Source organism: Microcaecilia unicolor, chromosome 9 (genome assembly GCF_901765095.1).
Source record: "Microcaecilia unicolor chromosome 9, aMicUni1.1, whole genome shotgun sequence".
In the NCBI taxonomy this organism is placed as follows: Eukaryota; Metazoa; Chordata; class Amphibia; order Gymnophiona; family Siphonopidae; genus Microcaecilia; species Microcaecilia unicolor.
In genome coordinates this window covers 190,588,793-191,124,306 of record NC_044039.1, presented here as the reverse complement: position 1 = coordinate 191,124,306, position 535,514 = coordinate 190,588,793, and the positions used below count along the sequence as shown (strand labels likewise).

General features: G+C 43.8%; 2 protein-coding genes, 1 long non-coding RNA gene and 1 pseudogene across 4 annotated transcripts; 2 read left to right on the top strand and 2 right to left on the bottom strand.

Annotated features, from left to right (window-relative positions):
- Positions 1-17,671: 17,671 nt before the first annotated feature.
- AMN (amnion associated transmembrane protein) lies at positions 17,672-116,158 on the top strand. Of its 2 annotated transcripts, none has more exons than XM_030214303.1 (12): positions 17,672-17,779; positions 35,646-35,764; positions 35,850-35,894; positions 63,338-63,431; positions 70,042-70,277; positions 83,732-83,869; positions 90,419-90,527; positions 95,810-95,892; positions 100,103-100,289; positions 108,915-109,083; positions 114,233-114,338; positions 116,018-116,158. In XM_030214303.1, exons 1-12 carry the CDS (start codon positions 17,740-17,742, stop codon positions 116,126-116,128), a joined length of 1,437 nt encoding a protein of 478 aa, XP_030070163.1. In that variant the 5' UTR covers positions 17,672-17,739; the 3' UTR covers positions 116,129-116,158. The 2 variants fall into 2 exon arrangements, with proteins under 2 accessions (XP_030070163.1, XP_030070162.1); XM_030214302.1 differs by having other exon boundaries at positions 17,700-17,779; positions 35,595-35,764.
- On the bottom strand, positions 72,121-83,138 carry LOC115477739 (annotated as a pseudogene).
- A 20,954-nt stretch (positions 116,159-137,112) lies between the features above and the next one.
- CDC42BPB (CDC42 binding protein kinase beta) lies at positions 137,113-425,171 on the bottom strand. The gene is given in 38 exon segments (XM_030214305.1): positions 137,113-139,361; positions 147,071-147,141; positions 147,222-147,345; positions 151,452-151,569; positions 153,161-153,287; positions 162,369-162,453; positions 162,549-162,646; positions 163,374-163,970; positions 166,086-166,148; positions 166,923-167,139; positions 170,135-170,216; positions 172,913-173,052; positions 181,528-181,664; positions 186,312-186,417; positions 189,891-189,968; positions 195,856-195,948; positions 204,280-204,359; positions 204,454-204,548; positions 214,243-214,391; positions 224,095-224,200; positions 227,489-227,613; positions 228,271-228,376; positions 229,515-229,610; positions 229,612-229,749; positions 239,385-239,503; positions 247,432-247,674; positions 250,906-251,039; positions 263,807-263,926; positions 264,034-264,197; positions 280,025-280,104; positions 283,365-283,613; positions 293,348-293,548; positions 315,908-316,001; positions 343,550-343,698; positions 344,526-344,621; positions 364,826-364,909; positions 379,333-379,424; positions 424,474-425,171. Coding segments are annotated over 38 exon segments (5,163 nt in total). The 5' UTR covers positions 424,649-425,171; the 3' UTR covers positions 137,113-139,229.
- A 125-nt stretch (positions 425,172-425,296) lies between these two features.
- On the top strand, positions 425,297-434,950 carry LOC115477437. The gene is made up of 4 exons (XR_003943329.1): positions 425,297-425,382; positions 427,589-427,684; positions 429,661-429,737; positions 434,149-434,950. It is a non-coding gene; the product is annotated as an uncharacterized LOC115477437 (long non-coding RNA).
- Positions 434,951-535,514: the final 100,564 nt, after the last annotated feature.

The following is a 535,514-nucleotide window of genomic DNA, read 5'->3' as shown; positions in this document are numbered from 1 at the left end:
AGTAGACAGAGTGGGCCTAGGCCCACCCATAGCTATGCCACTGAACTGCACAGCAAAATCCTGAAAACACAGAGGAGGTGCAGTTACGCTGTGTTGATACTGGTAAATACAGATAGCAAAAGAGAGGATTCAAGAGTACAGAAACAGCAAAAGAAAAAAGCACGAAAGAGGGCCTTCAAGACTGGAACAGTCGAGAGTCCTTTTATTCATAGAGATTCAACACGGGCCGTGTTTCGGTATAACAACGCCTGCTTCAGGGGTCCAAGTACCTCAGTGATCTTGAAGCAAATACAAAAAAAGGGGGGAGGTAAACTCCTTTAAACAGTGCTAACAAACTCAAATAGATGATATAAAAATGGAGTGGAGGAGTGGCCTAGTGGTTAGGGTGGTGGACTTTGGTCCTGGGGAACTGAGGAACTGAGTTCAATTCCCACTTCAGGCACAGGCAGCTCCTTGTGACTCTGGGCAAGTCGCTTAACCCTCCATTGCCCCATGTAAGCCGCATTGAGCCTGCCATGAGTGGGAAAGCGCGGGGTACAAATGTAACAAAAAAAAATCAAAAATAAATGCTGTAGTATATCTGTAAAGTCAAAACCTCTCCCACATGGTGGACAAATCCAACGTGAATACTGGCTGCACAGCACTGTTAACACTGAACACAGCCCGTGTCGGGTCTAGATGAATAAATGGACGCTTGATTGTTCCAGTCTTGAAGGCCCTGTTGTGCTTTTTTTTTTTTTTTTTCCTTTGGCTGGTATTGGTAAATACTGCATGGAAACTGCAAAACCTTAACACAGCTTAATAAATGAGGCCCCCTATATGTAGGGACATCAAAGAAGTTTGCAACGGAATACTTTTTTGAGGCAAAATTTGCACTCCCTAATTTTTTTGTTTTTACGTGTATTTTTTTTGTTGTTGTTGTTAAATGTTGAATAACAGAGCAAATAGATTTTCCTCCATTTGAGTTCAGGTCCCTGAAATCTTCCTTTCTTACAAACTCTTTTTCCACCAATTCTTTACCTGATTAAAAAAAAAAAAAATCCATACGTTTATGGGAATGATTTCATGATCTCACCGTATGCTGTGAATAATCCAAGGGCTGTATGGATCGACATCTGATTTTTTAAAGCTTCTGTACGTTGACTGTCCTGTGCCAAAATCTATTTCAGTTGCTTAAATATTCTCTGCACTGTAGCTGGTGGGGCTTAGACTTCAGGCTTTAACAGTCTTCTAAACTGATGAGAAGTTCTTGTATTAAAGGTGTTTCATATGAACCTCAAATGGACTGTTTTGTTTGGGGAGGGCTTTTTGTTTTGTTGTGACATTTGTCTTGAAGTAGGGATGTCCCTTAGTCATTGGCATTTTAGGTAATTACATGTGTGTCTGTCCCTTCCCTCTCCCCCCCCATCCCCCCCCCCCCCCAATCCCAACACACTGTTCTTCCCTGGTCAAGTAATGCCCCTTCAGCAATCTTGTGTTTTGAATCCTATATGGTTGGTTGGTTGGTTTTTATGCTGTTGTCTGCCATATGGCAGTCACTGGAGAAACTGGCATAGAGCCCCTTTCCCTTTTAGGGGTAAATGCTTTGCAGACTTTGACTCAAACGTGACATGCGGTTTGGCTCCTAAGGGGTTGCAGCCTTCCCTCCTCCATCCCCCACCACTCAGCCCTTGTGCCAGTCTTGTATGCATAATTTGGTTGCAGAACTTGCATATGGGAAGGGAAATTTTAGATTATTGGCCCATTTTTTTAGGTGGCTTACAGTATACTAGTAAAAAAAGGCCCGTTTCGGTATGAAAGGAAACGGGCGCTAGCAAGGTTTTCCTCCCCCCACCTCCCTCGCTCGCTCTCTCTCTCCCTCTGTCCCCTCCAAGTCCCACGGCCCCCTTTCCTCCCCTCCGATTTCCATGGCTTCCTCCCTCCCTCTGTCACTCTCCTTCACTCTGTCCTCCCTCCGAGTTCCAGTCCCCCTCCCCCCCCAAATCGCCAACCCCCCTCTCTCCCTCTCTTACCGGGGACCCGTCGGCAGCATTGAAGTGCGAGCAGGCTCAGCGTGTCTACTGCCTTTCCTTCCCTTCGCTCTGACTCTGGTCCCGCCCTTATTTCCTGTTTCTGGAAGGGCGGGACCAGAGTCCAGAGCGAAGAGAAGGGAAGGCAGCAGACTTGAAGGGATGTATGACGTCAGTGTTATCTACCGCACCTAGCAGACCACCTCCGAGGGAGCCACGGTCCCAGGCAGCGTCAGAACGTTGGAGGTGAGAATTATTATATAGGATATGGAATATATGTAGACATATTTAGGAGCCCCCCAGAAATGTTCCCTACCCTTGACAAACATGTACATCATTTGTATCTTTCTGTCCAGTACTAGCTGGGTGCTCATGTCTGCAAACTGTGATAAAATAAATGCACTCAGTTAGGAAACCTACCATTGCCAGCCTGTATCTTGTTTTGCTGGCACAATGGAGAAATTCCTGAAGCAAAATTTGCACTTGCTCATTTAAGTAGGTTACTTATTCAAAACAACTTTGTCCTGACGCCCGTAAATAGGTGTAGGTGGTACATGGATGGCAGTTTTGGAAAGTCTTTCTATATGCAAAACCTAAGATTTTTTACACACAGAAAGCCAGTATGCAAAACTTGTCATCATGCACAGAAGTATACACAGGGAACAATCCTATATGTACTTTTAGACATGTATGAAGTAGACCTACCCATATGTATTTATGCGTGCTCCAGGTTGTTAGTATAAGTAAAAGTATATTGCCTTCTAAAATTACCCTTTTTTATGCATATATCGTCCATACTCATTTATATAACTAGTTTTAAAATCACCTCCTTGGTGTATTAAAATTAGTGTGGAAAACCCAAATACCATTTAAGTATCGAGTGCTGTCAAATTCTGGAGTCCAAATTGTAGTATACCAATAACTTTTCATCTTATGCCTCCACTGAATGTAGTCTGTGAGGCTACCTTCATCCTAATCTCCTGGGTGAAGCCACTTGCAACGTAAGTGAAACTGCTTTATTTTTTTTTATTTTTATTTTATGAATTTGAAACTTAAAACAATACAACAATGGAAATATTCAGACATATGTTATACTGTGTTTCTTCATTACGTTACTAAACCTCGAATCCCAGTTCCTCTCGTCCCCCAACAAAATAACTTCCCACCCCTACCCGGAGAGTAACCTAGAGGCCAAATAAATTCTGGCCTCCCAAGAACTGCCTTTCTGAAAGGCTGCTTTTTAAGGTGCATTTTAATAAAGCTAGGGGGTCCCAAACTGTGGGTCAGAACTCCAAATGGGATACATCATCAGCGGATGGAGTCACAGAAACTGTGCTGCTCCCTCACAGTGACCTATGATCAGTAGTGGTAACCAGCATGGGCCTGTGAGTCAGTGAATGTTCCTAGGTTCCCCCCGCCCCCACCTCCTGTGTGGCCTTACTGTTAGACTGGAAAGCCGTGCAGAGTCCTGGTGTCTATGAGCCAACACCAAGGTGCAGGACTTGCTAAATGCTGCTACTGTTTCCACCACTGCTGCCTTCAAATTTGGGCTAAATGGGAAAGTGTTGTGTGTGTGTGTGTGTGTGTGTGTGTGTTGGGGGGTGGGGAAGAGGTCTGCTATTATATTTTCATCATTCAGAGTCACATGAATTGTTAAGTGTTAAAAATGGTGTCATATTGGATAAAGGTTTGGAAAATACTGGCCTAGGCAGAAACTCTTTCTAAATAGAACCCCAACATGTCATCCGAGTTAAAGAAAAGATGCCATATGTTTTTACTCTTAATTTAGGAAATAACTTATTTTGTAAAAAAAAAAAATATTTTTGTATGACGTATTTCTAAAAACCATAGTTTTCAGGATACGGATTTTAGATTTAATCACTTGCCTTTCCAAACCCAAGCTCAAGGTGAGTTACAAATTCAGGTACCGTAGGTATTTCCCCGCCCCAAAGGGCTTAGACTCTTAAGTTTGTGCTTAAGGCAATGGAGGGTGATGTGACTTGTTCAAGGTCAGCGGAAGAAGCAGGATTTGAACCCTGGCTTCCTGGGTTATCTTGCTGTAGGACCTCATGTGATGTTTGACTGAATTATTTTTGTGGCCTGAGATGAGCAATTGTGAGATTAGTATCAACGTTCTGAAATTACTTTTTTCTATTTTGAATGGATGCCTGTTAGTGTTGTGTTGCCATTTTCTGCGGGTTTTCTGCCAGCTATGCTTCCTAAAAGTCTGAACTCCATTTAGGATCCTGCTAACATATGAATTGGAATTATGCTATTGTACTTATATGACTTTGATATGACAACTTTTGGATTATGAGTAATCAGCAGATAAGCAGATCACTCAAGTTCAAAGTTTGATTTCATAATTTAAAGTCCCTTTACAGTGACTCTCCATACCTTGAACAATTGTGTACGTTGTAATTGCACAAGAAGTAATAATGGTTGGCTTCTTCCATGTACGATCAGTGTGGTGATTCACACCTGAAGAGATGTAGCTAACTGTATCGCACATCTTGTTATGCAGTTGACGTATGGTAGTGGTTTTTGTCTGTGTTAACTGCATGGTGCCCTCCCAAAACTCTTGGTAGCACCCTCAACAATTAAAGCAGAGGTTTTGCAATCAACAGTACATTAATCTTGGCAGTTGTCACGATTTGGCATTTGTTTATCTTCTGATAATCAGTTTCCCACCGATATAAAAGATCGGTTTAAAATACTGGCAGCATGGTCAGCCAGTGCTTCTCAACCCAGTCCTTGGGGCAAACCCAGCCGGTTCAGGTTTTCAGCATACCCACATGCACGAGAGATATTTGCATGCACTGCCTCCTTGGTATGCAAATCTCTCTCATGCATATTCATTGTGGATATCCTGAAAACCAGACTGGATTGGGTGTGCCTCAAGGACTGGGTTGAGAACGACTAATCAAGGGGGACAATTTTGCAGGATGCATATGTGCCTTTATAAAATAGGCACCCAGAAGCAGGCCCAGTAGCATTCAGATTCAAATAATGTGCACATGTACTCTCATGTGTACCTGCAAATTGTATGATATATTCACATACATCACAACTCTGCTTTCACAGTCCAAGTGATCCCAATGAGAACACCTACACACGGACCTCTTAAAAATGCATAAAAGTATCTGTGCATAATTTTATAAAAGGCCTTTATATACAGAAAAACCTTAATAAAATTACCCCTTAGCTAATGGCTGACATTTACATTAAATCTTGACAATAGGAATGCTGGACAGCGCATGAAATAATATAGAAAAGGAATGATTCTTATCTTTTACTAATAGTAAACCTCTTGAAAACTCTCTCTTACCCTGCATTACACTCTTTCTGATAAAAGTAATTCTGATCTAAAATGGAATGTTGCTGCTATTTGAGTTTCTGCCAGGCACTTGGCCACTGTTGGAAGCAGGATACTGGGCTGGATGGACCATTGGTCTGACTCAGTATGACTATTCTTATGGTCTTAAACTGCTATCAAGGAATTCCCTTACCAGGTCTTATGGAATTGGAAGAAGGTTCAGTTCAAAACACCATAACCCTAATGATTTAGAAAAGTATAATTATTTATAGATGAATCATGAAAACAAAACAGAAAAAAAAAAAAGATCAGACACCAGTCTAGCATTAATAAAAAACTTGATTTCAGGATACTTAAGGTATTTGGTGCTAAGCGAGTTCAGACTTTTTTTGTTTGTTTGTTTAGGACAGGTAGTTTAGCATTGATAAAACTATGGAATAATTTATTGCATTAGGTCACAATTGACTTTCTATTGTATTTGTAAAAAATATAACTGTAAAAAAAAAATCAACCAAAGTGATATATGTAATCTTGACTTTTTGTTTTCTGTGACAAAGCAAAACAAAAAATGCACCTTTGTTTAGTTGTATCTGCCAATCCTATAATAAATGAATGCTGTTTATAACCATCTGGCAATTCTAAGTAGTGGACTCCTCTAATCCTTACAGTGAGCAGCGATCTCTTTAATGAAATAACGTTCACTATAGTGGGCACGAACAAGATGGAACTGTCCATATCATCTATATCATGTTATATGCCCCAAGATAAAGATTTTTAACCAACTGGCCAAGACAGATAGCTCTTAAAATTGAGATTTTGTTTTTACTACTACTTAACATTTCTAAAGCGCTACTAGGGTTATGCAGCACTGTACAATTTGACATAGATGGACAGTCCCTGCTCAAGGAGCTTACAATCTAAAAGACAAGTGAACAGTAGCTTTCAAAGGCATTGTATTGTGATTTATATTTATTTATGTTTTTGAAGTATTGTATTATCTCTGTTCTGCTGATGCCAATTGCTGAAAATACTTTCAAGAATGTAAGAAATGTTAAATTTTAAAATAAATAAGACTCAAATGTTAGAAGTTTAAAATGCATGGATGAGAAGTTGTTCTAAAGAAGAAACTCTTGTGTATCTCTGCAGTTTGCTGACAGTATGGTTGAAGCGGGATTCTGTCATGTCTCTGCTCAAGAGAGTAGCACACAATGTGGGCAGCCTGTGTTCTATAAATACCTATTATACATTTAGAATTAGACATGACATTTATGTGACTTCTGTCCATTCAGGCAGAGCTCTTGTGGTAGTTCCATATTTCACCTAAGAGATCATTAAGGGGCCCTTTTACTAAAGGCTGGTCGCATGGCAACCCAACTACCGCGGCCCAACGCTGGCGGTAGTTCCATTTCCATTGCTAGCAGAAATATTTAAAAAAATATTTCCATAGGGGGAAATCCTGCGCTGCCCGGTTACCACTGGGTTAGCGTGGGAGCCCTTACCGCCACCTCAGTGGGTAAGAGCACCCCAAAGATTGGTCATGTGGCAAGTGTAAATTATTCAAAAGGTATAGTGTTCAGACAATGTGTACCTTAACTTTCTGAAAGTTGTTAGTCTGCTGGGCATAACAGTTCAATGCTATCATGTAACGTTCTTTATTTATTTGGATTTTGCTAACACCTTTTTCAGTAGTAGCTCAAGGTGAGTTACATTCAGGTACACTGGATATTTCTCTGTCCCAGGACGGCTCACAATCTAAGTCTGTACCTGAGGCAATGGAGGGTTAAGTGACTTGCCCAAGATCACAAGGAGCAGCAGTGGGATTTGAACCACAAGACCGGTGCTCTAACCACTAGGCCACTCCTCCACTCAGCAGCATTCCATGTAGAATCACCAATAATAGAAACATTCCATGTAGAATCTCAAATACTAGCAATGGAATTTCAAATAGTAGCAACGTTCAGTGTTCCACTGCACTAACCACTAGGCTACTCCTCCACTAGCAACATTCCATGTAGAAGCCTGCCCTTGCAGATCAGCCGCACAGGCTTCTGTTTCTGTGAGTCTGACGTGCAGGACGTCAGACTCACAGAAACAGAAGCCTGTGCAGCCGCTTTGCTGATCTGCAAGGGCAGGCTTCTACATGGTATGTTGCTAGTGCAATAGCAACATTCCATGTAGAATCTCAAATAGTAACAACAGAATCTCAAATCATTTATTTGGATTTTGCTCACACCTTTTTCAGTAGTAGCTCAAGGTGAGTTACATTCAGGTACTCTGGATATTTCTCTGTCCCAGGAGGGCTCACAATCTAAGTTTGTACCTGAGGCAATGGAGGGTTAAGCGACTTGCCCAAGATCACAAGGAGCAGCAGTGGGATTTGAACCACAAGACCGGTGCTCTAACCACTAGGCCACTCCTCCACTCCTTTGAAGATCAGCCTCAATGCAGTATTTAAGAAAACAACAACAAAAACCCACCCTGCCAGAAAAAAAAAACTTAACATCTATACATGTGTGTATAGATGTACGCTGAGGTTAATGCTCCTTAAAGTAGTACACAGGCTTCTGGCCAAAACCTTAAAACATCCGTCCATAATGAAGTAGTTTTGGTACCAGAAGAGTTAGTTTTGTTTGATCTCTTCTGCAAGATGAGTACATCACCTCACTTCTGAATTTAACTGTCCTCCTGCAACCTTTGTTATAGGGAATGTTTTTGACAATTACTTGGTGGCAGACATTTTTATTTAAATCTCGTTTCCAGAATATATACAGTATGACTATTGATTTGGATTTTATCAGTAGTAGCTCAAGGTGAGTTACATTCAGGTGTGGTAGGTATTTCTCTGGCCCCAGTGGGCTTACAATCTTAAGTTTATACTTGAGGCAGTGAAGGGTTAAATGACTTTTCCAAGATCACTAGGAACAGCAGCAGGATTATAACTGGGCTCTGACCACTCGACTACTCCTGCTCTCCATGTACAAATGTATATTATATTTAAATCAAAAGGAGCTAGGGAAATTCAGTTGGACTGTCTGCCAGAAACACCTTCCTACATACCTGCCTCTATGAAATTTGTGAGGTACTTCATAGTATAACAAGTCTTGTGTTTTTTCTCTCAGCGTACTCACGATTGTTCTCTTCGTTCCAGGTTTCCTATAGCAGCACTACCCTACCACGCATGTGTCAGTCTTTAAAAACAAACAGTAATTTAAAACATTTCTGTTCAGTGTTCACACAGTGGAGCATACAGAATGGATTACAGATTCATGTAAGCAAATACAACAGTAACTAAATTGCACAATACAATACAAAAGGAAAAAACAAGGACTAAAAGCTTACTGGAAAAACCTCCTGACCACACATTTCTGCACCCTGTCACCTAGGAGGTTGCCAAAGAGTTGTCTTGAAGTGGTGTTGAAATATGTGGCAATTAAAGATTTAAGCTCTGTTGAAATTTTATGCCATATAACTGTAAACTGCAAAAGCATCATAGTCAGTCATTTAAAATGTTGAGACTTGGAATCACTCTGTATGAGACAGACAAGAGCCTCCCCAATAGCACTATTGGCTTGAGTGAAACATACCTAATGAAAATGGTAGTTATATTATACATTATTTAAAATTAATGTGCACATGGTAAAATGCTTCAGTATAGTAGCAATTACATGAGTTAATCTTTATTTATTTATTTATTTATTGCATTTGTAGCCCACATTTTCCCACCTCTTTGCAGGCTCAATGTGGTTTACAAACTTTAGAAACACAAACATTGAATGTAATAATTTGGAGTGAACCTCAGCTGCATGATGTCATGGGCCATCATAACCAACCAGAGAATTTTCCAATAGATTTAAACCCTCCTCTTCTAGGCTTAGGGGTCCTTTTACTAAGATGCACTGAAAATGGCTTACGGTAGTGTAGGCGCGGGTTTGGGGCGCACGCCGATCCATTTTTTTAGCACACCTGTAAAAAAAAGGCCTTTTTTTGGGGGGGGGGGGGGCAAAATCAAAATTGCCACACGTCCATTTTGGCTCTCAGATCTTACTGCCAGCCATTGACCTAGTGGTAGACTCACGTGGTAACCCGGCGGTAATGACCTATGCATTCCAAATGCCATGGTGCACATCCATTATGCATGCCCAAACATTAAAAAAAAAATTTCCGACATGCGCCAAAAATGAAATTTCCGCAAGAGGCACACGGTAGTTGGGCGGTAACTCCATTTTGGCGTGCATAGACGCTTACGCGGCTTAGAAAAAGGGCCCCTTTGTGACTTGGTGGCTAGTGCTGTATAATGTTATACAGAAGATCCACTCTGGGTAGCCCAGGACTAAGGATATTGCCAATGCAGTGCTCTTACTCCTTGCTCAATGAGAGCTTCACCCACTGCCTAATTGTGACATCCAGTTACCAGAAATAGTGTTCACATTGACTGGGTTCCAGTGAGAGCACTGATTATGCCCCAGCCAAGGACTGGCAGAATGATAGGAGGTGTTGATCGGCAAGTGCTCCAGCAAAGTAAATAAAGAGAAGACCATATACACCAAATGGTGAAAACAGTAGACAGTTTACTGAAAACGGAAGAGAAAAACAAGTGGAGGCGTAGCCTAGTGGTTAGGGTGGTGGACTTTGGTCCTGGGGAACTGAGGAACTGAGTTCAATTCCCACTTCAGGCACAGGCAGCTCCTTGTGACTCTGGGCAAGTCACTTAACCCTCCATTGCCCCATGTAAGCCGCATTGAGCCTGCCATGAGTGGGAAAGCGTGAGGTACAAATGTAACAAAAATAAAATAGATACTATTGGAGATTCTACATGGAATGTTGCTACTATTGGAGATTCTACATGGAATGTTGCTATTCCACTAGCAACATTCCATGTAGAAGGCTGCGCAGGCTTCTGTTTCTGTGAGTGTGACGTCCTGCATGTACGTGCAGGACGTCAGACTCACAGAAGCAGAAGCCTGCGCGGCCACATTAGTGATCTGCAAGGGCTGACTTCTACATGGAATGTTGCTAGTGGAATAGCAACATTCCATGTAGAATCTCAAATAGAAATAGTAGCAACAGTGGAGGAGTGGCCTAGTGGTTAGAGTGGTGGACTTTGGTCCTGAGGAACTGACTTCGATTCCCACTTCAGGCACAGGCAGCTCCTTGTGACTCTGGGCAAGTCACTTAACCCTCCATTGCCCCATGTAAGCCGCATTGAGCCTGCCATGAGTGGGAAAGCGCAGGGTACAAATGTAACAAAAAAAAAAAAAAAAAAAAACCAGTGTCCGATGTGCCTTTGTGGAGCACTGCTGTGCCTGTGTTGGCAGTTTGTTGATCCTAGAAGGAAGTATGTCACATTGATTCCCTCTAGTAATCTCCCCCTGATGCAGGCATACGTAGGTGAAATGTGGCTGTGTTGGGCACTGTTTTTTTATCTCTTCTGTTTTCAATAAATTGTCTACTCGCCATTTGGTGTATACGGCCTGCTCTTTATCTGGATAGAATTGGGGTGGTGATAAAAATAATGTTAAAATTTCCGGTGGCTTAAATGCATAGGTTGAAAAAAGATAAACAGGGACGGTGCGATGGTGCACGCCAAATACTGCTAGTGATGGAAAAGACTTTCGAAAAATATCTAGTATTTGATTTACTAAGCATTTCTATCTCTCCCTTTTTTTTAACCCATTCAGTGGCTATAAAGAGAAAACTTTTAAAAAAAACCTAGCACCTTAGAAATCCTGATGCAAAAATTATAAAAAGGGTGTATTAGTAGCAGTCAAATGCTGATCCAGTCGCTGAGATTGCCTTGTTTCTAAAGTGGAAGAGAAAATTCCCTATAAGTGCAAATTAAGAACAGGTAATTAACCAAGCACAATTAGTAAGCATTATAAACATGTTTGTACAGGTTAGAATTTAAGACTGTACATAGAAAAAGAGTAGCCTAGTAGTTAGTGTAGTGGACTGAGAACCTAGAGACCTGGGTCAGTTCTCACTGCAGCTCCTTGTGACGCTGGGCAAGTCACTTAACTCTCCATTGCCTCAGCTGCACTACTTAGATTGTGAGCCCACTAGAGACAAAGTACCTGCTTACAATAAATGTAAACCACTTTGTCCCACAGAAAGGTGATATATCAAACCCATTACCCCTTACCAGTCAGTAGAACAAACAGAGCTATATTTATAGTGAAGATAATTATATCTTTAACCCTGTTTGCTTGTAGTTTGAATTAAAAAATAAATGATTTTATCATATACCACTTATTGCATCTCTAATTTAAAAAAAAACAATTGGGAATGAGCCTGGTTTGGGGGGGGGGGGGGGGGACCTATTTGATCCCTGAACAGCTGCTCCCACTGTTGGCCGAGGCTGGAGATTTGCAGAGGTAGCATTTGCAACCCCTGCGTGGAGGGTGTTGTGATTATTGCTTAAGGGTGACACTTCAGGTCCCATCCTACAGGGCTCCAGAGAGAAGGCTAGGACCATTGCTGGGTTGACAAGGACTGGGGCTACTGGGAGTCATAATGATTGGATTTAAGGTCCATGATTATAGAGTTTTGGCAAGGTCAGAATAAGGGTATTAGGTGTTATAGGCAAACCTTTTGCCCCATGCCCCCCTATCAGATTTCAAGAGAGATAGATATATAGATCTACATACATACATACACAGACATAGTAACCAAATCTGCCACTGAAATTGGATGCTCAGTTTTGGCAGAAACCAAAACTGTAAATGAAACTCCCCGTCCCCACTCCTTCCCCCATACCCAACCAAAAAGTCCCCTCTCCTGAGCCAACTGCCCCCCCTCCAGTGGTGGCCTCTCTCTCTCTCTGCCCCCTTCCCCATCATCACTTTTCCTCTCCATCCCACTCATATGCCTTCCTTGGGCCCAGTGTGTTTTTTTTCTAGCGAAAAAGATGCTGCTACTCAAATGCCAGGCCACCCTTCAAAGGTGGGGTAATCACTGAGGGACCCACCCCACAATAGCCAGGCCTCCTGCAACCAGTTACAGAACCTATGACAAGGCAGAATTGGTGTGTAGAGCCTGAGCTCGTTCATTAAAACTTGGGGACCATGGGTCAATTTTAGCAGACAATAGAAAAGGTACCGGTACTCTACCCCCAAGTACCCCCTCAAAAAAAGCCCTGCTTGGGCCTATCCTAGGAAGGCCTAGTGGTCTAGTGCATAGGAGCCAACTTTTCAAAATTATTGGGGGTGCTAAGCCCAGTGGAAATAGTCCTTCCTTGAATACATACAAGGAATTTTCTCAATATTGCGGGTGCTCAAGCACCCACAGAGTCGGCTCCTATGGTCTAGTGCCATCTTTGGGGGCAGAAACAGAAACCACTTGTTCCTGCCTCATGCCGCTGCTCCATTGCACTGGCTGCTGAGACTTCCCGTGGCAGTCTCGGCAGCCATTGCGATGGAGCAGCGGCAAAGAATAAGGAATGAGTGGGGTTTGTTCCTGCTCCTGAAGATGCCACTAGACTACTAGGCCTTCCTACTGGTGGGATGGGGGGGAGAAATTGATTATAAGAGGAGGAGGAGTGTGTTTCAGGTTTCAGTTGAAAATGCATAGGCCTGAAATTGGGTCAGCCTCTACAACACACAACAAACAAATTCATATCCAAAAACCTCTAGCCAGGTAAATGGGCTATTTGAAAATTGCCCGCCCTCTCTGTGGCTTTACTTAGTACAGAAATGATGTTACGTACATTGATCAGGCTTTAATAATGCAACTGGACCTGTCAAGTGCATTCGATCTACTGTTGCATGATGTTCTCTTGCAGAAATTAGACCATATTGGAATATTGTGCAGGGTCCTGAAATGGATTAGAGGCTTTCTTTCTGTAGATCCTACTTGGTTTAGGTGCAGCGTGAGCAGATGGGTGGTTGCCCGGTCGTGGGGTGCCTCAGGGCTCCCCACTGTCTCCTTTTTTATTTATTGTTATCATCTTTAGGATATTCACTGGAAAAGCTTGATTATCAGGCTTGTAGATATGCTGATGAACATTATGATATTGTTTCTAGTTATATCTAAACTAATGGATTTACTACCAGAAGTCACAAGATGTGTCTTTTATTGGTACTTAGATAGGTAAGAATTTCTTGCAGCTCAATAAGAAAAGACCAAATTTCTGCTGATATTGCACTCTCCAGTCACCCAGCTCTGAGCCACTTCTACCTGTTCAACTATTTTCTCACCTCTGCAATAAAGCTGCCTCTCTTCAGATTTCTACCTCCAACCATTGATACAGCTCTCAGAATTACGGAGTCTCTGTGCCCTGGGGCAACACTTCTGAACATCTGACTGTGAGTAAATTATCTGTGTTTATTCAATAAAGGAACCGTCAGAAAATAGAGAGACTTCAGGTGTGTACTGGTGTGCCAAGGTTATACTTCAAGATATTGAGACTTGGGAAAGATGTTGAAGTTGATGATGATTTCAAATACAAATACAGCATACACACTAGCAAGATCAATAAATATTTTGGGGAACAAATAAATCATTTGTCAAAGAGCTGTTTGGATAATGCAGAAATTGAGAAGAATTAGAAAATATGTTAATCGTGAACAGTTTCAACTAGTAGTTCGTTCAATCTTGAGTAAACTAGATTACTGCAATATAGTTTATTTGGGGGGGGGGGGGGGCTAAGAATCTTTTAAAACGGTTGCAAACTATACAAAATGCTGCCATCCATTTGATCTTCTCACTAAAAATCTCTGCATATTACTCCATTTTATGTCTTGACTCATTGGCTCCCAGTTTAGTTTTCAAAATATTGTATGGAGCTATAATGGGTTATATGATGACATTAATATGCAGACCGGTAAATGGGAGAATCCATCTTGCATGACATTCTAATTTTCTAACATTTCCCACTCCTAAAAGTGTCCGCTACTGGAAATTATTTTAGACATTTTTTATATATCAAGAAGCAGGTTTTTGGTCACACCTCCCAAATGGGATTAAATCTTTGTCTAGTTTTGCTAGTTTTAAGATGATGCTTAACCTATCTTTTTAGGAAATATGTTTTGAACACAGCGAGTTAGCTATAATTTTGTTGTTAATTTAATGTATGCTTGTAGATGTCTGGTCTAGTTCTCTTATTGTTATCCACTTTGAACTACACTTGGCAATAGCAGATTACAAACTTTGTAACTGTAACTCTGACTAAAAGTACTATTCTTTCGGTTAATGCAACTGTCAGGATCTATTGTTTGAGTCTTTGCTGCCACTCAAAAGCTCCCACTTTGGTCAACTAATTGGTTTAAGCCAGCCCTAGGTTCTGTAAGAAACCCCGTGCATGGTTCTTGGACAAGGGCTAGTGCTTGATAGTTTATTGTTTATTAAAATTTTGCTAAATTATTAGCTATGATAGTAAAAGATTGGGTTGGCTCCAGAACAATAGCGTCAATATGGAATGGAATATGAACATGGTCAGGTAGTCACCAGACCGGATTTGATTTCTCAGCGTTTTTATGAATACTTTGGGGAAGTTATATACTAGCTGCTCTGTTTCTCCTAAAATTATAGAGGACTTTTTGAAGGAGGCCGATATGCCTTGATTGCCTGCTGAGGCTACTGATATTCTAAATGCTCCTCTTAATGCCCAAGAGGTACAGAAAGCCATCAAGGCATTGAGTCCTTGTTCAGCCCCGGGACAGATAGGTACTCCGGGGAGTTTTATAGATTGTTACATTGCCGAATATTGGGCCCCTTACTATTACCACTCAGTAAGACAATATGGTGTCTTTCATTCAAATGCCAACATGGCACTAATCATGCTATTTCCCAAGCCTGGTAAACCTGGGGCAGAAGCAGATTCATTACCGTCCTATATACCTCCTGAATGTGGATAATAAAATTTTAGCACAGGTGTTGGTCACACGTTTTGCAGAGTATCTCCCAATGTTGATCAGTCCAGAACAAGTTGGATTTGTTAAAACATGCCATTCTGTACAAAATGTCTGTAAAGGGCCTTGAATTAAATATGCTAAAAATTCTGCAGGACACAAAACACACCTTGGAATATCTGTGGATAGCAATTCCATGTAGAAAGGGGAAAAGGATAGTGATAGGAGTTTACTACCATCCACCTGGCCAGGATGAACAGACGATGCAGAAATGTTATCAGAAATTAGGGAGACTAACAAACTGGGTAACACAATAATAATAGGTGATTTTAATTACCCCAATATTATTTATTTATTTGGATTTATTTACCGCCTTTTTGAAGGAATTCACTCAAGGCGGTGTACAGTTTGACTGGATAAATGTAACATCAGAGCATACTAGGGAGGCAAAATTCATAAATGAAATCAAGGAATGCTTTATGGAGCAGCTGGTTCAGGAACCAACAAGAGGAGAAACAATTATAGACCTAGTCCTTAGTGGAGCGCATGATCTGGTGCAGGAGGTAATGGTGCTTTGTAAACCTGGAAGATGTAATGGAGCAATTTGATAAACTGAAGAATAGCAAATCACCTGGACCAGATGGTATACATCCCAGAGAACTGATAGAACTTAAAAATGAACTTGTAGAACTATTGTTTGTAATAATTTATCTTTAAAATCAAGCATGATACAGGACGATCGGAGGGTGGCCAATGTAACACCAATTTTTAAAAGCATTCCAGAGGTGATCTTGGAAATTATAGACTGGTGAGCCTGATGTTGGTGCTGAGCAAAATGGTAGATGTGGTATCAATTGACAGCAGTACTGTGCATGTCCATCACCTAGGACTTGACAGCATCCTGTATTCCGCTAATTCCTTTCACATTGGTGCCACAATGAGTGTTGAGGCTGTGGGTCTGGGGCATGAGATAATTCAGCAACTAGGGAGATGGAGGTCTTGGGTGTTTAAAATATATATTAGGAAGCCTGAAATGCCTTGGATGGATTGGGTTTTGTCTTCTGTTTTTTTTCTGGTTCCTGTTCCTTTCTTTTGCAGATTATTCAACGACTTATGTGGTCTGGATTATGGGCCACTCCTTTATCCACTGGGCTGGTAGAAGAGTGGCACAGCACCCTGGAGCATCTTGGATTGAAGTTTTGTGGAATTCGCTTTTAATGGTGGGGTGACCGGGGGATGCGGTGGCACAACTTGGTCCACTTACTGGCAGGATTCAAGCACCGGCAGAAGCGACCAGACCTTCTCCTGATCCACCTGGGTGGGAATGACATTTCCAGTTGCTTGAACGGACAGAGCTCATCAACGTTATCAAGGACTATTTGGCAGTTCTGCCTGATTGGTTCCCCAATACCCAAATACTATGGTCCAATATAATTGCCCGACCTCATTGCCTGGACGAGAGGAGATGGTCCCATGGAGTTAGCAAGCTTAACCAAGTGGCAAAATGGTTGCTCTGGAAAGGGGGTTTTCAGGTACAACATCCCTGGGTGAACACTTCTTATCAGGGCTTGTTTGGTCATGTTGGTGTGCACCTATCGGACATTTGGCTTGGACTTGTTGAACGACTTTCAAGAAGCCATTGAGTTAGTGTTGTAATCTGCAGCTACTTTTTATGGTGTGTGTGTGTGTGGAGGTGGTGGGGAGGGGGATCCACCGGTGCAGTGGTTACCCTGGTGGGGGGTAGAGACGTCTTCAAAGGAGGCCATTTGAAGTAGGCCTTAACGTTCACCAGGTGGTCAATGTTAGGCCCATGCTCTCACATCTCCTTATTTTGCTCTTGCTGTTGTGGTATTTGATTTGTTGTTTAATGGTTTATTGCTTGGGTAACGTATTGTAACCACCTATAAAATGAAGCTGTGGCCTGGTGTTCTATACCAATAAAGTTTTGTTTCAAATTATTGTCTCACATCCCCTGTTAAAGTCTATAAGCCATTATTACAAAGGACTTGAGAGAATACACTGCTTATTTCTAGGATAAGCAGCATAAAACCTGTTTTGTTCTTTTGGTATTTTGCCAGGTACTTGTGACCTGGATTGCAATCTGTTGGAAACAGGATACTGGGTTTGATGGATCTTTGGTCTGTCCCAGTATTGCAAAGCGTATGCTCTTATCTAACCTGCATTTGAAGGGTCTGCCATTCAAATCTTTGCCTGAATAAGTACCTCCAGAATTGAATTCTATGTTTGAATTAATAAAATTAGGATATTTATGAGGCCTCTTTACTAGTAATCAGCTGGAAACAAAGAAGAAACCAATTTCCCAAATGAGGAGGGAGAAAGAAGGGAAAGAAAATACAAGATCTGGTGTAGAATGGAATAGTTGTGAACATTTTTCTTTAATTGCAGTGAACAGCAATGGATGCGGAGATTAATTTTTCACTTGCCACCTGCCTGCATTCTTTCTTTTCTATCAGTTCTGGTCAGGTGATAGCAGAGGACTTAAGAAAGTCCAAAGTCTATCTGAGGCTCTGCAGGGAGTAAAGGGAATCCACCACGGCTGGGGTGAGAAATGAATCCCACGGTGTATCTTCTCTTCTTGCTTCTCATCAGTAAGTATTAAACATTCCCGGGGGGAGTTGCAAAAATATTTTCTTTTATTGCTTTGGGGAGCAAGGTATTAAAGGCCACAGAAGACTTGGTTCATGACATATTTGTGATGGTTATGCGGATTATAAATGCCAGAGCTAAATTAAATATCAGGATGGAGCACAGAGAGACGTCCTGTGCTATGATTTAAAGATTTTCTGTTTGCTGTCTTCAGTTGCAGTGTCTGAGCTGGGTCTGTCTCCCTAAGCTTGTGTCCCTTTGGTGGTCGCTGCTGGTTTATACTGGTATACACTTAGCATTCAGGGTGCTGTTTCAAGAGCAAATTGGAATCATTTTCTTGGTATTTTGTCATAATTAAGAAAATTCAGATGTACATACACATGATTATATAGCTTTGAATTTTCTTAATAGTGAAAAATAGGAAGAAAATGCTTAGAAAGGAATTCCAGTGGTATAATTGGTAGTCTGCTGTTTACCATGCTCTGGGTCTTTGATTATGAGGGTAGATAAATGGGATATGGGGATTGCAGCTACTCTTAAAGTAGAAATTAAGTCTGGTAAATCAGACACCGCATACATAGGGTAATACGAATACAATGCTAGGCATCTGTTTACCTGAGCAGACTACCTTCATTTTTGATGGAGCTTTAGATGACGGTCACCAGAGTTCCAGGATCTAAACATATCTACTTCTGGATTAAGTTTCAGTCCAGATGAACACTGGTAGAAATTTCAGTTCAAAATGTAAATAAGACAAATACATCATTACAGTGTTTAATAGGAGCCCCTAATGCCATATGATCACACCTATGCTTAGATTCACACATAAAATGTATTATATCTCTGGTATTTGAATTCCAGTGCCGTTAAACATGTATATTTTTGATACTGTTTCATGGTAGTTCTATTATTAGGTTTCAAATTTACGCTAAGTGACGCTATGGGCACGTTAGCATTTTAATGCGCGTAAAGGGTTTATGCGCGTTAAATGCTAACGCACCCATAGAAATGTATAGGCACGTTAGCATTTAATGCACCTTAAATGCTAACGCACCCATAGAAATGTATAGGCACATTAGCATTTAATGCACCTTAAATTTACAGGCACGTTAAAAACGTTAACACACCTTAGTAAACATACCCCTTACTGTTTTCCAGTTTACCTCATTTATTGTATTTACTAGTAAAAAAGGCCCGTTTCTGACACAAATGAAACAGGCGCTAGCAAGGTTTTCCTCGGAGTGTGTATGTTTGAGAGAGAGTGTGTGAGATTGACTGTGTGAGAGATAAAGTGAATGTGCGAGTGTGTGTGTGTGACAGAGAGAGATTGAGTGTGGGTGCAAGTGTGTCTGTGAGAGAGAGAATGTGTGTGTGTGAGTGCGTATGTGAGCTACAGTGAGTGTGAGAGAGTGTGTTTCACACAGATACAGTGTATGTAAGAGTGTGTGTGTGAGACAGAGTGTGAGAGAGTATGTGTGCGATACACAGACTCTCTGTGAGACTGAGAGAGTGTATGAGACCAGAGTGTTTGAGAGTGACTGTGTGACACATAGAGAGTGAATGTGATAGAGTTTGTGAGAGACAGTGTGAGAGAGAAAGACACTGACTGTGTGAGAGAGAGTGTTTGTGTGACAGAGATACCTCCCCCTCCCTCTCTGGTCTCAGGACCCCCTCTCCCTCTCCCTCTCCCATCTCCCCCCTCTCTTCTCTCCCCCTCCCCTCTCAGGTCTCTGGACCCCCTCCCCTCTCCCCCTCCCTTCTGGTCTTAGGACCCTCTCCACCCCCCTTCTCTGGTCTCATCCCCCCCTCTCAGGACCCCCTCTCTGGTCTCAGGACCCCCTCACCCCCCTCTCTGGTCTCAGGACCCCCTCCCCCCATCTGGTCTCAGGACCCCTCCCCCCCACACTGAAATGGTAGGGGGTGGAGACATAGCTGCTGAGAGGGGGGCAGGGGGGACAAAATTCCCTGGGCCTTGGGCTCCAAGGGGGGCCCGGCGCCACAGTCCCACCCACCCTCCATCGTCGACTGCCCTCTGCATTGAAATCGCAGTCTCACCTCCGTGAAAGCAGGCTGCAGGCATCAGAATGCCTCCCTTTGTGCCTCCTTCCCTCCCTGTGTCCCACCCTTGTCTGATGCAACTTCTGCAATGGCGGGACGCAAGGTGGGCTGAAGGGAGGCGTTCTGCTACCCGCAGCGCTGCTTTCATGGAGGTGAGACTGTGATTTCAATGCAGGGGGCCCAGCCCCGTGGCGGCGACCTCGGGGGGGGGGGGGTGGAGGGGTGAGCGAAGGCGATGGCTGCGGACCCAGGGGGCAGGGCGTCATGTGTCTGGGAGGGGGTTTGTCAGGGAGGCAGCGAGTGGCTTGCCGGGGGGTGGTAGCAGTAGCTGTACCGGCAGTGTTGATGCCGGCGACGTTGGGCACGGATTGAGGGTACGTTGGTGTGCCTCTTGCTGCTATCCTTTGGTTGGTCACTGCTGCTTGTGACAAACCAAGAAGCATACAGATGTCAGGACAGGAGATGGATACAGCCAGCACGAACCCTACAAACCCTTCACTGCCACGGAGTCAGCTTCAGAACGTTGGAGGTGCTTTTTATTATAGTAGATATTTATTCTTGATTATTTTACTATTGTTATGCTGTTAACAAAATTGTTTTACGTTACTGTGCCAGCTGTGCACCGCCTTGAGTGAATTCTCTTCGTAAAGGTGGTTAATAAAGCCCAATAAATAAATGTGCATTAATTCAGCTGCCTTTCATGGAGCTTTAGAGTCTAGTCCCTGAACACATTGTGATCCCTTAATTCCCTCTGGATGCCTCAATATTTGTTACATGCATAATTAGGGCGTTTGTAAATCGGAGGTCTAGATGCAAAGCTCAGAATATTAAACAGACCTCTGCATTTCAAAGTCACCCACCATAATGAAGTGTAAGTTTTCAGACACATCAGACCCCATGGTGTAGGGGCGTCTGCATTGCTGCAGTTTCATCAGACTGAAATGAGAATTTGTCATGCAGGACACCTCATATCAGTGACATCAATTTAGAAATCTGAAAATCTGATTCAGCAGCTGCATTTACCTTCTTGTTAAAGGGAGATTCTTTGCAGCACAGAAAGAAGCTGCATTCTCTGTACTGACTGGTGGCCACAATCCCAGTGAAAAGTCTAGACCAGTGGATCCCAAACCTGGTCCTGGAGGCACCCCAGACATGTCAGGTTTTCAGGATATCCACAATGAATCATTCATTGTAGATATCCTGAAAACCTGACATGTCTGGGGTGCCTCCAGGACCAGGTTTGGGAAGCACGGATTTACTACTACTACTACTACTACTATTTAGCATTTCTATAGCGCTACAAGGCATACGCAGCGCTGCACAAACATAGAAGAAAGACAGTCCCTGCTCAAAGAGCTTACAATCTAATAGACAAAAAATAAATAAAGTAATCAAATCAATTAATATGAACGGGAAGGAAGAGAGGAGGGTAGGTGGAGGCGAGTGGTTACAAGTGGTTACGAGTCAAAAGCAATGTTAAAGAGGTGGGCTTTCAGTCTAGATTTAAAGGTGGCCAAGGATGGGGCAAGACGTAGGGGCTCAGGAAGTTTATTCCAGGCGTAGGGTGCAGCGAGACAGAAGGCGCGAAGTCTGGAGTTGGCAGTAGTGGAGAAGGGAACAGATAAGAAGGATTTATCCATGGAGCGGAGTGCACGGGAAGGGGTGTAGGGAAGGACGAGTGTGGAGAGATACTGGGGAGCAGCAGAGTGAATACATTTATAGGTTAGTAGAAGAAGTTTGAACAGGATGCGAAAACGGATAGGGAGCCAGTGAAGGGTCTTGAGGAGAGGGGTAGTATGAGTAAAGCGACCCTGGCGGAAGATGAGACGGGCAGCAGAGTTTTGAACCGACTGGAGAGGGGAGAGGTGACTAAGTGGGAGGCCAGCAAGAAGCAGATTGCAGTAGTCTAAACGAGAGGTGACAAGGGTGTGGATGAGGGTTTTGGTAGAGTGCTCGGAAAGAAAGGGGCGGATTTTACGGATGTTGTAAAGAAAGAAACGACAGGTCTTGGCGGTCTGCTGGATATGAGCAGAGGAGAGAGAAGAGTCAAAGATGACCCCAAGGTTTCGAGCTGAGGAGACAGGGAGAATGAGAGAGCCATCAACAGAAATAGAAAACGGGGGGAGTGGGGAGGTGGGTTTGGGAGGTGGGTTTAGACATAAGCTGTCCTTATTTCAGCTCTAATCAATCACTAAAGACGCTCTTCTATAGCCATTAAACTATTAGTAGCACAATAAATATTGTTTTGATATTACTTTAAGTATCTTTAATACAATAAGAGAAACTCAGTGCAAGAAACCCTTATACTGCTTCCCAGCAGATGTTATGTATAGCAATTAATCACTGATAACTTGCTGGCAAAAGCCAGCTAGCTTGTCACAATATTTGCTACGTACTGATCTCTCATTGTAAATTGTGCAAATTGTGTCCAAATTAAACATGTCTTGTGCCCAAAATATTCATAATAAATTAATGAGTGCGCCACCTGGCAGAAATGTCTAATGTTTCAATTAGTAAAGTGTCATAAGCACTTAAAATTCGAGCAGATTGCAGAGCAATCTGATGTGGTGCCCCATTTTGCAATCTGCTTCAGGGACTTGTGACACTCTCACCGTCCACTTCCAATCCTTCTGTATTTAAAAAAATTCAATCTCTTCACAAAGCGTTTTGGGGTTCTTTTACCAAGCTGTAGTAAAAGGACCTCTGTGGTGGCATCAGCGCAGGGGTTTGCCGCTTGCCGAGCCCCCCCCCCCCCCCCTTTACCATAGCAGGTGCTAAAAGGATAGGGTTTTAAAACGGAAGCGACCGTGCAGTAAGTTAAGCACTTGCCGCACGGCCATTTCCTGGGGGAGCCCTTACTGCCTCCTATGTAGGACATGGTAAGGGCTCCCATGCTAACCTGGCAGTAAACAGGCAGTGCGTGGTGTTGCCTGTTTACCATCTGGTAAGTCCCCGGCGCTGTAAAAATAAAGGGGCCCTTTTACGAAGCGACGGTAAGCCCAACGCAGGCTTGCCGCTCCCTAAAAGGGAAGTACCGCCAGACTACCGCAGCAGCCTGGCGGTAGTTCCCTCCCCTAGCATGTGCCATTTCTGGCACTGCAAAAATATTTCAATTTTTGTAGCACTGGTGTGTACCTGGTGGTAATTGGGCAGTGCTGCATGCTGCCTGGTTGGGGAAAGGGAAATGGGACTTGATATACTGCCTTTTTGAAGTTTTTGCAACTACATTCAAAGCGGTTTACATATATTCAGGTACTTATTTTGTACCAGGGGCAATGGAGGGTTAAGTGACTTGCCCAGAGCCACAAGGAGCTACAGTGGGAATTGAACTCAGTTCCCCAGGATCAAAGTCCACTGCACTAACCACTAGGCTACTCCTCCACTCATTCCACCAATAAGAGCCAACCTCATCAGTGATGTCACAATGGCTTGATTGCCCGATACTTGGCTCACTTCTGATATTGTGATGTCATAAGGGAAAGGGAAATGGGACTTGATATACTGCCTTTTTGAAGTTTTTGCAACTACATTCAAAGCGGTTTACATATATTCAGGTACTTATTTTGTACCAGGGGCAATGGAGGGTTTAGTGACTTGCCCAGAGCCACAAGGAGCTACAGTGGGAATTGAACTCAGTTCCCCAGGATCAACATCCACTGAACTAACCGCTGGGCTACTCTTCCACTAGCAATATTCCATGTAGAAGCTTGCCCTTGCAGATCAGCAATGCAGCTGTGCAGGCTTCTGTTTCTGTGAGTCTGACGTCCTGTCTCACAGAAACAGAAGCCTGCACGGCTGATCTGCAAGGGCAGGCTTCTACATGGAATGTTGCTAGTGGAATAGCAACGTTCCATGTAGAATCTCAAATAGTAGCAACAGAATCTCAATAGTAGCATCATTCCATCTAGAATCTCAATAGTAGCAACATTCCATCTAGAATCTCAAATAGGGAAAGGGAAATGGGACTTGATATACTGCCTTTTTGAAGTTTTTGCAACTACATTCAAAGCGGTTTACATATATTCAGGTACTTATTTTGTACCAGGGGCAATGGAGGGTTAAGTGACTTGCCCAGAGTCACAAGGAGCTGCAGTGGGAATTGAATTCAGTTCCCCAGGATTAAAGTCCACTGCACTAACCACTAGGCTACTCCTCCAGGGGGTTACTGCTGGGTTAGCACGAGAACTCTTACTGACACCTCAATGGGTGGCGACAAGTGCTTCACTTGTTACACAGCCATTTCTTGCAAAAAAAAAAAAAAAAGACCTTCTTTTTAACTGCTGTGGTAAAAGGGGACCTGGGTGACACCCGTGTAGGCCCCCTTTTGCTGCAGCTTCATAAAAGGACCCCTAAGTTATTTTTTGAGCAGTGGAAAATGGTATGTGGCACACACCTGCTCTATGGCCGGGCTCCTGTGGTAGCCCGATGGTAGGGCCGATTTGCCGCATGCCATCGCCAAGGTAGCCTTATCACGGCTTAGTAAAAGGGTGCCTTTATTTGTTGCTTGTTTCAGCTTTAGTCACGATTTAAGCAAGAGGAATTCATCTCACAGCATATCCAAAAGGCCTGGTTATAATGTTTGGATGCAGGAGTTTACAGAGGTTCTCACAAAAATGGGTCCATTTGAATACGGCTCAGATTCTATAGACTGGAGCCTTCTAGATTATTCTGTTTCTATACACAAGGATTAATACTACGGTATCATTACCGTCTTTTCACCTCAGTTGTCTTCTGAACGTGAGTCATCAAGGGAAATGTCTTCTACAGCATAATTGTCACATTTCACTTTTATTTGATATAATGCAAATAGCACAAAAAAAAGTCTAAGCAGTTCACAATATTTAAATTTAATTAATGAGAGAGAAGAAAAAGACTAGAAGGAAAAGAAACAAGAGGAAATTCAATTACAATGGGTTATTATAAGGACGGTATTAGCTAACCAGTTTTATTGAGATACTCTCTGTAGTGTTTTAATCATGAACTCCCAAGAAAGCAACAGACATAGACCAGGGATTCTTAACCCAGTAAGCAGAAACACCAAGCCAGATTGATTTTCAAAACATGCACAGTGAATATGCAGGAGAGAAGTTTCCTAACGCTGCCTCCATTGTATGCAAATCTATCTTGTACATATTCATTGTGAATATCCTGAAAACCTGACCGGCTGGATGTGTCTCAAGGCCTGCGGTCAGGAATGTTGTCACTTTTCAGTTCAAACTCCTCTTATTGACCTATAAGTGCATTCACTCTGCAGCTCCTCAGTACCTCTCCACTCTCATCTCTCCCTACATTCCTCCCCGGGAACTCCGTTCACTGGGTAAATCTCTCTTATCTGCATCCTTCTCCTCCACTGCTAACTCCAGACTCCGTTCCTTTTATCTTGCTGCACCATATGCCTGGAACAGACTTCCTGAGCCGGTACGTCAAGCTCCATCTCTGGCCGTCTTCAAATCTAAGCTAAAAGCCCACCTTTTGATGCTGCTTTTAACTCCTAACCCTTGTTCACTTGTTCAGAACCCTTATTTTATCATCCTCACTTTAATATTCCCTTATCTCTTGTTTGTCCTGTTTGTCTGTCCTAATTAGATTGTAAGCTCTGTCGAGCAGGGACTGTCTCTTCATGTTCAAGTGTACAGCGCTGCGTACGTCTAGTAGCGCTTTAGAAATGATAAGTAGTACTAGTAGTCTTTGGGATTCCGGAATCTTGCTATTATTGGGATTCCGGAATCTTGCTACCCTTTGTCCTTATCCCTTATTTGTCCTGTTTCTCTGTCCTAATTAGATTGTAAGCTCTGTCGAGCAGGGACTGTCTCTTCATGTTCAAGTGTACAGTGCTGCGTACGTCTAGTAGCGCGTTAGAATTGATAAATAGTAGTAGTAGTAGTTTTTTCACTTGGCTCTAGGGTTCCTATTATTGTGATCTGGAATTATAACTTGATAAAGCCTGTCTCTGGTTCCCAAGTGTCTCCAAGTTATTCTTCTTCTTAGAAATTGTTGAGAGAGTTATTATGGCAGATAACTTACTTTGTGGATGTGCAGCGGCTGTTGGATCCTGGCCAGGGAGGTTTTAGGAAAGAGCATAATTCAAGAGATTCTTCTGTTGTCTGCGGTTAATCATTTGAGATGTTAAAGAGATGGTGCAGGGTCAAAGTTTTGTTTTCTGATCAATTAGATATATCTGTTTATTTATTTAAAATTCATTTATAGGAGTATTTATATCCCATATTTTCCAAACATGTTTGGTTCAATGTGGCTTACATATTTAGGTTGGAAGGGGTGGAGAGATGCAGTTTGATTGGGAGAGGTACAGAGTTGCATTTTAAGATGAAAGGTAGAGGTGAAAAGGTACAAAAGAATTAGTTTTTCGAAGAGTTTTAAGTGAGTTATATCTGAAGTTGTGGAGGGTCAGTCATCGAGTTCATTTCTGTTGTGTGTTTCCTAAATTTGGTGTGGGGTGTTAGGGATCTTAGTGACTTGGTCAGGGTATTCCACATCTTGGAGCTTTGGTAGGGGAAGTTAACTGAGTGAATGGACTTGTAGATAAGCTTGTGGCATAGGGGATAGTGAAGGGTCAAGTAGTTTCTCGCTTCCTTCACTGTGTTTTTGAGAAATAGGATAATCATGTCTGAGAGGTATGAGGGCACTTTGCCGTGGATTATGAGCCAGACCATGGTGCAGAGTTTGAAGTATATGCAGGCTTTGATTGGGAGCCAGTGGAGTGCTTGTAGTGTGTGGGTGGGTGGGGGTGGGGGGGTCTTTTGTATCTTGTTTTCCTGAGAATGAGTCTGGCAGCTGTATTTTGAGCTGTTTGTAGTTTCTTTATGATTTGTTCTTTGCAGCCTGAGTAGATTGCATTGCAATAGTCTAGTTGTGTGAGAATTAAGGATTGTACGATGAGGCTGAATACTGATCGATTAGATATATCTGTTGTTTTCAAGGTACAGAAATATTCTATTTTACTAGCTCAACTTTATACATTGGAAATGCATGGCATGACATTTTTCTTGGTTCAGCCCTTTCTTAGCGGGTGACAATAGAAAGTGATCTGGAGACCAGACTACCTCATGGCTGGAGCATGTTACTAAGTCTGTGCAGGTATGTGTTGTGCAAGCTGTACTGTGGGTAGTAATTCTACCCTTCTCTCCTTCCCGCACCCCTTTCTTCAGCCTGTTGAACTTGCCTGGCCCGTTTTGCTGTTCTCTGTTAGCTCTGCTCTCAATCCGTCTAGCCCACCCATCTGTCTGTTGAACCTGCCTGGCCTGTTATGCTGCTCTGTGCTGGCTCTGCCCCTTGTCTGCCCAGTAATATCACAGTTCTGCAGGTTCTTCCTTTAATACCCTTTTAAATGTATCTGCAGTGCTGCAAAGCTGCCTCTGGTATGCACTTAAGGAGCAGGCATTCTCCTTTGGGCAGACCTGCTTCTGCCTTATTTTGTTCTTTCTTCTACGGTTGGTTACATTTGTCTTGCCAACAACCCCATTTTACTTTCCCAGTCCTTATTTGTTGGGATGAGAGGCCTCTCCTAATATCAGCCCAAGCACTAAGGAGCCTGTGTGGAAATCGCTGCCTGTTTTATGATTCTTATCTGGCAAGCCCCTCCAGAACTACCTAGCATTGTCTACTCACAAGCATGACCTCGGACTCAACTACAGATAGGCCTCTTGAATTGCTGTTCCTACTGTCCCAGCTGGAAGATCTGGGCATAGTCGACGCTGTGGTCAACTGCTTCAGACCCTTTTTGTCAGACCATTCCTTCCAGGTCAACTGGAATTCTGAGTCCTCTGCCCCAGGTCTCTAGTCCGTGGGGTTCTGCAGGTTTCCATCTCTTTAATTTCTTTCTCTCTCCATTTCTCTCTGAGCTTTGATTTCTTCAGTTATTCTAATGACATCCAAATATTTGTCAGTATGGACCGTCTCTCTCCATTCTTGTCTGTCACTGATGGTATCACCCAAGGTGGTGAAAATCAGGAGACAACAAGTTGAGAGGAAAAAAAAATTAGGAGAATGGGAACACCGTAATGGTAAAAGGAATGTATTGCTGATGTGATTCATATGTAAAAACCCGACGTGGCCACATTTTAGCAGATGCCTGCATCAGGAGTATATAATCTAAAAAGAAAACAAACATAACTAAAATGAACATCCAAAATGAATGAATAAAAATTAAATGAAAGTAAAATTCATATTGCATTTAATTTGCGTAATTCAAATATCTTCTTTAGATCAAATTACCCTTCTGTGTGTTTTTTTTTTTTAAAGGCCATTATTTTGGGAAACTGGTATGTTTTATTTACTGAAGTGGAGTGGAGGAGTTGCCTAGTGGTTAGAGTACCGGTCTTGCAATCCAGAGGTGGCCTGTTCAAATCCCAGTGCTGCTGCTGCTCCTTGTGATCTTGGGCAAGTCACTTAACCCTCCGTTGCCTCAGGTACAAACTTAGATTGTGAGCCCTCCTGGGACAGAGAAATATCCAGAGTACCTGAATGTAACTCACCTTGAGCTACTACTGAAAAGGGTGTGAGCAAAATCCAAATAAATTATTTGAGATTCTGTTCTTACTATTTGAGATTCTACATGGAATGTTGCTATTCCACTAGCAACATTCCATGTAGAAGCCTGCCCTTGCAGATCAGCCGCGCAGGCTTCTGTTTCTGTGAGTCTGACATCCTGCACGTACGTGCAGGACGTCAGACTCACAGAAACAGAAGCCTGCGCGGCTGATCTGCAAGGGCAGGCTTCTACATGGAATGTTGCTAGTGGAGGAGTAGCCTAGCGGTTAGTGCATTGGAACATAGAATGTTGCTACTATTTGAGATTCTGGAATGTTGCTACTAGTTGAGATTCTACATGGAATGTTGCTATTATTGGTGATTCTACATGGAATGTTGCTGAGTGGAGGAGTGGCCTAGTGCTTAGAGCACTGGTCTTGCAATCCAGAGGTGGCCGGTTCAAATCCCACTGCTGCTCCTTGTGATCTTGGGCAAGTCACTTAACCCTCCATTGCCTCAGGTACAATCTTAGATTGTGAGCTCTCCTGGGACAGAGAAATATCCAGAGTACCTGAATGTAATTCACCTTGAGCTACTACTGAAAAAGGTGTGAGCAAAATCTAAATAAATAAATACTAAATAAATACACACATCATTAAGGTTCAAGATGGAGAGAGAGCGTGTGCATTCTTCCCCAAAGCCGCACTAGCGGCTGCCGGTACAGTAATGCCAACACAGTCCATTCAAAGTGAATGGGCTGGGTTGGCATTGCTGCTAGTGCAGCTTTGTAAAAGGTGGAGTTAATATATTGATCTGAACAAGTCAATGGGTAAAGGGTCATGGATTTGATATGCCACCTTTCTGTGGGTACAACCAAAGTGGTTTGCATCACAGTATGCTGACACCCAACGTTACAATTGAACAATTTTGTTCTTTCCATGCATTTCCTATCCAAGTATATCTGTATTTTAGAGTCCATCATTTTGATAGTTCAATGGAGGAGTGGCCTAGTGGTTAGGGTGGTGGACTTTGGTCCTGGGGAACTGAGGAACTGAGTTCGATTTCCACTTCAGGCACAGGCAGCTCCTTGTGACTCTGGGCAAGTCACTTAACCCTCCATTGCCCCAGGTACAAATAAGTACCTGTATATAATATGTAAGCCGCATTGAGCTTGCCATGAGTGGGAAAGCGTAGGGTACAAATGTAACAAAAATAAAATAGATACTATTGGAGATTCTACATGGAATGTTGCTACTATTGGAGATTCTACATGGAATGTTGCTATTCCACTAGCAACATTCCATGTAGAAGGCTTCTGTGCAGGACGTCACTCACAGAAGCAGAAGCCTGCGCAGCCACATTGGTGATCTGCAAGGGCCGACTTCTAGTGGAATAGCAACATTCCATGTAGAATCTGAAATAGTAGCAACAGTGGAGGAGTGGCCTAGTGGTTAGGTTGGTGGACTTTGGTCCTGGGGAACTGAGTTCGATTCCCACTTCAGGCACAGGCAGCTCCTTGTGACTCTGGGCAAGTCACTTAACCCTCCATTGCCCCATGTAAGCCGCATTGAGCATGCCATGAGTGGGAAAGCGCAGGGTACAAATGTAACAAAAATAAAATAGATACTATTGGAGATTCTACATGGAATGTTGCTACTATTGGAGATTCTACATGGAATGTTGCTATTCCACTAGCAACATTCCACGCAGAAGCCTGCGCGACCACATTGGTGATCTGCAAGGGCCGACTTCTAGTGGAATAGCAACATTCCATGTAGAATCTCAAATAGTAGCAACAGTGGAGGAGTGGCCTAGTGGTTAGGTTGGTGGACTTTGGTCCTGAGGAACTGAGTTCAATTCCCACTTCAGACACAGGCAGCTCCTTGTGACTCTGGGCAAGTGACTTAACCCTCCATTGTCCCATGTAAGCCTCATTGAGCCTGCCATGTGTGGGAAAGCGCGGGGTACAAATGTAACAAAAATAAATAAAAAAATTCTAAAGATGATTTTAATGTTTAAAATGTTGTTCACCAGTATGGTTTAAAATTTTATTCTCATTTAGGGATCCTTTTACTAAGCGGCAGCAAAAAGTGGTCTACGTTAGTGTGAGCGCATGTTTTTGGTGTGTGCCGGGCCAGCTTTTACCGCATATGGGGAAAAAGGGCGTTTTTTCAATGGGCCAGGAAAAGGTCCTGTAGTAAAACTGAAACCAGCGCGCACCTATTTACGGCCTGAGCCCCTAACGCCACTCATTGATCTAGCTGTAAGGGCTCACACGCTACATGCGAGGTGACCGGTCGGTGCGTGCCAACAACTGATTAATGCCGGAAATGCCACGTGCAGTAGGAAATAAAAAAAATCATTTGTCCCGGCAGTATGGGTGTGCTCCAAATCCAAAATTACCACCAGGGGGGTGCGCTAGCCTGACGGAAGTCTCATTTTGGCATGCACTGCATGCGCGTAGAGGTAGAGCCTATCACACTTTGGTAAAGGGGGCACTGAATTTTTATGAATTCATTATGGACGTTCATTTTAGTTATGGTTGTTTTGTTTTTAGATTATATACCCCTGCTGCAGGCATCTGCTGAAATGCGGCCCGTTGTGTTTTTCACATATGAATCACATCAGCAATAAAGTCCTTTTGCCATCCTAGTGTTCCCATTCTCTTCATTTTTTCCTCTTGACTTATCTCCTGATTTTCACCACCTTGAGTCTATCACTGTCTGGCTGGAAAAACATCGCTTGAAACTAAATTCTGAAAAATCAGAAACTATATGGTTCCCTTGGGGAATAGTCAGGTGTCTCTGTCCACAATGATTCAATTGTTCCACTGTCCCTCAGTGACTTCATTACCATATTAGGTGTTGTGATGAAACGCCTAGTTGCCCGCCAGGTGTGCAATTAGATTCCCAGCTCTCATTTGATAAACAAATTTCTTCCCTAGTCTGTTCCTTTTCCTTGGTGTTAAGAAAAATCTGTGATATTAAAATCATGCTTAATCATGGGAGGAGCAGAGCTGAGATGGTGGAGGAATATGATCAATGGACTGGAATTGTGGTATAACAATGTGAGAGCCTCTCAGATGGCCGGAGGAGATCCCAGATGGAAAAGGTTGGAGAATGTTTATCACTGGTTATATATGCTGTTGTCATATGTTTTGGGGAGGCTTATGGTAACGGGGGAAGGGGTTGGGCTGGGAGGGAGGGGCGGAGAGGATGGAGGGAATATACAATCAAACGTTTATGGAAATTGTTAAAAGTGCATAAGATGTTTTTTTTTCTGTGTCTGATCTTCGGAGGAGTTCTGTTCAGCCTCACGCGTTATATGTCTTGAAATGGTTTATTTGATGAAAGTTCCATAATAAAAACCGTTTAAACATAAAATCATGCTTAATCATAAAGGATCTTCTATATCTTATCCTCTTGCTTGTCATGAGTCTTGATTATTACAACTTGCAGGTGTTGATATTTCAATTAAGAACTATGGCTACAGTTGTTAATATTTGTATTATTTCTCAGTGTATCAGTTTTAGTAAATACTAGGATTTGGATTTTATCTCACTCATTTTATTAATTTATTAGCATTGCAAGTTAATTGCAATTAACTCTGTGATTAAAAAAAAAAAAAAGAAATCACATTGCAGCGTCTCTGCCAACCATCTCTTCTGCATTCTTCCACTCCCAACCCCTGTCCTTGGTGCAGTCTGGCATCTTCCCCCCCCCCCCCCCCCACATCACCCTCCCCCCACAGTGCTAGTCTACCTTAAAGGTGGCGTTCTGCTGGACCCCGGCAGTGTTTACTTATTTATTACATTTGTATCCCACATTTTCCCACCTATTTGCAGGCTCAGCGTGGCTTACAGAGTTTGGTTATGACATAGTCATTCCATGATATCAGATATAGTTGGTGATGTACAAAGATTGAGTAAGGGAAGAGAGAGGAAAGGTGTTAGGCAGGATAGAAGGTGGACTTTAATGATTGGGTGGATTGGTGAGGTAGTTGTGTAAGGTTATGGGTTCTCTTTGTAGGCCTTGTTGAAGGGATGTGTCTTCAAAGATTTGCGGAAGTTAGTTATTTCATTAATCGCTTTCAGGGCCGTAGGTAATACATATGTTGCCTACGGCCTAGTCAGAAATGTTCCCTCTGATCTGTCCCACCCGTACAGACACAGGAAGTGATGTTAGAGGAGGCGGAATGGGCCAGAGGGAAAGCTTCAGAGAGAGGGAGATTATCAGTCCTTTAGAGAAGGGAAGAGTTGATGGGATTTGATATACCACCTTCTGTTGTTACAATCAAAGTGACTTACATATTATTTCACAGGTACTTATTTTGTAGCTGGGGCAATGGAGGGTAAAGTGACTTGCCCAGAGTCACAAGGAGCTGCGATAGGAAGAAACAAATACATTTTCAAGTTTCAGTCTTGCTATCCCGCAAGTCATAAATAAATAATAAAATACCTTTCATTGTGCGATTAATCATTCTGCACCTGGACTAGCTTGCTACACACACTGTAAGTTAGAACAGTTCCTTATATCCTGATTAACTATAAAAAGAACATGCCTTTAGTTTAGCCACTCATCTATTAATCCAAACTGACTCTGTACCACACACCTTGTCCCCATCTATGTATCTGCACTTGGCCCCTCAGCTATATGGTAAGCTGTGTTATAGAAAAGCAGTAGTATCATATCTATGTTATTTGAATGTTCTAATTGCGTGCTTATTAGATATTTCATTAGTATTCTGCTGATGTCGTACTATATCTCTGTTATTTATTTGTTGCATTTGTATCCCACATTTCCCCACCTTTTTGCAGGCTCAATGTGGCTTACAGTACGCCGTAGTGGCAATCACCATTTCCGGAATGAGAAATACAAAGTGATATTGCATTAAATTCATAAATGGTAGAGTAAATTAGATCATCAGTTCATTTCCGGCGTGAGAAATAAGGTGGTAGTGCGTTAACGTTCATTACTGACAGAGTGACTGAAGCAGTCAGGTATAAAGAGTTCGGTTTTGTCTAGTAGGTAGTCCTAGTATTAGGTTTTAGTTTGCTGCTTTTGAGTTTTTCCTCCTCTTTCATTGTATTTATATTTATACTTGTTCATTTTACTATTGTTATGCTGTTAACAAAATTGTACGTTTGATGTTAAACTGTACCTACACTGCCATGGGTGAATCTCTTCATCAAGGCGGTTAATAAATCCCAATAAGTAAATAATAAATAATCAAAATGCAGCCCTATTATTTATATAAACTTTGTTTTGTATGAGTTGTTTTATTATGGACTAGTAAAAAAGGCCCGTTTCCGAAACCAATGAAACGGGCGCTAGCATGTGGCTTGTGTGTGTGTGTATGTGTCACAGAGTTATTTTGTGTGTGTGTGTGTGTGTGTGTGAGGGTGCGGTGTGTGTGCAGGTTGTTGATGTGTGTCTTTTTTTGTTTTGTTTTTTTCCAGCGGTGGTTCTGTGCTCTCCGTGCTGCACAGATGAGCCATTCTGCTGGGGAATGCTCCTCCCTTATTGTCACGTAGTTTCCTCTGATTGGTCCGTCTTACGTTGCCTAGTGTTGCCTGGGAACGGTGTTGTGATGGTCCTTTGTGTTTCAGAATGTTGAGGGTGTTTTTTCTGATTGGTCCGTCATGTGAGGGTGGGGCAAAGAGACATGGTCAGTGTTGTGGCTTCACCACCATGAATCCATGAACCCTTCAGGGAATGACTGAGTGACTTCAGAATGTTGTCTTCAGAACGTTGAGGGTGAGTTTTATTATAGTAGATGGTTTTTTTTTTAATCCAGGGCGGCAGCTCCTAGGGGGCAGCAAAGAGCAGGGGCCATTTTACTAAGCAGTGGCAAGCCCACCCAAAACTACTGCCGGCCCAACGACGGCGCCGGTGGTAGTTCCACCCCCAGTGCACAGCATTTCCAGTGCTAGCGGAAATATTGGAAAAATATTGCTGCAGGGATTAACCAGCGGTGATTGGGTAACCTCCCTGCCCAGTTACTGCCAGGTTACCACAGGATCCCTTACCACTACCTCAATGGGTGGCAGTAAGTGCTTCCCCTCCCCCACAGGGCCATTTCTTTTTTTTGGGCCTTTTTACCTGCTGCGGTGAAAAGGGCCTCAGTGTACGGAAAAATGGCCTGCTGCCGCCGCTAGTACACAGCTCCTTTTACCGCAGCTTAGTGAAAGGACCCCTCAAAAAAAAACGGTCAGCCTTTATTTTAACCTGGAGGAAGGGGACAGCAAAGAACAACTGCAATCAAAGCAAAATAATAGGTCTCGACAGCCACACAAGCTTAAAGAAAGGATGTTTGTGATGAGTTTAGTTATCAAAATCGTAGGGGCATGGGGGGGCTGCAGCCTAGTGGGCCTGAAAGTTAATGGGGGGAGGGTTGTAAGAGTGAAAGTTGACCTAGGGTGCCCCCTACAGAGCTCTGATTATGGACCCAAAATCTGGGGGGCGGGGAGGGGGGGGCAACTTATTAGAGGATTGCCTTTAACTGTTGTTTCTGCCACCTCTTCGATGTTGCCTTCGGCACATAACCACTATACGTCCATTGAAGAAATCTTGACTGCCCTGACTTGACATTTTGTCCTTTAGATTGTAAGCTCCTTCGAGCAGGGACTGTCCTTCTTTGTTAAACTGTACAGCGCTGCGTAACCCTAGTAGCGCTCTAGAAATATTAAGTAGTAGTAGTATATGCTACGAGATGCTCTTCTAGGGAACAGCTCAGGCATGATTTATTTATTTATTTATTTATTTATTTATTTATTCGTAGCATTTGTAGCCCACATTTTCCCACCAATTTGCAGGCTCAATGTGGCTTACAGTTGCCGTAATGGCGGTTGCCATTTCCGGGTAGCAGAATTACAACTGGTCTTGCGTTAAGGTGTAAACATACATTGTATACATACATGGTAAAGAAGAATATCTTATTGTATAGCATGAGGATCCTGAGTAATAAATTGGATTATAACATACATTAGGTCGTTGACTACAGAGAGACCTTATTCGGTGTAAGGTTTAAAGTGGTAGTGCTTGATTATTCATAGCAAAGAGGTTAATCAGTCATGTGATAGGAGTTCGGTTTTGTATAGATCGTGTATAATGTTATTATTTAGTGTTTATAAAGATGGATATTTATGGTATGCTTTCTTGATAATTCATAGTTCAGGTTGCGATTACAATGAGATCCAGCATTCTCAACTCAGAAAAAGAGGTTGAACTCTTACAAACGTTCATTAGTCTGCTTTTTTTTTTTTTTTTTTAGAAACTTTCTGTAATCAGTCTGTATTTTATGGATATATCATCTTCCTCGCAGATGTTGCTGGTGCTGTATATAAGCAATGGATTCCGAATACCAATTTTGAAAATGCCTCCAACTGGGATAAGAACAGAGTGCCCTGCCCCGGTGATACAATAATCTTTGAAAACAGCAAGGTATGATATCTGATACGTTAGAATAAATGGTCATCTTTTCATGATGTAAACCTACACATTCTCATCTTTCTCATGTTTCTTGCAGAAACTGTCTGTCTTTGTCCAGTCCACGCACCGTACAGCAGGAATGGTAAGGCAACGTTGCATTACGCTACAGCGTATTCCATTCATGTGCATTTTACCTCAAGATTCCAACGAGATCTCAGCCTAAACTCTCATTTTTGTTACTACAAGCGTCTTTTGTTGTTGATGGGAATGCAACAGCTGTTAAAACATGTAGCTTCAACACACTCAGCAGTCATGGAGTTCCCTGGCAGTTCTTCAAATAGGCAAAAACTCTGAACAATTAAGACACAAGTGTGCGTGTCAACTATCTTAAGCACAATATCCTGACGGAATCTTCTGGCCAATGCACATTTGAGCCTATGTATACTGAGTAGAGAATAACACAGGGTCCCCACGGGTTCTGTCTCTGTGGGCCCTGTCTCCGTCCCCGCAGGTTCTGTTCCCATCCCCGTGGGCTCTGTCCTCATCTGTAGAAGCCTCAAACACTTATGATTTTATATTTAAAATCATTTTATTAAAGTCTAGAAAGGAACAATATGCTGTGCAACTATTCAGTGGCATACCAAGGGGGAGGGGCGGTGAGGGCGGTCCGCCCCGGGTGCACGCCACTGGGGGGGGTGCCGTGCGCCAGTCAGCTTTGTTCATTTCCATGCTCCCTCTGCCCTAGAACAAGTTACTTCCTGTTCCGGGGCAAAGGGAGCATGGAAACAAACAAAGCTGAGTGGCGTGCGGCACCCCCCCAAGCGGCATGCACCTGGGGGGGGTTCTTTCGCCGGGGGGGGGGCGGGGGTCACACTGCACCGGGGGGGCGGGGCGCATTGGCAATCCGCCCCAGGTGTCAGCCCCCCTAGGAACGCCACTGCAACTATTGTTTATAAATCACAAATAGAAAACAATAACAATGAGCAACTATAATGACCCCCCCCCCACCACCACCATCCTCTACCCTTCCAGCCCCAACAATAGCTGACTTCTACTACCCCAAGGAATCCTAATCCACCCTGTTAAAATGTCCAGGGATACAAAATACAACCTTTGTCCCCATCCCTTCGGGTTCTGTCTCCACCCCGTCCCCATGGGCTCTGTCCCTGTCCCCATTTCATTCTCTAATACTGAGCTCTTTCCGTGAGCTTTCTTTAATCACATGTGACTTCCATAAGGAAAAGAGCAGCAACCACTGTAATAATTGGATCTGCAGTTATGAGTGTGTACGAGTGCTACAAGTGCCCACAGTGAATGTGTGTGTTTCACTCAGCGGCTTCACCTTTTCACATTTAGCTAATGGTCTAAATCTTTACAAAGGACATGTTTTGAAATTTTCAATTATTTGCAGTAATGGCAGGAATCATTCTATGCTGGGCCCTAGGTAAAGAAGCTCATTGGCAATTCCTCCCTCCCCATCCCCCATCACCATTATAATGAAAATGTACTTTCAAATCCCTGCAAATATGTGAACTTGTATGATAGCCTCTGTATCTAATTAATTGCATCACAGTCCACAGCAAGCATTTTCTCCCTTTCCATTCTCAGGCCTCAATAAATACTTTATGCCTACCCTCCCCCTAGACTCCTGCAAGCACTCTTTTCTCCTCGAACCCCAACAATAATTCTCCTCTCCCTGCACAAGGCCTTGGCAAGCGGTTGGCAAGTAAGGCCATATCAGTCAGACTTCTACAGTCTGTGACCCATAAAATAGCAAGGACAAATACGTGTATATTATTTCACATTCATGTCACATGCTGTCAGAGGAGGAGGGGAAGACACTTTAAGGTTGACAATGATGAAAATGTTTTCAGTTTGCAAAATTGTTGGGCGGTTCTGGCCATCTTGTTGGGAAGACTGGATGAACTGTGTGGATCTTTAACGGCCATCTTTTAATATACAAGCATCTGGCACCTGCTTGACTTCTCAGAGTTTCCCATGCTGTGATTTCACTTCTAGGGTTGAAGATTCATGTGGCCAATGAGGGTCTGAAAGTCTCTTTTGGGGGGGAAGAGGGGAGGGGGCAGCTCCAATGCATTGTAGTATCTAATGACACCATTGCCCTCTTCTCAAATACCAGTCTATTGGCTCCAGAAGGATAACTATGTTCAGTGATGACTGATAATGGCATCTAAATAGGCCAAATACAGCAGCCACTGCTGATGACTTCTCTACTGATACACAAGATAAATGCAAAGAAACCACAGAAGTGGAGAGAACCCCAGAATCTCATGGGGAAGCACGCTGCAGGAAACAGGAGTGGGAGACGGATCCAGGCACTTCGAACACAGACCAAGTTGTTTACCAGCATTTGCCGATAGCGGATGTCCTAGAGACCACTTCTTTCTTAATAAACAGTCTTTTTCAAGACCTCCTTCAGTAATTTAGCCTTTGAAGACAGACCGTTTTTTTGACTGTTTATGTTTACAAGCGAAGACCGATTCATCTGTGACAGTTATTTTTACAACACAATACTTTCAAGAGACTCCTGAGGCAGACACGTTTGGTGCCAAAACATGGTACAGTGTCAAGTCATCATTAAGAGTCATCAATAAAAGTTCTCATTTCATATTGGGTGATTCTTGGTCTGTGTTCGAAGTGCCTGGATCCGTCTCCCACTCCTGTTTCCTGCATAGTTCTCTTCTGGTACACCAACTTTTCTGGCTCAATTGTTGCTGCTACCATATACTACCACCCGTCTCCTCAGTTCTTCCCAACAGAATTTCCTTTGTGTTCCTTCTTTCCAGCAGATTTTTCCAACCTTCCCTCTGGAATAAACTTCCTTTGGCTTAGAGCCTTCCTTGAAAGAGTTGAGAGTGCTTGAAAACTCACCTTTTCAGTGAAGCTTATGGCAGTGGTGTAGCCAAGGGTGGGCCACACATTTTGGGCACAGGCCCATCCAGTAAGCAGCACACCTAAGATGTGGCTGGCAGGGATCCCCAAGCCCCACCAGCCGAAAACTCCCAACAACTGTCCCTCCTGCATAACAGCCTTCCTTCTGATGTATTCCTGCCTATGTGGAAACAGGAAGCTGCATCAGAGGGAAGACTGTGGGGCCAACATGAGCAGTGTGTATTAGTTGCTGCTCGCTGCCGGTGAAAATCTGCTATTTAAAAGGTATGCGGGGTAGGGGGGATGTTTGAGAGACCATATGACATGCAGGCAAGAGAGTGAGAGACCAAATCACTTGTGGGACAGGGCGGAGTTCTTCTGCCCACCCATCTTGGGCCCAGGCCCACCCAAATGTGGGTGTCTGGCTACGCCCCTGGCTTATGGTGGTTGAGGCCTTCAGACCTGGGATTGATAATGTAGGGGTGTGGTGTGTTGCAGCTGCAAACGTTTTTGCTGTTCTTTTCTCTCTTGTCCTGTTATTGTATTTCTGTTTCTGGCTTTATGATATTATTATTATTACATTTGTACCCCGCAAATTCCCACTCAAAGCAGGTTCAATGTGGCTTACATAGTAAAAGGAATACAGAATATTATTAGAGGGTAAAAGTAAAATATATCAGAATAAAAGGCAAGATGAATAGGTAGAAATAGGCAATGGAGAGGGGAGTCAGGTATAATAATGTATTTTATGCTTGGATGGTTTGCCCTTGAGTAATATAACAAATTAAAATTAAACTTGAAACTTTCATAAACAGGTGCCAGGCAGGGCTGGATTAAGGCGTATCTGACAAACCCACCCCTCCACCCCCCCAATTTCTATTCAAGGCCCACACCTAGTTTGCTTATGCCTTAACCCTGCCTTGTTTGCACTCTGTGGTCATGAATTATTCTACTGTTATCTCAATGTAGATTAGGACATTCAACACTGTATGATATAAGTACATAAGTATTGCCACACTGGGACAGACCAAAGGTCCATCAAGCCCATCATCCTGTTTCCAACAGTGGCCAATCCAGGTCACAAAAACTTAGCAAGATCCCCCAAAAGCTCAATTCCTTTTACGCTGCTTATCCCAGAAATAAGCAGTGGATTTTCCCCAAGTCAATTTAATAATAGTCTACGGACTTTTCCTTTAGGAAGCTGTCCAGACCCCTTTTAAACCCCGCTAAGTTAACCGCCTTTACCACATTCTGTGGCGGCAAATTCCAGAGTTTAATTACATATCGAGTGAAGAAAACATTTCTCCGATTCATATTAAATTTACTACTTTGTAGCTTCATTGCATGCCCTCTAGTCCTAGTATTTTGGACCCGTTCCACTCCACTCATTATTTTATAGACCTCTATCATATCTCCCCTCAGCCGTCTTTTCTCCAAGCTGAAGAGCCCTACACACTTCAGCCTTTCCTGATAGGGAAGTCATCCCATTCGCTTTATCACCTGATAGCCACAGTGATTGCTACTATGTGGCATAATCAGTGGACAAATTCACTGAAATACTGAGAAATACTCATGGTGGTAATGGAAGGGGCTTTAAAGTACATTTTTTTTTGAGCCATCACAACAGACTTTTTTCTGAAGTAATAAAAGTCCTGTTTTTGTGCCTCTGTAATGGTGCCAAGCCCTAAACTCAAGAGCTTCATCTTAAACTCTGCGTATTATGTTTGCTAAAGAAAAGATTCAGCAATCCCACCTCTTCCTTCTTCATCTTTACATCAGTATAAGATTTATACTGTGTTTTCCTGATTTTCTCCCATAGTTAATTGTTCTTCCATTTGAGGACTTTATATAATGTGATATTGGTGTGTATAATTGTTATTTTCCTATTTCTGTTGTAATATTGTTTGCACTTTGCATTATAGTGCCTTTTAACGAAACAGCGGTTGCCATACTGCCGCATCGCCGTACACCAAATCGGGCCTACCACCGGGCTCGCTTAGGAGCCCAGCAGTAATTCCGGCTTTCAGCAGGCGGTGATTACAGCGCTAGAAAATACTTTTTGTATTTTCTAGCACCGGGAGCATGCCCTGTGGTAATTGGCACTGCCCAGTTACTGCCGGGCTACCGCCAGAGCCCTTACTGCCTCCTAAATAGGGCTTGTGCAGAGAGTGGGCATTGCCTGGGTGGATCCTTGATTCTGATTGGCTGGCTGACAGAACTAGAAGCGGACGTAGCCACCTGCCAAAAATATGCAAATTAGCTTTGACAAAAGTGAGTGAGGTATACTACATTTAAATAGAGGCAGTAAGAGCGCCCCCAGGAACTGGCAGTGCACCAACACCTTGGCTTAACACATGGCTATTTTCTTTCGGGGAAAAAAGTCTTTTACTGGTGGCGGTAAAAGGGGGCTTTGCGGCACATGGATGGCACCACAGGGCCACTTTTACCGCCGTTTGGTAAAAGGATCCATATATTTTCTTTACAGATTGAATCCTTTTATGTTGTAATATTAAAATTGCATAAATAATTTGTTTTAAAAAGGAAGGGTGCTATCCCCAGGGCTTGGATGCAGTGAGGCATACAAGCCCTCTCCTACTGAATAGTGTCTGCATGCAGAAGTTCATTATGGTCCCATGTTTCCGCTCAAGAGCTGGGATTTACGGTTTCTTTTCCTGACAAATTAAGAAAAAATTAATTGACTTCTAAGCTGATATTTTTGCCTGAAGATTATTGATTTATAAACTAGGAATTTTGTGTTATGTTTTTTATTATACTTTTATATATGATGTAAACTGTTTTGGGCACATATTTGCATGAGCGTAGTTTTTTTTTTGGGGGGGGGGCAGGGGGAGCATTGTCCTTCCAAAGGAGCTGCTCGGTACATGTTGCACTTATATTCTTACGGTTACTGTTATTGCTGTTTTACTGTAGGTATTAGATTGTTTTTCCACCTTGAACACCCTTATACAAGAATACATTGATCAAGGACAACAGAATATTTTCTAGTTGGGGTACTAAAATCAACCTGTGCCCCATACCTAGGCTCCCTAGTTGCTAATTTTGTGCTGATGATCGGTCCATGGCACTAGTGACCCACCTCCTTTCACTTTCTAGGACTTTGATATTACTTTATTGCATTATTGATTGTATCCGACATGCGTCCTTTGCTTTTTTATGACATTCTTCTTGTTTATTTATAAACTGTAATAAAGGAAAAAGAAAATACTTGAAACATGTTTAGCTTTCAAAAAGTAAAATAAAGCATTTACAATAATTGCTCTAAAGCAACATTGAAGGAAGTGTGCTAAATTCATGCACTTATCTTGTCATACAATCAGGCAAGTTTTTAGAACACTTTGCAGGATATTGTGATGTGTGTTGAGATGTTTGCCTTTATTATAGTCTTGTGTCTAGTTAGGTTTAAACAGCCCAGAATACAGCAGCCAGACTCATCTTCGGAAAACCAAAATCCGAAAGTGCAAAACCCTTACGTGAGAAACTACACTGGCTCCCACTCAAGGAACGTATCACCTTTAAAGTATGCACTTTAGTTCACAAAATCATTCACGGTGAAGCCCCTCAATACATGTCTGATTTAATAAGACCTGCCACCCAGAAACGCCAAAAGATCATCCCGAACGTTCCTCAATCTCCACTTCCCTAAGTGCAAAGGCATAAAATACAAAGTACTGCATGCATCAACCTTCTCCTATATGAGCACGCAATTCTGGAATACACTACCACGCAACCTGAAAACGATCTACAAATTAACCGACTTCCGCAAACGATTGAAGACTCATCTCTTTGAGAAAATTTACTGCGAGGATCAAAACACATGAACTCCATGCACACTAATAGAAATGCATCAATACACTCTCTTCTGAATTCTCTTCCCCCATATTTTCTCCACACTTAAAAATCTACCCAGAGATAAAATTGTTATACCCTAACGATCTCTTCCTATTGTTCGATTACCCTGTCATTTCCCCACTGTTACATTCCATAGTTTCTATGCCCCTAATGATGTTTTGACTTGACTTTGTCTTCCCATAACTCTTCACAATGTAACCCATAATCGTACTGTAACAAATTGTATTTCCATCATTCACAATGTATTGTAAGCCACACTGAGCCCGCAAATAGGTGGAAAAATGTGGGATATGTTGGTGGAGGTATACATTGTACTTATGAAGGCCTGAACCAAGCAGTTTCAGTGCTGCTAAGTATCTAATATCTAAGAATTAATGTACAGACAATGAGAAGTGGAAATTTCTCTTTTTTCTGTAAATTACAATGATATTAAGCAGGCCAGGTGAAGCAAGTACCCCCATCTCTTCCCCCCACCTTCCTCTGACCAAGCAAGTGAAAGACATGAGCTCCTGCCATTTGTTGTCCATTTGCTGTTCACATGAATGTGTGTATTAGCCTTTGAGAGACTTTTAGGATGCAGATCAAAGGAAGTTCCAGGTGTAGGGGGCAGGGTTGACAGAGGAGAGAGAGATAGAAATCCTGTAATAAGGACTGGATAAGAAAACATTATTGCAGAAGGGGGAGAATCTCTCCCTTTGAATATGGCCAAGAGACAGAATTCTTTCCCATGCCCTTGGAAGTAAGGCTACTATCCAGGACAGAATTACCCTTTTACAACCACAATCAGGTAACACCTTATTTCCTTCTCTGCCTAGAACAAGTCAAACACTATCTCCCTGGTCCCTGGAGTCAAAAGCAATAGTTCTATTGACAAGAGAAACATAACACCTCTATAACAACTCTATAAGGAAACAATAATTAGCACAAACAGATACAAATGCAATAAATAATAATAATAAATGAAGTTATGGGACACTGCCTCTTTAGACCCCTTTAAATAATGTAAACTCACTGCTTGCAAACTGCATACAGACACAATTCAGTTAGATTTAAAGTAGCACCCATGATGCATAATACCTGTGGCAGACTACTTAGAAGTCTATTGCCATAGTAACATAGTAAATGTCGGCAGAGAAAGACCTGCACGGTCCATCCAGTCTGCCCAACAAAATGGTCAGAGTTGAATATGGACCTCTGCACGTTCCACTTCATGATTAAATACTGGTATTCTTTATATCTGTAGTATACCTCACTCACTTTTGTCAAAGCTGATTTGCATATTTTTGGCAGGTGGCTATGCCCACTTCTAGTTCTGTCAGCCAATCAGAATCAAGGCTCCGCCCAGGCAATGCCCAGTTTCGTCACAAGCCCTGCTCCCTTTCACTAAAAGGAGGATGCCGGACGTGAGGGGAAGAGCGAGCAGGGCAGGCAATGTGGCGGCGCCGAGACTGGCGCTGGATGAAGGCTTGAGCTGGCTGGGGTTGGGGATCCCTGCCAGCAAAACCAGGGGCCCAGAAGAAATTTGGGGGGCCCAGACCCCCGTGGCCCCATGTAGCTACGTCACTGGGACAAACAGAGGAACAATAAGAGAGAGAACAAGCAGGTAGGTAGGTATAATGGCAGGTGTGGGGGTTTGGGGACAGTGAGGGTTTGATGAGGGAAGGGGGGGCGAGATACAGAAAAAGGGACAGGTGTGGCTTGGGGACTAGCAGGTGTGGGCAAGGAGTTGAGGAGGCGAGACACAGAGGAAGCAAGGCAGGAAATATGAGGGTCAGAAGGTTCAAACTGGGGCAAACACACAAAAGGTAACAAAGCACTCAGCAACTCTCCACTATTTCTCACAAATGTCCACTTCCACCTCTCCGCTCTCCAACTCCGCAAATTCACACATGGGTCCAAAAAGAGGTTTAGCCTTACCATGTACACTTCTAAAACAGGTCTAATTCTGGATGTTTTTCTTTTTACCCCCGGAAGTCATTTTGCTATCTGTAATTGGCAAAAAACGACGATCATCATACAACACCACCCGTGTCATCGCCCCCTTCTGAGAACGTCTTCCTTTCAGTGACTTAGCAGACTTGGATGTTTTTTTGTTGTTGTTTGATTATGCGCTTTAGACATTTTTTTTCTGTGAGAAATATGTATATCTGCCTGTTATGCCATTTTTGGGGATGTTTTTCTATTTGAAAATGTGCCCCAAAATGTGATAATTGAAAATGGATTCCTTATTTATAAACCAACCAAACTTAAATGTAAAACATCATAAATGATGTTTTTCATTTAACTCTGGTTGGTTTATAAGTGTAGAATTCATTTTAAGTAATATTTTATATATGATTTTTTGCATATTAAAATATCAATGCATTTTACGTGTATCAAACAAACTTATACCCCTGACACAGGCAGGGCATGCCACAACATGGGCATGTCAGGTCAAACTACAATAAATTCTCACAACTACAGTGCATTCTTGAGTCCTTTGTTTATCTCTTTGTCATCACCACTTCCTTGTGGTTTTGTTGTGGTATTGTGTTCCAGGATTGCATCATATATAACTGTCTATATGTGGTTGACACGATGGCAAATTGCCAACTGTCCTGTTTGTAGTGCCAGCGTTTAATCATTTTATTTATTTGTTGCATTTGTACAGTGGCGTAGCAGGGGGGGGGGGGGGCTGCCACCCAGGGCGGGGCGGTTCGCCGTTGCACCCCCCCCCCCCGGGTGCAGCACGATGACACCCCCTCCCCCCGACCAGCTCCAGCACCCTACCTTTAAAAAGCATATCGGGAGGCGCTGCGCCCTGCACATAAAAGAAATGTGGACCGTCGGGTCTTCCCTCACTGTCTGTCCCGCCCTCCGCTGATGCAACTTCCTATTTCTGCAAGTGCGGGACAGACAGCGAGGGAAGACCCGACGGCCCACATTTTATGTTCAGGGCGCAGCGCCTCCCGATATTCTTTTTAAAGGTAGGGTGCGGGAGCTGGTCGGGGGGAGGTGTCGATTCACCGAGGGGGGGGAGCTGGCAGGGAGCACCCCCCCCCTGAGCTGACACCCGGGGCGGACCGCCCCTCCCGCCCCCCCTTGGTACGCCACTGCATTTGTATCCCACATTTTCCCACCTATTTGCAGGCTCAATGTGGCTTACATAGTACCGTGAAGGCGTTTGCCACTCCGGTAGAGAAACAAATACAAAGTGATGTTTATAGTCGAATAAGGTTCTTATGTGACAGACATATTGGGAAGCCTAGAGAATAAGAGTTGTATAGTGTTCATTACGAGCTTTAGTTACATTGTGTCGCAGGGTTCAGGCACTTATCTTGGGTCGGTAGGGTAAGCCTTTTCCAACAGGTTGGTCTTTAGTAGTTTCCAGAAGTTGAGATGGTCGTACGTTGTTGTTCACAACTTTTGGTAATGCATTCCACAGTTGTGTGCTTATGTAGGAAAAGCTGGGTGCATAAGTTGATTTTTATTTAAATCCTTTACAGCTTGGGTAGTGGAGATTTAAGTATGAACGTGTTGATGCGACTGTGTAACCTGCATGAAGTGGCAGGTGCAACTCTGGGCATACAATTCCCCCTCGTGCACTTTCTGCCCATGCTCCGCACCATCAACCCCAAAGAATAAAATAAATACCTGGGCTGGTGGGGGATCCCCAAACCCCACCAGCTGAAGATGTCCTCTTGCGGCCGGAACAAGTGATTTTCCTACATGCTATAGCTGGCGGTACTTTCCATCCATTGCCGCTAGCACTTTAGAAATGGTGCATGGTAGTAGTAGGTGATCAGTACAGGAAGCTGCAGAAAAAAAAGATCCACAGCAGTCTTGTACTGGGAATTTCTGCCAGTTTTTGTATGGGGTTATTTTTCAGGGCTCATGGTGTAATGCTGAGTCACTACTTAATATACCAAATATGGGGAGGTGGTAGAACTAGTGGACTTGAATTGAGGATGCAGGGGAGCCGACTTAGGAATAATGTCAGCAAATACTTTTTCATGGAGAGGGTAGTAAATACCTGGAATGCCTTCCCGTGGGAGGTGGTGGAGATGAAAACGGTAATGGAATTCAAAAATGCATAAGATCATAAATATTGCCATACTGGGACAGACTGAAGATCCATTAAGCCCAGCATCCTGTTTCTAACAGTGGCAAATCCAGGTTTCAAGTATAATACATTGTATGCTGCTCATCCTAGAAACAAGCAGTGGATTTTCTCCATCCATTTTAATAATGGCTTATGGACTTATCTTTTTAGGAAGTGAGCCAAACCTTTTTTAGACCCTGCTAAGCTAACTGCTTTTACTACATTCTTTGCCAATGAATTCCAGAGTTTAATTACATGTTGAGTGAAGAAATATTTTCTCCAATTTGTTTTAAATTTACTACTTTGTAGCTTCATTGCTTGCCCCCTAGTCCTAGTATTTTTTGAAAGAGTAAACAAGTGATTCACTTCTACCTATTCTACTCCACTCATTATTTTATAGACCTCTATCATATCTCCCCTCAGCCATCTTTTCTCCAAGCTGAAGACCCCTAGCCACTTTAGCCTTTCCTCATAGGAAAGTCGTTCCATTCCCTTTATCATTTTCATTGCCCTTCTCTGTACCTTTTCTAATTCCACTATATCTTTTTTGAGATGCGGTTACTAGAATTACACACAATATTCGAGGTGTGGTCGCACCATGGAGCGATACAAAGGCATTATAATGTCCTCATTTTTGTTTTCCATTCCTTTCCTAATAATACCTAGCATTCTATTTGCTTTCTTAGCAATGTGGGATAAACACAAAGGAATCCTGTTTAGAAGGAATGGATCCATAGAAGCATAGTGGTGATTAGATGGCAACACCAGTAACTGGGAAGCAAAGCCTGATCTGTGGTCTGTGCCCAGATCGTGGTTGGACAGAATCAGCTTCGGAAGTTGGAGAACAAGGGCAGTGCTGGGCAGACCTCTACGGTCTGTGCCCTGATTGTGGCTGGACAAATTTGGCTGGCCTGGAGCTTTTTAGGGGCTTCAACGTTTGGATGGGCTGGATTGGGTTTTCAATGACAACTTCAGAAATGTTAAAACAAGGAAAGTGCTGGGCAGACTTCTACGGTCTATGCCCTGAAAATGGCAAGGCAACTAACCTTTATGTTAGAAAATTACATAGAAGTAAGAGGAAAAGAAGGCCACTCTGGCACTCGAATGTAGTAGCTGAAAAGATAAGGGTAAGGGGGTTAGCCTTCGCATGTTATAAGACGACTCAGAAAGACGAAGACAGGAGAGAATACCTGAATAAGCGAAGAGAAGCTGGAAAAGCTATCAGGAAAGCGAAGCGGCAAATGGAGGAAAAGATAGTTAATACAGCAAAATTGGGGGATAAGACCTTTTTCAGATATGTAAGTGATAAGAGGAAATGCCATAATAGCATTGTGAGGCTCAATGCTAAGGGAGAGAAATATGTGGAAGATAAGGATAATTGACAATTATTTTAGCTCTGTGTTCACGGATGAAAGACCGGGAGTAGGGCTGCAGAAAACAAAGGCTAAAGGGGATGGATGGATGGTAGACCAAGACCTGTTTACAGAAGACTATGTTCGTGAGGAGCTAGCCAAACTAAAAGTAGACCGAGCGATGGGGCTGGATGGGATACACCCAAGGGTGCTCAAGGAACTCTGAGAAGTTCCGGTGGCTCCGCTGATGGACCTCTTCAACGCTTCCTTAGAAACTGGAATGGTCCCAGTGGACTGGAGAAGGGCGGATGTGGTTCCTTTGCACAAGAGTGGAAGTAAAGAGGAGGTTGGGAATTACAGACCTGTCAGTCTGACCTCGGTGGTGAGCAAGCTAATGGAAACGCTTCTAAAGAGGTGGATTGTGAGCTTTCTTGAAGTACATGGAATACGGGATCCGAGGCAGCTTGGCTTCACTAGTGTCAGGTTGTGTCAGACGAATCTGACTGTCTTCTTCGACTGGGTGACCAAACAGTTGGATGTGGGAGGGACGCTTGACGTGGTATACTTGGATTTCAGCAAAGCCTTTGACACGGTTCCACACAGGCGACTGATAAATAATTATGTGAAGCTGGAGGAATGGACCGATATTTAGCAAATGAGATTTCATCCCAAAAACTGCAGGGTCATGCACTTTTGTTGCAAGAATCCGAGGGAACGGTACAGTATAGGGGGTGAAGTGCTTCAGTGTACAAAGGAAGAGCGGGAATTGGGGGCGATTGTGTCTGATGACCTTAAAGCTTTCAAACAGGTAGAAAAAGTGACGGTCAAAGCCAGAAGGATGCTTGGGTGCATAAAGAGAGGCATGACCAGCAGGAAAAAGGAGGTGATAGTGCTATTGTATAAATCTCTAGTGAGGCCCCATTTGGAGTACTGAGTACAATTCTGGAGACCGCATCTACGGAAAGATATAAACAGGATGGAGTCGGTTCAGAGGGCGGCTACAAAATTAGTAAGTGGTCTTGAACGCAAAAATTATAGGGACAGGCTTATGAACCTCAACATGTATACGCTGGAAGAGAGGCGGGAGAGAGGAGACATGATAGAGATGTTTAAATATCTCAAGGGCATTTATATACAGGAAGAGAGCCTTTTTCAACTGAAGGAGAGCTATTGCTATGCTTTTTTTTTTTTTTTTACAGTGTAAGCTGTTTATGTTGAGTTGTACACCGCCTTGGGTGGCTCTTCATAAAGACAATTAATAAATAAGTAAATAATAAAAGAAACAAACCAACTTTGATATACAAAAATGGGCTATACTCCATCCAAGATGAAAAACAAAACAGCAAAACATACACCACAACCCAACTCTCCCATAAATAAACAGCCAGCATTATTCATTCTAAGGGTTGAAAACTTTATGCACTCTCTTGATTTTACTCATGTTTCTGGTTTGAGAAACACGAGTATTCATTTCTGATTTAGGAAAAGCGATTTTACCTCTCAAACAGGACTTTATAAGGATGATAAAAACTAGGAGCTTGCTGCGTTCGCACATCACTGCCTTGATGATGCAGTGATGATTTTTCTGGTATTATTCCTGTGCCAATACGAGTACATTGATGTAAGGAAGCTGCTGCCACCTGGCTGCCAACAGTCCTGTTTTTAATTCATTTCTTTTAAAGCAACTCACCTTAGTTAATTTTTTGCCAGTTTGGAGATATGCCATTCATTTCTTTTGCCAAGGGGCCCTTTTACTACGCTGTGGATTTGCTATGTGCCCAGGCCCATTTTACCACAGTGGGGTTTTGTGAAGAAAAAAAAAAAGAAAAGAAAATGGCTGTGAGGTAAATATATACTTGCCCAGTGGTCCTTTCCTGGGAGAAACCACCTCCATAAGGGCTCCCATGTTGTGCACTACTTACTGCAGGGTAAGCCCATAGCATTAAAAAAAATAAAACATTTCCAGCACACCAGATGTGGTGCACTTTGGGGTCAGCATTACCACTTGCTCCCGCGGTGAGCCAGTGGTAGTGCCGGATTGGCATGTGACAAAGCTCTACTGCTGCTTTGTAAAAGTGCCCCCAAGTGCTCCAAATAGCTCTTCTCTCTTGCCTATGGCTCTAGACTATGTTCTCAGTTCTTTCTCTTAGGTCAGGATTCACCCATGGCTTGGGTCCTACATCTACCCTTCAGGCTTTTCTCTTTTTGAGGACATAAGAACATAAGAGTAGCCATACTGGGTCAGACCAATGGTTCATCTAGCCCAGTATCCTGTCTCCCCACAGTGGCCAATCCAGGTCACAAGTACCTGACAGAATCCCAAAATAGTAGCAATATTCCATGCTACCAATCGCAGGGCAAGCAGTGGCTTCCCCATGTCTGTCTCAATAGCAGGCTATGGATTTTTCCACAAGGAACCTGTCCAAACCTTTTTTTAAACCCAAATATGCTAACCACTGTTATCATATCCTCTGGCAATGAGTTCCAGAGCTTAACTATTTGTTGAGTGAAAAAATATTTCCTCCTATTTGTTTTAAAAGTATTTCCATGTAACTTCATTGAATGTTCCTTGTACTTTTTGAAAGAGTAAAAAAATTGATTCACTTACCTAAGTACATAAGTATTGCCATACTGGAACAGACCAAAGGTCCATCAAGCCCAGCATCCTTGCCAGGTATTAGTGACCTGGTCAATCCAGGTCACTAATACCTGACAAGATCCCCCCCCCCCCCCCCAAAAAAAAAGTACAAAACATTTTATGCTGCTTATCCCAGAAACAGTGGATTTTCCCCGAGTCCAATTTAGTAATAGTCTATGGACTTTTCCTTTAGGAAGCAATCCAATCCTTTTTTAAACTCTGCTAAGCTAACCGCCTGTACCACATTTTCTGGCAACAAATTCCAGATCTGAATTACACGTTGAGTGAAGAAAAATTCTCCGATTCATTTAAAATTTACTACTTTGTAGCTTCATCGCATGGCCCCTAGTCCTAGTATTTTTGGAAAGAGTAAGCAAGTGATTCACATCTACCTGTTCTACTCCACTCATTATTTTATAGACCTGTATCATATCTCCCCTCAGCCATCTTTTCTCCAAGCTGAAGAGTCCTAGCCACCTTAGCCTTTCCTCATAGGGAAGTCATACCCATCCCCTTTATCATTTTCATTGCTCTTCTCTGTACCTTTTCTAATTCCACTATATCTTTTTTGAGATGCGGTTACCAGAATTACACACAATATTTGAGGTGTGGTCGCACCATGGAGCGATACAAAGGCATTATAATGTCCTCATTTTTGTTTTCCATTCCTTTCCGAATAATACCTAACATTCTATTTGCTTTCTTAGCAATGTGGGATAAACAAAGGAATCCTGTTTAGAAGGAATGGATCTATAGAAGCTTAGTGGTAATTAGATGGCAACACCAGTAACTAGGAAGCAAAGCCTGATCTGTGCCCAGATCGTGGTTGGACAGATTCAGCTTTGGAAGTTGGAGAACAAGGCCAGTGCTGGGCAGACCTCTACGGTCTGTGCCCTGATCATGGCTGGACAGATTTGTCTGGCCTGGAGTGGAGCTTTTCAGGGGCTTCAATGGGCTGGATTGGGTTTTCAATGACAACTTTAGAAATTTTAAAACATTTGTCGTCCTTCTCTGCACCTTTTCTAATTCCACTATTTTTTGAGATGCGGCGACCAGAATTGAATACAATATTCGAGGTGCGGTCGCACCATGGAGTGATTCAAAGGCATTATAACGTCCTCATTTTTGTTTTCCATTCCTTTCCTAATAATACCTAACATTCTATTTGCTTTCTTAGCCGCTACAGCACACTGAGCAAAAGGTTTCAACGTATGAACGATGACACCTAGGTCCCTTTCTTGGTTGGTGACTCCTAACGTGAAACCTTGCATGACGTAGCTATAATTCGGGTTCCTCTTTCCCACATACATTACTTTGCACTTGCTCACATTAAACGTCATCTGCCATTTAGACGCCCAGTCTACCAGTTTTGTAAGTTCCTCTTGTAATTTTTCACAATCCTCCTCCATTTAATGACTTTGAATAACTTTTGTGTCGTCAGCAAACTTAATTACCTCACTAGTTACTCCCATCTCTAGGTCATTTATAAATATATTAAAAGGCAGCGGTCCCACCACTCAGGATTTTGTAGACCTCAATCCTATCTTCCCTCAGCCGTCTTTTTTCCAAGCTGTAGAGCTCCAACCTCTTTAGCCTTTCCTCTCCTCATATGAGAAAAGTTCCATCTCCTTTATCATTTTGATCACTCTCTGAAAACCTCTCCTTTGTCTGGCTTGTGGCACATTAGGATCTAGGGGACAGCTGTAGACTAAAATGGAGTTACCACCTGGCTAACATGTTGCTCTTGTGGTAATTGCGTCCGATATGCGCATCTGAAAAATAATTTTTATTTTCAGATGCACATATTGGACACGCATCAAGTAGCATTTGACGCGTGTAGGTCATTACCGCTAGATCAATGGTTGGCGGTAAGGTCACAGACCCAAAATGAACGTGCAACAATTTTGATTTTGCCGCACATCCATTTTCGGCAAAAATTTTTAAAAAAATCTTTTTTTACAGGCGCACTGAAAAATGGATCGGCACGCGCTCAAAACCCATGCCTACGCTACCGCAAGCCATTTTTCAGCGCACCTTAGTAAAAGGGCCCCTATATCTTTTTGAGGGTATGGTCGTCAGAATTGTACACAATACTCCAAATGAGGTCTCAGAGACTTTCCAGAGGCAATATCACCTCCTTTCTCGGTGATTGCTGCCCACCCCAAATTTGAAAACTGGCAAGGGATACTGGACTTTTTTTGTGACAGCTTCAGGAACTACAGATGTTCATGTTATAAATGGCCTAACAGAGCAGTACATTGACAGTCAGGGAGCCCTGGTTCAGATCCCACTGCATAAGTACATAAGTAATGCCACACTGGGAAAAGACCAAGGGTCCATCGAGCCCAGCATACTGTCCACGCAGGCCCGTGCCAAGGGTCTATGCCGCCCCCCCGCAGACGAACTGTTGGCGCCCCCCCACAGAAGAACAGTTGGCGCCCCCCCCGCAGAAGAACAGTTGGCGCGCGCGCCCCTCTCCCCCCCCCGTGAAGATGATCGCTGCGCACCCTGGGGGCCTTTAAATCTTTTACTTGCAGTCGCAGCAGCGTCTGTGAAAGAGGAGCGCTGCCGACGTCTCCCTTCCCTTCGCGCTCTTGGTTCCCTCAGTGTCCGCCTTCTTCTGACGTCAGAAGAAGGCGGGACACTGAGGGAACCAACGAGTGCAAGGCAGTGGCGTAGCTACGTGGGGCCTGAGGGGGGCCGGGGGCCCCCGCAGATTCACTCCAGGACCCCCCTCCCGGCGAACCCGCCCCCGCCGCCGCCTACCTTTACTTTTGCTGGCGGGGGATCCCACTCCCCGCCAGCCGACGTCTTCTCAGTCCTTCCTGCTCTTCAATTTGTTTGCTGACGTCCTGCACGTAATTGTACGTGTAGGACATCAGACTCAGAGAACAGCAGGAAGCGACTGAGAAGAAGACGTCGGCTGGCGGGGAGTGGGATCCCCCGCCAGCAAAAGTAAAGGTAGGCTGCAGCGGCGGCGGGTTTGCGGCGGGAGGGGGGGCGGCAATGTCGGCGGTGGGGGGGGCGGCGCCAGGGGGAGGGCTAAAATGTGCCCCCTCCCCCCGGGCTCTGGACCCCTCCCCCACGGAAGGCTGGCTACACCCCTGGTGCAAGGGAGACGTCGGCAGCACTCCGTTTTCACAGACGCTGCTGCGACTGCAAGTAAAAGATTTAAAGGCCTTGGCGGCGCGGGGCGAGGGTAAGCACTGCGGCGGCGCCCTCCAGAGGTGGGCGCCCTCCTGCGGTGCTTACCCCGCTTACCGCATCGGCACGGCCCTGTGTCCACGACAGCGGCCAATCCAGGCCAAGGGCACCTGGTAAGCTTCCCAGATTTGTAACATTTTTAAAAAATTGTGAACTCTCCAGATATAAAAATATTGTACACCACTTCCATATAAATCTAAAGCCTATTGAAGCTTTGTACATTCAGGAATGCTAGGTATGTGTCTGTCCCTAGAAGGTTCACAATTAAAAAAAAAATCAAAGAGCTGAAGTGGGATTTGAACCAGAGTCCCCTGGCTCTCAGCATACTGCTGCAATCATTTGGTTATTCCACATGGATGTCTATGGGGCTATTTTATAACATGATACAATGAGGATCTCTATATCAAATATATACCCATTAACAATGGAGGAAAAGACCACAGTGCAGTTCAAGCCCTGTCATATTTAGTCACTGTGTGACAGGGTTTGAACCACTACTGAATCTTTTCCCTCCATTGTTAATGGGTGTATATTTGATAAAGAGAACTTCATTGCATGTTGTTTTGGGTTATCCTTGAGTTTTGAGTGGGGATATATGACTTCTAACCTTTGCTCACTTGCCCTGTACCCCACCTCTTTAATTCCCTTACCTCTTAATTGTTCTGTTTACCTGTCTTATTTAGATTGTGAGCTCTTTGAACAGGGACTGTCTTTTCGTGTATGGTGTACAGCGCTGCGTATGCCTTGTAGTGCTATAGAAGTGATAAATAGTAGTAGTAGTAGTCTCTTGTAACCAGAGCTAATATTGTGATGTCATAATGCCTCAGGCCACCAATAAGAGCCAACCTCATCAGTGATGTCACAATGGCTTGATTGTCCTATACTTGGCTTACTTTTATTACATAGCTCTTTGAGCAGGGACTGTCTTTCTTCTATGTTTGTGCAGCGCTGCGTATGCCTTGTAGCGCTATAGAAGTGATAAATAGTAGTAGTAGTAGATAAATATTTTTTCATCTTGTGCTTATTTTATAACATGACTCGTCAGTTTAAACAGTATCAATATCTTTTAACGAGGGGGTTGTCTGTACCATTACAATATAGTACCCAACTCTATTAATACTTATACATCTCTTTAGAGCACTCCAACGGTATTCTTGTATAGGATCTATCAGATATTTCTAGCTCCACCATTCAGGCTAATGTGAACCAGGCACTTTTACGGTGGGCAGATATTCCTCATCTGATCCTCATTTAATCCTACTCTTTTCCTTATTACTTTAATTACATTTTCAAATTTACTTAGCTTTAAAATTGTAGTCAATGTTTTTACATCTCTTCTTTTATTATTATTACGGAGACAATCATCCGTTGGAGTGGTCTAAAGAGATGTATAAGTATTAATAGAGTTGGGTACTATATTGTAATGGTATTTTATAACATGGGCATTTCTATGCTGCCACAATGAAGCCCATTGTTTTTCCCTGTTCACATTTTGGATGTTTGTTTGTAAAATGGATGTTCATGCTGAACATAACGGACATCCATTTCTCATGTATTTTTGAGCAGTATCTGATGACATACAACCTGTTCTAAAATAAATGAGAAATGGACATCCTTTCTAAAATGAGTTTCACATATACCACATCAAACACTCTCCCTGAGCAACTTTTTAGGTCACTCAGTCAAAGAAATTAATCACCAGTCAAAGAACTCCCTCTGGTAAAACCATCCTACCTCGGATCCTGTAATTCATTACATTCCAAAAATTGAATTGTCTGTTTTAGGAGAGGATCCCATTTTCTTACTGCTAAGGATGTTATTCTCAGCCTCCTTCTTACTTCAACTTTTGTGGAAAGGAACCACATCCGTCTTCAGTCCAGTGGCATAACTAGGTGGGGCCACAGGGGCCTGGCCCCCCAAAATTTGTTCTTGGCTGTTGGGGGTCCTCAACCTCCAGCAGCTGAAGCCTTCATCCAGCGCTGGTCTCCGTTGCTTCCACATTGCCTGCCCTCTCTTCCCCTCACATCCGGCACACTTCTTTTAGTGAAATTGAGCATGCTCAGTTTCTCTAAAATGAGCGTGCCAGACGTGAGGAGGAGAGCAGGACAGGCAATGTGGTGGTGGCAGCGCTGTAGACCACCGCTGGACAAAGGCTTCAGCTGGCGGGGGTTGGGGACTACCACCAGCTAGGTAATTGCAGCAGCGGTGCTTCAACTGGCGGGGGATGGGGACCCCCACCAACCAAGATGTGTACAGCGATAGGGTGGTGAGGCGGCAGGGGGGCAGCAGACCAAAATGTGCTCCCCACCTTGGGCTCTGGCCCCATCCCACCTCGAGGTCTAGCTGCGCCCCTGCTTCAGTCCTCTGGAACTACTCTCCACTCTAAGGAAACATTGACAAAGTTGGACAGTGGAGCCATCCGAAGTTCCCTTAATTCCTTGAATATCATCTAGTCCAGGTAGTTCCATATGAACACAGACATCCAAAATGTACTCAAAGTCTATGTTATTTTCATTCCTATTTGTATCTGTTTTTCAAGTCCTACTCTCAGCCCTTCCTCAGTGAACACTGAACAGAAATATTTGTTAAGCAATTCTGCTTTTAACTCATCAGCCTCTACATATTTCTCCAGTTCTCCTTGAGTTTTGCAATGCCACTTTTGCACTTCCTTCTATCACTACCATATCTAAAAAAGGCTTGTTCCCTTGTTTTACTGTATCAGCTATTTTTTTTCTTCCAGTTACCTCTTTGCTTGATTGACTACTTTACCAGCTCCTCCTCTTACATTAACCAGACGTTGCTGCATATTTCCTCTTATATTTTAGGACCACTAACCTTGTTTTTCCTTAATTTATCAGCAGTTTCATTTGAAAACCATTATTATCAGTTTTTCCTTTTACCTTTATTCACTTTCATAACAACTGTTTCGTTGTCCTAACTTTATACAGTTACTTAATAGGTTAGCGGACTGAAAATCACTGCTAAACCAGCTAAGTTGCTGCTCCACCCCAGTGACGTAGCCAGGAATTTTTAATATGGGGTGTATCCCCTGCGTCACCAACCGGTATCTTAAAATCATCTCCACTCTAGTCTTCGCCTGGGCAGTGGTAGCGGCATTCATAGGCTGCTTGCAGCCTGCACCAGGACTCTCTGAACTGCCCGCCCTTCACAAATTAGGAAGTTGCATCAGAAGGGGCGGGACGGTTCAGAGAGAAAGTCCCGGTGCAGGCCACAGGCAGCCTATAAGTGCAGCTGCCACTGCCCAGGCAAAGACTGGAGTGGAGATTATTTTAAAGCACGGGAGGGTCTGACGGGGTGTGTAGGCAACACACACACCTTGAATAAATGTGCCACTGCTCCACCATAACCTGCCCCTATCCTAGCCAGTTAGGGGATGGTGAGTTTGCAGTAATATCCAGCAGCACTAACTGGTTATGTTTCACTGTATATCGGCTGCTGGCTTGCTCAGTGGGATTTAACTGGGCAGAAGCTTCTCCTGCCCGATTAAATCCTTTTGAATATCAACCCTATATTTACAAGCACTGCTATGGTGATAACCAAAATTATGGAAAATGCTGCAAAAACATTCAGCATCTGTATAGAAAATGTACCATACTAGAACACTAATTTTCAGGATTCACGCACCACTGCATAGGTAACACTGCCAATATACTGGGCCTTTGTCCACCACCTACCAGGAAATTTGAACAAGCCAGACTGTGTTAGATCCCTACACAGAAAATAAATGCAAGCATAATCCTTCTCCACAGACCCATGCAGAAAACCGACCCGCACTATACACATAGTATAATATCACACATTAGAAATAGAAGCATGCAGACAAAATTTAATCTTAAAACCCTATTCCAGCTACTTGAATGTGCTGTTCACTGCCATCGTCTTGACTTTTTCATCTCAAGCTATTCTTGATCCACATCAATCCAGCTTTTGCCCTCTACATTCAACTGAAACATCCCTTGCTAAAAGTCTCCAATGACCTGTTCGTGGCCAGATCCCAAGGCATCCATTCTATTCTCATCCTTCTCAACCTGTCTGCTGCTTTTGACACTGTTGATGACCACCTACTCCTTGACAGGCTGTCCTCACGTGGGCCTCTGTTCTTTCTTGGTTTTCTTCTTCTCTCCCCCTTTGCACTTTTAGGGTATGCTCTGGTGGATCCTCGTCCACTGCTATTCCACTATCAGTCTGTGTACTTCAGGGCTCTGTCATGGGACCATCTATACATATTCCCTTGGAGCTCTTATCTCCTCACATGGTTTTCAGTAATATCATCTTTATACTGATGACTCCCAAATCTACCTCTCCACACCAGAAATTTCAGCAGGAATCCAGGCCCAAGTTTTAGCCTGACTGTCTGACATTGCTGCCTGGATGTCTCATTGCCATCTGAAACTAAACATGGTTAAGATAAGCTTCTTATCTTTCCCTCTAAACCCACCTCTCCTCTTCCCCCATTCTCTATTTCTGTAGATAACATGCTCACCCTCCCTGTCTCCTCAGCTTGTAACCTTGGAGTCGTCTGACTTCTCTTTTTCTCTGTACAAATCCAACAGATTACTAAAACATTGTTTTCTCTCTATAACACCACCAAAATTCATCCCATCTTTTCTGAGCACACACCAAAAACCTTATCCACACTATCACCTCAAACTTAGATTACTGCAACTTGCTTCTCACAGGTCTCCCACTAAACCATCTCTCTCCCCTTTGATATGTTCAAAATTCTGCTGAACAAATTATATTTCACCAGTGTCACATTAGCCCTCTTCTGAAATCACATAATTAGTTCTCTATCCATTTCCACATTTATTTTATTTATTGCATTTGTATCCCACATTATCCCACCTCTTTGCAGGCTCAATGTGGCTTACAATTCGTCATGGATACTGGAAGTAGAAGAGAATATACATTTGGTTTTACAGAGGGTTTTGGGTTACATGGTAGTGAAATACATGATAGCGTTAAAGCAAAAGACGATATAAGACATTTCTGGATGTATTAAAGATTGTACAATTACACGTGCTGATCTTTGTGATATATCTTGTCGAAGAGAGAGGTTTTCAGTAGTTTTCGGAAATTGGTCAGTTCATAGACCGTTTTCAGGTTGCGTGGTAACGCTTTCCAGAACTGCGTGCTCACATAGGAAACGGTAGATGCGTGCATTAATTTGTATTTCAGACCTTTGCACATACATTTCAAACTCCTCTTATTGATTTACAAATGCGTTCACTCTGCAGCTCCTCAGTACCTCTCCACATTCTTAGCTTTCTCTACACTCTTCTCCAGGAACTCTATTCATTGGGTAAATCTCTCTGATCTGTATCTTTTTACTCCACTGCGAATTCCAGAGTCCGTTCCTTTTATCTCGCTGCACTATATGCCTGGAATAGACTTCCTGAGCCAGTATGTCAAGCTCCTTCTCTGGTCATATTTGAATCTAGGCTAAAAACCCACCTTTTTAGGCTGATTTTAACTCCTAACTCATATTCACTTGTTCAGTACAAATGCCTGTTTTAATCATTCCCACCATAAGTAATTCCATAATCCCGTATTTGTTTTGTTGGTCTTGATTAGCTCTGTTGAGTAGGGTTGTGTTTATTGTTGAGCAGGGACTGTGTTTAGTATAGGGTACATCTAGTAGTGCTTTGGAAATGATGATAAGTAGTAGTAGTCTTAGTAGCTCTAGAAGACAACATGACAGTCAACTTAACAAGGCAAGCCTTCTTCTATAAAATGGCTGCTGGATTACTGCTGCTGTCTGAACATCCAAACAACAACAACAACCCCTATGAAGAACCTCAGAAAGAGAAACCAAAGTAGGGACAGACAAGTAGCCTTCCAAGTGAAGCCCATAAGAACACGCTAGAAGTATGATCATAAAGGTCAAACATTTTTTGAGGCACCAAACTGAAGAATGACTCGACACAGAACCATATTTCAGCATGCACCGCCTGCTTCAGGAGTCATAAAACTCATGCTTCTCTTAGAATAGGGCTGGATTTAAGATTTTGATATCCAGAAGCAAGACTAAACAGCAGATCCCAGAGTGTGAAGGAGGGAGGAATCATAGGTGCTTGGTAACTTAGCTGTTTGGGGAGGCTATGGTGGAGTGGGGCTAAGGTAGGGTTAGGGTGTGGAGCAATACAAATACAAAAGTCACCCAAGACCCATAGAGTAACTTTACCATACTGTAATAGCGCTGACTTCCAGGAATCACACAACAAGGGCCTACCTAGGAAAGAGCAGCACTATAAATATTGCGGTGGTTACTAGAACATCAATATACATATTGGAAAAACTAAACAAGTTGGACTAGTAGAGATCGATCTACACAGACACTCAGTGCTTAACAAAATACCTTGCCTCTTTCACACCAACAGGACACACAGATCCTCACCAAATATAGAATACATAACCATAAAATAAAAAACAACAAAAAAAAACAAACAAAAAAAACAGAAATATATAGACAAAAATTAAACTGAACCCCCAAGAAACCAGACTCTGCATACACTGCAACAGCAAATAAATAAAAACAGTAACATGTGTCTGCCTGTACTGTGCAAAACAAAGATAGCAGCTGTAAATTTCGAAAACGGACATATTGCAATCATTGTGGTCAGTCTGTATGTGTGTGACTAGCAGCTAGTTAGATGCTTTTTCCATTAAAGACAACGTAAGGTTAAGTGCTTTGCCCACGATCACAAGGAATTTCAATGGGATTAAAACCCTGACTTCCCTGGTTCTCAGTCCTCTGTGCTAACCATTAGGCTACTCCTATACACCTTAGAAAAACACACTAATTTAGCTGTATACTCTATGTTTCAATCTTTTTAACAAAGAAAAATCATCCTGGCGCGCCATTGTGAAAGCAATAGGCAGTCCGTTGCTATCCACAAGTGTAGGATGACCTTTTTACCTATCAGGACTGTCTTTTTGGAGAGATCTGAGACAGTTGGAACTTATCAAAACAACAACGGTCTCCGATGCCAAGTAATCCCCCAAAGACCAGATGCATGATTACAAATCTGCCTCCAGAAATCCAAAACTCCTGGACACTTCCAGAACATGTGTCCCAAGTCTGCCGGAGAATAGCCACACTTCAAACACTTATTGTCTCTCCCCATACTCGCCCGCCACGCCCTATGTGGAGAGATAAACACGCGTGCAAGAAACTTATATGATGTCTTCCTGCAACACCACACTCTCTGAGACTCTTGGAATGTCCAAAAAGCATGCCTTCAATTGTTCTGCTTGAATGCCCACCACTAATTCCCTATTCCACTGCACTGCCAAATTAACATAATCATAATCGCCAAGTTGTTCCCGAAGCTCTGCATGATAATATTTTAGGGGCACCGCCCTTTGAGCATCCAAAGCCAAGATAGACAATAACCTTTCCCAAACTACTGGGTTAATTGACGAAGAGGGGGGGGGGGGGTGACCACACATAGTGACGTAACTGAAATACTGCTCTATATCTGGACATTTATGCCTGCTCTTGAGCCGACTTCATAGTAACATAGTAGATGACGGCAGAAAAAGTCCTGCACGGTCCATCTAGTCTGCCCAAGATAAACTCATATGTGTATACCTTACCTTGATTTGTACCTGTCTTTTTCAGGGCACAGACCGTATAAGTCTGTCCAGCAGTATTTCCCACCTCCCAACCACCAGTCCCGCCTCCCATCACCGGCTTCGGCACAGACCCTGTATAAGTCTGCCCTCCCCCATCCTAGCCTCTCAACCACCAACCCCTCTTCCCCCCGCCACCCAATTTCAGCTAAGCTTCTGTGGATCCATTCCTTCTGCACAGGATTCATGTTTGCAACTTCAATGTAGGTGCTATTGCTGCTGGATTTGTGCCAGTGGCATAGCCACAGTGGGCCTTGGTGCCCCACAAGGCCTGCTGGTTTGGCTGGCAGGGGTCCCCAAGCTTCACGCATGCCAGGAAGGGAAAGCAAGGCAGGCAGCGCAGCGGCCAATATTGCCGGAGGAAAGCTTCTGCTGATGAGGCTTGGGGACCCCCGTCAGCACAAGTATGTGGGGTTACAGCAGGGGTTGAAAGCAGCAGGGAGGCGGGGCATGATGGGCACCCCCACACACATACACACTTTGGGCTTATGCCCCCTCTCGGATCAAGGTCTGGCTACACCTCTGATTTGTGCTATTTTATTTTTTTATAAAGCCACATAGGCGCCTATATGTCTTGATAAAATAAGGCCAAAATAAGTGCCCTTCCTTCCCTATGATAACACAACCTCTTATGGACTGAACAGTTCAAATAAAATCACTTATATATCTGAAGCTACTGAAATCATTATTAATTGCTTTGAAAAAAAATAAAGAAGGCTTTCTATTATACAAACACCGAAGAGATGGAATGTACATCTTTGGAGGTTTTTGATGTCTGGGATGACTCAGGTACAGAATACACTGTCTTGCATGAAAGAAGGTTCCAGTTCTGTTTTTTTCTATGATTTCATGAATCAAACAGTCTTCTCCATCACGTTGCAGTCAATAAACAGACCCAAAATACATTTCCTTCTGATTCTTATGTAAGAACATAAGAATAGCCATACTGGGTCAGACCAATGGTCCATCTAGCCCAGTATCCTGCTTCAAGCAGTGGCCAATCCAGATCATAAGTACCTGGCAGAAACCCAAATAGTAGCAAGATTCCATGCTAACAAGGCGAGCAGTGGCTTCCCCCAAGTCCATCTCAATAACAGACTATGGACTTTTCCTCCAGGGACTTGTCCAAACCTTTTTTAAACCCAGATACGTTAACCACTGTTACCACATCCTCTGGCAACGAGTTCCAGAGGTTAACTATGCTTTGAGTGAAAAAATATTTCCTCCTATTTGTTTTAAAATTATTTCCATGCCTTACTGGGTCAGACCAATGATCCTTCTAGCCCAGTGTCCTGTTTTCTAAAAACAGTGGCCAAGCCAGGTCACAAGTACCTAGCAGAAACCCAAATTGTAGCAACATTCCATACTACAAATCTCAGGGCAAGCAATTGCTTTCAATGTCTGCCTCAATAGCAGACTACAATCTTTTCCTCCAGAAATTTGTCCAAACTATTTTTTAAACCCAGAGACACTAACCGCTGTTAACACATTCTTCGGCAAAGAGTTCCAGAGCTTAACTATACAGGAGCAGTTCCATCCCCTTTATCATCTTGGTCGCTCTTCTTTGAACCTTTCCTAATTCCGCTATATCTCTTTTGAGATACAGCAACCAGAATTGAACATAATACGCAAGGTGAGGTCACACCATGGAGTAATACAGAGGAATTATAAGATTTTTGTTCTTATTTTGCATTCCTCTCCTAATAATTCCTAGCATCCTGTTTGCTTTTTTTGGTTGCTGCAGCACACTGTACAGAAGATTTCAGCGTATTCCTCTACAATGACAGTATTTATAGTTAATTGTTTTTTTTTTGTTTTGTTTACTGTACAAGGTAATGAAAGCTTCTGGGTATTCTGAAGATAAGTGACAACCTTTGCTAACTTTTTTCTAGTATATTCCGTGGGATGGAGAATTCATTTTGGCCTCGGGTGCAGGATTTGCTGCGTATTCTACCCATAGCAGCAGTGATCCAGGATGTGAAATAGGTATGTCCGGTAACATCCAGTCTCATTAACAGATGAATACATTACATTATGTTGTGTAAATATTTGGTTCTGTTGCTCTTAATAATATAAAGTGATATTTTCCATGCAAGGCCTGACATAATGAATGAACACACTTCCATAAAGGAGTGCTTGATGCACAGAAATTGCAAAAAAGTGCCCATCCAATATGTGTGTAATCTCACAGGCTGTATGCACAAAAATGTAATCATTATTTCACAAAGATTCCTGAGAGCAGAGTTATGGGTTAATACAAACACACTCTGGCCAATATGTAGCGCTATTTAACCAGCCAGGAATGGCTCCTGGCTTGAAAAATAGCACTTAACCGGCTATTCCTGAATATTCAGTGGGGGATAGCTAGCTATCTCCCGATGAATATTTGCAGTCAGTGCATAGCGGCTGGCCACGAATATTCAGCGCATCGCTGGCTAAGGTTGGCAGCCTAATCGGGCTGCTCAAATAGCAGGGCCTACCTTTGGCCGCTATAAACTTAACCAGCAAGTGCTGAATATTGACTTGGCCAGTTAAGTTTAAACCAGCCAAAAATAAACCGGACATGCAATGTCTGTCACTGGAAACAGTCTGGCATTGAATAACCGGGCTCAGCACCAACCACGGGGGTCAGCCTGGCCTTCTCCAGCAATCTGAATAACGGCCCCCACTTCTTTTAGAAATCTCAAATGCATTTAACCCCCCCAAAAGACTTGTGTACAACAAATTGGAGGTGTAAATATAAACAAATACAGGGAATTCGATAAATTGGTGCTTCGGTTTAGGTCTCACAATGAAGAGCGCATAAGTCAATTCCATTAACAGCACGTGTACCCACGTTTAGGCTCCCCCTCTTACGCCATGTCAGTGGCAGATACCAAGTGACCTGCGTAATTTATAGTAGTCTATAAACTACATGTTAACTGGGAGACTCGCCTATAGTTGCCCATGTGTATGCCCTCTTTGCGGTTAGGTGCTCTAGTATCTAGCACGGTGGACTGACAGTGATCTGGGCCCCCGGGCAGTAAAGGTCATTGGGCCCCCCGGCTGCTGCCTGCCACTCGCCACCCCTCCCACACACTACAGTCCCCCTACCATTGCAGCTGCCACCCCCTCCTGCACACTACAGTTCCCTAAGCCTCAGTGGTCTCTTACCAGTCCTACCTTGAAGGGCCCTAGTAGTCTAATGGCTTCTTTGGGGGCAGGAAAGAAGCCCACTCTTTCCTGTCCACTGCTTCTATTCTGCAGAGGCCACCAGACCACAAGGGATCTTCAAGGTGGGACTGGGAAGGGCCCACTGAGGCTCAGGGGGAAAGAGCCCCTGGGCCCTTGGGCAGTGCTCAGTTGCCCAAATGGTCAGTCCGCCCTTTGCACGTAGAGGAGAGGGGTAGTATGAGTAAAGCGACCCTAGCGGAAGACGAGACGGGCAGCAGAGTTTTCAACCGATTGGAGAGGAGAGAGGTGACTAAGTGGGAGACCAGCAAGAAGCAGATTGCAGTAGTCTAAACGAGAGGTGACAAGGGTGTGGATGAGGGTAGAGTGCTCGGAAAGAAAGGGGTGGATTTTACGGATGTTGTAAAGAAAGAAACGACAGGTCTTGGCAATCTGATGGATATGAGCAGAGAAGGAGAGAGAAGAGTCAAAGATGACCCCAAGGTTTCGAGCTGAGGAGACAGGGAGAATGAGAGAGCCATCAGCAGAAATAGAAAACGGGGAGAGTAGGGAGGTGGGTTTGGGGGGAAAAATAAGAAGTTCGGTTTTGGTCATGTTTAATTTCAGGTGGCGTTGAGACATCCAGACAGCAATGTCAGACAAGCACGCTGAAACTTTGGTTTGGATGCAAGGTGAGATATCAGGGGTAGAAAGGTAGATTTGGGAGTCATCAGCATAGAGATGGTAGGAAAAGCCATGGGATGCGATTAATGAAGAAGAAGTGTAGATAGAAAAGAGAAGGGGACCAAGAACAGAACCCTGAGGTACGCCGACAGGCAGAGGGATAGAAGTAGAAGAGGATCCACCAGCGTGAACACTGAAGGTGCAGAGGGAGAGGTAGGAAGAGAACCAGGAAAGGACAGAGCCCTGGAATCCAAGTGAGGACAGGGTATTGAGGAGTATGCTGTGATCGACAGTGTCAAAAGCAGCGGAAAGATCAAGAAGAATGAGGATGGAATAGAGACCTCTGGATTTAGCCAGTAATAGGTCATTGGAGACTTTAGTAAGCGCAGTTTCGGTTGAGTGGAGAGGACGAAAACCAGATTGTAGTGGGTCAAGAATAGCATGTGAGGAGAGAAAATCAAGGCAGCGGTGGTGAACAGCACGCTCAAGTAATTTGGAGAGAAAAGGGAGGAGGGAGATGGGTCGGTAATTAGAGGGACAAGTAGGGTCGAGTGAAGGCTTCTTAAGGAGAGGTGTGACCACAGCATGTTTAAAGGCAGTAGGGACAGTTGCAGTGGAAAGTGAGAGGTTGAGAATGTGACAGATAAAAGGAATAAGAGCAGATGAGATGGCATTAAGAAGGTGGGTGGGAATGGGATCAGAGGAACAGGTGGTACATTTTGAGGAAGAAAGGAGAAGTGTAGTTTCCTCTATAGTAACTTCAGGAAAGGAGGAAAAGGAATGAGGGGAAGGAGAGAGAGGGGAATGGACTACTGGAGGGAGAGGTGGCGAGGTAGAGAATTCAAGGTTTATCTTTTGAACCTTGTCGTGAAAGAATTCAGCAAGCGTCTGAGGAGATAATGAAGGGGGAGTTGGGGGAGGGGGCACCTTGAGGAGAGAGTTCAATGTGGTGAAGAAAAGTCGAGGGTTAGAGCCAAGAGAGTTGGTCAGTTGGATATAATAATCCTGTTTGGCTCGTAAAAGAGCAGATTGGAAGGAGGTCAGCATGAACTTAAAGTGTAAGAAATCAGCAAGGGAAACAGGTCACATCTCTGGTACCCCTGTCACCTTTCTGGGGAATATTACACTTGTTTCTTAGCTTTAACAAATATGCAAATTAGCTACACCAGATGCAAATCCATTCTATCAGCATCCCTGATCCAGTCTTGTGGGGAACAACTTCTTTCCACCAACAGTTCCTCTGGCTTTCTTCAACTGAGCCCACTTATTTGGGATACCTGGGTCTCATTTTAAACACAGCCTCCTCCCCTGGACAGGACTTCCCGCTGTCACTGTAACTTTACAGTCCTGTCCTCCACCCCACTGCTGTTAGTCCAGTTCCAGTTAGTATGCAGTTCCCTCTGGCCCAATGTTCCTTCCCCATGGGCTTCTACAACAGTTCTTCACTCCATTACTACAATATCCATAGCAAGGTAAGTACCTTCTTGGTTTTTAGAGGGGTCCTTCTCTCTCAGCTTCCCAGGGGTCTCCTCCAGCAGGTCTCTCCCTTCTCCTTCTAGCTTCATGCTCCATCCATTCAGGTCCCCATTTCCTCTCATTTCTCTTCTTGGAGGGTGCTCTTTATAGGGTGGCTAATAATACTCCCCACCTCTTTAGGCCCCTCCCCCTGGTTCCAGAAAGGTCCAGGCCCAGAACTCTATCCACCTTACCCTCACCTACTCTGAGAGCGCCCCCTGGTGGCTTCTTCAGGGAAGGGCAGGTCCTATACCATGAGCACCCCCTAGCTGTCCCTTCAGGTCATTACATGGATGTACCCCTTTTGGCTCCCTCTAGTGACCAGATCAGGACATTTTCCAAACTTTTCCCTGGGACAGTGCCCTCTGGTGGCCTCCTCAGGATAGGGCAGTCCTGTGTTTATCACAATTTAGAAAATAATCTCCAATCTGTACGGTTCTTTACCAGAGAAATGTTATCCAAATCAATTGAATTAAGAAGCATAACACAAATAAATTCACAATGCAAATCTGATGTACCTTAAAATCCTTAGGTCAACAGTTGCTCACTTTTCCCTGTGGGAAGGGCACAAGGATACCATTTGGAGTGAAATGCTAGTTCAGTCCTTATATTTGTGGCTTCTGATTCTAGATGCTTTTTTTTAAATGGAAATTTAGATACTTATCTTAACATAGAGAGAAGGGCATTTTCGATATAACGTTCAAATGGCAAAATAAACATGTCAGACATCTAAAAGTGCAAGTCCATAGTGGAAGAAAGAACTAAGGGCCCCTTTTTACAAAGGAAGTACTGCTGGGCTACCGCAGCATCCCGGTAGTAGTTTCCTTCTCACCCCCAGCACGCCGTCATATCCGGCACTACAAAAATATATTTATTTTTTTAGCACCAGTGTGTACCCAGCGGTAATCGGGTTAGCGCAGGAATCGGGTTAGCATGGTTAGCGCGGGAGCCCTTACCCAGGGCCACAAAGAGGGGGGGGGGGGCAGGGGGAGCAAAATTCCCCGGGCCCGGGGTCTGTCTCTCTCTCCTGCTCCTGACGGAATGTGAGTGATTGCGTTCTGACAGGAGCAGAAGAGAGAAATCTCCAGCGCCGGGCCCCCCCTTACATTGCCTACCTAGCAACTGCTGGGCCCTCAGGCTGCACATGCTCAGTTTTAAGACCGAGCATGTGCGACCTGAGGGAAGCAGCCGCAGGGGCAGGCAATGCTGAAAGTACCTGGGGAGATCAGGACATGTACAGCTGTTCACCAGTTATCACATATAACTGTTTTTCACAGGGCTTCAAAGATCTCTCTCTCTCTTTTTTTTTTTTTTTTTTCCTGGCCTGAAACTGAACTGAAAACCAGTGAAGTCCAAATGAGATGAGCTCCAGGGCCAATCAGAGCCCAGTCAACAAGAATTCAAATATATACTACTTCTTGCTTCCTGTTTGTGTCAAACTAAAGAAAAAAAACACTCAGGGGGTCTTTTACGTAGACGCGCTGGCGTTTTTAGTGTGTGTTAAAAATAGGCACACGCTAAACGCTAAAGACGCCCATAGGTATACATTGGCGTCTTTAGCGTTTAGCACATGCTAAAAACGCCAGCATGCCTTAATAAAGACCCCCTCAGTTCTCTGTAACAGCTTTACAGCAAAGAAACACCACCTGTGGCCAAATAGGAGAAAAACACTTCAGAACATAATCAATGCAGGAAAATATCCAATACATTTTACAGGATTAAAACATACTGTTTCTTCACAGGCGCCTAAAACTAATGTGCGGTAGGCAATCATGCCTAAGTGTATTCTAAATACCGTGTGTAAATCTACACACGGTATTTAGAACACGCTTAGGTGTAGTTCATATGCGTAAATCTACACGAGTCCATTTACACCAGCGAAAACCTGGTGTATATCCCTGCGCGTAGATTTGCACGCACTGGCCCATATTTTATAATGACACGCATAGATTTTGGAATGCCCACAAAAATGCCTATTTTCATGCCCCCCTAACCATGCCCCTTTTTGCCTGCATGCATTAGAATTTAGGCACAGTACATTACAGAATATGCTTAGCAATGTACGCACGCAAGTTCTAATTTTTACCAATTAGTGCTTGTCATTGATTTACACGCATAACCACATATAACTCTAGGCATGCTATATAGAATCTAGAGGATTGTGCTTCATGAGGCCCTTGACCTGGATTGGCTGCTGTCGGGGACAGGATGCTGGGCACGATGAACCTTTGGTCTTTTCCCAGTATGGCATTACTTTTGTACTTATTTACTAAAAATGTACTTTAACCTGCATTAACCCATTATCACAGGTTAGTAAATCTGGCTCTTATTTAACTACTAGTAAAAAAGGCCCGTTTCTGACACAAATGAAACGGGCGCTAGCAAGGTTTTCCTCGGCGTGTGCATGTTTGAGAGAGTGTATGTGAGAGTGACTGTGTGTGAGAGAGAGAGTGAATGTGCGAGTATGTGTGTGTGTGTGTGTGTGAGAGAGGGAGAGTGAGTCTGGGTGCGAGTGTGTCTGTGAGAGAGAGAGTATGTGTGTGAGAATGAGAGTGAGTGCAAGTGCGTATGTGAGTGAGAGAGAGAGAAAGAGAGAGAGAGAGAGAGTTTCACACAGATACAGTGTGTGCGAAAGAGAGAGTGTGTGTGTGAGAGACAGACTCTCTGTGAGACTGAGTGTTGAGACCAAGAGAGTATGTGAGTGACTGTGTGACACAGAGTGAATGTGATACAGTGTGAGACAGTGTGTGAGAGTGAGAGAGAGAAAGACATTGACTGTGAGAGAGAGAGAGAGAGAGTGTGTGAGAGACATTGTGTGAGAGTGAGAGAGAGAAAGACATTGACTGTGAGAGAGAGAGTGTGTGTGTGTGACAGAGATACCTCCTCCCCCCACTCTCTGGTGTCAGCCCCCCCCCCCCTCTCTCTCTGGTGTCTGAGCGTTATTGTGCAGGACACTGAGCTCTGGCTGTGCTTCAAGGAACTGACCAATCCTATTTAATAGAATGCACCTCCAACATTCTGAAGCCGATAAACTTCGTGTGGTTGGTCACTTCTGCTTGTGACGAACCAGGAAGTACGTGATGTCAATTCAGGAGATGGATACAGAGAGCAGGAGTGCCTCGGCCATGCAGTCAGCTACAGAATGTTGGAGGTGCGTTTTATTATATAGGATTTGTGTGCTTAACCCTTAGCATCTTGCAGTGTTTTCCTTTCACTTGTAACAGCTCCCTCTGGCCTGTCTCTGTAGGATCAACTACTACATTTCGGGATGCAGACAGTTACCAATGGTTGGATCCTGAACTGTGGCACGCAGCATCTTCCACTGATGACTTGGAATCTGGAAATTATCTCTTTTCTGTGCATGAGGAACGCGTTCCATGCCAATATGACGATGTTATTTTTCCAGCTGGCAATTCATTCCGAGTAAACATTCAGCCATCTGATCAAATGATTGAGTTGAAAAGCATTTCTGTAATGGGCCAGGTGAGTGGCATAACAGCATCACTTCTGGTTACCAGGCTGGACTTCCCCTCTATTCCATTGTTTTCAAAACAGTTCATGTTTCAGAAGCATCATTTTTTAATGTAGGTAAAGCTTGATCAAGAGATATAAGTGGTATTCTTTCATATTAGAAAAATAATAGTATCTTTTTATAACTTTTGTACATAAACTGATCAATATTCAAAAGCACATGCGTTCACTGGCAGCACTGACCAAAAATTATTAAAAAAATTAAAAATAGGTCCAACAAAGGTATAACTTTTTCCATTTTTACTACAAAATAGCCAAAGTTATATGTGTAAAAATAGGGTATGATTTGAGGCGAGGCAAGGGCAGGCAAAAGAATTATACATTCAGCAGCAAAATTCAGACTCTGAACGTTTAACTTACACATGTAAGTAGTGACAGGCATAACTTTAACAAATAAGAAATTCATTTAAAGTTGTTCGTGGATATTTAGTGTGGTCCTTCCATATTTTCTGCCACTGAAAATCTGCATCATTTTAAATAGATTTGTTCTCTGTTTAAAGTTGAGCAGTGGCCTCATCTCTGAAACTTGATCTGACAGAGACATGGATAACTAAGAACACATAGGGGTCAATAGTGAAAGTAATGTAATGTAATGTGGAGGAGTGGCCTAGTGGTTAGAGCACTGGTCTTGCAATCCAGAGGTGGCCGGTTCAAATCCAGCTGCTGCTCCGTCATTTACTATGTTACTATCCACCTTATAATTGAAAGAGAAAAACGCCTAGATTTTGACCCAAATCGGGAGAGAGATGGGCGCCTTTCGCCGATAATGGAAAAAAAGTATGCGTTTGTAGCTAGAATTTAGGGCACTTTTCCTGGACCCTGTTTTTTCACGAATAAGGCCCCAAAAAGTGCCCTAAATGATCAGATTACAACCAGAGGGAATCGGGGATGACCTCCCCTGACTCCCCCAGTGGTCACTAACCCCCTCCCACCACAAAAAATGATGTTTCACAACTTTTTATTTTCACCCTCAAATGTCATACCCACCTCCCTGGCAGCAGTATGCAGGTCCCTGGAGCAGTTGTTAGGGGGTGCAGTGGACTTCAGGCAGGTGGACCCAGGCCCATCCCCCCTACCTGTTACAATTGTGCTGCTTAATGCTTAGTCGTCCAACCCCCCCAAACCCACTGTACCCACATGTAGGTGCCCCCCTTCACCCCTTAGGGCTATAGTAATGGTATAGACTTGTGTGCAGTGGGTTTTGAGGGGGATTTGGGGGGCTCAACACACAAGGGAAGGGTGCTATGCACCTGGGAGCTGTTTTACCTTTTTTTTTGTTTTTGTAAAAGTGCCCCCTAGGGTGCCCGGTTGGTGTCCTGGCATGTGAGGGGGACCAGTGCACTACGACTTCTGGCCCCTCCCACGAACAAATGCCTTGGATTTATTCGTTTTTGAGCTGGGCGCTTTCATTTTCCATTATCACTGAAAAACAAAAACGCCCAGCTCACAAACTGTCGAATAAAACATGGACGTCTATTTTTTTCGAAAATACGGTTCGGTCCGCCCCTTCACGGACCCGTTCTCGGAGATAAACGCCCATGGAGATAGACGTTTTCGTTCAATTATGCCCCTCCACGTTTGTGATCATGGGCAAGTCACTTAACCCTCCATTGCCTCAGGTACAGACTTAGATTGTGAGTCCTCCTGGGACAGAGAAATTACCTGAATGTAACTCACCTTGAGCTACTACTGAAAAAGGTGTGAGCAAAATCTAAATAAATAATACACCAGCCAGAAACAGCTCCAGGCCAGTTAAATCACTTATTTGGAGCTAACAGGTCATTTTCATTGGTAGTTAATGCTGTTGAAAGCGACCTGTTAGCGCCTAAAACAAAACCAGAGCAGAGTCAGCATTTGCCTATATTCAGTACTTAACTGACCAAGGTCACTGCATAAATAGGACCACATAAAAGTCAGTCCCAAATTTATGCGATGTCCTCCGTAGCTTGTTATCACACTTAACTGGCTATGCTTAGCCGGCTTTGAAAACCCAGGAATTCAAGGCTGGAGCACAAGCATAACGCCAGGTATAACGCCAGTGATAGTCAATGAGATGCTGAGTGCCACCAACTGAATGTCGATCCCATAGAGTACTGGTCAGTCAGTGTCACCGTCAGGTTTTTTTTTAAACCCATTTCTTTCCTCCTGCTTTTTTGGAGGCTCCAGATCCATCAGAACTGGGCCTGGGATTTTGGTACACAACTGTCCTGGATTCTTCCCCCTTAAATGCACCCACCCCTCCAGTTCACTCAGCCCAATCACTGCTGTGACAGTTGGGGGCTCCTTCCGGTACCGTGCAATATTGGGCCCCAAATTCCCCCAGAAATTGTGACTGCCCCAGGAGTGAATGACCTGAGCCAAGAACTGAATATGGGTTCGCAATATTTCCATGCACCACACCAACCCCAAGCACCAGAGGCTTTCAATAAATTGAGTTTATTTTTTTTTTGTTACATTTGTACCCCGTGCTTTCCCACTCATGGCAGGCTCAATGCGGCTTATATATTGTATACAGGTACTTATTTGTACCTGGGGCAATGGAGGGTTAAGTGACTTGCCCAGAGTCACAAGGAGCTGCCTGTGCCTGAAGTGGGAATCGAACTCAGTTCCTCAGTACCAAAGTCCACCACCCTAACCACTAGGCCACTTCTCCACTGTTGCTACTATTTGAGATTCTACATGTAATGTTGCTATTCCACTAGCAACATTCCATGTAGAAGTCAGCCCTTGCAGATCACCAATGTGGCCGCGCAGGCTTCTGCTTCTGTGAGTCTGACGTCCTGCACGTACGTGCAGGACGTCAGACTCACAGAAACAGAAGCCTGCGCAGCCTTCTACATGGAATGTTGCTAGTGGAATAGCAACATTCCATGTAGAATCTCCAATAGTAGCAACATTCCATGTAGAATGTCCAATAGTAGCAACATTCCATGTAGAATGTCCAATAGTATCTATTTTATTTTTGTTACATTTGTACCCTGCGCTTTCCCACTCATGGCAGGCTCAATGCGGCTTATATATTGTATACAGGTACTTATTTGTACCTGGGGCAATGGAGGGTTAAGTGACTTGCCCAGCAGTGGCGTAGCCAGAAGGCAATTTTTGGGTGGGCCAACAGGTTGGATGGGTGGGCACTAGAGTTGCCAACTTTTTGAAAGAGAAAAAAAAACAGTCACCTAATGAACCCATGCTTTGTCCGTACCCCACCCCATGCTCTACCTCTACTTCACTTCCAATTGCTTCAATGAGGGTATCAGTGGAGGTTTCAGTGGCCAGTTGAGAGCTAAGGGAAGTACAAGAGACTACACTATTCTTCATCCATCATTGAGACACAGTCCTCCAACACACATATGGTATTGAAGCCAAATACATTCCGCATCCAGAGAACCTCCTGGCCCTCCACCAACAATGGATGCAGAGCAGAGCAAGGACATTTCCCTATAAAGCTCACCATACAAAGACATTTTGGTAATCTCAATAATAGACATATTGCAAAGTAATTTAAAAAATCTATAAACAAAAAGAATCTAGAGCAAATCTACCATGCCAGCACTAACTTCCAAAACAAGGATCCTACCTATGAAAAGGTAGTGCCCTAAATATCACAGTGGAACCCTAAAATAGCGATACATCTATCGAGAAAACTGAACAAGCCAAATGACTACAGAATGCTACATAGAATCTTCATGGTGACAGAATACGTCAGGGTCACACACACACAAAACAAATGCCAAATACACAAACTCTATAAAAATAAATTAAACTGAAACCCCAAGAAGCCAGACCCTGCATGTAGTACAACATTAGAGAAACAAGAAAGGCATTTCCTCCTGTGCAAATTATAAAGACAGCACATGCCAGAGATGGTGTTTGGGGGGGGGGGGGAGGGGTAGGGAGGTGCAACTAAGGCAATTGTGCTTGGCTTTCTAGCCAGAGAGCCCCAAGCCTGCCAGAAGCTGAAGAAGGTGCAGCCTGGTAATGGGCTTTGGGGTCCTCTCCCAGATTCCTTCCCTGGGCCCCAGCCATATCTGACATATACCAAATCTGGCATATTCTAATCACAAAATAGAAAATAATTTTTTGTACCTTTTTGTTGTCTGGTCATTTTATTTTTCAAATCATATCGGTCCCAGTCTCTGGTTTCTGCTGCCCTCTGTCTTTCCTGTCCATTTGACATTTCTTCCGTCTCCATGTCACCATCTATCTTCCATCTCTGTGTCCACACATTTCCTTGTCCAGCATCTCCCCTGTGTTCATATCCCCACATCCATCATCATTCCTTTCTGCACCCATGTACCCCATGCCCAGCATCTCCCTTCTGTGTTCCTCTTCTCTGGTATCTCCCCTTTGTGTCCATTGTATCTCTATTCCTGTATCTCCCCCCCCCTAACCATTGTATCTCTATTCCCATATCTCCCTCCCCACCCCGTGTTGGGCATTGCCCCTCTGTGCCCATATGCCATCCCAATACAGCATCTCACCTGTGTCCCTGTCCCCATGCTCCCACCCAATGCCCATCTCCCTTCTGTTTCTCTATACCTCTCTAGGACCCATTTCTCCTTCCCTCACATCAGTGTGTCCCTCTCCTCTCTGACCCCACCCCAACCAGCTCCTCTCCTCCTCTCTTCCCTGAATGTCACTCGATCCAGTCCCCAAAGGGCCCCTTCTGTTGTGGCAATAATAGTAGCAGAGGCTCTTGGAATGTTGTATACCAATGCCAGCTCTCCAAAACTTCCACGATTATCATAACAGCCAACACAGTGGGCCTGATTATCTCTAGTTACATAAATATCATACAATCCTCTTTCAATTTCATCATCTCCCTCATCAATGACGTGTTCCTAAGGTGTTACTCTGTGCTCAAACATGGCATCCAGAACCTGAGAGAGCTGCTCCTGATCATGGTTTTTGAAGAGAACAATATCTTTACAGGCATGATAGGTATCCTGAAGTCTGCATCGTTGCTCATCTGTTTTTGGATGAACCACCCTGGTTCTGTCTCTCCCTCCTCTTCATCTGGGTTAAAGGCTTCAGCACAAACTGAAACTCTTCTGCTGAATCTGTTGATAACTGGTGGTTCAAAGTCGGAATCATCGTCGTCCTCATCCCTTTCTTCTCCATCGCCGTTGGATTCTGTCTGCATGGGCTCGGTATCGAAGTTCACCCCCTCCGTAAGAGTTTTGAGGCCTCTCCCTGTGCCATTGTGCTCCCGGTTCTCCTTTAGACGCATGAAATACTAAATAGCAAAGTCCACCAGTTCTGCGGGTCGCTGACGCCGCACCTCCACCGTGTAGCCCTGCAACAAGTCCGTCAACCGGTGCGAAATCCGGGATCTCGATATCCATCGTCCCCTCCGGTTTACCCCGATTCCCTCCAAACGCTCGCTCAGTCACACGTGCACACTCGCCAACGGAAGGGAGACGTAAACCTCGTCGAAACAAATTAAAAAAAAAATAAAACAAGGATTTAAATGCTATAATAAAATAAACAAAAAACAAAATAAAGCTTTCTTCTCCCCCCTCCCCCAACCCTGAGAACCGGCTGCCCGAGAGCTAGAGAGAGAGAGACCGTCCTGCCCCTCGGCCCGACGCTGGCGCTATAAACAAGGGGAGGGAAGGGAAGAGGTGCTGCGCTGGACAAGCAGGAGGTTGGAAGGAAGGAAGAGATGGGATGTTTTGGCTGGAAGGATGTATGTTTCTGGGTGGGCCTGAAACAAAACTGGGTGGGCCTGGGCCCACTCGTAGCTACACTCCTGTTGCCCAGAGTCACAAGGAGCTGCCTGTGCCTGAAGTGGGAATCGAACTCAGTTCCTCAGTACCAAAGTCCACCACCCTAACCACTAGGCCACTTCTCCACTGTTGCTACTATTTGAGATTCTACATGTAATGTTGCTGTTCCACTAGCAACATTCCATGTAGAAGTCAGCCCTTGCAGATCACCAATGTGGCCGCGCAGGCTTCTGCTTCTGTGAGTCTGACGTCCTGCACGTACGTGCAGGACGTCAGACTCACAGAAACAGAAGCCTGCGCAGCCTTCTACATGGAATGTTGCTAGTGGAATAGCAACATTCCATGTAGAATGTCCAATAGTAGCAACATTCCATGTAGAATGTCCAATAGTAGCAACATTCCATGTAGAATCTCCAATAGTATCTATTTTATTTTTGTTACATTTGTACCCTGCGCTTTCCCACTCATGGCAGGCTCAATGCGGCTTATATATTGTATACAGGTACTTATTTGTACCTGGGGCAATGGAGGGTTAAGTGACTTGCCCAGAGTCACAAGGAGCTGCCTGTGCCTGAAGTGGGAATCGAACTCAGTTCCTCAGTACCAAAGTCCACCACCCTAACCACTAGGTGACTCCTTCACTCCAATTTGAGTTGAGTTGCATCAGTAACTGGAGATGTCATATGGTCCTCAGAAACCAAATATACTATTTTAACAAAACTGAAAAAGAGGAAGAAATAATCCAAGAACTTGACCTTCGCTTGCTGTGCAATTCAGTGATAGATACAGAGTGTGTTTACATAGTAACATAGTAGATGACGGCAGAAAAAGACCTGCACGGTCCATCTAGTCTGCCCACGATAAACTCATATGTGTATACCTTACCTTGATTTGTACCTGCCTTTTTCAGGGCACAGACCGTACAAGTCTGCCCAGCAGTATTTCCCGCCTCCCATCACTGGCTCTGGCACAGACCGTATAAGTCTGCCCAGCAGTATTTCCCACCTCCCATCACTGGCTCTGGCACAGACCGTATAAGTCTGCCCAGCAGTATTTCCCACCTCCCATCACTGGCTCTGGCACAGACCGTATAAGTCTGCCCAGCAGTATTTCCCACCTCCCATCACTGGCTCTGGCACAGACCGTATAAGTCTGCCCAGCAGTATTTCCCACCTCCCATCACTGGCTCTGGCACAGACCGTATAAGTCTGCCCTCCACTATCCTCGCCTCCCAACCACCAACCTCTCTTCCCCCACCTGCTCTGCCACCCAATTTTGGCTAAGCTTCTGAGTTTAGGCCATTTTACTCCCTGTGATAAAATGAATGCACTGTACTGGCAGGAAAAACTAGTGTAAAATCAAACTATTTCTTTTGAAAAATATTATACAGAGGGGAAGTGACATCATCGGCATTTAGATGCCTCAGTGCAGAGATCTATGGACAGACACTGAATCCCACCCCATAAAAACTGTAAAATAGCCCAAATTGCAGCCAAGAGTAAATTAAAGATGAGACGGATGAAGAAACTGTCAGTCTGGAAGAAAATGAGAATGCCAAGGCTAGATTCAGTAAATGGCACTAAAAGATTGAATTGACCCTCAATACTTCCTATAATGGACCCCCACTGAGTGTCTGTTTCGACACCAGAACGTATCCTGATCAAACCAGGTGTAATTCCTGACAACCAATTTAGGCGCACAACCTTTCTGTTCTGTAATACTGCACACAAATTTTAGGAACGCCCCTGACCTGCCCCCATGCACCTCCCATGGCCACCCCCCTTTGAGTTACACACTATGGGATTTGGATGCACATTGTTATAGAACAGCACGTAGCAAAATGTGCACCCAGTTCCAGATTGGCGCTGATTAGTGCCAATTACCATCCAATTATTGTCACTAATTGGCTTCTTAGCCAATTTAATTGGGTGCGCATCTGGGACTGGCAGCCAAAATTGAGCGCTACATATAGAATCTGGGGAATGATGAGAAGAACATGGCCAGGGGGGGGGTCACATGGCATGTCCTATGTGGCACTGGCAGTGATGTCGGAGCTGGAGCCGGAGGAGGAGCAGGAGCAGGAAATTGTAACCAGTATTGCCGGAATCACAAAAGCCAACCTGATTAGCTGGATTACTGACTTGAAATCAGAGACAGCTTCAGTTAAAGGGAAAATAAAACATGCAGTCACAGAGATTAGATTTGACCTGGCAGTGACTAGAATTTGTATGGACGCAGTGGAGCAGAGGATGGAGATACACGAAGAAATGATCATACTACTACTACTACTATTTAACATTTCTAAAGCGCTACCAGGGTTGCGCAGCGCTGTACAATTAACAAAGAAGGACAGTCCCTGCTCAAAGGAGCTTACAATCTAAAGGACAAAAAGTGCAGTCAATCAAGATTGAGGCAGTCTAGATTTCATGGATAGAGGTACGATGGTTAGGTGCCAAAGGCGACATTGAAGGGGTGGGCTTTGAGCAAGGATTTGAAGATGGGCAGGGAGGGGGCTTGGCGTATGGGCTCAGGGAGTTTATTCCAGGCGTAGGGTGAGGCGAGGCAGAAAGGGCGGAGTCTGGAGTTGGCGGTGGTGGAGAAGGGTAGTGAGAGGAGGGATTTGTCCTGTGAGCGGAGATGAGGGTAGAGAGGTAAGGAGGGGCTGCAGATTGAGTGCATTTGTAGGTTAGCAGGAGAAGCTTGAACTGTATGCGGTACCTGATCGGAAGCCAGTGAAGTGACTTGAGGAGAGGGGTGATCATAGAGGGCCAGGCAAACAATGGCTGTTTAAAATGTTTTTTAAACATAAGGACACATTGTTTTTGGGATTAAAGATATTATTATTTCCAGATGTTTCGAAAGATACACAAAAAAAAACAAACAATTTTTGATATTGAAACCAGAAGTATTGCGGCTAGGCGGTACATTTTATCTTCGATTCCCTTGTAAATGTATAGTATGTTATGATACACACAAATATGTTTTCATGGATCCATCCCAATTAACAACATTTCTAGCCTCTAAAAGAGCTGAAGGAGCGAAATAGTACTAACCTTGCTTAAATGTCTCCTAGATGTTAAATTTCTTCAAAAGAATTTTTTTTTCTTTTTTCCTTTAATCCTCCCATATTAAGGATCTCTCTTTATTTAATGTGGACTTGAGTGTTGAAATCTTCTTTTGTTAATTTGAGAAAATAACACTTTCCAATCAAGTGTAATTCCTTGAAATAATTGTATATGCATAAAAATTAAAATAAAAAATAAATGATCACAGAGTTAAGAAACACCAGAAAAGAAAGAGAGAGCCGCTCAGCCAGGTAGGGAGCTTAAAAGACATCTCAAGAAGAAACAATATCAGAACCAGAGGAGTCCCGGAAATGGTTGAGGGCACTGATTATAGGGGGTATGGTACAAAAAGTATACCAGACTGTCACCAGAGATGTAGGAAGTGTCTTTAAGACTATGAAAATGAAGATGGGACAGAGCCTTATGGATGTTGGGCCACAAAGAAATGAGGAGTGGCCTAGTGGTTAGGGTGGTGGACTTTGGTCCTGAGGAACTGAGTTTGATTCCCACTTCAGGCACAGGCAGCTCCTTGTGACTCTGGGCAACTCACTTAACCCTCCATTGCCCCATGTAAGCCGCATTGAGCCTGCCATGAGTGGGAAAGCGCAGGGTACAAATGTAACAAAAATAAAATAGATACTATTGGAGATTCTACATGGAATGTTGCTACTATTGGAGATTCTACATGGAATGTTGCTATTCCACTAGCAACATTCCATGTAGAAGGCTGCGCAGGCTTCTGTTTCTGTGAGTCTGACGTCCTGCACGTACGTGCAGGACGTCAGACTCACAGAAGCAGAAGCCTGTGCGGCCACATTGGTGATCTGCAAGGGCCGACTTCTAGTGGAATAGCAACATTCCATGTAGAATCTCAAATAGTAGCAACAGTGGAGGAGTGGCCTAGTGGTTAGGGTGGTGGACTTTGGTCCTGAGGAACTGAGTTCGATTCCCACTTCAGGCACAGGCAGCTCCTTGTGACTCTGGGCAAGTCACTTAACCCTCCATTACTCCATGTAAGCTGCATTGAGCCTGCCATGAGTGGGAAAACGTGGGGTACAAATGTAACAAAAAAAAATCTCTCCCACTGTATCGTTGCAGTTGCATGCCTGTATAACTTTAAAGAAAAGGAGAGGCTGGTAAAAAAGAACAGACTAGCGGGAACCATCAGATGGAACAGTCAAAAAATTGAAATAAATAACAAGGTAGCAGAACACATTAAAGTGTTGCTCTCCTGCCATGAAGGAGCTGCACTGCTGCCACTCCCCCCCTCCCAAATTCTGCCACCCTAGGCGAACACTTAATTTGCCTAGTGGCATTGCCAGCACTGCTTAAATAAAAAATTTTTTAATGCAACTCCTGAATATACCAGTTTTAAGCCTAATATAAAGCTTTCTACTGGAAAAGGTTTGCTTCCTTTGCATTATTGACAATGCACTCCATCTAATTTGATTCTGTAACCATGGGAAGGTCTTCAAAATTTGGCTCTAACTTCAGAATTGACTTTTTCCCATGGAATAATTGTGAGAGACTAAGGATGGCAGCAGTGGCAAATGTAGCATGTCTTCTGTGTTCTTCCCCCCCAACTATGATTCTTTCCTCTCCCACCCAGGGTCACCGGAAGGGGGGGGGGCAGAGCGGACAAAATTCCAATCCAAGGGGAGCCTGGCACCAGGCCCCAGGGTCTGGCTCTCTCCTGCTCCTATCAGAAACCAGTCCTGGCACATTGGAGCAGGTAAGAGACAGACCGTGGCACCGGGCCCCCCTCGGAGCCCGGGGAGGAGCAGACGCACTGACATAGAGGGTGGGGGCCCCCTACATCAGTGCGGCAGTGCTTCTGTTCCTCCCCAGCCTGTGTTCCAGGTTGGGATGGCGGCTGCTTCCTGAGTGTGTGTGTGCAGGGGGGGGGGGTCTGCATTCCAAGTGGGGGGGGGGGGGGGTCGGCAGAGCAGTCTTGCCCCAGGCCCGGCTCTGTCTCTCTGTGGCCCTGCTCTCACCTTTGGGCTCAGAAGAGGACCAGCGGCAGTACAGCACATCAAGCCACATCTTCCTCCTCTCCTGCCTGGAGCCCAACTATTGCTCTATATGCCCTGATCGTGACTGAATAGATAGGGATGGGCTGGAGAGTAAATTTTAAGGGGCTTCGACGTTAGCTCCAGAACATAGTACAAGAACAGTGCTGGGTAGACTTCCAGGGTCTGTGCCCTGAGAATGGCAAGGACAAATCAAAGTCTGGTATAAAGTATCACATACCATGTAAAATGAATTTATCTTGTTAGGAAGACTGGATGGACCATACAGGTCTTTATCTGCCGTCATTTACTATGTTACTATGTTTGTACACATTAAATCCCTGGACGTGATAGGAGGAGGATTCAGCCCAAAGTACGGTATCGCCACTGTTCTTCTCCTAGCCTCTAGCACAGAGTGGAGGAGTGGCCTAGTGGTTAGGGTGGTGGACTTTGGTCCTGGGGAACTGAGGAACTGAGTTCGATTCCCGGCACAGGCAGCTCCTTCCTTGTGACTCTGGGCAAGTCACTTAACCCTCCATTGCCCCATGTAAGCCGCATTGAGCCTGCCATGAGTGGGAAAGCACAGGGTGCAAATGTAACAAAAATAAAATAGATACTATTGGAGATTCTACATGGAATGTTGCTACTATTGGAGATTCTACATGGAATGTTGCTATTCCACTAGCAACATTCCATGTAGAAGGCTGCGCAGGCTTCTGTTTTGAGTCTGATGTCCTGCACGTATGTGCAGGACGTCAGACTCACAGAAGCAGAAGCCTGCGCGGCCACATTGGTGATCTGCAAGGGCCGACTTCTACATGGAATGTTGGAATAGCAACATTCCATGTAGAATCTCAAATAGTAGCAACAGTGGAGGAGTGGCCTAGTGGTTAGGGTGGTGGACTTTGGTCCTGGGGAACTGAGGAACTGAGTTCGATTCCCGGCACAGGCAGCTCCTTGTGACTCTGGGCAAGTCACTTAACCCTCCATTGCCCGCCGCATTGAGCCTGCCATGAGTGGGAAAGCGCGGGGTACAAATGTAACAAAAATAAAAAATAAATAAAATAGATGGGGTGCAAAGGGAGCAGTAAAATGGTGCCTCTGTAGATTGACCCTTCAGCCTTGCACTGGCGCCTACTTTGCAAAAGGTCTGCTCCCCTCAACATTGAAACCTGGCTACACAAGAACCAAGGAACAAAAAGAAAGACAAAAAGTACAAAAGGAAACACCCTGACCCCGGCACCAGGCCCCCCTTGGAGGCCCGGGGAATTTTGTCCCCCCTGCCCCCCTCTCGGCGGCCCTGAGGCCAGACAAGCATCTATTTTAACATTTATTTCTTTATTTACTGCCTTTTTGAAGAAATTCACCCAAAACAATATATAGCCAGAATAAGCCAGACGTGGGCAATAGACAATTCTAGCAGTAAAAAAAATATTCAAATAACAGTTCATATTATGGCATAGTATTCTACTTAGCAAGTCAACTCAGTACTCATTAAAATATATCTTAATAAAGAACATAGGGTGTACGTGGAGATGGAAGATATAGACAGATAAGACAGAAGACGGAAGTTACAGTTGATAGAAGATAAGGGTGACTAAATTAAGGAAAAATTGCACGTGGACTCAGAAAAGGCGCATGTGTCATAGGTGAGTCCTGCTGCTGTAAGTGCAGCCTGTGCTAGTCCTCGTCTGGGTGACTAACTAGTTAGTTTCTTCTTCCATCTAAGCCTTGGGAAAATAGCAGGGTTTCCGTCTTCTTCCTGAAGTAGAGATAGTCTTACACTGATTAAAGCCCTTCAGGGAGTGCATTCCAGGATATGGGAGCTACTCCGGCGAAGGCTCGCTGGTGGTTATGGAGAGGGTATGGTTGGGGATAATCCTTGTGAGATGCATAGAAGGATATCCTGTTCTCAGGCACTTTGGCCCATTTCCTTTAAGGGCCTTGAAGATCAGAGATAGAGTTTTAAATGTAGCCCTGTACCGTAGCCAGTGAGGTTTCTGCAGACATGGTGTGATGTGATCACACCGCTTACAGCCTTCTGTCAATCATGCTGTGGGATTCTGAATAAATCGGAGCCAGTGCAAATCCTTAAAATATTAAATATACTTTTGCAGTAATATATTTAGCCTATTACTTCTTATACAAGTAAAAATGAATGGACAACCTAGTGATCTATTGTAGAAGAAGAGAAAACCCCCTTTCTGTCACCTTCCTCTTTCGTTACATTTTGGAGTTCATTTCTATTTTTATTTTGTTTCTAGTATTGTGAACTGCCCTGACCTACTTATTCAGATAGGGCGGTATATCATATCTTAATAAACATAAAGATACACATTAATTTAATGACAATTTTGGACACACCCACCCTTCCCCTGTTACTTTTGTTCCTTTCCAATCCTCTCCACTATTTCTAATGTAGGTTATATCTTGTATTAGTTTAATTTACCGGATTGGCTTTCGCCTTTGCGGTGTGATGTAAGCCACATTGAGCCTGACACAGTTGGGAAAATGTGGGGTATAAATGTGATAATAAATAAATAAATAAAAATAAACATATTCTGTGTTTTGCAATGTTATATTTGTTTTTGTCTGAACATTAGAAATTCACCAGAGATGCAGACTTCGCCCGGTATATGCAGTCTAACACTGCTAAGCTGCAATTCCATGGACAGGGCTCACCAAAAGTGACCAACACAAAATGTAATGACAAAACAGGATGCACCTGTGGAAACAGTGGGGTAAGTTTCGAATGAATGTACCAAGCAGTTCTAGAATTGCTGATCACCTTCATTGTGTTCTTGACAGTTCCGGAACTCTAACTTTGTCATACTAGGGCAAGGGTTCTCGACCTAGTCCTCAGGACATACATCATAGTTGGTCAAGTTTTCAGGATACACACAATGAATTTGCATGAAATAGATCTGTATACAATGGAGGTAGTGCATGGAAATGTATCTCATGCATATTCATTGTGGATATCCTGAAAACCTGACTGGTGGGTGTGCTCCAAGGTCTGGATTGAGAACCCCTGTACTAGGGTTTGGTGTTCACTCCCAGTCTTCAAGAGCCACCAAGAAGTCAGGTTGTCAGGATATTCCTAATGAATATGCATGAGAGAGAGAGTTGCATATACTGGAGGCAGTAGGCATGCGTATCTCCTTTCTGCAACTTCATAGGGAGATCCTGAAAACCTGACACATTGGTGGCCCTCAAAGATTGGGAGTGAAGACCAAGGTGCTAAGAGTGTGAGACACTCTTGCCACCATAGGCAACCTGGGTCCTTGAAGGCCCCAAAAGATTTGCTTTTCAGATAACAGAAATAAACAGACTAAATGGATGCAAATACAGCAAAGACTCAATTATCTGACATAAATGGGACACACCAACTGATGGGATAGAAGTGGAAGAGGAACAACCAGAGCACACACTAAAAGTGCAGTGGGAGAGATCAGAAGAAAACCAAGAAAGAACAGAGCCCTGAAATCAAGCATATCAAGGAGTAGGTGGTGATTAAGTGTCAAAAGCAGCAGATAGATCGAGAAGGATGAGAATAGAATAGAGACCTATGGATCTGGCCAAGAACAGGTCATTAGAGACTTTAGCAGGGGCTGTTTCAGTTGAATATAGAGGGAGAATGCCAGATTGAAGTGGATCAAGAATAGCTTGAGATGAAAGAAAGTTAAGACAAATGCATTGAGCAAGCACATTCAAGTATCTTGGATAGGAAAGGGAAGAGAGAGATGGGGCGATAGTTGGAAGGACAGGTAGGGTCCAATGAAGGTTTTTTGAGGAGTGTTGTAACTACGGCATGTTTGAAGGCATCAGGAACAGTTGCACTGGAAGGTGAAAGATTGAGGATATTACAGATAGAAGAGATGACAATAGGAAAGAGAATAGATGGGTAAGAATAGGATCAGAGGAACAGGTTGGAGGAGGAAAAAAATGTGCAGTTTTCTCTTCAGTGATTTCAGAAAAGGAAAAAAAGATGGCAGAGGATGAAGGAGGGTTGACAGAATGAACTGGGGGAAGGAGAGATAGAGGTGACTTGGTTGAGTACTCAAGGTTAATCTTGTGAACTTTATCATGAAAGTGCTCATCTATAGTCTGGGGAGAAAGTGAAGGGGAGTTGGAGGTGAAGGCACTTTGAGGAGAGAGTTCAGTATAGCAAAGAGACACTGAGGGTTTGAGCCAAGAGAATTTGTCAAGTGGATGTAGTAGTTCTGTTTGGCATGTGAAAAGAGCAGAATGGAAAGATGTCAGCAAGAATTTGAAATGTATGAAGTCAGCATGGGCATGGGATTTCAGCCAAAGGCATTCAGCAGATTGGGCACAAGAACATAGGTGGTGGATTTTAGAGGTCAGCCAAGGCTGGAGTTTTGTACACCTTACAGAATGTGGAATGGCAGGAGTTAGAGTATCCAGAGCAGAGGAGAGAATACTATTATAGGAAGAGACAGCTTCATTGACAGACTTGGACAGCATACTGGTGGAGAGCATGCAAGAGTCAATTGCCCAAAGATTCCTAAATGGTGGAGATTGGATGGGACTGTGGGGGAAGGTGTTTAAGAGTAAAAGGTATCAGATAATGGTCAGAGAGGGAAAGAACTAAGGTGAAGAAATTGGAGAGTGAGCAATTGGAGAAGAAGACAAGATCATAGCAGTGGCCATTCTGGTGAGTAAGGGTAGTGGAACACAGCTAAAGATTAAGGAGGATGTTAAAGCATGAAACTGAGAGGCATAAGAGTCAGAGGGATCATTAGCATGAATGTTAAAATCCTCAAGAATGAGGGAAGATGAGGGTTCAAGAAAGAAGGAAAGCCAAGAGTCAAAGACAGTGAGAAAGGAAGAAAGGGACTTATCAGAGGGCTGATAAATGACTGCTACTCGGAGAGGTAGAGGAGCGAATAGATGGATGGAGTGGACTTCGAAAGAAGAAAAGCAGTGAGACTAAGATGGAAGAAGAGGTTGAAATCTACAAGAGGGTGAGAGTAGTAGCCTGACACCACATCTGTGGCCAACTGGGCAAGGTGCATGGGAGAAAAGGTAACCTCCATGACACAGGACAGCAGAGTCTTCAGTGCAAAGCCAAGTCTTAGTTAGTGCAAGCAGATGGAGAGTACGAGTAATAAAGGGGTCGTGGATGTAGGAAAGCTTGTTGGAAACAGAGCAGGCATTCCACAGGGCACATGAGAAAGACACACAAGCCTTGTTGGAACAGCTATGTAACAAAGCCTAATTTGGCCTAACATTCCTGTAGCTTATAGGCCTCTAAAACCCACACCAGAATTGACCATAACAGAAGCAGCTGGGGTTGTGCCTATTTTGTTTACATTTGTGTGTGATGTGCTAATTAATTGCATTATGCTTTGAGTATTAAATGAGATTGTGTGTATTCTATTTTTATTTTAACGTGTAGTATTTTTTTTTTATTGTAACCCTCCTTGATGAAAAGGCATATAATCAAATTTGAAATTTAAATATACTGGTCAGTATTCAAACTTCATGATTGGTGTTTCATTTAAACACCAGGCCATGGCATTTGAAGTCATACCTAAATATTCAGTACTGGCTGCTACCTGTAGACAGGCACTGATTATAGCGGTATAATGGGCAGAGCCACAATTATCCAGCTAATGGTGATGTTAAGCTTTGTTATCCTCATAACCGCTCAGATAACATATAATCACCAATCTCTGTGTAACTCCTGGCTCCATTATGGCTGTGCCTCTGGCTCACTTCAACACTATTCAGATAGGGCTGGGATGTGTCATTGAGTTGATGTCAACTCATTTCAACCCTAAGGATAGTTGTCCCTGATCTGTGTTTGGCCTTCAGTCAGGTGCTTGCTAGAATGCCGCGATGAGGAAAAAGGAGACTACTTTGACACAGCACACAGCGAAACATAGACCTATGTTGGTGGAAACGGGTCTCCAAAAATAATTATACTAAAGCTGAGTAAAGCAGAGAAAGCTAAGTATCTTTCAACTACTACTACTACTACTTAACATTTCTAAAGCGCTACTAGGGTTACGCAGCGCTGTACAAATTAACATAGAAGGACAATCCCTGCTCAAAGAGCTTACAATCTAAAGGACGTGTGAGCAGTCAGACCGATAGGGGCAGTCAAATTGAAAAATAACGGATATTTATTATATTTATTATAAAATTTGGAAGTTGAAAAATATGAGCATAAAAAAACTTTATAAAAAAGACTAATTGAGGATCAATGAGGATTGCGGTGATGCCCCTAAAAAGCTGCATGGTTCAGCTTAGCCAAAACGGAAGCACACTCGCTAATCTGACGATCCCATAACAATAAGAAAATCGCCTGATTAGATCTTCATATATGATATGTTAATGGAGAATCTAGTAAAGTGAAGTTGAGTATAATTGGATATCTAATTCTTGCTAGAGGCATGCCCATACCTATTATTATTCCCTTACCCTTAATTGTTCTGTCTGTCTGCCTGTCTTATCTAGATTGTCAGCTCTTTGAGCAGGGACTGTCTTTTTGTGTATGGTGTGCAGCGCTGCGTATGCCTTGCAGCGCTATAGAAATGATTAGTAGTAGTAGTAGTATTGTTGTATCACACTGCCACTGTTTCTCTTCACAAATGCTGGTTTTACTTTGAAGAGTCTTCAGCTCTTCCATAGTAACCCAATGAGTGCCTTCTGACTTGAGGGGTTCATCTTCCAGCGTTATATCGCAATTGGTTTCCTTGTCACTATCTACAGTGGTGGAAATAAGTATTTGATCCCTTGCTGATTTTGTAAGTTTGCCCACTGACAAAGACATGAGCAGCCCATAATTGAAGGGTAGGTTATTGGTAACAGTGAGAGATAGCACATCACAAATTAAATCCGGAAAATCACATTGTGGAAAGTATATGAATTTATTTGCATTCTGCAGAGGGAAATAAGTATTTGATCCCCCACCAACCAGTAAGAGATCTGGCCCCTACAGACCAGGTAGATGCTCCAAATCAACTCGTTACCTGCATGACAGACAGCTGTCGGCAATGGTCACCTGTATGAAAGACACCTGTCCACAGACTCAGTGAATCAGTCAGACTCTAACCTCTACAAAATGGCCAAGAGCAAGGAGCTGTCTAAGGATGTCAGGGACAAGATCATACACCTGCACAAGGCTGGAATGGGCTACAAAACCATCAGTAAGACGCTGGGCGAGAAGGAGACAACTGTTGGTGCCATAGTAAGAAAATGGAAGAAGTACAAAATGACTGTCAATCGACAAAGATCTGGGGCTCCACGCAAAATCTCACCTCGTGGGGTATCCTTGATCATGAGGAAGGTTAGAAATCAGCCTACAACTACAAGGGGGGAACTTGTCAATGATCTCAAGGCAGCTGGGACCACTGTCACCACGAAAACCATTGGTAACACATTACGACATAACGGATTGCAATCCTGCAGTGCCCGCAAGGTCCCCCTGCTCCGGAAGGCACATGTGACGGCCCGTCTGAAGTTTGCCAGTGAACACCTGGATGATGCCGAGAGTGATTGGGAGAAGGTGCTGTGGTCAGATGAGACAAAAATTGAGCTCTTTGGCATGAACTCAACTCGCCGTGTTTGGAGGAAGAGAAATGCTGCCTATGACCCAAAGAACACCGTCCCCACTGTCAAGCATGGAGGTGGAAATGTTATGTTTTGGGGGTGTTTCTCTGCTAAGGGCACAGGACTACTTCACCGCATCAATGGGAGAATGGATGGGGCCATGTACCGTACAATTCTGAGTGACAACCTCCTTCCCTCCGCCAGGGCCTTAAAAATGGGTCGTGGCTGGGTCTTCCAGCACGACAATGACCCAAAACATACAGCCAAGGCAACAAAGGAGTGGCTCAGGAAGAAGCACATTAGGGTCATGGAGTGGCCTAGCCAGTCACCAGACCTTAATCCCATTGAAAACTTATGGAGGGAGCTGAAGCTGCGAGTTGCCAAGCGACAGCCCAGAACTCTTAATGATTTAGAGATGATCTGCAAAGAGGAGTGGACCAAATTCCTCCTGACATGTGTGCAAACCTCATCATCAACTACAGAAGACGTCTGACCGCTGTGCTTGCCAACAAGGGTTTTGCCACCAAGTATTAGGTCTTGTTTGCCAGAGGGATTAAATACTTATTTCCCTCTGCAGAATGCAAATAAATTCATATACTTTCCACAATGTGATTTTCCGGATTTAATTTGTGATGTGCTATCTCTCACTGTTACCAATAACCTACCCTTCAATTATGGGCTGCTCATGTCTTTGTCAGTGGGCAAACTTACAAAATCAGCAAGGGATCAAATACTTATTTCCACCACTGTATTGAGTTTTCGTAACAGGACATGGAAATTGATTGCTAGGCCTTTCTTGCTTACAGGTAAAAGCCAATATTGCTGCCAATGTCGCAGAAATGTGATCCTACACTGCCAACACACTGACACTTACTATGACTGCTTAGATGGGTGTTTTGTCTTAGTCTGGCACCTCAGCTGAGACTTGTCCACTTTGGAAAACCCTGCCAATAGTTACCCTACCAATGGTTAACTATTGATGCACACAAGCCCTCGCAGCATGCCAGGCCGCAAACCAAGAGAGGATTTCTGTGGATAGCGTTGCTAAAATTCAGAGTACAGCCCCATCAAGAACACTTAATCCATGTAGCTGCAGCCATAGGAGCTGACTCCGTGGGTGCTGTGGGTGCTTGAGCACCCACAATATTGAGAAAATTCCTTGTTTGTGTCCAGGGAGGGGTCATTTCCACTGGGCTTAGCACCTCCAATAATTTTGAAAAGTTGGCTCCTATGGCTGCAGCCGCTACCTGGATAAGTACTGCTCAATACTGGATGGATAATTCATTAACATTTCAAAAACCATTTACCTACAGCAGTGCTTGCACGATATTTCTCCTTAACCTTGCTAAAATACATGCAGGGTTTCACAGTGTGCATCCTTTTAAACGAGTTCAGGTTAGGCATTCCTGGAGGGGAAGGACAAGGTATTTTGTGCGGAATTTGAAATTTACAAATTTAGGCATGCTATTTCCCAAGCAAATTTAGCCCACACATAAAAGTCTTCAGCCCAGTTGTGCCCAGGAGCAATTTTAAAAGAAAAGGTATACACAGATTTTCCCATTGAATATTTATATAAAGCCGTCAGGAACAAAATACCCGCGGACTTTGCATTTGGGTGGGCTGTTGGGAAAAGTATCCCCTTAAGCAGAAGATGACAGAGGACAATTCAAACTGTCATTAGAAATAATGTTATGAATCTGATTTCTTTTAAGGAGCATGAAAACATTTGTTCTGCATTACTGCAGCACTCTGAAAATGTGTGTCCTGGGGTGGTGTGCATGCACCCCCTACGTCCTGTGGGACACTGCTGTGACATATGTGGTAAGATGACCTATCAGCATTTCCTAATCACCTATTTCTAACCTTGAAAATGTATCTTTATTTTGTTATTTTTTGTTACATTTGTACCCCGCGCTTTCCCACTCATGGCAGGCTCAATGCGGCTACCAAGAGAGCACATAACCCCCTGTGCCAGAGCCGGTGGTGGGAGGTGGGGTGGGTGGTTGGGGGGCGGGGATAGTGCTGGGCAGACTTATACGGTCTGTGCCCTGAAAAAGACAGGTACAAATCAAGGTAAGGTATACACAAAAAAATGGCACATGTGAGTTTATCTTGTTGGGCAGACTGGATGGACCGAGCAGGTCTTTTTCTGCCGTCATCTACTATGTTACTATGTATTAGATTTATTAGACTGAGAAAGTCTAGCTGTGAGCTGAATATCACACTCTCGTTCTAGCAGAGAGACTGGAAATTACAAGAAAGGCATGATTGAGTCAAATAGCAATATGAGCATCAAAGAAAAGAAACGTCATTTTATATGGCTGGACCTTGATACTTTACCCTAGGACTTTGTGTATTTTCCAGATATTCAGATTCCTCATTCCATCATTCCTATGGCTAGTGCCACAGCTTATCACGAACTGCAATGGCAAACACTGCAACTGATTTCTTTAATTATATTAAATGTTGCAGAATGAATTACAGTTTGAGCATCATGCGGAGGGACATTTTCGATACGACATCCAAATGGAGAGAAAAGCGTTTATCGGAAAACATTTAAAACATTTAAAAAATAAATCCATAATGGAAGAAGTAAATAAATGTTTTCTGATATTCAAAAACACATCAAAAAAATGTTTAGAGAGAGGATGCACTGTAAACATCATAGACGTTTTAAGATAAATGTCACCGCCAATCGGAAATACACTAGGCAAAACGGCGATACTGATCCCTGTATCAAGAAAATATCTGCAGCAATGGCAGCAAGTGCCCTCCATGTGCAAAACGTGCGTATATACCTCCTGCGCATGAAGGAACATTCCTCAGTCTGCCCAGTCATATCTCTGCGCAGGGAGCCTGACCTTTCTTTGCTTCTGTCACCCACAATGTCTCCATGAGAGCATAGAAATCCATTAGAAGCAGTGACGTTCCTAGGTCGGCTGCCACCCGGGGCGGATCGCCAATGCGCACCTCCCCCTGGGTGCAGCAAGACATCCCCCCTGGCGCAATGACACCCCCCCCCCAGTGCATCACCCCCCCCCCATGTGGATTCTTGGCTGCTAGGAGCAGCCGCACGCTTGTCGGCTCTGCTGTTTCCCTGCTCCCTCTGCCTCGGAACAGGAAGTAGCCTGTTCCGGGGCAGAGGGAGCAGGGAAATAGCGGAGCCGACAGGCGTGCGGGCTGCTCTCTGCACCCCTCCGCCCCGCCCTTTGCTATGCCACTGATTAGAAGTAGCTTGGACAGGAGAATGTGAAGCATTGCTCCCCACCATCACAGCACCAGTCATGTGTAAGCACCACACATATAGGCAGGGGCAGATACAGTGAGTTCCCTTTGCTGTTGCAATACATGTTATTGAATTTCCATAAGAATGAAAAACAAAACATCAGAATGTCCAGAATATCAAATGAAAAGTAATTATGGGGCCCCCTCCGCTAACCCTCCAATGCTGAAATGAGGGGCTGCACATAGCTGGATCCCCTCCCCCCAGCGCCAGCATGCTGCCCCGTGCCTACATATTGATGGAAATGTTGGCAGCAGCTCACTAAAGTACATTGAACAACCCCAAGGCACACCTGGTTTACCTCACTGCCCATCTCCACCTCCCAGCAACAGTGCATATGCTCCACAGAAAGGCCACTCTCTGTCCCTATGGCCGCCTCAGCTCACACAGTACCTATGCCTGTGTACTGCATCCCCCCCCCCCCCCCAGCCCCTCTCCCCATCTGCCTGTAGCCATCTGTCACAGGCTATCTGAGGAGCATTGTACAACTTACCACCCAGGAATGCTAAAAGATCATCCCGCACATTCCTTAATCTGCACTTCCCCAACTGCAAAGGTCTAAAATACAAACTAATGCACGCGTCAAACTTTACCTACTTGAGCACACAGTTATGGAACGCACTACCGCGCAACCTAAAAATGATTTACGAACTAACCAACTTCCGCAAACTACTGAAGACCCATCTCTTTAATAAGGCATACCACACAGATCAACAAATGTGAACATACACCACTCCTCCACATATATTCAGAACTGTCTTATAATATCTGCTTGTTAGATTACTATCATGTTTTATCATTATCATGTTACCCAAGATCCTTCTGTACACCAAATGTCTATTTTCTAATATATTTCCACTATTCTTGATGTATTGTAAGCCACATTGAGCCTGCAAAAAGGTGGGAAAATGTGGGATATAAATGCAATAAATAAAAACATGTCACTAAAAAATACTGTATGTGACGCGAAGAAGGCCCATTACCATTAGATACGGCTGGAAGATTCAGGTCTGATTTGGCACATAAGGGAGAACCTCAGGGCCCTATTTAAGTACTACTGGCATTGCACCCAATGACAGAACTGTCCTGGATCACGGCCCGAGTATGTAGCTATTCTCATTACAGTGTGCCCACAAACCCCATATCCACTAGAATGTGCTGTAGCCAAAACCAAACCTATGAGATGACATGGGAAGAAAAGGGGAGGGGGGGAAAGGGATGTTGGACAGCAACCTTCTGTGCCAAACCCCACATTGATTGTATATAGCATTGTGAGGTCCAAAGTTAGGTATGCTGCCCTGTGAAACATCCCTCAAGGGCCAATCAGGGGGCCCTTCAAATCTCTACGTGATAGTGGCACACAAACCCCTCCTTAGGGAAACCATCACCTATGCATACCCTCCCCCCCTTTTCACTCCAAGATCATGCCCATGAGTCATGGGGTGACGTGCAGCCACGACCATCTGTGATGCTACAGTCTTCCCTTGGGCATCACACATGACCTGCATATTCATGGAGTGACATGATTTCCTGTTTCTATAGATCTCCTCATCTGCCCAGGGGGGAGGGGAGGGGGGGTCTGAGTGCAACGTGTGTGCAGTCAATGAAGCAACTGACTGAGGGGATGCAGTTTTTGGTGTAAAACAGATCCATGTTGTTCTGAGGGGTCTGGGTGGTAGTGTGGGGAAGGTAACATAGTCTGAGATGTGGGTGTGGAAGGCATCGAGGAACTGGCCAAGATAGTTGGAGATAGTGGACTGGATGAGGTCTGCATTGACTACTAGCACTAACTGAAAAGTGCTGGGGCAAGAAAGGCAAGGGAGGCAATGACCTTAAGGTCCAAAGGTTCAGACTGGTTTAAACAAACAAAGGTAAGAGACCACTCAGCAACTCTCCACTCAGTGGCGTAGCAAGGGGGGGGGCAGTGGGGACGGTCCGCCCCAGGTGCACGCCACTGGGGGGGGGGGTGCTGCACGCCTATCTGCTCCGCGCGTTCCGTGCTCCCTCTGCCCTGGAACAGGTTACTTTCTGTTCCGGGACAGAGGGTGCACGGAACGAGCGAAGCCGACAGGCGCGCGGCACCCCCCCAGCAGGTAAAAATGCACCCGGGGGGGGGGTCGCGCTGCACCCGGGGGGGGGCGCATTGGCGATCTGCCCCGGGTGTCAGCCACCCTAGGAACGCCACTGTCCCCACTCTTTCTCACAAGCCAACAATTCCAGCTCTCCACTCTCCAACTTAGCAAAACCACAAAGGGTCTTCAGCTGGTCACTTTTAAAGCAGGTATAAATTACAATGTTTTTCTTTCTGGCACAAGAAAATCATTTTGCTATCCATTGTCGCAAAAAAAAAAAACCCTATTGGCCACTATTTGGAAACGGGATACTGGGCTAGATGGACCATTATTCTGACTCAGTATGGCTACTCTTATGTACATATATGTTTGGAAAGTGTCACCACAACACACAAAAGGGCCAGCACTTCTACACAGAAGTTGCCAAAGCAATGGCACTCTTTTTGTGCCTGTGTATGTTTACAAAATGGCTGCTCCCACTGTACATGCCAACTAATACACAAGCACCGCAGTGCATCCTTTTACATAGTTTATAAAAGGCTCTGCAGTCAGCAGAATCTTTTGCAAAATACCAGTAGAATTGTGAAAATCCCGACCTCAGTTTTGCAAAATGGACCTTATAGTTTTCTATGCATGAGCTGCTGTGATACAAAATGCAAAGCGGCTCATTATGAATTTTGTGAACATGGGGCCACAAAAATGCTTCATGGGTCTGCTTTTGCAAAAAGGATAACTGTACCTCTCGTTTAGACTACTGCAATCTGCTTTTTGCTGGCCTCCCACTTAGTCACCTCTCCCCTCTCCAGTCAGTTCAAAACTCTGCTGCCCATCTCATCTTCCGCCAGGGTCGCTTTACTCATACTACCCCTCTCCTCAAGACCCTTCACTGGCTCCCTATCCGTTTTCGCATCCTGTTCAAACTTCTTCTACTAACCTATAAATGTACTCACTCTGCTGCTCCCCAGTATCTCTCCACACTCGTCCTTCCCTACACCCCTTCCCGTGCACTCCGCTCCATGGATAAATCCTTCTTATCTGTTCCCTTCTCCACCACTGCCAACTCCAGACTTCGCGCCTTCTGTCTCGCTGCACCCTACGCCTGGAATAAACTTCCTGAGCCCCTACGTCTTGCCCCATCCTTGGCCACCTTTAAATCTAGACTGAAAGCCCACCTCTTTAACATTGCTTTTGACTCGTAACCACTTGTAACCACTCGCCTCCACCTACCCTCCTCTCTTCCTTCCCGTTCACATTAATTGATTTGCTTACTTTATTTTTTGTCTATTAGATTGTAAGCTCTTTGAGCAGGGACTGTCTTTCTTCTATGTTTGTGCAGCGCTGCGTATGCCTTGTAGCGCTATAGAAATGCTAAATAGTAGTAGTAGTAGTAGTAGTAGTAGTAGTACCTGAATTGACACTTTTTTAAAAAAGTTTTCTGGAACACTTTGAGACACTGCATTCCCCAAATTGCTGGGACACATTTCTTCATACAGATTACTACTACTACTTAACATTTCTAGAGCGCTACTAGGGTTACGCAGCACTGTACAATTTAACAAAGAGAGACAGATTATGCCTAGATTTGTGATATGTATCCATATTGCAAATATGACAGTCTCCGTTGAAGATTAATTAAATCAACTGCATGAACTCAAGCTGCTGCCTCTGTAATAACTTATTTAGCCAGTTGAGATGATGTTATGATGTTCAGGTTTTTCTGAATTTTTGTTTTTCTTTCTTCTCTATAGGGGCCATTGTTTCACTGCAGTACTCTTCAGATTTTGAGATAGAGAAATACCGGAACAGACTTATTTTTACCTTTCTTAGCCTGGTATGTTTTTCTTTGATTACACATCTAACGATGGAGAATTTCTTTGAAATAATTTGTTGGATATGCCACAGTCCCAAGAGAACGCCTCACAGTATTAACCATAGGCGCCAACTTTTCAAAATTATTGGAGGTGTTAAGCCCAGTGGAATTAACCCCTTCCTGTACACATACAAGGAATTTTCTCAATATTGGGGATGCTGAAGCACCCACAGCACCCACAGAATCGGCTCCTATGGTATTAACCCTCGGTGCCCTCCTAGCCCCAGCACTGTTCCCTCTGCATGCTTCCCACAGTCCCAATGCTCTGCCACCTAATACCTTAAAATGTGCCTTACGGTCTACCACCCCTCTTCTCACACTAGCAGAACCTCAGCAGATCCCCCCCAACAGCGTTTTAAAACAATTAGGGGCGTCAAACACAATACAGATTCATTCATACTCCACTTGTTCCTGCTGTTAGTTGTACAGACCCTATGGACCTTCCTCCCTCTAGAGTTTAGACCAGGGGTTCTCAACCCATTCATCAGGACACAGCTAGACAGTCAGGTTTTCAGGATACCCACAATGAATATGCATGAGATAAATTTGCATACAGTGGAGGTAGTGCATGCAAATTCATCTCATGTCTGTTCATTGTGGGTATGCAGAAAACCTGATTTAAAAGTGCATGGTATGTACACTGCACCCGGGCCATGGATATAGAGTGTCTGCAGGGGAATCCAGTACTGCTGCATTACGGAATACTGGAGACATACTGCAGGTATGACTTCTAATCTCAAACAGGAATTTTGCAGCGGAAGCAAAGGTGAACTTTATGTTTAAATCTTTTTATTGACAACAAGGACAGAAAATACATGTGCAATATTGCATCCAGAGCACATGAACAGTACAAACCAACAACTGTCTTTCTGATAATTGCCAATTGATTTTCTCCCCATTTTTATCCCCCCCCAATCAACCTCCCCACCCCCCCTCTACCCTTCTTAAACCCTCTTCTGAAAAACACCCGATGTTGGGTAAAATACCACCAGAGGGTCACTGTTACAAAATAAAACATGAAACAATATGCAACTGTCACAACACATCAACTGCTTTTGTCCATTCTCTTAAACCCCTTGTAGCCCTCCTCCCCCCTCTTTCCCTTTACCCCCCCCTCCCCTTATGTGCCCTAGGCTTGGCCCCCCTAAACTATATGTGTACTCCCTGACCTTACCAATAAAGCCTACAACTACAAAGCCTTCCTCACTATGATCTTGGAGAGACCTCTAGTAGGATCTTCCAAAACATAATCTATTCTGGCGGAGTGCCTTGACTGATAGCCCTCCACCCTGATTAAAGAGCCTACTAGTGGCCCAATGCTCGCTATTCCCCTCTTGTCCCCAACTGCCAATGAGGAAAGGTGGACTTTAACAAAAGTACAGATAGTAGGAAATCAGTGATTATCATCCCATCCATGACAGTGTGACTGGGGCATTTATGATACTGGCTACACACACAGATGAGAGAGAGAAAGAGTGAGAATGAATTGTCCTAGAGAATGACACAGGGATAAAGTTTGTCTCCATCCCTGTTGGTTCTGTCTCCATCCCCGTCCCATCCCCGCAGGTTCTGGCTCTGTCCCTGTCCTGTGGGCCCTGTCTCCGTCCCAGCCCTGTCCCTACCCCCATGGACTCTGTCCTCATCTGCAGAAGTCTCAAACACTTATTTATTTTTTTTAAGTTACATTTGTACCCTGCGCTTTTCCCACTCATGGCAGGCTCAATGCGGCTTACATGGGGCAATGGAGGGTTAAGTGACTTGCCCAGAGTCACAAGGAGCTGCCTGTGCCTGAAGTGGGAATTGAACTCAGTTCCTCAGGACCAAAGTCCACCACCCTAACCACTAGGCCACTCCTCCACTGTTGCTACTAATTGAGATTCTACATGGAATGTTGCTATTCCACTAGAAGTCGGCCCTTGCAGATCACCAATGTGGCCGCGCAGGCTTCTGCTTCTGTGAGTCTGACGTCCTGCACGTACATGCAGGACGTCAGACTCACAGAAACAGAAGCCTGCGCAGCCTTCTACATGGAATGTTGCTAGTGGAATAGCACCATTCCATGTAGAATCTCCAATAGTAGCAACATTCCATGTAGAATCTCCAATAGTATCTATTTGTTTTTGTTACATTTGTACCCTGCGCTTTCCCACTCATGGCAGGCTCAATGCGGCTTACATGGGGCAATGGAGGGTTAAGTGACTTGCCCAGAGTCACAAGGAGCTGCCTGTGCCTAAAGTGGGAATCAAACTCAGTTCCTCAGGATCCCTAAATCAGTTCAGCTAAGGTTTTTTTTTCTTTAATTATAAACAAGGTTCCACTCCTACAGCTAAAATTCTGCCCCATCTGCTTCTATAATCTGCTGTATTTTTTAAATTATGAGTTCCAGGCATCCTAATTTGCACTGAAAAGCCCTGCCTGTATATGATTGAAAAGTGTGTGCATTGCTCCACAGTGTGCATGCTCTTAAATTATAGCAGAGGTAACATAGTAGATATCGTTGGTCACATATGCCTAGCAAATATTTCAATTAATCATTTTCTTTAACGGCAGCTTAACAGCAGGAACCCTCTGGTATACTGTATCCTTCAATCTGGCCAGAGTAGATGTTTTGTCACATTTTAAACTTTACTCATACCGCTTAGAGTAATTGTATTCATTGACCCTGCCCAGTCTTTCCCTTTCTGCTTTCTAAAGCTCCCCTCTCAAATGCATTATCACTTCAATCATGAGTAATCCATCAGTTGGGAAGCACAAGGGAGGATCATCCGTAATAAAGAAATTCAGCAAAGGGCGACTAAAATGATAGTGGGGATGGGACAACTTCCCTATGAAGAAAGACTTAGGAGGCTAGGGCTTTTCAGCTTGGAGAAGAGACGGCTGAGGGGAGGCATGATAGAGGCATATAAAATAATGAGTGGAGTGGAACAGGTGGATGTGAAGCATCTGTTCACGCTTTCCAAAAATACTAGGACTAGGGGGCATGCAATGAAACTACAGTGTAGTAAATTTAAAACAAATCGGAGAAAATGTTTCTTCACCCAACGCATAATTAAACTCTGGAATTCGTTGCCGGAGAACGTGGTGAAGGCGGTTAGCGTGACAGCGTTTAAAAAGGGGTTAGATGGTTTCCTAAAGGACAAGTCCATAAACGACTACTAAATGGACTTGGGAAAAATCCACAATTCCAGGAATAACATGTATAGAATGTTTGTACGTTTGGGAAGCTTGCCAGGTGCCCTTGGCCTGGATTGGCCGCTGTCGTGGACAGGATGCTGGGCTCGATGGACCCTTGGTCTTTTCCCAGTGTGGCATTACTTATGTACTTTTTCATCTCAGGTCCATAGTGTGTATACATATAAGCTGCTGGTCCAGCGACTGCAACCCTAGACAATTGACTTTTCTGATTCCCCATCCTAGAGTATTTCTCAGAAGTGAGTTCCAGAAATCACACCCCTTAGGGTGTTTTCCCCTTAAATAATTAGAACCTACTTCTGGCCCCCTATTCCAGACTTCATTAAAGGAGCCTTATTCCTCCATAGCAATGAGTTGTCTGAGCGTATATACTCCTGGACTTCCTTTCTATAATTCTAGTCAATAACTTATCAAGATGTGCTTATTTCAAAAATCTCTTTTGCTCAATTTTTTTCCTATAAAAATCCTTTCTTGTCTTGTACCCTATTCTGAGTCACTATTAGAGCCTTCATGATCTGAATCCTCACTATCAATCCCAATGATGACAATATAAATGAACACAGTCTCTGCCATATTCAACTCATCCATTTCATGGCAACTCTGGCCCACATAGACACAGACAAACAGGAATTCCACACAAGCACAGACAAGTCTGATAAAAAGCTCAAACTGGCCTTATCCTACTGTGGTTAAGTTTAATCTGATTCAGGTAGCCATCAGTGTGAGTGAGTCCCACTGCCCTGAGTGGGTTCTCAAGCACTTTATTAAAATCATGGTAAAATACAGCCTTACCATGTGTTTTTCCTTCCTGGGCTTCTGCAACCCAGGACACCAGTCAGTGCAGCAAGGTCTACTCAGAAGATGGAGTTAGCGAGTCACATTAGAACCACCATATTGGCCTCATTGGAAATGTGTATTTTTATATTTATTTTAACGATTTATTATGGAGAACTCATGTGTCTTTTATGTTTTTAAACAGGCAAAGTATACAGGTGTTCAGATTGCAATATCCAAGGTATACAAACCTCAGAGTACCCTGAGAATCATTCTTCAGGAATCAGTTCCGGAAATTCAGGTTGTTATAATTGATAACAAGACTGGGTCAGAAACAGGAGCAAGCGCAGAACAGCTGGCCAGTGAAATTATGACCGATGTGACAAACCATGGTAAGAGTTATCAAATTACACTGTTATACCATTTCAAAAACCTACTATTCTACTCAGGGCATTTTTTTCTAGCAAAAAAGGTGCCGGTACTCAAATGCTAAGCTACCCTTCAGGGGTGGGGTGATCACTGCAGGACTCGCCCCACAATAGCCAGGCCCCTTGCAACCAGTCACAGAATCTATGACAAGGCAGAATTGGTGTGTAGAGCCTGAGCTCTTTCATTAAAACTTGGGGACCATGGGTCAATTTTAGCAGACAGTGGAAAAGGTGCCGGTACTCAGTACCCCCAAGTACCCCCACAAATAAAGCCCTGATTCTACTTACCACCTGTGTTAGAATTTAATATCTACTGAAGAAGTATATACTGAACTGTTGAAACACACCTGGAGGTTTGCAGTTAAGGTGGGTAATCAAATATATGTAAATAAATTAATTAAAATAAATGTTTTCATTGTAAAGTAAAATAATTGTATACTATACGTAGTGCTAAGAAACATTTTGTGACCCCCAAGTAAAATTGAGAATTAGAAGTTCTTATCACGATACCATTATTTAATTGAACCTGAAATAAAAAGGCGATAAATTCTTGAGATATAATAATGTTACAAAACTGGAACAAACTTCCATATTCTAAAAACCTTCTGTAGGCGGTGCTAATGCTAACCTCAGAAGTCTTTTTTAAAAATCTGTGCTGGTCACCGTTGATCGACATCTTACACTTGAGAACCACGCAAATAACATAACCAAAAAGATGTTTCATTCAATGTGGAAGCTAAAAAGAGTTAGACCATTTTTTCCAAGGATTGTCTTCCGCAATCTGGTACAATCACTGGTACTCAGTCATGTGGACTATTGTAACTCACTCTTCGCTGGTTGTAAAGAGCAAATACTCAAAAAAACTCCAGACAGCTCAGAATACGGCAGCCAGGCTAATATTCGGCACACCAAAATACGAAAGTGCGAAACCCCTACGAGAAAAACTACACTGGCTCCCACTAAAAGAACGCATCACGTTCAAACTATGCACTTTAGTCCATAAAATCATCCATGGTAATGCCCCAGCCTACAAGTCAGATCTAATAGAACTACCACCCAGGAATGCAAAAAAATCTTCCTGCACACCCCTCATTCTTCATCCCCCCAAGTGTAAGGGTTTGAAATACAAATCAATGCACGCATCTACCTTTTCCTATACGAACACGCAGCTCTGGAATGCGCTGCCACGTAACTTGAAGACGGCCTATGAACTGACCAATTTCTGCAAATTACTAAAAACCTATCTCTTTGACGAGATATATCACAAAGATCAACTTGTGTAATTGTATAATCTTTTGAACCTTTAGTACTGTCTGATAATGTCTTTTGCTTTAACACCATCATGTAATTCACCACCATGTAACACAAACCCGCTGTAAACCTAATGTATATTCACTTCTATTTCCAGTACCCATGATGTATTGTAAGCCACATTGAGCCTGCAAAAAGGTGGGATAATGTGGGATACAAATGCAATAAATAAATAAATAAATATCAATAATTTAGGGGTCCTTTTACAAAGACGCGCTCGCATTTTTAGTGCATGCTAAAAATAAGCATGCGCTAAACATTAGAGACGCCCATATATTTCTATGGGCATCTCTGGTGTTTAGCGCGCACTAAAAATGCTAGCATGCCTTTGTAAAATGACCCCTTAATGCATAGACTGCACCATCATGGGTTCTTTGCATACACTGAAAGATGGAGGCTCGGATATGCCAGAAGCTGGCATAAAAGTTATAAGCAACAAACCACTTTGCATCTAACATTTATGCATAGCATTTAACCCAGTGGAGCAGCAGTTGTACATGTGACGTGGTTATCAGTTGTACATATACTGAGCTGTAGCATTTAAGAAATATTTTTATAAGGGGGAACCTAGTTTAAGAGGGCAAGCATGCAACTACTGTGGCTCTATTTTGTAAAGACCAGTGTGTTTTTTCTAGTGAAAAAGGTGCTGGTACGCAAATGCTGGGCCACCCTTCAGGAGTGAGGTGATCACCGAGAGACCCACCCCACAATAGCCAGGCCCCCTGCAACCAGTCACAGAATCTATGACAAGGCAGAATTAGGGTGTAGAGCCTGAGATCTTTCATTAAAATTTGGGTACCATGGGTCAATTTTAGCAGACATTGGAAAAGGTGCCCTTTGTGTTTGGATTGGTTAAGTCAAAGTTCCAGCTTAGACTCTACTGAAATATTGTGGCAAGACCTGAAGTGAACTGTTTATTCAAAGAAGCCCTCAAAGCAGAGCCGTAGCGAGGGGAGCTGACACCCGGGGCGGGTTGCCACTGCGCACCCTCCTCCCGCTGGAGCGCATACCTCCCCCCCCGGAGTGCATACCTGCGGCGAGGGACGGACGGGAGGGCCGATCCTCCCCGACTGCACGTTGCTGGGGTGTGTCGGCTCCGCGCTGGTGCACTGCTCTCTCTGTCCCGGAACAGGAAGTAACCTGTTCCGGGGCAGAAAGGGCAGTGCACCAGCGCGGAGCCGACACCCCCCAGCGGTGTGCACCCGGGGCGGACCGCCCCCCCTTCCTATGCCACTGCCTCAAAGACCAGCGAGCTGAAACAGTTGTGTAGAAAAATGAGCCAGTATTCCTCAAAGGCGTTATCAGAGTGTGATCCAGAATTACGACAGACATTTAACTGAAGTTACTGCGGCTCAAGGAGGAACAACCAGCGATATAGATACACATTTATACATTTTTGTGAATATCTGTCAATCATAATGCACATATACATATATAGAAAAGTGGACCATCAGAGGGAAACAACATCACAAACCAAATATAGAACAATAACAGTGCAGTAGGCCGCAGATAGACCAGCAAGACAGGGGATTGGAGGAAGCAGATTTTATTGGATCCTACATAGCAACCCAGAACTACTGCCAGCCCAACGTGGATGCCAGCGGTAGTTCCACCCCCAGCATGCCTCATTTCCGGCACAACTGGAAATATTTAAAAAATATTTCTGCAGGGTGTTACCCGATGGTAATTGGGCAGTGTCACATGCTGCCTGGTTAGCGTGGGAGCCCTTACCACCACCTCAACGGGTAGCGGTAAGTGCTCCCCCCGAAGTGGCTGCGTGGCAAGTGTGAACTTACCACACGGCCATTTTGGTTTTTTGGCCTTTTTATCTGCTGCGGTAAAAGGGGCCCCCGGCCCATGGTAAAAATGGCCACCACCACTAGCGCAAGGCCCCTTTTTACCGCAGCTTAGTAAAAGGGCCCCTAAATAATTTGTTTTTCAGTACGAGTTCAAACAAAGAAAAGGTTTCTATTCACCTTTGCTGGCTTACAACACACTACACTATGAGGTCCTTTTTACTAAGCCACGGTAAAAAGTGGCCTGCGGTAGTGCGAGCATATCTCTTGGGTGGACGCTGGGCCATGTTTTACCGTGCCTAGGAAAAAGGGCCTTCTTTAAGGGGCCGGAAAATGGACGTGCGTTAAAATTGAAACCAGTGCGCATCCATTTTCGGCCTGAGACCTTACCGTCACCCTTTGACCCTAGCAGTAAGGTCTCAAGCATTACCCTCATAGTAAGCATGCAGCACACGCCAACTGCTGCTTACCACTGGGTAAGTGGCCTGCGGTAGAAAATAGAAACGTATTTTCTACCGTGGGATTTGGCATGCATGAAATTCAGAATTACCTCCCGGCTTATGCATTAGCTGAGGGTACTGACGATTTGGGGTGTGCTGTACATGCATGGGACTTCCCGCACCTTTGTAAAAGGACCCCTAATATAAAAGGAATGATTCCACCTCACAATACAATATTAATGCACCTTTCATTGGTTTATTATTTTTTGACGATTATGTATAGGTTTTTCTTTACTATTAACTACTACTACTACTACTATTTAGCATTTCTATAGCGCTACAAGGCGTACGCAGCGCTGCACAAACATAGAAGAAAGACAGTCCCTGCTCAAAGAGCTTACAATCTAATAGACAAAAAATAAATAAATCAATTAAGTAAGCAAATCAAATTAATTAATGTGAACTGGAAGGAAGAGAGGGAGGGTAGGTGGAGGCGAGTGGTTACAAGTGGTTACGAGTCAAAAGCAATGTTAAAGAGGTGGGCTTTCAGTCTAGATTTAAAGGTGGCCAAGGATGGGGCAAGACGTAGGGGCTCAGGAAGTTTATTCCAGGTGTAGGGTGCAGCGAGATAGAAGGCGCGAAGTCTGGAGTTGGCAGTAGTGGAGAAGGGAACAGATAAGAAGGATTTATCCATGGAGCGGAATGCACGGGAAGGGGTGTAGGGAAGGACGAGTGTGGAGAGATACTGGGGAGCAGCAGAGTGAGTACATTTATAGGTTAGTAGAAGAAGTTTGAACAGGATGCGAAAACGGATAGGAAGCCAGTGAAGCGACTTGAGGAGAGGGGTAGTATGAGTAAAGCGACCCTGGCGGAAGACGAGACGGGCAGCAGAGTTTTGAACCGATTGGAGAGGAGAGAGGTGACTAAGTGGGAGACCAGCAAGAAGCAGATTGCAGTTGTCTAAATGAGAGGTGACAAGGGTGTGGATGAGGGTTTTGGTAGAGTGCTCGGAAAGAAAGGGGCGGATTTTACGGATGTTGTAAAGAAAGAAACGACAGGTCTTGGCAATCTGCTGGATATGAGCAGAGAAGAGTCAAAGATGACCCCAAGGTTTCAAGCTGAGGAGATAGGGAGAATGAGTGAGCCATCAACAGAAATAGAAAACGGGGGGAGCGGGGAGGTGGGTTTGGGGGGGAAAATGAGAAGCTCGGTTTTGGTCATATTTAATTTCAGGTGGCATTGAGACATCCAGGCAGCAATGTCAGACAAGCACGCTGAAACTTTGGTTTGGATGCAAGGTGAGATATCAGGGGTAGAAAGGTAGATTTGGGAGTCATCAGCATAGAGATGGTAGGAAAAGCCATGGGATGAGATTAATGAACCAAGGGAAGAAGTGTAGATAGAAAAGAGGAGGGGACCAAGAACAGAACCCTGAGGTATGCCGACAGGCAGAGGGATAGAAGTAGAAGAGGATCCACCAGAGTGAACACTAAAGGTGCGGAGGGAGAGGTAGGAAGAGAACCAGGAAAGGACAGAGCCCTGGAATCCAAGTGAGGACAGGGTATCCAGAAGTATGCTGTGATCGACAGTGTCAAAAGCAGCGGAAAGATCAAGAAGAATGAGGATGGAATATTGACCTCTGGATTTAGCCAGTAATAGGTCATTGGAGACTTTAGTAAGCGCAGTTTCGGTTGAGTGGAGAGGGCGAAAACCAGATTGTAGTGGGTCAAGAATAGCATGTGAGGAGAGAAACTCAAGGCAGCGGTGGTGAACAGCACGCTTAAGTAATTTGGAGAGAAAAGGAAGGATGGAGATGGGTCAGTAATTAGAGGGACAAGTAGGGTCGAGTGAAGGTTTCTTAAGGAGAGGTGTGAGCACAGCATGTTTAAAGGCAGCAGGGACAGTCGCAGTGGAAAGTGAGAGGTTGAGAATGTGACAGATAAAAGGAATAAGAGTAGGAGAGATGGCATTAAGAAGGTGGGTGGGCATGGGATCAGAGGAACAGGTGGTACATTTTGAGGAAGAAAGGAGAAGTGTAGTTTCCTCAATAGTAACTTCAGGAAAGGAGGAAAGGGAATGAGGGGAAGGAGAGAGAGGGGAACAGACTAGTGGAGGGAGAGGTGGTGAGGTAGAGAAAGCAAGGTTTATCTTTTGAACCTTGTTGTGAAAGAATTCAGCAAGGGTCTGAGGAGATAATGAAGGGGGAGTTGGGGGAGGGGGCACCTTGAGGAGAGAGTTCAATGTGGTGAAGAGAAGTCGAGGATTAGAGCCAAGAGAGTTGGTCAGTTGGATATAATAATCCTGTTTGGCACGTAAAAGAGCACGTAATAATCCTGTTTGGCACGTAAAACTGTGGCTCTTGAGCAATCTGTGTATACTAAAGCTTCATTATTGATTTATATGTATTTTTATGGCTTTTATTGATTTATCTCGTGCGTCATGTTTAATATGTTTTAATATAAGTTTTGTATTTCATTAAATACCACACTCATCGGTTATTTTTTTTTCTTACAGTTTATATGACACTATAATACCAATACAATGGAATTGCTTTGCTTTAACGACATTCTCGTATTTATGTTTAGTCTATTTCTTTTTTTTTTATATTTTATTTATAATTTCAATTTTTCACAAGTATTCAATCTTGTTATAGAAAAACAGAGTAAGTATAATACATATAGGAAATAAAGATAATAAACTTTCCCCTCTTATACTAAGAGAGGTAAGAAAAACACAAAACATCCTCTTTCTTAGACCACCAAAACTTGGAGGGAGCGTTAAGCATATACAGGTGGTTTAAATAAAAAGAAACTATCTTAAACATAGATGGCCTGGTTAACTCCTTACATCTTTATTATTAATCCTGATCTTCTTAATATTCAAATACTATCTGGTTACTTTCTTCATTTCTAGAAAAGTTTTTAGCTGTTGCGGTTCAAAAAAAACATATTTTTTATCTAGGTAATTTACCAAACATTTACATGGATAAGACAAAATAAATCTCGCTCCCAGCAGTCTAGTCTCTTCTCTAAGTGCCAAGAAAGCTTTTCTTCTATCCTGTGTGGTCTTGACCACATCCGGGTATATCCATATCTTATCACCAAGAAAAGTTTTCGCGGCATTTTTGAAATACATTTTCATTATAGCATTCATATCCTGTTCGAAAACCAACGAAACAAGCAACGTTCTCCTTGCTGAAACTTCGGTTGCTGACTGTTCTAAAAAGTCAGTCAGATTTTGCAAATCTGTGTTTAGTCTATTTCTGATGTTATATCACTTGTTATATATTATATATGTCAGTCTATTAGATTTCATATTAATTATGTATTTATGTTTGTCATGTAATTTTAATATATTTATATATTTTATGTGTGTACATCCCTGATGCAGGTTTCCTCTGTTCTTCAACGTGGCCTTTTCTCTCTTAGGCGTTTCCATTCTATTTCTAAATTTCTCGAGTTCTCCGACATTCATACTCTTCTGCATGCATTCGTAATTTCTCTCTTGGACTATGCTAATGCTGTTTATTCTGGCATCTCTAGTTACCAACTTCGCTGCCTTCAAACTTTGCAGAATGCAGCAGCCCGTTTCCTCTGCAAAGCTCGTAGGTTTGACTATCGCGCCTCTGTGGCCCTCACTTCACTGGTTACCGATGAAATACTGCTCCTGTTTTAAAATTCTCTGTCTTACCCGTAAAAAACTCCACTGTGGTTCTCCTGCCTACTTATCCTCTCTTATTATTCCTTACACTCCTTCTCGTTCCCTTTGTCCCCTGGATTCCCATCGTCTGGTCATCCCTTCCCAAAGATTGGCTCATTACGAGCCCACCTGTCACTCAGCATTTTACTTTTTTGGTTCCTAAATTGTGGAATTATCTCCCACTGGCACTTCGTTCTGAACTGTTTTTCACTCGCTTCAAAAGCTCCACTTAAATTCGTAAGGGTATATCATGGAGTATGGGGGAGGGTTACGGGGAGGTGGCGTTCTGTTGGTTCTACGTGTGTACAAGGTAGAAGTGTGGTGGGAGTGCCGAGGGCTATAAGAGTCAAGGTCCTTGGTGCTCCAATTTGTACAACATGCCTCTGTGTCTCATGTTCTTGCCTTTGGTTCTGTTTATTATTTAGGAAATTTCAATAAAAAGATTCAAACATAAGGGAGTAAGGGGAGTTAAACTTTAAACAAAAGGTATTCCTTTTCTCTTTTACTTAATGATCTAGACCAAGAGGCTAATGCATGGAAAGTCTGTATTGTTTTATACTTGATTCCATCAATTAAAATTGCGACAAATAAAATGTTCACACATATAAAGTTGTAAGGAGGGGAGGGGGCAGGGGGGGAGAAATCGAAAAAAGTGATTGACGATGTTGGGTATGTTGTTGGAATGTCGATGTTGTATACTGAGCCATGTTGTATGAATAAGTCAAGCTGATTTGTATTATACATATCGTCAATAAAACAGTTTCAACATAAATTTCATTTCCCCCCCCCCCCCCTTGTGGATGATTTTAACCCTTCTGCCAGTTGATTGTGGGCTATATGACAGTGGTGGCCTGTTTGGTCTAATTTAATCTATATAATGTTGTGTGATTCCTCTGTCCTGTTTTTCATGGAGTTCCTTTCTATTTTATTATATTTGATTTTATTGTACACCACTGCAATCTTATTCGTTAGACGTGGTGGTATATTAAAACTTTTAATAAACATAAACATTTGCCGAAACAAGGGCCATGTCGTATCCAATAAAATCTGCTTCCTCCGATCCTTGGCTCTGTCTCATTGTTCCTTCTGTGACAGACTACATTGTTATTGTGCTGAGTATAGAAAAGTGCCTGCCCAGACTTCATTAATAGAACATTTCCCAAAGGAGCTTATATTGCCTTGAAGCCAAAGCAATTTACTGCTGAAGCTACATACGTCTGTTATCCAGCCACATGCGTCTGCGGCTAGAAAAGACAAATAAAACCCACAAAATGGCAAACAGTGAGCAAGAACTATATTCATTTATTAGAAGAGCTAAGGGATTCTGGTTCTTCATTTCCTAGGACAGTCCTTTGGGATTGTGAGAGGAACGATGCAAATAGCCACTGGCAGCAATTCTAGCCAATCCAGTGGAAGAAAGACCGTGATTGACGTGACTGCTTCTGTCTTTGGCGTTCTTTGTCTGCTGTTGGTTGGAACCATCATATTCCTCCTGAAGACTCGTACTACAAGGTGAGAGCGGTACACTGACCTGTGTTATCCCCAGGGAAAGGGGGGGGGGAAGGGAAATGGGATTTGATATACTGCCTTTCTGAGGTTTTTGCAACTACATTCAAAGCGGTTTACATATATTCAGGTACTTATTTTGTACCAGGGGCAATGGAGGGTTAAGTGACTTGCCCAGAGTCACAAGGAGCTGCAGTGGGAATTGAACTCAGTTCCCCAGGATCAACGTCCACTGCACTAACCACTAGGCTACTCCTCCACTAGCAACATTCCATGTAGAAGCCTGCCCTTGCAGATCAGCAACGTGGCCGCGCAGGCTTCTGTTTCTGTGAGTCTGACGTCCTGCACGTACGTCGACTGATTAGTCAATAGCACTTTCAGTCTGATCCCCACCCCCACCCCCACCCCAAGAATTACCCCATCCCCATACTCCCCTGCCCTTGATCAAACCTCGGCCTTACCTTTTCTGCATGCCAAATAGGAACTGTAAATACGTGCGTAAGCAGCTTGAGGTAAATTTCAAAGTGGAAATATGCACATACTTTCATTTTGACAATTTGCTGATACCTGCACAGGGAAAGGTATGTATATGTTATTTGTGTATGCACACAGATATAAAACCCATGGTCTTAATTTTTAAATAATGTGTTGTGCCAGCATATTTATTGTGGATTTTCTACTACTACTATAAATCATTTCTATAGCACTACCAGTCGTACGCAGCGCTTCACAATAGAAACCTCATTACTGTGGGGGCCACCAGGACAGGTTTGAGAACCGTTTAAGCAAAGTGCTAGTGAACATAAGTACATAAGCATTGCCATACTGGGACAGACCGAAGGTTCATCAAGCCCAGCATCCTGTTTCCAATAGTGGCCAATCCAGGTCACAAGTACCTGGCGCAAGGTCCCAAAAGAGTACAATACATTTTATGCTGCTTAACCTAGAAATAAGCAGTGGATTTTCACAAATTCATCTTAATAATGGCTTATGGACTTTTTTCCTTTTAGGAAATTATCCAACCCGTTTTAAACCGTGCTATGCTAATTGCTTTTACTCACTCTCTGACAATGAATTCCAGAGTTTAATTACATGTTGAGTGAAGAAATATTTCTCCAGTTTGTTTTAAATGTACTACTTAGTAGGTTCATTGCATGCCCCCTAGTCCTAGTACTTTTGGAAGGAGTAAACAAGCAATTCACAGCTACCCATTCCACTTCACTCAGTATTTTACAGACCTCTATCATAGCTCCCCAAAGCCATCTCTTCTCCAAGCTGAAGAGCCTTAGCCACTTTGGCCTTTTCTCATAAGAAAGTTGCCCCATCCCCTTCATCATTTTTGTCATCCTTCTCTGTACCTTTTTTTAATTCTTTTGTATTTTTTTTGCGATGCGGTGACCAGAATTATACACAGTATTCGAGGTGTGGTCACACCATGGAGCGATGCAAAGGTATAACATTCTCAGTTTTGTTTTTCATTCTTTTCCTAATAATTCCTAACATTCTATTTACTGTCTTAGCTGCTGCACACTGAGCAGAGGGTTTCAACATATCAGTGTTGATACCTAGATCCTTTTCCTGGGTAGTGACTCCTAGTGAGAGGTGTTTGGTTGGCAGGGTTTGTATTGGAAATTGTTAGCTAATTTTGCAGAACAGGCACAGATAGGCAATGCTATTTAAAACTGTCTTACAATATGTTGCAACCTATCTCTAGAGATGATATGCTTGGTGTGAAAGGGTAATTTACAGGCTTATTTTCGAAAGTGATTGCCGGGCATCTTTCGTCATAAATCGGAAGATGGCCGGCGATCTCTTAAAAGCGGCGAAATCGGTATAATCGAAAGCTGCTTTTTTGACACCATCGCCGCTTTCCCGTCGCTGAGCCGGAGAAAGTTCAAGGGGGCGTGTTGGCAGCGTAGCGAAGGCGGGATAGGGGTGGGCATGGGCATGACTACCAGATGGCCGGCTTTCACGGATAATGGAAAAAAAGCGGCATTGATCAGTATTTCGCCGGGTTTACTTGGTCCTTTTATTTTCACGACCAAGCCTCAAAAAGGTGCCCCAACTCACCAGATGACCACCGGAGGGAATGGGGGATGACCTCCCCATACTCCCCCAGTGGTCACCAACCCCCTCCCACACTAAAAAAATAAAAATAAAAAATTTTTTTGCCAGCCTGTATGCCAGCCTCAAATGTCATACCCAGCTCCCTGACAACAGTATGCAAGTCCCTGGAGCAGTTTTTAATGGGTGCAGTGCACTTCAGGCAGGCAGACCCAGGTCCACCCCCCCCCCCTACCTGTTCCACTTGTGGTGCTAAGTGTTGAAGCCTCCAACCCCCCCCCCAACACCCACTGTACCCACATGTAGTTGCCCCCCTTCACCCATAAGGGCTATGGTAGTGGTGTAGAGTTGTAGGGAGTGGGTTTGGGGGGGATTTGGGAGGGCTCAGCACCCAAGGTAAGTGAGCTATGCACCTGGGAGCTATTTGTGTATTTTAAAAAATTTTTAGAAGTGCCCCCCTAGGGTGCCCGGTTGGTGTCCTGGCATGTCATGGTGACCAGTGCACTACAAATGCTGGCTCCTCCCACGACCAAATGCCTTGGATGTAGCCGGGGTTGAGATGGCCGCTTTTAGCTTCCGTTATCGCTGAAAAACAAAAGCAGCCATCTCAAACCCGGCTGAATCCAAGGCATTTGGCCGGTTCGAACCGTATTATTGAAACAAAAGATGGCCTGCCATCTTTTCGATAATACGGTTCGGGCAGCTGTTTGCGGCACCGCCAAAATAGATCACCGGCAATCTATTTCGCTGGTGCCATTCGATTATTCCCCTCTTAGTCTCCATGCCTATCTAGTTATCAGCTTCTCTGATTTGAGTACCAATGTGCATAACAATTTCAGCCAGTCTCTTTTTGCTCAACAAGAATATTTTTTCATAGGAAACTGGACCACTTTGTAGAGGCCATTAAATATCTGTCAAATCTGTTCAGCCAACACCCAAGTTGAAATAACAGATAGAAGTTCTCAAAATCCTCCATTGTCCCAGGTACAAAATAAGTACCTGTATATAACGTGTAAACCACTTTGATTGCAACCACAGAAAGAAAAAAGCTCAAATCTGAGTATGAAAGTTTTGAAGCAGTGAAATCTGAAATATAGCAGATACAATCAATTCAAGCTACTTTGGTGACTGATGCTACATTTATTTGTTTCAAAATGGGAAATATTGATAATATAATTAGAAGCATTAACTTATGATTGTTGAGTTTTCCCAAACAACAAAATTCTATGTCAAAAGAAATATTTAAATTGTACCTGATTGAAGTTTTGGGGTTAATAAAAGGATCTTTTCCAAGCGATCTCATGGGCTGCTTATTTAGCGGAGAAGAAATGTGATAGTACTGAAATTGCTGGAGATTTTGTTTCAACGTTTTTATTGAAGACGATACAAAGAACTAACACTGTCATCAGTAAACATACAACAAACAAGCCCGGACTAGCCAATAAAACTCCAGCATGATAAACCGTCCTCAACTTTTATATTTCTCCCCACCCCCCTTCCCTAGTTCGCCGATTATTTCAATATTCTATTGGTGACAAGCAAATGAGAGTACAGATCGCTTCTGAGATAAACAGTATGTTGACATCAACATATGCGAAATATCTACTATAATAAAACGCACCCTCAATGTTCTGAGGACACTGACGTCACTGAAGTCACTCACACACCGGTTCGTGGTTTCATGGTGGTGAAGCCACCACAACATCTTCATGCCCCGCCCTCGCGTCACACATGATGATGTAGAGGGCGGAACATGAAAACAAGGCTAATTAACGCACGGGGAGCAGTAGGGAAACATGCGGAGCGTGTTTTCCTATTCCTCCCCTTCCAAAAAATCCCAGCCGCCCAGGACGTCCACATCAACCCGGCCCCTTTCGCCACATAGCCCCGCCCATGGTACCACACTCACCCTCAGCAATGTCCCTTCCCCCCTGTCACCTCCCCGCTCCCCTCCCCTTCCCTTACTCGTGTCTCCCTGGTGGTCTAGAGGTACATGTGGGAGTCCGGCCGAGAGTTCAAGCTGCATCATGAGACTTCAACTCTCAGCGGCCATTTTGAAACGCCGAGAGCCGGACTCCCACACGATGCAGCAAGGAAGCTACCACCACCGCTACGGCCAGGAAAGAGGGGGCTCTTTCTTTCCTGCCCTGACCGAACAGGTACCTCTAGACCACCAGGGAGACGTGTAAGGGGAGGGGAAGGGAGTCCCCTGCCTGCTAGCGCCCGTTTCATCGCCGCCAGAAACAGGCCATTTTTACTAGTCATTACATAAGAAAGCCTGTCTTCCACCCTTTTGAACTACTCCTCCCCTCCTCCCACCCCCCCACCCTTGAATGCTATGGTTCCATTGTGAGTAGAGTGAATTTAGGGCTACAGAAACGAGTTTATCAGACTATAGTGAACCCAATTCCCTTGAACACTAGATAATCATAAAGAGTGTTGGATGTAAGAGTACAATGTGCTACTTTATTGGTTACTTTGGTCAATAATTCTGAAAAGGATTGTTTATGAAAACTATACTTTTGAAATAGAGATAAAATGTTTACAGGTCAAAAGATTTTGATGTTCCCAGATATTTCTCTCATGAAACACAGAAGCGGAAGAAGTAGTTTTTATTGCTCCACCCTGGTGTTCTGCAATTAGAAGCAACGTTCTGTCTTCAGTTTCCCTGTATATCTGTCATAATATATCAGTCAAGTGAAATATGTATTATAGGAAGCTTCATGCTTGACTTCATTTTTGGCAACTAAGGTTGGGAGATTCCCCTCAATGACAGGAACCAACTAACAAGGTAAAGATATTTTTGTCTCTCTGATCATGTAGATTTTGGGGGGAACAAATGTATCCTTTCTTTTTAATACAATTTCCTGTTTCCTCCTTTTATTGTATAGGAACCATCAGGCAGTGGACAAAAGCCATTATAATTACAGACTTTGTTTTTTTTTTTTGTTTTCCTGAGGATGAATTTGTATTCTCTCTCAATGTTTTCTGTATTAGTTTTGCTGCAGAATGTATTTCTTGGTTTGTAATTAGTAGATTGATATAACATTTTGTTGAAAAGTACTTACTTTTCCATGTTACTATCTTTTAGCTTCCCCAGATTCTGGAAGAGAAATTGTGACCTAGAACCTTTTGGAACAACTTTTGATAAAGGGTTTGACAATCCTATGTTTGATACACCTGAATATACTCCTGCTGTGAGTAACTTGTGCTTATAAATCTTTCCTTTGTGTTAAATGTTTTTTTTTTTATCAATATAATAAAATATCAACTATATTACAATGAAGTCTTGTGGGGCCACCGCTTGTAGTCTCGGCAGCCATTTTAAACAAGTGGCGGCAGTGAGACGGATCAGCAGCAGTGGGCAGGAAAGAGTGGGGATCTTTCCTGCCCCCAAGCAAGCCACTAGACCACCAGGGTGACTTCAGGTATGTGCGGGGAGGACACCCAGGGCTGAACGGGAGGTGGATACAGAGTGTGAGTGCAGGGAGGAGGGGAAAAATGGGGCAAGGAGGTTAGATTGAGAACAGGAGATGGTACGAAGCTATCTAGCCCAATGGATTGAAGCAAATAGGCAGAGATTGCTGCCACACTGGTTCACCCAAAACAATAGCAAAAGAGTTTTTAGAAATAATGGACTGCCTGTGCGTGGTCCATCTGTAAAGAGTCAAGAGCTGTTCCAGTTGGTAGGCAGTGCCTTCAAAGGTGGAGGACAAAACATTTTTTTTTTTTACTTGATAGCTTTTTAATTTATTTGAAAGCTTCCCATATATAGACATAAATATCATGAAATAAAAACTGAATATCACTAAAACAGCTTCAAAACTTATTGCTGGTAGAAACAGCACTATTAAAGGCTGTGTTTTGTGCTCATTTTTCTACACTGTTCTATACAATACAGTAATACATGGCCAAATTTCAGTGAGGATATCCTGTTTACTGATGGGTTCATCTTAACTGTTGTAATCTGCCTTGGGAAGTCTGGTGTTTGGAAGTAAAATTAAACTCTCCTTTCATTGGGGTACATGGAATCACATCTTCTTATCTCTTTTGTACAAACTGATTATTCTGTTTTGAGCATGCTTCAGAGACAAGTGGTTTTCATAAGTATTGCTCATGTTTGATCTATTCTTACTGTACGCCGCCTTAAGTGAATTCCTTCAAAAAGGCGGTAAATCAGGGGTGTAGTCAGACCGCGTGGTGGGAAGGGGCCAGAGCCCGAGGTGGGGAGGCACATTTTGGTCTGCTGCCCCGCCATCGCCCCCTCCCCGCCACCCTGCCCCTCCCCGCCCACTGCTGCAGCAGCAAAAACCTTGGCTGGTGGGGGTCCCCAACCCCTGCCAGTTGAAGCCTTCTCCAGCACCAGAGTCTCTGGCACCGCCGCGTTGCCTGCTTTCTCTTCCCCCTCACGTCCTGCATGCTCCTTTTAGTGAAATTGAGCATGCTCAGTTTCATTAAAAGGAGTGTGAGGGACATGAGGGGGGAAGAGAGAGCAGGGCAGGCAACACAGCGGCGCCGGACAAGGCTTCAGCTGGTGGGGGTTGGGGACTCACGCCAGCAAAACCAGGGGCCCAGAGAAAAGTTGAGGGGCCCAGGCCCCCGTAGCCCCACGTAGCTACGCCACTGCAGTAAATAAATCCTAATAAATAAATAAGTCAAAATAATAAAAATAAATATTTCTTGCAGATCTCTTTCTTGGTGGTTGTGGTGGTGGTGGGGGGGCTGGCATGGAGATTACTTGCAGTGGGACAGGTGGGGACGGGTTAGATTCCAGCGGGGACAGGTTGGATTTCTGTCCCCATGCAACTCTCTAGTCTAGATTTCTCAGTTGACGTCTAGTATTGCCTATGAATATTTTCCTCTGCCTCTCTTCTAGGATGTGCCTGGCTTATACTCCGGAGAAGATGCACTGAAGGGAGGCATTGTGAAAGAGAGTGGAATTTATTTCATCAACCCTCTTTATGATGAAGATGAATGCAATGGTTAACTGGAAATACAATGATATTGGGAAAACAGAGTGAGTGAAGGCTGTATCGCATTTCCTTTCCATTTCTGTTTAGTAAATCTGTTCCTCTCCAAATATTTACAGCATTCTCACTTCTAGAGAGATCTACATCTAAAAATAAAAGAAATACTGTGAAATCCACGTGGTGTTAACAATTCCATATTTAACAACATAAAATTCTATCAGACTCATTAGTATCTATTTAAGACTTACACTCTTTTTTTGATCAGATACTTTGTTTGACATTCTGATGTTGTGATGATGAAAAACCACCTCTGATGTTTGCTCTGAATTAATTACTTTGCATTTCATTTGACTTATTGATCTTTAGGGAGCAGCACTGTGCTCAGTTTTCAAAGCACACACTTCTCAAATTAAAGAGCACTTTTCCAAAACTCACTCAGTCCATTTTTTGTGTCTGTTTTGAGCGGTGCAATTAATTTCATTCATCAAGGCAAGATTCATTTACTGTAGCTTATTCCTGTGTCAAAACTCATGGCTCAAAAGTGGCAAAAATGGATTGAGTTTTGGAAAAGTGCTCTTCATTTTTGGCTCCATTCTTCCCCTACCTATCATGCTAGGTTTTCTGTTGTAGTTTCTGCGTGTCATTTTCAACCTATTTCTCCTTCACCCTCCATTGTTTACGTGCTGTCCGCTCGTTACCTGCCTCCTCATTGTGTCCCCTTATTCTGGCCCTGGTCAGTTCCCACCTTGATTACTGTAATGCAGTCTATGCCAGCCTTCCTCTACACGCCATCAAACGTCTACAATTAGTTCAATCCACTGTCTCCACAATGCACACAGATTTGACCTCATTACTCCTCTGTTCAGAATACTGGTTGCCAATTTCTGCTCCCATCAATTTCAAAATTCTCCTGCTAGTCTATAAGTCCAGATTCCCTTCTGCCCCTGCTTACCTTAACAACCTCCTCCTCCCTTATACCTCCCTCTGCTGCCTCCACTCAAAGGACAATAATGTCCTCACACTCCCCCCCCCCCCCACCTGCATGATTCGACTTTCCTCCACCCGTGAATCTGTTTTTAGTTACATAGGACAGTGTTTCCCAAGTCAATCCTGGAGTACCCCCTTGCCAGTCAGGTTTTCAGGATATCCACAATGAATATGCATGAGATTGATTTGTATACACTGCCTCCACTGTACGCAAATCTCTTTCATGCATATTCATTGTAGATATCCTGAAAACCTGACTGGCAAGAGGGTACCCCAGGACCGAGTTGGGAAACATTGACCTAGGACCTCGATTATGGAACGACCTTCCCTACACATCAGAAACCAGCCCAACATTGCAACCTTCAAACACAGCATTGAGAACACACTTTTTCTGTCTTCTCCACAGCTGCCTAGTCCCTTCCCTGCCTTCTATTTTACTTTTCTTACCTCTGTGATACTGTTTAAATTTTTTTTGATTGTTATATTGCTAGGCCTACACAAAGACATAAAGCGGTTATCAAGTACCTAGAAATAAATAAATAAGTAAAATTGTCATTTCTTAAGGCTCTGCTCCCTGATTTTAGACATCTCTTTCATAGAGATCATATGCAATGTTTTTAGAGTCTAGTCAGAGCTGAAGTGTAAGAGAGAGCTGTGGACACAACTCTTTGCTAGCAATCAACACTGTAGTATCACCATTAACTTATTCACAGGGGTAAGGCCCGCTAAGTCAAGAAGCTTCCCAAGGGTTAAACTTCACAAATAAAGTTAAGTAAAACCTCATAAATAAAATTAAACAGCAGAATCAATATTCAGGCCCTAATATTCAAAAGCAATTATTTGGATAATGGTAGTTATTTTTTGGATAATTGCTCTAGCTGAGGATTTTCAATGTACTGTCTGGAAAGTGCTGCTGAAAATCATTATGGACTGCCTTGGCACTAGAACCAGGGCAGGAGCCATTGGACCACTAGTCACTGGCAAGGAACTAGGTCAACCCAGGCAGCAGCTTGATTCAAGGATGAAGCAACTCTACAGCCCCTGTCACCAGGCCAGGGTAGCAGAGGGATGAGCTGGGACTCAAGAGCACATGCAAGGCTGCAGGCAGTCCACAGCAAGCAACAGCTAGGTAGGGAAGCCAGGCAATGCTATACTCCTACACAGCTTAGGGGAAATACAGAGTCCAAGCAAACGCTTTACTGTTACCGGACCGGTTGTAAATTCTAACATTCCATGTCCAGAACCTTCAGACTTCTTCTATTGTCACAGCCAAAGTGTACTTGCAAATGTCAGACCATATGGCCACAGTGATATATGGACTGTCTATGTACACCTTAAAATGAGAAAACTTCAGTGGTATCTCACATTCAAATGGAGAGTGCAAACAGGGCAATTGCTCTGGGCCCCATCACACAGAGGACCTCAAATTTGCTTAAATTAACGAGATACAGCTCGCGTCACCTCCCTAATGTCAACTCTGATGCCACACTGAATATTTATGAGATAGGTTTGCATGCAATTGTAGTGCATGCAAATTTAACTCATGCATATTTATTGTGAATATCCTGAAAAGCTGATTGGCTGGGTGTGTTCTGAGGACTGGGTTGAATACTCCTGTCTATGTGGAAGATTCAAAGCTCTACCTTTGTGTAAGTTTTCAGCTATTTCCATCACTGATCACTCAGAAAAATGACTGTCTTCTTCAATCCAGTCTAAAATCTTCAGCCTTCATAGTGAGACAATTGAGTTTCCAGTCAAGGTTTCTCAACACCCATTCAAGATATATCATTTGTTGCAAGAAAACCATATATTAGACACACCTTCCCCTTTAAGGAGAAGAGGTGTTGTATCTGATGTTTCACAAATGGCCATGACCCCATTTACTCTCCTCCCAAGGCCATACTGCACTATTTGTATCACTTTTATCAGCTGGACCTGCAGACATTCTCAATCAGTACAGCACAGTGCTCTCTTGATTTATTATGATCCGATCAATAGGCTAACAGCTTCACATTGTCCTATCATCTCTTGCTTCATGAAAGGGTTTCTCCATGTTAAACCACCATTGCAGAAATCTCCTGGACCCTAGGGTTGACAGCTAAATCCACATTCGCCCAACAGGGTTGATCCAGTCCTGGCTTTACCCCATTGCATGCAGGGACGTGTGGTTCTGATTTCCCCATGGGATTTCCCTAAGCAAAGCCAGGCTACAAAGTCCCTACATGCATTGGGGTAAGCCCAGGACTGGATCAACCCTGTCGGGCGAATATGGAGCTAGTTTGCAATCCTACTGTTGCCTTATATCTCTTATGAAACTACTATGTGAGCCCATAGAATCTGTTTCACTCAAGCCTATCACCTGTAGAGTGTTTTCTTGTAGCTCTTACATTGTCTAGAAGAATAAGCAAACATCAAGCCTCATTAACCCTATGACCACATATTCAATTTTAGCACCACAAAATAGTCTTTTGAACTCATTCCAAAGGTAATAATAACACCTTTCCATGTCAAGGGGGAAACAGTACTGCCCGTTTTGCCCTAAATCCGTGCATAAAGTTCCCTCAAGCAAGCAGCCCCTGATTTGGGGGGGTGGGAGGCAGGGGCATGGAAAGGATGGTTACATAGCCATGTGACCCTGCAGCATGGAGGCAGAGCACAGAAACATCATTCATTCATTTAGAGGCATGGAAAGGATGGTTACATAGCCATGTGACCCTGCAGCATGGAGGCAGAGCACAGAAACATCATTCATTCATTTAGAGGCATTTGATTTACTTTAAAATAATGTTGCCACTCCACCTCTATTAACATAGTCTTTCCTGACAGCCAGACTAGTGCACATCTTCAGCAGGCAGTGGAAGACTTACACTAGTAGTTGCAAAATCATGATACTTCAGCCTGACAGTGGAAGGTGCTTCTTTGGCTACCAGAAAAGAATTAGTATAGGCAGGCAAAAGAAGGCAGCACAGAAACGTTATTTTAAAATAAGTTATGTTTTCCAGCTGCTGTCCCTTTCCTTAACTTTTGAAGGAAGTGAAAGGATAAGGGAAGGAGAGAAGGGGCTGGGAATCTTTCCCACCATGGGGGGGCTATTAGCAAGACTTTGCTTGAAGGCCCCTCATTTGAACTTCCACCACTGCCCTAAAACATAAGGATTCACAAGAGAAGTCTCTCTGCATTCTAGGCTGCAAATGGGCTCTCACTATGTCAAAAGAATTTAATCCATCAGAACGTCTATGCACCTGTTTGTCTCCTTCAGCTCCAACAGAGTTGGCATTCCCATAGCCAAGTAGAACTTTAGTAAATTGGGTAGTTTCCCGCATCCAATTCTGTTACAAACCGGTACTCCTCTAACCTCACTGAATCAGAGTCACTACAGCTACAGTGGCCTTTTTAAAGTCTGCTTCACTGGATACAATATGTAAAAGAGCAACTTGGTCCTTGTGTCATCCCTGTATACATCACGGTTTGGTCCAGTTCAGAATCAGAAACTGTGGAGTCAGTGGAGCTGTGCTGGGTCACCTATCTGTATAATTTTGCAACCCATGCGTCTTCTTCATGATTGGACAGTTCATAAGATTAGAAGCCCCAGCCTCAGTTGCCATTCACTTGTGACTCATGTCTGCTTTATTTCTCACTTGTAACAGGTTGCTCAATCATGCTGTCCATGCTACCACCTCCTCGAGAGCTACATTCATTTCTGAGCTAGAAGGCGGTTCCCCTTTAGAGGCCCTCTTCTTTCCTGTTCACGTGGTCATTTTGAGAGGCAGATGTCCTTTTAATACAATTTATTTTGCTGCTTTGTTATTGGAAATACTGGAAGTGAGGCTACTGCACAGGCAGTCATGTGGCAGAGCTTTGGAGTTCTGTCTCCACCTACTGGTGGATGGACATGGCCCACAGGTCTTTGGATTGATCTGTTGGGACCAATGGAAAGAAAATGATCAATAAGAACTAATTTCTTCTTCTATTGAGTTGCTTATTAGGTGTTTCATTGGTATTATGCTGACGTATTATATCTGTTGTTTGAATATTCTTCCATGCAGTCTGTTATGAAGTATAACTTTGTTAAAATAATAGTAAAATGACCAAATATACTGTACAATAAATGAGGTATTATATTAAACTGGACTTGCTGTACACTGCCTTGGGTGAATCTGTTCATAAAGGTGGTTAATAAATCCCAATAAATAAATCTGAGGTACTAAAGAGATCCCTGGCCAAAGGGAGGTCTTCACATGTATAGCACTTTAGACTGGGCTCTGAGCTAGCTGTTCTATCCCAGTGACCTTCAATGATATTACTAACTTTGTGCCTGATCAATCCTGCTATGAAAAAATACCCATTACAGGTGAGAACCAATGCTTTCTAGAATTACAGTCCACATGAGTATGTGGTTTGAATAGTGAGTATATTTCTTAGGACAGAGTATGTTCTAAAGTACCAGTGTTCCCACCTCATTAAAGTGTGACCAAGAGTGCAGTTAGGAAATGAGAGGCAGTGGCCTTCTCTGTCTGCCAACCACATGATCCATATGATTATAAGCACAAAGAAAGCCCCACTGAACTGTTCCAAAAGTCACCATGTGCTGTTTTTTTCAGCTGTACAAAACAAAAAACATACAATTGAAAATTTCCAAATAGTTAAGAAAAACTCAAATCTCTGTAGATCACCTAATGCAGAGCTAATGCATACACAGTGAAATTGGCACACGAAGCTTGGAATGGCCAACAAGCAGGATTAGTTATGGTCTAATGATGTCAATCAATGCATTCTTGATTCACTGCTTAGGAACTGAATGTGGAAAACGCAGTTTGTTTGTTTTTTACCATTAATGATAAGCAGATGTGTGTTACAAGTCACAGAGCAGCCACATACACTATCAACCTGAAGGTCACCTGGCTGCAGAGGAGTTTTATCTTCGGATACTACAGCTTCTCCATATTCCTTGCTTGCATGGTTTTGAGATAATGTCAGACATGTAGGCAGACCAGTGCATGAAATAAAATAGATTATACTTCTCACCCAGGCTCAAACCTTCTCTCAGCAGTTTAAAAAAACATGCATAAAGGAGGTCATGCGAGGCTGTGAGCAGGATAAAACACGTTACAGCTGCTGTGGGGGACCTCTTTTAACATGCCTCCATCTTTTAGCTTTTATTAAAGAGTTCAGAGAGTCATCTCCCACCTCCCCTCCTTTCTTGGCAGAGTATTGTATGGACAAAATTGTAACTAAGGCAGTTGACAAAATGGTGAGAAAACAAATGGAAAAAAAGACAAGGAACAAGTTAAGCTGCATGAGAACAAGATGGCAGATGAAACGTCAGTAGTAGGTGACTTCCTAGTGGCTGATTTAATACAAGCTGTGGTGAAAGTGCTTGACTCTAAATCTGATAAAATATTTGACCAGTTGGACGTTTTGTAGCAAATGGGTGAGTACTCCAAGACTGTGATTCCCAAACCTGTCCTGAGGGGATCCTGATTGGCTGAGATTCCTCCTGGCTTTAATAGGATGACTGAGCATGGCAGAAGGTAGCCTCTGGGCTTTCTTGATAGATCTGGCAGCTTTAGAAGTGTTGGTTATGGACTCAAAATTAAAAAACCCTGATGATCTGGAAAACAAATCTAACGGCAATAATTTACACAGCATAGGTTTGCCATAGCAGAATATAATTTGGCAAGTAATCTGTCATCTTGGTTGGTTCAGGAGCTTGCACTGATTGAGGAAGTGGAGCCGAAGGATGGATTTCTGTTAGGTACTTGTGATCTGGTTTGGCTGTTTGGAAAACAGGATACTGGGCTAGATGGACCATTGGTCTGACTCAGTATGGCTCTTCTTATGTTCTTACGAATACTCTAGTTTTTTTTTACCTTCACCTTCAGGATACCACTTGTTTGACAGTTAGGGGTAGGGAGGAGGGCTTCTGTTAGTAGTATGTGTGCAGCCTTGAGTGAATGTTGTTAGAATAGATGGAGATGTGGTGCTTGATCTTACATGTATATGTGCAAAGCATAGTGTGCTGAGCATTTCCCTTGTGTTGCTAGCAGCAGTGTGATATGGTGCTGCTGTGAAAAGGGAGTTAAAATGTGTATTTTGCTGGACATATGAGTTTGGATGGTGGGGATGAGTGCAACACAAAAAGAGGTACAGATCTGCCCACAGCCAATACAAAAACACATAAAAAGCAGATCATCAGTGATAATAAAAGGAGTGGTTTATTAAAAATGGTTACCCGACATGGCCACATTTCTCCTACAGGCTGCATCAGGGGTAAAATTAAACACACACAGCACAATAATCAAACAACAGAAATTAAAATCCAGTCAACAAAATTGATAAATATCAAAGGTGACAGATAAAAATATAACAACACTAACTTTAAAAACATCTCATCTGGCGAATAAATACTCAGGTATAGGTAAAAATGTGCTTTCAGTGCAGGTACATGTGTATTTGAAGAACAGAAAAGTAACAAGTATAGTACAGGCAACACGTGTAAGTGTGCATCTATATTAATACAACATCTCATTCGCAAATACTCTTTGCAGCATAAATTCAGAATCTATCTAGTGATAAAGTGAGCATTCAACAAGCATTGGAGACAATGAATGCATTAATGTCCATAAATATTCATCATGCTAAAAATCTGTTTTGCATCATAATTCAAAATATATATACATTACAAATACATGACTGGTGGAAGAAAAAGCATACCAGTGTTCTGTGCATAAAAACAGGCAGTAATAAAAAAAACAATCAAATCTATCAACTTTGTATTTTTTATAGGATGTATGCAAAAGATTTGACTAACACAGGTTTTTTAAATTCCCTTTTAGGTAGGTCTCCCTTCTGTTTTTTTTTTTTTTTATTACTGCCTGTTTTTATGCACAGAACACTGGTAAGCTCACTTTTTCATCATTATTGGTATAATCTGTACATGACTACGTTAAATCTGATTGTAATACAAATACATGTACTATACTATAAAGGGTTTTCTATCCTGCTAAATCCCATTATTACAGATTCAAAGAAGGTTTACAAGAGAAAAACTTACATGCAATAGATTAATACAATAAAACATTTTCTCCCCCATTAACATGAGAAAATGTTTTATTGTATTAATCTATTGTATATACATTTTTCTCTTGATGTAAACCCCATTTGAACCTGTAATAATGGGATTTAGCAGGATAGAAAATCCTGTATAGTATAGTATATGTATTTGTAATGTGGATAATGGGGATACCAGTAACAACTCCAACCGAATGGAACAAAATACCAGTACGCATCACAGGAAGAAGATGCCCACTCCAACAATTGGAAAAGCCCAATCGCCACCTAAACAACAACCAGCAACATGAAACAAAACATGACCACCCAACAAAACCACTACAGCAAAATAGGCAGAACATACAGACAACGATAAACTGTTAAAAACACCAACATTAAACACGACACGCTTGTCCCAATACAAATAGGTTACATAAATGCGAGATCGGCACTAAATATGACATTACTAAGAGACTGGATAGAAATGGAACAACTCGGACTACTGCTCATAACTGAAACATGGCTGCACCTTGAAGACAACCTATGCCCACCAGGATACAAAATAATATGTATCAACAGAAACAAAAGATAGGGAGGAGGCGTTGCAATAATATACAAATCCTCCTTTACAGCAGAACCTGTTACTAAACACACATCTTCAACAATCGAAATCCTGGCAAGCAAAGTCACAGACAAAACACTAACTGACCAGCTATGCATCACATTATTCTACCGCCCCTCCAGGAAGCTGGACGATTGCCCAAGCTGATTTCACGGACTTCATATCAAACATCTGCACCAATCACCTAAATATCCTACAAATAGGTGACATAAACCTGCACCTAGAAAAACAAAATGACACAAACACGAGAACGTCACAAACCAATGGAACTTCACAACAGCACAAGGAGTCTCATCGCACACAAAAGGACACCAATTAGGCATACTGGCCCACAGATTCTCAACAGCTAACAACCACATATTCACAAACTACACATGGGAAGAGGTACCATGGCCAGACTGCAGCAAGCTCACTTTCACACTACAATGGAAGGAAAATGGCAAGAAAAGAGAGCCAAGAACCCAACACACATTCACAACCAGAGGAAAAGTAGACAACCACACATTCTGGACAACAATAAATGAACTCAACGACATATGACCTAAGGATAAACACTTCATGAGAAACTGGGATGAAACAAGTGAAAACACACTAAACAAAATATCACCACTCAAAACACAAACAAAAATCACAAAACAACCACGTCCCTGGTTTAATGACAAACTACTACACATGAAGAAACTCTGTAGGAAACTCGAAAGAGCATGGGTCAAAAACAAAACAGATGCAAACAAAACCATTTGGAGAAAAGCCATAAGAACATACACAAACAGCATAAAGAAAGCGAAAGCAGATCACTACAGTACATATACGAACCTCGACCAGACCAATATGAAAAAAATATTCGAAATTATGAACAAACTACTGAAAACCCAGAACATATTGGTGACAACTGAACCACCACCAAATGCAGATGAGCTTGCACAATACTTCAAAAACAAAATAAACACAAGATCAAACCTTGCAAAAGTACAAATAAACGTCACAACAGGACTGCAAAGCACACAACAACCACACCACAGCAGACAGAATATGGACCACATTCAAACCACCTCAACCAGACACAGTAAAGAGACTATTGACAAAATACGTGCATGAATACTGCCTACTTGACAAATGCCCCAACTACTACTACTACTAGCATTTGTATAGCGCTACCAGACACACGCAGCACTGAACACTTGACATAGAGAGACAGTCCCTGCTCAAAGATGAAAAACCCACCAGAGTGGTTCGAGTACCTCACCAAACACATCGTATTCATGTTTGAAAGAGGTCAATTTCCAACAGAAAAAGACAACATAGTACACCTATCCCAAAAAAACACTACTCAATACCACTACTGACCAAAACGATGGAAGGTCTAGTAACACAGCAACTAACGGAATACTTGACAAAATTCTCAATTATTCATAAATCCCGATCAGGTTGCAGACCACAATGCAGCACTGAAATGGTCATAACCACCCTAACAAAATTCAGAAGCATACTATGCCAAGGACAAAACATATTACCAAGTGTATTCCACCTAGTAGACCACACCACACTAATGACTCTCGACAACATAGGAATCAGCGGTGCAGTGGCAACATGGTTCAATGGCTTCCTAAAGACAAGATCCTACATTGTAAAGATGTCATACCAAACATCAGTCTCATGGATCTCTGAGTGCGGGATACTACAGGGATTGCCAATATCACCAATACTGTTCAATGTAATGATGGCGCCACTCGGAAAAAAACTGGAATTAATGGGTTTCAACCTATTTATGTATGCAGATGACGTTACCATCTTTATACCTTTCCAAAACAATATCACAAACATACAGGACAAAATAAGAAAAGGATTGGACCTCATGGAAGAATGGGCAACAACTTTCAAACTCAAACTGCACAGAGACAAAACCAAATTCCTAGTACTATCCAGCCCACACAACCCCACATCTTACCAAAAATTCACAATCAACCAACAAACATACCACATTGAAACACAACTTAAAATACTGGGAATCATTCTCGACAAACACCTAACACTGGACAATCAAATATCAGCAGTAACATCAAAATGCTTCAGAACACTATGGAAACTGAGAAGAATAAGAGACTATTTCCCTAGACAATCTTTCTGGATACCTGTCCAATCAACGATACTATTGCAACTAGATTACTGCAATGCAGCATACATAGGGTGCAAGGAAAATACACTAAAATCACAGCAAAAATAGTCCAAAACGCAGCAAGACTGATTTTCAAGAAATTTAAATATGAAGAGCAACCTCAATACCTGAAACATTACATTGGCTATCAGTCAAGGCAAGAATATTTTTCAACGTGAGCACCCTAATCCTCAAGATACTATTCGGAATGGCACCTAAATATATGTTTAACATGATTGAACTATCTTCAAGAAATGCCAGCCCAGAAAACAGAAACTACCTACTTACTCCTACATCTACCCAACTGCAAAAACACCATCTACAAAACTATCTACACAGCAGGATTTAGCTACCTGGGTTCCAAATGGTGGAACTTGATACCAAAAACCATAAGAAGCGTCTCAAATCTCCTCCAATTCAGAAAAGAAATGAAAACCTCTCTCTTCAGAAAAATCTACAGCTAATCACAAAGATATAGTCAACTTCCTTTCAAATCTACCTCTTCAAAAACTACATATCACCAAAACACTATAACTGAACACAAAATCTTCCCCCATCTTTTCCACTTCAAATCTCTCTCTTCAAAAACTCTATGAACAACCACATGAACTATAGACGCCCTCTCCACATTGCATGACACTACTGTAACGCCACCAAATGTAAATTATAAGCCAATTTGAACCAAAACTTGGTTTTGGATAATAGTGGGATACAAGAATGCATAAATAAAATAAATACATATTTTGATTTATGATTCTATAAAGATTTTTGCATGATGAACATATATGGACATTAATCATTCATTGTCTCCAATGCTTGTTGAATGCTCACTTTATCACTTGATTCTGAATTTATGCTGCAGAGTATTTGTGCATGAGATGTTGTATTAATATAGATGCACACTGACACATGTATTCTATATTCTATACTTGTTACTCACTTTATGTATTCTTCAAATGCATGCACATGTACCTGCACTGAGAGTACATTTTTACCTATACATGTCCTTCGTATGTATTTATGTGCCAGATATGTTCTTAAAGTGTTTTATATTTTTTATTTGTATTCTATGATATTTATTGATTTTGTTGATTGGATTTTAATTTATGTTTTTTCCTTTTGTGATTACCCGACCTTGGCTAATATCTGTGGAAGTTACAATGGGGTATCATTGTCCTATTACATTAGTGATTGTCAAGAGGGTGGAGTTCCTGGTATCCGCACCTGGGACAGTAATAAGAGAACACCAACAGCGCATTTAAGATAAGTAATCATTTTATAGTTTTGAAGTATTTTTCAAGTATTTCAATGCTGGTGGTGCCATGATTTTCATCCATATACCATAATATCACAGGAGTGCAAATATAGGGATGTACTGAGCACTTATTTACAATTTTTTAATTTATATAAATATTCTATGTACAAATAAATCAATAGAATATTAATCTATGAATTTATTAGTAATATGAGTCAACAAAGGTGGATGGATTAATAATATAAATTGTTAATATTTAAAGGCTTATATAGTCCAGTTAGTGTAGAAATAATGAATATACATGAGATATTTGCATACAAAGTAGGCAGTGCATGCAAATCTTTCATGGCACCACTTTAATTAGATTATGAACCCAACTGGAATTGATTACTTATTTTATTTGTTACATTTGTATCCCACATTTCACCATCTATTTGCAGGCTCAATGTGGCTTACATAGTACCGGAGAGGCGTTTGCATACTCCGGTGTAAACAAATTCAAATTAATGTTGTGGTAAGATAAAGTTCATGTGGTACAGCCACATTAGAAAATCGTTCAGCGGAACAGTTGTGTTATATCCATTTCATACTTTCGGTTTGTTGTGTTGCAGAGATCAGGCATTTATGACGGATTAGGCGGGTGTGCTTTTGTAAACAGGTACGTTTTTAGTTTTTTCCGTAAGTGAAGGTGGTTGAATGTGGTTTTCAAGGCTTTTGGTAATGCGTTCCACAGTTGTGTGCTTATGTAGGAGAAATTAGATGCATAGGTTGATTTGTATTTGAGTCCTTTGCAGCTTGGATAGTGCAGATTTAAGTATGTCCATGTAGATTCGGATGTGTTTCTGGTTGGAAGGACAATCAGGTCTGTCATGTATCCCGGGGCTTCACCATAGATAATTTTGTGGACTAGAGCGCAGATTTTCAAAGCAATGCATTCTTTGATTGAGAGCCAGTGTAGTTTTTCACGTAGTGGTTTTGCGCTTTCAAATCGCATTTTTCCGAAGATAAGCCTAGCTGCCATGTTTTGAGCGTTCTGAAGTTTCTTTAATATTTATGAATTATGATTATGAATATTCACTAGAGATAGCTTGAAAACCTGATCCCCAGTTTTGCTGTTTGACAGATCTGCTCTAAATGCTTACATTGTTGTGAAACTTGTACTCTTATGTACCTCCATTGATGCACAAAACTAATATATACTGTATTAAATGGTCACATGATCTACCTTTGAACTGTAGATAACATAACATTCCTTCTGTTTGTGACAAGTCTCATATTTAAGCACCCCTCCAAGATCCCATCAAGAAGCTTCTCAGTATAACCCAAAATGGAAAAATTAATTACCTGATAATTTCTTTTTCATTTAGTCCCATAGTATCAGCCCAGACAAATGGATTGTGACCATTCGCCAGCAAGTGAAGATAGAGAACTCTGAGTTGTGCCACATAAACTCCTGCACTTAGCAACCAAGCCAGTATTCAATAACAAAGCAGTGAAAGAGAGTGAATTCCAGAGAAAAAACTCCAGCCTCTAGCTAGAAAAAGAACTATGAAATAAAGGGCAAAACTTGTGCCTTAGAAATAACGGAACCAGAACAATCAACTAATATTTCCTCTGATTATGTCCAAAGGATCAGTCAAGACAAATGGGACATACAAAAGCAATCCACAAGAGGGGAAGGACCGTGATATCCCTGAAGCGAGAACTTTAGCCCTGAAGGAAGCATCTGCTTGAGTAGACACATCCAAACGGTAATGCTTAACAAAAGAATGAGAAGACAACCATGCCGCTGACCAATAGATCTCTGCCAATGAAACTGCCCTACACTCTGCCAACAGTTGCCAAAGACCTGGTAGAATAAGCCTTGGTAGATGTGCATGGGAGCAGATCTATCCCTCAGAATGTAAGCCAAAGAAATAGCCTTATTGAGCCATCGAGCCACTATGGCTTTGGAGGCTGGCAAACCCTTCTGGGGTCCCACAAAGAGAACAAAAAAAATGATAAGACCACATGAAATCATTGGTAGCGGTAAGATAGCTCATAAGGACGTGCTTCACATCTAAGTCCCAGGGAAGCATATTCTGCAGAATAGACCTCCCTGGAAAAAGGAGTAAGAAAAACAGCCTAATTGATATGAAAAGGAGATACAATCTTTAGCAAAATGGACGGAACTGTCTGTATGGAAACTCCCGGTCAGAAAAGTGGAGAAAGGGATCCCTGCAAGAGAGAGATTGAAACTCAAACTCTCTGTGCAGACGAAATGGCAACTAGAAATATTGCCTTTACAGTAAGATATTTGATAGCCGCAGAACAAAGGGGTCTGCCTGAAGAGCATTAAGAACCACTTAAAAACTTTCTGAGGACAAATATTGTGGAGAGGGTGACGCATATGAGTGACTCCCTTGAGAAATCGCACTATATCAGGATGAGCAGTCAATGAGACATTCTGTATCTTGCCTCTATGACACACCAACACTGCCATTTGAACCTTGAGCAAATTGAGAGCCGAGCCTTTTCTGAATCCCTCCTAAAAGAAGGATAAAATTTGAGACAAGGAAGCACGAAATGGAGAAACACCATTCTGTGCACACCAGCTATAAGCCAATCTGTGGAGGAAGAGTCAACCGAGGAGCGATTTGAAGATGGATGAGGTCCGCATACCAAGGATGTCTGGGCCAGTCCGGAGCTACAAGAACAACCTTCCTGGGATGACAGGCAATCCTGCGCAACGTCCTTCCCACGAGAGGCCACAGAGGAAACATGTAAAGGAGGCCGTCTGACCGCCAAAGCTGTACCAGTACATCCACTCCTAGGGAGTCTCCCTCAGGCGGCTGTAGAACCTTTGTACTTGCGCATTGAGTCTGGATGCCACGAGGTCCAGAATCGGAAGGCCCCACTGAGGTGAAATTCAATCTTTGACAGTTGCCATTCCCCTGGTCCAGAGATACTGCTGAAGAAATCCACTTGTGAATTCAGTGGACCCGCTATTTGAAACACTGAAATAATCGGAATGTTCAATTCCGTCCACTGAAAAAGATGTGCCTCCTGGAAAGAGATTCACTCTTTGTTCCTCCTTGTCTGTTGATGTAAGACACAGCTGTGACGTTGTCTGAGAGCATGCGCACTGGCCTCCAGCGAAGAAGAGGCGCAAAGGCTAGTAGAGATTTTCCGGATAGTTTGAAGTTCCAATCTGTTGATAGACCAGGAAGCCTCCACTCTCGATCAGCGACCCTGTGCAGAGTGGTGGAGATAATGGGCTCCCCATCCAAAGAGGCTTGCATCCGAGGTGAGAATACACCAACTAGGAGTCTGTAAGGGTAACACCACCTGAGTGTGTGCAGAGAGAAGCCACCAAGTCAGACTATGTCTGGCTTGAATTGTCTACCGCAACAGCTGGCCATAAGTCCCCGAGACCACTGGTTCAACATGGACGACTGGGGAGACCGTATGTGGAACTGTGCCCAAGGCAGAAGATCCAAAGTTGCCACCATAGATCCGAGAACCTAAGCATAATCTAACACCTGCATGCAGAGAAGAGAGAGAAGCCTGGCTGGACCAAGGCTATGACAGAATGAAGAGTCTCCACGTGGAAATGCAGCACTCAGAGACTTGTTCACCCCTCTGAGATCCAGAAACAGATGGAAAAAAAAGAGTCTTCTTTTTTTGGGACGACAAAATAGATGGAATATTGACCTATGCCCCTCTCTGTTGGAGGAACGGGCTGAATGGTCCTCAGCAGGGCTGGTCTTAGGCAGAGGCGACCAAGGTGACCGCATAGGGCCCCGCGCCTAACGGGGCCCCGCGCAGCGCGCCTCGCTCGTGCCTCCGCTCCGACCTCCGCCGCTGCTCACCTTAGTCGCCTGAGATGATCTCCATTCCTGCAGGTCAGCTGCTCCGCTCCCGCCACCACCAGCGCGGTGCCCACTCCCGGCTTGGGCCCGCTGAGCCCGCCGTCAGCTCTCGAGTCCCCGGACCCCGGCGACTGAGCGATGCCAGTGAGCCAGCCCAGGCAGCGACGGCCCAACCCCCGACGACGACGACAGACAGTTACAGCGCGACGGTTCACCTCCAGGCTCCAGCTTCCCGCTCAATGTCCCGCCTTCTGATGTATTTCCTGTTTCCGGACGCGAGGTCGGGAGTCTCTGAGCAGGAAAAGCTGGAGCCTGGTCGGAGGTGGTGAGGATGTGAGGTGAGCCATCATTGCTGACGCCAACAGTTGTGCACTTATGCCAAATCAAAAGCGGATTCCATGCAGGCAGGCAGATCAGAAGTGTCTCTTCTCATCTAACGACGCTTGCAGACGGTGCAAGGGTTGGAAATGTCTGCCTCCCTGAGAGGAATTTGGCTCAACAACATTAGTTGCTGGGGAAGCTGAGCAAGTAAGATCTTCTGGCTTGGAAGAGGCTGTTTCTAACATATCTGGGTTATTTTCACATAGATCTGCAGATATTTCTCCTGATAAAAATTTGGATGGCAATAGCAGATTTAGCTAAAACACTGCTTCCAGTAATTAATGATATGACACCTCGAATTAATCATTTGGAAGCTAGACTGCAATCACAGGAAGAAAAGATTACTAAGCTAAAATCTGAGAATGGAAATCATGAAGTAGCACAATCTGATATAAAGTAGGTACAATCAGTTCAAACTATTTAGTAACTGATGTGGCTACTTGCCTCTCTGGTTTGATGGGTTACAGAGTAATAGGGGAATTTGAAAGTACTGAATATTTTCTTAATATTTTTCCTTTATTCTCCTTTGTTATGAGAATTGGAACTACTAATTGTAGTGGACTTGAACTGAATAATTTCTGGGGAGGGGAGATTTCATGATAGCATTGTGCTTATTATTTCAATCAGTTTTTTTGTACAAGTTTAGCTTCATTTGTCTTTATTTGAAATTTCATAAATAAAAAAATGTTCTAAAAATGGAATAATCTTATCAATGGGGCGGAGTTAGGGTGGGGGCGGGGCCCCACCAAATTGGTCTGCATAGGGCCCCGCACTTGCTAAGACCGGCCCTGGTCCTCAGTCACCTTAAAGAGGCTAAGGTAGTTAGCACTGCCTGACTCTTTGCAGAGCTGCCGCAAGGGACCAGCATGAAAAGATCTGCGAGTGGCTTTGAAAATTCTAGCTTGTAGCCATGGAGAATGATATTGAGGACCCACTGGTCTGTGGTAATGGTAGACCACTCCTTGTGAAAGCGGGAAAGATGCCCACCTATGTCTACGCACAAGGAGTGAACATTGACCCAGTTATTGCGAAGGCTGTGAAAAGGGAGAGGTTCTTGAGGAAGCAGAAAAGGGCTTCTTGCTTAATCAAAAGGAAGATCGAGTCTGAGGAAAGTAAAGTTTTTGAGTGGAAGCACTAGCCTTCTTGAAAATGAAACTTAACTGACCAAAAATTAGGCTTAGGCTTGTCCGCAGGTTGCTTGCTGGATCTTGGAATCTCCCAGATCTTTAACAATCTTCTCCAAATCCACATCAAAGAGTAGTTTCCCCCAAAAGGGCAACTTTGTACAGCGCTGTGTAAATCTAGTAGCGCTATAGAAATGTTTAGTAGTAGTAGTAGTAACTTTGCCAGATGAGTTCTGGATGCCAAATCAGTGGCTCAATGTCTCAACCATAGCCAACGTTGTGCCAAAACAGCCAAGGCTATACCCTTAGCTGATGCGTGGAGAATATTGTAAAGGACATCTGTCAAATAGAACCCTGCCTCTAAGGTAGGGAGAAAGTCTGGAGGCGAGTCTAATGTGGATAATTATTGAATCCACGATAAAGAAGCCCTAACTACAAAAGAAGAAGAAATTGCTGCCTGAGAATTTAACGCAGGTAGTTGAAAGGCAAGCTTCAAGGACGCCTCAGGCTTGCAGTCATGCATATTTTTAATGCAGTGCCACCTTCAACAGGGATAATGGTACATTTAAGTAACAGCAGTAATAAGGGCACCCACCTTAGGTAGAGCAAACTGTCCTAAATTAGACGGCAGAAGGGGATATAATTTGGACACAGCGTGAGCCACCTGGAGGTTAGAATCAGGGGTCTCCCACGGAGCTGCAATAAGCTCTTCCCTAGCCTCATGAATATGGAAAGATACAGGAGGTCTCTTAGTAACTGATATAATAGATGGAGCAGGACCAGAGAAGCTGGAGAAGACATGTTTAAAGCCTCCATAGATTTTGTGATCAACGGAGGCAACTCCGCTCTCAAAAACAGTCTAGCTACAGTAGGCTCATCACCACCATCTGCCTCTGAAATGTCCAAGTCAGGGCCATCAGCAGAACTAAGACAGTCAGAATACACAGATAAAACCTCCTCTGAGTCCCAAGAAGGCACACTCTCTAAATCCTGTGAAATGGAACATTTTTGTTTCTTAGGAAGCTGATCCTCAAAAGCAAAGTGAGGGGAAGGAACTTGAACAGACTTTAATAAAAAGGCCTGATATAATAAAAGAACAAATTCAGGGACATAGTAGCGGGTGAGGAACCCACTGACAAAATGGCTGCTGAAGCCTCAAGGAGCACAGGAGCTGTTGGAACTCAGCTTGCCAAAAACCACCATCGGAGCAGGGCCTGATTGAACTCTAGGAGAAGGCATACTGACGGCCAAAGTAGGCAAACGCGGCATATACATAGAAGCAAAGCATGCAGAAACTGGTAGCCGAGAGCTTAACCCTGCAGAATGCACAAGACTTAATAGGCTCAGAAACAAAGAATAATAAATATACTCACAGAAAACAGCCAGTCTTGTGACCTCCAAGGCACTGAAGCTCCACAATCTTCCCACAGCACAAGTGCTCTCAAAAAAGAACCACAGTGGCTGTTTTATTTTTAAATAAGATAGAGGCAGGAGAAAAGGAGAAGACAGATAAAGAGGTAGGAAGTAGCAACAGGGGAGCAGGGAGGGATCTAGACCACTAGGTTTACACCTGAGGCACAGGATATTCTCAACCTCAACTGAACCTGCAAGCAGGACAGGAGGCCACAAAGAAGTCACCACTGCACACAGGAGCTGCTACCCCACCTGCAGGAGATAGAGAAAGCTTGGTTGCTAAGCGCAGGAGCTTATGAGGCACAACTCAGAGTTCTCTATCTCTACCTGCTGGCAGATGGTCACAACCCATTTTTTGGGGGCTGATCCTTGGGATGTAATGGAAACCAAGGTATTTACACCAACCTCCCCTAAACCAAGCTACCTGCTTCTGATCCATCACCTCCAATCCCTAGTGAACAAAAGGATTCACAGACCTTGCCTCAGCCTGTGCTGCAACCAGTCTTTTCCCTGGACGTCCTGTTATTCTTCTTGCTCACAGGCAGCATATCCCTCCCTTTAACATGAACAAGCAGTATTTCATAATCAGCACTTGTTTCTTTCTGGTGCATAGTTAATCTTGAGGAATGAGTCTCAAGATTTACATGGCTCATACTGGAAAATTAGTCGTGTACTGGAAGGAAACAGATGATATAAGTGCAAAAGTCATGTCATAGAGAGGAATGTTGGCTGAGAGCTATAATAGTGGTATCAAGGCCACAGGGGAGGGGACAGAGAATGCAGCACAGGCTGGTTCTATGGCTGCTGATCCCAAACTGTGGCATGCTAGGTGGCTGCTTAGCTTATGTACTGCTTTCCCTGCTAGGGCAACCTGTACAAAATAGCCCTGGTTTTAGCCATAACAGAAATGGCCAAGGATTGGCTGGATGTCCTGGACAAAAGTCGCACTACTTTTTGTGGCTGTGTGGATTACAACCAAAGCTGGGGGTAAGACACAGGAGGGTGCCTGGATGCTGAATTAAATACAGGTCTTGCAAGAACCATAGAGGAAAATGTCAAGGCCTGAAATGCTCTACCAACAAAGGCAAAAATGTAAGCATGTTTTGGAAAGATATTAACAGGCAAGAGTAGTTAGGCAAGAAATGCATGGAAGCTGATGTTGGTTTAAGCATGGGAATGTTATGTGCTCTTTATCTGAAGTCCTACAGGAGGAGAAACATTTTAACCGGGCAGACTACATGGGACTTATATTCTGCCAGTGTCGCTATGCTCATATTAGCCCTCTCCTCAAGTCACTTCATTGGCTCCCTATCCATTTCTGCATACAGTTCAAACTCCTCAGTAACTCTCCACTCTTCTCTCTCCCTACACTCTTCCCTGGGAACTGCGTTGGTTGGGTAAATCTCTCTTATTTGTACCCTTCTCCCCCACTGCCAACTCCGGACTCCGTTTCTTTTATCTTGCTGCACCATATGCCTGGAATAGACTTCCTGAGCCTGTATGTCAAGCTCTATCTCTGGCCATCTTCAAATCTAGGCTAAAAGCCCACTTTTTTAATGCTGTTTTTAACTCCTAGCCCCAATTCACTTGTACAGTACCCATGTATGTTTTATCTTTGTCCTGTTTGTATGCCCTGATTAGATTGTACGCTTTTTTGAGCAGGAACTCTCTCTTCATGTTCAAGTGTACAGCACTGCATATGTCTAGTAGTGCTATAGAAATGATTAGTAGTAGTAACTTATCTTAAAGAACATAAGAATAACCATACTGGGAAGACCAATGGACTATCTAGTCCAGTATCCTGCTTCCAACAGTGGTCAATCCAGGTCACAAGTACCTTGCAGAAACCAAATAGTAACAACATTCCATGCTACCAATCCCAGGGCAAGCAGTGGCTTCCCTCATGTCCATCTCATTAACAGTTTATGGACTTTTCCTCCAGGAACTTGTTCAAAGCTTTTTTAAACCCAGATGTGGTAACGGCTGTTACCACATCCTCTGGCAAGTTCCAGAGCTTAGCTATTCTGAAAATATATTTCCTCCTATTTGTTTTAAAAGTATTTCCATGTAACTTCATCCAGTGTCCCCTGGTCTTTATACTTTTTACTACCACATATTGTTACTACGTTACAAGACAAATTTCTGCAGTGCTGGATACTAGCATAGAGATCGAAAAAAGTTCTCTTTATTATTTATACACAAGCCATTTTCATAAAGGAAACAAGCTTTTATCATTTAGTTTAAAACAAGTTTTTTTCAAATGGAGAAACCTCCTAAGAAACACTATTATGCCTCTATTGTTTTCATATGTTAAAACAGATCACTATGAACTTTAAAACCTTCCTCTTCTGTTTTATTAACAGGTCAATTGTTCAAAATTCTCACAATTTAATAATTACAAAGACAGACATTAAAAAAGTAAAAATCAGAATACCCCCAAAGCAGTAGTGTTCAGCTCCAACTGAGCCCTCTTCATTGATAATCTGAGGAGAAAAGCAATTACTGCCAATTAACGGAACATGATTAAATGTCAACTAGAACACGCCTGAAAATTAAAAATAAGTGCAAGTCTTGTACAGTGTTTCAGAAAGAAGCAATAGACATGGCATAGCATTACTTGCCCATTAAAACCAAATTTTAAATAAGTCATATTATGCTGTTGCAAAATTGGCACAGAAGGCACACTAGTGTGACAATGACAAACTGGATATGCCAGTCACAGTATTAATCACAAGCTTTCAGAGAAACGGTCACAAATCTTGGGTTATTAATCTTATAATACATGGAAGCAAGAGATTAAAATATACACACAGAAGTACGTTTTTGCAAGGGGCCACAGCAAACGTTTATATGTACGTTGTGCATTTTTTTCTACATGATCAATTCTTAATAGTTAGGGTGTCCTTATACAAGACGTGTGTAAAAGTGAAAAGGGGAAGAGAAGTTAAGCAGCATCCTCTCTCCTACATTCTTCACAGTCTACTTTCTGAATGCTATCAAGTGACTGTATGAATGAGGCAAATCACTTAATTCTTGCACATTTCAGAAATGTCTTCTGTTTCCTTATGCTCAGGGTTTTAGTACCCATATTGATCCTGAGGAAAACAGGATTCCTTGTGACAACTCTTTTTACTGAATGATGTATAAACTCTCATGCACATGAGCTTTAAAAACCACATAGATCCCCCCCCCCCTCTTCAGATGTGGGGTCGACAGCAACTTATATGCAATATCTTTGGAGATTTCTTGTGTTGGTCTAATAAAAGGTGTCACATCTGATACAGCAGAGAATCCAGTAATTACTTACAGGAAGTCCTACTCAGACCACAGAAAAAAAGTTTTAACCCAGGAAAAGCTCCAACTGGATTGGCCAATTCCTATTATTCTGGCACAGAGAGCCCTTCTACATAGCTGATATGTGGCTTACTTAAAGATTTGAGTCAGGCTTTTTTGAACTTTAAACATAAGTTATTTCCTTGCAGGACAGGCAAGGACTAAAATTTGCTTTCAGAGTGATTACCGATGCCTTATAAACCTGGTCTAATGGGATATGATGAGGAATGTAAAGCTTCTAGTGGTATAAGGAAGAATAGGACAGGAAACAGTAATATATACAGGACTAAACATCAATAGAAAGATATAGTCATGTAGTTCAATATGTAGTGTGTAAATGAGTTAAAGGCCTCAACTGCAACTTTCATGTCACCTTAGATGCGCTATGGATGCTGAGAGCAGTCCATAGCTTTCTATCGCATTCTAAAGGACTGAGAACACAGTCACAGGGAAACGGCAGATAGTAATTTATCTGAGAATGTAACCGGACCTGCTTTTGTTTCCTATGCAGAACTCCAAATTCTGTCTAAAAGGATTTCCTGAAACGAGACATTTTCTCACTACTGTACAGAAAAATAATATTACCGAGACTGGTTAGCATTAATACTAGCAGCATCTCTTTATCTTATCTTTTCCAAGCATAAGCAGCACCGTACATCAAGAAGGGATAGTATTTACTGAGTGTATTTATATAATGCAAAAGAACAGTATCACTGTCACGCAGACATGAGTCCATGAATCTCAACTGGTAACAGTGAGCAACTGCATATATAAAAAGCCTTATCACCATGTATTAAAGAATGTTTTTCTTTGTTTTTAATTATATTTTCTATCTACAGATCAGATTTATAATTTTTTTATTGTGCAATATTAGAGATTCAGCATTCTTCTTGGTAGTATCCTCTGGAAGAAAGGCTCCCTGTTCTCCCAACACTTGGCAGTAGCAGTCATGCATCGCAGGTTGATTGGTCCAGTCCATCCAGCGTAAGCTGATTCCTATGTGGAGAGTTGGGGCTTGGAGGGCCACTGGGATTGGAGCTGTTTGAAGGTGTAGAGTGTTTGGTGGAATCTGAATCAGGCTGTTAAAAAGAGTCACAGATATCTCTGTTAGGAGTTAGCTATGAAAGATCCTTGCTCAGCTGAGTTAAAACAGCATGTTTATATTATATCTGCCATTCTTTTAGTCTTCTCTTTTTTACATAACCTGGCATCCTATTTCTGAATGGCTTCTTTTGTACTATAACAACTTGAACACAATCCTCTTTAAATGAGTATATAGTAGTGAGTTTTTAAAATTTTTTTATTTTTATATATATATCACCTAAGAAGGAAGGAAAAGGCCTCAATTGACTCCTTTTAAGGCTCCAAGCCCAACATTTCACGGAGTTCACAACCTCATCATTGGCTTAAAAAAAACTCCAAGTCTTTAGATAATATACTTATTTAAATTCATAGAAAAAATGATCTAGTACTTAGCTTGTACATGTATCTACACTGAGCCTGCAAAAAGGTGGGAAAATGTGGGATACAAACGTAACAAATAATAATAATAAAGTAATAATCTTCTTTACAACCGTTCAATTCCACAGCCAACCAGGAGGTGGAAGAGTCAGCAGAAGAGAGCAAGAAGTTAATGTGTTGACTCTGATTTTCAAGCACAGGCTCTGATGTGCCTTCCTCAAGCTGAGATAATTCTCAGTTTTTGTTCCACGAGCCCTGAAGGTCACAAAACCTTGGCCATGGTTGGCTGTGGAATGGAATGGCTGTAAAGAAGATACAGCTACAAGATAAGTACTAGCTCATTTTTTCTATGAATTTAAATAAATACATTATCTAAAGACTTAGGGGAGGTTTATTAAGCCAATGATGAGGTTGTGAACTCCGTGAAATGTTGGGCTTGGAGCCTTAAAAGGAGTCAATTGAGGCTTTTTCCTTCCTTCTTAGGTGATTATATACATATATATATATATATACACACATATATACATATACAGTGCAATCCACTTAAGTGCAAGTCTGGGACCAAAGAAATACATGCAGTTAACTGGAGCGTGCACTTAACCGTTGTGACCCAAAGAAGCTTGACATCTGATAAACATATGTACAGTACTGTTTATTATATGTACAGTATACAGTGTACGTTAACTGACATTATACAATCTCCGTTAACCGACATTAGGCTTACTTGAAGTAATCAGTCATAGTCCTCTGTACACTATTGTGTCTGTGAGTTCCATAGACTACGTCTGCCAGACAGTAAAAACTGTCATAGCACTGACATCCAGTGGCCTCCAGATAGGCCCGCACAGTGTTGAGACTCTCCAGTGCTCTTGCAAAAGTGACAGGAGGTTGTTGAATTTCATCAGCATGTGCCTCGCTGCTCATTTCATCATCTGTTTCATCATCAGCCATTGCCTGCATGTAGGCGCATATCTCGACATCGGTGCTGTCGTCAGCTGTTTGTAGATCGTAATCAACAGCTACGTAGTGATGAAACTCCTCTTAAGTAACACCGGCTGGGACGTCAATAGCCTGTTCATCTGACGCGTTTGCAACAGCTGCATCTGTTTCGTCCCTCTCCACATCCTTAACAAAGCTTGCCCGCTTGTAGCAGTTCACAATGGTTGACTGCTTAACATGATTCCAGGCTTCTTTCTGCATATGTAGGGAATCCAACAGTGATAGATTACGAGCCAGTTCAACAGCACGTTTACCCTTGCCAGTCTGGTCATCCATAACGCTCATCAGACGATGCAGCACAAGAGCCCGATAATGTCGTTTGAAATTGGCTATTATGCCCTGATCCATAGGTTGGATCAGAGAGGTAGTGTTTGGTGGCAGGAAGACCACCTTGACATTAGACAGCCTGACATCATCACTGTGTGCAGCACAATTATCACAAAGCAACAAAATCTGACGCTATTGTGCCCACATTCTAGTGTCTAAGTTCTTTAGCCACCGTTTCCAAATTTCCCCAGTCATCCATGAATTTGCGTTAGCATCATATGACACAGGAAGTCGCTTAACATTCTTGAAGCAACGGGGCTGTTTGCTCTTTCCAATGACGAGTGGTTCCAACTTATTACTCCCATCAATATTGCTGCAAAGGAGGATCGTCAGTTGGTCCTTCGACGTTTTACTTCCTGTAGTTTTGGCTTGTTTGAATGCAAGTGTTCCATCAGGAATCGCTCGCCAGTAGAGACCATTTTCGTCAGCATTGAAAATGTCACGCAGTGCAAACTCATTCAAGATGAATCTAACAACTAGAGGCTGTCCAGAGATGGGCTTACCCTCTACACGATGAAGATAAGCACTAATTGCACTGACGTGACATCCTGCCCAATCACCTGTAACCTGGACTGGCTCCTGTTGGAAATAGGATGTTTTTGTTTGTATCTTTTTGTCTGACCCCAGTGTGGCAGTTCTAATATTATAAAATGTTTTGCAGAAGTGTTGTAAGTTGTCTTACAGATCCTTTTCTCTGTGTAAATTTCATTCATGTCAAATAGTGGTTTATGTAGTAATTTCATTCAGCGCCCAAATAAAGCTTGCAGTTTCCACACAACAACTGTTGAGGATTTTCTTGGCATTTGCTCTTGTAGTTACTGCAGAAGAAAACCCTTTGCCGCACAGTAAATGCAGTGACAGATAATAGGCAATAAGTGCATCTGTGCCATGCTTGATAAAACTTTTCTTCACTCAACATGTAATTAAACTCTGGAATTCGTTGCCAGAGAATGTAGTAAAGGTGGTTAGCTTAGCGAAGTTTAAAAACGGTTTGGATGGCTTCCTAAAGGAAAAGTCCATAGACCATTATTAAATGGACTTGGGGAAAATCCACTATTTCTGGGATAAGCCGTATAAAATGTTTTGTACTTTTTGGGATCTTGCCAGTTATTTGTGACCTGGATTGGCCACTGTTAGAAACAGGATGCTGGGCTTGATGGACCTTTGGTCTTTACCAGTATGGCAATACTTATGCACTATATGAACCCTTACAGAGTTGGCCTTGAGCAAGCAGGGTCTGTTTAGGACATGAAAGGGGATCTAGGGTTTTGCCCTCACACCAGGTGGCAAACCTCCTCCATTTGAAAGAGTAGCACCTCTTAGTTGAATCTTTCCTGGAAGTCAGGAAGACCTTGGAGACACCCTCCAGAAGATACAAGGAAGCAAATTCTAAGCTCTCAACATCGAAGCTGTGAGGGCCAGACACTGGAGATTGGGATGTAGAAGAGATGCCTCATTCTGCGTGATGCCTCGTTCTTCTGAGGATAACTCTAGAAGAAAAGGGAACAAGATCTGACTGGGCCAGTATGGGGTGATAAGGAAAATAGTCCTGCAGTCTTTCTTGAGTTTCAGCAAAGTCTTCTCCACAAGAGGTGTGGGAGGATCCGCATACAAGAGATCGGTCCCCCAATGAAGGATGAAGGTATCAGATGCTAGTGTGTTGTAGGCCTGGAACAATACTGTGGGACCGTGATTGTACTGAGTGGCAAAGAGATCCACCGAAGGGATGCCCATCACTTGGAAGAATTTGTGGCCAACACCCACGTTGAAGGACCACACGTGCAGTTGCATAACCTTGCTCGGTCAGCCAGGTGGTTGGATTTACTTGCCAGGTAAGTGGCCTTGAGAAGCAATCCATGCTGGAGTGCTCTCGTTGCTACATTTGAATGGCCTCCTGACACAGAAGGCGTGATCTGGTGCCTGCTTGCTTGGTGTAATACATCGCAACCTGATGTCCGTTTGAATGAGAACAATTTGGTTGATCAGCCGATCTCTGAAAGCCTTCAGAGCGTTCCAGATTGCAAGTAGCTCCAGAAGGTTGATGTGAAGATCTGTCTCCTGGGCTGACCAGGTACCCTGAGTATGAAGACCATCTAAATGAGCTCCTCAACCTAGGTGGGATACATCCATTGTCAGCATCTTTCGGGTGTTTGGAATGGAAGTCCCAGAGTCAAATTGGAACGTATTGTCCACCAGAGCAGAGATTGAACCAGCTGTGGTGTTACTCGGATGATATCCGCTAGGATCCCCTTGGCCTGGCACCACTGGGAAGCTAGTGTCCACTGGGCAGTTCTCATGTGAACAGTTGCCATGGATATCACTAACAACATCAACATTTACCAAGCTGTGACTTTCCAATGGGCTCAAATTTGAGTGGCGAGAGTGACAAAGTGTCTGCCCTCGGCACAGGGAGGAAATCTTGCACCCGCTGCATATTTTACAAGGCTCCAATGAACTCCAACTGCTGGAAAGGAAGAAGGGACTTGGGGTAGTTTAAAATGAACCCTAGTAGCTCCAGCACTCAAATAGTTCTCTGCATGGACTCCTGAGCATTGTCTCTCGTCGTGCTCTTCCCCAGTCACTCATTCAGGTAGGGGAATACATGGACTCCCCAGTCTGTGTAGCAAAGCTGCAACTACTACAAAACATTTGGTAAAGATCCTTGGAGCCAACGCGAGGCCAAAAGGCAACATGCAATACTGGAAGTGATATGTCCCCAGCCGAAACTGAAGATACTTCCTGTGACCTGGAAGTATTGGGATATGAATGTAAGCACACTGCAAGCCCAAAGAGTATAGCCAATCTTTTTCCTGAATCATGGGGAGAAGGCTGCTCAGGGAAACCATCCTGAACTTTTCTTTGATCAGGAATTGGTTTATGACCCTGAGGTCTAGGATAGGACGCATCTTCCCTGTCTTCTTTTGCACAAGGAAGAAACTGGTATAGAATCCCTTCTTCCCCTGGTGGAACAGGCTTGACCGCATGGGCCTTTAGAATGGTGAAGGGTTCCTCTGCAAGTACCTGCTTGTGCTGAGAGCTGTAGTGACTTCTTGTTAGGGGGCAATCTAGTGGTCTCTGTCGCCAATGTAGGGCGTAGCCGAGACGGACTTACAAGAGGCCACCTTTCCTGAAAAAACTTCAGCCTCCCCTCAACCGGCAGGTCATCTGGGACGGCCACTTTTACTGTGTCTATGCTCTGCTGGAGCCAGTCAAAAACCCATTCCTGGCTTTGGCTGGGTTGCTGTCTGGGTCTTAGGCACATGCCATTGCCAGGAACAAGCATGCTGGGGCTAAACCTGCTGAGGCTGGAGAGAAGTAGCGTACCTATACCTCTGAGTAGCAGGGACCTCTCTTAGACATGCCCAAAAACCTCCTGGATGAGGAGGCAGTTGCAGAAGATGTCTGGTGGGACACAGTACTGATGGTATCGTTATGTTTTTTTTGATGAGGTCAGTGACCTCTACCTTCTCTCCGAAAAGGCTATCCCCCCCACCCCCCCAGCAAGTGGCAACCGCCAACCTCTGCTGAACCGTCGGGTCCAAGTCATAGACATGCAGCCATGGGAGTCTGTGCATTGCTATACTGAACTCCTGGCTCTTTTGAGAATGGATTCCAACACCAGGGAATGACGAGGCAACTGGGGCCTATCAAATCTCGGGAAAGACTGAATCCGGTACATGGTGTCAATCTTCTTAGGGAGGACAGGGACCGAAAAAGGGGACTCCCAGTTATTCACTTGAATAGCCTGCAAGATCTCGTGAAGCGGGACTGTCACAGCCTCTCTAGGAGGAGATTAGTAATCCAGGACCTAGAACATCTTAGTCCTGGGCTCGTCCTCCACTTCCAAAGGAATGGGAATGGCAGCTGCCATTTCCTTAACAAAAGAAGGGAAGGAAAGGTTCTTTGGTGCAGACTTTCTTTTTCCTGTGGAGGGGGAGGGATCTGAGAAGTACCGTGGATCCTCATAATACTCCCATGAGAGCTCCTCATCGGTGTCAGTGAGAAACTCCTTATGGGAGGGCTGAGACTGAGTCTGCCCCGACAAGGAGGAGCTATGTCCCCGGGAGGTGTTGGTTCCAGTCTCGATTCCAACGAAGCTTCCTTCACCGTCGTCGAGTGGCTGCCGGCACGGGCGGCAGTCAGTGCCGAAGCTGTAAGCAGCACCGGCATAAGAGACCTCCCTGCAGGCTGATGGCCACACGGGGCAGCAACAAGAGGCATGGCAGCCACCCTAGATGCAGCTGCACTCTGCATTATTAGCCCCGCCAATAGTTCAGGGAACAAGGCTCAAAGGCAATTATCAAGGGCTGACATTGGGAAAGGCTGGGGCATGGGTTCAGAGACAAGCTGCTGAACTGTCGGGGTCGGAGCAGGAGCTTAGTCCTGGATACATGGAGACCCTCATATCACCACCTCCTGTATGGAGGGGGAGTGGTCCTCCTGGCGCCAACGCTTCTCGGGTAGCGGGTGTTCCCTCAGTGTCCTGGAACTATGCCGATGCTTCCTGGGCTTCCCTGATGCCAGTCATTGATGCTCCTCGGTGCAGAGGATGATGTTGAATCCTGACATCGCCTTTGGGTTGGGTCAGATTCTGACCAGTCCCAGGGGGCTTGCACAGCAACCAGCATTGAGGCAGTTGGAGACCCACTCGATGCATGGCCTTTCTCAGTGTCGTACGGGATACCGACGTTGAGGTTTCGGACCTGGCTCCAAAAAGTTTCTTTCGTTGAGCCTCTTTGGCCAACTGGGTTCTTTTCTTCATATGAAGACACAGTTAGAATGGGTATGATCAGGGCCCAAACACTGAAGACACCAATGGGTGTCCTTGTCAGAGATGGTTCTATTGCACTGGCTGCAGCGCTTAAAGCCACTGGGAACCTTCAATGACGTGGAAGGGAAAACAGCTGTGGCAAAATCAAAGGACTCAATGGTGCTAAAAAAAAAAAAAAAAGAGACAACTCAATAAGTACAAAGTGAAGAAAACACAACACTCTCTTAGTTAACAGAGATCTCATTATACTGTGGTAATAACACCCCGTGCTTTTGACAGTTTCTTTGCAGCACACATTTAAAAAAGTAATCACGGATCAAAAAAAAATTTCAGGAGGTTTTGTTGTTTTTGCACAATCGTCAACTCAATCAAACTTGGCTTAATAGTAAAAAAACTTAACAGATATTGTCCCAAAAACACATCATTAAAGATTAAACAGCGGACTTATCTAAATAATGTGGTGTTCATGTGAATTTAGGCTCAACCCTAGCTGTAAAGCTCAAATTAATGTGGTCCCGACGGACCCGTTTCGCAATAGCTTCATCAGGAAACCCACTGGTAGTGGCTATAATGCTGCTGGAAAATGGTCACTCCTTTGTGAGTCTCTTTCCTCCGTTAACTAAGAGAGTGTTGTGTTTTCTTCACTTTGTACTTATTGAGTACTTAAAAAAAAAAAAAAAAAGAGGCAAAGCACCAGAAAAACAAAGGAGCAAGCCAGACCTAAGCTCGACTACTGAACACGGCAAAAACAAAGGAAACAAAAAGGGGCCGGCCCCCCCAAAACTGTAAAGGAAAGGCAAAAAAAAAAAGTCCTGAAACAGAAAACAAGACAGAAATAAAAGGAAAAGACAAGGGAAGGCACTAAAAAGATGCTCTGGAAAAATTCTTGAACTGAGCTGTGAGGAGCGACTAGAAACGGCGTCCTCTCCTCACTATGGAAAAAAAGAAAACTAGTGGTCCCGCGCTCTCGCAGTAGGAAGTAAGGCATTTGCGCATGCCCAGTGGGAGCGTGGCTCATGCTCTTAAAGCTATACAAAACTTTTTTCAAGTACCAAACCAGGCGACACAGGACATGTCACCCACATGTGAGAATTGCTGGCGTGCTTGTACTCAGAGGATATAAGTATTCAAAAATTGCCCACTCTAAGTATAAATGAGATAACACCAGTAATTTTCACAATCAAGGGATTCAAATGTTTGGTATCACTTTAAAACACTATAATCCTTTACCTCTTTTTCAAACTCCTGGTCTGGATCTGATGTACTTCGAAGTGGCATGGCTACTCCTGAATCACCAGTACCTGGAATACAAAGAGAGGTCTCACTCTTGTGTAAGTATACTGATGACTCCCTAGGGATGAGCTGCTTCCTCAAGCTATACCTGTGGATGGCCAGGAAATATAGGGTTTGCCTCGCTGCTGCAGGGGCTGCTGTCGAGAGAGGTTAGAGGAGGGAGGACGGGCTCTCTCTCTTGTATTTTCATCTTGGGATGAAGGTAAGACACTCTGCAAAATTAAAAAACAAACTAAATAACCCCTGAAACACACCTGAAAATGTGATTGCATCCTCAGCCAATGACAAATGTTAGAAATATTTCAAGTCTCTTTTTTTTTTTTTTTAATGAGATCTAAACATATAAAACTAGAATTTACAGAAACTGATGTTCACAACACTTACCTAAATGCCAGAGGGAAAGATAGTTAACTACATTTTTGTAGAAGTTAAATACCTTTACTATGTAAATTGGCTCGGAGCTCATTATCAAAGATTTAAGAAAGCTTTAATTACTTGTTTCTTTTATCATGTGTTTAGTGATTGCTTCTGAATTTTAGTTTTTCTTTGGATTGATGGGTTGGGCCTCATCTGATGTACCTGGAAACTTAGATGACAGTTTTTTGTATTAAAAGTTTTCACCTTTGAGTTGTTTATTGTGCTCCCTTGGGGTTTGCATACAGAGATTTGTATCTTTATAAACGCCTCAAGGGTACAGAACGAGGTCTGTAGCCGAGGTCAAGCAGTCCTCCAGAGGAAGAGCACAGGGGGAGGGACCCGGCCATCCGGGTGTGACACCCCACAGGGAATAAGAAGCCCCTTAGCACTTACACCCTGTAATAGAGATCCAAGTGTGGGTTCTCTAACAATTACAATCCAACCTAGAAACCCCAAACGGGCCTACCAGACTGAGTACACTGCACAGGCTGCACACATCTACCCTCTGCTGAGACTGAGAAAATACTGGTTAGTAGAAGGAGTGCATAACCCAAGCGTATTGAACAGTCTGGAGGATTGCTGAGGAACTATCAAATATAATAAACCTTAAACTTGTCTACCAACATTTTACCAGCATACCAAATTTAGAAACTGTGACTAGCCCAGTGGCTCACGTAGCTGGTCTTTATCTGCCGTCATTTACTATGTTACTATGTAAAACTACTGGACAACTCAGATCCATCTACTCTTAAGATGAATAGCATTCAAGGCTCAGGAGGACAAAATATGTTTCAGCTAGGCTGACTTACTGCATTAATTATTCTTCAGATACTTGCATTCTCATTCTATATTGGCTGGGGATGGGTGACAGAAGCCCCAAAATCATAATAATCCTCAGAAAGGCAAGACATCAAATACCTTTATAGAACAGGGGGAAAAAAAAAAGTAAAATCTGGAGAGCCTTGTATATCAAATCCTGTAGTATGGGAAACAAATTTCTAGATCCAGAGGCTGCAATGATAGAAGCCAATTTGGATTTAGTGGTGGTCACAGATACGTGGCTCACGGAGAACCATGACTATGGCTATAATCTACTCAGGAAGGACAGAGTAAGAAAAAGGGTGGAGGAGTAGCATTATATGTTAAGAATAATATTAAAGTAACAGATTTGCAGGACATATGGGGTAAGGAAGAAGTACTGTGGTTTAAACTAGTAAAAGGGAAAGGAAAATGTATTTACATTGGAGTAATATATGGGTCACCCGTATAGTCAGAAGAAATGGACAGAGATTTAATTGAAGACATTCACAAGATAGCTAAGAAAGGGGAGGAACTACTAAATAGGTTACTTTAATATGCTGGACGTTGACTGGAGCATCCCTGCTGCGGGGTCATCTACAAGCAAAGGGATCTTAGATTCTCTATAGGAAGAACTGTTCTAGCAGTGGGTGATGGAACCAAAGCGGGATAGAGTGATTCTAGACCTGGTGCTTACAAACAAGGAGAATGATTCTGATGTTATGGTGGGAGATCATTTGGCATCTAGTGATCATTGGATGGTGTGGTTTAATATTAAGTCGCAGAAAGAGATGTCTTATTAGAGATTGAAGGTCCTAGATTTCAAAACAACTAACTTTGCTGAGATGGGGGAATTTCTCAGGGAAGAGTTAGTTGGATGGGAACAGATGAAGGAAGTAGAACAGCAGTGGGTGAAACTGAAAGGAGTTGTTCTAAAGGCAACAAACCTTTATATTACATAAAAGTAAGAGGAAAAGAAGGTCAATCTGGTTCTTGAACACAGTAGCTGAAAGGTAAGGGGAAAAAGGATAGCCTTTATACATTACAAAAGGACTCTGAAAGAGGAAGACAGGCAAAAAATATCTATAAAATCTAAGAGAAGCTGGGAAAGCTGTCAGGAAAGCAAGGAGGCAAATGGAGGAAAAGATAGCCAATATGGTAAAATTGGGGGACAAGACATTTTTTTAGATATGTAAGCAATAGGAGGAAGTGCCATAACAGCATTATGAGGCTCAAGGGTGAGGGGGAGGAATATGTAGAAGTTGATAATGGTAAAGATGAAATGCTAAACAAGTATTTCTGTTCAATTTTCACGGATGAAAGGCCGGGGGCGAGACTGCAGAAGACAAATGCTAATGAGGATGGATGTATAGTAGATTAGGACCGATTCTCAGAAGACTGTGTTCGTGAGGAGCTGGCTAAACTAAAAGTAGACAAAGCGATGGGGCCTGATGGGATACATCCAAGGGTACTCATGGAACTTGGAGAAGTTCTGGCAGCTCCGTTGTCTGACCTGTTCAATGCGTCTCTAGAATCTGGAGTGGTCCCGGAGGACAGGAGAAGGGCTGGGGTCCCTCTGAACAAGAACGGAAGCAAGGAGGAGGTTGCAAATTACAGACCGGTCAGTCTGACCTCAATGGTGAGTAAATTAATGGAAACACTTCAAAAGTGGAGGATTGTGAGGTTTCTCAAATTGAATGGACTGCAGGACACGAGGCAGCATGGTTTCACTAGAGGCAGATCTTGTCAGAGAAATCTGATTGACTTCTTTGATTGGGTGACCAAACAGTTTGACGTGAGAGGGGCGCTAGATGTGGTGTACTTAGATTTTAGCAAAGCCTTTGACACGGTTCTGCACAGGTGACTGATAAGTAAACTGAATGCCCTTTTGTTTCCCTTCCTCCTGTTTCCACCTATGCCGGGTCCATGTGGGACCGTGGATCTCCTTGCACTACTACTGCTTTCTCTGCTGGTTCTGCCTCCTCTGACATAAACTTCCAGTATCAGCAGAGGAAGCAGTAGTGGCACAGAGACAGCTGTGGTCTCATGCATCTTCACTTCGTGTTAAATAGCACAGACTTGGCAGAAGTGGAAACAAGAGGAAAGGAAATGAAAGATGCTGTATGGATATGGCAGGAGTGAGAAAGAAGGGCAATGCAATATGGGAAGGCAATTTTCCAGTGGGCAGGAAAAGTTGCGGGGCTGAGGAGACTTAGCCTCTAATATTAGGTGCCTATAAAGAACTCACAAAATGCATGTGCTGTAAATGTGTTGGAAACAATATCACAGCATGGGGCTGAAAAGATTGGGGGGGGGGGGGGGGGGGGGGGAAATTCTATTTTAACAAAAAAATAAAGGCAATTATAAAATATGATAAAATTACAGGTACTGTGCATTTTGCTTTATTTATGCATGCATTTGCTATTTAGGATAGATCATCTAGCTGCTTGTGTCATACAACTTACAACCATGTGGGGTGAATTCACCTTTCAGGATCCTATTCACTAAATGACAACAGCTCTTTAAATGATAGGGTTTTAAAAAAGTTTTAATAACTTCCTAAAACAAAAGTCCATAAGCCATTATTAAGATGGACTTGGAGAAAACCCACTGCTTATTTCTAGGATAAGCAACATAAAATGTATTGTCCTGTTTTGGGATCTCGCCAGGTACTTGTAACCTGAATTGGCCACTGTTGGAAACAGGATGCCAGGCTTGATGGACCTTCGGTCCGTCCCCAGTATGACAACACTTATGTTCTTATTCAATACTTAAATTTATTTATTTGTGGTACATTTATACCCCACATTTTCCCACTAGAGTGAGCACAATGTGGCTTACAATGTTACAAAAGGTTACAATGCAACGAGGGTAATGACATGACAAGTCAGAAAGACGGGAAAGTACAGGAGGATTATACAAGGATGCTTGAATAGGTTGGAGTAGTAAATGGGTATACACAAATTGAGGTAGGCGGGGATTAAGCGTTAATTGGTACGACAAGCTTTCTTGAAGAAAAATGTTTTAAAATCTAATTTTAACCTTATGAAATGAAGTACTGAAAATATATATCTATTTATGTGCATTTTTTTTTTTTTTTTACCAATGGGAGATCCATAAGGACTTGCATTCCATCTCCAGGTCCCATATGAGCAACGTGGTTGAAATTTGTTGGGTTGGATATCATTCTTGATCTTAGTTCTGGATCTCTAAGCATTTCTCTGTAATGAAAAGAGACACTCTCATAATTCCATGATAGCCTGTGCACTCTTTCTTTTTTTTTTTTTAGCCTGGCAAGGAAAGGGATAGAAAATAAAACAGAATATTATAATGCCTCTGTATCGTTCCATGGTGCGACCACACCTTAAGTATCATGTGCAATTCTGGTCACCCTATCTTAAAAAAAGATATAACAGAAGAACCAAAATAATTAAGGGGATGTAATTCCTCTCATATGAGGAAAAGATTAAGAGGTTAGGACTCTTCAAATTGGAAAACAGACAACTAACGGGAACATGATAGAGGTCTACAAAATACTGGTTGGTGTAAAACATAAATGTAACTCGTTTTTTTTACTCTTGCAAAAAGTACAAAGATTAGGGGACACAAGAAGTTACATGCTACTACTTTTAAAACAAATAGGAGGAAATATTTTTTCACTCAATGAATAGTTAAGCTCTAGAACTTGTTGCCACAGGATGTGGTATCAGTGGTTTGTGTATCTGTGTTTAAAAAAAAAGGTTTGGACAAGTTCCTGGAGGAAAAGTCCATAGTCTGCTATTGAGACAGACATGGGGAAAGTCACTGATTGTCCCTAGGATCAGTAGCATGAAACTTGCTACTATCTGGGATTCTGTAAGGTGCATATGACCTGAATTGGTCACTGCTGGAAGCAAGATACTAGGTTAGATGGACCATTGGTCTGATCCAGTATGGCTATTCTTATGTTCTTATGTTTATCAGATTTGATCTCTACTGGGGCACAGCACCATTAATCTTCATTTACAATAACCTGAGGGTGTTTTCCTCCATTTTTATATCTTCTTCCAAATACAGGCCAGCCACTGTCTTTGGTTAGAAACTACAAACCACCATGCCCTCCAAACAAGGCCAGCTGAAGGCATGGGCAAGGTAAGCACTGGCTCAGGTGCCAAGCCTCAATGGTGCTGAAAGACTGCCTCACTAGCTCCCCTGCAGAAGCCAACTCCCTGCTCTTCTTGGCTAGTTATAGCAGCTCCACCCCTCCAGCATATCTCATTTTTCTCCATCCCTGGGTTCAGGGATATTTAAAATTAGACCCCCCCCCCCCCCCCCAAGGTCTAATTTTAAATATGTTTTCCCCTCCTGAGCATCGGCAGTGGTAGATTTTCACATAACACTCCTTGCGCTGGCCTCAGGGTCTTCCCTCTGCCATGCCCCTTTGATATATCTTTCTGCTTCATTAGGGTCACAGCAAAGGGAAGACACTGGTGTTGGCAAAGGCAGCGTTATGTGAAAGGCTACCACTGCCGCTGTTCAAAGTGAAAATGCATTTAGAGGCAGACCAGGGAAGCTGCTGGACTGCAGACAGGGGCGAGATCCTGATACAGGTACAGAGGGAAGAAAGAGAGACATGCTGGACAATCTTTCAATGCTACCTCTCCAGTATTCCCAGCCAGCATGGAAAATGAAAATCTGAGACTGTCTACATGGTAGCCTGTAGCACTTGCCGATAAGTAACTGGGTTGGTCTGGGATTTTGTGCATATTAAAATTACATTCCGTTTTTCACCTGAAAAAATGTGATTCACAGTATTCAAGATTCAAGACTTACCGTCTTTGCTGTAAGCGCTCCTCCTCTGGCACCTTAAATACAAATCTTCTTTTACTTCTGGTACGAAGCATTTGCTTTTTGCTGTTATCAGAGGTTTCTGGCACAGTGAGGGCAGACCCTTCTGTAACTGCAAATCAAACACATATAAAACACTATACAATAGTTTCTGGCAAGATATGTATTTCAATGCTATAAGAAAGTTTTATTTTTGAGGATGTAGGAAGGAAGAAAGTAGTGTCACAGATTCTGGGGAACACAGAAATAATAAAATACCACTACCAAGTTCAATTAATACATTCTGGTTCAACTACAATAAGAGGATGAAAAGTAATAATGAACAGTAAAACATATCAGTTCAATTTTCTGTAATATGAAAACAATGTAGACTCAGGTTCTTACAACTGATGCAATTCTTGCTTACTGCTGTCCTCTAAGAATTCCATCTGCTTCTACATGGTCATTTCTTAAATTTTCCACAGTCACTTCCAAATGACTTTTACGACATGTTTGTCTCTACTAATAACTGTACTTCCAATTGCAGCTTCTAACTACCATAATAAATGACAAATATATTTCTAACACCTTCCTATGTTACACATATAAAATATGCTTCTCACTAGGGAGAAAGTAGATGCTGGTCTTCAAAAGCTCTTGGTTAGTCTACAAGGTGCCACTTGCCTCTGTCAATTTTGTTATGCTAGACCGACACAGATATCCCTATATACTTAGTTATACGTGTGAAATGATTGTACTGATTCTTTATTTTCAGATTAGATCTTATGAAACAATTTGTACATGCCATCATGAATTTTAAGCATATTTCCATCTCTTCAACTGCACCATAACTTGATTATTAATGTCTCTCTAATTTTGTCACTTATGAGAATTCAAAGTTAGGAGCAGCTCAGATGGGGACATATTGGGGGCTGTAATGCCAATTTGCAATAGGCAGAAAAAGGAAACAGAAGCTTAGGCAAATTGTAGTGCCATAGAAGACAGTAGAAGGCTAATGGGAGAAGTAGTTTCCACAAGTTTGAACCTAAAGCTAAGCAAGATACTGACAGCAGAAACAAAAAGCTTACTAAGATACTTCAAAAACATAACAAAAAGGCCATACTGGGTCAGACCTAGGGTTCATCTCGTCCAGCATCCTGCTTCCAACAGTGGCCAATTCTACTACAATTCAGACCACAAGTACCTGGCAGAATCTCAAAGAGTAGCAAGACTCCATGCTACCAATCCCAGGGATAAGTAGTGGCTCTCCCCATGTCTATCTTAATAGCAGATTACAGACTTTCCTCCAGGAACTTGTCTAAACCTTTTTTAAACCCAGATACGCTGCTGTTACCACATCCTCCAGCAATAATTTCCAGAGCTTAATTATTGAGTGGAAAAATATTTTATCCTATTCGTTTTAAAAGTATTACCATGATATTTTAAATACCAATTTTACAAACATGGGAACAAAGCTGGAAGGCTCTTGGGGACTGAATTTCAAAATGATAAAGATATTTGTAGGCTCGTTAAAATAATTTTATGAAAAATTGTATTCAAAGCCACTGGGTGAAGGCCTTGAGGGTGAAATATATTTGTTGAGCATAGATCTACCCAACATCTTGACAACTGAGGGGTGACTTTTGAACTCCCCAATTTCTGAGGAGGAATGGGTCATTAAATAAAGTGCACCAAACCTGATGGGTTTAGAGTGGAGTTCTGGAAAATCTTGCAAAATAGCATGCTAAAACTTCTTAAATGAATATTTAACCATATTGTGGATTGTCAAATCTTGCCAAACAGTTTTTCCTTGGCTCAAATAATAGTCTTCCCCAAACCAGGAAAAGACCTGTTGGTCCCATAATCTTATAGTCTCATCTCTTTGCAATGTACAGAAGTCAAGTTGTTGGCCAAGATCGTGGCTAACCACTTGGCCTGAATACTGACTTCTTTACTGTTAGATTCTCCATCCTTTATTGTAGCTGTGTGTTGACAGCTGTTTGTGAGACTGTACATCCTACACCCAGTGTGGTCTGTTACCTTGAAGTGTTTATTCATCCAATGCACTAGGTTCAAACATCACCATATGAACATAGTGTGCTTCTTATGACCCCTGAGGAGGCGGCTGTGTCCACAAACACGGACCCATGTCGGGTTATTCCACTGGTGCTTTTCAGATAAAGAACTTCTGAATACCTCCTCTCAGGCTGGACGTCAGTTTGTCGCCCTCTGCTCCTGTGTTATTTCTATTTGACGTCTCGTGGAAGGTTGTGTCCCGCTTCTGCTTTCTTACATATTCATTAAGAGTCGCCATGTAGTTTTGAATGTTAGGAAAACCTTGGTGTCCATAGAACAGATCAATAAGGATAGAAGGTCTTCACTGTTGGTTAGTTTCGATGCACAGAAGACCTTCGATCACATTCATTGGGGATTTATATTTAGCATTTTGAGCAAATATGGAATCGAGAGTAATTTCAACTCAGCTGTTAAAGTTCTTTACACTAGACCTAGGGCTCGAGTGTGGGTCAATGTACAGCTCTCTGATCATTTTCCTGTTCTTACAGGCACTAGACAAGATTGTCCCTTGCCCCCTTTATTATGTTTTAACTTTGGATCCTTTATTGAGAGAGATACAAGGAAATTCAGGTGTACAATGAATCCAGTTAGGAAGACAAGACTTGCAGCTTTCGCTAATGACTTGCTAGATCACTTAACCCTCGGGACTCTAACAACTCTTAGAAAATTTTGCAGAATATGAGGACTTCTCTGGTTTTACTCTTAATTACCATAAATCTAAGACTTTGGCTGTAGGACCGGAGTTGAGTAAAGAATAGGGGTTGATGCATTCCCTTTGCGTTGGGCAAAGGAGTCTTTCAAATACTTAGGCATTGTTACAGACTGATACTAAAAGGGTTGGCCTTCACCTTTTAGCGCTTACTCAATGCCAGTTTGTTATCTGGAAACATCTGCCCCTATCTTTAAGTGGCTGTACTTGTTTATAGCAAATGACCATTTTTCCTAATTCATGCAAGTTCTACCCATAAATTTTTTGTGGAGATCTTAAGAGACTAGAAAACAAAAAGCGGAACAGAGAATCCTCATGTACAGCAAAAGCAATGAACACAAAAAGTGAGGACGAAGAGGAAATCCAAAAAACCTTTATTAATGATAAAATGACAACCCGACACGGCTGTTTTTCGGCATCAAAGCCTGCATCAGGGGTCAAACAGATCTTGTCACTGAATAAAAGACCAAGGGAAATATGGCTGTAGGACTTCCTTAAAACACAAGAATTAAGCAGTCAACTGTGAAGCGCCTCGACGGCAATACACACAAATGCAGGCATATGTTAGCTGAAGGGCTTGGACATATAAAGGTGGGAGGCTATAAGACACAAGGCCTTTCCCTTAGTTTGGTGTGTTGAAACATTTTTCTTATCTTTTTCTCTGTCCTTTTGGTTCTGCACATGGAATGGTATAACTTCTCTATTCTTCATATGCCTATTTGGAATATTGCATTATATAATTTTTGTTATTTGTTATTGATTTCAACTAAAAATACTACCATGTAACGTCACAGAATGTCCCCTAGTCTTGTACTGAAAGAGTAAACATTCAATTCATGTTTACTCATTCTACTTCCACTCTGGATTTTGTAGACCATCATATCCCCCACCGCTGTCCCAGGCATCTCGTCTCCAAGCTGAAGAGCCCTAACTCTTAAGTCTTTCCTCAAATGAGAGGAGTTCCACCCCTTAATCATTTTGGTTGCCCTCCTCTGTACCTTTTCCAGTTCCACTATATCTTTGAGACATGACGACCAAAACTGTAAACAATCCTCAAGGTGAGGTTGCACCAGTGAGCAATACAGAGGCATAATATTATTCTTTGGTTTATTTTCTATCCCAATTCCTGGTATTCTGTTTTCTTTTCTGGCCATAGCTGCACACTGAGTAGATTTCAATATATTGTCCATTATGAGACAAGGATCTTTTCCTGGGTGGTGATTCCTAATGTGGAAACTAGCATCAAGTAACTATGATTTGGATTATTCTTCCCAATGTGCATCACTTTGAATTTGTCCACATTAAATTTAATCTGCCATCTGGGTGCCCAGTCTTCCAATCTCCTAAGATCCTCCTGCAATTTCTCAGAGTCCATATGCAATTTAATTTTGAATAGTTTTGGGTCATCTGTAAATTTAATCACCTAACTTGTAGTTTCCATTTCCAAACCATTAAAAAATATGTTAAATAGCACAATTCCCAGTAAAGATCCCTGGGGCACTCCACTGTTCACATTTTCTTCAGTGAGAGAAATGGCCATTTAACTCTTACCCTATGTTTTCTACCTTTTAACCAGTTCCTAATTCATAACAGAACGCCGTCTCCTATCCCATGGCTTTTTAATTTTCTCAGGAACACAAGAGAGGAACACAAACAGGAATAGCACATAAAGTTGAAAAGAATCAAAGAAATCAGAATGGCGAAAGCACAAACAGAAGAAAAAATGACATGATGTAAAAAAAGGGTAAGACTTTTTTCAGGTATACTGAGGAAATAAGGATGGCCAGAGGTAGAATTACAAGTCTCCAAAGACGCGGGAGGGCCAATGTGTGGAAAGTGATAAGGGAAAAGAAAAAATACTCAACTAACAGTTTTTTTTCTGTGTTCACTGCAGAAAAATCTGAAGGTGGGCTACAAATGATTGATACCTATGAGCATAGGTGTCAGTTCTGTGGGTGCTGTAGAAGCTTGAGCACCCCTCAATATTGAGAAAACCCCTTCAATGTGTCCAGGGAGGTGTAATTTCTATCAGATTTAGCACCCCAATCATTTTGAAAAGTTGGATCCTATGCCTATAAGAATGACCCCGATACCACACCATTCCCAGAAGATAGCGTTTATGAACAACTTGCAAAACTGAAAGTGGAGAAACCCATGGGAGACGATGAGATACATATTAGGATACTGAGGGAGCTCAGAGAGGTTTTGGTGGGTCCCCTAAAGGATGTGTTTAATAGGTCCTTGGAGATGGAGGGAAGTTTTATAGGACTGGAGAAAGGCTAATATAGTCCCTCTTCACAACAGTGGGAATAGAGAAGAGGTGGGAAACAATGCCAGTAAGCCTTACTTTGGTGGTGGGAAAGATAATGGAGATGCTATTGAAGAAAGGCTATAGAACTTTCTATAACCCAATGGGTTGCAAGATTTGAGGCAACACAGCTGCATTGATGTACACTGTGCTAAAGAAATGATTATTTTTTTGTCTGGGTGAAAAAAGAATCGGTTCAAGGATATGCACTGAATGTGATTAGTATCCGTATTTCATGAGTTCTCATATTTATTCTTTTGGTCTACTTAAATTTCAGCAAATCCTGATACTGTTCCTCACAGGAACCTCATGAATAAACTGAGCAGCTTGAGGATGGGACCTAAAGTTATAAACTAGATCAGAAACGGGATGACTGACAAGTGACAGACAGCGGTGGTAAATAGAAGAAAAAAAGTTGACTAGTAGAGTGCCTCAGGAATCCATCCTGGAGACAATTCTGTTCAATATTTTTGTGAGCAATATTGCCAAAATGTTAGAAGGAAAAGTATGCCAAAGCAGGAGTAGAGGATGACACAGTGACTAATCCACCACGGAGATGTAGTTCAAAGGAGATTTATTCAAGCAACAACAAAACGAGACGACCTGACACGGGCCGTGTTTCAGTGGACGCTGTTGCCTACCTCAGGGGTCAATATACACAACTTAAAACACTGAGACAACTGAGAAGTAATGTCTGCTGCTGTAGCAAAAGTCAATAAAAGCAGCAGCCTCCACAGCACAGCGGTGTGGAGAGTAACGCACTGTGAAAGATTCACAGGTCAGAATTAAGCCTAACTGAATGAATTGACAACAAAAGATTACAATTACTATTGGTTAAAATATAAAACACCAGAAATACATTTCTTCAAAAAGAAAAGTCTAACATGTGGCAAAATAACACATATTCACTCGTAAATTCAAGAAGTTGCGTAAAGAGTTCCACAAATTTACGGATAAATAAGGGAAGGCAGATTTTTAAAAAACACCATTTTACTTTTTTTTTTTTTTACTGGCTGTGTTGGCATTACTGCATGGCAACTGCTAATGTGGCTTTGTAAGAGGGAGGGTTTGTTATTAGCAGGACAAATTATGAGTGGCTGCATATACAGTAGTGACATTCCATATAATATTCTATGTATAAATAAACAGCATTTAAACTTAATACACGATTTTACAGGTAACCAGTGTAAATTTTGAATGACAGAACAGATGTGATTATATTTTTTAACAGAATAAATTAATCTGGCAGTGGTATTTTGTAAAGTTTGTAATCTTTTAAGGGCAAGAATTGGGCAGCCAAGATATATTACATTAGTCCAATTTTTTGTGCAACTATTCTAAAATGATCTCTGTGATCGAAGTTTCTTAGGACACGGTTTCCAAAATAACCTTTTCATTAAGCAAATTGATATGATAATCAAAAGATAATCTAAAGTTATTCCTAATACTTTTAAGTAAGGTTCAAATTGAACTATTTTTTTTTTTGTTTAAAGTCAAATTTGTTACAAAAGAATCAATTTTTGGAGGGTACAGTTGAAAAGGTTTAGTTATCAACATTCAATTTAAGTAGGTGATTTGAAGCCCAATTTTCTACTTTATGTTTACAGAGCTGAAATAAAATAACAATCATTTTGATCACGACGAAATGGCAGCTAATTGTTACATTATCCACATAAGAATAATATTTTAACAGGAAGCAAATGTAATGCATTTCATAGAATATTCATCAGAATGTTAAAATTAACTGGGGACATCGGATATCCCTGAGGGACTCAAATAATTTAAAGACATAGACATAGTTTGACCATTTCATTTGGGGGCAAAGGGTGTAGCTTGGCATATTAGCATATTCATCTGCATACATACATCTCATTCATATTCATTATATTAAAAGAAAACAACACAGACACACATCAGACTAAAATGCTGAATATGAAGCTAGAATATCAAAACAATGTACATATTTTTAACTGAAATGAGCCAGCACCATAGGAAATTTCTCTCATTATGCCCCCTTTCACATTCACACGAATTTACAAGGGGAGAGTTAGAGAGTTGCACGAGGACAGAATTCTAACCTGTCCCTGCCTGTCTCTGTGGGGAAGCTAACCCATCCCCGCCTCAAGTAATTTCTTCCATCCCAGCTCCTGGCCTGCCCTAGTCACTTTGACCCCCTCCCAAGAAAGCCAGATTCTATAAGCAGTCAAAATACTAGTAAAAATAACAAATAATTTTCTTCTGTATTCTGCTAATCACAAACTTATGTAAGAAACACATATCCATGAGCAGCATATGTTCCTCTCTCCATCCCCTTCTATCCCATGTACTCTATTTCCACTTTTCCCTTCCCCAATCCTTCATGTATGTCCCCCTTACCGATCTTTTTTCCCTCTTCCCTGCACCCACCCAAACTCCCTCCACTCTTTTTACCAAGGAAGTTAGAGAAAACAGGAGACAGGGGGTGAGCCTACCTAGCCTGTTATATGGGCTGAAGCCAGTAGGCGGGGATTGACGCCACACTAGTTCACCCAAAACAATAGCAAACGCTATTGAAAACAATAGCAAAAAGATTATTAGAAATAAGGGACTTTTTTTTGTTTATATTTATATCACACATTATCCCAAGCAAATTCTGATTCAATGTAGCTTACATTTGAAAAAACAATTAGACAGAACAATAGAATTTAGTTATATCATGGGTGTAGATGGATATGTCTGAAACATTTAACAAGGTTGAGATTCGTATACATACCCAACTGGGCATTTAAAAAAAAAAAAAAAAAAAAGGCAAGTGTATTTTTATAATATACCACTGCAATCCACAAAACAAAAGGTGCAACCAGAGAAACAATAGCTTGCTGGAAGATGACTGGTAAGAAAAGAACCTAGAGAATTCTTGGTTTTAAAACCTAGAGTTCTCTCTTTGGGAGGTTCTTTTGCAATAAAATTTGCCTGTAGATGTTTGGTGTCTCTAAACACAATTAATTATGTTTCCTTTGACCCAAAGAAATCGCATGAATTTATTTCCCTCAATGAGGGTGAAAGAAATGCCTCTCCAAATGAGACCACTTGTTAATAATATGCTGTTTAAACTGGCTGTGATTGTTTGGCTTTTCCCTGCTGTATAATTGATTTAGATTAATTATAAAGTATTTTCCTTAGTTATTTCTTTGTATCTTGATTTAGCAATTTGTGGACTAAGTTTGAAGGTATTTTTCTTTAATTTTCAATTTCTATGAATATTGTATTACTGACATTTTGCCATGCATTTATGTTTGTTCTTTGAATGTAATATCATTAAACCCATAAAATAAAATTAAATAAAAAAAAAAAAAAAAAAAAAAGAACTTTTCAAGTAAAAGACAAAAGATTGTTTGTTTTGGGCTATCTGGCAGCAAACCAGACCAAGTCATGAGCAGTATCCTATGCAAACTCAAGAAATCTTAATGACATATAAAAAAATGTCACATCTACTTACGCTTAATTTAGTACTTCAAACTGAAGTGGAAGGAAACAAGCATTTAATCATAATTCTAGATATTCTACATTAGTACCTTGCAGCGCCCCCCCCCCCCCTTTCAATTTCATGTGCTACATCCCCCCTTTACCTTGCTTGGGCTGCCACCACCAACTTTCCTTTCCCAATAGCCACAAACTTTAGGCACTATTCTTTAATTTCGGGATGAAAGAGACCTACAGGGAAATTGTACTAAGCATGGTACCATGAGCTGTGGGAGGAAGAGGTAGGGCTGCCACAAAGTCTCCGAATGATTGTTGGCTCACAGTTCCCATGCACAGTACAACCTTCCTGCTCTGTTCGACAGTGCCATGCATACCTCACTATTCAAAAATAACACTTATGATCTGTGAGCTTGTAAGTGGCATTCTTGAGGTTCACAGTCTATTCCAAGAACTGTTGTAATGCCTTTACTGTGACAATCCAGCCTTTTGGGATATTTTATCACAGAACTAAACGGGTCCATTTCATAAAACACATCACAACTTTCCCAAATCAGAGTTCTAGGATTACATGATGTTAAGGCCATTTATAGAAAACTGTGTGTAAAATCTAACTAGTGATAATTGGCTGCTTTATTGTTTTTCAAACACAATGTACCTACCTGACAACTTGTTATTTAGATATATTAGTCGTGGTGGTTCCGAATTCAAAAGATTCAGTGTACCTTCCGCATTTAATGGTCTAATCTGTTTTACAGAGATTGAAAAAATTGTCAGTCATATTTCATAGAAGTATCAGATCAAAAACAAAGCAGTACAACAAAGGAATGAAAGGCACATACCCTTCTTAAGCCAATTGTCTGAACCCATTCCATAGTGTAAACATCGAAGACATCAAGGCCATACTCACTGTACACTGTTACGTAAGAAGAGTTGCAAGCTGGTATAAAAAAAGAAAAAATATACAAAGTTCAGATTGCTAGTTTAATCTTTTGGTTTTATTTCTTATTAAGCACAAGTTTTTCCCCAGTATTTCAACCCCAGGTTAGAAAAGTAATGTAATGCAATGCAAAGATTTCAAACTTTTAATAAAAATCAAACAGGGTCAAAACATTTATGCCAATTTCTGATTGCTCTTTGACCAAGACCCAAGGATACTCAGTTCTTGGCCTTTTAGCAGTGGAGAACTTGCACAATAACATGCGTTTGTTCCTTATCACCCACCTTACTGGGGACACAGTGGCATTATGGTAAGTGCCAAAAAGTAACACTCTTAATTGATAATCAATAGTAAATCTAATTCAGGAACCACTTACCTATTATTTTCAGATTCAGTCTGCCTTTCTAGAATCTTATGGCACTAGTGGTTAGTGAAGCAGCACGAGAACCTGGGGAACTGGGCTCAATTTCCACTGTAGCTCCTTGTGACACTGGGCAAGTCATTTAACCCACCATTACCCCATGTAATATGTAAACTGCTTTGACTGTAACCACAGAAATGCGGTATATCAAATCCCATCCCCTTTCCCCTTCCCTTTAAATATAGTGATCTCTGAATAATATCTGGTTCTTTGTTTCTAGGTCTGCAAGCCAAAAACTTACATGCCAATATTTGCAAACATTTAAAGCAGCAACAGGGATAAAGCAACAGAAAAACATATACATACTACAGGCAACAGGAGTTGCAGGCCACATGAGCTCCTGCAAGCGTGATCTCCGACCATGTGCATCGACGTACACTCCCATATGGCTGAAGCAAAGCAGGTACTCCTCATTACTGAGCTCCACAGCACAAAGGGCATCACAAGGATGCTGGGAGAGGAATGAAAGAGAGGAGTCACTAGGATTTACCAGGTTTACTGACTGTCCATCTCCCTGGACGTTCAATAAAGAGAACCCAGACAGATACCCGACACAGAGCCTGTCCCTGAAGAATGCCATCCACTGTACATTTCCAGGAGCCTGGATTTCATTGAACTTCTTGTGGAAAGGTTTAGTTCTGTGTATTTCGTAACAAAGAATCTGTCGCTTGACTGCTACAAACAAACAAGTTGAGGAGACTTTCTTCAGTGTTCCGGTTGCAATGAACTGACAGCCTTTAGTTTCTGGAAGCTTAATGTCAAAGCTGCTTTCTGATCCATCAAGAGAGGCCCATGGGTTCAAGTGAACATGATGGTTGCGACCACAGATGAGAACAACAATTTTTTCTTTAGGAACCAACTCGATCTGGTACACCTTTTTACAGTCTGCAGCTCGAACTATCACTGCAATTATAATGCAAGTTTTAATGAGTATTAAGAACAGTTAAATGAAAACTGCCAAGCTGTTTAAGGTTCACAAGTTTTACAATCAAGAGTTACACGAATGAAGAGAAAGGGTTAATTTAGTCCAAGTTTTTTAACATATCAGTTTTTAAAAATCTTTAACAGTAGTCGTAAGCTTGGAGAAAAGACAGCTGAGGGGAGATACGATACAGATCTATAAAATAATGAGTGTAGTGGAACGGGTATCTTTCCAAAAATACTAGGACTAGGGTGTATGCGATGACCTACAAAGTAGTAAATTTAAAACAAATTGGAGAAAATGTTTCTTCACTCAACGTGTAATTGAACTCTGGAATTTCTTGCCAGAGAATGTGGTAAAGGCGGCTTAGTGGGGTTTTAAAAAGGTTTGGACGGCTTCCTAAAGGAAAAGTCCATAGACCATTATTAAAATGACTTGTGGAAAATCCACTGCTTATTTCTGGGATAAGCAGAATAAAATGTATTGAACTGTTTTGGGATCTTGCCAGGTATTTGTGACCTGGATTGGCCACTGTTGGAAACAGGATGCTGGGCTTCATGGACCTTTGGTCTGTCCCAGTGTGGCAATACTTATGTAATTATGTACTTATAATTTAATTTGGAATTACATAGTGCCTTTTATCCAAGTCAACAAAACATACTTTCACAGGACTTCAAAATAGGGATGTCAAAACACTCAAATCAACCCAAAGAAGTTTGGGTTTGGGTTTTGTCCCACTGAACTTACAAGAAGAGGAGGATAAAATCTCCATGCGTGTAACAGAGCAAACCAGGACTCAAATTGGTCACTTTGAATTGATCTGAGAGATGAAAACCCTATCTTGGAAACGTACCAAACAGTCTCTGAGACGCAGCTCTTGAAAAATCCATTCAAAGTTCATTAAATACAAGCAGTATGCAGGGCAAGAGTTACTGTCATGGCGTATGCATTCAGTGGGGAGTGGGCTGAGTTGTCTCTGTGGCCTCTAAAAAGAAACTACTATTATAGTTCAGGTGGCTACTGGAGACAGGTGCTATTGCTGTGCTCCTAGTAGCTGCTGGGGAGATAGGCCACACTGCTCTACTCCACACTACTGCTGGGGGAAAGGCTGCTGCTCTTGGAAAGTAGTTCAGGAAGAAGCCAGAAAGAGAGGGAACAGAAGGGAGGAGCAAAGGAGAAGACAAAGAAGTCTCCCCCCCCCCCCCCCAAGAAAGGACAGCTCAAAGAAAAGGGCAAATAATTTTTTTTCCCATGTTCTAAAATGCTTATAAATAATTTTTCACTGCCACACTCCCTCCCCAGTGTGCTCCATTTCACTACAGAGCTTGTCTTGGAACAGTAAGTAATAACCATGCCTTGAGCAAACTTTCAACCCTGGTAACTTCTCCTTTCAGTCTTTTCTAAATAATTTCTCTATTCAATCATGGAGGAGTATCCCAGTGGTTAGTTCAGCGGACTTTGATCCCGGGGAGCTGGGTTCGATTTCCACTGCACCTCCTTGTGACTGTGGGCAAGCCACTTAACCCACCATTACTCCAAGTACAAATAAGTACCTGTATATACTATGTAAACCGCTTTGAATGTAGTTGCAAAACCACAGAAAATCAATATATCCAGTCCCATTCCCTTTCAAAATTAAGTGCTACAGCTGTAGGGTTTAAAAAAAAAAAAAGTATTTTCTCCTGGGAGGACAAATTTCACTGCATTGCACCAAGTCCTGTGTACCAGTTAGGACTACATCTAAAGAACTTTCCCCTTTAGTCGGTTTCAGGATCAGCTGCTCCACATCAGGATGGGCTGGAGTGGGCTTTGACAGAAATTGTTGGGAAGTAAAGCCAGTGCTGGACAGACTTCTACGGTCTGTGTTCCAAAAACAGTAAAGACAGATAGAGATCAAGTATATGTATTTTATACTACATTCATATCATATGCTATGAGTGTGGGTGTTGTGTATCTCAATAGGGGAAGGGAAAAGATTTTAAGGTTGAACTTAGCAAGTAAAATGTTGTTAGCAATACTGATGTATTGTTGGTTTTATCATAAATTGATAATGAATATGACTGTTGGGCAGACTGGCTGGACTGTGCAGATCTTACCATCACGAGTGAGTTCTATCACATACAATCCTTCTTCTGTGCCAATGGCTATTCGATCTTGATCTAAAAAAAGAATGGAAAATACATCACAATATATAAGTAAATTAAAGACCCACTTCTGAGTTTATTCATTACTTAAGCAAAGATTTTACATAATAGTGTCTTCCTGGAAAGAAATAATTATATTCTTAGAAGATTCTGAAAATACCGTACAAAAGCCTTAGAGAGAGAAAGCAAATTACTTCATGAAGTACAAAAAAAAGCTATACTAATTTTATAGCAAAAAGAGGCAATCAACTGTTTTCTCATCATCAACAGGAATGTGATTTATAAAAACTGGTGAAGCTCTTGACACAGCAGGCCCTATACATATGTTAAACTGTACTAATGTTTTAAGTTCTACATCATACTTCTGGTTTTAATTATTTCCTATTCTGTTCATTATCATGAAAGGACAGAAAAAAGAGCAAATGAAATAAAAATTAAGGCAGCCTGAAAATTTTGATAAACTTTTATTTTAACTCCAGGTGCAAAATTGCTCTCTAGACAGGAGAGGAAGAATATATCTGACACATGCGGACTGGAAGGTTTAAAGAAAGAACGTGAATATTTTTCAGTTCTCTAAAGGAAAGCCATAAAATCGCCCAAAATCATTAAATGTTCTGATATGGAACCAGCAGCAACCCGAACAGTAACATCTATTGTAGGATAGATATCCCCGGAAGGTATTAATGCTAGATATGATGATACAATGTATTTTATGGCTGCTGGCGTTTCCAATGCATTGTTGTTCTTTTGTGTCTATTTTGCTAAGACAGTCTACTAAACTAGGCATACCTATGATAGCAGCAGTGGAACTTGCTTTTATAAGAGGCAGGGTACTATCATACGCTTCTTGGGGAATATGAACGACCTGGTTTTTCAGTTTGTTTTTGTGTAGGATGGTCTGTAGTCCCTCTAAGATTCCAACCCATTTCTTCTTCTCAGTCTCGTTTTCGGTCAGGATTAGCAGTGATGAGATCTTGGGAGGTGAACCTAAGAGGGAAGCTGTCACCTTGACAGCCAAAAGAAGGCAGACAGCTGTGAGAAAAGGAACACTCAATCATGCAAGTCAACTTCCCACTGAAAGAAATTTTTTTTACTTAGCCATTAAACAGTTGCCTGTGATCTGCTGATTTAGAACTAGCCAAAGATATTTTGTATCTATTTTGTAGAAACTGCTCCAGGAGGCGCGTGTGTTCCCCTCCACTTATACAATAAGGAGGATGAGTTTATTCCCTCCAGGAGGATGTGCATTCCCCTCCTTTATGAGTTCATGCCCTTGTGATGGGCCATCGTTCGCTGTGAGGAAAGCTCTTGTGATTCCCATTGCGGTTTGCCATACTGCTTTGGAAGCTTCAAATACTGAAGAGGCAGTGGAGCTAGCTGGCCAAGAGGGCACTGTGAAAGTTTGAGTGCTCTCTATCTCCCCTGCTGGTTGATGGACATAACAGTTTAAATTCCTAGAAGTGTTCCTTTGATGAACCAGAGCAGCTTCCAGTATTTGTATATTCTTCCTTTGAAAAGAAACCATTTATTTGTAAACACGGTCAACCACAACTAGAGGTGGCTTTGAAGTCTTCCTACTCTACTCTGACCCACTATTTAAAAATACACTTTCCTGTCAGCATGGTCCAAGTCCAGCAGTCTTATTTATGTAGAACAGGAAGTGAAATATTCTGCATTCTATGCAGATGCAGTGTGTAAACTGGAATTTCTTAGTTTGGCTCTTGACATTTTTCCTACTGTAATCAGAATAACATGACTCTGCATAACATACCACCTACTGGGGAACAGTTCAGTATAGCGAATTTGCAGGTTGTTAAATGCTGGTACATAAGTAAGTACATAAGTAATGCCATACTGGGAAAAGACCAAGGGTCCATCGAGCCCAGCATCCTGTCCACGACAGCGGCCAATCCAGGCCAAGGGCACCTGGCAAGCTTCCCAAACGTACAAAATTCTATACATGTTGTTCCTGAAATTGTGGATTTTTCCCAAGTCCATTTAGTAGCGGTTTATGGACTTGTCCTTTAGGAAACCGTCCAGCCCCTTTTTAAACTCTGCTAAGCTAACCGCCCTCACCACTTTCTCCGCACTTTGTCACCGCAGTGACTAGGGCATCCACTGTAGGCATTTGAAAACAAGCCATATGTCCCTCACGCAGAGGGTATAACTACTCAAGATCTAACATGTATCTAACATGCTCAAGATGCAGGTGCTGTGCTATATTACAGGTCTATAGCAAGAGAAAATGCATACAGTGGTTCTCTTGTACTGAAATGTTTTTTAAATTTAAAAATGTTTTGACCCACTTAGTACATAAACCTTAGGAGGAAATTAGTAACATGGAAGCTAAAACTTATTTTTGGTGCTGGGCTACTACATGGTCTCTCCTTCTATACCTAATCTCTAAACCCACTAAGACTGGCCTCCTTCAGTTTGACCATAGTTAAGAGTACCCTAGGGAAAACAAAGTTGCTTACCTATAACAGATGTCTCCCATAGACAGTAGGATTAAGCACCCAATGTATAATTAAACTCTGGAATTCGTTGCCGGAGAAAGTGGTGAGGGCGGTTAGCTTAGCAGAGTTTAAAAAGGGGCTGGACGGTTTCCTAAAGGACAAGTCCATAAACCGCTACTAAATGGACTTGGGAAAAATCCACAATTCCAGGAACAACATGTATAGAATTTTGCACGTTTGGGAAGCTTGCCAGGTGCCCTTGGCCTGGATTGGCCGCTGTCGTGGACAGGATGCTGGGCTCGATGGACCCTTGGTCTTTTCCCAGTATGGCATTACTTATGTACTTACTTATGTACTTATGTACCAGCATTTAACAACCTGCAAATTGGCTATACTGAACTGTTCCCCAGTAGGTGGTATGTTATGCAGAGTCATGTTATTCTGATTACAGTAGGAAAAATGTCAAGAGTCAAACTAAGAAATTCCAGTTTACACACTGCATCTGCATAGAATGCAGAATATTTCACTTCCTGTTCTACATAAATAAGACTGCTGGACTTGGACCATGCTGACAGGAAAGTGTATTTTTAAATAGTGGGTCAGAGTAGAGTAGGAAGACTTCAAAGCCACCTCTAGTCGTGGTTGACCGTGTTTACAAATAAATGGTTTCTTTTCAAAGGAAGAATATACAAATACTGGAAGCTGCTCTGGTTCATCAAAGGAACACTTCTAGGAATTTAAACTGTTTATACCAAAGACCACAAAATAATTGTTTCTGGGTTATCACTCCAGTCTCTTGCCACAAGTAGATGATTACTTCAACCTGCCTACATACCCTGACAATGTGCCATGGGGGACGATGAATCTTAGAAGTCTGTCCACCCTACTATTTCAAATTTGCATAGCCTTCTTTTCCGATAGTAAATGTAATGCTTACTGGAGAGTGATGCTGCTATCACTAGAAAGGCAATTATTCCTGAAATTGTTAAAAGTATACAAGAATAGTGAAAACTCCAACTTCATTTTACAGTACAGTCTCAATTACCTGACCTAAACAGGACCAACCTGTTGTTGGATAATATAGAGAACACTATATAAACCCCTCAAAAAATGCATAAACAAAAGCATAGAGTTTCTGATTTTCAAAAATTGCTCTAACACAAAGATTTTTAATAGAAATAAATGTGATGATGTCACTGAGAGGGGGTCTGTCAGATATGCCGAATGGTCGAATTACTGAAGGTCGGATAATGAAGACTGTACTTTAGTTCTTTCATGAACAGTGAGAAGTTTAAGTCCCCAGATTGCTTTTGAACTCTGGAGTTCTTTGGGGAAAGCACAACACCACGCATTTCTAAACAAAGAACAAATTAGAATTTGCCAAACTTATATATTTATTGTTTTATACAGTTGTTATAATAGCACCAGAAAGCAGACATCACACCACAGCAGCAGAATAAGCAACTGCTTCTCATTAAGCAACAATAAACCTGACATCTAAAAATAAATGGTCTTCACAACTGAAGTGGGTATAAAGAAACCTACCCTGAATATACATGGGATGTCTTTGCGGGTGGCATGTATTACATCTGGAGCCAGGACTGAGCTCACAGAAAAATCCTCATCTCTGAAGAAAAGAACACATCACAAGATTGAGAAAGAAAATATTAAATATATATATATATAACTAAAGAGAAAACACCTACATCTGTCCTCCGCTGTGCTGCATTTTCATAATTTTCTAAAACTACAAAGACTGACTCAAGAATTCAAGCACAACATGTTGTTTTATTATAATCAAAGATGGGTAGGCTACCCTAATTATTTTCATTTAAACTGATGTAAGCACCATAGATGAGCACTGGATACTAAGTGACTAAAACTGAAGATAAACTATTCTACTGTGTGGTGAAGAAGTACTATTTGGTGTATCATACAGATGTCTTCGCAGCTATTTAGGAACTAAGGAGCTTGTCTACTAAAATGGCCTAAGCAGTAACATGTGAATTAGTGCACGCTGTTAGTGCATGAGTAAAGTAACCATTACCGCACTGGCACGACTAATTCATGCTAATTGCTTAGCCTGTTATCAGGACAGAAATGAGTGGGTTATGGGTGGGGAATGCACATTGTATGTTATCTTACCATGCACCATCACTGTTGCAGTTAGGGTTGAAGCACTTAGGAACAGTGGTGATGCACCCTTACTGGACGTAGCTGGCAGGGATCCCAAGCCCTGCCAGCTGAAGACCTCCCCCTGATGACACAGAAAATGCTGCAGCTCCCTGAACCACCACTGTCGGCAAACACGCATATACAGATTTCAGTGCATGCGCAAAACTAAGTATGTGTAGGCGTTGGCAGTTCAGGGAGCTGAAGCAGACTGCTGAGGTGGTGAGTAGTGTTTCTGATGCTACTGGGGGAGGTCTTCAGCTGAGTTCACCGCCAGCTCAAGTATTTTATTTTATTTTTTAAGTTGAGTAGGGGGAGAGGTGGACAGCGAGTAAAGGGATCAGAGGGAAAGAACATTTGCTGCCTACCCACTTCTTGACTAGGCAACTCAAAACCTATGTCCGGTTATGCTCTTGATTAGGAGACGGTAAGTGCATCTGTGCTCTAAAGAACTCTTCTGTGTAGTAACTGTACAGGAATATGCTGGGAATCCCCTCCCCACAATAGACACTTGTGTATTAGATGCAAAAATTAATACAAAGAGGGGCATAATCGAACGGGGCGCCCAAGTTGTCATGAGGGCGTCCTCGCAGGAAGGCCCTGTTAAAGGGGCGGGGCAACCCGTATTATCGAAACAAGATGGGCGTCCATCTTTCGTATCGATAATAGTCAGGGATGCCCAAATCATGAAATTTAGGCTGATCTTAGAGATGGTCGTCCTTAGGTTGTTTTTGAGATGGCGTCCCCGGTTTTCGGCGATAATGGAAACCGAGGACGCCCATCTCAAAAACGACCAAATCCAAGCTATTTGGTCGTGGGAGGAGCCACCATTCGTACTGTACTGGTCCCCCTCACATGCCAGGACACCAACTGGGCAACCTAGGGGGCACTACAGTGGACTTCACAAATTGCTCCCAGCTGCAAAGCTCCCTTACCTTCGGTGCTGAGCCCTCCAACCCCCCCCCCCCCCCAAACCCACTCCCCACAACTGTACACCACTACCATAACCCTAAGGGGTGAAGGGCTCAACATTTACCACCACAAGTGTAACAGGTGGAGGGGAATGGACCTGGGTCCGCCTGCCTGAAGTGTACTGCACCCACTAAAAACTGCTCCAGGGACCTGCATAGTGCTGTGATGGAGCTGGGTATGACATTTGAGGCTGGCATAGAGGCTGGAAAAAAATGTTTAAATAAATTTTTTTTGGGGGGTGGGAGGGGGTTGGTGACCACTGGGGGAGTAAGGGGAGGTCATCCCCGATTCCCTCCGGTGGTCATCTGGTCAGTTCGGGCACCTTTTTGAGGCTTGGTCGTGAAAAAAAATGGACCAAGTAAAGTTGGCCAAATGCTCATCAGGGACGCCCTTCTTTTTTCCATTATCGGTCGAGGACACTCATCTCTAAATCACGCCCCAGTCCCACCTTCGGTACGGTGCTGACACGCCCCATGAATTTTGGTCGTCCCCGCAACAGAAAGCAGTTGAGGACGCCTAAAATCAGCTTTCGATTATGCTGATTTGGGCGACCCCGAGAGGACGCCCATCTCCCAATTTGTGCCGGAAGATGGGAATCCTTCTCTTTCAAAAATTCATCTGAAAGTCTACGCACTAAGTTTACTGCACTTTAGTAGACAAACCTCTAGATTTCCTAAAGCTGAAATCCAACAAAATTTGAAGATTTTACTGATTATTTCCACACTATTATTAAACAAAAAGAAATTCTCTTGCACTTCATTTATTTTTTTTTCTGTACTGCATTTCTCATAAACAAGATTGCTTGATGTTAGTAATAGCCTCAACCTACCCTTTATTTAGTTTCTTCAAGCTCCTCTGGGCTTCTAATTCATTATGAACTCTCATTTTTCCCTTCTAACTTACTTTAGACTAGTCACTGTAGCCAACAGTCTTCAGCCATCATGGGCCCTAAATTTGGCCAATAGGTGTTGCCATTGTACAATAACTATAACTTTCCCCACCACCAACTCCAGCCCAGTGACTACTGCCTCCACAATATCTCTAGTCTCAGTTAATCCATTGAACAGCAGATATGAGCATGGAATTGAACTAGATCCCTCTACAAGACAGTGCCCAGGACTACAACAAACCTGACTCTAGACTTTTAACTTATGAACAGAGATTCCTATTAGAACAAACCTGAGATCCAGTACTTGACTTGCAACCACTCCTGGTTGTGTGGATTTTCCTTCAGGTATATCGTACAGGAAGAGTTTGCAGTCACACACAACTGCATAAGCTCTCTGCCACCCTTTTTTCACCCCTGTGGGCTTTGGAACCTGTAGGGAAAGAAATTAATAACTTTTACTTTGATGCTTCTGAGACTTTCCAGGCAGAACCAAGGTGACCCATCAAAAGAGGATTACACTATCTTTTATGTATAGATTTATGGCGTTCTGCCCTTGTGCTCTTACTCACAGGGTGCATTGGGAGACAGGTTTACATGTGCATTATGATGAGGCTGATTGAAAACAAATGGAACCTGCTTTAGCTATCAATATCCAAGAAAATAATTACAAAGTATTTTATTGGCGATTAACTCCAGAGAATTTACATCGTTATTTTTCCTTGCTTCGACCCTTTGCTGGCGATAATGTGGTCAAAGGGAAATTATGGGCCATATTTGGTGGAGCTGTCCTAGGGTTTGCTCTTTTTAGAAAACGATTCAGTTTTGCATCCATCTGTGAAATGGCTGGGAAATACTTTGGGACCTGGTTACTTTCTTATTAAATAGAAAAGTACCTGCTCTGACAATACCAAAGAATACTTTACTTAGATTTTGCTTCAGTGTGGTTAATTATTGCAGGTAACTGGGAAAAAGTGGGCCCCCCCCCTCCAAATATACATGGTTACTTAAACTTTGGTTTCTATACGGTATGGAGATGTTATCAGCCCAACAGAGAAAATCTATTCGTAAATGGGGAAAGATCTGGAAACCTTTGATTTGTACACGAGAACCTGAGCAAATAACATGAGTAGCTTTGCTTCATTTCTTTTTATGTTCCTACTTCAGAGACACTCTTCTGTTTTTGTTCTTGCTGATGCAGGTGTGTGTATGGGAGGGGAGGTTGGATTTGATTGTTAGAGTGTTGCTTATAGGGGTTGTGTGTGTGTGTGTGTGTGTGTGGGGGGGGGGGGGGGTTAACACTGTTTAAAAAATGTATACATTGAAGGAGGCTGATGCATATTTGTAACTTCTCTCTGCAGCTGAAACTTGCTGTTATTGTATTCAAATCTTTGGCTTGTTTCTTTTGTTCTCCAAGTTGATTCAATAAGTAACAAAACAAAACAAAACAAAAAAAAGACAACGACAGCTGTAGTTTGTAAGTAATGATCAGAGCAGGGTTACTTTTTTTTTTTTTTGTGAAGGTCACTGTAAAAAGTGGAGTTGTTTACCTGTAACAGCGATTCTCCATTAACAGGAAAATGCAGACACACTTGTCTGTAGGCTGCCTGACTAGAATTGCCCTCTCTAGATTGATAATAGAATATTCAACCAATGAGGTAGCTTAGACTACTTCTTACTCTGGTGATGTCAGCACCCTCCTCAGTTTGGCATATAACTAGTGTGAATTTAGGTCAAAAATGGGTAGGAACTGCATAGGAATATAGATCTCCCAAGGAATCTCTACTATAGCACATGAGACAGCATTCACTGACTTTGAAAGGTCTTCATATACAACTTTTTTTTTTTTTTTTTTTTTTTAAGGGGAAGGTAGGTGGGGAGCTGTCTCTGCATTATCCTGTTGTTCACGGAGAATACCTGTTACAGGTAAGCCTTTGGGCACATCAATGGTAACAAGTAAAAAATGTGTTTGTACATATTAGTAATACACAGATATCAGGTGGTAGTCGCAAATGCAGAAAGCTTCCTGCCATAATTCTGCAACAAGGATATTCAAGGTTAAATCAGCTGCAACAGTATAATAATTAAATATCAATACAAAATGTAATATATGCATGTAAAAACAGGGCTTATGTTTTGGGGGAATGCCTGGAACGCAGTTCCGCCACTTCTTTACAGAGTCCACAGCAGCAGGGATGTTCTGCCCCAGCTCCTCTTTTCCAGACAACCTTGAGGGAAGAGAAGGAAAGGGGGAGTCCACGGCAGAATGGAGAATAGTCACTCTACTCCCTTTTCCAACCCCTTAACTCCTGTTGCTTATGACCCTGGACAGACCACCATCTCCCCCATGTTCAATAGTTCCACGTCCTTTTTGTCTACAAATTAAGGTGTCTTTTACTAAGCTGTGGTAGCATTTTTAGCGCACTCTAAAAATAAGCGTGTGCTAAATCAGGGGTGTAACCAGACTTCGGCGGGAGGGGGGTCCAGAGCCCGAGGTGAGGGGGCACATTTTAGCCCCCCCGACCTCCCCCCTGCTATTGCTGATCCCCACTGCTGCCGCCACCAACTTTGAGGACCCCTGCCGACGACCCTCTTGACCCCCTCCCACCGATGACCCCCTCGCCCCCCTCACGCTGCCAACCCTCCCCCGCCGCGGGCTACCTTTGCTGGCGGTGGACCCCAATCCCCGCCAGTCGAGGTCCTCTTCTTCCTGCAATGGCTTTGTTCTGTTTCTGACTTTGCAGATCTGCAAAGATTAGTTCTGTTTCTACGAGTCTGAAGTCCTGCACGTACAATGTGCAGGACGTCAGAAACAAAACGAAGCTTTTTCAGGAAGAGGAGGACCTCGGCTGGCAGGGATTGGGGTTCCCCGCCAGCAATGGTAGCCAACGGCGATGGCGGTGTCAGGTTGGCGGTGGGGGGGGGGGGGGGGGGTCGAGAGGGTCGTCGGCAGGCGGGTCCAGGGCCAAATCTACGGGGGCCCAGGCCCACGTAGCTACGCCACTGTGCTAAACACTACAGACATCCATATATTCCTACGTTGGAGAAGGAATAGGACTATGTGGCTGAGGGGTGGGGGGAAGAGATAGAAGGCTGAAACGGCAAAGATTCTGGAGGAAGCTATGGAGCATATGTCACTAAAGAGGGCTGCTGTAAAATCTTTTGAAACAGCTGGACAAATGGAGGTGTTTCACTTATAACACTTTTCCTTTAATAAAGGCTGTGGTGGTAATGGTTTCTATTAAATTTAAGTAAAAACATCTGAGATTTGTCCACAGTCCATTATAGAAACTTATGTTTTCCCTTTTAAGATTTTATTTTTAACAGATTTGATCTCCAGTAAGAAGAGTGTAACTCAGTATTTCAGGTGTTTTACAAAGCTAATGGTATGCGAGTTTGCTCCTGAAGTAGTAAGGCTTTAGAGGATGGTCTGTCCAGGCATAGAAGCAAAGGGCGAGGACATAGGCGTAGTTTGACTATTTCATTTGGGGAGGGGGTGGGGGGGGGAGTGCAAGGGATAGAGAGTTCAGATTGGTGGAACAGGGAAAATATTCTTCCCCTCCCCTCAAATAGGCATTGATTAGTTTACTCTCCCCTCCATTTCCTTTGTGTTTTCACCTTTTCCTTGTGTTTCCCTTTACTCCCCTATACTCTTCCATTTGCCTCCCCTCCTCACTTTTCCGCACACTTTCTTCCTCCCCACATCTCCATAATTCCATTTACCGCCTTCCCTCATCTCTTCCTCCACTTGCTGCTCTCCTCTAAACCACCCTATTCCTCTTTACTTCTTTCTTCTTCTGACCCTTCCTACATCTTTCCTCCCCACCCTTCTCAGCAATTCTTCCCTTTCATCTCTTTCCTTCCCCCTTCCTCCCCTGCCTTTCCTCTTGCTTTTTTTTCATCTCTTCTCTCCACTTTTCTCTCCCTTCATTATCTCACATCCTCCCACCCCCCATATCTCTGCCATCTCTCACCTTCCCACTCCCCAGTACACACTGCTGCTCTCTTCTTTCCCTTCCTTCTCCTAATACACTCCCTCACCTCTCTCCCTTTCTCTTTTCCTTCACCATCCTGGAACTCTTCTTCTGGGGCAGCAGAATATCTTTTTACTTGGAAGAGCCAAACAAGCCAAGCTCTGTCCCTACCCCTTTGCACTCCCCCTGGTGTTGATGCTGTATGGGACAAAAAAGTTGGTAGGGCCATGGTCCCTGTGACTCACTCCATTCTTCTGCCTATGCTCACCTTCCTTTCCCCTCCCCCAGCACACTCTTCTCTTCCCATCTGCCTGACACTTTGTGAAGTAATATAAAACCCTCCAAATGGACACAAGATCATACCATACCAGCAGAATCCTTTACTTCAGTTGCAGAGACACAGCAAGACTCTCACCTGATATAAAATAGGGAACCAGAAAAAACATGCAGACAAAAACTAAAAGAGGTGCAGGATTCTGCATGTCGTGCAACATCAGAGAAACAGAAAGAAATACAGTTCTCCAGTACAGTACAAAATAAAGCCGACACATGTAGATTAAATCACTAAACTGAAAATAAAATCATATTTCCTACCTCTGTAGTCTGGTGATTTTATTATTCCAATCATCTTGTTCCCAATCTTTGGCTCTGCTTTCCTCTGTCTGTGCTCATAACTCTATTTCCAGGGCCTCCTTTCCATTTGCAATTTCATTTCTCATCTCCTGCCCTATGTCTGGTACTGATCTTTCATGTTCAGCTTTCTTTGATTTCTCTGCCTCCTTCTCAAATTTATATTGTTTTTAATCTCTCTTCTCTTCATATGTAGCCTGTCTTTCCTCTTACCTTTATGTGCAGCCTGTCTCCCCTCTTCCTGTCCCTTTATGTGCAGTCTGTGCAGAGACACAGAGAGACAGAGACAGAGCCAGGCCCGAGGAAGGGCTGCCGTAGCAGCCACTGTCCCTCACTCACTCAGGCCGCCACTGCCCCCACCCCCTACCTTCCTGCGTCGGTGCGTTTGCTCCTCCCCGGCCTCCCAGGTTTCAACCTATGCTGCGTAAGCCAGCATATTTGAAAATATAAGTTGAGATCAAATAACAATGCTGACAACAATAAAGAACGACAATATGGATACAGCAGCTCATAGGTTTGCTTGCTTTGTTTTGGGTGAACAACTGCATGGAGGAGAGGGAAAGGGAGACTAACCTAACTGGATTCATCTTTTTGAAGTCATGCCGTCTCCTGTTCTCAATCTAACCTCCTTAGTTCATTCTGACTCCTCCACCTTTTGCGGTCAGTCTTCCCCGCCACCATCGCTTCAAACAAGAGGCTCCAACCTGACTAACACTGTCTGTTCTGGCTCTCTCTCCTCCTGCGGTCCATCCTCCCCACATCCCTCTTCAAACCGGAGGCTCCTTACCGATGCAGCGGTTCTGAGCTCTAGAAAGAAAAAGAAAAAGATAAAGCTGTTGATAAAGAGCCACGTGCTGCAGCACTGACAGCCATGCTCTGCTGGAACCTCCCCCACTGCAGCAGGAAGTGTGTCACAGGGCGAGGTTCCAGCAAGCCTTGCTGTCAGTGTGGGCTCCATACTGGCAGCTTTATCTTTTTAGAGCTCTTACCCACTGTATCAGGAAGGAGCCTAGAGAGATGAGCCACAGGCGGTGGGGGAGCCAGAAGGGATAGAAGACAGAGGAGAAAGGGATTTATGATGGGGCACAGGGGAATGGGGAAGATTATGTCGGCACCCAATCCAGCAACGTTTCAGGCAATGCCCCCCCCCTCGCTCCCCCAAACTACACCATGGGCCTTGCTCCCCCAAACTACACCATGGGCGAGAATATTAAAGAATTCAGAGTTTATTCAGAGTGGAGGAGTGGCCTAGTGGTTAGGGTGGTGGACTTTGGTCCTGGGGAACTGAGTTCAATTCCCACTTCAGGCACAGGCAGCTCCTTGTGACTCTGGACAAGTCACTTAACCCTCCATTGCCCCATGTAAGCTGCATTGAGCCTGCCATGAGTGGGAAAGCGCGGGGTACAAAAATGTAACAAAAATAAAAATAAATAAATTTAACCTCACACTGCATACTTTAAATATGCCAGACATCTTTTGTTTTGGCTCTCCTGCTTCATTTTGGTTTCCAGCACATGATAACCTGCTGTAAACTGGGCTGTGGCGCAGTAAGTCCTTATTTGCACCTGCCTGAAAGGTTTTCCCTGTTTTGTTCATCCCTTCTGTTAAGCAATTGCCCTGGCAGATTTCCCACTGAAAAGCTCAGATCTCAATTCTCTCTGGAACCTGGCACGCTTGAGCTGATCAGTAGATGTCACTGTTGTGCAATGACTGTCCTTCCAGAGGCTATGAATACCACTTCTATATCATCCCCAACCTTGGTCAGCCAGAGAGGGGGGAGTGGGTGGAGGCCAGCTCTGGAATCAAATAGTGCTGCCGATCCTTGTGCTGAAACTTGGACTTCAGGCAGCAGAGAGATTAGTGCTAGAGATTGGCCACTTTTGGTGTGGCACAGCAAAGCCTGTAAAGTTTCTGGGCATTATTGGGAGGATGGGCTAAATAATGGAATGAATTAATACATACAAAGTAAAAGAAAAAAAACAAAGAGCCCTGAAAGTGTCAGAAAAATCCCATGGGGAATACACAAAACAGTGAAATATATTAAGGGACCTGTTTACTAAGTTGTGTTATAGGTGTGTTAGTGTTTATAACACGTTAACCATGTTTGTACACGGTTAGCGTGTGCGCTAATTGTAGGTGCATTAAAAAAACTAACACGCCTTAGTAAACAGGGCCCTAAATTTGTTACAAAAAATGTTTTGTAGATTAGAACACAATGTTATAAAACCAACTTACAAAAGATGCAAGTACTAAGCTGTTAACTTAAAAAAATAAAGAAAGGAGTTTAAAAGAAGGCATGAAAACGGAATTTAAACAAAAAAAATAAAACTAACGTACAACACTGGAAAAAATAAGATTTTCTGATATATTACGTTTAAATACCACTATGGTGTCAAAAGGTGTGTCATGCCACAGTACTATCTCGTGCAGTATTTTACTGAATTATGATAATCCTTGTGGAACTACTTTGATAAGTTTTAATTAAATTTAATACATCAGAACTTCTTATGTTTTCTAGCTGTGCACCTTAGTTTTATTTTTTGTTTAAATTCCTTTCTTTAGTTTTCGTGTTCATGAGAAATAATGACGATGTCCTTATAAAAGTAATGCACAGTATAGCATTTTTTTGAACATCTTGGTATTCAGTTAACTATCAGGCTCTGATTTATACACTTTAACTTCAGATTTTAAATAATTATTAGTTGTTCTTTCCGCATGTTCAGAATGCACTGACATGCCTTCTGGCACCATTATGCTTTTTAAATGCCACACTGAGCTTGTACCCAAACCAACTGCCCAGCTCCTATAAAGTTCATATATTCATAGAAAGTAAAATAATCTTTTCAATAGCAGTATAGGATCTGTCAGAAGCTATGACTCCACTTTTAAGGCCCAATTTATCGAGCCAAACACAATTTAAAGTGGGCATGTATGTGTCATTGATCCAAAGACTTTTGCTACCAAATATTTTTTCTTTTTTATATTACATGTTCATCAAAAATTTACTTTTTATCAAAATCTTTCAGACAAAATCCAACTACTTAACTTAAAAAAAAAACTTCATCTTCTTTAGTTATTCAGTTCTTTAATTCTTTAGTTATCAGCCTTCGGTCTTCCAAAAGACAACACACATTGTGACAAAGGAGACTTCTCATGCCAACACGAATCCATGTTTCTCTAAAAGCTGTATCAAGGACTGTCTCCGCTATCAAACAGGCAGCATCTTCTTGCATGGCATTTTATCTGTTTTCTACATTGATAACAGCTCAGTACTCAAGTCTAAGTTGTTTTTTTGTAACGCTGTGCTCTAATTTACAAACATATTTTTTTGTAAAATTTAATATAGTTCAGTATTTTGTGTTTTCCCCACCGTGTTTTTCCTAAGATATTGCTGGATATATATATATATATATATATATATATATATAGACTGATAGATATCTCTCCATGTATCTATAGATATTATTTATCATTGTCTGTTTTACTATGGCTTGCTAAATGTACTTCTTTTGTTTACAAACAAGTGTTTCCTCTTATATAAATTCCATTTACTCACATACGTATTCTTAAACCAATTACAATAGATACGCCACATCTCTGTTCCCAGTGAGAATTTTGTTTATCGTTCAGGTTATGCATTTTCTTTTCATTAATATGTATTTCATGTTTCTGTTTTCTTCTGTAAGACACATTTTTGTAAAGCTATATGACTATTTATATGACATTTTAGTTGTTTTTTTACATGAATATAATACATACAGCTGATTTAACCTTGAAAACCCTCGTTGCAGAATTATGACAGGAAGCTTTGTACCTTAGTGACTACCACCAGGTATCTGTGTATTACTAATATATACAAACTTTTTGTTACATTTTTTAGTCTTCTGTATATGTACATGTTTTTAAATGATTACATATTGTTTTATCTGTATTTTTATGTATACAGGCCTCTGGTGCAGGCACCATGCTGAAACAGACCATACTGGGTCCTTTAACAAAATTTTGCTTCCTCTGATCTTTGGCTCTGCCTTGTTGTTCCATCTGTGGCACTATATACTTTTCCTTTTGATTCTATTTAACTTCTGGTGCCATCTCTCTCTCTGGTCTGCTTGTTCTTATAGAAGTAACTTTGAAAAATACAGAGTAGGTACAATTGTATGTACATAAATTATGGAACATATGGGTCCAAATGCATACGTTAGATCTTGTGTCACTTTACTCATTTGTACATGTATATGAATAAGTGTGGAAAACAATAAAATATGTTTTATCCTTCAAGTCACTTGTTAGTTCAGTATTTTTACCTTCACACAGCCTTTGTATGCAGTTCCTATTCCCCTTTGCACATCTACTCCAAGAGGTCTTTTTGCTTGCTCTGGGGGAATAGGACAGACCTGAGGTGCACTGTCTTTGCAAAAAACATGACAGGCAAATGGACACACTGTTAGGACAGAAAATATGTATTGTAAGATTCTCACAATGTAAAGAAACTCAACACATAGAAAAACTAACCCCTCCATTAAGATTAATCAATAGAAAAATAGAAAATTGATAACAGTTCACAGAATACTACAAAGATTGTTTCAGCTTGTAGATAACCTTACAGCTCCACCAGCCCATGGAATCTTGTCTTATAATTCCCAACCATCTGGCCAGGATTTAGTCAATTTCTTTTCTAACAAGACTGAGGCTATTCATGTTGATCCCAAAAGAGATCAACTATCGCTTACTTCAACTAGTTAACCTTCAGCTGAATTTAGTTCAGAAATTAGAGCAGACCAACTGTGGGATACATTTCTCCCTATCACTTCAAATGATGTCTCTTCTATGTTACAGAAACTTGTCTAGTCGTTGTGTACTGGACAAATGTCTCTCAAGACTATTTTCCAACCTTCCAGTTTCAAGTATTTCATGACTAGTTCTGATTTTTAACAAGGAACACTGCCATTAGATATGGGACATACAGCTCTTACTCCCATACCTAAAATCACAGGATCTACATTTATCTTATCCTTCCAATTTTAGACCTAATGCCGGTATTTCATTATTCACTAAACTTTTATACATTTATAAGCAGGCAATTATCTGAATATATAGAAAAATTCTAATGCTTACATTACTCATAATTTGGCTTTAGAGCTAAACAGCACCAAAACCTTGTTAACAATGTTCTCAGTGATCCTAGAGATAAGGAAATCTTTAAGTCAGGGTAAACAGATCATTTTTATTACAGCATGATATTTCTGCCAAGTTTGACTCTGTGGATTATGATCTACTACTGCAGAGATTAAGTGAAACTGGGATGGTAGGAGCTGTTCTGAGTTGGTTTAAGGATTTTTTGCTCAATCGATGCTACTGTGTTTGGAAAAACGGCAAATTTTCTCAAAGTTGGCATTCAACTTGTGGAGGGTTCACACCTATCGTCTATGCTGTTTAATTTGTTTGAGCTCTCTGAGATTAATTTTGCTGGCTGACTGTGAAATATTATTTTCATGTGCTGCTGATACATTAATACTGGTTCCAGTATGCATAATATTGGAGGATAATTTTGAGAAAATATTCTGCTGTACAGATAAAATTCGATACTGGGCAAATACTAATATGCTTAAGTAAAATGCTAACAAGACCAAAGTTCTTAGGTTTCGGAAACCATCTGTTCTAATCGCTTCCAAAATTACACTGCCTCTGAGCAAAACTCTATACATTGATAATTCAAAGGTTCCTGTTGTTATTTTGCATTCTTTTCTCACTTTTGAACCTCAGGTTGCTAATTTATAGAAGAAAACTATCTTTTGATTAAGACAATTGCGGTTAATTAGATCATATTTTAATGAGCACCATTTTGCCCTACTGGCCCAAATGTTGGTTTTGTCCCAATTAGGGTATTGCAACTCCAGCTGATATGATAGTATCTTTGGGTATCTTCATAAGCTCCATTAACTCCCTTTAAAAGCTCAAATAATTTTTTAATTGCTTGCACTATTTTTCATATATTACTTCTTCACCAGATTTATTAAGTCAACTTTTGTCTCAATCATCTTTTTCTTCATCTCAGGGACATAATACATTTCTATTAAGATATCCTACTGTTAAAGGATTAAGTTACAAGCGTCAACTAGATTTGATGTTTAAGTATCATGCCATTGTTACATGGAATGATCTATCCCAATGTATTAGAACTGAGCCAAAGTACCTTCAGTTTCGAAGAAAACTGTTTTTTCTTTGTAATTTTATGTTATTTTTATAAGGTTTAATGTATCATTGCTTATTGTAATATGTCTGATGTAATTCCCCATATGTATTACATGGGCTTCTTATACTATAAATTGCCTTGAACCACTAGTTGAGACTTGTGCAGTAAATTAAGTTCCAGAATACATTAGACTAGAAAATGAGCACTAGGATTAGAAATGAGAAGAATACTACAAAAGGTTTATGACACTCAGTGAGAAGAGGCAAGGGTGCAAAGTTGGAAAAAGGTAACAACGACTGTATAAAAAGGTAACAACGACTGTATTGCGATAGAAAAAAAAAATACAGTAGGAAGGAATCATGTAACAAAGGTAAAGGTAAGAAAAGAACCCACATTTCCTGAGTTCTTATTAGTCAAGTAGTTTTCCTCCTCCTTTCTTGGGCTTCCAACTCAATTAGAACCAACCTCTACTCGGGGGCGTGTCAAGATAGCAGTGCACTCGGTTGTTGTGTGAGATGCTCTGCAGATTGCTGATACCTTTTATTGCTTTTTACTATTGAAAAAGTTAGATTTCTTCTGTCCCGATGCCACACACGAAAAGGAAAGGCTTGACGAGAGTGGGGTCCCCGCCTTCCTCATCCTCGTCGCCGATTCAGCCAACTCTTGAGCGTTTCCTAACCGGGAGCCCCCTGGCAGGAACGAGGGGGGTAGATCCCGCTGCAGAGGTAACCGGAGAAAAGGAATCTCTGCGGGAAAATGAAATATCTTTGTCTCCCCCCTCAGCTTCGAAAGTGCCTCCATGTCCAGCAGCGGCAGCAGTTAGGAAGGGAGACGCGAATCTTGCCGGAAGTGCAAAGACTGAGCCCCCTGGTCGGAATCCTGACTTGCTGCAAAAACCGCTGGAGTACGAGTCCCCAGACTTATCTGGTGACTCAGGAAAACCAACGGAGGTAAATTTAGAAAAGATATGGTTTATGTTAAAGAAAATAGATACATCTATACAAGAATCTCGAGGAGAGGTAAATGCTTTAACTTCTAGATTTGGAGAATTACAAGGAATGGTTGAATCAGTGAAAGATGAGCTCTCTACACGAGTTAAAACTTTACAGCATGAAGTAGACCAGTTTTGCGAATTCAAATCAGCTGTTGCAAAAGATAAAATAATTCTTCATAATAAAATTGAACAAATTAAAAATTTCAACAGACATTTAAATCTATGAATCCTGAACTTCCCTAGATCTCCTGGAATTTTGCCACTAGAGTTGTTTAAAGGATATCTGAATGAAAATTTAAAGATGCCACTTGAAGCATTTGCCCCGGATAAGATCTTTTACTAGCCTCAACGTAAGGGAAAGGAGAGGGAAGATGAAGGAATCATAGAAAATAAGAGTTTGGATCTTAATAATTTATCAGCAATATTAGAACAATCGCTGGAAAATATAGAGAGGGCAACGCTTTTAATGTTGTTCATTTTTGAACAAGATCTAAATGCAGTACTGAAATTGTACTTCAGAAATTCACAAATGTTGTTTGCTGGGGCCAAAGTTTGGATTTTTCCTGATGTTACCAAATCCACTCAACAAAGAAGAAAAATTTTTCTACAAATGAACAGAAAACTTTGGCTCTGAGTGGAACTTTCCTTTTGACCTATCCTTGTAAATGCATTGTTCGCTTGGGATTAACAAAATATGTTTTCTTCTCCCCAGATCAATTAAAATCTTTTCTCCGCTCACAGGACAAATCCCTCCTCTCTGTACCCTTCTCCACCACCGCCAATTCCAGGCTCCGCCCTTTCTGCCTCGCCTCTCCCTATGCTTGGAATAAACTTCCTGAGCCCATACGCCAAGCCCCCTCCCTGCCCATCTTCAAATCCTTGCTCAAAGCCCACCTCTTCAATGTCACTTCGGCACCTAACCATTATACCTCTATTCAGGAAATCTAGACTGCCCCAATTTGTTTGACTGCACATTTTTGTCCATTAGATTGTAAGCTCCTTTGAGCAGGGACTGTCCTTCTCTGTTAAACTGTACAGCGCTGCGTAACCCTTGTAGCGCTTTAGAAGTGTTAAGTAGTAGTAGTAGTAGATTTAAAACAACTGAAGCAAAAAGAATAGAAGACTGGGGGTTGCATTAAGCCTTTCTTTAATAAGATTATACGTTATTTAATAATCTTCTCTAATATGTACGCGCCCCCCCCTATATTAGTGGTCTGAGGAAGCACTTTTTTATGCATGATGTAATAAGGGAAGTAGTTCCTATATACCTTTTTTGTTTCTGTTTCTATTGCTATATTTCTTGTGGCAAATTTATTTTGAAACTTATCATTTTTTTGAAAATCATAAAAAAAAGAACCAACCTCTACTGAGGCTATGGTGTCATATGTCTCATTCACAACTTCTTGAGGGTCTCTCCCTATATATTTTTACCCCCTTTCTCTTCCCGTCTAACCATGGCAGCAATATTTCTTATTGAGTGGCCACAAACTGTGGCTCCTGTTGAACCCAATATATGTGCACCACGAGCCCAACTACTAGATGCTGTGTATACTCCAAATCCCACCCCCTCAACTCTTGCTGACTTGAGCATTCCAGGCTTATAATTTTGACTGATTACATTTGAATTGAGTTACCATTTTGCATCTCTGGAATTAATAAGTTAGTTTTAGAAAAGGATCAGTGATAATCATTACTTCTGCTTTATTCAAAGATTCCGAGATGGATATTATTGGAATGAAAATCTGAGAGAATACAGAACTTCTAAGGGAAACAGGACAAGAGAAAACCATATTGAAAAGAGATTGAAAGAGAACTGAGGGGCAAGTAATGAAAAGACCAGGGTTCTGTAATTATAAAATTTTGTTCATTGAATATAAAACCAAACGTACTGAATGACTTACCATCACAGGCAAAGCCTTGCCGAACTAAGCCCACCATGAGTGATGTGCAATGACTACACTGTGTGGGACTGGTAAAGGACCTTATACTGAGTTGGTGAGCTTTAGGCTGGAAAAAAAAACAAACAAACCATAATACAGAATATAACAACACACACAAAACTCTGCAACGATCTACATGGTCACTTGTATTTAATTGCTGTTTCAGATTTCCTACAGATGATGTAAGGAGCCACAAGTTGCCAACCCTGAGATCTCACAAATTCTCCTGTATTAAAGTCGTCTTTGAATAGCAATAGAAAAACAAAGGCTAGATTTACTATAGTCAGTTATTGTGCTAGTGCACATGAATGCAGTTAACGTGTTAATTATAAACAGGTCCTAATGAGACTTGAAGCAAATAATACATTAGGGTGAGGTAGTATAGTAGTGCCTTTTAGTAAATCTACTTACCTGTAATGGGGATTCTCTAAATCAAACACTGTGAAGAAACAGTGTGTTTTAAGCCTGTAAAATGTATTAGATATTTTCCTGTTTTAATTATGTCCTGAAGTGTATATCTCCTATTTGGCCAGCAGGTGGTGTTTCTTTACTGTAAAGCTGTTATAGGGAACTGAATGTTCTTTTTCTTTAAAACAAGCAGGAAGCAAGCAGCAGTATATTTTTAAAACTTGTTGACTGGGCTCTGATTGACCTGGAGTTTGAAAAATTACCCAGTAGTACTGGCTGTTGTTTCAGTCTTAGCCCGGGAGAAAAGAGAGACAGATCTCTTTGCTGAGGCTCGGTGAATTATATGCCCCGATCTACCCAGGTACTTTCTAGGAAGTAAGCAAATGTTTAGTTTGCGTTATAATTGATACATAATTCAGTTACCTTTTGTTTGCTGATTTAACATTTTTTTTTGTTCACTGTTACAGTGTGACAATAAACCTGTTTAGTTTGTTGACTCTGCCTGTCTGGACTGATAAAGAATCCTGGTGGTTTGTGTGTTGGGTCTGTGAGTGCTTTCTGGGAACTGTGGGGCTACTGGGAGTGTGGCTCCAGTAACCTAGAAATCACTGGGAATAATTGGAGAGTGGGAGACTCACCCAGAGGCAGTTGGGACCCAGTTGGTGACAGGAGGGTGCTAGTGTAGAGCACAAGTGGCAGGTGCAGGTGGACCTGAGTTGTGCTGGGGATAGACCCTCTAAGTGGCCGTGGGGTAACCCCAGGCAGGTGGCTAGGCGTTTCGTGACAAACACGGAGGTTGTCAAAAGTTATCTGGTGACACTAAAATGAATTGGACTTAACATACAACTGCTATAACCTGCCTCCCTGTTTCTAATGTAGAGCTTAGGCGTCAACTACTGAGCCTGGGAAGATAAGCCAAAACAATAGCAATTGCTATTTAGAAATAAGAGACTGCCTATGTGTGGTCCATCTGTAAAAAGTCAAAAGCTGTTCCAGTTGGTAGGCAGTGCCTTAAAAGGTGGAGGACAAAAGGTTTTTGTTTATTTTTAAACTTATTTGAAAGCTTCCCATATGTAGATACAAATAACATGAAATAAAAACTGAATATCACTAAAACAGCTTCAAAAATTATTGCTGGTAGAAACAGCACTAATAAAGGCTGTGTTTTGTGCTCATTTTTCTACACTGTTCTATACAATACAGTAATACATGGCCAAATTTAAGTGAGGAAATCCTATTTACTGATGGATTTATCTTAACTGTTGTAATCTGCCTTGGGAAGCCTGGTGTTATAAAGATTGGAAGTAAAATTAAAGTCTCCTTTCATTGGGGTACATGGAATCACATCGTCACCTCATCTCTTTTGTACAAATGGATTATTCTGCTTTGAGCATGTTTTAGGGACAAGTGGTTTTCATAAGTCAAAATAATAAAAATACATATTTCATGCAGATCTCTTTCTTGGAGGGGTGGGGGGAGGGAAGGTAACTGCGGAGCAGCAGGGATTGGGTGGGAGGAGATTATTTGCGGAGGGAACAGGATAGATTCAGGTGAGGACAGGTTAGATTCCCTGAAGGGATGGGAAAGGACGGGTTACATTCCGGCGAGGACGGGATGGATTTCTGTCCCAGTGCAACTCTAGTAGACTTCCCCTGAAGGTGTGGACAGCAGAAGTAGGAAATCTATTAAAGCTTGAGAAATAGTCTATCATTAGGCAGCTAAGATTTAATGCTAAAAATGCAGAGCCATGCATTTCAGCTGCAAAAACCTGAAGGAACAATACAGTACAATGGATGAAATACTCCTGCGCATGGAAGAACAGTACTTGGGGATTATTGTATCTGATAATCTTAAGGTGACCAAACAGGCAGAAAAGGCTATGATGAAAGCCAGAAGGATGCTCGGGTACTTCTGGAGACTGTAACTATCAAATGATATAAACAGGACAGACTTGGTCAGCAGGGTGGCTACTAAAATGGTCAGTGGTACTTGCCACAAAGCATACAAGCATACGAGGACAGACTTAATGCAAAGAAACATAGAAAATGATGGCAGATCAAGATCATATAACCTATACAGGCTGCCTATCCATACTATCCACTTCTTCCTCTCCCTTCTCTCCCTTACAGATCCTTTGTATGCCTTCTTGAATTCAGATACAGTCTCAGTCTCCACCAGGAGGCCAATCCACACACCCACCACCATTTTTTTTTTTTTACATTTGTACCCCGCGCTTTTCCCACTCATGGCAGGCTCTATGCGGTGGGCAATGGAGGGTTAAGTGACTTGCCCAGAATCACAAGGAGCTGCCTGTGCCGGGAATCGAACTCAGTCCGCCACCAAAGTCCACCACCCTAACCACTAGGCCACTCCTCCACTCCATAAGGAAGTATATTTCATTAGATTACTTGAGTCTATTCTCTTTCACCTTCATTCTATGCCACTTTCATTCCCAAGCTTCCTTTCAGCTGAGACTCCTGTGTATTTGTTCACTCATCCTCAACTATTTTAGCACGAGGCAAGTGTTTTTCAACTGAAAGGAAGTTCCAGAATGAGGGGGAATTGGATGAAGGTGAACAAGGATAGGAGTAATCTAACGACATATTTATGGAAAGGGTGGTGGATGTGCGGAATGGTCTCCCGGTGGAGGTGATAAATACTGTATCTAAATTCAAGAAAACATAAAAGTATATATGCTGAATAGCAGTTAAATATTCTGCAATAAATAGCTTAATTTCAAGAACCCATCTTGCTTTGAAATTTTGTTGCACATACCCCTATGCCATTCAAAGCTTAATACTAATGTATTCTCCTGTAACAGAAAGTTAAAATCTTTTATATGGCAATTTTGAAACTGTTCACACTGAGGGAAAAAAACTCTGTACCTTTTTCATACATATTAGTTTTGAAATTTGCTGCAGGTACAAAGTAGGCTACCTATACATCTTTCTTACCCTAACCAAGTATGTCTCAGACCACCACCTTTTAATTGCAAATTTTAGCTTCACTATGGGAAGACAATACCAGACAGTCAATTAACAAGGGCAAAACACTTATCTGTGGAAATTACTTAGCAAATTGTCCTCTTAATACAGAAAGTAATATATCAAAACTATTGGCAAAATTTCTCACCTTTTGTACAGATAAAGAGCCAGATGGAATGGTGGGGGAAGGAACAGTCTGAGGTTTCTGCTGAGCCCTGATTGGTTCCTAAATCATAACAGAATAAAATTTAGCAAGCATTCTCCATTGCATTACACAATTTTCTTTAAAAAAAAAAAGAAAGTTGTAGCAAATAGAGATGTAGTACGCAATAGATCAGGTGCTCAGTCACATGAGCTGCTCTTTGTTGGAATCCTTATTTATTCATAACATAGGGAATTTATATGGTATTTAATTAAGTTGTACATAATAGGATTCTGTAAACTGCTTTGATCCAATTTTTTTGGGGGAAAAGATAGCACAGAAGTACAGCAAAGTTGCTTACTTGTAAGACAGCAGGATTAATCAAGCATAAAAGTGATGTCATTGCACAGTGCTGCGCTGGAAAATTTCACCCTGAGGTTAGAACTAAAGTAAACATTCTAAGTATGTGCAGTAGTCTCTTCAGTGTCCTCAGTTAGTTAATAATTCAGCTCCAGGGAGGTGGGACTGTATGCCTGAAGCCTGATCAATCCTGCTTTCTACAGAGAACATCTGTAACAGTTTAGCAACTCTTTCAACAAGCAGGACATAATTGGACACACAAGTGGCTGATTCCCAAGCTCAGAGCTACTAAACCTTATAAAAAAACTTGTTTATTGTTGAGCAGTAGCTTGATCAGATAATGAAGCAAGAGTTGCAGAGATCACAAAGAAAGGTTGGTCAATACTTCTTGGCTGGTTACACCATCTTTGATTGAGGGCTTGTCCATGCACAAGTGAGATATTTTGTGAGCTGTTCTGCACATGCTGTCCAGTGAAGCAGATTTCAAAACAGCTACAGTTAGTGGTTTCACTTGTAAAAATTTTGATGGAGTCTGTTCTTTTAAGATGGTAAGTGAGAGCTCACTCGCACTTCATAGGGGAACTTTTCATGTGGATGCTTGTGCAATTTAGGATAAAATGTAGGCAGCACTATTTCTTCATTCACAGGAAAAGCTGTGACCACTTTTAGCAGGAATTTAGGATGAATACATAACATCCAGCACATTAGGCACATCGGAATCATGTTTGTATCAGCTTCCTCTGCCTCTCTGCAGCAATCCTGACCCACCTAGGTATATGTCAGATGACTGAGCCAACAAATCTGAAGAGTTGCTGTGGCATGCTAAAGGAATGTGCTTAAGAGTAGGAGTGTTCTTTTGTGTGCCACCTTCTTATTTTGTATATACATCCCATGTTTCTCATTCTTTCCTATGGCATGTTGCCTTCTACCCTCAGGAACCCATTCCCTTGTACATATTGGTGCTTTGATGGTGCAGGAACCCCTCTTTTTGTTTTTCTCAGTTTCCTTTCTCCAACACTAAAGCCTGTTTCATTTACTACCATCATACTAGCACTAGAGGTTACTCGGTGAGCCTATTGTGCTCAAGCATTGTGAGGATTCTCTTGGGCCCATTCACTGCACGAAAGGGTAGTAAATTTAATGTTTTCTCCTAAAAGTCTAAAACTGTTCTTGTTTATGACTTGGATTCAGGAACATAAGTTGACAACTGCTGTCTTACAAAAACTCTGCAGCAGAATAGGAAATCCTTTGCTTTATGTAACACCTGCCCTCTAACTTTTCCTTCTATACAAGATTAGGCCTAAACAAAATGGGAGATGTAGCACTTTTATTCAAAAGATTTCCCACTACAGGAACAGACTCATCTTGCCCTGGCATTAGAGGCATTATTACTTCAATTCTGCTCTTCTCGACAATCAATTTTGTTGCTTATCTATCAGCCATACCTTCCTGACTTCAGATACAGTCATTCGCATCCTAAATCTTCTGCTTTTTAGATATTTTAATGTCCATAGAGAATTCCCTTCTATTCTAGATGAAAGACTTTCAATTTATTTTTATATATTAGATTTAGTTTCTCCCATCATGTTTCTTTAACCCATCAATTAGGTCACTCACTGGATCTTATTTTCTCTTCATCCATGTTGAGCTCCATTTCTTCCATTGACATCACTTAATCTGACTATCATACAACTGTACTTAACATGTGTATTCCATACTTTCTTTAACTCGTGGAAAAAGTTCAGGTGTTCACAAGATAGATTTAACAATGCTGAGATCATTAAGCCTTCCAAGTCTTTAACAACCTCTCAAGAGAACCACTGCATGAATACTCTCCAAAGCTGAACTCAGTATTCCAAATTGCATAAGATACAAAGACCCTTAAAAATGTGCATCTATGTCTGAGATCTTGGTTCCATTAGGCTCTCCAAGTTCTTAAGTCACAGCTACGTCATGCAGAGAGATTATGGCTGAAAAATTCTGATTCGAGTAAGCTTCACTGCCATGAAAACCAAATAGCACAGCAAAGAGAGACTAATACTCCCACTTCTTATGTTGGAATTCCTATTGCCCTAAGCAACAGTTCACCTTAATATCCAGGCTTAGCAAGTCACATTTAAACACTATTCAGCCAATGATGACCAGTGGATTTTCTTTTAAGTGCTAACCATCGCTGGCTAAATTAGATGCAAATATTCAATGCTGTGCCATAAGAACAAAAGAATAGCCATACTGGGTCAGACCAATGGTCCATCTAGGCCAGTATCCTGCTTCCTACAGTGGTCAATCCAGGTCACAACTACCTGGCAGAAACCCAGGCACCAGCACTGAATATCTCTGTATGACCAGACACATGATGACCATTGGCACTTATGTGAGTCCCGGTTAATGTTCAGCTGGTACCCACATAAGAGGATCATAAGAACATAAGAGTAGCCAAACTGGGTCACGCCAATGGTCCATCTAGCGCAGTATTCTGTTTTCCAAACAGTGGCCAAGCCAGGTCACAAGAACCTGGCAGAAACCCAAATTGTGACAACATTACATACTATAAATCCCAGGGCATGCAGTTGCCTCCCATGTCTGTCTCAATAGCAGACTATGGACTTTTCCTCCAGGAACTTGCCCAAACCTTTTGCAACCCCACATATACTAACTGCTGTTGCCACGTCCTCTTGCAAAGAGTTCCAGAGCTTAATTAATTGTTGAGTGAAAAAATATTTCCTCCTATTTGTTTAAAAGTATATCCATGTAACTTCGTGTCCCCTAGTCTTTGTAATTTTGGAAGGAGTAAAAATCGATTTACTTCTACTTGTTCTACACCACTCAGGATTTTGTAGATCTCAATCATATCTCCCCTCATCAGTCTCTTTTCCCAAGTTGAAGAGCCCTAACCGCTTTAGCCTTTCATCATATGAGAGGAGTTCCATCCCCTTTATCATTTTAGTTGCTTTTCTTTGAACCTTTTCTAATTCCGCTATATCTTTTTTTGAGATACAGCAACCAGAACTGAATGCAATACTCAAGGTACGGACATACCATGGAGTGATACAGAGGCATTACAGTATTGTTGGTCTTTTTCACCATCCTTTTCCTAATAATTCCTAGCATCCTGTTTGCTTTCTTGGCCGCCGCTGCACACTGAGCAGAAGATTTCAGCATATTATCTACAATTATCTACAACTTAGATCTTTTTCTTGTATGCCGACCCCCAAGGTGGACCCTAGCATCAGGTAACCATGATTTGGATTATTCTTTCCAATGTGCATAACCTTGCATTTGTCCACATTAAATTTCATCTGCCATTTGTATGCCCAGTCTTTCAATTTCCTAAGGTCTTCCTGAAATTTTTCACATTCCACATGTGTTTTAACAACCTTGAGTAGTTTTGTATCATCTGCAAATTGAATCACCTCACTTGTTGCTCCGATTTCCATATCATTTATAAATACATTAAACAGCACCAGTCCCAGTACAGATCCCTGCGGAACTCAACTGTTCACCCTCCTCCATTGAGAGAAATAACCATTTAACCCTACCCTCTGCTTTCTGTCCAATAACCAATTCCTAATTCACACCAGAACATTGCCTTCTATTCCATGACTCTTTAATTTTCTCAGGAGTCCCTCATGAGGAACTTTATCAAAAGCTTTCTGAAAATCTATCAACTGGCTCACCTTTATTCACGCCTTCAAAGAAATGAAGCAAATTGGCGAGGCAAGACTTCCCTTGGCTGAACCCATGCTATGTCCCATTAAAGCATGTTTGTTTACGTGTTCTGTAATTTTATTCTTTATAATAATAAATTTCCACTATTTTGCCCAGCACAGACATCAGGCTTACTGGTCTATAATTTCCCAGATCTCCCCTAGAACCCTTAAAAAAAAATCGCTGTCACATTGGCCACCCTCCTATCTTCAGGTACTACGGACAATTTTAACGACAGGTTACATATTACTAACTGCAGATCAGCAATTTTATGCTTGAGTTGAGTACTCTTGGAGATCCTCCAATACTTCCCACCCAAACAACTGTTCCTCTACCCAAGAACCCCCAGGACTTTCCCAGGGGCCATCCCTGGTTATCTAGTGGGATGGTGCAGGAGCGGTCCCTCGCCACTCCTGCTCCTTCTGGCCGCAGGTACAAAATGGTTCAGTTGCTCCCTCATGTTAAGTTTCATCCCATTCTGCTAAGTTTTTGTAGACTTATTTTGCCCCCAGACAGGCAGATTTTCTGGACCACTTCTGTATAACTTTCCAACTTCCCCTGGCTTGGAAAGAATAAAAAGCACTGAGAAGTGACTGTTCTTATATGACGATATTACAGTGAGGATTTTCCAATGAGTCATTTCCTTTCAAAGATATTTCAGTGAAGCAGCATCTTACTATTACATTTTTCTCAGTCGCTTCAATACCAAATGCCAAAAATCTGGAATTCACTACCTTTATATCTGCATCACTGTCAACTTTATTTACCCTTTCGTAAATTATTAAAAGCATTATTTTTTCACAAGAAGATGGTTAGATATAGATATCTGAATTATCAGATTTATCTTTTCCTATTTTAATCTGTCTTTTTAGTAATTATTTTTAGTTGCTTGAATTGTATTTCCTGGACATATCGTGTCTGGCTTCTTATTGATGTTATCTGCCTTGAACTGATCAGGTGTTGGTGGGCTACAAGACATGATATAGCATAGCACAGTACTACTACTAGGGGGTCAGCCTTCCATACAAGAGCAAATTAGAATCCTTATCTCTAGGCCCTAGGAAGCTGTTGTACCCCTTCCGATATCAAGGAGGACGCATAGTCCTCATATCAGCGGAGCTTTGAGGGCATCATGCTCAGATGAGTTGCAGTTTCAAAATGCCACAGTCTCTGCCTGGTATCATGGAATCTCTATGTCGAAGTTGAAGACAAATCCTTCTCTTTCAGGCAGGACTTGGATGATGATGATGAATTACAGTGGCCTCTAATGTTGAGGGTGAATGGTGCACTTTTGATGTTTATGCATCCCCAGCACTCGTGGGGTCCAGTACCTCTGCTGCTGAAGTTGATGGACTGGAATATGTTTGTGCCACTTCCCTTAACCACAACAATCTCTCTTTGAATTCATGGATATAATTAGAATGAAAAGAATCCTGGTCAGGGAGATCTAGGAATTGCAGAAACCAGATATGGGTATCTGTAATGGATATAGTCCTGCTGCATTAGGTACACTTTTTAAAAGAATTGTCCATACACTATTAAGGAAAGTAAGGGAAGCAATCCTAAGAAAATAAAAGAAAATTGTGATTTACTGAGAACAAGCCCTGGAAAGCAATACTCCCAGAGTCACTACATCACTCCATTATCCTTGAGACGCCACATAACATTCTTAATACCTTCTTTAAAAAAAAAAAAAAAAAGTCCATTAGCTGTTTCTGATCAAAGAATAAATAACTTTTACCCTTATACACTGACATATAACTGCAAAGAAATATCAGCAAAAATATAACCTACGGAACTTTGTATGTCTAAGTGCTTTGAAAATATGCATCAGTGTATATTTATGACACATCACATGTACATGAATTAACTTGATAATGTGAAGGTTAGCAGACTTGCTTACTTCTTTCTGCTGCTCTGATGTCATTGTAACAGGAAGGGATGAAGTGACTTCTGGCTTGGGACCCAGTATCTCCTGTTCACTTATGGAGATTGTCTACAAAAAAACAGCCAGTAAATAAAAAAAATAAAAAAAAAACCTGATCTGAATCAGGTCTTATATAGAATGTGTGCAAACAACAAAGAAACTGAAATTATAAATCCAAAACAACAAAAAAAGTGGATTGTACAATGCAATTAGTACTGCTGAGTCAATTGAAGCACTACATCATATGTAGATCTATGAAAACCAGAATTATGTATGGAACAGATATGTATCTCTAGAAGGTGTAATCTTTTGTCTGCTCCAAGAATATCTTTAGTACAGTCATCCTTGTAACAATCTACAGCAATACTACTGTAGTTCACTAAATTTTACACCATCAGCTGCTTTTTATCATTTTCCTTTTAAGGATTATTGTAACAATTATAAAGTCTAACTACTCTATGGGCTACAACCTAAAACCTTCTAGACAAAATACAAACCATATTTAGCTACTATAAGTTACAAGCAGAAACACGTGGTATTCTACAACTATAAAACAAAGTTGGTTGGTTGACATTTTGTTTGGACTCAGAGGTCTTCCTTAGATGGTCTGGTTAAGAATATGGGCAAAAGTGATGAATGACAATATTCATTAAAGGAATTAAAATAGGAAAGCTGTTACATATACAGTTAAAATGGCAACTGCAGCTACTTGGTTATATTTATGAAAGGGGTATTGGTTAAACAGACACTAAACCTAAAGATGAATGATTATCCAAACGTATGTGAATTCCTTGCTTAGTGAGCTTCATTTGTAGCAGAAAATAGGACTCTAAAGCATTCTAGTTGGTTATTCGGCAGCATAAGGGAAAAGTTATAAAGACAGCAGAAAGTCCACTAGTTTTAGGATGATTGCCATAAAGTAATTAGGAAATAGCTACTAATGACAACTTACTTCTTCCCAAAAGGCTAGCAGAGAAGATGTAGACGAAGAAGAAACAGAGTCCTTGGTTGTAACAGATAGGAAGGACAAAAATGATTGATGATCATCCACGAGAAATTGTGCGTCACAGGGACTTATGCACAGACTACAATGTTTTTGACAAACTCCCTCTTCATATTTACAAAATCAATGCTACAAAGTTTTGTGGTACATATGCTTCAAAACAGCTGTACCAAAAATTCACCCTCTGCACCCTCCTTCTACAGATTAGCCAGTTCCCTTAAAAGATCACACTTGTTATCTTTCCTCCACTGGAGTATTACAACATGCTAGGGAGGTCTTTAATTAAGTTTTCAGCGTATTGCAGATTTAGGATTGTTTGTGCCACAGAATTATGGGGCTTACTGATAGGTGAGAAGATAATGATCACTGAGATATAATTTATACAACAGGCTATAACAAAAATTTACCTAATTTGCTTAGAAAGTGGCTTTCTATACTTCATTGACCCAAATGATACTGTTTGGGAATCCTTTGCTCAATCTAGTGATGAAATCGTTTCAAAATGATCCCCAGCGGCGTGCACCCAGGGCGGACCGCCCCCCCCCCTTGGTACGCCACTGCAGCAGACAGAGGGACAGTGCTGTATAAACCCTCACTGTCCTTGTCACTGTCCTCCTATACTAGCACCTAGCTCTAGGCCCTAAGACATGAGAGCAGGCTTTAAATATGGGAATCAGGGCATGAAATGAGATCCTAGATCCTCAAGAAATGCAAGACTATTCACAGTGAAAGTTTAAAGGTAAAATTATGTATAATCATACCTGATAATTTTCTTTCCATTAATCATAGCTGATCAATCCATAGACTGGTGGGTTGTGTCCATCTACCAGCAGGTGGAGATAGAGAGCAAACTTTTGCCTCCCTATATGTGGTCATGTGCTGCCGGAAACTCCTCAGTATGTCGATATCAAAGCTCCATCCGCAGGACTCAGCACTTAGAGAATTACACCCACGAAGGGACACTCTGCCCAGCTCACCACCGCCGAAACGGGGGAGGGGAATTAACCCAGCTCATCCCCACACAAGTGGGGGAGGGGAATCCGTCCAGCTCATCCCCGCGGAGCGGGGGAGGGACACCACACCCGCCGATGCGGGGGGATCTGGCTTATCCTGCAACCGCAACCGCGGGAGGAGCTGACTGACCCTAACACCGCCGAAGCGGGAAGGGTACAAAGCTGCCCTACAGCCGCACGAAGCGGGAGGGAGTGCCGGCAGAATTTTAAGTCTCAATCCGGCCCCGTAAAACGGAGGGGAGAGGAATGCAGCAGCTCACTGTAACACAAACTCGTCTTAACTCTTGAAGAATCCAAGTGAAAAAAACTTGAACACGAAGTCTTTCTGAAGTAACTGAAGACTAAACTTGAACCTGAAATGCAACCAGAATAAAAACAGTACAGATATCTGGGAGGGGCTATGGATTGATCAGCTATGATTAATGGAAAGAAAATTATCAGGTATGATTATACATAATTTTACCTTCCATATCATCAAGCTGATCAATCCATAGACTGGTGGGATGTACCGAAGCAGTACTCACCCAGGGCGGGACATTGAAATCCCTGACCTCAACACTGAAGCTCCAAACCGGGCCTCCGCCCGTGCAGCCACAGTCAAACGGTAATGCTTGGAGAATGTATGAGCCGAAGCCCAAGTTGCCGCCTTGCATATCTCTTCCAAGGAGACGGATCCGGCCTCTGCCATCGAGGTCGCCTGAGCTCTCGTGGAGTGAGCCTTCAGCTGGATAGGCGGCACCTTCCCTGCGGCCACATAAGCCGCTGCAATGGCTTCCTTGACCCATCTTGCCACTGTAGGCTTAGCAGCCTGCAGACCCTTACGAGGACCTGCAAACAGGACAAACAGATGATCCGATATCCGGAAATCATTGGTCACTTCCAAGTATCTGAGGATGACTCGTCTCACATCCAGATATTTAAGAGCAGAGTACTCCTCTGGGTAGTCCTCCCTACGAAAGGAAGGGAGACATAGCTGCTGATTCACATGGAAGCGAGAAACAATCTTGGGCAGGAAGGAAGGCACTGTGCGAATAGTCACTCCTGCCTCAGTGAACTGTAGAAAAGGCTCTCGACATGAGAGCGCCTGGAGCTCGGAAACTCTTCTGGCTGAAGTGATAGCCACCAAAAAGACTGCTTTCAACGTCAGGTCTTTCAGAGATGCCCTTGACAAGGGTTCAAACGGCGGCTTCTGCAATGCTCTTAGCACCAGGTTGAGATTCCACGCAGGCACCACTGAGTGCAGAGGAGGGCGCAGGTGATTAACCCCCTTGAGAAAGCGCACCACATCTGGCTGCGAAGCCAGGGAAGCACCCTTCAGGCGGCCCCTGAAGCAAGCCAGAGCCGCTACCTGGACCTTAAGGGAACTGAGCGACAGGCCTTTGTCCAGACCTTCTTGCAGGAACGTCAACACTGAAGAAATTGGAGCAGTGAAAGGAGAAAGAGAGCCTGCTTCACACCACGCTGCAAAGATACGCCAAACCCTGGCGTAAGCAGTAGAAGTAGAGCGTTTCCTCGCTCTCAGCATAGTGGCGATGACCTTGTCTGAGAAGCCCTTCTTCCTCAGACGCTGCCGCTCAATAGCCAGGCCGTAAGACCAAAGGGGGAGGGATCCTCCATCACCACGGGACCCTGATGTAACAGGCCCTGCTCCACTGGCAACCGCAGAGGATCGTCGACTGAGAGTCTGATCAAGTCCGCATACCAGGGACGCCTGGGCCAATCCGGACCCACCAGGATTATCCTGCCGGGATGCTTTGCCACCCGGTCTAGTACCCTGCCCAACATGGGCCAGGGCGGGAACACATAGAGAAGCTCTTGTGTCGGCCATTGTTGGAGAAGAGCATCTACTCCCAGGGATCGAGGGTCCCGTCCTCTGCTGAAGAAGCGCGGCACTTGGCAATTGGCCGATGACGCCATCAGATCTAGGCTCGGCTGGCCCCAGCGCTTCGTGATGTCCAAGAACGCCTGAGCAGATAGCTGCCACTCTCCGGGCTCCAAGGTATGGCGACTGAGAAAGTCCGCCTTGACATTCATGACTCCGGCAATGTGGGCCGCTGACAGCTGTTCCAGGTTCGCTTCCGCCCACTGGCATAGACTCATAGCTTCCTTGGCTAGAGGGGCGCTCTTGGTACCTCCCTGGCGGTTGACATAGGCCACAGCCGTGGCATTGTCCGACAGGACCCGTACAGGCTTGAACACCAGTACCGGGATGAACTCCAAAAGCGCCAACCGAATGGCTCTGAGTTCCAGGAGGTTGATAGACCACTTTGCCTCTGCAGGAGACCAGAGCCCCTGCGCTGTCCTTCCCAAGCAGTGGGCTCCCCAGCCCGATAACGAGGCATCCGTCGTGACGACAATCCACTCTGGGGACACCAGAGGCATTCCCGCAGACAACTTGTCTGTCTGCATCCACCAGCTCAGCGCCTTGCGCACTGCTGGATCCAAGGGAAGACGCACCGCATAATCCTCCGACATCGGAGTCCAGCGCTGCAGCAGAGAGTGTTGTAGTGGTCTCATATGAGCCCTGGCCCAGGGCACTACTTCCATCGTGGCCGTCATAGAGCCCAACAGCTGCACATAGTCCCAAGCCCGAAGAGGAGAGGCTACTAGGAACTGGTCCACCTGAGCCTGAAGCTTGACAATCCGATTGACTGGCAGGAACACTCTGCCCACTTGGGTGTCGAATCGAACTCCCAGATACTCCAGGGACTGAGTCGGGCGCAGCTGGCTCTTCTCCCAGTTGATGATCCATCCCAGGGAGCTCAAAAGAGCAACTACCCGGTCCACAGCTTTGCCGCACTCTGCATAAGAGGGGGCTCGGATCAACCAGTCGTCCAGATAAGGATGGACTTGTACTCCTTCCTTTCGCAGGAAGGCCGCTATGACCACCATTACCTTGGAAAAGGTCCGCGGAGCAGTAGCCAACCCGAACGGGAGGGCTCTGAACTGGAAGTGTCGGCCCAGGACTGCAAAACGCAGAAAGCGTTGATGAGGAGGCCAGATGGGAATATGCAGGTACGCTTCCTTGATGTCCAAGGATGCCAGGTACTCCCCTGCCTTCACTGCCGCTATAACAGAGCGGAGAGTCTCCATGCGAAAGTGCCGCACTTTCAAGGCCCGATTGACCCCTTTGAGGTCGAGGATAGGCCGGACAGAACCTCCTTTCTTTGGTACCACAAAGTAAATGGAGTAACGCCCCTTGCCAAGCTGACTTTCTGGCACCGGAACGACCGCACCCAGGCGGATCAGATTGTCCAAAGTCTGCTGCACTGCCACAGCTTTGACCGGAGACTTGCAGGGAGAGAGTACAAACCCGTCTCTTAAGGGTCGGCAGAACTCTAGCTTGTAGCCGTCTCTGATGACTTCCAGCACCCAAGCGTCTGAAGTTATTGTGGTCCACTCGCCCAGAAACGAGGACAGCCGTCCTCCAATCTGCACTGGGGCGTGGACCAATACCCCGTCATTGGGTACGAGACCCTGGGGGAGGACCGGAGGGAGCACCTCCGGGACGGCGGTCTCTGCGAAAGGAATGCTGCTTGGGGGAGAAATTCCTCTTAAAGGAAGAGGGGGCAGAAGCACCTGACCTGCCCGGGCGGTACCGACGGGCTTCCTGAAACCGTCCTCTGGAGGTACCGGGACGAGCACTAGCCCGAGCCCTGACCTCCGGTAACTTCTTGCCCTTAGACGTGCCGAGATCAGTCACGATTTTGTCCAGCTCGACCCCAAAGAGCAGCTTGCCTTTAAAAGGCAATCTAGCCAGGCGGGATTTTGAGGCGTGGTCAGCAGACCAATGTTTCAGCCAAAGCCACCGCCGCGCAGAGACAGTCTGAGCCATGCCTTTAGCTGAGGCTCTCAAGACATCATACAGCAAGTCTGCCAAATAGGCTAAGCCCGATTCCAGGGCTGGCCAATCATTCCTCAAGAAATGATCCGAGGGGGAAGCCCGCTGCACCATAGTCAGGCACGCCCTGGCCACATAGGAGCCGCAAACTGAGGCCTGCAAACTTAAAGCAGCCGCCTCAAAGGACGACCTTAAGGCCGCCTCCAATCTCCTGTCTTGGGCGTCCTTTAGGGCCGTGCCACCTTCCACCGGCAATGCCGTTTTCTTAGTCACCGCAGTGATTAAAGAATCCACGGTAGGCCACAGATAGGCCTCACGTTCACTCACAGCCAAAGGATAGAGGCGGGACATAGCCCTAGCCACTTTAAGGCTCGCTTCTGGGACATCCCATTGAGCCGAAATTAAGGTGTGCATGGCATCATGCACGTGGAAGGTTCTAGGCGGGCGCTTAGTCCCCAGCATAATGGCAGAGCCAACAGGGGCTGAGGGAGAGACGTCCTCCGGAGAGGATATCTTCAAAGTGTCCATGGCCTGTAACAACAGGTTGGGCAAATCCTCCGGGCGAAAAAGCCGCGCTGCAGAGGGGTCATCCGCTCCAGCCGAGCGGGGATCCGTCTCCTCCAAGGAATCCGCAAAGGACCGTTGGGAGACCTCAGACACGCTGCCCTCATCTACATCGGAGGAGACAAATTCCTCCAAGGCCTGGGAATCAACCCGAGGGCGTTTACCTCTGGGAACCTCAACCTCTTTACCAGAGGAGGGAGCGGGGGCAGCGTTGTGCATGAGGAAGGCCCGATGCAGCAGCAAAACAAACTCGGGGGAGAAACCCCCCAGACTGTGCACCTCCGCAGCCTGGGCAACAGCCCTAGGCGCGCTCTCAACCGGCGCTCGCAATAGCGGGGGAGAGACATGCTGCGCATCCAAAATGGCGTCCGGCGCGAAACTCCGCGAAGGAGCCGCGCGGGAAGAACGGCTCTTAACTTTAGCCGCTTCTGTGCCGTCGCCCAAATTAAGGGCGTTCATGGCATTAATGTCTCCAACCTCAAGGGCGGCCCAAGAAGAAGCCGTCCGAGCCGCGTGGCCGGCCAAGATGGCGGAGGCGAGGAGCGGGGGATGGGCGTTTATGGCGGGAAAAACCGCCACGCCGGAGGAAGGACCGGGACATGCATCGGTCGCGAAACTGTCACCCACCAAGGGCGAATCCGGCTTGAAGACCCCCGCATCCCCTCTAGAAGCGCTCGAGCGACCCGGGGAGCGACCCTTTGCGCCCTCGCCCTCCGACGCCATGAGCCACGAGGAGAAGAATCGGGGAACCCCCGCCCGCTATAAAAAGGTAAAATTACCTGCTGTCCGCTCCGAGTTGTAACGACCTGGTGTCTCAGTGAGTAGCTGCAATAGACGCTTAAATAAACGTCGAAATAAACGCCTTTAAGGCCGTTCAAAATTTTTTTTTTTTTTTTTTTTTTTTTTTTTAACGGAGCCAGCGGGAGGGGGGAGAAAAGGAGGGACCTGGCACCACCAGGTTTGCACTTGCTCAAAAGAGCCCTCAACCCCAGGCACTCAACAAAACCTAAAAATTAGGTTTGGAGGCCTAGCCAGAGCTGCTGCTGTGTGTGACCACCACCTGCTGAGATAGAGAACATACTGGGGGAGTTTCCGGCAGCACATGACCACATATAGGGAGGCAAAAGTTTGCTCTCTATCTCCACCTGCTGGTAGATGGACACAACCCACCAGTCTATGGATTGATCAGCTTGATGATATGGAACGTAGTATTTCACTATGATTAGATTTGACTGTCTAACTGTTGCAATAAACTTGAAAATGAGCATTTTTTCTCGCTGTTTTTCCCTTAGTTTACTATAAATACATACAAATCAGGCTTTGAAATATTTCACAACCACTGGAACACACAAAACTTATTTCAGTCCTGATGTTTATGAGAGAGAATAATAAAGGTGATTTGTTTTTCTGTGTTGATAACTTAAAATTCATCTTATTTACTGATTCCTCCTCATATATAAAGCAAAGGACATAGAACACAGTACTTAGTATGGATGAGTTGGAGGGTTTTCTTATTTAGTACTTAACTGTTAAGATGTTATTCTTGCATATCTATCCCAAGTTCACCAGGGAAGCAAGGTTCACCATTATAAGAGTTCCACATTCTATTTAAACTTAATTAAAATGTCTTATGGGGAATGTAGTTCTCCTACACTTCCTATCATCTCCTAGACCTGCATGGCTAGGAGAGGAAATAGAGGAATAGAATGTGTAACTCCTGGAGCAGGCAACTCTGCCGAAACACTGACCCGTGCCTTTTTTGGATATAACACACACAGCACAAATATCCTTGTTGCACACACACAACATTTTATTTTTTTGTACACATGATAAACTTTTAAAACTATAATTTATGGAATGGTTTATTCCCTGCGACTCAGACCTTCTTTTCAAAGCCTTTTTGGTCTTCCCTTACACTTAAAATAATTTACAACACCTGCATTCAAACACATTTAATATCAACTAACAGGCACACTTACTCTGAATGCCAGGTCATGTGCAAGCGGGGATGTATTGAAATACTCAAAAATGGAGTCCTGAAAATCAGGGAGTTTTAGGCCTGGAAGAAAAAATGACCAGTTTTAGCAAGCAAGTAAAAGAGTGCACACCATAATTATTCATGGATTTCTGGCACATTACTTTCTTTCCCTTACCACTATCATTTCTGTATTTTTCTTCCAGACTTTTTTTCAAACCTTCTATCTCCTCCAAGAAGCTCCGATTTCTTGCCTCAGAATCTTTCAATTTACTAAAATATAATGCAAATGATAAGAGAAATACGTTAAGCATTTAGAAAACAACAAGAAGCTTCTGAAAGTATATTTGGAAGGGAAGAACTTGAGGTCGGGGGACAACTAATCAACTGATAGCCCCAGGGAAGTTCAGGTTAAACTAACCGTCACTATGGAAAGTGCTTTCTATTGGAAAGCCCTTGGGTTATGGAATCAACTTCTTTTAGAGCTGAGACAGGAGAAATCATTTCCTTTATTTAAGAAGAGATTAAAGACTTACCTTTTTCAAAAAGCAACTGTATAAGAATTGTGACTGGATGAGGGTTATCTGTGCCTCTATCTCTTTAGGATGGATGTGTGTGGAATGTTTGATTGGGTAGTTTCCTATTTTTAATGGCATTCCTTACTGTTTTTATTACGGTAAATCATTTTGATACTTTTGAAAGATGGTACATCAAGTCCTTTTAAACTATTAAACTATATATATTTAAGTGAAATTTACTGGCTGGTGGTGTTCCTACATCATAAGCATGAGTAATGCCTGTTCCTTTGAAGAGCAATCCTTTTTTTTTTTTTTAAATTAATTCTTCACTTCTCATTTTCGGAGTCCAAGTGTGGGAGTAGAGTGGGGAGGAAAGTGGTGAATTAACAGTTCATGAAAATAGGTAATGTGTTAATCCAGAAAAAGTGCAAACAAGTACTGTTTGTATAAATTCCACCACGCAGTCCTGATAATCCACTACAATTCTCACCTGTATTATACCTGATTCTTATATTGGGTCTTTCAAATTATGAATATACTTCTTATGAATTGGTTTCCATTTATCTATGTTTCATCTGTAACCAAGTTAGGATAAGCTAGAGAATGACGTGGGGACAAAGTTTGTCCCTGTCTCCGTGGGTTCCGTCTCCGTCCCCATGGGCTCTGTCCTCATCTGCAGAAGCCTTGAACAATTATGATTTTATATTTAAATCTTTTTATTAAAGTATAAAAAGGAATATGCTGTGCAACTATTATGTATAATTTGCAAATAGAAAACAATAATATTAGCGAGCAGCTTTAATAACCCTCCTCACCACTATCCTCTAACCTTCCAACCCCAACAATAGCTGATTTCTACTACCCCCAAGGAATCCTAATCCACCCTGTTAAAATGTCCAGGGGTACAAAATACAACACTGTGGATGAATAAGAAGTCATCAACAATCTCAGGATTCAGTTTAGCTCTCCTGTCTTCCTCAGTCCTTCCTGCAATAGAAGATGACTTCTTAGAAGATGTGCTGGTAGCAGGATGCACAGGATCCCCCATGCAAATTTTGCTAGTTGTGATCAGCATGTTTGCTTGTTTTCCAAAAAAAAAAAAAAAATCAAAATATCGTTTCTGCATCAAACATAACAGTCCAGTTCATTAACAGGCTTCAAAGTAGAAAGTGACACAGGGACAAAGTTTGTCCCTGTCCTCGTGGGCTCTGTTCCCATCCCTGCCCCATCCCCGTGGGCTCTGTCCCCCATCCCCACGGTTACTGCGGGTCCCCGTCCCTTGTGTCATTCTCTAGGATAAGGGAAGCTCTGAAAATTAAAGGCTGATGCACCTACCACCTGCAATACCTTGTCTCCCCTCTATTTATATTGAAATCATAATAAACTCTAGAATTAACTAGTACAGGATGATAATTTTTCTTTAAGTCAGCTGGCTAACTCAACTAAATAGCGACATGTGAAAAACCCACACAAGAAATATTAAAACTGGCAGACCGACAGCTCTGCAACCTGAAGAATTGCTTTTGTCTACAGAAAAGATCCAGTACAGATACTGGTATTCCATTTTTTTCCTATGGTGGACTATTCCCACAATGAAAGTATAACCACTCTGCACAACTCTGTTTCATGCAGCAGCTCAAGGGTATATTATGTGGTAAGACTCAAAAACTCTAGTAGCAATTCTACAGTATGTTTATATATTAAATAAAGTTACTTTTACCAGCAACACAGCTCCCGTGCACTGGGAATGGAGGAATTTATCTGCATTTGCTGATGTTGTGAGAATTCAGGCTTCCCTTATCCCCTGGGAGCCCTATATACAGATTTTTATCAGCTCAAGCTTGTAGTATGATAATGAACAAGTTACAATGTGGACAGTTTTCTATGGAGGTCTTATCTATTAAGATTTCTACTCAGTACAATTAAAATAAGGGGTGGTCTCTTCGATACTCTGATTGTTGGAGGGTGGGAAGCAGGGTGGGTACTGTATGGACATAGATGCAAAGGGAGTTGAGTTGGGAAGGAGGTGTTACAGTGAGAGATTATTAGAAACCAGACCTCTTGCTGTTCAATTAGGTTTTGTTTAGGTACTATGTAGGATTTGGGGGAGGGGGACGTTTTGAGGGGGGGGGAGACAAATTGTAACTGTTTGTTCTCTTGTTTGGTTAATAAAAGTTGTAAAACCTAAATAATGCTAATTTTCTTTTCCCTTATAAAAATAATGTTTCCACATTTATTATGTGCACAGATAATTTATTTTCATTCCCATCTGCACCCATATCCTTTATCAGCCACTCCCTGCACTAATCCCTCCATACTGTACCAAACTGGATGGCAGGAGAATTACAGATCAGCAGCTCCTTGGGCTGTATGCTCCTGTTCTGGTACCTAAGACCACATCCACAGTTTGAACTAGAATGGAGAATAATGCCGCACAGTTCAAAGTGCTACACTAGTGCTAGGCAACAGAGGATGAAGATGCTTCCCTAACAATCACTACTTCCTTCTCCTACTGCTAGATGAATGAGGGAGGGATCACAAGACTCAGAACAGGTAGACATGGAGAGAGAGGGCCTGCTGCGCCTGTGCTTACCTCTGGCTCCTTATAATTTTGCAGTAAAAATGGCAAATTCTTGGCAAGGGCAACATTTTGTGTCTTTTGTCCTAGCATTGAGAGTAACTAGGGCTCTGTCTCTTTCATAAACCCCTCCATTCCTTGCTGCTCTAGCTTTGGTTGCAAGGTTGAGTTTCAATTCTGTCAAAACTTTTAATCTCTTTTTCAAAATAGAGTGAGATTTCTACCACAATCCAGTAAAATTAAGGAGGATCTTCTCAGTCTTCTTGAAATCCCACATTGTTTATTGCTTTTTTATTCTAATTGCCGACTTATTGTTACCAGACTTGGGTTCACACTTCAATAGACCATTTAGTTTTTGTCGATTACCCTCACGTTTTAATAACTTATTACATTTGTTCTCAAAATCTTTGACTTTTATGCTCCTTTGCGTTTTTAAAAATTTTTTTAAGCATATGTGCATACACAGAGGGATATATTTACATATATACGGTTCATTTACTTCCTTTTTATTTTCCTCACTTTACTTTTTTTTTTGTTGTTGTTACATTTGTACCCCGCGCTTTCCCACTCATGGCAGGCTCAATGCGGCTTACATGGGGCAATGGAGGGTTAAGTGACTTGCCCAGAGTCAGAAGGAGCTGCCTGTGCCTGAAGTGGGAATCGAACTCAGTTCCTCAGTACCAAAGTCCACCACCCTAACCACTAGGCCACTCCTCCACTTTTCCTACTATTTGAGATTCTACATGGAATGTTGCTATTCCACTAGAAGTCGGCCCTTGCAGATCACCAATGTGGCCGCGCAGGCTTCTGCTTCTGTGAGTCTGACGTCCTGCACGTACGTGCAGGACGTCAGACTCACAGAAACAGAAGCCTGCGCAGCCTTCTACATGGAATGTTGCTAGTGGAATAGCAACATTCCATGTAGAATCCCCAATAGTAGCAACATTCCATGTAGAATGTCCAATAGTAGCAACATTCCATGTAGAATCTCCAATAGTATCTATTTTATTTTTGTTACATTTGTACCCCGCACTTTCCCACTCATGGCAGGCTCAATGTGGCTTACATGGGGCAATGGAGGGTTAAGTGACTTGCCCAGAGTCAGAAGGAGCTGCCTCTGCCTGAAGTGGGAATCGAACTCAGTTCCTCAGTTCCCCAAGACCAAAGTCCACCATCCTAACCACTAGGCCACTCCTCCACTTTCAGTTATCTCATTCTTTACAGAGAACACATTGGAGGCAAAGGGCTTTTTATCTGATTTTTTTCTCTATTTTTAATCCACTATCTGAACTGGTTTTTAGAGTCCTCCATTAATGTCTGCATATACATGGATGCATACACACATTTCATTCATTCATATAATTACCAATCTCTTACTTTCTTATGACCTCTTAAACACTTTGGGGCTCATTTTCAAAACAAAAAAAACATTCAAAAAAGGTCATAAGGAGGCAGAAGGAAGTTTTCTTTCAAAAACATCCAAGTTGCAATTCTCAACACCCTGATTTTAGACATTTTGCTCCACAGTTTGTCCAAATTTCAAGGGGACTTGTTTTAGGCAGGTCATGGTTAGCACCAAGAAGCAGGTATTCTACGAGGACAGCAGGCATATATTCTCATCACATGTGGGTGATGTCATCCACAGTGCCTTTAATGCTTTCATCTATGAAGATGTTACAATCTTCATCCCATTCAAAAATGACCCATCAGAAATCACATCCATAATCAAGAGCAGCATGAACCTCATAGAATCCTGGGCATCAGCCTTCAAACTGAAACTGAATAGGGAAAAAAAACACACTGCCTGATACTCCCATCTTCACACAATACTGAAAGCTTCACAACTGTCTTGGGATCATCTCCCAATCTCAGACAAACTGAAAATCCTAGGAATCAGAATAGACAATGGCTTATCTCTCGAAAACCAGGCTGAAGGCACTACAAAGAAAATGTTCCACACAATATGGAAACACACACATAAAACAATACTTCCCAAGAGCTGTATTCCGCACCTTGAACCAAACCAAGGTCCTAGCTCATGCAATTGAATCTAAGCAGGGTGCAAAGACCAAATCCTAAAGAAACTACAAACACAAAACACAGCGGCCAGAATCATATTAGGGAAAAACAGATACGAAAGAGCCAGACACCTACTGCAAAAACTACACTGGCTACCAATAAAGCATGTATATCCTTTAATATCTGTACTCTGTCATACAGGGTAATTTTCAGCCTCTCATTGACCTACCAATCCAAAATACAACTAGATCAGTGAGATTTTACCTTACCCTCCACTTCCCTAAATACAAGTCAACATGTACTACCAGTACCTGGCACCAAGTGTTCAATAGCCTGACAAGTTTTGAAAGCTAAATGACTTATTATTTTTGAGTACACAAGTTGATTTATTTATTTTTATTTGTTGCATTTGTATCCCACATTTTCCCACCTCTTTGCAGGCTCAATGTGGCTTACAATACGTCATGAGTAGTGGAAATGCATGAGAAAGTACATATTTAGTAATAACAGAAGGATTTTGGGTAACATGATAATGATAGAACATGATAGTATTCTGTTTGAACATAATAAGCAGACATTAAAAAAACCATTAAAAAAACCTAATTTGACACGTCAAGTGCATTCGACATGGTTAACCATAACGTACTGCTAAGAATCCTAAAATACTTCGGAATCAATGGTAGCACTCTGAATTGGATTAAGGGCTTTCTAACCACAAGAACATATCAAGTGAAATCAAAAACAAACATATCGTTGGCATGGAAACCAGGCTGCGGAGCACCACAAGGATCACAACTATCACCGATCCTCTTCAACCTCATGACGACTCCACTAGCCAAGACCCTATCCACCCAAGGCCTCAACCCATTTATCTACGCTGATGATGTTACATTATACATCCCATACAAACATGATCTGGCGGAAATCACAAATGAAATCAAACTAAGCTTAAACATCATGAACTCATGGGCAAATGCATTCCAACTAAAACTCAATACAGAAAAAACACACTGTCTCATTGTCTCATCCCAATACAATACATACAAACCCACAAACATTAACACCCCAGGATACACCCTCCTTGTCTCAGACGGCCTGAAAATCCTCGGAGTAACAATTGACCGTAACCTATCACTAGAGTCCCAAGCGAAATCCACCATAAAGAAAATGTTTTTCTCAATGTGGAAACTCAAACGCATAAAACCATTCTTCCCGAGGGAAATATTTCGTAACCTGGTACAGTCCATGGTATTAAGCCACGCAGATTACTGTAATGTAATCTATGCGGGATGGAAAGATCAAATCATAAAGAAACTTCAGACCGCCCAAAATACAGCAGCCAGGCTTATATTTAGAAAAACACGTTTTGACAGCACCAAGCCACTCAGAGAAAAATTGCACTGGCTACCAATCAAAGAAAGATATTTGGTGGTGTGGAGATGAATACTACTTCTAAATATTAGAACTTCCACCTGATACAAAATTACAAAATTATAATGGTGTATGGGGAAAAGCCTCAAAGAGCTCCCAGATCAAGTATCAATCTGTCGGAGCTAAAATAGACCATCTGGTCTTCTCTTCATCATAGGCAAAAAAACACCTTTCAGGTGGCCCTCGATGAATTTCTATATTTAGAAGTAGTACCAATCAAAGAACACATCACTTTCAAAATCTGCACAACTGTTCACAAAATTATTTACGGCGAGGCACCGGGATACATGACAGACCTCATCGACCTGCCAACCAGAAACTCCACAAAATCTGCACGATCATATCTAAACCTCCACTACCCAAGCAACAAAGGACTCAAATAAAAACCAACTATGCAACCAGCTTTTCCTACCTAAGTGCACAACTATGGAATGCATTGCCAAAAGCAGTAAAAACTACGCTCGACCAACTAAATTTTCGGAAAGCACTAAAGACAGACCTGTTCAGAAGAGCATACCCCACTGACCCAACAAAAAAATACCAGTCACTTGCGACACAACATAACCAAAGACTGCAACGGACATTACCTGACTCTTCTTCCCCCCTTTCCCTCTCTAAGTTCCTCCCAACTGTTTTCTACCATACATATATCTCATTATACCACAATATCACTTTGTATTCATTCATACTATGTATTTGTTCAAACCATAATCGGCCAACACCGTTAACGGTTATATGTAAGCCACATTGAGCCTGCAAAAGGTGGGAAAACGTGGGATACAAATGTAACAAATAATAATAATAATATTTGAAAAGAATACACAAATGTAAGGATTTGGAGGAGGTTTTGGCCAATGACGAGTAAGAGCCCGGGTAAGTGCTTTAAAGATACTGGCTGCAAAGAGAGTCACAGAACATAGTAAACATAGTAGATGACGGCAGAAAAAGACCTGCACGGTCCATCCAGTCTGCCCAAGAAGATAAATTCATATGTGCTACTTTTTTATTTGTACTGTCCTCTTCAGTGCACAGACCGTATAAGTCTGGCCAGCCCTATCCCCGCCTCCCAACCACCAACCCCGCCTCCAACCACCAGCTCTGGTACAGACCCTATAAGTCTGCCCAGCACTATCCCCGCCTCCTAACTACCAGTCCCGCCTCCCACCACCAGCTCTGGCACAGACCGTATAAGTCTGCCCAGCACTATCCCTGCCTCCCACCACCGGCTCTGGCACAGACCGTATAAGTCTGCCCAGCACTATCCCCGCCGCCCAACCACCAGCCCCGGCACAGACCGTATAAGTCTGCCCAGCACTAGTCCCGCCTCCCAACCACCAGCCCCAGCACAGACCGTATAAGTCTGCCCAGCACTAGCCCCGCCTCCCAACCACCAGCTCTGCCACCCATTCTAGGCTAAGCTCCTGAGGATCCCTTCCTTCTGCACAGGATTCCTTTATGTTTATCCCATGCATGTTTGAATTCCGTTGCCGTTTTCATCTCCACCACCTCCCGTGGGAGGGCATTCCAAGCATCCACCACCCTCTCCGTGAAAAAATACTTCCTGACATTCTTCTTGAGGCTGCCCCCCTTCAATCTCATTTCATGCCCTCTCGTGCTACCGCCTTCCCATCTCCGGAAAAGGTTCGTTTGCGGATTAATACCTTTGAAATATTTGAACGTCTGTATCATACCACCCCTGTTTCATCTTTCCTCCAGGGTATACATGTTCAGGTCCGCAAGTCTCTCCTCATACGTCTTGTAACGCAAATCCCATACCATTCTCGTAGCTTTTCTTTGCACCGCTTCAATTCTTTTTACATCCTTAGCAAGATACGGCCTCCAAAACTGAACACAATTCTCCAGATGGGGCCTCACCAACGACTTGTACAGGGGCATCAACACCTCTTTTCTTCTGTTGGTCACACCTCTCTCTATACAGCCTAGTAACCTTCTAGCTACGGCCACCGCCTTGTCACACTGTTTCATCGCCTTCAGATCCTCAGATACTATCACCCCAAGATCCCTCTCCCCATCCGTACCTAGCAGACTCTCACCGCCTAACACATACGCCTCTCTTGGATTTCTATTCCCTAAGTGCATCACTTTGCATTTCTTCGCATTGAATTTTAATTGCCAAACCTTAGACCATTCTTCTAGCTTTTTCAGATCCTTTTTCATGTTTTCCACTCCCTCCGGGGTGTCCACTGTGTTACAAATCCTAGTATCATCCCACTGAAACTGGTATGGAGGAAAAACTGGTACAAAGACACATCGAGTTTGAAAATGGGCCAAATCAAACCAAGGGTTCCAGAGAAATAAGCCCACCCAAAAATATTGCCCAAGGCAATGGGAGGAGTTCCAGCTTCTGTAGCATATAAACTTACATACAGAGAAACACAGCAATTAGGGAATTTATCCTTTCAAACTGCTTCTCCAGTTCTTTCCTCTCCCAAACCATCCCCACCCCAAAAACTACCTCGATGCATACACTGTCCCACCCCCAAAACTACCCAACTGCCTTACCACACCACAAACTGCTGCAAATCCCTAAAACTACCACTGCAACTGCCCAATCACCCTTCAAGTTATCCCACCCCTCTAAATTACCTCCAACTACCACCATTACCTCCAACTACCACCACTGCTGTTACCCAAGAAATACCCCTTCCAGCTGCCCCATCCCCAAAAGCTACACCAAGCAAATGCCCCTCTTAGCAAACTGCCTTATTCCCAAAAACTACCCCTTGAATCTTGCTCAAAACCCTGCAAACTGCTCACTGCAATTTTACCACTATCCCACAAACTGCTCCAACTCTAAAATCTACCCTTATTAATGCCACATCACCCCACAAACTACATTATACCCAAAATCTATCCTCCACAATTGCCCCACCAACCCCCAAGCTGCACCACCCATAAAAAATACCCTTCCACAACTGCCCCAACCCCCCCCACTCCAAACCACCCTCCACAACTGTCCTACCACCATGTAAATAGCCCCCATCCCCCCCAAACATATACAGTGCAACATCACCTTATGCTAATTGCCCAATATCTAAAAAATATTCCTCTAACTGTCCTACCCCCCAAACCTTTCCCAGGCCTGCAACTGATCTCTCAAAACACATCCCCTGCAACTGCCCTACCACTTTGTAAATCAACCCCACCCCCAAAAACTATGCCTCTCAAAAATGCCCACACAAATTGTACTACCACTTCCATCTACTCTCCACAGACACCACACATACAGTGCACATTCAGGACACAAAATGGACACACACTCATACACACATACAAGATGGTTTGGAAAGAACAACATGAGCTATGCTCTGATTGCTTTCCCCACTTGTTTGTATTACATAAACCATTCTGAAAACTGTCACTAGCATATATAACATGACTGATCTCACAGATCTTGTACCTTTCAAAGGAGATATTTGTATCTTTGACTTTTCTTAGTTCTTCTTGAACAATTTGCTTGGCACGAATTTCTGCATCTAGAGCAGACTGAAGCTCCAACCTTGCAGACATATCAAGCTTCTGACTGCGTCGCACCTTCCAGAGTGGATCCTATTATCAAAAATGAAAATGACATAGGAACAGCTGCCCATTTAAAGTTTTCTCATATTCTTTTCATTACATCCAAGTATAATTAAGAACCCTTATTTTCAGATCAAAACATATGAGGGGAGGCTTTCAATCTATACCTATCAATATTGTAGACAATTATGAAGATGCTTCTTGCTGAGGTGGGGGAGAGGGAAGGGACAAGCAAGTCTCAGTCATCATCCAATTGTGACACCTGGTGACTATATTTTGGGCTCGCATTAGCCAGGTTTCATAAGGAGCTGCGGTTTATACATCACTATCATGATTGGGTTGAGTTGAGTTCAGGGGAGAGGAACATGAACATAGGAGGGAACCCAAGGGACTTGCAAATAAAGACTCAATATACCTAGCCTAACTGAAGCCAAGTCCAATTGAGCTGAAAGGCCCAGGAGGCAAACATTCTGGTTTTTGGTCTGGTAGTTTGTATATAGAATTTTGCTGAAATTAAACCTACTTTATCACTATTACTAATAAAAATACTATGACTGCATTTGGATGAACAAGACTTGGGGATAGATTTACTTTTAGGATCCTGCTTGACTAATGTTAGAAATAGGATGCTGAGCCGTAACCTAATATTGCACATTTTATGATCAAATTTGGTGTGGAAAAACAATGTACATTCCCCCCCCCCCCCCACCCCACCCCCCCCCATCCAAAAGAAGAGAATTATTTCGATCATCAAAGTCCAAGCCACATGAAATAATATTATGTAATTGAGGACCTACATTTTAAATATGATTAAAATGAAAATATATCGCAGTCTGTTTCTAATAAATCTCATAATGATACACTAACTCCACATTTTTATAAAATCTGGGAAGAAATGAGCTCTTAGAGACTACTCTGATGCTTGTAATGAGAATAAAGCAAAACCATATTTATTGCTAGTAAGCACACTGTTTCCCACCTCAGTCTTAATGTATTATGTTTTGGCCACAGGCACACAAATACTAGTAAATATGTAAGTCTAATCTTTACTGCACCTCTATTTTCTACTTTTTAGTCAACTAGTTTTATGTTAGATGAAGTTATCAATGCTTAATTTTCCTTAAAAAAAAAAAGACAAATACATAAATTGTGCAAATCAGAAAGCCAAACTTTCACAAGAATATTTTCAGACATTTTATGTAAGTTGTTTAATATGGGAAAATTAATTTTTCAATACTCATAACACCAAGAACCCCTGTGAATTTAATTCTGATTATCAGTCACCACCACTAAATCACATGGGGGTCATTTACTAAGAGTTTAATGTGCGCTACCACTATTAATACATGTTACTTGACACAGGACCCATTTTTATGCAATGAGCACTGTGGCAAATAGTATGTGTTAACTGTTAGTAAATAACCCTGATAGTAAATAATTACACCACTAACAATTAACAGAGTATTTGATTATATAATAATTGGTCAGGATATCACCAGGGTTCACTTTCATAACTCACCAGCCTATCAGAACTGTTAAGGACCATGCCCCGATGCAAAGAGGTGTCTACAGGTGGAAGCTAGGGCAACAATCAGAGCAAACAGTCTATATTATTAGAAGTTTGCAAAGCTCATATTCAAATTAGCTACACAACACACTTTTACATATTAAACTATCAAGTGTTCTTTTCTATTCATTTTTCTTATTCATTATCCCAAAGGGTTGTAAGATTATACTTCAGTTTTGAGAAAGGTAATAAAATTGTAACAACATATGCCAGCTCTCCAAACAACCAAAAAACTGTAAAACTGCTGTGTAGCCACCAGCAACAGAAGTTGCTTAGCTATAATAGGTATTTTCTGGAGACAGCACTTGACAAATCTCTCAGGTGAGTCATGCAACTTTGCTTAGTGCTAAACATATAGTAACATAGTAGATGACGGCAGAAAAAGACCTGCACGGTCCATCTAGTCTGCCCAACAAGATAAACTCATATGTGCTACTTCTTGTGTATACCTTACCTTGATTTGTATCTGCCATTTTCAGGACACAGACCGTAGAAGACTTGCCAAGAACTAGCCCCACCACCCACATGAATTTTCTAAAGCTTTCTCAAAAAGGCAAACATCTTTCATTACACATATGAAGTCATTTTCATGTAGCAATGAGCGGCTCCAGGGTTCAACTCATTTTCATATATCAGCTTTAACTGTGCTGAGGGAGAATGGCCAAGGGGAAATGGAAGGGTTTGTGAGATTTCCTAGGTAAGTGTCATAAGCAAAGAGGAAGAGAAAATATTAACTACCAAGAAATATTTTTGTTGGGAATATCCATTTTAGGTTGTTTTTTTTAAGCTACAGGGAAGACAAGCTGAAAGCATGTGGAGCACGACTCATGGAATTTTTTCCAACCCCTCTTTATACAAGTGCATGTCTTTAGCATGTGTGTGCACACTTGGATGCTTGTGTGTCTGTTCATATGTGTTGATGTATGTGTGTCTGGTTTCTATGTTTCTGATCAGGAGAGGAGATAAGAGGGAAGGCAACTTGAAAGATGCAATTCCTTAACCACTATAATGAATCAGTACATGTATATTGCAGCTATTAGAACTGCTTCTCCCACAGAAATATATTGAGACATTTTTTGTCAGGGGATTCATTTATCTTCACTCTCCCACCAGATGCAAAACTCTGTAGTCTAGATTCATATCACCATATGTTATGAAGTCAGCATCTAGCAAATTTAAATTGCTATTACTTGAACGGTTACAACCTTCTCTAGACTTCGGGATCTTTCATTCCCATAAGGGAGAAATTATTATTACTTCCATTGTTAAAGATATTAAGGAATCCAGTCACCTGTTAACTAACTATAGACCAGTTGCTTCCATTCCTCTGCTTTATAAATTTATGGAGAGGGTGGTGGCTTAGCAACTTACTATTTGGAACACAATATATTGCATTATTCTCAGTCGGGGTTTAGGTCAAACTATAGCACTGAGACAGTTATTGGCTCCCTTTTTAATCATTTCTGAAGGTAAAAAAGCTCTGGTGCTACAGTTTAACATCTCTAGTGCATCTGATCTGGTTGACCATGACATCCTTTTGCAGATCCTTGATAATATAGGTGCTACTGGAAATGTATACAACTGGTTCTCTGGAATTTTAAAAGACCATTCTTATAGAGTTAAGTTAGAAGGAAAACTTATATACTATCTGCTACCTCATTTGCTTATTTCCGATCTGAGCAAGAAGGGCAACCTTCGAAAGCTAATCAAGAAATGTATTAAGTTATGTCCAATAAAAAAGGTATCATCTTATTTTCTTTTCCATGTTTTATTTTGTTTGATTTATATTAATAAATAAATGGAAGAATACCAGTGGCGCACTCTTTGGGATATGTCTTGGATAAGTTGGGTTAGTTATGCGGATGACATAATGGTTATGGTTCCTATCCTTTCTTCAGTTTCTTCTCAATTAGATTTACTTCACAATATTCTTAGTACTTTGGATCTTGGATGAAACATTAGTTAAAATTGAATTCAGATAAAACTAAATTTTTGTTAGTTGCTCTAGAGAAGAAAATGAAACTTCTGTGATGACCAACCAGAATTTATATCACTTTTCTTCTTCTATACAAATACTGGGGATTCAGTTGGACAATAGGCTGTCTTTAGAATTGCAGATTAATAAACTAATGCAAAGATCATTTTTGTTGATGCAAAATTTACGACGTGTTAGATATATATTTTGATCAAGAACACGTTTGACTCGTAGTACAATCTTTGATCTTGAGTTCCATAGACTACTGTAATATCTATTTAGGCGTACCTAAACAAATCCTAAAGAAACTACATACTGTTCAAAATGTGGCATTGTGACTCTTATTCACTATCAAAGTATGATTCAGTTTCTCAATATTATAGAAAGCTACACTGGTTACGTATACAGGCTAGATTATGTTTTAAATGTTACTGTCTTGCTCCTTCATATCTTATGCACCATTTTGTTCTATTACAAAAATCTACGATTACTAGATCATTGGCTTTATTTACTTATCCATCAATACAATACTCAAAGAAAAGGACTAAACTTTAAGACACTCTTTCTCTTATCAGGCTGCCTTCTTGGACAAATATGTTCAAAGCATACTATCTTCTACGACTAATTAGAGGCAATTCCAGAAACAGATAAAAATTTAACAAATTTGTATTGAATCATATCAGATTTATAAGGTGAAACGTGTGTTTTAATATTAATCGTTTATGAATTTCCTGGAAATGACCAGTCTCTTTAATGTCATCCGTACTGAACCGAAAGGTATAGAGTGCAATATAAATTTTATTGTTATTGCTGTGTTATCACCCAGTTAGGGTTCACTCTCCTTTTCACTACGGAATACATATAATTAAATCAATAAGATATTGTAATATGATAAATTATACAAACTAATCTTAAATCTAAACATAAATCTAGCAACCTCTTGTAAATGAATCCTTATGGTAAAATTATGCCTTAACTGCTGATAATTTTCTTTCCTTTAGTAGCAGCAGATGAATCCAAGAACTGGTGGGTTGTGTCCATCTACCAGCAGGTGGAGACAGATTACAAAGCTGAAGGCAGTGGTACCAGACGGCCAGCTCCTCCTTCACCTCAGTACATGTCTCATCACCAAGAAGAATCAGGCAAGAAACCAGGAAGCCTTGCTCACCAACCATACAAAACAGAAAATTGCCAGTCTAAGAGAAACCACGACTGCGATGGAGTCCTCTTCAGTGGTTTCTGTTCTCTTTCCTCTTCTTTTTTGGAAACTAAAGACCAGAACAAGAACAGATAGGCAAAACAAGAGCTGACAAAGGGCGGGATCCTGGATTCATCTGCTGCTACTAAAGGAAAGAAAATTATCAGCAGGTAAGGCATAATTTTACCTTCCTTAGCGTATGCAGCAGATGAATCCAAGAACTGGTGGGATGTACCAAAGCAATCCCTAAGTAGGGTGGGAAGTTGCCGCTCCCCGAGACAGAACCGCCGCTGCAAAGGCAGCATCTGAATAGTGAAAGCACACCCGTTCCGCCCAAGAAGTAGATAGTAAACTCGTGAAACGAGCCTGGAATGCCACCGGCGGGATGCAACCTTTCCAAAAAATCCACAAATTATCTGCAATCCAATGAGAAAAAAAAATCAGATAAGACCAGAGGCTGCCGTCCCACAGCAAGAACCAGTGACAAAGACAAAGAGAAGATCTGAATGTTGAAAAACATACAACATCTGCAAATACAGGAGAGCCCTCTGAACATCCAGAAGAAGAAGTGCCGTGTACGCCATGTGAAAATCCCCCCCCCCCCCCCCCGAAAGAAGGGAAGAAAGAGAGGATGAAAAAGAAAAGCCAAACCACAGCCGGAAAAGAAAGAAGGAAGCGAAAGCAAGGTCACTCCAGACTCAGAAAAACTGCAGAAAAAACAGCTCGGAATGGCTGCACTAAAAATCCAGACACACTGCGTGCCAAATAATTGGCGACCAAGAACGCTGCTTGTAAGTTCCTAAGCGAAGCATTCTGCAAAGGAACAAAAGGAGTCCAAAGCAATGCTCGGTAGACAAGGAACCCAAAGCTAGACTCGGAGAATACAAACAAGGTTTCAGGGAGAAGGTTGCAGCAGCGGAGGAGCAAAGCACTCTGCAAGAAATGCACCACCTCAGAGTGTAAGGCCAGGCCAGGCCCTTCTGCAACCCATCCTGCAGAAAGAACTCAATCGCTGAGGAACAGACGCCCACAATGAAGACCAAGCTCGGGCCGCGACCAAGCTCGGGCCGCAACCAACCTCAAAAATCCTCAACACATGACAATACGTGGTTGCAGTGGACCGTGGACCACATACAAGATCGCCAACAGAACAGTAACCATAGCGTCAAAAAACTCTGTTCCACAGAGTTGACCTCTCAAAACACCAGGCCGTAAGAACAAAGCGAGAGGGGTCATCCACTCAGGAGTGGACCCAGAACGAACAGCTGAGAGTCAAGCAGATCCAAAACGAAGGTACCACCAGGAGCCTCACTATACCCGCATACCAAGGGTGCCGTGGTTAATCCGGAGCTACCAGAATGACTCAACCTTGGTGGAGAGCGATCTGAAAAGAACTCGGTTGCAGAGAGGCCACAGAGGAAACACTATTGAAGAACATCCTCTGGCCAAGGATGCAATAGAACAACCAGCCCTGCCGAATCACCCTCTCTCCGATGACTGAAGAAAGAAGGCACCTGGGCGTCCAGCCGGGACGCCATCAGATCAACCTACGGAGCTCTCTACCTGAGGCCATGTTGGAGAAGCCCTGGTGTGGAATAACCATTCTGCTGAGACCAGAAGATGGCAGAAAAGAGACCTCACCGTAGGAAAAGCCCGTAAAGTGGGCCGCGTAGAAACGGAACAAGAGGTCCTCTGCCCATTTCATGGGGGTGACGCCCTGATGGCCACAGTCTGACTTTGAGTCCCACTCTGTTGAAGAAGCAGCCACCGCCTCATCTTCTCCGACGGCAGAAGCACCGCCTAGCCCGCAACGTGTCCTGAAGTACTTGAAGATGAACAGCACCAAAAGCAGGTTGAGGCGGGGGAGACGGCACAAGCACCGCCTGGCCAGCAATGTGTCCTGAAAGGCTAGAAGACGAACAGCACCAAAATCAGATCCAGGTGGGAGATCGGCTACACCGTCCCCTGTGCCATGCACCACCCCGGAGACGGAAGGAGGAGGCAAAGGGCTTTCCAGTCCAAGAGGCACGCTTCCGTGACCACCACCATCCACTGCAGAGGTGCCAAGGCATCCCTTCCACAGGGAGGAATTGCGAAGCCACCAGTTCATGCGCCGGCGTACCGAGAACAGCCACGGAAGACACTGCTGACACTCCTGGAACACAGGAGACCACCTGTCGAGAAGCAAGAGCTGTAGATGTTGTCTATGAGCACCGCCCACAGCACTACCTCCAAAGTGTCTGCCACAGAGCCCAAGACATAAATGCATAGCCAGGCCCGAGGACTCAGCGCCCTGAGCAGACTGCGCACCCAAGTCTGTACCTAGATCCTTCAGTCCTCGGCCAAGAAAAAAATCGTACAGAGCTGTCTGGAATGGACGAGGTGGTTCATTTGAAGGTGACCACTCAGCTCAAGGGTTTCAAGAAGATCCGGGAAGAAAAACTCTCAAATCTCATCTAGAGTGAGGTGCACTCTGATGCTGTCCTTGTGGAGAATGCCGCAAAATTCCTAAACCTAGGAAAAGGTGAATGGAGCCATAGACATGCCGACAGGCAAAGCCTGGAACTGAACTTGAGGGCTCAGAATGGCCAAACAGAGAAACCGCAGATGATGGGGCTAAAGAGGAAAGAAAATAAATGCTTCCTCAGGGAGAAGTGCAGGCTAAATTGTGAGCTCTTTGAGCAGGGACTGTCTTTTCGTGTATGATGTACAGCGCTGCGTATGCCTTGTAGTGCTATAGAAGTGATAAGTAGTAGTAGTAAATTGAAGTAGCTCTGAATATAGCCAGCTGTCCAATATAAAGAAAAAGTGCAATAAAAGCCTTAGAGACACTGCAACAAACAGCTAGCTAAAAGTGCCACAGATACAGTGGAAGCTGGAGCCGGAATGCAATACTTTGAACAGAGCCAGACATAAAAACTGGACGAGCAGAGCTGCTGTGGGAAACCACCACTGCTAACCTTTGGCACTGTAGCCTTGTGTAAACTGTCCCAGCTATGGAAAGAACTGCTTGTCAAGGCAAGCAATATGAGAGAGGGAAGTAAAATATGCCCCATAGAAAAGGAGTTGAGGGCCACAGTTTCTAATATGATGCACAAACCAGCCTTAAACCTGTGACCTTCAAGCTGAAAGCCAACCATCTTCCAGAAAAACATAACTATTTTGTTGAAGCTACTGCACCTGGAGCAAAAGCCCCCATAACAGCACTGAGGTTCCATGGTTACCATGCAGACCAGAGCACTAGCCCCAGAAAAGAATATGTAACATTTCCCACAGAAAGGTGGAGCCAAAGGCACTAAGCCTAGAAACTCCCACTTGTAATTATAAAGGAGCAAAAGGTGCAGAAAAAAAAAAAAAAAAGAAAACCTACTGCACCTGGTATTCCCAGGCAGCCATCTCCCATCCAAGTAGAAACCAGCCAGGCCCAACCCTGCAGAGCTGATATCAGGAGAAACGATAGGGCCACTCTAGCAAAAAGGCCATTTTAGCGTGGAAAAAGGCTGCTCGGGGGAACTTCAGCACTTCCCTCCCGAGCGTTCAAACACACCACCACACAGAATCCCGCTGCGCAGCATCTGCTACAGCAGTGGGAACAGCTTTCAAATGCCAGCATCGCCCATATTAAAGCACAGTACCCCCGCGCCGAAAGAGAAAGGCAGGGGACTCACCAAACAGCAGGTGTCTCCGGAGGAGAAGCAGAGTCCCACAGATGCAGCAGCCTGCTGCCTAACTGGCACACTGACTGAAAGCACAGCACTAAGACAGGGAAACCCTGTACTGCCCAGTCCTGTAAGAAATCTTCTGTTTTGTTTTGTTTGTTTTTAAACACCAAATGAAGGCAAAGGAGCTCTCGTTTTTTTTTTGTTTTTTTTTTTACTGGTGAGGAAGGCTAGAGCTCTGAAGACCGGGAGGCAAGGGTGAAGCAGGGACCCAGAAGACTGAGTATGCCCCCAAATCGGTACCACCAGCCAGACACCCCCTAAACTCAACTGGCCCACAGGACCCAGGAGTATCCCCAACAGACAAATCCAGGAGCTGCTGAAGCGCCGTCCACCACCTGCTGGAGATAGAGATGTACTGAGGTGAAGGAGGAGCTGGCCATCTGGTATCACTGCCTTCAGCTTTGTAATCTCTATCTCCACCTGCTGGTAGATGGACACCACCCACTAGTTCTTGGATTCATCTGCTGCATACGCTAAGGAATTCCTATTCTATTTGACAAAACGCAGAACTGAAAATGAATCATTACTTTTGCTTCTAACATCCTATAATGACCTCCAAGATCTCTCAACTTTTTCCTTAAACTAGCCTCATAGCTGCTTTTTTTTTTTTAATCAAATTATATACAAATTACACATGCATATACCAATATTTGGTCATTTAGACGTGTATGTGGTGCCTAAATTCTGGTGCCCATTTTATATAATTACCCCCTTTGGGACCTCTGGGAGGATGTTGTTTTCTTGCACCTAAAAAAGCTGAACCCAAATGCTGTTGAGGCAAAACACTGCTGGTGTTAAAGCTCATGCCATTGCTTTCCTTTTTTTTTTGTACAAGAAAAGAATACAAAGGAAATAAAGGAAGTTGTAGGGTTACTGCAGTAAAGGAACTATTGCACATGTGCCGTGAAAAGCTGTTGTACTGTTCCAGATAGCTGTGGAAGACTGATGTTCATTTGAAACAGAGCATAGCTATTCACCCCTACAATTATACATGAGGAGTAGTAATACGTTTTCCTGTAATGCCCGTATGTACTTTAAAATTACTTACGCTTAGTTAGTACCAGAACAAGCAAATGTCAATTTCAGTACACAGCACATCTGAAAAATGATTTTCTGCTTTTCCAACTCTATTTCTTGGACTTCTTTTTACATGCTGATCTATTTGAGTCTGTGTACTACTACTCTTCTTTCTGGATTTGGGTTTTTAACAGTGAATTTCACATATCTTAAAAGACATAACTTGGTATGTCTACCTTAGAATGGAGACCTACCAGTGTTCTTGATCCCAGACTAGAACTCCTTAAAGACTCCAATTCTTCAGTCATCTTAGAAGCCAAAGCCTGAAGGTAGCCCCGAGCATCTTTTTCATCACTCACCCTGTACAGAATTATACAATTGTTACTTAGGGATGCACGTTACTCCCCTTCCAAACTAACTACCCTCAGGCAAGCCAATGTATCACTAAAACAAGTTCTCCACTGATTTTGTGGCTTTACAGAATATGGAACAAGTGGCAGTATACTATTCACCCTATGTGGAAATTCAAGTACAACTCAACAATAAATTGAATAAATTAATACTAGGTAGTACAGTAGCACTAATGTACGCACACAAACAGCATTCAGTAGAAGGCCCTAAATGACTAGCAGCACATTAAAGAGTGAAGGACAATTTAAACAGCTAGGTTGGAATATGATAAACTCCAAGCTAGACTTTGTTGTGCAAGTTAACAAAAAAACAAGAGAAATGTCTTAGCCAAAAATGTTAACAAGATATAGCAGTTGGTGTCGGGCTACTACTCTCACCCTCTTGTAGATTTCAGTCTCTTCTTCCATCTCAGTCTCACTGCTTTTCTTCCTTCGAAGTTCATTTCATCTGTCGATTCACTCCTCTACCTCTCTATCATTTATTGACCCCCTGATAAGACCCTTTCTTCCTTTCTCACTGACTGACTTCTGGATTTCCTTCTTTCTTGAACCTTCATCATCTTCCCTCATTCTTGGGGATTTTAACATTCATGTTAATGATTCCTCTGACTCTTATGCCTCTCGGTTTCTTGCGTTAAAATTCTCTTTCAATTTTCAACTGTGCTCCACTACACCTACTCAACAGAATGGCCACTGTCTTGATCTTATCTTTTCAAACTGCTCAATCTCCAGTTTCTGCAATCTCAGCTCTTCCCCTCTCTGACCATCATCTGATAACTTTCACATTTAAACACCCTCCTCCCCCAGTCCCACCCAATCTCCACAATACATTTAGTAATCTTCATATTGACTCTTCTATTCTGTCCTTCAGTGTTTTCAACCTCTTGTCAACCACTATGTTATCCAAATCTGTCAATGAGACTCTCTTTCTATATACTATTCTCTCCTCTGCTCTGGATACTCTCACTCCTCTCATTCCCATTCTGTAAGGTGTACCAAACCCCAGCCTTGGCTGACCTCTAGAATCCGCTACTTACGTTCCTATGCTTCATCAGTTGAACACCTTTGGCTGAAATCCTGTGCCCATGCTGACTTCATACATTTCAAATTCTTGCTGGCCTCCTTCCAGTCTGCTCTTTCATTTGCCAGACAGGACTACTGCATCCAGTTAAACTCTCTTGGCTCAAACCCTCAGTGTCTCCTTGCCACACTGAACTCTCTCCTCAAAGTGCCTTCACCTCCATCTCCCCTTTCACTTTTTCCCCAGACTCTGGCTGAGTACTTTCATGATAAGATTCACAAGATTAAACTTGAATTCTCAACCAAGTCACCTCAACCTCTCCTACCCTCAAGTCCATTGTCTCAACTCCCCTTCAACCTGTTCTGAAATCACTGAAGAGGAAACTGCACATTCTTTCCTCCTCCAAACTGACTACTTACTCCTCTGAACTATTCCTATCCATCTACTTAGCACTATCTCTCCTACTGTCAACCCTTCTGTCATATCCTCAATCTTTCACTTTCCACTGCAACTGTTCCTGATGCCTTCAAACATGCCATAGTTATACCACTCCTCAAAAAAATCTTCATTGGACCCAACCTGTCCTTCTATCACCCCATCTCTCTCCTCCCTTTTCTATCCAAGATACTAGAACGTGCTGTTCACTACCGTTGTGTTGACAATCTTTCAATCTGGCTTTCACCCTCTTCACTCAACTGAAGCAGCCATTGCTAAAGTCTCCAATGACCTGTTCTTGGCCAAATCCATAGGTCTCTATTCTATCCTCATCCTTCTTGATCTATCTGCTGCTTTTGACACTGTTGATCACCACCTACTCCTTGATACGCTGTCCTCACTTGGATTTCAGGGTTCTGGTGTTTCCTGGTTTTCTTCCTATCTCTCCTATCTCACTTTTAGTGTATATTTGGATCCTCCTCAATTCTATCCCACTATCAGTTGGTGTACCACAGGGCTCTGTCTTGGACCTCTTCTTTTTTTCCATCTATACTTCTTCCCTTGGCACTCTGATCTCATCCCATGGTTTTCAGTATCATCTTTAGGCTGATGACTCCCAGATCTACCTCTCCACACCTGAAATCTCAGCAGGAATCCAGGCCCAAGTGCTGCCTGGATGTCTCACCGCCATCTGAAACTAAACATGACTGAGTTTCTTGTCTTCCCCCTAAACCACCCTCCCTTCTTCCCCATCCTCTTTCTCTGTGGATAACACGCTCATCCTCCCTGTCTCATCAGCTTATAACCTTAGGGTTATCTTGACTCTCTCTCTCTCTGCACATATCCAACAGACTGCTAAAACCTGTTGTTTCTTCTCTATATCATCACCAAATTTGTCCTTTCTTTTTCAGCACACTATCAAAACCCTTATCCACACTCAACACCTCTCGCTTTAGACTATTACAACTTGCTTCTCACAGGTCTTCCACCTAAGCCCTCTTATCTCCTTCAATCTGTTCAAAATTCTGCTGCACAACTTATATTCCGCCAGTGCCCTCTCCTCAAGTCACTTCATTGGCTCCCTATCCATTTCTGTATACAGTTCGAACTCCTCTTATTGACTTACAAGCGCATTCATTCTGCAGCTCTCAGTATCACTCCACACACCTCCTCCCCGGGATCTCCGTTCATTGAGAAAATCTTCCACTGCCAACTCCAGACTCTGTTCCTTTTATCTTGCTGAATTATATGCCTGGAATAGACTTTCTGAGCCAGTAAGTCAAACTCCATCTCTGGCTGTCTTCAAATCTAGGCTAAAAGCCCATCTTTTTTGATGCTGCTTTTAACTCCTAACCCCTATTCACTTGTATAGTACCTTGTATATTTATCTTCCCAGCTTATTAATTCCCTTATCCGTCCGGTTTGTCTGTCCTGATTAGATTGTAAGCTGAGCAGTGACTGTCTCTTCATGTTCAAGTGTACAGCACTGCGTACATGTTATTAGCGCTAAAGAAATGATAAGTAGTAATAGTAGTATAGCACCTGTTACCAAAGACCTCCTTGGATCTGTGAGTTTTCAAGACCTGGAAATTATTTTTAGTCCAAAGTGTAAGAAGTACAGAAGACATTCTATTAACTTGAACTGAGAATGTCAGGCAACCAAAGCACATAACCATATCAATTTTCATAGAGTACAATTGTAAGCCAGCAGACAATTGGGCTACCAAAAACATTCCAATATTTCATATGCTGAAAACCCCTTCAGCATGCAGGAGAACGTACCATTGAATAATTTCTGCAATCTGAGCTTCCCAGTGAGCAACGGAATCCTTCTTTGCTGCCAGTTCTTGTAGCTCATCCTCCAGTTGCCTATTTTGTGCTGTTAGTTTATCCACAAAGGAACAGAGCTGAAAAAATAAACCCCAAATCATTTTCTGTTTGCATATACAGTTTTCACCACTTACAGGTGCTTTATAAGAAGCAGAATTGGCACAAATAAATTGATACTCAAAGCAGGACTTATTTGAGAGATTAGTTGCTTTAATCTGTAACAAAATGTTTTCTCAGTAAAACAAAACTTACAGAAAGTCCAAGATAAAGAGTTCCTTCCTAAAATGATGGCTATTCTGTTTTATTCAGATGAATTAAATTAACCAATCCTCAAAGAAACTCCATAACGGCCTAGAAGGGTGTGCACTTCTGTACTGTATACAACACGGCAACAATGGTCTAATTTTATGCTCTACTCATCTTGTGGACCAGACAAATTCCCCTAAATAGTTCTAATTTACACTGCCCATTCTACAAGGTTTGTAAACTATTGCTCTTACAAATAATTATTTGCAAAACCCTTTTGCTGTAATGCCTTTCTGAAGAGCAACAGTAGGATATTACAATCCCTGATTATAAATTCACATATTTATATTCCTTAATTTACAAAGTAAACACAAATAAACTGGAAAACAAAATATATTAAAATCCTATATAAAAATATTAAAAATCAGGACATAAAACAAAATACCACAATCCAATTACATGAGCCAAAGAATGGCATTGTACTCTACCCTTTCATTTTCTGTTGTGAACTTTTTGTTCTCTTCAAGCAGCAATGTTCGCTCCCGCTCATATTTTTCCTTTAATGTTCCTACCGCCTCGTCCATCTCACTGTGTCTGAAAGAGATATTAAGGCGTACTTTACACAGAATGTTGAGATTGGACTTGAGACATCCAGGTCAGGACATGCTCAATTCTAGCAATAATCCTTTTTAAATGCCGATGCCAGCAGCCTGGTCCCACCCTGGTTAAGGTGGAGCCCATCCTTTCGGAATAGGCTCCCCCTTCCCCAGAATGTTGCCCAGTTCCTAACAAATCTAAAACCCTCCTCCCTGCACCATCGTCTCATCCACGCATTGAGACTCTGGAGCTCTGCCTGTCTCTTTGGCCTGCGCGTGGAACTGGTAGCATTTCAGAAAATGCTACCCTAGAGGATCTCGATTTGAGCTTTCTACCTAAGATCTTACATTGGCTTCCAGAACCTCTCTCCCACATTTTCCTATGTCATTGGTACCCACATGTACCAAGACAGCATGTATGCAAATTTTACAAAATTACAATGTAACAGGATACATTTCTCACCACAATTCAGGAAGAACACAATTCTCAAACACAGTTCAGGAAAAAAAACTGTAATCAGAACAAATAACTACAAAAAAGAATGCCAGACTTATAGACCCAGATAACTGAATGCAGTATTCCTCGAAATAAGAAGGCAACAATCTGTCAGTTATATCATTCATTTGAGAAGATCTCAAAGCATGTTGAGTGTCATAATAAGTAATAAGATACATAATGAAGACACTTGTACTTTAATCAATATTGCTTCCAAAGGAAGCCAATGCAACAAGGACAGTATAGGCATATTGTTAATTATATATATATATATATAGTATATATATATATATACACACACACACACACTACATAATACATATACATAGAGAGAGAGAGAGGGATATTTGGCAGGAAATAAACATTCTTTGTAAATCTATGATATATAAGAAATTGCAATAATCCAATTTATTAGTAATCAGACTAATGCCTTAATGAGGTCAAATCAGAAAAGTTTAAATAATGGCATAAACAAGAAATTATCCAAAGTAAATGAAATAACCTTTGAACAACTTCCAAGATTTGACCTATAACATTAACCTAGTACAACAGGAAATACAAGCAAACATATTTTACTAGCTCATAAACAAATACATTGCTTAACCTTTGTAGAACCAACTCCCATTCCACTGAACCTTACCGCTCCCGCTTTGCTTTCTCCAGTTTATCTTTTAGCATCAGGATTTCTTTCTGTAGAGCTAACTGTTGGCTCTCAGAATCATGCATCCCTTCTTCACTGTTTGATTTCCAAAACATGGGAGGCCTCTCTCCTCACCAGCTCCTCTTCATAAAATAAGATTTTCTTCTCCAGCTCAGACTTAATTTTGGACAGTTCCTGTTGGTGCTCTAGAGCAACTCCAGCCGTGCGGGCCGCCCTGCTTTACCTGCATAAGTCAGCATTGGAAAGAAAGAGTGCAAAAGAGTCATTTCTGCAGACTTCTACAGTCTATGTCCTGAAAATGTCACAGACAAATTGATATCAAGTATGCATATGTAGTACCACATCATGCCTTATGAGTTTACCTTGTTGGGCAGACTGGATGGACTGTATGGGTCTTTATGTGCGCCATCTACTATGTTTCTATGGGGCTTATTTTCAAAGCACTTTAGACTTACAAAGGTCCATAGGTTACTATGTAACTTTGGAAGTCTAAGTGCTTTGAAAATACGCAATATGTTTTTTTAACAATTTGCAAATCCTGGGTTCAGAACCATGGACCTGAATTCAGAAACAATCCTGCTACTAGTAAAGCACTGTTGAAACAATACTGGTAAGCAAGTGAGAAGTCGTTTACATTATTTAGGCACTGCATATCCTTTAACAAGGTAGTTAAAAACATTTTTTTCTTTTATCAAATACATGTTTTTGTTCATTAAAGGTCATAATTAACTACTTTCAGCATAGCCCTATGTGGGGCCAATAAGAATGCATGTTTCTTAAGCACTTCTCTAAGGATTAGGAAACAGATTGCTAGAAGCCAGATAGATGGATATTGTTCCTCAAAATATACCTAATATTATAAAGTATATTTATTTCCAATGGTGTAAAATGCTGTATAACAGACAAACATAAGCAACCGGCATTTTGACCAGATGGATATTATCCAAATGTGGAGGCTTAAAAATCATTTTTTAACTCTTTCCTGCATTTTCTTTTATTTCTTCCTTCTCCCCCTCATCTCACCCCCTTTATCTGATTTCTAGCTGAGTTTCCTTCTACAATAAGGTAGTTTACCATAGAAAGAGTATATGTACGAATATGTGTGTATGTATATTCACAAGTGTGATTTTAATATGAAAAAAGCAACAGATTTCGAGTGGGGCTCTACATATATAATTTTGAACTATTTCTTTATTTCTGGCAACTATTCATAAGCAAAGAAAATGAGTTATTCTTTGATAATATTTAGAGAAATCAAATCTCCTGCTTTTTGAATCCAGTCAGAACTGGAAACAGAACTGGTAAGCTCAGGTCTAGGAAGGAAAGGAAGAAAGACTGCTGCTGACAGTCCCTGCCAGCTAATAAGAAGTACTGAGGGAGAACCTCCAAGGAAGTGCTTCTCTAGCCCTTGAGGACATCATACTATCATCTACACATGCATCAAGGGAGGGAATAATTTGAGGGAAGAGACAAAGGGCTTGATATTCAAAGGAGTTATGCTACTAAACTGGCCTCCTTGAAAATTTACTAGGGCTGATTACCTAACTTTCAAACTCAAAATTTCATTAAACTCTTAAACTTAGGGGCATAAAAAGTAGGTGGCAACAGGAATGGATTTAAAGTTAGGAGGGGAAGTTAGGAGTTTAGCACTGATTTTTAGCACCAGACAAATGAAAGGCTTAAGCATAACATTTAAGCCCCTAACTTCAGATTAATTTTTCAACCAAAAATTTAGGCTCCGTTTGGCTGAATATAGCTCACAAATGTATGAGCTCAGCTTGCTTTTGGGTTTTTTTTTTAATATTAGGCCCAAAATCAACTCTCTAAATGCTATCACAGAACACACAATGTTTTTTATGCATTTCTACGGTGATACTAGACGTTCACAGTGCTGTACCATGGCCAAGAGACAATTCTGCTCGACAGAGCTTACAATCTAATTAGGACAGACACATAGATTGAACTGAAACCATAAACAACTAACTAGAGTGCAGCCTTGCACAGAACAAAAATGGTATAGGGGGGTGGATTTGGATTCTAAACCCCGAACAGATTTTGCAGCACTGACTGCCCAAACCGACTGTAGCGTCGGGTATCCTGCTAAAGGCAGTAGGTGAGATGTGAATGTGTGGACTGATGACCACGTTGCAGCCTTACAAATCTCCTCAATGGAGGCTGACTTTAAGTGAGCCACTGACGCAGCCATGGCTCTAACATTATGAGCCGTGACATGGCCCTCCAGAGTCAGCCCAGCTTGGGCATAAGTGAAGGAAATGCAATCTGCTAGCTAATTTGAGATAGTGCGTTTTCCGATGGCGACTCCCCCTCCTGTTGGGATCAAAAGAAACAAACAACTGGGCGGACAGTCAAAGACACGCAGCTGCTTCAAACGTTGTACTCGGTGCAACCGGACCATCTCAGGTACCGATACCCATGCTTGGTGTATCCAGAGCCTTGGGCCTGACCATAGCCCAGCCGCTTGCAGTCTGTGTCTTCGCATGAAGAAACGGACCCAAGCGTCTCGAGAAGCCCAACGAGAGAAGTTTTTGGGGCTCGGTCTGGTCCGTTGACATTGGTACTGAGGTCGGCAGCATCGACATTGAGGGACGCATCAACGTCGGGAGCGAAGGTAATGGCTGTGGAACGACCAACTCGTGCTGGGAGCAGTGAGGCATCGTGTGGGTCTCCACCTGTCTCGAGGCCTCCTGTTATGCAGGCCCGGCCCCGAGGAGATGTGGAAGATTCCACGTCTTCCTCATCGGTACTGAGAGTCTCGATGACGGGCGTTGAGCAAAGGCGAAGAAGCACCGTCATTGTTCTCCTTCGACACATGGTGCCGGGAGCTCCAGGGCGTCGAGGGATTCGGCACCGAGAGAATCACTCTCCCTCTACGTCTTGCCCCATCCTTGGCCACCTTTAAATCTAGACTGAAAGCCCACCTCTAACATTGCTTTTGACTCGTAACCACTCGCCTCCACCTACCCTCCTCTCTTCCTTCCCGTTCACATTAATTGATTTGATTGCTTACTTTATTTATTTTTTGTCTATTAGACTGTAAGCTCTTTGAGCAGGGGACTGTCTTTCTTCTATGTTTGTGCAGCGCTGCGTACGCCTTGTAGTGCTATAGAATTGCTAAATAGTAGTAGTAGTAGGTGCGATGCGTCGGTCTAGCAGCCCCGGTACCTGCTCCCGAGCCTCGACAGATTCTGCCACCGGCTCCTTTATTGACCCCGCAGCCTTGTCCGACGGCAGCTCTCGATGAGCACATCAATTCCAGAGCTTCTGGAAGGGTTGCTGCACCAATCTGCTTCAGTGTCCGGGGGGGGGGGGGGGGGGGGGGGGGTGCTTGCGCCTTCCGTTACCGTCTGCTGCAGGAGCATCTGGCCCTTCGCCTGTGGTGAGGTCCACGACCTCAGTGCTGACTGTGGCATCGGTGTCGGCTGCACCCAGGTCGACTCTCCTTTGACGTCGGTGGAAGAAGCTTCACCGGAGTCAGGCGGGTGTCGACTTCTCGGCATCGCCATCGAGGACGCCGTTCCTCGGCGTCGAGGCAGACTCAGTTTCGAACTGCTCTGAGGGATGTCTTGTCCAATACTGAAGATGAGCGTTCTTTGGGAGGAAGAGAAGGATCCCAGGTACTTTTCTAATGACGAGTCCTCTGGGATTCCTTCTGAACTTCTCCTCCAAAATCGCCAAGCCCCCCCCCTCCCCCCTCTTACCGGGTCCCGGCGGCAGCAGTGAAGAGCCTTGTGAGTCTGCTGCCTTCCCTTTCTCTTCGCTCTCAGCTCTGACTCTGGTCCCGCCCTCAATTCCTGTTTCCGCAAGGGCAGGGACCAGAGTCAGAGCTGAGAGCGAAGAGAAGGGAAGGCAGCAGACTCGCGAGGCTCTTCACTGCTGCCGCCAGGACCCCGGTAAGGGGGGGGGGGGAGGGTAGCAGAGGGGGGGTTGGTGAGTTTGGAAGGGGGGGGCGACGTGCCGTAGGGAGTCTCTGCCCGCTCCCGCTGTTCTTCACGTGCGGTCTCTCACTGGGATCGTAACACCCTGCTGACGTCAGGCAAGCATGGTTCTACTGCTGGCCAGTGACGTCAGCAGGTGGTTATGATCCCAGGTTAGACACTTGTAACGTTCACATAGCAAATTATTATATTAGATATTTTCAGTCGGTTCCTTCTATTTTCTGAAGGATTTTCTTTTAGCTCTAACAGCTTCCCTTCACCTCACTTACTACTCTCACCCTCCTGTAGATTCAACCTCTTCTTTCACCTCAGTCTCACTGCTTTCTTCCTTCGAAGTCTGATAAGTCCATTTCTTCCTTTCTCACTGACTTTGACTCCTGGCTTTCCTTCTTTCTTGAACCTTTCATCTCCTTCCTTCATTCTTGGGGATTTTATCATTCATGCTAATAATCCCCTCTGACTCTTATGTTTCTCAGTTTCTTGCTTTAACATCCTCTTTCAATCTTCAACTGTGTTCCACTGTCCCCACTCACCAGCATGGCCACTGTCTTGATCTTATCTTCTTCGCAAACTGCTCACTCTCCAGTTTCTGTGCCTCAGCTCTTCCCTCTCTGACCATCATCTGATACTTTCACATTTAAACAACCTCCTCCCCCAGTCCCATCCAATTTACCAATACATTTAGGAATCTTCAGGCTATTGACCCTTCTTACTCTGTTCTCCAGTTTTTCAAATCTCTTCTCAACACTATGTTATCCAAGTCTGTCATGAAGCTGTCTCTTTCTATAATACTATTCTCCCCTCTGCTCTGGATACTCTTGCTCCTCCCATTCCCCGTTCTGTAAAACCCCAGCCTTGGCTGACCTCTAGAATCCGCTACCTACGTTCCTGTGCCCGCTGTGCTGAACGCCTTTAGTTTAAATCCCATTCCCATGCTGACTTCATACATTTCAAATTCTTGCTGACCTCCTTCCAGTCTGTGCCTTTACTTATGTACTTTATAAACAGGGACTACTACATCTAGTGACAAATTCTCTTGGCTCAAACCTTCAACGCCCTCTTTGCCACACTGAAACTCTCTCCTCAAAGTGCCTTCACCTCCAACTCCCCTTTCACTTGCTCCCCAGGACTCTGACTGAGTACTTTCATGATAAGGTTCACAAGATTAAACTTGAATTCTCAACCTTCACATCCACCTCTCCTTCCCTTAGTCCATTCTCTCAACCCTCCTTCAACCCCTGCTTCCTTTTCTGAAATCAGTGAAGATGAAACTGCACATTTTCTTTCCTTCTCGAAACTACCTACCTGTTCCTCCTGATCTCTCCTACTGGCATCCCTTTTATCTGTCATATCCTCAATCTTACACTTTCCACTGCAACTGTTCTGATGCCTTCAAAAATGCCGTAGTCATACCACTCCTTAAAAAATCTTCATTGGACCCTACCTGTCCTTCCAACTATCACCCTATCTCCCTCCTCCCTTTCCTATCCAAGATACTTGAACGTGCTGTTCATCGCCATTGTCATGATTTTCTATCATTTCAAGCTATTCTTGATCCACTTCAATCTGGCTTTCGCCCTGTTCATTTAACTGAAACAGAGCTTGATAAAGTCTCCAATGAGCTGTTCCTGGCCAGATACAAAGGTCCCTATTCCACATCCTTCTCAAAATAACTGCTGCTTTTGACACTGTTGATCACTGCCTACTCCTTGATACGCTCCTCCTCACTCGGATTTCAGGGCTCTGGTCTTTCCTGGGTTTCTTCTTATATCTCCCATCGCACTTTTAGTGTATGCTCCGATGTATCCTCCTCCACTTCTGTCCCACTATCAGTTGGTGTACCTCAGGGATCTATCCTGGGACCTCTCATTTCTCCATCTATACTTCTTCCCTTGGTACTCTGATCTCATCCCATGGTTTTCAGTATCACCTTTATGCTGATGACTCCAGATCTACCTCATCCCCAGCAGGAATCCATGCCAAAGAATCAGGCTGCCTGGATGTCTCACCGCCATCTGAAACTAAACATGACTAAGACTGAGCTTCTTATCTTTCCCCTTAATCAACCTCTCCTCTTCCCACCGTTCTCTATCTCTGTGGATAACACTTTCATCCTCCCTGTCTCATCAGCTCTAAACCTTGGGGTCATCTTCGAATCCTCTCTCTCCCTGCACATATCAACAGACTGCCTAAAACCTGTCATTTCTTTCTTTATATCATCACCAAAATTTGACCTTTCCTTTTCTGAGCACACTACCAGAACCCCTTATCCACCTCTTGCTTAGGCTATTGCAACTTGCTTCTCACAGGTCTACCACTTAGCCATCTCTCTCCTCTTCAATCTGTTCAAATTCTGCTGCACAACTATATTCTGCCAGTGTTTCTGCGCTCATATAGCTCTCTCCTCATGTCACTTCACTGGCTCCCTATCCGTTTCCACATACAGTTAAAACACTCCTCTTATTGACTTACAAGTGCCTTCACTCCAGTAACTCTTCAGTACCTCTCCACTCTTATCTCTCCCTACACTCCTCCCTCCATTCACTGGGTAAATCTCTCTTCTCCGAGAACAAGGCAGGCTGCTGTTTCTCACATTGTGGGTTGGCGTCCCACGGCGGCCCAGGAATGGCAATTCTTGCAGAGCAAAAATAAAAAAGGTTTTGCCAGAGCCTTCTGGCGCGCAAGCGTGGACGACGTCCTGCCCGTCGCATGAGCGTTCCCGCTCAGTTTTTTCTTGTCGCTGTAAACTTCCCTGTTGTCTGGGGTATGTGGAGATGAATCCTGGCTGCTGCCCTCCAATAGTAGCCCTGGTCTTTCAGTACAATCGGCAGCAAAGTCAAAATAAACTCCTCTTAGGAACCACAGTTTTCAATCCAGAGACTTAATCAACTGGTCTCTTTGAATTTAGAACCAAATATACCGTCTACTTTATAATTCCTTATTCAACATGGCTGTCAGTTTTCAGTTTCAGTAGTCCACAGTACATAAAGGAAAGAAACAAAACTGCTTCACAAAAAATGTCAGAAAACAAAATAGATAGCCTGCTCCTGATCCGCACTCCAATCAGAAAGATACAGGCTGGGCAGCTCACCTCCTCTTCACAGATACTTCACTCCTGTGTCGCCCGCGCTGCCCATCTTACACTTGCAGACTCTGGTCTCTTGGCTCCTCACAGTCAATGGGTACTGCTCTCTGTCCACCTCCTCCTCCCCTGGGTACCAAGCCCTTCTTCTAGGACTTCCATCCAATCAGCTCCCTCTCCACCCTGCCTCCCTAAATTCCTCAATCTTCCACAGCTGGGTTACCCTGATCTTCCCCCTCCCCACAGCGTGGGTGGAACCCTATACTGAGTCTGTACCCATGGAAACAAAGTTTTTAACATTGTCACTCCCTCTACTGACCATTCTCGGGTATTGCTTCTTCCCTACCAAAACCCTTCCCTCCCTTCTCTTAGGTAAACTCCAGGTCTGGGGTTTTAAGTGGACTGTCTTTTCCTTTTCTCCTAAGGCCTGTGGTTAGGGTAGTTCTATACCATCTGGCTGTCAGCCTAAAGTTGATCTTTCTCATTACACCGCGGTGAGGTGAAGAGGTTTTTCCCTGTTCGCTTCGCTGCCCAGGAAAGAGAGTCTGGGTCAAGTTCTGGTAAAAGACTCAAATGACCCCCTGTAGGAACTACTGAACCTGAAACCAATACTCTCCATTAGAAGGTTCGGTAGCCTCCTATACTCCCTGACCAGTGATATGTCCTCTCTCATACTGCATCATAAGGACTGATCTCTGGACCAAAACACGCCCCATAGGGAACCGCTAGCCCTACTAAGGACAGTAACTCCTCTGTCATCTCTAAATTGGACCCTAAAAGTCACAATCCAGGGGGAAAAAAAAAAAAGATTGGTCACTCCCCCAAATCCTTAGCTAGCTTTTCTAAGTCCTCTCAAAACAACAGCAAATCAGCTTCTGAGCCACAGGAGATGTTTCGCTGCCACTAACACCAACAAATTCTTGGCAGAGGTCCTGATGAAATCATATACGGTATCTGACAAAATGCTGCCCCCATTTCCAAATGCATGACTTCTGCCAGCACCTCCATGGAGTCCTGGCTTGGGCTACGGGCAACTATTTAGCTCAACAAACACACACCTAGGCCGCATAACCTCCACATACTTGTGGTTTGCATTGCCAAGGTTAAACTCCTCAAGGAAACTTCAACACAGTCCTCTTTCTACAATTTAGGGATCCTTCAACTTCACCCTGCCATTCCACTGAATGGTCGTCTTCTTGGTCACTAACAAAACCAGAACATCCACCTTAGGAAGATGGAACTTCTCCTTCTTAAGTGTTCGTAATTGGTATAACAAATCTATGGACAGGATCTAGTGACTGTCATTCTGCATCTATCATCTCTATAACCACTAGATGCACAGGAAAGGTCTTGGTGGGATTCTGAACTCCACCATGAGAGGGACCCTTTCTTGTTCACATCCAACTACTGCTCTTCTGATAAGCGTAATGCTTCCAACACTCAAGAAATTAATTAGGGAAGCTCATCTCATCTGAAAATTCTAAAACGGTGGTGTCCTCACCAGGTGGACCCTCTGACCAAGGGCCCCTTAGAACTTAAAACTTCCTGTACAGGAGATCCTGAACAGATTCCATGTCTAGTGTGAGATATTTTCTTGGCTCCTGATGGGCCCTCTGTTCCCAGGGTCCAATGCTTTTCTCCTGTACCTCTGAGGGCATTCCATGCTTCAACAGAATGCCTGACCTAATTACAGAATAAATTCTGGGGAGAAAGGGAGATTCTCTTTGGTAAAATGTCCAAGCCCAGAATCCTAAGGGATAGCATCAGCGGTTCATCTGACTGCTGCGGAGGAAGAGTTGCTTCCAAATGGCAGAGTTCCCACCAAAATCTGACAGCCATGTGATAGGCCTAGACACTGACTTTTCCAAAAGGCTCTCTTGCCAGACAACCAAGTTTTAATCCCTTGGTTTAAAGTACCAGCAGCTCCAGTCACAGTTCAGGTTATAAAATCCTAAATCCCACCCACCCACCTTTTTTTTGTTATTATTATTATATTAATGGCACCAATCCCGCTCACTCTAAGAACAAAATTAACTGCTTATATGGCCTTCTGACCAGACCTGAGCAACACTGGCTAGTCAGGGCTGCACAGGACCCCTTACAAGGTGATGTCAGATCCAGCAGTTTGTCAAATTCCATCTGCTTCTAACGGAGTGCATACACACTTGTCTGGACTAGTCTGGAGGATCGATAAGGAAAATTTATTTTTACTTAAAATTCTTATACATACCTTCTTTTAAGTGGCAACTGAAGCGATTAATGATATTCACACAAACATAAAACCATCTTCTTTATCAAACCCCCCTCCCTCCTTAACCATACTTTCTTCAAAATAACTCTTACAATAAATATCAACAGATAAGCACAATTGCCCCCTAAATTACTCCTCTAAAGCCCTGCTGGAACAGTTACCAAACACTGCCGCATGTCTCTGAGAAGGCGCACAAACCCATAGGGACTTTTAAAACATGTGCAAATGTCAGTTTTACAAGCACAGGATTACAATGTACATGCTGCACAAGGCTTCTAAAATGACCTCCTTAATAGATTATGTATATATAGATATCATCATGTTTTGGATCAAGACTGTTTTTTCTGGAGGAGCAGCAGAAAACTTAATGGCCACTCACGCTAAACCAGGGTTATAAATCCTATGCTTTGTAGGCACCAAAAAAGATCAAACACAACTACACAAGAGGCCAGTAAATTAGTACTTCAAATGAAGTTAATTTAGCTGACAGCAAAGATGTCCTATTGTACAAGAACCTGCTGCTCAGAACATGCATTGCAACTTGCACAATTTTCTTCTGCATTCTAACCTTGAGCACTTCCATCTCGCCCTCCAGCTGTTTGGAGAACAACTCGCTGTGCTCGCGGAGTTTGCGCTCTTTTGATGCCTCTGCTCTCGCATCTTCAAGCTGTGCTTCCAGCTACAACAAGAAAAGGTTCAACAATTAGTGACTCTCAAAATAACTAGAGGTGAACAATGCTCTAAGTGTACAAGCACTGTGAGCTGGCAAAGCTAAAACAATTTTAATAAAGCATCAATCTGTTTTCACGCATAGTGTAGCACAGGAAGAATATTCTAATGCTACAGAATATTTAGGGAGGTAGTTATTAAGTAGGACTTTAACACACCTTAGTTTTACCATGGGAGTGACTGACCTGTTGTATTTCCAGAGCTAAAGGTTAGTCACACACATAGTAGGGAAGGGAAAGGGAAATGGGACTTGATATATAGCCTTCTGAGGTTTTTGCAACTACATTCAAAGAGGTTTACCTATATTCAGGTACTTATTTTGTACCGGGGCAATGGAGTCACAAGGAGCTGCAGTGGGAATTGAACTCAGTTTCCCAAGATCAAAGTCCACTGCACTAACCACTAGGCTCCACTCCTAGTACATCAAAAACTCAGCTTGCAAGCAACCTCTCAAGCTGTTATTTATGCTGCCGGAAGCCTCTGGCCACTAATACACCAGCCTGTTGCTCCCAGGGTCACATCCTTAAAGGGGTTAGGCAATTAAAGGTAATCTCCCTCTTCATTCTGGAGCCCTCCCCTTTACTATGACATTCCCCCTAAGCCTCCCTCCACCCCCACTGAAACCCTCTCTACAAGGAGCTTCCCTGCCCTAAAACTACCTCCACCCCCCACCCTCCGCAAGCCTCCCCTCCAGGCCTACCTGATATGCTTGAAGTCTAAGGGTTACGAGGCAGGAGCAATCCTGTTACTCCTTTCCCTGCCTAGAATGAGGATCAAAATGGTGCTGTTGACCACTATGGTAGTTGTAAAGCACTATCTTTAGGGGCCAAGTTGAAGTATAAGGGCCCTTATGCCTCATATGGCAGCTTGACTCCTAGCAGTAATACTGTGAGATTACTGCTAGAGGTCGTCAGCTGGTGTTTCATTGTGGATTTTCTAGTATATGGGGCAATTCAAACTTTATCTACTAATTTCCTTTCCTATAGTCCTGGAGGTTTGGCAAGTGAATTTGTCATCATAAAGAACCCCATAGGTGCGATGAACGCTTCTGGACATTTGTAAAACAGCCATCACCCAATAGTGTGGATTAGTGAAGCAAGCAATGTGTGGATTAATATAAGTAAAAATATTGATGTTACATTCACACAGAGGCAATGACACTGTTTGATATATACTTTAAGGCTTTTTCTTGTCCAATGACTGAACAAAGTCTACTGACCTACCACGTGAATGGTCAGTGCAGTATTCTGAGCACTTTTTTTTGTTTTCTCTGGTATGACATATTTGAATGAGTTAAGAGATATTTTCTAACAATTTTACTCCATAGTCTAAATTTATACAATCTGACATTCCAGAGTACTGATAGAATTAAAAAATGAACTTGTGGAACGATTATTAGTAATATGTAATTTATGTTTAAAATTGAGCGTGGTACCGGAAGATTGGTGGGTGGTCAATGTAACTTCGATTTTTAAAAAAAGGTTCCTGAGGCGATCCATGAAATTATGACCGGTGAGCCGACGTCGGGCAGGGAAAAATGGTACAGACTATTATAAAGAACAAATTACACAGCATATTCAAAAGCATGGATTAATGAGACAAAGCCAACATGGATTTAGTGAAGGGAAAACTTGCCTCACCAATCTATTACATTTTGTTGAAGGGGTGAATAAACATGTGGATAAGGTCAGCCCGTTGATATTATGTATCTGGATTTTCAAAAGGCTTTTGACAAAGTACTCATGAAATACTCCAGAGAAAATTGGAGAGTCATGGGATAGGAGGTAATGTCCTATTGTGGATTAAAAAGATAGAAAACAGAGAGTAAAGTTAAATGGTCAGCGTTTTCAATGGAGAAGGGTAGTTAGTGGGGTTCCCCAGGGGTCTGTGCTGGGACCGCTGCTTTTTAACATTTCTAATTGACCTAGAGATGGGAGTAACTAGTGAGGTAATTAAATTTGCTGATGACACAAAGTTATTCAAAGTTGTTAAATCGCAAGAGGATTGTGAAAAATTACAAGAGAACCTTACAAGACTGGGAGACTGGGCATCTAAATGGCAGATGACATTTAATGTGAGCAAGTGCAAAAGTTAGTGCATTTGGGAAAGAGGAACCCGAATTATAGCTACGTCATGCAAGGATCCACGTTAGGAGTCACTAAACAAGAAAGGGATCTGGTGTCGTCACTGATACGTTGAAAACCTTCTGCTCAGTGTGCGGCAGCTAGGAAAGCAAATAGAATGTTAGGTATTATTAGGAAAGGAACAAAAATGAGGATGTTATAATGCTTTTGTATTGCTCCATGGTACAACCGCACCTCGAATACTATGTTCAATTCTGGTCACCGCATCTCAAAGAAAGATATAGTGGAATTAGAAAAGGTGCAGAGAAGGGCAAAGAAAATGATAAAGGGGTGGAACGACTTCCCTAAAAGGAATTGCTAAAGCGGCTAGGGCTCATCAGCTTGGAGAAAAGACAGCTGAGGGGAGATATGATAGAGATCTATAAAATATTGAGTGGAATGGAACAGGTAGACGTGAAGCATGTTTACTCTTTCCAAAATACTAGGACTAGGGGGCATGCAATGAAGTTACAAAGTAGTAAATTTAAAACGAAAAGTTTTCTTCTTTTGCCAGAGAACGTAGTAAAGGCAGTTAGCTTAGCAGGTTTTAAAAAGGGTTTGGATGGCTTCCTAAAGGTAAAGTCCATAGACCATTATTAAAATGGATTTGGGGAAAATCCACTGCTTATTTCTGGGATAAGCAGCATAAAATGTTTTATTCTTTTTGGGATCTTAACAGGTATTTGTGACCTGGATTGGCCACTGCTGGAAACAGGATGCTGGGCTTGATGGACCTTTGGTTTGTCCCAGTATGGCACTACTTATGTACTTATGACATAGTTGGCTTTGGAAATTTAGAAATAATTTTTTGAAAAAACTCTATTTTTCAGGTTGCTTTTCTTTAGTCCTGCTAGACCATTCCAAGACAAGCAGATTATTTTCCTCTGACAGCAGATGGAGACAAATTTAAAAAAAGCTCAATGCTGATTTCACATACATTGTTGGGCTGGTGCTACCTTCTACTCTTCAGCATACCTATGTCAAAGCTACCAATCCTGGTAAAAAGCCCACTGAATATAGCAAAAAGTTTTGTTTGAGCTTCCAAATAATTACAAAGTGTATATCTCAAATTACCTAAGCGATCCTGGGGTGCATTTCGGCTTTTGTTTTGTTTGTTCTGGTCTTTTGGTGTACTTGGAACCCTTTCAACATTGATCCAGAGGGCCACCATAGGCAGAAACCCTGGTAACAACATTTTCTAGCCACCACTCTATCAGTGGCAAAAGCAGCTGAAAGCTATACCCTGGGAACCTACTCAAATGGAGGCTGGAGTCCTAGGATCACACTCACTAGTAACTGCTATACCAGAGACAGCTGAAGGCCAAAACATGGGAGCCCACTCAACTGGAGGTTGGAGCCCTGGGATCACACTCACTAGTACTTGCTCTATGAAACAGCCAAAGGCCAAAACCTGGGAGCCCACACAACTGGGGGTACAGACCTATTACCCCAGTAGTCAGGGATCCTACTTTACAACTTGGGGAAGCCCAGAGATTGATGCCCTGGGACTTCTGATTAGGACCTTGCTCTACCGGGGAAGATGACCACTGCCCTGGGGCCTAGCAATCCTGCTGTACACGTCCATATGTCTGCACCATTTACTAAAGGAAGAAATGCTGAAGAGTAGTAGGCCACAGCAGTTCCCTATAAGGTGAGTGACATAGCTCTGAGCTTTTTCTCTGTTGCCATTTGCTGACATGGGGATATAACCTATTTCTTTGGTCTACATTAATGAAAAAATTTATTTTTATTTGCACTAAATGGTTGGAAAGCCTTATCATTAAAGGATAAGACTGTAGTAATTGTTTCCACCTTTGATACACTGGCCTTGTTCTTGTTATCCCTGGTAAGGGGGTGGGCCCCTGGTATCAAGAAGGATTGTGTTTGGTAAAGTGGCAGGTTTGGCAGTGGGAGTGGGGGAGTGATATACAATACCATCTAGGGGAAAATTTGGTGGCGGCCACGTTTTATCAATGATATGTTAAAGAGGCAAAGAGTGTTTTCTTTATCAATTTTCTTGTGAAAGCAGAAAACATGACAAAGGACTTGTCTGACATGTTTAGTAGAGAGGCAGGATATGGTGCACTTGGAGAATATAGTCTCTGTTCAGAGGAAATTATTGGAAAGGTTGTGCAGCTTTACAATGATTTGCTGAAGAGAGAACCAGAGTGAAGGTTACATAATTTAAAGATGGCTCAGCACAGGACTTTAGAGCAGGTCAGTTCTGATGAACTGAGCAAGTTGGTTTAGTCAATAGAATTGACTGTGGCATTCCATGATTCCATGTGGCATTCCTATGGGTTTGGAATGAATGGATTTACTTGTTGTCACCATTATTATTAGATATTGAAAGTTCTTCCGTAATTTCAGATGAGTTCTTGAGACCTTGGAAATATGGGGTGGTTAGATTGGTTTAAAAATCTGAGATTAGATGTTAATTCATGACTGAATTGTCATCTGATATCTAATCTGTATACTGGGAAATATTATTGAGATTTTCTTTAAGAAAGCTAATAGCTTTGGGAAGGAGAATGAGATTTTAAGTCAATAGCAGTCTAGCTTTCAAGTTAATCATAATATGAAGAAGGGGTTTTGTTGGATCTTTCTATCAATTTAAGAAAGTAAGGAGACAGGGATTGTGGTAGGTAGTTCGTCATACTTGATTTGTCCTCATAGTTTGTTATTAGCTAAGATGGCCGACACCAGTATTGATCGAATGGCTCACCAGTGATTTACATCATTCCTGAATTGGAGGGAGATATGCTTGAAAACAAAGGAGCTCCAATACGCCAAGATAAATTCTATCATATTTGCTGTGAATAATATATATGGAGGAAAAAGAACTTCAGTGGCTTGGGTCACGTCTGTAGTAATGCTTTGGACTAATGACCTGCCTACTTCTCCATTAGTTCTTCTTAAAAACCTCCAATTTTTATTTATTTCATTTTTTGTTTTTCTTAAAAATTATTTTTTTCAATTTTCTAAAGTCCACCAATGTTCAAATTTTCCAGCTACTTATCTGAAAGAACTCTGACTCGCTACTTTGCGCTACAGCACGGCTGTTTCACCCTGGCCTCACCAGGAGCGTTTCTGTTATGCAGCTGCTTTAGTACTCTAAGGACCAACACTGCAAATTATTCATAATTATGATTCAGAGAGAACAATACTGGCTAAACACTTTACATCCTGATGGACTGAATTTAGCTAAAGAACATAAGAGCAGCCATACTGGGTCAGACCAGTGGTCCATCTAGCCCAGTATCCTATTTTCCAAACAGTGGCCAAGTCAGGTCACAAGTACCTGGCAGAAACCCAAATCATGGCAACACTCCATACTACAAATCCCAGGGCAAGTAGTTGCTTCCCATGTCTGTCTCAATAGCAGACTATGGACTTTTCCTCCAGGAATTTGTCCAAACCTTTTTTAAGCCCACCTCTTTGACACTGCTTTTGACTCCTAACCATTACTCACTTGCCCTTTACCCCACCTCTTTTATTCCCTTACCTCTTAATTTTTCTGTCTACCTGTCTTATTTAGATTGTGAGCTCTTTGAGCAGGGACTGTCTTTTCGTGTATGGTGTACAGCGCTGTGTATGCCTTGTAGCGCTATAGAAGTGATAAGTAGTAGTAGTAGATATACTACCTGCTGTTACCACATCCTCCGGAAAAGTGTTCCAGAGCTTAACTATTTATTGAGTGAAAAAATATTTCCTCCAATTTGTTTTAAAAGTATTTCCATGTAACTTCCTCAAGTGTCCCTTAGTCTTTCTACTTTGGAACAAGTAAAAAATCAATTTATTTCTACTCATTCTACACCACTCAGGATTTTGTAGACCTCAATCATATCTCCCCTTATCTGTCTCTTTTCCAAGCTGAAGAGTCCTAACCTCTCTAGCCTTTCCTCATATGAGAGGAGTTCCATTCCCTTTATCATTTTGGTCACTCTTCTTCTAAAATGGTAACCGGGCTAGAACAAAAGCTGGACCAATTGTCAATAAATCAATCCGATTGGCAAGCAATGAAGGCGTCCTTTTAAATCTTCAGCGCCATCTTGAAAACTTTTCTTTGAGAAATACAGAGATCTAAAAGGACAGTAAGAAAAACATCTTTCACCAAGAATGACATTCTGCTGTTAAAAAGATTCATAATACGATTGTTTTAAGCTTAAGGTCAAGTAAACATAATTGTGAATAATTTGCGATGTAACTGTTCCTTAGGGTACTAAAACAGAAACACTCCCGATGAAGCCGGGGTGAAACAGCAGTGCTATAGAGTGAAGCTGCGAGTCAGAGTTCTTTCAGATAAGTACTAGTAAAATTTGAACATTGGTGGACTTTAGAAAATTGAAATAATAATTTTTTAAGAAAAACAAAAAAATGAAATAAATAAAAATTGGAGTTTTTTTTTAAGAACTAATGAAGAAGTAGGCGGGTCATTAGTCCAAAGCACTACTGTAGACGTGACCCGAGCCACTGAAGTTCTTTTTCCTCCATATATATTATTCACCGCAAATTCATAGATTAAGTATTTTGGAGTGATATTTTCAAAGGAACAAGTACAGCCAGTGTTGTTTAGAAAGGGTGAGTACTTAGCTATGTGACCATAGATTGCTTTTGAATCCTGAGAAAACAGATTTGTTATGAGTTTGAAATAAGCAGCAGGAGCTGCACTATCTGGTACAATTGAAAGAATAAGGCTAATGCCTTAAGAAGTGATGCAAAGCCTGGGTATGCTAATTGACTATGCATTTACCTTTATGCCTCACATCAACAATAATCCGCTCTGCTTTTCATGGCCTTCCACAGTTGAGGCAATTACATTCTTATCTGTCCCAGGCCAATTTAAGTTGGTGCATTTTTTGTTTATGGCTGAACAGGACTACTGTAATGTTCTGTACCAGGGTTCGTCCCTAGAGCAGGTATGGCACATCCAATTAATACAGAATGTGGCTGCTAGAACAGTTACAAGGAAGGGAATTTGGGAATCATAACACTAATTGTACATATGATCTTTTGTTACCACTGTTGAAACAATACAATTTAAAAGTTGTATGTATTGTATTAGAATCAATCGAGTCTTGTATTTGTCTAGTTTGTTGTCTTACAATGTATCAATGCAATACTTGTGCTCAACACAAGGTCTGTTGCAAATTCCATCACCAACAGTTGTATGAAATAAAGGGTCACACTGAACAGCATTTCAATGTTTTGGTCCAAAACAATGGAATCTGGTGCTGCTGGATATTCAGACTGAGAATTTATACTAGACTTTTAAAAAACCCTAGAGGCCTTTGCTATTTCGGTGGATGGGGTGTAAAAATGTTCAGTAAGCAGATTTGTTATGATGCATTTTATGATGTGTTCTATTAATTGTTCACTACTTAGAGACTAGTGCTACAGACAGTTGAAACTTGAAATTAAATTTATACCAGTTGTACATTTACCAAATTATACATTTTCCTTACAATAAAAATATTGATTCTGTATCAACAGAGTTACCAAGCTTTCTATTTTTAAAATAGATACAATATTTTTCCACTTTTGTAGATATTTACAGAATCTATTCTTCCTACGTAAAATTGACAAATATTTGAGGAACATGCTTCAGAAGTCTTTTGGCTATGTGTAAATCTAAAATAAATTTTATACGGTTTACAGTAAATGTTCCAGTTTTGGGGATTTACAGTAGGTTACACAAATCTTTAATTTGTCAGCCCACAGTTGCAATATGTCTTTACATAACCAGCCAAGTTACCTCCTTTCTAGCTTTTTCAGCTTTGCGAATTTCCTGTCGCATTGAATCAATTTTTTGCATGACAGCTTCCACTTCTTCCTCGTTGTCACGGAGCTGTCGGGAAAGCTTTTGTTTCTGAGAACGCAGATCTGCCAATCTGTCATTCATCTCAGAAATCTCCTGGAGAGCTAGTTTTCTTTGCTGATGAGCATCCTTCAGATCTTTGGCCTGCGATTTTTGCCTTTCCAGAGCTTCATCTAATTGCTGAAAAAGAGAAGAATTAACCCTCATTAAGTAACTGGATGAACACAGAGAAAAACTAGCGCAAACAGATTTGATACCTGAATTTTAAACACCTATTCTGTTATCAGCTAAAACTGTTATAGCTGTATATCATCTCCACAGCAGCCTCTATAATATTACAAACTGCAAGATTTGCCCTACACTCAACGCAACAGTACTGCTCAGAAAGTTGTAAATGTGTGCTATTTTATATATATATATATATATATATATATATATATATATATATATATATATATACATACAGAGAGAGAGAGAGAGAGAGACACAGCTTTTCTTAACAGGCTTTTAAATCAACTATGAACTTTTAAATCTGCCATACATTTGCTTTTTCTTTTCTCTATCTTCTATACTCTGCAATCATTATTTCTTATTCTCTTTCATCTCTTTGGCTCTCTGTAATGTTTTCCTTTTATTCTTTTGCTATTTTCTTTCTACCACCTTTTTTCTTCATTTAGTTATCATGAAAGTTTTACATCACTCACATCGCTTTGTCTTGTCCCTTTTTCTTTGTTAGTATCACACAGTAACATACTAGATGTGGACAGTTATTCACCAAGACCGCCTGGTTACCCATTACCTAAACTAGTGTAGCTGAGGATGCCTAGCAGCTGTCAGCAGTTCAAACTTGATCACCTTTATGCTATACTTACATTCACACTCCCCCCACCCTTCACTCCTCATCCACTGTGCTACGGACATCTCTCAGCTGTACAAGATTAATTCATGCAGGTAGTTGGCTCCCTTCTCCCAAGATGGAAATGGTGACCAAGTCAGCCTGAAACCCATGCTAGGGAAGCAGGTCACCTCCCCCAATACAAAGCCTTGATACTGTTTCATGTTGACTAACCTCATCTCCTCTTCTTCTGAGCATGGAGCAGCCATATTGTTACGCTTTGCTAGTTGGCTTTATCACCTTTTCTTTTTGGACCCCTGTTGTTCCATTATGCTTTAGCATGTATGTTTCCATAACTAGTCCAACACCCAAAACCCATTCCTGTTATTTATAACTACTGGTCTCCCTCCTCTGCTCTTATCACTACCCTCTCCATCTATCCCAAGAGTGCTTATATTCTTTCTCTGCCAATATATTTCAGATACTTATCTCTCAGTAAAGACTGCACTGTTTGCTTGTGTGTTACTGTATTACATTTAAGTTTGTATTTCAGATTTATAAGGCAGTGAACTAATAATCCCCATTGTATGTATATACAATAGGGAAAGACTGGATGTATTTGTATTATCATTCCGTTAATGGTGATCACCATAGCGGCATAATGTAAGCCACATTGAGCCTGCAAATAGGTGGGAAAATGTTAGATACAAATGCAGCAAATAAAAAAATAAATGTCAAAAAGGATATGGAGATCTCAATTTCAAGCTCTATTAGCTTTATCATCATGTTAATGGGACTAGGTTGGTGACCAGGTACTTTACTAGCTTCTAAGATGGGCTTACATTTACAGAACACATTACTGGAAGAGTTGAGGAAGGCACCTGATTACTTCATACTGCACAAAGGTTTTAAACTTTTTTAAAACAAGCTTTTCAGAAGGGAGGTTGAGGATTAGTAGAATTCTACATAGAGTGAGATGGTGTGGAGCATATTTGGAAAATGTAATTATGTCTACTTTATGCATGTTTTGAGCCACCTTCTCTCCTTGCTTGAATTTATTTTTTGGTGTAAAATATATCCTTATACTATATTGAAGTCTACTAAATATGTCAATGTTTCTATCCCATTCCCCATTTTCCTCCTCTCTTCCATTAAGTACACTGAATAACTTAAACCTCTCTTAGTGGAAATTATATTTAATAACCATTTTCTCAACAACTTACATCCTCTCAATACATTTACAAAGGTACTGAACACAGTACTCAAGGAACAGTCTTGACTGAGTGTGCACCATCTTCTTTTCTTGACACCTCTCCTTATACACTTAAGCACATCATTTGCTTCCTCCTCTGAAGACGTTAATAGTAAAACTTTGGAGGTCTGACAGACTGAACAACTAAAGTTTTTCTACTTTTGAGTTTAACATCTACATTACAAATCCTATTTTTAGTGCTTAATATTTCAGCGTCTTCAAAACAAAGATTACAAGAGAAATTTTTAAACACAAAAGCACACATTTTTTATAGTATTTTAAATTCCAAAACAGACCAACTTTCAGATGTTCTTCCACAAGTTCAAGTTCTGCAGACCATCACAAAAGAAATTAAACCATTTCAGAAAAGGAGTTGAAGGAATTATTAGTAGCTCAGGTTTGCATCTAAAAATTGCTGAAAATTATGAGAATTCAACCTTCCATTGCTGTAAAATATTAAATCGACAACAGACATAAGGACAAAGATACTTGGTTCAACAAACGCACACGGCTGGAGCAAACTTAGGGATCCATAAAGAGAAAAAAATTGTAGAATCATCACTATCACTTGTGCCCTTTTCTTCTACCTCTTCTTCAGAAGGCTTCCAGTCTCTTTGGCCATGCTAGTACTAAAGGCGTTCTCTAATACCAGTAAATCAGCTAAGTGTATATTATGGCTCAATACTCATCCAAGCACACAACAGTGCCCCAACCTATTTTCATTCATATTCTGCTTAGATCTAAGTGATTTACAGTTTCCATTTTACAGGTACTGGATCTGTCCCTGGTGGCCTCACAGTCTAAGTAGTGCATTGTACTATTGTTGTACCTGGGGCACCAGAGGTTAAGTGACTTGTCCAGGGTCACATGGAGCTGCAGAGGGAATTGAACCTGGTTCCCCAGGATTTCAACCCCGTTATAGCTAGGGAACTGGGTTCAATTCCCACTGCTGACCATCAGGCAGCAGTGGGAATTGAACCCAGTTCCCCAGGTACGCAACCCACTACACTAATCAGGCTACTCCTCTACTCCCCAAGTAGGGACCCCTGAATGTGAACATGAAACTTTCTAGTGCGATGTCACTGAGTTAAGGGAACAGGCTCCCCTAGCTGAGCTATCAGCTGAACCTTACTCACTTTGACCAAATTGCTCACACACTATCATGCTATCTTGTTGAAAAGCAGTTCTTCAACGAAGCATGTTGAGAAGAATGTGGTGAAGGCTTAAAATTATAGAAAAAAGGGGACAATGAAAAGCAGAAGGTCTTGTCTAAAACCCTGAACAGTCTGACAGAAAACTTGACTGTAAAACACACATGGCACACCTTATGAATGTCTTCTTTCTCCTGCTTTAGGACTTTACAGTGCTTTTCAAGTCCTTTGAGCTTGCTCGTGGAATCCTCATACTCTTGCCGTAGCGCAACCACATCTTCAAGCTGCTTCTCCAGCCTATTTGAATCTAAATAGAATCAAAAGCTGGGTAAATTTTCTTTTTATAAACATTTTCAACTAGCCGTGGAGTCCTAGTACATGAGTTTTCACTAGAAATTATTTTACATCTCGCCCTCTTGATTACACTTAAAGTTGCTTACCTGTAACAGGTGTTCTCTGTAGACACTGAGATTAATCAGGCACACACTGGGTGATGTCACTGCAAAGCAGTAGGACAGAATAGCTCTACTAGAACTCAGAACTAGTGAAAAGCTCAGCATATATGCAGCCTTTCCTGTATGCAGTGATCCCTTAGCCACTCAGTTAGTACCACTGATTAAGGAAAGATTCTGTGCCTGAGTAATTCTTCTGTTTATTGAAAACGCCTGCTATAAGTAAGCAACCTTTGCGCTAATATTCAAATATCATTGATTTTTTTCCCCACTTTAAAACTTTGGTGACAGTGCTTACATTTATTCCATATATTCAGCACCTCTTTCCAGAAAGTGAGAGGTGTGGACGTTATTAAAAAATACCATCTTGAAAGCCTAGACCCACTGCATTCCTTATATTTGCAAAGGTGGAAAGAAGAGAAAACGACAGCCAGCGTGGTTAAAAGGTGAAGTAAAAGAGGCTATTAGTGCCAAAAGGTTTTCCTTCAAAGAATGAAAAAAGGACACAAATGAAGAAAATAAGAAGCAACATAAGCACTGGCAAGTCAGATGCAAAGCATTAATAAAAAAAGCTAAAAGAGAATATGAAGAGAAACTTGCCGCAAAGGCTAAAACTCACAGTAACAACATTTTCAGGTACATCAGAAGCAGAAAGCCTACGAGGGAATCCATGGGACTGTTAGACCATGAAGGAGCAAAAAGGGGCACTCAGGAAGGACAAGGCCATGGCGGAGAAACAGAGATGTACTGAGCCAAATTGACAAATTAAAGAGTAGTAAATCACCTGGACTGGATGGCATACATCCAAGGGTACTCAAAGAACTCAAGCATGAAATTGCTGATCTGCTGTTAGTAAATATGTAACCTGTCTTTAAAATCATCCATAGTACCTGAAGACTGGAGGGTGGCCAATGTGATGTCAATTTTTCCAGGAGTGATCTTGGAAATTACAGACCAGTAAGCCTGACGTCAGTGCTAGGCAAAATAGTGGAAACTAATATAAAGAATAAAATTACGGAACACATAGACAAACATAGATTAATGGGCCAGAGTCAGCATGGGTTCAGCCAAGGGAAGTATTGTCTCACAAATTTGCTTCATGATGACATGTCTTCATAAAGTGATGCATTTCCCATTGGAGAATAATCTGAAGGAATGCCTTCACAAAGTTCCTCACTCTGAAAAATAAGATACTTCAGGAATAAATGTGAGAATGTTTTGAATACAGGAAACTTGGAGGGAAAGAATTCCTACCTTGTGATTCAGAATGTGAAGTAAATAAGAGCAACACAGGATCCTGGAAAGAAAGAGGCACTCTCTGTGCAGGAGTAATGCCTGTGGCTTGAGAGGCCTGGGGCCTAAGTAGGATCTTGATATGCTAATCCAGACAAGACTTGACAGTCACAGAACATCTTCTAAAGGAATGTATGCAAATACTCAATTACAGGCAAGAAAACTGAGATGAATCATTAGCGACTGTGACCAGAACTGGGAAATCAGATGGCTGAATATTCAAAAGGAACTCTACATCTGAACTGGTGAACACAATGACATCTGCACTAGTTCTGCATTAGAAACATCCCTGCCTAGAAGGATCTGATATACTAAAGTTGACAGCACAGGGATATACAGTCTATTCCTGCTTCTGTGCAACTAGAGAAAGGCAGCGGCCTGCATCAGAATACTGGTGAAGAATGTGTGTCTGCATTGATGGTACCAGGAGGTGGTAAATGCCAGAAGAGACTGTCAAAGTATTCAACTGCTTGCACTTTGAGACGGCAATATAGTTTGGGTTTACTATACTGCCATTAGCTAACTGGCAGATCACAGTGGTGTACAATTCTAAAAACAAGGAGAAACAGAAAGGGACTACAAAATTAGATTGGACAGTGGGTAGGCTAACCCAATCATTCAATCTTCTGTCTGGGATGATGGTGCTTCTCAACTGCTTTGGTGCCTTTAGACCCTAGCTTTATTTTGGTCTCAGATCTATGCCAACTGTTTGGAAGAGGAGTGCAATTTTGGTCAAGAAGACTCAGATGAGACCTGCATTACTGATACGTTGAAACCCTCTGCTCAGTGTGCAGCATCAGCTAAGAAAGTAAATAGAATGTTAGGAATTATTAGAAGAGGAATGGAAAACAAAAATGAGAATGTTATACCACCTTTGTATCGCTCCATGGTGCGACCGCTCCTTGAATACAGTGTGCAATACTGGTCACCGCATGTCAAAAAAAGATACAGTGGAATTAGATAAGGTACAGAGAAGGGCGACGAATATGATAGAGAATGGGACGACTTCCCTATGAGGAAAGGCTAAAGCAACTAGGGCTTTTCAGCTTGAAGAAGAGACAGTTGAAGAGAGATTCAATAACAGTCTAATAAAATATTGAGTGGAGTGGAACGTGCAGACGTGAACTGCATGTTTACTCTTGCCAACAATAATAGGACTAGGGGGCATGCAATGAATCTACTACATAGTAACTTTAAAACAAAACGGAGTGTGAAAGAGGATCCATGATGTCGTTTGTGAGGCACATACTGTGAGCAGCTCTGTTAAATAAAGAACATTAAAAGTAGCCATACTGGGTCAGACCAATGGTCCATCTAGCCCAGTATACTATTTTCCAAACAGTGGCCAAGCCAGGTCACAAGTACCTGGCAGAAACTCAATTTGTAACAACATTCCATGCTACCATAACCAGGGCAAGAGGTTGCTTCCCATGTCTATCTCAATAGCAGACTATGGACTTTTCCTTCAGGAATTTGTCCAAATCTTTTTTAAACCCAGATACGCTAACCATTGTTACTATATCCTCCGGCAAAGAGTTCCAGAGCTTAACTATTCATTGAATGAAAAGCATTCCCTCTTATTTGTTTTAAAAGTATTTCCACATAACTTTCTTAAGTGTCCCTAGTCTTTGTACTTTTGGAACGAGTAAAAAAATTGATTTGCTTCTACTTGTTCTAAACCACTCAGGATTTTGTAGACCTCAATCATATCTACCCTCATCCGTCTCTTTTCCAAGCTGAAGAGCCCTAACCTCTTCAGCCTTTCCTCATATGAGAGGAGTTCCATCCCCTTTAATCCTAAACAGCTCATTGAGTTTTTTGGAGGCTAGAAAAGATGTTCAATTGCATGTTTAATTCTCTCTCAGTTTGGATAGTACACCCAATTGACTAATGCCCTCAGCTCTAACCTTCGTCGTCTCTTCTCCACCCTTAACTCCCTCCTCAGTGCCCTCCGCTCCCACCCCCCTCACTCTCTCCTCAATCACTGGCTGACTACTTCCGCAACAAGGTGCAGAAGATCAACCTCGAATTCACCACCAAACCATCTCCTCCTCTTCACCCTATAACCCACTCCCCCTCAACCAATCAACCCAGGCCTCCTTCTCCTCTTTTCCTGATATCACCGAAGAGGAAACCGCCCATCTTCTTTCCTCCTCGAAATGCACCACCTGTTCCTCAGACCCCATCCCCGCCAACTTACTTAACACCATCTCCCCTACTGTCACCCCCCCCCATCTGTCATATCCTCAACCTTTCTCTCTCCACTGCAACTGTCCATGACACCTTCAAGCATGCTGTAGTCACGCCACTCCTCAAAAAAACCATCACTTGACCCTACCTGTCCCTCCAACTAACACCCAATTTCCCTCCTACCCTTCCTCTCCAAGATACTTGAACGCGCCGTTCACAGCCGTTGCCTTCATTTTCTCTCCAGTCATGCCATCCTCGATCCGCTTCAATCCGGCTTTCGCCCCCTACACTCGACAGAAACGGCACTCTCTAAAGTCTGCAATGACCTGTTCCTTGCCAAATCCAAAGGTCACTACTCCATCCTCATCCTCCTCGATCTATCCGCCGCTTTTGACACTGTCAATCACAATTTACTTCTTGCCACACTGTCCTCATTTGGGTTCCAGGGCTCTGTCCTCTCCTGGTTCTCCTCTTATCTCTCCCACCGTACCTTCAGAGTACACTCTCATGGTTCTTCCTCCACCCCCATCCCGCTCTCTGTTGGAGTTCCTCAGGGATCTGTCCTTGGACCCCTTCTTTTTTCAATCTACACCTCTTCCCTGGGCTCCCTGATCTCATCTCATGGTTTCCAATATCATCTTTATGCTGACGACACCCAGCTTTATCTCTCCACACCAGACATCTCTGCCGAAACCCAGGCCAAAGTATCGGCTTGCTTGTCCGACATTGCTGCTTGGATGTCCAACCGCCACCTGAAACTGAACATGGCCTGAACATGGCCAAGACCGAGCTTATTGTCTTCCCATCCAAACTCACTTCCCCTCTCCCTCCACTCTCTATCTCAGTTGATAACACCCTCATCGTCCCCGTCTCATCTGCCCACAACCTTGGAGTCATCTTCGACTCCTCCCTCTCCTTCTCTGTGCATATCCAGCAGATAGTCAAGACCTGTCGCTTCTTCCTCTATAACATTAGCAAAATTCGCCCTTTCCTCTCTGAGCACACCACCCGAACTCTCGTCCACTCTCTCATTACCTCTCGCCTTGACTACTGCAACCTACTTCTCGCTGGCCTCCCACTTAGCCATCTATCCCCCTTCAGTCCGTTCAGAACTCGGCTGCACGTCTTATCTTCTGCCTGGACCGATATACTCATATCACCCCTCTCCTCAAGTCACTTCACTGGCTTCCGATCAGGTACCGCATACAGTTCAAGCTTCTCCTACTAACCTACAAATGCACTCAATCCTTACCTCTCTACCTTCATCTCCCCTTACATTCCTACCCGTAACCTCCGCTCTCAAGACAAATCCTTCCTTCTCAGTACCCTTCTCCACCACCGCTAACTCCAGGCTCCGCCCTTTCTGCCTCGCCTCACCCCATGCTTGGAATAAACTCCCTGAGCCCATATGCCAGGCCCCCTCCCTGCCCATGTTCAAATCCTTGCTCAAAGCCCACCTCTTCAATGTCGCCTTCGGCACCTAACCACTACACCTCTATTCAAGAAATCTTGACTGCCCCAACTTGACATTTTGTCCTTTAGATTGTAAGCTCCTTCGAGCAGGGACTGTCCTTCTTTGTTAAACTGTACAGCGCTGCGTAATCCTAGTAGCGCTCTAGAAATGTTAAGTAGTAGTAGTAGTAGTATATCACTGTAAGGATGGGCTGTCTGGTTTTGGAAGTGTTATAATTTTCTTATTTCCTAGTATTCTTGGATTTTTTTTTTTTTCCTTAATTACTAATGTTTATAGTTTCTTTTCATGGTGGAATTTTGATTTTCCATTATTACTGATATCATGGATATTTTTTGAAATATAATTGTAATGCATATAAAAAAAAGTTTTTAAACACACAAACTGGAGAAAATATTTATTCACTCAATGTGTAATTAAGCTCTAGAATTCTTTGCCAAAGAATGTGGTAAAAGAAGTTAGCTTGGCAGGTTTGGATAATTTCCTAAAAGAAAATTCTATAAGCCATTATTAAGACAGACTTGGAAAAATCAACTGCTTATTTCTATGATAAGCAACATAAAGCGAATGCTACATACCTGTAGAAGGTATTCTCCGAGGACAGCAGGCTGATTGTTCTCACTGATGGGTGACGTCCACGGCAGCCCCTCCAATCGGAATCTTCACTAGCAAAGTCCTTTGCTAGCCCTCGCGCGGCCGTCTTCCCGCCCGAAACCGGCTCGAGCCGGCCAGTCCAGTATGTAGCAAGACAATACAAGGGAAGCCACAACTCCAAAGGGGAGGCGGGCGGGTTTGTGAGAACAATCAGCCTGCTGTCCTCGGAGAATACCTTCTACAGGTATGTAGCATTCGCTTTCTCCGAGGACAAGCAGGCTGCTTGTTCTCACTGATGGGGTATCCCTAGCCCCCAGGCTCACTCAAAACAACAACCATGGTCAATTGGGCCTCGCAACGGCGAGGACATAACTGAGATTGACCTAAAAAATTTACCAACTAACTGAGAGTGCAGCCTGGAACAGAACAAACAGGGCCCTCGGGGGGTGGAGTTGGATCCTAAAGCCCAAACAGGTTCTGAAGAACTGACTGCCCGAACCGACTGTCGCGTCGGGTATCCTGCTGCAGGCAGTAATGAGATGTGAATGTGTGGACAGATGACCACGTCACAGCTTTGCAAATTTCTTCAATGGAGGCTGACTTCAAGTGGGCTACCGACGCAGCCATGGCTCTAACATTATGAGCCGTGACATGACCCTCAAGAGCCAGCCCCGCCTGGGCGTAAGTGAAGGAAATGCAATCTGCTAGCCAATTGGATATGGTGCGTTTCCCTACAGCCACTCCCCTCCTATTGGGATCAAAAGAAACAAACAATTGGGCGGACTGTCTGTTGGGCTGTGTCCGCTCCAGATAGAAGGCCAATGCTCTCTTGCAGTCCAATGTGTGCAGCTGACGTTCAGCAGGGCAGGAATGAGGACGGGGAAAGAATGTTGGCAAGACAATTGACTGGTTCAGATGGAACTCCGACACGACCTTTGGCAAGAACTTAGGGTGAGTGCGGAGGACTACTCTGTTATGATGAAATTTGGTGTAAGGGGCCTGGGCTACCAGGGCCTGAAGCTCACTGACTCTACGAGCTGAAGTAACTGCCACCAAGAAAATGACCTTCCAGGTCAAGTACCTCAGATGGCAGGAATTCAGTGGCTCAAAAGGAGGTTTCATCAGCTGGGTGAGAACGACATTGAGATCCCATGACACTGTAGGAGGCTTGACAGGGGGCTTTGACAAAAGCAAACCTCTCATGAAGCGAACAACTAAAGGCTGTCCTGAGATCGGCTTACCTTCCACATGGTAATGGTATGCACTGATTGCGCTAAGGTGAACTCTTACAGAGTTGGTCTTGAGACCAGACTCAGACAAGTGCAGAAGGTATTCAAGCAGGGTCTGTGTAGGACAAGAGCGAGGAGCTAGGGCCTTGCTGTCACACCAGACGGCAAACCTCCTCCACAGAAAGAAGTAACTCCTCTTAGTGGAATCTTTCCTGGAAGCAAGCAAGATGCGGGAGACACCCTCTGACAGACCCAAAGAGGCAAAGTCTACGCTCTCAACATCCAGGCCGTGAGAGCCAGGGACCGGAGGCTGGGATGCAGAAGAGCCCCTTCGTCCTGCGTGATGAGGGTCGGAAAACACTCCAATCTCCACGGTTCTTCGGAGGATAACTCCAGAAGAAGAGGGAACCAGATCTGACGTGGCCAAAAAGGAGCAATCAGAATCATGGTGCCTCGGTCTTGCTTGAGTTTCAACAAAGTCTTCCCCACCAGAGGAATGGGAGGATAAGCATACAGCAGGCCCTCCCCCCAATCCAGGAGGAAGGCATCCGATGCCAGTCTGCCGGGGGCCTGAAGCCTGGAACAGAACTGAGGGACTTTGTGGTTCGCTCGAGATGCGAAGAGATCCACCAAGGGGGTGCCCCACGCTTGGAAGATCTGGCGCACCACTCGGGAGTTGAGCGACCATTCGTGAGGTTGCATAATCCTGCTCAGTCTGTCGGCCAGACTGTTGTTTACGCCTGCCAGATATGTGGCTTGGAGCACCATGCTGAGACGGCGAGCCCAGAGCCACATGCTGACGGCTTCCTGACACAGGGGGCGAGATCCGGTGCCCCCCTGCTTGTTGACATAGTACATGGCAACCTGGTTGTCTGTCTGAATTTGGATAATTTGGTGGGACAGCCGATCTCTGAAAGCCTTCAGAGCGTTCCAGATCGCTCGCAACTCCAGGAGATTGATCTGTAGACCGCGTTCCTGGAGGGACCAGCTTCCTTGGGTGTGAAGCCCATCGACATGAGCTCCCCATCCCAGGAGAGACGCATCCGTTGTCAGCACTTTTTGTGGCTGAGGAATTTGGAAAGGACGTCCCAGAGTCAAATTGGACCAAATCGTCCACCAATACAGGGATTTGAGAAAACTCGTGGACAGGTGGATCACGTCTTCTAGATCCCCAGCAGCCTGAAACCACTGGGAAGCTAGGGTCCATTGAGCAGATCTCATGTGAAGGCGGGCCATGGGAGTCACATGAACTGTGGAGGCCATGTGGCCCAGCAATCTCAACATCTGCCGAGCTGTGATCTGCTGGGACGCTCGCACCCGCGAGACGAGGGACAACAAGTTGTTGGCTCTCGTCTCTGGGAGATAGGCGCGAGCCGTCCGAGAATCCAGCAGAGCTCCTATGAATTCGAGTCTCTGCACTGGGCGAAGATGGGACTTTGGGTAATTTATTACAAACCCCAGTAGCTCCAGGAGGCGAATAGTCATCTGCATGGACTGCAGGGCTCCTGCCTCGGACGTGTTCTTCACCAGCCAATCGTCGAGATACGGGAACACGTGCACCCCCAGCCTGCGAAGTGCCGCTGCTACTACAGCCAGGCACTTTGTGAACACCCTGGGCGCAGAGGCGAGCCCAAAGGGTAGCACACAGTACTGGAAGTGACGTGTGCCCAGCTGAAATCGCAGATACTGTCTGTGAGCTGGCAGTATCGGGATGTGTGTGTAGGCATCCTTCAAGTCCAGAGAGCATAGCCAATCGTTTTCCTGAATCATGGGAAGAAGGGTGCCCAGGGAAAGCATCCTGAACTTTTCTTTTACGAGATATTTGTTCAGGGCCCTTAGGTCTAGGATGGGACGCATCCCCCCTGTTTTCTTTTCCACAAGGAAGTACCTGGAATAGAATCCCAGCCCTTCTTGCCCGGATGGCACGGGCTCAACCGCATTGGCGCTGAGAAGGGCGGAGAGTTCCTCTGCAAGTACCTGCTTGTGCTGGAAGCTGTAAGACTGAGCTCCCGGTGGACAATTTGGAGGTTTTGAGGCCAAATTGAGGGTGTATCCTTGCCGGACTATTTGCAGAACCCACTGATCGGAGGTTATGAGAGGCCACCTTTGGTGAAAAGCTTTCAACCTCCCCCCGACCGGCAGGTCGCCCGGCACTGACACTTGGATGTCGGCTATGCTCTGCTGGAGCCAGTCAAAAGCTCGCCCCTTGCTTTTGCTGGGGAGCCGCGGGGCCTTGCTGAGGCGCACGCTGCTGACGAGAGCGAGCGCGCTGGGGCTTAGCCTGGGCCGCAGGCTGTCGAGAAGGAGGATTGTACCTACGCTTGCCAGAAGAGTAGGGAACAGTCCTTCTTCCCCCCAAAAATCTTCTACCTGTAGAGGTAGATGCTGAAGGCTGCCGGCGGGAGAACTTGTCGAATGCGGTATCCCGCTGGTGGAGATGCTCTACCACCTGCTCGACCTTCTCTCCAAAAATATTGTCCGCACGGCAAGGCGAGTCCGCAATCCGCTGCTGGAGTCTATTCTCCAGGTCGGAGGCACGCAGCCATGAGAGCCTGCGCATCACCACACCTTGAGCAGCGGCCCTGGACGCAACATCAAAGGTGTCATACACCCCTCTGGCCAGGAATTTTCTGCACGCCTTCAGCTGCCTGACCACCTCCTGAAAAGGCTTGGCTTGCTCAGGGGGGAGAGCATCAACCAAGCCCGCCAACTGCCGCACATTGTTCCGCATGTGTATGCTCGTGTAGAGCTGGTTAGACTGGATTTTGGCCACGAGCATAGAGGAATGGTAGGCCTTCCTCCCAAAGGAGTCTAAGGTTCTAGAGTCTTTGCCCGGGGGCGCCGAAGCATGCTCCCTAGAACTCTTAGCCTTCTTTAGGGCCAGATCCACAACTCCAGAGTCGTGAGGCAACTGAGTGCGCATCAGCTCTGGGTCCCCATGGATCCGGTACTGGGACTCGATCTTCTTGGGGATGTGGGGATTACTTAGTGGCTTGGTCCAGTTCGCAAGCAATGTCTTTTTCAGGACATGGTGCAAGGGAACAGTGGACGCTTCCTTAGGTGGAGAAGGATAGTCCAGGAGCTCAAACATTTCAGCCCTGGGCTCGTCCTCCACAACCACCGGGAAGGGGATGGCCGTAGACATCTCCCGGACAAAGGAAGCAAAAGACAGACTCTCGGGAGGAGAAAGCTGTCTCTCAGGAGAGGGAGTGGGATCGGAAGGAAGACCCTCAGACTTCTCGTCAGAGAAATATCTGGGGTCTTCTTCCTCTTCCCACGAGGCCTCACCCTCGGTGTCAGACACAAGTTCACGGACCTGTGTCTGCAACCTCGCCCGGCTCGACTCCGTGGAGCCACGTCCACGATGGGGGCGTCGAGAGGTAGACTCCCTCGCCCGCATCGGCGAAGCTCCCTCCGCCGACGTAGTCGGGGAGCCCTCCTGGGAGGTGGCCGCAGTCGGCACCGCACGCGGTACCGACGTCGGGGACCTCACCCCGGGCGATGGGCCAGCCGGCGCCACGCTCGACGGTACCGGAGGCGCAAGCACCGCCGGTACCGGAGGGGTAGGGCGCAACAGCTCTCCCAGAATCTCTGGGAGAACGGCCCGGAGGCTCTCGTTCAGAGCGGCTGCAGAGAAAGGCATGGAGGCTGATGCAGGCGTCGACGTCAGAACCTGTTCCAGGCGTGGAGGCTGTTCCGGGCTGTCCAGAGTGGAGCGCATCGACACCTCCTGAACAGAGGGTGAGCGGTCCTCTCGGTGCCGATGCCTGCTGGGTGCCGACTCCCTCGGCGACCCAGAGCTCTCGGTGCCGACGCGGGGAGGAGACCGGTGTCGATGCTTCTTCGACTTCTTCCGAAGCATGTCACCGGAGCTCCCCGGCACCGACGAGGAGGACGTAGAATCCATCCGTCGCTTCCTCGGGGCCGAGGTCGAAGCAGGTCGATCCCGGGGGGGCTGTACCGCAGGAGCCCTCAGGGTAGGGGGAGACCCACCCGAAGGCTCACCGCCACCAGCAGGGGAATGGACAGCCCTCACCTGCACTCCTGACGATGCACCACCGTCCGACGACATCAGCAGACGAGGTCCCGGTACCACCGACGCCGATGCAGCTATCCGATGTCTCGGCGCCGATGCAGAGGGCCGATGCCTCGATGCACTGGCGGCCAAGGATGAAGGTCTGGACGCTGACGACGTCGATGCACTCGATGACCCCGGTGCCGATGCCGACGAAGAGCCCGAGAACAAAACGTTCCACTGGGCCAATCTCGCTACCTGAGTCCGCCTTTGTAACAGGGAACACAGGCTACAGTTCTGAGGATGGTGCTCGGCCCCCAGACACTGAAGACACGAAGAGTGCCTATCAGTGAGCGAGATTACCCGGGCGCACTGGGTGCACTTCTTGAAGCCGCTGGAAGGCTTCGATGTCATGGGCGGAAAAATCACGCCGGCGAAATCAAAATCCGAAATGACGAATTTGAGCACCAAAAACTTTGAGGGAGAAAAATCTCGACCGAGGCCGAAAAGAGGCCTACCCCGACGACGAAAGAAAACTTACCGGGGCAAAGACTGGAAATACGGGAAGGGGCAAACGAAACCCAAGGGGGTTTGCGGAGCACTTTCCGAACGAATTTAAATCTTTTCCGAAGAAAAAACACGTCGATTTGTACAAAGGACGCGCGAGGTCGACTCTCCGGGGCTCGACACGGCAAAAAACACAGCCGTACCGAGTGCGGACGAAAGAAGACTGGCTGGCTCGAGCCGGTTTCGGGCGGGAAGACGGCCGCGCATGCGCGAGGGCTAGCAAAGGACTTTGCTAGTGAAGATTCCGATTGGAGGGGCTGCCGTGGACGTCACCCATCAGTGAGAACAAGCAGCCTGCTTGTCCTCGGAGAAAATCTGTTTTACTCTTTTGGGATCTTGCCAGGTATTTGTGACCTGGATTGGCCACTGTTGGAAATAGGATACTGGGCTTGATGGACTTCGGTCCGTCCCAGTATGGCTGCACTTATGTTTTTAAATTAACCCTGCAATTCTGGACTCACAGTCACAGCATGAGGGACTGAAGGCAACAGCAGAGGACTGCCTGCTGAAAAATGCCAAACTCACTGACCTCTGCATTAGAGAAGTCTTGTGCTCTACCTTCTGTGCAAGAAGCAGTCTTTTCTTTGTCTCATAGTGGTCTTAGAGATTGTTAGGTCTGGCCCTTTCGACTTGGAGAGACATGCGCAGATGACATCTGGCATGAGGGTCAAAATTCAAGATAAGCTGGGCAGGGAGCTTTGTCTATGCCTTGGCCCACAGTTCCACGAAGGAAAAAAAAAGATTTTCTTGGGAATTACAATAAAAAACACAGAGAAATAAAAGGTAAAGTAACAATACCACAAAAATACAACACTGGAAGAAATGCAAAAATGTGAAAGTTTTGTGACAGCTTTGTTTTATGTTCATTAGGCAGAGCAGAAAAACGAGAGAACTGGGCAGTCAACTGCATTCAGGAAGGGCTGTGCATGCTTAGTTTCACTTCATCTGGGTTCTGGAAGAGCTGTTCCTTCCTGTTGTCATTTGATGACATCCACCACTTGTATGCCTGCCTGTTTATGGAAAATTATGAATATTTGCTGCTGTAAAAATTTCACCTCTCACTCCCTACAAATAGGTTAAAAAAAAGAGATTTGAAAGATAACTGATGAATGCAGCTCCAAATGATGGGCTCCTTGACATTTCAAATTATTTGATTCAATAATTCCTGCATCCTCTGATAGCAAGACTATTAACATTACCTTCTTCTGTATTACTCAGATTACTAATAGTAGTATTTCTGTAAAAATGTTGCTAAATACATACCAGCTATTTTATTCTTCAGACGCTCAATCTCTTCATTCAGTTTTTTTATTTCTTTATCTCTGCTCAAGGTTCCTGTTGAACGAGTTGAGCCATGAAGGGATTGCACTGCTTGTGTAGATTCTGGAGTACAAAATGTAAAACAGAGGAGCAGTTAAAATCCTTAAGCATATACTTGCTATTCAGGAGTGTAGCAGAAAACGTGACACTATGGAAGAGAAGTGTCAAACCTTGAAGTTTCCTATTCAATTCTAGTTTCTCTTGCTCGAGCCTCTGTATCCGCCGTTCATATGCCTCCACTTGCAAGCTGTTCTCCAGTCCTCTCTGCACATCTTCATCTTTGGTTACAGCACTAGACATGGAAATCTTCAGGGTGCCTCTGTCAGAAAAACAGCTGCAAGACCAGTAGTTGAACTGTGACTATGCTAGCACATAGTACTGCCAAAAGCCTATATAGCACATGCACACTGAAATATATCAGCCTTAAAATAACATACAGTATAAAGAATTGTGATAAGTATGTCCAGAAGTGTTACGGAATCATCTACATTAACACCCAACCTGTATTCTACTACTACTACAAATCATTTCTATAGCACTACCAATTCTCAGCTACACATAATGGAGATGGCTCTTGGTGTGTTTTGCTATTAAGACTGGGATACTGATATTAAGACTGTGCAGAAGGAATGGATCCTCAGGAGCTTAGTCGAGATCGGGAGGTGAGGCTGGTGGTTGGGAGGCGGGGATAGTGCTGGGCAGACTTATACGGTCTGTGCCAGAGTCAGTGGTGGGAGGCAGGGATAGTGCTGGGCAGACTTATACGGTCTGTGCCAGAGCCGGTGGTGGGAGGCGGGGCTGGTGGTTGGGAGGCGGGGATAATGCTGGGCAGACTTATACGGTCTGTGCCAGAGCCAGTGGTGGGAGGCAGGGATAGTGCTGGGCAGACTTATACGGTCTGTGCCAGAGCCGGTGGTGGGAGGCGGGGCTGGTGGTTGGGAGGCAGGGATAGTGCTGGGCAGACTAACCGGGTTGTGCCAGAGCCGGTGGTTGGGAGGCGGGGCTGGTGGTTGGGAGGCAGGGATAATGCTAGGCAGACTTATACGGTCTGTGCCAGAGCCGGTGGTAGGGAGGCGGAGCTGGTGGTTGGGAGGCGGGAATAGTGCTGGGCAGACTTATACGGTCTGTGCCAGAGCCGGTGGTAGGGAGGTGGGGCTGGTGGTTGGTAGGCGGGGATAGTGCTGGGCAGACTTATATGGTCTGTGCCCTGAAGAGCACAGGTACAAATCAAAGTAGGGTATACACAAAAAGTAGCACATATGAGTTGTCTTGTTGGCAGACTGGATGGACCGTGCAGGTCTTTTTCTGCCGCCATCTACTATGTTACTATGTTATTGGCTGCCAAGAGATTCAACCAGCATAAACTTCTGAAAAATGTAATTCCCTATTGCAATATTTTACTTAAAAGACAAAAATTATAAAAAATTTGCTACTGTAACTAATTTTGACAGTACTGTATATTATAGTACACAAGGTACAAAAAGTATTTCTCTGGTAATCAAACTGTTAGTTTTAACAATGGACACAGCTGCAGATGTTCACTCCTTCTCTTTTCCAGACATATACCATAATACCATGTGCAATTTGTGACAGCACTAACAGAGCCAACCCAAAAGTTGTTGATTTCATGGCAATGTCCTGTGTACTGAAGAGGAGGAAGAAGGGTCAAGAAATATGTTCTTAAAAGTTACTAGAGCATTCCCTTCACAGTGGCATGCAAGTCCCTCCAGGGGCCTATGGGTTGTTCTGGAGAGAACTTTCAATTTTATCTCTCAAGAGGTATAACACAGTTAATTGTACTGAAGTTCTGTTCAGCAGTGGCTCTTGCACAATGCATGCCACACATGCAATGCTTCTTTCTCACTATCAAAGGGGCAAATATACTAGCGTACTTCATATGCTAATGATCTACACCTGGACTTACTTTCAATGCAGGAAAATGCACTAAACATTAATGCACTTATTTTACTTCCACTTTAGCAATATAAACTTTACTACAATCCCTGAGGTCAAGTAAAGTTAACTTGGACTGACTTCAACAGAAAATCAACTGAAAGTTCAAAATAAAAACAAACAAATTCAGTCACCAAAGGCTTTAGATTCCCATGCTGGAGTCCTCTGAAGGTAAGATTTCCAAGTTGGGGACCCACGGATCTGGCACCTAAGTGCCAGGGTCTTGATTCAAAGACCCTCTTCACCTGGGAAGTCCAAGTTCAGGAACTGCACACTTTCCCATCCACCCTTGCACCTATCCTCACCAGTGTATTTAACCCCCCCCCCCCCCCCCCCCCAGCCACCATTTAACCCCAGTCACTAACTTAGTTATCCCTCTCCACTCACTCACTAATCCACTCCCTATTCCACCAAAGCCACCACCCATCCACCTGAATCTTTATTAAGTATATAAAATATTCATTCTAGAAGATATTCCTATATATAAATTCAAAGAAAGGTCAAAAAATTTAATCAAACTCGATACATATTGTCTAATCCACCCACTTATGTGCACTCATGTACACAACCCACTGCTTCAAACCAACTACCTAGCCTAGAGTCTGGCATGGGTTAGTGAGTGAAGTTAGTGCAGGAGAATGTTGGGGGGAGGTATGGGTGTGGAGTATTTTAGAAACACATGGTATGGACTTCATGAGTAGGAGTGTTAGAGTACAGTTCCCTCTGGTCCTGGCTCCTAGATTATGAAGGACTGGACCAGATCAATTCAGTGCTTAGAGTGAATCAATTACATTTAGATTATTTAGCACTAGTGGAAGCTACTGCATCAGTTATAACAGAAGAGAATGTTTTAATGCATACTTAGAGTATAAATTCAGTTACTATTTCTCAAAAAAGAATTTATAAAGAATAACCACTGGCACGATAAAGCAATATTATACCTTGTTCTCTTAACATCCTTTTTGAAAGGGACATATGAGTTTCTTTATTGTAAACTGGTCTCCTTTAACTTTGCTTTCTACTATTACTTTCCCCTAAGAGTTCATTTGTTTAATTTCTTTTTTATTTATTTGTATCCCACATTTTCCCACCTATTTGCAGGCTCAATGTGGCTTACATAATACCGGAGAAGCGTTTGCTGCCTATCCGGTGTGAACAATTTATGGCAATATACAGTAGTTACAATTTGTCATCAATCTTATATTTGTTCAAGAAAGCTTAAAGCGCAAAAGTCAAGAATAAAATGTACAGTTATGGAATCCCTTTTTTATGTGTTCCAAAACTTACCAAATATTTTTCTCTTGCATACCAAAGAGCTATTGAAATTATCCACATGTAGCATCACATTACAAGTGGCCTGAGTCTCTCCATTATAAAAATCAAAACATGTTTTTTTTTTTTCAGAATAGCCTAATAAGTCCAAAGCCTTAAAGTAATCTGAAGCTAAATGTTTACTGGCAAAGCAAAGAAAGGAGCAGTTAGACCAGTAAGTGGATCATTTATTAATAGTTAACATGCGACTGTGCTGTAAAATGCAAATATTCAACCACAGGGTCCATTTTATGAGGGGGCCCTGTGGTAAATAATGCACATTAACAGTGCAGGCACACACTATTAGTAAATGATTCCCTAAGATAACTATAGTGGTAAATAAGAAATAAACATGACTGCAAAGAGGTTCTCTGTAAACAGGATAAATCAGACACGCAAGTGACAATATCCAACAGTGCCAACAGATAAGCAATATCACTTTCTGTACCAGCAAGCACAATGAATCAGTCACACAAGTGGGGACTGCCCAGCTGACAACTTTGGAAGTATGCACCTGAGCTACACAGTTTTGACTATTTTGATTACTTGGTTGGTAGTAGATTTGAGTAACCCATTTTTTTTTCACAAGACTACTTGACTGAATACACAGTTTCTTCCAGATGTGTGATCTACACAGAAAAGAGACATAGTGGTATACAGACAAGACCACATTACTACTTTGCATATTTTTTCTAGTGATGGGACCTTACACGAAAGATTAATATGGCTCTGATTTACCTTATTTTAAACCAAAAATCTGACTTGATAATAGCAAAAATCAATGTACTCTGCTAACCAGTTAGCAACTGTTTTCTTAGAAATGGCAATACTCAAAGGCTGAGTTAATATTCAGTAATGTTTTTGTTCTCTTTAGAAAGAACATGAGTACTCTTAAAATTCTAGTCTATGAAGAGCTTTTCCCTTCCCTTGAGCTTGAAAACGATTCTTGGCTAAAGGGGAATTGGAGGAGATACACTGCTCAGTCTTGTCAGGGTGTCATTTGTTATTCTATTCTTGCCGGTATCCTGAGCAGAAATGTGGTGCTTTCTTTGCTCATGTTGAAAGAAAAAGAGGTCTACTTGAGATGCTCCCCATTTTGAAATAGTCAGGTTGCCACTAGTGGTATCTAGACTACATTTGTGATGTTGCAATACTTGACAGTCTGCTTGATGATCAGTTCTGCACTTTGGGTAGGCACAGTGCTTTTAGGAATGCTCCTATTACTATTGCCTAATCCCATATTCTGGTTACTTCTCAAAAAGAGAACAATCTCATATCTTCCTGTTTACTAAAGTAGTACATACCTACTTGACAGTATTTACACTAGAACAGTCTTCTCTGCAAGCTGATGTGCAAACATCTTCAACCCACGGAAGACTGCTCAACTCAAGTTGACAGATAAAAGTTGTTCTTTTCTTGACCAATATCATTGTTTATGCTGAGAATGGAAACAGGCTTCCCATCTTATATTGGGGAACATCTGTTTTAAGAACACATCATTGCCGAGGTTGTTCAGAGGTCCTTCAACAGACTGGGTGATCTCCATCAATGTAGTGCACTTATTAGATAAGTCAAGGAACTGAATTGTGTGAGGGAGGCGGTACAGACTGATTCTTTAAAAATTTCAGTTTCCAGTTGAGCTCTCCTCATACAAAGACTGGCAAATTTATTACATTTGTACCCTGCGCTTTCCCACTCAAAGTGGGTTCAATGCGGCTTACATAGTAATAGGGTTACATAATGTTGTTAGAGAGAATATAAGTATATTAGAATGCTAAAAGAGAGGGGAGATGGAGTACGCGAAAGGGAAATTGATGGGAGATATAAAATTGACAATGTGGACTATATATATCACGTGCTGAAGCATGTTCATTTATTTTCTAGTGTTGATTGGAATGGCTGAATGATAGTAAAGCCACAACAGGGTCTTCATGCTCTTGAATTTTTTGCAAATGTGATTTGTAATAAGCTGCACTGATATCTCTGAAGTACTAGTAGAGGGAATTTCTGCTTGTAGAGGGCTGGCATATTAATGGTCAACTTTCATGAAAAGTCTTATATCATCTTCACCATCATGGTTGGTGGTTCTCTTCTAGCAGCTACTGACTTGGAGAACAATACAGGGAAATTAACCACCTCTGGCATTCACACTGTCAGTGGAAGAGAAGTGGATTGTGTCAAACATCTTCTCTATTTCTTAACAAGCTGCTGGTATCCCAACTCAGCTTTCTACATCAGACCCTATCTCTAGTAGGGATGCATGCTCTTGGTTGAAGGGAGGGGACCCTCTAACCACTAGGGATTTTTGTATATTGACTTTGGGGCAGGGACCACTAGACCAAAAAGTATTTTTATGTTTTAATGTTGGGGAATGGGGAACGTAGGATCTAGTTGGTTCAGGTCGGAGAGGGAAGCTGCTAGACTACCAAAGACAGGGGCCAGTGCAGAAAGCTGGGACATTGGGTAAGCCAATCACAACTCATGCAGTTACAGAAGGTTGAAATTTTGCAATGAGCCAGAGATTAATTTGCATGCTCATTGCATATAGCATGCTGGCAGAATTTTTCCCCTTTAATTTTGCAGTAGAACCGGCATGTAGAACTAGCTCGACTGCAAGCCTTTCTGCACTGGCGTCTGAAAGAGCTACACTGTCCTGGTGAATGGCATAACTCACCTGTGTGGCTGATTTCATGCTGCTTGTCAGACAAGCTTGTGTTGTTATCCCCAGTCCTATGTTGGACTGAGCTCATGCCTAAACTACTTTACTTTAGCAGATAAGAAATAAGTTCAACATGACCACTCACTAAGTTTATGAAATGAATTTAAGGTAGAATTTTGCATGGAATGAGAAATTTGGTTTTACCTGCTAATTTTCTTTGAGTCCTTTAAAACCAGTCCAGACACGTGGGTTGTGCCCCTCTACCAGTAGACTAAGCTACAGAACAAAAGTTTGACAGTTTCATTCTATAAAGCATACCATGGAGCCAGTTCCTCTTCAGTAGTTCTGTACCAAAGCAAATAGACCCTCCCCAAGGTCATCAAACAGGCAAGGAAAGGAGAATCCCATACAGGAGGGGGCATTAGGTTGGGGATAAACCTCAAGAAACAATACTTACACAAGAACATTGAAAAGAAATGAAATAAGTTTTCTCATGGAGTTGAAAAGTGCTTTGCTTCCTTGTTTACTGACTTTAGATGACCTATCAGTTTCTGAAGCAGTAGACCACTGTTTTGAAACAGTTTGGAATAAAATAGTACCTACAACGGAATACATAGATCAGATACCATCCTTTATTTATATCTGAATTGAGGGCTGAAAAGTAGTCTTTAAAGTGATTAGAGCGCAAGTGGCTTAAACAGCCAAACTCACTGAATTCAGAAAGATATTGTGGGGTGCTAGATAATTATCAAGCCTCTAATGGCAAAAAAACAGATTTTACCAAAAAATGGAGTGCAGTGGGCTGCAGATGGAACAAAAGGATAAAGCCTTAAAATGGAAGAAGCAGAGTTTATTGAAGGACCTGTGAATCTGTTTTGTACTACATTTGTGGACAAATTGTACAGGAAGCATTTGCCTTTTGAAACCACCATATGACCCCAATTCAGGCACCTTGCTGAAACACGGGTTGGACCGTGTCGGGTCCTTCCATAAAATCTGTTTCCTAAATGTTATTTTTGCTTGTGATATATTTCTATTATTGTGCTTTTGCTTGCAAGTGTATTGGCTTGTATGTTTTGATTAAATGCAAAAAAAGAAAAAAACAAAAAAAAAAACCCCACTGCTTCCTCCAATTTAATGATCCGTCCTTTTGTTCCATCTGTGGCCCTCTGCACTCCATTTTTGGGTGATGTTTGTTCTGTGTTGTCTATTCCCTATTACTTGCTTAAAACACAGATTTCAACCAGTTGAGTCTTTTTTTCTAATTCTAGAAATCTGTTTAGATTAAGTTAGAAAATTAACTACAAGCAAGTCTCAAGTGGTAGATCTTCCAATGGTCCTTTCTTGCCAGAAGCTTTCCAAAAGAATATAAAGTGGATTGCAGGATTATTTGATCGTGCTGATTTACCCAAAGGTTGATGCAAGGAAAACTGCAGATGAAAATATCTGGAAACTATCTGGCTCAGTTTCCCCATTAAAAGTTAAAATGGTGATTCGGTTCTCGAATATCCAGTGTTTAAGACCCAAGTTCTTTCTCAGTTTTTAAAGCAATGAAGGTTGAAATTGCTCTTTTTATTGCAGCAAAGGAGAAATGCCTGATAATCTTAAAATGTTATCTATTAATAGATCTCTGTTGAAAAATGTAGAGTGATCCTTTGTTGCCGGACCATCATCATCCTATATCGTTATTACCATTTTTATCTAAGTTGTTTAAAAAAGCTGTCCTGTAATATAGCAAGAATATGTAGAGAAGAATGATATTCTGACTTTTTTCTATCTGGGCTAAGACCTTATTATTATCAGTGTTTGCTGGGTTTAACAAAGAAAACCAGTGTTTGATGGTATTTTTAGATATTTCTGCAGCTTTCAATAAAATTAGATTTTAATTGAGATGCTAAAGGCTATTGGTATCGGTGGATGAGTTTTATCATGGTGCAAGTCATTCTTAACAAATTGCAAGCTTCAAACTTATGAAGAGTCAACATGGATGGAAATGTCTTTGGGTATCCTTGTAAAGCAAATTCCTTTAAGTAATTTGTAATTAAAAATTATATTTCCATTGTGTAACATCTTGAGTCCCAGAATAGTGGACTTGAGTAAATATGGTGGACGATTTGCCTATTTTGTTTTAGTAAAAGAATGTCATGCCAGTATTATTACTTTTCTGTACAAGTATTATACTTGATTGTAATTAAAAATTTTCATAAATAAAATTTAAAAAAAACTATGCATGCTACTATCAAAACGTGAATGAAGGCTCCCTTTAAATATTGCTAAAACTATCATTTTGGCTCTTTTGAGATCTTCCTATTGGGTTGTTCCTGAAGCTCTTGAGGTTCATGGTTTACATATCCCTATTGTTACAGAGGCTAAGTACTTAGGTACAACATTAGATTCCTCTCTGTCACTGTAATCTCATTTAAGTTCTATAATAGAAACATAGAAACATGACGGCAGATAAAGGCCATATGACCCATCCAGTCTGTCCATCCTCTGTAACTCCTAATTCTTTCTGTTCCTAAGCAATCCCACATGCTTATCCCAAGCCTTTTTAAATTCTGGAACAGTCCTAGACTCCACCACCTCCACCGGGAGGTCATTCCACGCCTCCACCACCCTTTCTGTGAAATAATACTTCCTTAGGATACTCCTAAGCCTGTTCCCTCTTAACTTTGTCATATGCCCCCTCATTCCAGAGCTCTCCTTCAGTTGAAAAAGGCTCTCTTCCTGTACATAAATGCCCTTGAGATATTTAAACATTTCTATCATGTCTCCTCTCTCCTAGCATATACATGTTGAAGTTCATAAGCCTGTCCCTATAATTTTTACATTCAAGACCGCTTACTAATTTCGTAGCCGCCCTCTGGACCGAATCCATCCTGTTTATATCTTTCCGTAGGTGCGGTCTCCAGAACTGCACACAGTACTCCAAATGAGGCCTCACTGAAGACTTATACAACGGCACTAGCACCTCCTTTTTCCTGCTGGTCATGCCTCTCTTCATGCACCCAAGCATCCTTCTGGCTTTGACCGTCGCTTTTCCTACCTGTTTGAAAGCTTTAAGGTCATCAGACACAATCACCCCCAAGTCCCGCTCTGCCTTCGTACACTGAAGCACTTTCACCCCCTACACTGTACCGTTCCCTCGGATTTTTGCAACCCAAGTGCATGACCCTGCATTTTTTGGGATTAAACCTTAGTTGCCAAATACCGGTCCATTCCTCTAGCTTCACTAGGTCCTTCCTGTCATTCACACCCTCCAGGGTGTCTACCCTGTTGCAGAGTTTAGTATCATCCGCAAAGAGACAAACCTTACCAGACAGCCCTTCTGCAATATCGCTCACAAAGAAGTTAAAAAGAGCCGGCCCTAGGACCGATCCACTGATGACATCTTTTTCTTCAGAGCAAGCTCCACTTACCACTACCCTGTCTCCTACCATTCAACCAATTTTTAACCCAATCAGTTACTCTAGGTCCCATACCGTGGGCACTCAATTTATTTATCAGTTGCCTGTGCGGAACCGTGTCAAAGGCTTTGCTGAAATCCAAGTATACCACATCAAGCACCCCTCCCACATCCAACTGTTTGGTCTCCCAGTCGAAGAAGACAGTCAGATTCGTCTGATACAGCCTGCCACTAGTGAAGCCATGCTGCCTCGGGTCCTGCATTCCATGTAGTTCAAGAAATCCCACAATCTTCCTCTTTAGAAGCATTTCCATTAACTTACTCACCACCAAGGTCAGACTGACAGGTCTGTAATTCCCAATCTCCTCCTTACTTCCACTCTTGTGCAAAGGAACCACATCCGCCCTTCTCCAGTCCACCGGTACCACTCCAGTTTCTAAGGAACCACTGAAGAGGTCCGTCAGCAGAGCCGACAGAACTTCTCCGAGTAATATTATAATTATATAATTCTAAATATAATTAGAATTATATTCTAATTATAAATATAATTAGAATTATATTTTTCAAGCTAAGTGTTATTAGATGAATATGTGATTTTCTAGATGATGCAAATTTTAATAGTTGTACAAAGCATTATTGTGCCACATTTTAATTACTGCAATGCCCTATATCTGGGTTTTCCAAATATGCTTTTCGTGCACTACAGGTAGCACAAAATTCAGCTGCAGTTTAGTTACATAGGTTTCTCATTTGAACATCTACCTACAATTTTGGAACCTTTACTGGTTACCTATATATTAACATGTCCAATTTAAGAGTTTGGTGCTAATTCATCAAGCTACCTCATTAAGAGTTTATCATCCATCAAGATTGTTGAGATCATTGGAAAAGGCCTGTTAGATGTTCTTTCAATTCACAAAATTATTTTAGATGAATATCGTGAACTTATTTCTTGGGTAGCAAGATTGGTAATATGGAATGCCTTACCATGTAAACATATGATTAACTGAGCAAACAGAAATAATCAGAAAACAGTTAAAAAGTGAATCAAGCCTGGCTGTGTTCAATCAGCTGAATATAATTACTACTTAATACTACTACTTATCATTTCTAAAGCGCTACTAGACGTACGCAGCGCTGTACACTTGAACATGAAGAGACAGTCCCTGCTCGACAGAGCTTACAATCTAATTAGGACAAACAGGACAAAGAAGAGATAAGGGAATATTAAAGTGAGGATGATAAAATAAGGGCTCTGAACAAGTGAATAAGGGTTAGGAGTTAAAAGCAGCATCAAAAAGGTGGGTTTTTAGCTTAGATTTGAAGACGGCCAGAGATGGAGCTTGACGTACTGGCTCAGGAAGTCTACTCCAGGCATATGGTGCAGCAAGATAAAAGGAACGGAGTCAGCAGTGGAGCAGAAGGGTGCAGATAAGAGGGATTTACCCAGTGAACGGAGTTCCCTGGGAGGAATGTAGGGAGAGATGAGAGTGGAGAGGTACTGAGGAGCTGCAGAGTGAATGCACTTATAGGTCAATAAGAGGAGTTTGAACTGTATGCGGAAACGGATAGGAAGCCAGTGAAGTGACTTGAGGAGAGGGCTAATATGAGCATAACGACACTGGCGGAATATTAGTCGTGCAGCAGAATTTTGAACAGATTGAAGAGGAGAGAGATAGCTAAGTGGGAGACCTGTGAGAACCAAGTTGCAATAGTCTAAGTAAGAGGTGATAAGAGTGTGAATGAGGGTTCTGGTAGTGTGCTCAGAAAGGAAAGGGCAAATTTTGGTGATATTATAGAGAAAGAAATGACAGGTTTTAGCAGTCTGCTGAATATGTGCAGAGAAGGAGAGGGAGGAGTTGAAGATGACCCCAAGGTTACGAGCTGATGAGACAGGAAGGATGAGAGTGTTATCCACAGAAATAGAGAAAGGGGGAGGAGGAGATGTTGGTTTAGGGGGAAAGATAAAAAGCTCAGTCTTGGTCATGTTTAGTTTCAGATGGCGCCAAGACAGCCAGGCAGCAATGTCAGACAGGCAGGCTGATACTTTGGCTTGAATTTCGGCTGAGATTTCTGGTGTGGAGAGGTAGATCTGGGAGTCATCAGCATAAAGATGATACTGAAAACCATGGGATGAGATCAGAGTACCAAGGGAAGAAGTATAGATGGAGAAAAGAAGAGGTCCCAGGACAGATCCCTGAGGTACACCAACTGACAGTGGGATAGAAGTAGAGGAGGATCCACTAGAGTATACACTAAAGGTACGCTGGGAGAGATAAGAAGAAAACCAGGAAAGAACAGAGCCCTGAAATCCAAGTGAGGACAGCATATCAAGGAGTAGGCTGTGATCAACAGTGTCAAAAGCAGCAGACAGATCGAGAAGGATGAGGATAGAATAGAGAGACCTTTGGATCTGGCCAGGAACAGATCATTGGAGACTTTAGCAAGCACTGTTTCAGTTTAATGAAGGGGGCGAAAGCCAGATTGAAGTGGATCAAGAACAGCTTGAGATGAAAAAAAGTTAAGGCAACGGCGGTGAACAGCATGTTCAAGTATCTTGGACAGGAAAGGGAGGAGGGAGATGGGGCGATAGTTGGAAGGACAGGTAGGGTCCAATGAAGATTTTTTAAGGAGTGGTATGACTACGGGATGTTTGAAGGCATCAGCAGCAGTCGCAGTGGACAGTGAAAGACTGAGGATATGACAGATAAAAGGGATGACAGTAGGAGAGATAGTGTTAAGTAGATGGGTGGGAATAGGATCAGAGGAACAGGTAGTTAGTTTTGAGGAGGAAATAAGATGTGTAGTTTCCTCTTCAGTGATTTCAGAAAAGGAAGAAAAGGAGGCAGGGGTTGGAGGGTTGAGAGAATGGACTAAGGGAAGGAGAGGTGGAGGTGACTTGGTTGAGAATTCAAGTTTAATCTTGTGAACCTTATCAATTAAATTTGGTCAATTGGTTAATTAACTAAGGGGCAGTTACATTTTCACATAGGTGGTGGACAATGTTTCTTAAATAAATGAATAATTTAAAAACTGTTTGTTTACTCAGGTTCCCTTTGTCTAATATTACATTTTGTTTAAAGATTACAAACCATTCAGGTAAGAGCATCTTGGCTTTGCTCAGGTTTTCTCTTTGTATTGCACCGAACAGTGATGGTACAACTTTTGCCGGTATTAGCAAGGCTGATTATTACATGTTGAAATTTCTGTACTGCTCTTATGTTTGAATAAAACTTTTTCCAAAAAATCAAAAGAGAAAAACCATTCAATGTGACATACATGCAATAATAGGAAAAATCAGGAGAAGGGGTAAAAACTTCATATCACTGTATGTCGTATTGCATTCCAACCAGGAAGCTTCTATAGGCTCTACCAGTCCATCCTCCAACAGCTATGTGGGGAGCTGCTGAAACCATCGTAAACAGGCTCTCAACATGTACCCACCATAGACAATTGCTTGCAAGGCCAAACACGGCCACTTAAGCACCTGTTTCAGCCTCAATACAATTTTACAATCATGCATTTCTTTAATGGCAGTGCCACCCTTGATTGGGATAGTGGTTGTCTTAGTTACTACTGTGACCATGGGAGCCAACTTTTCAAAATTATTGGGGGTGCTATGCCCAGTGGAAATAACCCCTCCATGGACACATACAAGGAATTTTCTCAATATTGGGGGTGCTCAAGCACCCACAGCGCCGGCTCCTATGACCGTGACCAGTGCTTCAGTTTTGGGAATCTTCTCTACAGTCCTATGTACTCTCAAACTGGCTTCTGGAGTAACCCACTCTGCTGAGATCAAGGCTTTGACAGCCTGATGGATCAGGAAGGCCTTTGTGAGTGTTCAAAGATCCTCCCGGACTGGATACCTTAAGACTCTAGTCAGTCATTGGTTTCTCTGATATCCTGAATGCCTGCAGCACCTGAGGAATCATGAACAGAACCATACCACAGAAAGGTCATCCCATTTTGAGACGGGGATATCACCCTCCTGTAGCCTCCTCCCTGGCTAAGATCTCTAGGTTCTCTATGCTCTGCAAGCTCCCAAGCCTGGATCTAAAGTCATACAGCACTAGTCACAGTCAACTGTGGCATCCATGGGAGACTTCTTTACTAGCCTATCATTAGCAGATGCCCAAGATGACATCCCCTGACCCAAATAAATCCAAGGTCAGCGAGAAGAGGAGGGCCCCTGATCCTGTTTTAAGCAAAATGTCTTATGCAGCAATAACACAAATCCCCAGGAAACTTTCTTTGGAAGGCCCTGGTAAACCCAGATATGAATGCTCCTTCCTCACCCCCCCCCCCCCCCAAACACCTTTACCAAGGCCAAAGATGGGGGAACCAAGGAAGCCACAAGCACCTGGCTCTCCGATGACAAAATGACCACAATACCAACATCAGAAGTACCATTTTGCGCTTTCAGCTAGTGCTGCTATGACTGCCTGTCACTAAGTGAGGAACTTCCACTTAAGATCAAGTGCACTGTTCCCAGTGGGGCTTAACCTTGTTGCTGAAGCACTACATCATTAGGTGCGCACCACCAGGAACCTGTACCTGTAGTACCACATGGTACTGGCTGATCATTGTGGCTACATTCCCACACCTGCTCACTTGCTCTTTCAGCTCTTTTCTCATGGAGATGGACCTGGACTCCTCCAGGTTATGAACCCTCCAGCTCCAGGGATAGGTTCTTAGATTGGTCTCTACCCCTCCCCACCACCAACTGCAGATGCCCAGTTCTCCAACCAGACCCCAGAAGCACCTACAGAAAAAAAACAGAACAGCTGCATGTGTACCCATCTACCATATAATGGTGACAAGAGAAATCTTGAAGAGGAACAGGCTGCACAGTACCCATTATAGGGTGGAACTGAAAACTTTTTGTTCTACTTCCATCTGCTGGTAGAGGGCACAGCCAACACATCTGCACTGTCCTGGTGAACCATAAAGAAAGAGTATAGAAATATTAGTATATTAAACTATTTACCATGCTTGAATGTGAAACATACACTGGCAGAACATGTGACCATCTCTGTCACCAGAAATAAAAAATAAGGTTTTAATGAATTCTGTTAGAGCAAAAAATTTGTAATACCAAGTCTAAACCTCATCCTTTCATTGTGAAAAAATAAAAAGGTTGCAGAAGTACAAACATGTAATTTTTTCAGCCTGCCTATGGACCCATGACAAATTGGCCAGTCTCAGCATTTTGGATGCGAGACTTTAGCCACCTTTTCCCAGAGACAGTTACATATTAATTCTTGAGTAGAGGATTCAGAGAAAATATTTTTATCTGTACAAATGCGTATTTCTCAGTCCCATGAAAAATGCAGAAACCAAATAAAGAGGCAATTGCTAACCTGTTAAAGTAACAAAATAAAGCATCAAAACAGTCCAAAATCAAACTTTATTGGTAAAAACAAGCCTGACATGGCCACATTTCGCTTAAAAAGGCTGCACATCAGACTTCAGTGGACATTTAAAAGCATAAAATCAAACGGCAAAAAATTACCATGCTGAAATTCATAATTAATTAAAGTTAATAGCTATTACTTGGGTAAAAAAAAAGATGGGCCTGGACAACTGTCCAATAAACACTGTGATTTAGCATATTTCTTTAGTAAATTAGAAACTGTATTAAATCAAATTTCATAAAATGTTGACCATATCTTATCAACCAGTATAATTTTTGTACCTAAATTAAAACTGAGTCAGAATTAACTTGACTTCTAAAATTTCAATTTTTGTTTTAAAATAGGAAGATAATTGCTCTGCAGTAGGAACATCTAATCCATTCTCCGAAATTAAATCATCCACAGTGGTCAACTGACTGACCAAGGTGAATAATATTTTAAATATCAAATAAAGTACCTATCAGCGAGGAAATTTATATTTATTTATGGACTTTTGCCAAGCAAATTTAGTTGTTTTTTTCCCATATCTTCTCTAAGGAACAAATCTAAATCAAACCATTTAGAATATTCTCTTAATTTTCAATTTCAAGTTCAAAGGTGCTACTTCATCCAAAATAGTTTCACAGATAAAGTTCCAGTCCCAAATAATAATTCCTGCCTGCAAGACTTCCTGGGATATGAACACACTAACTTTTCCCCAAAACTGTAAAGGATCTATTTTATCTCTAGTGGTAAATACCTGTTTGGAGCTAAATTTTTTAAGACTAGGACCTTCTTGCCACCTAATTACAAAATCCAGGGGACCAATCATTAAATTGAAATAATTATTCTAAATGCAGGTTTATGTCTCCTAGCATTAAAATATGGTTGTAAAAGTATTGCTAGCTTTAAAAAAAATGAAGAGGATGGTTTTTGCCTTTTCCCTTTTGCCCAGTGAGCAGTAGAATAAGATACGACATAATGAACCTAGGCAGGAACTGTTTGAGATCTCACAAGCTAATATTTTAAGAACTGTACTACTATGAAATTTAGCAATCTTATTTTTAAAAAAAAGTCCTTAAACAGTACCGTGACACCCTTCCCCCTTTCTATTCAATCTGGGATTTGTAATGGCAAAAACCATGTCCTACCCCTATACTAAATTATCCTTTTAATACAAACTGTAATTTGCTGGTGTCTAGCTCATTCTGTATTATTTAAACCCATTGATACTATAAGCCTATCAAAATCTTTCAAATAAATAGAAACTGTGCTGTCTCTGTATTACACAAATGAAGGCGGCATACTTGCAAAAGTCAGTCCAATAAAAATCTCTCCTACAACTTATTTGTTGACCTTTATTTCTACATAGTCAAGTGATTAACATGGCAACCCACACTTTCAATTAAGTATGTGATGACTAAGTATTATCTTACCTCTCAGTTGTATATGTGAAGCCAACAAATGGCAAATGAAATCCAGAAAAGCCAGTATGAGAACTAGGAGGTACCATTTCCTGTGGTGATAACAGAAAGAACACTTGATCATGGCAAAAAGCAACTTCTCCCTGACATGTTGCATCTTTACTTTTTAAATTTAACTGAAATAGTTCTTTCAGGCTGGAGTTAGCTGCAAGGAATGTCCATTATTGCAATCAATGTTACTGCTTCACTGCAATACTCAATGCATTAATACTTGTTTTTGATTACTACTACTTAGCATTTCTATAGCGCTGCCAGGGTTACGCAGCGCTGTACAAGTTTAAACATGGGGAAGGACAGTCCCTGCTCAAGAGAGCTTACAATCTAAAGGTAAAAACTATGTAGTCAGTGTAGGTATCAGGAATGGGAAGGTGGTTAGGCACCAAAAGCAAGGGAGAAGAGATGGGCCTTGAGTAAGGACTTGAAAATGGGCAGGGTGGGCTCAGGATTACTCTGTATAGTGTTTTTCATACCTTCTATATTATCCACCTTATGACTTTACCCTAGGAAACGGCAAACTAGGAAATTAATATATATTCCATGCCTTGTCTGCATTGGTTATCATCTACCCATGAAGGTGATGATGGGCACACTCAAAATCTGTTAGTGTTGGCCAAAAGGAATTGAGGGGCAGGGTTGACAGACCGTGAAAAACACAGGAGGGGAGCTAGTGCTGATTTAAGTACTGGCATTTATCTGTATGCTCATCTATGAAAAGCAGTAGAAAACTAGAAGACAACAAAGCACCTCAAGTTAGGTTCTTAAGCTATAGCTGTGTGCAAAGGTTTAGGCATCCCTGATCAAACTGTTTCAGTGAATCCCTAAGAGAACAAAAGCTGACAAACCTCTACATAGTACAAAGTTAAACACAACATTTTTGTGCAAACTTTAAATGCATAATTACAATTTACTTGCTGATTTTAATTGATTAAAAATAAAGTGAATATACAAAGTGTAACAACTGACACTCCTCTAGCTGATTCTTTACTACTATTGTTTGACGTTAATAAGGCCCGAAAGGTTTATAGACTCGCTAGGCTTTTAATTAGGAGGTGATTCTTTCATGGTTGAAAAAATACTCAGACCTTTCTAACCTTTCAGCTTATGATTGCTGTTCTGTCTACTTTCAACAATCAGGGGCATCTCTATGCTGTATGAGCTTTGCAAATTGAGAAACTTTCATGCCTACAAAGCAAGGGAAGTGTAGAAACAAATCTCTAAATGCTTCCAGCTAGCAATTTCAACTGTCTGAAACACTGTTAAGAAACAGAATTGAATAGGACTGCTGAAGTCAAAGACCACTAGGAATGACGTGCTGAGATGTTTCGCTGACACTGTTGTGTAGTGTGGCTTACACAACAATGATATCCATTAGAGAATTGTCAGAGGGAAACCTCATCATGAAAGTCATCATCTACAGTATGCACAAAAAAAAAAAAAAAAAGGGAAAAAAACCTTGATAAGCCTGAAAACTTTTAGGGGGGGGGAAAAAAAAAAAAAAAGAGTACTTGTGACTAATAACATGAAAACCAGTTTGGCCCCAACCACACAAGATAAATTTTTGTTAAAATGTGCAACGTTTAAAGGAAACAACATTTTGCCAAAGTTAAACATAGGGGTGGACACATTAAGCTCTGCAGCCAATAGCACAAAACTACTATACAGGTGGAAAAATGGATTCAACTAAATACTAACTTAGCAGAGAATATAACGTCCAGTCAGTGGAGAAACTGTAGTTGAAAGGATGTTAAGATATTTCAGAAAGACAATGATTCAAAACATACTTCAAAATTAACCATGAAGTACTTACAAGAAAGAAAGATGAAGGTTTTGGAATGGCCTTCACTGTCCCAGGCTTGAATATTGAAAATCTGTGGGGAGAATATTTCTGAGCTAGAAGAGTTCTGCAAAGAAGAGCGGGAAAAAAATTCCAAAAGCAAGAATAGAAAGACTCAGCTGAGCTAAAGGAAACGCTTGGAAGCTGTTTTTCTGCCAAAGGAGGTGTTACAAACCACTAACCAAAAGAGTGCACAAACTTTGTCACCTACCATAAAAAAATCCACAAATAGTAATTTTGCATTAAAAATTGCAGAAACACTATCATGCAGCAGCTGTGTCAGCTTCTGTTCACTTAAGAGTTCATCAAAACATATCATTGACATGTGCCTAAACCTTTGCATGTAGCCACAGAATCTTATTTTCAGCTGATCTTAGACACCTTAATTTGGGGCTGAAAATAGCTTCTAAAGCAGAGCTGTTACTGGTAATTTTTTTTAAGGTTCTTAGTGCTGGAAATCAACGCTGGGTATGCAGACTCAAGCTCCAGACTTTGTTCTGGCTGCTTTTTATGTTCCTAAATTTAGGTGTTTAAAAAGGGTAAATATTCTTTGGGGAACGTATAGGTGCCTAGATATCCATAAGCATGGTGAATTTATAATAGGATTATGACGGTAGTTTGAACAGAACACAATAAGCACAAGGAACCTTCTGAATTGGGTACACCAGAAAGTATTTATATAGGACCCAAAGTGAGCCATGTTTTGGCAGATGCCTGCGTCAGGGGTCATATGTGTTGCGAGAAAAGGACTCACGGTCAACCCTGTTTCTTCAAAAGAACAGCAGCAGTTGCACATGCATGCCTGGGTTTATATTTTTGGTTTGGTTATTGATTCTTTGCTTTTTTTTTTTTTTTTTTTAAATAGGATATTGTTTTGAAATTTGCCCTCATTAGGTACAAGCGCACAATATTTTTTTCATTTTTCACTATATATTTTAACTGTCATTTTTGGCTCATAACCAAGCTTCCTTTGAAAGCTTGTCAAAAATTGTATTGCTAATCCAATAAAATAAGGTATCACCTCATTTTCCTTTCTTTTGTTTCTATTTATTACTATTAATATTAAAAAGTATGATATCCCCTATATATTTTTATAGGATTGTTCTGAGATGTATGATGTTGGCATAATTTTTGGCAAGTTTAATTATGGAAAATCTTGGAGGGGGCCTCAGGGCATGAGAGACAACTAGGGCATGTGTAAAGTTGAAGGTTTGCCTATTGTTTTTCGTACAGAATTCCAAAAACTAGGTTTCAAGATATTTCCAGGTACACAAATTAAAAGAGGTTTAAACTCTATTGCTATAGTAACTATAGAATTAAAATTATTATTAGGGGGTACAATTTTTAAAATACGTGGACTACTTGAGGCTGAAAATGCATTCTCGTCATTATTTCACTGCTACTCAATAAACAACAAAAGTAGTAACAACAAATGAGTAGTAAAAAGAATGAACATACATGATTCCTTAGCACATCATCATCTACATCAAAGTTTGATGTATCTGAAGGGCTGCTGACTTCCGGAATATAAGGTGCTTCTAGGTTTCGTATATTTCCCCAGTCTATTCCTTCAAAAAATGTGTGATTTTTGAAATCATCTATTCCATTCTGTCCCAGTCGACATTCCCTGCCACAGATAAGCCGCTGGATGAGATCTTTGGCTGCATCCGACACATCAGTGATATGAGATGGGAACTGAAATCGCTCCTAGAAAGCAAGTTTATACATGTGCTTCATTTTAAGATATTTGAACAGGCAAATTAATATTTTTATTTACAATATCAAGGTAAAACAAATATTGTTATGGTAGTAATTGCTAAATAAACCTAAAGACAAGAGATTGCCATAGAAGGATCACATTTATAAAAACTGTATATATCATGCAAGTATGGCGATTTTCAATTATGTTTGCCTGCAAGTGAATGATACTGCTAGTTATCAGATAGGTCACTCTTAATTATACCCCTCTTCTTCACCACCAACTCTAGGTTCCTTTGCTGTCGTCATGCTGTACTGTAGACTTCCTAAGTTGGTATACCATGCTCTATCCCTGGTCATATTCAAATCCAGGCTAAAAGCCCACTTTTTTGAGGCTGCTTTTAACTCAAACCCTTATTCAACCATTCAGAACCCATGTTTTAATTACTCCCGTTATAAATGGGACTCTCTAATCCCATGCCTTGTTTGTCTGTCTTGAATAGATTGTAAGCTCTGTCGAGCAGGGATATCTCTTGTTTGCAACAGAAAAAATGAGGTAGCAAAGGCCAGTAAAAGAAGAGTGTGCACAAAATGAAAAATAAAAACAAAATCAAGAACAAAAACTGAAACAGAGCTCCATTTCTATGTTAAAAGGTTAACACATAAATCTGACATGTTCCACCGACAGGCTTCTTCAGGGGTTAAGTATCAGATTATATCATATATGACTAATAAAAGCCTTTCCAATAAATAAACACCGTATGCGCCTCTCAGATACATAGATCCCAGATCCCATTATCAGGGGATTATATCCTTCAAGCTTGACAGTGTATGTGAACAATAGTTTCAAGTTTAATTCACATTTGATATTCTACTAAGGGCAATTACCATCATAGTGGTTTACAACGAAATATGTTTGTAGACAAAAAAAAAAGTTACAGTATAACAAAAATAAAGGACAATTGCACTGTATATCTTTATACTTCAGACCAAAACCCAAAACATCGACCACCACCACTAAGGAACTGTTTGAAATGTTATCAACATTTTTTAAAGGCATCTCTGAAAAGAAATCTTTTGAGACCTTTTTAAACATTTGGAAGGTTGATTCTAGTCGCAATTCAAGTGGTAGAGAACTCCAAAGACTTGGTCCAGCCACACTATAAATGGACTCAAATAGTATCCAGACAGATATGTTTAAAAGAGGGAGTCACCAATTTTGGTGAGAAGAGCTTAAAGAAACTATGAATAAACGAGATAAGAAAGCCGAAAGACCATTGTAGTGGGCTGTATGAACTAAGGTCAATATCTTATAAGTGATTTAATAATGAATGATTGGTAACCAGTGTTCTTTTTCTAATAATGGTTATATTTATTTGCACCATAAATGATTTTTACTAGTGGGGTATCGCTGTGTTCTTAAATGGATAGATGCTTTTTGGCACAATCATCTTACAAAATGAAAAAAGACGGATCATTATCCAACACTTGGGAAACTAAATGTGGTGTTCCCCAAGGTTTATCCCTCTCACCAATACTAACATCTCAATGCAATCTTTAAGGAATGAATTGGAGAAACTTAAGGTTAAAAGTTGCATCTATGCTAATGATAACAGTATTTTGTACCCTTTATCGACCAACGATAATGAGAATTTGAAAGGCATAATGTTATGTTTAGATACAGCTCAGCATTGGGTAGCTTCTCATAAGCTTAAAGACAAGACCAAATGTTTATGTACAGGCTCGCAACACAGTACTAGAAATTATCTGCTTTTATATTTAGGGAATCATAATTACACTTTTGATGTGTCAGCTTGTGTGTTGGGAGTCCAAATAAATAATCAACTTACAATGGAACTCCAAATAAAATAATGAAAAACTCCTTCTGTCTTTTGAGGAAGCTAATGGTAGTTCATAAATATTTTGAAATGCAGGCTTTTGTTTTATTAGTACAAGGGTTTATACTATCACAGGTGGACTATTGTAATAGTGTGTATTCAGGTTGTTCTAAATGTCTTTTAAGAAGACCTCAAATGGTACAGAATACAGCAGTTAGATTGATTTTTTTTTTCAGTCTGTTTCATAAGGTTTCTCATTATCAAAATTACATTGGCTTTCTATTAAGGCTTGGGTTCAATTCAAATTGTGAGCCCCCATTACTAAGCTGCACTATAGGCGCACTAGCGTATTTTAGTGTATGCTAACACTAGAGATGCCCATAGGAATTAAACTTTTATATATATAGAGTCCCCACACAAGTTACTGTTTGTGGTATTTAGAATTTCATAGGAATATATGGGCACTAGTAAAAAAAGCCCCGTTTCTGATGCAAATGAAACGGGGGCTAGCAATGTTTTCTTCTGTGTGCATGTGGGAGTGTGTGTGTCCCTGCCCTCTGGCCTCTCTCCCCTCCCCCCTCTGAGTCCTTCACTGTTACAGAGCCAGCGATTTGATTTCGTGCTCTGCTGTTTTCCTTCACTGACTGTGTTACAGAGAGGGCGGGGCAGACACTCATAGGGAAACCGGATATCTCGCCCCCTTCACACTTCCAGCTGGAGGCTTCATAGAACGTTGGTGTTGCCTTTTATATAGAGAGATCTCTAGCACTTAGAACATGCTAATTTTAGTGTGCACTAAAAACGCTAGCGCACCTCAGTAAACAGGGCCCTGAGTGTTTTAATATTTAAAATTTTATATGGTTTTGCTCCACCTTTACTACTTTGACCAATTTATCTGTGGGTAGGATAGATCATTCTTCCCATAATCAATACCTTATTCATTTTCCATCTATAAAGCAGCTTAAATGATTGGTGTCGCTTTTGTACCAGGCACACTCTATTTGAAATGGTCTACCTTCTTTTGTCAGATTTGAAAGGAATTATTTAATATTTAGAAAATACCTGAAAACTTTCCTATTTCAGAAGTTTACAGTATCTAGATGCTGTTAAAATTTTATCTTTCAGTTTATTCTATTACAAGCAACAAAGCTCATTTCATGAAAAATGAAACAGGCCCTAGGAAGGCTGTCATCTAAGCGATTTCTCCTCTCTCCCCTCTCATCCATGTCCAGTGATTCTCCTCTGCCCTGCCGTCCCCTCCATGTCCAGCGATTCTCCTCTGCCCTGCCATCCATTTTTATTTATTAGGATTTATTTACCACCTTTTTGAAGGAATTCACTCAAGGCGGTGTACAGTAAGAATAGATCAAACATGAGCAGGAGGCAATTAGAGCAGTAAAAATATTCGAACAATACAAAGTATGGCATGGAGGCTTATTTTCAAAGCACTTAGCCTCCCAAAGTTCCATAGAAACCTATGGAACTTAGCCTCCCAAAGTGCTTTGAAAATATGCCTCATGGTATACTACTTGCAATGGCAACACAATATATGTACTAGAACATTATAATTGGTAGTGAAGGGTAAGGCAAAGTTGTAAAATATAGATGAGTAAGAAAGTAGGAAGAATTAGAAAATAAGGTGATTGATTTGAATAAAGTTGCACGTGACGTCAGAGAGATGGTTAAATATTATCTCAGCTAGGGTAGGAGTGGATAAACATGTCCCGCTGCAGTATGTGCAACTATTTGTTGAGTGAAAAAATATTTCCTCCTATTTGTTTTAAAAATATTTCCATGTAATTTCATTGAGTGTCACCTAATCTTTGTACTTTCTGAAAGAGTAAAAAATCAATTCACTTCTACTCATTCTACACCACTCAGGATTTTGTACACCTCAATCATATCTCCCGTCATCTGCTCTTTTCCAAGTTGAAGAGCCCTAACCTCTTTAGCCTTTCCTCTATGAGAGGCGTTCCAGCCCCTTTATCATTTTGATTGCTCTTCTTTGAACTTTTGCTAATTCCACTATATCTTTTTTCAGGTACTTGACCCGAACTGAATGCAATACTCAAGGTCAGGTTGCACCATGGAGCTATACTGAGGTAATATATTATTTTCAGTCTTATTCACCATCTCCTTTCCTAATAATTCCGAGAATCCTGTTTGCTTTTTTGGCCGCTGCACACCGAGAAGATTTCAGCATATTATCTACACCACCACCTAGATCTTTTTCTTGGGTGTTGACCCTTGCATCAGATAACTGTGGTTCAGATTTTTCTTTCCCCAATGTGCATCACTTTGCATTTGTCTACATTAAATTTCATCTGCCATTTGGATGCCCAGTCTCCTAATTTCCTAAGGTCTTCCTGCAATTCTTTACAGTCTCCATATGTTTTTAACAACCTTGAACAGTTTTGTCTCATCTCCACATTTAATCACCTCACTCATCATTCCAATTTCCATACCATTTATAAATATGTTAAATAGCACCGGTCACAGTACTGACCCCTGTAGCACTCTACTATTCACCCTTCTCCATTGAGAGAAAAGACCATTTAACCCTACCCTCTGTTTTCTGTCCAATAACCAATTCCTAATCCATACCAAAGCATTGCCTCCTATCCCATGACTCTAATTTTCTCAGGAGTCTCTCATGAGGAACTCTGTCAAAAGCTTTCTGAAAATCTAGATACACTGCATCAACCGGTTCACATTTATCCACATGTTTATTCACATCTCCAAAAAAAATGAAGCAAATTGGTGAGGCAAGACATCCCTTTGTCTGAACCCATGCCGACTCTGTCCCATTAAACCATGTTTATGTGTTGCGTAATTTTATTCTTTATAACAGCTTCCACTATTTTACCCAGCACTGCCACAAACACTGAAGACACCAAGAATGAATGTCTTTGCCAGAGATGGTCCTATTGCACCAGCTACAGCGCTTAAAGCCACTGGAAACCTTTGACGACATGGAAGGGAAAACAGTTGTTGATGAAATCAAATGGATCAAAGGGACAAGCACCAGAAAAATCGAGGGACAAATGCCCAACCAGAGATCAGGCCTAAGAGGGCCTACTGAGCACACCAAAACTAAAGGAAACTTAAAATTCAATTCAATTCTTGCATACTGCTAAATATCCCCTTTCCAGGGGTTATTGCGGTTTACATTCTAGGTGAGACAAAAGCAAAGTGTCAGTGTGAGGTTTGACAAACATTAGAGATTATTGGATTAATGCATGAGACTAACATTAAGGAAAAGATAATGGATGATACTAGGAGGTAGAGGTCATGGATAGATTGTTATGAAGCAGTCTTTGGGAAGAAAAAGGTTTTTAGCCTCTTCCTTAAGTTGAGGTAGCTGTTTTCTGTTCTGATGGGAATAGGCAGAATTCCATATTTTGACTCCAAGAATGGGGAATAGAGAGCTGGAAAATCTTCTGATTTCTAATTGACTTTTGGAACGGTGATGCTAGCATCAGTTGTTTCAGTCTGTTAAGACTGGACCAAACATAGCAAAGCAGTCTTACCAATTCAAAGATGAAGCCTTGTAGGATTTGAAAAATTAAACAAGCAGCTTTGAACCTGAGTCTTTCTGCTATGGGAAACCAGTGTAGTTTGTTTAGATGAAACACTAGCATATCTATTCAATCTGTATATTAGTCTAGCTGCTGTGTTCTGTATCATTTGCAGGTTTTTTTCTGATATTGACACTTAATAACAAGAAATAGAAAGTTACAGTATTCCAAGCAAGGTAGGACTAACATTTAGACTAGTAGTGCGAAGGCTTTATGGTCAAAGGATGATCTGACTAGATGTAGCTGTCTCATTTTGAATAGTGTTTTCTTCCATAGCTGGTTAATATGGGCAGTGAGGGTGAGTGAAGAGTCAAGCATGACCCCTAGTAGTCTGGTTTCAGAATAGACTGTAAAGATTTGACCATTAGTCAAAGATATTGATGATGGGACCTCAACTCCCTGATTTCAGAACCATAGGACCTTGGTTTTCTGCACATTCAATTTCAGTTTATTGGTCAGGGTCCAGGTGCTGATAGCAGTCATACCATTCGCTACAAACTGAGTTGGATCTATGTTTGATGCTGTCACTGGTAAGAGAAGTAGGATGTCGTACGCATAGGATAATAATAGTTCCTTAAGTCCCAGGTGTATTGAGGCAAGGAATAACAAAGAGACTGAACAGGATAGGTGACAGTGGAGATCCCTGTGGGACCCTGTAATTAGGAGACCAGATGTTGGAAAACTGGTTGTTTTGCTCAACAGAATAACTTTGATTTGAAAGAAATTCACTGAACCATTTGAACACAGTCCCTGTTATTCCTATCTGATCCAGGCGTTCAAGTAGCAATGTGTGGTCAACCACATCGAACGCCACTGATATATCAAACTGGAGAATTACTTGGTTGCCTTTGCACAGATGTTGTTTGACATATGTAGTTAGAACTAGCAGCAATGTTTCCATACTATGTGACGATCTGAAGCCAAATTGTGACGTGTAAAATAGAAACTTTTTTCCAGATATAAACAGCGATGTTTACTAATGTAGGTTTCTAATACTTTAGTAAAAAAGGGTATGCTTGCCACTTGACGGAAGTTTGCAGGCGATGTTACGTCTAGCCCAGATCCCTTCGGTAGTGGAGTGAGAACAATTTTGCCCATGCCAGAAGGAAGAGCGCCAGTTTTTAACAGCTCACTGAGATTATCAAGTAGCAAGTTTACTGCTCCCATAGGGATGGATTTGAGTAGATGTTCTGAGCAGTTGGCTTGGGAGCATTTCAACAGCATTGATCTTACATCCTCAACTGTTAGTGGCTGAGAAGTTTCCCAGTTTAGGTCAGTTTTGAGTCCTTGAGTTGTACAATCTCCAGTGATTAAGGTTGAGCTATGGGTTGGACTATTTCTCTGCTGGTGTAGCTTCAGATAGTTCAGACCTAATTTGGAGGATCTTATTGGCGAAATGATCAGCTAGGTCTTGGGCAGTGGGACATGTTTTCTGTGAATGTTCATCCTTATTAGTGGAAGCTAGTGTTTTAACTAAGGAGAAATGTTTTTTACTGTCAAGATCATCTTGACCTATTAGGCTGCTATAGTATTGGCGTTTTGAGTCAGCTACCTTTGGATTTATCAGTAGTATCTTTGTTTTTTCTCCATTGCTTTTCTAGGATGGATAGTTCCTCTGTAAACCATGGCAAACTTCTGGATGTCTTGACCTTTTTAGTGGTAAATGGGAGCAATTTTGTCTAGTATGGCTTTCACCTTGGTGTCCCAGCGGGATTTGATCGAACCATGTGTAGGAGATGCGGTAGTGAGGGAACCTGTTAGCTCAGACCAGAAAATGGCCTCGTTGATTTTACCTCTGGTAGAGATGAGTTTGGAAGACTTGTGTCTGGTTAAGCTTGACATAGAGATATTAATGGTGAAATCCAGTTGGAAGCGGTCATTTGAATGAACTAGTCAAGCTATTAGGCCTTTTTCATGAGTTGCACCCTCAGAGAAAGTGGTTAGTCTGCAGTCCTTCAGGAATGATTTGAAGTTGTGGACATTGGTGTCAATCATTTTCCAAGTGTAAATTTAAGTCTCCCAGGAAAATAATAACTGAAAATTGTGAGATGGCTGAGGAAGTAATCTGTTCAAGTAGAGATTCTGCCTTGGACCAAGCTCCCGGAGGACAGTAAATGAGAAGTAGGGCGATTTGATTTGCCTCATTTGAATCTTCACAGAATTTGCACAGCAAGCATTCCAGTTCAGGGAAAAGCCCAGAACTAAAGACACGTGGAAAAACTCTTCAAGATTAGAGCAATTCTGTCTCCTTTTTCACCCAGTCTTGGAGAATGAAGAATACCATAACTGGGTGGGATAGATATGGGGTAGTATCGAACTATCAACTTCTGTGAGCCATATTTCTGAGATAAACAGAAAGCCCAGATCTGAAGATTCTCGCAGATCCCCGAGTAAGACAGCCTTGTTCCCCACAGACCTGGCGCTGATATAAATGGTGGGGACAGGAGTGAGTTGAGACTTGTGTTCCAAAGGGGAGAATTGTTTGGATAATTGCAAAAGATAACGAGGTTTTTTAGGTTGTCAAATGTTAGCCATTTGATTCTGGTCTGTAACCATAGTAGAGTTCTGACGATATGTACTGGCATTGTCTTGCAGATATCTGGCATTATAATTAGGGTGTTTCTTATTACATGGTTTTCTAGACAGGTTATAGATTAGAGGGATAGGATTAGGCACCTAGTTATCTGGTAGGGTGCCACCAGACGTGCACAAAAGGGCTAAGCAAATCCATGTGAGCCACTTCATGGTGATTGCTTTTGGAGCTAGTTTAAGTCAGTTGTGTTTAACACTCTTTATCAGTCCTAAAAGTGCGCTGTTAAAGACTTCAGAATGGAGTCTTCCTTGAAGGTAGATGCCACCAATGGTGAGGAGAGGTCAAGGTGTCTCAAATACTCATAAGATGGGGAGGTGTAGATGTGCCGATGTGGCAAGCTTCAAAATGACGCCATTATTCGCTATAATTAGGTAGGGTTCCTCATTAAGCTGCCATTCTTCCATAGCTAGTCATACAGCAGTTGGGGGAGTTTAGATCGGGAAGAGGCCACATTGTAGCTCTCCTGTTATACAGTTAATTTCCTTTGTTTGCTGTTTGAAGTATGGTTATAAGTACAGAGCTGAGCAGACAGGTATTTATAAGACAATGGAGAGAACTGACCTTAAGCACGCCTTGGGTTCTTCTATTAAGCTGCCATTCTTCCATAGTTAGTCCTGCAGCTTTGAATAGACAGGCCATAGTGTAGCTCTCATGGTTAAAAATCCAGATAATTCTCTTATTCAAATTGCAGGATTGGAATTACTACAGGCAATAAAGAGAGGAGGAGGTGATCGAGCAGTTCAGGTATTTGTAAGGCAAAGACCCGTTACTGACCTTAAGCATACCTTGGAATGTAACTAGGGGAAATGCTAATACAGTGCTCTTTGAGTACTGCAATCAGAGGCTTCTAGCAATAGAGAAACAAATGGCGGTACTTAGCACTTCTATGTGAATTTCTTTGGAGACTTAATGCAGAGAAGGTTGATAGTTGACTTTAGTTTTAAGGAATCTAACAGATTCAGAACTTTAGAAATAGTTATGTAGTTAAAATAAAACTACCTCAGGGATTGTAAGTATGCATTTTATAGTTTCTGGTTCTGATATCCTTGGATGGTCCAACTGATGCAGGTTGATGTAGGCTTTTTCTTTGTTGTCCAGAAGGAGGGTTTGATGTAAATACAGATTCTGCTCTGATCAGAGGGCATGAGGAGAGTTATTTGTAATATGAAGAGAAGATAAAAGTTTCCTTTCTCCAGCCAAAATAAATGAAAGAAGTAAAATTGAGGACTGGTGCCTCAACACAGGCTGAGCAGAAATCAGTAAAAGTTTGGGTTGTAAATAAGCAAAAAGTGTGTTATTTAATCTAAGTTGAAGAGCCTGATGTGAATCCAGCCACATAGCAGTGGAGAAAATCAAACTAAAACTGTACAGGAAGGGAGGTGAACTTTCCCAAAGAAAACAAAAACAAAAACAAATCAAAAAAATATGCTCATGCACCAGCTACTGTGAGGAGCGCAGAACAATCACGTTCTCTCCTCAATGCAGATGAGAAGAGACTGATGGTCCCTCGCTCTCGCGGCGGGTGGGAAGGGACACTACGCATGCTCTTAAAAGTTATATTAGCTTGTTTAAGCTCCGAACTGGGCAATGTAGATGACATCACCCACATGTAAGAATATGGCCTGCTTGTTCTCGGAGAATATATTATTTAAATCTCTCCAAATGACATTCCCAATAAATAAAATCTCAAACACAGCGAAACACAATACTAAAACAATGGGAAAATGTGCTTACCTCATGATTCATAATTTTCCCATAAGTTTCCACTAATGACTCAGCATAAAAGGGTGTTTCACCGTACATCATTTCATACATGCAGACACCAAGAGACCACCAGTCACATTCTGGACCATATTTCCCCATTCCATCTTCCATAGCTTGTAATATTTCTGGGGAGATATAATCAGGCGTGCCCACTGCAACAGAGGACTGTACCTGAAAACAAATATACACACATACAAACACACAATTAAATTCTGAACAATCTCAAGGAGTTTTTGAACACGTTATCTGGCAGCTTGGGATGGTAGGAAATGTTTATTTACTTAATGTGGAACAAAAACATAAATCTTGCACTAAAATGAACTGAATCTGTACAGAGTGCTCCAAAGTATGTTAAGATTGGTATTCAGCTACAAAAGTTCAACACAAGCACATTTTTAACATTCTGGGTAATCTGGATGCATAACAGCAGCTGTATAAAAATTAGTTTAAAGGTTTGATAATACTGAAGTTAAAACTCATCCTCCTCCTCCTCCTGAGTACCCAAGCTTGTTATTGGCAAGGCTGTATGTCCTTTTCAGTCTATTTTATAAGTACAATTCTATGAAAACACAGACCAGAAAAAATATTCTTTGAAACTAAGATCTTAAAGGAGTTAGAATAAAAGGGAAAGCTGTACTCTTTATATATACTGCAACGGTTTACAACACACACATATATTCTTTATTTAATCAACTCCTTTTGCCATTAACTAATTTTTTTTTTTTTATTTGTAAGAAGTCTTTTATTGAAAATTTGCAATAAACAATGTACAATAATCATCGCACTACACTGGTGTGTTTACAATGTAGTCCCAGCAAGATGAGACTCAAGTAGTGCAAAGTGCTGCCACAATACAACAGTGAAATATAACTGTAGAAACTTCAACTTTTTTGTTGTTTTGTTTTAATAAAGAAAGCATTTCCCCCCCCCACGCCCCCATATAAACAACCACCCCCGTCCAAAATTAAAACCTACCCAGTCCCTCCCTCCCCCTTCTATTTCCCTGCCCTTCATGGCTGTCTCACTATGCGGCATTCACACTTCTCACATGTGCCTGTTCTAAACATTACCTACTGCATTAACAAAGAACTTCCATATATCATGCCACTTGTGCATTTGATGTCTCCTGACTGCCAAGAGTCTTTCCATCTCACACACATGTTTCAATTTATTATGCCATTTCTTGATCGACGGGACCCCCTGATGTTTCCAGTGCTGTGCAATTGTCACTCGGGCAACACATACCGCCTGCCTCAGCAGCTTATGCTGCGCAGCCGGCATGCCCTCTACTTTTGCAGCAAAGAGAAACACCGTCGGGGCCCAAGGAATGGGTGTTTGTAACCAACTCTGCAGCCTGTTTTGAACCGCCTTCCAGAAAGCTCTCATTTTATGGCAATTCCACCAAAAGTGTCCCATCGTCCCCCTCATACCACACCCCCTCCAGCAGAGACCTGATGTGTTTGGGTATATGCGCTGGAGGCGATCAGGAGTAAGGTACCATCTGTATAGCACCTTCATAGCATTTTCCTTTAGCGGGACGTGTATGGAGACCCTTGTCGCTTCACGTTCTATTCTCTCCCACCCCGGCACATCCAATGTCACCCCCAATTCCCTCTCCCAACCCCTCCTATGACACTCATACACAGGGTTCTGCGTAGTGATATATTTGTAAAGTGTGCCTATCAAGCCTCTAGAAGTGGTTAACTTTTCACATATCTCCTCCAAGTAGCCTTTGGTCCGCTTAATTACCGTAGTAACGGCCTTGGTGCGAAGGAAATGAGCTAGTTGGTAGTATGCAAAATCGTCTCTCAACACCCCAGGGTTTCGTGATTGCAGCTCTCCAAAATCAAGGAGAGTGTCTCCATCAAACAGCTGATCCCATGTTCGTAGCCCTTCCCTGTACCACCTCATGACCGAGCCCTCCGTCGTCCCCGGCAGGAATAACGGGTTATGTGCTATAGGGGCCAAACGTGTCAAAGTACACCTGCCCCCCGGAAACAATTTATCCCAGTAATGAAGGGTAACCTCCACCGAGGGACAGACGCTTTCGGCAAGCTTGCGAAATGGCTTTGGTAGCCACATAAGCGCACCCAGCGGTGTCGTACCTGCAGAATGTTGTTCCAAGTGCACCCATTGTCTGTCCGGGTACCCCTGATACCATTCCAAAGCTACCTTTCCCTGGGCCGCCCGATAGTACCAGAAGACGTTCGGGACCGCCAGGCCTCCACGACGTCTCCCTTGATATAACAGGGCCCGAGCCAGCCTAGGATGTTTTCCTGCCCAGACGAAGCGCACAATTCTATCCTGCAAGGAGGCAAGAAATCGCCTGGGCATCATTACAGGCAGCACCTGGAATAAGTATAAGATTCGAGGTAAGACGTTCATCTTAAGAATTGCTATACGACCGAACCAGGAGACCTCTAGATCGCCCCAGCGTTCCATATCTGTCGCAAGGGCTCGGACCAGGCCTCTGTAGTTGGCGGAGAATAAGTCAGACAGGTTGGAAGTGAGATTCACCCCCAAATATCGAATGTATCTACCCGCCCACCGAAAAGCGTGAGCAGCTTTAAGTTCTGCAACTGTATCTTCCGGTAGAGAGATATTCAGGGCCTCAGATTTTGTCATATTAACTTTAAAGCCCGATACTACAGAGTACTCCTCAATAAGTTGAGTAAGCCTAGGGAGCGCGGCGTGGGGGCGGGTAATATACAGCAAAACATCGTCCGCAAAGAGTGCCATTTTATGCATTCTCCCTGCCACAGTAGGCCCAGCGATCAGCGGATCTTTCCGAACCTTAGAGGCAAATGGCTCCATGACAATTGCAAACAGAAGAGGGGAAAGAGGACACCCCTGTCTTGTGCCCCTATGCAAGGAAAATGAATCTGAGTGACTGCCATTAATCTTAATGCAAGCTCTGGGAAAGGAATAAAATGCTTGTATCCAGCCCCTGAACCGTGTGCCAAACCCCAAGGTCTCCAGGGTCCTATACATAAAAGGCCAGTGGACCCTGTCGAAAGCCTTTTCTGCATCTAGGCTTAAAAGGCATAATGGTCTCTGGTTTCGCTTGGCCAAGTATATAAGATCTAAAGTGCGTCTGATGTTGTCCATCGCCTTTCGATAGGAAACAAAGCCCACTTGGTCAGGGTGCACTAGAGTTGGCATGAGGGGTGCCAGCCTATTAGCAAGGACCTTAGCCAGGATTTTAACGTCGGCATTTAGTACAGATATGGGCCTATAAGAGCCACATTCAGTGAGATCTTTGCCGGGCTTTGGGATCACCGCTATCCAAGCCTCCAACATTGTTCGTGGCAGATTTCCCCCCACCCCTACCTGATTAAACATATCGGCAAGCAAGGGGGCCAATTCAATGGCAAATGTCCGGTAGAACTCGTTGGGGAAGCCGTCAAGCCCCGGAGACTTGTTTGAGGGCATGCCTCCAATCGCCTCCTGAACTTCTTTAGGTGTAACAGGCCTCTCCAGCAGTTCCTGGTGTTGCTTAGCTAAAGGGATGAGATCACTGTCTTGCAAGTAGTTATCTATTTTTTCCCCAGGAGGTTCAATCTCCTGCTCGTAGAGCTTCTGATAATATTCTCTGAAATGCTCGCGAATGAGTGCCGAATGACGCAACAAACCACCCCCTCTATCTTTCACCTGCTTAATCATTCTATCCACTTTCTGTCTTCGCAGTCGCATTGCCAATAGGCGCCCAGCTTTGTTAGTTAACTCATATGACTGTACCCCCTGTCTCGCCTTTATTAGGTCGAGTTGTTCCGAGTATATCGAATCCAGTGCCATTCTCTCCCTACACAGGGCATCCCAGGTTTGTGGTGAGGGACCAGCCTTGTGCTGTTGCTCCAGTGCCTGTATACGTCCTATGCATGTGTTTAAGCGGGATCTACGGGCCCTTGCACGAGTACTAGCCAATTGCAAAAAGTGTCCTCTGGACACCGCCTTTAAAGCGTCCCATACCACATGCAGCGGTGGGCCCGAAGCTAAGTTGTGGTCAAGGTATTCTTTAAACACTTGTTTGTAGCCCTCCACCACCTGCTCCTCCTGCAACAGGCTCGCGTTCAGAGACCAGCGTCTGTCTTTCACTTCAGTTTGAATATTTGGGAGAGTAACCCATATTGGGGCATGATCAGATATCGTCATACTACCAATTCCAGCGTTTGGGCCTAATTCCACTAATGTGGTGTCTAGGAAGATGTAGTCAATACGGGAGTATGTTTGATGTACCGGAGAGTAGTAAGTGTAGTCCCTTTCTTTGTGGTGTGTCAGTCTCCAAAGATCTAAGAGCCCCAAGGAGTAAGCCAACGAGGCCAGCGATCGCGCTTCTTTGTGCCCCTCCGTCCTGACTACCCCAGAGCGATCTTGTCCTAGGTTCATAACTGCATTGAAGTCACCCCCAAGTATAAGCGCCCCAGTAGTGAAGGACCCCAGTAAGGTTCGAATTTTGTTAAAAAAATCCCCTTGTCCAGAATTTGGGGCATATATTGTTGCTACCGTGAGGACTACTTGGTCTAGCTTAAGTTGTAAAAATAAAAAACGCCCCCCAGGGTCTCTTTTAGTCTGCGTCACCTGGGCCCCCAGTGAAGAGTGCAGCAATATCGCCACTCCTCCCCTCCTTGAGTCCGCCCCGGATGCGCAATAGACCCCTGAATAACCAGGGCAGGAGAGAAATTTCTCGTGTTTGCGACGCAGGTGTGTTTCTTGCAATAGAACTATGTGTGGTTTTAACCGGTGGAGTTCCCCATAGAGCTTCTGTCTTTTTTGAGGCATGTTAAGTCCCTTGACATTATAGGAGACTATCTTCAGCTCAGGACACATGTCTTAGCGTGTAAAGAATAGCTGAGGTCTGCAGAGAATAAAAGCAATGTACATCCCCCTTGTGAGCAGCACAGGTCAGTATAGCAGTAATTATTACCTATGTCTTCCCTCCCCCCACAACCCTCCCTCATCTCGTTCTCCCAATCCCTCCCCCCACATCTCCCCACTGTTACACCAGCCAGGAGTGTAAAACCCCTGAGTGGGTTCCGAGTAAGTGGGTCACAACACTCCCGACACCCCGGCCAGGCATCCCCCTCCCCCCGCCCAGTTGCATTCCAGCATTCAAACGTTGTTATATATAACCCTATCCAACCCCCTTCAACATATTGTTAGTTCCTGTAAAGTGTATCTATACACTTCCAGCTTCAGCCAACCACATCATGTCATTTGTGCAATCCGATCAAACTTACAATCCCACATTCCTCACCTCACAACAAGAGTTAGCCGGCCATACACCAGACCTGGTCACCCGTTAGAACAGCTCCTGGCGGACCAACGGGTGCCAGGCACAATGACACATTTCTATGTCCATTTACTCAGTCCAAATGTCTCTTTTCTCTACTGGTATCTGTCCAGTCATCTCCTATTGTTGCCACGTCGCACTGGCCCCGATGCTCTTTGCCAGCCCTGAAGCTTAGCCTTGGTGGATGATGCCAGCTCAGCTGGTGGAATAGCCGAGTTCACCAGCTCTGCCGCGTGCAAGGCCTCCCAGGCTTCTTGTAAGGATCGCACCCGGTATTTGCTACCCTTCAGGGTAAAGTTCAGAGAAAACGGGAAGCCCCATCTGTACTGCACTTGATGTTTTGTTAAAATATCCAGGGCTGGCTTCATTTGTCGTCGTTGCTGCAGGGTATATTGCGACAGATCTTGATACACCAATACCTTTGCGCCTCCAAACTCCAGGTTCTGCGCCTTCCGCGCCTTTGTCATGATCAATTCCTTGGTTTCATATTTGTGAAAGCGGACAATAATATCTCGCTGTTGCTGCTCTTTGCGAGCTCCAAGCGCTCTGTGCGCTCTATCCAGTTCCACTTTATTCTCTCCAGCTTCTGGGCCAAGTAAAGAGGCACACAGCGTCTGGACAATCTGTGTAACGTTCTCTGTTTCTCCTCCTTCTGGCACCCCCCGAAACCTAAGGTTGTTTCGCCTCCCTCGATTTTCCAAATCATCTATCTTATATTCTAGTTCCAGCCGGTGTTTGTCCAGTTCAAGCAGCTTCTCGTTATGCTTAAGCAATGTCTCTGCCTGTTCTTCTAATTTAAGTTCTGCATCTTCCACCCGCCCCCCCAACTCACGGAGATCTGTGCTCAGGGAGTCCATGCGTTCCAGAATTTCATCCTTCGACTGCTTTATCTCCGCCTGAATATTCGCTAAAAACCTCCGCAATTCGGTTGGGATACTTTTTTTAGAGGGCGGGTGTCGCTGCTCAGCCTGGGACTGTGCCGATTCGGAGTCAGAGTGCGAGGCTCGCTCTGGTGACTCGTGGCATTTGGCGCTTTTTCCCGCCATGACTCTCTCAGGCCGCTCGCTCTCTTTTTTGCGCGTAGCGGGAGTTTTGCTCATCGCCGATTCTGTTGAAGGGAGGGTTTAGTAAGCTGATATCGCTATTTTCTCACGCTTGCTGCCGTTTTTATTGCTGTTGAAAGCTGAAATCTAGCGCGAGGAGTCGGAGCTTCCAAGCTAGGCTGCCATCTCTCCCGGTGACGTCACTTCCTCCCGTGCCATTAACTAATTTTAACAAATTTTGAAGAGGTGCTGTGAGAAGTCATCTAGAGAGGGAGAGATCTTCATTGGTAGGACTTTGTTAGGAAATTGATTTTAAATTTGGGGAAAGGTAGACTTAGAATTAAATATGTAACCTCAGGGACTTTATTTTAAGTTACTCTGCTCACTTAGCAAAGGATTTTAAGCAATATCCTCTCACACTGAGGATGTGTCTCTAGAGGCTTCTGCCCAGGAGATGTAGTCTGAAATTCGATCATTAGGCATGTAGATAGCTGGGTGGCTAGTGGATGCGAGGATCGCATGATCACTTACCTGCCTGGTGCGAAGGTGGCGGACCTCACACGGTACCTAGATAAGATTTTAGACAGTGATGGGGAGGAGCCTGCTGTCTTGCTACATGTGAGTACCAAAAACAGAGAAAAATGTGGGAAGGAGGTTCTGGAAGGCAAATTTAGGCTGTTAGGTTGAAAGCTCAAATCCAGAACTTCCAGGGTAGCATTTTCAGAAGTGCTCCCCATTCCATGCCCAGGACCCAAGAAGCAGGTAGAGCTCCAGAGTCTCAACGCATGCATGAGATGATGGTGCACGGAGGAGGGTTTTAAATTTGTTAGGAACTGGGTAATATTCTAGGGAAGGGGGTGCCTATTCAGGACAGATGGGCTCCACCTTATTAACTAGGGTGGAACCTGGCTTCTGGCATCAACAATTAAAAAGATAGAAAAGATTTTAAACTAGAAACTAGGAGAAGGCAGACAGTTGCTCATAAGTGCATGGTTCATAACAAGGTATCTTTAAAAGATATCACCAAAATAGGGAAAATAGGGTATCCTGATAGCAAGGATACAATAAAGACCACAGCAGACCAGGGGAGCAGACAGATTTTCAAGACTGAAAATTATCACTGTCAACTGCTGAGCAAATTGTAAACAGGAACAGCACTGTTTGAAATGTCTAAATGCCAAAAGCCTAAGATATAAGATGGGAGAGTTAGAATATATTGCAATTTGGGAACCTTTCCTAAGGCATTGCTCCTACTGATACTTTGCGGGGTATCTTTTCCTTGATACCATGGAGGAGTGGTAGTTGCAGTGAGGAGTTGGAGGGTTGGTGTGGGGGGGGGGTTCAGATTATGAAAATATTTTAAACATTAGAAGTTGCATTTGTTTCACATTGTGGTGCTGCTGCTGAGACTTCCATTGCGTTAAGGGAACTTGGCATTTATTGTGAACTTGATCGTAACCTTTTTTGTATGTCATACTTTTATCAAGTTCTCCAGTTTGGTTGTACTTTTTGCCTTGGTTTTATAACTAAATAAAGACTTCTTGAAATTAAAAAAAAAAATTAACTTTCAAAAAGGAGCCTATGATAAAATGAGTAGAATAGTTTAAAAAAAAAAAAAAAGCTTAACGAAGCAACTATAAAAGTCAAAACTTACACCATTACCTTCGAAAAGGTTCGGGGAGCTGTGGCGAGGCCAAAAGGCAAGGCCCTGAACTGGAAATGTTTTCCCAACACCGCAAACCTCAGAAACTTCTGGTGCGGGGGCCAAATCGGTATGTGCAAGTAAGCTTCTTTCAGGTCTAGAGACGTGAGAAACTCTCCTGGCTGTACCGCCGCAATGACGGAGCGCAGGAATTCCATGTGGAAATGCCGCACTCTCAGGGACTTGTTCACTTCTTTTAAGTCCAGAATAGGGCGAAAGGACCCACCTTTTTGCGGCACCACAAAGTAGATGGAGTATCGGCCGCAGCCTTGCTCGGCAGGAGGCACCGGGGTCACTGCCCCTAACTGAATCAGACCTTGTAAAGTCTCCTCCACCGCCGCCCATTTGACGGCAGAACCGCATCGGGACTCCACAAACACGTCTCTTACTGGGGCGTTGAATTCTATTCTGTATCCATCTCTGATCAGGTCCAGAACCCACTGATCTGAGGAAATCTTGGCCCACTCCTCGACAAAGAGGGAAAGCCGTCCTCCGATGACAGGCATCGAGGAGAGGGCCGGCGCACCATCATTGAGAGGGTCGCCCCTGAACTCCTGGTCTTGAGCCACCGGCTGCGGAACGCTTGTCCGAGCAAAAGGAGTTCCTCTGCTGACCACGGGCACGTGAAGTGAACCCAGCAGAACGCCCCGGGCGGTAACTTCTAGCTTCACGGAAGCGAGGTCTGTACGAGGAGTGGACCGCCTGGTCCTTAGAGGAAGGCCTCTGCCTATCTTCGGGCAAGCACTGGGGTTTTGGATCACCCAGGCCTTTCACAATTTTCTCCAACTCCTCACCAAATAGGAGAAGTCCTTGAAAAGGCAACTTCACCAACCTTTGCTTAGAGGCCATGTCCGCTGCCCAGTGTCGTAGCCACAGACGACAGCGAGCCGCCACTGCTACTGCCATTTGTTTAGCCGAAGCTCTGACAAGGTCATAAAGGGCATCAGCCAGAAAGGACAAGGCCACCTCCATCCGCGGAGCCACATCCAAGAAGGGCTCCGCTCCATCTCCGGGCTGAGCCACTGCCTGTTGCAGCCAAGCTAGGCAGGCTCTCACAGCATAACAGCTGCATGCAGACGCCCGAACAGTGAGACCTGCAATTTCAAAGGACCGTTTCAACGCTGTTTCCAGCCTACGGTCTTGAACATCCTTCAGGGCAACACCTCCTTCATCAGGGAGGGTAGTTCTCTTTGTCACCGCAGTGACTAGGGCATCCACTGTAGGCATTTGAAAACGAGCCATATGTCCCTCACGCAGAGGGTATAACTGCCCCATAGCCCTGGAAACTCTCAAAGGTCCCTCGGGGTCAGCCCACTGAGCCGAAACAAGCTCTAGGATGGAGTCATGCAAAGGGAAGGCCCGAGCAGCTTTCTTGGTACTAGCCATCCTGGGATTACCCGAGGAGGCCATGCCACTGTCAGGATCTTCAATCGAGAGGGCCTGCAGGGTATCTGAAATAAGCGCTGGCAGCTCATCACGGTGGAAAATCCTCACCGCGGAGGGATCATCCAGATCCTGTGGTAAATCCGCACCTGACTCTGGTTCCTCAGACCAAGAACGTCTGTCAGAGTGCTCCGAATCCTCACACCCCGACCACGGGGGGGGGGGGGGGGGGGGGGGGGGGGGGGGGGGGGGGGGGGGGGGAAAGATGCACCACAATCTGAAGGGGAATTAACCCTTCTGCGCTTATCTTTAGGCCAAGCATCCGGGGAAAAAACCTCACTGGGCAGTCCCAGGCCAGAATTCATCGGGGGGGGGGGGGGGGGCAATCAGAGGAGCCTCAGGCGACCCTTGAGGAAGGGCTCTTTTCATCATGTATGCTTTATGCAGCAAAAGCACAAAATCCGGGGAGAAAATCTCACCCTGGGCACCCAAATCCTGTCCGGTGCTAGCCACTCCTGAAATAACCTCATCTCGAGGTGCCCCACCCGGCTCAGGTCTCTCCGTGTCCACGGAGGCTGCGCCATGCGGTGTAAGCAAAATGGCGCCCGCTGCCAGCTCAGAGCGGGAAGAAACATCGCTCGCCATGCTCGGGCCGGCTCCTACGCCAATACAGCATGATTTACAGAGCCCTGCTGCTGATTTGCGCTTGCCACAAGTGGAACAGCGCTTACATTGTCCGCAGCCATCGCCGAAAAAACGGCGGTAAAATCCAAAATGGCGGTTTCGCGCCAAAATCGCCCCGATCGCGGGCCCACCCCGGAGGAATTGGAAAACACTCTTACCTCAAAGGATCTAGTGTACAACTACGATCCTGCTGAAAATCAGGTCAAAAACCTCTGTTCCAGCGTCTCTGCGTTTAAAAACGCGACGCGACTTTTTTTTATTTTTTTTTTTAAGCTGTGAGGAAAGCAGAGGTATTGAAGACTCCGGAGGCTCAGATGAGTGGGAAAGGCAGGGAAAGGGCGAACCTATATGCCTGCATCCACTGTTGGTGGGTAAGGACAGGGAAAGCAAGGCAATATGTCCACATCCACAGAGGTATGGGTAAGGCAGGGAAAGGGGTAACCTATGTGCCTTTAAAGTGAAGCTGCTATAGCCTCCAACACCCCGGTTAACAACTGGCAAGCCAGGAACCACCTCCCAGCAGATTTTTCTGGAGCTCGAACAAGCTGCAGCCACCCTGCTAAGGGAGATAGAGAATACTGGAGAGGCAGTGGAGCTAGCTGGCCAAGAGGGCACTGTGAAAGTTTGAGTGCTCTCTATCTCCCCTGCTGGTTGATGGACATAACCCATACGTAATGGCTTCATCTGCTTGATGACAAGGAACTGGATTTTCAAAAGGCATTTGTTAAGTACCACATGAAAGACTCCTGAGGAAATCAGAAAGTCATGAGATAGGAGGTAATGTACTATTGTGGATTAAAAACTGGTTAAAAGATAGAAAACATTGAGTAGGGTTAAATGGTTAGTATTCTCAATGGAGAAGGGTGGATAGTGGGGTTCCTAAGGGGTTTGTGCTGGGACTGCTGCTCTTTAACATATTTATAAATAATTTAGAGATGGAAATAACGAGTGAGGTAATTAAATTTGCTGATAACACAAAATTATTCAAAGTTGTTAAACCGCAAGGGTATTGTGAAAATTTTCAAGAGGACCTTACCAGACTTCCAAATGGAAGATGACGTTTAATGACCAACTGCAAAGTGATATATGTGGGAAAGAGGAACCCAAACTATAGCTACGTGATGCAAGGTTCCATATAATGGTCACCGACCAGGAAAATAATCTAGGTGTCATTGTTGATGATACACTGAAACCCTCAGCTCAATACGCAGCGGCATCCAAGAAAGAAAATAGAATGTGAGGAATTATTAGGAAAGGGAAAGGGAAATGGGAGTTGATATACCTCCTTTCTGAGGTTTTTGCAATTACATTCAAAGCGGTTTACATATATTCAGGTACTTATTTTGCACCGGGGGCAATGGAGGGTTAAGTGCCTTGCCCAGAGTCACAAGGAGCTAAAGTGCTACTATTACTACTTGAACTCGGTTCCCCAGGATCAAAGTCCACTGCACAAACCACTAGGCTACTCCTCCACGGCACTTGGAAAGGAATGAAAAACAAAATGAGAATGTTATAATGCCTTTGTATCGCTTCATGGTGCAACCACACCTTGAATACTGTGTGCAATTCTGGTCATTGCATCTCAGAAAAGATATAGCGGAATTAGAAAAGGTACAGAGAAGGGTGACAAAAATGATATAGAGGATGGGACGACTTCCTTATGAGGAAAGGCTAAAGACAGACAGCTGAGTGAAGATATTATAGAGGTCTATAAAATACTAAGTGGAGTAAAATGGGTAGATCTGAATTGCTTGTTTACCCTTTCCAAAAATACTAGGACTAGGGCTCACGCAATTAAGCTACTAAGTAGTAAATTTAAAACTAATCAGAGAAAATATTTCTTCACTGAATGTGTAATTAAACTCTGGAATTCACTGCCAGAGAAATGTGGTAAAAGCAGTTAGCTTAGCGGGGTTAAAAAAAAGTTTAGATAATTTCTTAACAGGAAAGTCCATAACATATTATTAAGATGGACTTGGGAAAATCCACTGCCTATTTCTAGAATAAGTAGTATAAAATCTGTTCTACTGTTCACGGATCTTGCCAGGTACTTGTGACCTGGATTGGCCACTGTTGGAAACAGGATACTGGGCTTGATGGACCTTCGGTCTGTCCCAGTATGGCAATGCTTATGATGTTACAAATCTGCTCTTCTAAAACCTGGTAAGCCATGCTCTGATAAGTTGTACAAAAGATGATACAAGGAATGGAATCTGATTGGTTCTTGTAACATGCAGTATGTCATTTTGACCCCACAGCCTATACAAGCCTGTAGAATGGGCCTATACTACTATCCCTTGAAAATACTTGAGGATAACTTGGAAGTCCTGCTTTTCCTCAGGGAAATTAGGACTACACATCCAAGAATACACTTGGTTAGAATTTTAAACATATAATACAGTTACACACCTTTAAGACCTCCAAGATCCTCAAGGATCATCACCATCTGTACGTTCGTCAAAATACATTGTACGATGTGATACCCATCAGCGAACCTTCTCAGGAGTAGCCCCTACACTCTGGAATTTACTCCCAGAGGGGCTACATATAACTTGAGACTACTTCTATTTCAGGAAGTAGGTGAAAGCCTGGTTCTTCTCTCAAGCCTTTAATACATAGGGTGACTGACTATATACTCATTCTGCACCTGGACTAGCTTGCTACACACACTGTAATTTAGATCAGTTCCTTATCTCTTGCTTAGCTTGCCTTGAGTTTAACTAACCATTAAATTATCCCAACCGACTTTGTACCACGCATTTTCTCCCCATCATATGGTCCCTCAGCTATATGGTAAGCCGTATTGTAGAAAATCTTTAGCATCACATTTATGTTAATTGAATGTTCTAATGCATGCTTATTAGGTGTATCATTAGTATTATGCTAACACTGTTTTATATCTCTGGTATTTGAATTCTAGTGCTGTTAAATGTATATATTTTTGATACTGTTTCAAGATAGTTCTATTATTAGTTTTCAATTTACTGTTTTAAGTTTACCTCATTTATTGTATTTATGTTTATTCATGGTTTTTTACTATTATGCTGTTAACACAATTATAAGTTTTATGTTAAACTGTACCTACTGTACACTGCTTTAGGTGAATCTTTTCATAAAGGCAGTTAATAAATCCAACTAACTAACTAACTAAATAAATAATTGCAGGTAAAGACCAAGCATGGCTATCTAGACTGCTCAGTAAGGCAGTTAGGGTTGTTAATTGCTGCTCTGTGCAGGTTACCTCTTCTTTTGTCTAGGGCACTGGTTCCCAAACCTGGTCCTGGAGGCATCACAGCCAGTCAGGTTTTCAAGATATCCACAATGAACATTTATGAGAGAGATATGCATTCACTGCCTCCACTGCATGCAAATCTTTTATGAATATTCATTGTGGATATCCTGAAAAACTGTCTGGCTAGAGTGCCTCCAGGACCAGGACTGGGAACCACTGGTCTAGAATCATAACTGTCGCTCCATGCAGCTTCTCTCCACTATGCTTTTTTGGAAAGGTAAAAGTTACTTGGTTTTGCATTGGACAAAAATGCTCTTTGGGCTGATTCTAGCTTCTTGCTACAGTATATTGAGATCCTCTGTTTGTCCCTGTCACGTAATACCTAAGCACTACCCCTAGCTTCTACCTGGGGTTAACCCTAAGGCCACCTAGAGGGTCTGTCCCAGCATTGCCCAGGCCCACTCGCACCTGAGCATATGCCCCTACACTGGCATACCCCCCCCCCACCACCTGCTGGGTCCCGCTTGCCTTTGGGCGAGCCTCCTACCCATAAGTTATTTCCCCGGTGGTTTCTAAGGACACTGGGGCCACACTCCCGGGGTCTCTCAGGTCCTAGAAAACACCAGCCACCAGGATTCTTAGTCAGTCCAGGAAAACAGAGAGAATAAACTAAAAGGTTTATTATCAGAAAAAAAATAGAATAGTGAATGGTAAAAAGGTATAAAACAGCAAACAGGTAAATATACAAAATGTCAATATTAAAACTAACACTTAACTACCCAAGTAATACCTGGGTGTTCAGGAAAAATAACTGCTCTTAGGATTTGAACAGGGTCTCAGAGCAGAGGTTTTCACTCTCCACACTCCCACTCTGAGACTGGAGAATTCCTGCATATTCTGGCCAGATCTTGCACTTCAGGGCCAATAAGGGCCCAGAGCATTAACACTGAGGGTAGTTGGCCAATAGAAGGTAAAATTATGTATAATCATACCTGATAATTTTCTTTCCATTAATCATAGCTGATCAATCCATAGACTGGTGGGTTGTGTCCATCTACCAGCAGGTGGAGATAGAGAGCAAACTTTTGCCTCCCTATATGTGGTCATGTGCTGCCGGAAACTCCTCAGTATGTCGATATCAAAGCTCCATCCGCAGGACTCAGCACTTAGAGAATTACACCCACGAAGGGACACTCTGCCCAGCTCACCACCGCCGAAACGGGGGAGGGGAATTAACCCAGCTCATCCCCACACAAGTGGGGGAGGGGAAGCCGTCCAGCTCATCCCCGCGGAGCGGGGGAGGGACACCACACCCGCCGATGCGGGGGGATCTGGCTTATCCTGCAACCGCAACCGCGGGAGGAGCTGACTGACCCTAACACCGCCGAAGCGGGAGGGGTACAAAGCTGCCCTACAGCCGCACGAAGCGGGAGGGAGTGCCGGCAGAATTTTAAGTCTCAATCCAGCCCCGTAAAACGGAGGGGAGAGGAATGCAGCAGCTCACTGTAACACAAACTCGTCTTAACTCTTGAAGAATCCAAGTGAAAAAACTTGAACACGAAGTCTTTCTGAAGTAACTGAAGACTAAACTTGAACCTGAAATGCAACCAGAATAAAAACAGTACAGATATCTGGGAGGGGCTATGGATTGATCAGCTATGATTAATGGAAAGAAAATTATCAGGTATGATTATACATAATTTTACCTTCCATATCATCAAGCTGATCAATCCATAGACTGGTGGGATGTACCGAAGCAGTACTCACCCAGGGCGGGACATTGAAATCCCTGACCTCAACACTGAAGCTCCAAACCGGGCCTCCGCCCGTGCAGCCACAGTCAAACGGTAATGCTTGGAGAATGTATGAGCCAAAGCCCAAGTTGCCGCCTTGCATATCTCTTCCAAGGAGACGGATCCGGCCTCTGCCATCGAGGCCGCCTGAGCTCTCGTGGAGTGAGCCTTCAGCTGGATAGGCGGCACCTTCCCCGCGGCCACATAAGCCGCTGCAATGGCTTCCTTGACCCATCTTGCCACTGTAGGCTTAGCAGCCTGCAGACCCTTACGAGGACCTGCAAACAGGACAAACAGATGATCCGATTTCCGGAAATCATTGGTCACTTCCAAGTATCTGATGATGACTCGTCTCACATCCAGATATTTAAGAGCAGAGTACTCCTCTGGGTAGTCCTCCCTACGAAAGGAAGGGAGACAGAGCTGCTGATTCACATGGAAGCGAGAAACAGGAAGGAAGGCACTGTGCGAATAGTCACTCCTGCCTCAGTGAACTGCAGAAAAGGCTCTCGACACGAGAGCGCCTGGAGCTCGGAAACTCTTCTGGCTGAAGTGATAGCCACCAAAAAGACTGCTTTCAACGTCAGGTCTTTCAGAGATGCCCTCGACAAGGGTTCAAAAGGCGGCTTCTGCAATGCTCTTAGCACCAGGTTGAGATTCCACGCAGGCACCACTGAGTGCAGAGGAGGGCGCAGGTGATTAACTCCCTTGAGAAAGCGCACCACATCTGGCTGCGAAGCCAGGGAAGCACCCTTCAGGCGGCCCCTGAAGCAAGCCAGAGCCGCTACCTGGACTTTAAGGGAACTGAGCGACAGGCCTTTCTCCAGACCTTCTTGTAGGAACGCCAACACTGAAGAAATTGGAGCAGTGAAGGGAGAAAGTGAGCCTGCTTCACACCACGCTGCAAAGATACGCCAAACCCTGGCGTAAGCAGTAGAAGTAGAGCGCTTCCTCGCTCTCAGCATAGTGGCGATGACCTTGTCTGAGAAGCCCTTCTTCCTCAGACGCTGCCGCTCAATAGCCAGGCCGTAAGACCAAAGGGGGAGGGATCCTCCATCACCACGGGACCCTGATGTAACAGGCCCTGCTCCACTGGCAGCCGTAGAGGATCGTCGACTGAGAGCCTGATCAAGTCCGCATACCAGGGACGTCTGGGCCAATCCGGACCCACCAGGATTACCCTGCCGGGATGCTTTGCCACCCGGTCTAGCACCCTGCCCAACATGGGCCAAGGCGGGAACACATAGAGAAGCTCTTGTGTCGGCCACTGTTGGAGAAGAGCATCTACTCCCAGGGATCGAGGGTCCCGTCCTCTGCTGAAAAAGCGCGGCACTTGGCAATTGGCCGATGACGCCCTCAGATCTAGGCTCGGCTGGCCCCAGCGCTTCGTGATGTCCAAGAACGCCTGAGCAGATAGCTGCCACTCTCCGGGCTCCAAGGTATGGCGACTGAGAAAGTCCGCCTTGACATTCATGACTCCGGCAATGTGGGCCGCTGAAAGCTGCTCCAGGTTCGCTTCCGCCCACTGGCAAAGATTCATAGCCTCCTTGGCTAGAGGGGCGCTCTTGGTACCTCCCTGGCGGTTGACATAGGCCACAGCCGTGGCATTGTCCGACAGGACCCGTACAGGCTTCAGCACCAGTACCGGGATGAACTCCAAAAGCGCCAACCGAATGGCTCTGAGTTCCAGGAGGTTGATAGACCACTTTGCCTCTGCAGGAGACCAGAGCCCCTGCGCTGTCCTTCCCAAGCAGTGGGCTCCCCAGCCCGACAACGAGGCGTCCGTCGTGACGACAATCCACTCTGGGGTCACCAGAGGCATTCCCGCAGACAACTTGTCTGTCTGCATCCACCAGCTCAGCGCCTTGCGCACTGCTGGATCCAAGGGAAGGCGCACAGCATAATCCTCCGACATCGGAGTCCAGCGCTGCAGCAGAGAGTGTTGTAGTGGTCTCATATGAGCCCTGGCCCAGGGCACTACTTCCATCGTGGCCGTCATAGAGCCCAACAGCTGCACATAGTCCCAAGCCCGAAGAGGAGAGGCTACTAGGAACTGGTCCACCTGAGCCTGAAGTTTGACAATCCGATTGTCTGGCAGGAACACTCTGCCCACTTGGGTGTCGAATCGAACTCCCAGATACTCCAGGGACTGAGTCGGGCGCAGCTGGCTCTTCTCCCAGTTGATGATCCATCCCAGGGAGCTCAAAAGAGCAACTACCCGGTCCACAGCTTTGCCGCACTCTGCATAAGAGGGGGCTCGGATCAACCAGTCGTCCAGATAAGGATGGACTTGTACTCCTTCCTTTCGCAGGAAGGCCGCTATGACCACCATTACTTTGGAAAAGGTCCGCGGAGCAGTAGCCAACCCGAACGGGAGGGCTCTGAACTGGAAGTGTCGGCCCAGGACAGCAAAACGCAGAAAGCGTTGATGAGGAGGCCAGATGGGAATATGCAAGTATGCTTCCTTGATGTCCAAGGATGCCAGGTACTCCCCTGCCTTCACTGCCGCTATAACAGAGCGGAGAGTCTCCATGCGAAAGTGCCGCACTTTCAAGGCCCGATTGACCCCTTTGAGGTCGAGGATAGGCCGGACAGAACCTCCTTTCTTTGGTACCACAAAGTAAATGGAGTAACGCCCCTTGCCAAGCTGACTTTCTGGCACCGGAACAACCGCACCCAGGCGGATCAGATTGTCCAAAGTCTGCTGCACTGCCACAGCTTTGACCGGAGACTTGCAGGGAGAGAGTACAAACCCGTCTCTTAAGGGTCGGCAGAACTCTAGCTTGTAGCCGTCTCTGATGACTTCCAGCACCCAAGCGTCTGAAGTTATTGTGGTCCACTCGCCCAGAAACGAGGACAGCCGTCCTCCAATCTGCACTGGGGCGTGGACCAAGACCCCGTCATTGGGTACGAGACCCTGGGGGAGGACCGGAGGGAGCACCTCCGGGACGGCGGTCTCTGCGAAAGGAATGCTGCTTGGGGGAGAAATTCCTCTTAAAGGAAGAGGGGGCAGAAGAACCCGACCTGCCCGGGCGGGTACCGACGGGCTTCCTGAAACCGTCCTCTGGAGGTACCGGGACGAGCACTAGCCCGAGCCCTGACCTCTGGTAACTTCTTGCCCTTAGACGTGCCGAGATCGGTCACGATTTTGTCCAGCTCGACCCCCAAAGAGCAGCTTGCCTTTAAAAGGCAATCTAGCCAGGCGGGAATTAGAGGCGTGGTCAGCAGACCAATGTTTCAGCCAAAGCCACCGCCGCGCAGAGACTGTCTGAGCCATGCCTTTAGCTGAGGCTCTCAAGACATCATACAGCAAGTCTGCCAAATAGGCTAAGCCCGATTCCAGGGCCGGCCAATCAGCCCTCAAGGAATGATCCGAGGGGGAAGCCCGCTGCACCATAGTCAGGCACGCCCTGGCCACATAGGAGCCGCAAACTGAGGCCTGCAAACTTAAAGCAGCCGCCTCAAAGGACGACCTTAAGGCCGCCTCCAATCTTCTGTCTTGGGCGTCCTTTAGGGCCGTGCCACCTTCCACCGGCAAAGCCGTTTTCTTAGTCACCGCAGTGATTAAAGAATCCACGGTAGGCCACAGATAGGCCTCACGTTCACTCACAGCCAAAGGATAGAGGCGGGACATAGCCCTAGCCACTTTAAGGCTCGCTTCTGGGACATCCCATTGAGCCGAAATTAAGGTGTGCATGGCATCATGCACGTGGAAGGTTCTAGGCGGGCGCTTCGTCCCCAGCATAATGGCAGAGCCAACAGGGGCTGAGGGAGAGACGTCCTCCGGAGAGGAAATCTTCAAAGTGTCCATGGCCTGTAACAACAGGTTGGGCAAATCCTCTGGGCGAAAAAGCCGCACTGCAGAGGGGTCATCCGCTCCATCCGAGCGGGGATCCGTCTCCTCCAAGGAATCCGCAAAGGACCGTTGGGAGACCTCAGACACGCTGCCCTCATCTACATCGGAGGAGACAAATTCCTCCAAGGCCTGGGAATCAACCCGAGGGCGTTTACCTCTGGGAACCTCAACCTCTTTACCAGACGAGGGAGCGGGGGCAGCGTTGTGCATGAGGAAGGCCTGATGCAGCAGCAAAACAAACTCGGGGGAGAAACCCCCCAGACTGTGCACTTCCGCAGCCTGGGCAACAGCCCTAGACGCACCCTCAACCGGCGCTCGCAATAGCGGGGGAGAGACATGCTGCGCATCCAAAATGGCGTCCGGCGCGAAACTCCGCGAAGGAGCCATGCGGGAAGAACGGCTCTTAACTTTAGCCGCTTCTGTGCCGTCGCCCAAATTAAGGGCGTTCATGGCATTAATGTCTCCAACCTCAAGGGTGGCCCAAGAAGAAGCCGTCCGAGCCGCGTGGCCGGCCAAGATGGCGGAGGCGAGGAGCGGGGGATGGGCGTTTATGGCGGGAAAAACCGCCACGCCGGAGGAAGGACCGGGACATTCATCGGTCACGAAACTGTCACCCAACAAGGGCGAATCAGGCTTTAAGACCCCCGCATCCCCTCTAGAAGCGCTCAAGCGACCCGGGGAGCGACCCTTTGCGCCCTCGCCCTCCGACGCCATATGCCACGAGGAGAAGAATCGGGGAACCCCCTGCCCGCTATAAAAAGGTAAAAATTACCTGCTGTCCGCTCCGAGTTGTAACGACCTGGTGTCCCAGTGAGTAGCTGCAATAGACGCTTAAATAAACGTCGAAATAAACGCCCTTAAAGACGTTCAAAATTTTTTTTTTTTTTTTTTTTTTAAACGGAGCCAGCGGGAGGGGGGAGAAAAGGAGGGACCTGGCACCACCAGGTTTGCACTTGCTCAAAAGAGCCCTCAACCCCAGGCACTCAACAAAACCTAAAAATTAGGCTTGGAGGCCTAGCCAGAGCTGCTGCTGTGTGTGACCACCACCTGCTGAGATAGAGAACATACTGAGGAGTTTCCGGCAGCACATGACCACATATAGGGAGGCAAAAGTTTGCTCTCTATCTCCACCTGCTGGTAGATGGACACAACCCACCAGTCTATGGATTGATCAGCTTGATGATATGGAAGTGCAGGTTACTTTCCCTCAGGGGATTTCCTCTTTTCCTTAGGGGAAGGTAAGCTAAGAAGTAAACATTTTGCTACTGCTATAAGGCAGAGGTCAGACACCACCTACTGGCCAACAAGGGAAATGCAATGAAGGGGAAAAATAATACAATATTACAGGTCACAGGCAAAGAAGTCCCATTTCGCCACAGTCCCATACCTTTGCATTCCATTACTGTTTTGGTCCCTACTGTCTCCACCAAGAGGGAACTCCAAGCACCCACCAAACTTTCCGAGAAAAAATATTTCCTGATGTTGCTTTTAAATTTTCCTCCTTTCAGTTTTATTTCATGTCCTCTGGTTCTACTGTTTTCCCATCTTTGGAAAAATGTTTGTCTGTTCATCAATACCTCTCAAGAGTATGAACATCTCTATTATATCTACCCTGCCCTTCTGCTTATCTATGGCATATATAATCAGATCTTCAAGTCTCATCTCATACATCTTCTGGTACAGATTCCATTCCTTTTTAGTCACAGTCATGAAACACCTAGCCACCTGCCTGGGGAAACCCCGTGGCCAGAGGGTCTATCCCCAGCACAGCTCAGGTCGACCTGCTGCTTGTGCTCTACAATAGCACCCTCCTCCCACCGAATGGGTCACAACCGCCTCTGCACGAGTCTTCCTCTACCAAATTATCCCCAGTGATTTCTAGGTTACTGGAGCCATACTTCCAGTGGTCCACAGTTCCCAAAAAGAACTCACAGACCCAACACACAAATCACCAGGATTCTTTTATCAGTCCAGACAGGCAGAACCCTGACAAGACAGTAGCCTGTTGGGTAACTGGACTTTCATCTTACTCAGAAAGACCATTACATTTACTTCATACACAAGTCAACCCAGTGCAATCATTTTATTATCTTGAGCTGATTCTAGATTCCCAACTTTCTTTTGCACTTCAGGTTTTTGCTTTTTTTTGCCTTGAGGCAACTAAGAAGATTGTTTGATCAGAAGTCTTTCTATACACTAATTCATGCCATTTTGATGTCTAAATTACACTACTGTAACGTAATGTATTGTGGTATTTCACACTCAAACATAGAAAGGTTACAGGTCATCCAAAATACTATTCAACTTCTTTGTGGTGCGGATAGGTATTGACATCTTTCCTTTGCTAGCTCGGTATCATTGGTTATCAATTAAATTTCATGTTCAGTTCAAACTTTTGGTTCTTACTTTTCAAGCATTCCAAATGGGTACTCCTCAGTATTTAGAATCACTTATTCCTTACTGCCCCACCCGAGTTCTTTGTTCTTTAAACGGCCATAAACTTGTATTGCCTAGACCAAGATCGGCTAAATTCGAAGTCACTAGACGTGTAGCTTTTTTTTTTAATTAGCAGGCAGCAGCCAGGTGAGATTTTGTGTGCGTGTGTGTGCGTGTGTATGTGTGATGTTCTTTGTGCTTTCCAATCATTAATGGAGTTCTTTTCATTCTGTATGTTTTTTTTAGACTGTACATCGCCTTGTCCTGTTTGTTCAGTAAAGGCGGTATAAGTAAATCCTAATAAGCTGAAAACTGTAGACAACCAGTTTCTAATCCAGGTCACCACCTTTTGTTTTAACTGCAGCCTGCTTTGCAGAACTGCATCAAAAGCTTTGCAAAACTGTATCAAAAGCTTTGCTGAAATCCAAGTAAACTACATTCAGTACATGTTCTCGATCTGATTTCTCTGACTGGGTGACCACAGAACTAATCAGTCAGATTTGTTTAGCACAATCTTCCTTTGATAAAATCATGTTGCCTCAGATCTTGCAACCCATTTGATGCTAGAAAGTTCACTATCCTTTCCTTTAAGGGGTATCTCCATTACTGTTCCAACCACCAAAAAAAATTTACTGGCCAGTAGTTTCCTACCTTTTCTCTGTTACCACTTCTGTGAAGAGGGAACACATCTGTCCTTCTTGAACCCTGACTTCAAAAGTTTTCTATGAATGGAGGAGTAGCTTAAAGGTTAGTGCAATGAGCTGAGAAGGGAAATGGGTTCAATTCCCACTGTAGCTCCTTGTGACCCTGGGCAAGTCACTTAACCCTTCATTGCCCCAGGTACAAAACAGACTGAGTCCACTAGGGACAGAGATAGTACCAATATATATATATACACCTTGGCTGTACCACAGAAAGGTGGAATATCAAATGTATGACTCAGTTAATAAAAATATTTGAAAGCAATGCTTTTGTGGCGAAACTGGTTGCTTTTCATATCTCACATGTAAGCCAATTCATCTAGAAAAAAATGACCACTGATGTTTTTAAATAAGAACTCATCTCTCTATTACCAGCTAAGCAAACAGCATGCAAGATGACAAATACATACGGTGCCATCATCGTTCATTTTCAAACATGATCCAAAGTCCGCCAGGCGTATGTGGCCATTCATGTCCAAAAGAACATTATCAGGTTTTATGTCCCTGTGATAAAGAAATATTTATATATCAACTCAAGAAGCAACAATCCAGAAACAAACATATGAACATATGTAACTGCTCATGAACATGAGCAATCACTAAACATTTTTCAGTATATATATTTCTTGCTTTTGGGATTAATCTATTTTAGTACTTGTGCATGCTAAGTAAGATTACAATTAGAACTTCTGTAACCCAAGCAGGCTATCATAAATTACCTCAAAGAAGTCATGAGAGGCTATACTTAGCTATTTTCCCCATACTCAAAGATCAAACCCCTTGCAATGATGAATGAAAGCAGAGGTGAAAGATATCTTTTTTTTTTTTTTACTTCTTGTAATCTATCAAAAGCAAACAGAAAATCAACCAAAGATAGCAATAGTCTTTGTCTACACATCATGCCGAATAATTTCTGAAACTGTCAACACTATGCTATTACATCACACATATATCATTGTAACTTCTTTGAACAACATACAATGCGTGCCTTGTGCTAACCCTCAAATTTATATTATTTCTTTTAAAACCTTTCTACTCTAGGAGCAAACCCCATACCCAGTTTCCAAAAGCCAAAAGACACCAGCAAACAAATCCCACACTCTTTGATGTTTAACGTTTAGCCGATAACATTTCCATACTATAAATTTGCCACAAACACTGTAACAAAAGTTTCATTCAGATGTCAAAAATTCTCTGATGGGATAGCACCCTAATGATAAGTAAATGAAATAAAAAAATAAAAAAATAAGAAGTCCAATGATCCCAAGATATTTCTCTAGAAATTAACCTTCATATTCCTTCAGATTCTAAATTGAATAGCTTCTGGCATGGCTTTGCATATCCATCAAATGTGTGTCAAATCTGAACCCCCCCCCCCCCCCCCCCCCCCAAAAAAAAAAAAAAAATCTTCAGCATCTGGTCAGATGAACCTGGGAAGTATCAAGCCACCTTGAATTGAGTCAAATAATTGCTTTCCTATAAATGATCTGAAAATTAAAACGAGTCAGGTGATTAAATTTGCAGATGACACAAAACTATTCAAGGTTGTTAAAATATGTGCAGACTTAAAATTGCAGGAAGACCTTAGGAAATTTGAAGACTGGGCATCCAAATGGCAGATGAAATTTAATGTGGACAAATGTAAAGTGATGAACACTGGAAAGAATAATCGGAATCATAGTTACCTGATGCTAGGGCCACCTTGGGGGTCAACACCCAAGAAAAAGATCTAGATTTCATCATAGATAATATGCTGAAATCTTCTGCTCAATGTGCGGGGGCGGCAGCCAAAAAAAGCAAACAGGATGCTAGGAATTATTAGGAAATGGATGGTGACTAAGACCGAAAATACCAAAATGCCTTTGTATCATTCCATGGTGCGACTTCGCCTTGAGTACTGCGTTCAGTTCTTTTCACGTATCTCAAAAAAGACATAGCAGAATTAGAAAAAGGTTCAAAGAAAAGCGACCAAAATGATAAAGGAGATGGAACTCTTCTCATATGAAGAAAGGCTAAAGAGGTTAGGGCGCTTCAGCTTGAAAAAGAGACAGATGAGAGGAGATATGATTGAGGCATGGGTGTAGTTTGAGGGGCATTCCCCCCCCCCCCCCCAAATGGCTTGCTGGTGCGGTTTGATACCCCACTCCCTTCCTCGAGTGGTGAGGCACCTCCCCGGTTCTGCTCCCCCATGGGGTCCGGATCTCTCACTCCTCCCTCCCCCCCCTCTCCATACTGCAGCCCTCCATACTTCCAGGTCGTTCGGCAGTGTCAGTGATGTAAGCACTGCCTGGTTTCAGCCTACCCTGGAATGACAGTGGATATGGAGAGAGAAAAAAAAAAGTCAAACAGACAGGAGACAGTAACATAGTAGATGACGGCAGATAAAGATCTGATCAGTCTATTTTTGAATTTGAATTTTGCTCACACCTTTTTTAGTAGTAGCTCAAGCTGAGTTACATTCAGGTACATTGTGTATTTCCCTGTACTTGGAGGGCTCACAATCTAAGTTTGTACCTGAGGCAATGGAGGGTTAAGTGACTTGCCAAAGATCACAAGGAGCAGCAGTGGGATTTGAACTGGCCACCTGTCTGCCCAACAAGATAACCTCATTGTATGTGCTACTTTATATGTATGCCTGACCTTGATTTGTCCTTGCCATTTTCAGGGCACAGACTGTAGAAGCCTGCCCAGAACTAGCTTTGCTTCCCAATTACCGGTTTTGCCACCCAATCTCCGCTAAACTTCTGTGGATCCATTACTTCTGAACAGGATTCCTTTATATTTATCCCATGCATTTTTTAATTTCGTTACCGTTTTCATCTCCACTACCTCCCGTGGGAGGGCATTCCAAGTATCCATCACCCTCTCTGTGAAATAATACTTCCTGACATTTTTCCTGAGTCTGTCACCCTTCAACCTCAATTCATGCCCTCTAGTTCTACCGCCTTCCTGCATCCGAAAAAAATTTGTTTATGGATTTATACGTTTCAAATATTTGAATGTCTGTATCGTATCACCCCTGTTTCTCCTCTCCTCCAGGGTACACATGTTCAGGTCAGTAAGTCTCTCCTCATACGTCTTGTAACAAAAATCCCACACCATTTTTGTAGCTTTTCTTTGCACTGCTTCAAGTCTTTTTACATCCTTAGCAAGATACAGCCTCCAAAACTGAACACAATACTCCAGGTGGGGCCTCACCAATGACTTGTACGGGGGCATCAACACCTCCTTTATTCTGCTGGTTACACCTCTCTCTATACAGCCTAACATCCTTCTGCCTACGGCCACAACCCTGTCACACTGTTTTGCCACCTTCAGATCCTCAGATACTATCACCCCAAGATCCCTTTCCCTGTCTGTGCATATCAGACTCTCACCACCTAACACATACATCTCCCGTGGATTTCTAGCCCTAAGTGCATCACATTACACTTATTTGCACTGAACTTTAATTGCTAAACATCAGACCATTCTTCTAGCTTCTGCAGATCCTCCGGGGTGCCCACACTATTACAATTCTTGGTATCATCCGCAAAAAGGCATATTTTACCTGCTAACTCTTCAGCAATGTCACTCACAAATATATTGAGCAGAATTGGCCCTTGAGGCACTCCACTACTCAACCAGTTTCTAATCCAGTTCACCACTTTGGGTCCTACCTTCAGCCTGTCAAGTTTATTCAAGAGCCTCCTATGAAGAACCATGTCAAAAGCTTTGCTGAAATCTATCGCACATCCTTGATTCAATTCTCTGGTCACCCAAACAGATTTGTTTGGCACGATTTACCTTTGGTAAAACCATGTTGTCTCTGATCTTGCAACCTATTGGATTCAAGGAAATTCACTATCCTTTCCTTCAGCATCGCTTCCATTACTTTTCCAATAACCGAAGTGTGGCTTACCAGCCTATAGTTTCCAGTTTCTTCTCTATCACCACTTTTGTGAAGAGGGATCACATCCGGTCTGCTCCAATCCCATGGAACCTCCCCCGTCTCCAAGAATTTATTAAACAAATCTTTAAGAGGATCCACCAGAACCTCTCTGAGCTCCCTTAATATTCTGGGATGGATTCCATCCGTTCCCATGGGTTTCTCCACCTTTACATTTTCAAGTTGTTCCATGAACAGTGCTATATCTGCTCCATTCTCATATGTACTTTTGCCAGGCAATAGTGGTCCTTCTACGGATTTTCTTCCGTGAAAATAGAAGTATTTGTTTAGCACATTTGCTTTTTCTTCATCATTTTCCACATAGCGGTTCGCAGCATCTTTCAGTCTCACAATTCCATTTTTAGTCTTCCTCCTTTCACTAATATATCTGAAATAATTTGTCGCCCTTTACATGTCTAGCCATTTGTTCTTCCGCTTGCACTTTCGCCAGACGTATCTCTCTCTTGGCTTCTTTCAGTTTCATCCAGTATTCCTCTTCGTGTTCCTCTTCTTGAGTTTTCCTATATTTCATGAATGCCAACTCTTTAGCCTTTATTTTCTCAGCCACTTGCTTAGAGAACCATATCGGTTTCCTTTTCCTTTTGCTATTTACTCTCTTTACATAAAGGTTTGTAGCCATATTTATAGCTTCTTTAAGCCTGGACCATTGTCTTTCTACTTCTCGTATGTCCTCCCAGTCCATCAGCTCTTTCTTCAGGTATTCCCCCCATTTTACTAAAGTCAGCATGTTTGAAATCCAGGACTCTTGAGTTTTAAGTGGCTGCCCTCCACTTCAGCTGTTATGTCAACCAAATTGTTTGATGGTCACTGCTGCCCAGGTGGGCACCCACTCGGACATTTGACACACTTTCCCCATTTGTGAGCACCAGATCCAGCTTTCCTCCCTCCCATCACCATCTGTCTGAGCAAACCACTTAGAAACGCATCCACTATCTCTCTACTTCTTTCTGATTCTGCACATGGAACATTCCAATCCGCATCCAGCAGGCTGAAATCTCCCAGCAACAGCACCTCTCTTTTCTTTCCGAGCTTTTGGGTATCTGTAACCAGATCTTTATCTAGTTTCTCCAATTGTGTCAGAGGTCTGTAGACAACACCCATGTGGACAGAGGTTCCATCATCTCTTTTTAAGGTGATCCATATCGTTTCTTCCTTTCCCCAGGCCCGTCATTTCAGTTGCTGCAATATCGTTTCTCACATACAGAGATATTCTTCCATCTTTACGACCATCTCTATCATTCCTAAATAGACTATAGCCTGGTATGTTTGCATCCCAATCATTGAGCCATGTCTTCATGATTGTAACAATGTCTATGTCTGCCTGTAACATCAAGGCTTGCAGATCAAGAACTTTGCTGTTTAGATTGCGTGCATTTGTGGTCTTCACTTTTCATCTACATTTCAGTGGCATTTTCGTCTTCTAGTTTTTTTTTGTTTAGTCTCACTTCCTGCTGTGTTGGTAAAAAGTGATTTACTAAGATTGTTGTTTTCATTGCTTTCTTTTCTACTGTCACATCTTGTCTTTTAGCTTTAGCTGCGGGTGACCACTGGAAGTGACCTGCCTCCATATGCCACCCCCACCTTCTAGTTTAAATGTCTAGAAACATATTGTCTAAATTTCTCCCCAAGGATTTTTTTCCTTCCACAGTGAGATACAGCCCAACGTTACAATATAGTCTTTTGTTTTTCCATGTATTGCCCCATCCTCCTATGTATCTAAAACCTTCTTGGTGACACCAGGCTTTGAGCCAGCTACTGAAATTTTCAGTAATTCGCAATCTTTTCTCTCCCTTTCCAAAAGTAGGTAGTACTTCAGTAAAAGCTACTGTTTGTACCAAAGGTTTTAACCCCTCCCCAAGCTCCTGAAAAGCTCTCCGCACTGCAAGTGGAGTATTAATGGCCAGGTCATTTGTTCCCAGGTGGATAACAGCATCAGTGTTTGACTCCTTAGTTTCTTCTCTGATTATAGTCATTATTTGCTTGGTACTGCTAGTAGCTGAGGAGCCTGGAAGGCATTTCACTTTGCACGGTCCTTGAACTGTGTTTTAAAGTTAATGCCTCTGATAATGGAATCCCCTAGTAGCAACAGTTTCCTGGTATGAGTTTCAATATTAGTGCTTTGGGGGTGTCTTTTCTCTTTGGGCACCTTCACTGTTTTTTGTTCCACCTCAGTTCTATTTTCAGGCGCACAGTGCTGTAATGAAGCAAAAGAATTCTGTAAGGGACACTTGTGAGGGCGGATGCTTCTGTGCCACATGTCACAGTCTGCCTGAACCTACTGCGAACCATCTATTCTTAGGCGATTTTATCCTTTGAGGCAGTGGTGAGAAGTTGGTACAATTCTGTACAGTGATAGAAGCTGTTTTACGTGCATCCAATTCCTGCTTTAGTTTGCTGAGCTCCTGTTTTATACTAGCAAGCTGAAGACAGATAAAGGAAGCCTTAAGTCTCCAGATGGTTTGCCTTAGAACTAAAGCACCACAATTATTACAGACAATAAAAGTCATCTTGATTGGTTGGAATGGGTATGAACAGGTGTAAGGTTAACAGTCAGAAAGACTGCCTGTGTATGACGGAGGAGTAAAGTTAATGATTTTTTGGTTTGTCTATTATATGATTAGAAAACCCTGGGAAGGGTGGGACTATAAGTCCCAGTGAGTCAGCCAAGTGCTGTACCAGAAAAAAAAAGTTCTCTTGGTGTGGCCAGCAGTGATACAGTTTGATAAATTCAGTTTGATTTAACAATCAAATTCAGCTAGAATATAACTTTCCTTTTGTAAATCTAAATATTCCCAATAATTATAGCAGTTTCATCAATGTAAAATGAAAATGTAAAACCAACAGAGACTAAAGCTGCTTTTTAAACATTTTTTTAATTTATTTTTATTTATCTAGGAATGGCAGAACCTGTCCAGAAAGTTAGAATGCTGCGGCAAGAGTTAGCAGGGAGTAGGACAAGAAGAAGTTAGAAAAACCTATCCTCTCTACTATCAGAGCTAGGCAGGAAGGGAAAGAGATTTTTTGTTGCTGTTTTTGTCATTTTTAGAGCGCACGATTAGAAGACAGAAGTACACCACAATACAGATTCACAGGACAAATTAATTAAGCAATAAATTCTAGAATATATATATATATATATATATATATATATATATATATATATATATATATATATATATATATATATCAGGTAGCTAAACCCGTAGCCAAAAAGTTGAGAAATTAGAATAAAATAATCAGAATCACAGAGGTATTTTGGTTCATGTCCAGCACATGGAATGCCACAAACAAAGATACTAGAAAGCAGAAGGTGGTTGGGACTAGGGTGGGAGGGAGCAGAAGGTGGATGGGACTAGGGTGGGAGGGAGCAGAAGGTGGATGGGACGGATGAAACTAGGGAGTGGGGAAGGGGCAGAAGATGGTGGGGCTAGGGGATGTGGGTGGAGGGGAGGAGAATAGTGCAAAAGGTGGAGGGGAATGGAGCATGTTGATGAAGCAAGGGAACATGGGGTTGGGAAAGGGAAGGAGCAGAAAATGGATGGGGCTAGGGTGGGAGGGGAAAGTAGCAGAATATGGGTGAGGGTGGGAGGGAGAGAGCGAACAGAGTAGAAGATTGGGTTAGGAGGTATGGGTGGAGGGGAGGGGGAACAGAGCAGAAACTGGATGGGAATAGGGGTGAGGGGGAGAAGGGGAATAGAGCAGATGACTAAGAGAAGGGGCAGAAATCAGAAGATGACTATGACTAGGGTGGGGGAAAAGGGGAACAGAGCAGAAAATGTCAGGGACTTAGTGATTGAATGGGGGATTGTTGGGGAGCAGAGCAGGGAATTATGGATAGGAGAAATGAAGTGGGCATTTTGAAGGGATAGTGAATACTTGGCAGTTTTAGGTATGCGTAACCCTAGTAGCGCTTTAGAAATGTTAAGTAGCAGTAGTATATTAATGGGTTGGGAAAACAAGTGAGGGTGTAAAATAAGGGATAACAGGGAGAAGAAAAGGGGATGATGTGGAGATAGACTGAGACATAATGTGAATGACCTAAAGATTGCAGAGAGGATGAAACATTGAAAAAGGATGGAAGTACTAGGGAGGGGTATGGGAAGAAGGATGAGTCTCTGAAGGGGTTGAGGGTGGAAATGGAGTTAAAAAGATGGTGAAAGAAAGACAATAGGACATGGAGTATAGGGTAAGAGATATAAGAATGTCCTTGGAGGCAAGGGAAGGAAGGAGAGACAGGGATGGAGCTGGAACCAATAGGGTGATGAGATGCAGTGAAGGGTAGATGAGGGCCAAAAGGGTGAGTACAGAGAATAGGAATGGGGGGACTAAGGAAGTGGATGAAAGATGGTGAAGAGGGGTTTAGGAGACCAGGGAGGGAAGAGACAGAGATGGCAATGGGAGTGCTGGAGAGGAAATGAGAGGGAAGTAGTAAAAGCCAGTAGGTAAATGAAAAGTGAAACAGACTAAGAACTAGAGGGTGAGAGAAAGGGAGAAAAACGCAGAGAAGAGAAAAGTGGGGCAAAAAAACATAAAACCAAAGATCAGTGCCAGACAGATAGAGACGGGAAGGAAGAAGAATTTAAGAGAAGACTGACACGTGAAGAATGGAAGAGATTGGGACCAGCAAAATTAGAAAAATAAAATGCACAGACGACAAAGGTAGAAAAGAGAAAATTCATTTATGTACACTTTTTTTTTCTATTTTTGTATTTTGCACAGTAAAGGAGAAAATACATTTCTATTTCTCTTCTACCAGTGTTTGCGTTGCTTATAAAGTCTGGCTTTCTTGGGGGTCTCTGTTTCAGTTATCGGCATGTTTTTCTGTGATTCCCTATTTTGTATCACCAGGGTTTATCCACATTCCTCATGTGAAACGGAGGTGGATTATACCAGCATGTAGTGTTTGTGTAGGAATGTGTAACAGTCCAGCTTGTTTCAGTTTCCCAGTAGCAGAGTATACTGGCGCTCTGGGCCCAGTGTAATATTTACAGCACTGTCTTTCATAAGATATGGGAAAATTAGGTTCTTACCTTGGTAATTTTCTTTCCTTTAGTCACAGCAGATGAATCCATTAACTGATGGGTTGTATCCGCCTACCAGCAGGTGGAGATAGAGAACACTGAAAGACCATAGTGCCTCTAGGACGGCTAGCCCCAACTGCCTTCAGTATTTCAGATTTCCAAAGCAGAGTGAACCAAAAAGGTATAACAACATAAACTTTCCTCACAGCGAACAATCGCCCCATAACAGGAGCATCAAAGGAGGGACGATCTCAACCTCCTGTAGTTGAACATCATGTAGAAATTCTAATCACTGTTTTCCAACTTCTCCCAATGAGATTTATATCTGCATGAAAGATCTGAACAAAATACAAAGTCAGACAGGAAGGGATCATGGATTCATCTGCTGTGACTAAAGGAAAGAAAATTACCAAGGTAAGAACCTAATTTTCCCTTCCTTGTCATCAGCAGCAGATGAATCCATTCACTGATGGGATGTACAAAAGCAATCCCTACTTAGGGTGGGAACAGGCCACACCACGAGCCAATACTTAAGCTCCAAAAACAGCGTCCTGCTTCGCTGCAACATCCAGCCTGTAATGCCGGGCAAAAGAGAGCTGAGAAGCCCAAGTAGCCGCACTACAGATCTCTTGAAGAGAGAGTGCACCCGTTTCAGCCCACGAGGAGGAGATGGCTCTCATGGAATGCACCTTAAACGCTTCATGCGGAGACCGACCTGAAAGCAGATACGCAGCAAAAATGACTTCCTTGAGCCAACGGGCTATAGCGGCCTTAGACGCCGGACCTCCACGCCGAGAACCTGACAACAAGACAAAAAGGCGATCAGAAGTCCTGAAGTCATTTGACATCCGTAGATACTGCAATACGGACATCCAGAAGATGTAACTGCCCAAAGGAGTCCAGGAACTCTTCCCTAGAAAAGGAAGAAAATGGGCTGGTTCAGGTGAAACGCTGAAACCACCTTCGGCAGGAAGGAAGGCACTGTACGTACCGTTACTCGGACTCCGAGAATTGCAGAAAAGGGTCCCGACAGGACAGCACCTGCAGCTCAGACATGGGTCTAGCCGATGTCATTGCCACCAAAAAGACTGTCTTGAGAGTCACATCCTTCTCTGAAGCTCGCTTAAGCAGCTCGAAAGGCGAACACTGAAAAGCCTTCAACACTAGCCCAAGGTTCCAGGCCAGACAGGGCAACCGAACAGGAGGACAGAGCCTAAGCACTCCTCTGAGAAATCTGGCAATGTCCGGATGAGCAGCAAGGGGCAAGCCAGTGACTTTCCCTCGATAGCATGATAATGCTGCCATTGCACCCGCAGGGAATTGTAAGCCAGGCCTTTTTGTAAGCTCTCCTGCAAAAAGTCCAGCACAGTTCAGACAGTAGCTTGCGTGGGTGTGATCGCCTTTGAAACACCCCACGCCTCAAATTTGCGCCAGATCCGAGCATAAGCTGCAGAGGTGGACCGCTTGCGGGCCTGCAAGAGAGTGGAGATGACCTTGTTAGAGTAGCCCTTGTCTCTCAATTGCGCCCTCTCAATAGCCAGGCCATAAGACCAAATCGGCAGGGATCCTCCATAGACACCGGATCCTGCACCAACAGGTTCTGTACTAGGGGCAAATGCACTGGAGCGTCCACCAACATCCGGCGAAGATCCGCATACCACGGACGCCTTGGCCAATCTGGAGCAATGAGAATCACCAGACCTCGATGCTGTCAAATCCGCAGTAGGGCTCGTCCTATCAAGGGCCAAGGAGGGAACACATACAGGAGGCCCGAGGGCCAGGGTTGAGCCATAGCATCCAACCCCGCTGAGTGAGGATCTCTCCTTCTGCTGAAAAAGCGAGGTACTTTGGCGTTTGCACTTGACGCCATTAGATCCATACCGGGAGTCCCCCATTTGGTACAAATCTGAAGAAAAACTTCTTCTGCCAGTTCCCATTCTGCCAGGTCGATTTGATGCCTGCTGAGAAAATCGGCTTGCACGTTGCTCTGACCTGCTATGTGAGCTGCTGACAGAAGCTGCAGGTGGAGCTCGGCCCAATGACAAATCTGGGCGGCCTCCGCAGCCAGGGCCCTGCACTGAGTGCCGCCCTGACGATTTATGTATGCCACCGCTGTCATGTTGTCTGACAGAACCCGGACAGCAAGCCCCTTCAGAGTCTTTTGAAAGGCCATAAGAGCCTGGAATATCGCTCTCAGTTCCAAGCGATTGATGGACCACCCCGCTTCCACGGGTGTCCACAGACCCTAAGCATAGCTTCTTTGACAATGCGCACCCCAGCCTAAAAGGCTGGCATTTGTTATCACCAGGCAGCAGGAAGGAAGCGCCAGAGACATTCCTTGGCGCAGCATCCTGTCGGAGAGCCACCACTCCAAACTGAGCCGGGCCACAGGGATCAAAGTTAGTCTGCATTGATATTCCTGGGATATCAGAGACCATTGTTGAAGCAGGGCAATCTGCAGAGGCCTCATATGTGCTCTCGCCCAAGGCACCACCTCCAAGGTGGCAGTCATCGACCCCAGCAGCTGGACAAAGTCCCAAGCTCGCAGGCGAGGCATCCGCAGGAGCAGACGGACCTGATTCTGAAGCTTGCACTGCCTTTGGTCGGGGAGAAAGACACTCCCCAAGGCCGTGTCGAACCGGGCCCCCAAATACTCGAGAGACTGAGGGGGGAGGGGTCAGGTGACTTTTGGGTATACTGACCACCCAGCCTAGCGCCTGAAGGACCACCACCACTCTGGCTGTGGCAAGACGACTCTCGGTTGCCGAGTCCGCTCTGATGAGCCAGTCGTCGAGATAAGGGTGAACTCTGATACCATCTCGCCTGAAACAGGCAGCTACTTCCACAATTACCTTGGAAAAGGTACGGGGAGCTGTGGCTAGGCCGAAAGGGCAAGGCCTGAAACTGGAAATGCTTTCCCAACACTGCAAAGTGAAGGAACCGCTGGTGTGGAGGCCAGATAGGAATGTGCAAATAAGCTTCTTTTAGGTCCAGAGACGTGAGAAACTCTCCTGGCTGTACCGCCGCAATGACGGAGTGCAGGGTTTCCATGCAAAAATGTCATACTCTGAGAACCTCGTTTACTCTTCGTAAGTCGAGGATCGGCCTGAAAGACCCGCCTTTTCGAGGCTTGACAAAATTAATGGAATAGCGGCCGTAGCCGCGTTCGACGGGAGGCACCGGGATCACTGCTCCGAGGTGTAGCAAGACTTGCAAGGTCTCCTCTACCGCCGCCCGTTTTACAGCAGTGCCACATCGGGACTCCACAAACACGTCTCTCACCGGTATTCCAGTCGGTAACCTTCTCTGATCAGGTCCAGGACCCACTGATCTCAGGTAATCTTGGTCCACTCCTCTAGAAAGAGGGAAAGACATCCTCCTATTGCAGGCAAGGAGGAGTGGACCGGCGTCCCATCATTGTGGAGGACGCCCCTGAACCGGCCCCTGCGGAACGTTTGTCCGAATGAAAGGAGTTCCTCTGCTGAAAACGGGCACGTTGAGAAAACCCAGCAGAGCACCCCGGGCAATACCTTCGAGCTTCACGGAAGCGAGGTCTGGAAGAGGGGGGAAACACAGAACCCTTGGAAGAAGGCCTCGGCCTATCCTCAGGTAACCTCTGGGGTTTATATTCCCCTAGGTCTTTCACAATCTTCTCCAATTCCTCTCCAAATAACAGGAGGCCCCAAAAGGGTAGCCTGACCAGTCTTTGCTTAGAAGCCATGACAGCTGCCCAATGCCGCAGCCAAAGAAGGCGGCGGGTGGACACCGCCACAGACATCTGTTTAGCCGAAGCTCTGACCAGATCATTCAGGGCGTCAGCCAAAAATGACAGGGCCGACTCCATCCATGGGCTGTTCCACCGCCTGCTGTAGCCAGGAAAGACATGCCCGGGCTGCATAGGAACTGCAAATAGATGCTCTCAAGGCAAGGCCCGCAATTTCAAAGGGCCACTTCAGCGCGGACTCAAGCCACCAGTTTCAAAGCAACTCCTCCCTCTACTGGGAAAGTGGTCTTTTTTTGTCACCGCCGTGACCAATGCATCCACTTTAGGCATCCCCAAAGGTGCCAAGTGCTCCTCATGTAGAGGGTAAAGCTGACCCATAGCCCTGGCCACTTTCAAAGGCCCATCGGGGACAGACCATTGAACAGAAATAAGCTCTTGGATGGAGTCATGCATCGGAAAGGCCCGAGAAGGCTTCTTAGTACTCGCCATCCTAAGATTAACAGAGGAGGCCTCGCCTTCAGCAGGATCATCAATCGAGAGGGCCTGCAAGGCGTCAGTAATGAGAGCTGGCAGCTCGTCGCGGTGGAATATCTGGACCGCATTGGGATCATCTAAATCCAGTGGCAAACAGGCACCTTCCTCTGGATCATCCGTCCCTGAGGGCCTGCCAGATCCCTCAGACTCCCCACTCCCCACCTGACCCTCCGCCTCCGAATTAGGAGAAACGGATGTAGTAGCTCTGCTGGCAGCCCGAGACGTCCCCCTGCCCTCAGACTCCTCTGCAGCCGCGAGTGACGAGACATACGGCGCTTCCAAAATGGCGCCCACTGCCAGCTCCATCGAGTGGGAAGAAACATCGCTTGCCATGCTCATACTACCGTGAGCATCTAAGGAGCACGTTTTACATAGCCCCGCTGCTGATCTGCGTTTACCACAACGGGAGCAGCGCTTAGCTCCTTCAGCAGCTATCGTCCGACAGGACGAGAATATAGCAATAAAATGGCGGCTTCACGCCAAAACTTACCCCGATCGGAACGGCATCCGCGGGACCTCCCTGGAGGAGCTGGGCACCACTTTCACCTCAGAGGACCGAGTCTACGAGCTCCGGTCAAGCTGCACAGAACCAGAATCACTGGGAAAAGCCTCAGAACAGCCACGCAGTAAAAGCACGCTCTTTTTTTTTTTTTTTAACGCCGTGAGGGAAGTTGGTGGCAGGCAGCAACAGAGGGCCTACGGGAGGCGGGGGGAATGGGTAAGGCAGGGAAAGGGCGAACCTATATGCCTTTAAAGTGGGCACCACCAGCCACAACACCCCTGCTCAACTGGCAAAGCACAGGAGCCACCCCAGGCAGTCTGAAATCCAGGAGCTGATCAAGCTATGTCCACACCTGCTGGGAGATAGAGAAATACTGAAGGCAGTTGGGGCTAGCCGTCCTAGAGGCACTATAGTTTTCAGTGTTCTCTATCCCCACCTGCTGGTAGGCAGATACAACCCATCAGTTAATGGATTCATCTGCTTCTGATGACAAGGAAAGGGCTATTATGGTGTGTTAAGTTTTCTGTATAGGTTTTAGTGCCTTCTTGTAGGATTTTGTGTTATTTCATAAAGTGTCTGGCCCTATTTGAAAGGGGGGAATATTTTTTTCTATGCATGTCACATGCTGGTAAGGAGGGAGAAAGAGCTGCAATTTGGAGAAGGAGAAAAATGGAGGGTGCTGGTATCAGGCCTAGGGAGGAGGAGAGAGAAAGTGTACTCTCCCCTTACTAATTCGTGTGAATTTGAGAGGGGGCATAATGTGAGAAATTTTCCACGGTGCTGGCACATTTCAGTTAGAAAAGATATATCTTTACTGTTTTGGTATACTGGCTTCATATTCAGTGTTTTACTCTCATGTGTGTGTGTGTGAATAACCAACCATAACGAATATGTATGATATGTAAGTATGCAAATGAATATGCCAAAGTGCAAAGTCCCACCTTTTGCCCCGCCCTCCCAAAATGAATCAGTGAAACTACAAAATCCTCAGTAGTGTAGAACAAGTAGGAGTGAATCGATTTTCTACTCATTCCAAATGTACAAAGACTAGGGGGCACTAAGGAAGACACTCAATGAATAGCTACACTCTTGAACTCTTTGCCGGAGGATGTAGTAACAGCGGTTACAGTATCTGGAGAGAGGTTTGGTCAATTTCATGGAGGAAAAGTCCATAGTCTGCTATTAAGACAGACATGGGGAAGCCACTGCTTGTCTGGTATGGGTAGCATGGAATGTTGGCATAGGGTTACCATTCGTCCGGATTTCCCCGGACATGTCCTCTTTTTGAGGGCGCCGTGGGGAGTCCGGGCAGATTTCCGCATTTCCCCGATTTGTCCGGGTTTCGTCGGGACGAATGGTAACCCTACCTACCGCGATCCTGTAACGTGGCCGTTGCCGAGAGGGTCCGCCGACTCCGCTCTTCATTTACTATGAAAAACGGGTCAGTATCAGCGCCACACTCCTTCCCCTGTTCTTGCGCTCCGTTATCAGCACTGCACTTCCGACTGCTATGGGACACGTCATCTCCTCGAAGCTCGAACGAGGAAGGCGGAAAATCAATCCCCGATCCTAGCGAGCAAGTAGGAGCAGCCTCCTCATTCACCCGAGTACCATATGAAGCTATACAAAACGACCAAATGTAAAGCACATTGTTGTAACAACTTACAGGCTCTCTGAATCCAGCATCAGGGAACAAAATAAGAAAAAAAAAAAAAAAGGCGCTCGCGGGTTTAAAAAAATTAGATGTCATCATGCCGTCCAGCGTAAGTGGGTGCGTCCACGCGGCAATGAAAACCAAAGGGACTGAAGAAAAAAACTGGAGATGGCATGACGTCAAAACGTTGAAGTCACTTAGGTTAGCCTCTGTTTCCTCTTCCTCGCGCAGCCATCATCTGGTACACTCAAAACAAAGAAAGCAAACCTATGAGCTGCTGCATCCTCGTTGTTGTCGTTCTTTATTGTTGGTAGCATTTTTATTTAATCTCAGTTATATTTTCAGACATGGTCGCTTGTGCAGCATACGGATGTACAAAGAGGAAGGATAGGTTTCATCATTAGTACTAATGGTGTCATATTTGGAGGGGCTGTCTATAGGGGCTCCTTCATGCATAAGTTCTGTCCAGTCTAAATGTGCCAACATAGTCCAGTTCAAAAGCAGTTATATGTACCACTCCAAACTGCTCATTCAGTGAGAGGGGAAAAGGTCTCAATGTCATAATGTGAACCTTTAGTTCAAAATGATGTGGTAGACCACCAGGGCTAGATAGTAAGTGAGGGGGGGGGTATGTGACGGGGGGGGGGGAGTATGTGACAGGGGGGTGCGGGGGGTAGGTGATGGGGGCAGGGGAGGGGACTATGTGACGGGGAGGGGAATAGGGGGCGGAACGAGGATCCAAAAGGGGCAGGGCAGGGGCGGGGCAGGGGGCGTGATGGGGCGGACCAGGGGGCGTGGCATGTGTCCTCTTTTTCAGAGGACACAAAATGGTAACCCTATGTTGGCACCATTTGGGTTTCTGCCAGGTACTTGAGACCTGGCTTGGCCATTGTTGGAAACAGGATATTGGGCTAGATGGACCATTGGCCTGACCCAGAATGGCAGTTCTTATGTATGTTTTAATGAAATTCTTCTCTATCTTGCTCTACTGTTGCCTGGAAGAGGCATATCCCAATTTCATTGCCGGACATCCTTATGTAATTAAAGAAGGGGTTGGCTAGCATTAAGAAAAAAATTAAAATAGTAGTAAGACTCTTGTTAAAGGGTGTAGTTTCACATAATCCCACTAGCTTAGATTCAGAGTTATCAAGCCTATCTTGTACCTCTTTTGTTGATATGTGCCGCTTGCAAATATTCATGAGGGTACTCACTCTGGAAGCTGACAAACAGAATTAAATTTATCATCCTCCTATTATCTGACCTAAGGTGTTAAGAGCTTTGCTCCTCCATTGATTACAAACTGGGTATTGTAAGCAAACTGGAACAAATCATTACTGTATATTGGGACCAAGGAACTGGATTACTCATAGGATTTGAGAAAAGAGTCCCCCAAAATTGTAATGTATAACCACATGGGGAGACCAACTCACAGATCACAATCTCTGCCTTCTAGACAGCCAGAGCAAATCTGCAAGGGGGACTGGTCCCACCAAATGCTGTTCTATAAATTATCCATTTTTTCTCATTAGCAGCAGTGGTCCATTTCACCACAGCTGCTGTGCTGCCTGGTGATAAAGCAACAAATTGGTACCTCCAGTCCACCCTTCTTTAAATATAAGATTCATCTAGGTATTCTGGGATTTTTACTTACCCAGATGGAAGAAAACAATTTATTCTGCAGTGAAAGTAAGCCCTTCTTGGCAAAAGCAATAAGTAAAGTCTGGAAAACATGTAGTAGCCAAGGCAAAATATTCATCTTTAATTCAGCAATTCTTCCAATCCAAAACATAAATCTACTGCAGAGCTCCAAGTCTCAAATCAGAATTCAAAACAATTGGGAATAATTAACCCTGTAAAGGGATTTCCCACTACTTGATAAAAATACATCCATGTATTTTAAGTTTTTGGTCACCCAGTCAAAAAGAAAAGTGGCCTACAGCATCCACAAAAGTTATTTGCCTAAATTGAGAATAAAGCTGGAGTCTTAGACATCTTGATCTTAAATCCTGATACTTAGGCATAAGCATTTAGAGTTCGAAACAAATTAGGGAACACTGTGAATGGGCTAGACAAAATGAGGAGGATGTCATCACAAAAGATATTGGGAAGCCACTGTTTGCCATGAGATTGGTAGCATGGAATGTTGTTACTATTTGGGTTTCTGCCTCACAGGCCACTGCTGAATGAAGGACACTGGGCTAGAAGGACCACTGGTCTGACCCAGTATGGCTATTCATATATTCTTATATATTGTATTATAGTCAGAGTGGAGGAGTGGCCTAGTGGTTAGGGTGGTGGACTCTGGTCCTGGGGAGCTGAGTTCGATTCCCACTTCAGGCACAGGCAGCCCCTTGTGACTCTGGGCAAGTCACTTAACCCTCCATTGCCCCAGGTACAAATAAGTACCTGTATATGTAAGCCGCACTGAGCCTGCCATGAGTGGGAAAGCGCAGGGTACAAATGTAACAAAAAATAAAAATAGTCTGTTCCCCCTGAGTACCCTGAAGTTTAACATTGTCACAGACAGCCAGAGATAAAAATAAAAGAGGGGAGAGTGGGAAACTCTGCCTTGTACCACATCCCAGCTGCAATATAAGGGAGCGTGATCCATTACCCTTTAAAGGCCTTAGGGGAGGGGCGAACTTCCGGTTGGGGAATGGAGTAGAGGCGGAAGGTGAAGCTACTCCGGGACACGAAGTGATCCGCACTCGAAATCAGCGTCCAAAAAGAAATTAAAACGCTAATCTGGAAGCGGGAAGGCGTCCTGCACAGGCGAGAATCAAACAGCCGAGAACCGGGAGCCATGGCGGCGAAATTAGGGCGGAAAGAACCTAAAGACCGAGCGCGCCCCGGAGAAAACAAAATGGCGGATAAAGGAGCGCCAGACTCGCCCTCGCCTAGCTCACTTTGGGCCGCGGAGATCACTGAAGAAGTGAAGGCGGCAGTGGAGCAGACGATCGATCATAAAATGCAGTTGATCATAGATAAATTGGATGGCATGGACGAGAGGCAAACCACGCTGATGACTGAATTGCACGAGGTGCAGCAGCGAGTGGGACAAGCAGAGGAGGAGATCCGGAAAGTAGCAGAGGAGCACCCGAAAATGACCCGTAGGTTGGGAGAGTTAGAGTCGAGGTTGGAGGATCTTGAGAACCGCTCGAGGAGGAATAACTTGAGACTGGTGGGACTCCCAGAGAGTGCAGGGGAAAAAAATCTGGGTGCCTTTCTTGAAAAATGGCTACCGGGAGCATTGGAACAGCCAGGTCTTGAAGGAAAGCTAAGAATTGAACGGGCACACCGGCTGGGACCCCGACGTGACAACACGGAGAGACCACGGGTGACCATATTAAAGATCCTGAACTATGCTCACAAGATGGAGATTCTGCAGAGCCTGAGAGCAGGAAAGAAGTTGGATTACCAGGGAAAGAAAATTCTATGTTTCCAAGACTACTCACAGAAGGTATCTGCAGCCAGAAGGGACTTTGCCCCCATCTGCACAGCTTTATTTGATCTCAAATATAAGTTTAGCCTCCTGTACCCAGCAAGACTGAAGGTGATAAATAATGGTCAAGCAGTCTTCTTTGACACAGTGAGGGAGGCTAAAGAATTCGTGGGTAAGCTGAAAGGAGTAGACGGCGGAGCACATGGAGAGAATAATGGGTGAAGAGCACTCTGAACTGCGGACCAGGACGAAAGGGCGACAGAGCGATGGGGGTTAAAGCCAGCAGAAATATGGAGGAGACTTTGTGTTGATTGACAAACATGTAGAAGATGGCCCGTTGTTGCGAGCCAAAAAGGTTTCAGGTTGTGGATGAGCGCAGATTTTTCACTGGACAAGGACATCAGAGGGTCATAGCCCTCAGAACAATAAGAAAGTGTCCTAATCCTGGGGACACGGAAGCTCACTTGCCTTCGGGCATGTTGGGGGTAAAGTATTTTGGGGGGGGAGTGGGGGGGGGAAGGGACTAAGGGGAAGAGGGGAGGGAGGGCTAGGGTTCGAAGGGTAGGCCATAGAAAGGTTAATAAAGAGGGACGAATGTGGATGTATGAGATGTGTGGAAGAGAGATGTGGATGTCTGATAATAGTGGTGGGCGACATGCGGACAAAGAACTGTACCCGGGAGGTGGAGGCTGGGACATCTCCGGGGTGTATATAAAGTGGAAGGCAGGAATGGAGTCACATATCAGTAAGAAGGGATGACAAACTTAAAGATAGTAACCTGGAATGTGGGGGGTATTCACTCTCCAATAAAGAGGCAAAAAATCTTGAAGGTCCTTAATGACCAGAAAACGACAATAGCTCTCCTGCAAGAAACGCACCTGACACACATAGAACATGAGAAGCTAAAGAGATGGTGGGTAGGTGAGGTCATAGATTCCCCGGCAGTAGGAGGGAAAGGAGGAGTGATAATACTGATTCGTAAGGGGTTGCATGTGAAAATACGGAAAATAGTAAAGGATAACAGAGGGCGGTATGTCCTGGTGGCCCTTGAGATAGAGAGGCAATCAATGTTGTTATGTAATATATATGCACCCAATAATTATGAGAAGGTGTTTTATAAGACGCTTTTGCGCAGAGTGCAGGACATGGGGGAAAGTCTTGTGGTGATGGGTGGCGATTTTAACGAGGTCCGAGACCCGCAACTAGACAGGTCTAGGCCGACGGAGAGGGAGCTGTCCAGGGGCCAGAGGGGGTTGGGGTTGCTAGAGGAGGCATTGGATGTGATAGATGTTTGGAGAACCTTGCACCCGTTGGAAAAAGATTACACGCACCTGTCCAGAGCTCACTCCACACTGTCCCGTATTGATTATATATGGATTACAAGGGAATTGTTAACACAAGTACAAGGGGCGGCGATTGGACCAATAGTTGTGTCTGATCATGCCTGGGTTTCGATGGAGATGCGACTGGATAATAATGCGCAGAGAACCTTTTCTTGGCGTTTCCCGACATACCTCTATCGAGATAGGCAATTTCAGTTACAATTAAAGGCTAGATGGGAACAGTATCAAGGGGAAAATGAGGCTCACAGGCATGATCCGGTGCTTTTTTGGGAAGCCGCGAAAGCGGTTCTCCGAGGTGAGACAATAGCATATAATAGTTTCCAAAGGAAGGTGCGGAAGCGAGAAATACTGAGATGGGAGAAGAGGGTAACGACCTTAAGGAGAGAATATGGCCAGGCACACACACCAGAAGCGCGAGCCCGGTTATTAGAGGCGCAGCAAACCTTAAATGAACTGCTGCAACAGACAGCGCAAAAATCCGCAATGTATTACAAATATCAATTGTATAAATTTGCTAATAAAGGAGGGAAATTTCTGGCTAGACTACTGAAAAGGCAGGAGGGGTCCAGAAAAGTGCTTTCACTAGCTAATAGCCAAAAAGAGCTGAAACACACGGACAGGGCGATAGCTGAGATCTTTAGACACTTTTATGAACAACTGTATAAACTGCAATCAGAGGTGGTAACTCCGAGTGAAGCATATCTTGGCAGTGTGGATCTACCACAGTTGGAAACTGCAGACTTAAAGATCTTAAATGCAGAAATATCAGAGGATGAAGTAGATTGGGTAGTACAGCAGAGCTCCCTGGGGAAGGCACCTGGGCCGGATGGCCTCAATAACGAATTTTATAAATTACTTAGGCCTGGAATTGGACGACAATTAGCAGAGGTATTCAATGAGGTGATCAGGAGGGGACAGATGCCTGAACACATGAATAAGGCTAATATTACGGTAATACTGAAGCCACATAAGCAGGCACACTTACCGGAATCTTACAGACCTATATCTTTGCTGAATTCGGAGACGAAATTTTTAGCTAAGATTCTGGCGAATAGACTGGCACGGTTTCTGCCGACATTGCTGGAAGAATCACAGGTGGGTTTCGTGCAAGGTCGAAAAGTGGTTAGGAATCTGAGACGAATACTTGGGGCACTGGAGCGAGTGAGGGACGCAGGCTTGCAAGCCATGTTAATAAGCTTTGACGCCGAAAAGGCCTTTGATAGAGTGGACTGGGGCTTTATGTTTGAGACCTTAAAGGCCTATGGCATAAAAGGCTTTTTTGGAAAAGCTGTAAAGACGTTATATACAAATCCTAAGGCGCGAATTAGTGTCAATGGGTTATTCTCCGACTGGTTTGATATAGGGAGGGGCACCCGGCAGGGATGCCCGCTCTCGCCGCTCCTATTTGTATTGACACTGGACCCGCTATTGCGGGAAATTAACAACAACGTAGAAATTAAAGGTGTTCGGATCCTGGATCAGGAATTTAAAACTGCAGCATTTGCAGACGATTTACTGGCACTGATAACGGAACCGCAGAAATCGTTGATCCGGTTGTTGGAAAGTATGAAGGAATACGGGGAATATGCGGGCCTTAAACTGAATCTAGAGAAGTCAGAAGCCCTAGTTAGTGTTGGGGTAGACCCAGAGATATGGAGTCGGTCACAGATCCGCCAAGCACATACGGAATTTAAGTACTTGGGAGTGCAACTGTCAATGGACCCGGCACAAATATATAGAATTAATGTCCCTCGTTTAATTGGGGAAACTAAAATACAACTGACAGCTTGGGTTTCTCTGCCGCTGTCTTTTCTAGGTAGAATTCATTTATATCGCATGGTCATATTCCCGAAATGGCTGTACATGTTGCAGATCTTACCTATCAGGCTGTTGGTCAGAGATTTGAAAACTCTACAGAGGCACATAGCATGGTTCTGCTGGGCGGGGAAAAAGTCGAAAATGAAGTGGAAATATGTGTTTGGGGCTCAGCGTGAGGGTGGGTTGGGCATGCCTGATTTAAAAGAGTATAACTGGGCTTGTATGGCCAGACATTTACGAGACTGGGTCATGCATTCGACAACATACACTGACATAGGATGGGAACAAGCTTTGTTTTGACCATGGTCTTTAAATTGCTTATTACACATTAGGAAAGTGAAGATACCAACTCCTTTCCAAGATAGTGTACTTTTACAACCTCTACGTTACGCCTGGAGGTTGCTGTTGGGTATCTGGGGGCAAGACCCGGAGGCCAGTGTGCTGCTAACGTTAGTGGGGAATGTAGATTTCCAGGCGGGCAGGGAGAACCGAATTTTTAAAGATATGGAACGACAGGGAGTGACACTATTGGAGAATTTTCTTCAGATGGATGGGTCGCTACTGCCCTATAGGGAATTTGAAAGGAGGTGTGCGGGAGGTCCACTGGCGAGATTGGCCTATTTACAATTGGAACACTATTTCAGAAGCTTGCCCAGATCTGCACTCACATTGGAGTTTGGGAAGAAAGTTCGGGATTTTCTGAAAGGGGGTGAAGTAGAACAGACATCAATCTCCTGGTTTCACAAGGCGCTGAGGGATTTAAAACCCCCCAAAGATGTCACAGAGGTAGTGGGGAGATGGGAGCAAGAGCTGGGAAGTTCCTTTGAAATAGAGAGGGTGATGACAGCACTAAAAGGGATGACAGGGGTAGTGCATAGTGCAGAACTGCAAGAATGTCATTTTAGAACAATACATAGAGCATACTTCTCGGGCAAGCAAGCATGGCATGCAGGGATAGTGGAGGCTGATAGATGCCGGAAGTGTGGAGTGGGCATGCCTTCTTTGGCACATGGCTTATGGCAGTGTCAGCGAATTCGGGGTTTCTGGACAGCTCTCGCCCGGTTTGTATCAAGGATCTTGGGGTTTAGACTACAGTTCACTTTTGAGCGAGTCATGTTTAGCTCGCCAAGAGTGTGGACACGGGGAACAAAAGAAGAGAAGCTATTCCTGAGTAAGTCTTGCATTCTGGGGAAGAAATGCATATTGAATCATTGGTTAATGGACATACCGCCCTCCTACTGGTACTGGAGGAACAAATTGCATGCGCTTATGTTGTGGGAGGCCAGAGGTGCTCGTTTCACCCCCAAAAGGAGGAAACATTTCATAAAAATTTGGACAGCATATTTGAATGTAATAGCGCCCAGAGTTAGAAGTCAGGTGTTGAATGAGTTGGAGTGAATGGGGATGACTGTGGAGATAGAGCGAATGATGAGGTAGGAAGAAGTACTGGGGGGGGGGGGGGGGGGGGGGAGGGTGAAGAGGGAGGGAAGAGGATGGGGGATAATCCTGCGACAAATACCGCCGACAACAGATTATAGGGAAAATGTTTTAGTTTTTATGGGTGCTGATGTCGGAAATAAAGTTGTATGGTTCATGTATGAGGCGGAGAAGCTAGATGAAGGGTTATAAGAAACAAGGCCCTGTGCGGCAGATCTTGCCATTAATCTACTGTCTCATGATGAAGAGTATTCCTGTGATCAATACCCTGAACAGTATACCCTATGGGTGGTAGCAATGTATGAAGTTGATGTCGTGCACAACTCGAGGGGGGAGGGGGATGGGGAGAGGGGATGGGAAGGGGGATAAAGCTAAAAAGTTAATAAGCTGATTTGAGATATCACGTGGATATTTGGATGTACTTACTTTCAGTGTAAAATGTACATGTTTCGTTGTTCTCAATAAAAAAGATTTAAACATAAAGGCCTTAGGGGATGAATATTATTTGCCAGTCTACCCACAAAAACACTTGCCAATACCCATTTCATCAAAGACAATCCATAAAATCCCAATGGTCTCTATCAAATTCCTTTTCAGCACCTACTGCTAAAAGGCATGTGGGCATGCTGGTCTGCAGAGCATGGTGCAGACTCCGACTAGCAAGTTGAAAAAATTTCTAGCAGCGTCCCACCACACGTGCGCTGGTGCCTTCCCACCCGATGAGTGAGCTCGGGTCCCTCAAAATCTAAAGAATGCGACTCCAAGGGGAGGTAGGAGGGTAAGTGATGGTATCCATGTGTTTCTTTGTGAGGTCAGCGACCTCCTCCACTTTAACTCCAAACAAGCTATCCTCTCGGCAAGGGACGTCCGTTAACCTCTATTGAACTGCTGGTTCCAGATCAGACACACGCAGCCATGAGAGTCTGTGTATCCCCACACCCACAGCAGATAATCTGGACGCCACATCAAAAGAGTCATAAGCCCCTTTGGCCAGATATTTTCTACATTTCAACTGCTTACTAGCCATCTAGCAAAGCTCAGCAGCCTGCTCCTGTAGAAGAGAGTCCACCAAAGTGTGCTGCGCACCAGGGACTGCAGTACAGGCTTGTACAGAGCTGGTAGAACTGGATGCGGGCAAGGAGCATCGAGGCCTGAAATGTTTTCCTCCCAAATGAATCCAGTGTCCTGGCCTCTCTACCTGGGGGGTGCCAAGACACAAGTCCTGGAGCTCCTAGCTTGTTTGAAGGCGGATTCAACCACCAGAGAGTGGTGTGGCAGCTGGGCCCTCTTGAATCCAGGAGCCTTTTGGATACAAAACTGCATATCAACCTTCTTTGGCTCCACCTGCACTGAGAGGAGAGATCATCAGTGCACCCTTAAGGGTAGGGTGCAATGGTACCATGACCCCTTCCTTACGAGAACACTCATAGTCCAGAACAGTCAACATCCCTGCCTTGGGCTCTTCCTCCATTTCCAACTTAAATAGGATGGCTGAAGCTATCTCCCTGACAAATCCGATGAAAAAGATCCTCAGGTGGAGATTTTTGTCTCTTGAGGTGGGGAGTGATCAGAGGGAATAACATACGATTCATCCTGAAAAGTAATGTGGGTCCTCCTCTGAGTCCCAGGAGCAGTCCCAATCAGACTTTTCCCCCATACTCAAGAGTGGGCTGTGAGAGTCTGTGTCTGCCTCGACTTAGAGGACCTACGTCCACATCCCAAAGAGCGCAAGGTACAGTCTTACCCTCTGACTCCGGGGCAGCTTCTTCCCCCAACGTCGAGGGTGGTACTGTATGATTCAATGTTGATGTCAACACTATCGGGCCGCCAGTGCCGAAGATGTCTGCACAGACATAGGAGGAGCCTCAGGAAGAAGCTGTGGCTGATCTGCAGCTGGCACAAGCACCCTCGATCCTGAGAAGTCTGCTGCTGCAGCATCTGAGCCAGCTCCTCCCTGAGCATGGCTTAGAACCACTCATCGGCAAAGGTGGGAAAGCCGGGAGAGAGCCAGTCTGAGAAGGCATCGAATTCAAACCAGTAGCAGGGACCTGACTACTCAGGCTCACACACCAGCACCTCTTCCAAATAAGGGGAGTGGCTCCTCTCAGTGCCAGCGCTACTTGGGTATTGGTGATGCCGATGCCACAATGCTCTTGGCACCATCCGCCAAAGAGGACCACTGCTTGTGCTTCTTGGGCTTCCCCCAGTGCTCAGCATCGCGGTCCTTCAGTGCTGACGAGGACGAAATCGAGCCCATACACGGTATCAGGTCCAATGCTGACCGGACCTGGGGCCTGCTCTCAGCACCTGATATGAAGACAGGCAGAAACCTTCTCGATGCAGGTGCACTCCCAGTGGATGCAGAAGCCTTTGTAGCCATGGAGGTTGATGCTTCCGGTGCCGATGCCCCGGTCCTTCAAGCAGTCAAAACTGTTCTTCTGTGGGCCTGCCGCACCCTCTGTGTTCTCAGCTGCATTTTTAAATAGAGAGAATAAAAGTTAGGTTAATGGTTAAGCCCAAGGCACTTGATGCACCACGAGTGCATGTCCGTTACCAAAATCACCCGATTACATTGGGCACACCTCTTGAAGTCACAAGGAGTCTTCTGACACATCAAAAAAAAAAGAATCAAAGCCAAATTAAACACCTCAATTCTGAACAGAAAAAGGGGTAGTGTTCATATTGAGGCTGAGGCTCTGGCCTAAAACAGGCCTAGTTGGCCGCAAAAACTAAAGGAAACGTAAAATACCGAAAAAACTACAAAAATAAAAGGAAAGAAGAGGATGAAGAAATTTAAAAGAAAAATTCCTTAATAAAATATGTAACAAGAAGGACAGCCGCAAGGGAAGGCACTGTAAGATGAAAAGATATACACAGTGAAGAGAAGACAGTGACATGTTCTCTCAGCTCCGCAGAAAAACAAAGACTGAGGGACCCAAGCTCGCACATCGGCCAGGAAGGCATCAGCGCATGCATGATGGGACGCTGCTAAAAATTTCTTCAACTCGCTAGTCAGCATCCATACCGGGCTCCATCAGATAACGTCACCACATGTGAGAATACTTGGCCTGCTGTCCTCGGAGAAAATCTGCTACAGGTAACTTTGCTATTACTCACTCTTGCTTAGCCTGCTTTTCCTCAGAGAATAAGAACTCTGTGGACACTATCAGCAACCTGTCACAAAGCTAACCTGATCCAGGTGAACTGAACTAGGCAAGCTTCCAACATAGATGGAGGCAGAGAGGCAGGATGCAAAACTGAGTTTAAAATAAACTGAAGATAAGGGACCAATTGTGTTCCAAGTGTCTTATAGTACACAGATGTAATATCATCCAGGTTGGGAGCCTTACCCAGTTTTAATTTCTGAATGACCCTCAGAATTCTTATCAATGAAAATATCTGAATCCAAGATTTCCTTTTGCTGCTGTGTCAGGGAGAGGGGTGTAATCTATTTTAGATATATGGGCATCCTCAGTGTAGAGATCCCTGTAAATAGCTGCAACCTAGCAAGGTTTTGAGTTGGTTGAGAGAGCACTTCTCCAGTTCTCTCCTTTGTTCTAGCTAGATGTTCCTATTTTTTATCATGGCTGTCTACAACTGCTTCTTTTGGCTTCCAGTTCAGTTGACCCTTGGGCCAAAAGGTTCTCTCACCCCAGTTCTGTCAGGTTTATCTAATTTGCATCTCTGATATCCTCAACCAATTAGAAGTAAAAAATCAAGTAAGCAAATACTACTAAGTATTGGCAGGTCTACACAAAGCTACTGCAATAGAAAAGCATAGCACTGGTTCCATCACAAATTACTTTTTGTTTTGCAGCCAAATGTCAGATGGATGACTTTTGGCAACTATATGAATCGAAGTACTCCAAGCACAAGCAAAGTCACCCAGCACTGCTTCCTAATAACACTCTTGTTTACCTAATGTTTTGCTGGCACAGGAATTCAGAAGTGCAGCTTAACAATAAAAAAATGCACAGAGTGTACTCTGCTTTCCTGACTAATTTCCTCCCACTGTATTAGAGGAAGGAAGGTTATTTTCCTTTATATCTTTCACAACAGAAATAGGGCTGAAACATTTTTACAGCATAATTAAAAATGTTTATTTTGGAATAAATAGAAACTAGTCACTTCCACGTGTCTGGCTGCTGTACTTAATTTACACAGTTTCCAATAAATCGTTTGATAGTACGCTACTGAAAGAAAAATCAATTTATAATACAAGTTACATTAAAAATGTATTTGCGTGTCCAAATATTTAGCTGTAATGAATACATTCTGTTGCACTTTGAAATAAATTGCAGAGAATACACCACACTGGAACAGAACATAGGCAACTGCAATAAGCCAGTCATCTTATTAAAAGATATATAGGGCCCTGTTTACTAAGATGTGCTAGGGTTTTAAGCGCATGCTAAAAATTAGCAAGTGCTAACGCTAGAGATACCCATAGAAATATACAAGTGTCTCTAGCGTGCTTACAGCGTGGCTTAGTAAACAGGGCCCTCAGTTGCACAAATTTATGAAGTTTGTATGCTTTTATTTTAATCTGGCCATGCCTGAAATCATCACTATAAATGAAATTAAGGTGAATTTTGCAACCCGCCAGAATTTAAACACTGCTTCTTTACCTGTGAACATAATGCAACTGATGGATGGAATGTATGGCAAGAACCATTTCAGCAAGATAAAACCTGGCCATATCTTCAGGAAGTCTGTCTTCAAATTTACTCAAGAGTGTCAACAAATCTCCACCCACATAGTAGTCCATTACCAAATACTATACACAAAAGAGAAGATAAAGAAAATCACAGCAACTTAAGTGTTAATACAATCTCATTCAGGTAGTAGACAACATTTGTCACTTTTGTAAATAAAAGGAGCAAAGGGGTAGAGACTGCAGATACCTTCTTTCCTTCACACTCCATTATGTCATATTCCTTTTGGCTCTACTTTAACATCCCTAATCAGGATACTACTTTGAAATATACTGCCTAAAGCAAGCAGCTTTCAATTCTGGGACTTGCATTCAAGTTAAGGTTAACAAAAGAAAATGAATTTAGTGGTTCTAAATTATTAGGGAAGGAGAATAAAACTGTCACTCAAAAAGTGAAAGATCTGTCACGGACAGGAGTGTAGCCACTGGAATGGGTACAAAAGGTTGATTTACAAAAATTGAATACTAACCTCTAAATAAAAGTACATCATTTACATATTAAACTTCCAATTTAAATAGTTACTCACAAAACATAGTTCCTTCTCCCCAAATTTTACAAAGGGACAAGGGCAAAAATCTTAAGAGATAGAGGGCCCTGTTTACTAAGTCACTCTATAGGCGCACTAGCATTTTTAGTGTGCGCCAACACTAGACACACCCACAGGAATATATGGGTGTCTAGCATTTAGTATGCGCTAAAACGCAGGTGTACCTTAGTAAACAGGGCCCTGAGTATATTCCAATAGTTACCTATCTACATTTCTTACCTTGTGAAATGGAAAATTCTAGCAGTCTGGAGAGCCTGATGAGGCTGACAATGCCATAGTGAGGGAAGAATGAAGAGTTTGTGTCATTGCTATAAAATTATTAAAGAGCAGAGAAAGACATACCAAGTAATTCTCATCTTGGAAGGCATAGTGTAATGTGGTAATCCACTGACAATCACCATTCACCAAAACGTCTCTCTCCTCACGAAAACAAGCTGTCTGTAAAGAAGAGCAAAAACAACAGTTCCTGGTATGCATTAACCCAAAAGACAGAAGAAAATTACTATCTTAGTTTTCTACCTCTTATACAACACTATTATGCCCACTAGATACATGTAGCCACAAATGATTTTTGACATGATGTGCTGAGGTATTAAGAAGTAATAGTATTTATTATTTGCTGTCTTACTGGCTCTGTTCAAAGCACGTAGGCTTACAAATTATGTAGTAACCTATGGAAGACTAAGGGGTATGTTTACTAAGGCGTGTTAGTGTGCGTTAAATGCTAGCACGCCAACACATTTCTATAGGTGTGTTAGCATTTGATGTACATCAACCATTAGCGTGCATTAAAAACGCTAATGCACCTAAGGCGCACTTTTGTAAACACAGGTCCAGAATGGACACTGATGACTCGGCCAGATGAATTGGGAGTGGATGCAAAAGTTAACAAAAACAAAAAGTCCTTGGGTAATTTTGAATGAAGGCTCATGGTACAGATCAAAGTCTTGGTTGTGAATGAATACAAAGGAGCAGGAGAAAACTAGCATATATGTACATGTAAATATATAAATACATCCAGTACTTTAAGCCGCTGAGCAGGGGCAAAACAGCATACGTACTTCTAAAAATGCCACATACATGGAAAAATTTATCTTATTTTCTAATTTCCTTTCCTTGAGTTCAACTAAACCAATCCAGAATGCACGGGCTAGAACCATCAGCCAGCAGAGACAGTGACCTAATTGCTTGTCCTGTGCAGCGCCAGCACTCCAGAACTACTGTGACAAAACAAATATAGGCAAGATAACCAACTCTCAACAATTTTCAAAAGAGGAGGTAATCTAGAATCCTTAACAATACAACCCACATGCTCTGGAAACACAGAGGACTTTTCAGTGCCTCCCCATATGTATAACTGAACAGGTCAATCACTGACCAGAACAGCCAGGTAACAGGGTAGGTCTCTGGACTGGGCTGGTTGGAGTCAACAAAAGAAAGTTAGCAGGTAAGACCATTTTTTTTTTCCTTTTTGTCTACCAGACTAGTTTAGAAACCAGGGGATACAGCAAGGCAAACATTCTACTGGGAACTGGACGCTGAGACCCCTGCCTCTAGAAATCTGCTGCCAAAAAAACTGCATCTTCTGTCACTTGTCTAACCTATAGTTCTTGGAGAAAGAATGCAAAGATGATCAGGTGGCAACCTTACAAATCTCGGCAGGAGAAAGAGACTGATTTTGCCAAGGATGTTGCTATATCATTGGCTGAATGTACCCTAAGGAGGCCCTTAACCCTTGAGAATATAAGCTGAATTCACTGCTCCCTTGAGTCAATGAGGCATATTTTCAAAGCACTTAGCCTTCCAAAGTTCCATAGGTTTCTATGGAACTTTGGAAGGCTAAGTGCTTTGAAAATATGAATGTGTAACAGTCACTCTTGTGGCGGCCTCACTGTCTTCTTTTAAACACTGCAAACAAGACAAACAAGTGGTCTGACTTAAGAAAGGAATTTGCCACTTTGAACTAACAAAGCAGCTCTCAACAGACATCTAAAAACCAAAGACCACCACTTGATTAACATGGAAGATAGATATAATTTATTAACAACTTTGTATACTGACAAACCATAAGTGATGTAGGCAGTTTGCAATCATAAACATACTAAATAATTAAACAAAATGAACTCCATTAGATATAGGAAAGACCTAACCACTCACACCCCAATCAGACCACAATACACAAATATATAATACTAACTTTTTTTAATATGCTTAAATTGCCAAGTAAAACAAGAAAACAATACCTACAAATTATGCATTCAAATATATTAAGCATGATACAAGCAAAGATATTGTAATAATTAATAGCAACACAACTCAGGCAATGAACATTATATTTTACAAGCCCCAACCCCCACTTATAACCTTCTCTCCCATATGCATCAAGAATCCAGACCTTATCAAGTCTGGTTGTGTTCTCATACCAGAATTGAATGAAATTATTTATCCCCCAACCCCCCTTGTAACACCATCTCCTCAACCAAGCGTAATTAATAATTTAAGACCCAACTGTGTGTCCGATGAGACATAACCACACTGGCTCTCAGGGTTTCTGAAACTTAGCCCAAGTGAATGGGCGCCACCCAGCACTATATCTTTCTAAGACCATCACCAGTTCTTGCTCCATTCTACCAAAATACTTTTGCTAATAGCAACATACAATAAAGTAACCACTACTTATCATTTCTATAGCTCTTTTGTATTGTCCATCATGGAAGATAGGATAGTAGAAAAATTAAATAAAAGGATTTCTAGTGTTAAGTAACTCATTTTCAAAAGCATACAGACTTACAAAGTTCCATAGAAACCTATGGAACCTTTGGAAGGCTAAGTGCTTTGAAAATATGCCTCATTGACTCAAGGGAGCAGTGAATTCAGCTTATATTCTCAAGTGTTAAGGGCTTCCTTAGGGTACATTCAGCCAATGATATAGCAACATCCTTGGCAAAATCAGTCTCTTTCTCCTGCAGAGATTTATAAGGTTGCCACCTGATCATCTTTGCATTCTTTCTCCAAGAACTATAGGTTAGACAAGTGACAGAAGATGCAGTTTTTTTGGCAGCAGATTTCTAGAGGCAGGGGTTTCAGCGTCCAGTTCCCAGTAGAATGTTTGCCTTGCTGTATCCCCTGGTTTCTAAACTAGTCTGGTAGACAAAAAGGAAAAAAAAAATGGTCTTACCTGCTAACTTTCTTTTGTTGACTCCAACCAGCCCAGTCCAGAGGCCTACCCTATTACCTGGCTGTTCTGGTCAGTGATTGACCTGTTCAGTTATACATATGGGGAGGCACTGAAAAGTCCTCTGTGTTTCCAGAGCATGTGGGTTGTATTGTTAAGGATTCCAGATTACCTCCTCTTTTGAAAATTGTTGAGAGTTGGTTTTCTTGGAACTTTGTAAGTCTAATTGCTTTGAAAATGAGTCCCCATGGAACTTTGTAAGTCTAAGTGCTTTGAAAATATGCCTCTATGTAACTCTGTAAGTCTATGTGCTTTGAAAATGAGCACCATAGTAACACCTGGAATACTGCAAAGCTCTTTTCTCTGGTTTACTTCTGTCTTCATTAAAGCACCTTCAACTTATACAATCGACTGGAAATGTGACCATTACCCCTTTTCTCAAACAAGAACATAGGCTGTATCTCACCATAGTACATACAAACTACTTTCACTGGTTTATAAAAGTTTACTCCCCAATGCTCCTGAATATATATCTAATTTTCTTACTCCATAGTCACCTTTCCGACCCCTACGTTCCTCTCAACTGTCCCTCCTACATCTACCATATGTGCTACTGCTTTTGCATACACAGCCTCAAGCTCTGGAACACACTATCTTCTAAGATTATATCTGCACCATCAAATCTTCTCTTTAAAAAGCTTTCAAAATCTCTCTCTCCTTAATTGAGACTAACTCCTTTATTGTTCATTTTGAGCTTTTATTGTTAGCCGCTTTGCTACCATATAGCAATTGGCAGAATACCAAATTAAAATAAAGCAAATAGATGATGGCAGATAAAGACCTGTATGGTCCATCCAGTCTGCCTAACAAGATAAACTCATAGTTAAAGGTAAGGTGTAATACTACACATGCATACTTGATCTCGATTTGTCCTTGCCATTTTCAGGGCACAGACTGTAGAAATCTGCCTGGCACTAGTCTTATTCTCCAACTACTGAAGCTGAATTTTCCAGCCATGATCAGGGCACAGACCATTGAAGTTTGCCCAGCACTGGCTTTGCTTCTCAATGACTGGTGTTGCCATCTAATCACAACTAAGCTTGTTTGGTTCCATGCCCTCCATACAGTATTCCTTCAGTGTTGTATAGTAACTAAGTAAATGTAATTAGTTATTGTACTTAAGTACAAACATTTACTTGTAAAGAAGTACAGGCAACAATTGTTACTTTTACTGAAGTAATAATTTCACCAATTTTTACTACTGTTACTTAGTTACATTTGATGTTGGCAGTTAAAAGTAAAAAGAAAAAGTAGAAGCAGGACCTAAATGATTCTTCTTTGGTAAACCAAATGAAACAACAAAATCTGGAACAGGATTCTGGTATTGCAAACATCATCTCATCTTAAGTTTTGCTATTCAGTGAATATAGCATATGAGAACAGTGGAGCTGCCTATGTGTTGAATTGGTTACTGGTCTCCAATCAAACTGAACACTGATGAGTTGGTTCATCTTGAAGCAGAGATGAACCTTAACCTAAAGCTAATTGCAATTCTCAGTGAACAGACATATCTCTACTACAACAGACTGCTGGTCATCCCATGGAAAATTTTACATTGAGGTCACTGTCCAGTGGATTTATAGTCTTTAAAGAGGAAGTCTGCATGTCTGGCCTCAAGACTGAATGGTTCCCATACATTTAATGTTCTTGCATCAGTTCTCAAAGATACTCAGATGGAAAATAGTTAGAACAACAGAAGACTATTCCAACTTTATGAAAGCCTTCTCTTTAATTGGACAGCATGATGATGATAAAGATGAAGATGCAAGTAAGGAGTTATACAACACTACTTCTAATGCAGATGATGATGACAAAGCATTATTTGCTATACAAATGTCAAGTGTTTCAGTCAGATTCCCTTGATCAACACCCGCAGACCCTTTCAGAAGGCATCAGTAGTTCTTCAGCCTGGTTTGATTTGAAGGAACTTTTTATTAAACTGAACACTCCACTTCCTGCCAGTGCAGTTGTTGAATACCTTTTAACCCTAGAACGCATGACGTTAAAAATATACATATTAACGTCATGGGGGCCTTTTAGGCCCCCATGCACATAATGTAGAAAAACACACTTAAATAACTTTCACAAGTTTATTTCAAAATTGCTCAATAAAATATGAAAAGTGGACAACATTTTAATTATAATTTTTCACAGAAAACACCAAAAAATCTTTTTTTTCCCAAATTTCACACAGACATGAAAACACACAAAAATGCATAGAAATCTATAGCAAACTAGCTGCAGCTACATTTTTATTCTAACTTTCTTTTCTATTATATTAGTCTTCCAAACAATTCTGACATGTTATTTTTTCAGAAGAGTGTTCTTTGCAAACAGTTTCCTTACAAGTAGAACAATATCGCTCAGTTTTCCTCTCTATGTTTCTTGGACACATGAAACAACGCTTTCGTTTTCTTTCTCCTGGCTCTGGAGTAATCTGAAACTGTACGCCACACCGTTTCATTGCTTCTTTAGTTTTCTTTGGCAAGCATTTCAAGTCGCTTCGCTCTATCATGTGAGGTATTACAAGTTCATGACAAAGGTCCTTCAAGAATAAGCGTCTCCTGTCCTTCCTCTGTGCATGAAATTCAGGATGAGTTTCTGTATAAATAATGAATGAATTTAGGGCTGCTACATCAAGCATATTTGAAAATAGTACTACAGGCCATCGTTTTGTTTGCCTCTTACACGAATATTCTCCCACCATCTCATCCATTTTATCTACACCTCCTTTTGTTGCATTGTAATGCAGGATGATTTCTGGTTTCAATTTTTGGTTATTGCTGTCAACACTGCAATCGTGATGCATGGTACTGAGTAAAATTACAGATTTCTCCTTCTTTGCCTTGTAAGATACCAAAGTCGCTTTGTTATTGAATCCAAAGACACTCTCATAAAGTGCTCGCTGACGATTGTGTTTGAGTGCTGCTGGAATTTCTCGTCTGTTTTGCTTTATAGTACCAACAAGTGTAATAGCTTTTGCAAGCAGAAAATTGCCTAGTTCAACATTGGTGAAATAATTGTCCATGGTGATGTTTCTACCTGAATTGAATATTGGAACAGCAAGAGTTTTGACTATTTCAGACCCCAGATCCTTCTGTACTGGTGCACCAACCTCTTTGCCACAGTAGATTACGCCATTTATGCCATAATAATTTGCAGAATCACACATCCAGAAGATTTTTATACCGTACTTGGCTGGCTTGCTGGGCATGTATTGTATGAATTTGCAGCGTCCTCTGAACGGTACAAGTTGCTCATCTACAGTAACATTAGTACTAGGATTGTAAAGTTTTGTGCAATTTTTGATAAATATGTTCCAGATATAACTGATAGGGGCTAATTTGTCTGTTTCAAACCTCGCTGCACGAGTTCGCTTATCATCAAAGCGAATGATCCTTCTAATTTCCTCATATCTGCCCACTGACATTGTCGCCTTATAGTGTGGATCAGAAAGTGGGTCCAGAAATAATTCTCGTATTGGGACATCATACGATTTTTGACTCCCTGCCAGCAGGAAAAGTCCAATATATGCATAAAGTTCCTCTTTTGAGATATTTTTCCAGGACTTATTTTTTGCTGAAGCGATACGTCTTCCTTCTAGGTTTGAACATAATAGGACCTCTTCTGCAATATTGTCAGAAAAATAAGTACAGAATACATCTTTAGGGGTAAAGTAACTGGGACTTCCCACAGCTCCTTGAGCCTGTCTCACAATATTGTGTATTGGAGTACGTCCGACTAATGTAGGATTACTGTCCCAAAAAACATTCGTTTTGGATGTTCTACTTATCACTTCTTGAGGATCCACTAGATTCACTTCTTCATCATCAGAAGAATCACTGGATGAGGATGTTTGATTAGCTGGTGGCAGATATTCTTCATCAGACAAAGATAGTTCACTTTCATCATCGCTTTGAAACATAATCGCTTCAATCTCTTGGTCAGTCAGACACTTGGAGGAAGACTGTGCCATTGCTGACTAGATGTTAGAAAATGAAACAGATTTCCTCTCAACAGCTTATCTTATCACAGGTCCTTCAGCAATTAGCTCACAGTGTATACTGTCCTCAGTGTTCAGAGGACCTGAGGTGATGTCATGGCCTTATCACTCCCTCCAAAAATCACATGAAATCCGCACATGTTATTATCCACACCCTGGCCCCTCCACCAGCATTACTGAGTACAAATAAAGTAACTTGAGACACAAACACTTCTGAGAACATGATAAAAACAGCGGGGGCCTAAAAGGCCCCCAATTCGTACAGATGTAGTTTTCACCAAACAAGCATTGTTACACCATAATGCCTATGAAAAAAAATTATATGAACAACTGGATATTATCAACAATGACATACTTGAGTAATACCTTGAGTTTCAAAATTCTAACTAAAGTAATTTTGCAGATAATAGCAAAAATGTAAGCATGGGGGCCTAAAAGGCCCCCAATATGCGTTCTAGGGTTAACCTATGCTGGATTAATGACTCAAAAGCACACTCACATGACTCACTTGTTTTCAAATTTTAGTTTTATTAAAAGCAAAGTGGATTGAACTCTAGAACAATAAAGTTATTGGGATAAAAATGTAAATAGTTGTATTCATTATAGTTGCGGTGCTTTTACTTTTTACTCAAAGATTATTAGGCAACAACGTTTTTACTTTCACTTAAGTCAATTTTGTACGTGTTCTTCACTATACTTTTTACTTTTACAGAAGTGTTAAAATATACATTTATTTTTACTTTTACTTAAGTACTTGACCTAGTACTTTGAATAAAATTGGATTTCTTAGTGTTTATCCCAACACATTTTTGTATTGTTACTATTTTCATCTCCACCACCTCCCCACATGAGGGCATTCCAGGCACCTACCACCCTCTCCGTGAAAAAGCACTTCCTGACGTTATTGCCGAGACAGCCTTCCTGCAATCTAAATTCATGTCCTCTAATTCTACCACTTCCCTCTTCTGGAAGAGATTTGTTTGTATACTGATACCTTTCAAATATTTGAATGTCTGTATCATATCACCCCTGTCTCTCCTTTCCTCCAGGGTATACATTTTCAGATCATCAAGTCTCTCCTCATACGTCCTGTGACGCAAACCCCATACCATTTTTGTCACTTTTCTCTGAAGCATTTCCAAGTCTTTTTACATCCCTAGCAAGATATGGCCTCCAAAACTGAACACAATACTTCAAATGGAGCCTCACCAATGACTTGTACAGGGGTATCAACACCTCCTTTCTTCTGCTGGTTATAACCCTCTAATGCAGACTAGCATCCTTCTGACCGTGGCTACTAATTTGTTGCATTATTTTGTCATCTTGAGATCCTCAGACACCATCATCTCAAGGACCCTCTCCTCTCTCCAAAGGGCGCGGCAATAACCTCCTGAACCCAAACTTTGCAGAGTCTTAGGTGTTTGCAACAAGCCAAGTTTCTTGTAGGCAAGCCAAATGAGCTCCCCACCATCTTAATTATTATATATCATCCAGTGCAACAGTTTTATATACATAGTGTGTCCTGTATACAACTCCTGATGCTGTATACCAATTTTACTTTCCCTATTTCCCCTGCCCACCCATCCCACACCTCTCCTCTCCCCCCATATTCCTCTCATACTTTTTGTGGCTCATACCTCTCATGTGCTGAATTCCCTCTGTCATGTCCCCCCCCCCCCCCCCCCCTCAAAATGAATTGTTAATACACACATATAGCTCTTCAGGTTCTCACTCAAATTACTAACATGTGTCCCAAAACAATGATGGTTATTATTGCTAAACAAAGAAAATACAAAGGAAAGCTAAAGCCCCCCCCCCCCTATAATGCTTGGTGATAAATTGACCGCAACATTAGGGTGAATTAACCTCAGCAATGGATGCTGTAGTGCAGTACTGTTAACTTTATCAAGTCTGCAAAGTTCAGGCATAGGAATATTACAGAGCAATGTCCACAACAAAAACTCGATACACCATCGATATCTTGCTAGTCTTCTCAGGCACATTACTCACAGTTCCAACAGTTGTCAAGCCACTGATGTTTGTGACAATACAAGCCCTTCCAGCACCTCAGCCAATTTCTCCTGTGCTTCCTCCACTGTTGAAAACATGTGTGCAAAAATGAGATGTGAAACCGTGAGATGTGATACAAAAAAAAGTGAGGAAAAACCAAATGAGGATACGAAAAACACTTGTATTGAATAAAAAAATGACCCGACACGGCCGTGTTTCAGTTACCAACTGAATACACGATTTTAGAAGAGAGGAGGCCTGTTTTTGGCATCGATGTTCCAAAATCAGTCGGTAACTGAATAAATAATATCTTAGAAGAGAGGAGACCAAAGAAGTTTTCGTTTAAGTATAATTTCAACAGTGTATGTTCATACACTAGATCATCCGAGGTTGCTCAAGACCCCTGAGGCAGGCCTTAGGGCCGAAACACGGCCGTGTTGGGTCGTTTTTTTTATACAATAATGTGTTTTTGGTATCCTCATTTGGTTTTTCCTCACTTTTTTTTTTGTTTCACATCAAAAACATGTGTGCAGCACCATCTTATAATACTCGCAGCCAAGTTCTTTTCATCTTGTAAAGTGGTGTGAAACTCCTGCAATGTATGGCTACGCATGCAGAGTAGTCCTGAAAAAGCAGTATTATCTTATTTTGATAAATTAAATCCTCTCATTATTAGGTCTTTATAGGCAGAAATCAGTACACACTTGATCACCACCCACAGGCTCGCATCAGTGCTCTGTGCAGATCCAAGAAAGTGGGCCTGCTAAACCCGTAAAGGTCTCAAAGGCTGTCCCTGTAACAGTTCTGATGTCAGCCATGTTTCCAAAAACCCCGGGAGGAATCTTTCAAACTCTCCGGGAGTTTATAAAGATGTATCTTATTTCGTCAGGACTAGTTTTTGGATCCTCAAGCTTCTCTTCAAACTTACGCAAAGCTGAGGACTAGTTTTTGGGTCCTCAAGCTTCTCTTCAAACTTACGCAAAGCTGCTTTTACATGCACCAGCTCCACCGCCGTTACTCTCACCTCATCTTCTGCAGAGCTAACTTTATGTTCCAGTTCTGTGATGCGGTTACTAGGTAAGACTGAGTAAGGAAGACAATTTGCTCTACCACTCTATTGAATTTTAAGTCCAGTGCCTGTATTACTGCTTCCATAATTTGTTGGATGCTGCGCTAAGCGACACACTATCTTCCATTGCATCCGCCATCCTGATGTTCTTGAGTCCTGTGCCATATTGTTTATCTTTCTTCTCCAATTTCGTTGTCATCCTTGGAGCAGATTGGTCCACAGAAAGAGGGGAAGCTATTCAATTGCAAAAGGCTCAGGAAGGCGCCTGATGCAACTGTTAAAGGGATTCCATCGGGGTGATCCCAGAGCTCACTCAGCTAGCTGTTCTCTGGATCAGCACATCACATGACCTTCAACACTTATTTCTTTCTGCAGGAATTTAGATTTGCAGACTGTTCAGAGAGCCAAGAAGAAGGCGTGTGAAGTGAGGTTAAGAATGATTGCTTTTATTTTAAATTTGTGTTGAAGGTCATGTCGCTTTTCTTCAGTTGCTTTTTAAATCTTGGCAAAGATTCAGTAGCACTAATATCAATTGGTAAGTGATTCCACATTGTCAGGGTGGCCCATAAAAAAAAGGCACCCGCTCATGTAGATGCCCAATGAGCTTTCACAAGCCTGGGCACCACAAATCTACACTGAAATTGATCACAATATCCTCCCAGGAACATTTGAAATGACCAAGGCATTTAAAATATGGAGGTGTAGAACCCTAATAAGCCAAATGCATCAGCATTAGTAATTTAAACACAATACAAAACCTAACAGGTAACCAATGAAACTTAATATAAAGGGGAGTAGTAACATGGTCATATTTACCAGCATAATCTAGGAGCCTTATAGTCACATTTTGTGACATTTGTGCTTAAGCAGTGAATCCAGGAAGCCCCAAGTATATTTCCTTAGCACATAAAACCCTCTCAATTTTGATATGAACAACAAAACAAAGCTGTGAACCTATAAAACTCACAGATATCTAAAATTATCCACAGGGACAAGCAGCTTTTCAAGCAATACTGGGACCAATGTAGGACATGGATGAGCTCTATTTATCCAACAAACCATGGTTTTGTCTGTGTTCAAAACTAACAGATTATCCCCTCAACCAAGCAGAGACCTTTTCAAGGTATAATTGCAAAGATAAAAAAAAACAAACAACTGGGGAGATATTTTAGCAGCCAAAAGCAAATCATCTACATAACAATGCACTATGATATTAAAGTTCTTAATATGAATTAATGGACTTAAAAAAATATTAAACAAAGAAGGTGAAAGTGATGATCCCTGTTGCAAACCACAAATCAAAGTATAATTCCTAGATAAATCACACTTCATTTTTACTACAAAAGTACGCCCTGCCAGACAGGATTCAAATCACTGAAAAACTGTGCCCCTTAAACCAACTGACTGCAATCTATCACAAAGTATGGAATGATCCACCAAGTTAAATGCAATTAATTGTAGCAAATCATGTTTAGAAATAACAATCCAACTGTTTGGAACTGGATCTAACTTACAATATGTTGTATGCATTTTAGCAATTGAAATTAGTGCGCAAAGCTGGAATTTGGACCAATCCTTAACCGAGGAAACATTCCCTGCATCACTAACCATCTCGGACACCAAGTCAGCAGCCCCATCAACCGATGGCCGTACAACACTAACAGGAAATTGAGATTTACGATCAGAAGCTTTTGCCACAAAAAATTGCCCACAAGTATGTTCACCTCCCTTATTGTTAATTCCATCACAATAGCAAATAACTTTTGTACAACATTAGGGGTCTCCTCTATCACCCTATAATAAGATGACTTGGCCCTATTCAATTTTAAAATATCTATATAGGTTGAAACATTTACTCTGATCCTCCTCAGTGTAAGTTCTACGCCATTTATGTTCTGCCTTTCTAAGTTGTTTTTTTTTAATTAACTTGAGTCCCAAATGATACCATGGCTTGAACTTCGTATTATTGACAAAGAAAGTGAACCCTTCCACTATGTGTATAGACAGATTATTACAAAAAAAAAAGAACATTTTTATATATAAAGAAAAAGCATCAACAGACTACACTTCAATCACATTGTTATCATCAGCTAAAAACGATACTCAGTTTTAGAATACAGAGGAGCTATATTATCTATTTCCTTACCCAAAACCTCATTCCATATTCCTATTTGCTTGGCAAGTGATGAAGAAATTCCTTCATAAATTTATCCAATAATGAAGAAATCGTTAATGGGTCAACTGAAGCCATCTCCTTGTACAAATGGTATGGACACTTTCTCCAAATGTACCTTCACAGACAACTGAAGAAAAAGTAAAATACTTAAAAAATCTGAAAGCTGACTTCCTAAAACAGGAGAGATAATTACTAGGTTCAACGTATGACCAGCAGATGGGTGGCACCCTGAACCCATAGGACTAAACCCACCGCCTGAAGAAAAGTATTCAGAGCCACTGTTTTTACCTTATATAGTTGATCTATATGAGCATTAAAATCCCCCAACCATATATTATTAATGAACTGACAACTGAACCAAAGTGTGATAATATTATCCCAAACCTCAATTCCCAAACCAGGAGGTCAATAAAAACGCAATATAAAAAACCTCAGTACTATTTACTCTAACCATCGGCAGAAAGGAGGGAACCATCCTAATAGAAACTCCTGCCTCAGTAAAATGCTGAAAGGGTTCCCAGCAGGACAAAGCTTGCAGCTCTGAAACATACTTTGCCTAACAAACTGCTATCAGAATCACTACTTTCAGAGTGAGATCTTGAAGGGCACCTTCTTTAGCAGCTCAAAGAGTTCAGTTAAATGTCTCTGTATTAAGATCCCACGTCAGAACCAGCAAATGCACTGGCAGTTGAATATGTACTATATCTTTGAAGAACCATACAACATTTGGGTGTGAGCCTAATAAAGTGCCTTCCAAGTCACTTTGTAACAAGCGCAACCTGAGCTTTGAAAGAAGCCAAAGCTAAGCCCTTTACAGGACCAGATTGCAGAACAACAATATATGGGCAGCAGAACCCTGAAACAGAGAAACATCCCACTCCGCTAACCAATCTTCAAATATTCTCCAGACTTTAGCATAGGCTGACAAGATAAATCTTTTCCTAGACTCTAAGGCCCCGATGCTCAAAAGTAAATGCGGGCGCTAGAGGTCATTAGCGTAGTACTAGTGACTGCATTTACCTATGCAGAATGTTCAGAGGCCCGGAACATGGGAACAAATGAGCGTGCAGACAAACAATGCAAGCAGCATACTAATTAGTCAAGCTCATGTTAATGAGATCATTTTGTATTCCTCCCCGATGCTCAGAAGAGAGTGGCCTAGTGGTTAGGGTGGTGGACTTTGGTCCTGGGGAACTGAGGAACTGAGTTCAATTCCCGGCACAGGCAGCTCCTTGTGACTCTGGGCAAGTCACTTAACCCTCCATTACCCGCCGCATTGAGCCTGCCATGAGTCGGAAAGTGCAGGGTACAAATGTAACAAAAATAAATAAATAAAACTGCCTTAACGCTGCAAAAAATAACGCCAGGCTGAAGCAGGCATTAGGGTGTTAAAACACAGGATTTCTCATGATTCTCTCGATTCTTTCTGCAAAATCTGCTGGTTTTGATTGCTTTTGAAAGCAGAAGGAAGCCCACGCAAGCCCTTAAGCACGGGTCGTGAGAAACAGGAGACCCATGCAAAAGCACACATTGAAGTCTGTTTCCTGCATCTAAATTTAGAGCATCCATGCTAAAAAATAAAAAATTTAAAACACACATAGTGAACACACACATAGGTGTCTGTTTCCTATGTCTAAATATAGGCATCCAAGGAAAAAAAAAAACTGTAAAATACATATTTTAGGCCACAGAAAAGAGATGCTAATGTGTGCTTCACGTTCAGATTTTACTAGGTGCATGCACACAGGAGTCAAGTTTACTGCTGAACTGTTCTGCGCCAAACACAATCCTCCTGCCTAACTCCCTAATGCTCAATGCTATGAGCGTGCCTATATTTGCACCTCATTAGCACTGAGCATGAGGGCGTTGTTCTGCTGTCCAAATACTGCTGTTAGGGCAGTATTTGGACCAGCACTAGAGTTTTGAGCATCAGGGCCTAAGAGAGTTGTAATCACCCTGCCTGTGTATTTGTAACCTGTAAGAGAGTTGTAATCACCATGCATGCATATTCCTTATGTCTCAGATGCGCCTTCTCAAGAGCCAAGCCGTAAGACAAAAGTGAGATTGCTCATCCATGAACACTAGCCCTTTCACAAGAAGGCCCCTCTTCTGGAGAAGCTTCAGGCTCTCCACTACCTGCAACCAAACCAGATCTGCGTACCATAGGCATCTGGATCAATCTAGCACCACCAGAATCACCAGCTCCAGAGGTGATACTATCTTTGCAGCAAAAAAAAAAAAAAGACATTTACTCCTGAAGCCACTTCTGTAGGATGGCGCTTTTGTGCATTCTTTCCAACTGGATAACAGAAGAACTTTGGCATTTCGACTCAGATGCCATCACATTCATTACTAAGTCCCCTCACTAGCTTTGGATCATAACAAAGCCTCTTTTAACAGTTCCATATTCAAAAGTCCAGAGAATGTCTGCTGAAAAAATCTACCAAATATTCTGGGAACTTGCAATGTACATTGCTAACAATGTTTAACACTATTTCTCCAGAAAACTGATTTTTCATGAAATGTTCAACTTTATTCAACATCAATGCAAATACAATATATGCCTTAAAATCATTTAACCTTCCAATCATTACCATTCATCCAACCCACATTCTCTAACCTCACGTACTTCACACCATACACTGCTGAATCACATCCTGCTCCCTGAAAAGCTACTATTATATACACTGATTAATACAGATTAACTAAACAGTTAAATTTTCATTTTTTCTTATCAATGTTTTTTTAATTTAATGATTCCATAAGTTGGAGAACGTTCTTACAACACCAAAACACTGAACAGAAGAACTCTCACGGGGCTTAAGAAATCCTTTACTCCCTTAATTTTTATCATCAGTTGATGCTGTGTCTGTTGTTATAATGAATCTTGAAATTACTCCACAGTCACTCAATGATAGCCCAACAGGATAACTGAACAGTTAAATTCTGACAAATGTTCATTAGTTTAACGCTTCCATATGTTGAAAAAAGTTCTTACAACTCTGAACCACTGAGCAGAGGAGCTCTCACCGAGTTTAGGAAATCCTTTACTCCCTTAATTTTGATCATCAATTGGCGCTGTGTCCTTTAATATAAAGAATCTTGGGATTATTCCACAGACGATAGCCCAACCTGAGGCCTTCAAGAGAGCCCAGGGATATTTTCAACTCCGTTCAACAATTCAGCAGCACAATCCTCATTCTTCAAAAGGACGCAGGACTCAATTTCAGCACAAATTAGCAATCGACCCACATCATACAAACTTCTTAGTTAGCATAAAATTTCAGACATCTGAATTGCTCTCCTTGTTCCCCTTGTTCCTTGCTAACAATGCCAGATGATGGTTCTAAGACCAACGCATCAACATGGAGACTTCCTTTGCCACTGCTAACATTTTCATCCCTCTTTGTTCATGACATAAGCTACTGCTATGGCACTGAAATAAAAAAATAAAAAAAGAAAGAGTGCTGCACTGCCCTCAACCACATTCTAGAAGGCCTTCAATGTTTCCATATGGCCCATGTTTCCAAGTGGTTGATTAACTAAGATGCCTCACTCTCCACTATCCAAGAGCCAAATGGCCCAGAAAATGAGCTCCCCAACCAACCAGACCTGCACCACCAAATTGGGAGCTCTACCCTTCAACAGCTTTATTTGACTTGAACCATCATATTATACTGGCTTTGGCTTTCAGTATGATCATATGCCAACCAACAGAAGTGGAACAATTATTGTAGGGGCCCATGTAACTATACAGAGCCTCACTGGAATGGAACCCAACACCTGCATATAATCCCAGGTCTGAGGCGCTCTCTTTGTCTTGGGTGCCCACATCTGAGTCTAGAATTTCAAAATCCGTTGTTTGGCATGTGTCTTAAACTGAGATCCCAGATACTTATGCTTGCAAGGGTTCCAACTTGCTTATCTGGAGGCTCTACTTGAGCCAGAGCTTGAAAATCCTGTTCCTCTGACTTTCTTCTGATGATCCAATAGTCCAGATACAGGTGGACTCAAACTCCCTCCCTGTAAAGCTCAGTCACCACTACCACCATAACCATGGAGAAGGTTTGAGGCACCATGGCAACAGAGGAGGAGTATCTAAAACTGGTAGTGCTGACCCAGGATAGTGAACCTCAAGAAATCTAATGTGGACTCTAAACTGAAATGTGCAAATATGTTTCATTGCGATTCCATGCTGTTAAGAACTCTCAGAGCGTACTACCAAAACGATGGAATGCAATGTCTCCATTTTAAAATGAGAAATCTGGAGAGCCCAGCTCACCCCTTGCAAATCCAGAATGGGCTCAAAGGAGCCTTTTCAGGTCCACAAAATAGATGGAGTAGCTCCTAGAGTCCCATTCATTTTTGGGGATAGGAACCACTGCACCCAAAGCCACCACAGTCTGGCTTACATGGTTACATGGCCATCTTCTTGGCCAGTACATGATAAAACAAATTTATATATGAATATATGAGGTGGTGGGAAAACTAATGTATAACCTCTCCTTACATGTCAAGATCACATTGGTTAGAAGTTATTTGGGTCCACACCTTGAAAAATGGAAAGCCAGCCTTCTATCTGCTCATACGAGCAGACCCTCCAAGATCTTACTGTGTTCCCCTGGAGGCTCCCATAGCCTTCTGACCTTGGGAACCTTGCTTGTGGTTGGAACAAATGGGCAATAACAGATCTTAGAACTGCACGCTATAAAGAATTTCTTTGCCTGTGCGGTAATGTATGACTTCCTTGAAACTAGTTCTTCCTCAGAACAAAAGGAGAAACCGCTCTCAGCTTGTCTTCTGGCAATATCTGTGGCTTCGCTTCTCTCAGATTTTTAACTATTCATAAGCTATTTTGTGAGCCTCCTTCTCAGTGTCAATTGGTGTCTTGGTCAGAGCAACTTACTGAAGCGGTCCCCTGTGCTTTCCCACCCCACCTTCTTTAATCAAGATGGGTTTTCAAAACTCCAGATCAGCCCACAAGATGAGACAATTCATCCATATTATTATTCTTTCTGGCAAGTATCAGTAGTTCTTCCTTATAGAAACTGGTTCATGGAAGCCATTCTTAATCAGCGTCTCCTGGGGAACTGAGTTCGATTCCCACTTCAGGCACAGGCAGCTCCTTGTGACTCTGGGCAAGTCACTTAACCCTCCATTGCCCATGTAAGCCGCATTGAGCCTGCCATGGGTGGGAAAGCGCGGGGTACAAATGTAACAAAAAAAAAAAAAGAGAAAGTTGTCCTGGGGGCAGAGATGCTTTATCATTTCAGTCCTCTCTTTCTTTTCAGACAGTAGACACCAAGTGATTTATGCGTCTGGTAGCACTATACAAATGCTAATAATAATAATAATTTATATGCTTTGAAGCCCTCCCTCTCTATCACTACCTTATTGGTCTGAGATTTCTGATTTTGTCATTGACCTAACCACCCACTACACATCGGTTGATACTAGAAGATCTGAATATCTAGGCTGAAGCCCTTTTTAAGTCCTGGGAGAGAAACTCTCTCTCACTCATGTTGGACCTGGGACATACACAATAGGTCCCCTATCCTACACAAATAGCAGGCCATACCCTTTACCTGTCTTTTCCCCGCTCTTTAATTTCCAAGTCTTCTCACTGGCCCTGACAGACTATGCCCTTATCTCTTTCACCATTCAGTCTCACTTTCCTCTTATCCCTCATCGCACTTCTACTTACTGAATTAGGGATTTACATAAGATTTATGTAAACTCCTTGGTGGCAAATGCCCTCATGTCCCTTCAGTTTCAGTATTTTAGATTCTGATCTGTAGGCAGATACTTGGAACCAATATTCAACTGCTATTCTAGACAAAGAGACACTTCTCATTAGAAAGAGCAAATCTTCTGCCAAATGACATGATTATCCCTAGTATCATGCAGGTTTAGTTAGGACAATGGCAGGAGCATAGGTCTTTTTCTTCCTTGACCTTGTTTAGAGAGGACAAAGAATTATCTTTCTGCTGTTAAGATAGCCAAACAAGAATATTTCTCCAGTTTCATTTTACCTAGCAGCAACAGAGTGAAGTAGCTTTATTCCATCGCCTCTAATCTTACTAATAGTTCTAAAGGATCTCATCACCTGTCTTTGGCTCCAGTCTTGCTGAAAATTTTGAAACCAAGATTAATAGATCTGCTCCTCTTTTCCTCCTAGACAGCAAAAGCTGATCTCTTTCTGGTGTAATAATATGGTTAAATCTGCTAATTCTCAGGATCGGGCAACAGAGATCACTGCCAGCCACTGGCCTTCCTTTTGCCTAACTAGCTCTTTCCCTATTGAAAACAAATCTTGGTTAAATATTGTAATGCTGATCCATTTAACCCGGTCAATTATAGACTTCTCTCATCAACTTCCACGGCTGTGGAGAAAGAAGTCTTTTCCCAACTGACTGTTTCTAGAAAAAAAAAAAATGCTTTGTATCCCTGGTAGTCTGGCTTTAAACAGTGAATTCCGCAGTACTTTGTAGATCCTCAGCTATTCTCATCTCACTTAATATTTCCTCTTCTTTTGATGTTGTTAATCATGTTCTTCTCGAACACCTGATTGATACTGATCTTCTTACTCTTCTTTTTAACCGAGAAAACAAAAGACAAGGGAAAGGATGAGGAAAAGGTATCAGCCCTCACTAGAGAGTTGCAAGGGAACAGGGTTAGTGGGAATCCCACGGTTATAGGAGGGATCCCCCTGCAGGTCCGCAGGGATCCCATGGGAATGGAACCAGGTCCTGCGGAAGTATAGGCGAGCCCCCCCCCCCCCCGAACATACCTCAATGCACCCTTGGTGGTCTAATGGCCTCTTCAGGGCAGGAAGATCCCACTCCGCAGAAGTCTTGCAAGGCCACCACTTGAAGTCTTGGCAGCTATTTTAAAGCAGCAGCGGGCAGGAAAGAGTGGGGATCTTTCCTGTCCTGAAGAGGCCACTAGATCACCAGGGTGCATTGAGGTACATTCAGAAAGGGCATCCTGACTCAGTGCGGAAGGGAAGGGGAGGTGGATGGATGGTGTCAAGGGTGAGAGGGGGCTGTAAAAAAGATTGGTAAGGGGGTGTACATGGAGGGGAAGGGAAAAGGGAAAATAAGAGCATATGGGATAGAAGGAGATGGAGAGAAAAGGGGGGCATGCAGCTCATGGATGAGAGAGAAGGGAAAGGGGAACGTGCTGCTCATTGATGTTTGCTCTTTTGAAAATGTACATTTTTTTTTACATTTTGTATTTAGCAGAATATAGAAGAAAATTAATTTGTTACTTTTACCAGTATTTTCCACTGCTTCCAGAATCTGGCTTTCTTGGGAGGGAGGATCAAGGTGACTGTGCAGTGGGGTGCGGTGTGATGTGGGACAGGTTAGATTCCCATGGGGACAGGTTACATTTCTATCCCTGTGCAACTCTTTAGCCCTGACGCAGCCTGCCTGGGAAGGGGAGAGATTATCCCTGCAGGTATTCCCTGTAGCATGGAATCCCCTAGCAGGACGCTGGACCTCTCTTCCACAAGGCCACTCAGCTAGATCACCAGTTCTCCAACAGAGCCTAGGAGCTCTTCCATCAGACCACTGTGCTGCTGCATGAAATACCCGTCACCATCTGCTGGTGACAGAGAATACTGGAGAGCTGGTGCTGCACGGTTTCTCTTATAGAGCATTCTGGACTGATCTAGTGGACAAAAAGGAAGCACTGCTTCACTCCCACAACCTAAACACACAAAAAAGAACTAAATGCATAAATGTTTAAAAGGAAATTTTAAAATAAATTAAACATAAGCGACAACTACAAATCTGTGCCATTTAATTTTTGCATGTAAGCTAGCTCATATGAGCAACAGAAACCTGAGAAATTACAAGAGATCTGTACTTTGCTTCAGCAGTAAACAAAAAATGTGGCCAACATTAAAACTAGGCCAGACTGTCTGGTAAAGCACTACACAGTATTACTTAGAAGAGCAGATGGCTGAAGAACTGTCAGATTTGATTGCATTTAAGTAGATCACGTTCTTCTTGCAAAGATGAGCCAACATTCATGAAAATTTATTTTCAAATCTGGAAAAGACTGTCAAGTTAACTCAACTTCACTTTGATACTAAGTTTTCAAATTTTATCTGTGCTTATGAATATACATTATAGTACCTTACCTCTGCCCTTTTCAGCATTTCCCACTTGTTGAGGATTTTCATTGCATAAATACGCTCAGTGCTCTTCATTTTAACCACTGCAACCTACAGAAAAAAACATTTAAACCAAAACATTAGGGAATTGTTTTAATACAGTCTTTACTAAATATCATTACATTATAGTATGTATTTAGCATTACTGTCAGCATGCACCGTGATCTATAAGAGGAATAAAGTTATTTGAAAAACAACTAAATTAAACAAGTGGCACCAAAATTAATCTGGTCTTCATTCAGCACTGGACTACATTTACCTTCTCTGGAAAGAAAACAGAAGTGCAAAGGTCTCAGTTTTAGAAAAGTAATAACTTAAATGTAGGAACAATGTTCTGTGTCTTGGGAGGAGGAAATGTTGCTAGTAAGCATCAGATTCTTTCCTCTGACAGCACAGTGAAATACCATTAAATGCCAAGGACAAGCCATGTTTGTACACAATGCCTCCAGCTACTGCAGCAACATTCAAAATAAGTGCATGGAAGAAAAGCTGCTGCCAAAGGAAAAGAAAAAGAAAAGGCTACTGCCAAAGGGAGGGGGAAAAAAAAAGCTGATTTCAAAAGATGGCCAAGAAAACCATGAATGGAAAGTCAAAAATATTTACTTATAAAAGACTATTTAAATTCTGGGAAACATTTTATTTATATAAAATACAAAATCCAGAAGAAGACACCACTGAATGCAATACTGTTGGCAAATCAAATACCTGATTTCTAAAAGATCTGTACTCAGTATTTATGGACCCGATTTAAAACATTATCTGCATCAAGTCATGAAGAATTTTCTAAGCAAAGTATAGTTTTATCATTAAATGAAATTCAGAAAATGCCATCCTGCAATTAGATAAAGCTGGTCACCAGTTTTGTTTTTTAATTCAAAACCATTTTTAAGGAGGCCAGGGTTGTACCTGCACTTTGGGCGGTGTACACCCCCCCCCCCCCCCCCCCCCCATCTTTGGAGTTGTAACTGATGCAACTGAGTGTACCCCCTCTCCACCTTTTTTTTCTCTTTTAATTCTTTAAGGTGTGAAAGTTATTTAAGTTTTTCATAGAAATGCTTTATAACTTTCATGCCTGTACGTTTATTCCATGCCTTTTTGCATTTTGTCAGTTTTAGACCCCACCACTTCCCATGGAAGAGCATTCCAGGTATCCACCACCCTCTCCACAGAAAAGTCTTTCCTAGTGTTGCTTTTAAATTTTCCCTCCTTGCAATTCACTTAACCCTCCATTGCCTGCCGCCTTGAGCCTGCCATGAGTGGGAAAGCGCGGTACAAATGTAACAAAAAAAAATAAATTTCATTTTCTCTAGTTATATTGCCTCTCCACCTCTGCACAAGGTTGCCTATAAGGTTGTCTATCTTTCTAGAATGTAAAACATCTATCTTCAGAAAAGCTTAAAGGAAAGTTCTCAACTGGCGGACAGTGTGCAATTCCAGGAGTTGCAAAGTACATTCACCCTTTGAGAGCAAAAAAGATAGACTTTTGAACGGATGGTGCCTTTCCCAAGTGTGGCCAACCAGATACTTCTTATAATCATTGCATTTGGGACTTACACTTATTCATCAGTTTTGGGACATATGCACAACAAACAATGGGTGGCAACTCCACTTAACAGCCTCTTGGACAATATGATAGACACTGAGGACGGCATGCAAATATCCAGTCTGTTTTTGAGAAAAGCCTCCTTGACAGCCAAGCGTTGTATACATTTACACCGGATCAAACATATTCCTCTCTCCCTGATGTTATGGCACAATCAAATGCATGCTCTTTTGGTTATGGAACAACTTTCTGTGGAAGTTCAAGGATGCCCAGCCAAGAAGTACTTTTTAAAAATTTGGACTCCATATTTGAACATATTCCTCCACCTTTTTGAATACACTGGAAATATAAAAACTCTTTGGGTGGTGTTGAGGACCTGAGTCGTAAGCTGTGCATGTCCTTTAGTTCTTTTATATTAGCTAGAATTTGGAGAAGGGATTGGAGGAGTTGATTTGGGAGGAAGTTTTAGAGAAGGGGGAGTTTTGGAGGGATGGGTGATGTTATGTAACTGTTTTGTCATTACTTTTTGCACTTGGCTAATTCATTGTTTGATGTTTCTGCACGTTACCAAGCAATGTTTGATGTTCTTGCTACATATGACAAGAAAGATATTTCAAATCAGCAATCGGGGGTTCATTCAATCACTCAAATAGTAACAAATTAACACCACAGATGAATAAACTAAAAAGATGCAAAAAGGGAGGAAAAGACCTCAGAAAATGTCTGTGGACATAAAGCAATCTTTTGATGTCGTCTCTATAGACTTGCTCTCAATCACTGGCCAGAAACTACCCTTAATTTCAGGTGCAAAATCCAACATCTATTATTCTTGTGTGACTTGTTTTTTTATCAATTTTAGATCTTTAAGATCAAACTCCACAAATCAAACGTTCATGAGCACTACTTATCCCAAATATCTGGGGAGAGAGAGCTTTAGCAGCAGAGCTCACAGGATGAACACTGAGAAAGCTTGCAGAAAGACAACTCTGCAATCAACAGACTGACATCTACTGACTATTACCATAACAAATGCTATTATCCTCACCACCATTTTCTGAATAGGCATATTATACCCCTGACGAAGACTGTGTTTGTTGCAACACGGCCTGTGTTGGGTCATTCCTTCAGCACTTTTTTTGAAGAATAAACTTTGGTCACCCTGAACATTGTGGTTGGCTTCCTCCACTTTTTTGGTTTGATCCAAATGAAAGAAAGCCACCCTATCTTGGTAAAGTGAGCATTGGGAAGAACCACCTTTGCCTGGATAGTAATGCCTAGCCTCCTTGAACCTAGGCCTCCACGCTTGTCTTCTAAAAGCCTCCAAGGCATCACTTGTCCCAGATATTTCACTATCTTCAAGTCATTCCCAAAAGGTAAAATTAGTTCTTACCTGATAATTTTCTTTCCATTAGTCCTGACAGATCAATCCAGAGACTGGTGGGATGTCCCTCTGCCAGCAGGTGGAGATACAGAGAATTTCTGAGGCTCACTATATGCGGTCATGTGTAGTCACCCAAACCTCAGTATTGTCGATATCAAAGCCATGTGGATCTTCAACGCCCAACTAAAGTCTTATTCTTCTGTCTTCAGAAAATTTAAGTAAACCCTGCAACCGCAAATGTGGGATAAACTCATGCAGCTCACAGCAAGTAAAGAGATTCGCTCCAACTCCCGTTGAACAAATAACGCACAACCTGTAATAGCAAATCCAAACATGAACTAGAAACTAAACAAACGAGATAAGCAGAAAATTCTAGGGAGGGCCTCTGGATTGATCTGTTGGGACTAATGGAAAGAAAATTATCAGGTAAGAACTAATTTTACCATCCATAGCATCCCACAGATCAATCCAGAGACTGGTGGGATGTACCTAAGCCGTTCTTAAGTAGGGCAGGACTCAGAGATCCCAGTTTCCAGAATCGAAGCCCCGAACGCAGTGTGAGCTCTTGCTGCTACATCCAACTGATAGTGCTTCAAAAAGTATGAACAAATCTCCTCTATCTAAGAACACCAACCTCGACTCCACCACAGAAGTCACTTGCGCTCTAGTGAATGAGCTCGTAGCTGAGCAGGCAGATCTTTCCCCGAAGAAATTTATGCTGAGGCAATAGCTTCTTTCAACCAGCAAGCCACTGTAGTCTTAGAAGCTTGCTGCCCCTTTTTACGGCCCGCAAAAAGCACAAAAATATGATCCGAGCAACGGAAGTCATTTGTAACCTCCAAATATCTGATAATAGTCCACGTCACATCCAGACACCTCAGAGCGTGAAACTCCGCAGGATAATCTTCCCTACGAAAAGAGGGAAGACAGAGTTGTTGATTCATACAAAAACGCGACACAATCTTGGGCAGAATCGAAGGAACTGTCCGCAGCGTAACCCTGCCTCAGTAAAACGAAGAAATGGATCCCTATAGGACAAAGCCTGCAGCTCCAAAACTCTCCTCGCCGAACAAATAGCGACCGAAAACACCATCTTCAAAGTCAAATCTTTCACTGACAAGAGACAGAGGTTCAAAGGGAGGCCGCTGCAAAGCCCGCAGCTCCAAATTCAGATTCCAGGTAGGGAATACCATGGTCCGCAGCGGGCGCAGATGATTGACACCTCACAGAAAACGAACAATGTCCGGATGGGAGGCTAAAGAAGACCCCTGTAAACGGCCCCTAAAACACGCCAAAGCTGCCACCTGAATCTTAAAGGAGCTCAAATACAGGCATTTATCGAAGCCATCCTGCAAAAAAAACCAGGATCGAAGCCACCGAAGCCGAAAAAGGCGATAGCCCTGCTGCCGTACACCACATTCGCGCGTACGCTGTAGAGGTGGAATGCTTCCTAGCTCGCAGCATAGTGGCACTTTGTACGGATATCACTTTTTCCTCAAATTCGCCCTCTCAATAGCCAGGCCGTAAGACCAAATGGGGAGAGATCCTCCATAACGATGGGACCCTGACACAACCCCCGACGAGCTGGCAGCCGTAACGGGTTGTCGACTTGAAGGCGAATAAGGTCTGCGTACCACGGACACCTGGGCCAATCCGGACCCACTAGAATCACGCAGCCTGGGTGACGACACACCCAACCTAATATCCTGCCTATCATGGTCCACGGCGGAAACACATATAGAAGGTCTGTCAGAGGCTACGGCTGAAGAAGCGCATCGATCCCCATCCCATAAGACTGGCATCCATAGTCACCACTACCCAGTCCAGAACTGCTAGGGGCATCCCCAGCCCCAGCTTGTCAGTTTGCAGCCACCAACACATGTCCAGTCTGACAAATGGTTCCCAGGGGAGACAAACAGTCACATGAGGTCTCTTCAGAAGTCCCTGCTGAGCCTGTGGTCCCCCGTGTCGGAGGATTACACTGTTTGCCCTTCCAGTGTGGCTGCCATGGAGCTAATCCCAGGTCTTGGGCACTTGAAGGTGCAAGAGACACTGAACCTGCGCCTGGAGCTTCAGCCTCACACTCTAAGGCAAGAATACCCTGCCTGACCGGGTGTCGAACAGAACCCAAGGTATTCCAGGGATTGAGAAGGAACCAAATGACTCTTGTCCAGGTTGATGATCCAACCCAACGATCGCAGCAGACCGACGACCTTGTCCGTCGCCTGTATGCTGTCCTGGTAGGAGGGTGCCCATGTCAGCCAATCGTTGAAATTAGGATGCACCTGCACACCTTCCTGTCACAGAAATGCCACGACTACTATCATAATTTTGGAGAAGGTCCTGGGTGCCATTGCTAACCCAAAGGGAAGTGCCCAAAATTGAAAGTGTTGGCCTAAGACCGCAAACCGTAGAAACCAATGATGAAGCGGCCAAACAGGAATGTGCAAGTACGCCTCTGAGATCGAGGGAGGTAAGAAACTTCCCTTGCTGAACCGCGGCTATGACAGAGCGAAGGATCTCCATCCGAAAGTGACGCACTCGGAGAGCTCTATTAACCCCTTTGAGATCGAGAATCGGACGAAAGGAACCTCCTTTCTTGGATACCACAAAATAGATGGAATAACGGCCTAGAAACCACTGTGCCACTGGCACGGAAACCACTGCAACTAAGAGAATTAAGTTCCCTAAAGTCTCTCTGACTGCTGCTACCTTTTGTGGAGCTTTGCAAGGCGACTCCACGAAAAGATCCGATAAGGGGCGAAAAAATTCCAGCTTCTAACCGTCGCGGATTACCTCCAAAACCCAGTCGTCTGAAGTCACCCTGGCCCATTCTCCCAGAAAAAGGGACAGCTGTCCCCCTATCGAAGCCGGGAGATGGACCAAGGCCCCATCATTGGGCATGAGCCCCAGTGGCTGGTCTCGATGAAGGCCTGCCTGGGTGGCATTCCCCACGAAACGGCTGCTGCTTCTGAGAAAAACGTGGTTTTGCGAAGGAAACAGATCTGCCTGGGCGATAACGCCGGGCATCCCTAAACCGGGCCCGAGGGGAACCCACGCGAGGAACAGACTTTGGTTTATCCTCAGGTAAACAACGGTCCTTAGAATCTCCTAGGTCCTTTACAATCTTGTCCAAATCTTCACCAAAAAGAAGCTTGCCTCTGAATGGCAAACAAGCAAGGCAAGACTTAGACATAGTTATCTGCAGACCAGTGACGACGCCACAACCAGCGGCGAGCCGCCACTGAGAGGGAGACCTCTTTCGCTAATGCTCGAAGGATGTCATAAAGCAAATCCACCAAATAAGCGGGGCCTGCTTCGAGACAAGGCAAGGCTACAACCAGCTCCTCCAAGGAGGCTGCCTTCTGAACCCAGGAAAGGCACGCCCTGGCTGCATACAAACCACAGACCGATGCCTTTCCTGCATAACGCCGCTACCTCAAATGACATCTTCAAGGAAGATTCTAATTTCCTGTCCTGAGGATCCTTAAGCGCTGTGCTGCCTTCCAAAGGCAACGTAGTCTTCTTAGTGACCGCTGTATCAACGAGTCCACCATGGGAAGACACAAAGTTTCCCGCTCTCCTTCCGGAAGCGGATAGAGACGCGCCATGGCCCTCGCCACGTGCAACCCTGCCTCTGGCGTATCCCATTGTCCTGCAATGAGCACCTTCATTGCCTTATGAATGTGGAAGGTCCTAGAAGGACGTTTAGTTCCAGACATAATTGAGGGGGCTGCCGAAGAGGGGAGACCGCTGTCCGGAGCTGAGATATTCAAAACCTCCATAGTTCTGACTATAAAGTTAGGCAATTCCTCCTGGCGGAACAGCCGTGCCGCCGTGGGATCATCTCCCCCCCTAAGAAGGCAACACGCTCTCTTCTAAGGACTCTGACCGGACTAGGTGGGAAACTTCTCACAACTGACCGTCAACTACCTCTGAGCACACTGAAACCGAATCCAAGCCCCGCGTATCAATGCGTGGACGTTTAGCCATTAAGGAAGGGGAAGCAGTAATGTCCTCCGGAAGTGGTCACAGATGGAACCCCCCCACCCCCCCGATCTCTTGAAGAGAAAAGCTTTGTGTATTAAAAGCACAAAATCTGGAGAAAATGGCGTTCCCGCCACCTCCAATTCACTGCTCCCATCTGTGTATCATCAGAAGGCAAAGGCACCTGGCGCTGTGCTGCTGAAGGCCCTGCAGCCGAAGCACCCCACTTGCTTAGGATCCAAGATGGCGCCCGAGGAACCCAGCCACGGAGGATCAGCGCGGGAAAAGAGGCACGCCACCTATGCAAACCCCGATGCCCCCCTGGTGTCTCCTGTTGTTTGCACCCCAGCCAAAACAGAATCTGCTACCAGGCGCACGTGCAAGCCAGTACTGGAGTCCATCGTCGCTCGTGCCACTTGTGAAGGAATGGCACCAAAATCATCCGCTGCAGGGTGAGAAGAAGACCGTCCGGAGGAACCCAGCAACGGAGCTGACAGGCCCGCGACCTGTCCTGACCGGTCTCGCACCTCCAACGAATTCCCCTCCAAAGGAGAGCTCCTAAGGCAGGCTGAGCATACTCCCAATACTGCTCTCCGGTTCCCACACCGGAAGCAGCGCTTAACCGATTCAGAGGGAGCTGCCATGTGCCCAGCTGACAGAACACTTCAGGGTCCGCCCCGCCCGCCACAGAAACGGAGCCCCACGGTCTCACTGCAAAACGAAGCCAAGCTTACTGTGAGTGCTACTAACAACAAAGGTTGTTTTTTTGTTTGTTTTTTTTTAAACAGGAGATTAATAGACTCACTTGCAGCTGAAAGGGGAACCAGCGGGAGAGGGGAGGAAGGGAGGGACCTGGCACCACAGGTGTCCCTGCTCAGCACCGTAGCAAGCCCTCAACCCCTTAGGGCAGTGATGGCGAACCTTTCAGAGACCGAGTGCCCAAACAGCAACCCAAAATCGAATTATTTATCGCAAAGTGCCGATACTCATTATGGGCGGGGTCACCACATATGACTCCACCCCTGATAGCCACACCCCTTACACCAGCCATGGCGCATATAAACAGACATCATTGAAAATATTATACTAGTATAGGAGAAAAAAATAACGATTTTCTTTCATTATAAATCATTTCTGTAAGCTGTTACAGCTCCAGTATACCCAGTGCAAAATAAGACAGCAGATGTAAATTCTCAAATTGGACACATTCCAAACACTAAAATGAAAATGGGAAAATTAGGTTGTTACCGTGATAATTTTCTTTCCTTTAGTCATAGCAGATGAAGCCATTACGTATGGGTTATATCCATCAACCAGCAGGGGGAGATAGAGAGCACTCAACTTTTCACAGTGCCTCACGGCCAGCTAGCTCCACTGCCTCTTCAGTATTTGAAGCTTCCAAAGCAGTATGGCAAACCGCAATGGGAATAACGAACTTTCCTCACAGCAAACGATGGCCCCTTAACAAGGGCATGAACTCAAAAAAGGAGGGAATAAACTCGTCCTCCACTTTGTATAAACGGAGGGAATACTTGCATCCTCCTGGAGGGAATAAACTCATCCTCCCAAAACATGAACTGGAGGGAATGAACTCATCCTCCTATAACTGTAACAAGAATCCTGAAAACTGTTTTCCGACTCCCCAAGAAAGGAATATAACTTCAGGAAACAAGAACAGCACCTAAAATCAGAATCACTGCAATACAGACAATCATACAGGGAGGGATCATGGCTTCATCTGCTATGACTAAAGGAAAGAAAATTATCAGGGTAAGAACCTAATTTTCCCTTCCTTGTCATCAAGCAGATGAAGCCATTACGTATGGGATGTAACAAAACAATCCCTAAATAGGGTGGGAACAAGCCACACCACGCGCTAGCACCTGTGCTCCAAAACGCGCATCCCTCCTGGCAGCCACATCCAGCCTGTAATGTCGGGCGAAAGAGAGCTTAGAAGCCCATGTTGCAGCGCTGCAAATCTCATGAAGAGATAGTGCTCCAGTTTCCGCCCAGGAAGAGGAAATCGCTCTTGTGGAATGTGCCTTAAAGGCTTCAGGCGGAGCCCGGCCAGACAGCAGATATGCTGAAAAGATAGCTTCTTTGAGCCAATGAGCAATAGTGGTTTTAGACGCTGAAGACCCTCTGCGAGGACCTGCAAACAGCACAAAAAGATGATCAGAGGTCCTGAAAGAATTTGTAATTCGCAGATACTGCAACAGAGTCCTGCGCACATCCAAAAGGTGCAACTGCCCAAATGAATCTGGAAACTCCTCCTCAACAAAGGAGGGAAGAAAAACAGGCTGGTTTAGGTGAAACGCTGAAACCACCTTAGGCATGAAGGAAGGCACGGTCCGAACCGTGACCCCTGACTCTGAGAATTGCAGAAAAGGGTCTCTACAGGACAGCGCCTGGAGCTCTGACACCCGTCTCGCCGAGGTAATGGCCACTAAAAAGATGGCCTTCAGTGTCAAATCTTTCTCTGAAGCACGCTGAAGCGATTCAAAGGGAGCACCCTGAAGGGCCTTCAATACTAACCCCAGGTTCCAAGCTGGACAAGGTGCCCGCACGGGAGGACGGAGCCGAAGAACCCCTCTAAGAAACCATGCCACATCTGGATGAGCAGCTAAGGACACGCCTTCAACCTTGCCATGCAGGGAGGCCAATGCTGCCACTTGCACCCGCAGGGAATTATAGGCCAAGCCTTTGTGTACACCATCCTGCAAAAAGTCCAGAATCGGCGAGACAGGAGCCCGCACCGGAGAAAGCGCTCTTGAAACACACCAGACTTCAAACTGGCGCCAAATCCTGGCATAAGCCACGGAAGTGTAGCACTTACAGGCCTGCAGAAGAGTGGAAATTACCTTATTTGAGTAGCCTTTCTCTCTCAATTGCGCCCTCTCAATCGCCATGCCATAAGACCAAAGCGGCAGGCGTCCTCCATGGCCACCAGACCCTGTGACAACAGGTGCGGAACCAGAGGTAACGGAAAGGGAGCCTCCAACAACATCTGTCAGAGGTCCGCATACTAAGGCCTCCTGGGCCAATCCGGGGCGATGAGCACCACTTCTCCTGGATGCAGCCGAATCCGCAGGAGCACTCGCCCTAACAAGGGCCACGGAGGGAAGACATACAGCAAGCCCAGGGCCCAGGGTTGAGCCAAGGCATCCAACCCAGCACAGCGAGGATCCCTCCGTCTGCTGAAGAAGCACGGGACTTTGGCATTGGAACTGGCGCCATAAGATCCATCACTGGCTTGCCCCATTTGGCACATATCTGCAGGAATACATCGTCTGCTAGTTCCCACTCCGCTGGATCGATCTGATGCCTGCTTAGTCAGTCGGCTTGCACGTTGCTCTGACCTGCAATGTGAGCTGCTGACAGGGACTGTAAATGCAGCTCGGCCCAGTGGCAAATTTGTTCGGCCTGCGCGGCTAGAGTTCTGCACTGAGTGCCGCCTTGTCGATTTATGTAGGCCACTGCTGTCGTGTTGTCCGACATCACTCGGACAGCCAATCCTTCCAGGGTCACTTGAAAGGCCAGAAGAGCCAGAAACACCGCTTTCAACTCCAGGCGGTTGATAGACCACTCCGACTCGTCAGGCGTTCACAGACCCTGGGCATGCTTCCCCTGGCAATGTGCGCCCCAGCCCTTCAGGCTGGCATCTGTCACCACTAGGCACCAATCGGGGAGCGCCAGCGGCATTCCCCGCCGCAACATGCTGTCCGAGAGCCACCACTCCATACTAAGGCGGGCCGCAGGGAGCCAAGAAAGTCTGCACTGATAATCCCGTGATACTGGAGGCCATCGTTGAAGTAGAGAATACTGTAGAGGTCTCAGTTGCGCTCTTGCCCATGGCACCACTTCCAAGGTGGCCGTCATCGTCCCAACAGCTGAACAATGTCCCAAGCTCGCGGGCGGGGCATCCTCAGGGGAAGACGGACCTGATTCTGAAGCTTGCACCGCCTTTGCTCGGGAAGAAACACATAGCCCGAAGCTGTTTCGAACCTGGCCCCCAAATATTCTAGAGATTGTGAGGGGGTCAGGTACCTTTTGGCCATATTGACGACCCAGCCCAGAGATTGAAGGACTGAAACCACTCTGGCTGTAGCTAGATGGCTCTCTTTTTCTGAGTCTGCTCTGATGAGCCAGTCGTCTAGGTACGGGTGAACCCGGAAACCCTCTCGCCTGAGAAAGGCAGCTACTACCACCATTACACCTTGGAGAAGGTTCGGGGAGCTGTGGCGAGGCCAAAAGGCAAGGCCCGAAACTGGAAATGTTTTCCCAACACCGCAAACCGCAGAAACTTCTGGTGCGGGGGCCAAATTGGAATGTGCAAGTAAGCTTCTTTCAGGTCCAGAGACGTGAGAAACTCTCCTGGCTGTACCGCCGCAATGACGGAGCGCAGGGTTTCCATGTGAAAATGTCGCACTCTTAAGGACTTGTTTAGCTCTTTTAAGTCCAGGATCGGGCAAAAAGACGCGCCTTTTCGTAGCACCACAAAGTAAATGGAGTAGCGGCCTAGACCTTGTTTGGCGGGAGGCACCGGGGTCACAGTCCCTATCTGGCACAGACTGTGCAAAGTCTCCTCTACCGCCGCCCGTTTGGCGGCAGAACCGCATCGGGACTCCACAAAGACGTCTCTCACCGGGGCATCGAATTCTATTTGGTATCCGTCTCTGATCAGGTCCAAGACCCACTGATCTGCAGAGATTTTGGCCCACTCCTCGAAAAAGAGGGAAAGTCTTCCTCCGATGACAGGAAACGAGGAGGGGGCCAGCGCACCATCATTGAGAGGGTCGCCCCTTAACTCCAGGCCTTGAACCGGCAGCTGTGGAACGTTTGTCCGAGCGAAAGGAGTTTCTCTGCTGAAAGCGGGCACGAGAAGTGAACCCAGCACCACGCCCCGGACGGTACCTTCTAGCTTCACAGAAGCGAGGTCTGTAAGAGGAGCGGACTGCCTGACCCTTAGATGATGGCTTCGGCCTATCTTCGGGCAAGCGCTGAGGTTTGGAATCCCCCAGGCCTTTAACAATGTTTTCCAGCTCCTCACCAAACAGGAGAAGGCCCTGAAAGGGCAACTTCACCAACCTTTGCTTAGAGGCCATGTCCGCAGCCCAATGTCGTAGCTAAAGAGTGCGGCGAGCCGCCACTACTACAGCCATTTGTTTAGCCATTTATGACCATATCATAAAGGGCATCAGCCAAAAAGGACAATGCCGACTCCATCTGCGGAGCCACTTCAGATAAGGTCCCCGCTCCATCACCGGGCTGTTCCACTGCCTGCTGAAACCAAGCCAGGCAGGCTCTAGCAGCATAACAACTGCAAGCAGATGCCCGAACAGTGAGACCTGCCAAATCAAAGGACCGCTTCAGAGCTGAATCAAGCCTGCGGTCTTGAATATCCTTCAGGGCAACACCTCCTTCAACAGGGAGGGTAGTTCTCTTTGTCACAGCCGTGACCAGGGCATCCACTTTAGGCATTGCAAAGCGAGCCAAATGTTCCTCACTCAGAGGGTATAATTGCCCCATAGCCCTGGCAACCTTCAAAAGGTCCCTCGGGGTCAGCCCACTGAGCCGAAATAAGCTCTTGGATGGAGTCATGCAAAGGAAAGGCTCGAGCAGGCTTTCTGGTACTAGTCATCCTTGGATTAACAGAGGAGGCTGTGCCACTCCCAGGATCTTCAATCGAGAGGGCTTGTAAGGCATCTGAAATAAGCGCTGGCAGCTCCTCGCGGCGGAAACTCCTCACCACAGACGGATCATCAAGCTCCTGTGGCAATTCTGCACCCGACTCTGGCTCCTCAGCCCAAGAAGTTCTGCCAGACCCCTCAGAATCCTCATAGTCCAAACACGGGGGGGGGGGGGGGGGGGGGGGGTGCGCCACACTCTAAAGGGCAATTAGCCCTTCTGCGTTTATGAGGAGGATAAGAAACAGGCAAAGCCAACTCCAAAAGGCCAGGATCCACCGGGGGGGGGGGGGGGGGGGGGCAGGCAGAGGGTCTGAAGATCCCTGTGAAAGAGCTCTTTTAAGCATGTATGCCATATGCAGCATTAAAACAAAATCCGGGGAGAAAACCGCTCCCTGACCGCCCGGATCCTGCCCAGGGCTATCAGCTCTATTATTAGCCTCACTCAGAGGACACCCCCCCCCCCCCCCCCCCACGGATTCAGGGCTCTCCGCCGCAACGGAGGCTGCGCCATTTGGAAAATCCAAAATGGTGTCCGCTGCCTGCTCAGAGCGCGAAAGATCGCCGCTCTCCATGCTCAGGCCGGCTCTACCGTCTGTACAGCATAAATTACAGAGCCCCGCTGCTGATTTGCGCTTGCCACATTTAGAACAGCGCTTTACAGTCTCCGCAGCCATCGCCGAAAACGGCGGTAAAATTCAAAAATGGCGGTTCGCTCCAAAAACGTCCCGATCGCGGGCCCACCCCGGAGGAGTCAGAAAACACTCTTACCTCACTAGACCGAGTAACACAGCTCCGGTCCTGCAGAAGAATCTCAAGAAAAAAACCTCTTTTCCAAGATCGCTGCGCTAAAGCGCGACATGACTTTAATTATTTATTTATTCATTTTTAACACTGTGAGGAAAGCAGAGGCAAAAGAGGTAAATAAAAAACACTCTAGAGGCTCAGATAAGTGGGAAAGGCAGGGAAAGGCGAACCAATGTGCCTGCATCCACTGAGTGGGAAAGGACAGGGAAAAGCAAGCTAATATGTCCACATCCACGGGGGCATGGGTAAGGCAGGGAAAGGGCTGACCTATGTGCCTTCAAAGTGAAGCTGCTATAGCCTCTAACACCCCGGCTGGCAAGCCAGGAGCCACCCCCAGGCAGATTTTTGATGGAGCTCGAAGAAGCTGCAGCCACCCTGCTTGGGGAGATAGAGAATACTGAAGAGGCAGTGGAGCTAGCTGGCCATGAGGCACTGTGAAAAGTTGAGTGCTCTCTATCTCCCCCTGCTGGTTGATGGACACAACCCATACATAATGGCTTCATCTGCTTGATGACAAGGAAACTATACTGATCCAACTTAACTGAACTCGGCAACACAACGAAGCCATAACCTGCAATGAATATATCACTCTTCTTCTCTTGATTCTCTAATGTTCTGTAACAACATCACTCTGTATTTGTTTCATCACCGGAGGTGGCTAACACCTCACGGTACTATGTAAGCCACATTGAGCCTGCAAATAGGTGAGAAAATGTGGGGTACAAATGCAATAAATAAATAAATAAATTATAGCTTTTCACTATTTTTCATTTATAAATTGCTTTCTTATCCTTTAAATGTACAGTACTAGATTGTACAGGTTTACACCTGGTGAAAGTAATTCTACTTAGATGACTTTCTGATTCAGCTAAATTGATGTGCTCTTGGAGGTAGGATATTCAAACGTTGGGGTAGAATGCCGAGGGGAGGGGAGGAGAGGGGAGGAAGAAGTGCTCTTTTAAAAGCAGCATTTAAGCACAATCAAAACAAAAAAATGTTAAGACCAGGCAATGCTTTATAAAATCAAAAGCACAGCAATACATTGCTATTATACACAAAATTTGCTTACCTCTCCAAATGCACCTCTGCCAATTACTTTGATAATTTCAAAGTCCTCTCGATGAAGTCGCATTTCCTTTACTAAATGTGTAAACGGTTTTACTGTAAAGAATTCAAAATGGACAATTAGTTCACATGAATTTTATATTCACTGATATGCAAGTGACACTCAAGACATATAGGTAACAGTGGAATCCTTTTACTAAGTTGCATTAGGCTCATGTGCACTAACATGCGCCTAATGCAGCAAAACATGGAGTGCTAAAAATGTTTCTAATTTTTCTGAGGGGCAGTGTCAGGAGTAGAGAGTGGGTATTCCTGTGATAACCCAGTTAGCGCATCTACATTACCATGTACTAACTGGTTGGCGTACGGACAACACAGGAGCCCTTACCACCTACAAAATGGTTACCAACCAGTGCCTTTTAAAAAAATTTTAATTTAAAAGCATAGGCTAATCCAAACTTGTTTTTACCCTGTGCTTTGCAGGAATGTGTAATTCTGATTTTCCTAAGAAAAGCAATAAGAACTTTTTGCATGCAGTGAGATAAAACCAAGAATGACTCCATCTGTGATGGAATTAACAGAGCCATGAGCACCCCTTCACACAGCTCTCTCAATATATTAAAGTTACTGATGGAAAGACATCAACTCAATAACATTTACCAGCTAAACTTAGGGAACTGTTGTGCAGATGAATTACTGAGGATGAGGGGCAGGTGCCTGGTTAGCTAGACAGAATAGGAAAGATCAGTGGGGATAGCTGGGGATGGTTAAGATTACTGCAGAGGAGAAAAGAGGTTGAAAGGGGGAAACCGTTAGAGACTAGAATGGGAGAAGGGAGAAAGGAGGAGGCCTGGAGACAGTGTGGAAATGAAGAAAGAGTTATCTAAAAACTTTTACCAACTCCCTCTTCCCCCACCCTTTCAACATTTGAAGGGTGACAGATGTGGAGAGAGCTCTCACTCACTGGCTTCCAAATTTTTGAGCTGGCCTTGCAAGAAGACAAACTTCCTAATACAGAATAGTAGTGGAATTGAATATCCATACTTACTACTAGTTAATACTGTCATTTGTTAGGCTAACAGTAATGAACATTTTTTTTGTTTAAAAAAAAAACCCTGAAACAAAGAGCACTCAGAAAATGAATTTATTTTTCCCCCAAAATCTATAAAATGCTGTCTATAAGAAGCCTGTTTCAAATTTCAGATAATAAAATTACCTCTTATTTACTACAAATCTTAGGGGACTGTTTACGAAGCAGCGGTAGCGGCTATTCGTGCGCTAGTGCTGACTTAGCCCATTCAAAACAACTAGGCCGTGTCGGCAGTAGCGCATGGATAGCTGCTACCTCTGCTTAGCAAACTGAAGCATTATTTTCAATTCCACTCTTCAGCTGACAAAATCTCAAACTGTTCAGATACTTAGGTTGCAGTAGTTTGCATGTCAGTCTGTCTGTAGTACTGAATATATTTGTAATAATTTTGCTTACTAATGAAGTATAAATGCCTTAAACTTTATATTAAAGAAAAAGCTTCAGTGCTAACTGTACATCAGTTTTTTTTTCTTTTTGAAAAACAGTGAACTTTATACAAAATATTTATACTACAATCTTTCCCAAGAACTCCTTTCCAGTTTTCTTCCAATCATTTCAAAATTTCTGGAAATTTTGCCTATCTAGCCCTGAGTTTTATGACGCATTTAGAACAATCCCACAATACAAGGAAATAGGTCATTTAACATACACTGAATTTATGGAATAATACCAATTTTCAAAAATTGAGAATCCAAGCTATGAAAATAAAACAAATAATGCTGAGACCTCATCAAACCAGGTTCACGATCCAATATTGGGATTCAGCTTTTTTCGGGATCACAGGATTAGACAGAGGGAATGACCAGTTTCATATAAGGACTTCCTTCAATACACTATGCAAAGGAGCCGTTGCAGTCTCTCTAGGCAGAGAAGGATAATCCAGGACCTCAAGCATCTCAGCCTTGGGCTCGTCCTCAACCTTCAACCTCCATAGGGAAGGGAATAGCCGCAGCCATTTCTCGGACAAAGGAGGTAAAGGATAGACTCTCCGGTGGAGGGGAAGGATCAGAGGGAATCCCAAAGGACTCGTCAGAAGAAAAGTACCTGGGATCTTCCTCTTCCTCCCACGAACGCTCACCTTCAGTATCGGACAAGACATCCCTCAGAGCAGTCCGAAACTGAGCCTGCCTAGATGCCGAGGAGCGACGTCCTCGATGGCGGTGCTGAGAAGTCAACGCTCACCTGGACTGCAGTGAAGCTTCCTCCATCGACGTCGAAGGGGAGTCAATCTGGGTGGCAGGCGGCACCGAGGTCGAGGACCTCACCACAGGCGAAGGGCCAGATGCCACTGCAGCAGACTGTACGAAAGGCGCAAGCACCCCTGACACCGAAGCATACTTGCGCATCAATCCTTCCAGAAGCTCTGGAAGCAGGGCCCTGATGCGCTCGTCAAGAGCCACCATCAGACAAGGCTGCGGGGTCAGTAAAAGAGCCGGTGGCAGAATCTGTTGAGGCTCAGGAGCAGGTATCGGGCTGCCAGAAGACCGACGCATCAGCACCTCCTGAATAGAGGGGGATCGATCCTCTCGACACCGATGCTTCTCAGGTGCCGAGATTCCCTCGACATCCCAGAGCTCCCGGCACCATATGTCAAAGGAGAACGATGACAGTGCTTCTTCGCCTTCACTCGACGCCCGTCATTGAGACTCCTCGGTACCAATGAGGACGTGGAATCCTCAGGCATCCTCGGGGCCGGGTCTGACGAAGATGGGTCCCGGGGGGCCTGAATAACAGGCCTCAAGGCAGGTGGAGAACCACTCAATGCCTCAGTGCTCCCAGAGTGAATTGGTCTTTCAACAGCAATTACCTCCACTCCTGACATCGATGCCGACCTCGGTACCGATATCGAAGGATCGGACCGAGCCCCAAAAAGCTTTTCCCGTTGAGCTTCTCGTGACGCTTGCGTCCGTTTCTTCATACGAAGACACAGTCTGCAAGCGGCTGGGCTATGGGCGGGTGTGGTATCGGTACTTGAGATGGTCCGGTCGCACCGAGTAAAACGTTTGAAACCGCTGGGTGTCTTCGATGACATTGAAGGAAAAACAGCTTCGGCGAAATCAAGAGACACGATTTTGCCTAATAAAAGAAAAAGGGCACAAAAATAAGGGAATAACCTGGCCACGACGAAAAACAAAGGAAACTTGAAAGGGGACAAAACTAAAAGTACACTACGGGAAATTTTTGATTTTTAATTGACAATAATAATAAAATCAAGAAAATATCAGAAGAAAAAAATCAAAAACTCGAAGACTCCTGGGCCTCAGAGGAGCGCAGAAAAAAAAACTACCGCACCTCAAAGCAGAGAAAAGAAAGCTGAGGAGGCGCGCCAGAAGAATCTGGCAAAACTTTGGTTATATTTTGCTTACAAAATGCCAATTCCTGGGCCAACGCGGAAGTCGATCCACATGTGAGAACAAGCAGCCTGCTTGTCCTCGGAGAACTGAAGTTATACCAGAAGTGCCACACATACTAAATAATGCAAACTACTGCGAAGTCATCCACACTTATCTACTTACTTACGAAAAAAAATAAACTTTTAATCCAAACATTGCTTTCCTTCAACAGTGTAGTTTGAATCTACAATTTACATCATTCCTAAAATCTTTATAGACCATAGCAGTCTCAAGCAAACCATAAACCATAAAATATGTAGAAATAGCTATTTTTATAAAGCCACTAGATACATACTGATCAGTGATGAAATCTATACATGTTACGACTCATCTGTACTGTGAATGTCTTCTTGACAGCCTGGAGTTTAAGATACAATTTACATTCTTTACGTTATTAGGAATCACAGTCACTTCAAGGTTTCCGTTTGTTTTTAATAAGAAATGGCTTTGAGCAGTATCTACCCTTCCTGCACAGTACTGCAAACAGGGCTTTAACTTTAGAGCTCCCAATTCAAGAAAAGGCTACCACGCAATTACTGACCATTTACATATTCAATACCAACATAACACAACGTAGGTACATTTCACAGACTTACGCTATATATTTTTGTTTTTATTGATCTTCCAGTAAGCTCAGAACAGTAAATACTTACTTTGTTTGAATGTAATTTATCTTGAGCTTCCAAAGAAAAGCCAGGCGCTAAGTCCAAATAAACAAAATAAATAAAACAACAAATAGAGTGGGTGTGGACCCTAGCTCAATATGAAGAACTATGTAATATCAGCAGACTGAAAACTCAAGACACTATACTACAATATATGGCACACTGGGCTGAATGGAAAGGGTGAGAATTGTGTAATTAGCTTGAGATTTGCAAGAACCACTATATGTACTACTCTATATGTACAAAATATAAAAAAGTAAACAATTTAAAACAAGGCCATTCATGTTCAGAAAATGCCTCTAAATTTCCCACTGCCCTCCAACAATTTTAGAAAAAAAAAAAAAAAAAGATGCAAATCTGTCAAAGCAGAGAACATTACAGCCACAGAGACAAGCTACTAAAAATAAAAGGTGTTTTTATATATCATCTAATCCAAGACTTGTACACCGCACTAATCCCAGCAAAAGGTTCAAGGCGGTTCACAACTTAAGAAACACAAAAAATGAGGAATCAAAATCGGTAGAAAACAAAAATCCTAAAACTTAAAAAGTTTTCAACGTCCTTCACAATTGCATATCATTTCTTTCTAATCAAATATATGAATGAAGTTTATTCCAGATACCAACAGCCTGGAAAGGGAACATGGCATCAAATTGAGGTTTCAAACATACGCCATTAAACGCAGGAAATGTCAAATAAAAGGCTCTCTCTTATATCTGAGAAGTATAAAATGAGTGTGAAAAGAATTAAATAAGCAATTCCAAAATATTACTATACAATACATGAAAAATCAAGCAAACAACTTTAAAAAATAATGTGTGCTTTCAGTTCTTATTGCAAATTGAGCAGCACCAGCAGATTTATCCAGATAGCAAGAAAACGACATTGTCAGGACTACACTAATTTTGTTGCTTTTTATACAGTATTGATGCATTATAGACTTGTATGTGGTAAAATGTTTGAGTATGTTGCATGATTGATATAGAACTGATTCATGAAACAAATGTGTGTTTCTGCATTTTTGTTAATAAATTTGTTAGCGTCAACTTTGAGAAGATTGAGCTACCTCTAGATATTCAAATAAAATATTCAAACTTATTGGCAAACTAAGGTGGAATAGCTCCAGGGGGTAAGACCTTTGAAAATCAGAATATTTATTTTTTTCTGTTCTTTAAGCTCTACGATGTTCTTTTCTCTACATTTTGTTCTGAGGACATGACAGATTTGAAAAACTCTCTCAAGATTACCGTTTTGAACAAACATAAAGATATCAATATGTTATGGTCAAGCTCACACAGGCTTGCCGACGACCAAAGAGCGAGAGCCCCCTGAAGATAGATAACCAGAGGCCTTCAGCTTATCCTCTGGCAACCGCTGTGGCTTAGTTTCCCCCAGTTATTTCACCAATTACTGAGATCTTTCCCAAATAGCCACTTACCCCAAAAGGGCAGTTTAATTCGATGTGGCTGATGCTGCATCCGCTGCCCTATTCAATAACCAGAGTTGCCAACATGCTGTGACAGACAAAGACATACCGTGAGCCATAACATGTCATAAATAGCATAGGTAATGAATAAGGATGCGCCGGACATCCATGCAATGTAGCACTCTGAAATTGGCAGGGTAGTCTTCCCAACAAAAGGCCAGCAGCACCAAAGACCAATTCAAATGAACACACACCACCACCTTGGACAAAAAGAAAGATACCGTCAGAACGCAGACTCCCGCATCCGTGAACCAGAGAAAGGGGTCCCTGCATGACAAGGCTTGCAATTCCAATACTCGCCTATTTGATGAGGTAGCCACCAAGAAGACCATCTTCAAGGTGAGGTCTTTCAATGACAAATGATCCAAAGGCTCAAAGAGAGGCCGTTGCACAGCCCACAGAACAAGGTTAAGACTCCAATTCGGGACAACCGGCAAACGTGGCGGCCGCAGATGGTCGTCCCCCCCCCCCCCCCCCCCCAAGAAAGCTAACATCTGGGTGTGCAGCGAGGGAGGAGTCATGAAGACAGCCCCAAAAACAGGTCAATGTCGCCACCTGAACCTTCAAAGAGCTTAAGGAAAGACTTTGAGACCATCCTGCAGAAAGGCCAGGTTAACTGTCACCGAGGCCAAAGCCACAAAGACACCCAACGAGGAGCACCAAGATTCAAATGTGCGCCAGACTAGCATACACTGTGTAAGTAGAGCGCTTTCTCACCTGCAGCATAGTAGAAATAAACATGTCCGGGTAACCTTTCTGCAACCTTTCAAGGGCCAGGCCATAAGACCAAAGGGGGAGGGATCCTCCATAGTGAGGGGGTCCCTTAATCAGAAGGCTGCACGTGGCGGACAGGCGCAAGAGGCAATCGACCATGAGTCGGATGAGATCCACATACCACAGGTGCCAGGGACAATATGCAGCTACCAGGATCACCCAACCTGGATGTCTGGCTATGCAGCCAGGAAACAAACACGGGCAAAAGAAACTGAGAAAAATGAAGGGACTTTTTTTTTCCTTTTTTAAAGAAACAAGGTGAACGAGGGTAAGAAAAAAGGCCTTAGGAACTCAAAAGTGCAAAAAACGGACGTGTGAAGAGACACTGAAAAAGCACAGTTCACGTGGAGAAAATGAAACCGAGAGAACCGCGTTCTCGAGGCGGGCAAGAAGGCACTTGTGCATGCACAGTGGAACGCAGCTCGCACTTCAAAAAGTTCTGTTTTTTTACTTGGACATAAATGCCAGACTGGACGACAAGGATCGGCATCTACCCACACGTGACAATATGAGAGCCTGCTTGCCCTTGGTATGGACCAGGGCCCCATCATTGAGAACCTCTAGACCCAGGTGTGCCCTAAAGGCGGAGGCTAAAGAACAGCACTCTCCACGAAAGTGCTGCATTTTCTGTATAACACGAGGTCTCTGGAAGGCCCCAGATCACCCTGGATGGTAGCACTTTGCCTCCCTGAACAGAGAGTGTAATATGCCAATATGCGAGCCCGCCCTAGGTTTATCATCGAGCAGGCGCAGACCCTTAGAATTGCCTAGTGCCTCAACAATCTTTTCCAGATCTTCCCCAAAGAGAAAAGTTTCCCTTAGAATGGAAGCCTTGCAAGGCACAATTTAGAGGCCACATCCGCTGCCCAATCCTGCAACCAAATCCAGTGGCGTGCCATAATTGCGAACAAAAATTATTTGGCCAAAGCCCACAGCAGATTATAAAACAGATCCACCAAGTACGCCAGCCCAGATTCCAGAACTGGCAAAAAAAACAATGAGATCATCCGCCGAGGTGGCCTTCTGGACCTATGAAAGACACGCCCGGGCTGCATACGAGCCACACACGGATGCCTAAGGACTTAATGCCGCCACCTAAAAGAAAGTTTGAGAGATGACTCCAGCTTAAGGTACTGCAGGTCCTTAAACGCCGTACTGCCCTCAACCAGTAGAATGGTCTTTATAGTGATCACCGTAATCAAAGAATCCACCGTGGGCAACCTTAAGGACTCCAAGTCTGATGCCGGCAGAGAATAGAGACGCGCCATCGCCAACCATCCTCAACCCCCCCATTCGGCGTATCCCACTGTGCCGAGATAAGGACTTTCATAACCTCATGAATGTGAAATGATTTTGTGGGGCTCTTGTTCCTAGACATGATAGAGGGGGGTGAGCAGGGGACTGGACACAGGATCAGGCGAAGAGATAATCTCAAGTACCTGGATTATAATGGCGGGAAGTTCATCTCTGCAAAACAGATGTGCGCCATGGGATCATCCGCCTCCTTGGGGGACAGTTCCCTCTCCTCCATAAAGTCCGCAGACCCTGGAAGGGAGCCCCAGGGAAAAGGGGCATCATCCGTGTCCGATGCAAACTGAAACTTAATTCAGATCCAAAGCCTCCACTCGGGGTCGCTTGGGCATAAGAGGCTGGTGAGAGAAAAGAGGTCCCAGGGGGGAGGGGAAGGAGTTAGGACACTAAGGGCCCCTGCTCGTTTTAACAGGAAAGCTTTGTGCATTAAAAGCACAAACTCCTGCGAGAATAGAGTTCCATCGCCCCCAGCACCCTCCGTGGGTTCCCCTCACAAGCTGGGGACCAGCAGGGCAGAAGCCTGTTCCATCTGGTGCTGCACCGCTGTCACATGTTGTGCTGAAGGTGGCAGGATGGAAAAAATGGTGCCCGCAGGAGCGCATGTCACAGTCAGGCCCGAGGTTCCCACCAAAACAGGAACGGGGACTCCATGCTTTCCCCCAAACTTGATCCACCCACTGTAAGTGGCTTGTCCAGTGAGCTTTGGCAAACGCTTCACACACTCCCGATGCTGCTCTCCAGTTCCCACAACAAGAGCTATGTTTCGCAGCTTCCAATAGCAGCAATATAAAGAGGGTAGAGCTTCTCGAACAGACTACACCCCCCTCCCCCCGCACCGAATTCTCAGCACTTCACAGTGCTCCTCTTTTTTTTTTTTAACTCCCCAGAAGAGATTACCTCACTAGAGTCGCTCTTTTCGGGGTTTTTTTGCTTAGAGGCTGGAGAGAGACCGCTGCAGCCAGACAAACCAGAAGCCCATGGAGAACAGAGAGAGATTGGGGGGGGGGGGGGGGGGAGGGAGGGATGGACTTGGCACCACTAGGAGTACCTAAATATCCCAATACAGGGAACCTCAACACCAATCCAGGCTCAACTGGGCCCGGGTGACGGGCTAAGAGCCGGATCAATCCAGAGCTGCATGGCTATGACCCTTCACCTGCTAGATAGAGCGAATACTGAGATTAAGCTGGCTGCACATAGTAACATAGTAGATGACGGCAGAAAAAGACCTGCACGGTCCATCCAGTCTGCCCAACAAGACAAACTCATATGTGCTACTTTTTGTGTATATCTTACCTTGATTTGTATCTGCCATTTTTAGGGCACAGACCGTAGAAGTCTTGCCCAGCACTAGCCCTGCCTCCCAACCACCAGTCCCGCCTCCCCCCACTGGCTCTGCCACCCAATCTCGGCAAAGCTTCTGAGGATCCATACCTTCTGAACAGGATTCCTTTACGTTTATCCCACACGTTTGAATTCTGTTACCGTTTTCATCTCCACCACCTCCCGCGGGAGGGCATTCCAAGTATCCACCACTCTCTCCGTGAAAAAATACTTCCTGACATTTTTCTTGAGTCTGTCCCCCTTCAATCTCATTTCATGTCCTCTAGCTCTACCGCCTTCCCATCTACGGAAAAGGTTCGTTTGCGGATTAATACCTTTCAAATATTTGAATGTTTGTATATCACATCACCTCTGTTTCTCCTTTCCTCCAGGGTATACATGTTCAGGTCAGCAAGTCTCTCCTCATACGTCTTGTAATGCAAACCCCATACCATTCTCGTAGCTTTTCTTTGCACCGCTTCAAAGCGAATGCTACATACCTGTAGAAGGTATTCTCCGAGGACAGCAGGCTGATTGTTCTCACTGATGGGTGACGTCCACGGCAGCCCCTCCAATCGGAAACTTCACTAGCAAAGTCCTTTGCTAGTCCTCGCGCCCGCGCGCACCGCGCATGCGCGGCCGTCTTCCCGCCCGAAACCGGCTCGAGCCGGCCAGTCCAGTATGTAGCAAGACAATACACTTCAAGGGAAGACACAACTCCAACGGGGAGGCGGGCGGGTTTGTGAGAACAATCAGCCTGCTGTCCTCGGAGAATACCTTCTACAGGTATGTAGCATTCGCTTTCTCCGAGGACAAGCAGGCTGCTTGTTCTCACTGATGGGGTATCCCTAGCCCCCAGGCTCACTCAAAACAATAACCATGGTCAATTGGGCCTCGCAACGGCGAGGACATAACTGAAATTGACCTAAAAAATTTACCAACTAACTGAGAGTGCAGCCTGGAACAGAACAAACAGGGCCCTCGGGGGGTGGAGTTGGATCCTAAAGCCCAAACAGGTTCTGAAGAACTGACTGCCCGAACCGACTGTCGCGTCGGGTATCCTGCTGCAGGCAGTAATGAGATGTGAATGTGTGGACGGATGACCACGTCGCAGCTTTGCAAATTTCTTCAATAGAGGCTGACTTCAAGTGGGCTACCGACGCAGCCATGGCTCTAACATTATGAGCCGTGACATGACCCTCAAGAGCCAGCCCCGCCTGGGCGTAAGTGAAGGAAATGCAATCTGCTAGCCAATTGGATAAGGTGGGTTTCCCTACAGCCACTCCCCTCCTATTGGGATCAAAAGAAACAAACAATTGGGCGGACTGTCTGTGGGGCTGTGTCCGCTCCAGGTAGAAGGCCAATGCTCTCTTGCAGTCCAATGTGTGCAGCTGACGTTCAGCAGGGCAGGAATGAGGACGGGGAAAGAATGTTGGCAAGACAATTGACTGGTTCAGATGGAACTCCGACACAACCTTTGGCAAGAACTTAGGGTGAGTGCGGAGGACTACTCTGTTATGATGAAATTTGGTGTAAGGGGCCTGGGCTACCAGGGCCTGAAGCTCACTGACTCTACGAGCTGAAGTAACTGCCACCAAGAAAATGACCTTCCAGGTCAAGTACTTCAGATGGCAGGAATTCAGTGGCTCAAAAGGAGGTTTCATCAGCTGGGTGAGAACGACATTGAGATCCCATGACACTGTAGGAGGCTTGACAGGGGGCTTTGACAAAAGCAAACCTCTCATGAAGCGAACAACTAAAGGCTGTCCTGAGATCGGCTTACCTTCCACATGGTAATGGTATGCACTGATTGCGCTAAGGTGAACTCTTACAGAGTTGGTCTTGAGACCAGACTCAGACAAGTGCAGAAGGTATTCAAGCAGGGTCTGTGTAGGACAAGAGCGAGGAGCTAGGGCCTTGCTGTCACACCAGACGGCAAACCTCCTCCACAGAAAGAAGTAACTCCTCTTAGTGGAATCTTTCCTGGAAGCAAGCAAGACGCGGGAGACACCCTCTGACAGACCCAAAGAGGCAAAGTCTACGCTCTCAACATCCAGGCCGTGAGAGTCAGGGACCGGAGGCTGGGATGCAGAAGAGCCCCTTCGTCCTGCGTGATGAGGGTCGGAAAACACTCCAATCTCCACGGTTCTTCGGAGGATAACTCCAGAAGAAGAGGGAACCAGATCTGACGCGGCCAAAAAGGAGCAATCAGAATCATGGTGCCTCGGTCTTGCTTGAGTTTCAACGAAGTCTTCCCCACCAGAGGAATGGGAGGATAAGCATACAGCAGGCCCTCCCCCCAATCCAGGAGGAAGGCATCCGATGCCAGTCTGCCGGGGGCCTGAAGCCTGGAACAGAACTGAGGGACTTTGTGGTTCACTCGAGATGCGAAGAGATCCACCAAGGGGGTGCCCCACGCTTGGAAGATCTGGCGCACCACTCTGGAGTTGAGCGACCACTCGTGAGGTTGCATAATCCGGCTCAGTCTGTCGGCCAGACTGTTGTTTACGCCTGCCAGATATGTGGCTTGGAGCACCATGCTGAGACGGCGAGCCCAGAGCCACATGCTGACGGCTTCCTGACACAGGGGGCGAGATCCGGTGCCCCCCTGCTTGTTGACATAGTACATGGCAACCTGGTTGTCTGTCTGAATTTGGATAATTTGATGGGACAGCCGATCTCTGAAAGCCTTCAGAGCGTTCCAGATCGCTCGCAACTCCAGGAGATTGATCTGTAGACCGGGTTCCTGGAGGGACCAGCTTCCTTGGGTGTGAAGCCCATCGACATGAGCTCCCCATCCCAGGAGAGACGCATCCGTTGTCAGCACTTTTTGTGGCTGAGGAATTTGGAAAGGACGTCCCAGAGTCAAATTGGACCAGATTGTCCACCAATACAGGGATTCGAGAAAACTCGTGGACAGGTGGATCACGTCTTCTAGACCCCCAGCAGCCTGATACCACTGGGAGGCTAGGGTCCATTGAGCAGATCTCATGTGAAGACGGGCCATGGGAGTCACATGAACTGTGGAGGCCATGTGGCCCAGCAATCTCAACATCTGCCGAGCTGTGATCTGCTGGGACGCTCGCACCCGCGAGACGAGGGACAATAAGTTGTTGGCCCTCGTCTCTGGGAGATAGGCGCGAGCCGTCCGAGAGTCCAGCAGAGCTCCTATGAATTCGAGTTTCTGCACTGGGAGAAGATGGGACTTTGGATAATTTATCACAAACCCCAGTAGCTCCAGGAGGCGAATAGTCATCTGCATGGACTGCAGGGCTCCTGCCTCGGATGTGTTCTTCACCAGCCAATCGTCGAGATATGGGAACACGTGCACCCCCAGCCTGCGAAGTGCCGCTGCTACCACAGCTAGGCACTTTGTGAACACCCTGGGCGCAGAGGCGAGCCCAAAGGGTAGCACACAGTACTGGAAGTGGCGTGTGCCCAACTGAAATCGCAGATACTGTCTGTGAGCTGGCAGTATCGGGATGTGTGTGTAGGCATCCTTCAAGTCCAGAGAGCATAGCCAATCGTTTTGCTGAATCATGGGGAGAAGGGTGCCCAGGGAAAGCATCCTGAACTTTTCTTTTACGAGATATTTGTTCAGGGCCCTTAGGTCTAGGATGGGACGCATCCCCCTTGTTTTCTTTTCCACAAGGAAGTACCTGGAATAGAATCCCAGCCCTTCTTGCCCGGATGGCACGGGCTCGACCGCATTGGCGCTGAGAAGGGCGGAGAGTTCCTCTGCAAGTACCTGCTTGTGCTGGAAGCTGTAAGACTGAGCTCCCGGTGGACAATTTGGAGGTTTTGAGGCCAAATTGAGGGTGTATCCTTGCCGGACTATTTGGAGAACCCACTGGTCGGAGGTTATTAGAGGCCACCTTTGGTGAAAAGCTTTCAACCTCCCCTCGACTGGTAGGTCGCCCGGCACTGACACTTGGATGTCGGCTATGCTCTGCTGGAGCCAGTCAAAAGCTCGCCCCTTGCTTTTGCTGGGGAGCCGAGGGGCCTGGCTGAGGCGCACGCTGCTGACGAGAGCGAGCGCGCTGGGGCTTAGCCTGGGCCGCAGGCTGTCGAGAAGGAGGATTGTACCTACGCTTACCAGAAGAGTAGGGAACAGTCTTCCTTCCCCCGAAAAATCTTCTACCTGTAGAGGTAGATGCTGAAGGCTGCCGGCGGGAGAACTTGTCGAATGCGGTGTCCCGCTGGTGGAGAGACTCTACCACCTGTTCGACTTTCTCTCCAAAAATGTTGTCCGCACGGCAAGGCGAGTCCGCAATCCGCTGCTGGAGTCTATTCTCCAGGTCGGCGGCACGCAGCCATGAGAGCCTGCGCATCACCACACCTTGAGCAGCGGCCCTGGACACAACATCAAAGGTGTCATACACCCCTCTGGCTAGGAATTTTCTGCACGCCTTCAGCTGCCTGACCACCTCCTGAAAAGGCTTGGCTTGCTCAGGGGGAAGAGCATCAACCAAGCCCGCCAACTGCCGCACATTGTTCCGCATGTTTATGCTCGTGTAGAGCTGGTAAGACTGGATTTTGGCCACGAGCATAGAGGAATGGTAGGCCTTCCTCCCAAAGGAGTCTAAGGTTCTAGAGTCCTTGCCCGGGGGCGCCGAAGCATGCTCCCTAGAACTCTTAGCCTTCTTTAGGGCCAGATCCACAACTCCAGAATCATGAGGCAACTGGGTGCGCATCAGATCTGGGTCCCCATGGATCCGGTACTGGGACTCGATCTTCTTGGGGATGTGGGGATTAGTTAGAGGTTTTGTCCAGTTCGCAAGCAATGTCTTTTTTAGGACATGGTGCAAGGGAACAGTGGACGCTTCCTTAGGTGGAGAAGGATAGTCCAGGAGCTCAAACATTTCAGCCCTGGGCTCGTCCTCCACAACCACCGGGAAGGGGATAGCCGTAGACATCTCCCGGACAAAGGAAGCGAAAGACAGACTCTCAGGAGGAGAAAGCTGTCTTTCAGGAGAGGGAGTGGGATCAGAAGGAAGACCCTCAGACTCCTCGTCAGAGAAATATCTGGGGTCTTCTTCTTCCTCCCACGAGGCCTCACCCTCGGTGTCAGACACAAGTTCACGAACCTGTGTCTGCAACCTCGCCCGGCTCGACTCAGTGGAGCCACGTCCACGATGGGGGCGTCGAGAGGTAGACTCCCTGGCCCGCATCGGGGAGCCCTCCTGGGAGGTGGCCGCAGTCGGTACCTCGACGGTACCGGAGGCGCAAGCACCGCCGGTACCGGAGGGGTAGGGCGCAACAGCTCTCCCAGAATCTCTGGGAGAACGGCCCGGAGGCTCTCGTTCAGAGCGGCTGCAGAGAAAGGCAAAGAGGTCGATGCAGGCGTCGACGTCAGAACCTGTTCCGGGCAAGGAGGCTGTTCCGGGCTGTCCAGAGTGGAGCGCATCGACACCTCTTGAACAGAGGGTGAGCGGTAGATTACATCTATAGCACGTCCATGATTTAGTTCTCCGGTCACCCAAAGAATTCAATGAGATTCGTTTGGCATGATTTACCTTTTGTAAAGCCATGTTGTCTCGGATCTTGCAACTTATTGGCTTCCAGGAAATTCATTATCCTTTCCTTCAGCATCACTTTCATTACTTTTCCAATAACCGAAGTGAGGCTTACTAGCCTGTAGTTTCCAGCTTCATCCCTATCACCACTTTTGTGAAGAGGGACCACATCCACCGTTCTCCAATCCCACGGATTGGAGACCACATATAGCAAACCTCTGAAGTTCTCTCCATCTCCACTGCTTGATAGAGGGACATAACCCACAAGTCTCTGGATTGATCTGTGCGACGCTATGGAAAGTAAAACAATCAGGCATATAAGTGGGTAACCTCTTTCAACAGCATCAAGGTAGAACAGCTCTTAGAGCTCAGAACTAGTGTAAATGTCTGAGCATGAATAGACTTTCCCAATGCACAGGAATCTCAGTTAGTTCCATAGCTCAAAAAAGTAATACAACTCTCTGGAAGGAATCAAGTGGGTGATATTATAATCCTGTCTACAGAGAACATCCATTACAGGTAAGCAACTTTGCTTTCTCCATCGAGGGCGGCGTCATGGACATTAGTAGGCAACTTTCAAGCTCAGAATTGTTCCAGTTTCCAGATAACTTTTTCAGCACTGAGGAGGTACACCCCAATCAGACACAGATTACTGAGTAATACTTGACTGTCTCGGTGTCAAGTGAGTAGATGTGAAGTAAAGTGTGAGAGAGCTACAGTTATCAGTAGGGTCTCCAATTTGATGAGACTTGACTGTACTGCTTAGAGGGATATCAATCACTCTTAACAGAATTCAATATAGGATAACAGCATTAGCTAGCCTACACTTTGCCATTGAATTCCCAGTCTGTTAGGGTCAAAGTACATGAACAGCTGCATAAACATTCTGATGATTTTATTCTTTTAAGACTAAGAGCCCATTTACAGTCCAGCATAATGAGGATCTGCTCACACTGATGACTGTGAAGTTTAAGATAAAAGGTAAGCAGTGTTATTGCCTCATTTACAGGAAAGGGTATGACAACAGTGACATGAATATATGGCAAGTGCATAAGACTACCTGATTATGATGAATGGTTGAGTACACCAATTCTTCTAGCAAATGTGACAGTTACCAAAGAGTGCTTTCCAGGTTAGATTTTTTAGAAGATTCCATCAAAGATGAAAAGTACATCATTCAAGGTTCCAGGAGGCCTCTCAGGAATTTTAAAACAAAATGGACGCTAGAGCTTAATCTATCAGGTCATGATAGACAGAGCATGTGCTGAAATATATTCTAAAAGACGTCTAGAATCAAGCTGATAAAAATGGTAGAGATATTGAAGTACATTATTTGGAGGACCCAAAATGGGTCCCCCACCATTATTAAGCCACTACAAAGATAATCTCGTCAATTTAATATGTGTAACATTTTATGGAAGGTCTTCTTCCTGCCACTAAGATTTCTTGAATCAGAGGCCACGCTCCAAATAAGGCAGCCAGGAACTGCTCAATTTCCACGCCCTCAGAAGAGTGACCCCATCCTATCTTAAAGATGGAAAGATACAGAACCTGTCTGGGGAAAAACTCAGTCTGTTGAGACAAGAAATTCAGTTCTATTGAGGCCAGTATACAGCTACAAGAATCACTTAATTGGGAACCCTTTGAATTTTGTGTAGGGTCGTAGCTATCACAGAGATGAGTTGATAAGTACCAAAGAAGAGCTAAGTCTAGTCTACGGCTACAGTGTCTTGCAACATATGTGTTGGGAAACAGATAAACTGAACAGTAAAGGGACTACTTTGCATTTCTGCTGCTGGCAAAATATATGTCTATTTGAGTAGTGCCTCAGCTGCAGAATGTTCTGTAGCATTTGAGGATCTAGGGGTTATTTGTGAAATTGACATACTATACTGGGTCTGTCTTTCAATCAGTTTTGGCTTACATCACAAATTCACACTGCCTCTCAGCATAGTTGAAGGAATCCCCTTCCTCATCATCTGTTGACATAAAACATTGCTACTTGTCTGTCTGTCTAGATAGGAAATGAGTGATTCTGGAGAAGATGGAAGTAAAATATTGTGCCAGATGACAGACACCCTAAATGAGTCAAGGCTAGAAGAGTTCTGTCCAGCCTATGTTGGAAGCACCTGTGCTGAATATGCAGTAATGCTCCTGGGATGCAAAAAAAAAAAAAAAAAAAGTCCCTTCAAGTAGATTACGTCTACCACTGCAACACAGTGCATGGAATATAAAGGCTGGGTCCTCCAATTCCGCTGAAACACTCTCTTAATAAAAGGAACACTTCACATAAGAACCCTTTTGGAATACCTTGACACCACTGGTGAATAGCAGAATACTGAAACTATATTCTATAAATGCAGCATGGCCATAATCTACTATGAGGCATATTTTCAAAGCACTTAGCCTTCCAAAGTTCCATAGGTTTCTATGGAACTTTGGAAGGCTAAGTGCTTTGAAAATATGCCTCTATGTCTCTATATATACAGCTTTGGTCAGCTATTGTATTAGAATATCGTCCGGGGGGGGGGGGGGGGGGGAGTTAATGTAGTGTCCCGATTGTTGTTTCTTGCTGTACATACTGGACCACGTTTCAAAACAAACAAAATCTGTTTTGTATAGCTTACGGAAAATTAATACTCTCAGTGCTGGATGCGATATTGTGCAAAGTCCAGACTGTGGTTGTTATCTGCTCTTATTAATAAAAATAATTTGAACATAAAGGAATACTTCCTTGATTACTCCATCTTCATCCTATGATAAGGAAGTACAGAATCGCTAAAATACAATAGATTGACTTCTGACTGAAAAAGATGAGACAAAAGTTGTTGTGGAGGGGGGGGGGGAGGGGGGCAAATGGTCAAAAAAATGAAGGCAATATCCAGATCTGATGTTGCTCTGCACCCAGATATCTTGTTACCTTTTGCCATTCTGAAAGAACTGAGCCTGATGTCCTTTGTGTAGGACAATGTGTAGGTTGGAAAATAAGAGGAAGAAGAACAAACCCCTTTCACACTGTTCTGTCCAATGAAGGCTGCATAGGCTGAAGGGAAATAGTCTATTCTGGATGCCTTCTCTCTCTTTGGAAAGGCCTAGAGTAAGGCTAACACTGGGCTTGTTGAACTGTTCTAGAGCTCAGCACCAAATGATGTCACCCATCTAAATGCCTAGTAAAAATTTTCTCCAACAAGCAGGATTTAAATTTTCACTATTGCATTTATATAGCCCTTCTATTTGTATATCATGCTACAATGACTAAAAGAAATGGCCTTCTAAAGTAAGTACTTCTGCCCGTTGTGCTGATGACTGTACTCATTTCCAGTAAGCATCTTTAAGAAAATGATTTTTTTTCTTCACTGCAAAAATACAAACAACCCAGACTCTCAGACAGTGAAACATTAATATAATGTAATCCTTTGTTGAGAACAGGCATGGCTCTCATCTATCACCACGTCTTAGATGTCACATATACAACATGACTTGTTTCCTTTAGTTAGGTACACTCCTAGTTTTATTCAGAGCTTCCTTAAACTGAAGCACTAAAATGAAAGGTCAGTGAAAATTAAATATCTGCCTATGGCAATTAATCCCAAAATGTGTGTCAACAAGAGCTGGTCTTCAAACAGTTATTTCAATATCAAAAATGTACAGAAGGGAAGAAAAGCATTATCACACTGCAGTTACTTCATCACTACCATAAACCTATACAGAGTCCTGTGTTAAAGTGGTACAAAACTATAAATTAAAATTTAAAATAAATTAAAATACAGAAGAATTGTAATGTAAAAATTTCAGTTATATAAATTTGTTTTATTTTCAGATTTTTCAATTAAACTTTCAAATGCTCTACACACATCAGTTAGTTGAATTTATTACATTTGCTATGCCACCCTTCATGGTGGCATATCAAAGTTGTTTTGAAAAGCTAAGCTATATATAAAAAAAATAGGGAGGGAATAAATATCTGAGGCAGTGTTGAAGAGAAAGATAAACTAACAAAGAAAAGAAAGACACAAAAGAGAACATAGAAGGCAGCCACTGAAACTCCAACCACACTCCCAGGCCTCAATCCCCATCCAGCTATCCTGTTAAAGGCTTGAATTTAAAAAAAAATCAAGAAGGGAACAGGCAAAAGCCCTCTTGTTGGAAACAGATATATGGAACCAGGATCTTAAACAATTATTTGCTAATGGTCCTATATAACATGCCTAATAGGCAAAAACAAGAATCAAACTTTACTCTGAAAGTGAAAGGTAGCTAATGTTTATTGGAAGCAAGAAGGTGAAATGATCAAATTTGTGGGCAGACAACAGTAGTTTAACAGCTATGTTCTTTCTGTATATTCTCTAATCACTTTAGTTAGATGAGCCTCTGTATGGATTTTTTTTTTTTTTAATTTTGGAATTAGCTTACGCTTTTTTTTTCAGCTATAGCTCAAAAACAGGGTTGTTGTTTTTTTTTCCTGGTCCCTGGAAGGCATACAATATATATGGTGGGTTAAGTGACTTGCAAAAGGCCAGAAGGAGCCACAGTGGGATTTAAACTGGGCTTCCCTGGTTCTCAGTCTGCCACTGTAACCATTAGGCTACTCCTCAATCCACTGTACAGTGAACAGCAATAATTGATGCAACTTCAAGTGTATAGATCCCCTAGGAAAAGGAGGAGTTAGTGGTAAGCCACTTCGCCCTTATCTGCTGTCATGTTTCTATGGATCAAGATTTTGCTTAGATTACATCTGATCTAATAACCGTGGATCAAATAAGCCAGTACAAAATACGGATAAGAAATGGACTGCCCAAGAGCAACAGAGAGAACATTAGATATAAAATGTCTGCCTGTCACCCATATAGCATGGGCCTTACAGTTTAATTTCAAGTAGTTGCCCTTCAATCAATGGGCTACAGCTTCTGAACATGAATTCTAGGGGGCTAGACCAAGGTGAGAGAGATCCATAAATGAGACTAGTTTATAGTTTATTCACATTTGCAATATTGCCTTTGCTAACTAGGAGATCAAAGCAGTTTACGATCTAAAACCACAAAAAGTAAAAGAACTGCAAAGTACGTTAGGAAAGTACAGAAACCATTTACACCATGCTAAGTGAACCAAGGAAGGAAGTAAAAGTATAGGATGGGAGAAGGAACAGAAGCTGGAGGGAAGGAGAAGTATAGGTGAAGAGAAAAGAACCCAATAATATCAGATGGCAACCCACCTAAGGAGGAGTAAATGCATGACAAAAAAAGGTAAAAATTATGCCTTACTTGCTGATAATTTTCTTCCTTTAGCAGCAGCAGCAGATGAATCCAAGAACTGGTGGGTTGTGTCCATCTACCAGCTGGTGGAGATAAGAGATTACAAAGCTAAAGGCAGTAATACCAGATGGCCAGCTCCTCCATCACAATGCAGAATCAGACGAGAAAACTAGGGAACCTTCCTCACCCACTTAATATAACTGAAACTAGTCTTCTGGACGAACCAAAAATAGGTCTAAAGACCTTCTCTTTTCTTTTCTCCTACAATGTATTTTCTGTTAAAAAAAATTTTTTTTAAATCAGGAGAGCACAGACACAAGAAATGAACTAATTAACAAAACCAACAGTGGCAAAGGGTGGGATCTTGGATTCATCTGCTGCTACTAAAGGAAAGAAATTTATCAGCAGGTAAGGCATAATTTTTACCTTCCTTAGCCTACACAGCAGATGACTCCAAGAGCTGGTGAGATGTACCAAAGCACTCCTTAGACAGGGTGGGAGGCAGCCACTCCCCGAGACAGGACCGCCATTCCAAGGAAGCATCTGATTCAGCGACCACATCTACTCGATAATGCTTCGAAAAGGTATGCAGAGAGGTCCAAGCAGCCAATCCAAAAATGTCATCCATTCTAAAAACACCTGTTTCAGCCCATGAAGTTGACTAACCTCGTGGAATGTGCCATCAACAACTCCAACAGAACACAGCCCTGAACAATGTACGCGGAAGCAATCATCTCCTCAACTCAGTGAGAAATCATAGCCTTAGACACCGCATCTCCCCACCGCTTGTCAGCAAGCAGGACAAAGAGATGATCCAAACACCTGAAATCAATCGACATCTGCAAATAACGGAGGATTCTCTGAACATCCAAAAGGCGAAGAGCAGCAAACTCAGCCAGATAATCCTCCTTCCGAAAAGACGGAAGAAAGAGACTGATTGAGATGAACTGCCAAAGCCATCTTCGGAAAAAAGGAAGGAACTGTACGCAAAGTCACACCCAACTCAGAGAACTGCAGGAAAGGATCCTGGCACAGTAATGCCTGAATTTCAGACACCTTGTATGCAGAAGAGATAGTTATCAGAAAAACCACTTTTAGGAGTAAGATCCTTGTCAGAAGATGTCCGCAGCTGCTCAAAAGAAGCCTTCTGCAAGGTCCAGAGAACAGGATTGAGGTTCCAGGGTGGACAAGGTTGCCGAAGTGGCGGACAAAGGTGGAGAAGTCACCTCAAGAACCGCACATTAGGGTGTGAAACCAGAGAAGGGCCCACCACCCTACCTCAGTAGCAAGCCAAAGTAGTCACCTGCACTCGAAGAGAATTATAAGCAAGGCCCTTCGGTAACCCTTCCTGCAAAAAGGCCAACAGCTGAGACACAGAAGCCTGGAACAGCGACCAAGCATGGGCCACACACCACATTTCAAAGGTCCTCCACATCCGAGCACATATGATTGATGTGGACCATTTACAGGTGAGCAGCAAGATGGCAAACACCACATCTGAATAGCCCTTCTTCCTCAAACGCAACCGCCAGGATGTAAGATCAAAGCAGGAGGGATCCTCTATCTGCACTGGACCCTGGTGGAGACCAGGACTGACCAGAAGGCAAAACGGCGGCACCACCAGCAGCCGCACCAGGTCCGCCTCGGCCAATCTGGAGCGATCAGAATGACCCGGCCCCTGTGGAATGCAATCCTGAAGATCACACGGATGATCAGCGGCCAGAGAGGAAAGACATACAGGAGAACTGCCTCCTGCCAAGGTTGCAGCAGGGCGTCCAGCCATGCAAAGCCCTCCTCCCTCCGACGACTGAAGAACGTGTGAACCTTGGAGTTCAAGCAGGACGTCATAAGATCCAACGCTGGAGTGCCCCACTGGAATCAAATCTGATGAAACATCGCCAAGTCAAGCTCCCACGTGGCCGAGTTCAGGAGAAGACGACTGAGAAAGTCTGCTTGCATGTTGCAATGACCCGCGATGTGAGCTGCCAACAGACCGAGGATGTAAAGCTCGGTCCACTGTATTAAGCACCCCGTCTCGGCTGCCAGGGCTCAACTTCGAGTACCGTCCTGATGGTTGACGTCTGTTATCACAGTCATGTTGTCCGACAAAACCCGAACCTCAGTGTTTCTCAACGAGTCCTGAAAAGATCTTTAAGGCATTCAGCACCACCTAGAGCTCTAACCTGTTGATTGGCCATGTCACTTTTGCCTGCGTCCACTGCCCCTGGGCATGAAGGTGGAGACAACAGGCTCCCCAGTCCGACAGACTGGCATCCGTGAGCACCACCACCCACCCACTGCAGTGGTTCCAAGGGCATCCCCTTCTGCAAGACTGAGTTGCAAAGCCACCGGCTCATGCTCTGTCACACCTCGGGCAGCAAAGGAAGATACTGCAGGTACTCTTTGGAGACCGGAGACCACCAGCACAGAAGAGAGAGTTGCAGCGGTTGCATGTGTGCTCTCGCCCATGGCACCACCTCTAAGGTGGCCACCATAGAACCCAGCACCTGGACATAATTCCAGGCTCAAGGGTTCGACAACCCCAGCAGCCCACATACCTGGGTCTGAAGTTTGACTCTCCTGTCCTCGGGCAAAAATATCCGACCCAGCGTGTCGAGTCGGACACCGAGGTAATCCATGACCTGGGACGGGGTAAGGTGACTCTTTTGGAGGTTGACCACCCAACCCAAGGATTCTAGGAGCGAGATGACCTGAGAAGTAACCTTGCAACTCTCTTCTGCTGAATCCACGCAGATCAGCCAGTCATCAAGATAGGGGTGTAGTCTGATGCTCTCTTTCTGGAGATACATCGCTACAACTACTATGACCTTGGAAAAGGTGCAACGCAAAATGGCAAACCCTGAAATTGGAGTGGAGAAACCGCTAATGAGGAGGCCAAATTGGAATGTGCAGCTAGGCCTCCTTGAGGTCTAGGGCAGTGAGAAACTCCCCCGGTTGCACAGCTGCCACCACAGACCGCAGAGTCTCATGTGGAAATGATGGACCAAGAGACACTGGTTCAGTTTACACAGATCTAGAATTGGATGAAAGGAGCCCCCCTTTGTGAGGAACCACAAAGTAAATCAAGTAGCATCCAGAATGGATCTCAGAGGGGGGGGGAGGGCACGGACACCACTGCACCCAGATCCAGTAGTGATTGCTTCAACCACCACTTGCTTGGAAGCAGTGGTGCACCTTGACTCCAGGAATACTTTTGACGACGGGCGGTGAGAATTCTATCCTGTAATTTTCTCTGACAATATCTAAGACCCACTGGTCTGAAGTGATGTTGTCCCACTCCTTGTAGAAGAGGGTCAGCCGACCCCCTATCCTTAACTCTGAGGACAGACCAGCACCCCATCACTGGGATGGGTGAAGGGCAGACCCCTGCCTCACTGCCAAGCCCGAGGGTTGCTTATCACCTCGAAAGAAAGAGCGCTGCTAAAAGCAAGGGCGCTGGAAGGTTCCCCAAGAGCATCCCGGATGATAAACACCTTGCCTCATGGAGGTGAGGTCTGGCAGAGCCCCCGACCCCCACCCCCAATGCAGTCTTGGGCTCATCTTCAAGAAGCCTCCGAGACAGAATCTCCCAAATCCTCCAGTATCTTCTCTAGATCCTCTCTGAAGAGAAGTTGACCCCAAAAAGGAAGACACGCAAGTCTCTGCTTAGACACCAAATCTGCTGCCTAATGACAAAGCCACAACAGGCGCCAAATGGAGACCCCCAAAGCCACCTGTTTGGCCAAAGCACCAGATCATAAAGGGAGTCTGCCAAGTAAGCCAAACTGGACATCATGTGAGTCAAGGAACCCCCAAAGGCCAGAGTCGACCACAGGTCCTGCTCCAAAGCCTGTTTCAACCAGCTAAGACATGCCCTGGCAGCGTAGGAGCTACAAATAAAGGCCTGGAGGGCCAACGCAGACACTCCAAAGGTGCGCTTAAGGGAAGCCTCCAGATGCTGATCCTGCATGTCCATCAAGGCCACTCCTCCTTCAACCGGGCAAGTGGCCTTCTTAGTAACTGCCATGACCAAGCTGTCCACCTTAGGGAAGGACCAGCTTCTCCACCTGATCTGCAGATACAGATGAGACATAGCCTTAGACACCTTCAAACTGCCTTTTGGATCAGACCACTGAGCCAAAATGAGTTCCTGAATGGCAGCATGTACTGGGAAGGTTTTAGACGGCTTCCTCGTGCTCACCATTTTGGGATTGACCATAGCCATAACTTGCGTCTCAGGATCCTCAATATTTAAAGCCTCAAAGGTGTAGGAGATGAGCAAAGGAAGCTCATCTCGATGAAAACGCCTGACCGTAGAAGGATCATCAGATTCTTCCTTGGGAACCTCGCCATCCTCCAACTCATTTACCCGAGAAGGGAATAAGGACCACCTACAGCCAGTTGCCACAGGACAGCCAGAAAGGGATCCCAGTGACCCCACCTCTGAAGCGGCACCCACATAACGTCTCTTCAAGACTGGATCCTCTGCGGAATGCTGCAAGGTCACATCAGCATCCGGATAAGAGACTTCCAGAGGAGGGGCCACAGGAAAATGCGGGGCGGGAGAATCCCTCTTCAATAAAGCTCCCTGATGAAGCAAGAGGACAAATTCTGGTGAAAAAAAAATTCTCTGGAGCCAGAGACTGCAGCAGCCTGATCAGAATGCGGCCCCGCAGCTAAGGACCTCCCCCCCCCCCCCCCCCCCAAGGCAGACCATGAAGCATCCGCTGCAGTCACAAGTTGCGAGGTGGGAACGTCAGCGGGTGCTAAAAAAATGGAATGCATGCCAGAACGCGGGAATCACACTGCTCCAGAGAAAGCCCTTCGACAGTGCCAAACAAAACCTCTGCATAACCGGCCACACACAGCACCAAAGTCGACCGGCGTGCCCATTTGACAGTCTCCGCAGCCATCATTGAGCTTCCCCCAAAACTGAGCCACAACTACAATCTTCCCGCACACAGAGGGGGCTCTAGGGAAGACTGCCGGCAACAGACCAGGCTCAGACTGCAAACAGCTATAGAAGAAATCCCCTGAACAGAGCAGTGTCTGTCTGTCTTTTTTTTTTTTTTAAACAGCTGAGCACAAGCTCCCTTTTGGGGAGGGGGGGGGGGGGTGAGGAAGGCTACAGCCTAAACCAAAGCTCAGACACACAGGGAGAACGAGGTCCACGGGGTAAGGCAGAAATCCAGGACACTAAGTATGCCTCTAAAGCCAATACAAAGTCAAGGCACCCCTTGGATTTGTCTCCTAGGCCAGAAAGACCCAGGAACTGGCCCAGGAGACAAATCCAAGACATCTACCATCTACTGGAGACAGAGATATACTAAATAAAGGAGGAGCTGGCCATCTGGTATCACTGCCTTCAGCTTTGTAATCTCTATCTCCACCTGCTGGTAGATGGACACAACCCACCAGTTCTTGAGATTCATCTGCTGCGTAGGCTAAGGAAGCCAGATTTTTAAAGCTGCTTTGAATTTTTTAAGACGATTCAGCTCAGACAGAAAGAGGCAACACCTCTATAAAAATAGAGTTGCAAAATAGAAAGCCCGATGCCTAGTAAAATCCAGGTGGGCCTGCTCAGGACCTGGTAGCACAAGACAATGATCATTTGAAGAGTGAAGCAAACGGGATGGAGAATATGGAATTGTAAGAGAAGATAGGTCTTAACCGACTTGAAAGGGAGCATAAGAGTATTAAAAATAATACGCTGTTCAAGTGGAAGCCAGTGATGATCCTGGAGTAAATGAAACAGTCAAATCATTGGGCATGACAAAAAAGTATGATGGCAGTGTTTTGGAGAGATTGTAAATTTTTAAAATATAAGCGAGGGCAGCCTAAATTGCAATTTAGTAATCAATAAAAGAAGAAGCGAGTGGAGAGTGTCAGTCAAAATATCGTTTGGATTCTGTGGCCAGAGGTCTTCCTTTTTGCGTTCTAGCTTTAGTTTTTGTTGCCTTTGATATCAAGCTTAAAGACTATTCTTCGTCATTCTTTGTTCACACCTCTCATTCTGTCTTGCAGCTCCTTCGTCTTACTCTCACTCAACCTTTAACTTCTACATGTCTTCTTTGTCTTGTTTCTCTTGAGGCTACTATCTGTCAGCACCATGTCACACTCTACCATTCTAACACTATTATTTCAACTCATATTCTTACTACTTTGCTTTCTGCCCTGACCTCCTTATCGGAATATGATGGTTCCCATGACTGTTCCACACATGTACAGATTGTATCTAAGGCTAGATCTGATTTGTCTCCTGTACCTCTAGACAATCCTGATCGATTGCTATTTGTGGATGGGTCCTCATATCAAAATACAAATGGAGCTTTAGTATGTGGTTTTGCTGTTTGTAGACTTGACTGATTGAGGTAAGCTCTTTGCCTTTTGCCAGTGCTCAGTTGGCTGAAGTGTTTGAACTTGGAACTTTCCCAATACATGACAGTTAACATCTATACTTTCATACATTGGTCTTTAAAATATTTGCCTTTTTATATGGTCTCTGAGAGCCTATAGTGAAGCTATGTACTCAAATTTACATTATTTGATGATTCTGAATAAATGCCAAATTTGGAACACACAATGTCAGTGATACACACTGACATCTTCGCGAAGAGAAAGTACTTTTGTTTTCAGCAAGTTTATTTTTAATAAATTTAAAAGATATCTGGTACTGTTTACTCCAGTGTTTCTTTTAAATAAGCTTTTTGAGTTCTTTTTTGATTCATTTTTTAGTTTCTGCGTTTGACGCATTTTCATCAGCCCGGTTTTTAGCAAGATTTAATATTTAGTTCTCCATATTCATTTTAGTAATGAAAGGTATTTCCCTCCATTTGTCAAAAAAATTGTTAATATGGTCTTTGGTCCTTGACCTTTGACCTCCTTCAGAGGAATGTAAAGCAACCATGCAGAGTCACAGCTTTGTTAGCATGAGGAATGCAGGAATGCTGTGAGAGACTGCCATCTGCTGGAGTGAGCTGGTATGAGGAGAGCTTTTTTATTTTATGTATGTGGATGCTAGATTTTGCTATTGGCTATTACTAAGGGCCCTGTTTACTAAGCCGCACTAGATGCATACTAGCGTGTTAGCGTGCTAAATGCTAGACACACCCATAGGAATATATAGGTGTCTAGTGTAGCACACGCTAAAAACGCTAGCACACCTTAGAAAACAGGAACCAAAAAGGGTTTTTTTTTTTTTTACCGTACAGGTCTTTATCTGCTGTCATTTACTATGTTATGTTAATACTAGCAAAAAAGGCCCGTTTCTGACACAAATGAAACGGGCGCTAGCAAGGTTTTCCTCGGTGTGTATGTTTGAGAGAGTGTATGTGAGAGTGATTGAGTGTGAGAGAGAGAGTGAATGTGCGAATGTGTGTGAGAGAGAGAGTCTGGGTGCGAGTGTGTGTGTGCAAGTGCGTATGTGAGACACAGTATGAGAGAGAGAGAGAGAGAGTGTGTGTTTCACACAGATACAGTGTGTGTGAGACACAGACTCTCTGTGAGACTGAGTGTATGAGACCAAGAGAGTGTGTGAGTGACTGTGTGACACACAGAGAGTGAATGTGAGACAGAGTGTGTGAGAGTGAGAGAGAGAAAGACATTGACTGTGAGAGAGAGAGAGTGTGTGAAAGAGAGAGTGTGTGTGTGACAGAGATACCCCCCCCCCTCTGTGGTGTCAGGCCCCCCCTCCCTCCCTCTCTCTCTCTGGTGTCAGCCCTCCCCTCTCTCTCTGGTGTCTGAGTGTTACTGTGCAGGACGCTGAGCTCTGGCTGTGCTTCAAGGAACTGACCCTATGTTTATTTAATAGAATGCACCTCCAACAATCTGAAGCCGAGAAACCTCATGTGCTTGGTCACTTCTGTTTGTGACGAACCCGGAAGTACGTGATGTTAATTCAGGAGATGGATACAGAGAGCAGGAATGCCTCAGCCATGCAGTCAGCTTCAGAATGTTGGAGGTGTGTTTTATTATATAGGATATGCTTTTATTTTCTAGCTTTACCAAGGTGGTGAGGTAATTCTTGACTACCACTTGGGTACGTGTCCTCCTTTACCTAATCCTTCTGGTTCAATTATATATTTCCCTATTTGTTTTAAGTGTGTGTGTGTGTGTGTGTGTATATATATATATATATTTTTTTTTTAAAGGGCCTCTCACCAAACCACAATTGTGATTCCCACACAGCAATGCCGATGAAGCCTATTCAAAGTGAATGGGTTTTGTCGGCACTGCCGCACCGGGAATTGCTAGCGCAGTTTAGTAAAAGAGGCCCTAATAACTACTCTAATTGTACAAAAGTAATTTAAAACAATCTTGCCTGCTCAAACTTCATGGCCCTTTCTGCGATTTAAAAGATTCAGCATAGCTCTCACTGATAAGTTTTGCTATCTGTTCCCAAAACATAAATATTAACAATGCACTCTAACTGATCTACATTCTTAATATTTCACAGTTCTCACAGGCACTGCCATTAATAAGTATTCGCTCATGTTAATTTAGCTACCCAAAGATAAGTAAAGTATAACACTACTGAATCAAATCTTTATAAAGAGCAGTCACATACAAAGCATTATATTGTTATAAACTCTCTAATATGTGCACACACACACACAAGAAAATCTAGCAACAAGCAGCCAGTTATTCCATGCAACTGTTGGTGGCATTACTATGTAGGACATAAGTAAAACATTATCACCTCCTTCTGGGAAGTGTACAATAGACTTCATAACACAACCCAGTACCATATTGGTTTTTTTCACTGCAGCTGAACTCCTTTAAGAAAAAAAAATTCCAGATGGGCAGTATATCAAATAAAAGTGAACTATGAATATTTGTAGAATGGTGGCAAGATATAATGACCAGGGAAGAGAAACAGATATTTCCTCTTTGCAGACCTAAAAATAGAGATCCAAAGACCAACGCCTTGCTTTGCTAGTGCTCTATTCCGTGCATGGTCTCTCAGATAAAGGTTTAGAAGGAAACAGCAGAGAACCATCACTACAGCTACACTTTCAGAGTAGGGTCATCACTGAATTATTAAATAACATACTTTCATAAAATAAAACCAGTGAATCAAATGCTGGAGTATCTGTCACCATCTCTATTACGTTTTCCATATTTTCGGATATCGCCAGAACTCTTACAAGACAAATAAATTAAGGTTTCCCATCCGTTAGTGTGCATATTTCTACCTATAGTTAAAAATACTGTTTGGCAACAGTTTTATTTAGATTAATGATATAGGAGTCCCAGCACTGACCCCAGAAAACATTACTAGTAATCACTTACTGGCCTGAAAGTTAGCCCATCATTCCTGCTTTTTAATGCAGCAATGTGCCAGAGCTCTAATTTTCTGTTATTACTGGAAACGCAGCAGCGCTGCCTAACAGTTTACCGTGACAATCCTGATAGTCTTGTGGATCTGAAAATCATCATGCACAAAATAAACTTGAATCAGTCAGTACACCAACATGTAAGCTGCTGTACTCAGAGTTCAGATGTAGGAGGCATAAGATAGTGGCTGAAACAACACAGGACTAGATTTACTAAAACATGCCACAGCATTAATAAACATTTAACATAAGTCCCACTGTATACAATTGAACCTATTTACCAATAGCACGCATTAACAGCATTAGCTAACCCTAATTCGGGAGCACACGTTCATAAATTTGGCCCAGAATGAGATGTGTGGTAAAGACCATAAAGCCCAACTAGTCCATCCAATTTACTTCCTGTTAATGGTACAGGGGTGGGCAACCTGTGGCCTGCCATTGAATTTTATGTGGCCTGTGAAACCATGGAAAACATCATTAATCAGACTTTTGGTAATTTTACATACTGTATTTCGCAAATATTTTCTAGCAATTTGTTTCCATAGTTTTTAGTTAAAAGCTCATTTCCGGTTCCAACATTATGTAATGTTGCAGCCTGAAAGGGATAGTACTGGCATTCATACAGTCTCTGTGTATAAAGGTTTCCCACCCCTGACATAGTATGTGTTCTTTTCTCTCTCTGACCCAGCTGTTTCCTCTTACTCCTTTGAAATTCCAACTCAAGTAAAACCAGGATTGGGATGCAGCAGCGTGAGCCTTCATTGGCAACTACTTGGGGATTTCCCCCTATTTTATATCTATTTCCAACTTTCTTTTTAATGTTTTTTATTGTATTTTTTTTATTTAATTATGCTTTTATATATTACACAAGTAATAAACTTGTTACATGTAACATAGAGAGCAAAGAAAAAAAGAAACATAGTAGTATTATCACTTATAGTTAATTAAACATACATCTTTCCCTTTGTCCTCTTCCTTAGACCACAATTAAAGGGGGGGGGGGAGGGATAAAAAGATCTGGGAAATCAAATAAGAAAAAATAAGAATTTAACAGAAAGGCTTCGCCCCACCCCACATATTCTTAAATCATGCCGACCTTTGCCCTTACACCTTCTTCAGATCTATAAATGTTCTCAACTGCTCTGGAGAATAAAAAACATATTTAACTCCTAAGAATTTCACTATACATTTACAGGGATATGCTAGTAAAAAAAAAACTTGCTTCCATTCTCTTCGTTTCCTCTTTCATATTCAGTAATTTTTTCCTCCTTTCCTGAGTAATTTTAGTCACATCAGGAAATATCCATAATTTTTTACCACAAATTTTTGATATGCATTCTTAAAGTATAATTTTAGTATTGCATTAAAGTCTTGTTCAAATACGAATGAGATCAAAAGTGTGGCCCTATTTTTAACTTCAGATAAAGAGTCCTCTAAAATAAAGGAAATGTCTCTTAGATCATCTTGTTTCTCATCATCATTTTGAATTTGTTCCACCTCGTCAGAAGTTCTCACCTGATCGTTTTTCACAGGAAGAAAATATATCTTGTTTATTGGAGGAATATTGTGGATTGGTATCTTTAAAATTTCAACCAGGTATTTCTTAAACAACTCTAAGGGAAGAATCCCAACTGGTTTTGGAAAATTTAATACTCTCATGTTCATACGTCTGTTATAGTTTTCGATTTGTTCTATTTTTCGTCGTATATTTGTATTATCTTTCATAACCATCGTGGCATTTTCTTTAATATTTGAAATATCGTTTTGAAAAGTCTGTACCTGACCTTTGAAGTCATTCTTTAATCTGTCCATCGATTTAGAGAGCAAGTCCACTGTAGTAACCAAATTCATGATTTCAGATGTTGATTTTGTTATAGAGGCACTCATGTTCTCTATAGCCTGCCAGAGGGTGTCGAGTGTTACCACCATGGGGAGATTCAAAGATCCCTTCTTCTCCAAGATTATATTCGCCATTGACTGCTCTGGGGGAGAACCATCTCGATAGGCCCCAATATCCATGACTTCCGCGATCTGTGAGCCCATTTTCTCCTCCCGCGTCATGGCGGGGCAGGGTGGAATGTTGGCTTCCAGGGGAGAAAGGGTGGTATTATGCTCCAAGAGCGTCGGGTTCCCTTCTCCGGTGTTCAAAGCACAGCCTCCCCCGGTCTCAACCCGTGGGCGTTGCAGAGCGAAACCATCCAGAGTCTGCTGTTTCGGGGAAGACATCAAGGCTGGAGATGGTACAGTCCTTACTACCCCTTTTCTTTTCGTGTCGGGCATATTAAGTTATAAAGAAAGAAAAGACTCCAGCAAACTTCCGACGGTTCTCACTCCTCACAGCGTGTCGGCACCATCTTAGCCACTCCCCCCACCCTAAGTAATGGTGATTTCCAACTTTCTTTTAGTGTACCAGGGTCCTCCCTGAACTCTGCAATCAGGGACCCTAAATCCAGGCAGTCTCGTCAGGCACTGCTTGGATGCCGCATCCTCTGCCCAGTGATGTGACCACCAAGGCCATTTGCCTAACAGAAGCCCTAATAAGATCATATGCATCAGCCAAAAACGCCAGCTCGGTTTCCATGCTAGGAAAGCCACTGGAGAATCAAACGCAGCATGGCGTTACCTGAATGTTGTAGCCAGCTGAGACAGGCTCTGGCCGCACAGGAACTGCATACTGCTGTCTGCAGTGAAAGGGCAGAAACCTCAAAGGAGAGCTTCAGTGAAGATTCCAGCTTATGGTCATGAATATCCTACAGGCCAATGCCTCCTTCCACCAGGACAGTGGTCTTTTTAGTTACCTTTAAAGTAGTGTCTGGAGTGGACCACTGCACAGAGATTAGCTTCTGCATGACCTCATGCACTGGGAAGGACTTAGGAGGCCTTTTAGTGCTAGCCATCTTGGGATTAGAAGCCACAGGAGCTGGAACCTCAAGGAAGTCATCAGTCAAAATTTCCCCTTCTACAAGGGGTTCAGGCAGAGGAGAGGGCATGAATGTATCAGAACCCCCCCCCCCCCCCCATCCGACAGCCTAAGGGAGGGAGGGAACACAGTGCTCCCTTCAGAAGTAGGCTAGGACCTATAAGGCTGATGAGCCCTCTTCAGCAGATAAGCCTGGTGGAGAAGCAAAACAAACTCAGGACAAAAGAGCTCTTGTACAATAGAACTCATTTCCAACCCAGTCAACTCATATACAGAAGGAAGCCCTGATGGGAAATCAGGAGAGACACCTAAGTTCTGAACCGAATCCTGTCTGCCCTCTCCCACGCAAGCCGAATTGCAGCATTCCAAAATGACCATAGGGGGTCCCAGAGTCATTGAGGGTAGCAAACCTGTCTCTTCAAATACAGCTGCAGCAGAAGCAATATACTGCTATTTTTTATTTTTAGTCTGTGAGGAAGGAGAAGGAGGGAGCCGCAGAAGGGGGTGGGGGAAGGGATTTGAAACTACCAGGTGTACCCCAAGTACCAGCACCGACAAAGGCCAGAGACCCCCAGGCTCAAACTGAACTGGGAAACCCAGAACAGGAGCCAAGCAGAAGACCAGACAGGGGCTTAAGAGAAACCATCCACCATCTGCTGGAGACAGAGAATACTAGCTGATCAGTTTAGTGTGCTCTATTTCCACCAGTTGGTAGATAGGCATAACCCACAAGTCTCTAGATTCCTCTGCTGCTGATAAGGAAAAATCTCTATCGCAGACTGATTCCACCCAAGGCATCCCAGGATGCACCTTGTGGGATATTTGCCACCATTTTGAAGATGACGATGCCAGAGGCAGGAAAGAGTAGACATTACTTCTGCATCATCTTAAGGTACAGGGTCTGGAGTAGCCTGAGCAAAGGGTCCTCAGAAGCATTCCCACTAGACACAAGGGACTATTTTTGGGGTCAGGTTGGGAGAGTGGGAGGGACGGTGTACCACTAAACACCTGGGATTTGTGGGGGGGGGGGGGGGGGGGATGGGGAGACGGGATGCCTGCAACTTCCTGTGTTTTTTTTTTTTTTTTTTAATATCACCCCTTCCTGTCAGTGCTTGAGCCAATCACCACTCAGGAACTGACAGGAACGATGACATTTAGCAATGAGCTGCAGATTACTGCTGTGATTTCAACATGGCAGTAAGTCGCATGCTCGTTACTTATAGCATGCTATGGTATTTTTGTAGCACTAATTTTACAGTAGAGTGTGGGCTCTACCAGTAGGCTTTCTAAATGGGCCCCAGTCAGGTCTTTCAGGCATGAATTCAGCATCTCTCCCCTTATCAGAGAAAAGGAAGGAAGCTCACATGCTGTTTTACACTTTATTTATATTCACAAATGCATACTTCACAACTTGCTTCCAATTAGGGACGCTGCATGATGAATCCAAGCCAGTCTAACATTTTACAACCCCTGCTCATACCCTTTCTTTTCTCAGATTTCCAGAAAGAGAGCCATGACTTCATAGCCCATCAATTTTTCTCCTACAGCCACAAATCAAAGTTTGTATTCAATGCAGAGGTCTCATACATGGGGGATTTATTTATGACAGAAAAGGCTGAATTGGCTAGACTGATCAATGCTGTTTCTTCTAGAGTGCACAAAAAAAAAAAAAAAAACTTGCCCCTAGATTATCAAGTCCTCAGGCTCCTAACCCCTGTCCAGACCTCATCCTTAGTTTTACCACCTCCTTCCCCAATACTTTGCTGCCATTTGTTTTGTTTCTAAAGTTGAAGCCAAAACGGTCTAAAAGCTTTTAGTCGAAACAGACACTCATCACCTGGTTTTGGCCAAAGCCAGAACTGAAAACGAAAACTGAAGTTTGGATGTGTGAATGTGGACCAGTGAGGGCTGCTGGCGATTGCCAGAACTTCCTTCAGCTAAATGCACAGTATCCAAGCCAGAAAATAATTTAAACACCACCATATTTTATCTCCAAGCAAAACAGCCTCCACACACATGTACCACCACTAATGAAAACTGAAACAGCCATGGCGTTTTTACAGTGGCTGACTTTGCGCCACAGAGAGACAGCTGACATCTAGAAAGGCTAATTCCTAAGGAGCTTATTATCATCCTAAATTTAAAGACTTCAACTCCTGCTAAAAATTTTTATCAAAAACATTTACCTGGAAAACTCTATTTACCATATAAATTATTGTGCAAGATCATCTGCATTATTTGCAGTCGCAGTACAAAAAAATAAATGCAAAGAATAGCCCCCACCAACAAGGACTACCTTACAATGCCTGGTAGTCTAGTGGAGTAGTCAGAGCAGAAGCGATGCTCCAGTCACAGCAGCCACCATGAGAGCAGAATCAGAATGGGTAGAAGCAACTGGGTATTGCTCCTGCCCCAACTACACTCCTAGCACACCAGAGATTGCAAGATTAGCTCGTGGGGGCCAATAGGTGGAAAGGGTTCCAGGAGGAGAAGCAATTGCTGTTAGAGGGGAGGGGAAGGGGAGGGAGACAAATGGGACAAAACACAAATTTTCGGCTTCCATTGAAAACACATTGTCATTTTTTGGGAAAAACTGAAATATGGCTGAACAACTAAAATAATCCTTCAGCCAAAACCAGGCAAAGGATTTGGGGGCCAGTTTTGGCGCCATATCCAAAACCGAAACTCAGTTGGCCTGTATACCTCCCAAAAGGTTCTTCTCCAATGTGAGATCATTTCCCATTAACTCAGAACCCTTGCAAACTGTCTCCCATATTTTTTGTTTTAAACTGTGAGCTTGCGTTCTTCTTTGGTGTCCAGTATATTCGCTCATCATCCCCCTAAGAGCAAACGGTTGTAAACGCAGTGGCAAAATGCCCAGTCTATCACACTTGAACTGAGAATCTCCTCTAAGGCCATGCACAGCACTAGTGCTTACCTAGCAGGCCAGCCTCCATGCACTATTGAACTCCATTATTTTTAGCTCATCCCACCTATACTGTAAGGCTATTGCTTCTTACTTCTGAATTGCATAATTGTAAGCTCTCGCTATGGAACTTTTCTCCCACCAAAAAATGTTTGTTCTGCAGAATCTAATGTGTGTTAAGAGAATAATGCATGATATTTGCCTCAATGTGCTTTAAAAGGCAAAACTGTGTATTTTTACCATAACATGTTAATTTAAGGTACTGCAGGCTACATAATAAAGAGATGCACAGCATACAAATGAAAGCAAAACACACGTTATATAAATCAAATTAACACAACCTGGATTGAACTTTGTAAGGTGCATTACTACAGGAAAAATAATGCCACCTCAATGCTGGTATCATCTTCACTGCCAGACATCATCAGACCATTAATACATGGCCTAATGCTCCTAGGCGGCAAATCTTAAAAGGGACAAAATGTTGTGGCAATATAGGGGTTTCACCTCTCCCAGACCCCCAAGCCAGTCACTGCCTACAAAAATACATTCTAAATGGTCATTCCTAACTCTGCCCCCACCCCCCAAAGGCTTCCCTCAAGTTATCACTGGTGATCTAGGGAGGCCAAGGGAGGAGCAATCCCTAATTGGGTGAAACAAGAGAAATTGTTTGTTTGTTTTTTTAGTATCTTTAGAAACATCTGTGAAAACACTGATCTTTAAATTAATCCAATCCTTATCAGACACCAAGGCAAACGTAATCAGCATTGCTGAAGAGGTAACTATATCAAAATGAGAGCGTTCCAGAAACATTCAATTTATTTATTAGATTTACTGCCTTTTTGAAGGAATTCAATCAAGGCAGTATAGAGTAAGAATAGATCAAACATGAGCAACAGGCAATTACGTAGTAACATAGTAGATGACAGCAGAAAAAGACCTGCATGGTCCATCCAGTCTGCCCAACAAGATAAACTCATATGTGCTACTTTTTGTGTATACCTTGATTTCTACCAGTCCTCTTCAGGGCACAGACCATACAAGACTGCCCGGCACTATCCCCGCTGCTGCATTCTGAATCAACTGGAGCTGGTACAGGCCCTTTGTAGTCAGACCATTGTACAGTGCATTGCAGTAATCCAGCCTTGATGTATCATGGCATGAACAACTGGGATAAGATTTACCTTCTCGACCTAAGGAGAGAGGAAGCGTAGCTGTCACAAATAGTAGAAGCAGCTCTTGAAGGTTGCTTGGATTTGGGGACTTAAAGTATTGAATCTAACTGTATTCCAAGGGATTTTGATGTCAGGTATGTATCCATTTGTGTTAGGGACCCAGAGAAGCTCGGTTTTACTTAGGTTCAGGCAAAGTTTGCTGTGTTTAGCCCATTCTTGAATTGATGTTAGTCAGGTAATCAGTTTATTCAAGGCTGTAGGTAAGTCAGGTTCAATGGGTATGAGTAGTTGCACATCATCCGAATAGATATAGCACAGAGTGTCCATTGACTGAATCAGCTCAGTTAGTAGATTGAGGTAGATATTGTACAGAATAGGTGACAGTATTGATCCTTGTGGTATCCTGAAGGTCAGTGTCCATGGTGGTGATGAGTTGTTGCCAAACATTATGAATTGTTGCCTGTCTGATAGGATCTGAACCAGGCAAGTACTGTTCTATTGATACATGTTTCTGTCAGTCGTGCTAGCATGATATCATGATCCACAGTGTCAAAAGCTGCTGAGAAATCTAGCAGTACTAACATCAATGCAAATCCCTTGTCTCGGTTTCTGTGAAGATCATCTAGTAGGGATACGAGGACAGTTTCTGTTCCATAACCAGGTTTGACATGGATTGACATGGATCTAGCCACTTTCTCTCTTCTAGCCAATCATTAAGTTGAACACAGACTGTTTGTTCTATGAGTTTCCCTAGAAATGAATGTTGGATACTGGCCTGTAACTTTCAAGTTTGTCCTGGTCAAGGTTGTTTATCTTTAGCAGAGGGCGAACCACTGCCCTTTTAAATGCTGTTGGTAGCTGCCCGTTAGAAAAAGAAGTGTTCACAATTTTTGTGGTGCCTTCTATAAGGTCCATACTTGTCTGCTGCACTATCTTTGATGGGCAGGGGTCAAGGACGCAGGTAATTGGTCGAAGGTCTCTTAGGATTTTGTCAAGGCTCTCCTCTGTCATTGGGTTAAAAAAGTGCCCCATCTGTTTCTGTCAGGAGGGGGCGAGTTTGTGCACCCCTGGTTGACTAGGTGGGATTGCCTGTAAAACCTTGCGGAGACTTAATTTTGTTGGCAAAGTATGCAGCAAAATCATTGCAGTTCAGTTTAGATTGGGCAGGCTGGTTCTGTTGTGGGGATTGCCACTGGTAATGGCAATCTGACTCCCAGTGAGTCCCTCTGAGGTGACCACCTAGAAAGCAAAGAATACTGAAGGCTCCTCATGTGGGCCGTTGCCCACTGCACTTCTTCTATGGTTGCCACCATCAACTCTAGCACCTGAAGATAATCCTGAGCACACAGAGACCTCTGACTGCGGAGATTCCGTACCTGTTGCTGGAGCTTGAGAACGCATAACTCCGGAAAAAACACCCATCCCAAAAGCGTGTTGAAGGTGATTCCCAGATAGTCCAAGGTCTGTGACAGCACCACATGGCTCTTGAGTGGATTGATCACCCAACCTAAGAATTCCAACTGAACCACCTGTACCATCACCCAACAACTCTCCTGATATGACTTCGCCCAAATCAACCAATCGTCCAGATACAGATGCACCAGAATGACCTTCTTGCGAAGAGCCACTGCCACAACCACCATAACTGATGAACATCCTTGGAGTCGTCACAAGCCCGAACAGCATCGCACAAAACTGAAAGTTGTGACCCAACACTGTGAAGCACAGAAAACGCTGGTGCGCCTGCTGAATAGGAATGTGGAGATAGGCCTCTGTCTAGAACTGTAAGGAATTCTCCACAGCGAACAGCCATGATAACTGACCGCAGGGTTTCCATATGGAAGAGACACACCCAAAGGGCCCAGTTGACCCTTTTGAGATCCAAAATGGGATGGTAAGAACCTTCCTTGGAACCACAAAATAGATGGAATATCTACCCATGCCCTGTTCCTGAGCCAGAACTGGATAAACCGCATGTAAAGCGGCCAACCTGGCCAGAGTGTCCCTGATCGCCCAAGCCTTTACCCGAGACCAACAGGGGGATTCCAGAAAGGCATTCAGCAGCACGTGAGCTAATTCGAGAGCATTCCCGTCATGAATAATTTCGAAAACCCAGTAATCTGGGTCCACCTCCAGCAAAACTTTCAAGCGACCACCAACTGCCACTGGAGGATGGACCCCTACACCTTCATTAAGCCGCACAACTGGGAGCCTGGGAAGAGAAAGCGCTGTCCCTGTCTCCACGCCGCCCTCCATAAAAGGGCTGGGTATGCTGGAAATAATGGGATCTTTGGAAGGGGATTCTTTTACCCGGCTGAAAACACCTAGCATCACGCCCCCGACCTCTGGAAGAGTAACCACAGCCATCTAACCTTGGCCAGTCCTCCAGAAGCCAAGGCACCTTAGTATCTCCTAAACTACCTTGTCCTACTCTTCACCAAACAAGACAGACCCAAGAAAAGGAAACTTACTCTGCTTGGACTTCGAAGCCGCGTCCGCAGATCAACCCCAAAGCCATAGAGTCCTGCGAGCCGAAACTCCTGATGCCATAGACTTTGCAAATGCCCGAAGCAAATCAAAGAGGACATCAGACAAGAAGACTGAGCCCCACCTCAATCTTAGCCAGCTCTTGATCGACCAAGAAAAAATCGTCCAAATCTCTATCCAACAACCACTCCAACCACCGGAAGAACACCAGCGCCCCCGAGATGGCCTGCACTGCCAAGGCCGAAAACATCAAAAGAATGCTTCAAGAGTGTCTCCAGACGACAGTCTTGCAGGTCTAAGGGCTGTGCTGACATCCACTGGCACCGTATTTTTCTTGATCACTGCAAACACCACATCCACTACCGGAGGCTTGAACTAGTTTTTCTCCTGCTCTGTCACCAGATAAAGCCGAATCATGGAGCAAGCCAACCAGAAAGGGGCATCCGGGACATCCCACTGCACCTGTACAATATCCCTTATGTCTTGATGCATAGGGAAATACCTACTAAATTTATGGACCCCCTTTCACCAAGGTATCCACCTTGCACTGTACTGTAGCCTCCTGCACCACCTCAAAATTTCAGGTAAATGACAACAGAGCAATTAACTCCTGCAAATCCTCCTCATGGAAGATCCTTGCCACCGAAGGATCTTCCTTAGGAGGCAACTCCTCTGGGGTAGCAAAAATGTCTTCCTCACCTCCACACTCCTCTGCTTCCAAATCCAGATCATCTAAATGCCCTAGGGACTCTGGTTTCATGTCCAGAGCCAACTCTTGCCTGTCCCAGGACAATCTGGGCCTTTCGGAGCCAGGAAGGGTCCCCAGGGAAGGTTCTGAAGGCAGAACAGAAGGGTCTATTCTCTGTATTTTTTTCTTTTGTGTAATGCAATTGTAAATAATGCAGTGATGATCTGGCATAATAGTGCTCCAAATAAATGATTTTGATATAAATGTTTAGCAAGACTAAGTCTGTAAATTTGGGATGAAAAACTCCTTAGCAATTAGTCTCCCTATGGAGATATGACATCAGTTGTCACTCCAAACATGGCACAAAGTCATTCATTGTAAAAGCACTGTGGCTTTTAGTTTCAGTTTTCATTAGCTGAGGTCCATGTGTGTGGAGGCCATTTTGCTTGGAGGTAAAATATGGTCTTTCATTATTTATTATCTATATCTGGCTTGGATACTATTTGGGCGATTCAAAAGAATTTCCAGGCTTGTTACAGTGTTTTAAACAAACTTGTGGCATGTAGAAGCTAGACTATGAGAAATAAACCTGCAGTGATTATTTACAAGCACAAGTACTGTTCAGCTTACAGTGTTAATAGGGAAATTATATTACAATGAAATGAAGTTTTATGTTAGAAAATAAATTTGAGACGTGTTGCTTCTGATTGCAATTTTTCAGAGCATATAGTACTCGCATTCATTGTCATCATTGGGCTTTTTCATTATGGATTGTGCATCAGGTTGGTATAATGTCCGCAGTGTAGACCAGTGTCTGAAGTCCTTTACCTAATTTTAATAAGAATCTATATTATGTTTATCCTTAATCAGTTTTATAACTAAATACAAAATGGGAAACATATCAATGCTACTTTCTCTTGTTATGTTTACATAGTTTAGATCTTTTTTTCCACAGTCTCATTTTTGTGGAAAGTTCTTCCTCCTGAAGCAGCAATATACGAAACAAGAGGCTCCTGTCGCGGATGTAAAAGAAAACAGTGCCTCCTTCCCTATGGTTTGTGCCTGAACATACCTGTATCCAAAGTGGATTATCTCTGTGGGAACTGCAAGCAAGTGCTTTAATACTACTCCAGAGTGGTAACTGTGTATGTTTAAGCTTATGTGCATTTAGGATGGGCTGGCTTGGCTTTTTGATTTTGTGAACTTTTTACATTTGAATTAAAAGTATGCAGAGTGGAAAGGTTGATCATAATTTATGAGATTTTTTTGGCATAGTGAACTCTTCCTCACCAGTTAGGAGGTATTTTCCTCACTGGGTTTCCTCTGATTTAGAGGCCTATGAGAGTGTAGCAATTCTTATAGGGTTGCAGTCTATTGTTTAATGGCCCTGGTGACTTGAAACCTCATTTTTTTTTCAATTATTATTGGTCCTTGGCACATTCTTCGTACTTTAAGATTAGGTAAAGTTTTCTATTGTGTATATAATTTCTTTGCTTCCCTAAAGTGTGGGTTATTTGCTAGTACTTTTTTTTTTTTTTTTTTTTGCAATGGGTACAAGGGATAATGCAAGGTAATGTAGTTAACATGTGCCGTTAATATACAAATGATGCACAAAGTGGGCTTTACAGTAAATATACGCCTCTATTTAACAAAGCTTAGTGTGCCAAATGTTAGGTTTACTAGAAATTAAACAAAAGCACGTCTGACCTCAAGTTCAGAAAATCTTTCTTTTGCTGAAAATTGATTTGCAGATGTTTCATTTGTAAAGAAGTACAAAGAACCTTTATGAGAGACCAGATTTAGAGGTTTATTTTCAAAGCACTTAGACTTACAAAGTTCCATAGTAACCTGTGGAACTTTATACATCTAAGTGCTTCGAAAATACACCTGTATGTAACTTTGCAGTCTATGTGATTTGAAAATGAACACCTTTATGTTGTTGCCAATGCCATGTTAGTGCATTTGACTATACAGAAATATAGGTGAACAAAAAATTTCAGTTATACTTCTACGGTCCGTGTCCTGAAAATGACAGATACAAATCAAGGTAAGGTATACAGAAGAAGTAGCACATATTAGTTTATCTTGTTGGGCAAACTAGATGGACCATGCAGGTCTTTTTCTGCCGTCATCTACTATGTTACTATGTATGTATGTTACTTTTTTATTGAACTTAGTGCATTTCTTGACCAACTTTTATGAATTATACTCCACCGAGTCAAAACAACAACAAAAAAATGATACAGACAGGCACCATCATTCTTTGCTTTTGTATATTCTATTTTGGCCTGATAATAGAAGGATAGACTCAGTGAAGAAGTCCAATACAAAGGTATTGCCTAATATTTTTGTTGACCTTTAAATTATTGGAAGACAAGAAGATTATTCATAGTGAAAATATGCAACAAAGGGATGAGTTGGAATTAAAGATAAAATTAATTACACTTCAGCAAACAGTTTAAAATTAATGCAGAGATAGATTTTCTGTTTTGATTCTAATTTTAAGCTAGTAATGCAAGTTCTTCATCAAGAAAATATTTAAACATTGCATGTATATCTTTCAAATGTTCATTTTACCAGGACTGAATTTGCTTCAAATTATTCATAACAGAGCAATATAATTTACTGGTTGGAGAAAAGGCAATGGTCTGCATACATACTTAATGCTGAGATCTCAGTTCACAAGGATTTAAAAACAAATTGCCTTTCACTTGAAACTAGGACCTTCGGTACATTCCATATCCCTTTCTCATATCTCCATTTAAGTGCTGGCTATAGCAATTCCTTATTTAATATTTATTTATTCATGACATTTATATCCCACGTTAGCCCGAAATCGACTCAAGTTCAATATGGCTTACAAACAAACAATAAAGTGAATAAAACATAATAATGTACAGTATTGATGCAGCACCATAGGAGTCTATATGCTGGTCAACTAAACACTTAAACCCCTTCCTCACATCAGGTCTTGTGGCAAGCAGTCAACTAAGTGAACATTTAGTTTTTACTATCCATAGGCTTTTGGTATACAAGAGCAACAGGGCAAACTGAACAAGGCAATTAATCTATGTTACATCTCATCTTCGAGATTCTTAATAAAAGTAACTGTCTCTGGGAAAACATGACTAAAGTCACAATAACAATACCTATATTCAAAAGGATGTATGCAGTAAACTTTGGCATTAACTGCATAAATCCTTATATGATTTTTTTTAAACATGGAGCCAGACAACATAAATGTTTAAAACTTATACATTTAGGGGGGAGGAATGCACAAAAGCACACTGCACAAATAGCTCATCACTGGCTGCTAAAGTATTGATGAGAGCAGGTTTCTCGGAATGTACATCATTGCTGGCAACACTTTGGCCAACAAGATTTCCATCTCAGCATTCGAAGCTATGATCAATGCCACTTCTCTGCTTATAACTATAGGTACACTATGAGGCATATTTTTAAACCACTTAGCCTTCCAAAGTTCCATAGGTTTCTATGGAACTTTGGAAGGCTAAGTGCTTTGAAAATATGCCTCTTTGTAATTGGAGGGAACATTTCTATCCTTTTAATGAGAATGATAAAAAAACACAAATAGATTTTACAGAACGATACAATGCCAGGTTGTGTGTCCACTCCTAACCTTGAAAAGGGTACAAAGAGCTTTGCGTTCCCCTCTATTGCCTTAGAGTCAGACTATTTTCCATCTTCGTGCACACCATGACCCCGAATCATAGTATTCTAGGCCACTGTTTCTCAATCCATTCCTGGAGAACCTACTAGGAAGTCTAGCTTTCAAGATATCCACAAGGAACATGAATAAAATTGTTCAGTTGTTACTTGCTGTGCCTGTATGAATATTCTGCTGAACCTTTAACATACCATGTGAGAACTGGCTCCTATAAATTGTAACTCCTGTGAGGGCTACTACATCTACTTGAAACAAGATTAAATAGATAGGAAATGTGAAAGCCTTACATGGGGCAGATAATATTTGCAGTTTCCACTTAAGCTACTCCTCTCACCCCAAAGTGCCTGTCACACTGACTTTTAAATGATCTGTTACTGATGACAGACTATAAAAGGAGAGACCAATGGACAGACTGCAGAGTTAGAGCCAGTAAAAAAGATTCTGCAAGTAGTTTTGACACCCAATTAAGAGTAAAAACTGATTTAAATACAAATGAAACAAACATATAGGTCCAAACAGCTTTCCAAAATCAGCTCTATCAGTTATTCAAATGATTGATTGCATGAAACTTACATGAAGACAGAGCGTAATCTCTAGAGTCATAAACAATTTACACCATAAATTTGTAGTGACTAATCAGCTTGGGTGGATCTCCAATGTTCTATGAGGAAATTCTTAACACAAGGGGCATGTGATTCTAGCAATATGCTACACTGAGTATTTCTGCAGTTCTAAATTCCATGCTGTCTATTGCCCTTTCACTATTTACCAAAAAGCAATGGCCTTGATGTTTGTTACTTTGATAAATGAAAACTTCAAAAATTGATATATGTGGGCCACGTCTCACAAACTGTGAATATAATCGAGTTCTGTGTCTCTCAGTCACACAATGAATGGCAATATGGAGTTTGTCCAGATACAACGGTGTTAAAAACAGCAGTTCATCTTCAGTGCTGACTGCATCCTTTCTGCTTCAATCACAATGAGGCACAATCAGTAACTGGCATTTGTATGTAAATTCAGCACCACATGCATTCAATACTCCTATCTGGTGCTTTACATAATAAGTTGGATTTGAAGGGTAATGAAAAAACATGAATCCACTTTCCTGTCAAGAGGATGCTCCAGTCTGGGAAATGGAACCTTTCGACAACAGAAAAGAAATAATGTAATATAAGGCACCGTTCTGATGGCAGCCTTATTACTGACCGTCAAGGGCCTCAGAAGAGAACCATCTAAGGCGTAGCTGGTGTCCCCTCCCCCTCCCCATACAATTACACAGAACCAGCTGTCACTAAGCCTTTTGAGCATGTGGTCTTTTATCTCGGCGGAAGGTAAAGGCTGGAGACCAAAAAGGCACATTCCGTCTTTGATTTTACACACCTTCCGAGTAAAAGCAACAAAACATTGGATTTCCTCCGAGATAATGCAGCAGTATATGAATGGAATCAGGACTATCATTATTTGTTGTCGGCTGGTCTGCACATTTGCCCTGCAGAATCTTTAGTTCTGTGCCACTGAACCAGCCATACTCTTCAGCTCTACACAACAGCAATTAGGGGCACTGATCATTTCAACACCTGCAGATCAGCCGAAGGAAAAAAATTAACACTGAAAACACCTATTTGAAAAAAACTGTCTTTATTTTTCCTCCTGACACATTCTCTTCCTTTTTAAGAGATCGACCTGCCTCTTTGGACCAAGTTCGTTTTTGTTTGGTTTCTGTTGCACACAAACTTCAGAAGCATCCATGTCTACTCTTAGACAGAAAGTCTGGCTGGGACAACCCTCCCCGGCACTGCCCCATTCCTGAGGACAGTATGCGCTTAAAGCAAAAGAGAACAGGAAATAACATATCCAGCCATTAACTATTTTGTAATAAAGGTGTATATGGCTTTCTTCCCGTACAAAACAAACCCATCTGGCCAGATATTTTTTTTCTTAACATAATTTCTGGAAACTCTAGGATTAAACAGACTAGAAAATGTTTTTATTATATTTTATAAAATCGTGACACAGGCCCGAATAGCAACAAGTGGGGCAGAGAGCACTGGAGACTAAGGAGTTTATTCTATTATACAGGGAACAAGGGTCGGATAAATCTGTCACTCACCCCATTCCAGGAACTCGGTCACATATTTTTCTCTCCGCAAAGGGGAACTACCACACTCCGTGTACAGGCAGATCAAGATATCCAGGAGGCTCTCCACACTCAGGGAACACGAATTTCTCTGGGGTCCATCCAGGAGCAACTGCTCCAACTTCTTCAGCCGCACCTTCACTGACATTTTCCAAAACAGTGAGGGGGGAAAAAAACAAACAAACAAGCAAATAAAAACGTCTCCGACTGGATTTAAATTTCCAAAGGGATGAAAACCCGCCTCCAAAAATAATATATATAATCCTAATGGAAGCAATCGATGTGAAACTCTCTGCCGGGAACAGCGGCGTTAGTGCACATTAGGCCAACGTTGTATCCCAAATTCCCAGCGGCCGCGCGGCTCCCAGGCCCAGCCGGTCCATTTAACGCCTCCTCCCCCCTCCTTTTCTTCCCGCAAATCCGTGCGCCTCACTCCGGCGAGCGCTCTCTCTGGCGGTCACAACCGCCTTCTTCCACGGAGAGCTGGGCCTTCTCCCCTCCCCCAACCAGCTCCGCCTTCCTAGGGACGTCCCTCGGCGGGTGTCGGGAGGGGAGCTTTCCAACGACGGGACAGCAGCAAGCTCGAACAGCTCCCGGCACCCATGAACATGGCCAGCGCTTGCAATGCAACTACTCCACACGCACACCCGCGAAACCACGAGAAGCGAAAGCAGCAGCACTCCGTGAAACGGAGCGCCGCCCACTGGGCCGCGAGCGGAAACAGCCGTCAACGGCGACGTGACGTCACCTGCTGATTGACAAGACTGAGGGAATGTCCTGTCATCATTCCCAATCCAACCTCCCCTTGTGCCTTGGCCAACTCCTGAGTGAGTGAGCCGTCTTCCGTGTCCGTCGACCCCAGGGCGAACTTCCGTCCCCGGGGTGAGTGCTGTAATTTCCCTGGGGAACGGGCCCTTTTCCTCGGGTTTGTTTTTTTTTAGCTGATTTAATTTCCGTTCTCTTCATTGAAAATACTCAATGAGATCTCTATGAATGGGAAGCCATAGGGTGCCCTTCATTGTCTCTTTTCCAGTGTATTCTGCTGTTCAGTAGGGTCTTACGTAGATCTAGTATATAAAAACAACACCAGGGCACCTTGAGTATCTTTTTATCTTTAGCTGACATCTCATAAATATGATAGTCCCCCTTCTCTACTATACTCCCTAATACTTTCATTCACTCTTTGATTACTTAATCTTTGTACACTACCAATTGTATCTGATATCCTGTAAGGACTATCATAACAAAACTCTGTAAGCCACATTGAGCCTGCAAATAGGTGGGAAAATGTGGGATACAAATGCAATAAATAAAAAATAAATAAATAGTCTCTTATAATGAGGATGGGCTATGTTTAACTTTCTCAAATTGACATACATGTGAGAGACAGGTGAAGTGAGTAGCACTGCATGTTTTCTGGGGTAGCAGGACCCTAAAATGTTCATTATTTAAAGGGTGAGGCAAATTCTGCACCTCCTGCTACATAGTATTCAGTATGAAGTGATGCACGACCTAAAGGGGAACCTCACTTAGGGCCCCTTTTACCAAGCTGTGGCAAAAAGGGGCCAACGCTGGCGTTGGTGCGTGTTTTTACAAGTGTGCCGCAGCCCCCTTTTACCGCAGCTGGTAAAAGTGAAGTCTCGCTTTCCTACAGGAAATGGCCATGCGGCAAGTATCATTTACCGTTTATTTATTTACTATACCGTTTCTAATTGCATTCACAAAACAGAACGGTTTACATCTTAAAATAAAATATCATTTTTAAAAACATATAAGAAATCCAATGATTTGATAGAAAAGCAAAGCAAAAACTAAAACAACCATTCTAAAAGATACTAATACCAATAGACATTGGACAACCATTCATAACATACTATATAAGCAAACATATTATTTTTACTGCGTATTCATTCTGCCTATTTGTCCCCTTTTTTATCCCAGATTATTATCGAAAGTATTTTGAAACAGATATGTTTACAAAAGTTTACAAAACTGGACATAGGACTGTTCCAATCTAATAATTTTAGGAAGACAATTCCAATGAGAGAGAGCTAGAAAGAAAAAAGCTGAGTTCCTAGTAGCCTTTTGTGGTGGTGGAATTACTAATCTATTATCTGTGAACGAGAAGTGTTCGTGTAGGTGAGTATGGCAGGGTAAGATTAGCTAAATATGATGGAATCAATAAATATAAGGCTTTATGGGTCAGCGTAAGAATTTTAAATTTTATTCTGGCTTCAACTGGAAGCCAGTGAAGCTGATATGGAGTGGCCATTTCAGGGGGAGCCTTTACCGCCGCCCATTGCCTCTTTAAGTAGGTGGTGCTAAGTGCTCCTGCGGTAATTTTTAAAGATGGCCATGCACTAATGGTTTATCCTGGAACAATCTTCCACCCTCTTTGTTCTTGTGAACTTAGTGCATGCAGTGAAACAAATCAAAATAATGGAAAGAGAAGAAAAAGCCTTGAGAAGATCCTAGCTATCAGCTGGTAGAGCAGGACTTCTTCATCAGCAAAAAACCTCCCAAAAGAAACATTTAAATTTTAATGAAATAGCAACAGCTCTATGTGGGACAAACATCTCATCGTTTGAACAGCCACCTAGTGGAACATGAGTACTGTTAAAACCTATAAGACAACTTCCCCATTGGCGATTCATTACGTTGCTAAACAAAATGCTTTTGAAACATTACGCTGTCTGGTATTGCAACAAATTGTCCATTTGTGGTGATAGAAGGTGCTTGCTGTTACAAAAAGAACAGCAGTGGATCTTTTGATTGAATTCTATGATGCCATGAGGTCTAAATGCCAAGATTGGATGGTGTCGTTTTTTCTAGTTTTTGGGGTTTTTTAAAAAATAATTTTTAATGATTTTTTATGATTGGTCTTGATTTTTCTGCTGAACATTTTCCGATTGGCTGTTGCCTGTCAGAGCGTCTGCCGTCACAGAAGAGTTATATAGAGGGATCGCCATTTTGATTGTGTCTCCACAGGTCCATCAGTACTGAACTTAAAATAAGTAAGCAATGAGTGTTGATGTTTTGATGAAGGCATTTTTGCATTACTTACCGGTGTTTTCTCTTGTCTTAACAGCTTTTGACCGACTGACCCTGATGCAGTTTAAAGAAACGCTGGCCATCGTCAATCACGGTCCAGTTTCTGATTAAGTGGAGAGGAAGAGACTATGCAGTTAAGTATTTTAAGCTGATTTTTCATGTTTCTTTTGGGAGGTTTTTTGCTGATGAAGAAGTCCTATTCTACCAGCTGATAGCTGGGAGCTTCTCAAGGCTTTTTCCTCCCTTTTCATTATTTTGATTTGTTTCATTGCTTACTTTCCTTTATAGAAGGAATCTCTCTTTGTTTTATTTGTGCTGTTTGACACTGAAGATTCCTTTTCCAAATTTATGTATTTGTTACATTTGTATCCCACATTTTCCCATCTTTTTGCAGGCTCAATTTAGTTTCTATAACATTAGTGTGTGGCCATAAATGAAATAGAAAATAAGGGTTTTTAATGTTTGCAGTACAAATGGCCTTAGTGCTTAGGAGAGACCCACATAAGAGTATGCTAAGGCCAATTCTTACTGCAGCTTAGTAAAAGGGCCCCTAAATTCCTTAAAAGGTACCATGTATAGGGGCTCTTTTACTAAAGGATTGGCACGTGGCAACAGGTATTGGTAAGGGCTCCTGTGCAAGCTTGGTGGTAACCGTAAACACCAGCGCCACAAAAATAGAAAATATTTTTGTAGTGCCAGAAATGGCACACACTGGGAGTGGGAACTACCACTGGGCTACCGCAGGAGCCCGACGGTAGTTCCCACCCACAGTGTGTGCCATTTCTGGCACTACAAAAATATTTTCTAGTTTTGTGGCGCTGGTGCTGCGGTTACCACCGAGTTAGCACAGGAGCCCTTACCAATACCTCATTGGTTGGCGATAAGTGCTCCCCCCCCCCCCCGAAATGGCCGCATGGCAAGTGGTTCTCTTACCGCGTGGTCATTTCTTTTCCAGAAAAAAAAGACAGCCTGCTGTGGTAAAAGGAGGCCTCAGTGTGCATCAAAAACACGCGCTGACACTGGTGCAGGCCCCCTTTTACTGCAGCTTAGTAAAAGGACTCCATAATGCCGCTTATAGTTCAGCACATTCAGGTTGGCCAAGTTAAAACCTTGCAGCTTAAGGTGATGTGGAGAGGCATTTTCGATATGTCCCCTCATGTATTAAAATGTGCCTAGTTCCGCTACAAACGTGCTCTCTACCTTTGGAGCCTCCATATAAGGCTTCGCTTGTGTAAGGACGTTCATACATGTGCTGAATGTCCATTTATGGCACTGCACATGTAAGGAACGTCCATATATTTTTTATTTATTTATTTATTGCATTTGTATCCCACATTCCCACACCTATTTGCAGGCTCAATGTGGCTTACATAGATTTGTTAACAGTATCATATCAGGATAACAGATATAGTTGGTAATGTGTGGCGATCAAGGAAGGCACATGTAAGGAATATCCATATTTGGCATTGCACCTGTAAGAACATTCATATACGTACTGAGCTTCCATGTAAGGCGATGCACGTTTCAGAACGTTTATTCAGAGAGCAAAATGGCACTCCGGTGAGAACCAAATTATAGCGTTGCAGAAACTCTACATTTGGTGCAGCTCTGCCACAGGCACAAAAGGTGCCTATTTAAATACCCCCACTACCCGCCCCCAAGGAACGTCTCTGTAAGGGCATGGGCCCTAATAAGGGACATCTTGGCAAGGTAAGTGTTCAGGAATGGCAGCCTCCCCTCCCAGTACTGGACATGGGCTATCAGGTCCTCCTCCTGTTGCACCACATATAAGAGGTCCGTCATCAATGCAAGCACTAACTGAAGTCTCTCATTCAAGAGTAATCAGGGATATGTGCACATCCACATCCATTAATAGAATCAGTGTCCTAGAAAGGAAAACCATTCCTGCAATACTGCACATGCTGCACAGAAAGGGCACTCTCTGTCCCCATGTCCACCTCAACTGCCATATCACCTGTGCCTATTTAATGTTCTCCCACCCCCCATCAGTGTTATGTGTCTCTCCAATTTGGCTTCCAAAGGAATTTTGTTTGTGAAGGCAAGAAGGGCCATCCCCTGACTCCTGGTGTACAAACTTGTATCTTGCAGACGTTTCCGAACCAGAAGGGAAATCAAAACTGTAAGGCGCCGGTACCGGAGTGTGCGACGACGCCTCAGGGCTCGAGGTAAGTATTGCAGAGCACCCGTATTTATTTGTTTATGTATTTATTTCATTATGAACATTTCCTGTACAAATTCAAATTCAATGTGGCTAATAAGCTAAAAGTAAGTCATAACACCTCTGTCCCAGATCAAGGCCTGAGGTTGCTGCTGCCCTCCTGTGAGTGTGGCTGCAAATTCCAATTAACCACCTATGGATGAATGAGATGACATGGAAAGGAATGGGTCACATTGCAACTGCTACGGCAGGAGACATCAAAATGTTACCACCTAAGTTCACCTTTTCTGGCATTACCCCTTCACAAATCCATATCTCCAGTTTTAGGGGATCAGGGTGCCTCACTTCTGCATCTCCCTTTCTGGAGTGGATAATGTTTCATGTTATTCCTGCCCGAGATCCTGCTATTAGTGGATGTGATAGCATGAATTTAAAGTAATTGAAATAAATAGTCCTGCCCCCCCCCCCCCCCATAAAAAAGAAAACCAAACAAATGGCCATACTGGGGATCCAACCATAGTCACAACTCAGATCCAGACATGCTGCTGAGGAATAACGGGGCCCTGCTAACACATCCTGTGTACTCATTGTCAGACCAGTTTCCAGGGTTCCCTGTCATGTCATCTCATGCATCTCACACCCCAGGCGTGTACCCCAGGGCTCAGCACTGACCACACCTTTCCCCATCCCTGCCTCATGCCAGCCAGCTCCTGCACTATGCAAGCCATGTTGGATGTGCTGATCTCAAGGACAATCCTTTTATACACACAGGCAGGCAGCAGGAGGAGGAGGCGGTGGTGGCGGCACAAGCCAGGCCTGAGGGGGCTGCAGAGCAGCAGACTCCAGAGGAGGAGGAGGCTGCAGCAGAGGAGGAAGAGGCAGCGCAGTGGACAACCCCAGCAGAGGAGGCGGGGACGGCAGGGGAGCAGGTGGTGTCAGAGAAGCAGGGGAATTGGAGATGCCGCATGTCACTGACCCCTGGGAAGATATGCCTACTCTGGAGGAGGAGGAAGAGCACCAGCAGCACCCACCACTACCACCACCACCACCAGTGATAGAGAATAGTGCCGCTGTACTGCACCTCCTGCAGCAACTGGTTGGTACACAAAACCAGTTGCTGCAGGAGGTGGCAGCACTGTGGCACTCTGTTGCAGAGGAGCTGGGGGCAGAGGAGCAGCTCTTGCTGCTGATCATAGAGCTGCTGCAGAGGGTTCTGCAGCCAACAGCACACCCCCACTAAGGACTCCCAGAATTTGTAAATAGTTTGTGGATATATATATTATTGTTATTGTTCTAAATACAAAATTATCATGTTTTTGCATACCAGGGTCTATGGCTCTACTTTCTGCACTACATATGTGGCATTATCAAATGCTGGAGTTGAGGGTGCAATCTGGGTTGCAAAACAGGTTTACCGTGACACAGAAACTTATATACCTAAGTGTCATAAGTGTGGCCATGTAGAAGGCCACCTGTTCCTTCCAACCTGCATCGCCAGTACTGCCCCATTCCCCCCCTTACCATACAGCCCCACACCCTTTGGACAGAAAGCACAGAACTGCCTAAACAATAGGTATGTTGTCTCGCACTAGCAATCTGGCAAGTACAAACTTGCAGATAAGCATAGGCAGTGCCTAGACTATTGTTTGCTCTCTGTTCAGTAGTCTACCTTACCCACAACCAACATGGCTGAGGGCCAGGAAGTATGTACAAACAGCTGGGTCATTTTTTCACATTGAGAATGTATCAGCAATGGCATATACTGTTGAGAAGAAAAGGGGAAACAGTCAAAGCATTAGATACATGTTAGTTCAGCACAATTGCAATACAGTCAATAAGGTACTGAAGGGCACAGGCTAGGGGAATTATGTAGGCACCAGACTGTAGCCACCTGCAGGGGATTTAGAACAGGAACTGTAACTAGAAACCCTCTCCCTCACTATGACTTATGGGCTTAGGCCTGTGGTAGGCATTCACCTGTGGCCACATAGAAAATGGTTTACAGGATTGAATAGAAAAAGTTTGCTTTTCCCTAACTATGGAGGATTGCAGGACTATGTTCAATAATGTGGAAAAGACATTCAGTGCATATATGCTTCCTCCCCCCCCCCCCCCCCAGAACCCTGAGAATGAGTGGGCACTTAATAAAAGGGGACTGGGGTTCACCACATAAATAGGGGTGGAACCTACTGGGGAGAGACGTGAGGTGCAAAGCGGGAGAACAGCCATCAGATGTGGATACCTGTGAACCTGGTGAAAATAGAGGTGAGATTTGAATCCTGAGAAAAGGCACAGATTGGGGAGCCCTTGACCATGAGAGAAGAGGATGCCCACATCCATTCTCAGGTCCTCTTCCCTCCCCCGCCCCCAGGCAGCCACAACTGAGTGTGTCCAATTGAGAATAAGACATCTGTACAATTATCTGGGTAGAAACATAGTCCACTGTATTAGAGTCCACTGCTGTCCCATGCAATCCTGCTGACCAGCTGCAGTGCTCTATCCTGTCCTGCAAGATGCAAGAAGTGTTTGGTTAACACCTACATAGCAGAAGGGGAAGGGGTGGCTGAGAGGTTTGTGCTTACCTGCAAAAGATATGAACAAGGCAGAGGCCATCTGGCTGGAAGCTTCCTAGGTGCAAATGGCTGATCCTGGAGGGGAGAGAATGGAGAGTCAGTCAGATTTGGAAAATACAGAGTACATGATAAGGTAACAGCTAACACCCAGTCTGAAATGTTTTCAAAGGAAGGGAAGACAACCCACACACCAATTATCCCTCAAGGATTCCCCAATTGTGTAGACATATGTAGCATACTGTGAAAAACGAGGTTTACTGCACAGTGTACACAAGTGTCCACATCAATAAATTAGCATAAGACGTTTAGAAATGCCACCCCATAATCTAAAGAAAAACGTCTAAAGTGCGAGCACAGAGAACGACGTTTTAAAGAAGCACCCATAATGGAAGTGAAAATGTCTAGATCTGGAGATGTTTATAATTTCCGCCCATAATCGAAATGAGGACGTCCATCTGTGAGACGTCTAGTGGTTCCTCCCTAGGACGTCTCTGGGGCGGTATTTAAACATCCTTCTCTGTATTTTCGAATTTCCTGATACAATTTTCAGACTGGCACCTAAGCAAGCACCTACTCACAAGGGCAAGTTCAGTGAGGCTGAGATTGAACTTCTGGTGCAAGATATAGCCAGACGGCACACCAATGTGTTTGCTTCCAGGGGCCAGAGGCTGGCTGTCTTTACTAAGGGGAGAGAATGGGAGGCAGTGAGGGACCGCCTCAATGCTGTCTTCCACTGCAACCATGATGTGGAAGACTGCAAGCGCAAGTGGCAGCAGCTCAAATGCGATGTCAGGCACAAGGCTGGTGCCAACCCGCCAGAGAACAACACTGCTAACCTAACCACCCCCTCCCCCAGAGCGGATGGTTCATGGGCTCCTGCCCCAGGAGGGGATCCAAGGCATTGGGACCCATAAGTACATAAGCACTGCCACGCTGGGAAAAGACCAAAGGTCCATCAAGCCCTGCACTCTGTCTCTGACAGCGGCCAATCCAGTCCCCAAGAACCTGGCAAAAACCCAAACTTTAATAATGATCAATGGACTTTTCCTTCAGGAATCTGTCCAGACCCCCTTTAAACTCAGCAAGGCCAGCTGCCGTCACTACCTTCTCTGGCTGAGTAAAGAAAAACGTTCTCTGATTTCTTTTAAACCTACCACATTCTAATTTCATCTTGTGTCCCCTGGTTCTATTATTGTTAGAAAGTGTAAACAAATGCTTCACATCTGTCCGCTCTACCCCACTCATTATTTCGTAGACCTCTATCATATCGCCCCTCAGCCGCCTTTTCTCCAGGCCACCCAGGACACCTTAGCATAGCCTGAGGGCTCAGGTAGGTTTAGGATTAGGAAGCTGTAGTATCTGTTGTGCTGCACTCTGTTTTCCACAAGTGGGAGACAGTGTGATGTTCCTAAGTGGTATAGGTAGGGAAGGGGGTGAGAAGGCACACCACGTATAAGACAAATAGACTATTCATTAGATACCATGAGATAGGGAGTGGCCAGGTGGAGGGGGGAGGGTTTCCAGCTATGTGTGTGTAGGTTACCACCGTTTGACAGCTTTCTACACCTCTGTGTTGTAGCCATTGTGTCCTCTGCCCCCCTTCCACAGTTCTATGTCTACCCACCTGCCTATGTGACTTTCTTGCACCTTGGTCTCTGAAGTACACAGTGCTCCTCTTCTCCACCACTGTTGCATGTAGAATGACATCTGGGGGTTGCCTGCCAATGTCATTTTTCACCATCTGTTTGCTGGATGTTCACATGTAGGAGTATGTATATGAATGCTTCAAAACATTGGCAGGTTGGTTATTTGTACAAGCACACTTTCTCCCCTTTTGCTTTGCAGGTGATGACACCGATTCAGAGGCCAAAGCTGGCCCTAGTGGCCACCAGCCCCAGCACACTGAAGGGCAGGTTGAGGAGCAAAGCAGTGGGCCTGGAGGTCCGACTGCACAGGACACCATCCAGGGCCAGTCACATGGGGAGGAAACACAGGATGCAACAGGGGAGGATCTCCCTCCACCTCCCACCCCCCCCAGCCTTTGCTCATATTGGCACTGAGGATGAAGAGGAAGAAGGGGCGGCACATCATCAACATAGGCCATCCAGCCAATGGAGGCAGCTGCTGTGCCTTGCTACACAACTGCTTGGCCACAATGTGCAGCTGGAAGAATACTGGCGGCAGAAATTGGAGCTGCTACGGGAAGGGATACAGGCCCAAAGAGAAGCTGCCCAGCAGCTCAAACGGCTGGAGCAGAGCATCGAGGGCCTATGTGAAAACATCCACGCTAACACTAGAGCCCTAATGCAGCAACAGGTGATGCAGCAGCCACAGCTACTACTACTAAGATCATCTAAGATCATGTAATGACTGCATCATAACAACACTCTGTAAGCCGCATTGAGCCTGCAAAAAGGTGGGATAATGTGGGGTACAAATGCAATAATAATAATAATACTGTGGCCAGTAAGTACCCATCTCCTTCCACCAGTGGTGGTAGTGCACAGCAACCAGCTGCAAAGCAGAGGAGGCTTAGATCCTTAGCCCCCCTCCCAGCCACTGGTCCATCTGCTCACAGGAGACCATCAGTCACCAAACCAGCTCCCATTCTGGGTCCTGTGTCCAGGTTGCAGGGCAACACCCAGCCAACAAGGTGGCCAGACTTCCAGAGGGCCGCCGAGGCAGCAGGCTGCCTTGTTGAGATTGAGGAGAGTGGGAGCTCATCATGGGAGGACTCTAATCAGAGTTCCCCAGCAGCAACAACAACTGGGCTGCCACCAGCTTCTCAGGAAGAGGGTGGGAGAGGTAGGAGGCAATGGGGCCAGGGGAGGGGAAGGGGAAAGTAGACAATAGTTTATCTGATGGAATATGTTTGGGGGTCGGGGTGTACTGGGAGGAAGGAGTGTGAGGGTTGGAGGGAGGGGAATATGCACAGAGCGGGCAATGGTGGTGGCAGGGTGTGTGGTGGAATGTAACTGATGTGTCATTACAATAAATGTTCACTTACTGTCACTAAAAATTTGTCTCGATGAGTCTTTGCCTGGCTCGGACCCCCAGCTGGTGGGCACTCTGTTCTGCTCTGTGGCCGGGAGGTGGAGGGAGTTCCTCATCATCTTGATCTGGGTCCTGCTGCTCTGGTTGCTGTGGATCCTCTGGGAGGGCCAGTCCTCTGCACAGGGCCAGATTATTTAGCATGCAGCAGGCCATAAAGATCTTAGCAACCTTTTGGGGGCTGTACAGGAGCTCCCCTCCCCCCCCCCCCAGAACGATCTAGACATCGGAACCTGTTTTTCAGTTGTCCAAAGGTGCGCTCTATGATGCCACGTGTGGTCCAATGTCTGCTGTTGTAGTCCTCCAGCCCTGTTTGTGGGTGCACTTTGGGGGTCATGAGCCAGGTCCGCTGTGGGTAGCCTCTGTCACCTTTGGGGAGAAGCAGAATGAGAAACATGAGTGGGTACCTTGTGGAGGTGGGGTGGGAATTGTGGGTTGTGGAGTGACCTGGAGGAAGACAGTGCTGAGGGTTGCCAGGTGGAGGAGGTATAGGTTTGGTTGATCCAAGTTGCACTTACCTAGGAGCCGTTGGTCAAACCTGCGGAAGATTCCAGAGTGCTGTAATATGTAGGCGTCATGGGTTGAACCTGGGTATCGGGCACACACATCTACAATCTCCCTCTGGGCGTCACACACAACTTGCATATTCATGGAATAGAATGCTTTCTTGTTCCTATAGGTGGCCTCTTGTGCCTGGGTGGGGGTGGTCTGAGTGTGATATGTGTGCAGTCAATGACACCTATGACCGAAGGGAAGCGAGCTACGGCTTAGAAGTGGGCCTGCAGGGCCTGGGGGGTGGTGGGGAAGGTGATGTACTCCGAGGTGTGGGTAAGAAAGGCATCCAGGAACTCGGTGAGGCAGTTTGAAATGGCAGGCTGGGTGAGGCCCGTGTTGACAGCACAGACTGGAAACTACCAGTGGCCAAGAAAGAGACAGAGGCAGTGATCTTGAGGTGCACAGGGATGAGATTGTTCCTATGGGTCCTGGCCTGCAGGAGGGGTTGGAGCTGGTCACAAAGGTGCTGAATGGCAGCCCTGTCAAAGCGGTACCTATTGAGACACTGCTGGTCAGTAAGGTCTAGGAAACTGGTACAGGGCCTGAAAACTCTGGGATGTGAGTATTTCCTGTGGTGGTGCCTCCCCTCCAAACTCTCCTCTTCCTCTAACATGTGAGCTACCTGTGCATTCAGTGCATCCATTTCCTGACACTACAGGTGCAACCCAATGACCCCAGTGCTCACCTCTACCAACCTGATGAAACACACCACCAACAAACACAAGCTGACAAACAATGCAGTCACACACAGCACAGCGACACCGCAATCAGCCACTGCAAACACTCTTGCCACATCCTCTAGCCACTCACTCGCCAAGCAGCAACCAACAGTCTTCACAAACACACACACACAGCAGCAGCACACAGGACAACGAGAGAAACACAGACACCAAACAGGTAGTGGGATGTAATGAATGGAATGTGGACTTGGGGACAGTGAATGGAGGGGGAGGGGATGGAGGAGATACAGAAAAAGGAGTAGTAGTAGCTGGGGGGGCTAGAAGGGGTGGGAAAGCTGAATAGGTGAAACAAAATAGGCAAGTCAGGGTGAAAACGTTCAGTCTAGGGCACACAGACAAATGGTAACACGGCACTGAACAACTCTCAACTTTCTCTCAAACCAACTATTCCTCCACTCTCCAACTCTACAAAATCGCTATTGGATCTAAGGATGACAAAGCTCTTACCGTAGACACTTTTATATCAGGTCTAACTCTGTACATCTAAGTTCACGCTAATGTGAAATCATTTTGCTATCCGTTATATTCTGGAGACGTTTATTTCATAAGACCTCCCAAGATACGCCTCCAACACGCCCCCTCTGGAGACATTTTGAACTGGACGTACTAATGGTAAAAGCATTCTTTTTCTTTCTTTCTGATTATTCGCTTTGGACGTTTATCTTTGAGAAAGACGTCCATCTGCCTTTTAGGACACTTTTTGATTGTTTTTCTCTTTCGAAAATGAGCCAGATAATAACCTGCCTTCAAGCAAAGTGTAAATCAGTGTGTAACCAGATATTATTAATTAGGGATCTTATTGAAGATTCACAAGTGGGAATTAAATTTCTTATAGAAACTTGGCTTTGGGACAAGGAAGGGCCTTTTTTTGAATGATCTTTGCTTTATTGTTCATAATCTTACTCATTGTCCTACACTGTGAAAACAGGGTGGTTGTCTGGCAATAACATATAAATATTTTTTTGTTTTTTCACTAGTTAATTTGATTATGGTTCCTAGTTTATAGGTCATGGTACGTAGCCTGCGTGACAGCTCTTTTTCTAATCAGGGTTGTTTTATAGACCACCTAGTACTTGGACTTAAATTCAAGATAAACTCGCACCATCGATTGGTCATGACTTTTGCCATCAGTTTCACCTCATAGTTCAACAGTGAGATAGGTCTGTAAGATTCAGGAATCATAGGGTCCCATCCCAGCTACAGTAAAACTATAATTTGAGCAACATTAAGCTAATCTGGTAAAGACCTTGTGTCCATCACCTGGCTGAACATATTCAGAGGACCGAAAACCTCTCCACCCATTAATTTATAACATTCGGCTCTAAAGCCATAAGGGCCTGGAGGCTAGTGGGCTTTGTTTTATTGCCCACTCCTCTTCCGCTGGTGATATTTGGGAATTCAGTATGTCCCTATCCTCCTGGGTAATATTTATTTATTTATTGTTCACTTGTATCCCACATTTTCTCACTCATGCAGGCACAATGTGGCTTACAAACATTAAATAAAATACAGAATAGAAAAACTTAGAAGAGTATACAAGGAGTATGCAGGGGGAGAAGCATCTAACAGGGTGAACTAGCAGGGTAGGAGCCAGGGAGGGTGCATCAAGCAGCGGTATAAAGTGAGGAGTAGGTCTTGGCAAAGAAGTAGGTCTTCAACAACTTCTTGAAGAGGCCGTGGTCCGCTTGAGTTTTAAGGTGTTGCGGGAGAGCATTCCAGTGCTTAGGACTCGAATAGCGGAAAGACGAGGCGAAGATCCTCTTGTTCTTGACACCCTTGCAGTTTGGGAAGTGAAGGTGGAAGTAGGAACGAGCAGCAAGGTTGGCATTCCTAGGCGGGAGGTCGATCAAGGGGTGCATATACTCCGGGGCAAACCCATAGATAATTGTATGGGTCAAGGAGCAGAGTTTAAAGGCAGTACGCTCCTGAACAGGCAGCCAGTGTAATTTGAACCATAAGGGTTCGGCATGTGCAAAGCGTCGCTCTCTCAGGATGAGTCTCGCAGCGGTGTTCTGAACTGTTTGGAACATTTTCAACAGAGAGGCCTGGCAGCCCGCGTAAATTCCGCTGCAATAGTCCAAGTGGGAGAGGACAAGCCAGTGGACAAGTGTGCGGAACAAATCTCTAGTAAGGAAGTATCTGATACGCCAAAGCCTCCACATGGCGTGAAACATTTTTTTGGTGACCAAGTGCACATGATTGTCCAGCTGGAGGTGTGTGTCCAGTTGCACTCCTAAAAGCCGCAGGCTTGTGGCAATCGGAAGGACAGAACCCAATACTGGGAGCACCGTGTCAATTACTGGCGTGTGGATGGACGAGAGGATGAGACACTGTGTTTTGTCCTTGTTTAATTTGAAATGGAAGACCTGAGCCCAATGTTCTAAGGTGGAGAAGCAGGCATCAATGAGGTGAACAATTTCCGACACGGTGGAGCGAAAGGGGAATATGGGGAATCGGTAAACTATTTAAGTATAAGCTGTCCTGTAGGCCTTCCTACTTGGGGGAGAATATAGTTTCTCATAAAACTTTCTAAAAATAGTGCTAATTCTCTCATCTGTATTGACATTTTGACATTTATCTCATCTATATTCTTCAAGTCCAGTATCTTTTTTGGGCCTTCCTATTGGAAATTAATCGGGCTAGCAATTTATCCCCTTCATTTCCATGTTTATATAGTTGACATTTATAATAAGCCAAGGACTTAACAGTTCTTTGATGGATCAACTCATTTAAAGCATACTAAATTTCCTGCAACCACCACTCTCTGAACAAACCCAGAGAAGAACTACACACACATGGCTCAGGGCAGTGCCAGTCAAGTGTGTGTGTCGACGGAACCCCACGCAGCCCAAGGATGCCGCTTGCATTGAGGTAGTGGAAGGTACGTGCAGGATGTCAGACTCACAGAAGCAGAAGCCTGCGCGGCCACATTGGTGATCTGCAAGGGCCGACTTCTACATGGACAAACCCGGGTTTCACCTGCGCTGACCACCGTTCCCCAGAGGTTGAGCCCCTAGGTGCAGGCGGCCTGCAGGACTTACGAGACAGAGCTGGAAATGGAGTGGTGAATGTATTGGCCAGATAGACAGCAGGCAAGAGAGTGATCCAGGTACAGGCAAAGTCAATAGGCAGGCAGCAGGCAGGGGAGTAATCGAGGAACAGGCAAGCAGCAGGCAGGGGAGTAATCCAGGTACAGGCAATGTCAATAGGCAAACAACAGGCAAGAGAGTAATCCAGGCACAGGTAAAGTCAGTAGGCAGGCAGCAGGTCAAGAGGGTAATCCAGGTACAGGCAAAGTCAGTAGGCAGGCAGCAGATCAAGAGAGTAATCCAGGTACAGGCAAAGTCAGCAACGAGGGACAAGTAGATAAGAAATAGACTACTGAGCAAGTAACACCTACCAAAGTAGAAGCCAAAGCATGGAGTCCAGGAAGAGCTCAGCTGATAAAGTGCTGGCGTCTGACATCAGCAGGAACCAGCAGGGAGAAGGAGAACAGCCATAGGACAAGGGCAGGGGGAGGAGGAACCTGAAGACCAATAGGAGAAAAGCAAGTGAAGCCAGGCAGAAGGAGAGCAGACACAGGTGCATGGAAGCAAAGCAATCAAGGAGCCTAGAAGTCAGGCAGAGAGAGAGCAGACCCAGGTGCATGGAAGCAAAGCAATTAAGGAGCCTGCACCAAAAGTTGAAATGATGGTAGGTGAGGGAGTGCGTAGCAGCATCAATCCAGAAAAAGAAGGGCGGGGTGGCTATCTTGATATGTAAGGGAGCGTTTGATCATCCAAAGGTACTCACAATAGACTCGGGACAGATTTCTATTATGTCAGGTGAAGATTAACCATCATGATGTGTTATTGTGCAGTGTGTATGTTCCTAACCAAAACGAGACAAACCCTTTTATAAAATCCTAACTTCCCGTTTTCTACATAGAGATAAAATAGTGTTGTCCTGCCCCAGGAATGCCTGTTATGAAACTACCCCTAAACTTTGGAACAATTATTTTCCTTCTATCCATTCCGAAATCTCCTTTATAAAATTAAAAATTTTGCTTAAAATTCACTTTTTCCAGCTTGCTTTTGGTATAATTTAGAGAGCTCTCACTCTGGAGCCTGATGAAAATCCCCCTCTTTCTTTTTGTGTTGTTGTTGTTTTTTTACTTTTTTACCTTCTATCCTATTTTATGATAGTGTTCCTTTTTTTATTTGTTGATTGTTGATTTTATATTGTAAACTGCTTTGATCCTTTTGTGGGCAGTTGTGGTATATCAAAAGTTTTAATAAACATAAACAGTTTTGATAGGTGGGAATTTTAATACAGTGCAGGACCCTGAAATGGATAAATCACACAATCCCAGGGGGCAAGTTGATGTTTGAAGATTTTTACATCTTTTGAAAATAGATTTTACACATCTATCTAGGGCTCACTCCGCACAATCCTGCATTGACTATTGACCTACATGAAAAAGGTAACCTATATCACTAAGGTAGAAATAGGCCCAAACATGATTTCGTATCATACCTTGGTGTGAATGGACTCTACCCTGTCCCTACCAGGGTTAAAAAGACAGGATTACAGATGGACTTTTCCTTTGGAGTTATATAAGGATCCTAAATTTTGAGAACATCCTCAGGAAAGCTGGAGGGAACATTAAGCTAACAATCTAGGCCATAAGCCTGATCCTCTACTTTACTGGGAAGCTGCGAAGGCAGTTCTCTGTGGAGAGATGATCAGGTATCCCAGTTATAGCAAGAAAGTGAAGGATAGAGAAATACTACATTTGTGGAGCCAGTTAAGAGAGAAAAGCGCTATGGGGTCAACTGCACTAAGTAACAGTTATTGGAAACAGAAGCCTGAGCAGCCTTCTACATGGAATGTTGCTAGTGGAATAGCAGCATTCCATGTAGAATCTCCAATAGTAGCAACATTCCATGTAGAATCTCCAATAGTATCTATTTTATTTTTGTTACATTTGTACCCTGCGCTTTCCCACTCATGGCAGGCTCAATGCGGTTTACATGGGGCAATGGAGTGTTAAGTGACTTGCCCAGAGTCACAAGGAGCTGCCTGTGCCTGAAGTAGGAATCCAACTCAGTTCCTCAGTTCCCCAGGACCAAAGTCCACCACCCTAACCACTAGGCCACTCCTCCACTGTTGCTACTATTGGAGATTCTACATGGAATGTTGCTATTCCACTAGCAACATTCCATGTAGAAGTCGGCCCTTGCAGATCACCAATATGGCCGCGCAGGCTTCTGCTTCTGTGAGTCTGACGTGCAGGACGTCAGACTCACAGAAATAGAAGCCTGCGCAGCCTTCTACATGGAATGTTGCTAGTGGAATAGTGGAATCTCCAATAGTAGCAACATTCCATGTAGAATCTCCAATAGTATCTATTTTATTTTTGTTACATTTGTACCCCGCGCTTTCCCACTCATGGCAGGCTCAATGCGGCTTACATGGGGCAATGGAGGGTTAAGTGACTTGCCCAGAGTCACAAGGAGCTGCCTGTGCCTGAAGTGGGAATCGAACTCAGTTCCTCAGGACCAAAGTCCACCACCCTTCTTCCACAGCCTGAGGTTCTTAATGATTGAAGTTGCATCTCGCATCTTGCTGCCAAGTTAAGTAATAAGATTAAAGTGGTGATATTTTAAGTTGAAATGAATCAATGCTGAAGTGGAACTAGTGATTGTTGAAAATGTTAAGTAAAGAAGAAGAGAACGATTTGAGATGAATTATACACAGAAAAAATACTACTAAAAAAATGAATACAGATGTACGGGCTATGCAAAAGCATATCAAAGGATCAATAAGGATTTGCATCTAACTGCATAAAAAGTACAGATCTAGCAGCTAAGATGCATTAGGTCTGAAGATCCTTTATAACATACTATGCTTGATCATGAATTATATGTGTGCCTGGGAACTTATTTGAATACTTAAACATTTAGTATTCCCTGCACCGCTCTAATCTTTATTTGTTCAGATCAAGGAGATTTATCAAGTAATTGGTTGTTGGCAGCCAGTTATCGGTGCTAATTGGCTCAATAATCAATTAACTTGCACTCGCAAATTGGCAATTCATGCTGATTTGCGTGCACAACTTTAGTCGCCATATATAGAATCGGGGGGATAAGGGGCAATTTTGCTACCGTTGGGGGTATATTTATATACTTTATAAATAGCAGGTAAAAGGCCTCATAAAATTACACCTACCTGAAAGTACATGCAGTAACAAGAATGTATGCACTTTTAAGTGACTCAGATGTAGGCATGTTCAGGAGCAGAGTGCACTTCAAACTTTGAGTTCAATATTCGTTTTCATCAATAGCAAGATTTTTGTGTGTTTTATGTAGTTTTATCACAACAATGTTTTTGATCAGTTTTAACTCAACTGTGAGTATATGGTGACACCGCTGTACATTCTCTTCTTAGGTTTTTTTTAAGTGAATTTGCTCTGACAGCATTCATGACCTGGAATTTCCCTGCTAGCTCAAATGCTTGCTTACATTTATGACTAAAGATGACACACCTATGAAATGATGAAATGTTTTAGTATTTGTATAACCTATTTTAGTCATGTACAATATATATTCATTCTGTAGATTTCTACCATAGAGCAGTTTTAAGACTAGCAGTTGTATGACTGTTTACTAAGAGAACCTGGTGTCCGGAAGTATTTATATGGATTCATTAGTGACAGAATTCCTAAGTGATTTAGGCCCTTATTTTAGAAACTTTATTTCTGCTTTGGATGTCTGAAAACCATCAATATATATAAATGGCGAGTACCGTACTCACTCGCAAATGCGCAGTAGAGACGCTCTCTGCCCCGCCCCCACGTCAATACGTGATGATGGGGGCGGAACAGAGAGGGTCTGTACTGCGCATTTGCGAGGGACACCGCCGTCGCTAACGCTCCCCCCACCCGGAGTCGCCGCCGCCACCCACCTTCCACCCGGTCGGGCCCTCGCTCCGCTATTGAAACAGCGAGGGCACGCAGCACACAGCTCTGCTGAGCTGCCGTCGGCCTTCCTTCTTCTTCTCTGCCTGTGTCCCACCCTTGACGACGTTACGTCACACGAGGGTGGGACACAGGCAGAGAAGAAGAAGGAAGGCCACGGCAGCTCAGCAGTACAGCTGTGTGCTGCGTGCCCTCGCTGTTTCAATAGCGGAGCGAGGGCCCGACCGGGTGGAAGGTGGGGGGCGACGGCTCCGGGGGGGGGGGGGCGAACTCGGAGGGGGAGCAGCAGCGGTGAACTCGGCGGCGGGGTGGGGGGCCTTTCAACCCCCCCCCCCCCTTCCTATACTAGCCCATTTTTACGGGCTGCACGGCTAGTCATTTATACATCCATAATTGTATGGACATCCAATTCCTGATTTTTTAAAGCTGGGATATGATCGTCTAAAACTGTAGTTCATCCTTATAGCAAGGAGCATGGTCTCGGCATATTTTAGGTGGGACTCGGGAGAGGCCGAGATATGGACATCCAATTCTGTTTTCAGAAGGGGAAGAGATGTCTGTGCAAAAAGCTAGATGTTGTTACTTAAAGCTAGTACTTGGCAAGTGCAGGTTACAGAAAGGTGATCTGATTGAGCAGCTGTCCACTGAAGAGATAAGGTAAGTCACCTCCTTAATCCCCTACTGGTTGCTGTCCCCCTCCCTCCCTCCCTCAAATGTGAAACTAGCAAGGGATATTGGGCTCTCAATCAGCTTCAGGAACTATGGATGGTCATGGGACTAAAATCTTTTAAAATTATCTTCTTAATAGCTATCCTTGCAGAGTTTAAGAGTAGCTTAATGGTTAGTACAGTGAACTGAGAACCAGGGGATACAGGTTCAAATCCCACTTTAGCTCTTTGTGATTATTTTTAAAATTCTGAGCCTTCCAGGGAGTGAAAAATAAAGATAAAGATCAGAGACAGGCACAAGAATTGATGTTTAATTGATGTTTATTTACGGATGGAAGGTTACATATGTAAACATATGATAAAACACAATAAAACATTTAAAGTAAAAAAAAAATACCTACTGGATCTGAATGCAGGGGCGTAGCTACGGGTGGTGGGGGGAGGAGGTTCGGCTCCGCAGCGCACTATGGTGGTTTACTTCGCTCTGCTTCTGTTCTCTATGGCTGCCTGCTGCAGCTCCTCTAGCCTATCCTCACTTACGTGGTCTGCCCTGCAGTGCATGCGTCGATCTGGCATGGCCAGATTTCATTTTGTCGTCTCTCCAGTGAGCCCCCAGGACCCAAGAGGTTGAATTGAGAGCGGGAGACAGCATGGCGTCAAAGGGTTGAGACCACGGACTCAGAGGTTGGTCTGTGTTTTCCCTCCCTCGCACAGCCATAATCCCGGTGCACTCAGGGCAGGACAAACGGGCCTGTGGGCTGCTGCATCCATGTTGTCGTTCTTTATTGTTGGTGCTGGTGGCATTTTTTTTTATCTCGCTTGTGTTTTTCAGTAAGCCGGCTTGTTCAGCAGTATGCAGATGTACACAGAGGTATAATAACGGGATAACTTTTTTTGTGGGTAGAGTTGTGATTTATTGTGTCATTTGGAGAGGCTGCTTGTGGGGACATCCTAGCACGTGATGTATTCGTGTGGAGATATTTTCCTCCTGGTGAAGGGCCACTAAAGTAGACATTATGAGAATCAGGTGCTCGACATTCAGAGTTTCTATCAATCTATTTACTTATTTTATGATATTTTTATGTGCCAAGATACGCACTAAGGGATATGAATTGGGTTGATACATGGGAGTATTTGAAATCTTTTTATTTTTTTTCCTGTGTCTGGGTCAAGTGAAGGGGATGGTTTGTGGGAACTTGCTCCTTTTGTTTTGTGGGGTGCGGTGGTATATTATAAAGGTGCATTTACTATTGTTTATTGCTGCTATTTAAGAGAGAAATAGTGGGTGATGGGGCAGAGCTACCATCATACAGAAGTCAAGGATCAGTCTGGGTGTGTGCCAACATTTTCCAGTTCTGTAAAGTCTGTTTGGTTGTGATAGGCATATATATATATATATATTTTTTTTTTTTTTTTGGGGGGGGGGGTTAATCTTTGTCTCCAAGCTCTGTGTTTGTTTGGTTTGTTATTTCTGTTTGGCGTTTTATCTTGGTTGAATGATTGTAAATTGCTGAGAGAAGGCTGTCACCTGAATGGGCAATATAATAACTCTTTTATGAATAAATAAAATATGGGAAAAAGACATATAATCACAACAGTAGTGTTGTTAAATAAAACAACTTTATTAGGTGAGTTCCCCAAAATAAAAAGAGAGGTGTGGTAGCCGTGTTAGTCCACTCTTAAAGGTTATCAATAGAAATCAAACAAAATAAAACATGGAAAAGAAAATAAGATGATACCTTTTTTATTGGACATAACTTAATGCTTTGATGTCCCCATGCATACCCCCACCCTCCCACTCTGTCAGACTGTCAAAGTAATGCTTTGATGTTTCTCTTATATATACTATCTGCTACCACATTTGCTTATTTCCGATCTGACGAAGAAGGGCAACCTTCGAAAGCTAATCAAGAAATGTATTAAGTTATGTCCAATAAAAAAGGTATCATCTTATTTTCTTTTCCATGTTTTATTTTGTTTGATTTCTATTGATAACCCAAAATAAAAGAAATACAGTCCTTTCTTCTGGTAAAATTATTAGATAAGACAAACATATCGCTGGTTTTTCAAAGTCCCTGGACTCCTAGTTCTTCTTTTCCACTCCTGTTGGTTCTCGAGTTGACACCCTCCTCTTCTGCCTCTAGCTCCTGCTGATACTCTCCTTTGAGAGATGGCAGAACTTCCTCCAGACTCTTACTGTAATTAACTTTTTGGCAGTCAAAGAAAGGTCTCCTATTTAAGCACCCTATTTTGACTGCTCAGCATAGCAGGTTTGGCGCTGAATATCCGTTCCTGAGCGACTATTGGGCTTATTTTCGAAAGAGAAGGGTGCCCATCTTTCGACACAAATCGGGAGATGGGCGTCCTTCTCCCAGGGTCACCCAAATCGGCATAATCGAAAGCCAATTTTGGGCGTCCTCAACTGCTTTCCATCACAGGAATGACCAAAGTTCACAGGGGCGTGTCAGACGCATAGCGAAGGTGGGCCTGGGGCGTGCCTAACACATGGGCGTCCTCGACCGATAATGGAAAAAAGAAGGGCGTCCCTGACAAGCACTTGGGCGACGTTACTTGGTCCATTTTTTCTTGTGACCAAGCCTCAAAAAGGAGCCCAAACTGACCAGATGACCACCAAAGGGAATCGGGGATCACCTCCCCTTACTCCCCCAGTAGTCACTAAACCCCTCCCACCCTAATAAAAAATGTTAAAAATATTTTTTGCCAGCCTCAAATGTCATACCCAGCTCCCTGACAGCAGTATGCAGGTCCCTGGAACAGTTTTAGTGGTTACTGCAGTGCACTTCAGGCAGGCGGACCCAGCCCCCCCCCCCCCCCACCTGTTACACTTGTGGTGGTAAATGTGAGCCCTCCAAAACCCACCACAAACCCACTGTACCCACATCTAGGTGCCCCCCTTCATCCCTAAGGGCTATGGTAGTGGTGTACAGTTGTGGGGAGTGGGTTTGGGAGGGGGGGCTCAGCACACAAGGTAAGGGAGATATTCACCTGGGAGCTTTTTCTGAAGTTCACTGCAGTGCCCCCTTGGGTGCCCGGTTGGTGTCCTGGCATGTCAGGGGGACCAGTGCACTACAAATGCTGACTCCTTCCACAACCATATGGCTTGGATTTGGTCGTTTCTGAGATGGGCGTCCTCAGTTTCCATTATCTTCAAAAATCGGGGACGACCATCTCTAAGGACGACCATCTCTAATGTCGACCTAAATGTTGAGATTTGGGCGTCCCCGACCGTATTATCAAAACGAAAGATGGACGCCCATCTTGTTTCGATAATACAGGTTTCACCGGGACGTCCTGTGAGGACGTCCTCAGGAAAACTTGGGCGCCCCGTTCGATTATGCCCCTCCACATCACACAGTATGGCCAGTTAGCAGCTAGCCACTAACCTGGATATTCAGCAGGAGATAACTGGTTATCTCCAGCTGAATATTTGTGGTTAGGTGCGTAAATGCTATTTAACTGGCCAGGACCCGTTCCTGGCCGGTTAAATAGTTTTGAATGTCAGGGGGAAAGTCTTTTTTATTATATAGCAATCATCTACAGTGTGTTCTCACTATCCATGCGTTTAGTATTCGCTGTTTCGCATATGTGCGAAGATGCGAATAGAGGACTCAGTTTGCCATTCACACCACCGTGTTTGCGTATTCACGGATATGAACATTTCAAAACAGCCTTTTTTTCCTTTCACTTTAGCTTTGCATTTTTGGCATTATTAACAAGTTAATTGTGCCTGTGTTTACGTGTTGTCCGAGTCAGGAACTTAACCCTGCATTTCCCATAGAACTAATTGTTCATTTTCCATGGTTTCATTGAAATATAGGTGCAGCTTCAATCTAACCCCTATTTTCCGTATGTTCATTGTTTCAGTATTTGCAAATTCACAGTGCACAAGGATTTCTAAGAAACACACTGCAGTGAATAGCGAGAACAGACTGTACTTCAGCAGTGATGATAGTACACATTGCCCGCAATTAAAATTCAGTGCTATTCAGGTTTGAGTTATAAAGAAAGATAACAGTCGTGGAGGGGCATTTTCAATATGATGTCTAAGCATTTTGCAAAAAATGCCCAAAAACTGAATAGCAAAGAAGGTCATTTTCAAAAATGAGAAACGTCTATCTTTTGTTTTCGAAGATAGAAGGTTTTCTGATTTGGATGTTTTATTTTTTGCATTTTCAAAAAACAAAAAATCCAAGTGCAAAACACACAAAATCAAGCCATTGGGATGTAGGAGGAACCGGCATTTTTACTACACTGGTCTCCCTGACATCCCAGGAAAGCAATAGGGCACCCTGCAGTGGACTTCATAAAATGCTCCCAGGTACACATCTGACCATTGTTCCCTTACCTTGTCTGCTGAGCCCCCCAAACCCACCCCAAACCCACTACCCCCAACTGTACACCACTACCATAGCCCTTAAGGGTGAATGGGGCACCTATATGTGGGTACAGTGGGGTTTCTGTTGAGTTTTGGAGGGCTCACAGTTTCCTCCAGAAGTGTAACAGGTAGGGGGAGGTAGAAGCCTGGGTCCACCTGTCTGCAGTGCACTGCACCCACCACTAGACTACTCCAGGGACCTGCATGCTGTTCTAATGGACCTGAGTATTACATCTGAGGCTGGCAAGTAATGTTTTTCATCACATTTTGGGGGTGGGGGTGGGAGGAGGTTAGTGACCACTTGGGGAATAAGGGGAGGTCATCCCTGATTCCCTCCAGTGGCCATCTGGTTATTTAGGTCACCTTTTTGTGCCTTATTCATTATTAAAAAAAACAGGTCCAGCTCAAAACGTCTTCGTTTTAGTCCCGAACGTCATTGTTTTCTTCCATTTATGGCTGAAAAATGTCTAAGTCTCAGTAGCATCCAAGTCCCACCCTGAACATGCCTCTGATACACCCCCCTGAGATTTGGACGCACTTCTGATGGACTGCAAAGCAGGGGCGTAGCCAGACAGCAGATTTTGGGTGGGCCTAGGCAAGAAGTGGGTGGCCACCAAGTGTTCTCCCCCCAACAACAAAAAATTATCTCAGCTGGTGGAAAAATGTTTCTCTGCACCTTGGCCGTCTGCAGCAAGCACGCGCTGAAAACTATCGTGGAGAGCAGTGTTTTTGTTACCATCAGGGGGAAGTCTGGCCAAGCTAAATGTGTGCTACCGTTGGGTGGGCCTGAGCCCTAACTGGGCGGGCCGAGGCCCACCCAGGCCCACCTGTGGCTAAGCCACTGCAAGAAAAACATCTAAAAATAGGTTTCAGAAATAATGATTTAGATGTTTTTGTGAGAAAAACATCCGAATGCTGTTTTATGCCAATTTTTAGACGTTTTTCCGTTTTGAAAGTGAGCCCAATAGTGAAATAAGCAAGTGGAACTATAATAAGAAACAGTAATAACATGTTTCTTTATAAAATACTTGCTCCCGTTGTGCATACACTTATATTCACTGCAGCTTTATAGGCTCAATGAGCCTTTTGTAGAATTAGAATACCTTACTCATTGTACACACTCTGACATGAACATCCATGCAAAATTGACATCTAAGTCGAAACATTAGCCACCGCGATTTTTATAATGTGAATCAGAATACATTTGCAATTATGATTCATGTGGAATGCAAAACAGCTATGTGAAAAGATACCTGTCTTTCAGTTTCAAAATCCTGGCTCTCTGGGTTATTACAGTGACCTTATTTTCAAGGAGTTTTTACAGATTCTTTCTAGCAGTTGAAGTGGTACAGGTGATACCGCCCCAGGTCAACATTTTACAAACTGAAACTAATTTCAATGAGTAACCACAAATATAATCTTAGTTAATTAAATGATTGCTAAGTCATAAAGCTGGTTTTATTTTAGAATACTGTTGCATGTGATATGTTCTTGTAGGTTCAGAGTTCTAGTAGCTGCAGTTGTTGTGGAGAAAACTGGAATCTTAGTAAGTTTGTGATACAAAAAGATATTTCATAATAAAAGATCATTTTTACCTTCTTTTCTGTTTCCCCTGTCTCTGTGTTCCCTGAGCTGAACTATTCATTGTGTGAAAAAATATTTTCTCCTGTGTTTTTTTTAAGTATTTCTATGTAACTTCCTTTGAGTGTCCCCTAGTCTTTGTACTTTTGGAATGAGTAAAAAAATCGATTCACTTCTACTTGTTCCATAGCCGCCAAGAGGGGGGGCAGAGGGGACAAAATTCCCCGGGCCCGGCACCACAGTCCCACCTGCCCTCTGTCGTCGACTGTCTGCCCCCTGCATTGAAATCGGAGTCTCACCTCCGTGAAAGCAGTGCTGCAGGCAGCAGAATGCCTCCCTTCGGCCCGCCTTCCCTCCTTGTGTCCCGCCCTCGCGGAAGTTATGTCAGACGAGGGCGGGACACAGAGAGGGAAGGAGGGCCAAATGGAGGCATTCTGCTGCCTGCAGTGTTGCTTTCACGGAGGTGAGACTGCGATTTCAATGCAGGGGGCCTGGCCCGCTGGCAGACGGAGTGGGGGAGCGGCTGCGGCGACCTCGGGGGGTGGAGGGGGGAGCAGTGGCTGCAGCAATCTCGGGGTGGGGGAGTGGTGGCGACCTCAGGGGTGGTGGAGGGGGGAGTGTCGGCAGCGACCTCGGGGGCCGGGGCGGCAGGCGCGGGGTCCCGGGGCGGCCTGGCCCCGGGCCCGGCCCAGTCTCTCGGCGGCCCTGACTTGTTCTACACCATTCAGGATTTTGTAGACCTCAATTATATCTCCCCTCATCTACCTGTTTTCCAGCAACGCGGCCACTGGCTGATCTGCAAGGCTTCATTCTGTTTCTGTGAGTCAACATCAGACTCACAGAAACAGAACGAAGCCTTGCACCAGAAGACAAGGACCTCGGCTGGCAGGGGTTGGGGTCCCCCGCCAGCAAAGGTAGCCAACGGCGGCGGCAGGAAAGGGTTGGTGGCAGCAGGGAGGGGGGGTCGAGAGGGTCGTCAGCAGGGGGGTCACAGTTGTTGGTGATGGTGGCGGCGGGGGAGGGGGTCAAAAATGGCGGGGTGGGTCGGCGGCACCGAGGTGGGCTAAAATGTGCCCCCTCACCTCAGGCTCTGGACCCCCCTCCTGCCGAAGTCTGGCTACGCCCCTGCTTTAAGCGCCCATTATAGAATAGTGTTGAGCGCCATGTACTGACTAGCCCAAAATGGAAAATCAGCCATTTTATGGCTATGGCAAAAATGGCCTTAGTGCATGGGAAAAACTCATGCAAGGGACATGAAGACCGGTTTTTTTTTTTTTTGCCACAGTTTAGTAAAAGGGCCCCTTAGTAAAAGAAATCGATCAGATTCATCTGACAAAACCTGTTTGGTAAAAAACAATCTGCCCCTCATTCTATAATGTGAGCGCCTGCTACATGTATGCACCATTTGCACACTCAGATTATAGAATACGAGCACATAGATGCATGAATGTTATAGAGTCACAAGAAAGTGCTAGCTGGGCGCTAACTGGTATTGTATAATCGTACTGTACAACTTTCATTACATGCAAATGCAAGGAGACATTCATCTGGGTGGGACATGGGCATCTCCCACAATTACGCATGCTTGTTCATAGAATAGTGTCATTTATTCACCAAAGTGCAGCATTTGTCATGCGCATGTAAACTTGCCATAGACATGACATAAGTACTGGGTGGAGTGGAATGGGTAGACAAGAATCACTTGTTTACTCTTTCCAAAAATACTAGGACTGGGGGGCACGCAATGAAGCTACAAAGTAGTAAATTTAAAACAGAGAAAATATTCCTTCACTCAACGTGTAATTAAACTCTGGAATTCATTGCCAGAGAATGTGATAAAAGCAGTTAGCTGAGCAGGGTTTTAAAAAGGTTTGGCTAATTTCCTAAAGTCCATAAGCCCTTATTAAGGTGGACTTGGGAAAATTCACTGCTTATTTCTAGGATAAGCAGTATAAAATCTGTTTTACTGTTCTGTGATCTTGCCAAGTACTTGTGACCAGGATTGGCCACTGTTGGAAACAGGATACTGGGCTTTATGGACCTTCGGTCTGTCCCAGTATGGCGACACTTATGTTCTTATGTTCTAACTGGGCGTGCCTAAATGTTCACTAGTATTCTATAATGGAATTCAGACGCCCAGATCCTATTATAGAATTTATGTTTATTGCCCAGCTTTTATGGTGCCTAACTTTTGGTGTACTTTATAGAATTTCCCCCTAGATCCCATGAACCGCATTATCTTATGTTTTAGCAGCAGTTATCTTAATTTACTCATCACAGAAGTCACAAAAGTGCTTCTCTGAGAAGGTGAATAAACGTCAAACTACTTTAGAGATAGCTCAGCATATGAGCCCTACAGGTGTGCATGGAAAAATTATTTGGTCTATTTCTGGGGGGGGGGGGGGGGGGGGGTTGATTTGTGTAGTTCTTTTCATTTTGTTTCAGAATTTTAGTGCTTGAAAAATGTGATTAATGCATGTAAAAATGATTTAATATATAAATACATTAATTCATAGGTATTATCCCCTAATTCTGTAAAAGTCACCAAAAATTGCACGGTGTGTTTTTTAGAATATACCTAGGAATATATTTCTCAGTGCCAATTTTCATGGTGCCCTATGTAGAATCTAGCCCTATGCTTGTAAATTTAGGTGTGGGATTTGCATCTAAAATTTACATGCAGTATGAAAGAGGGGGCATGGAAATGGAAGGGTCATGGGTGGAATGGGGATGCTCTTAAAATGAACACGTGTTGTTATGGAATAACTGGGATATATGCCAATGTAGGCATATACATTTGCATCACATTTCAGTTGGTGCAAATGGCTGCACCTAAAATGGGCCTTTTACAGAGGCGTACTAGCGTTTTTAGCGCACGCTAAAGATAAGTGTGCGCTAAACACTAGATATGCCCATATATTCCTATGGGTGTCTCTAGCATTTAGCGCATGCTAAAAATGATGCCACACCTTTGTAAAAAAAAACCCAAAGTTAGGTGCAATTCCCAGGCATAAGCACTAGTCTTTAAACCACGCCTAACTTTAAGCGCGGCTTATAGAATAGTGCTTTTTTCAGTGCCAATTTTTCTATGTGCATAAAGTTGATTTAGGAATAACATAACAGGAGTCCTATGAGAAATGTCCATAAAGATGCCTATTTTATGAAGAAACTAGTAAAAAAAGGCCCGTTCCTGACACAAATGAAACGGGCGCTAGCAAGGTTTTCCTCGGAGTGTGTATGTTTGAGAGAGAGTGTGTGTGAGAGATGGAGTGTGTGTGTCAGAGAGAGAATGAGAGTGAGACAGAGTGTGTGTGTGTGTGTGTGTGTGTGTGTGTTTGTGTGTGAGAGAGAGAGTGTGTGAGAGACAGAGTGTCTGTGTGTGTGAGACTGTGTGACAGAGAGATAGTGATAGGGAGTGTGTGAGAGAGTGTATGTGAGAGACAGTGAGTGAGTGAGTGTGAGCCCCCAACCCCCCTTCTCGCAGGGCCCCCCTCCCCACCCTGACCTCTCAGGTCTCAGGACCCCCCCCCCCACCTCCCTCTCCCCTGCGCCCCCTCCAGCCATCCATGTCCAGCGACCCTCTTCTCACCCTGCCCCCCCCCCTGCAGCCACCCATCTCCAGCGACCCTCCCCCCCGGCGCATCAACCCCCCTCGCCACCCGCAGTTGCCAGTGGTAATGCTGTCTGGCCGCTGCTGCTTCTCCTGTTGAGCAGCAGCGGCCGCTACAAAAAGGAAAAAAGTGATAAATGTTTTTAAACCCAGGCCAAATCATTCGCAAATGCCCGAGTCTTAAAACGCAGTCTCTGCAGCCGCTCCTCCTCTCACCTGTCACATCGCTGAGCTCCTCCGGGGTCTTACTCCAGGGGCAGTGACGTGGAGGCGAGAGGAGGAGCAGCTGCAGAGACTGCGTTTTAAGACTTGGGCATTTGCGAATGATTTGGGCTGGGTTTTAAAACATTTATGGGGTTTTTTATTTTTGTAGCGGCTGCTGCTGCTCAACAGGAGAAGCAGCAGCAGCGTCTGGACAGCGTTACCAGTGGCAGCTGCGGGTGGCGAGGGGGTTGATGTGCCCAGGGGGGGTGTTGATGTGCTTCGGGTGGGGGGAGGGGGTGTTTGATGGGCCTGGGGGGGGGGGTGTTTGATGTGCTGGGGGGGGCGCATCAGAGGCTTCGGAGTAGGATTCAAATCATCTTTTTCTTTTTCTGTTCGAAGCTGCCTGTCAGGCGCCTGTTTCATGGCAGCAGGAGTTAAGTTGCTTCTGTCGCTTTCTTTCATGTGGTTTTTTTTTCCCCCTTATCTTGTCCGTTGTGTCAGGGGTGGTTCGGGAGGGCGTTAGCTTTTATTTTCCATGAACTTTCGATGAAGCTGCCTGGACCCGCACTGCTGTTGCTAGGGCTCTCTGGATGACGTCATCCGAGGCTTCAGTCCCAGGCACAGCCAATCAGAATGGAGGCACGGGCCCAGGCAGCTTCATGGAACGTTCATGGTGCAAATTATTATATAGGATATTATGAAGAAATATTATAACACTTGAGACATTCCAAAATGCATCAGGTATTGCAAAAAAAAAAAAAAGTTTCGTGGACCATCATACTCAAAACATTCAGTGGGTCTTTTACAAAGGCACGCTAGCGTTTTTAGCATGTGCTAAAAATAAGTGCGCGCTAAATGCAAGAGATGCCCATATGTTCCTATGGTTGTCTCTGGCATTTAACACGCGTTAATCATTAGCGAGTGCTAAAAAGGCTACCGCGCCTTTGTAAAAGACCCCCTCAGATATTATGTAATTCAAGCTTCCGATACTACCAGTTCATTGTAATCAAAGGTCCTTTTCTGTAGTGTATCACAAAAATGTTTAAAGGTGCATTACTAACCAACTATATAAAAAAGAGCTCTACTTAGCTTTTATTTCAATCAGCGCCCAGAATTACGAGTCACCAACATGATCACATTTCAAGCAGTGCTTTGCATTAGGGTAAATTGAATCAATATCTAAAATTCTACCCAAAGCTCTACTTGATTCTATGCATGATTGCTTGACTGTGGACACATTCCTACATATATTTATACAATAGGCTCGTAAATGACCCCCAGCACTGCACAATTTCTCTCACACACATTTACGTCTGCTTCAAAGGTGTGTTTAGATACATGTGTACATCACAACTTGGCCCAAACTCTGTCCCCAGGAACACCCATGTGCAGATCATGTAAAGCTAGGTGTAGTCTTGTGTAGTTTTTAGTTGTGTAAATCCATGCACAACTACGTAACAGCCATTTTCTGCATATAAAACATGCTTATATGCAGGAATCACTTTATAAAATTACTTCCTCAGTGTTCATTTTTTAAACGCATAAAATTTTCCAAACCAAAAGTGGAAATCAAATGTACCCTATACTCTATACTTGACTGCTTAACTTACTCTGTCACTTATGAACTTTAATACAATACGATTTTGTATTTCTCATTCTGGAAATGGCGATCGCCGTTACGGCATTATGTAAGCCACATTGAGCCTGCAAATAGGTGGGAAATTGTGGGATACAAATACCCATCCTTGATGAGCAGCGAGGGAGGAAGGGGATTAGAGGGACATCCATAGATGGAAATGTTTCCTAGGGTGGTGATAGAGGAGGTTTCTGTATATCTTAAAAAGATAAAGTCAGAAAGTTGTTGCTACAATCCTTGCCTTTAAGTTATGTGCACTAATTTAATTGTACGCACAACTTAATTGATTAAAAAGCCAATCAGTGTTGATAACTGGTACTTAACAACCAATTAGCAATGCTATTTGGCTTTAGTTAGAATTTACTCGCACAACTTTGTAGGCGTATTCTATAACATGGTGAGTGTAAATTCTAATGCGCACAGTAGACAATGGGGCGTGGAATGGGCGGGTTGTGGGCATTTCAGAAAACTATGCACACTATTTTAGAATACACCTGATCTGCACCTAACTTAGGCACTGGTATTTAGGCCACCTCTTCAATATTGCTTTCGGCACCTAACCTTTATGCCTTTATACCTTTCATGTAATCGAGAATGCCCCAAATTGACTACCCCTACTTGACTGACTCTACATTTGTCCATTAGATTGTAAGCTCTTTGAGCAGGGATTGTCCTTCTGTGTTAAAATTGTACAGCGCTGCGTAACCCTGGTAGCGCTTTAGAAATGTTATGTAGTAGTAGTAGTAGTACTGGTATTTAGGCCTGGTTTTAGGTGGCCTAAATGGGTACTCCTAAATTTTAAGTGCAAGAATGGCATGTGAGCATATTCTATAAACTACTCTTAATTTTAGATGTCGTTTACAGAATCATGGTAAGCGCGTGGCTTTACGGCACAGGTTTTAAGGTGGCATATAATGCCTCACTAGAACATGGATTAGTCTCAGCCTCCTTAAAATGTTCAGTGATAAAGCTGATTTTGAGGGATGGGGCTGGAAACTAAACTTGTAAGAATATACTGGTGGCTGTTCCGCTGCTTTTGGTTAAGGCCTTATCAGGTTTCAGATTTTGTTTTCCCTATTTTGGGGCCATAGTATTTGGACTTTAGGAGAGTTCATAGCACGGAATTGATGCTGGTATCAATGATGGAGTGGAGGAGTGGCCTAGTGGTTAGGGTGGTAGACTTGGTCCTGTGGAACTGAGTTTCCATTCCCACGTCAGGCACAGGCAGCTCCTTGTGACTCTGGGCAAGTCCTAACCCTCCATTGCCCCATGTAAGCCGCATTGAGCCTGCCCATGAGTGGGAAAGCGCAGGGTACAAATGTAACAAAAATAAATAGATACTATTGGAGATTCTACATGGAATGTTGCTACTATTGGACATTCTACATGGAATGTTGCTACTATTGGGGATTCTACATGGAATGTTGCTATTCCACTAGCAACATTCCATGTAGAAGGCTGCGCAGGCTTCTGTTTCTGTGAGTCTGACGTCCTGCACGTATGTGCAGGACGTCAGACTCACAGAAGCAGAAGCCTGCGCGGCCACATTGGTGATCTGCAAGGGCCGACTTCTAGTGGAATAGCAACATTCCATGTAGAATCTCAATAGTAGCAACAGTGGAGGAGTGGCCTAGTGGTTAGGGTGGTGGACTTGGTCCTGGGGAACTGAGGAACTGAGTTTGATTCCCACTTCAGGCAACAGGCAGCTCCTTGTGACTCTGGGCAAGTCACTTAACCTCCATTGCCCATGTAAGCCGCATTGAGCCTGCCATGATTGGGAAAGCGTGGGGTACAAATGTAACAAAAATAAAAAAAAATAATTTTCTAAGAGGTTCTTCTGTATGTAAGGTTGATTGTACAAGTGGAAAAGGCCTTTTATAAATTGTATGACCATTTATTTGCCCCTACAAGACTGCATGTAGGCTAGAGGTGTGCACAGGGATGGGGACATGGGAAACATGTGGGAATCTGTGGGGATGGGGACAAAAATGTCATTACTACCTATGGGAATAAGAGGGAATGAATCAAAAGTGAATGAGGACAGAGGGGGATAGATTGAAAGTGGGGATAGGGAGGGGTGTGGACAAGATTATGTTCTTGTGCACACCTTGACTCAGGAAACTTGACACCAACACCTCAGCTTAAAAAAAAAATTTGAAAGTGGAGCTCACCTTGATGAAAACTGGTGCATGTGTTTGGCAATTTTGGCAATGAGGGAGACCACTGATAACTGGTGAGAATATTTGTCAATTTGTTTTGAGCATTTTGGCAGAGTATAATCTCCACTGAAGCAGGCTCATTTATGTGCCTGATAATTCAGCTAATATGAAAGCAGCTTTTTGAGATAAGTACATAAGTATTGCCATACTGGGACAGATCAAAGATCCATCAAGCCCAGCATCCTATTTCCAACAGTGGCCAATCCAGGTCACATATACCTGGCAAGATCCCCCAAAGTACAAAACATTTTATACTGCTTATCCCAGAAATTGTGGATTTTCCCCAAGTCCATTTAATAATGGTCTGTGGACTTTTCCTTTAGGAGCTGTCCAAACCTTTTTTAAACTCCGCTAAGCTAACCGCCTTTACCACATTCTCTGGCAACGAATTCCAGAGTTTAATTACACGTTGAGTGAAGAAACATTTTCTCTGATTCATTTTAAATTTACTGCATTGTAGCTTCATCCCCGCCCCCTAGTCCTAGGATTTTTGAAAAGCGTAAACAGAAGCTTCACATCTACCCATTCAACTCCACTCATTATTTTATAGACTGTCATTGGTCTTCTATGCTCTGTTGATCATGGAGTGCTCTTTACTTTGTTCTTAGTTTTGACTCATTGTGCAGAAAGATTCTGAGTCTTATCATTACTTAAAATAATTCAATGACTTATTTTCTTCCTCTCAAATTTTATTTTGCTTGTATGAATCCTATGTTTATATGACTTTGTTGAGCAAAGACATATCTAAATATATATCTATATTTGTTGGTGCATACATGCTGAATATATAAATTTATGCAACCTGCTATATAATATGCAGCCTTATGAGACCCTTATGAAATGGTATATAGTTCCCCATCTTCGAGATAGAGCCTGTCCATGTACTTGTACCCACTCAACACCACCACCTGTGAAAGGGCCCTATGAAATGGAAAGTCAGACTTTTAATGGCCTTTGCCGCCATCCCAAAATAGAGCTCCCATCTGTGGCCTCTTCTTGCACCACCGTAGAGATCTGAAGCATCACTGACACCAGATAGTTTATTATGGTTTATCAGTCACTTTAGTATACAGTACAGCAAAGTAATGCACAATCTCACCCAAAAATAGTTTTAAAAACTAGTAATAGAAAACAACGCCAAAATTCTAACTGCAATGGGCTAATGGGACTTTTATCATGCTTTCTGGTCTTGTCCACAGATACAAGCCTTCTGGAGGGCTGTAATTTCCTATCTGGAAGAAATTCTCTACGTATCTAAACCGGTTTCCCCACTGGGATTCCTTTTAGATTATTCTGAGATTTTTGTGCTGCGGGGCAGGGGGAGGGGTCACCAATTCATTTGGAAGGCTGGAGTAGTAAGCAAAAAGTCATCTTAGAGATATGGATTTTGGCAGATCCCCCCTTCTTATTGGGCTTGGCGTAATAAACGCCATTCCCTGATGCTGTTGGAGAAATTGGAAGCCCGATCATCTCCCAGGTGTAAGAAGACTTTTCTTTCAGTATGGGTACCTATATACAATCTGTCCCGCATGTGGTACGTAGTGGGATGTTTCTTCAAAAGGACCTGACTACCATGGAATCCTCTTCCTTAAGAGACAGCTCACACCCCCTCCCCCATCCATGAAGGCACCCCAAGTCTTCCTCTCCCAAATATTATCCAAAGTAGATGTAGGTGGAATAAGTCAGAGTGGTTTACATAATAATAATAATAAAAAGAGAGAGCTAAACGCCAATTAAAATAGAAAAGACAACACACACACACTCTACAAACCTCAACTTTAAAAAAAGAGAGATACAAAATCTTATTAAAAAAAACCCTCCCAACCTAAATGACTCACATCTGTATCCACATCTCGGACAAGAGACATTTTACTCCCTTAACCTGAAAAGAACTTTGCAAAAAAAAAAAAAAAAAAAAAAAAAAGACTTCAACCTCACTTTAAACAGTGAATAAGGCTGCTCTTCACGAATAATTTGTGGAAGCTGCTTCCACAAATAAGGAGCCAGCCAAAACAAACTTCCCTCTCTAGTCCAGGAAAGTTGAGCCTGAGCCAGGAAAGGTAAAGCTAACAACCTCCTTTCCTGGGATCTAAGAACCTTAGTTATATGGGTGTAACAAATTAAGGGCCCTGTTACTAGCAGCGTTATAGGCACGTTAACCATGTACACGCCTACAATATTCCTATAGGCGCCTACATGGTTAGCGTGCACGCTAAGTGTAGGTGCACTAAAAACACTAATGCATCTTAGTAAACAGGGCCCTAAGCAAATAATCAGGCTTCCCTGTGCATAACACTTTATGCACCATATTGAATACTTTGTACATAGGCCTAAATTCCACCAGAAACTAATGATATTTGATATAAAGAGGGGTCACATGATCCCTTTGTCAGTCCCCCCAATAAACGAATTCCTGCATTATGAACAGTTCATAGCCGCTTCAGAGTGTGACAAGACACCCCCAAATAAATTATAATAGCATAATCCAGTTTAGAAATAAGAAAAGAATTTTAAAAAGTATGCAATACTGCTTCATCAAGATAAGGGTGAACTGCTCGTAACATCCTCAAGGAGGCACAACCTGTTTGTACCACCTGCGAGACCTGCTGCTCAAACTTCAATCGTGAGTCAATCCAGACACCCAGATAATGGAACGAGATTGACAATTGAACTCTACCCTGCAAAAATTGGGGCAATACTGTGAGACATGGCAAATGCCCAGTCAACCAACATGCGGTGGTCTATAAAATATCACCCACATACACATAGACATGTACATCAAACTGCTGAATGACTTGCATTAGAGAAGCTGAAAACAGGTTAAACAGTACTGTGGAACCTTACAGAACCCTATATTCTAACTCCCCATTGCATGCACCCTATCCACAAATGCACCCACTGTTGAAAAACCACCCCTCTCCACCAGCTTGGCCATCATTCCCAAATTAGATATTGGTCTATAACTGGCCACATCCATCACATCCTTCCCCCCATTCTTCAAACCAGACATACAATTGCCTGTTTCCACAAGGCAGGAACTGTCCCCTTCTGCAAATCAAACCATGCACCACTGGGAGTAGCCCATGACGCTGTTGTCTAAACCCAAAGAAACAGATATAGGATCTAAACCACATCCATTCGCAAAACCCTTGAAATTCTGAAAAACTAATCCTATGACGGCATCCTGAATTCCCTCCACCCCTCAGAATCTTCCACCAAGGGTCCCCTGGAAGGTGAAGACTCTATTCCTACCCCTTCACATAAAGCCTTCACTTTTTAAATAAAAACTTTGGCCTAAAGACCGCACCTCGAATATTGTGTCCAGTTCTGGTCGCCACATCTTAAAAAAGCTATAAGGAATTAGAGAAAGTGCAGAGAAGGGCGACAAAAAATGATAAAAGGGATGGAACGACTTCCTTATGAGGAAAGACTGAGAAGGTTAGGGCTCTTCAGCTTGGAGAAAAAGGCGGCTGAGGGGTGATAGAAGTCTACAAGATATGAGCAGAGTAGAGCGGACAGATGTGAAGCGTTTGTTTACACTTTCAAACAACAATAGAACCAGGGGACATAAGATGAAGCTAGAATATGGCAGATTTAAAACAAACAGGAGACACTTTTTCTTTACTCAGCGTGTAGTTGGACTCTGGAACTCGTTGCTGGAAAATGTAGTGACAGCAGCTGCCTTATGGAGTTTAAAGGGGGTTCGGACAGATTCCTGAGGGAAAAGTCCATTGAACATTATTAAAAATTAAATTTTTATTTTTTTAAATGGGTTTTGCTGGGTTCTTGAAGCCTGGATTGGCCGCTGTCAGAGCAGGATGCTGGGCTTGATGGACCCTTGGTCTTTTCCCAGTATGGCGGTGCTTATGTTCTGAACTTCCTTAATCCTACCATTCCCTGCAATCCCTTCAGTATCTGATATACAGTACGGGCTGGGTTTGGGGCCTTATTCACCAAAGAATAAAATACTTCATTTTGGCTAGCTTCACTTGAGCATGATAATATTGCTGCAAGTCACTCAAGGCTAACTGCCTCCTGTGAACAAGTCTTACGCCATACCCTCTCTGCCTTCCAAACTGATGTCACAACACAAACAATCCCACGTGAAACCAAGGGTTTCTTCTACCTCCTTCTTCTCTAACCAATCAATAAGAAACTTCCTTATCCACCACATCCTGCAAAGTCCAATTCTTTGCTGACAGAAGTTGTTATTGGGTTTTAACCATTTGATAAGTGAACTGTCGACAGATACTAAACCTTCACTAAACCCTTACGAGAGAAACTACACTGGCTCCCACTCAAGGAACGCATCACCTTCAAAGTATGCACACTAGTCCACAAAATCATCCATGGTGAAGCCCCAGCCTACATGTCTGACTTAATAGACCTACCACCCAGAAACGCCAAAAGATCATCCCGAACCTTCCTCAACCTCCACTTCCCAAACTGCAAAGGCATAAAATACAAAGTGCTGCACGCATCAACCTTTTCCTACATGAGCACACAATTCTGGAATAAACTACCATGCAACCTGAAAACGATCTACGAACTAACTGACTTCCGCAAACTATTAAAGACTCATCTCTTTGAAAAAATCTATTGAAAGGATCAAAACAATGAATTACACACACACAGTTAGCAATGCATCAATACACTCTCTTCTATATTCTTATCCCCAGTAATTTTATCACATTTAAACCTCAATTTACAGATAAAATGTTATACCCGAATGTTCTCTTGCTATTGTTCTGTTGCCTTATCAGCATCCGTTGTTCTTCCACTGTTCCATCATTCTTTTCCTGTTTATTCCCTTAATGATACATTGACTTTGTCCTAACCTAACTCCTCACAATGTAACCCATAATCGAATTGTAACAAATTGTATTTCCATCAATACAATGTATTGTAAGCCACACTGACACCCGCAAATAGGTGGGAAAATGTGGGATACAAATGCAATAAATAATAAATAAATAAATCTGGTGATCCCAACAAAATATCAGACACCTATGTGATAGCATCATTAAGAATTGTTTGCAGATCATCTGGATCACTATTTAACAGTTACAGAAACATACTTAGGCAGTGATGTTGCATGATCCAAGGCTGAAGATTCGTTTAGATCTGATGACAATTGAAGGCAGAACAGTGCCATAAACAGACTGTGAACACTGACAGCAGATCAAGCTGTAGTCCTTGCCAAACTGCTAATAAAATATCCTAAATGAGAAGAATCAGAGGCAGAATTTTTGAAGACTATTCAAGAGCCAGGAAACAGCTTCAGTGATCAATGGACAATGGATCAGTGGAGGAGTGGCCTAGTGGTTAGAGCACTGCTCTTGCAATCCAGTGGTGGCTGGTTAAAATCCCACTGCTGCTCCTTGTGATCTTGGGCAAGTCACTTAACCCTCCATTGCCTCAGGTACAAACTTAGATCGTGAGCCCTCCTGGGACAGAGAAATATCCAGAGTACCTGAATGTAACTCACCTTGAACTACTATTGTGAGCAAAATCTAAATAAATAAATATACATATCAAGCTTGAACAACGAATTCTGCTCTTTTTTACTACTTACTGACAACAGAGGTCCCATGCGTGGCTGAAACTAACACGTGTTACCCGTTCTCTGTTGGAACTCCTGCTACCAGCACATCACCAGAATGTTCTTTTTCAGCTGCAGGGTGAACAATCGAGGAATGTAGATTGGAACTGAGCTCTAGCTATGTAAATATTACTTTTTGCATAGTTTGAAGTGATTGCTTTCTCACAGTCCACGTTAATAAATAATATAATTTTGTTGCATATTTAACAAAGTTATACCTATTGCTTTGTGTTAAATTTTAACAAGTTATAGGATGTATTTTATGTTTTGTTTGAATTTACAAGATTTCTTCAATGTGGGATAGGGATGAGAAAAAAAACAGTGGGGATGGTGAGGGGATGGTACCAATCAGTGGCATAGCCAGACCTCGGCGGGGGGGGGGGGGGGGGGTCCAGAGCCCAAAGTGCGGGGGGGGGGAGGAGGCACATTTTAGGCCGCCTCCCCCAGCCGCCACCCCTCCCCCATCACTTTGGAACCCCCTGCCGCCACCATGGCCGCAAGGTACCTTTGCTGGCGGGGATCCCCAACCCCCATCAGCCGAAGTCTTCTTCAGTGCCAGTCTCCAGCGCGCCGCTTTCACTGCTGAACTGTGCTTTCTTCAGTCCTGACGTCCTGCACGTTCCATTAAGTGAAACTGAGCAGGTTTCACTTAAAGGAACGTACAGGATGTCAGGACTCAAGAAAGCACAGATCAGCGAACTTCGCGTGCCGGAGACCGGCGCTGAAGAAGGCTTTGGCTGGCAGGGGTCGGGGACCCCCACCAGCAAAACCAGGGGCCTGGACTAAATCTGTGGGGGCCCGGGCCCCTATGGCCCCACCTAGATACGCCTCTGGTACCAATATGATGGGGGTGGTGCAGGGATGGAAAAGAATTGACTGGGGATGGTGAGGAGATAGTAGCAATATGACGGGGGTGGAGTTTGGCAGATAAGAACTGACTGGGACTGGGTGGAATGGGGATCAGATTATGTCTCCAAACACACCTCTAGTGTAGGCATTCCCAGAGGTATAGGTAAGAACATAAGAACTGCCTTACTGAGTCAGAACAAAGGTCCATCTGGCCCAGTATCCTCTTTCCAACCGTGGCCAATACAGGTATCAGGAACCTGACAAGATCCCAAAAAGCAGAGCGATTCCATGCTGGTTACCCCCAGGGATAAGCAGTAGCTTTCACTAAGTCTACCTTCTTAAAAGCAGTTTATGAACTCTTTCTGTAACTGCTTTTAATATATCCTCTGATAATGCATTCCAGAGCTTAACTGGGCATTGTGTGGAAAATATTTTCTCCAGTTTGTTTAAATAAGCTACTTGGTAACTTCCTGGATTGCTCACTAAGACTAAACCAATTTGCATTTACCTTTTCCATTTCACTCATAATTTTATAGCTCTTCATCACATCTCCCCTCAGCCATTTTTTCTCCAAGCTGAAAAGCCTTAACCTCTTTAGCTTTTTCTCATAGGGAAGTTGTTCCATCCCCTTTATCATTTTGGTTGCTCTCTCTTTAACTTTCCTAATTCCACTATATATGTTTTGAGATGTGGCAACCGGAGTTGCACAGTTTACTAAAGGTGCAGTTGCAACATGGAGCAGTACAAAGGTACTATGAAATTGCCTGTTTTATTCCGGTGATGGAGTGTAAAGGAGGTTACCAGTTCCCTTCAACAACACTCCCTCACAGAGCCTCCTTAAATACTACAATACAGAGCAGAAAGGGATTGGCACAGCCAAGGCAAAGCAAAGAGGGTGTGGTTCAGACATCTAGATAAAAAGTCTGAGCACAGGCAGACAAGAGAGGCCCAGGGAAAACAAGAGCAATCCTCCAGAATATGTCATTACTCCAGACAAGTAAACAGCAGAATCTTAGTGCAGGCAGGTCTAATTTTAATCCTAATCCTGGAGGCCAAACCAGAGCCAGACCTCATTTTGGTTTACCTTGAGCTAAAGACTAGTATGCACTGAGTCTGTGGGGTCCTGTCAAGGATTGGGCTGCAGGAAGATTATAACTGAATTCTAAGAGACTTTGGGGCTCATTTTCAAAAAGAGAATTTTTTTTTTAAATGGCATAAAATGGCAGACTATTTTTTTTTTCCACAAATGTCCAAATATAAGTACATAAGTACATAAGTAGTGCCATACTGGGAAGACCAAAGGTCCATCTAGCCCAGCATCCTGTCACCGACAGTGGCCAATCCAGGTCAAGGGCACCTGGCACGCTCCCCAAACGTAAAAACATTCCAGACAAGTTATACCTAAAATGCGGAATTTTTCCAAGTCCATTTAATAGCGGTCTATGGACTTGTCCTTTAGGAATCTATCTAACCCCTTTTTAAACTCCGTCAAGCTAACCGCCCGTACCACGTTCTCCGGCAACGAATTCCAGAGTCTAATTACACGTTGGGTGAAGAAATATTTTCTCCGATTCGTTTTAAATTTACCACACTGTAGCTTCAACTCATGCCCTCTAGTCCTAGTATTTTTGGATAGCGTGAATAGTCGCTTCACATCCACCCGATCCATTCCACTCATTATTTTATACACTTCTATCATATCTCCCCTCAGCCGTCTCTTCTCCAAGCTGAAAAGCCCTAGCCTTCTCAGCCTCTCTTCGTAGGAAAGTCGTCCCATCCCCACTATCATTTTCGTCGCCCTTCGCTGTACCTTTTCCAATTCTACTATATCTTTTTTGAGATACGGAGACCAGTACTGAACACAATACTCCAGGTGCGGTCGCACCATGGAGTGATACAACGGCATTATAACATCCGCACACCTGGACTCCATACCCTTCCTAATAACACCCAACATTCTATTCGCTTTCCTAGCCGCAGCAGCACACTGAGCAGAAGGTTTCAGCGTATCATCGACGACGACACCCAGATCCCTTTCTTGATCCGTAACTCCTAACGCGGAACCTTGCAAGACGTAGCTATAATTCGGGTTCCTCTTACCCACATGCATCACTTTGCACTTGTCAACATTGAACTTCATCTGCCACTTGCACGCCCATTCTCCCAGTCTCGCAAGGTCCTCCTGTAATCGTTCACATTCCTCCTGCGACTTGACGACCCTGAATAATTTTGTGTCATCGGCGAATTTAATTACCTCACTAGTTATTCCCATCTCTAGGTCATTTATAAATACATGAAAAAGCAACGGACCCAGCACAGACCCCTGCGGGACCCCACTAACTACCCTCCTCCACTGAGAATACTGGCCACGCAATCCTACTCTCTGCTTCCTATCTTTCAACCAGTTCTTAATCCATAATAATACCCTACCTCCGATTCCATGACTCTGCAATTTCTTCAGGAGTCTTTCGTGCGGCACTTTGTCAAACGCCTTCTGAAAATCCAGATATACAATATCAACCGGCTCCCCATTGTCCACATGTTTGCTTACCCCCTCAAAAAAATGCATTAGATTGGTGAGGCAAGACTTCCCTTCACTAAATCCGTGCTGACTTTGTCTCATCAGTCCATGTTTTTGTATATGCTCTGCAATTTTATTCTTAATAATAGCCTCCACCATCTTGCCCGGCACCGACGTCAGACTCACCGGTCTATAATTTCCCGGATCTCCTCTGGAACCCTTCTTAAAAATCGGAGTAACATTGGCTACCCTCCAGTCTTCCGGTACTACACTCGATTTTAGGGACAGATTGCATATTTCTAACAGTAGCTCCGCAAGTTCATTTTTTAGTTCTATTAATACTCTGGGATGAATACCATCAGGTCCCGGTGATTTACTACTCTTCAGCTTGCTGAACTGACCCATTACATCCTCCAAGGTTACAGAGAATTTGTTTAGTTTCTCCGACTACCCCCGCTTCAAATATTCTTTCCGGCACCGGTGTCCCCCCCAAATCCTCCTCGGTGAAGACCGAAGCAAAGAATTCATTTAATTTCTCCGCTACGGCTTTGTCCTCCTTGATCGCCCCTTTAACACCATTTTCGTCCAGCGGCCCAACCGACTCTTTGGCCGGTTTCCTGCTTTTAATGTATCTAAAAAAATTTTTCCTATGTATTTTTGCTTCCAACGCTAATTTCTTCTCTGTTTTCAAAACTAATTTGTACGACATTTTTCTATGCAGTTCGTCTAAATCTCAACGTTGTGTGTTGGAGGCATTTTTTGGGCAGGACTAGAGCGGGCTTATGATTTGAACATTTTTCTGCAATAATGGAACATTGTAAAAACGTCCAGGGCTGGCATAGAGGTTGGCAAGTAATATTTTTAATGATGTTTCTTGAGGGTGGGAGGGGGTTAGTGACCACTGGGGGAGTAACGGGAGGTCATCCCTGAGTCCCTCCAGTGGTCATCTGGTCATTTGGGGCACCTTTTTGTGCCTTATTTGTAATAAAAATAGGTCTAGGTGAAAACATCCAAGTTTTAGTCCTGGACGTCTTTGCTTTGTTCCATTATAGCTCAAAGATGTCCAAGTCTTAGGAACGCCCAGGTCCCGCCTTGAACATGCCTCCGATACACCCCCTTGAGATTTGGACATCCTTGCAATGGACTACCGAGAAAGACGTCCAAAATTGGGTTTCGATTATACCGATTTGGACGTCTCTGTGAGATGGACGTCCAAGTGCCGATTTATGTTGCTTTTTGGATGTCTATCTCTTTCAAAAATGAGCCTGCTGGTCTACTATGGTCTCTGTTTCAACTTCGCTATTGGGATGTCCTATCTTCCCTGTTTTGGTGATTTCTTTTAAAAGATACCTTGTACCAAAACCATGCGCTTTTGAGCGACTGTCAGCCTTCCCCCAGTTTAAAAGCTGCTTTATGTCCTTTTTAAATGTTGATGCCAGCAGCCTGGTTCTATCCTGGTTAAGGTGGAGCCCATCTTTCTGGAACAGGCTCCCCCTTCCCTGTGCCTATTTGTTGTGCTTTAAACTGATACTATGGTAACTTTAAATAGCCCCTTTAAATGCTAGCCTATGGAACTGTAACAGAGACTTTCCACCTTATAATTGAAGGAGAAAAACGCCTAGATTTCGACCCAAATCGGGAGATAGACGTTTATCTCACAAAAACGAATAAATCGGTATAATGGAAAGCCGATTTTGGACGTTTTCAACTGCACTCCATCGCGGAAGCGTACAAAGTTGATGGGGGCGTGTCAGAGGCGTGGCGAAGGTGGAACTGGGGTGTGGTTTATCGGCCGAGGAGAGATGGGCGCCTTTTGCTGATAATGGAAAAAAAGTATGCGTTTGTAGCTAGAATTTAGGGCACTTTTCCTGGACCCTGGTTTTTCACGAATAAGGCCCCAAAAAGTGCCCTAAATGACCAGATTACCACCAGAGGGAATCGGGGATGACCTCCCCTGACTCCCCCAGTGGTCACTAACCCCCTCCCACCACAAAAAATGATGTTTCACAACTTTTTATTTTCACCCTCAAATGTCCTACCCACCTCCCTGGCAGCAGTATGCAGGTCCCTGGAGCAGTTGTTAGCGGGTGCAGTGGACTTCAGGCAGGTGGACCCAGGCCCATCTCCCCCCCCCCCCCCCACCTGTTACAATTGTGCTGCTTAATGTTTAGTCGTCCAACCCTCCCAAACCCACTGTATCCACATGTAGGTGCCCCCCTTCACCCCTTAGGGCTATAGTAATGGTGTAGACTTGTGGGCAGTGGGTTTTGAGGGGGATTTGGGGGGCTCAACACACAAGGGAAGGGTGCTATGCACCTGGGAGCTCTTTTTTTTTGTTTTTGTAAAAGTGCCCCCTAGGGTGCCCGGTTGGTGTCCTGGCATGTGAGGGGGACCAGTGCACTACGACTCCTGGCCCCTCCCACGAACAAATGCCTTGGATTTATTCGTTTTTGAGCTGGGCGCTTTCATTTTCCATTATCACTGAAAAACAAAAACGCCCAGCTCACAAATTGTCGAATAAAACATGGACGTCTATTTTTTTCGAAAATACGGTTCGGTCCGCCCCTTCACGGACCCGTTCTCGGAGATAAACGCCCATGGAGATAGACGTTTTCGTTCAATTATGCCCCTCTTTATATGCTAATTAAAACTATTCCTTAAACTCTTTTGCTAAGTGAGCAGAGAAAGTTACATAATGTCCCTGAGGTTACCTCTTTAACTCTAAGTCTACCTTTCTCCAAGTTTAAAAACAATTTCCCAGCAAATTCTTACTAGTGAAGATTTCTCCCTCGCAGAAAATCCTCTCACAGCACCTTTTCTGGACTGAGAGAAATTCAGCCCTGCCTTACTTATGTGCCAGAATGGAAGATTGGCTGTCTCCATTCGTTTCTCCTCAAACAGTTAATAAAGGATTTGACCCTGCCCACGAGGTAATGGATACCGCCAACATCCCTAAGCACTCCAGTTTTCCTGCTGTCTTCCTGGACTCAAATTTTTCAAGTTTTCAGGACCTGTCTTGGCCACCTGTTTCCCCAGATTCAGGGGCAGCTTCTTCTCCTTGGAGGTTTCAGAGACAGGTTGAGCTTAAAACTTCTACCATCTCCAAACTCTCTAGTGAGAAAGTAGGACCCATAAACAACAAGGTGGCTGTTCTGACCTGGTTTTACAGCCTGCCTCACTGACACAGCACTAACACAGACTACTCAGAAATTACTGTGGATTCTTTTGGTTCATATTAGGTAAATGAGGCCCAGATGCACTAAACGTTTTTCATCGTTAAATGAGCCCTTAAGGAAGAATTTCCTATCCTTTCCATGCACTAAAGCCTATTTTCCGACGACAGTAGCAGCTAACGAAAACTGAATGCAGATGAGCAATTCTTCTACAAATCCCATTGAAATGACATGCACTAACCTTTTCCGATTTGTTTAACGCAGGAAAACACCGTGAAATCTAACAAGAGTCTGTACCTCTCGTTAGGGCTATCTGTCTGCTAGAACTTTACAAAATCCATTAAAAATAATAACTGGGGGGGGGGGGGCGAAAACGCGTCAGGGGCGTCCTTTATTGATGCCCCAGGTCGCCGCTGCTCCCCTCTCCCTCAGCACCAAAAAAGAAAAAAAAAAAAAAGGATCGGGAGCGGGCAAGGGCGCTCGTCATGAGCATCCTGTATGGACGCCTTGCCCCCCCCCCCCGCTGCTCTCCGCTTCCCCCCCCCTCGCACGAAAATCTCCAATTTTAGCAGCCCCGGGCCGGCCCTCCTCCCTTCCTGTGTATTCTCCCACACTAGCTCCGCCTCCTGCCATGCTCCGGTCCCGTGCCCCGCCCCCGCTGCCCCCCCTTTGGTCGTGGCTGCCGCTCCCCCCTCCGTCCATACAGGACGCTCATGACGAGCGCCTTTGCCCCCTCCCGAAACACACGTGTTTGTGGGGTTTTTTTTTTTGTTTTGATAGCTGGGCCTTTGTGGCATGCGCAGAGCAGCCAGCATAACGCTTGGCTGCTCTGCGCATGCTGTAGGCACTGATTAACGACGGGTTTAACGATGCTGTCATACATCCTACTTTGCAATACCGCTCCGAACATTTCTGGAGTGTTTTTGTAGTGCATTCCTCGTTTTTTAAAAATCGTTAAGCACTTTTACGTTTCTTATTTTATAACGTTTGGTTGATGCATCTGGCCCTGAGACTTTTATTAGAGATTCTAAAATACATAATGATTAAGATATATACAATGATTAAGCCACATAATCAGTGCATTTTGTCTAGCAAAAAAGGTGCCGGTACTCAAATACCAGGCCACCCTTCAGGGATGGAGTGATCATTGAGGGACTCACCCCACAATAGCCAGGACCCCTGCAACCAGTCATAGAATCTATGACAAGGCAGAATTTGTATGTAGAACCTGAGCTCTTTCATTAAAATACAAGAACCGTGGGTCAAGTTTAGCAGACAGTGGAAAAGGTGCCGGTACTCAGTACCCCCAAGTACCCCCTCAAAAAAAGCCCTGCACATAACTGAAAAGAAACAATATCTGTAATCAATCATTACATCACTGGTCCCTACATCCAAGGAATGCTAGGAGTTTCTAGACCAGGAAAAGCAATAATACACTATAATATAAACAATACCTATCATTACATCACTGGTCCTTACATCATCCAGGCTTTTTACATCAGCTGAGAGAAGCCCCTTTTTCAGCGAAGCCGGAGTCTCGTGACCAGGAGTTTTGTTCTATGCAATGCGTCCATCCATAGATGAGCTTCTGGTTTCACTGTAAGAGGCCCCCCTTTTTTTTTATTAGGCTTAGAACTCATGTTCAGAGCTAAGGATAATTACAGAATGCTTGAGAATTTCTCTGTTTTGATAAACAAGTCATACTGTGGGAAGGTGGTCACATATTTCTCAGTCCAGGTGGCCAGTCTGAACTCGAAACAGGCTCTACCTTTCCCTTCACATACTAAATTAATTAGAGCTGTGTCTTATCTTCTACATTCCAACTTATTTTCACACAAAGTTAAACAATCATTTTAATGAGCGAGTGCACTGCTGGTCAAGGCACAGTTGAAAAACAATCTTTAAAATTCACTTCTACTATAGTGGCTCAACCAGATAAATGGAAGAAAGCAAAAATCTTCCATGTGAATTTACTGGACTCCCATGACAGCGGTACTGGTCCAGGAAAATGACTTTGGACCTGAGACCTCGTCACAGTCTAATTCCTTTGAAATCCTATGTGGAGACCAGCTCATAGTCATCCAGAATTTGGGGCAACTGGTTGGCCAACATACGAATGTCTTTTCCAGTATTCCAGGTCAATTGCATCTCACATCCCATGACATTATCACAGACCCTGGACTGCTGGTTTAACAGCTGTGATCAGGCGGGGAGCGAGGGTCGCGGAAGCTGGGAAGGGTAGTCGCTTGGGTATTCTAGACCACCCCGGGAAGACAGAGCCGAAAGGTCCTGAATCAAAAGTGCAGGGCCAGTGTGGGAAAGCAGCCTGTCTCCTTCACCATTGAGGACAATGAAGCTGAAGGACTGCAAGTCCCAGCAGCCCTTGAGAGAGAGGCCTGGTAGGATGAGGAAGTGTTACCCCCACTATGAGTCCCAGAATCCTAGGGGAAAGGAGGAGGGTCTGGGAGGGCTAGATGAAAAGAATAGGAAACAGCTGGGAGAGGGGGATAATGATGATGGGAGGCAGCTGGTAAAGAGGGCTGTAGAGGAGCCCATGGACTGGCAGTCTAGAGAGGGAGGAGGAGGATTGGAGAGAGAGAGGAGACTTCAGAAGGAGAGCCCATGGACATTTCTGCCTTAGCTCAAGCTAAAGGAGGGCAAGTAAGAGGGCTCCTGGCCACATGGTTTGATGACTTAATGAAAGAGGGAAAGAAGTGGCTGCAGAAGCACTCCAACCAGGGGTGAGGGTTTTCAACTGGGGTCAGGAGGGAGAGGGGGGCTATCAGGTGCTAGAGACTGACAGTGGTTGGGTGTGACCCCTTTCATCTCCCAGGGTTAATGAGAAGAGAGTGATGGGAGAGTTGAAGCAAAGCCTGCTAACTGTGTGTATCAAAGACTGTGTTGGAGAAAGTAAATAAAGGAGAAAAGAAAGACTGTTGGTCTGGAGTTGGTATGTCCTGGGCAAGGGGATCCTGAGGAGGGACAGGCATGGGAGGGCTGTGTCTGTGCTTGTCTCCTGGCAAGAGGCCTGCTCAGGTGGAAGTTTGAGGAATTGCAGTGACCTGTGAATTGCAAACCTGTGAAGGCCCTGTGGGTCACACAGCATCTATATCGGATTCCTGAAACCCAGTGACAGGCAGTGGCTCAGGAGATGGAAGAGATGCTTAAGCTGGATGCCGTAGAAGAATCTACAAGCAATTAGTGTCATTGAAGACTCTACAAGCAATTGCTGATCTCTCATAGTACTAGTTCCTAATCCAGATGGGAGAATTTGCTTCTGCACTGACTTCTGGAAGGTTAATGCAGTTTCTAAACTCAAAGCACATGTGATGCCTAGAGTGGATGAATTACCCCTTGGCTTGCCACTGTTACTTCACCATATCCCTATCCAGTTTGCTACTAGCTCTAGAATCCTAGGAGTTATCCTTGATAACACACTGTCTTTCTTACCATAAGCAACTGTCTCATTCAGTCTGTCTGATGTTTTACAAATTGAGGCTTATTTGCTCAGTTCAGCCACTTCTTCACTTCTCAGTCCTCAATATGTTAGTGTACTCTCTTATCACCAGTCAGCTTGACTACTGTTACTCCCTCTATAAATCACTTACGTCTACACCGTCTACAGCTTGTTCAGAATACAGCAATAAAACTTATCCATGATGCACAAAAATACGATCATGTCACGCCTTTACTATGGTTCTCTCACTGATATTATGTACAAAATTCTGCTTCTGGTATACAAAATACACTCCACTGGAGACCCTTCGTTCCTTGCACGTTTACTATCTCATTTATGTCCATGCTCGCTCCCTTTGCTCATACACTCAACACCAGATGACTGTTCCTACCTTTCAAGATATTGCTCATATCAGAATTCGAAATGCCGTTTTCTCTGTTCAAGGCTCAGAGCTCTGGAATCTGCTCCCACAGCACCTGAGATCTCAAACTTCCCTGGAACGGTTTAAGGCTGAACTAAAGACTCGCCTCTTTCTAAATGCTTTTCCATGTCCCTAATTCCCTATGGTAGGCCCTAACACTGTAAGGTTTTTGAGACCGTTCTCCTTCCCTAGTGTGCTTCCCTTCCCCCTCTCTACTATCTTAGCAATGTAGTTCTCCCTTCTTCCCTCTGCTTGACGTTCAGTCCCTCTCTCTCTTCTTCTTCCTCTTTCCTCTTTTTCAGAATGTAAGCTACTTAATTAGCATCGCCAATAGGCAGGATAGCAAGTGCCCAATAAACTTGAAACTTGAATTGAAAAGCTGGGAAGAGCCCAGCTTATTTTGTCCTTGGACCTGATCAAAGGATATTGACAGGTGCCCCTTACTCCAACTATCAAAGAAAAGACTGCCTTTTCTACGCCTCAGGGGTTGTTCTAGTTTACGGTGCTGCCCTTTGGACTTGATGGGTCTCTCTCTATGTTTCAATGCCTGGTCAACTGAGAACCCTATATGATTATGTGGCCGCATGCCTGAATGACATTGTTATCTACAGTAATGATGGGAAAACCTGGTAGAAGCAGTTCTGTCTAGTCTGAGAGCAGCTGGATTGGCAGCAAAGTGAAAGAAATGTTTCCTGGGAGGACAGGAGGTTGGTATCTGGGGTAGTCCATTGGATAGAGACAAGTGAGACTGCTCTGCCCCCATTTGCATGGAGATAGGGAATTTGGGTTCTACCCTTGAACAACAAATCCCTGTAATCCTGTAGTTCCCTGTGATAAGCTCTTTCAGAGCTTATCACAGCTCCCTGTGTCTTTTGGGACTCTTTCTATTGGCTTGTCTTGTTCTCTAAGTTTGATGGGCAAGTAGTCCCCCCCCCCCCCCCCCTTATATCTCCATTGGGTCTGTAAGAGTTAGTCTGCAGCATATCTCCTCTGTGAACTGAAACTGCCTATGCCAGTGGTTCCCAAACTTGGTCCTGGAGGTATCCCTGCCAGTCAGGTTTTCAGGATATCCACAATGAATATTCATGAGAGAGATTTTCATGCACTGTCTCCACTGCATGCAACTATCTCTCATGAATATTCGTTGTAGATATCCTAAAAACCTGACTGCCTTGGGTGCCTCCAGGACCAGGCTTGGGAACCACTGACTTATGCTGTATTTTGCAGTATGACCTCCCTTCAAGCTACTACCAGTGTAAAAGTATAAACTGCATCACTATTTAGCATGTTGTTGAATTACTCTCAGTTCTGTCTTGCATGGAGAAAGAGCTGATGGAGAACAGACTCTTGTCCAGCACATTTGAGCTATAAATTAATTTTTCCTTGTTTGATTACTGCATTAAAGAAGATTTTGGTTCAAGTTCTGAGTCTTCTCAGAGTGATGTTCTATACTCTGGTTTAAGCTGCATGATAGTCACACCCAGTGAAAGGGCAGAACAGAGACCCTAGATACAAAAAGTGGAGGTGATTACTCAAGTGCCCATTCCTCACACCAAGAAGCAAGTTTGTGCATTCCTAGGGCTAGTCAAGTATTCTTGACGGGCCATTTCAGGTTTTGCTAAGTTAGCTGAACTGTTGACTTACTTTCTGCAGAGGTAGGCCCAGATAAATTCTACTGGTCTTCTAAGCTGGACAAACACCTTCTGAGGCTTGAAGCATGCCCTCTGTTCCAAGACAGTCCTGATTAGTACTGACTTCAATCATCTACTTGTGATGTAAATTGATATATCTGATGGGCCTCACTGCAATCCTGGCCCAATAAGTTGATGGAGAAGATTACCCCATGGCTTTCATCATTCAGAAGTTGGTTTCTCTTGAGAAGAATTATGCTGTAATTGAGAAGGAGGCCCTAGCTGTCAAGTGGGCACTTTAAACATTCTGATACTATTTGATAGTGTGTTCCTTTACTTTGGTAATGGTCCATGAGCCCCTCAAGTGACTAGCCTACCATATGGAATCTAATGGCTGAATCATGAGATGGTACCTGAATCTACAGCACTTCCAGTTTGATGTATGGCACCAGGTTGGCCAGGAGCATCAGAAAGCTGACTTCCTCTCTTGGGAGGTGGACCCCTTTTAATGCAAGCATTTAACAGGGCATGGTTGAGCCGAGAGGGGGGGTATATGATGGACTGTATAGGAGGTTACTGGTTTCCCTTAACAACACTTTCTCACAGAGCCAGTGGCGTTCCTAGCGTCGACGACACCCGGGGCGGATCGCTGATGCGCCCCCCCCCGGGTGCAGCGCGCCCCCCACGGCGAAATGACACCCCCCCGGGTGCACGCCGCTAGGGGGGGTGCCGCGGCGCGCACCTGTTGGCTGTGAGTTCAAATCGCTACGCTAAATTCTCTCGTTCGCTGCAGCTCCCTCCGGGGCCTGTTCCGGGGCAGAGGGAGGGAGCTGCAGCGAATGAGAGAATTTAGCGTAGCGATTCGAACTCGCGGCCGACAGGCGTGCAGCGCGGCACCCCCCCCCAGCGGCGTGCACCTGGGGCGGACCGCCCTCACCGCCCCCCCCCCCTTTGGTACGCCACTGCACAGAGCTTCCTTAAATCCTGCAATGCAGAGTACAAAAGGCATGGCTTGGTCAAGACAGATCAGCCAGATAAAACTCTGAGCACAGTCAGACCAGAGAGGCCTAGGGAAGACAGGAGCAGCCCTCCAGCATATGGCTGTTCCACAAACATACAAGCAGCAGAAGCTTAATGCAGGTAGGCCAAGTTTTAGCTTGGACCTTTGTGAAATCCTAATCCTGGAGCCAGGCCAGAGCCAGGATTGGTTTTGAAGCCAAAGTCTAGTGCACATTGAGACTGACCCTGTCAAAGATTGGGCTGCTGGAAGATTATAATTGAATTTCAAGAGATTCTATTTCTTACGTTTATCAAGCCTGTGGAAGGAACAGGTTTTAACATTCTTTCAAACATGAATAATGTTTTGTTTACTTTCACCTTTCTGAGTGACTTTGTCTGTTGAAGCGGTGTGGCACACCCTCTCTCACGCTGCTACAATTCCTCTGCTGAGGATTCCTAACATTCTGTGTGCTTTTTTTGGCTTGCCTGGGTGAAATGGAGGTGGAGTTGTATTGTATGTATATATTGAATACAGTGCACAGGTACACATGTAGAGTATGTACATACATTTCCTCCAAGTTCAGAGCAGGTATAAATGTGTTTGTTAGTATTTGCATGATGATGAAGTTGGTTCTGAGAGTTAATTTTAAAAAGGACACAGGTGCCTTGTTCCACTGAACCCAGCATCCTTTCTCATATTTTTCCATTATTGAAAGCTCATCATTGACTGCCAATTAAGCAACGAATTACTCACAAAATAGCAACACTCAACTTTAAGGCTTTCGCATAGGTACCCTGATTACCTATTTTGCCTTACCTCCCGTATCACCGTCTGTTTCTTCCCAGACCTAAATTAGCCCTACTAGAATCGACCAGACGTTATTCTTTTTTTTTCCTTTGCACCTTCCGTTTGGAATGGACTCCTTCTAACACTGCATTGCAATTTGTCCTTCACAAAAGAGTGAACTTAGTCCTAGCTCTTTAAACAGGCCTATGAAGAGAGTGTGCTATGGTCTAAATAACAGAATAGTTATCTTCCTTCCTTTTTATATACTATCTGACTGTCCTATCCTTCCCCCTGCTTCACCCTTTCCTGTGTGACTGGTGTGTCATCCTATCAGAATTGTAGTTCATTTTCCTTTTCCTTTAATTGATTTTTTAAATCTTTGATTTTAGATTTAGCCTATATACTACTCTGTTCTGCTCGCCAGTTAGAGCGGTATAGAAAGTTCAAATAAACCATAAACCATAAACCATAAACCATAGATCTCTTTCCCTTATCCAGGGCTCCTCCCAAATCTACCAGGCTAATGATTTTTCTTATGGGCTTTTCCTCCAGGAATTTGTCCAATTCTCTTTTGAATCCCACTATGTTGGTCACCTTGACCCAATACTGGGCAGTAGTTTAATACTTTATAGTTAACTACTACATAGTTAAACTACTTTTCAGTAATCCAAAAAGTTTAACTATTTAGAAATAGTTGGTAGTTGCCCAGTAGTTAAACTACCTTAAAAGTAGTTAAATACTATGTAGTTTAACTACATTTTAAGCAGTTAACAACAAAAAAACCTTGGTTGTGTTTTTAAGTTCTTCTGCACTGCTTGCTTACTGACTTACTAACACCTCAGCTAGTGTAGTTCTTTTGTAATATAATATTTTCGGTTCTGGAGTATTGATTGGATAAAATGAGAAAATGCATTGGGGACATTTCTTTTCTTTTGTATTATGGCATTGCTAGTGTTTGCTGTTGATTTAGAAATTAGTTACTGTTTAAATAAGCCAGAATGAATAGTATAATAGTGAGGGAATTGTAAATTCTGTGTATGACGTGAGATCAGTGGCAATATCACTTCAAGCATCAACTTCATCAAGCATCTCAAGGCGAGTATGGTAAGCTACTGATACATTGATTGTCTGCATGTTAGTGTCTCATTTTCATATAATTTTCATTTATATGGCATTGGTTTGGAAGGTTACAATGTGGCGGCAGCACATATTTTACCAATTTGTTAGAATGCTGTTTTGATTTATTACTATCTGACAAATGATTTAAAAATCTAAGTCTAATCTTGTTGCAATTCTGTTGTTAAGTAAAAATTAAATTTAAAATCACTTAATCTCTCCCTTAGTTGCATTCCTTCATTTATTCATTATATTCTTTTCAGTGAGACTAAGGATGTTTAGTCTATCTTCCATAAATTAAACCTATGCGCTAAACATTGCATTAAAACAGGGACAACATTCTAGTTATCATGCAAGATTCAACCTTGGATTGGTAGTATGGAATGTTGCTACTAATTGGGTTTCTACTAGGTACGGCCAATATTGGAAGCAGGATACTGGGCTAGATGGACCATTTGTCTGACCAAGTATTGCTATTCTTATGTTCAAGGCCATGCAGTCAACAACAGCAGCAAAGAATGTCAAAAAGTGAAGTGGTGAAGGAGGTGATCAATCCAAGCAACCAGAGCCACCAGCAAAAAAAATATATATCCGAGTTCCATTTGAACTAGACAAAGAACTATTCCACAGAAACAGTTTGATTGCAGAAGATATGATGCTACTTGCAACAGTTGAACAAAGTGTCTTCAGAAAGTTTTGCCAGCGTTGTATGCCTGCTGTCCAACTTCCAAGTAGACACAATCTAACACGAAGCTTAAACGAACTGTTTGACATTCACAAGAATTTGTTTATTATAGAATTAGAACAGATGGAATATATTTCTATAACACAAATCTTTGGAGTAGCTACAAGCACAGTTTTCTTAGAATGACTGTTCATTCCTATGCTTTGGCATTTTGAAGGTTTAAATATTCCCACACAGGGGAGAAGGTTGTTCAAATGATTCGCAGAATTCCACATAACTTGTGCTTTCTGAATGACATTTGCGCTGGTGGTAATAAAGAGAATGGCAGTACAGAGACCAACAACCAGTCACTTTCCGAGTCAGAGGTGATCAAAGCTGCTGATATCAGATCTATGGAAATACTTTTAAAACAGATAGGAGGAAATATTTTTTCACTCAACGAATAGTTAAGCTCTGGAACTCTTTGCCAGAGGAGGTGGTAACAATGGTTAGCGTATCTGGGTTTAAAAAAGGTTTGGACAAATTCCTGAAGGAAAAGTCCATAGTCTGCTATTGAGATAGACATGGGAAGCAACTGCTTGCCCTGGGATTTGTAGTTAAGTCCGCCAGTATTCAATGCATTGAATATGGCATTTGACTGTCGCGGCACTGTCTGGTTAGTGCTGGGGCATAGCTTTGGCAGAACCAGCATGTAACTGGTTAGTGGTGATTTTCAGTCTGCTGATTTAAGTAAGTTCTTTCACTAAGCTGCAGTAAAAAGTGACCTTAGCACACCCTTGTATGGGTTTTTCCTGTATGCTAAGACCATTTTTACCACAGCTGTAAAATGTCCAATTTTCTATTTTTTTGTATTGATGGACATGTGCTAATGTTCCAACAAATAATTCGTAGGACAAAGTGGTATAAAAGTCACGCTTAAAATCAAAACATGTAACACTGGAGGTTCTCAAAAAATCTTACTTTCAGTAAAAATTTCAAACAATATCCTTCAATAGCATCAAAATGCTCCCATTACCATCAGTCCATTAAGTATTAGAGCTCTTTTCAATCATTGGTCATAAAATAACTCCACAAAGGTATGTATGAGAACACTCAGGTGATCCAAAAATGTCTACATTTCTCAATGTGCCCATTTCACAATTCAAACATAGTGTATAACTCTTATTTAAAATTCTTTCAAAATAATGCATATGTTAATGAATAACTTATCTTTGCATCTTTTTCTGAAGCTAGAGCCAATTTGTTGTAACTTTAAATTCCCAACAGGGACACTCCCTGTTTTGTGGAGGCTGCGTCAGTGGATTAAGTTGGACTAAAGTGGATTAAGTTGGACTAAAAACAATAAATGAGGTAAACTTGAAAACAGTGAATTGAAACCTAATAATAGAACTACCGTGAAACAGTATTAAAAATATACACATTTAACAGCACTGGAATTCAAATAACAGAGATATAATACAATGTCAGCATAATGCTAATGATACACCTAATAAGCATGCGTTAGAACATTCAGCTAACAAAGGTATGGTGCTAAAGATTTTCTACAATACGTTTTACTATATAGGTGAGGAACCAAGAGCAGATATATGATGGGAACAAGATGTGTGGTACAGAGTCAGTTGGGATAATTTGTTGGTTAGCTAAACTCAAGACAAGTTCTTTGTATAGTTAAGCAAGAGATAAAGAAGTGATCTAAGTTACAGTGTGTGTAGCAAACTAGTCCAAGTGCAGAATGAGTCTATAGTCAGTCACTCTATGTATTACAGGCCTGGGAGAAGAACCAGGCTTTTACCTGCTTCCTGAAGTAGAGGTAGTCTTGAATTACACATAGCCCCTCTTGGAGTAAATTCCAGAGCATGGGGGCTACTCCTGAGAAAGCTCGCTGGTGGGTATCATATAGTACAATTTATCTTGATGAATGTACAGATGGTGATGATCCTTGAGAGGAACTTAGAGATCTCAAAGGTGTGTAAAGAGCTAGCATATTCTTTAAGTACTCTGGCCTATTTTGTCTGAGGACCTTGAAAATCAAACATAGAGTTTTAAATTTAGCCTTGTAAGATACTGGTAGCCAGTGTAGCTTTTGCAGGAAGGGTATGATGTGGTCACTCCACTTGCAGACTTCTATCTGTCATGCTGCAGCATTCTGAATTAGCTGGAGCTGGTACAAACTCTTTTTGTTTTGGCCAGTATACAGGGCATTACAGTAGTCTAGTCGTGATGTTATCGTGGCACAGACCACTGTGGTCAGACTCATCTTTTAATTTATGAAGACAGATTTCATAACTGCTGTAGGTGATAGAGACAATTTTTGAAGGTTGTTTTGGGATCAGAGTGAGTGATGAGTCTAGCAGTATCCCATGATTTTAGGGGGAGTTAATACTTACCAAATGGTATTGTGAAGTTGGGTATTTCTCCTTGATAACATGGAATTACTACATTCTATTTCCAAAGCAGCACTTCTCCTCCACAAGCCAGCTGCTATTAGTGTGTGATCATTAAAAAAATTACCACAGGACCACTTACTGCCACCCATTTTGTAGGCGGTAAGAGCTTATGCAGTAATCCTGCATTAACCAGTTAGTGCATGCTTAATGTACATAAATCTCTCTTATCCGTCCCCTTCTCCTCTACTGCTAATTGTAGACTCCGTTCCTTTTGTCTTGCTGCACCTCACGCCTGGAATAGTCTTCCCGAGCCTGTGCGTCTAGCCCCGTCTTTGGCCGTTTTCAAGTCCAAACTTAAAACCCACCTCTTTACCACTGCTTTTGACTCCTAACCACTACTCACTTGCCCTGTCCTTTAACCTCACCTATTTATTCCCTTACCCTTAATTGTTCTGTCTGTCTGCCTGTCTTATCTAGATTGTGAGCTCTTTGAGCAGGGACTGTAACATAGTAACATAGTAGATGATGGCAGAAAAAGACCTGCACGGTCCATCCAGTCTGCCCAACAAGGACTGTCTTTTTGTGTATGGTATACAGCGCTGCGTATGCCTTGTAGCACTATAGAAATGATAAATAGAAGTAGTAGTAGTAATGTGGATGTGGAATGCTCACTCTCCACCCTCTGACACATACCCTTCTCCCCCAATTTTTTTAATCACTCGGACTAGCATATGCTGATTTGGCAGTTACCGCAGGACACCTGAGCACTTCCCTCAGTATGTCAGTTTAAGCTGTGCTAGGCATGCGCTAGTGCCTACACAGCTTAGTAAAAAGGCCCCTAAGTGCATAAAGTAAGGACAGCAAAAAGGAGCTGAATATCAGGCTTTTTGTCCTTTGGTTTCACTTCAACCATTTTTCCATATATGCCTCTATGCCTTCAGAGCAGTGGCATAGCCACAGGGGACCTTGGAGGCCTATGTCCCTCCCCCACTTTGGGCTCAGGCCCTCTTCAAAATTGTGTCACCAGAGGCATAGCTGGTGGGGCTGGCAGATCATTTATTTGGCTGGTGGAGCTTTGGCATCCCCACCACAGAAGCGCAGCTAGGTGGGTCGTCAGGGGAGCAATCGCTCCCCCAAATGGACTCACAACGATGGCAATCCGCTCCCCCTGTGCCCTCAACTTGGCTACACTTCTGCCTCACCAGGAAAGGTATGATGTGGGGGGTGGGGGGAGGAGAACCGACAGGAAATACTTGGCCCCTGCAAGTTGAGTTCCAGCTATGCTCCTGCTTCATAGCCTAGGTGCCCTGTTATAAAATCACCTTCATTAGGAATAAATAAATGCATACAGAGAATAAAGAATGATAGTTTGGCTCAGACTTAAAGATGAGTTTGTTAAATCAGAGCTTTTCAACTTTCTCCTGGAGGCACAGCTAGTCAGTCCGGTTTTGAGGGTTACCACAATATGCATGACATACATTTGCATACATTGGAGGATCCATTGTATATAAATCTTTCTCATGCATATTCATTGTAGCAATCCTGAAATGCACCTGGCTAGGTTTGCCTCCAGGCAGTGGCGTACCAAGGGGGGGGGACGGTACGCCCTGGGTGCATGCCGCTGGGGGGGTGCCGCGCGCCTGTCAGCTCCGCTCGTTCTCTGCTCCCTCTGCCTCAGAACAGGTTACTTCCTGTTCCGGGGCAGAGGGAGCAGGGAACGAGCGAAGCCGACAGGCGCGCGGCACCCCCCCCCCCCCCAGCAGGTAAAAATGCACCCGGGGGAGGTGTCCTGTCGCCGGGGGTGGGGGGGTCGCTGCACCCGGGGGGGGGGGGGCGCATCGGCGTTCCGCCCCGGGTGTCAGCCACCCTAGGAACGCCACTGCCTCCAGGAGAAAGTGGAGGAACACTGTGCTAAACAAATAACCAGCACGTCTGGTCCAGAAAGTAAAATGTATGGGTCTTGCTGTTAAGGGCTGTACTTTTCCATCTGTGTCTTTTTCCGCCATGTGGATCAAGATCTAAGGATTGAAATAAAATTTAATTTTAATAGAAATCAATGATAGCAGTGGCAAAAGACAGCGCTCAGATTTAGTTTCAATTCTGCCTGCGTCACAGATGATTGCAAACCTCATCAGTTTCTCATTTTCAGAGCCAACTGCAGCTACAGAGATCTGGTGTCCTGTTTCCTGCCTCATTTCCCCATTTCCATGGCAGATTGCCTTGGAGAAGATGATCAGATTTAGAGTTGGTGCTGAAAAAAAAATGAGACAGGAATTCTCTTCCATTGTGATTTCCACTTCCTGAGTAGCATTCCAAGCCGTTCTGGCCCTTCTCCACCATTATTCAAGATAAAGTGTGAGAGTAGCATAATTAGTTTTATTTTAAGCTATACCTTTGGAGCAGAAAATATGGTTTGCATCAGGAGAAGTGCTGACAATTTGCAAGACACTTCAGTTACAGCAGCAAAAACACTGTACATATCAACACACCACACTCTCTCTCTCTCTCTCTCTCAGTGATGCTATCAGTTCCAGTTTATAATTTTGGTCCAGTTTTGCAAAAGGACAGATTAAAATCCTGATAACTAATGGCCACAATTTTGCACTCAAGTGTTAAAGAGCTCAGTTTAAGTGTTAGGCAAAAATAAGACCAGAGAAGTGCAAAAGCATGCAAGTCACTTTGATCTGCACAGTTGGGAAACAGTTCATCCCTGGCCCAAGGATTTAATTTCCTGTAGCAATTGGAAGGGGAAAAGATTGCCTAGGGCAAGTTGCACAAGCAATGTGTAAAAAGTGCTGTGGGTCTTTTGCCCAAGGATGTGAGTAAAAAAGTCCCACAGTGCTTTTTGCACAGCTGTGCATGAAGTTTTTAATCCCTGGAGAATTACTCACCTTCTGGAAGTTGTAGGAAACAAAATCCTTCATTAAAAGATGAGCTTTTTCAAAATAGTGCAGAACAAATTGGCTTGCTAGGTTTCACACTTTTTGGCCCAGGATTCAAAATCTGCCTCTAAACCTCTTAAGGTTATTCATACCTGCTAATTTCCTTTCCTGCTAGACCAGTCCCAACCAATAATCTGCTTTACCCTGAATAATGTAGGCTGCTTCATTGGCAGTCTTAATCCAGCTTGCTATGGAGGACTTTGAAGATGTCTGTCCCTTGCGCTGGCCGTGGAACAGCACAAACATCCTGTCCAATAAATGGCAGGAGTTAGTCATTTCCAAATACCAAAGCAAAACCCTGCAGATATCCAGCTTACTACTACTACTTGTCATTTCTATAGCGCTAGTAGACATATTCAGTGCTATACACTGAACATGTAAGAGACAGTCCCTGCTCGACAGAGCTTACAATCTAATCAGGACAGACAAACAGGACAAATAAGGGATAAGGGTGTTCAGTGGCATAGCCAGGCAGCCAGTTTTGGGTGGGCCTGAGCCCAAAGTGGGTGGGCACAAAATTTTCTCTGCTCCTCCCTACCTCCACCTCAAAATATAAATACATTAGCTAATGAGGATCCTCAAGCTCAGTCAGCTGAAGACTTTCTCTGAAGGTGGCCAGAACTCTCTTTTACCAAGCTTGGCAGGCAGCAGCAATGACCCTAAGCCACTGATGCCAGCACCCCACACATGCTTAGCTGTCGATGGATGAAGGATGCTGTTGCCAGAGCCTGGTAGAAGGGAGTTCTGGCCGCCTTTTGAGGAGGTCCTTAGCTGGGGATGTCTGGGAATCTTCACCAGCTATACAGCAAGGGTTAGGACTGGTGTTAGACCTGCTTGAGCCCAGGTCAGAAAATAAAGGAGGGCTCCCCTCCCCGATTCCCTCTCCTCTTTGGCTCCCCTCCAATTTCCCACCTGCCATTACTATCACACCAACAGACCCTCACCAAATACAGAACAAGGGATCACAAATTAGAAACAAAAATATTTAGACAAAAATTGAAAAGGAACCCCAAGAAGTTAAACATAGCATTACTGCAACACTGGAGACATAAAACAGAGATGCATTTCCTTTTCTACAGAACACAATACAAAGACATTTGCTAGGCACATTTCCAAAAGCTAACATATTCCATTTAAAACATTCAAAATAAAATGCTTTGTTTCTACCTTTGTTGTCTGGACATTTTTCCATCTTGCTGGTTCCAATTTATTATCGAGGACCTGCACCATGTCGTCCTGCAAAACCGCTGGCAGGGAAGCTTGTTGTTGTTGTTGGGGCAGGGTTGGCGATGCCATTTTTTTCTGCGCGGCGCTGCCCTTCTCTTTCCCCTGCCTCAGAGTTTTCACCAGCATCCCAGAGGAGCCCCGCTGAAGCCCCAGACCATCTCAAAAAGTCACCACCAGGTGTCTCCCACAGGTAATTATAATGCGCATCCACGCAAAATTTGTCAGTTAAATAAACTTTAAGCAACAAAGGGAGGGGAGCTGAGCCGTCGAGCGTCTGCGCAGGCTAGCACCATCACGTGACCCCCCCCATATATGCCATTATTCTAAATACTTATACATGTAATTGACGCATAAATGCTAACGCCCATTTTATTTATTTATTGGCTTTATTACCCACCTTGATGAAGAGATTCACCCAAGGCAGTGTACGGCAGGTAGAGTTTAACATAAAACTTACAATTTTGTCAACTGCATAACAATAATAAAATGACCAAGCATAAACATAAAAACAATGAATGAGGTAAACGTGAAAACAGCAAATTGAAACCTAATAATAGGACTGCCATGAAACCGTATAAAAAATATACACATTTATCAGCACTGGAATTCAAATAACAGAGATATAATACAACGTCAGCATAATACTAATGAAATAGCTAATAACCACACAAGTAGAACATTCAAATAGCATTGCTGTGATACTATTGCTTTTCTACAATACAGCTTACCATATAGATGAGGGGCCAAGTGCAGATATATAGATGGGGACAAGATGGGTAGTACAGAGTCAGTTGGGATAAATAGATGAGTGGCTAAACTGAAGGCAAGTTCTTTATACAGTTAAACAAGATATAAGGAACTGATCTAAGTTACAGTGTGTAACAAGCTAGGCCAGGTACAGAATGAGTGTATAGTCAGTCACCCTATGTATTAAAGGCTTGGGAGAAGAACCAGGCCTTCACCCGCTTCCTGAAGTAGAGGTAGTCTCGAGTTATATGTTTGCTGGTGTGCGCTGTGCACTTCTGCCTGTCCAGTTTATTGTCTGAGATTCTTGTCTGTTTCTAGTATAGTCTTTGTGTAGTTTATCTTGTACTGTATTGCTTGTTCCCAGTCTTGTTTCTTGTTTGTATTTCTCTGTCTAGTTCTTGGTTGTCTGTGTTTCCTGTTTAGTGGCTGCTCTGCAGCTTTCAGTCTTGTCTCTTGTCTGTCAGTATTTGTACCCTGTTTTAGTGGCTGCTCTGCAGCTTTTAGTCCTGACCCTTAAGCCTGTCCATTTCCTGCCTAGTGTAGTATTGTCTGTCTGTGAATCCTAGCCCAGTTTCCTGCCTTGCTGCCCATGTTTATTTCTTTCCCCTCTGACCCTTAGTCAGTGGTGTGCTGGTAAATGTTTAACAACAGGCTCTCTCCCCGGTCCCCCTCTGCGCCCCCCTGTCCCCCTCTGTGCCCCCCTGTCCCCCTCTGTGCCCCCCCCAAATTGCAGAGCTGACTATAGCTGGGGAGAGAGTCTGGGGAGGGGGGGGGGGTAGCAATGCAGTATCCAGGAAAAAAAATTAAATGATCCCAGGTTCCAATCTAATTCATGTTTAATGTGGGTTAAAATGCCATAAATAAGTAAATAAATATAAACTTTTAATGTTGAGCACCTGATTCTCAAAGTGAACATATTCCAAACACTATAATGAAAATAAAATTATTTTTTTTCTACCTTTGTTGTCTGGTGACTTTCTTTTTCTGATCATGCTGGCCCAGTATCTGATTCTGCTGCTATCTGTCCTCTTAACTCCGTTTCCAGGGCTTCCTTTCCATTTATTTCTTTCCATTTCTCCTTTCTTCTTCATTTCGGGTCCTCAGCTTCTGCCTATTTTCTTCATCCATGTGCAGTTTTTCTCCTCTCTTCCTTTTCCCTTATCTTATCTCCTTCCTCACTCTTCCCTCCCCTTCATCCATGTCCAGCATTTATTCTCTCTCCCCTCCTCTCCCCTGCATGCACCCATGTCCAGCAGTGACCCTCCTCTCCCCTGCCCTCCATCCACCCATGCCCAGCAGTGACCCTCCTCTCCCCTCCATCCACCCATGCCCAGCAGTGACCCTCCTCTCCCCTGCCCTCCATCCACCTATGCCCAGCAGTGACCCTCCTCTCCCCTGCCCTCCATCCACCCATGCCCAGGGACTCCCTTCTCTCCCCTGCCACCCCTCCAGCGTTGTTCGCTAAATAGTAGTAGTAGTAGTAGTTCACCAGCGACTTCTCCTCCCTCCTTCCGGATCCGTCCCTTACCGACCTGACTCTTCTAATTCTTCGGCGGGGCAGACAGTCTTGCCTGCCCGCTACCAGCGCTGACTCTCCCCTGCCGGTTCATGCTTCAAAATGGCCGCCGAGACTTAGAAGTCTCGGCAGCCATTTTTAAAGTGCAAACCGGCAGGGGAGAGTCAGCACTGGTAGCGGGCAGGCAAGACTGGCTGCCCCGCCGAAGAATTAGAAGAGTCAGGTGAGGGACCGGATCGGGCAGGCGGGAGGGAGGAGAGCCGGCTCCCAGTGGGAAACAACCGGCTTGCAAGTCGGTACAAAATGTAACAACCGGCTCTTGCGAGCCGGTGCGAGCCGGCTCCAGCACACCACTGCCCTTAGTCCTAACCCTGTTCAGCCTAGTTGGTAGCCAGTTCCTGCCCTGTCAGGTAAGTCCTGCTGGCCACCTGCACCCAGGGGCTCAACTCCTGGAGAAGGGTGGTCAAGTGCAGGTGAAGTCTAGCTGTCCCTGCCAGAGTTCTGCCTTGTCTCTGGTGTGGGGTGGTTTTGCCTGCTGCTGCCGCTCCTCGGCAGTGGCCGAAGGGCTCACAAACCCTAGTTCCTGCCTTGAAAACCAGACAAATCCCCTTCCTCTCACAAGTCCAACTCCGGCAAAACTATCCCTTCCCTCCAGCTCGCCCCCCTATCCTCCCCCCAAAGGTCCAGCACTTACTTTAGTTCTGCCCTCCAGGCCCACCCATCCAACATCCTTCGCTTGCTGTTGCTGCTTTTTCTCCCACGGCTCTGGGTACAGCCGTCTGGGAGGCAGCGTTCAGTATTGCCTGCCTGCCTGCCCTGAAATAATTCTTCTCCCCAGGCTCCGCTGCATTGGTCCCTGCATTCTCTTTTTCGCCCATTGCTGCCATTCACACAGGCAACTCCTCTCCCCTTTGTTGCATCCATCCAGCCCTCTCTGATGCACTTCCTATGTACATAAGTACATAAGTACATAAGTACATAAGTACATAAGTAGTGCCATACTGGGAAAGACCAAAGGTCCATCTAGCCCAGCATCCTGTCACCGAGAGTGGCCAATCCAGGTCAAGGGCACCTGGCACGCTCCCCAAACGTAAAAACATTCCAGACAAGTTATACCTAAAAATGCGGAATTTTTCCAAGTCCATTTAATAGCGGTCTATGGACTTGTCCTTTAGGAATCTATCTAACCCCTTTTTAAACTCCGTCAAGCTAACCGCCCGTACCACGTTCTCCGGCAACGAATTCCAGAGTCTAATTACACATTGGGTGAAGAAAAATTTTCTCCGATTCGTTTTAAATTTACCACACTGTAGCTTCAACTCATGCCCTCTAGTCCTAGTATTTTTGGATAGCGTGAATAGTCGCTTCACATCCACCCGATCCATTCCACTCATTATTTTATACACTTCTATCATATCTCCCCTCAGCCGTCTCTTCTCCAAGCTAAAAAGCCCTAGCCTTCTCAGCCTCTCTTCATAGGAAAGTCGTCCCATCCCCACTATCATTTTCGTCGCCCTTCGCTGTACCTTTTCCAATTCTACTATATCTTTTTTGAGATACGGAGACCAGTACTGAACACAATACTCCAGGTGCGGTCGCACCATGGAGCGATACAACGGCATTATAACATCCGCACACCTGGACTCCATACCCTTCCTAATAACACCCAACATTCTATTCGCTTTCCTAGCCGCAGCAGCACACTGAGCAGAAGGTTTCAGCGTATCATCGACGACGACACGACATAGGGCTAGATGGATGCAGCAGGGAGAGCAGAGCTGCCTGTGTGAATAGCAGCAGTGCGCAACGGGCGAAAAACAGAATGCAGGGACTGATGCAGCGGAGTCTGGGGAGAAGAATTATTTCAGGGCAGGCAGGCAGGCAGGCAACGCTGAACGCTGCCTCCCAGACGGCCATACCCAGAGCTGCAAGAGAAAAGGCAGTGACAGCGAGCGAAGGATGTTGGATGGGTGGGCCTGGAGTGAGACTGAGCCTGGGCCCATCCAGGCCCGTGGCTATGCCCCTGGATTATACATTTCACCGTGCCACCCAAAAAGCATGCATAACTTGGGTAGCACAGTTCTTTCTTTCTTTCTTTCTTTCTTTCTTTCTTTCTTTCCAAACATTTATATTAATCCCGCCATTTTCTTCTGCAGCCAAAGCCAGGTGAGGGAAAAAAATGGGTGAAGACTTGGTGGTGGGGAGGGGGAGGGTTACATGAGCGACAGCAAGATTGGGTAAAAGCTGGAGAAGGGATGATGCCCCATCATATTTTGCAACTATTTGACAAAGCATGCAGCAAAATACAATGGTGCATAGTTTGGCCCTCCGAATGTTACAAAATATAGAATGTGGCCCCCAGTAGAAAAAGTTTGGTCAAGCCTGTGCTAGTTGATATCTGGTGCTTAAACATACAGATTGTGGGTCAGGTTTTATAAATGTTGCTCAAAATTAGGCACCAGAAAAAAATTGACACTTAGTGCTATTCTGTAAAGGGGGCATATGAGCTTTATAGACTAGTGCTTAAGTGCAAATATCGCTCCTAACTATGGGCACCAGACTTACGCCTGCTGAAACCTGGTGCAAATGTTGGCACCCAAGTTAGGGGCACTGACTCAGTATTCTATAACTACACATGCAAATTTCTGGAATGCCCCTGACAGGCCCATGTTGCTCCCATGGCCATGCCCCCTTTCAAGCTATATACTATGGGAGTTATGTGCACCGCCTTATAGAATAGTGTAGCCAGATGCACGCGCAAATATTAACGAGTAACAATTAATGTCAATAATTGGTTGCTAGCACCCAATTATTGATGTCATTAAGCTTGTTAAGCAATTAATTTGCACGCACATCTTGGGCATGTGCACAATTTGGATGTGCAATTGGGGTGCCATATATAGAATCCGACCCTATATGTATTTATTTAAAAAATGTATACCCCACTTAAACCTAAACTTTTACGGTCTGTGTCCTGCAAATGACAAGACAGATTTGGATAGGTTGGAGTGGGCTTCAACTGCAACTTCAGTAGTTGTAACCTAAGGACAGGGCCGGGCGGACTTCTACGGTCTATGTCCCAGAAATGCCAAGTATTTTATATTTATTTATTTATTTAATTTATTTATTTATTGGGGTTTATTAACCGCCTTTTTGAAGAGATTTGCCCAAGGCAGTATACAGTAGGTACAGTTTAACACCAAACTTACAATTTTGTTAACAGCATAACAACAGTAAAATGACCAAGAATAAACATAAATACAATGAATGAGGTAAACGTGAAAGCAGTAAATTGAAACCTAATAATAGGACTGCCATGAAACCATATAAAAAATATACACATTCAACAGCACTGAAATTCAGATAAGATATCTCATTCTTTGTTGGTTTAATCATGACTTGATAATGTGGGTAACTGTTGGGCAGACTGGTTGGACCGTTGAGGTCTTTATTTGCCATCATTTACTAATGTTACTATGGGGCCCTTTTACTAAGCTGAGGTAAAAAGGGCCCTGCGCTAGCAACGGGGGCCATTTTTGCTGTGTGCACCAGCTCTTTTTATTGCAATGGGTAAAAAAGACTGAAAATAGCCATGGCCATGCGGTAAGATTGCCTTTACCAGGTGGCCATGCGAGGGGGAGCACTTACCACCACCCACTGAGGTGGCAGCAAGGGTTCCCATGCTAACCTGGTGGTAAACGGGTAGTGTGCGGCGCTGCCCGATTACTGCCAGGTAACTGCCGCCCTAGAAAATAGTGCCCTATTTTCCCTAGCATGGGAAATGACACACGCTAGGGCTGGAACTGCCGCCAGTGGCCGCGTTAGGCCAGCAGTAGCGCCATATTGGCGCACAGTAAGCCTACGTCAGGCTTACAACCGCTTTGTAAACGGGCCCCTATGTAAGTTACAGTATTTTGGGGCCCTTTTACTAAGCTGTGGTAGGCTCTATGCGCATGTAGCGCACACCCAAATGAGACTGCCAAGCCAGCATGCCCCCTGGCGGTAATTTCAGATTTGGCATGCGCCCATAATGCCTGCATTAATTAATTAATTATTTCCTGCCGTGCGCGCTGTTTCTGGCGGTAATCGGCAGCTGGCATGCGCCGAGTGGTCACCACACATGTAGCGTGTGAGCCCTTACCGCTAGATCAATGGGTGGTGCTAAGGGCTCAGGCCGGTTTTAGACGTGCGCTGGTTTCAGTTTTACCACATGCCCTTTTCCTGTCACATTAATTAAAAAAAAACCTTTTCTGCAGATGCGGTAAAAACTGGCCCACTGCGCACCTAATACGCGCGCCTACACTTACCGCAGCTTAGTAAAAGGGCCCCTCTGTGAGTTATGTGCATAAGTTGAAGCCCAGCCCATGCTCCACCTCTGTGTGTGCCCCTCTTGCACATGTTGGTCATGTAAGACAGCCATTTATTTATAGCAAAGCGCCTAGGCAGCATACTGGCTTATATGCACATAAATGTTCATAAAGGTACATAAGTAATGCCACACTGGGAAAAGACCAAGGGTCCATCGAGCCCAGCATCCTGTTCACGACAGCGGCTAATCCAGGCCAAGGGCACCTGGCAAGCTTCCCAAACATACAAACAAATATGCTAGTATTCTAAATGTGTTCAATGGCCACTTAAATGTTAACGAGGGCGGGACCAGAGCTGAATGAGGGAAAGGAAGACTCCCGAAGCGCCACCCAGCAGCTCGCATGCTTTTCACTGTTGCTGCTACCTGCCAGCGGCTGCAAAATTGGCGACGAGGTAACTTAAAATTCAGAGGGCGGGGGGGGGGGGAACTGGAGCTTGGGCGGTTGGGGTGGGGCGACTTCAGGCGCGCCGCGCGGGGCTCCCTTGAGCGCGAGGCCCTATGCAGTCGCCTCGGTCGCCTCACTCTAAGACCAGCCCTGAAAACAAAGAAAATAAATTAAGATGATACCTTTTTATTGGACTAACTTAATACATCTCTTGATTAGCTTTCAAAGGTAAGCCTTCTTCTTCAGACAGGAAATAAGCAAATGTTGACAAATTATCAGAATGTATGTAATCTGGCTACTACATCGCCATATTCAGTGTGGCAATCCTGAAAACCAGGCTGGGTCGTGGCCCTCGAGGACTGGATTTGAGGACCCCTGTAGAGACTTGCCCTTCACATGGTTTAATGAAAACTGCCCTAAAATTATACTTTGAAACCGTACAGTGTTTGTGAAGCAAAGATGTGAATAGGAGCAGGTTTAACTATTGACAGAACAAGCAAGTGCCTAAGGGTAGCCGTGCCAGTAAGGTAACCACCCTGTTGTGTGACTCACTGATCAAATCATCGGCTTCCACATTCCTAAGGGCAGCGGCGGTTGCAAATTCACCACTGAATGTGATGTTATATAACTTTAAATGTTCAAGAAAAAGTGCTATAGATAGCCTCAGCTAACACCAAATAGTTTTTCCTCTGAAATGGCTCTATCAGGAACTGATATTTCAGCTCTAACTTCTGAAGCTGTTATTTCTTAAAATACAGTGTGTCTTTACAGCACTGTGTTCTTCCAGACATGCCTGCAGATATAAGCTACGAACCAGGAAATGTTTTTATTAGTGATGCAAAGAAGCAACATGTGGCTTAAGGGTTGGTCAGGGCAGGTGCTACCTGTTTTGCTGCCCTGTACAAATGGTTAGTGTGCCTGTTCCACCTTCCCCACTGGTGGATTCTAATTGAGGCCTTTACAGTAATAACATCGAGTATCTGAAAACTATTTACAAGTAGGGTTACCATATTTGCGGAGACAAAAAAAGAGGACAGAAAAAATAAAAATGGTTGCTATCTTTGCTAAAGAAATATTTAATTGCAGTTAATGAACATGCATCAAACAGTAGACGTTCTGCTTTCTAAGAACTTCTGGATTTGAGCTCGACTGGGTCTGAGCCTAAGCATACTTCTCATTTATTTATTTATTGCATTTGTATCCCACATTTTTCCCACCTCTTTGCAGGCTCAATGTGGCTTACAATACATCATGAGTGGTGGAAATATATTAGAAAATAGACATTTAGTGTTACAGAAGGATCTTGGGTAACATGATAATGAAAAAGAAAAACATGATAGTATTATAACAAGTAGATACTATAAGACAATTCTGAATATATGTGGAGGAGCTGTGTATATTCACATTGGATTATCTTTGTGGTATGCCTTATTCAGTGGCGTAGCCAGAAGTCAATTTTTGGGTGGGCCAACAGGTTGGATGGGTGGGCACTAGACAGTGGTTTGCTGGTAAATGTTTAACAACAGGCTCTCTCCCCAGTCCACCTCTGCGCCCCCCCCCCACCTCCCCTCAAAATTGCAGAGCTGGCTATGGCCGGGGAGAGAGCCTGGGGTGGGGGGAGGCAATGCATTACTCTCGCCAGGAAAAATAAAATTAAATGATCCCAGGTTCCAATTTAATTCATGTTTAATGTGGGATAAAATGCCATAAATAAGTAAATAAATATAAACTTTTAATGTTGAGCACCTGATTCTCAAAGTGGACATATTCCAAACACTATAATGAAAATAAAATGATGTTTTCTACCTTTGTTGTCTGGTGACTTTGTTTTTCTTATCATGCTGGCCCAGTATCTGATTCTGCTGCTATCTGTCCTCAACTCCGTTTCCAGGGCTTCCTTTCCATTTATTTCTTTACTTTCCTCCTTTCTTCTTCATTTCTTGCTCTACATCCGTAAGTAAAAGCTGGGTCCTCCGCAGACTTGACTGTCCAGTGGATCCAGCTTCTGCCTATTTTCTCAATCCATGTGCAGTTTTTCTCTTCTCTTCCTTTTCCCTCATATCATCTCCTTCCTCTCTCTTCCCTCCCCACCATCCATGTCAGCATTTCTTCTCTCTCCCTTCCCCTCCATCCATGTGCATCTCCTTCCTCTGTCTTCCCTCCCCTCCATCCATGTTCAGAATTTCTTCTTTCTCCCCTCCATCCATGTGCATCTCCGTCCTGTCTTCCCTTCCTTCACCTCCATCCATGTCCAACAATTATCTCCATGCCCTCCCCTCCATCCACCCATGTCCAGGAACCCTCCTCTCTCCACTGCCCTCCCCTCCATCCATGTCCAGCAACTCTCCTCTCCCCTCCATCCACCTATGTCCAGCAACTCTCCTCTCCCCTGCCATCCCCTCTATCCACCCATGTCCAGCAACTCCCCTGCCCTCCCTCCATCCATCCATATCCAGCAATTTTCCTCTCTCCCCTGCCCTCCCTTCCATGTCCAGCAATTTCTCCTCTCTCCCCTTTGAGCTTTGACCATCTCCCTCTCATTCCCTCTCCAGCACTCTCATTCCCTCTCCAGCGCTCTCATTCCCTCTCCAGCACTCCCATTCCCCCCTCTGTCTCTCCCTTACCCAGTCTCCTAAATTCCTCCCCCATCTTTCACCCACTTCATTAGTCCCCCATACTCTGTACTCACCACCCCTCCCAGACCCATCCTTCCCTCTGCTCACCACCCCTCCCAGTCCCATCCTTCCCTCTCCTTACCAACAATAAAGAACGACAACGTGGATGCAGGCAGCAGCTCGAGTTGCTTGCTGTGTTTTGAGTAAACGGCGACGGCTGCGCGGGGGAGTAGAAAAAAAGATTTTCTAAATGGCCTTCTTCCTTCTCTACTCACAGCGGCGAACTGGTGGGCGGCGGCAATAAAAGTATAAAGCAGCCAGGCTCCTCGACTCCGTCCCGTCCTTCGCTTTCACTTTCCTGCCCTCCCAGCGTCCCGCCCGAAAGGAAATGACATCAGAGGAAGGCGGGACGCTGAGAGGGCAGGAAAGTGAAAGTGAAGGACGGGACGGAGTCGAGGAGCCTGGCTGCTTTATACTTTTATTGCCGCCGCCCACCAGTTCGCCGCTGCGAGTCTGGAGAGATCATCAGTTGAGCCAGAGTGGGTGCTGTTTCAGCCCTGCTAAGCTGGTGCAGTGTGTGTGCGCTTGGGTGGGCGGGCCTGAGGTGAAATTGGGTGGGCCTGGGCCCATCCAGGCCCACCCCTAGCTATGCCCCTGGCCTTGTTAAAGAGATGTGTCTTCAGTAGTTTGCGGAAGTTCGTTAGTTCATAGATCTTTTTTAAGTTGCGCGGCAGTGGCGTAGCCAGACTGCCAATTTTGGGTGGGCCTGAACCCAAAGTGGGTGGGCACAAAATTTTCTCTCTACCCCTCTCCCCCAGCAAAATTTAGTCACACTTTTCAGTGAGCTTTCAGAGGCCAAAACCTCCTGCCTCAGGTCAGTATAATGCTGTTACGGTATCCTCTCCTGACCTAAGGAAGGAAGTATTGGTCTCTGAAACTTTATTAACACAGGTACCATATTACTTTATCCTAAATTAAAAATAAAATTATTTTCTTTACCTTTGTTGTATGGCCATTTACTTTTTCTCATTGTGTTGCTCCCAGTCTCTACATTCCGCTTTCCTTCGTCTTTCTCTTGCCAGGGTTTCCTGTTCATTCATCACCTATGGCTTTTCATCTTTTCCTCACCCTTGTTCGCCACATGCCCCTTCCTCTTATTCTCCAGTCTTTCCCTACTCTGTCCTCTCCCTCTTTCCATCCAGCAGCTCCCCTCTTTCTCTCTCCTCTTTCTTTTGCATCCAGCGTCTCCTTTTTCTCCCTACCCTTCCATCCAGTGTCTTCCCTCTTTCTCTCCTTATCCTTCCACTCATCTACCCTCTCTCCTGATCCTTCCATCTAGTGTCTCTATCTCCCCTCTCCTTCTATCCAGTGCCTATCTCTCTACCCTTTTCTGTTCAGTCTCCTCCCTCTCTCCACATCCTTCTAGTTTCTCCCCTTTCTCTCTGCATCCTTTCATCCATCTCCCCTCTTTCTCTCCCTATCCTCCCATGTCCAGCAGCTCTCTTCCCTCTAGTCCCTTCTTCCTCTTCCTTCCTTGTCCAGCAGCTCTCCAGCCCCTTCCTCCTCTCCCTCCCATGTCCAGCAGCCCTCTCCCTTCCATCCAATCCCCTCCTCCTCGCCATCCCATGTCCAGCAGCTCTCTCCCTTCCCTCTAGTCCCTTCCTCCTCTTCTCTTTCCCATGTCCAGTAGCTCTCTCCCTTCCCGCCAGTCCCTCCCATGTCCCAGCAGCTCTCCCTTCCCGTCAGTCCCTTCTTCCTCTTCCTCCCATGTCCCAGACGCTCTCTCCCTTCCCTCCAGTCTATTCTTCCTCTCCCTCCCATGTCCCAGCAGCTTCTCCCTTCCTTCCAGTCCCTTCTTCCTCTCCCTCCCATGTCCCAGCAGCTTCTCCCTTCCCTCCAGTCCCTTCTTCCTCTCCCTCCCCCTCCCATGTCCCAGCAGCTTCTCCCTTTCCTCCAGTCCCTTCTTCCTCTCCCTCCCATGTCCCAGCAGCTCTCTCTTCCTTCCCTTAAGTCCGTTCCTCCTCTCCCTCCTATGTCCCAGCAGCTCAGCCACTTCCCCCCCAGGCCAGCGAATCCACATCCTTCCCGCGCTGTCGCTGCCCTTTTGTCCCGCGGAGGCAGCGTTCAGCGTTTCCTTCCTGCCCTGTCTTCTCCCCAGGCTCCGCTGCATCGTCCCTGCAAGTGGAATCCTTTTCCTTTTCGGCCGTCGCGCTGCGCTGCCATACACATAGGCAGCTTCGCTCCTCCCCCGCCGCATCCATTCTGGCCCTCTCTGATGCACTTCCTGTTAGGGCCGGATGATTGCGGTGGGGGAGGAGCGAAGCTGCCTGTGTGTATGGCAGCGCAGCGCGACGGCCGAAAAGGATTCCACTTGCAGGGACGATGCAGCGGAGCCTGGGGAGAACACAGTACAGGAAGTAAACGCTGAACGCTGCCTCCGCCGGACAAAAGGGCAGCGACAGCGTACGAAGGATGGGCGGGCCTGGAGGGAAAATGGGTGGGCCTGGGCCTGTCCAGGCCCACCCGTGGCTACGCCCCTGTTACACGGTTCCATAACTGTGCACTCAAGTATTAATTTGCATTTTAGACCTTTGCAGTTAGGGAAGTGTAGATCTAGGAATTTGCGGGATGATCTTTTGGCATTCCTGGGTGGTAGGTCTATCAGGTCTGACTTGTAGGCTGGTGCATCTCCGTGAATACTTTTGTGAACTAGGGAGCAAATTTTGAACGTGATGCATTCTTTAATTGGGAGCCAGTGTAGTTTTTCTCGTAGGGGCTTAGCACTTTCATATTTTGTTTTGCCAAATATGAGTCTAGCTGCAGTGTTCTGGGCTGTTTGAAGTTTCTTGATTATCTGCTCTTTACAGCCGGCGTAGATTGCGTTGCAGTAGTCTAGATGACTGAGCACCATTGATTGTACCAGGTTACGGAAAATAGCCCTTGGGAAGAAAGGTCTTACTCTTTTTAATTTCCACATTGAGTGGAACATCTTCTTGGTAGTGTTTTTCGTGTGGCTCTCGAGTGTAAGGTGTCGATCGATGGTAACTCCAAGAATTTTTAGGGTGTCCGAGATTGGAAGGTTTAGGTTTGGTGTGTTAATGGCTGTGAATTTGTTGTTGTTATGTTGAGAGTGCATATCCTTTTGGCTGGCTTCTGAGATAGGTGTGAAAGTCTTTGCATGAGATATCCTTAAAATTGTGCTGCACGAACAAAATTCCTTTGACAGATTCAATCAGAAGGGGAGCGGAGAGGGGATCAGCAAAGGCTTTCTCTCTCTCTAGCATCTCCCATGTGTCCAGACTGACTGATAAGGCAGAGATGGTTTCTCTCATTATGTGGGTAGGTGTGTTGGTCATAGGCACATAAAAGAAAAAGCGGACATTTCCTTAAAACTTAAAAATCCTGTAGGACTTATCTAAAGATGTCTATAAAAGAGGACATGTCCTCTTAAAAGAGGACATAGACTCATGGTAACCCTATTTACAAGCATGCTGGGACAAGGGCAATGGAACATCTTTTTGCTTGAAGTGGCCAAACAAAGCAATCTCCAGCCCCTCTCTTCAGCTCTCCTGTTGCTTATGCTGTGCTGGGCAAAATATTAGTCAGGTTTTAGCCCCTGTGGTCCACCTGCTTCTGCTGTCTATGTGGTGGGGTTAGAGTATGGCTACCACATTTCTGGTGCGTGAATCTGGTACAGCTATCTCCGATAGTCAGTACCAGTAGTGAGCAAGCAGTTTCGGGGAGGGAAGTCGGGGAATTTTGCTTTTGGTTTTGGTTTACTCTCCTCCATGTACAAATGTACCCCCAAAGCATATCTAACATAACTGTGAAATGCTGACAGAAGTGTGCAGTTTATATGTTTATTTGTTCACGTTACAATAACACAAGAAACTACTGTCACACAAAACAAATGTGATTAGGTAGCTGCACAATTTTCTCTTGTGTTCAGGGCCGTGCCTAGGGTCTCTGGTGCCCCCCTGCAGACTATCAGTTGGCGCCCCCCCCCCCCCCCCCCCGGTGTGGCACAAGATGCAAAGGAAATAGGAGCTGAAAGATGGAGTGCATCTTTGTGGGATTGCTGAACAAATAGAGGGTTTACAACCACTTAGCTTTTCGTGCTTTCATGTTCACGAAATTAGTAATTAAATCTTTGATATCTAACTGGGCACATATATCATTCTCAATAGCAATCATAGCAAGGCTTACAAGCCTTTCTTGCGAAATACTTGATCGCAAATAATCCTATATAATAATTCTCACCTCCAACAGGATGTGCCTGGGACCGTGCCTCCCTCAGAGGTGGTCTGCTAGGCAGGCACGCACTGACGTCAGTGACAGCTGATACCAAAGCAAGGGGAGGAGTAGAGTAACACGCGGAGCGTGTTTCCCTACTCCTCCCCCTGTGTTACAGCCCACTGCACCCCCTTTCCGCGACCCAGTCGACCCCCCCTTCTTGGCGGAAACCGTCCCCCGCTGCCGCCAGTACCTGTGCTGACAGGGGACCCCAACCCCCGTCAGCCGAAGTCCTGTGCTGGCCTTCACGCCGTTGCTTCTTCAATGATCTTCGGTTCAAGTTCCTCTGCGTGCGTCTGATGTCAGATGCACGCAGAGCAACTTGGACACAAAATCATTGAAGAAGCAACGCCTCGAAGGCCAGCATAGGACTTTGGCTGATGGGGGTTGGGGTCCCCCGTCAGCACAGGTACTGGACGGTGGCGGGGAACTGTTTTTGCCGAGAAGGGGGGTCGACTGGGTCGCGGAAAGGGGGGGTGAAAACGGAGGGACGGCAGAGTCTGGAACAGCGAGGGAGGGAGGGTGGGGGATGGCCTTGCTAGTGCCTGTTTCTTTCCCTTTTGAAATGGGCAATTTTTACTAGTTTTTTATGATTTTTAACCGTGAAAATGATCGCTCACCACTTGCCACACTGACAGGAATTGTCAGCAATATTCTTAGAAACAAATTGCTATACATTGCAAAATAAGATAGCAGATGTAAATTCTCAAAGTGGACATATTCCAAACACTAAAATGAAAATAAAATGATTTTTTTCTACCTTTGTTGTCTGGTGACTTTCTTTTTCTGATCATTGATAAGTCTCTGACTCTAAAGTTTAGCAATTTCATTAAAGCAAAATATATTTTCACATATCACAGACTCTTCCCTATCCAAGGAGAATCTTTTATATAAAAACAAACACCAAAAAAAAAACAATCAGATTTTCAGCTAAACTTCCTCTGAAACTACTGTTGGAACCATCAGCCAATGAAATGGCTTTTAGCTGTAGCTATCGGGTTACCCGACAATTATGCAAACATCATTGCAGTCATGCCCTCCTCTCGGAGTACAAGCTCAGAGAAAAAAACCCAAAAACTTTGAACCACTTACAGATTTTAACAATTACACTATTTATTTTTTATTTCTCCCCAGTCTCACTTGCACACCTCCTTCCAAACCTGGCTGTTCTCTTTAATTTGAATGTTGTTCAAGCTCACCCTGAATGAGGAGTTCGTCCCACACCAAAGACATAAATAGCACTGGTTGAATTCTTTCAAATGGCTTCAGCAGAGCCTGTCTGCCTCAGTGAGCACTGTGGTCGAAGAGGGGAGAGCAGGGGAGAGAGGAGAATCACAGCTTCAGGTAAAACATTTTGCAAGTGAGCTGACCTCAGGAAAAGGTAGGCGCCCTCCAGAGGTTGGTGCTTACCTCGCTTACCGTGTTAGCATGCCCTGCTTGTGTTTGTTTATTTGTTTGTTTGTTTTTTGAACATAATTATTTCCTGGAGGAATTCTGCACAAAAGCAATTTAAAATTCAGCAAAAAAGAAATGTAGAAAATTCTGTGCAAAATATTTTAAAATTTAGTTGCTATTTTTTGTGCAGAATTCCTCTATCATAAGGCCTGAAGTTCCCCTCATGGTGGACCCCTCCAGATTTTCTCTCTGTTCCCTTATCCCCTCTGTTTACCTGTTCTCCACCCTGTAGCAGATCTCTACCCTCCATAATTCTCTCTCCCTGCCCCTCAGACTTCTCTGTCCCCCTCCTGTTCTCTCTCTGTAACTCCCAGCAAGACCCCCAGTTCTGTTTGTCCTCAACAAGTCCCTTTCCCCTGACACATAACCCCACCTCTCTTTTCTTTCTGTCCCCAGGCACACTCCCCAACTTCTTCTTTCTTACCTCCCCCAAGCACATACACTCACATCTCTTTTCTTTTTTCCACCCTGTGACACACATCCAGCTTGCTCTCCCCTTCTGATGCCCATGACACATACATCCCCAATATGGAATACCCTCCCCATGCAAACCTCCCTCCAATTTTCTCCATCTCCCACACACACACAGCTTTCTCAGGCTCGTGCCTTCCAATTTTCTCAGTACCCTGTGCAGCACACTGCCCCCCCCCCTCAGATTCTCCAACCCTCCCCTCATGGCACATTCCACAAGTTCCTATAGCCCAGGGGTGGGCAACCATGGTCTTTGAGGGCTACAACCTAGGATTTCAAGACTTCCACAATAAATATGCATGAGATCGATTTGCATGTACTGCATGCATTGTTTGCATATTGATCTCGTGCATATTCATTGTGGAAATCTGGAAAACTTGACTGGATTGTGACCCTCAAGAACTGTGGATGCCCACCCACTCATGACTCCCCCACTCCTGGCACATGCATCATTAGCTTTCTCAGTCTCACCTCCCCAGGCACGCCATTCCCTCTAGCTTTTTCCAGCACACCCACTAATCATGTGGCAAGAGGAAGAGACACATGGTTGAATATGAGCCACATCCTATCACTAGTATATCTAATTTGCTTTGGATAGACACTTCCTGTGTTGGAGCTTGTGTTACACTTTTTACTCTTCTACGTTCCTTGGACTTCTCGTAGAAGTGTTTTCCTGTTTTGTTGTGGTACTTTGCACAGATGTTACAGAATAGATGCACCCTGGGCAGTCTTGGGACACTTACATCTAAACACCCCTTATAGAATTGTCCCCCCATATGATCTATCCAGTCTGCACGTTCACACCAATTGCTCATCTCTACAATCCCTTCCTCTGCAGAGATCCTCTGTGCTTGTCTCATGCTTTCCTGAATTCAGATATGTTCCTTGACTGTACCACCTGCTCTGGTAGGCTATTCTATGCGTTTATGACCATTTCAATAAAGAAATATATCCTTACATTACTCCTGGGCCTACCTAAGAAAAAAAAAAAAAAAAAAGAATATGAGCCTCATCCTCCTCCTGTGCAAACCTGGGCCTTACTGTTCATTTTGAATTGTGTAGGCCTTGGGAAAGCAACATGTTCAATATGATGTGGATATTGAAACGTGTAAAACCTTATCTCCCCCTGAAAACATTCCGGAACTTGGTGCAGTCCACAGTTCTTACCCACGTCGATTATTGTAATAGCATTTTCTTAGGCTGCAAGACCCATATCCTGAAAAATTTCAGACTGCCCAAAATACAGCAGCAAAACTTGTTTTTGGCAAATCACGTTTTGAATGTGCAACACCTCTTCGTGTAAAACTTCACTGGCTCCCCATCAAAGAGCGAATCAACTTCAAGGTCCATACATTAATCCATAGGATTATCCATGGTGAATCTCCGGGCTATATGTTTAACCTGATTGACCTTCCAACCAGAAACATGTCTGAATCCTCGCGAAATTACCTCAACCTGCATGACCCCAATTGCAAAGGACTCAAATACAAAACGTATTTTGGATCCAACTTCTCCTACCTGGGCAGCCAACTCTGGAATACCCTCCCCAGACCTCAATCTGTGACTATCTACCCTTCCGGAAAGCACTAAAGACCCATCTATTTAAACAAGCTTATCCAAATGATCCAGACTAATCTTATGAACCCATCTACCCAACACATACCCAGAAGACAACGACATTGCTCCAGACAAAATCTCCCACCTTCCTCCCTTCCACATCACCTACCTTTACCTACTTATCTCTTTTTTACTCTATTATCTCCCACATTCCTCCCTTCCACATTACCTATCTTGACCTACTTATCGCTTTTATTACTGTTATATTTGTTATATTATATTGTTATATTGTTCTTCCCATTACTATGTAAGCCGCATTGAGCCTGCTTTGAGTGGGAAAGCGTGGGATACAAATGTAATAATAATAATAATAATAATAATAACATGGTTCAGAGGAACCATGGAGCCCACGGTGGTAGAGAAGGAGGATGATGCTTACCCTTACCCTTAATTGTTATGTCTGTCTGCCTGTCTTATCTAGATTGTAAGCTCATTGAGCAGGGACTGTCTTTTTGTGTATGGTGTACAGTGCTGCGTATGCCTTGTAGTGCTTTAGAAATGATAAGCAGTAGTAATAGTAGTTTGCTTTCTCTTCTTGCTTAAGTAGTACAGTGAGGGACAGACAGAAAGCCACCTTGTTGCTGAGCCGCAAAGCCATTGCTGCTGCTGCTGCCTGCACTAACTCTGCAGGAATACATCATGCACCGCACTAAAGCCCACATGCTTTTAACCAAGAGAAATTGGCTCTCCATCCATGCCGCTGAAAAACAGGGACTGGTGTACCATCTGCAGGAAACATATGCTTAGTAACTGACACATTATCAATGAGGCCTTGCCTTAGAGAGAGATCTCAACATCCCCACTGACTGTACGGCAGTTCATTTTAAATGTTGTTATCGCAAATTAACACAGACCAAGTGCAAAAGCCTCAGGACTGGTAGATATGTCTTGCAAACAAGAAAAAAAATCAGTTAGCAAAATTCCACTGTTAACAACATGTAAATTCTGTGTGGGAGCTACGTCCACATCAAATTCTTAGAACTGGTCTCTGGGACAGTTTACACTGAAGTTATTAATAATCTCTATTAGGCAATAAAAATGTTTTCCCACCTTCCATGCCTCTGGCTTTGATGTTCTCCCATTTCTTTGTCTTGTCCCATCAGAGTGATTCATAATGTTCTTTTCTTTGTGGTACAACTTGCCAAAGTCACAAGAAGCACTTGTAGATGTGGGATTTGAACCCTGACTTCACTTTTTTCTAGTCTACTACTCTAACCACTAAGCCATTTGTCTACATTTGCCTAAAATATACTTTTTAAAAAAAAGTATAGAACACAATTTAAATACTACTAAAATGTACAGATTCAGCAAAGATTGCATCAGCTTGTGAGATTTTGCAAAAGCGGCTCACTGCATGACAGAAGTTCAGAAGCAGCGGTACTTCTATCAACTTTCTCTGACTATATTTAAAAAAAAATCTAAAATAATTTCTTTTCCAATCCGCTTTTGCCTAGGTATGTGACAGTATTTTGAAATTTGGAGATGTCCCTGGTAGTGTTCATAGCTGCAGAGAGGGGGGTGCGGGGGCAAAATTCCCCAAGCCTCCAGGGGAGGGCCCAGCGCAGGGGTCTCGTTCTTTCTCCTGCTTCTGACAGGACCCAAGTGATCGTGTCCCGACAGGAGCAGGAGAGAGAAAACTCCCTTGCATTGCCTGCCTAGTAGCTGCTGGGCCCTCAGGCTGTGCATGCTTAGTTTTGAGACTGAGCATGTGCGACCTGAGGAAAGCAGCCGCAGGGACAGGCAATGCTGGGCAGAGGAAGGAGCTGCGCTGCCTGCAGCCAGTGGGGCTCCCCACCTAGGAAGGGCTTGAGGAGGGGTGGACCATGGTGTGCGAGGAGCTGAGGGCTTGGCACAGGTTAAAGGCCTGACACAAAGGAGAAAGCTTGGCTGTCAGTGGAGCCGCAAGGGAAGTAAGATGTTTGACGGGGGAGAGCCTGAGATAGGGTTACCATATGTCTGATTTTACCTGGACATGTCCTCTTTTTGAGGATACCGCAAGACGTATGGGCGGATTTTTCTAGCCTGCCTGTTTGCCTGGGTTCGCGGGCAAGTGGACAGGCTGGTTTGCACTGGCGGGCCTCAGAGTGTCTTTCTCTCCCCTGCCTTATCATACCCTGGTGGTCTAGTGGCTTCTTTGGGGCAGAAAAGGACCCCACTCTTTCCTGCCCGGCGCTGCCACTCCCGCTCGCTGCTGGCACCAATTCAAAATGGCTGCCGAGACTTCAAGTAGTGGCCTTGCAAAATTTCCACAGAAGTCTTGCGAGGTGACAGTGCTGGACGTCTCGGCAGCCATTTTGAAGTGGCGCCAGCAGTGAGCAGGCAGTGGCATCACCGGGCAGGAAAGAGTGGGGTCCTTTCTTGCCCCGAAGAGACCACTAGACCACCAGGGCACGGTAAGTTAGGGGAGGGGAGGTGAATCATGGATGGATTGTGGGTAGGGGGTAAGGGGTGAGGATGACTTTCTTTGGGGCGGATCAAGGTGACTGTGTGGCAGTGGAGTGAGGATGTGGCAGAGGGTGTGCTGGAGTGGGAAGGGGCATATGCAGGGTGGGGAGGGGGCATGGCTATTGGTGTCCTCTTTTTTTGGCAAGGCAAATATAGTAACCCCCCCCCCTCAGACCCTGAGAGGAAATGTGTGGTGGGAGAAGAGGAAAAAGAGTGTGGCTGAGGGGAGGAGGGTGGTGGTGCTGTGAAACATTTTATTTGGACACTAAGGGCGCTGTGAACTGAAAAGGTTTGGGAACAACTGCTGTGAACTGTATTTCTGCCTGGCATATAGCCTCACAGAAATGGCACAAAATGACCAGCTGTGAAATGCATGGAAAAGCATACAGTTTATAGATGTATTTGTTCTTGTTGCAATGATGCAGGAAACTATTTTCGCATGAGGTAAATGTGATTATACAGCTACACAATTTTCTCTGGAGTACAGAAGAATATATTTTATTTGACATCATGCAGCGCACTAAAGCCCCGCATGCTTTTAGCCACTAGGAAAAAACAGCACTCCATCCAAGCTGTTAAAAACAAGGTCTGGTGTACAGTCTGCAGGAAGCAGATGTCAAGTGACTGACACATTGTCAGCAAGGCCTTGCCTCGGAGAGAGATCCCAGCATGCCTGCTGACCGTAATGCAGTTCCCTGAGGACAGGCAGGCTCTTCATTTTAACTATTCTGGAGTTTCCTGCGGCCAGAAGTGAGATGACTTGAATTATTCTAAGCCATTAGCAGGAAATGCTGAGTAAATTGAAGCCAGTGTCAGGGAAAAAAGATAATTGTGGTAAGGAAGAAATAAAAATACCAAGCATTTATTTTAATTTTACCAGACTACGTTAAGCTGATTTTTTCATAACACGTGCTTGTCTCCCAATGTTCACCATTAATGCTTGATATCTAACCAGTAAATCTGATGGAAACTGTCACATTATAAGCACAACTTTACCTACAGTGCTCTGCCTATAGATTCTGTATAGATTTTCTCTTGATAAAAGATGATTAACAGCTAGAGTTACTGAAGTGCGCTAACACCATTACATAGAAACATAGTAAATGATCTATATAAATAATTCTCACCTCCAATTCTGAAGCTCACTGTGTGGCAGGGAAACACCGAAGCCCTGTACTGTTGTAGCCTGTCAGCACCACTCACTCTCACTCATATACCTGCCCAGAGCCGCGCCCCATCCAGACATAATTCGAAACCCCAACATTCTAATGAAGCCCAAATCTCCACCCACTTCTCTGAAGGGTTTGTTAGTTCGTGGTGGTGAAGCCACCCCACTGACCATGTCTCTCTGCCACGCCCTTGCGTCAAACGTGATGACGTCGAGGGCGGAACAATTACAGTCAACTCATCGCTGAACGCAACTAACCCAACGAAAAGGGACGAGTAGGGAAACACGGGGAGCGTGTTTCCCTACTCCTCCCCCTGCCTCACAAACACCTGCCACTGCGCCGACGAAACAAAAATGGCGCCCACAACGAACGTACGAAAACAACGACGTCCATCAGAAACACCCTCTCTGTCCGCACCCTCCCCGTCGCTACTGGACCCGCTGCTCTCTCCCTCCCCCCTCCCGAGTCACCGCTGCACCCCCTCCCCCCCCCGCCCACAGTCCCCCTCAAACATCCTCCTCCACCCCTCACAGGTTTGCTTTCTTTCCAGTGTATGGCAATGATGGCTGCATGGGCCACGGGAAACAGAGATTAACCAAATTGCCTTCCTTGCTTACGCCCCCCGCCCTGAGCCCTCCCTCACCCACCCTCCTCCCCGATGCTCATCGCCACAGCCGCTCGCCGTCCCGCCAACACCTCAACGACAACGTGGATGCAGCACCTCAGAGGTTTGCTTTCTTTTGAGTGTATGGCGATGACGGCTGCACGGGAAACAGAGATTAACCAAATTGCCTTCCTTGCTTACACTGCACTACATAGCCTTATGTCCACTCCTGTCTACAAACAGAGGGGAGGGAGGACCGCATGCAACACAGGGAGAGACCGAGAGAGGGGGGAGGGGCAACTTTGCTAGCGCCCATTTCATTTCATACAGAAACGGGCCATTTTTACTAGTGACAGATAAAGACCAGCATGTCCCATCCAGTCTACCCAGAAAAGTGGTCAGGGTTGTACCTGCAAAACTGTGCTGGTTACCTTCTCCTCCCCTTTGCCCCCCCCCCCTTTGTCTTTTTGTTTTTATTTTTTTAAAGTGAGAAAGTTTTTAAATTTTTACTGTGAGTGAAAATGCTCAGTACTTTTTATTCTATCTACAAACCATAAAAGGGAACCTCTGTGTTTATCTGATGCCTTATAGAATTCCATCACTGTTTTCCACCCCACCACTTCCTGTGGAAGAGCATTCCAGGCATCCACCACCCTCTCTGTGAAATAGTATTTCCTGATGTTGCTTTTAAGTTTCCCTCATGCAACTTCATTTCATGCCCTCTCTAGTTCTATAGCCGGAAAAGGTTGTTTTGTTCTTTAGTATCTTTCAATAATTGAAATGTCTGTATCATATCTCCCCTGTCCCTCCTCTCTTCCAGGGTGCACACATTCAAGCTTCAACTTTCTTCTCATATATCTTCCAGTGCAGACCCCATACAATTTTGATTGCTTTGAGTCTTTTGGAATAGCCTAGTGGTTGGTGCAGCGGACTTTGATCATGGGGAAATGGCCTTGATTCCCAATGCAAGTCCTTGTGACTCTGGGCAAGCCACTTAACCCTCTATTACCCCAGGTACAAATAACTTTGTATATACTATGTAAACCGCTTTGAACATAGTTGCAAAAACTACAGAAAGGCGGTATATTAAGTCCCATTTCCCTTTCCCTTTCCCCCTTTCCCTTTTTACGTTCTGTGCAAGATACAGCCTCCAAAACTGAACACATTACTCCAAATAATGGCTCACTAACAACTTGTAAAGGGGGATTATCGGCTCCTTTTTCAATGCTGGTTATACCTCTGTCAGTACAACCAAAAATCCTTCTTGGTTTGGTCATTGCCTTGCCACCTTGGGCTCCTTTTACTAAGGTTTGCTAAATGCTAAGAAGCCCATGTTATTCCTATGGGCTTCTTAGCATTTAGCACACTAGGGCACCTGACTAAAAGGAGCCCCTTCTTTTGCCTCTTTGAGATCCTCAGACAATATCACCCCAAAGTCTCTTTCCCGGTCCACGCATATCAGTTTCTCACCTCCTATTGCATACAACCCCTTTGGATTTTTGTAGCCCAGATATATCAGCCTACATTTCTTTGCCCAAGCTTCTAAGTTTTGTAGGTTTCTTCTCATGCATTCCACTCTCTCTGTGGTGTCCACTCTGTTGCCCATCTACTACAAGTCCCATTTTATGCCATGGGGCCTAGGGGCCCTTTTACAAAGCGTTGGTAAGCCCAATGTGGGCTTACCACACCCTAACCCCGACCTACCACCTGCCCAACGTGGCTACTGGCGATAGTGCTGCCTTGAGCATGTGCCTTTTCCGGCGCACCAGAAAAGTTTTTATAGCGCTGTGCTAACCCAGCAGTAATCGGGCATCGCCGTGTGCTGCCCAGTTACCCCCAGCGTTACCTCAGGAACCCTTACCACCACCTCAGTGGGTGGCGGTAAGTGCTCACCTCCTGCATGGCCATTTTTTTAAAGTTATTTTTTTTACCTGCTGTGGTAAAAAGGGCCTTGGCACACGGGAAAACCCACAGGGCTCTTTTTCCTGTCGCTTATTAATAGGACCCCTTAGTTATTAATAAAGGGGCCCTTTTATTACGGTGCGGTAGGCCTAACGTGGGCCTACCGTGTGACCTCTGTGAAAAACTACACTGGCTACCAATCAAGGAATGTATCGTTTTCAAGATTTGTACCTTTGTTCACAGAATAATACATGGTTTAGCTCCGAGCTATATGTCTGAACTAATCGACTTACCAATTAGAAACACAATTGAATCAGCCAGAACGTACTTAAGCCTTCACTTCCCAAGTTGTAAACGCCTGAAGTATAAATCAACATACGCGTCAAGTTTCTCTTACATATTCACGCAGCTCTGGAATTCTCTACCAAAACGCCTGAAATCTACGGATAATCATCTAGAATTCCGAAAAAAACCTAAAAACTCACCTGTTCAAGAAGGCATACCCCACAGTATCTGACATAAATACCGAATAATGAAATATGGCATTTTAATCAGGAAACGGACAGTTTTCAACCCCGGCGCATGATCACACCCTAACATTTTGTCTGAATCACCCCAACCTATACTTCTGTACTGTATTTGTCACTGTAATAGTACCCCTATACTGTATTTGTTCACACCGAAGTCTGTAACCACCTCTCCGGATCTATGTAAGCCACTTTGAGCCTACTAATAAGTTGGAAAAGGTGGGATAGAAATGTAATAAACAAATAAATAAAAGGGCACTGCCACGTGATAAGCTGAGGCATCCCACGGTTGTTTCCTGCTCAGTGTGAGCTAATCCCGCACTGGAAAAAATATATATTTTTTAAATTCTTTATTTATCAATTTTAACATTCATAGTATTTACTTATGAGTGATAATACACAAATATGAAAATTACAAAGAAACAAATAGAGTCTGCAAATTAACATTGCGAAAATAATATTCATACTAACGCCCACAATTTAGGTAATCGATCCAAGACATTAGGAAATACAATATAATACCAAAACATGTTAAATCCAAAAGAACAGCTTATTTCCCAATCGGGTGACTCAGCTCTACCATACAGTGTTGCATATGTGACTAAACTTGTACATTTACCTCTTCTCTGCTTATCAAAAAATCCTCCAACTGTTTTGGGTCAAAAAATTGATATTGCTTAGACTGAAGTTTTATCCTACATACACATGGGAATCGTAAAAGAAAATCTGCGCCTATAGCATTAACTCTAGGACGTAAAGATAAAAAAATCTTACGTCTCTGTTGAGTATCTCTAGCTAAATCAGGGAAAACTCTAATCTTTGAACCCAAAAACATGGAGTCTAAATGCCTCAAAGAAAGCTTAAGGACTGCGTCCCTATCCATTTCCATCGCAAAAGTTACCAATAATGTGGTTCGTTGAGTAATAACCTCTAAAGAGGACTCTAGGAATGCCGTAAGATTCATTGCATCTTGTTGTAAATTTTCTGGTGGTTTCCCACCAGTTTGAATATAATAGGCACGTGTTATAGGTGGCAACGAAGTCTCCGGCATTCCCAGAGTCTCCATAAAGTATTTTCTAACCATTTGAATTGGTACCACCAAAGGAGACCGAGGAAAATTTATAAAACGCAAAGTCAATCTTTTGGATTGATTCTCCAAATACTCCAGGCGTCGTGAGGTAAAGTTCTTGTCTTTAATCAAGGATTGGCCCAAAAGTTCAAATTTTTCAGTTTTCTCTGTCAATTTTTTGACCTCAGAAGCTTGGGTTATATTAGTTTGTATCTGAATTAATGCTGTCTCTGAAAGGACTTTTATGGTCTCCATATTTTTCCGAATTAAATTTTCTAAAGCTGATTGAGTAGTCGAAGTTATGTCCCACAGTGACTCTAATGTCACTACAGCAGGTTTTTTAATATTCCCAACCAAAAAATCCGGAAGAGGGGCCTTAGAAGCTTGCTCCAAGGTACTCACTGTTTTTTCTAACATCTGAGCAGCTGTTAATCTTGGACGAGCTTGGGCTCCAGTTGTTGGTTCGTGCAGGCTCCCTCCCTGTTCGCCCGGCTCTTTTTCTGTGGCCCTGGCTCCAGGACTTGCTTCGAACGCTTCACTTCCGGGTTGCGGGGGTGCTGCATGCTCGACGGGGCTCAAGGAAGCCCCGTCTACGCTGTTGTCTAGCGCCGAAGCGCCAGTACGGGGAGAAGGAGTCGATGCCGACATGGGACCGGACCCAACACAGAACTGCTCCAGCGTCGTCTGGCGTGACTGGGGCATCCCGCCCGATACATGGGGAGCCTCTCGGACTTTGCCTCTCCTCTTACCCATTTACAATCGGGTAAGGTTCACCACCAGGTTAGCTCACGAGCAGGTCAGGAGTGCGTCCGTTTAGGCTGTTCAACAAGTCGCCATCTTGGATCGCTGGAAAATATTTTTTATTTTCCAGCAAGGGAAGTGTGCCCATGGGCAGAGACTAGATGTTCCTGTGTTAATTGGGTAGCATGGGCACATTACACCGCACTACCCGATTAGCACGGGAATAGTGCGGGGAGCCCTTACAACCTCCTAAATAGGTGCCGGCAGGGATGTAGCCAGACTTCGGCGGGAGGGGGGGTCCAGAGCCTGAGGTGAGGGGGCACATTTTAGACCCCCCTGGCACCGCCGACCCCCCTGCCACCGCCGCCACCACCAACAACAACTTTGACACCCCCCCTGCCGACGACCCTCTCGACCCCCCCTCCTGCCGCCAACCTTCCCCCGCCACCGCCGCCTACCTTAGCTGGCGGGGGACCCCAACCTCTGCCAGCCGAGGTCCTCTTCTTCCCGTGCAAGGCTTCGTTCTGACTGTTTCTGACTTGAACATCAGACTCACTGAAACAGAACGAAGCCCAACGAAGCCTTGCATGGGAAGTAGAGGACCTCGGCTGGCAGGGGTTGGGGTCCCCTGCCAGCAAAGGTAGGCGATGGCGGCGACGGTGGGTTGGCGGTGGGAGGGGGGGGGGCGAGAGGGTCGTCAGCAGGGGGGGTCCAGGACCAAATCTACGTGGCCCAGGCCCCGTGGCCCCACGTAGCTACGCCACTGGGTGGCGGTAATGTCTCCCATGGTAAAGGCCAGGCACCAATGGGGAAATCAGTGCAAGGCCATTACAAAAATATATGTCGAGGTGGCCATTTTACCACCACGCTAAAAGTGGCTGCAGCGCATGGAAAACCTACGCGCTGACACCAGCACCTGCCACTTTTTAGCATGGCTTAGTAAAAGGGCCCCAAGGCGTGTTAAATAAATCCAAACAAATAATGTGGTAGCACACATTAGCAAGTTGCTGTTATTCTTGCAAATACACAAGGAAAATGTTTAATCTTGCTAAGATCCTTTGAGAAAGCTTAAAGCAAAGAATAATTATGATTTTGGCACAATATCATAGTTCTCATTTGGGTTACTTCTGGCTTGGAAGCTGTTCAGTAAGAGTAAGCAATTTGCTGTTTTTTAATTAAAACAATTTTCATCCATAGAATTAAATCAAAATCATGATTTGATTTAAAAAAGCACAATAAATGGATAATTTTATAAGGGGTATGTAGTTAAAATGCCATTTAAGACACCTAGGTAAAGCTATTTTATAAAGACAAGTAGTACCTATTTGTTTTTATGCTGTAGATTACTAAGGGGTCTTTTACTAAGATGTGTTAAGAAATAAACTTAGGGCCAAATTCTATATATGACATCTCACAAATCATCGCCGAAAAAACCATGCGCTTAGCCCAGGCCCACCCATTCTTGGCTCAGGCCCACCCAGTCCTAGTCTGCGAGCCAATCGCAGACCTGCTGTTATTTTTTTCTTACCCGCAGCGGCGAATGGACGGCCCTAAAAGCAGCAAGCAACCAGGATCGTCGACTCCGTCCTTCCTTCGCTTCCTGCCCTCTCAGCGTCCCGCCCGCTCGAAAGGAAATGACATCAGAGGAAGGCGGGACGCACGCAGAGAGGGCAGGAAGCAAAGGAAAGATGGAGTCGACGAGCCTGGTTGCTTGCTGCTTTTAGGGCCGTCTGTTCGCCGCTGCGACTTGGGGAGTGGAGTGGAAGTGAGCCAGCAGCCTATCTATTCCACTCCCCCGCGCAGCCGTCGCCGTTCAGGCAAGTTAAAGCAGGCAAACCTGTGAGCTGCCTCAAGCTGCATCCACGTTGTGGTTCTTTATTGAGACAGATGGGAATGCTGTGAAGGGGGAGAGAGGGGGAGGGAGATGCTGGATAGAATGGGGAAGGGGATGGATAGAAACAGGATGGGCAGGGGAGAGAGGAGAATTGCTGGACAACAGGGATTGCTAGAGGGGACAGGGGAGAGAGGAAATTTGCTGAAGATGGATGGAGGAGAAGGCAGGGGAATGGAGAGTTGCTGGACATGGAGTGGAGGGCAGGGGAAGGAGGAGAATTGCTGGGCATGCATGGATGGAGGGGAAAGGGGAGAGGAAATTTGCTGGAGATGGATGGAGGAGAAGGCAGGGGAATGGAGAGTTGCTGGACATGGCGGAGGGCAGGGGAAGGAGGAGAATTGCTGGGCATGCATGGATGGAGGGGAAAGGGGAGAGAGGAAATTTGCTGCAGTTGGATTGAGGAGAAGGCAGGGGAATGGAGAGTTGCTGGACATGGAGCGGAGGGCAGGGGAAGGAGGAGAATTGCTGGGCATGGATGGAGGGGAAAGGGGAGAGAGGAAATTTGCTGGAGTTGGATGGAGGACAATGCAGGGGAATGGAGAGTTGCTGGACATGGCGGAGGGCAGGGGAAGGAGGAGAATTGCTGGGCATGGATGGAGGGGAAAGGGGAGAGGAAATTTGCTGGAGTTGGATGGAGGAGAAGGCAGGGGAATGGAGAGTTGCTGGACATGGCGGAGGGCAGGGGAAGGAGGAGAATTGCTGGGCATGGATGGAGGGGAAAGGGGAGAGGAAATTTGCTGGAGTTGGATGGAGGAGAAGGCAGGGGAATGGAGAGTTGCTGGACATGGAGCGGAAGGCAGGGGAAGGAGGAGAATTGCTGGGTGTGCATGGATGGAGGGGAAAGGGGAGAGAGGAAATTTGCTGGATATGGGTGGATGGAGGAGAGGGCAGGAGAGAATGGAGAGTTGCTGGACATGGATGGATGGATGGAGGGGACGGCAGGGGAAAGGAAAGGAGACTTGCTGAACATGGATGGATGAATGGAGGGGACAGGGGACAGAGGACATTTGCTGGATATGGGTGGATGGAGGAGAGGGCAGGGGAGAATGGAGAGTTGCTGGATGGAGGGAGGGGAGAGAAGTCAGGGAGGAGATGCGCATGGATGGCGGGGAGGGAAGAGAGGAGAAATGCTGGACGTGGATGGAGTGGAGGGCAGGGAAGAGAGGAAAAATGTTGTACAAGGATGGAGGGAAGGAAAGACAAAGGAAGGAGATGCTCATGGATGGAGGGGAGGGAAGGCAGGAAGTAGATGCACATGGATTGGGGTTTAAAGGAGGAACTGTAAGTTAGTGATAGGCTGATATCCTTGATACTTTAGCAAGTTTTAAATTACGGAAAAACTCAAAAAACACTAGGATGGAGTCAGCAGTCCAGCAGCGAGAGGGGTGCTATCCAGTCTTTTGCATTGAGTGTCACATGTATGATTATCTCCCAATTAGTGAGGTGTCATATGTGTGTGCCCGATGCAAAGAGCTCCTAGCTCTCAGAGAGCGTGTCCGTTCTCTTGAGGCTAGAGTAGCAGACTTGATGGAGCTGAGGGAGACAGAGAGGTACATAGAGGAGACCTACAGGGATGTTGTAGAGAAGTCCCACCTCCAGTCAGGTAGCCCCTGTGCTACCTTGGAGGAGGGAGGTCTCCTAGAAGGAGAGCATCACCCTGGTGAAGTAGGAAGTACTCCTTTAGCCAGGACCTGCCCACCAGGGGATGTATTATCCTTTCGCACCGAGGATATATCTCCAAATGTTGCCCGGGAGGGAAAGGATAGGACAGCTGTTGTACTGGGTGATTCGATCATTAGGCATATAGATAGCTGGGTGGCTGGTGGACGTGAGGATCGCCTGGTGACTTGCCTGCCTGGTGCGAAGGTGGCGGACCTCACGCGTCACCTAGATAGGATTTTAGATAGTGCTGGGGAGGAGACGGCTGTCTTGGTACATGTGGGTACTAATGACATAGGAAAATGTGGGAGAGAGGTTCTGGAAGCAAAATTTAGGCTCTTAGGTAGAAAGCTGAAATCCAGATCCTCCAGGGTAGCATTTTCTGAAATGCTACCTGTGCCACGCGCAGGGCCCAAGAGACAGGCAGAGCTCCAGAGTCTCAATGCGTGGATGAGACGATGGTGCAGGGAGGAGGGCTTTAGATTTGTTAGGAACTGGGCAACATTCTGGGGAAGGGGGAGCCTATTCCGAAAGGATGGGCTCCATCTTAACCAGAGTGGGACCAGGCTGCTGGCATCGGCGTTTAAGAAGGAGATAGAGCAGCTTTTAAACTAGAAATGGGGGGAAGGCCGACAGTCGCTCAAAAGAGCATGGTTCGGGATAAGGTATCTTTCAAAGATATCACCATAACAGGGAAGATAGAGTATCCTGATAGTGAGGTTGCAAAAGAGATTGTAGTAGATCGGGTATCTTTAAATAACAATAAAAATCAGACAAAAGATTGCCAATTAATACTGTCAAGTACTAAGCATGATGTACTTAGGAACAACAAACATAGTTTGAAATGTCTATATGCGAATGCCAGGAGCCTAAGAAATAAGATGGGGGAGTTGGAATATATTGCACTAAATGAAAAATTAGATATAATAGGCATCTCTGAGACCTGGTGGAAGGAGGATAACCAGTGGGACACTGTCATACCGGGGTACAAATTATATCGTAGTGATAGGGTGAATCGGATTGGTGGAGGGGTAGCATTGTATATTAACGAGAGCCTTGAATCAAATAGATTGAAAATTCTGCAGGAAACAAAACACTCCTTGGAATCACTGTGGATTGAAATTCCATGTGCAAAGGGGAAAAGGATAGTGATAGGAGTGTACTACCGTCCGCCTGGCCAGGACGAACAGACGGATGCGGAAATGTTAAAGGAAATCAGGGACGCAAACAAACTGGGCAACACAATAATAATGGGGGATTTCAATTACCCGCATATAGACTGGGTTAATGTAACATCTGTACACGCAAGGGACATAAGATTTCTTGATGAAATCAAGGACAGCTTCATGGAACAGCTAGTTCAGGAGCCGACAAGAGAAGGAAAAATACTAGACTTAGTCCTTAGTGGTGCTCATGATCTAGTGCAGGGGGTAACGATACGAGGGCCGCTTGATAACAGTGATCATAATATGATCGGTTTTGATATTGGCATTGAAGGAAGTGAAACTAGGAAATCAAGTACGCTAGCGTTTAACTATAGAAAAGGTGATTACGACAAAATGAGAAAAATGGTAAAAAAAAGACTGAAAGGAGCAGCTCGCAGAGTAAAAAACTTGCATCAGGCGTGGATGCTGTTTAAAAACACCATCCTGGAGGTTCAGGACAAATATATTCCACGTATTAGAAAAAAGGGAAAAAAGACTAAACGTCAGCCGGCGTGGCTAAACAGTAAGATAAAGGAAATCATTAGAGCCAAAAAACAATCCTTCAGAAAGTGGAGAAGAGAACCAACTGAAAGTAACAGGATAGATCATAAGGAATGCCAAGCCAAATGCAAAGCGGAGATAAGGAGGGCAAAAAAGGACTTTGAGAAGAAATTAGCGTTGGAAGCAAAAATACATAGTAAAAATTTTTTTAGATACATTAAAAGCAGGAAACCGGCCAAAGAGTCGGTTGGGCCGCTGGACGAAAATGGTGTTAAAGGGGCGATCAAGGAGGACAAAGCCGTAGCGGAGAAATTAAATGAATTCTTTGCTTCGGTCTTCACCGAGGAGGATTTGGGGGGGACACCGGTGCCGGAAAGAATATTTGAAGCGGGGGAGTCGGAGAAACTAAACAAATTCTCTGTAACCTTGGAGGATGTAATGGGTCAGTTCAGCAAGCTGAAGAGTAGTAAATCACCGGGACCTGATGGTATTCATCCCAGAGTATTAATAGAACTAAAAAATGAACTTGCGGAGCTACTGTTAGAAATATGCAATCTGTCCCTAAAATCGAGTGTAGTACCGGAAGACTGGAGGGTAGCCAATGTTACTCCGATTTTTAAGAAGGGTTCCAGAGGAGATCCGGGAAATTATAGACCGGTGAGTCTGACGTCGGTGCCGGGCAAGATGGTGGAGGCTATTATTAAGAATAAAATTGCAGAGCATATACAAAAACATGGACTGATGAGACAAAGTCAGCACGGATTTAGTGAAGGGAAGTCTTGCCTCACCAATCTAATGCATTTTTTTGAGGGGGTAAGCAAACATGTGGACAATGGGGAGCCGGTTGATATTGTATATCTGGATTTTCAGAAGGCGTTTGACAAAGTGCCGCACGAAAGACTCCTGAAGAAATTGCTGAGTCATGGAATCGGAGGTAGGGTATTATTATGGATTAAGAACTGGTTGAAAGATAGGAAGCAGAGAGTAGGATTGCGTGGCCAGTATTCTCAGTGGAGGAGGGTAGTTAGTGGGGTCCCGCAGGGGTCTGTGCTGGGTCCGTTGCTTTTTAATGTATTTATAAATGACCTAGAGATGGGAATAACTAGTGAGGTAATTAAATTCGCCGATGACACAAAATTATTCAGGGTCGTCAAGTCGCAGGAGGAATGTGAACGATTACAGGAGGACCTTGCGAGACTGGGAGAATGGGCGTGCAAGTGGCAGATGAAGTTCAATGTTGACAAGTGCAAAGTGATGCATGTGGGTAAGAGGAACCCGAATTATAGCTACGTCTTGCAAGGTTCCGCGTTAGGAGTTACGGATCAAGAAAGGGATCTGGGTGTCGTCGTCGATGATACGCTGAAACCTTCTGCTCAGTGTGCTGCTGCGGCTAGGAAAGCGAATAGAATGTTGGGTGTTATTAGGAAGGGTATGGAGTCCAGGTGTGCGGATGTTATAATGCCGTTGTATCGCTCCATGGTGCGACCGCACCTGGAGTATTGTGTTCAGTACTGGTCTCCGTATCTCAAAAAAGATATAGTAGAATTGGAAAAGGTACAGCGAAGGGCGACGAAAATGATAGTGGGGATGGGACGACTTTCCTATGAAGAGAGGCTGAGAAGGCTAGGGCTTTTCAGCTTGGAGAAGAGACGGCTGAGGGGAGATATGATAGAAGTGTATAAAATAATGAGTGGAATGGATCGGGTGGATGTGAAGCGACTGTTCACGCTATCCAAAAATACTAGGACTAGAGGGCATGAGTTGAAGCTACAGTGTGGTAAATTTAAAACGAATCGGAGAAAATTTTTCTTCACCCAACGTGTAATTAGACTCTGGAATTCGTTGCCGGAGAACGTGGTACGGGCGGTTAGCTTGACGGAGTTTAAAAAGGGGTTAGATAGATTCCTAAAGGACAAGTCCATAGACCGCTATTAAATGGACTTGGAAAAATTCCGCATTTTTAGGTATAACTTGTCTGGAATGTTTTTACGTTTGGGGAGCGTGCCAGGTGCCCTTGACCTGGATTGGCCACTGTCGGTGACAGGATGCTGGGCTAGATGGACCTTTGGTCTTTCCCAGTATGGCACTACTTATGTACTTATGTACTTATGGATGGAGGGGAGTGAGGAGAAATGCTGGATATGGATGGAAGGAAAACTGCTGAGTTGAGGAAGGATAGGGACAGGGCTACAGATGGTAGACAGGACACATAAGGACACAAGAGGATGGTGGACATGGTGAGAGAAAAAATATCAGATGGAAAGAAGACACTGCATGAAACAGAAGACACTGGGACCAAAGCGAATAGATCAGACTACAAAGGTAGAAAAAAGTATTTTATTCAGAATTTATTAATTGGAATATGTCAGCTTTTGGAAATGTACATCTGTGATATTTTGCATGTAAGTTTCAATTTTTCTGGTATTGCTGCATGCTGAGTCTGACTTCTTGAGTTAACTTTCCAGTTCAGTATTTTGCCTTCATATTTTTTGATTTCTAGTTCCTTGTGTCATGTCCGTTGTGTCATGTGTTGTTCATGTGTGATCAAGGTGCAGTATTCTGATAGCGTGAAGTATTTGCAGCCCTTTTTGTTTTGCTTTTTTTTTTTTCACGAGGTAGTGTATTGGTGTTTTAGAGCCTAGTGTAATTACAGTTCTGCCTTTTCAAGCATAAGGTTGTAGCTCGTCCTGTCCTTGGAATTAGTGCTGTTATGGTTTAGTAAGGATATGAGTGTGTTTTTGCACAAGTTTGTGCATAGCATTTTGCAGTGGAGCGATTGTGGGATAATGTAATTATATTTAAAAATATCAATTTTTCCATTAAGTATGTATGTGGTTATACTGATGCAGGGCAGCTTTTGGGCAGACTACTTAGAAATCCATCATCAAGTGAATTCTAAGGCATTATTTTGTAGGATCCCAAGAGACACTGCTCATACTTATATAGACAGTGCTAGCCCACCCATATTAGCTCTGGGCCCACCCAAAATCTCAGGTCTGGCTACGCCACTGCTTAGCATGATTCTATAAAACGTACCTAAAGTTAGATGCAGTGCTTAGCGGCCGTTCTTGTGCCTAAAATTGAGGCGCACCCATTTAGGCCACCTAAAACCAGGCCAAAATACCTGCACATAACTTTAAGGCGCCATCCCCTGGATTCTATATAATGTACAATTCCATGTGTAAATCCAGGCATATTTTATAACTACGCACATAGATTAATTGTTTTAACAAGCTGTTAAGCTTTGTTAACAGCTCTTAAGCAATAACGAGCATTAATTGGCAAAAATGAGAATTTCTCCGAGGACAAGCAGGCTTATTAATTCTCACAAGTGGGTGACACCGACCTACGTCATGCGGTCCTGAATTCACAAAAATATAAATAGAGCTTTGTGGAGCGCAAGACACACTCCACTGCGTAGGTGCTTTCCTGCCTGCCGCAAGAATGCAGTCTCCTCAGTTCTTTTTCTGCCGTGGTGAGGAGAGGGTTTGTTTTTTTTTACCGTCTCCTCACACCACTCAGTTCTAAGAGCTTTTTTGGCGCCTTTCAGCTATTTTTCATTAATGTTTTTCTCCCATTATTGTGTTCCTGTTGTGGAACTTCCTTTCTTTGCTTCCCTTAAGATTTTAGTTTATTTTTCCAGGGTTTAAGTTTCCTTTCTCTTTTTGTCGTCATCAGACTGCTTTTAAGCCTTGACTTTGGCCAGGAACTTTCCCTTTCTTTTTATTGTGCCGTGCCCCTTTTTCAGGCACTATCGATTCATTTAATTTAGCTGAGGAAGTTTTTCCTTCTATGTCCATGAAAGTTCCCAGTGGCTTTAAGTGCTGTACCCAGTGCATTCGGACAGCCTCTGGGAAAGACACCCATTCTTGGTGTCTACAGTGTCTTGGGCCCGATCATAGCCTCACTAACTGTGTTCTCTGTCTTTGCATGAAGAAGACCCAGATTTCCAGACAGGCTCAACGTGAGAAGATTTTTGGAGCAAAGTTCAGTTCCTTGATGTCTGCATCAAGATCAGAGGCGTCAAAAGCAACGTCAAGTGTCACATCGGGAGCGTCAGTAAGTATGGCTGCTGCTAGACCCTTAGACACTGAAAGCAGTGAAGCATTGAGAGAGCCTCCACCTGCCTCGAGGCCTCCTGCTGGCAGGGCCCCTGGGACCGTCCATCGTCGGACTCGACCCCGAGGCGATGTGTGGATTCGACGTCGTCCTTGTCGACACCTAGGAGCCTTGGTGACACGCTTTGGGTGAAGGTCAAGAAGCATCATCATCAGTTACCCTGCATGTTGTCGGGAGCTCCGGGGCGTCAAAGGATTCGACACCTGAGAAGTGTCAGCACTGGGAGAACCGCTCCCTCTCCAGCAGCCAAGACCCTACTCTCACATCGACACTGGCAGTTCTGCAACCTGCGCCTGAACCGACACCCCAGCTTTTCCCATTGTCGGCCCTCGATGAGCACATCCGGGCCTTGTGCTGCTAGATGGCCTCATGTAACAGCGTGCATCAGCATTGGGAGTGCTTGTGCCTACCCTGCCTTCCGCTGCAGCCCTGCTTGGCCATCAGCCTGCTGTGTGGCCTCTGACACCAATGCCATATGCAGCACCGGTGTCGACTGCCACCCAAACCGGCACTCCCTTGACGTCAGTGGAGGAAGCTTTGCTGGAATCGAGGTGGGAACTGATTTCTCAACGCCATTCTCAAGGATATGGTTCCTCCACGTTGAGGCAGGTTCAGTCTCGACCCTCCCATGGGGAGGTTTTGTCCAACACCAAAGAGGAGCACTCGTGGGATTCAGAGGAGGATCCAAGGTATTTTTCCTCGGACGAGTCCTATGGGATACCCTCTGTTCTGTCCTCTGAAAGCCTTGCACTAGTTTCATAGGCGCCCAGTATAAGAGGCTTGGAGAGGCTAAGCCTCCCCCCTGCTGCAGCAGAATGGATCAGTGAAAGCCCTCTAGCAGTTGTAGAAATTGGTTTATGGTTTGTTTACCTTACTGCTGGGAAAGCAGGGGGGGTTGGCTGGAGGTGTCCTGGGTTGCCAGGGAGATATTTAATGACTTCCTGACCTGCACTGAGGACAGATAGCAGCAGAACGGATACTGGGCCAGCATGATCAGAAAAAGTCACCAGACAACAAAGGTAGAAAAGATCATTTTATTTTCATTATAGTGTTTGGAATATGCCCACTTTGAGAATCAGGTGCTCAACATTAAAAGTTTATATTCATTTACTTATTTATGGCATTTTATCCCACATTAAACATGAATTAGGGTGTTTTGTGGCTCTACATAAGAATTGTGATGATATGATCCCTTGTTTCATATTGTTGACGGTCTGCATTTTCCGTATGGGTGGTATATTGGTATATTAGGTCTGCCCAGTGTAATATTTATGGTATAGTAAGGTTCTGAGTGTGTTTTTGGACAAAGTTGTGCATAGTGTTTTGCACTTGAGCGAATTGTGGTTAGAATATGCTTTGAGCAACCACTTTATTCTTTGACATATGATACATATCTAATATCTAAATTTAATAAAATGTATTAATTGTGACTTTTATTTTTATTTTTTCTGTGTGTTATCAGACAATTATGGATTTAAGCTCCACTTACGACACTTTTGATGTGGTATCCAGGATCTCTGCTCAGATTATAGCAATGCGCAGATTCTCATGGCTGTGTGTTTCTGCGCTTGAACATTTTGTTCAGCAGAGGTTGGCGGATGCCCTATGCCAGGGGATAACCTTTTTGGAAAGAAGGTTGAGGAGGTCACTGACCAAATCAAAAATCATACTGATACCATCTCTTCTCTCTCCCACCGGGTGCCTTTTGCATCTGCCTCCTCAGCTAGGAGGTCTTTTGGCAAACCAAGGAGTACCTATTACTATCACAGGTATAGATATAATCCCTCAGCTCACCAGCCTGCTCAGGCTCAGCCCCAGTTCGCTAGTTCACGTCAACAGTGTGCGCCTAAGGCCCCTGCTGCTCCCCAGTCAAAGCAAAGTACGAGGTTTTGATTGGCTCCAGCAGAGCATAGCCATAGTAAAAGTGTCCGTCTCAGATGACTTGCCAGTCGGGAGGAGGCTGAAGTTTTCCCATGAAAGGTAACCCCTTATAACCTCCGACTGGTGGGTTCTTCAAATAAACTGTCTCGGATACACACTCATTTGGTATCACAGACCAAATGAACTGCCCACCAAGAGCTCATTCCTTCAGCTCTCAGCACCAGGGGAGGAAGGGCGGGTATTCTAATCCAGGTACTTCCTTGTGCAAAAGAAGACAGAGGAGATGCGTCCCATCCTAGACCTAAGGGCCCTGAACAAATTCCTAGTCTGAGAAAAGTTCAGGATGGTTTCTCCCAGTGATTCAGGAAAATGATTGGCTATGCTCTCTGGACTTAAAGGATGCATATACTTACATCCCAATGCTTCCAGCCCACTGGAATTATCTTTGATTTTGGCTGGGAACACATCACTTTCAGTACTACTGCCTTTTGGCCTCAAGTCAGCTCCCAGGGTCTTTACCAAATGTCTAGCAGTAATTGCAGCATCGCTACACAGACTGGGAGTCCATGTGTTCCTATAGCTCGATGATTGGCTGGTAAACAGCACCTCTCTGGGTGGTACTGAGGAGTCAATGCGGATGACTATTTGGGTGCTCGAGCTACTAGGGTTCATTTTAAATTACTCCACGTCTCATCTTCGCCCTGTACAGAGATTGGAGTTCATAGGAGCTCTGCTCGATACACAGAAGGTTTGAGACTATCTTCAGAGGCAAGAGCGGACACTCTTGTCACACTCGCTTCTAGGGTTCGAGCCTCACAGCAGGTCACAGCTCGACAGATGTTGAGATTGTTGGGCCACATGGCCTCCACAGTGTACGTTGGAAACAGGATGCTGGGCTTGATGGACCTTTGGTCTTTCCCAGTATGGCAATACTTATGTACTTATGTAGTATTTTCAGTGATACCTGTTTATATGCGCCATGGCTGGTATAAGGGCTGTGGCTATCATGGGTGTGGCTACCATAGGGGCAGAGCCATATAGGGTGACCCTGCCCATAATGAGTACCGTTACCTTTTTTTCTTACCAAAAAAGCACTGTCAGAACCACACATCCCTGCATTGAATGGGGTAAGCCCAGGACTGGATCAACCCAATTGGGTGAATCTAGATCTAGTTGGCAACCTTAATCCTTAAAGGGAGCAGTTATTGTGATGGCAAGATTGGAATGGATGAGTGATATGTGATTTTAATGAAGCACGAGCACAATATACCCCAAGGGAAGTGAAATAACTGTGTGAATATATGTGTATATCGCATTGTGGGTTGGTTTATGTAAGATATGTGGGGGAAGTGAGATCAGGGTGTCATGAATTAATATATACCTCCTTTAGGTTCAAACAAATGTTGTATTGTATGTTCTATTATCTATGTATCGGATGGTAATATGGAATGCACCATAATGTATGGGCGGAGGTTTGAGCTCAAGCCTAACAGTATTTAATGTGAGTAGTTTATGACCTATACATATTTATTATAGATTGTGAAAATGATGAGGCTTGTGTGCAGATGGTGAAGCTCCCACCTCAGGCTCCCAGATCCCTCTTTCACTCAGGGTGAGCTGGTTCTCAGTATGCAGATTTATGCAAATTAATCTACCACCCTTTTCTGCTCAGGGTGACCTGCTTCTCAAAAAGCAAACACAGTCAGGTTTCACCAATCAGGCTCTTTTCATACACAACTTTATTCCAGCCTCTGGGGCACACTTCTTTCAGCTTAAAACACTTTCACAAGCTTAAACAGTTCTTCCAGCTTAACCATTTCATTGTTCCTACTCAGTGCAATCTTCCTTTAACATTTCTTCTTGCACAGTTCAACATTCATAGATTTCTTCCCCCTGAGCCCTCTCACACAGGCCTTCGGGCTCAGTATTAACTCAGTCCCCGGACATACAGTCCCCGGACACGCAGTCCCCGGACACGCAGTTCCTCTTCACTGTTCTAGACCGACAGTCTTTTACTCAGTTCCTGGACACACAGTACCTCTTCAGAACACACAGTTCTACTACCTGGTTATCTAGGGCCTTCTTACCCCAGCCCTCTTCCTTGCTTTGCACACAGTTCATCACCAGCCAACCGGGCTCAGCCAGTACTTCACATGGGGATCTCCAGCTCCAGCTCCAGCTACCAGCTCCAGCTCCAGCTCCCAGCTCTTTTCCTTTTCCCCCTCTCCCTCAGGCGGGGTACTAAGTAGTCACTGGCCCAACAGGACCCAGCCCTTAACCGGCTGCACCTGTTTCCACCTCCAGGACTCTCCCCGGTCCTAGCGACCTCCAGCTATACCTCCCCTTTCTGGCTCCCTTTAGAGACTCACCCAGCCCTTCTCCCTGGACATTTTAGGGGGACAGCGCCCTCTAGGGGCCTATCCAGGGTAGGACAGCCTCTTCCTTCTTACAAGATATATGCATACACTGGTGATAAAGATCTACTTGGGCTCAGCTGTATGTACATACACAAATATTAGGAGGCGGAACATTGTATGTGCAATGATGGTTCCATTGTGACACCACCACATATTCTTCTTGGGGATATAATGGGTGTAAACGGTATGGTCTGAGCACATTTAAAACACTTTATAATATTTATAGCATTTTAAAGTGCATATATAAAAAAAGATAAATTATTTTGAACCCAAGTTTATTTTAGTGAGTTTATGGTTTAACTTGGTTTGTTGGATTTGTTCTTCCTGATTTTTTGTAATTTGTTAACCTTAATCCTGCACCAGGTGTCATGACTGTGGTTGTGACCCCACTTTCTGACTCACCTTGTCTTCTGGTGGTCAGCTTCAGAGGTGGCTCCAGTCTGTTTTTCCCTTGCATTGTTGCCTTTGCTGCCACTTCTGTGTTTCAAGCCTCACTCTGGTGTTCAGTGTGTTTCAAGCCTCTTTCCTGTAGTCATGACATCATCAGTTAAGGCCTTCATAAGGAAGATGAGGATATTCATTCAGGGCCTTTGCAAAGCCAAAGGTCTCCAGGTTTGTCGGTGTGCTTGTGTAGCACTTTTGCCCTGCTTCCTAGTCGGTGTGCTTGTGTAGCACTTCTGTCTTGTTTCCTAGCTAGTGTGCCTGTGTGGCACTTCTGCCTTAGTTCTCATCTGTTCGACTGTGTGCTAGGGTTAGCGCTTCTGTCTTGGTTATTGGCTCTCTGTGTGCTATGGTTAGCACTTTTGTCTTCGTTATTGCCTGTTTGATTTGTTGTTTGAATCAGAGTGACTGTGTGGCACAGCCTTGCTCCTCTGTGTGGCTTTCCTCCACCCTTGTGGCCATGTGACCCAGCCTAGTGTTCTGCCCAGTCTGCCTTGCCTAGTGTTCTGTCTAGTCTGCCTTGCCTTGTTTTCTGCCTAGTCTGCCTTGCCTAGAGTTCTGCCTAGTTTGCCTTGCCTTGAGTTCTGCCTAGTCTGCCTTGCCTTGAGTTCTGCCTAGTCTGCTTCTGCTGTGTGTACATGCCTTCTCTTTTACCTTCTGCTATTGTGCTTGGGTTCCAGTTCAGCCTTGTGGCCCATTTGAGTCCCTTCCTTCTAGCTTTACTTGGCTCTGCTTCTGTGTACTCTGTTCTTGCCTATCCAAGCTCTGCTTCTGTGTCCCTGCCTAGCCAAGCTCAGTTCCTGTGTACCAGGGCCTCCGAGAGGGGGGACAGGGGGGACAAAAGTCGTGGGGCCCGGGCCTCCAGGGGGGCCCACCGCCGCTGCCTGCTTGCCCCGCCCTCTGTCGCCGCCTGGCCCCTCCGTCACTCCCAAAACTAACCTTAAGTCTCCTTTCACTTCACAGCAAGCAGCAGCAGGTCAGGCCACTCCTTCCTTCTATGTCCCGCCCTCGCCTGACGTAACGTCCGCGAGGGCGGGGCACGGAAGGAAGAAGGAGAGGTCTGCTCTGCTGCTGCTTGCTGCAAAGTGAAAGGAGGCTTAAGGTTAGTTCCGAGGACCCGGCCCGATAGCAGGTGGAGGGGGCCCAGCGACCTCGGGTGGGTGGGCGGCGGGGGGCCCGGAGATCACGGGTGGGCGGCGACCTCGGGTGGGCGGGGCCCGGCGATCTCGGGTAGGCAGCGACCTCGGGTGGGGGGGGGGGGGCCCGGGGGCAGCCTTGTCCCGGGCCCGGCTCCGGCTCTCGGCGGCCCTGCTGTGTACCCCGTTCCTGCCTGTATGCCTATTGCACTTCTAGTCTGTTCCAGTCCTCCCTAGTCAAGCTCAGTTCCTGTGTACCCCATTTCTGCCTGTGTTCTTATTGCACTTCTAGTCTGTTCCAGTCCTGCCTAGGCAAGCTCAGTTCCTGGGTACCCCGTTCCTGCATGTGTGCTTATTGCGCTTCTAGTCTGTTCCAGTCCTGCCTGTTTAGTCCAGTCCTGGTTGGAAGGTTCGCCTGCTGCTGCCATTCGATACCAGGCATGAAACGGAGCAGATTATATGGGTCTTATGGTCCTTATCTACTGTCACTCCATTCCAGTCCTGTATTTATATCCCGCTTTTATCCACTGGAGAATCAAAGCATGTCACATAACATAAGGATTAAAACTAACTTTACTTTTGCCTGTGTTTTTTATATACCCAATTGTGATTACTTCAATTTAGCCAAATATGGAGTTGTATTATCTATACTGCAAGAGTTCCTGTGTTTTCCTTGCTAAATTTTCACCTCACAGAAAGATAGCTACTCTAGCACTGCCCTCTAGTGGAGAACAGTGGTAATAGTTGTGTGGTTCAGTATGTTTAAAAAAAAAAATAACATTATGTTTACTAGACAACAATATTAACCATTTACAAGCCTAGATAGGTGAACCAAATAGTACTGTCCACAACTTGTTTTACAAATGCTGTCCCCTCTCTTTCACCGAGTCTGAATACCCTCCCAAATATATTTTAGGACCAGGGAATAAATACTGCCAGATTAACAGCTCATCACCCAGCATCTTGCTCTAAGTGGCATGGCTAACAGTAGTTCCCAGACTTTCCTGTATCTGAGCCATCGAATAGGGTGATTCCACCCTGCTCTCTGTCCTCCAGCACCATCATTACACACAGAAGATACAACCGTTGTGTAACCGTGGGTGAATGTTCACCACACTACTGGATTCCAAAGGTTTTGATTGCTAAGCATTTCTAAAATTGATGACCCAGAGTTGCATCGTCCGCTCTAGATTTTAAACATTTACTTATTGTTTTTTTTTTGTTACATTTGTACCCTGCGCTTTCCCACTCATGGCAGGCTCAATGCGGCTTACATGGGGCAATGGAGGGTTAAGTGATTTCCCCAGAGTCACAAGGAGCTGCCTGTGCCTGAAGTGGGAATCGAACTCAGTTCCCCAGGACCAAAGTCCACCACCCTAACCACTAGGCCTCTCCTCCACTGTTGCTACTATTTGAGATTCTACATGGAATGTTGCTATTCCACCAATGTGGCTGCACAGGCTTCTGCGAGTCTGACGTCCTGCACGTACGTGCAGGACGTCAGACTCACAGAAACAGAAGCCTGCGCAGCCTTCTACATGGAATGTTGCTAGTGGAATAGCAACATTCCATGTAGAATCTCCAATAGTAGCAACATTCCATGTAGAATCTCCAATAGTATCTATTTTATTTTTGTTACATTTGTACCCCGTGCTTTCCCACTCATTCCACTCATGGCAGGCTCAATGCAGCTTACATGGGGCAATGGAGGGTTAAGTGACTTGCCCAGAGTCACAAGGAGCTGCCTGTGCCTGAAGTGGGAATTGAACTCAGTTCCTCAGGAGCAAGTCAGGACCAAAGTCCACCACCCTAACCACTAGGCCACTCCTCCACTGCGCTTCACCTTGGTTCACAAGTTGTGGTGTTCCCCAATGTTCCTCTCTTGCCCCCATCCTGTTCAATATAATGATGGCCCCACTAGGTAATCCATTAGAATCAAGAGGTTTTAACACTTTTATTTATGCCGACCATGTCACAATTTACATCCCATTTGTTGACGACATAGAAATCTTGACAAGTATTAAATCCGGCTTGGATCTGATGGAATCCTGGGCTGCCAATTTTAAAATAAAACTGAACAAAGACAAAACCAAGTTCCTAACTTTAACTCAGTGGCATACCAAGGGGGGGGGCAGTCCGCCCCGGATGCACGCCGCTGGGGGGGGGGGGGGGTGCCGCGCGCCTGTTGGCTCTTCGTTTTCATGCTCCCTTTGCCCTGGAACAGGTTGCTTCCCTTTCTGGGGCAGAGGGAGCATGGAAACGAAGAGCCGACAGGCGCGTGGCACCCCCCCTCAGCGGCGTGCACCCGGGGGGGGTGTTATTTCACCGGGGGGGGGGGTTGCGCTGTTCCGGGGGGGCTCTGCACCTGGGGGGGCGGGGCTCATCAGCGATCCGCCCCGGGTGTCAGCGCCCCTAGGAACGCCACTGCTTTAACTAACTCCTACCACCCTATGACAAATAAAAACTAGATACCACCATGAAAATCCTAGGAATAATTATCGATTAATATCTGTCATTTGAACCTCAGGTCTCTAAGTTGATATCAAGCACCTTTAATTCACTCTGGAGACTGAAAAGACTGAGGGGCTGATGCAGAAAAGTCCCCGGTAACATCCACTCGCTATTTCCACCTCGGTAAAAATTACCGAGGTGGAAATAGCGAGTGATGTTCAGAACAAATCGCATGCAAATGAGCTGCACAGACTTTTACCATGTAGCTTGGTAGGGAGAGCGCCAGGGCATGTATAGAACAGTCAATTGGTAAGTGTGGCTGTTCTACGCATGCCCTGGTTGTAGGGAGAAAAGACAGCCTGCCCCCATACTGTGCGTGTATGAAAGTCATGGAAATGCCTGTGCCAACCAAGGATGCATGCAATATATGGGTTTAAAGCAGGGTAGACGTGCAAGGAGGAAGCTTCGTTTCTACGGCAGTTAGCACCAGTTGCCTAGACAGACTGTAATTGATGCGATCCCAGTGCCTACTATGATCTGTGAAGAAGGGATCACATGAAAACAAGCTGCACAGCCTGTCTAGGGAAAGGCAACTCACCCCACATCTCTTCTGGGCCAGGATCTGTGAGCTGGTGGTCGGGGACCTGGATTGGATCATAGAGCCGCCGCTCTGCCTAGGGAGGGAGAGGGAGAGATGGTATTGCTCTGGCTGGTCAGTGCAGTGCATTGGGCCTGAAGGAATGCTCCATTTCACTAAAAACACTGCTGTGCCAGGAAGTCACTCTCGCTCTAGCTTCTGATCTCTTGGAGGTTTCAAATTGGCTCTGATCCACTGGCTGGAGTGCTGCAAAACGTGCTGTAGCCTTTTTTTTTGTTCTGGGTGATCACACATTCCCCTTCATTCACCCCGTGACAGGCCCTCAGCGCTACGGAGGAGAAGTGGGAACAAAACTCTACAACATTCAGGAATCCCCGAGCTTCAGGGAAAACAGACGTCTGCAGTGGCGAGATTCAGGAGCCACCGTTGTGCTACGACAGCTCCTAACCTTCCCTTAAAATTCCCCTGGGCCTTTCTGTGCATTGCTAGGAAGCAGCTGTGCATCGCTCGGAATGCACATTTCAATGATAATCAGCTTATTTTAATATATTAGCATACCATTCCTGTTAAAAAGCCCTCTGTGTATCTCCAACTGAATAACATGCTCACTAAACTGGCTGGAACGGTGGAACCAGTCAAAAAAGCACATTGTTGGCCCTTTAGTGCATCTCTCCCTGAGGCCTTTATTTCCAAACTCAGTCTTTCAATCTTTGGTCCAATCATTAGTACTATCAAAATTCGATTATTGTAACGCTGTTTACTCAGGACTTAAAGACTCGCTCCTCAACAAATTTCAAATAGCATAGAACATTGCTTGTCTTCTATGGAGTGAAGGAGTAGCCTGATGGTAAGTACAGCAGGCTTTTATCCTGGTAACCTGGGTTCAATTCCCACCATATTTATTTGGAAATGTCACTTAACCCTCCATTGCCCCAGGTACAAAAAGCTTAGATTGTGAACCCTCTAAGGACAGAGAAAGTACCTGCATATAATATGTACATCTAGTAGCAATATAGAAATGATTATTAGTAGTAGTCGTATACAGGGTTCCTCCTTTTACTAAGGCAACTTCTCTCCAGATAAAGATACACTGGCTTCCAATAAATGCACAAATCACCTTCAAACTATATATATTTGTTTATGAAATTTTGTGTGCTTTATCTACTTGCTACATGCAAAGCCTGTTAGAATAGCCTTTATGAAATGCTTTTCCTTTGTCAAAAGATTCTTATCCTTCACTTCCCAAGTTGCGAAGAACTCCATTACAAATCAATACACTACTACTACTTAACATTTCTAGAGCGCTACTAGGGTTACGCAGCGCTGTACAAAATAAACAAAGAAGGACGGTCCATGCTCAAATGAGCTTACAATCTAAAGAACGAAATGTCAAGTTGGGCAGTCTAGATTTCCTGGGTAGAGGTGTAGAGGTTAGGTGCCGAAGATTAGGTTAGGTGGGCTTTAAGCAGAGATTTGAAGATGGGGAGGGAGGGGGCCTGACGTATGGGCTCAGGGAGTTTGTTCCACGCGTGGGGTGAGGCGAAACAGAAAGGGCGGAGCCTGGAGTTGGCGGTGGTGGAGAAGGGTACTGAAAGGAGGGATTTGTCTTGAGAGTGGAGGTTACGGGTAGGAACGTAAGGGGAGATGAGGGTTGAGAGGTAAGGAGGGGCTGCAGATCGAGTACATTTGTAGGTTAGTAGCAGAAGCTTGAATTGAATGCGGTACCTGATCGGAAGCCAATGAAGTGACTTGAGGAGAGGGGTGATGTGAGTGTATCAGTTCAGGCGGAAGATAAGACGTGCAGCAGAGTTCTGAACGGACTGAAGGGGGGATAGGTGGCTAAGTGGGAGACCAGTGAGGAGTAGGTTGCAGTAGTCAAGGCAAGAGGTAACGAGAGAGTGGATGAGAGTTCGGGTGGTGTGCTCAGAGAGGAAAGGGCGGATTTTGCTAATGTTATAGAGGAAGAAGCGACAGGTCTTGGCTATCTGCTGGATGTGCGCAGAGAAGGAGAGGGAGGAGTCGAAGATAACACCGAGGTTGCGGGCAGATGAGACGGGGACGATGAGGGTGTTATCAACTGAGATAGAGAGTGGAGGTAGAGGAGAAGTGGGTTTGGGTGGGAAGACAAGAAGTTCGGTCTTGGCCATGTTCAGTTTCAGGTGGCGGTTGGACATCCAGGCAGCAATGTCGGATAAGCAGGCTGATACTTTGGCCTGGGTTTCCGCAGTGATGTTAGGTGTGGAGAGATAAAGCTGGGTGTCGTCAGCATAAAGATGATACTGGAAGCCATGAGACGAGATCAGGGAGCCCAGGGAAGAGGTGTAGATAGAGAAAAGAAGGGGTCCAAGGACAGAACCCAGAGGGACTCCAACAGAGAGCGGGATAGGGGTGGAGGTAGAGCAGACTTCAAAATACAAAGAAATGGAATTCTCTACCAAAACGATTAAGATATATTACAGATTACCTACAATTTCATAAATTGTTGAAAGCTTTCTTATTCAGCAAATCCTTTATCAACGTCAATTAATCCTTTATCAACTGGTAAACTCGTTACCTTACTCCTGTTACTCAATCTTTTTGATGTAAATACATTATCTTTTCCATGTCTATTATAACTGTTTATCAGTTGTAAAATATTTTTATATATGTTCAACGTTAGCCACATTGAACCTGAACTTGTTTGGAAAAATGTGGAATACAAATGTCACAAATAAAATAAATAAAACAAATGCTGTGTTATACCCATTTTTAATGCTCTAGAGAGGGAGATATAAGCCCTAAATAAAAATGTATAATTTTGCTCTTTATGTCCTGCATTGATTATTTTCATTGATGGTTTAGCAAAAAATCCAGTCATAGTAACATAGTAGATGACGGCAGAAAAAGACCTGCATGGTCCATCCAGTTTGCCCAAGACAAACTCATGTGTATACCTTACCTTGATTTGCACCTGTCTCTCCCAGGGCACAGACCGTACAAGTGGCCTCCCAACCACCTGTCCCGCCTCCCATCACCGGCTCTGGCACAGACCATACAAGTCTGCCCTCCCCTATTCTCGCCTCCAAACCACCAACCCCTCTTCCCCCCACCTGCTCCGCCACCCAATTTTAGCTAAGCTTCTGAGGATCCATTTCTTCTGCACAGGATTCCTTTATGCATATCCCACACATGTTTGAATTCCGTTACTGTTTTCATCTCCACCACCTCCTGCAGGAGGGCATTCCAAGCGTCCACCACCCTCTCCATGAAAAAATACTTCCTGACATCTTTCCTGAGTCTGCCCCCCTTCAATCTCATTTCATGTCCTCTCGTTCTACCACCTTCCCATCTCTGGAAAAGATTCGTTTGCGGATTAATACCTTTCAAATATTTAAACGTCTGTATCATATCACCCCTGTTCCTCCTTTCCTCCAGGGTATACATGTTCAGGTCAGCAAGTCTCTCTTCATACAAGTCATACAGTCAACATCTCTGTAGTGATGTCCACCTCCAAATTCCGTCATCTATCCCTCCGACTATTTCCTTATGTCTATTGGGGCAAATCTCAAAAGATCTTGTATATCATTGAAACATTTCATTCCTGCTCTCCCCCCAAAAGAAAGGTCTCCTCTATGTGTTCTAACATGTCTTCTATTAAACATTGCCTAGGGAGGCGACCGGATATAATGTGACACTTGTAAATAGGCAACCAGTTCTAGTAAACTGGTATTTATTTATTTATTTATTTATTTATTGCATTTGTATCCCACATTTTCCCACCTTTTTGCGGGCTCAGTGTGGCTTACAATATGAAATGAATGATGGAAATACAATTTGTTACAAATTGGTTATGGATTACATTGTGCAGAGTTATGCGAGACAATCGAAGTGTCGTTAAGGAATGTAACAATGGAACACAAACATTGAAACATTGGAAGGAGACAGTGGGAGCTTAGGGGGCAATATTAAGGCATAAAAACATATGGTATACATGTTTCTGTGAGTAAAGGTATGAGTGATGTGAGATTACGGGGGATGAGGGTTCAGAAGTGGATGTATGATGCATTAATGAACAGTAAGTGTGGACTTTATGTATTTTGGCTCTTTCCGTAAATTTTTTCAAAAAGATGGGTCTTCAATAATCTGCGGAAGGAAGCTTGCTCGTGGATCATTCTTAAGTTGCGCGGCAGTGTATTCCAAAACTGCGTACTCATGTGAGAAAAGGTTGACGCGTGTAGCGTCTTGTATTTCAAGCCCTTGCAATTGGGGAAGTGGAGGTATGTAGTCTCCCATCCTCGGCTATAACCTGTATAGCCATCTTAAGGCCCCTGGTCTCCTAAATCTTAAAGGTCTACAATGACATTGTATTTATTTATTTAGTTAGGAATTAGCTCACACCTTTTCAGTAGCAGCTCAAGGTGAGTTTCATTCAGGTATGGTAAGTATTTCTGTATAGGGCTTACAATCTAAGGTAATGGAGAATAAAGTAACTTGCCCAAGATCAAAAAGTACAAAAGAGGGTTTGAATCAAGCTGCTCTAACCACTAGGTAGCAGCTACGCCGTGTTCCTCTTCTGTACAGCTCGTAAACTCATCCATCCTAAGTGAAGGTGTTCCCAAGAGTGGAAAGTGAAGCTGCATTGGCTCTCCCTTGTTTTGATTTCTACTCTCAAGTTTATTTATGTCTGTGGTGCATTTCTTAGGATTTCCTTTTTTCTCTTTCAGCCATACTACAACAGGACATTCAGAGTCCGCCCCTGGCCAAATAGGTATTGGGAACCCTAACCATCCATCCAGAGTATATTACTGATAAGGGGAGAGTAGGCCCCCTACCGCTGTAGGACCTTGGACATTGCCCAGTTGACTGCCATACTGAAATGCACTTAGCACACCGGAAAGACATTTAACTGCAACTGTAATTTTTTTCCCAGTGTTGTCTACCAATGGAATAGGGCAGGGAAGCATGTGCGAACCTCAGTACAGGCAAATATCCTAGATCTTAAACTGAGCATTTAGGTCCTTAGAGAGGGAAAGCCGCAAAGGGGAACTAAGGCAGTCAAGGAGCCATGCTGTCTGCCTTTAGATGCCTTGTTACTCAGTTCCAGGCTGGAGATTTTGAATCTGCATCCCAAAGCAGCGTGGGATTTGTAGAGTCTGATCCTGCCCATTGAAATCAGAGCTGCAAGTCCCATAATGCACCAGGAATGGGTGGTCAGGAATCCAGGATTGCCCCAAAATCTGCCTCAAACTGGCTAATTTGGCATCTCCGTACCTGGCAAGTGCCATTCACAACATAATATACTTCGAAGACAATCAAGGTGCCACAGCACAAAAACTCCAAATGTTACACAATAAATTGCTGCAAAATGCAAATGACAATTATGTTTTGTGTTTTTTTTTTTTTTCAATCAGGAAGTCACACACTAGCATGATTCATGGTCCATTTGAACTCAGAGAGCATTGAGCAAACACAGGAACAATATATTGGCTGCCTATCCTAGGGAGTATTTCACTGCTGATTCCTCATCTTGGTCTCAGGTATATTAATCAGAAATATGATTTCATAGCTGCCAAATTCCCCATTCCAGGAC

What these genes read in the sequence shown, in the direction of transcription:
- AMN (XM_030214302.1), top strand. Translation starts at nt 17,740, where the DNA reads ATGAATCCCACGGTGTATCTTCTCTTCTTGCTTCTCATCA. An exon ending in ACACTGCTGTGACATATGTG is followed by an intron (nt 90,528 to 95,809) that starts GTAAGATGACCT and finishes TCTTCTCTATAG; the next exon opens with GGGCCATTGTTTCACTGCAG. An exon ending in CTGAAGACTCGTACTACAAG is followed by an intron (nt 109,084 to 114,232) that starts GTGAGAGCGGTA and finishes ACTATCTTTTAG; the next exon opens with CTTCCCCAGATTCTGGAAGA.